This window comes from Esox lucius, chromosome 13 (genome assembly GCF_011004845.1).
Source record: "Esox lucius isolate fEsoLuc1 chromosome 13, fEsoLuc1.pri, whole genome shotgun sequence".
NCBI lineage: Eukaryota > Metazoa > Chordata > Actinopteri > Esociformes > Esocidae > Esox > Esox lucius.
The window spans coordinates 12343321-12871253 of record NC_047581.1 but is presented as its reverse complement, the minus strand read 5'-3'; the positions used below and the strand labels follow the sequence as shown (position 1 = coordinate 12871253).

General features: G+C 42.2%; 20 protein-coding genes, 4 long non-coding RNA genes and 1 pseudogene across 51 annotated transcripts; 19 read left to right on the top strand and 6 right to left on the bottom strand.

The window, feature by feature from the left end:
• The first annotated feature begins 20617 nt into the window (after positions 1–20617).
• entpd2a.2 (ectonucleoside triphosphate diphosphohydrolase 2a, tandem duplicate 2) lies at positions 20618–33018 on the top strand. The gene is made up of 9 exons (XM_010876190.5): positions 20618–20835; positions 28224–28341; positions 29553–29703; positions 30259–30418; positions 30602–30829; positions 30968–31237; positions 31549–31668; positions 32141–32275; positions 32409–33018. Exons 1-9 carry the CDS (start codon positions 20719–20721, stop codon positions 32616–32618), a joined length of 1509 nt encoding a protein of 502 aa, XP_010874492.2. The 5' UTR covers positions 20618–20718; the 3' UTR covers positions 32619–33018.
• A 71-nt stretch (positions 33019–33089) lies between these two features.
• nelfb (negative elongation factor complex member B) lies at positions 33090–43944 on the top strand. The gene is made up of 13 exons (XM_010876189.3): positions 33090–33402; positions 35878–36038; positions 37206–37305; positions 37962–38192; positions 38334–38519; positions 38655–38767; positions 38872–38974; positions 40580–40675; positions 40827–40969; positions 41230–41336; positions 41424–41565; positions 41887–41995; positions 43342–43944. Exons 1-13 carry the CDS (start codon positions 33301–33303, stop codon positions 43498–43500), a joined length of 1752 nt encoding a protein of 583 aa, XP_010874491.1. The 5' UTR covers positions 33090–33300; the 3' UTR covers positions 43501–43944.
• A 1373-nt stretch (positions 43945–45317) lies between these two features.
• LOC109616488 lies at positions 45318–49788 on the bottom strand. Its single transcript, XR_002197622.3, has 4 exons — positions 49537–49788; positions 49324–49409; positions 45530–45689; positions 45318–45387 (listed from the first exon to the last, which is right to left on the bottom strand). It is a non-coding gene; the product is annotated as an uncharacterized LOC109616488 (long non-coding RNA).
• A 753-nt stretch (positions 49789–50541) lies between these two features.
• On the top strand, positions 50542–52554 carry LOC106024600 (P2Y purinoceptor 2). The gene is made up of 2 exons (XM_020052390.2): positions 50542–50626; positions 51101–52554. The coding sequence occupies exon 2, from the start codon at positions 51135–51137 to the stop codon at positions 52215–52217; it is 1083 nt and encodes a 360-aa protein (XP_019907949.1). The 5' UTR covers positions 50542–50626; positions 51101–51134; the 3' UTR covers positions 52218–52554.
• A 4382-nt stretch (positions 52555–56936) lies between these two features.
• Positions 56937–67827, top strand: arrdc1a (arrestin domain containing 1a). Its single transcript, XM_010876187.5, has 8 exons — positions 56937–57133; positions 63920–64030; positions 64330–64380; positions 64904–65058; positions 65166–65348; positions 65438–65614; positions 65705–66299; positions 66571–67827. Exons 1-8 carry the CDS (start codon positions 57016–57018, stop codon positions 66612–66614), a joined length of 1434 nt encoding a protein of 477 aa, XP_010874489.1. The 5' UTR covers positions 56937–57015; the 3' UTR covers positions 66615–67827.
• Positions 67828–74754: 6927 nt separating this feature from the next.
• ehmt1a (euchromatic histone-lysine N-methyltransferase 1a) lies at positions 74755–88016 on the top strand. Of its 2 annotated transcripts, none has more exons than XM_010876186.4 (23): positions 74755–74921; positions 75490–75936; positions 76021–76150; positions 76289–76359; positions 76465–76711; positions 76843–76988; positions 77087–77230; positions 77338–77630; positions 77761–77844; positions 78825–78913; positions 79207–79313; positions 79558–79680; positions 80978–81076; positions 81543–81647; positions 83012–83166; positions 84581–84748; positions 84842–84986; positions 85096–85173; positions 85319–85434; positions 86237–86323; positions 86491–86569; positions 86856–87031; positions 87633–88016. In XM_010876186.4, the coding sequence occupies exons 2-23, from the start codon at positions 75538–75540 to the stop codon at positions 87805–87807; spliced, it is 3216 nt and encodes a 1071-aa protein (XP_010874488.1). In that variant the 5' UTR covers positions 74755–74921; positions 75490–75537; the 3' UTR covers positions 87808–88016. The 2 variants fall into 2 exon arrangements, with proteins under 2 accessions (XP_010874488.1, XP_010874487.1); XM_010876185.4 differs by having other exon boundaries at positions 76009–76150.
• A 705-nt stretch (positions 88017–88721) lies between these two features.
• cacna1ba (calcium channel, voltage-dependent, N type, alpha 1B subunit, a) lies at positions 88722–190525 on the top strand. Of its 7 annotated transcripts, none has more exons than XM_029124597.2 (53): positions 88722–89687; positions 91538–91643; positions 92604–92743; positions 115218–115309; positions 115497–115649; positions 115988–116175; positions 122813–122916; positions 131519–131634; positions 131854–131952; positions 134566–134649; positions 136841–137050; positions 137251–137363; positions 137503–137615; positions 138054–138185; positions 141434–141506; positions 141609–141726; positions 141933–142000; positions 142468–142574; positions 142897–142953; positions 143583–143645; positions 147319–147354; positions 148095–148874; positions 149173–149366; positions 150077–150203; positions 150973–151102; positions 153979–154038; positions 154250–154356; positions 155328–155339; positions 156986–157006; positions 159412–159508; positions 159655–159815; positions 160330–160467; positions 162454–162655; positions 162875–163039; positions 163403–163513; positions 163645–163728; positions 164730–164735; positions 166464–166580; positions 166693–166758; positions 166952–167043; positions 169807–169957; positions 170688–170815; positions 171077–171173; positions 176695–176800; positions 177840–177947; positions 178382–178509; positions 178655–178806; positions 179236–179356; positions 179440–179556; positions 182346–182384; positions 183379–183583; positions 184703–184923; positions 186772–190525. In XM_029124597.2, exons 1-53 carry the CDS (start codon positions 89428–89430, stop codon positions 187330–187332), a joined length of 7236 nt encoding a protein of 2411 aa, XP_028980430.2. In that variant the 5' UTR covers positions 88722–89427; the 3' UTR covers positions 187333–190525. The 7 variants fall into 7 exon arrangements, with proteins under 7 accessions (XP_028980430.2, XP_028980431.2, XP_028980433.2 ...); XM_029124598.2 differs by having other exon boundaries at positions 136832–137050; positions 148137–148874; XM_029124600.2 differs by lacking the exon at positions 143583–143645 and having other exon boundaries at positions 136832–137050; positions 148137–148874.
• Positions 190526–190735: 210 nt separating this feature from the next.
• Positions 190736–249778, top strand: si:dkey-61l1.4 (collagen alpha-1(I) chain). 5 transcript variants are annotated; one of them, XM_020052375.2, is made up of 68 exons: positions 190736–191047; positions 205135–205282; positions 205368–205526; positions 205791–205983; positions 207450–207584; positions 207679–207771; positions 213791–214252; positions 214929–214973; positions 218642–218761; positions 227162–227200; positions 227286–227339; positions 227433–227486; positions 227674–227781; positions 227944–227997; positions 231331–231384; positions 231611–231655; positions 231768–231821; positions 231928–231972; positions 232143–232196; positions 232331–232375; positions 232527–232580; positions 233956–234000; positions 234125–234178; positions 235175–235219; positions 235312–235365; positions 235479–235586; positions 235696–235749; positions 235889–235942; positions 236076–236120; positions 236637–236690; positions 237070–237114; positions 237891–237944; positions 238035–238088; positions 238176–238229; positions 238651–238704; positions 238845–238898; positions 238988–239032; positions 239506–239550; positions 239824–239931; positions 240103–240156; positions 240275–240328; positions 240526–240579; positions 240708–240815; positions 240913–240966; positions 241105–241212; positions 241295–241348; positions 241454–241507; positions 241591–241644; positions 241759–241812; positions 241934–242041; positions 242144–242197; positions 242296–242349; positions 242476–242529; positions 242656–242709; positions 242820–242873; positions 242967–243020; positions 243145–243198; positions 243288–243341; positions 243484–243537; positions 243661–243714; positions 243911–243928; positions 244029–244082; positions 244230–244292; positions 244480–244645; positions 244817–244926; positions 245036–245116; positions 245204–245386; positions 247013–249778. In XM_020052375.2, the coding sequence occupies exons 1-68, from the start codon at positions 190942–190944 to the stop codon at positions 247169–247171; spliced, it is 5277 nt and encodes a 1758-aa protein (XP_019907934.2). In that variant the 5' UTR covers positions 190736–190941; the 3' UTR covers positions 247172–249778. The 5 variants fall into 5 exon arrangements, with proteins under 5 accessions (XP_019907934.2, XP_019907933.2, XP_019907938.2 ...); XM_020052374.2 differs by having other exon boundaries at positions 241759–241824; XM_034296545.1 differs by lacking the exons at positions 190736–191047; positions 205135–205282 and having other exon boundaries at positions 205485–205526; positions 205623–205983; positions 241759–241824.
• Positions 249779–256392: 6614 nt separating this feature from the next.
• On the top strand, positions 256393–270934 carry man1b1b (mannosidase, alpha, class 1B, member 1b). Of its 4 annotated transcripts, none has more exons than XM_010876178.5 (15): positions 256467–256491; positions 257812–257856; positions 258063–258200; positions 261769–261877; positions 261965–262080; positions 262204–262352; positions 262537–262649; positions 262841–263020; positions 263110–263258; positions 263424–263612; positions 263720–263910; positions 266116–266236; positions 266484–266678; positions 266775–266906; positions 267139–270934. In XM_010876178.5, the coding sequence occupies exons 3-15, from the start codon at positions 258102–258104 to the stop codon at positions 267343–267345; spliced, it is 1950 nt and encodes a 649-aa protein (XP_010874480.2). In that variant the 5' UTR covers positions 256467–256491; positions 257812–257856; positions 258063–258101; the 3' UTR covers positions 267346–270934. The 4 variants fall into 4 exon arrangements, with proteins under 4 accessions (XP_010874483.2, XP_010874480.2, XP_010874479.2 ...); XM_010876177.4 differs by lacking the exon at positions 256467–256491 and adding an exon at positions 256646–256802; XM_010876181.5 differs by lacking the exon at positions 257812–257856 and having other exon boundaries at positions 256393–256491.
• dpp7 (dipeptidyl-peptidase 7) lies at positions 270899–276252 on the bottom strand. Its single transcript, XM_010876182.3, has 13 exons — positions 276021–276252; positions 275408–275537; positions 275176–275315; positions 274649–274812; positions 273335–273470; positions 272907–272988; positions 272477–272643; positions 272315–272375; positions 271957–272075; positions 271696–271852; positions 271403–271467; positions 271236–271306; positions 270899–271078 (listed from the first exon to the last, which is right to left on the bottom strand). Exons 1-13 carry the CDS (start codon positions 276108–276110, stop codon positions 270982–270984), a joined length of 1479 nt encoding a protein of 492 aa, XP_010874484.1. The 5' UTR covers positions 276111–276252; the 3' UTR covers positions 270899–270981.
• Positions 276253–276841: 589 nt separating this feature from the next.
• On the bottom strand, positions 276842–310919 carry LOC105014132 (neurogenic locus notch homolog protein 1). The gene is made up of 34 exons (XM_010876176.5): positions 310667–310919; positions 309430–309511; positions 298672–298934; positions 298194–298532; positions 296999–297121; positions 296311–296544; positions 295992–296147; positions 295599–295784; positions 295261–295374; positions 293360–293473; positions 293010–293243; positions 292801–292911; positions 291797–291989; positions 291502–291647; positions 291186–291299; positions 290056–290175; positions 289742–289894; positions 289364–289592; positions 288936–289137; positions 288013–288166; positions 287692–287876; positions 287303–287435; positions 286454–286711; positions 286150–286262; positions 285446–286017; positions 284932–285363; positions 284475–284623; positions 283272–283482; positions 282812–282902; positions 282364–282535; positions 280620–280918; positions 280337–280484; positions 279995–280092; positions 276842–279864 (listed from the first exon to the last, which is right to left on the bottom strand). The coding sequence occupies exons 1-34, from the start codon at positions 310722–310724 to the stop codon at positions 278521–278523; spliced, it is 7530 nt and encodes a 2509-aa protein (XP_010874478.4). The 5' UTR covers positions 310725–310919; the 3' UTR covers positions 276842–278520.
• Positions 310920–346993: 36074 nt separating this feature from the next.
• Positions 346994–356201, top strand: inpp5e (inositol polyphosphate-5-phosphatase E). Of its 2 annotated transcripts, none has more exons than XM_013136680.3 (11): positions 346994–347196; positions 348588–349455; positions 351163–351286; positions 351412–351509; positions 352687–352811; positions 353638–353757; positions 353869–353976; positions 354122–354283; positions 354376–354491; positions 354588–354724; positions 354857–356201. In XM_013136680.3, exons 2-11 carry the CDS (start codon positions 348632–348634, stop codon positions 354987–354989), a joined length of 1947 nt encoding a protein of 648 aa, XP_012992134.2. In that variant the 5' UTR covers positions 346994–347196; positions 348588–348631; the 3' UTR covers positions 354990–356201. The 2 variants fall into 2 exon arrangements, with proteins under 2 accessions (XP_012992134.2, XP_012992135.2); XM_013136681.4 differs by lacking the exon at positions 346994–347196 and adding an exon at positions 348262–348341.
• Positions 356202–356602: 401 nt separating this feature from the next.
• pmpca (peptidase, mitochondrial processing subunit alpha) lies at positions 356603–367884 on the bottom strand. Its single transcript, XM_010876174.5, has 13 exons — positions 367811–367884; positions 364843–365045; positions 364643–364722; positions 364430–364512; positions 363815–363909; positions 361021–361121; positions 360595–360858; positions 360408–360500; positions 359805–359923; positions 359625–359715; positions 359001–359063; positions 358761–358905; positions 356603–357584 (listed from the first exon to the last, which is right to left on the bottom strand). The coding sequence occupies exons 1-13, from the start codon at positions 367855–367857 to the stop codon at positions 357415–357417; spliced, it is 1554 nt and encodes a 517-aa protein (XP_010874476.1). The 5' UTR covers positions 367858–367884; the 3' UTR covers positions 356603–357414.
• Positions 367885–370233: 2349 nt separating this feature from the next.
• On the top strand, positions 370234–373143 carry LOC105014128. Its single transcript, XR_828288.4, has 4 exons — positions 370234–370822; positions 370941–371000; positions 371112–371250; positions 372691–373143. It is a non-coding gene; the product is annotated as an uncharacterized LOC105014128 (long non-coding RNA).
• Positions 373144–373387: 244 nt separating this feature from the next.
• Positions 373388–394652, top strand: LOC105014225. The gene is made up of 20 exons (XM_020052913.3): positions 373388–373522; positions 376048–376222; positions 377128–377412; positions 377574–377725; positions 377826–377979; positions 379544–379733; positions 379843–379937; positions 380630–380816; positions 381722–381819; positions 381959–382112; positions 382272–382390; positions 385844–386005; positions 386099–386212; positions 386365–386417; positions 386644–386740; positions 386961–388794; positions 392391–392539; positions 392756–392825; positions 392916–393102; positions 393215–394652. Exons 2-20 carry the CDS (start codon positions 376117–376119, stop codon positions 393701–393703), a joined length of 4695 nt encoding a protein of 1564 aa, XP_019908472.2. The 5' UTR covers positions 373388–373522; positions 376048–376116; the 3' UTR covers positions 393704–394652.
• Positions 394653–394950: 298 nt separating this feature from the next.
• On the bottom strand, positions 394951–411792 carry ptgs1 (prostaglandin-endoperoxide synthase 1). Of its 2 annotated transcripts, none has more exons than XM_010876171.5 (11): positions 411478–411792; positions 411302–411394; positions 408608–408724; positions 407658–407798; positions 404552–404695; positions 404267–404448; positions 403856–403939; positions 401705–401951; positions 400749–401035; positions 396044–396191; positions 394951–395473 (listed from the first exon to the last, which is right to left on the bottom strand). In XM_010876171.5, the coding sequence occupies exons 1-11, from the start codon at positions 411500–411502 to the stop codon at positions 395124–395126; spliced, it is 1818 nt and encodes a 605-aa protein (XP_010874473.2). In that variant the 5' UTR covers positions 411503–411792; the 3' UTR covers positions 394951–395123. The 2 variants fall into 2 exon arrangements, with proteins under 2 accessions (XP_010874473.2, XP_028980619.1); XM_029124786.2 differs by having other exon boundaries at positions 411515–411791.
• Positions 411793–424748: 12956 nt separating this feature from the next.
• Positions 424749–429621, top strand: si:ch211-236k19.2 (LIM/homeobox protein Lhx6). 4 transcript variants are annotated; one of them, XM_010876169.3, is made up of 8 exons: positions 424749–424975; positions 425328–425510; positions 426067–426188; positions 427112–427332; positions 427944–428044; positions 428209–428304; positions 428475–428670; positions 428904–429621. In XM_010876169.3, the coding sequence occupies exons 1-8, from the start codon at positions 424973–424975 to the stop codon at positions 428984–428986; spliced, it is 1005 nt and encodes a 334-aa protein (XP_010874471.1). In that variant the 5' UTR covers positions 424749–424972; the 3' UTR covers positions 428987–429621. The 4 variants fall into 4 exon arrangements, with proteins under 4 accessions (XP_010874471.1, XP_010874468.1, XP_010874466.2 ...); XM_010876166.3 differs by having other exon boundaries at positions 425268–425510; XM_010876164.3 differs by having other exon boundaries at positions 424749–425510.
• A 12931-nt stretch (positions 429622–442552) lies between these two features.
• krt1-c5 (keratin, type 1, gene c5) lies at positions 442553–450580 on the top strand. Of its 2 annotated transcripts, none has more exons than XM_010876162.4 (9): positions 442553–442637; positions 443080–443484; positions 443760–443842; positions 444255–444411; positions 445333–445497; positions 445850–445975; positions 447700–447917; positions 448854–448876; positions 449688–450580. In XM_010876162.4, the coding sequence occupies exons 2-9, from the start codon at positions 443092–443094 to the stop codon at positions 449801–449803; spliced, it is 1281 nt and encodes a 426-aa protein (XP_010874464.3). In that variant the 5' UTR covers positions 442553–442637; positions 443080–443091; the 3' UTR covers positions 449804–450580. The 2 variants fall into 2 exon arrangements, with proteins under 2 accessions (XP_010874464.3, XP_010874465.3); XM_010876163.3 differs by having other exon boundaries at positions 442569–442637; positions 443083–443484.
• A 5287-nt stretch (positions 450581–455867) lies between these two features.
• LOC105014121 (UDP-glucuronosyltransferase 2C1-like) lies at positions 455868–475875 on the top strand. Of its 5 annotated transcripts, XM_034296643.1 has the most exons (3): positions 457051–457176; positions 458121–458445; positions 474566–475875. In XM_034296643.1, the coding sequence occupies exons 2-3, from the start codon at positions 458135–458137 to the stop codon at positions 475836–475838; spliced, it is 1584 nt and encodes a 527-aa protein (XP_034152534.1). In that variant the 5' UTR covers positions 457051–457176; positions 458121–458134; the 3' UTR covers positions 475839–475875. The 5 variants fall into 5 exon arrangements, with proteins under 5 accessions (XP_028980379.1, XP_034152534.1, XP_028980377.1 ...); XM_029124546.2 differs by lacking the exons at positions 457051–457176; positions 474566–475875 and adding an exon at positions 455868–455937 and having other exon boundaries at positions 458243–459783; XM_029124544.2 differs by lacking the exon at positions 474566–475875 and having other exon boundaries at positions 458121–459782.
• Positions 475876–482001: 6126 nt separating this feature from the next.
• Positions 482002–487116, top strand: LOC106024597 (annotated as a pseudogene).
• Positions 487117–491408: 4292 nt separating this feature from the next.
• Positions 491409–493652, top strand: LOC105014122 (UDP-glucuronosyltransferase 2C1-like). The gene has a single exon (XM_034296601.1). The coding sequence runs from the start codon at positions 491423–491425 to the stop codon at positions 493004–493006; it is 1584 nt and encodes a 527-aa protein (XP_034152492.1). The 5' UTR covers positions 491409–491422; the 3' UTR covers positions 493007–493652.
• A 4518-nt stretch (positions 493653–498170) lies between these two features.
• On the top strand, positions 498171–502596 carry zbtb26 (zinc finger and BTB domain containing 26). Of its 4 annotated transcripts, XM_010876157.3 has the most exons (4): positions 498171–498221; positions 498432–498525; positions 500031–500198; positions 501185–502596. In XM_010876157.3, the coding sequence occupies exons 3-4, from the start codon at positions 500058–500060 to the stop codon at positions 502385–502387; spliced, it is 1344 nt and encodes a 447-aa protein (XP_010874459.1). In that variant the 5' UTR covers positions 498171–498221; positions 498432–498525; positions 500031–500057; the 3' UTR covers positions 502388–502596. The 4 variants fall into 4 exon arrangements, with proteins under 4 accessions (XP_010874459.1, XP_010874460.1, XP_010874457.1 ...); XM_010876158.3 differs by lacking the exon at positions 498171–498221 and having other exon boundaries at positions 498343–498554; XM_010876155.4 differs by lacking the exons at positions 498171–498221; positions 498432–498525 and adding an exon at positions 498814–499002.
• Positions 502597–507874: 5278 nt separating this feature from the next.
• Positions 507875–509231, top strand: LOC105014119. Its single transcript, XR_828286.3, has 3 exons — positions 507875–507986; positions 508110–508229; positions 508357–509231. It is a non-coding gene; the product is annotated as an uncharacterized LOC105014119 (long non-coding RNA).
• Positions 509232–512831: 3600 nt separating this feature from the next.
• LOC105014224 (probable G-protein coupled receptor 21) lies at positions 512832–518220 on the top strand. The gene is made up of 2 exons (XM_020052282.3): positions 512832–513336; positions 513444–518220. Exon 2 carries the CDS (start codon positions 513857–513859, stop codon positions 514919–514921), a length of 1065 nt encoding a protein of 354 aa, XP_019907841.3. The 5' UTR covers positions 512832–513336; positions 513444–513856; the 3' UTR covers positions 514922–518220.
• A 2856-nt stretch (positions 518221–521076) lies between these two features.
• LOC117595440 lies at positions 521077–524197 on the bottom strand. The gene is made up of 2 exons (XR_004576727.1): positions 523995–524197; positions 521077–523853 (listed from the first exon to the last, which is right to left on the bottom strand). It is a non-coding gene; the product is annotated as an uncharacterized LOC117595440 (long non-coding RNA).
• Positions 524198–527933: the final 3736 nt, after the last annotated feature.

The window sequence follows — 527933 nt, the reverse complement described above, 5'->3', positions numbered from 1 at the left end:
AAGTCGTTTTAAGATTTATTCTGTCATCAGACATATGTCACAGATGTCACTGGTTCTTATACGCCTAGTCAAAACATAGAACGGCAGAGTATATTCCCTGAGGAATTTTGGGACGGGAATCCTTTCTAAATTTGCCCCTGCATTCTCCCGGAAGAATATAATACCTAAAGTAGTATTAATTTAGCATAGATAGTTAGCAATTCCATTAGCAATATAATACATTTTGATTTCTAAATAAACAAGTCTTAAGTTTGAAGTCTGACAATATGTTATTGTGCAGGCCCAGTAGGATCAACTGCAGTAGAATTGTTTCCCCCGCCACTAATAATTGATAAATTGTCCACACACACAGTACCAGCGTTTTACTTCATTATGTAAAATTATTATTAGCACTGTTGAAAATGTTTTGATAATCATTAAATACACAATAACAATATGCATAAAAACATTATTTTGTAGTCCAACCTATATTTTTGAAGTAACAAAATATGTATCTGCTTTTCCTTGTGATTTGTGAACTTGTTGATTCATCATAACCTGCCGGTTCCAAAAAGCAGTAGGAGATTGTTGAATATTCCACCCTGGAGACAGTTTAACAAGCTGTCAGTCATCATAGTGATTGCATATTTTTATTTTATTTCAACTAAACAAAACAGGAGAGTTAGTCAATCAATCCCATGTCAAATCACTAAAAACACATATTTGATTGCCATTTGATTTTTATTGTTTTCAGATCGGAAATCATGACTGAATATTTCACGTGGAACATTAGTGTGCTGTGATGAACATGTTAAGAATATTAAGAACAAAATAAACAGTAATTAATCAGATCCAACCAAAACATGACATTCTGCAATTCATAAAATGTGTTAAGTACTTTTGGACTGAAGTTCTCTGCTTCTTTCAGTTGTCTGCCTGTCAGTCTGTCTGCATTGAGCACTCCAGTAGCTGCATATCTGTCTGTATGTCTGCCTGTCTGTCTGTATGTCTGTCTGTCTGTCTGTCTGCTTGGAGCACTCCTGTAGCTGCCTATCTGTCTGCCTGCCTGCCTGTCTGTCTGCCTGCTCTGAGCCCTCCAGTAGCTGCCTGTCTGTCTGCCTGCCTGTCTGTCTGCCTGCCTGCACTGAGCTCTCCACTAGCTGCCTCCCAGCCTGTCTGTCTGCCCGTCTGTCTGACTGTGGGCCCCAGCTCCAGCTGGTGTGTGGAGTGGTGGAGGCCTCGTCGGGGCTGGAGCAGCTGTCTCCTCCCTCCACCCCCTTCCTCCTCTGATCTCCGCTCTGCAGTTCACACCTGATCACCAACGACTGCACTTCACACAGGAATTTTCCATTTTCTATTTTCTCTCACCCGGGTCCCCCCCCCCGCCGGCAGTACAAGTGGTGCCCTACAACTCCGGGACTGGTGACATCCAAACCAGGCTGTGACACAACAACACGCTCGGTATTTCAGTCACATCTCCATGACTCAGTTGCCACGGGAGTAGACGCTGTTCTCAGTTGTCTCAGTTGTTGTGACTCCAGGCAGCGGACTTAAAAAGCCCTTCTACGTCAAAGCCCTTCTGCTTGTGTGATGACCGAAGTCCGCTCTATATACCTCCTCACCTCCGATGATCTCTTGCTGGCAGGCAGAACTTGTCGAAATGACGTTGCTACAGTCAGACAATCATGATTATGGAGTTCTTGTGACAACATTATTTCAACCAGCTTTCCTACTGAGTTACAGCAGTGCAACGTCACAATAGCTGAGAAAATCATACCACATCCGATTGACCCGATACCATTTCCTTGTTTAGACAGAGGTCACGCACAGAGTGGTACTGCGAGTCCTATGTCAACCCAGTGGTTTCTGGCCGTGAGAACCAATGTGCCCTGGGTTAGCTACGCTGTGTTTTACCTGCCTGTGACCTCTGAGAGGGTTGCCGTGAACCCCGTCAGTCTGTCCTCACATCTCTTCACCCTGAGCCCCGTGTCCCTCTCAAAGCCCCCTTCATGTCCAATCTAACAGTGCATCTCTGAACCCAGGCCCGGCCTGCTTCCCCTGACTGGCCTGTGATTCTGTGGATCTCTGCTCACAGCCCCCTCAGTAGCCTGCCATCACTCAGACACATATTTCACAGACATAATGACAAAGTCAAACAACGGCTGGTGACGCATGGCCTTAGAGAGGAGGTGAAGGACCCTGGCGGAGAGTCTGTGGGTGTGTTGGTGTGGGTGGTCCTTTCATGTTCAAAAGCAGTAGAGTGAAACTCATTAGGAAATGTTTCATTTACTTTGATAGTCAAACTCAGAATTTGTGCTGAGTGATTTTAATTTCAACCGAAGTCGGTCCAATTAGATTTCATTTTTGGCCATTCCCTTCCATTTGTCTCTGGACAGAAATCAAATCTCAAAATTAATTGAAACAAACTGAGAGGCTGGTCTTTAGGGAGATGTAATTTCATTACGCAAATACTCAATTTCAGTGCAGCACAGCATATGTCTATAATCTCGTTCAGCAAAGAAAACGTCATTTATTCCAATGACGGTAACACACTGGACACTGGAACCAGGAGGAGTACATGCAACAGTGAAAAACAACGAGAGTGAAAAGGTAGCTCAACTAAAGATAAGCTGAGTAAAATGATAAATAAAAATTCCTTCTCCAATAGAAATCCTCGACACCTCATACTTGTGGTCAATGTTATGGCAACATCAGCTAGCTAAGCTGATGGACAGAAACATGCTACCAGGTCTTATGGCGATGTCATGCCAAACTGCACATGCAGTGGCCTCCAATAAAACATGAAAACACTTTTTCTGTCATGAAACGCTCAGAATTGACAGTTTCAAATATTTACATTCTAAGATAATTAGCTACTTAGGACACATTATTCACTGCTGAAAAACCCAAAGGTCATTTGTTGTGCTTTACAAGTGTTCATTCAATACTGCTGTATTGTGCAGTTTATAGTTCTACCTGAAAGTATCTGCAAAATGATTTTAACGGACAGCTCTTCATTGGTTGGATAGCTATTAGCTGGCAACCTACTACTAGAAGAAATAAGAAATAACATGACATGGTCATCATGCTAGTGGCTGTCTGGCTGCTAATGTGAGCAGAGATAAGACGGAATGAGATGGGATGATGACTGGAATTGAAGTTACTGACCCAGTGGCGTAGCGGTCGACGGGGCTTTTGAAAAATGTTTTGAAAAAATGCTAATGACATTATCCTTAAGAATAGTTTGAGCTGGCTGATCAGCAGTCGGATTGGCCCACTCATCTTTCTCTAGAGGTCTACTAATATGAATACCTCTTATGGCCGGTATACGCACACACACACACACACACACACACACCCTTCTGTTGTTGCAATATGCTCACAACACTCCACAAATCTGCCATTTAACATACTTTAATAAACAAAACATTTGAAAGAATTATAGGTAATTATAGGTGATATTTAATAAAAATACAGTTGGGAGTAACTTCAAATCATATTTTATTAAAGTTATTTAATAGTACATTTTGACCGCAACCAATAAATAAGTCAAAGAATCTAAAAGGAAAAACATGTTTCATGCGTGGTAGCAGAATTCAATCAACAGTATACTCAAACTGCGGTAGTTGAGGTCAATAGTCATGATGGAAATGGAAATTAGGTTAAGTAACCTTTTACATCTTGGATTTCAAGAAATCATTCAGATGGTCTGCTGCTTAGAAAACAGGTCTCAGTAGGCATAACTAAATCAATAGCCTACAATTAAATTGACAATGCCACAGTAAAGTAATGGAAGTAATTGGCTTACCTTTGATGCAGAGGGAGGGTCAGAGGGTCACTGAAGGAGCAGCGTAACAGGACACTTCCAAAGACAGCACTTAAACCCTTTACAAAAACACAAGTGCAGCTCCTGTTTCCACTCACCTGCACAGCCCAGTGTTGAGGCCCTCTCTCCCAGCAAGTCACTACAGGACAAAGGGAAGGCATCAGTACATCTCAGAGTTTTCATATTAATTTAATAAGGCTAACAATACTGGGGTTTTACATCCGCAGTCCACGTACTGTCCCTTTGTAGATGTAGATTAGAATACTAAGTAAATGTTGCCTTTAGTATGAATTGGATATATACAAAAAGTCTACACACCGTAATTGAAGTCGCACATTTTTTCAATGTAAAGTCTGACCTCTTTGACCTTTGGTAAGATTTTGTAATCAACAAGACTTAAGTAAAAACGAATTGATAATTTATCTGAAAACAGTAGTCCGACAGCAGTAAGGCTGTTTGGATAGATGTCTATCAACCTAGCACACCTGCATTTGACACAGTAATCCCACTTTTCTTTGTGCAAAAGTTCAAGCTCCGTCAAAATGCGAGGGGATTTTCTGTGCAAAGCACTCCTTAGGTCAATCGACAGAGATCAGATTGAGGTCTGGGTGCTGACTTGGTCATTCAAGGACATTGAGTTTGGATGCCCTTGAACAGTGTGTTTGGGTCACTGATGTGTTGAAAGCTGAAATTACTCCTTAACTTCAGTTTTCTGGCAGAGGGCAGCAGGGTTTTTGCCAAAATATCTAGATTTTTGGAGATATTCTTTGTGCCCTCTATCCTGATCAGAAACCCTGTCCACACTGAAAAGAAGGAACACCATTACATGATGCTGACGCCACCAAAATTGACAGTAGGTACTGTGTATCTGGTACTGGGCGATGTGCATTGTTGGCTTTGTACCCAACATTTATTTTGAAATGAAGGCTAAAAGGTTCTACTCTGGCCTCACCATAACATATTTTTCTACATGGGAAAATGTATGTGGGCTGTGAAATGAAGTAATGGCTTTCATCTTGCCACCCTATCCCACAGTTCAGACTTGTGGAGAATTTGTGCAATGGTTGTACTATGCTGGGAGTGCCCAGTTCATGACAGAAATTCCTGCAACTCCTTTAAGATTGCAGTTGGCCTCTTGGTTGAGCTTTCTTCTTGTTTTGTCATAATTATTGTATGGACATCTGGATCTTGGCAGTGTCCTGGTGGTTGGTATTGATGGTCGTAACATTGCTCCATTATTTAAATAAAATGCATTCAAAATGCTTTTACATCCCTCTCCTGATGTCCTTAGATATTCAGTAGCTCCTTGTGAACCATGGCTATCTCTGCAGTATGTAAACACGAGTGACAAAGATGATAGAAATCTCATAGAGGGCACAGAATCTAAAAACAAGTAATTCATATTTTCCTCTTCTTGTTAAAGTAATAGCATGGGTTAGAGCTTACTAGCCTTTTTGGGAACTTACACAATATCTGATCGCAGTGGGAAAATGAGCAACTGTGTAACTGATATTATCTTTTTTTGGTTTGTTTTTTTACAATTCTACACATTTTATCCTGTAAATGACATCTGAATGTTCATATGACATTTGAAGGAGTATAACTAACAATGCAATCAGGGAGCACTGGATGTCAAGCCCTGTCTGCTGGTGGGTCAGTTTTCCCCCATGATTACTAATACTACTACTAGTTTGAATTGAATAATTTGATGCCTAAACTAACCTCTATGTGGCTACAATCAAGTAACTGGCATAGATAAATGCATGCAAAACCTGATTTTGTCTGTTGTATTCTGCTATTCTTCCCTCAGTAGTAAGTTGAGACCTGTACTGAGTTCTGGTCGCTTAGAGCCCATCCTGCTTATGTTGCTTATGGCTGGAGTGGGTCCTGGCGTAAGTGCAGAGAGAGTGCACAAAGAGGCACCTCTTCCCAAGGTGCTGCTGGGGTTCAGATGGTAGATACATATCAACAGATGCAGGACGACTAGTCAACAGGCACGGAGATAAAGCCAGAGATTTGAGCATGGCTATGGTTACATGTCAGTTCTGATAGCTTCCAACATTCCAGAGAAAATGTCTCCCTCCCTCACCACTCCCTCTGTTCTTCCCCCCTCCACTCCCCTGCTCTCCCTCTCTCTGGGTTGGGCTGTCAGACTGAGCTGCAGACAGAGAGGGGTCCACAGCAGGGGGAAACTTTGCCTGTCCATCACTGGGCCCCCCATAGTTCCCAGTGTACCCTGTCACACTCCAATTAAACCAGAAGCCGCTCTGAGGGGCACCTTCTTAGGCAGGCTGTAGACAGTCATTTGAAATGGGACACAGAGACCCACCCTAACAATGTTTGTCTTTACGCTAGCTTTGCCTTTGAAACATTTTCACCCTTAGAAGAGCTGTGATACATGTTACTCCCTCCTTAAAACAATGAATTAAGTGACACCCAAAAGTAATGTTTGAGTAATATTTTACTCTGCATATATGAACTATAATGTCTTATTTAGGGGAGACATTGAAAAATCATCCAGACTAAAAAGGATCCAGCTGACATCCTCCCTGAGTTACAATAACGAAAGATTACAACATGTCATGTTTTGACGTATAACATGAAACGTAGGCTTGTTCAATCACTCATATGCTGCAAGAACATGCCTAAGCATTCTTTTGTAGAATGGACAAGTGACTTTGTCAAAACGTCATAAAGAGTGAGTAATGCTCAGTAAGGATGTTCTCATCGTAGCACAGTAGCATACATCATGTATTCAACAGACATCCCTTTAATAAGAGTCTGTCTGCCCTGTATGAAAAGTGTCAGTTGCTACATTTTAACCACATCATGCTACTATATAGGCATATAGTGAGGAAAATATGTCTTTATTCCAGACAGAGCCTATGAAGCTTTGATTTTAAAGAGGCCGACACTACAACTTAATTGACTAAATCACATATGACTAAAATATACATTTAACAGTGCGTTTTATCAAACAAATATATGATGTTGCGGAACAAATGTATTTCAAGTCTCAACAGTTTTCTGTGTCACGAACACTGACACACCGAATTCTTTTCCACAAAGTGCAAGAATGGAGGAAGCCGTCAATGAATGACATCCTGTGGGGTACTGTATCCCTCACACAACCCTCCCACTGCAGATTCTGACTGCCTCAATACACAAGTGCACCTGAACCGTGAAAGGAAGGTGAAAATTAAGTCTACTTTGGGGCATTAAAAAAAACGGGCTTATCTCCCGGGTGGAACGATGCCCTCCCCATCTGACAGACGAGGAGCCAGAGAGTTGACCTGAATGGGAAACAGCATGGCCTTTTACAAAGACCTGCTAGAAACAATTAGTCCTGACCGCTGGGTTTGATTTGGGCGGCTAATTACCGGTTCAGACTGAGAGAGTGTGAGGTGGCTGGGAAGCCCGGTAGCTGTGAGTACCCTGGGGGTGAGCGATGCTCAGACAATAGCTTCCTTTATTTCACATTCAGGTTCTCCAAAGTAGGTGTGCTCAAATGGTTTAATCCTTCATTCAGAGCCGACAGAAAAAGTCATTCATATTGGACGGTGGTAGGACACTGTTTCAGGTATACTCCTCTCCTCTGCCTTGCCCGCCTCAACATCTCTGTCTTTCCATGTCAAAAAAAAAGAAAGAAAAAAAGACAAACAATTACCTAAATTATAGTGATTTTTTTTGTGCGCTTACATGACAGGAATTTTTGCCTTCCATTCCCAGAACAAGCTAGAGGACACCTGATCCTGTAGGCTTGTTCTGTCGGGAGCACCTACGAATCCTTCAGTAACACTGTCTCAAAGGCTCGCCTTTTGCTGGGGCCAATGTGACCAGGATACCATTCCAAACTCCTCTATTTGTGAGTGATGAGTGGTTGACACAAATAACAGTCGAACATGAAAAAGGACAGCCCGGTGCTGGGGGATTAAAGGAGCCTCATACACCTTGTTTTTTAGGCTCATACTTTCACCAACACGGCTGGGGTTTCACTCTTTTTTTTTTTTTCCTGCTCAAGAAGTTAGTCTTCACATACCAAGTACCCCATACTCTAAAATATCACCTGCTTTCAGCTCCTTTAATCACCTGAATAGACATTCCTTCATGCAGTTTACAGCAGTCTCTCATGTACAGGTAAAAGGGAAAGAATTTAAGAACAAAAGTGAGGCAATCCATGCCAGCCACAAACCATGTCCTACATAGATACTGTGAATGTAGTTTAAATAGAAAAACTTGTTCACTATAAATTCCAGCATGTAATAGCTGGATTAGTAGACTTCAGTTACAAACCTTCTAAAAGTAACAAAGTTTCCATAACTTGACATGAATGGTAGGAGATATATCTGCTACTTCTGCTCCGTCTTCCTAAATGCATCATTTATAAGTCACTATTCATCCAAGTGTCAGCTTAAATACATAATAAACACATTACGATAGATAGAACTACCTTGTTCGTCTTTATTTTACTCAAACTTATGCTACTTGGAAAAGTGCACCAATTGGACGTCATTTCTTATTACTCGGTTGATTATTTTCATTCTCTTCCTAGGATTTTCTTTTCAAGTGGCAAAAAAAACTACCTAAAATATGTTCTGTCTGCTTGTGTCGCCAACGACCTGCATGCAGGTCGTCAATGTAGCATCATTCACATCCATAAGACAGAATCTTCACCCAGACTTTCTCCATCACCCTGCACAATGGAGGTCACTTCAAAGGCTTGCCTTAGTCACAGGGCCAATAAGGACTGGGGCTGACAAATGCACAAGTTGTAAAACTTAACAAGGTGTGAATGCCCCCCCGGTGCCCTGGCACTCCAATGTGCAGCAACAGCCTGTGGAAGTCCTTAGGGCCCTGGTACCAGGCCCGGGGGATGGGATGGTCACAGTGTTGTGTTTGGACAGGAAACATCAGGTGGTTGGTGGTTCGACCAGATCTGGCCCGGTTGGAGAGAGCAGAGTTACTGCCTGGCTGGCTGGACAGTCCTGATTTATCGATCTATTTCAGTATGATGTTCTTAACCTCTTCACCTCTATGCCATTTGTGTTGTGTTGTCCCCCTGCATGCTCTGTTAAGGCAATCAAACACCCGTCCATCACCCAACTCCAGTGCATCTCACCCATCACCCAACTCCAGTGCATCTCACCCATCACCCAACTCCAGTGCATCTCACCCATCGCCCAACTCCAGTGCAAGTTATCGGCTCTAGTGTCACCTACAGTTCGGCACGAATGCCAAACTACACACTGTTTTGGCCAGACTGGAGAGCAAGTATTGTTTTGTTTTTTATTATTGCTGGACATTCTGGGACAATTTATACCAGACCACACACACTGTAACACACAGGTTAATGAGGAATGTTTAACTGTTGCAATGCATTTGTGTTGAATGCATATGTTTTGCATTGTGAGGGATTAGCATTATTTCCTAAATAAGTAGCTTATTTGTAAGCTGGTCAACCAAAAGTGAAAGTAAAACATGCGTTGGAGGGCAGAACTGGTTTGAATGCACTGTTGCTTTTGTTCTAAATTTAAAAAGAATAAACCAAAAGCAGCACAGTAAACTGTAGCACCAATGTCACCAAAGACTAATATCAGAATGTGTTCATTTCATTGAGTTTTGTTGTTGAGTCCATCCGGATATAAGTATATCAATTATGCCACACATTTATTCAGCCTTCACAGCTTCATTAAAAATAACGAAATATTCGCGAACATATTTTAGGTTGTTCTTTTGGCCACTTGAAAAGAAAATCCTAGGAAGAGAGTGAAAATAACACAACCTGAGATGATCAGCGCACTAGGTGGCACATCCTTTTGCTCTTTTGACCATCAATCTTCTTTGGAAGTGAATCCTTCAACATGTGCAGGCAGATTTGCAGAATTATAGGTCTAATTTGTATTGATCTGACAGGTGGTTTTAACCCAGGTCACCATGCTATTTTAAGAGATTAGTCTCACAGTATGTATTGCTAAAAGAATCATGAACACAATGAAGTTGATAGACAGGCATTGAATGTGGGTTACTCCTGGTTTAGTTAACCATAACAGTTTATAACAAATAAAATGTTCATTTATTTTGTCATGCGCAGCATTACAATGTGCATTCAGGGTTTTAAGCACAAGGTTCATAATGTAGGTTAACTCATGTAGAACTGTGAGAGAGTAGCACCCTCCACTGGTTCAAATGAAGGTTAATAAGTTAGTGAAATCGTAGACTTACATGAGAATTCAGGTCTAGCATTTATCTATCTTGATTTAGATGTTTTCCATGGTTTCAGGGCAGCAAAAACTGACCAAAAGAAAAAACATGTGCACCTAGTGTAGTTGTTTTAAATTAGTGAATAACATGTTTTCAATTATTGTATAAAATGATTGCCAGCAACAGATCTTTACTAGAAAAAATAAACACTTCAGCTCCTGATACAGAAATACTAGAATATTATTTTGGTAATAACCGCATGCAGACTACATCTATTCTCAGGTTGAAAAAGTATAACATTCTTCTAAAATAAACCTTTTTGGGAGATTAAGATTAACCTGGCCAGTCAATTTGTAATATATTACAACCCTGGCAAAAGTATTCAGTTCTACTGAATAAGATTCATGTTGAATAAGATGTTGTTCATTCGATAAAACCATTGACACTGAACAGAGCAGTGTTTTATGTTAAAATGAAAGATCTCATGTTTTTCAATGCATGCTTATTTCTCAAAAATGTTGCACACAAATTGGGGTATTGGTGCATCTTCAAAAATTATTATAGTTCAATCGTGAACTATAATAACATTCAATCTTGATGATTACGGCTTACAACTCATTGAAATCAAAAATCCAGTACCTCAAAATATTAGAATAAAAAATTTATAATACAGACATGTCAACCTGAGAAGAGCTTTAAACAGCTAAATAACTCAAAACACCTGTAATGTTTTCCTAAGTATGTTAATTTATGCACTCAATACTTGGTCGGGGCTCCTTTTGCACAAATTACTGCATCAATGCAGCGTGGCTAGGAGGCAATCAGCCTGTGGCACTGCTGAGGTGTTTGGAAGCCCAGGTTGCTTTTGATTCACCTTTCTCTGTGGTTGGGTCTGGTGTATCTAATTTTCCTCTTGACAATACCCCATAGGTTTTCTATAGGGTTCAGGTCAGGCAAGTTGGCTGGCCAATCATGCACAGTAATACCATGGGCAGCAAACCAGTTACCAGTTGTTTTGGCACTGTGGGCAGGTCCCACATCCTGCTGGAAAAGAAAATCAGCATCTCCATAAAGCTTGTCAGCAGATGGAAGCATTTAATTTGCACGTTACCCCCCTCCTTCAATTTGCCTCGACTGCAAATTCAGAAAGCCATTGAGATTTGCTATGTATCTCACTTATTCTTAATACCTGTAAATAATCTGTAAATTTATTAATTTTCCGCTGCACATTTAGAATTGCCATATGTAATGCATTTGCATTAAATGCACACCTACACATTTCACTTGTATAGACATATACTTATAATTGTACATTTTTCTGCACTCCTCTATTTGCACTTCTGGTTAGGCGCAAACTGCATTTTGTTGTACTGTACCTGTATTGTTCAATGACAATGAAGTTTAATCTAATCTCCTGGTAGACAGCTGCATTGACTTTGGACTTGATATAACACAATGGACCAACACAGGGAGATGACATGGCACCCTAAATCATCACTGACAGTAGAAACACACTGGACTTCAAGCAACTTGGATTATGTGCCTCTCCACTCTTCCTCCAGACACTGGGACCTAGATTTCAAAATGAAATGCAAAATGTACTTTAATCTGAAGAGAGGACTTAGGACAACTGAGCAACAAGTTCGTTTTCTCGTTTTCTCCTTCGCCCAGGTAAGACGTTTATGACAATGTCTCTGGTTCAGGCGTGGCTTGACACTAGGAATGCGATTCTTGTTGCCCATTTCCTGGACACGTCTGTGCCTGGTGGCTCTTGATGCACTGACTCCATTCTCAGTCCACTCCTTGTGAAGCTCCACCTAGTTCTTGAATCGGCATTGCTTGACAATCCTCTCAAGGCTGTGGTCATCCATGTTGCTTGTGCAACTTTTCGTACCACACTTATCCCATCCAGTCAACTTTCCATGAATATGCTTAGATACAGCACTCTGCGAACAGCCAATCCCTTCAGCAACGACCTTCTGTGGCTTATCCTCCTGGTGGAGGGTGTCAATTAATGTCTTCTGGACAACTGTCAAGTCAGCAGTCTTCCCCATGATTGTGGTTGTGTGTCCTTAACCAGACTGAGAGATTGAAGGCTCAGGGAGTTAATTAATAATAGAGGTCGACGATTAATTATTTGTCCGATTAATCTGCGCCGATTTATATTTAAATGAAAGTTAACTGACATTATTAATGCATTACTTAAGATAACTGTTGCTCTGCTGAAAGCATGCGGTCTCTGTTTTTCTAGCAATTTTTATTGTTAGATTTTGGCTTGCCATATGTGCAGGCCTAGCACAACTATGGGCCAATGGCTATATCTGATAATTTGGGAGGCACTTTTGCTGAAAATGTGTGCGTGGGATAAACTCCTGATAGTAATCTAAACAACTGGTAAAGACCCTATATAATGATACTCTTCCTTGATTTTATGAGACACGAGCGCTGGCACTCATTGCGCTGGAGAGGGCTACCATAAATACACAACGCACTTTAAATTACGTTTTTCAATGTAGACTACATCAACAACAACAAAAAACATCACAAAAAGCAATTTCCACTCCATGAAAAAACCTTAAAAAAAACAACATATTCTGGCGATGGGGTTAGAAAACGTGGACTAAACCTTGCGGTCCCGGCGTTAACGTTGGAACAGCTGATTATACAGCAAGGCTGACAAGTGGCATTCAAGTAGTAACGGTTTTCAGTTTATTTTTCCCCCACTAAATTTCTCTTTTTAATATATACCGCAAGGCTATCAGCTCCTTGTTCACGATACTAGACACGCAGACAGAGAGGAAAATAAACCATTCAACGTATACGTTACTTACCAGTGTGGTGTACTATCAGTGCCGTTCTATCCATTTAACTATCTATTCATGAAATTAAATCGCAGACTTTAGGATTCTCCTTACCCCGGGAATATGCACGAACATTAATGGTTTGTAAGAGTGGCATTACAATGTAAAGGGCCACGCAACAGAAGTAATGCTTCCTGTCTAGTGATAAATCACAGAACAGCAGCGCCCATTGTATAACAACATTGTCCGGCAGACGAAAAATATCAACGGCCAAAATGTTCGGTGGGAAATATGCCAAATAAATAGATGAATAGCATACTAAATATTTACAGAAGAGCGAAATTAAGCTACATTATGGTGCATTGCAAAACAATTCTATGCTAGGTTTAAACATACTGAAATTTAGAAGCAAATGAGTTTCAGTAAATGATCTGCGGCTATAACTTTGGGCAGAGCTGTCAAACGCTCTTATGTACCCATGGCCTCGATATCCTATGGAAACTGACATAATAGACTCTGTGCACCAGCGTAGTGAGCAACTTCCGCTTTTGTCTAGAAGTCGGTATTGCAGTTTCCGGTTTACTTACTAATACTCATCCGCATTAGTAAACACCTAAACTCACAACAAGATGAGTGATGCTGTTGTACAGAAAAAAAAGAAATATAATGTACGTGACTCATTTAAGTTTAAGGTACAAGTGGGGCATCATTTTAATCAGGAGAATGTCCTTTTTTAATAAAATAGGGCTTGCGCCATTCAATGACTTACAAACGCTAGACTAGAAATAGTCAGAAAAGGCGATTTTTATATATTTATATACTTGCGCCATTCAATGCCTTCAAACGCTAGACTAGAAATAGTCAGAAAAGGCGATTTTTTTTTATACTTCCACGTAACGCAGGTTTAAGCGCAAATAATACCATATAGGACCAGATGTTTACTTCCTGTGCCAGTTGTTATTTTTCTGTTTCGTTGTGAAATGAGGTTACAGTAGTAAAATAAAAGAAGAGACCTGTTTTGGTGCTTTTTTGAGGCTATGGAATTTTAAGCTTCATTCAGGTTGAAGAGGCTGAACGAAGGTTTGTTTCAGTTGACTTGCCATGAGGCTCTAGCGTTCCAGCTCAGCCAGCGTTCTTTTGCCGTTTTTGAGGCTAGGGTGAATTTTTATGTGTTATATTGTCCTGCCTAATACTACACTAAAAAGGCACACATCACTAACAAGCTTGCCAATAGCCGGCCAGCACACCACAGTAAACTACTTACCCTCGTAGTTGTTCAGATAACTCGATACGTAGAGTTTGAATCCCTTGTTCCGCTTGCTTGTTGGAGCAGGGGACCAGGCATCAACAATTCGATGGACATCACTAATGCTTATTTTAGGCAGGTCTTGGAGACATCTACTAAAAACTGAAATTTTGGGGCGACGCTGGTGATCACCTTAAGTAAACCGGAAAATTATATGCCGACATCTGGCTAAAGCGGAAGTTCGTCCATACGTTTGTGCACAGAGCCTATTCACATGGTATTTGTTGAGACGTTTCTAGCATTGGCTTAAAATTCCTTATTCAGATTGAAAATATGATTTTGTAATCCAAATAGTGTGCAATAAGATAGTTGTCTATAGAATAATTGTGATCTGGCTCAAATTAAGTAATCATTGCGACCGCCCTACTTTTAGCCTATATGCTCAGTTCTTCATTGTGAAGAGTTCATTCTGCTGACAACTTTAAATTAAAAAACATTTGTTTGATCATACCGTTTGTGTTTTATTATTGTTTAAATGTAGGCTATTATATGGCTATTTAAAACATATTTCCAGAGGCCGTCAAAAAAAGTCTAACGTGAACTCTAATATAGCTCCAAGCCACATTGCTATTTTGCATACTAGAATCAGTCAGTTTGATGTTCAATTCCAGATGTATTTGTTGATTTATGTATTTTCTTTGATTTAGATGTTCAGTTCAACAGTTATCCTGTTTCTAATATAGTCAAAGATTGTTCATTCCTGACACCTTTTTCACAGAGTGTGGTGGTATAGGCCGATTAATCGGCTATAGGTTTTTCCTGCTCCAAATGATCATCATTCTATTGGCCTATAAATATCCACTAACGGTCGACCGCTAATTATTAATAATAATAATTTCGAATAATTTGTCAGAATGTTCAACCAACCTCACAACTGCAGGAAAGGTATAACCCCAGCAGCTCAGGCACTCAACATCTGGCTCCTTCCGTCCACCATTACCTCATGTTTCCCCATGTCGCATGGAAACATGCCCCCCCCACACACACACACACACCATTTTATGACAAGGTAGTATGTTCCAATCGATCCCAAATACTGGCATGCTAAACACCCGTGAAGTACGTACTTGCAGTACATAGTATGTGATTTGAGATTCAGCCCTTAACTCTCACTCGCTCCTCTCCAAAAAAATAATATTTCTGGTATATTGTATATAAATTGCGTGTGTCAGGGAGCCGCATTTAAAATGTATGAGACTCCCGAGACTTCCAGGAGAGTTGGCATGTCTGCATAAATGACACTGTAAATGATATTCCTTGAAGTATGGATGTGATGAAGGGTAAACTGTAACTATAAGATGCTCTGGATTTGCAATGACATCGCTAACTGAGGCAAGGAATCTACAGTACCAATCTACTATTCAGGGGCTTAGACTTTTTTGGACAAAGTATTTGCTAATATCCTTTCATCTGTGTTTAGGTGGAAAATTGTCATTGAGCAAAAATGTTATATGTAGGACAAATAAGATTAGAGTGAGCTCCTGGACAATATGTGGTGCTACTCGGCGGTGTTGGATGCACCGATACATAACGTCCCAAAGGTTTTCAATTGGATTCAGGTCAGGGGAACGTGAGGGCCAGTCAATGGCATCAATGCCTTCATCATCCAGGAACTGTATACACACTCTGGCCACATGAGGCCGGGCATTCTCCTGCACCAGGAGGAACCCATGAGCCACTGCAGCAGCTTAAGATCTGACGATGGGTCTGAGGATTTCATTCCAGTACCTAACAGCAGTTAGGGTATCATTGGCTAGCACGTGGAGGTCTGTGTGACCCTCCAAGGATATTCCTTCCCAGACCATCACTGACCCACCACCAAACCGGCCATTCTGGATGATGTTTCATGCAGCATAACGTTCACCACGGCATCTCCAGACTCTTTCATGCCTGTCACGTGCTCAGTGTGAACCTGCTCTCATCTGTGAAGAGAACGGGGCACCAATGGTGGACCTGCCAATTCTGGTGTTTTCTGGCGAATGCCAATCGAGCTGCACGGTGCTGGGCTGTGAGCACAGGTCCCACTAGAGGACGTGGGGCCCTCATGCCACCCTCATGGAGTCTGTTTCTGACAATTTGGTCAGACACATGCACACCAGTAGCCCACTGGAGGTCATTTTGAAGGTCTCTGGCAGTGCTCCTGCTGTTTTTCCTCACAAAAGGAGCAGATACCGGTCCTGCTGCTGGGTTGATGCCCTACTACAGCCCTGTCCAGCTCTCCACCTGTAACAGCCGGTCTCCTGTTATCTCCTCCAAGCTCTTGAGACTTTACTGGGAGACACAACAAATCTTCTTGCGACGGCATATATTTATGTGCTGGATGTGTCATCCTGGAGGAGCTGGACTACCTGTGCAATTGCCTGATACTAGAGAAGAATCAGTCAGGAAGGATAATGAGAGAGCAATTGTCTGAGGCCACCACCTGCAAAACCAGTCCCTTTTGGGGGTTGTCTTGTTGTTGCCTTGATTCACCAGATGGAATTATTAGCTAGCTAACAAACATTAGGCTACACTGTGGCTTCTCATCAAGATCAAGGTCAGATTGATCATTTCTCAGACATTTTCTTTCATGGTTCAAATACATATTGAAGAATGTATTTAATAAGTGAATTTGGACCATAAAAGTTTGATCAGGAAAAATAGGTCAAATAAGTAAATAGGTTCTATTGATTTTAGCCTTGCTTATTACTTAAACTGTAGCTATAGGAAAAAACATACTCCTCCTTCTGGCTAGATTTACAAGCTATAGGAACTATTGAGAGCTATGCCGAACAATCTTCTATACAACTGTTGCTGTTTTTAGATGGGGTGCGGTCTGACCAAGACACTGGAAGACAGTATCCATCACGGCAAGAGCTGAAAGCACCACAGGACATGGGCAAGCTCTCTATGTTACTGTGACTTAGCTCATGCGAGAGATTGGCCAAGTCCAGAGATTCCCATTTTCAGCACCGCTGGAAGGTAAAGAGATTTGTTTCAATGCAGCAGATAAAGGATCAACTAAACCTAGACAGGAGGCCTAATATTTCAGCATTGCTCAAAACAGGGCATCCGTGAAGGTGCCAGTGTCCTGTATAAGCTGAGCCACAGTGGTATAGAGAGATATGGTTATTTGTTTGTGTGACAAACTATACCAGGCATACTGTACATTTGGAATGCAAGTTTTATTACTCTAAAGTAATGCAATCAAATTAAATCCGAACAAATGGCAGAAGAGGTATTATTTGCTAATCCTATTCAATGTTAATTGGTTTCAAATGTCCTCAGAGTCAGCTGATGCTGACCTCAGTAAGTCCTGAGCCTGTGTAGCAGGGTTTGTCGGTTGCCTGGTGGTTGAATGCTTCAATGCGATGACATACAACTTTTTCCAGGGGTGGGTCAATTTGGTTCAGTGGAACCTCGATGAAAGGCACAGTGTCAAGCACAGGATTGTTCTGTGGGACAATTCGCTGAGATGCTTTCCATGGTTTCCAGCTAAAGATTCTCCTTCCGGATTTCTTTTCAGACTTAGATTTGTTCGTGGTCGAGACTGACTTCTCTGCATTATCATCAGAAACCGGAGACATCTGTGGTGGAGACGTTGCCTCTTTTGGACCCAACAGTGAAGAGATGGTCACCCAAACTCTGGACATAATGTCACAGGGGCTTCAGCAGTAGCCGACTCTCTTTCATTCATCCTAGCAGCAGCCCTAGCCTTATATGTTCTTATTTTATCGCTGGAGAACCTCACAACATCAATTAAAAAACAATACTACAATAAGAACTAAGAACATTGTGCTCACAGTATTGTCTAACTTCACAGGTGGCTTGACATCAGAAGGGTTTGTCGATTTGCCAACTCGGGATGGGATTTTGTGGTTGACCCTCTGAGCTTTTAGAGCTGGAGTCTGAAGATTGTCTTTGAACACATCGTTGTCAACATGGAATGGCTTCATCCTGTAACCCTGTAGAAAAGGATGCTGTTTCTCCACAACCTTCTGGTATATTTCTGTTTTATCGAGGAGAGTAATATCTTGCAGTTCCTCCAGTTGCATAACATCAGTCCGTTCTGTAGCATTGGGGTTGTTCTGATCAGGTTGGTCCTTAACAGGCATCAAAGTCTTGTGTTCTGGAACAGCCATAGGCTCTACAAGCTCTGCAGGGACATCAAGGGAGGAAAATCCTTTCGTCAGCTGTCCCACAATACTTGGAGACGAATCTTATTTCTTTATTAAACCTGCACGTATCTCTAGCAACCCCTCAGGATTAGTCTCTATTGTAGCATCAGGGATATTCACACGAGAATGGTCCGTATTCACATGAGAATGGTCTGTCGCTGGCATCAACGTGTTGTACTCAAGAGATGAAAAAGGCAACCCATTTGCAGCCAGAGGCAATAGGCCACAGAAAAAAGACAACAAAAAGAACACCTTCATTTAACACAGCCTAATCTTCCAGGAGGGTTAGGACATTTTTACAGAAGGTATTCCCTTATCAATGTAAATGCGGTGCAAATAAAAAGTAAAAATAGTAGTTGTGTTAGCTGTGACTTGTAAAGGCGAATTGTGGTTACCATTCATTGTCAAATACACTTAAGACATGGTCCAAACATGACGTACTAAAACAATTGATTATGACATGAAAACAAAATTATTCTGTGGGACAATTAAATTAAATTATTGTAGTGGATAAATAAGAAACCAGGCAAGCCTATAGTTCAGCCAGCCCGCAATAAAAAGCAATGATTGTTATTGCCCACACTGGATTTGAACCAGAGTCTCCCATGTAAGATGCTGTATCGTCAACCATTATGCCACAGAACCATATATAAGTTTGGAGTTGGTATATGTCACTTGACACCATTAAACATTGTGCTAAACTGATTAACGTCATATTATGCATACCTTCACCACAAATAGCATCTATGAACTGTATGACTTTTGCCACTGGACATTTTAAAAGCTTATTAGCTAGTAATATTTCGCTAGACACCATTAGGCATTGTGTTAAACTGTCTAACGTTTCTTATTAAGTTTACTTCCACCACAAATAGCATCTATAAATTGTACAGCATTTGCCACTGGCCGTTTTAACAGCTTATTAGCCATTTGTGAATAACATTGATACAATAACTATCAATATAGGTGGCAATAACTGACTTTCTCGTCAAGTGAAAAGACGAGATAATCTTGTAGTCAGCAAACGTTTTTGTCTATCCTGAATACATAATTCGAAAATCCACCAGAAATAGTCGCAATATAATAGTAAACAGTTTTATTTTAGGGATCCTATAACGTAACTACTGAAGGTTGTAGCCAACAAAGTTTTTTTGTCTATCCTGAACAAATCCTATTTGCCACTGGCCATTTTAACAGCTTTTCTGCCATTCATGAATGACATTGAATTTGGTACCTATAACTATTAATATAGGTGACGATAACAGACTTTTTGTAAAAAGACGAGAGAATTATGTAGTCAGCGAATGATTTGTCTATCCTGAACAAATCCTAATACATAATCAATAACTGATTTTGGGGGCACATATTGTGAAGATAACTCCAGCATTTTGTGATGTGAAGTTGGTTTCAAATGTATCTGTATTCTGGATGGAAGTGTTTTAAAATAGTTCCCAGGTCTCTAGTAAACTAAATGTGTAGTTCTTTGTCAATTATAAACCTGCAAAATAATTTAGATAAGGTTCACCTGCCAAATAATTTAGATTTTATCATGCAATAGACCTACTAAGATCATAGGAAAGGAAGAGGTCGTGTTTTCTGACAGCTATTAGCTAAGGTAGTGCTCCACCCTGAGTGTCTGTCGAATGTGTAATGTAATGGTTGAGGTCGGGTTTCAGATTTTTACATGAGGGAAGACGAATACTGCAGGTGGATTGCATGTTTAGAATTTCAATAAAAATCTAATGTAGATGTTTTGCATCATCATTAAAACATGTCATCTGTTCAAATGAGCAAAATGTTGTTGTTGTTTTTTAACCTAATTTGTGATTACTAAACTGTACCACAAGAGGGTGACTAATAGCCTATACTTCTTTTTGATAATTTCAGGAATGTGTTAATTACAGTATGTGTGCGGTCCAGTTGTAATGGGATCAAAATTGTAATAAAAAAATTGGCAGTACAGTCGTTCTTTGTTTAAGAGATCTAATACACGCGCCTCGTGGATATATTTCCCTAGTGCGGGGCACGTTCTTTTTGCACTACATAAATGCCTCCTTAGAGAGCAAAGTGCATAAGGGTGTGAATGGAAAAAAACAAGGTCAACCACTACTGATTTTCTGCATGAGAACATGTGCGCGGGAAATGTGATGATTATTATTATCAATATGTCGGTACGTAATTACGAACATAAAAGCCTCCATTTCCCTTTATTTTAAAAACTGTAGAGTTTTAGTAGATAAAGGTGTTCTGCCACCACTGGGTGTCCACCGCACCTTAAAAAACGAAAGCTCCTGAAATCTGGTCATGTGTTGATAGGATATTAGGTCTGGCCATGCCCACATCTGTACTCTGCTAAGACTTTCAATCTCATTCATGGGTTCTGTTATTATGAGTGCTGGAGACGGCACCTAACTTCTCTGTCGATCGCCGGTCTGGAGCGTCAGCCTCATGAGTACCCAAGTCTGTCAAGTACTAGCCCCGGCCGTGTTCCTGCTGCTGGGAATTACAGGAATTCTACTGGTCGTCATCCGGACTGACGACATAAGGGAACCTCCGCAATTCATGGTAATAACGTTCTTTTCATGTTCTCTGGTTAATCTGCTCCCGCAACAATTAAAGTACATTAATTGTGTACTGTCTGTGGACAATTATTATAGGTCATAACCTAGACAAGACGATTGTATAGAACATTCGGTGTGATAGCCTACTGTAAAATATTCCTTAATTGCTATACAGGTTGTTTCAATATGCACAGTTCGAAATATGCCAAGCTGTTTAATATTCTGCGAACTGTATTCAATGTAGGGCATACTGTTGCGTTTGGTTACATATCAAAGCATTCTGATATTTTTGGTCAATTAGAATTGTCAAATGACCAATTAGTGAAAAGAATAAATCGTAATACCTGTGTAAACGTAGTTTTTTTTTTTTATAGCTGACATGTCTGTTGCCTTCGAGATTAAAATATGTTAACTAGGCCAATAATGTAGGCATTCTATTGGTCATTAGAACCACATGCTGAGCCCCGGCTCAACCGAATCTGTTTATGCAATTCCGTCTAGAATATCAAATGAGAATAAATTAGCCGTTAACAGCAGTTTGAAGCATTCTTGGAAAAAAAAGGTGGTAGATACAGTTTTGGTTAAATCTCAATATCAACGAAATTCTTAGGAAACAAATCGTTAATTGCAGGTTCCTTAACAGGAGCTGAAGTAGCCAGACCTTTTGCAATCTATCATAGGAAAAACAATAAAAAGTGTCACTAAAACTTGAGAATTACACCATTATTTAACATTTCTCCACGACAAACTGACTCAATTAAGTAGGTTATAGCCTACCTTCTAAATTGCGTTAGGGTTTTTACGAGAACTCTTAATTGCTGCCATCGCCGGAAGTAATACGGACTAGTCAGACTCACGCATACCACACGAGACGCATCAATTCTGGTTACAAGTCGGCCTGATGATAACCTATATGCTAAGCGAATGTCAATAGATTTCAATGTGTGTATAATTTTGTTAACCCTGTGTAAAGTTCATTCTCTGTAAAAAGCTTTCGTGTGATACAAAAACATGTAGAAAGTCCCTGCATTTAGTTATGAATGTACTTTCACACATGGACAAAATAGCCTTTTTCATAGCTACATTGAATTCTACACCATTTACTGGTGTGCTGAAAAACCTTGGTGAAGCATAACTAAATTACAACGTTTGAAGTTGTGGTGCCTATGTTACTGATGATCTGTAGAGCATCCACAGAAACACTAAAAAAGTCTTATTAATTTCTGTCTTTTTCAGCTTCACACCTATCCATACCTCTCAGTTAAGCTGGGTGTAGGTCTCATTCTAATCTCATTCTAATCAATAAACGTGCCTTGCCGGTGTAGTGTTGCATCATCCCATTGCATTGTGCTGAAAAAACAGATTTGATTTTCTGGATTACATACTGATTCAGGTCTGCTCTTCACCATGCACATTCAGGAAACCAGTGTTATATAAACAACATTTCTATATTAGTTTTGGTACAACACATTATGGGGACAGACAACCAGATAAAAATACCTATGTGTGCTCCATATGCATAACACTCAACGCAAAGGTTGCATTCAGATCCCAAACAAAAGGCAGATGACATCCACAAACCAGCCACTTGGATCTGCAGGACAACCACATGAATCGGTGATAGATCCTCCATGTGCAACCTTTCTGTCATGGACTGGAATACCCATTTACGAAACAAATACTCTATATAGTAGGATTTGTGAACCCTGGGGTGTAGGTGAACCCTTGTCATTCGGGGGAACTCTCCCACTGAGAGGTAGAGCAGACAATGCCTGTTTACACATATTGCATAAATGTTGGTTTTGGCAGTCCCCAAATCTGGAAGTATACCAAGGGGTGTAGCCATCATTCCCAAGAATAGGGCGCTCTCCTGGAAAGTAGATGACTGAAAACATAATGTCACTCAAAGTGACTAAAGATGCCAGGCAGTATCGCCTTGGCCTATAACGTGGGCATGATTCAAACGGTCCTGTTTTTGAAGGAGAGAATATAATCTCTTTCCAGAGGAGATGCGCTGCAGGCACTGAGAGATATAACGTTATCTCTGAAATGCAGGGGATGCACAAAAAACTTGAAAAAAACAACTATTGTTTGAAAATGCCAGTTGTACAAAAGGCAGCAGGGGTCTTAGCTTTCAAGTTTGTGATCTGCCTGATACCTTTCTGGACGAAAGAGCAATGGTTACAGAACAGTTACTACTCTGACTCAAAACCTGCATTGGACGGACGTCATTTTGTAATTTCGTCATTTTCTTGATAAAGGACGTAAGAGGAATTCAGCAGTAGATGATTCAATGAACTGATGGCTCAGTAGGGATTCCCACACCCAACACACAAACATGCACTCAAACATGCATCTCATTTTCATGACAAAGAGGCTGCCAGATCCTTGCTGCAAAAATACATCCTTTTGTTGGCCTGTGATTCACATTTGTCTGAAACTGCTCCATAATTCCAGGCTATTTCCTTTTTCATCTGTACCAGGCAGAGCCAAAGTGGAGGGAACAGTGTGGGTATTTATGTCAAAATATCCAATCTTAGACACACTGGGCAAGTCTTGCAAAGAGCGGTGGGAGCAATGTCGAAGACATGTCAAAGGACATAGCCTAGATCAGTTGTATTCAAATTTGGACCTTGATGCCAGTTTCACTCCATTGGTTGCAATACAAAATGGAAAAACAGGAATTAAACACTTTCACTATTAAAAAAGTACATTTAGAACATTGTGAAGTGAAAAGGGCCAAGCTGAGATGATCAACTCAATGTTACCACACATCATTGTAGTACAGTTTTGGAAATGTAAAGGACTAATACATTTTATATCAGCAAAAAGTTAATATACAATCGCTACCCACTTTTACAGGATTAGTGTAAACACAAAGTTATATATCCATGTAAGAGCCCTTATTTACATAAGCTAGCCTAACTACCAAATTGCAAAATGGGATCAACAAAAGTAATATGCTTCACCGAAGGAAAACTAAGAGTTCAAACATCAAACTGAGCGTGACAATATACAAGAGGTTATTTTTAATAACTGCACAATATAAGGAACTTTCATGCAGAACAAAAGAATTGAGCCACCCCATGCCACCACAAAGATTAGCTGTATACATAATCGCAGTAATAGGTAAAATAGCCAGGAGAAGAGTGAGAAAAGACTGAGTAGTGAATGGAAAGTGAAAACAGGTGTGGGGCCAGGTGCAGTGAGAAGGGGTGTGGCCTGGACCAATTTGTACAAGTTAGCTCATCTGCCAAAGATTGACATTTTCTGTTTTTCCATTTCGATGGATGTATTGCTTACCTGTTGAGAAGAACTATGGCCAACAGCTTGCTTTTCAGGTCCATATCATTAGGTATTCCTCCATCACCCAAAAGCAATGCCAATATTTATTAGAGTTTTCTCCAGAGAATTATCTCAATTTCTTTGATACTGTGACTGTTAACGTCCGGACCAAAATAAACTAGAAAAAATAATCAGGAAGACCATGTATCTACTGTATCTACTAGGTGTCTGCCACACCTCTACTTCTGCACTAGTCTGGTCAATACTTTCATCTCAAAATTCTTACTCATCACTACTATCTGAGCTTCCCTCAGTAAGCATTGCATTAGGAGTATATCTGTCATAATTCTCATAATGCCCATGTCACTTGAATTGCCATCCATAGTCATGCTGATGACATTTTGGACACTTCATCATGAGAGTGGGTTGCATATATAAAAAACACAAATATCTCAATTTCCATGTTTATTATTGTTATAGAATTTCATCTGCTCAACAGTTATTTTTTGTATTTTTATTTCATAATGTACCAAATGTTTTCAATGAGTGATAGGTCTGGACTGCAGGCTGGCCAGTTAGGCACCCAGACTCTTTTACTATGGATGCATGCTGTTGTAATACATTTTAACTGTAAGCTGATAACAAGTTGGATGGTCCCTGTTCTCTTTAGTCCAGAGGATGCAGTGTCCATGATTCCCAAAAATAATTTCAAAATGTTGTATAATGTATACATTCATTCCACACAGACTGATATATGTCAGTGTTTATTTCTTTTAATTTTGATGATTATAACTGACAACTAATGAAAACCCCAAATTCAGTACCTCAGAAAATTTGAATATTGTGAAAAGGTTCAATATTGAAGACACCTGGTGCCACACTCTAATCAGCTAATTAACTCAAAACACCTACAAAGGCCTTTAAATGGTCTCTCAGTCTAGTTCTGTAGGCTACAAAATCATGGGGAAGGCTGCTGACTTGACCACCAAGTACAGATGTATGCAAGACATAGGTTTCAGCTGTTGCATTCCTTGTGTCAAGCCACTCTTGAGCAAGACACAGCGTCAGAAGTGTCTCGCCTGGGCTAAACACAAAAAGGACTGGACTGCTGCTGTGTGGTCCAAAGTTATGTTCTCTGATGAAAGTAAATTTTGCATTTCCTTTGGAAATCAAGGTCCCACAGTCTGGAGTAAGAGAGAAGAGGCACAGAATCCACATTGCTTGAAGTCCAATGTAAAGTTTCCACAGTCAGTGATGGTTTGGTGTAACATGTAATCTGCTGGTGTTGGTCCACTGTGTTTTCTGAGGTCCAAGGTCAACGCAGCCGTCTACCAGGAAGTTTTAGAGCACACAGTGCCAAAGCTACCTGTGATGAAGGTCTACTGATTACTGATTTATGTCTGTATCTCTGTTTTAGAACCACACACCAATACCCGCTGAAACATTTATTCTAATAAATCATCTAAAAGGAACATCTTGTCTGCATTCTGATCGATGCCCCCTCCATGGCCACAACCTTTTAAAGACCAGCTAAAATATACAGTCCTTCCCAGTCACCAAAACACTACCAGTACCTGCTTTAAGGACCATGGTATCCCTGTTCTTAATTGGCCAGTAAACTCGCCTGACCTTAACCCTATAGAAAATCTATGGGGTATTGTGAAGAGGAAGATGCGATACGCCAGACCCAACAATGCAGAAGAGCTGAAGGCCACTATAAGAGCAACCTGGGCTCTCATAACACATGAGCAGTGCCACAGACTGATCGACTCCATGCCACGCCGCATTGCTGCAGTAATTCAGGCAAAAGGAACCCCAACTAAGTATTGAGTGCTGTACATGCTCATACCTTTCATGTTCATACTTTTCAGCTGGCCAACATTTCTAAAAATCCTTTTTTGTATTGGTCTTAAGTAATAATCAAATTTTCTGAGATACTGAATTTGGGATTTTCATTAGTTGTCGGTTATAATCATCACAGTTAAAAGAAATGCATTGATTAAAAGAAATACATTTGAAATATATCAGTCTGTGTGCAATGAATTAATATAATATACAAGTATCTCTTTTTGAATGGAATTACTGATATTGATGATATTCTAATTATATGACCAGCACCTATAAATGGTTTCTTTGCACAGTAGAGATTGAACTTGCATTTGTAAATGCAGCAACATACTGTGTTCACAGACAATGGTTTTCAGAAGTGTTCCTGGGCCCATGCAGGGATTTCCACTACAGAATCATGTCTGTTTTTAATACAGTGCCACCTGAGGGCCTGAAGTTTTCGGCTTTGTCCCATGGGTACATTTTCCCCGGATTCTCTGAAACCTTTAATGATTTTATGTTCTGTAGATGATGAGATCCCCGAACTCTTTGCAATTTGACGTTGAGAAATTCTTAAAATGGTTGCACTATTTGCCTGAACAGTCACAGAGTGGTGAAACCCTCCCCATCTTTACTTCTGAAAGACTCATCCTCTCAGGGATGCTCTTTGTATACCCAATTATGTTACGGACCTGTTGCCAATGGACTTAATTAGTTGCGTGATATTCCACCAGGCTTAGTTTTTTTGCATTACATGACTTCTCCAGTCTTTTTTGCCCCTGTCCCAGTTTATTTGAAACATGTTGCTGGCATCAAATTCAAATTTGGCATATATTTCTCAAGAAACAATAACAGTTCTCAGTTTGAACATTTGATATGTTGTTTTTGTAGTATTTTCTAATGAATATAAGGTTTAAATGATTTGCACTTCATTGCACTATGTTTTTCTTTACATTTTACACAGCATCCCAACATTTTTGGAAAAGTGGTTATAAATATTCCTTTATCCGTTTCCAGGTACAATAGTCATTTACAACATGTCTACACTGTATTTCTGTTGTTTTAATGGACAAGAAGTGTGCTTTTCCTTTCAAAAACTTCATTTCGAAGTGACCCTGAGCTTTTGAATGGTCATACATTGCTGTAGGGCTTAGAGCATCAGTGCATCACAATTAATGGGAGCTAATCTTTGTCATGTTTTTTGTAGTCATTTGAATACTTGTTTTGTGTTCCATTCAGTATAATGATAAGAGTCATTCTTGTAAACTGTAAACAATTGTAGTTATGTACGTATATTCCCTATTACAGTGGCAATACAAAGAACCACTAATACAGTACTACAAATACAACAGATGTGCACAATGTGGAGTTGAATAGACTGATTAAATGTCATTACATGAAGACGTCAGAGACAGATAGAGTTTTAAATAACTAAATCCAGTATTTAGAACTTGGCGATACTCCTTGCCTGTAGACTTGTTCAGTTCCAGACTTGTTGTGCCTATAACATGCAGTATCTTGCCTTATAAATCCAGTGTCAGACCATTCACTGGGAATATTTTTTTGAACCAAGCCCAACCTCAAAGGGAATCATAAAAGGAAGAGATAAAAGACCAGAAAATAAAGGGCAAGAATAAAAGCTAGAGAATAAAGCCATGCCTATTTCTCTGCTTGTTTTCCATCATCCTTATGGCTATGTTTTTCCTCTGTCTCTTTCTGTCCACATCAAGTGAAGTTAACTTTCTTTTTGTGAAGAGTTATATGGACAGTTTTTTTGTTCAGGTTTACATTTATTTTGTTATATCTTAGTTATTTCGCATACACTCTTATGCTAAATAACTAGGGATCTAGGTGGGACAACCACACAATTCAGTCACAGTAAGTAAATGTTTATGCAATAAAGTACTAAAATACAAAATAAATTGGTAAGGGTAATGTTTCGGTTTTTGTTTCATGAAAGTTGCGGGATAATACATTACGTTACTTTGTTGTGGAAACCTTTCACTTTGACACGTAAATCACAAAATAGCACAAAAATCACAAAATAGATTAGTATTGAACGGGCAAATTCAGAAATATCCCGTACATTTAAAGTAATTCAGCAGACACTTTTATCCAGAGCAACTCACAGTAGTGAGTGCATAAATGATCTTCCTGGCTTGGACCCACAACCCTGGCATTGTAGTGTGAGTGCCAAACTGAGCTGCACAATACAATGTCGGGATGTGTTGCTTGATTCCATTTTGCTTTCATCTCTGACTTCCAACTGTTCTGTTTCAGTATGGAGTAGTCTTGGATGCGGGCTCATCACACACTGCAGTGTACATCTACAAGTGGCCGTCTGATAAACAAAATGGCACTGGCATTGTCACTCAGCATAGCGAGTGTCATGTTAAAGGTAAGAGGGTAAATCAACATCTACCTTCTTGGCACTTCTGTACAACCCGAAGAGATGGGATCCCATACATCATGCTGTGGTATGCATGACAGGCTGTGACTTATTCTTCTGAAAATACTGTCATTTAATTTCTGTTCTTTTCTAGAAAAGGAGTTTTCTGTACAAGAAAAGGTAGTTCAGACAGAAAACGCTGTGTATTAGTTTAACCATTTATTGGTGAACTTATGCACAGCCCTGTACATGCAAGTCCTGGCATTAGGTTCTGCTTCCCTGGGGTAACTTATTGCCATCACATGATTGTGTATATCAGTGGTTCCCAACCAGGGGTACTAGGACCCCTGGGGGTACTTGGCCTCTCCACAGGGGGAACTTGAAAACACTCATGACACCATAGACTTACTAGTGAAATTAACATGAGGGGATACTTCAGGGGTACGCCAAGCAGAGCAAAATTCTGTCGGTGGTACAGTAAGTTGAAAAGGTTGGCCACCACTGGTGTGTATGTTACTACCAACAATAACATAACCTTGATATTATTAATGCAATTACCATGGTAATGAGCAAGGTACGCAGTGCCGATCTCCGTCACAAGGAACACAGAACTGAACAAGTTGAGGCAGTGGTGGTGGGTGGGCGAGCGCCCGCATGCTAGCACAAACATCATCATCCGATTGAGTGAGTAACCTGATGGTTAAACAGACAGGTTGCAATCTGACATGTGATAGGAGCATCAGCTGATGCGGTGCTGACCAATTACCACTCGGGTTTCCTGGCTGAACTGGTTATGCTGATCTCTATTAGAAAATGTCTCAAACCTGACATTTCTAAATCTACATGAAATTCCTTGGAGTAGATTTAGGAAGTGGATTTAGAATGATGTAAATTACTGTTAGAGCTTGACATGCTGTGACTTCTTAAATAATTTCATTTTCATTTCTGTCCTTCCCAAGAAAATTAGTTATCTCTGTTAATACGGACCCATCCAACATTCATTTCACTTTCACAGTGATGTATTGTGTAATTTGACAGAGTAGTCTGTTTCCTGTTCCTGTCGCGTATACACTATGACCTCTCCATAAGTTCCTCTATTCCATAACATTGGTTTCGTTAGGGCAGATAACCATCGAAACACTCAAAACATTTCATTGTGTTCAAATGACCTATTCATGTCTCTCTTATATATTCTGACTATGCTATCTCTACCCACCCAGGAGGAGGGATATCCAGTTATGCAAGGGAGAAGGGGGGTGCAGGACGTAGCCTGGAGCCCTGTCTGGAACAGGTTTTGAAAGACATCCCTAAATCCAGACACCACCTCACCCCAGTGTATCTGGGAGCCACAGCGGGAATGAGGCTACTGAAGTGAGTGGAGATGCACAAAAGGAGTGTTCAGTCTGCTTTTAGATCAGATGCCAAGTATGAAAACATTGGTTTTGTCAGGAACCACATGAGAATGTCTCTGTTAGTATTAGTGACCAATTGGTGCCCAGTTTGTATGGGACACACCATGTACACAAAACACTAAACCAACATTTCACATTAAACAAATGACATGATTTTAAGTGCATGCATAATTAGCTGTTTGCTATCTATCTATATACAGTACCAGGTTACACTTTCCCATTCACGTGAAGGGGCCTAGAACAGGGGTCTAGAACAGGGGCCTAGAACAGGGGTCTAGAACAGGGGTCTAGAACAGGGGCCTAGAACATCAAAAAGTGGGGCATATGAAAGTGTTTGCTCGTCACAGTGAGAAAACACTTGCGTACCATTACAATTATTTCTATAATAATGTTTCTCACTCATCAGACATTTTGAGTGGTGCAACTATTTACACAGGGATGTGTGCTGTAAAGCAAAGGGAGGCTATTTTAAGACTGTTGTCTAGTCCTGTGACTCTTTTATCTTTCCCCACAGCATAGCCAACCCCACTCAGTCAGAGGAGATATTGGAGGAAGTAGGCAACAAACTGCGCACCTATCCTTTTGATTTCAGAGGGGCAACAATCTTGAGTGGACAGGAGGAGGGTGCATATGGCTGGGTCACTGTCAACTACCTGTTAGAGAACTTTATCAAGGTGAAGCTTTACAGGTTCACAGCCGGCATCAGAGCCATTCAATAACACTATAGAATGCATGTGAAGAAGTGTTGACCATGTGCGGATTGATGAATCAGGGACATTAGTTTGCATTCTTTTTCTTCTCCAGATAGACTAGCCCTCCTTTATACAATCCTTCTCATTCTTCCCTGTTTCACTCAGTATGGCTTTGTGGGGCGTTGGCTGAGTCCTGGCAGAGGCACAGTGGGTGCACTGGACTTTGGAGGCGCTTCCACTCAGATTAGCTTTGAGACCTCAGACACAGTGGAGGACAAGAGTAAGGTCATGGAGCTGCGTCTTTATGGCCAAGACTACCGCCTTTACACGCATAGCTTCCTGTGCTATGGCCGGGACCAAGTCTTACTTAGACTGCTGGCTCACTTTATCAAGGTAACCTTCTCCAAAAAACAGTAACATTACACATAGATCCATAGAGCAATGTTAAGAGTCAAATACTGTATGTACTGTATACACTTATCACAAGGATATGGACACAAAGGTATGTGTTTTGTCCGCTCTGTCTCTCAGACTCAAGGTGCTGGGCCCCATGTATCACACCCTTGCTATCCAGCAGATTTCAGTGTCTCTGTGAAACTGAACAAGGTATTCGACTCCCCGTGCACGGCAGAACAAAGGCCTGTTCCCTACAGCCCCCAGGACTCCCTGACTGTGTTCGGAACTGGGAATTACCAGCACTGCCTGGGCAACATGTCCCAGATCTTCTCCTTTGACAAGTGTTCATTCTCCGAGTGTTCCTTTGATGGAGTCTTTCAGCCCAAAGTCAGGGGCAACTTCATGGTAAAGTCAATTCCCCTGCAGGAAACGCCTTTTAGGTTCAATCAAACTATTATGAATATATTCTATTTTTCATCCAAAGTGACAGTCTCAAAATGTCTTTGTATACTCTGGTACAAGCAATTTAACAATCAGATGAAGTTATTTTCTGTCTATTATTTATTTGCTGATTGACTGTCACTAGGGTGGTTTTTATTCATAGGCTTGGTCAATATCAACCAAAACATGTAGACGAAAAGCACGCAGCCTCATGTGTATATTGTTCTGATGTCAAGAGACAGGTTATGTAAACTGTTGTATTTTTCTATCCACAGGCCTTTTCTGCCTTCTTCTACACTCATGTTTTCCTTCAGCGCACAACTGGCATAACTGTCACAACACCAAATCTACTGGTTGAAGCCACCCAATCTGTCTGCAACATGAGCTTCAAGGAGGTGCTGTTGAACTCTTAGGATTGTCTGACTGACTTTGGCTGTTCTTAGGCCATTTATCAAATGCACTATACTGGCAACAATGGTTGTCTTACTATAAAGCACATTCTAACGTTTTTACTGTACAGCGAATATCACATTACAGCGGCCAAAGGAAATAACATTAGTGGGTGGATCTGCTCCCATGTTAAATGATTGGAAGCAAAGATCCAACCCTCAGGCTGTGAAAGTGAGCCATAATTATGTTCCTTAGAGGGCAGCTCTAGATCTTTTAATCCGAGCCTAAGGAAATATGATCTAATATTTAGAGTATAAAATGACATTACTGATATTTGGGAGGCTTTCTTTGCACTTCCGGCTGTTGCTTGTATATTTGCTCATTATAGGTAATGTGAAAAACAGGGGAATAATAATAATTCTGAGAAATAAGTATTCCTTAATCTTTTTTCTAACCCTGACCCCTCCTACTAAACAGATGTTAGTGAAAGCCCCGGACCAGAAAGATCGTCTACAGGATTACTGTGCAGCATCAGTCTTCATCCAGGTCCTTATGCTCAGGGGCTATGGCTTCGATGAACTCTCTTTCCCTCGCATCTCTTTTACGAAAAAGGTGAACCGCAAAGGAAAACATAAATACTTAACTGTTTCATTGCAAGAAAAGTCATTTAAAAATAGGTTTTTCACGTATCTCTTCACTATAAGCTTTGGGGTTCAAATGCATTTGTTGTTCTTGTTTTGTACAGGCAGGAGATACTTCTATTGGCTGGGCGCTGGGATATATGCTAAGTCTGAGCAGTCTGTTGCCAGAAGAGAGAATAGGACTGAGGAAGGCTCTGCGCCATGAGTCCTGGACTGGTCTTATCTTTCTTTTTGTCTTCCTCCTCCTAATTGGGACTGGATATCTTCTTCAGAAGACCTACCAAAAGAAGAAGGGATGTGATAGTGTTATCTAAGAATGTCGCCATTTTGTTCATGTTTTCCCCAGTTAGAATTAACTTACCAGTCTGAATTATGCACATCAGTCCTAAAGATTAAATAATTCCAATGTTATGTATTTTATGGGCTACAATCAAAAAGCATATATATATAGATACTGGTTAAGGTTTGGTCTACATTTTGCATATGTTTTGATAAGGTTATGTGATTTGATGGCACGCAATTGTTACAAATTGAGTCTTTATCCCGTTTAGACTTGTGTTAACTCAGGATTCTGTTCGTGTTTGTGCGCATGTGTCTTTGCCAGCATGCCATGTAATTAAAAATAAACAATCTTTACAGTTTTAGTCTTGTTGATAATCTGTCATATTGAATTGCAAAAAATTAACAAAATAATAAAAATCCGTGAAAATCAAAGCCTATTGTATATCGTCAAAGTAGTAGGCTAGTTACTTCTTCAAATGATTGTCCTCATAATGCTATTGCTTGTGATAGTCGGTGAGAAAGACAAGCAGAACTAATTGTGTTTCCGACGTTTATGTGCGCCCGGGCCTCTTTTCTCGATGCACTGCTTATAGGAAGCGTTTTGTCGCTAGCGACGAAGAGACTTGTAATCATTAATTTATAAATGTATTGTATTAATAACCCTATTTAGCAATGTTTTTTTGACTGATCTACTTCTTTCGTACACAAGAGAAAATGTTTGCGGGCCTGCCTGAGCTTGGGATATCTAATGGCGAGGATCTTAAAGAAACATTAACAAACTGCACAGAGCCTCTGAAAGCTATTGACCAGTTTCAGGTAAGCTAGCTAGCTAGCTAGCTACTGTAGTCGACTAACTAAGCCGACCAATTAATTGGAAGATAATGTTGATACTACTACACTAGCTTGTCGAGAAAGTGTTTCAAAGAAACAGAATAACTAAATAACTGCGCTGAACCTCTGTCTCTGAAAGCAATTGCCCAGGGTTCAGGTAAACTAACCAGCTGGATACAGTCGCTACCTAGCTAAATTAGCTAATATAATATGATTAGGTAGACTAAATCTACCTAATCCTATTATATTATGGGGGGGGGGGGGGGGGGGGTGTATTATAGCTAGGTACTGTGAAAGCATGTTGAGAAAGTAGTTCAAACTATTGTGTTCATTAACGTAACAACATCAATACCGACAGTAACAGCGATAATCACTATTGTTCCTTTGTTGCGCGTCAGTCCACTTTAGGCAACTGTTGAAAGAGCAAAAGGGTTTGCATAAAGTAACAACTGGTAATGTACTGGTAATTACTGTATTGTACTTAATTAGCAAACGATTCAACTAAAATAATGCTCTTGAATTATACAAGAATTACCCTCAAAAAATTATCACCCTTGTTTCTCCATATGCTAGCATCTGAACTTTGTGCATACGAGGTAAACTTTACTTTTATTGTTGGTTTTATTGTTGGATTTCGATGGATATTCGGATTCCAATAAATAGCCAACAGTTACTGATATTACTAGGAAAACGAATTATAGCAAACATTTGAGAAAATGTGAGTGCAGCCCCTGAACAAATTGAGACCACTGCACCTTTTTATTTCCTTTCCTAAAAAGTCGAAAAGGAAGGTTTTAATTGAGGAACAGAAGGGTTAAAATTAAGAGATCACTGCAAATTGAACTGGTTGCTGGTTGAGAAGATGCAAAGTGTGCAAAGCTGTCATCAAGGCAAAGGGTGGCTACTTTGAAGAATCTACTATTTGAAATGATTCTTGATTTGTTTAACACTTTTTTGGTTGCTACATGATTCCATGTGTTATTTCATAGTTTTGATGTCATAATTTTTTTTTCTGCAATCTGGAAAATAGTGAAATTCCTGGTACTCTATATCTATTTATTTACATATGTTTCTGTGTGTATGCGAATGTGTATATACACTATTTAGAAGAAAAATAAACACAAAGTAATTTATACAATTATGATTAAGTAAAATGTATAGTTATTTGGGTACATTTTGTTTTTTTTATTTAAAAATGACAACACTTCATACATAGTCCCCTTATCTTATGGCAACACATTTATTGGGACATGTTAATGAATTTTCTATTTTAAGCACTTCTGTTCAGTGTTTGGTTGCATATTCTTTCTGTGAAATGACTACCTGATGTTTGCACCTCATTGTCCCCTCCAGGCACTAGGTATCTTCTTTGGTTATGCTCTCTCAGGCGTGTAATGCAAACATCCTTAATTGTTTCTTTTGAGGTATTTTGCCATAAGTGTTGTCATCAGCAGATTAAATAATATTTAGTTGAATTTAATTCTGGAGGGGACTTTACCTGACAATAACATTCCAGTTGTTTACCCTGAAAAACATTCTGTAGTTGCTATGGCAGTATGGTATGTGTGGGGTCATTGTCTTGCAATATGATGACGTACCATCCAGTGATTTTCGAGGCATGCCCTTGTACTTTATCAGACAGTATGTTTCTGTGCCCTTTAAATTAAATTCTGCCAGTGACGTCAGCGCTTACGTTGTGAATGAATATAAGTGAGCCAGGTCCAATGGCAGGCATACATCCCATAGAGGTAATGACACACTTTTGGAGTATGCAGCCAAAATAAGAAAAAAATTATTGCCACACTGTCCCAGGGATTTTTGGAGGGCCCAGTATACATGAAGATGTAATGATTCAGCACTTGCATAGATCAAGTAGCAGCTTGGTTAATATATTTTCTGCTTGGTCTATCGAATGGGATCCCTTCTAATGGCTTCTAAGGGAAGTCACTAATTTTGTCATTCAACAAGTCCTTTCTGATATTTGTACTGATATTGTCATTTTGAAAGCGTGTTAAATGAAATTGTGTGCTTTCAGATTTTTTTACATCAACAAAACCTCACTAGAACTCCCAAAAATTACTCCCATTAACTGTGTTTAGATTCTAAGAAGCATTCAACTTCATTACTAATTCAATTTCCCTAGGTTTCTCTGTAATTGTAAAGACTAATAAAATTGTTTAGGCTTCAACAAAGTCATTGTTCAAGATTATTTAATGTGATTCATGATCAAATTACATTTGTCCCTAATTTGACCTCTTTTTAAGGTCAAACCTGTGACAAAAAAACAGATTTAAAAAATGAAGTAGGTTAAATAATCAAATCACGCATGACTTTCCCCCCCTGTCATGGCTAAACCCTGTTGTGAAGTTCATCGGTAACTTTCTTTTTCATGTGTTTGGTTTTAGTGCACTCAGTCTGAAAATGTGTTTGATTTGGTCTCTTTGGTCTGTTGTTTTGCAGACAGAAAATGGCATTTTGCTGCCTACACTTCAGTCAGCTCTCCCCTTCCTGGACCTTCATGGGACTCCTCGGTTGGAGTTTCACCAATCTGTCTTTGACGAGCTTCGTGACAAGTTGATGGAGAGAGTCGCCACCATCGCAGAGGGCAAAGATGAGGACCGGTATGACATTTACTTTCTTTTAATTGCCTCTAAACCTATCAGCACTCTTAATAAATAAAGTGATTGTATAAAATAAATACTGAGTGGCTGCGGATCTAGCATTATAGGTCTGGCGTCACTTGACAATATAAAATCAACATACAATTTAAATTCCTTATTAGGTACAGTATCAGGTGTCACTTGACAATATAAAGTCCTCGTACACAATTACACCACTGGTTTGTTGTTACTAATGTTTCATTAATGCACAATTCAAACATGCTTTGAAAATGTCTCACTTCAGAACTCATACTGAATTTCACCTGTTGCCCCCACTTCTGCAAACACAATTGCGCTCTGACAAAGCTACTGTGGGCCTGTATTGCAGCAATGTTCACTTGGGGTTTGTTTTAATCGTTTTGCTTGAGCTCTCATCTTCAGCAAAATAAATATATGTTCAACTGGATTTAAATCCAGATTTTACAGATGTTATGGTGTTAAACTTGAACAGTTCCTTTTTTCACTGCGGACTTCGTCGTTCTGGGAGTGAAATCCGCTAATTGCAGTGGCTGACATATCAACACCTCCCTCTGCATCTACATTATTTTATTATGATTAGCCTTGTTATAGAGCTCTTTCATGGCCTACCAATACTTTTCTGATAGCTGAGCTGACCAGTGCCTTCTTTTAAATGATGTTCCCAAATGTTATTTTGGGAAACCTATTTTTTGGGGGGGGGGGGGGGGGGGTTCCTCTGCTTCAGAATGGCTTCTAGAGTGACTTATAATTAATGCACACATCTCAAGATAGCTAGGCGGGCAACAACAACTGCGTTAAAATACAGATTTATTTTTTCAATTTCTTCATTGTTCATTGTGGAGTTCATTGTGTGGGATTATACTTAACAGGATGTGTAGCTGTTGCTCTGGCAAAATCTATTTGGGATCCAGATGAATAAAAGATCTCTTAGTGCAGTGACCTCTACCGTGCCATACTCTACTCTGTGCTCCTGTGTCTCAGCATAATTCTGTTGAAGTGGAATCCCTCATTATTGTGAAATAATATAAGTTCTCCATATTTATTTGCATACAGTATAGCTGAATATTTGTATTGTTCATTTTTCACTTGTCTTTTTTGCCAATCATTTTGGCAAATGCCAACATTTAAGTTTATGTTCCTTCTCCACAGTTATGGGAAACTTGAAGAGCTTCTGGAGAAGAGTTTTCCTCTGGTGAAGATGCCTTCTATTCAGCCCGTGGTCATGCAGGTGCTGAAACACCTGCCTAAGGCAAGTGTCTGCCTTCCGGCTATAGACCAGGGGAGGGAAAACCTCTTGGCTCCGGGGCCACATCAGGATTTTAAAATTGGATGGAGAGACACATTTCTTTTGTGATTTGTTCATCGTAAATGATTTGCGGGCCAGAGAAGGGCAGTGATTAAAACGTTTATACAGTAGGTTCTTTGTAATGTCTATATAATTTAAATTCGGATTCAGATGTATAAGAACGGGCTGGTGAGTTCTGTTTTACTTCCCCTCAAAACTATTGTATTACCTACCACAGTCCAGGTGCAATTGCCTCACGGGCCAGATTTGGCCCACATGCCTACGTTTGCCCATCCATGTTTTAAAGGATAGCTAGCATTACAATATTTTAGGTAATTTATTAATGCTTAGTCTACAGTTTTTATTTTTTTATTATTTGTTTAGTGCAACAATTTGTTTTTTTTTCTACAAATTGTTGCACTAACGTGCCAGAACAAATTCCTTGTTTGTTTTGAAATCTTTCTAATTCTGATTATCCAGCTCACTGATCAAAACGCCGTTACAAAATCCCAAATCTATTCCTCCAACCTTTATAGTTGTTTGCACATGTCACAAGAAAAAACTTTGGCCAGATTTTGGAATTCATGTCCTGATGGACACAATATTTTTATTCTGAATAGGTGCCAGAGAAGAAGCTGAAACTTGTAATGGCTGATAAGGAGCTGTATAAGGTATGTGCTGTTGAGGTGAAGAGGCAGATCTGGCAGGACAACCAGGCTCTCTTTGGAGATGAAGTTTCACCCCTGCTTAAGCAGTATATTGTGGAGAAGGAGGCAGCACTTTTTAGCAGTGATCTCTCCGTACTGCACAACTTCTTCAGCCCCTCGCCCAAAGCAAGACGCCAAGGAGAGGTGAGCTGCTTCAGTACGCTCAGACATTTTCATTCCCTTTTCGCCTCAAATTAAATTCTATCCACGGTGCATTTACGATTCGTGCCAGAAGCCCCTGTGTGGGTAAGCTTTAGGCTTACCCTTTTTCTGTTTTCTCTGCAGGTGGTCTTGAAACTAACCCAGATGATTGGAAAGAATGTGAAGCTGTACGACATGGTTCTCCAGTTCCTGCGTACACTTTTCCTGCGTACGCGCAACGTCCACTACTGCACCCTACGCGCAGAGCTGCTCATGTCCCTCCATGACCTGGACATCAGTGAGATCTGCTCCGTTGACCCCTGTCATAAGGTACCCCCAAAAACTCTTCAACCTAACTGGGCTGCCTCCTGCAGAAAAAGGGTCGATTTGAAATATATGCAAATCCGTTTTGGTGCGTTCCTCACGTTGATGCCAGGGGTTGTACTTATGCCTGTGTCTTGGCAGTTCACCTGGTGCTTGGATGCCTGTATCCGTGAGAGGTTTGTGGATGCCAAACGAGCCCGGGAGCTGCAAGGTTTTCTGGATGGAGTGAAGAAAGGCCAGGAGCAAGTACTTGGGTGAGAGAGGAACAGAGAGAATTATAGATAAACACATCTTACAATTGAAACATTTTAGGATTAATGGAAAGTTTTTTTTTTTTTTTTTTCTATCCCCTTTCCAGGGACCTGTCTATGATCCTCTGTGATCCATTTGCCAGTAACACCTTGGTTTTAAGTACTGTCCGAAACCTGCAAGAATTGCTGAGCCAGGACGCCTTACCCAGAGTAATACATTGTCTTTTATTATGTTATACAGTATCTCACAAAAGTGAGTACACCCCTCACATTTTTGTAAATATTTGATTATATATTTTCATTTACAACACTGAAGAAAAGACACTTTGCTACAATGTAAAGTAGTGAGTGTACAGCTTGTATAACAATGTAAATTTGCTGTCCCCTCAAAATAACTCAACACACACCCATTAATAAATCGCTGACAATAAAAGTGAGTATACCCCTAAGTGAAAATCTCCAAATTGGGACCAATTAGCCATTTTCCCTCCCCGGTGTCATGTGACTGGTTAGTGTTACAAGTTCCCAGGTGTGAATGGGGAGCAGGTGTGTTAAATCTGGTGTTATCGCTCTCACACTCCCTCATACTGGTCACTGGAAGTTCAACATGGCACCTCATGGCAAAGAAAGCTCTGAGAATCTGAAAAAAAGAATTGTTGCTCTACATAAAGATGGCCTAGGCTATAAGAAGATTGCCAAGACCCTGAAACTGAGCTGCAGCACGGTGGCCAAGACCATACAGCGGTTTAACAGGACAGGTTCCACTCAGAACAGGCCTCGCCATGGTCGACCAAAGAAGTTTGGTGCACGTGCTCAGCTTCATATCCAGAGGTTGTCTTTGGGAAATAGACGGATGAGTGCTGCCAGCATTGCTGCAGAGGTTGAAGGGGTGGGTAGTCAGCCTGTCAGTGCTCAGACCATACGCCGCACACTGCATCAAAAAGGGTCTGCATGGCTGTTGTCCCAGAAGGAAGCCTCTTCTAAAGATGATGCACAAGAAAGCCTGCAAACAGTTTGCTGATGACAAGCAGACTAAGGACATGGATTAATGGAACCATGTCCTGTGGTCTGATGAGACCTAGATAAACTTATTAGGTTCAGATGGTGTCAAACGTGAGTGGTGGCAACCAGGTGAGGAGTTCAAAGACAAGTGTGTCTTGCCTACAGTCAAGCATGGTGGTGGGAGTGTCATGGTCTGGGGCTGCATGAGTACTGCCGGCACTGGGGAGCTACAGTTCATTGTGGGAACCATGTATGCCAACATGTACTGTGACATACTGAAGCAGAGCATGATCCCCTCCCTTCGGAGACTGGGCCGCAGGGCAGTATTCCAACATAACGACCCCAAGCACCCCTCCAAGACGACCACTGCCTTGCTAAAGAAGCTGAGGGTAAAGGTGATGGACTGGCCAAGCATGTCTCCAGACCTAAACCCTATTGAGCATCTTTGGGGCATCCTCAAACAGAAGGTGGAGGAGCGCAAGGTCTCTAACATCAACCAGCACTTTGAAGTCCATGCCCAAGAGGGTTAAGGCAGTGCTGGAAAATAATGGCGGCCACTCAAAATATTGACACTTTGGGCCCAATTTGGACCTTTTCACTTAGGGGTGTACTCACTTTTGTTGCCAGTGGTTTAGACATTAATGGCTGTGTGTTGAGTTATTTTGAGAGGACAACAAATTTACACTGTCATACAAGCTGTACACTCACTACCTTACATTGTAGCAAAGTGTCATTTCTTCAGTGTTCTGTATGGTGCAATTTCTATGTGGAGACATTGACATTAAAGAGAGATGTTTTGGGGTCAATGAACAGGACAGTCCAGACTTGATGCTGCTGCTCAGAATGTTGTCTCTGGGACAAGGTGCCTGGGATATGATTGACAGCCAAGTCTTTAAGGAACCTCGATTGGTATGCATTCACTTTTTATTTCTGTGAATTACTTTACATATGTACTTATTTCCAGTAAGTTTCCTTTTCCAACATATAGTGCTTACTAGCTGCACCACAAAAATATTTTGTCACACTGAGGCTCATAATGTTTGACTCCTTCCCCTCTCAGGAACTGGAAGTTGTGACCCGTTTCCTACCGGCCATGTTGTCAGTTGTCGTGGATGACTACACCTTCACTGTTGAGCAGAAGCTCCCCAACGAGGAGAAGACCTCCCTTTCTTACCCTACAGCCCTGCCTGATGCCTTCAACAAGTAACTGCTGGGAAAAGGGGTGGCATAGAGGGGGATGGACTGGATTGGGACATCATTCTATTCTGGTGGACAGTGTTATAATTTTCTACATGCAGTTAAGAACATCATATCAAATCAACATAGTAACAAATCTTTACTATAAAACATTTTGGATTTTGGAAACTAAAAGAGGTTGACAATTTCATATTTCTAATGTGCATGCGATGGGTCTTTAAGTTTAATCAGGATCCTCTTTGGTTAAAGTGAGCTCTCCCCACCAGATACCTGCAGGAGAACAGGGTGGCTTGTGAGATGGGTCTGTACTATGCGCTCCACATTGCCAAGCAGAGGAACAAGAATGCCTTACAGCGGTTACTTCCTGCATTAGGTTGGTTCTGCTTTGCCACTAGCTGGTATAAGGAAATGAATACTGTTTGTGCATTGCTGCTCACCATTTTGCCTTGTGTAATTGTAGTGGAGACTTACAACGATATGGCCTTTGGCGACATCTTCCTGCACCTCCTGACTGGACACCTCACTTTGCTCTCAGATGAGTTTGGGACTGAGGAGTTTTGCTCTGCTGTGTTTGATGGCTTCCTTCTTACCTCTTTCTCCAGGTCAGTCTTGTCCTACGATTAGAGCGATGTTGCGTTGGTTCTAAACATCTCTCCTGGGGTCCCTTTGCTATTTTGTTTCTTAGTTGCATTGCAAAGCTAGTCCACCTAAATCTTCTAATTGTCAAGCCTTTGACGAGTTCCTCAGGTGAGGTAGTTCAGGGCTACAACCCAGTTGTGAGATGTCTAAGGGCTTACGGGTGAAGTTTGAGAAATAAAGGAACATTTTATTATTGTGTGAATAAGAATGTTCTGGTAACTTGTCTTTTGCCATTCTTATCTAAACTAAGCCGTAACTCTCCCACATCTATTTATCCATTTCAGTAAAGAGAATGTCCACAGACATACCCTACGCCTGTTGCTTCACCTTTACCAGAAGGTGCTGCCATCTTGTATGGAGACCTTAGTGAAAACCCTGGAGCCCCCAAAGCAGGTGGGTAAACTGCTGTGTCGCATGAAACCAATTCCAAAAGATATACCATTAGCACTTCAATGATTGGTCACCTTGTTAAAGGTCAGCATGAAAAACTGTAAGATAAATAATACAATCATTGAGTTATATTGTAGGCTCAAAGAAAGTTTTTATTTTCAAAAAAAAAAATCACAAAAAATGTGTTCAGATGAGAGAGCATTCCTCAATACAGGATAATTCTCGATGCGTGATATTATTCGATTCAAAACAATTTATTTTCCCAAACACGCAATCACTGCTTAAATGTTGCCTATGATTAGGTCACTTCAAACAACGGTTCAACTTCATAACACGTTTGCGGTTCTAGAACTGCGTTCTTTACTAAAGGTCTGTCATGTTAAGCAGTTTATATTATCCTGGGGTATCGTGTCACGTCTCCGTGGTCCAAAACTATCGGAATCACACAAGCCTACTGGTACTGCTGAACTAGTCCAGCCTCACAGACAATGAGAAGGCTGACGTCTTGGATGCTCTCATCTAGTCAAAGAAGTGATTTTAATCCCACTCCACATAGAGTGAAACTGCACACAACAGGGGGAGAAGGCTTCAGGTTTTGCTTGTCCGGGTCAGGTCCCAGCCCGTCATTTACAGCTGTGAGCTAGCATTCCTCGGCCTGAGGAGCCAGGGCACCACTGACCCATTAGACTGCCAACCCACAGTCCAGCCCTTCCAAGCCGAGGCTATATCCTGGGGCAGGCGGAGGCTCTGGTCCTGCCTGAAAGATTCTGCCTCTCCTCCAAGCACATTTCAGGGGGAACATACTGGTTTAGATAGTGGCAGATCTGGTGGTCTGGTGGTGTCATTTCAGGTTAACAATTGGGTGTTGAAGGCAGATGTAATTTTTTATTGTTGCCAGATTTTACAAGAGAAACAAGCAAACCGGACTGTCAAAAGAAGCCCAAAACAATCGACTTGGAGCTGAAGACAAAGCCCTAAAAAGGGGCGAGAGTACCTGATGTTGAAGTTATGTTCAAAATTATCAGATTCAGTGAATGTACAAACAATATCTTTGTCAGGTGGAATTACAAATCAAACCAACCTTTCTTTCACCAGCTTACTACACAGGTACTATATTTTCATATTGATTTTACTTAAACTCACTTTCAGGTTTAGTGTGCTTCATGGTAAAAAAAATACACATGGCAAAAAAAACGCAACCCGCGACAGACTATATTTCCAAGCAACTTTCTGATAATAAGCGGAAATGGCAACCCTGGTTCCCTTTTATCTAATTTTATCTTTCGGTTTGAAGATCTGATAGTGTATTTCCATATTTTTCATTCTCTGTTCTTGTCTTGTTTTCACAGAGCAGTGACCAGGTAAAGGAGCTCTACTCCCAGCTGATAGAGAAACTGGAGGCCCAAAAGAAGAGCCCCCCCCAGCCAGATGAAGCCCCCTCCCTGGACCTGGGGCTCCATCCGGTTACCGTGCCCACCACAGCCTCAACTCCAACCACACCGCTCTGAGAGTGGGAGCTATTGAGCAGCAGAAGAAAAAACATTGGCCTGAAAAAGGACTGTGATTATGTAGAATTGAGTTGGGCTTATGAAACCACATAAATAGTGATGAGCATTACTAAATGCCATTTTGGTCAAGGTATAGTTTTTAGGTTTGTTTTTTCTAATGCATGATTTTTTTAAGATGTCTTCATTTAAAAATGTCAATGTTTTTCAGTGGGATTTATTATTTTTATAAATATCAGTAGTATTGCCTAATTATTGTTCAAAGTATATTTTCATATGTAATGTATCTATCTAGGTAGAATTTCAATGTATGTGCTTTTTTTGTTGTCAGTGGTAAAGCGTGCTGTAAATAAAATAATTATTTTGAAATGGTAAAAGGAGCTGATATCTTGAAGTACATTAAGAATGAATTTGTCATGGTCAGCAGCAAGGCCCAGCAATTAATATATCCCACACAGTTTGTTGAAACGTCATTAGACCTCCCAATCTAGTGACATCACTGAAATGAATTTGACTGTTTTTAAGAAGAGGATGGTTTTCGGAGGGCCATTTTCATCAGCTGTTTGTCTGGGTCTTTGAGTGCAAGGTGACTTGGAATTTACCTGTATCCCGCTTGGTGTCTGTGTCCTTTATACCGCACTCTGGTTATGTCCTTTGTGCTCCTGCCACTCACATAGTTGGTTTCCTTGTGGGATTCATATGACATCATAGTTTTAAAGCTACTCTCCTTCCCTGGGCTGCTTATAGGTTCCCAGACCCATCTCTTCTCCCCTCCCAGCCGACCCCAGTCCCTCTGCAGAGACACAGGCCCTTTAGCTGAAGCTGCAGGCCATCTGAGGAGCAGCGGGGGGCACCCAGACGGTGACAGGCTGTGGCCGTATCCAGCTGTACATCGTAGCTGTAACCTCCACGTATTCTTAACAGGCAGGCACATTTGCAGAAGGTGAAGAATTTGAAGTCATAGTCATGGCCAGGTGCTCATGCGAACCAGACTCCATAGACTAAAGTTATTGAAATTGTTGAATATTGATGATTAATTAGTAAAGTGAAGTGCTGTTTGACCAAAAACAAAGGTTGTATAAGTAGGTTATCTATTAGTAAAGTAATACGCATCAGGTTTGATGTCTGACGAAAATAAATTGATGATTTACAGAATTCAGACTTTGAGAATTTACTTGTTTATTTATTATTATTATTTTCAAACCCTGATATTGAGGATAGGATACTTTGAGATAAAGCATCCTCTGGGTTAGAATGCCAACTGTCCAAAGTCACAATTCTCCAACACTGCACTAGTCTTGCTCCATTATACCTCTGTGGCATAATTCAATGTTTCAAGTCACTCCAAAAATAGTTTTTTTTAACAGGGTGATATTTTCTATCTTCTATATTTTTATCTCAAGTTTCCCTGCGGTAGCGCCCACAACTTCTAAACCAACGAAGACCGAAGATAAACGGTGAGCTGAGTAACGAATGGCAGTGGATTGTTTCTTTGGGCAGGGAGTTCTTTATTGTTCGAGACCCCTTGATGACATGGAGCTACAGTGAATTGACTGTCCTGCCAGGTTAGTCTAACAGTGCTGACATCATTCTACCTCACCTGATGGGAGTGACTGCTAATGTACATGCACTCCACAGACTGACGAAGCCATCCCGTAGCTACAGCCAACGAAAGTGTTTAACTTTATACCGTACCACACTTATGATGCATCAAGACTTCTCAAGAGTATGAATAAAGAACAAAGGAGATTTATTATGTTTTCATCTGATCTCAGCAATGCATCTAACAATGTAGGTAGACTACAGTGGACAGATGGAAAGAAATGTTGTGTTCTCATGCTTTAGGGATGGCTTCAAGCATACTGGCCTGCTTCTGATTGGACAACATATCTGTAGAAAAAAGTAATATCAGAGCATTAGAAATTGCTATTGGTTTGAGATGATTTGTAGATTAGTAATAGTATGAAGTGATTTTCTGACATTAATAAGTGCCTTCTTTAACATTACAGTTCCATTCCTCTTTTGTTCTCACTTGGTTTGAAGTTGGTTTTGCTGTGTTGTTGGGTCTGGCTCCTGAGATAGGCTGTAGGACTGCTTTACCAACACACAGCACCATATCCAGGGGCTTTTCCAGGTTTTTAGCTGGTGTCAGCAGAGTAGTCTGTTTAATTTGCCACAAACTGGAAAGTTTTCTGTCAAAGCATTGAATGTGAGATTTACACATTTCCAATTGTGTCTTTGTTGTGGGTGTTTATTATTCCTCTAAACCCCACACTTAACAAGAAGAATCTGTAGTATGGAAAAAAGTATGGTATATCAAGTTAGAGGGTAGATATTGCCAACTATCTAATCTTGCTACCTGGTCACAGGTGACAGATGAATTTGTATGATAATTACGTTAGGATGTATTGCAATGCGCTACTGTAACGTAGAATGTTATTCACAACGTATCATATGTTGCACAATGTATCATATGTCACAAATGCTACTAAAATGTATGATATGTTATGAATTAGATTTAACATATAATGTGTAACAAACTAGATGTAAGTTTAGGATTAATGTTAAGTGTCCAGTTCTGGGGTTAGGGTTACAAAACAAAAAAGTTTAAGGTTAGTTATCGCAGTCCTGTGTTTATGGTTTGGGTTAAGGTTAGAAAACAAATATCTCTCCATGGATTTCAATTTGCAGCCACTGGAGTGAAGGTCGGAGGAGTTCCTGCCCGTTCACCATATCTGACCACAATGTTCTTCTGAACAACCCCTCTAAATAATACTCTAAATGTGCTCATTACTGCTCATAGCAGCCGGTCAACAGTGAAGGGGCAACTCTGGAATGCTGGCTTTCTACGCAGAGAAAAAGCCATATCTCAGACTGGCCAATGAAAAGAAAAGATTAAGATGGGTAAAAGAACACAGACACTGGACAGAGGAAGAACTCTGCATTGAAGGCCAGCAATTTTGCTTTGTATATATAAAACACTTTAAGGGGAATTTGCAGATTTTATTTTTCACTTTGACATGATCAGCTTTTTGCGTGGATAATTGGCAAAAACGTAATTTAAATGTTTTGTTATAGCACAATAAAACGTTTAAAGTCCACTGTAGCTTAAAGCTACACTAACAAAAAACACTTAGGATTTGACAATCTATTTAAAAATTATCCAAACAAATACTGCAATGAATCACAATCTCTACAAATTTGTTTGTCAAAGATTTACGTATACATGCTTGTGTATTTCCCCGCACCAAAACCAAGCCTGAATCTTGTGAAAAACAGACTTTCTGGAGACTAATGCAGATTATCTCACACAAATTGTTGTTTCATGAATCATGAAAGATCTATTTATTTATGTTTATGTAGTCTGTCCATGAGAGATTACATATTTAAGGAGTGAATGTTAATTATAAATAAATACCTGGAGGAAATTGGATATCTCTGAAGTGAAAATGGATGGTCGTCCCTTCTAGTGGCGTTGGATGGGTAAAATCACAGGAGAAGCCAAGTCTTGGAAAAAAATCCTTATTACAACCTCTATAAGCCGTTATTTATACCTATTGACTCCTATTTTCCTGAGAGTTTCATTTACATAAATTGCAATCGGTCCCTTAGTTGATTAGAGCCCATCTATGTGAAAATAACCCCTTTTTATCTAGCCTATATTGAGGGACAAAACGTTAGCTTTTAACATGTCCTATGTGATTGAGCTTCCCATGTTTAACATATAGGAGCAAACGAGATAACAGCTAGCTAACTTGGAATTTTAACTAACCTTATAAAGCATGTGACTCAGATTTCTCCTTGCTCACAGAAACCATTTTATATCACAGTTTTTCCCCTAACACTGGTTACCACTACTCTTGCTCATTTAAACTAATAAAATGCTATACATTGCTCAAAAGAAATTAAGGGGAATTCTTAAATCACACATCGGGTCTCGATGAACAAAATATATTTTAAAATAAAAATTTTACTATACATTGTGTAATTTGTTGAGAACAAAATGACGTAACAACAATTGAAACCAAAATCACCAACCAATTGAGGGCTGGATTTAAACTCACACCGAAAATCAAAGTAAACAACAGTCTGTTCCAACTTGTGGGAATTACATCACGGCAACTCATAATGTGACTCACGTTCCTGTATGCACTCCTGACATTGTCTGGGCATGCTCCTGATGAGACGGCAGATCTCCGCCCAGACCTGGATCAGGGCATCAGTGAGCTCCTGGATATTTTGTGGTGGTGCTACTTGGTAGCGTCGGATGCACCAATACATAACGTTCCAGAGGTTCTCAATTAGATTCAGGTCTGGGGAACTTGAGGACCAGTCAATGGTATCAATGCATTCATCATCCAGGAACTGCCTACACTCTGGCCACATGAGGCCAGGCATTCTCCTGCACCAGGAGGAACCCAGGGCCCACTTCACCAGCATAAGGTCTGACGATGGGTTTCATCCCAGTAACAGCAGTCAGAGTACTGTTGGCTAGCACGTGGAGATCTGTGCGACCCTCGAAAGGATATGCCTCCCCAGAACATCACTCACCCACCGCCAAACCGGCCATTCTGAATGATGTTGCAGGCAGCATAACGTTCACCATGGCGTCTCCAGACTTTTTCACGTCTGTCGGTGTGAACCTGCTCTCATCTGTAAAGAGGACAGGGCGCCAATGGTGGACCTGCCAATTCTGGTGCTCTCTGGCGAATGCGAATCGAACTGCACGGTGCTGGGCTGTGAGCACAGGTCCCACTAGAGGATGTTGGGCCCTCATGCCACTCTCATTGAGTTTGTTTCTCACAGTTTGGTCAGAAACAGGGAGGTCATTTTGTAGGGCTCAGGCAGTGCTCCTTCTGTTCCTCCCCCACAAAGGAGCAGATAGCGGTCCTGCTGGTGGGTTGATACCCTTCTACGGACCTGTCCAGCTCTCCTCATGTAACGACCCATCTCTTGGTTTGTCCTCCATGCTTTTGAGACTGTACTGGAAGACACAGTAAAAACCTTCTTGCGCCAGCATGTATGGATTTGCCATCCTGGAGGAGCTGGACTGCAGTAATGAGCTGCAGGTACCCCCTCACGCTACCAGTTGTGACAAGTAAACTAGCAAAACACAAAACTAGAGAAGAATCAGTCAGGAAGGATAAGGAGAGAGCAATTGTCTGTGGACACCACCTGAAATACCATTCCCTTTTTTGGGGTTGTCTTGCTGTTGCCTCTCCAGTGGACCTGTTGTCACTTTCATTTGCACCAAAACAGGTGACATTGATTCACAATTGCTTATGCTGGACAGATTGATATCCCTGAGGTTTAATTGACTTGGTATTATATTGTGACAATTACGTGTTCCCTTATTTATTTATTTTTAAATCAAAATGTTTTGTGTCACTCTAAAAATTTATTTTGAGGTGGGGTGGCATTTTCGAAAGTTTCCCTACAAGAGTGCGTACAACCCCTAAACCAACCGACACAGAACTAGAACAGTGAGCTGAGTAGCTGCCAGCAGTGGGTTATTTGATCTATTCATTTAGTCTGGGTGGGTGGGGAGATCCAGAATGGATCTTTGTTGAAGACCTTTGATGATATGGAGCCAAATAGAATTTTCTGTTCTGCGTTATACCTTGCTGGAGGGACTACTTGTGTGCATGTCCTCCATAGATTGACCAAGATAACACATAGCTATTTTGGTACACACAATATTAATATGCAAAGCCTCTGGCCAGACCGGCAAAAGCCTCCTCAAGTATACACATGAAGTGCAAAATTATGTTTTCATCAGGTGTCAATAATATTACTCTCTAACCATGTACAATGTTAGTGGACTACCGTGGACAGATGCAAAGCGTTGTAGTGTTCTCATTCTTTAAAGATGGCTTCAAGCATGTTGGCCTGCTTCTGATAACATGTCTTATCTGTTGAACAAAGTAATATGAGAGGGTACAAAATTGCTATTATTTCGAGACAAGATTTGAAGACTAGTAACAATATAAAGTGCTTTTCTTACATACAAGTGCTTCATTTATCATTTCAGTTCCATACCTGTTTTGTTCTGACTTGGTTTGGAGTATGTTTTTCTGTGTTGTTGGGTCTGGCTCCTGAGATAGGCTGTAGGACTGCTTTACCAACACACTGCACCATATCCAGGGGCTTTTCTGTGTTTTTAGCTGTTTTCAGCGGAGTAGTCTGTTTAATTTTCCATAAACTAGACATCTGTCAAAACATTTGAGATAATTCACATGTTTGTATTTTTAGTAGGTAGGCTAAATGATTACCCTGAATGCTCAAGCTAAAACATTATTTGTTATCAAACCTCAAACATATAATCATTTAATAGTTTTGAATACTTTGGCAAGTTACCATAGTGACACCAATTCATTTAAAATGTATTGGCGTTGCTATAGTAATTGGACTAAGTTCTACATTTAGACAGTGTCATAATAGGGTAGGCTACCACAACTGAAATGTTTGCCAATATATGAACTTCATTCATTGACTTTTCAGTATTTGCACAGTGAACACTAATCTGGGTGGTCTTGAAATTGAAAATGGGTATTGTTCTTGTTTGAAAATGATACAGTATTTTCATTATTATTATTAATTCATAAGCATTCAGTTTAGTAAATACTAACTTGAATATAATAAGGTCTTGGGCACCATGTAAAATATTTTTTTTAAACCCTAAAACATGGCAAATAACACATTTTCCATTGTATTTAATAATAAAACATATACAAGTCCTTAATACTGTAAAAATATTTTAGTATATCATGCATTTTAGGAGTCTGTCAATAATTTGGTGTCTAAATCCCAAGATGAACTTGTCTTAGTGAATTAGATGAATTAATGGATAGTCATTGGCTCTTTGATTTTTTATTGATCAGCATTATTTCATCTTTTGTGCTATTGGTGAATCCATGCACAACCTTCAGTAAACCGAAACAGAACCCTCCCCAAAACAAAAGTTTGACAGCCCTCCCCTCCAGCTGCCCTCCTCTCAAAGCGGCCATGTAGTTTTGAAAAATATCAATTCTGCTTGGTTGAGAGCATATCCTCATATAAGGCACAGTGAATTGTAATACGTTTGTTAATCTGGTCTTGTCTAACCAAAGGACTTCACTTGCACGTTTCAGTAAGTAGCCTATTCGAATCTCAATAATGATATATTTTCCTCTAAACATTTAATTGTGTTATGTAACGTGTTTCTCATTAGATTCTGAACTTTTCACAGTGGCATTCAGTTATGCAAGTTAGAAGGCACTTTAAATCACTTATTAAGCGTATCTCAGGTATGACATTTACTGAATGGTCATTTTCAAATATAGACATTTATACTTCAAATGCATTTTATTACATTTAAACGCTCTTTTGTTACAACATTTAGATGTTATTGTGGTTGCTGACTAATGGCTTGATCTACCGAAGTGTTACATCCTGTTAGATGGCTTTTCAATTCTACTTTATGACTACACTGAAAACCACCTCATAAGAAATGATAATGATGAAACAACTTCCCCCCCCCCCCCAGAACAATAAGTCACAATTCACTGATATTCATTTGTGGTCTGACTAATAACCTGTTCCGTTTTGCTCCTTTTTTCCCAAGAGGTGGGTGTTTATATCCTGCATCCCTTCTTAAGATGAACAGCACAGTTCCTCTGTTCTTGCTGCCTCTGGGGAACATCACAGTCAACCGAAGTCTGTCCTGTGGAGTTTATCCCCAACATGTCTCCATCATTGTTTTTCTCCTCCTGGTTTTCCCGGCTGGTTTCTTCCTCAACATTTTCAGCGTGTGGGTCTTCTGCTGTCGTGTACCACATTGGAGCTCCTGTACTGTCCTGCAGTTTCATTTGGCTGTGAGTGATGCTATTGTGACACCCGTCGCTCCGTTAATGGCAGCCTACTTTTTAATGGGTAGTCATTGGGTGTTTGGCTCTTTTATGTGCAAGTTGAAGATTGCCCTGCTGGTCGTTCACTTCTATGGCAGCATCCTGTTCCTCACACTCATCAGCATTCATCGCTACGTGTCAGTTGTCCAGTTTAAAAAGGTATCCTTGCTGAAACGGAAGGCGTTTGTTCACAAGCTTTGTGCTGGAGTCTGGCTGGTGTTGCTGACGGTAGGGTTCATGTGTTTTTGCTTCTTAAACACAAGCCAAGTGGGAACATTCACCCAATGCCTAAGTATTCACCAGGAAGGTTACATCGAGACCTACTTTGTCATGAACTTTATTTTGCTCGTCCCTGGTTTCCTATTGCCTTTCTCAGTTTCAGTGGCCTGTTATATTCTGCTAGCAAAATCAATGTCTCGTATTAATATCAACACGTCCAAGGGCCGCAGTATAAAGTTGAAGTCATTTAAAATGGTGGCCACGTGTCTGGTAATATTCGGAGTGTGCTTTGTGCCTTTGAACATTATACGCACTATAGTTGTTGTGTTAAAAAAGTTTTTTCCAGGACAATGCGATCTGCTCCTGCGCATGGAGACAGCATACTATGTCTCCTGGATTTTGGCTGGCGCAAACTGCTGTTTGGATCCATTGATTTATTGTTTTGGATCTCACAAGTTTGTAATGGCCATTCATAAGTCTCTCCGAAAGCATGTCATATACAATGAAGACCCTGTCAGAAATGAGCAGATGAGCGATGACAATGCTACTTATTCTCCCTCCGTCGTCTTAACACAAGAACAACATGTCCACATCCAACATTCAAGCACATCTTGAAGGAGAAACCTCATGTAAAACAAAAAATGACATAACTGTAATCAAACAATGAAAGAGAGTGCACCTAACATGATAAGTGTTATTTATAGCATTTGAATGTGAATCATACGTTAGAAGCAAATGCAGTATCCTGTAATGCTAACTGTGAAGTTTCATATCCTTCGGTTAAGGGCAGCTCTTTTCTCACTGGTTGTGGTGTTTCAAAGCCCTTCATTTTAACAGTATACTAGTATATTAACAATAGCTTATTGTTTATCTTCCATTCCACCTGTATGTTAACTGACCTGAGAAAAGTGTTACTGTTGTAATTATTGATGTGTAATCAAAGGGCTTATCCTCTGGTAAGAGATTTTGAAAGTTTCCTTCAAATTATTAATGATGTGAATTGTTGATTAATGTGAAAAGCCTATTTGTAATTATCACTCACACCTCAAGCAGGAAGTCAAATGCATATTCATAAATTATGTTCTGTCTAGGTGTAATTTATCTTTGGTTATTCTCATTAACAGGTTGCCTTTGTCATGCTCATAAGAGGAATATTATTATATCTGATCATGATCAACAACATTGAATGTTATAGTTTATAGCCATATCTGTACTTTTTTCAAAAAATAAATGTCAAAAACATTTCAGCACTGATGGGTTTGTGAACTAGTTAACTCATTTGACAATGTCATCTGGCAAGACAAGGAAAGTCAAATGCGATATCATCCTTTGACATCACTGTGAAGCGTTACAAAATACACTTTAAACATTTTCAATGCATGAACATGACAAACTATGTGCTAAATCTCATACAAATATTACTCTTCAAATTACATACTTTTTTCTTTTAAAGGTGTTTTAGGCATATAACTATTTCCACTCTACATCACTGTATTGAAATAATGACCATCACTATGTTCCATGAAATTCTAGTCCCTGAACACCTTTCCAGCCAATAGCAGTCTGCCCTGCAGTTCTCCCTCTCTGCTGTGTTCATACTCCTGGTTATTGTTGCTGGTTTCCACCTCAGCGGTTACAGTCTGTGTGTTTACTGTGTTTCCTTATACAAGAGTGGAGCTCTTGTACCATACACACTAACGGTGTGAGAATGTACCTAGAACAGTACAAACGCTGCTGGGGTGGTACCCATTGGATTATCTAACCAAATTCAACAAAGGACTCACCCAAAGAGCCAAGCGGCCATCACTTAATGCATTAATTTTCATCAACAAGCTGCAAAGTGGCTAGCTCAGTTCCTCTTTAAGAAGCAGTAGAAATGGCAGGACAGGTATTTGGAGACTGTTGCAAACATCCTGTTAACAACAGGCTTCTTCTGTTGAGATGAAGTCATGAGTGGCTCTACAGAATACTGGGCACTGCAGTAGAAACATTTGACATTGACTAATTAAAGAACATCTAACTGCTATTGTCAGTTACACATTTTGGAAAACAAATTGTACTTTGAGATATGATTACTTGACTAGACATTGTATTTCGCAATCGTTTTTTTTTACAACAATAACTCAAATAGAAAATGTAATGCTGTTTTACCCAAGACATCATCAGTAGTAGTCAGGCATCCATATTGAGGGCTTTCTGTTTTGCAAACAGTTTTTTCTCACATTGATCACTCTGACAAGCCTTTCCAGGAAGGTTAACTTCACTCTGCTACTCATCACACCCTTAGTCAGAGAAATAGTCTCAAGGTATGTGGCTTTGTACGATGTTCTAGAGGCAGCTCTTGTTGCATCAATACATCTGTCAAAAAGTTCTTTACTCAAGGACTTCACAAGAAACTGTCCGGAAAAGTCCGGAGTGGATATAACCATTTTGAGGGTTTTCTCTGAGCCAAACTCATCCAGAAGATGTTTTCACACTGCCCTGTACACTTCATGAGTTTTCAGGTTTCCTGGGTATGCTTGGGTCTCAGAGTAGCCTGATATTGCACAGAAGACTGATATGACCTTCAGGGTCAGCTCTTCTGATGCGCGTGCAATGTCGACTGCAGAGCTGTTTTGGACTGAATCTTCGACAGAATCCTCACCACTAGCATGCAAATGAGTCTGATAAGTCAGCATATCTATCTGTGATCAGAGAATGAGGTTAGACATGTATCAAATGCATTTTATTACATTTAAACACTCTTTTGTTACAAAATTGGGATGTCATTGTGGTAGCTGACTAGTGGTTTGATCTACCGAAGTGTTACATCCTGTTAGATGGCTTTTCAATTCTACTTTATGACTACACTGAAAACCACCTCATTAGAAATTATAATGATGAAACAACTTTTTTCCACCCAGAACAATAAGTCACATTTCACTGATATTCATTTGTGGTCTGACTAATGTGGTTTGGTTGACATCTGATCACAGACCATGTTCAGAACCTCATGAGAACCAAGGTTGGAATTTCTTGATGGCTCCAAGGCCTTGTGCTACAGTGGAGGTCTCCCTTGTAGCCACAGAGACACAGGAGAGGGACGATTGAGGAGAGGACCTGCCATTCAAACTACCTGGGTCAGAGACAGTGGTCGTATACTCTTGAATGGATTCTGGTCTCTCAGATGGAGATGATACTTACTAATGCGTTTGTATACTGATTGACTGTGTCACTGAATTCTGTGGAGGAGCATGAAATCCTCAGACACAGTGACCACCTGGGCCAAACTCACTGAAGATAATGAAGGCAAAAGGCTGGGAAGAAGGAGGCTTTTCACAGACTCTTCTGCAAACAGCTATCTCATACTCATACTCATAAACAGCTATCTCATACTACATACTTCCTCACAAGTTGCAGTCAGAATTTATGCAGCTCACTTTTGGTGAGATAATTCTTGTGAAAGAGCTCCATTCCTCCCCTGAGATTTGAAATCCTCCAGCATAGCAATTGCAGTTGTCAATTCACGATGAGAGGTAACCTGCCCTTTTTCCTCTAGATAAACCTCCTTCATGATGCTTTTTGCTATAGCAGACATGGATTTTCTGCCATCACATGTCTCTGCCTTAGTGGATTCACTCATGTTGATGACTGAACATCTAACAACGGGTGAATAAGTAATCTCTGGTATATCAGTAGGCAGTGGCGTCAGCAGGACTCTATTTCGTAGTATCCTACGCACAAGAACCACCCGCGCCCCCGCTTGTATGAAGGCACAGGAGTGCCAGGGAGTGAAAATTGTCACTGTGAGTCGAAGTGTGTCTGATAACGTTGATTTGGAAGATATCATTGATTTGGTAAATGTCGTTGACAAAGACAGAAGCGGACGCTGTGGGTCTTGTGAGATCACTTCTTCAGCACATTTACTGCTCACATTCTGAATGGCCCCCAGCAAAATTCCAATAACATTCTCTATTTGTGAACACGGTTTGATCAGATTTAGACAGTTCTTCATGAATCATGACCAGAATATGGCTGAGGGTTTCTCTGACTTGAGCTGCTCTTGCTTTGGCATTTGCTTTTTCCATTTTAAATTCCTCATCTTTATCATTAGATTGTTGAAAATAATCATCGCAGTTGCCCAAATCTTCTTCTCAGACTTGTAATGCAGGGATCAACATGTAATTGGTCCTCTGGATTTGTTTGGAAACAGGGTAGGACTGCCCTGAATACGTTCCACTGATGGTTACATAGAGGGCTGAGTTGAGCTGTTCAATCAGCTTGTTCAATCACCTTAATAATATCAACAATTAGCTCATGATGGCAAGATAGGATCTCATGGCCGGGCAGTTGTTTCTGGACTCTTTTGATTATACTTTGCTCTGACATCCTCTGGGAACTTTAAACAAACAGCAGTGGATGATCAAATCAGACTGATAAGGTATGTGCAAACAAATCCGACAGACTTTGTTAGCCTACAGTAGTAATATAAATTGAAATCTAATTAAGTCGACCATGTGCAAATAATGTAGGTAATAATACAACATTCCTGAAAGCTGTAAAATACAATGTATTCACAACTGAATAACAAGTGCATTTATCTTCTAAGTCCATGAATGTGGACATTTGACATTAATTTGTTGCACTTACAAAGTAAAATTTTTGTGTGGAAACAATCAAACATTCCTTAAGTGTTTTCAGCGAAATTATGCATTCCAAAACAATGTCCATGGGAGCAATGTTCTTCTTGGAGTGAAAAATCCTCATGAATGTCGAAGTGTATTTCGAATCCAGCAGAGGGCAACCTTCTAACAAATTTGAGTTCTGTATCTATTAGTAGGCCAAAACACAACTGAGATTTCAATCATTCCTCAAAGTATTGGTTTGCATTACGCCTACAATTCCATTATTTATAATGTATTGGGAAATTATAATTCCATAAAAACGTCTCATACGTGAGTATCCAGATAGCTGGTTTATTTATCAAATAATAAATCAAGAACAAATATAATATATATTGAATCGTATTCTTCCCTACATTAAATATATATTCCCTAAATTAAATGTATATGTGTATTTATTTATTTATTACTTTATGGAAGAATACGATTAATTTTTAACAACATGTCTTTGTTGTTCGACATAAGTGTTTTGTGGAAAGTTGCGGATATAGGATTATTTCCATCCTAGAACGACTTTTTCGTAAAATGTGGACAGTTTATAACTCTATAAACAACTTACTATGAATGTGTTGTTGATAAAAATAAATTCCAAAACTTCAAACTAGTAGTCAGGTGTTTGGTTGAAAACAATATTAGTGACGTCATGTCGAGAGGCTGGATGGGAAAAGGATAGGCAACACCACCGCGCAGTGAGTGAGTAGTACAGGTGACGAGAGACACGTCGGTACCACCGGTTCGTGGTGGTGAAAAACATGGGAAAACTTATAGAATTCAACCTAACTTTAAAGGACAATAAAGTCGTTTATAGTCCCGGAGAGTCACTATCAGGAACCCTGAACATCTCAACCGCTCAAGATCTACCATGTAAAGGTAACCGTCACTTTTCCAGTCTTTTGAAGCTTTCTTTCAACTGACTCGAAACCGTCGTCTCTCCAGACAAGGAAATGGTGTTCCATCGAAACGAACACGATAGCCATGACGTTTAGGCATTTGTATACGTTTTCACTAATTTGAAATAGCCTACATTGAATGTTTGTTTTAAATATATTGTATGTTGAATATATTCTTCTGTATGTTTTCAGATTCTGTCCGTAAACAACATGTTTGTCAGAAATGGCAGTGTCCCTATTTTTTCTGAATGATTGATTAACGACCTTTGTTTACCATCTCTTGAAAAAACTAAACTAACAGATTGTTCTGGATATAAAAAATGTTAACCAAGTATTTATTGGAAGTTCGAAAGCTTATTCAACGCAAGTGGCAATGGTAAACTCAAGCTGATAATATCTGCCAGAAAGATAGTAGGATAGATTAGTGAATTAATTACAAAGCTCTCATAGGCCTGCCCTTGTGAAATAGCATTGACACCTGGTGGCCAGCCTCTTCCGTGACCTGTTAGTTGAACAAAAGCACTCATTGCACTGCTTATTTTTAATGTTTCAGAGAGTAGCCTACACAGATTTGTTTGCTTGTTTGTTTTACCTTTATTTTATCAGCCATGACACTCCAAATTGAGCTCATATCCATCCTGTGTCCTTTGGTCATCCTTAAGGTCTCTCTAGAACTTTATTACAGCCTGCCTGTGGCAATGTAAGAAAGGCATTGGTCAGGGAGGTGACCAAGAATCCACTGGCCACTCTAACAGAACTTAGGTTTCTTTGTATCAATACTCTGTGAGAAAACAAAATGCATTGTGATTATGGTGTTTTGATTGCAAATTTTTTTATCAGTTAAGATAAAATTATAAACTAAAACACAAGAAGGTGGAGAAAGTGAAGGGGACTGAATACCTCCTTAAGGTACTGTATGATTAAATACTATTCTCCTAACAGGCACTGCATTTTTCTTAGATTAACTTTTTCTCTGTTGAGGAACCATCTGAGAATAGCATTAAAGATATTTCAAGATATCTTCTTAATCCAATAGATTGCCATGTATGTCTTATTTACATATTATAATAATGTAAAAGCTAATACAAGGTTTAATTTGTCTACATTCAACTTGTAAAGGTTAATTTCTAAATACTGTAAAATGTAGCCTATATAAAGTGAAAAAAATAATGTTAGGGTTTGGTGCTTGGCCATATTTGCCTTTCAAGCAACCTATGGTACTATTCCTTGTGTTGACCTTTTTACAACCTTCCAAATGACAATGAATGTGTCATTATATAATTTTATACTCTAACATTCATAGGGTCCATTAGAATTATTCTCTCAAATCCTTGGTATTTGTCATAATTTTTTGATTATGAGAGCTTTGCAAAACATTTTTAATTTTCTTTTAAATCGAACAAAACATTGAGGGACCAATACTGAAGTGTGTTTTTCTTATGGCTTAAATACACCTCTGCTAGTTGAAGCTCCGGTTTGTCTACATTCCAGGTCCTCTGGCTGTAAAAGCCTTTGAATAATGCCTTTGGATGCTAAACATAGTGTCACTGGCTGCACTGTTGTCAAATGATGTCCTCAAATCCAGCCCACAAATCTTTCAACAAAAACTCTATCTTAGGGACACAACAATAAGAAAATGATTGGCTAATACTGATTCATATATAATCATATAACATGGCCGATACTAATGTTTTGTCATTTCTTTACCTGTGTACCCTGGTATAAATTCAATAAAAAAAATTGCTTTTGATGATGCTTCTAATTTCAGCAATTCAACAAATGTTATCTTTCAATATATTTAAATAGCAAAAATAAGTCTGATAATGAAAGGAAAGTTTAAATTTATATTATTATGAATAATAATAAATACATATGATTTTCCCTTTAATTGTACATTATATAATGACTTTATATAAATGTAGTAAATAAGCTATTAAACATCAACAAAACTGTTCCAGAGAAATAATAATAACAAGCAAAAAATAGAACATATGACCTGAAAAAAGATTCTAAAACGTATTGTAGCATATTGGATGCCTGTTCATAAGAAAGCACATTCAAAATGTAGACAATGACACATCTTTTGTTGTTTTGGCTCTGTACTTTGGATATGAAATATGATAATGGGGTTAAAGTACAGACTATCAATTGCATATCAGATGAACCGTTTAAAATAAAAAAGCACGTTTTTTTAAAGGCACCAAAGGTATTGGACAATTGGTTTCACAGCTGTCTCTTGTTAGGCAGCTGTGTTTGTTTGCATGATTAGTCTATGCTTAAGAGCTGCTACTGTCCAGTCTTGATTGTAGGCTTTGGATTTGCATTTGGAGTTGGTTGCTGTTGTCTGAGAACACAAGAACAAAAGTCAGTGCAATTGAAGCTGTCCATTATGATGCAGATACGTAACCGAAACATTTAACATGCCAAACTCAACTGTTTGTATATATTTAAGAAGGAAAAAATAAAGGCCTAGTTAGCTCAGCAATGGTAAATAACCCGCTAGACCAATATCAGTGCTAGACCTCTACAGTGGAGGACCAAAGAATGTTCACAGTGATGGAAAAATAACAACAAAAGAATTGTCAGACATCCGTCACACTCCAGGATGTAGGCGTGCCTCAACCATTTGTCAGCCTCAACCATTCACCAAAAGACCAGCTGAACTATAGAGACTGGACTGTGCTACTTTTTGCACAACCCTCAAAACATTTATTGTGGACAGATTATACAAATAATAACATACCAGCATGGCAACAGGAAAGTGTGGAGAAAAGGAAATGGCATACCAACATATCTGTGAAACAGGGTGGAGGGAGTGTTATGTTTTGGAAATGTGTGGATGCCCCTGGTACTGGCTCACTTGTCATAATTGATGGGACTGCTGATGACAGCAGCAGGATGAATTCTGAGGTGTACAGAAACGTCTCATCTGCTCAGATAAAACCAAATGCCTCAAAACTAATTTGTATGGCAGTGGCATTAGGATGTTGAACATACTGCTAAAGCAACCAGATACTTTTTCAGGGCCACAAAGAGTAACGTTCTTGACTGGCCTAATCAATCACCTGAGCTGAATATAACTGAGCATGCATTCCACTTGAAGACTGAAGGTAAAAATGCCCCAAATAGACAAGAGCTGAAGTACAGGCCTGGAAGGGCATAGTCAGGGAATATAGCGTGTCTGGTGATGTCTATGCAAAGGACTTCACCAGTCATCAAATGCAAGGGATTTGTTACCAAGTACATCACTTTTATTTAAGACTTTAATAATGTGTCCCTCAGGGCTGTAATGTGGTTTATGCATGTAAACTCCCTCAAATTAAAACAGTCTGCACTTCATCCTCTTTCTCATTGTTTTATTTCTAATCTAATGTGTTGTAGGATAATCTAAACAGCTTTTGTCACTGTCCAAATACTTGTGGACAGTATTTTTAACAGTATAGCAATGGAAGGAAAGACTAGCAGGGGCCTCTAACACAATGTTGTGTTCAAATAGCTCTGTAATAGCTCTGGTGTGTTGTGAAGAGATTTCCTTTACAACAGAAGTGTCATTTCCAACCATGGCACAACATAAACTGGAAAGTGGATCCTCTCTTATGTTCTTAAAAAGTTGAACAGTTGTCACTTTATTAGGTTCTCTTGATGGGAAAATGGAAGATCTGAATGTATCTTGTGTGATGTAGCCAAAATAGTTAGCTATACTGCACATTATCCAACATCAGGGTGTGTTGGTAGATTTGTTTTAACCTGTCCGACTCTGAGCTCTAAGATCAAAGTTTATCTGGGTCATAACCATTAATACTGCTGGCCAAGAGCTGTTTCGGATCCACCTTTAGATTCTCATTTCGAACTAACCTTGAATTTCTGGACTCATTGACTTGTGTGGCTGGTGTGTTTTGGGGAGTTTTGCTGTGAGGCATATACAGTCGTGTGAAAAAGTTTGGGCACCCCTCTGAGGCTGCATTATAATTTACTCTGTCGTCACAGAAAATGATCACAGTGGCATGCCATTCATTTTCTAATAAAAGCTGAGTATTGGGGTATTTTCCAGACAAGGAGTTTTAGTGTAGCAATATTAAGTTGTATGAAATGAAATGAAATCAGATGTGAAAAATAGGCTATGCAAAAATTTGGGCCCCCTTGTCATTTTGTTTATTTGAATACCTGTAACTACTTGATTAATGATTAATACCTGTAACTAGCACTGATTAATTGGAACACACAATCGGTTTGGTGAGCTCATTAAGCCTTGAACTTCATAGACAAGTACATCCAATCATGAGAAAAGGTATTTAAGGTTGCCAATTGCAAGTTGTTGTTCTCTTTGACTCTCCTCTGAAGAGTGGCAACATGGGGGCCTCACAATAACTCAAATGACCTGAAAACAAAGATTATTCAACATTATGGTTTAGGGGAAGGCTACAAAAGCTGTCAGTGTCTACTGTGAGGAACATAGTGAGGAAATGGAAGACCGCAGGCACAGTTCTTGTTAAGGCCAGAAGTGGCAGGCCAAGTAAAATATCGGAGAGGCAAAGGCGAAGGATGGTGAGAACGGTCAAAAACAGCCCACAGACCACCTCCAAAGACCTACAACATCAACTGGCTGCAGATGGTGTCACTGTGCATCGTTCAACAATTCAGTGCACTTAGCACAAGGAGAAGCTGTATGGGAGAGTGATGCGGAAGAAGCCTTTTCTGCACACACGCCACAAACAGACACTTGAGGTATGCAAACGCACATTTGGACAAGCCAGCTTCATTTTGGAATACGGTGCTGTGGACTGATGAAACAAAGATTGAGTTATTTGGTCATAACAAGGGGCGTTATGCATGGCGGCAAAAGAACACAGCGTTCCAAGAAAAACACTTGCTACCCACAGTAATACTTGGTGGAGGTTCCATCATGCTTGTGGGGCTGGGTAGCCAGTGCCGGTACTAGGAATCTTATTAAAGTTGAGGGTTGCATGGATTTCACTCAATATCCACAGATTCTTGAGAATAATGTTGAAGAATCAGTCACAAAGTTGAAGTTGAGCCTGGGCTGAATATTTCAACAAGACAACAACCCAAAACACTGCTCAAAATCTACCCGGGCATTTATGCAGAGGAACAAGTACAATGTTCTGGAATGACCATGCCAGTCCCCAGACCTGAATATCATTGAGAATCTGTGGGATGATTTGAAGCAGGCTGTCCATGCTCGGCAACCATCAAACCTAATTGAACTACAGATGTTTTGTAAGGAGGAATGGTCCAAAATACCTTCATCCAGAATCCAGACACTCATTAGAGGCTAAAGGAAGCCTCTAGAGGCTGTTATTTTTGCAAAAGGAGGCTCTACTAAATATTGATGTGATTTTTCAGTTGGGATGCCCAAATGTATGCACCTGTCCAATTTAATTTTGATGCATATTGCACTTTCTGTTCACCCAATAAACCTAATTTCACTACTGAAATATTACTGTGTCCATCAGTTAATTGATAGATAAAAAATTTATTGGCAATTATTTATAAATGAAAATCATGGAAATTGTCAGGGGTGCCCAAACTTTTTCATAGGACTGTAACTGTGAGGCATATAACTTACTAGAAAAGTCAACTGATCAAGTGTGTGGCATTGCATCACATCCTTTTTCTCCTGCTGGTCTTATTCGTAGTTTAAATGTGGATTCTGTTTTTAATGTGATGTGTAAACAGTAAGCGGTTGTGGTATTGTTTGCAGGAGAACATCCTTGAATCCACACTGCTAAATGGGCTGTCATGCGACTGCAGACTATATAGTGTCTATCAGCCATTCATTTTGTATTCTGAGGAGTTTAAGCTCTTTTTTTATGTGACGTTAGGGTTTCTGTTTTGTTCAGCACCAACTCTGTTAATGGCTATTTCATTGACTAGGACAGGCTATACTTTTCACTACTGAGTTGCATTGTTCTTCCACCTAGCTGTGTTTCGTAATCTGGTACACGAACAAATAACTACCTTGCAGCTCCAGAGTTGATTTGTGATGTGTCGCGTGGCTGTCCGGTATTGTTTTTCAATAAAACATTTTAAAACTCGCGCTAATCACTCAAGTGAAGAAGGCAGCGAAGGATAGCTTCGAGGTCAAACGCAAGCGAACGTTTTTAGCTCAGTGCAAAAAAAAATGTACCTGTTTCGACTTCGAAAACTGCATTGTCACCTGTCGTAAATTTCCGGCAAGAGCGGACTACTGTGTGTCTTTTTACAAAGGCACTGACAACTTTCACAAACAGTCCCTGGCCAGCCATGCCTAGCAACAAGCAACTGGTCTTCATGACTGCCAAGCGGGTGGCTGGCAATCCGGAATTTATATCCATATGCCCGTTGGGTGATAGCACGATTTACATAGACTGTATAAATAAGCTTACAACAACCGCAAACCTAGTAACTAGACGGACCGGCCGTTCGCCATGTTCCCCGGGGTCGAAAGAGTTAGTGTTTTGTTTAATAGTGAAATGTTTTGTTCGCTTATTTCAATTTTTTTTTATTATTATAGATGTGATGAAAGAAATATAAACATGTTGTTTATGTTTTATATATCCAGAATGCACTTCATAAACATGTTAAGTAACAAAGGTATTTGGTTATATGATGCAACGCTGATAAATTACAACTATTGGAAGGAGGGACAGAAAATGTTTTGGGGCCAGTAAGTTTCAAACCCACTGGGCCAGTGACAAAATGTTTTAACATTGGGCCTTGATATGGTAAATGACTAAAATGTTATAATTCTTCTGTGTTAATACAGATATCAAGGTAAATTGCCAGGGCTTCTGTGGCGTCACCAGCAAGCCAAATGACACTGCTTGGACTGTGGAGGAGCAGTACTTCAGCAGCACTCTCTCTGTGGCAGATAAAGGTAATGTGGGCCATTACATTCCTCCTGTTAACCTGTGGAGCTTTAATACACACTTCAGTTATGAAGTAATGCTTTTCTTTTCAGTGGCACATACACCTTGTGTAAATATGAATCATCGTTTCGTAACAGGCTTTTGTTTCCTCTCACATCTGTAAGAATAAGCAGGTGTTTCCTTTTTGAGAGGTTCCTCTTCTGCCTGGCTGATAGTGAGAGTCCTTGAAGTGGAACAACAGAGCTATTATTAATGGACAGTGGCTTTCAGCCAACTGATCTGATGTGTCTTTGTTTCTTTGTCCCAGGAACCCTTAAACGGGGTGAACATACATTCCCTTTCAAGTTTCTCCTTCCTGGTAAGTCCGCTGAGTGATGGAGCTTAGGACACCTGTTGCCCGACATTCTTTCAAACATATTGGGTGCCCTCTCGTTGACAATCAGAGTATTGTTTTTCACATTGCTTATGCTTATAGTGAATAAGCAATGTGATAAATCTAGTATATCAGTGATGTTGCAAAATTATTTGCTGGTGACTGCATTAGCCAATATAACCTGTTTTGCAAAGTCCACCGCGTCATACAATCTGTCATATCTCCTGAACTGGTATGGCAGATGCTTTTGGGAGGCCCATGCTTTAACAACTGGGCCACAAGGGATCTAGCATCCATAAAAACGTATGTGATGCAAACCAACCTAATCAGTGCATTGTGATTTAAAATCGGATAAAAAAGCGGCGTCTGCTCTTGAGTTAATGCCATCAAGACTTTTAGTTGTAAAACAATTAGACACCGCCATTGTTGCAGGTTTTTATTGCCATAATTCTTGTCGATGTCAGAAGCCCCATCCTGTATTAAATATGTTATCTGTCCCCCCCTGAAGCCTCTGCTCCGACTTCGTTTGAAGGGAATTATGGGAAGGTTATGTACAGAGTGAGAGCGTTCATCGACACTCCTCGCTTCTCGAAGGACTATAAGACTGAGAAGCCTTTCTACCTGCTAAGTCTCTTTAACCTGAATGAAGTGCCTGACATCCACGTGAGAGCTTCCCTGTCCAGTTGATACCTTTTTACTTCATCTGAGATATTCAGACACTGGGTACTGGTAAATCTGGTCATAACCTTATGTTTACCGACTGTCTCTAGGGACCTAGTTCATCTGCCGTTACTAAGAAGTTCACCTACCTACTGGTGAAGACCGGGACTGTGGAGCTGAAAGCCCAGACGGACATGAAAGGCTACACCCCTGGCCAGGTCATCAAGATCACTGCAGAGATCCACAACCAGTCAGGGAAAACAACGGGGGCTGTTGTGGCCAGTCTCATGCAGGTATGAAGTACATTTGGTTTTTGTTTTAAAATGTAAGTCAGTTGTACAGAGACTGCATTATTTCACTCTCAACATTGTCTACCCTATAGAAAGTGACTTACCAGACAAAGAAGCCCACCATTGACATCAGGATTTTAGCACAGGTGGAGGGGGCTGGAGTGAAGGCTGGAAAACAGGCTGAGTGGAAGGAACAGATTATTGTACCTCCTCTGCCCCAGTCATTACTGGCTGGCTGCGATCTCATAAACATAGAATACTTCATTCAAGTAAGAAACGTTTATCTTCCTATTATATGATATTCATAGGCAGTTTAGTGTGCATGTTTTGATTTATCTGTCCATTCCACGGGAATTTAGATCTCTCTGAAATTTCCGGAGACTTCATTTCTGTTGCCCATCCACATTGGAAACATCTCAGTGGACACCACGTCAGCACGACCCTCCAGACCACCTCCCCCGAACCCTGATTCTCCGGGCTCTTGCAAGATAAAAAATGACAGACGCTCTGAGCCATCCTCCAAAGACCAAGGAACTCCTCTTCCCACTACTCCTGCGCCCCGCCCAGGGCCTGTACCTGCTCCCAGGAACAGACTCTCCTTGTCCTCCCCCAGCGCCCCTCCATCTGCCTCCCCCAGCGCCCCTCCAGCTGAGATGGACTATCAGCTGATGGGGGCCGGGGGGCAGACAACGGAGGCCCTCCCGACCAAGAGCCACTCCCAGCTGGATACCTATGAACCTCTTGCCCCTGTCTCCCCAAGCGCCTTCAGCTATGCTCCTGGCCTCACATTCTCGCAGAACCAGCGCCAGATTGACCCCAGCAACACCACCGGACCTTTGTTCTGTTTGGCTACCGGGGCTACAATCCCTTTCTTCTCTGACGGCGGTGCCAATCCAATGCCCACCCTCTACCCACTCCTACCGCCGGACTACAGTAGCTCAACACTACCCAATGGTTAGCGTCAATCTCTTTCACAGCCTTCACCGACTTATCGTGCTAACAATATTTACTTCTATATCATGTTATTTTCTATTAGCATTTGGGTGTTTCCAATATCGTGTTGTCTTCTCATTGTCTGTTGTGGCTGGCTAATCTTGACTAGTGCCACTCCTCAGACCTCTATGCCTCTGGTTCTTTACTGTTTGCCATGACCTCATTCGTGCCCTGTCTGATAGAAACTATGTAGTTGGGTGGGTATTGTGTAACAATGTCCTCTCTGTTACAGAGGCTCCTCCCAGCTATGTCGAGAGCTGTAGCAGCAACACATAAACAGCTTCACACAGAAGAGACTGACTGAGGTACACAGAAGATGACAAGTCACTTCCCTAAACCTCAGTACTAACTACTGAATCATCATCATATCAAGCAGCCCTCAAGTACTTCAGCCCTGGATAATCAGCCACCTTTTGACATCCTCTTGATTGTTTTCACACAATTTTAGCACTTTCATGAAAGCAATAGGTTTTCACAAACTGTTTTTTTTATAGCTGCTGATGATTTTAACTGTCACTTCAAGTTTTGTGGAATGTAAGAGAATGACTAAGGCTATTATGAAATGGCATCTGTGATGTCTGAAGTTTGAAATGTGATGGATGTGCCTTTTACTTTCAAATGTTCTAACATTTGCTGTTGGGAACCTGGGCTGCTGATACATGTTGAAATTGGATGCAGGTAACTTAGCTTAGTGGGTAGTCCATTAATGCTTTTTATTTACTGTTTCTGACTACACCAGCTTGATTCATCTTCTCGTGAGGTGTACTCTGACTGACTATTTGAATGTGTGATTCTCAACTTGGTCTATGATAGTTGGTGTAGAGTATAAAATTAAACCAGTAGTGCACAAATCTAATGTCCTCATTTAACTGTCAAATTAAGTGGTTTATTATGTTGATTTCTACTACTAGCTGAAACCATAAATACTGTGGAGGATGTAACTTTTGTGGCTGATGAAATAATGGCCTTGACATATTCTAATTGTATTTAACACAATGCATACTCCTATGTAACCTGTATTTTTGTTTTAACTTAAATTTCATTATAAACAATTAGCTAATTATAATATATTGATAATTATCTGCAGTGGACATTAGAAAACAAAGTTGTATTTTGGCTCCATCAGGATATATGCTTTAATCTTTCCCTTCTACATCAACAACTCTACCTCCGAAAATGACATCGGAAAACACAAGGAGCTTTACCGACTACACCGCTCTGGTCGGTCGCTGACATCACTCATCTATGAGTTTGTCAGTGTTTCCAAATCCTGGTCCTGGGGACCCCAAGGGGCGCACCTTTTTGTTTTTGCCCTAGCACTCCCACACCTGATTCAAATTAAAGAACTGATGATAGGTTTATTATGTCAATCAAGTGTGTGAGTGGTAGGGGAACATTTGAATCAGGGCATTGCTGGTCTATTTACTGTGGAGAGGTTGACCGGTGACCTGGTTCAGTCAATAAAAACTAGTGCAGTGTTACGCATGCAGGTACCCTGTATGTCCGTTTGTGTGTTTCCCCTCCTGCCTTTTCTCCAGCTGTCCTTTATGTTCCTGATTGTGCTCGTTGGTGTTTCCCACCTGGCAGTCATGAGTGCATTGCCTGACTGCTGAGGTGGACCAATCAGTGGACACTCCTAATTGCACCACCTGTTCCTTTTTTCCTGTGCCCTATCACATCACACATCCCCTGGTTTTAAAGCCCATTCAGTTGGTTCTCAGAGAGAGACTCTTTTGCTTTACCCCACATGGACATAGACAGTGTTGAGATACACACCCTTTTTGATAGGCAGACACTTTGGTCATTCATACATCCCTTAGTTTAGCACATACATCTCACTTGGTCCTGTTTCATGTGAGTATGTATTGCTGTGGTGTTTTGTTTGGTGTTGTCTAGTTTGCTGTTTTGTCCTTATTCAACCTGTGTTTTTGTTTTTTAGCAAGTCACCCTTGCAAGACACAAACACACAAATGCACACAACCCCTAAGAACTTTGTCTAAAAACACTAGTTGAAACTGAGCAGACCACCCACTGTATTTTTGTATGGGTTAGTAGTCCGCTAAGTGGTTCTTGAGGCAGGCAAGTTAAGTTTAGGGGTGTTTTGGACTATATTATTTCATTTCTTGGGTCCAGCTCAGCCCCTTTTCCCTAACCCCTTTACCGTGTGTTTATTAAAAAAGTTTTTGGTTTGACGGTAGCTTCGGTTGTCTGTGTCATTTGTTCTCACTGGGCCTTTAATTTGCATGAGTTTAATGTTACTGGTCCCTGTACCATCCCCCCTAGACTGCTAGAGCCACAGGGCTTGTAACATGCAGTCAAACAGACAAAACATCAGAGGTGGTGTTAAACTGCAGGAAATTTCAGGCTTTCTTGGCCAGCTGTACAAATTCATAGGGTTCATCATTTCCCATAATCTTAGGCGTGAGTAAAGCATTCCCTTTTTCCTGCCAAAAATATTCCATAACTCAGGAATTTTGTGAATTCAAAAAACAGACTAAGGAAGATCATAAAAGCCATGTTGATCTGAAGAACAACCTGTGTAAGGCTCAGGTCTAACTATTTATAGGTTTCCATCATTACACAACTCATTTTCTGACATCAATGATGTTTTTCTGTGCTCAGAGAAACCATAAACCTTCCTCTCACTTTCCCAATAAATACAGTGGATAAACACTTTTTAGAGTCAAGGAAAGGCCACAGGTCCTCCTGCCCTCCACATGAGATAAAAACATTATCCACTCATTGTACAGATCATGGGAGTTGCAGAGGAAATAATACAGATAGGAAGATGCACCTATTGTCCCACTTAGACATCCAAATAGTGTACATTGTTGTCCATAAGAGTACAGTTAGGAGAAAAACAAGATGCACCTTATTGTTCATCAGCCTCTCTCAGCAAATGTAGAAGAATCAAAAACAGACTGTTTACAAAAAATATGTGCCCTTTAGGCTTAAGTGACCTGGTTAAATGTTTAATCAATTAACACCCAAATGATATGCAAGTAATTGCATAAAATATATCTATATATATATATATATATGTATAGGTGACTTCCAAACTATAGAGTGACCTGAAGGCATTGATTATTCATTCAATGTAACGTCATTATACATGAAAAATAGAGTGATTATACATGGTTGAAGTGTGTGAAATGTTTAGGAAAATGTCTATGGGGTCTACACATCAATCCTCACCTATACTTTGTGATTTGTTTCTGCGCCTTCCCATTGCAGAGCCGAACTGTAACACAATGGACGGTTCACCAAAGCCCCATGTGACTAGAAAGCATGCAGGCCAGATCACTTCTCATCCCTCCCACCCTGGGGAGTTAAATTACCAATGGCAGACATCTAGCTGAACCGGTAATTAAAAATCTGCACTACCACTCCCTATGTTAGATGGAGGGTATTAAGTAATAAGGCATGAGGCGTATGTTTAATGTATCACAGCTGAGAGCTGTTCTTTGGTATGATGCATCATAGAGTGCCTGGACACAGCACCTAGCCATGGTATTCAGGCAATATTAAAATCCCCAGAGAGGGAAAAAAACCTTGTTGCTCTTGGGTCACCAACACAATTAGAGCAGTAAAAATTGTCATGCTAGTGATATATCTCATACCACTGCTAACAGACAATCAGCATTCAGGATTCAAACCACCTAGTTTATGTAGGCCTACAATCTTATAAACCTACCTATGAGAAAATGTGTTTAATATGACACTAGATATAAAAAAATGGAGGTAGAATTGTTCTAAGAAAACCTTAATCAAGATATATGCTTCACAAAAACATGGAATTCAACACTACTGTTGTTTGCTCCTTGGGGTTTAAGGCCGGGTGTCTCTGTAAAAGCACTTTGTGACAACTGCTGTTGTAAAAAGGGCTTTATGAATACATTTGATTGATTGATTGATTGATATGTCACAGTTGTAACATAGGACAATATGAAAACATTTATGCGTGAATATTTGTAGAAAGAGGGAGAGAAATTGACAGGTGAAAGATGGGTTTAATAGGAAGACTATGGAGTTCGATATCTGCCAAAAGGTTAAGCATAGGTATTTTTGGGATTATAAGAAAATCATCCATAAAATGGTATGATCGTAAAAAAAGTAATACGCAAAACATGAAACGTCCGTATGAAATCAGATCTGTGAACGTAAAAACACCCTGTTATGATTACGGACAAATATTTTTTGCTTGTACAAATCTAGTTTTACAATTCTAAAATACAGCTTCACAATCTGGAGTTTTGGTAGTTTCATTTCATCCTCACAAAAAACTTTACAGAAACTTTCCAGGATGAGTGCTAATATAACAAGCAGACGCAGTGTGACCAACAGGAAATCAGGGAAACTGGAAATAGGCATCCTGCAGGATTTCAGTTTAAGTCTCTTTCTTCATGCATGCATAGTGAATGCTGATTTTCATGTGCGTAACTGCTCTTTGTGCATAGGTTTCATGTGTAATAAAAATCACTCAAACTTATAGAAATTGTATTATTGTGTAGGGCCTACACACTTGTTGTGGTCCCAAATACTTAAACAGCGTTGCTTTATGGGTCTTTGTTTTTTCCCTTGGGTTGTTCCTGTAAAATGAGAATTTGTTAAAATACTGAATAACTAAAATTAAATGTTAAGCAATTACTACAGAAGTTCCAGGCCACATACTAGTATGGACAGAACACAGCAATTAAATAGCACATGCCAGACTAATATTTGAATAATATCTTGACCTAAAACACTTCATTATATTTTGCAGCTCAGAAGGATATTCTATACAATAGTATACTGTGTCCTTGTAATTTTCACACAAGTACCTAACACCTAAATGCTTGATAGCATACTAGTATAATGTTGTTAAGCAGCCTTTATTTTTATATCAGGAATGGCAACGCTATGGTTGAACACTGGGCTAGCGGTCCAAATTGTTGTTAGCTTTACAGTTTCGAAGTGCTACGTTCGGGTCTTATTTTTGCAGATGCCAGATTACTGACCAAAATTTGTACATAGAAAAACGATTTGTAAACAAATAAATGGTGATGTAAAGTAAGAATTTAACGTGTGAAAAGTTGTAAAAGGATGTTTGTACGTTCAGAGATTTAACACTTTGACGCGTATGATCACACCAGTGTGATCAGTCTAGAGTGGTCCCTGAAGCGTACGATCACACCGGTGTGATCAGTCTAGGGTGGTCCCTGATGCATACAATCACACCGGTGTGATCAGTCTAGAGTGGTCCCTGAAGCGTACGATCACACCGGTGTGATCAGTCTAGGGTGGTCCCTGAAGCATACAATCACACCGGTGTGATCAGTCTAGAGTGGTCCCTGAAGCGTACGATCACACCGGTGTGATCAGTCTAGAGTGGTCCCTGAAGTGTACGATCACACCGGTGTGATCAGTCTAGAGTGGTCCCTGAAGCGTACAATCACACCGGTGTGATCAGTCTAGAGTGGTCCCTGAAGAATACAATCACACCGGTGTGATTAGAACGTATTGTTTAGAACGCTCCAATAGAAAGTCTATGTACGAGTGACGTAACAATGGCTGGTCAGACTCACATTGGTCACAGGTTTACTCACATTCAGATCAAACAGTGTTAATAACTTTATTTCCTCATTGTAATTGTTTGAAGACCACACTATGATAATAACCAGGTAGAAAGCATTCAAATCGGGAAAAGGGTTACTTACGTACCAACAGGCAGCCTAAAATAAACATAATACACAATGATATTAGCGACTGTAGAGCATTACTGTTTCATGGAAGAGCTGAAAAGTGGTGAAAAACATTGTGTAAAATTTTTCTAGAAGTTAAGTTACCCGTTTGTGGGCGCCGCTATGCCTTTTTTAGAAAGATAAGAAAGGTGAGTAACTCTGAGACCTGATGCTCATTTACATTTGCCAGCCTTTCAGACAGATTTGCCATTGTGGGAAAACTATGATTTGTCCCTCCCCAATATATCATGATAAAAATAACTATGTAATTTCAATAATGTTTATAACACGCAATGAAAGCAATTGTGCTATATATAGACACTTAATAGCGCATTTTTAAGTTTAAAATGATTGTGACTCACCGCCCTTTACCTCACAATAATTTGATCCAGTGCTCAGCAGTGACGCATCATGCAGATACTACATAACTACAATGCGTGTGTGGGAATCTGAAGGAGTCTGTTGTTGGTGGCTGACTTTCAGTAACTAGGTCAAGCTATGTTATATTTTAGTTTTTTTACTTCTACTGCTCAATACAATAAGACACATTTAGAACCGTCACCAATCTTCATTTTCGCTTCACTGAATTACAGTGCAAGCTACAGTTACACATCAACCAGGGCTTGCAGCTCTTTTAATGCGAGTCAATCAGAGAAGCTTGCAATGCAATGTATGTAGTATTCCTTACCTGGCAAGGTGACTGTTCATGTCAACCATCTGAACGGCACTCAATGTACGTAGCTAACGTGGGGTTAATCCAGTCAGTTTGTTTTTATGTTGGTAGGATTCACATACAATAGCTCAATTGGCAGATCTAGTAGCGAACCGATGGCGCAAACTAAAACAGCATTACAGCACTACTTTGATTGTCCCCATCAGGAATTGCTCTTGAGAAAAAAGCTCAAAGTATTCTTCAGAAATCAGTTTTTTCACTGATCGTATTTGTCCATTACTAAATGCAAGAATTGGAAATCATAACTTTTGAGAGCTTCTGAATAATTACATGAATAAAAGATTTACAAACCACCTATTGCCTTATAGTTAGCGTATGTTTTATTGATACAAGTGAAGCGTGTCAGTATCTTTTGCGCCGCAATCTTTAGAAACAGGATAGCATTTTTAAGAATGTATTTTCTTACGATCCTAATATGTACGCTTAACCTTTTGGCAGATATCTACCTCCAAAGAAGACGAGCGACAAGGGCCTCTCCAAAAGGAAATTCCTGACATGGGCTCCAATCTATATTTTAAATGTATATTTAAGCACAAAACAAGCCCAATACTATTACAGCGTGTTATGGTCAAAGAATGAGCGTGGAACATATTAAACCGAACATATTATCTGCACAGAGCTTTACTGTCATCACGGACCACATGATGTACATAGTCTTTGTTGTACTTTTTGCAATACTTGGACCACTGTGTTGGCGGCATTGTTTGTGGAAATGTATAGTGCTTTGCCATCTAATGTTATGAATGATGACTCATCATCACTGCTGTGTTAAGTGTCTATAATATTCAATACTTCTACCATACTGTTCATACTCCCCATCCTACTCTTTCAAAAAAAATGCTGCTAGTTTATATTGTTATGTTTATTATTGCCATACTTGCCATAGGCCTATCTATAATTTCAATACCACCACCAACATGGATGTAGCACAAAATTCTGGGCCCTGTACATAGGCGGTCTCTGAGGGCCCCTCCCCACTTTATTCAAGATTCAAACATTTTTGAGGGCCCCTCTACACATTAGGGCCCTATATACTTAGTACCCCTTTTCCCCCGAGTCCAACGCCCCTGACCACCAATATTGCTGCTAGTTTACAGTACTCTTTCTAAACTGCTGCTACAGTGTTATGTATATTATTTGCTCTTCTTAATATTATTTGCTGTGTATATATTTTTCTTCTTAATTCTCACTACGTAGTTGTCACCATTCATTAGCTTATTACGCTCATAATTCTACCAAATTGGTGCTAGTTTACATTATATATATTACTGCCTTACTTGCCATATCTATAATCAATAATAGGCTAATACCCAGATTGCTGCTAGTTTACAGTACCCTCTTTTAAACTGCTGCTAGTGTGCAGTGTTATGTAGAGTGTTGCTTTATTTATTTTTTTATCTGTGACTATATTTTTGCTTATATATTCTTCTTCACTCTAGTTGTCGGGTGCCATGTCACAATAATTGAATTGTAGGATGACGTTGTGTTCCTCGGTGCATTTGACAAATAAACGTTGAAACTTGTTACATCGCTTGGAATGTTTTTGGAATTTTTCGCCAATGGGAGGGAGGTAGTAGAGCGAATTACACTACAGCACTTATATTATTATGAGGCTGTGAGCAGACAGTGTCAATCAATGCATTTAGCGAAAGTAGCGACCACATTAATGTACCAAAACAAAGTCGCTTGTCAGATTTCTCTAACAAGCGACCAAAAAGACCAAAAACCGCAACCCGCGACTCGTGATTATTTCAAGTGACTTCACAAAAAAAAGCCCCAAATTCCCGTATTATAAGCGGACTTGGCAACACTGGTGCTACTGGGTTTAACGTTTAATGTCTTTAATGTAGTGGCGCCAAACCTCGTTGAGCAGCGTAACTGTGCCACACTCTGGCCATTTGAAGCTCTGCTGCTCCATATTAACTCAACGGAAAAGACCCACACGTTCTCTGAGCATGCTCCATCTGCTCAGCAGAGGGAACCAATAGGGCAGCAGCAATTGTCACATGATTTCGGCTGAACGTGTGCGGGTGGGGAAAGGAAGGGGAAGCAGTGTACTACTGTGCCTGGGATCTGTTCTCTTCCTCTGCACTATTCTTAACGCTGAACTAAGGCCATCGAGAAAATCAGGTACATAGCTACCCTTTGCCTAAACTTTTGCAAGGGCCTAGTTCTGGATCAACTTGTTTTTGCACGTACCTTTTTTTTTTTTTAAATGTGTGGTGCTTCCCCGTGTGTGTGTTCCTACTGCACTTCGTTGAGCCTTGTTTTTTGTGTATCTTTTACCCAACCTTTTGTAAATACATTTGTTACTGATATGAAGTTTGGATTCTTAACACAGCCATGTTGTATGCATACTAAATATAGATTAGGGAGGAACATGTGGTTTTTCAGGTCTTGTTATGAACTGAAAAAGGTTTGCTGCAGACACAAGTTCTGCAAATGTTATTGACTGTTACATCCCATGGAATTGGCCTTATTTTGATGTTGTTTGTAAGCTAGCCCTTCGTATGACCCTTATAAGGCTGTGAGGGAGGCATGCACTGCCAGTTCTAAGGGGACAGAGGTACGGGTGACTTCTGGTATTCAGTAATCACTCACATATGCCTCATTACCACTCCCCCTGATCCTCTTAACAGTGTGTGAATGTGATTAAAGTGCCGGGTATTTGACGGGACTAACATCTGTAATCTTCCAGGTGACGCTGTTGTTGTGTTAGCGGCCAGAGGATTCCTCCAGGGAAGCCATGGAAGATAGCGGAGTTAGTCCGGAATCAGGTGCAGGGAAAATACATCCTCACTCCCCCTCTGTGACACTAACAGGGGCCAAGGGGAAGAAAGCTCGGAGTGCCAAGTCGCTGGTCAACAAAAGTGCCAAAGCCAGAATGTCATCTGTTCAGGGGTCAATAACGGACTACAATGGTTTTATTCTGCACAAAAAACAAGCCAGAGTGGCCCCTCAAAGGACAGGTGGTTCGCCCCATGGACTGACCAAAACCCCTCCAACCCCTGCCGACAGTGGTGGAGAAGCTTATGAAACAGGGAATTCAGATTTAAAAACCTCTACGGACCAAGCCCCAGTAGCCAGGACACGGTGCGCGTGGAAGACGATGGGAAAGCCGGCCTCCGGTCCAGCTGCCTTGAAGGTACTGTTCATCCAAACCCAGGCCATGTTATCTCATGCTTAAAATGATCACTGATGTATGAACTCATAACAGTTTGTCTCCAAGCCTTTTGCCAGAGATGGAGCCGAGTCGAGTGTGTCAGATGTGGAGACTGACAAGACGATTGGCCACACCCCCATTAGGCTGCCTCCGAGCAGTAAAGGAAAATCTGTTGTCTCTACTAAGTCTCAGTCAGGTTAGTTACCCTGCTTGCTGGTAAGACAATTGTTTTTACACTGTTTCTCATCATGGCCAGTATATATGTGAGGCTTGACATTCTGCCTGGCCTGCTTGAACCACCAGCTGCTGACATACTGTCACTATGCATCTGCAGGGTCCAGGAAAAGGAAGAGGAAAATGGGAATGTACAACTTTGTCCCTAAGAAGAAGTCAAAGGTGTTAAAGGTGAAAGACCCACCTCATCCGCTATCTTGTAACTTGTGTAGAAAAATGCTGTTGACCAACTTTGATTTCCTCTAATACTGTCTGAATTATTTCCCTCTTTTGTAGAAGGAGAGACCAGCTTTAAAGGCAGGGCTAGACGAGAAGAGAGTTGATCTTAAGTGCAGAGAGGTAATTGAAGTACCAGAAAATCCAACCGTAATAGCCAAGCAGAGCGAAGAACAGGCTACTGAAATAAGCTTGGAAAACAAAATGGAGGAAGCGGACATCAGCAGTAAACAGGAATACACTGAACTGACTCTGGACTCTCTGGATCTGAAAGCCCAAGAGGAGCTGTTTTCTCCTCCTCTTTCAGGCAAGTTTAACCTAAAAATGTGTCACGTGTTTGGTCGCACGTCATGAAATGACACTTATACAATAGATGACCAAAGGGCCTGTTGAATTCTGCTCTTTGCCTGGTTGTTCACGCCAGACTTTATTTTCTAGGCTTCCCGGTTGATTGTGACGTGACGGAGACGGACCTGTCCGAGGAGCTTCCCCTGTGCTGCTGTCGCATGGAGACCCCCTGCAGCGGGGATGGCCTGGCCCAGACTGAGCACACCTGCATGGCCATCGAGAGTGCGGACGGCCTGGTGAGCCTCATCTCCTCCGTCTCGCCCTAAGCCACGTCATCCGATTCTCTCCCACGGCGATTGTTAACGCCATTGCGAACTAACGTCTCTCCCTCCAGGTGAATCGCTGCCGGAGGAGGGTCGTGAAGCACGAGATGATGCGTCCCTCCAACACGGTGCATCTTCTGGTTCTGTGTGAGGACCACCGGGCCGGCATGGTGAAGCACCAGTGCTGCCCCGGCTGCGGCCTCTTCTGCAGGACGGTGAGCGGCGGGGCGCAGCGGGGCCGCGGCTTTACACCACGCGCGTCGACGGTTGGTCACTTGGCGCGTTTGCCTCATGACGCCGACTCTGTGAATGTGCTCCGCAGGGTACCTTCATGGAGTGCAGACCGTACGGCAGCATCTCTCACCGTTTCCACCGCGGCTGTGCCTCGTTCATCAAGGCGCAGAGCTTCTGCCCCCACTGTGGGGAGGATGCTACAGGGGCCCAGGAAGTCGCTGTCCCCAAACCCGTTACCCTCCCCAGACCGGAGCCGGTGCTTCCTCCGGCGCCGGATGCATTTCCCGTGGCCCCCGTCGTTTCCGAGACCACCAGACCCCTGATTCATCGGGCTAAGAAGACCACTGACCTTGAGAGGAGGCATGACAGCTCCCCGAACAGGTACTGTCCTTCAGGCTTTACTCTTCCGTTCTCAATATACCCCCTCTTTATCCTTACCTGCGTCTTCTTTTTGTGTGGATTAAGTGTCTGGGTGTTTAGCTAATTATTGCTGTATGCTGTCTTGCACTAGCCTGACGAGAGAGTCATTAGGTGATGGAGGGGAACCAGCTAAAACGTCCCTGGAGAGTATCCTAATGGCCTTGGATGATGAAAAGTAAGGTTACAAGCCAGGCATTTACACCTCATGTCTTTTTCTATTTCATTACTTTGAATTGAGCTATGTTAGATTATTTTTAGGGCCACTTTAATTTGTTTCTAATCAATTACAGGTTTAAACTAATCTTCGAGATACTGCTGTAAATCAGCCTGCAAATTCTCCAACTTAACACAAAGTACTGTTTGTATGATAGGTTTGGGGTAAAACATCCCTTCAAATAACTAAGTTTAGTATCTGTTCCTTAGTCTATTGTCCATGCAGTCCCCAGAAAGTGGGCTTGTCAGCAGTCACGTTTTCAAAATGGAGAGAAAAGTCATGCTGGGAATTATTTTTGTTCTCTTCTCAATTCTAAGCAGAATTCCAGGTTTTTTAGGCCCCATCTAAAGCACGGTTCTGTGGAGCTCCCTTTGTATCTTTGATCGGAAGAGTTAATGCTCTTTAGGTGGTTTACATGTGCTATGTCTTCCTACCCTTCAAAGACTCTAAAACTTCGAAGTCTTGCAAAAAGGCTAAATTGCTGTGAGGATGCGGTGAGTGACTAAGCCCCAAAGAGGGAATGGGTAAGGTTAGGAGGAAGCTGGAGAGGAAAGGAAGCAATGTCATGATCATGTCATATACTGGGCTTGCAATGTGATTAGAAGGCAAACGCCAGTAAAGAGGAGGACAAAGGTTTGCCTGCCTTGTGTGTGGGTGTGGACTGGTAATGGATCAGTCAGAAGAGGGAAGGAGTGGAAATAAATGAATTAAAATGTGCACTAATATAATGGGTGAACCGTCATTGGGAAATGATCTTATCAGGGCGTCAAGCTCATTGAGGAACTCTCCGAGGGTATGTGGTGGGTGATGGATGACAGCCGTATTACGTTTGAGCGGACAAGTGACTCACAGCAAGGATTTCGAGAGTGTACTGTCACAACCAGATGCTCTGGGAAAAGACCCTTTAAGATTGTTTTCTTCCTGTCTTTTTTTCTAAACAGTATGAGGCCAAAGAAAGTGAAGTATCACACTAAGCAGCTCTATATCTCTGCCCATCGTGGGGAGTTGCAAAAAGTCATCCATCTTCTTGGTAAGAACATTCCACGTGTCTTAAGGTCCACATTGTAGGCCTAATTGGAAAGGAAAACTCTTCAGTGTAAATCTATATTAAAACATTGATGTCCTTTTCCTTTCATAACAGTGAAAATATAAGAAAGTGGGTTCTGCTGGATTTCAGTACCTTTTTGACTGTACCCATACATTTGGAATCAAAAGGAAACTGAAAAGTGATCGGAATCAAACCAAACGACTATTCGCTCCATTGTTTCAAAGGAGCAAATCCAATCTTTGTGACTCGAACTTGTTTTAACCCGTTTGTTCCAGTGGACGGAAAAGACCCAAACTACCTAATGGACAGTCAGAACAAGAGAACCCCTCTACACGCAGCAGCGGCCGAAGGACACCAGGAGGTCTGCCACATGCTTGTCCAGGTGAGGAGATGAACTCTGACCTCTGAGGATCACCACCACAGTTTTTAGCTCCCGGCTTACACGCGGATTGCTGTGTTACGGTATCACACTACCGGACCCAGAAAAGGCACGCGTTCGGCTTGGTTAGTGGTATTGTATGTGCCTTATGACTACTTGCATTGACGGGCAGAGGGGTTTTGAATGATTTGGCTTTACCGTGAAAGCACACAGGTGTGAGATGTTTCTGAGTCCCCGTCCCTCTTAGGCCGGCGCTAACCTGGACATGTTTGACGAGGAGCAGAGGACGCCCCTGATGGACGCCTGTTACAACAACCATCTGGACACGGTCAAGTACCTGCTGAGGGCCGGGGCAGCTGTCGACCTGAAGGTCAGTGGTTATAGAGGGCCTCATTGATAACCCCATAGGTCACGACCCTCTTGAAACCCCTACCAGCAGTCTTAGCTTTCATGGATCAATTTAGCTTAATTAGCAGAAAGATTCTGAGTAGGAAAGTGTGGACCGCTTACTCCTCTTGGGTAGAAATGAGTCCCTCCTAGTCAACGTATTTTGGAGGCCTTGCATGCCATCTAAGTCAGTTGAGTTGTTGAAAGAGAGAGAATTAATATTATGGTCCTACAGTACATGGAACAGCTTTGGCTCAAATGACAGTGATTTCACATTGGCCCAGCAAATTCTAAGCAAAAGATTCTTTAAATGTCTCTTTAAATTATTGAATTAGTCTGCGACATGTTGTTCATTTGGCACAATGTCAAGTAAAAAAGCCTTATTTAGAACTAAAACATTTCAGGGAACCTTTCAGCAACGCCATTGGCAATCCGTATTATTATAATTCCATTAGTGTAATTGGCCACATGGTTAGATATTTCCTCGGTTTCATGTGGGCATTCCTCCTTTCAAATGTATTTATACACTGACCCCATTCCCTGCTCGTAGCAAAAACAACTTCACCATTATGTTAACTCTTCACCATTATGTTAACTATGCAAACATTCGGATTCAACCACATTGCACTGACATACTACTGATGTGTATGATGAAATCAAAAGATTGAAGCCTGTGTTAATAAGATAATTAAATATAATAATAAACTGCAAATCATCCACCAATGTTATTCAGTAAAACTGCAGGTCATCACGGCAGAGAAATGTAAATTAAAAACAAATTCCTCAAACTCAAATTTAATACACTGTGCCTTGAAACCTTCTACATTTTAAAGTATTCTGGTAACACCACTTTCAATATTTGGTGACTTACAGTAGTGATTGCATACATTTTTGTCTGAGAATGTTCATAGGTTAAGGGGGTGGGATATTCAGCTTTTAATTTAAGATGTTTTAATATGAAACTAAATACCTTGGTATTGTCAGAAAGAAACCCCCAACACTGCATCATGTTAAGTGTATGCTTGTCATTGGCAGGGGCTGTGGAGTGCAGGATAAACGCATTATTATAAAAAGTTAGTCCTGGCATAAATTCACTTCAGAGACTTTCTTTCTAGCGATGACTTCCGACCAAATATCCTAAGCTTGAGCCAAATTTAAAGCTCTCCCAAGTGGTTGTATTGACTTTCACTGGCAACTTTTCTTTAGCAGTTCTGTGCTTACTTCAGTATTAATAAAAAAAAAAAAAGGGGATTCACCTTTTTATTTTGATCTTCTCCCAGGATATCAAGGGCTCGACATGTCTGCATTTGGCTGCTAAGTTGGGTCATTATGACATAGTTGAACATCTGTCAAAGGCCTCCAGACAGGTCAACGTTCAGGTACCCCACCATGCTCCGCTCTCTCCTATACTCACAGGTCCTGTCCACATTTCAACTGCTTCCGTCAAGTTGTCCATTCATAATTCATGTGTACTATCAGCTAGGCTTTGAGAGGATGAGTTAGAGGTCAGTGCTGTTGGATGTAAGCCCAGTTCAACAGTCGGACTATATTAGTATGTTAAAAATGTCGTTGGTATTGTTATTACATTAATTTGAAAACTCCTGACCTTAACAACTATGTAAAAGACTAAGATCCCTCCTAAATCTTATGATGTCATATGATTTACAATGTTGTCCTCACATATCTACACCAGCAAGCTGTTAGTAAATCAATGGCCTTGTACATTCTGTGAATGATAGGAGAATATACAGTGGCCTTTGTGGGACCAGCACTAAGCGGATTCCTTTGAATCTTCAAATTGCGATGATGATGATGATGATGATGATTGTTGGTTCTTGGTTTCAGGATGATGGTGGGTGGACACCGATCACCTGGGCGATAGAGTATAAGTACAAAGAGCTGGTCTTACTGCTGCTCTCCCGAGGTGCTGACGTTAACATCCGAGACAAGGTCTGTACTGTACGGGCCCCCGCTGTTCTCCCCACTGTAGACATGTGTAGTTTGCATGTGATTCATTCTTTTTCAATAACTATTTTCTTCCCTTAAAAAGACCAAAAAACGTCATTGTTTCATTCATCGACTGCCAGCAATGATTGGTACGACATTAGAACTAGCGGGATTTGTAAGCGGTCTGGTGTTTCAGTGCTCTGACCATCGACTGTGTGTTTCACAAAAAAAATAATCAAGCTGCAGGCAGGTGTAGCAAGAACAGGACGTGTTTAAAGCTAATGATTAGACACATGGTGCTAGATTAACGGTCTATTTAATATTGAATGTCAAACTACACAGCTCTGTAGAACCAAACCAGACCAGTACAATGCAGTATACAGAGCCTTTGCTCTGCAGTTCTTTATGTGCTCATCTGGTTCCAGCCATAGCTAAACCTTGGTTTATATACAAAGAAATACTCTTCACCTTTATACCAAGGAGTCATGTGTAGTTTTTTTCTAAGGAGCATTGAGTAGGATATATTCTCCATGTGGAAGCTTGGTGATTTGCAGCAAGAACAGTTTCAATCCCCTGTCCAAGCTATAGCTGTACTTTTTTTGTTTGACCAGCCTAAAACCAATATTATTTTAATACTTCATAGTGGTTTAGTTTTGGCGCAGTGAATCCCTTTGCTTTTCCAAGAACAGAAATGGAGTGAAATTTGCAGAACGTCTGCAAGCAGGAAATTGGAGAATACGCTTGCTTGCCCCCGTCCACCGTTGTCCTTTCGATGTGCTTGATGTGATCAGATCTCTTCGTGATGCCTAAGGGATAAAGGATAGATGCAGCTTTCCCACTCCACCGGCTTCTGTTGTCCTACCGAGAGCTTGCAATTTAGGCTACGCTGTGGTATGCGCCCAGAATTACCCAACACCTCAAAGATCCCACAGACTACCCTAGTATACGTCCGCTGTCACACCTTCTACAGCCTGGGAGGGGAAAAGAAACACGAATGAGTTAACGGCCTCTCTGACAAGGGGAATGGGTCCCATGGGGTCTGTAATGGTCCGAGTTGAGTGTTTCACCTACAGCACATGGTGTTATCCAAATTAAAGGGATGCTTCAGAACATCACCTGAGGAGCACAGGACAAGATGTCCACTAAATTTCTTCAGGAAAGAAACAACCAAAGTCATAGCAGCTGCTAATGTGTGTGTTTTAAGAGAGTGCATTCAGTCGCTCTCTGTGAGGATAATGAACTCCTTTGTGCAGTAGACATCAGTAAATGTCTCAGAAACGTAATAAATGTATGGCTTTAAATGGTTGGCTTTTCTCAGGACTGCGTTAGGAAGGGTTTTACCTCATTGACCTGTGACCCCTGTCTAGGAGGAGAACATCGGCCTGCATTGGGCTGCTCTGTCTGGCTCTGACGACATCACTCAGATCCTGCTTGATGCCGGATGTGACCTCCATGCAGTCAACATCCACGGGGACTCACCTCTGCACATCGCTGCCAGGGAGAACCAGTTGGAATGTGTCATGTGAGTAGTGCAGCAGTGTCCCGAGCTGCTATCAGGAGCTACGCTCACCGGCCGCGTACACCTGCTTGTTAGTGCAGATGGCCAAACACGCAAATCACGTGGCTGCAACTCAATGCAGAAAGCATGCGGACATGGTCGAGCGGTTTAGTTGTTTTTCCACCAAACATTGTGTGGGGGCGACATTTGATTTGGGACGACGTTTGATCTTCGCTGCGTTGACCATGGTGTGATTGTCGGTGCTAGATGTGGTGGTTCTAGCATCTCAGAAGCAGCTGATCTCCTGGGATTTTCACAGCGCTTTAAACTAAAAACCTCCAGTGACATTTGCCTGATATTAGATGGGTGTACCTAATAAAGTGATTGGTAAGTGAATAATAGAATATGGAAACTGTCTACTCATTATAGGGCTGTGAGGAAGTATATCCCTTAAAAGGAACTTATTTAACACTCTTCTAAGATAAAAGTAACCAGATTTATCAAATAATATATAGGAACATGTTTATGTAATCACTTCCAGAATTATTGGCAGCTTTGATGACGATGAGCTTTAAAGGCTGTATGAAATAAACAACACAGTTATGCACAGAAATATGGCAAAACAATGTTTTTTTTTTTCTAATTCATATTCATGTATTATTTATTGTACTATTAATACATTTAGTTTCACAAGGATTGGTGTTGGAAGTATTGGTACCCGTAAGGATTCATATATATATATATATATATATATATATAACACCAACGAAAATAGAAAATGCATTCTTGAGGATCTGTCTTGTGGTCTTCCATTACTTTCTTTTTCACTAGGGTATATAAACGGGGTCAGACGCATATAAAATCCATTTGTCACCTATCACCTTGGGGGAAAACAAAGACCCTGAAAATGAATTGATACATGATTTTTGACCTTCATAAATCAGGCAGTGGGAACAATAAATATTGCCCAAAAAAATGTCATTTTAATATTGCTTAATATATCACTTGCCAGTAGGTAGCAATGAATAAGTTTAAAATCATGGGACCCCCACTCATAGTGAGGAAGATAGTTTTTGAAGAAAAGACTCCAATGACGGTTGGGGTGTTATAAAACTGTGTTGCGTCTTGCATTCCTGTTTCCAGATCTACAAGTCGATGCTACCTCCATGCCCACCTTCTATTTGGATGGGTTGCTAGTATAAAGCCTCTAGTAAAAAGGAAAAAAGTGTACAGTGGGGAGAACAAGTATTTGATACACTGCCAATTTTGCAGATTTTCCTACTTACAGAGCATGTAGAGGTCTGTAATTTTTATAATAGGTACACTTCAACTGTGAGAGACAGAATCTAAAACAAAAATCCCGAAAATCACACTGTATGATTTTTAAATAATTAATTAGCATTTGATTACATTTATGGCATGAAATGTGCCCCTCCAGACTCCTCCTGTCACGAGGTGTCGATGTGAATGTGAGGAACCGGGAGGGGGAAACCCCTTTGGACTGTTGCATCTACAACTCCAAGGTGTGGGTGGCCCTCAACACCAATAAGAAGCTGACCGATGCTAGGAGAACCAGGGACAGTCACGGAGAGAAGTTCCTTAGCAGGTATAACAGAATAGTCTGCCTTTTTGAGAGGGATGAGGAAATATGAGGAGGTCTGACAATGTAATTACTGTATATGTTATTTGTCCTCTTCAGGGACATCTCTCGTGGGTATGAGGCAGTTCCCATCACCTGTGTGAATGGAGTGGACAGTGAACCCTGTCCTGATAACTACAAGTATGTCCCAGACAGCTGCGTCACCTCCCCAATCCATATAGACAAGGACATCACCCACTTACAGGTGATCCTCCAGTGCTTCTTGAAACACACAAGTCAGTTTCCAATGTTTGACTAGCCACCTAGTGGACACAGTGTTATTTAATGAAGATCTTTTCACCCTTTTTTTTCAGCATTGTGTGTGTACCGATGACTGCTCCTCAAACACCTGCATGTGTGCCCAGCTCAGCCTGCGCTGTTGGTATGACAAAGTAAGTAGATGACTGTATCCCACTGAAAGATGTTAATGTTCACGTTACATCATATGAAAGCTAACTTACTGCTATCATATATTTCGAATGGACACCACGGACTCTGCCAAAACCCATATGTGATATGTCGCCCGTGGTCGCTCAGGAGGGTCGTTTGCCTCTGGAGTTCTGTCAGAAGGAGCCTCCAGTCCTGTTTGAGTGTAACCACGCCTGCTCCTGTTGGAGGAGCTGCAGAAACCGAGTGGTTCAGAATGGACTTAGGTAACAGTCTCCCCCAGCCTGCCAGCGTATGGCCCCTACCTTGCTGATGTACAATATTCAGCCAACCACTGGAACGCTACTGTCTGTGTACACTTGATCTACACCACCGTCTGTATTTGGACAGTGAGTTATGTTGTTTTGGCTCTGTAGTCCGATACATTGGATTTGAAGTGATACAAGGACTGAGAGGTTAAGGTGAAGATTGTCAGCTTTAATTTGTGGGTATGTACATCCATTAAACATGAACCGTTCAGGAATTACAGACCTGTAATTACACATTGTTCCAGAAGTAAACAGATAAATTCATAAAGGAATACTTCAGTATTCAGAGAGATGGGGTATTTTCCTACTTATCCAGTTTGACAGACTGATGGATACCCTGTCTCTGCATGCAGTTTGAAGATGGCACTATTGCTGGTTTCAACAAGTAAGTACTAGCTATATCTCTGATTTATTCTGCTTTATCTGCGCCATGATGGCCGTCTTGATATTCATTGAGACTTCTTTGGTCCGTAAATAAAAGGGGTTGGGATTTCTATATGGTTAGTCTGGTATGGAATAAAATGCCCTTAGATTAAAGGTGTTGGTCTGTCGTAACTGTCATTGTATCATTTAAAATCAAATGCTGGAGTTCGGAGTCAAAACTTTTTTGTCACTGTCCAAATCCTTAGGGACCACAGCTTTAATACACTAAAAGCCATTAAACAATATCATACATTTTTCTCAGTGAAATGTATTTGATTTTCAGTACAGTTTCTTATTAGTTGGTTGCACTGGATGCATGTCTTTTCCCTCTTTTTAGGGCACGGTTGCAGCTCTATAAGACCCAGAGGATGGGATGGGGTGTGAAATCACTGCAGGATATTCCTCAAGGAACGTTTATATGCGAGTAAGAACCTGAATGTTATTAAAGACATGAAGAAGAACCGCTGCACTTGGTTTACAAATGACCTGAATCAATATTGGTGTCATGAACAAATTTAAAAACGGGAAAATACAACTTGATTTCAATGTTGGGGTTACACTGATATACATCTGTGTGCCTCTGTCGTGTAGGTATGTGGGTGAAATCATTACAGACGCAGAGGCAGATGGAAGGGAAAATGACTCATACCTCTTCACTCTGGACAATAAGGTGATGTTTGTTTTTTTTAAATGCACATATTTGAATTGAATATTGTTACTGTGACATAAGCTCTGCACGCTTGTGTTGCAACAGGAAGCACCGCCGAGCACACACTAGCACAGAGACAGTGTTCTTCTGACACTTCACTGTGAAAAGTCGGATGGTCATAAAGTATACTAAAGAACGGTGAAACGGTGTGGTGACAGTCAGAAGGCCGGCCTTGAGTGTGTGATCGATTTCACTGTGTTCATATTTTGGAGTGACTGACTGGTTGGCGCCATCTGCTGTCTCACAGGTGGGCGAGCTGCACTGCATTGACGCCCGGCTGTTTGGTAACATTGGCCGGTTCATTAACCACCTGTGTGAGCCCAACCTGCTGGCAGTCAGAGTGTTCACCATGCACCAGGACCTGCGCTTCCCACGCATTGCCTTCTTCTCCAGTAAGCCCATTAAATCAGGCGACCAGATTGGGTAAGAAACATAAAACACCTGAAACAATGATGTTTGTCTGTGTTGTTGTTAACGTTGTGGGCTAGAAATTGGTCCAAATACTGAAGGAATGGCATAAATACAGGCGGGTGACAAATTAAAGGAAGGTGAGGTGCATTTTTTCAGTCTCTGAAGCTCTACTGGAGGAATGGAACACAGTTCCCTCACTTGTGTTCCTGATGATGATGATGATGATGGTGGTGGTGGTGAAGAGGGCAGTCTAACATGTCGATCCAAAATCTCCTGTAGGTGTTCCTTTGGGTTGAGATCTGGTGACTGCGAAGGCCATAGCATATGATTCCCGTTATTTTCCTTGTCATCAGATCATTCAGTGACCCCCTCGTATCTTGTGGATGGGGCCTTGTCATCCTGGAAGAGACCCAATGCTGAACCCTCTTTTTAAAGTCACTTCGATCCTTTCCTCTTGACATTTTGATCCAAAATCGAGGTCAACTGGACCTTCTCATCATTTTTATACTAGCCACAGAGAATGATGGGAGGTTAATTGCTAAATTGTATGATCTGTTATGTTCCTCCAATCATTTACATGTCCATGTATGCCTGCAATGTGTTCCTTTTTCAGGTTTGACTATGGTGATCACTTCTGGAAGGTCAAGAGCAAGTACTACAACTGCCAATGCTGCTCCCCAAAGTGTAGACACTCATCAGCCGCCGTAGCCCAAAGAGCCCAGAGCCTGGAGAGGGCGGTTAGCCCTGCCCAACAGTCAGGCATCCATTCTGCCCCAAAACAATCCTAACACCTTCCACCTCTTTCTGCCTCCTGCCACCCGTGTGGCCTCTCCTGACCACTGCTTTTTCCCCCCCTTTCCCCCCCCCTTTTTTTTTTTTTACATTTACACTGATATGAATTGTCATTTAGTGGATTTGTTGATGTAAATAAAATACTACAGGTAGACTAGCCCTAGACTCCCACATGCTTGCTGTTTCTATATCTTTTTTTAAAATAAAAATTCTATGTAGTGAAACTACATTTTAAACATTGTTTATTTCTCGTTCTTTGTTGATTGCTGTTTCATAGTTTGTAAGATATTTATAGTTAACCATTGCCAATGCCCTAGAGTAGGTTAGTGTATTGTTTTGTAGTCTTTGTTTCAGAAGTGTGATCCTTTTATTTTATCCATAAGTAATCGTCAAATATACAGGAAGTATGTAATTGTATGGACTAAACAGTTTTGACAGCAGCTGAGTAGATATACAGGTATAGGTTTTAATTAATGTTGTAGACCCGTGAAGCTGGAAATATTAAGAGCCTCCTACGCATATCTCGGCATAGTTTGGGGATTTGTTATTAATTTGCTGTAGTGCAGGATACCCGGGTAAAGCAAATCACAGCCTACTTGACGGGGGTGGGACGGGGGACTTGCCAAGACGCAACATCTCTGGGGACGTAGATAATATTGATGCGGAAAAATACCGATGTTATTTGTCTTTCTTTCTAACTGAACATTAGCATTGGTTAAGGCGCTTTCTCAAACAGCCGCCCTGATTATGCTGTTCAGGGAGAGAGGAGAACGGAGTTGCTTCTCTCCCTGGTGCTATGGATACAGAGACCGTACAGGTGGAGCCACTGCCTGGCGTCTTTTTGGTCACGTGTTCCGATTCATAAGGGGCAGTGGCTGGAGAAGCAAGGCGCAGCTAGACCCAACTCAGAGAAAGTGGTTATATTATACATTGCCTGTTCAGTGCCTGCGAGTGATTTAGCGGAAGCGGAGGTGCCTACCCAGTGTTTTCACGCTACACCGTGCCCAAATTAACCGGGAGATTATTGAAACGTTTGCTGCGAGGCACCTCGTTTTGATGAAGGACGTGTGGTAAGGCAATACCACATTGAAACTTAAATTCGCAATGGTAAACCAATCGAGGAGAGGCTACACAAGCTAAACGCATATTTTTGGAGCGCAATTATTAGTCTACTATGCAGTCACAGCCAACCTGATGACATGCGTTTTGCGAATGGTGCGATCTGTTATTGCTCAACATTTGTATGTCACATTGGCTGTTTTTAATGCTTAACCCAGTGAAACGGGATATATGCGACGTAGGCTATATGCGGCCATTCAACCTGAAGAACACCCATGGACAAATATGACTTGGAAATATAAACTTTCTCCTTCGTGTTTCACATTTGGACATTTGGACAATTGAAAGTATGGGAATTAACAATGCGGAGAGAGCCCAACAGAATCTCTGAAGAAAAATACAGCATTTAAATTTTTAATGTTCGAATATTCTCTTGAACATTTCAGACACCGAAAGGAACTCGTGGCTGGAACAACTGTCTGTGTTGTGATGCTTCTTCTCCATCTGTTATCTAGTGTCAGTTTTGATTTTCTGCGTGAGATCTGTGCAATTCCAGAATGGCTCGTTTCGAAGAGGAACTATCCAACCGACGAGGAGGGGTCTGTCAAGCGGGCCCACCAAGAGGAGCAGGTCGGCCGGCAGGCCCCCCAAGCGGTCCAAGGGTTTATAAACAATCAATGGCCCAAAGAGCCAGGACAATGGCCATTTACAACCCTATCCCTGTCAAGCAGAGCTGTCTTACTGTCAACCGGTCTCTATTCATCTTTAGCGAGGATTGTGTCATACGGAAATACGCCAAAAAGATTACCGAATGGCCATATCCTTTGCTGATTTATATAAAAAAAAACGAGTTATTGTTCCAAATACCTTATTTTATCATAACATATACACTGGATTTAATGGCTTAATAGATGGCTAGGTTCTGGAGGTATGGTTTTCCAAGTTAATTTGCTGTAGCCTCTGATGTCATACCAGCTGTTGATAGAGTTTATAATACAGTAGGCTATAACCTCTCGGGCAGGCTTAGCTTAACACTCGGATGAGAGGACTCACTCCAAACCGTTATGGTGATACTGCTCCAGTTTTCTCATGAATTCTCTGGTGGGACTTTATGCTGCCTTATTTCCTACCAATAACCAAACACAGTGGCGTCCTTTATCCGTGTCATTAATTTACGAGGTGTGCATATATAGCCTACCAAAAGTAGAAGTAGACTGATTATGTTCAAGTATCCCACTATAAAAGATATAGGTGTGGTTTTTATTTTGTCTTTCTCAACCCGAGTGGTAGTGTTGTACAAACCTTGTCAGCTGGTCGATATTTTGATTGATTTTGTAAAGCACCAAAAACGTGCCTACGGGTGATTAGGCCTACGTAATTTACGTTCTACTTGCCTAATGCATTTGATTCCGGTATATGGACTATTAGTAAATAAGCCTGTGTGAGTGATATTCTGCCCATGGGACTATGCCACTGTTACATATCAAATAACTGCGGCATCGATCTGTTTGTTTCATGGAAACAGTCTCTCCTAGTAACCAAAACTGTTTCCCGTTTCCCCCCCAATGTATCCTGCAGCATCTACTGAGTTACACGTTTCAGCTCGAGCGCTCCGGGTTTCTCTCCAAGGTGCTGAACTTACCCACGCGCAAATGCTGCTGAACAGTAATGGCAAGCTAGCGGGAAGGCAGTCTACTAAACACAAACAGACAGGCTTTTCTGGATGGGTGTCATATCAGAGCAGTATCCAAAGAGTAAAGTGCTTGTCGAATAGTCAAGCATAAACCATGTTCTGACATTGACTCATGTAGGCTACGCTATGGATAGTCATTGTAGTCTGGTTTACAGAACCACTTGATTTCTTGGCAAAATCGATGTCCTTTATGTCCCATAAATAATATATGTATGTAAATGATAAAAACGGACCACCTATGTAAAATACATTTTTTAAATCTAATTGTATTACGTTTGCCAAATGAGAAATTAACAAAATATTTTCTGCAGATTGTGAAAACGGCTGGGCCTTCTAGAAACACAGGCTACCCGGAAGCACTATTTAATGAGATGGGGTTAATGAACCTGTTAGGTATTGCAAATCATTTACATTGATTTGTGCCATGGTTACCATTACTTTCATAGATGCTTGGTTAGCTCTGCTGCTGAGTAAACAGTTATCCGCCTTTATCATACCAGTGCATTTCCAAACTATATGGAATATATTTCTTCAATGAGTTAGTTACAATGGGTCATGGGAGCCATTGTAGGAAAAATCAAGGGATATCCTGAGCAACCCTAGACTAGTAAATTATATCACCTTGTATCTCGATGTACTATAGCCCATTGGCTGAAGTGAGAGGGTTGTCATTTCTGCTACGGAGGAGACACTAGATAGCTTCCATGAACAGTCAAATTACCTATTTTCCTTCTGTCAAATGTTGTTTTTTGGCACTCAGGTCCAGTCCAACTGAAAATTACTTTTTGATATGTTATTTCTCTTCAAAGGGTATCCCTTCATTGAGGAGTGATTTGATGTAATGCACAAAAATGCTTTTCTTTTACTTCCTATTGGTCCAATTCTCCTGTCTCCTCCTTTATTTCTCAGGGAATGTATTGCAGATGGTAGAAATGCAAAAATATGACATCTTGGGTTTTTCTTAACTGCCTCACTCCATTTGAATACCTAATCCTGGCCACCATTATAGCCAACTGCATTGTTCTTGCCTTGGAGCAGCACCTACCTGCCTTGGACAAGACCCCCATGTCACAACGCTTGGTAAGCCACTATCCCACAGACTAAATGCCACATACCAATATCATACAAGTTGGAAACAGGCAAGTGATTGCATTTATATTAATAGGATTTTAGTTCAAACACCAGTAAAATCATCAGGAGTCAGACTCAGAAAAGGAAATATTTTCCCACTGACCATAAGTTAAATAAGACATGATGTGATCTAAATCTCTGTGTCAAAATGTAATTGAGGTAGGCAATAATTATTATGGTATTTTCAGATGAATTCTCTTTTTAGGCTTCATTGTGATCAATTTTTAGTGTACAAATCATTTTTCACAATTACGTTTTGTGCCCCTCCTGGCTATCCACTCCGACAAAATTTGTCACTCTGCTGAATGTAATTGCTTACCCCTGCAGTATAAAATGACATTTATTTGATTATTGTTTACCCAAACACCTCTATCCAAGTGAAAGACAATCAGTCATATATTGTCACACAGGGATGCTATCTATCTACATTCAGTACTAGTATAGATTTCAGTTATACAACCAGTTAGCTGCTAATGAGGAGGGAGGGAGGGCATGATTCCCATGTAGGTAGCTGTGTTTTCTGAGCGGTATCACACAGTGCGGTCCTTTAATCCCCCTGCTTACAGACACTGTAGGCTCCCTGTTGAACTCTGTTGCTTAGTTGGGTTATTCACACTGGTTGTTCTAGGAATGAAGTATCACTCCTGTTATGCAAAGTGCCTCATGGCTACATCCCCTAATTGAGCCACTCCCCGGTTGGGCTAAAGTTCCCTTAATTGAGCCACTCCCCAGATGGGCTAAGTGTCCAATCTGACATATTGCCGTGACTCACTCCATCATGATACCATCTAATTGCTTTGGAACTCACATTTCCCGAATGATTAAAATAACACATTTAAAAACATTCACAAACTAATGATGATTGATGTCAATGGTTGCTTACAGTCTCACCCTCTCTTTTCTTAACAGGATGACACAGAGCCCTATTTTATTGCAATATTTTGTTTTGAAGCTGGCATTAAGATCATCGCGCTTGGCTTTGCGTTTCACAAAGGCTCCTATCTCCGGAATGGCTGGAATGTAATGGACTTTGTGGTGGTGCTAACAGGGTGAGTACTGAGCTAATGGCTCACACTAAACGTTTACGCTGCGTCAAACTGACAGACCTGATGCTCAGTGGATTCATGAGGAAGCTTAATGTGTGTGTGTGTGTGTGTGTGTGCGGGCCGTTTGTCTGTTTGTTCATGTGTGCAAGAGTGTTTTATGTTACATTTTGAATGCTGGATCACTGGAAACATAAATTATATATGACTTGATTGAATAGATCATCCTCTTCTGTTATGACTGTATGATTGCCTATTGACTGAAATAGTATTTATAATACATAATTATTCTCACAACACCTAGTGGCGAAACTTGATGAACGGTTCGTTGCATTATTCCAGATTTCATATTTTGAAGTATTTTTTTGATACCCTTCAAATAAGGTCTGTGTTTCGTGTAGGCTAACACCACCTCAGTAATATCTATAGGGGCAAGATGTCAGTATCTTCACCTATCATTTTTTGGTATAGTGAATTGATGAAATTATGTTGACAAACGTCACCCTGTCCAGATGAGATTTACACTGTTATCGGAACACTGAGGTGGGGTAAGCCTAAACTAAACAAATAATTTTTTTTTAACAAATCAATAATATCTGATGGAATAAAGGAATGCTGAGATGTGAAAAAGTACCATGTTTCACAGTTTACCTCTAGGATTTCTGGGTTTTATGATGGATCTACTATTTTAGTGAACACTGTACTGCAGTTTTAATAGACGTGATAAACTGATCCAGGGACCAGTACCTAAGACCACTGAGAAGAGATTAAAGAAATAGTGGTTTCCTAACCTTTCATTATTATGCACATGATTTTGTGCAAAAAAATGCTAGTACCAGTAACAGGAAACTTGGAAAACAACCAAATTTTGTATCATGTTTAAACCTTGTTCATAGACTTCTTGTATGAACCACTCCTCCAGTAAGAGCTGGTATCTGCATGTAACAATAGGAGTGTCACAGCTGGTGGTGGAATAGCGTGAGGTAACTGGTGTAGGTCTCACTGAGGCATCATGGGGGAAGGAGTGGAGGAGGAGGAATGATGCGGATGCTGATAGGCTGAGAATCCCGGGGTAGTTGCTAGTATCTCTAGGGAGCGTCCTGGTTTGTTGCACCTAATGGCTCAGATTTATTTGGCCCATCTATTGGGGCTTATGTCAGCTGCTACACCTCATTGTAATAAACAGATTCTCTGGAAGCCCTACTTCACCTGCTGGAAGTAAAAGTCCCTACGTGAAACCCTTTCTTACTGCTGGAAGGACATAGAGGAAACAGCCTGTGGCAGTGAAGCCCAAGTCCCGGAATTGGTTTTGATTCAGTGCAACCCCCATACAAAGTAATGCATTTGAGAGAGCATTATAAAGACAATAATATTGTGCTGTGTCTGTCAATGCGGCGTGCTGTTGAGAGAGATGCAAAGGTTATTGACAGCTTGTCACAGCTTCTGCTTGGACCTGTCACCATCACTGAAGTGAACACACAGGACATCATTCTGCGCTGAGCCCTCCCACGTTCACTGCTGCTACGTGTGGATAGGACTGTTTGGGGAGGAAGGAGGCGGGGCAGATTAAATTGGGGCAGAGCAGCCTGACATGATAACCATAATTGAAGGGCTGGGTAGTGGATGAGAGCATTACATGAGCAGCCTGGCCCTGTTATCAGTGATAGACCCCATGTTGTCAGTCTCTGACTAATGGATCACTGCTGCATGGACAGCAACACAAGCCTTCTATCCCTACCGCTAAATACAGGATGTTCCCCGCAAAACACCTTAGTATTTACCATTTACTTACTTGTAATTAATCAAACTCATTCTTACCAATCCCAGAGAGATACGGGATGGAAGCAGGTATTAAGGTCTTGTGAGAATGTAAGTATGCCCCCCAGAAAGTCAGTTTTTTCCATATTTGGAGACATGGATATAATCTTTGCTTCAGTATTATTGACCAATGTTAGTGACCTTATGTCACAATTGACACATTTTGTAATATATTTTTCATAAAGAAATCACTAAAATACAATTTCATTATGTGGAAATATAAGTGCACCACTATCTTCAGTAGTTGGTGTTTTCCCCTTCTTTGCTGAAGTAACCTAATGTACAATTTTTTTGTAACTGTCTATTGTTCTCTTATGTCATCGAGTAGGAGGAAATTTGCCCCGTCTTCTTTAGAGTACTTCTTCACCTGTGTCATATTTGAAGCCTTTCTTGCATGCACGGCACGATTCAACGTCCCCCCACAGCATTTTGATAGGATTGAGATCTGGGTGTTGACTCTGCCATTCCATAACCCTCCATTTCTTTTTGAGCAATTCTGTTGTAGCTTTGCTTGTGTTTTCTGGATGATTGTCCTCTTGCAAGACCCATGTTTGGTTTAGCTTTAGCTTTTTGACAGATGGCCATTCTTCTGGTACAATATGGAATACATAGTTGACTAAATTATGGTTAGTTGTTCTGCTAGGCCCTGAGGAGCAAAGCAGCCCCACATCATAATGCCATCACCTCCACACTTGACAGTTTGCATGAGGTTGTTCTGTTCAAAGGCAGGGTTTGTGCCAAACATGGCATCTGGCATTGTGGCCAAACTACTCCATCTTTTGACTCATCCATCCAGAGCACATTGCATTAGTCTTGTCTTGATAATGATTTTTGTTAACAGAGGCTTCTACTAACTGACCTCCTATGTGGGCCAATATTGTGCAGTCTCTTTTGACATTGATTGTTGCAAGAGTGGCCTGTAGATCACTTGATGTCACCCTGGGATCCTTAGAGACTTCTATGAGCACCTCTTGGTCAGCTATTGGGCTGAATTTGGTGGGATGACCTGTCCTATGTAGATTGCATGGAATTGTAACCCCTCTTAAACTCATGTAAATCAATCATCTTTCTTCTGAGCGCCTTGGATAGGTCTGTTGATCTTGGCATGATGTGTGACCACACCCATATGGTTAAGACCAAACCAGACCAAGTTTCTAATCTTCATGGAAGGCTGGACCCTCCCACGTTGTTTGTGATGATAAAGGTAGTGGAGTATTAACCGCATAAGAATATTGCATTTCTATTTATGTTAATTGGATAAATGGTTTCAACGTTTATTTTTTGCCTGCTTTTTTAAATCAACACATTTAGTTGGAATTTAGTTCAAATATCCATGTTGTCAAATATGTAGAGGAAGGACAAAAATAAATATTTCCAGGTTCAGTACTGTGTTGAAATGTCCGTATAATTTTTAGTTGTGATTCATTTACAGCCAGTGCTGAGGCTGGTTTCATACTGTATGTTTTTTCTGAAAAATATTTCTCTCCTTGGTGTGCCAGTTAAAGGGTTAACATGTTCCAATTAGACATTTGGATTTGCTAATAAGAGCACATATAAGCCTCCCTCTACTCACACCCAGATCAATAGTGTATTGAACCAAACGTTCACAAGTGAATAGATTCACTTCAATACTCTTCTTTATGGCTTTGTGAATCCACAAAGCAGCAGAATCCCCCCTCCATCTGACTTTCTCTCCTCTGTGGTCGGGTTTATCTCCTCTCTTCCAATGTTTCTCTCCCTTTTATTTTCTACATCTCACTCTCTTTTTGTTGAAGCATTGAAGCAGAGTGCCCCAAGCCCAGCTGCACTGTGTGGGGGATTAGTGCTGGTGTTAGTTCGATTGTAGAATTTTGTTGATGTTGCAACTCCGCTTGTTTGACCAGTATTCTCCCGGTCAATAAATATATGTATTTTTTATTTAACCTTTATTTAGGCAGATAGCCATTTGAGACCCAAGTCTCTTCCAAATGAGCCCTGCATAATAACACATCATAAATAGAACACTACAAGATCAAAGCTCAATAAAATGTTACAATATAGTAAAGCACATCACAACCCCCCAGAAAAAGACTCTATAGAATCCCAATGCACATATGAAATTGTAGTTTTGAGAACTACAAGATGTAGTAGTATTTTGTAATTTGTTCCATCACTGCAGTGCTTTAAAACTAAAACTCAGTGGAAACCCTGTGAACCACATAAGGAAACTCAGCATATGGTTTGCTAATTCAGAAGCTTATGTGACTGTAAACCAATAAAGAGAAATGATTCAATACACAGCCAACCTTTTGATACAGAATACAGTGAGAAGTATCAGAACTGTCTTCTGTACCAAAACCAATGGGGCAATGGTAGACCACATGAGAAGGATGAAGAGTAGTGATAGCTGCACTTTGATAAATAGGATCACCTTAGTCGAAACAATTAGCTACACCAAGCTGTTTTAGAGCTCCAATGAACAACAGGAGCAAGATATTACTCATAGTGAAAACCGTTGTCACACCTGTATGACAGGATATAAATATGGTTGCTGGGCTCTGTTGTTTCACAATAAGGTTTTATAAACCTAATCTTCCTCATTCCAGAGGAAATTGTTTAAATGAGGACAGCCATTTTGGCATTGCTCCATTTACTTTTTAGTTTTTGCTTAAATTGTGGTTGTTCTACTTTCCAGACAAAATGAATATATTTTTTTGCAGCGGTTGCACTTCCTGACCCAATCTCCTGGTTGCAGTATTCTGGTCTGTTCCGAGACCTTTGGAAGTATATTGAGTGTATATGTTGCTTTTGCATTCTCACAGGACCTTCATTAATAGTGGTGTACGTATGGTTGAAGACGTTGGATTAAATGAATCTCAGTAAAATGTGATGCACTGTTGGGATTTGTTGGAAAGCTTTTTGAACAGCTTTATCATGGCTGCAGTTTTAATAAATTATAAACACTTGGATGTTGTAGAACATTTTTAGAGTCATTTTAAAATCAAACTTTTATGTTAGGTCTTATGCTTCCCTGTTTATTTTTGATGCCCTCAACTTGAAATTCCTCAAATGTAATTCTCACGTTTCCCATATATTGGTGACTGCTTCCCTGGATTAAGGTTTGAAAGAGAAGGTATATTACTGGAAACTAAGGTGAATGGTAAACTACCTGATTGTTTGTAACTTATCACACACTTAGGACTTCATGTAGGGCATTTGGTGTCCTTCTTGGGAACAGGTTATCACAGGTGTCTGTAATATCTCTAAGACAAAACTGAAATATTGTGGTAAAAATACAACATTGTTGTATACTTTATTAATGACAGTCTTTCCTTGTATTTTACTAAGTTGTTGGCAGTTGTGAAATACAGTTGCTTGGACGAGGTGCAAAGTGAAATATATATTTCTTTTCATGGAGCCTTTTGACGAATAGCTATTTCTAACAAATAAACTAATGAATAATGTTGATGTAGATATACCGAATGAATGCTGCTATGTATGAATAATTACCACAGGTTATTATTACCACAGATGACCATAATTCACCTGTTAATTACTAAAATGACTTGCCCATCGACCAATTTCTTTGATAAGTTAGCAGAAGCTTTGCAACCCAAGCCAGGAGATATTCTCTGACTGATTCCCTACTAATGTGCTCAGTATGCTTCTCGGTGGATGCTCCTTTTTTTTTTCTGAAGAGGGCCTTTCCTTGTTTCTCTTTGTACCAGATTCTGAAGTGTACTCAGACGCTCGTGTGTAGCTCGTTATTGGTCGGTTGAGATGGGTTCATGCTTTTTAAGTTGTGTTTTGACGGTGAATGAAGAGATTCTTGCTCTGCGCAGTCAGGACCTTGCAGGGATATTGCTAGGTGATAAACACTACAGACGTGTTTGCTGTGTAAATGCCACGTAGACATCAGGAGAGAGCCACTCTCTGTCTCCACGCTCCCCTCCTCCAGGACCGATGCGTATGTGATACAGGTACTGAGAATCTAGTAAGTGGCAGCACTGAGGTGGGGCTTATGCCGGCATAGCATGTTAGAAGTGAGAGGAGACGGGGACAGGCGATTGGGCAAGGTTTTGTGGTTAGGGCTAATGCAGCGCACAGGCCAAATATTCATCAAGTGACCTTTGGGATTGCAGTGTGTCGTAATCAGCCAGCCACTCCCCGAAGCAACAGCAGTATGGAACAAACAGCTGAATAATTAATGGTGTTTCACCGTGTGGATGAATTAGCCCAGTCGGTCGGAGTGTGCATTTGATCCACTGTGAAAAGGTTCAGCCTGGATGTTCTATAAACCGTTCAATATTAAAACAATATATCTTGTCAAGTTATATCAGAAACCCCTAAAGAAATGTAGTACTTGGAATTGAATTGCTACAGTTTGGTATGTCATCTCGGCTCAAGCAATTAAAACCTTAGGTACTGCAATTGATGACTGAGCGGCTCAGCAAATCTTACAAAGGTTTTTATGTCCAAACCCCTCCGATTCTGGCCCACCATTCCCAAAGCCATGTTGCTCTTGTCCTCCCCTCAGCTCAGTGTGAAGGTGTGATGATTAGGCATTACCATCCATCCTGACGGCTAACACAGTGTGCAGCGTAGCGGCAAAGGACCCGGTTGAGTTCCTGACTGGCACGCGGCCGTGTTTCATGCATAGCCGTTAGGTGTCGTTTATTAAAATGGGTGTTATTTCAGGAAACACGCCATTACTCACCCACGTCAACCGTAAAACATCCCCCCCTGGGCTTCTGTATTTGGAATTAGTTGGTGTGATCTCACACTGTCCCGTGGCGCGGTCGACCTAGGTGGTACATTACAGAAGACATAAATGGTATGGTTGCTGTACTGTAGGTGGGAACAATTCCCCATGGGGAGAATGTGAGGGAAGGAATAGTGATTTGTATGTATTCATCTTGTTCATCCATTATTTAAGTGACAGAGATTGGCGTCTCTTTTTCAGGTAACCCCTGGAGTGGATTATTCATACACATCATTTACATGATCTTCTACTCTTCTAAATCTTCTAGGCTCTTGCTCTGGAGAAATAAGAAAGGTTAAGGAAGCTGTTTCATTGTCAGGGTGATTTAATCCTCATTTTGGTATATGAAATATTCCATTGCTGCTGTCACATTCTCTTCTCAGTACCGGACTGGATTTAGATTCTCCTTTAAATATACATTCATGGAGGTCTCAAATAAAGATTATCAGCACTTTTCTTGTCTTGTCACTCTTCTACTGATCAAGTTGTCAGTGATGGATATTTCTACCTAGTCTGATCTTCTATGACTTGAATAATGATAAAGTTTAACTGCAGCTACTTTGGAATAGCAATGAACTGAGTCTTGATCTATAAGAATCATTCTGACGCAGGGCAAAGTGACCAGTGTGATCCTCAAAAGTGAATACTGTGATGAAGACTTATGAGCAGTGTTGTCGACATGGAAACGAAGCATCTCCTGCGTCGATAGCTGAGGAGGGTTATGTCTTAACTATGGCATAGTGTCATATGGCAACAGTATTGTCTTCCCAACAGATGACCGACAGCCCCCTGGACCACTCATTGTCATTTTCTAAAATGCTGGAGATCTATGACAAGATGTACGCCCAAGTTAATGAAATTATAGTCAAAGTCCTGGGCAAGTTTTCTGAGCAAATGCAGAGAGAAAGCCTGTGATTGACTTCCTGCTTGATTAGGTGATTCTAAATGGATCAAGTATAAACTGATACCTGTTATAATGGCACCATGTGCTTGATATGAATGATTTGACACCTGTTGAGTCCTATTGCATTTGCAACATGTGTAACGTGTTATTTACATGCATTTATGTGGCAGACCATGCCCTGTGTGTATGTTTATATAGTGACCATTTAGTTTTGGTACTAATCTGAAAAGGTTTGCCTTAAGCGTCTGTTGTCCGTAGACCAGTGGAGGGCAAACCTTTTGGCTCAAGGGCCACATCAGGATTTCAAAATGAAATGGAGGGACACATTTGTTTTGTAATTTGTTAATCATAAATGATTTGCAGTCCAGAAAATGGCAATAATTAAAACATGTCTATAGTAGGTCAATTATAATGTCTAAATAATTTAAATTCAGATTCAGAAGTATAAGAATGGGCTGGTGAGTTCTGTTTTACTTCCCCTCAAAACTATTTCATTACCCACCGCGGACTAGATGGAATTAGTCTGGCCTGTGGGCCTTCGTTTGCCCACCCCTGCCATAAACGCTACATAGCAGGTTTTGTGCATATTAGTCATTCAGTGCTCTAGTGGTTTCCTGGCTGGCCAAACTCCTTGCTCCTGCTAAATGTTAGTCCACAGACATTTCTTCTCAGCACGGAGCCTGAGCTAGAACGCACATGGGTAAAGCAACATTTAGAAAACATTTAATTGGCAAGAACTATATAGAAGCAACTTTCAAAAATCAACTTTTTCAAATTACTGGCTCTGGGATTTGATGTAGCAAACTGTCACTTACTGGTCAGAAGCTCTAACTAGGCCATGTCCTCATCCAGTTTAGGGTCAGGAGTTAGAGAAGATAGGATATTTTTTTCATATAGATTTTATTTTGGAAACACCTGCGTTGTACTTTAGTACATTAAGTAATATTTAAGTACTATTTAAATAGTAAAAATTAAAATAGAAATAATTAGTATTTTTTATTAACACTCTTCAAATATAAAAATATTTAAAATATATTGTTAAGTGTACTAAAATACTATTTCCAATCATGTGTTATACTAAAGTATTATCAAGTACATTGAGATACACAATATTTGAAATACACAACAGTGAGCTGAAAGTGAAAGCACATGGTTTTCAAGGACAGGTCTGCCCTATAATGTTAAACAACAGACAAATGAAAAACAGTCACAGCCAAGTATATCAATGGTATCTAATCATTCTACACACGCCATTACTCCCCTAATCATTGTTACAGAGACCAAAAAGCAATCTTACTTGTACAAACCAGAACATCCCTGATACAAGGCTGGCACCTTGTTATTTGTCCCCATTTCATTCAACCAAACAACACATTCTCTGAGGCCCATGTCTATCAACTTTACAGACCTGTTGATCATGACTAATACATACTTTTCTCTGTCTTTCATTATTCATTTGCATTTACAGTTCATGTGCATTGTCCATAGAGTTCATTCTTGGGAGACAACTTAGGAACTTCCAAGTTCAAAATGGGTCCTAACATTATGAAGTAATGTGTCAATTTTAACACATTTAGGTGGACTTATTATTATGTAAATAGTGTTTAAATTATATTTGAATCGTATTTAGTGTACTGAAGTACTGCTTTAGTGGATCCAAATGAATACTTTTCAGTATACTTTCTTTAGATTCGGGATGTGTGTGTGTGTGTGTGATCCATGTTTGTGTACTTGTCGGAACCAGATTTCCCCACAAAGACAGTTTGGGATAGGGAACATGGACTTCTGGCTTAGGGTTAGGGATTTTGGGATACCTTTTTCTAGGTACAAGAATTCAAAAACAGAAGTGTGTGTGTGTGTGTCTGCGTATTGTATGTGCGTCTCAAACAAGCTCTGATACAAGCTTTTTTTCAGAGACAGACATAGCTGTATAGCTCAGTCTGGGATTTGTCCTGCTGAATCAGCAGGGGCAATGCTGAACATATAGATGACAGGGAACACTCATATATTGCTTGGTCTGTTGTTTTGGATTGGTTGCCTGAGATTTTTAGATTTGTTTTCTATTACTGGGCCCATTTGCTCTTTGTGTGTCTGTATGTCTGTGTATCTGTCTGCCTGCCTGTCTGTACAGGGTGTTTTATGGGCTAGATGGCAGGAGGTGGTGTCTCTCCTCCGTACCCACGCCTCGCCCTCTTCCTGCCTTGTACTAGGAAGGGCGTTGATTCCAGCAGGATGTCATGATACATTAAAGCTGTTGGGTTGGAAAATAAACCAATTTATTGTTGACTTTGCCTGGGTTGCATCCACTACGTTTCACATTTCTGTTTTGTTTTTTCAATGTTTGACAGAAACACCTCAGTAACCACCTAACCAATGAGGAGTCTAACCACTAACTATCTAACCAATGAGATGTCTTATCAGTAACTACCTACCCAATGAGGAGCCTAATCAGTAACAACTGAACCAATTGACAGTTATATCAGTAACCACCTAACCAATGAGAAGTATATTAGGTTTGCATTAGGAGCTGGGACACTTAGGGTCTGGAGCATTTCTAGATTCTCTTTTCATTATCCAACAAGAATCACTGGTCACTGGAGAAGAATAAGCTGCGTAGCTGTTCTTGGACACTTTCACAAATGTCACAGGAAATGGAAGAAGTTAAATCAGAGAGGTTGGTGCGGTATGGAGGGGCTCCTGAACTCTCACTCAGACAAGGATGGTGGATCGATGTCTGGGGGACAGGGGTGTCTGTCTCTGCCTGGCTGGCTCTCCTCTCTGTGGAAGGTGATTGATCTAGAGGCTTGTTGTCGTCAAGGAGTTATATGAACCTCTGTGTGTGTGTGTGTGTGTGTGTGTGTGTGTGTGTGTGTGTGTGCGCGTGCGGCCAAGCAAGCAGTGTCCATCCTCAGTATGTGTCATCAGGGAGTTCCATGAGCTTTCTTTCTCAGACTGGCAGTGGTGTAGCTCCACAGGCCTCCTGTTATAGTCATGTCTGGAGAGAGACTAACAGATGACATGCTGGGAAAGCCAGCTTGTATCTGTTATGGTCACGTCTGGAGAGAGACTAACAGATGACCTGCTGGGAAAGCCAGCTTGTATCTGTTATGGTCACGTCTGGAGAGAGACTAACAGATGACCTGATGGGAAAGCCAGCTTGTATCTCAAGGCTGCAAAAGAGCCTTGATAGAACATAACCAGTCAATTTGACAATGTACAGTATGTTCAGAAGATGCTACTTTCTCTATGGACACCATGATTAACTGTTAAAGGATGTGTTTGTTTGACAACATCCAGGTTGTAATGACTGCTGGTTTAATGAACTGGGCTGTCAGTATGTTAAACTGATATCCATTACAGAAATCCTGACTATGGCCCCACCGTCTGAACTCTGCTAATGAAAGTGCTCCGTCCATTTTACAGATAGTTTGCCCGAGTTGCATGTTAACTTTCATCACATTGCTGTAGTGACACAAGTTACAGGCTACTCCGGACTGGACTTGGGAATTTCTTTTTTGTCTCAAAGACCAATTGGTGGATCAGAAATGAGTTGCCTGTGTAAATGGAGCTTCCTGAATGAAACAATAGTGAACCAATAGTCTAGGCCCCTCATCTCTTGACATTGTAGCCATTTCCACTGACTAAACCTGGGACTCCTGGGTGGGTGCAATTATGAGGTAAAACAGACAACCAGCAACCTCTGAAGCTCATACTGTAGAATAACTGCTGAAACCCCTGGACCTTCTGATGGCCTGAACCATTTGAGAATGTTTACCACCATGCGATTAGGCTTTGATGTGTGTGTGAACCTTTACAAAACTGCTCGTCTCTTGCTCAAAACCTAAAGGTGCCCTATGCAAGTTTACGCCATCTATTGGAAATGAGTTGATTGTTGGTTCTATAACTCCATTAGGATCTGACACTATCATAACTAAGAGCATACTTACAGGTCAGAATCAGTGTAACTTGCAACCGTCATTGCTGGAGCAGTGAACACATTCGTTTAGGATGGGGTCGAATTAGATGAGTCCTTTCCATAACTACGTAACACAGAATAAACAACGTAAACAGCAAAACCAATCAAAACGTCATCTGGGCCATTTACTGCGTTAGATGCATTGACATATTTCAAAGGCTCTATGATAGCTAGCTTGCGAACATTAAACCCTAATTGTGCTAGCTAGCGATAGCTGGACCAATCATATATGCGTTTTGACCAGTTTGCACAAGGCTAAATCTAGCTAAACAGCGATGCAATTGCTTCTTCCGAGCACTTCCGAGCAATGCAATTGCTTCTTCCGATCCACTTAGGTTTGGTCAAACAACCCATAATGCATGCTAGTTTTTCTTTATCTTTTGCAGAGAACACCAGGTTGTAACACTATTTTCCAGCAACAAATGGAATCAAGGAGTGTCTGGTCGGACACGTAACTTCGTTAACTAGTGTTAGCTTATTGTCTCGACTGGAGAAACCTTCCCAAAATGCATCTGTGCTCATACAAATAAAATAATCAAATTATTTCCTACCTCAAATATATTTTTTCATTTCATCAATATAACCAACTAGCTAATTTAGGTGTCTAATGTAACCTAACTTGTCAAGTAGAAAAGTAGCCAACTCTGCATCATACGAACTTCAACTCTTGCCATCTAATAAAGGCCAAATTCACCCTTGTTTTTCCTCCGTGCTTTGTTTGATGCTTGCGTTGCTTCCGTATATTTCCGTTTCTGGAGCGCTTGGTGTAGGCCTACATTAACCCAAACAAAGCATTTCATTGGTCTTCACCTCACACACCTTCATGGAAGTAGAAGCCTACGAACATCCCGACCTTCGGTTTTACTTGCAAACATGGCAGTGGGGATAGTGTCAGTCCTGACACTCTCTAAGAGACTGTTTTTTAAAGTTAAAGGATGATATGTAAGGGTTATTATCGGATATTTTGAATGGAAAATTCAACATAGGGCACCTTCTACATAGGTCAACTTCTGCATAGGGCACCTTCTGCATAGGGCACAATAACTATTTTATTTTACCCTTTGGACCAATAGGGGCCCTGCTTGTTATGCTTGTGATAAGTTACTGATTTACACAGCTGTATGATAATGTAATCTGAACCATGAAAGAAATTGTTGTGCTTTGCCCGGAGTTGACTGATGGTCTTATATTTTCACCTCATTTGGCTAACACTTCATTTGTTAACTCCTTTAATTTCTGAAGTATGGAAATAATGCCATAACCATTTTCTTTCTTTTGTCCTTTCATTACAAAATTGCAGGTAATTCATTACATTTCAACTTTCTAGCTCAACAATGAGGACTAGCCTATCTTAGTTCTGTGGTGGTGACATAGGTACAGTCACATCTGACAACTGAACCACTGTACAAACAATATATCTAATCAGCCAAAGCATGATTGGCTGATAAGCCATCACTTATTGAACTATGCGGGACCACCATTTGATGGACAGCATACAGTACCCAAAACAAATGTTTCGATGATGGTACATTTCCTATTGAAGAATGTTGTGATTGGAGGAGTGTATTCTCGGTCCAGTGCTCCCTACATGAAACCCCGGGCTCTGCCTTCTGATTGTATTGGTTGACTTGAGGCTGGTGTGTCAAATTGTGTCCTACGTCTTGTATACATTCTAATCTGTAACTTACATTGACTCTTCTCTTTATCGGACCTGCCTAGTCACATCGGTAGGCTTCTGCTTTGTGTTCCGAGGCACATCAGATGATCACCGAGCCAAGCCTCATAACAACGTTCCCTAATTGAAAAAAAACATAAACAGCCGAATGAGAGAGAGACTTCCTATCCGCTACTACTGTAACAACGTTTGACCGATTTACTTTAATGGGATGCTAGTCCAACTAGATGTTTTCTAATGTTCATAACCATGTGAACGTGGTTAATAAATTATATATGTACTTCATCACTCCGATCTGAGCTCATACATGGTCCCAACACTCGTTTTAGCAAATTATTGGTTGCTATGGAGACAAGCCTATGGGAGTCTTATGATAGTCTACAATTCAGCCCTTGATCTGATTCAGAGTTTGGGGACAGGGCGCGTAGAATTATCAGGGTTACGACATGCATTATCAATAGAAATAATTTCCTGATTTTTCGGGGAATAGTATGGGAACATTGTGTTTGACTGTCATCCATGGAGTAAACTACTTATTGGCACCAGGAATCAGTCATTGGAGCTCAGCGGCTTCTGTACACGGACAGAACCTGTGTGTTTACAGTGTCAGCTGCACATAGCTTGTTTACACTGCTCTCCTCTAGCCTTACACGCACATTTTGTTTCTTTTAGAAACGCTGCAGTGATAAAAGTGTATAACAGAGAGCTGAAACCAGTGAGGCCAACAAACACACTCCCTTTCTCTTTGTTTCCTTCCTCCTTTCACTGTTTCCTCTCGTTCCGTTGCTCTCAGAACCCCTGTCTCCTGCCTGCTATAGACTAATGAGATCAGTTGGTGGAGCCTCCTTTGTTTCTATGGTGACGCCTCCAGTCGTCTCCAGTGTGGCTTTTCTTTCCTGTGCTAATCCACAATGCTATAGCCGCGAGAGCCCTTTCTCTCCCTCCCTCTTTCTGTTCTCTTCCTCTCCCTCTCGGTCTCCCTTATTTGTAGTGGGGAGGCCTGCAAAGCAGCCGCAATTGAAATCTTTGAATTTCTATGACATATTATTATTTGGAACACTGCTTATCCTACACTTTAATGAAGGTGGAAACAGCATTCCAACTTTAAATTGTGAACTGGACTAGATTCTAGATTATTAAACTTTATTACAACTTTTTAAAACGAATGGTCCTATTGGGACATCATCACTTCCAACAGGTGCAGTGAATAGAACGCTGATGGCGTTTCCCCATGGTGGAAAACGATAGGCGATGAATAATGACTCTGTATTTGGTCAAACTTTTATGTGTAGTTGTTTTCACTATTTATAAATTGTCCTTTTCAGGTTGACAAAGGTGTCTGCTAACTGCCCTTTGTATAAGTTAGTAGCAGAAAGAAACCGATGGGTGATGTAAAAGCCGCTTTTAGCATAATGGAGAGTATGTTGGAATGGAATATACATTGGGGTTAACATTTATAGGAGCACCATACTGAAATTCAACAAAAGTCAACGAAGTGTGAAAAAGCATAGAAATAAGAGTACACGTTGGCTAGTTTTGCTAGGCGTCAATGAGGACATTCGTACGTTTTCTACTGTGGCATCTGGCCCCCATGTGTTGACATGGTTTGTGTGGAGTTCCGTTAACCTTTTTTTGCATCTATTCCATTAACTGTTTCCATTTTATTCCATTTTATTTTATTCCAAAATAAAACTTTTGACATGCAGTATTGGGTTCACAGGTTATTTACTGTGCTGGCCCTCCAGGAAATGAACTCCCAACCCTGGCTTTGTAAACACCATGCTCTACCAACTGAACTACACAACCCTGGCTTTGTAAACACCATGCTCTACCAACTGAACTACACAACCCTGGCTTTGTAAACACCATGCTCTACCAACTGAATTACACACAACCATGCAGTTCTTTGTGGAACATCATCAGCTATTTTCTTTCCAAACAAAACTGCACTTTTGCGACAGGCTAGACATTTACATTTTGTCTGATTACTTTATTATGAAGAAACCATGATTGCATTAAAGGATTTGAAATAGAATTCAAATCTCAGCAGTGGTCTTAAAGTTGGACCAGCCATCAATATTTCCTGATGAATATAAAACAGATTTTCTTTTTGAATACATCTATAGTATAGCGTTGTATGTTCAGTCACTTGTTCTTACAGAATTGTTGCACATTTCAGGAAGAATCCGGTTTTTCTTTTTGCAGACCCCAGCAATCCATCAGGTGGTGTTCTCTCTCTCCTTAACAGTGTTTTCTCCAGCAGCCAGGCCAGACTCGTACCCCTCAGGGGCATTGACGTAGTCATATAAATAAAGCAGGAGCTCCCGCTTTTTTGATTTTTGTCATTCTTCATTTCGCCAGGGCTGATTCCACACGACAGGCTGCTACCTACCTGCTGCTTTCCTGGGGAATGTTTTCCAGGTCTCTCAACCATTATTTAGTCCCAATCGCAATCTTGCCGACCTTAATGATAGGACATTAAAGTACTGTATGGGATCCCTATTGCAAATCTGGGAAAATGTTTCCTTTAGGTCAATAGTGCGGCCATCCGTCTGCTGACTGGTCAGTATGACAGTCGCTCCCCGGCCGGCTTATCCTCCATTCATAATTGTCTCTCTTCCACCTCACCTGCATTAGAATGGGGCTTCCAGGTTAGGGTATATGCAAGATGATACCCCTGTCTGAGGGATGTGTTGTTCTAATCTAATATTAGGGCAAGAAAGACCTATGTCAGCTACTTCTACTCCTATACTGCTGGGGGAGGAAAACATCCGAGATGGGCTGTGTGTTTGTGTGTGGGAGTTGTCTGCCCCCCCCCCCCCCCCCCCCAAAAAAAAAAAAGAAGAAAGTGTCGTTTGGACGTCCCAATAACGTCAGGAGGCCTTGGGCGATCTTTTTTTTGCTGGGTATGTGCTGTGGATGGTGGATATCTCTGAAGTGCTCAGCTGGGATCCACGCTGTGTAATTACCGAGTCACTGAGCATCTCCTTCAGTACAAATAATAGAGTTGTAATGCATGTTGTATGAGTTGTTATGCAAACTTGCCGGAAATTAAGTCTACCATGTGCGCTGAATTAAGCATTTATGTTCTGGGGTTTGTGGAGTGAGTCTTACGTATGTATCTAAACATTTAACGAGGGAGGGGCCAGCAAAATAAGGTTTATGCTCTCAGAAAAGTTTGTTGCCAGCTGGATGTCTGAAGGTAAGGAGAAAAGTAGATTGTCATCTGCACAACAATTATTGTATAGAACTTTTAAGGATATTAAAGGGCTTAATGACTTGATGTATTGAGAGAAGAGGGTTGGGCCTAGAACAGAACCCTGGGGGACACCGATAATGAAAGCCTCTGTAGCAGACACTGATCCATGTCACCTGGTAATAGCAGCCTACAAGTTAGGCTGCAATCCAAGATTTATGGAACTAAACTGTTCATTCTAACTGTCTTAGTGTCCTTACATCAACTGGGAGGAATCTTTAATCACCCTTGTTTATTATACATCATCAACTGTGTCATTTTCTAGGGCTTTCTTGCATGTGCGGTCCACTTTTAGTGCCCCCACAGCATTTTAATAGGATTTATATCTTACTCTGCCATTCCGTTACCTCCCATTTCTTCTTCATGAGCCATTCTGTTGTATGAATTATCTTGTATAATATAGAATGGCAAAAATAGCAATGCATATCGTATCAGACAGTATGTTTTGAGATATTGCACCATGAGGTCCTTAGCGATTCAGCAAGTCTTCAGTTCGATGGACAAACGCCTACGAATTGTGTTCAGTAAGACTTCACTACACACCCAGGAAGTGTGTTCAGTAAGAGCCTGCTACACACCCAGGCAGACATCGGGAAAACGTACTGTATTATTCATTAGCTGGAGAAAGTTAATAAATTACAATGCAGTGACTGTGACAGTTCTCTAAAGCCTCCCTCTAACTCTACATTAGATTAATTGTGAAATATGCTGGCGTTGCACAATGTCCCCTCCGCCCTCTTCTGACTTATGCTTGGTGATCAGAGAGCTTAGTTCCTATGAAGAAATCAAATCCATCAGATTCACCCGTCAGTGGTTGTTTTGATGAGCGCTTTGGATCCTCCTCTTTCTTGACCATGACACTGATGATGGACCAATCGGTCATGTTGACGCTGATGGAGTTGAGGAGCATCAGTGTCCAGTGGGTATACCCATTAACTGCTGCTTAAGCACTTCACAGGGAGTTTATGGGCTTTTTTAAAGGAGTACTTTATATTGCTTGTACAGTGTCTGAACGGTCCGTAGTGTTGTAATGAGGTGGGGGTCAACTATTTAGCAAATTCACTATTTACAGAAGTTCTACCTAAATTTCCCCTATTGACGTTTGAACAAAACCAATGTACATAGGTAGTTTCGCTCCAGTTTCTTAATCCTAGTCATAAAAGACACTGACACATTGAAATATATATACTGTTAAGTGCAAATCCTCTCAGGGCTGATATGATTGTGTTCTCCTCGGAGTCCAGCCACACCTCGTGTGTTTCTCCTCTCTAACCCGTACCTCGCCAGACATGCTTTATTTTTCACTTTGTCTCTCCACATCAAGGTGTTTCTTCGTACGTCTTGTGATCCTCTTCCCACTCGTCTCTGGGGAGATGACTGTTAGCAAACACAGTTTGTAAACAAACATAGTTGACTAATTGTTAATCAAGCTAATGTGTTTGACTTTTAGACTCCACCATGCCAGCAGAGTTTACATATGTGAGCATCAAAATGCGTTACACTCCCCCAAGCACAGAATGTACTATAATAAACGCCTTCGTTATTTCACACTGTGCTTCCAGGTCCCCAACAGAGTTACTGTATTTTACGTTTCTGAAAAATATGTATTCTTTATTCAGACTTATTTAGCTACGTTCACTGTGTGATATTTTGTTCCACCCTAGATTGCATAAGTTGCTAAATTATTATTTTGAAATAACACAGAAAAAATAGAACCTAAAATAATAGATAGGGATATATGTTGGTAGTTTCTTGCATTACGTTTTTTCCCAGTAGCCATAGCAACAGTCCTAACATATGCTACTGCAGCTCTGCTTTTAAAAGCAGAGTGGACGGTGTTTCTCCACTGTCTGAAGGCCCATTAAGTAACTAATCTTGTGGTACATGGTTCTGCTAGAAAGGAGATGGGTCTTTTTGCCTGCGTTGGCCAGATGTTGTTTGGTGAAGTGGGACTGGGTACCGTAGCCTGGTTCACAGAGTGACACAATGCCTTTACATACAAGACACTTAGGTGGGATTCAAAAACAACAGTCATTCAGTTTTAGATGCAAAGCAATGACATTGCTCTATACATATATATATATATTTAGATTAACCATTACAATTAAAGATCATCACATAGCATTTTTTGCCTGGTTTTCATCCCCTGTTCATTTTTCTATTGTCTTTTCTTCTCCTCATAAGAATCTCGCCATTCAAATCAAATCCCCCGCTCCCTCAACCTTTTCTTCTCAGACACTGTCCCTCATCAACCCATCCAGTACCACTCCACTCAAATACTGTTGTTCTGTAGTTAGGCTAATTAATATTAACTTCAACACTCCGCTGTCCACAGATCTGTGCATTTTCACCATTATAATGTATGCATCGCTTTGACGGCAGCATTGTTAGTGTTATGGGTAGTCCAATTCATTTCAATTGCCAAATACAAACAGCTATTTAGACATTGCAGCAAAGAGCTCATAAATAGGACATAATGAAGTTAATGCTATATATTTATACTTTATTATTTATTGCATATTTATGTATGGTATTTTTATTTATTTTTTAAGTTGGTTGAGTTAATTGACCAGAAATTAACTTTACTAATGTCTTTATAGTCTTTGTCTCTTAGCGCTTAGTGCAGTCTGTACTCATAGGAACTGGCGTTTCCTAGCCTCTACTCTGCCGTGTTGGGCCCGCATGTGAATGTAACCGCCGTGGGCTGTGGCTGTGTGTTCAGTGGCCTCATCATGCTTCCTCTGTCTGCTGGCAGATATTCAGATGGCAGTGAGAGTCTCTGACTCAGCATTTCACTCCTTTTGTTCAAGGGAGCTCGAAGAAATGAAATGTAAACCAGATAATTGGGCTGCCAATCTTGTCTGTGGAACTCAAATGACATTATGTTATTAGTTATCTCTGACGTTACGCTATCTAAAACCTTTTTTGGATGTTAGCGTATTATGCAGTTGCAATGTGCAGTAAGGCGATATTGTGGAGGTATATACAGTGCATGTGTTTGTATGTCATGTGTTGGTGAGGGACTGAAGCTGATTGGTCTGAACAGAGAAGGCTCATTTCACTGAAGATAAGTGATCTATATTTTAGGATGGCAGCTGCGGTCTGGAATACTCTAATAGCATGGCAGATCATGCTGGGAGATGGATTTATCTAACTGGGAGAGGCTACAGGCCAGAGATGCTAGCCCCTTCTTGCTGTATCCCTTCATACCTAACATGTGTATTTTACGCGGACTGTGATACATACAGTAGTAGCTGATGTGGGGAGAATGTCATTCACTTTATTCTTTTCTTGTACTGAAGGTAATCCCAGCTGGGAGTGTAATTAGTGGGCTGTGATTAATTAACATCCAGGACAAAGAAAAGGGAAATTCAGTTTTAATTGAGCGAATTAGAGTTTGCTCCACCCTGCACTAAAGCTACGCTGCCGGAGACACAGCTCCTAATTTCCTGATGTAACCCTGTTTTCTGAGGGTATTAAATATTTCTGGCCTACAGAAGATTACCAAAATGGAATACATTATTGTAATCACAAAGCGATATGTAATATTCAGGTTTATATGAAGAATACTTAATGGTTATATTATCTGAAACAGTATTGGTTTGGAATAATGCTGAAACCTGTCTTTTTGCTATTAAAGATTAGAGCTGGATTATTGCCCAGGTACTCCCAATGATGAGGCCTGTACATACATATTTCAATTGTTGTATGTGTTGTGATTTGATACTGTGATTATTACTCAACGTTTGTCTGCTGCTGAGAGACAAGAAAGAGCCATGAGGAAATGAGTTCTGATCAGTGATGAAAATTAATACAATTAAGAAAATTATCTTTTTAAAGCTATTAAGGAAAAGATCCTGACATGTTTTATGTCAGTATAGTCTACTAGCCCAAACATGGAATAATGTCATGATATGTAACCACATGAACTTTCCCCCATTGCAATTTAAAATGTGATTCACTAGCAGCTCAACCAACTCTGTATCTCTCTCATACGTTCTGCTATGCGGTGCTCAGAGCGCAGATTATTGTAGTCATTTTAACACAGCCCCTGCTGGACCCCAGTCTTTTACTCTGCCCAGCCGGCCAGTTAGCTAGCGGGCTAACAGTAGCAGTCGGCCAGCAACATGAGACTGCTCCCTATAGACCAGACTGTTGGAGCTGGGTTGACTCTCCTCAAACCAGCTACATTTACACAATAGCATTCTGCTAGTGAAAGAGAGGCTGCTGGGTGTTTGGACAGGCTGAGCAATAGAGATAATGTATACACCCTCATCCCTCTGTTCTCTCTCTTTCCACCCTCATCCCTCTCTCCCCTCATCCTTCTATCTCCCCCCCCCCCCATCTCTCTTCGCTTTCTCTGTCCTTAATCGTTCGGCTCTCCTTCTCCCTCCTCTAGTCCATTTCTATCTCCTCTCTCAGCTCCCCCTCCCTCTCCTCCTCCTCTTCTCCTTGAGGCTGTGAAAGTGAAGTCAGACCGATTGGGGATGGGTGAGGGGTGTCTTGATTATACAGGCCTCCCCAGGAGCGTGAGGAGATGGTGCTGCTGTCCACTGGCTCAGCCTGAAACGGGCCACAATGGAGAGGAGAGCCACACTGCTCAAGTCATTTGTCTGGCATCTGAAGGCAAAATGGAGATCTGAGCGAGTTGTGTGCTGTTGCTTTTCACCCTCTGTTTAGGTGTCCCTTCAATATCAACATTCATGTGAAGTCTTTCATTTCTCCACGATTTCTGTCTCCCAGTAGTTGGTTCAGGTGCTGAAATAAATGTTATGTATTCTAAACCAGCCTGTTGATACTAAATTAACAAACATGAGGTTCAGACACACGGAACTTGAGAGCCCCTGAAACTATATATAGGATGTATTTTACAGAAAGTCTTTCCACCTCCAAAAGAACAAAGAAGATTTAATATCCCGCCACATTAGATTGTTCAGAATTGTTCTTGCACCAGTATTTAGAAACAGATATGATTAGAATTCCTGAAACATTATATGTTTAAATATGTGATATCTGTGATAATTAACTACACCCTAATGGCCCTTTGAATTTATAGGATTCATAAAATATTCAATAACTATATTACAAAAAGTCTTCTTAATAATGATTAAAACGTGAGGATTCCTGATAAGATTAAAAATAACTATCCACAAGTTCTCTTTGACAAGTAATAAAAAACTGTGACATGGATATCTTAAGTAAACCTGTGAAATATTTTCTCACTGGATTTGGTGAGGTTTTATTTCTTCTGTTTAGAGAAATTAGCAATTAAATGTCAGACCTATCATATTAGTTGAAATTAACAGGTTCTAACCACTAGGTGGTACTGTTTCTGCTAAACTATGTCACTTTATGTCCAGGTAATGGTGGACATGGTACTAGATGTAATTGACCCTTCACCTAGCTGTACCATACAACTTGTAAAATGACCAGATCAACAGAAATTATTTAGCTTCAGAATCTTCAGTCTGCACTGCCTTGACTATTGTTATGGACTATGTTGAGAGGAATGTGAAAATGTATGGTGTTTTACAAATATTCATCATTTGTGATGGCTGTGCTGGACAGTACAAGAAGTGTCATTGTGTAATCAAATTTTAAAACCATGACAGCAATTTTGGAGTGATGTCACTCAGGCCTTTATATTCAAAAAGCCATGTGAAATCACAATCTAATGGAATCAGGTTAAGAATAAAATAACTTACTAGAAGACCAACCCTGCAACAACCTCAAGGGAATCAAATATATACTACAAATGTATATATTCTACGTGAAGGAAATCAAAGGAATTGGTGTATTTAATAGAACAGGACAGCAACACTTAGAGCAAATAACTTAGAATACAGTATATGTAAACATGTGAACTTTCCCAGAAAACTAGCAGTATCTATCACTTTCATATAATTTAGGATTTAGGATCACTCTCATCGCTATAACTTCAAAGAGGATGATTGTTTTCAGGATTGTAATGTTTGGAGCTGGGAAAGAATTAGCTATTAACGCTCTCGAATAGCATTGATGTAAATGAATTGCATGTCGTGTTAATCGATGATGATTGTTGTCCCCTCAGGCTGATTATCCACTGGTCTGTTGTGTTTTGTTGTGAACAGGATGTTGGCTACTGTGGGAGCGGACTTTGACTTGAGAACCCTCAGAGCGGTACGGGTTCTGAGACCACTGAAACTAGTTTCTGGAATCCCCAGTAAGTACAATGACTGTGCATTTACTGGCACAACTACAACAGTAATGTATCCCTCATTCAAGCAATAAAGTATTACTTCATATAAGCACGTCTTATGTAGTCCTGATAAGAAGATATGGTGAACTGATAAGAGCTGGTGTCTCTCCTAACACAACAACATTAGAGTAAATGGAGAACTCTTTCTCAGGTCTTCAGGTGGTCCTGAAGTCCATTATGAAAGCCATGGTGCCTCTGCTTCAGATCGGCATGCTGCTCTTCTTCGCTATCCTCATGTTTGCCATCATCGGCCTGGACTTTTATATGGGCAAATTCCACCGGACCTGCTTCAGGACTGATACAGGTGATGACTTGTCAGAATTCCCCTGCTAATGGCTAAAGTGGTCCCAAAGAAACACTAATGTTCCCCCTTGCTAAGAATGCCACTCCTTGATCATGGATTTTAATGTTTCGACACATCACAAGGATAAGAAAAAAAAGGAAGCTTTATTTTGATAGATGTGGTATTTTTTGGTAAGACTGAAGTAATTATTTAATTCAGTTGAAAATCATATAGATGGAAAAATCAGTAACATTTATTAGAATTTTGATGAACGTATGCTTGCATGTTTGTCTGTGTTGGCGTGTTAGGACACATAGCTGACTTGAAGATGTGTGTGTGTGTGTGTGTGTGTGTCTCAGGTGAGCAGGCAGCAGAGTTCCCTTGCGGTTTGGAGGCTCCGGCGAGGACCTGTGAGAACGGCACCGTTTGTCAGGAATACTGGATCGGCCCGAACTACGGCATCACCAACTTTGACAACATCCTCTTCGCTATTTTGACCGTCTTCCAGTGCATCACCATGGAGGGCTGGGTGGACATCCTGTATAATGTGAGCTCACCTAGCTATTAGACATGTGGTATTTACATGTCGTACCACACACACACACACACACACACGCATATTTTGTGATGAAGCATGAGTACTTTAAAATGTCTTGTAATAACACTGGACATTTTATTCACATGAAATCTCAAAAACCTTCTTTCGTCAATGATGAAAGCAATTTCAGCATAAGATGACATTTGTGAGATCATGTTTTATTGCCAAGCTTGACACGTAAACCTTCACAGGCTGTCCTGGGTTTGGAGGTCCAGTCCCAATGGTTCCTGGGTGCATTATCAGCCAGAGACAGTAGGAGCCTGCTGGTTTGCCTGCATGAGTCCCTGGGCTAATTGATGATGCAGACAGACTCCGGTTCACTTCGGGTCTCTGACAAACTGCAGCCGTTGACGTTTCGCGAAGAGTTCCAATGAAATCATGGAAAAGGTTACGCAACAGAATGAAATATTTCACGAGCTCCAGTCAGTGTTTATTCTTTAGAAACAGTGGAGCAGTGACTTCGTAGTGGGCTTTTCCTCGGAATGGGGTCGGAGTACTCATTAGCTTTTTGGTTGCCGAAGAGGCAGGGGTTGGGTGGTGGCGGCGGTGGGGTGGGGGCGGAGGGAGGGAGGGAGGGGTGCTGCTGTCTACTTCTTTGATGTCAAAACATTATTTCTCTACATTTCTAGACCGGGGTCTTTCTCCCAAGGCTTGTCACGCTCTCTCTAAACCTTGGCTGACTACGATCTCATAATTAGACTTGAAATTGATTAATTTATACGCCGCTCTCAGCGTTTTGCTCTTGGCGGGATAATCTGGGGCAACACATGCCGAACCCCAATACTTTACAGTAGATGGTCATTACCTGAGAGGAATATGCCCTGTGGACACTGCAGCAGCCTCTGGTCTCTTTGAAGCAGGCTCCTTCAGAAGCATCCGGCGACGGCCACCCGTGGAATCTCATTTCCAAGCCCGCTCATCTCCATGTCCACCACTGCCAGGCCCGCCCGGCCCGATAGGGAGTGGCGTATCCCAGTGTCCTGGCACGTGCCGCTTTGCTCATCCACGTTCCTCCCCTTCGCTGGTGCAGCCCCTGGCACGAGGCGAAGGGAGGGGACTACCAGCCAAGAGTCTCAGCTCTCTACTTCTCTGTTTCCCCTGAAATGTAGGCCGTTGAGTGGAGGACATTAGGCACGATCAGAAGGGCTGAAAGGGACAGATGTGATGACGATGGTTGATCTGATATCACATTCCTCTGTCTACTACACGTTCATTTGAAGTGTCCCACTGTATTTCATCTCGTCTTTATTGATTCAGCAGCTAGTCTCATCATTGTTCATTGCTTATCAAGCCTCATTAACAGATCTGATCTTTGGTACAGATCCTTAGGACAGATTAACATCTATGTTCAATACTGTGGGGCATTATAGACAATGTCACAATTAGGATGATTCATAATCCCATCAAATGAGGGTCCGTTAGTCCCAAATTAGCCTTTGAGTGCAGGAGGCCAGGCTGAGATCATCCTATTCATCAAGAGCCTGTTCTGCTCTCTCAGCCTGGTCTAGCTGACAGCTTGGTAATGTGTCCTCAGGTTCAGGAGGTCTTGTTAAATAGAGTGTCTGGTGTTTCTGATTGAGTTGTCGGGGCAGAGAGTCGGCTCTCGTCGGCACGTCTCATTTTTCTGTCCGTCTGCCATTAGGGAGCCGTGTTCCCTCCAGAAGACCTGCCCTCAGCCATGTCCTGGTATCTGCTCTTATTGTTGGTCTCCATGTCAGCCCAGTCCGGCAGTGAGGACAGGCCTGTTTTGGCTGTTCCTATCAACGAGCAGTGCAGTAGAGAGAGTTCTGGCTCTGTTTCTCAGCAAAACGCCATTGTTGTTTCTCTGAGTACGGTACAGTAGCGCCATCCTGATGTAATGTGACACCATGCTGTTGCCTAATGGGGAAGCTGGGCCCATGTGTTCCCTAACCCCACGGAGACAGCTGTGGTTCACTAGGGTTTCTCTGGAAAGCTTCATTCTCAGACTTGGAGGAATAAATGGCAGTGAAAACAGGTATACCATGTGTTCCATGCAAGTCTGCAATTTCCCTCCTGAGATTTCCAGTGCAGTTTAGGCCAGATAGAGAAGGTCAGGAAACTTGGCCTGAGAGAGAGTGGGGCGTGGCCCAGCACAGCACCGGCCTCAATGGGAGTCAGATATGGATTCCAAACCACCTGTAAAAAGAGGGCAGTCTTCCAGTTCCTCTGATGGATTCCTGGCAACGCATAACACCGTGTTTACAACGCAGTCGGAGGAGAGGAGGGGACGCTCTCCGTTTAGATCTCTGTCGCCAGATTTGTCCGCTCTCAATCACATGATTTTCCCATCGCATTGTTCTCACAATTAATGCCAACCAACTACCTGATTTGATGAAAAGAACTGAGCGGATTTCCCCGGAGGTTTGACCAGTTTTATTATATTCGATGGGCTTGCTGCTGAGCTCTGACAGACGACTTCTCATTGCTGGATGGTGTCTGCTGCACAAGCACATTGACAAGCCCTGGGTTGATGTCTGCAGTTGGGACAGTTTATCTAAGTGAATCTCATTTCGGCATGTTTATTCCCGCTTTAAGTCAAGATCTAAATATCTGGTTATGTGTGACAAGCTAATGTTCTGACAAATGCATATGTCTAAAGGGGTACACAGTTATAAAGAGCTGTCGACTGCTTATCCTTGCAGACTCCACTCATTTGGGTTTTACCTTTGACTACTACACCATATATGATTATTCACGGTTTCTACTATTATGTGGAAACTTTATGGGTGTAACTTCAGTTACCAGGACATGTGGCCGTGTCCTGTAGTTGCTAATGGTTGAGTCCCTGGCTGGAAGGTCCGTCGCTAACCCGGTTAGCTCACTCTGACTGCTGCTCCTAGCTCTGTCAGTCTGATTCAATATCGATTAATCCCCCGATCAATTTAGAAAAAAATTGAGGATAAATCCATGCAACGAAAGCTCCGTCTACCTGGGTGGGCTAGCTAGCTAAATCTAGCCACATCACTGCAGCAGATGCAATACAAAAAAATAAGGAAAAGAAAGGCGTTCCCTCTGTACAGCGGCAAACTGTGACTGACGAAAGGGTGAGATATACCACTGGAGTGTCTCTCTGCTCTCTGAGTCTTTCCTAAATGCTGGCTCTGGGAGTTCCTTGCCTGTATCGTGTAACCTGTTCTGGAGAGTGTCACTGCTGAGGCTGTACAAGATGACACCCTACCCCCTCACTTCTGCTCTCCCCGGGGGGCTGATGAAGAGGGATGGGGGCCAGACGAGGCCGTCGGTAGCTGCGGGAGACCAGAGGATAATGGGAATCGAATGCTGCTCTCGTCCAGCCCGCCTGCCAGACTGCTGCTCCGCTCTGTTCTCTCCCACTTAATCCGGTTATCCCGAACAAGAGGAGAACTTTGGGTCAATATCCCTCTGCCCCCCTCTGTTCGTGGGCCAGAGCTCTACCCTCCTGCTCGCTCCAGTTCAACAGCCTGAATGTACTGCCATGTCCATAATGGAATACAGATGATAGATATCACCACGACCGCAGTTCGATGGTGCCTTTCTCGCGGTCGGATTTGTGTGTAATATGAGAGTAGGGTGAAAGTGTGCAAAACGTCTGGTTCTTGCAGTGTGTTTACACGGCTTCTCCCTCCCTGGTCCTCATCAGACGCGCTCAGCATGTTATCCTTTTATCAGACATGTCCGCATTAACCCGGCGCAAATTGCTTCTGTGCCCAATTCCGTCACTGGCCGTGCATCGGAAGGGGTCGGAGATCTGGGGAGGGTTGATTTAGTTCAGACCAAGTGAAAAACCTTTTTGTACCCATGGAAAAGGCAGCGCCTTCCCCCAGAATGTTGTTCTCCTGTCGATGTAATCCACAGGGGAGGTCTGCGCGTGTAAGCGTTTCGCTGGCCGCCCTTATAAGGCTCTATCAGACAGTTTGTCCAGTGATCAGGGAGCTATATTATTGTGTCTTTGGGTTGATGACAACAAGATATGGATAGTAGAGAGTTCAGGAGTTCTGGTGAAATGACAAACCTTACTGCACCTGTTCATATGTAAAAGATGCTTACTAGGCGGATAATAGTTAAAATTATGTTATTTAGGCCTTAATGACAAAACATCCCTGCTATGCCTTTTAGCAGAAAATGTCTCACCCAGACAGATTATTGTCTTCTACTAATGTCTCAGCTAATTTTCAGCAGGCAAATTGCCCTCAGTGGACTTTTTCACATAGAAATTAGCATCAATATAATTTGACTGTGGCATAAACGCGGAGAGAGGAAGATATTTCAATACTGAGGTATGAAGGTTTAATATTTGATGAGGAGCCTCCATTGAGGCTCTCTGCTTTTATCACGGGGGTCATGGAAACAATATATCTCATGAGTAAAAAATGACAGACGTCAGCATTCTTGCAGCCGAGGTTTGGATGGCCCTAAATGACACACAGATCCAATTCACCACAGGAAGCCACAGCAAAAGACTTCAGCTCCTGCTGTTACAGTCCTCCCTCCACCCCATGCCCCCTCCCTCACTCCTCCTCCCTCCCTCCACCCCATGCCCCCTCCCTCACTCCTCCCTCCACCCCATGCCCCCTCCCTCACTCCTCCTCCCTCCCTCCACCCCATGCCCCCTCCCTCACTCCTCCCTCCACCCCATGCCCCCTCCCTCACTCCTCCCCCCTCCCTCCCTCCCTCCACCCCATGCCCCCTCCCTCCTCCCTCCCTCCCTCCCTCCACTCCATGCCCCCTCCTCCCTCCTCCCCCCCTCCTCCTACCCTCCCATTCCCCTCTTCCACTGAAGCTCATGAAGTTTTTATTGGCTGTATTTTCAATGGGACTCATTGATTTCTTCCGAGTGAGGTGAGTGTTGTGTCCATTAAAGCAGTAAAGCTACTGTTTCTCTGTTAAGCCTCTGGTTTTTGTCGCTGCACAATGAAATGACGAGAACTTCTCAACAATCTGTTCCAGTTTGAACTGTCATTGGCAGACTACTGAGGTGGTGGCTTTTCTTCCGAAAACAAGAACCACTGATGTTAAATCTGACTGCGTAGCATTAAACTAGTATCCTGTAAAGGCTTGCAATAAGTGCAACACCAAACTGTGTTTTCACATGCCGATTCAGCAGCCCTCAGTCCCTTTCGCAATTACAGGCAAATACATTTGATACTGCTGAAATAGGCTAAGAGCTTATTTGGACCACAACAGTTGTCATGAAAACCACTCAATTTAAATAACATTAACAAATGTACATAATAAGCCTTTTGACTTAGACTAGAAGCAAGAAGCTCTTTCTGCGCCATGAGATGCTACGCTTGCGTGCACCACTTTGGACATGCCTCCGTCCCGAAAGAGTGTCAAGTCACTGAAAAGATTCTTTACCAGGTAACTAACGTGGCGTTTTCAGTCCAAGAACTGCTGTTGCTGGTGGGGAAATAGTTTTTCAGTGCTAGTGTGAGAGGTTTTTAGTTCCTTCCCAACAACACGTTTTTATGGAGCTGGAAGGACAGACAGAACCTGCCTTCCTATGTCCTTTGCAGTTAGGGATGGGAAGTTTGACTCTTTTTAGTCGCAGAGTAAAAAGAACAAATCTTTCTAGTCATTTTGGTCAAACCATAAATTGCTCATTGTTCAAACGAACAATGAAATTGAACAAATCATTCACTCGTTTACAAGTCTTTTTAATTTAAGTAGAGCCTCTGTGTGTGGGTTCTATAAAGCAGTGTCATATCATATCATTCAATAGTCAGTACATGGTATAAAATAACCTGCACCCAATTAACAGTCCTAAAAATTTGCTTTATTCCTACAAAGCGGCCTGCATCTTAATCTGTTTTTCTCTGCAAACGTAAAACACAGCTGTTGGATGGAGCACTGACCTTGAGGACAGTGTATGAATCGTGCCAGCGATGTTGTAAATGTCTGCCGCCAGCCTTTCTAATGAATGAAACAGTCATTCAAATGAAGGATATAATTGTTTGTCAGTCTTTCTGAAGTGTTTTTAATTTTTGGAGTTAAGTTTATTGGCTTTCTGAGGAGCAGAGAGAGAGGGAGCAAAGAGAAGTACTTCCTATCCTAAACAACTATTTTTTACATTTCATCTATTTCACTTTTCAGCATCTGCTAATTTAAGTATTATTATTTTTCATTGAAAAGTTATATTAAAATCACTGGTTAAAGAAGCACCTTATATCAGTATTTTTATGGTAGGATTGATTCTCCAAAATGAAACATAAGGATTAGAAGTATTGATGCTTTGGTATTAATCCGCCCATTCCCACATACAGTAAGACCTTGGTAGTTATAGGTAGTATCTCATAAATGGCATGTGACAGTTGACATTTTCCCATGTTTACACCACAAAAAATGTATGTCTGACACAAATACGTCAACAAGTGTTGTTCATTTAAAGTGTAAATACGCTCTAAGATCTGGTGCTGTTAAGTGTTACATGCTTTATAAACTCCAGTGCTTCAGCCTTGTCACTGTGAAGTCATCACTGAATTGCCCTCCAGTGAACTAGAAAATGTTCCTGCGTTATGTCAGGATATATAAATATGAACAGTAATAAAAAAACATCTAAGTTCCTATCAAAACTGTGTGTGTGCAGGCCAACGATGCCTCAGGGAACACCTGGAACTGGCTGTACTTCATCCCCCTCATCATCATCGGATCCTTCTTCATGCTCAACCTGGTTCTGGGAGTCCTGTCCGGGTAAGTAACAGACTCACATGTTCACGTCCTCACTTAATCTCTGTCTGCGGGAAAGGTGTTGTTAACACCCCACTTCTCTGCTAAACATGCAGTCCAGTGTCATTTCTCTGCTAAACATGCAGTCCAGTGTCATTTCTCTGCTAAACATGCAGTCCAGTGTCATTTCTCTGCTAAACATGCAGTCCAGTGTCATTTCTCTGCTAAACATGCAGTCCAGTGTCATTTCTCTGCTAAACATGCAGTCCAGTGTCATTTCTCTGCTAAACATGCAGTCCAGTGTCATTTCTCTGCTAAACATGCAGTCCAGTGTCATTTCTCTGCTAAACATGCAGTCCAGTGTCATTTCTCTGCTAAACATGCAGTCCAGTGTCATTTCTCTGCTAAACATGCAGTCCAGTGTCATTTCTCTGCTAAACATGCAGTCCAGTGTCATTTCTCTGCTAAACATGCAGTCCAGTGTCATTTCTCTGCTAAACATGCAGTCCAGTGTCATTTCTCTGCTAAACATGCAGTCCAGTGTCATTTCTCTGCCCCGCTGACTTGGTTTCATTTCAAGCTGTTGTCTGACTGTTGGCCTACTGGAATGGGAGTAGTTTTTAGCTTATTTGCAGCGTTTGTGTTTTCCCTGTTTTGTTCATTTTGGAGTATTGCTTTGTAAAATATTTGTGTTCTATTATGTATCCCCCGATTGTTTGCCTTGGGTGTGACATGCATTGTTTTTATTTAAATATGAAAATGAAATATTTGGTGAAAGAGAGTCTTAACTAGACAATTTTTTTTGTGTGTTTAACAAAACGTTTTTCAACTGAAGCCTTTTTTTCTTTTGGGGTGAGGGAGGAATAAATCCAACCCTAACTCTCAACTAGGCTGTCTTCTTACACAGAACAGAACTCCTTAGTGCTGAGCTGTGCAAGATTCACTAATTAATAGAATAAACCAGGTGACGATTCCTGTATTGTGGGTTATTGTTTGAAGCTTAAAGTTACATTAATAGCCTGTATGACACCAATTTCCCGAAAAATGCGCAGATTTATTTGATTGGCGTTGCTGTATATACAGTACTCAGCGTAAATGAGTACACTCCCTTTGGAAATGAAGATGTATATCTATTTCTCAGTGAACACTAGAACAATTAGCTGTAATTGGATAAAACTGAGTTTTATTAAACATTTGCTTTTATTATGAAAATAAAAGGTGGGTCACCAACATCATTATAATAAGAAAATAATACATTTTATTCAAATGATGTGTTGCAAAAATGAGTACACCCTACAACGTATTCTACCAAATCTGATATTTTATATGGCCTCCATGAATTTTAAGGACAGCACCAACTCTTCTGGACATGGAGTGAACAAATTGTTGACATACTGCCACGTCTATCTTTCTCCAATGGATGCTTTATGGAGAATGATGCTGGACCTGTCTTTTCAGAACTCCCCATAGGTGTTCTGTTGGGTTGAGGTCAGGTGACATACTGGGCCACAATCACTCTCACCCTATTCTTCCTCGGAAATGCAGCAGTGGTCTTGGATGTTTGTTTTGGGTCTTTATCATGTTGAAAGAGTGCACAGCGATCCAGGGTTTGGAGAGATGGTATCATCTTCTCTTTCAGTGCTTCTCAGTACATCTGTGAATTCATGATGCCTTCAATGAAGTGCAATTCCCAGACACCTGCACCACTCATACAACCCCACAGAATAACATGGCCACCGCCGTGCTTTACTGTAGGTACCATGCTTTACTGTGGGTACCATGCTTTACTGTGGGTACCATGCTTTACTGTGGGTACCATGCTTTACTGTGGGTACCATGCTTTACTGTAGGTACCATGCAGTTTTCATTGTCCTCTTCCCCCTTGCGATGCCATACAGTTAGGATGCCATCAGTTCCAAAAACCTGTGTCTCATCTGACCAAAGTATGGAGTTTCTGGCAAATGCTAAACAGGCTTTTTTGTGCATGGGCTTTAGTAGTGGCATCCTTCGTGGACGACACGCTTGCATGCCAATCCTGTGCAGCGTACGTCGTATCGTGTCAGGTGAAACAGTCACCCCAGTTTGTCTTTCTACAGCTTTAGCTAACTGTGATGAACTTGCATGGCGATTTTCCTCGACTCTTCTTGGGGCATATCGCTCATCTGGAGGTGTTAGCTTCCATGGACGACCTGGACATCTCAGAATGCTTGCCACAAATCCAACTTTTGCTACTGTAGTCCGATACTGATTAGCAATGCTTTACTAATGGTCTTGTAGCCCTGACCTTTTTTGTGTAAAGAAATTACTTTCTCAAGACTTCTCTTCGATGTGGTGCCTTAATTGTCAGCATTGACTGGACGGAGATTGTATAGGTTAAATACCACCCTTAATTATCAATTATCTTGCAGAAACCTGTGTGATAATTGGTTAGACTTGTCTGTTGTTGAATTTCCGTTAATTAGCATTTTACCAAGTTTAATTCCTGAAAGCTTCATTGGGGTGTACTCATTTTTGCACCATGGTCTGAAATCACTTTGTTCAAAACTTTTTGCAACCAATGAACCAGAGTTGCTGGATTATTTTATTGTATAAGATCCCATAGAAACTATTAATTCTGAAGAGAGACAGATGATCATCTGAGACATCTGTTGGGGTGTACACATTTATGCTAAGTACTGTATATAATCTGTCTGAACAAGAACCACTATTTCTGCTGGACTGTGTAAGCGGAACCGGCCAAGAAGAGTGACTGTCTCTTACTGAGTGCGTGACTGACTGAGTGACTACCCACTGTTAAATAGAGTAGTGGTTAGTAGTTATGACTATTCCAAGCAGTAAGTAGATACTAGTTGGCCTATTACTGGCTGATAAAATCCATATAGTTCACAGATGCTATTTGTGATAGCAGTAAACTTAATAAGAAACATTAATCAGTTTAACACAATGCTTAATGGTGTCTAGCTAAATATTAAAACTTGGCGTGATGTTAATGCGTGACAAAATGGTCGAGAGGCAATTTTATGACATGGTAGTATGTCCCAATCATACTCAATACTGGCATACTAGCTTACTATATACAAAACAGTATGTATTTCACCATCATCGGCAAAGTATGTATTATATAATATGCGATTTGAGATTCAGCCATTGATTTACTTTTCACATGTTGGCTATTGAACCTTCATTGTTTTCAAAGGAAATGAACCAGCCATGGAGTGATTCTAAAGAAATGAACCAGCCATGGAGTGATTCTAATTAAACGAACCAGCCATGGAGCGATTCTAAAGAAATGAACCAGCCATGGAGTGATTCTAATTAAACGAACCAGCCATGGAGCGATTGTAAAGAAACGAACCAGCCATGGAGTGATTCTAATTAAACGAACCAGCCATGGAGCGATTCTAAAGAAATGAACCAGCCATGGAGTGATTCTAATTAAACGAACCAGCCATGGAGCGATTGTAAAGAAACGAACCAGCCATGGAGTGATTCTAAAGAAACGAACCAGCCATGGAGTGATTCTAATTAAACGAACCAGCCATTGAGTGATTCTTAAGAAACAAACCAGCCATGGAGTTATTCTTAAGAAACGTACCAGCCATGGAGTGACTGGAGTCATTGTTTTCATAATACGCACTGTACAGCCAGAGTAAAACTTCGCTGGCTACAAGCAGCAACCCTGTTATACCTGTTGTTGGTTTGAATGTTAGCTCATGTAGGGAACTAGTTTTGAGAACTGTGGAGTTTCGACTAATTGGTTTAACAATACAGAAGTATACCGACACACTGCGCACGTATCGCTTAGTGGCGCAGTGGCGTAAGTTCACCCCTTCTAATCGCAGGCTGGCCGAACTAGGCTTGCCTGGTCCCTTTTTTTGTTGACAGTGCTGGGAATGTATGGAAAGATCTGTTGGTTATTTTGAAACAGAAGACAAATATTCACGTTTACACACACACACACACACACACTGGTAGGGCTTAATGGAAGGCCTCCTGATTAGTGTTGTGTGGTGTGCTAGGCCATGCTGTAACAACTATTGGGACTTGAATTTATTACCTCTTTGAAAGCAAATCCAATTCTCCCCAAATGGCTCCAGCTCTCTCTGCTATCAATGTAACACAATTCTCCTCTCTCAGTCTCTTTTATTCCAACCTGCTTTTATTGAGATCTGTCAGACTTATTCACTCCATTTCACCCTGGTGCAGACTGTTGGGGACCACGCAGGAAGCCTCACCCATGGAATTGCGGGCTGTTTTTAGTTGAAGCTGTACATTACGTATGAAAGAACCTGGTTTTCAATTGACCTAATGTATATTTCTGTCCTTGATGATAAGTTAATGTTTCTCCTCTCGTCTGCAAGTGTGAAATCCATTGATTTTGCTACTCTTCTGTGCTCAAGGTGAGACTCTCCCTCAAAAACGTTTCCCCTCAGGAGAGCATTTGCATAATGCGTAATCCTAACAAGTTGCACTGAGCTCCTTACTGTGAAGAGACTCTGCTCCTTTTTTAGTTTTGTTGTGGTTAATGTTATGGTTGTAGTTGTGATTATTGTTGTGGTTAGTGGTATGGTTTTTGTTGTGGTTATTGTTGTGGTTAATGTTATGGTTGTTGTTGTTGTGGTTAATGGTATGGTTGTCATTGTGATTATTGTTGTGGTTAATGATATAGTTGTTGTTGTGGTTAATGTTATTGTTGTTGTTGCTGTGGTTAATGGTAAGGTTGTTGTTGTTGTTCTTGTGGTTAATGGTATGGTTGTTGTTGTGGTTTTGTTGTGGTTAATGTTATGGTTATTGTTGTTGTTGCTGTGGTTAATGGTAAGGTTGTTGTTGTGGTTAATGTAATGGTTATTGTTGTGGTTTTTGTTGTGGTTAATGTTATTGTTGTTGTTGCTGTGGTTAATGGTAAGGTTGTTGTTCTTGTGGTTAATGGTATGGTTGTTGTTGTGGTTTTGTTGTGGTTAATGTTATGGTTATTGTTGTTGTTGCTGTGGTTAATAGTAAGGTTGTTGTTGTGGTTAATGTTATGGTTATTGTTGTAGTTGCTGTGGTTAATGGTATGGTTGTTGTTGTTGTGGTTAATGTTATGGTTGTTGTTGTGGTTTTTGTTTGTTGTGGTTTTTGTGCAATTAGGGTGGTTGCGGTTGGTGGGTGTCCCTTTGGTTGATGCTTAGCAATGTGGGTGGATTGATTTCCTTCCTGTTGGGCCCAGTCCAGGGCCTCCCCTGGATAGGGCCACAGTGTCACTGGACCCCCTGTCTCAGCCCCGAGGTCTTATGCTATATTATTGTCTCCTTCTACACTGTAAATCTTTGTAGACCTAAGGAATGCACTTTCAAAATGTTTCCTGTCTCCTGCCCTGGTTAAACTTAGGAGGACATGAGTTCTTGGCCCACACCTCCAGAGTACCAGCTTGAAATACTTGCTGTCCCTGTCCAAAGTCCTCCAAGTTGTGTTGCAGATCAAGACAATACCTGATGATTTCAGCTGCCACTCTGCTGATCCCCCTCCCACCCCCGGGTTGTCTCGGTCCATGCTTCTGACCTGGATTAGGTTTAATAGACTCTGGACTCAGAACACATGCATTTTTTTATTATTACAACTCTTAAAATTCACCCGGCACAGCAAAAAGGATATTGGTCGCCCCTCTGAGCCTGGTTCCTCTCAAGTTTTCTTCTTAAATTTCATTCTTCTAAGGGAGTTTTTTTCTAGCCACTGAAATTCTGCACTGTTGTGGTTTGCTCCTTGGGGTTTAAGGCTGGGTGTTTTGTAAAAGCACTTTGTGACAACTGCTGTTGTTAATGTTATTGCTGTTGTTGTTGTTAATGTTATGGTTGTTGTTGTGGTTAATTTTATGGCTGTTTTTGTGGTTGTTGCTGTGATTGTGGTTAATGTTATGGTTGTTGTTGCATTAGTGGTTGTTGTAATGGATGTTGTGGTTATTGATGGTGTTGCGGTTACTGTTTTTGTGGTTGTTTTTATGGTTGTTGTAGTTGCTGTTTAAGTTTTGACCAAAGTATCCATTGTCTGTCTTGAGTCCTTTCTGCTGTATCTCTCTCTGTGTGCTCTACATTCCTGTTGTCCTCCTTCAACAGCTCAAAGCCCACTGTCATATCACTTAGCCCAGGCCCTGCTCTTCTCTCCCTAGACCCACCCTGTCAGTCGGGTTTGCTGTGGTCAGGAGGTGATAGGTCGTTGATGCGGAGGCGGGGCTGTGTCACATTTTAAAGGGCACCGTGGGTCCTGCGAGACGCTGTCGCTTGCGACCACACAGGGTGCATAGGCCACACCCCCGGGGGCGGCGGGCGGGGAACAGTGGACAGGGGCAGCGAGGCTAATCTTTTATCCAATCACCACTCCTAATGTCCCCAGCCCTCCAGGCTTGCGTCTGTGCCGACAGGGGGGCCACTGACAGCCCAGCTTGAGGCGTCACATAGTGTTTTATCTCTGTCTCCCTTCCATGATTCACCTCTTTTCTCCCCTCTGGGTGGAGTAGAAGGTCAGCTCTTTCAGATCCATCCCACGTCGGTCAGACTGTCTGGAGACAGACAGTCAGACAGAGCGACAGACAGGTGGAAGCCCATGACATGTCCTGTAGCTTTACCGTACGTAATGTCAATATACTGTACATAATCATACTGACTCATGCTCAGGTCCTGATATTGTGGTGTACATCGGGCTACAGCCAGTGTTCCCAGACTTCATACCCCAGGGTTCTTATCACATTTCAAACTTAGACTCCTTGACTTCGGAAGGTCGTAACTCAGCTACGTGCATCAGAGTCATGCTTCTCTGGCATTTTAAAGCTTGTTACCAGCATAAATCATTGTGAGTGGTAGGGAGAGAGTTATTGGGAGAGATAGAGGTAGAGTGTGAGTGAGGGAGAAAGAAAGAGGGAGGAAAGAGGGAGGTAGAGAGAGTGGTGGAGGGTGATATAGATAGAGAGCTAGAGAGTGATAGAGGGAGGGAAAGGTAGATGGGGAGCGAGATGTAGGGAGAGGTAAAGAGTCATAGAGAGGGGTATAGAGAGGTAGAGAGTGATGAAGAGACAGGTAAAGAGTCATAGAGAAGGGTAGAGTCAGGGGTAGAGAGTGATGAAGAGACAGGTAAAGAGTCATAGAGAGGGATAGAGAGGCAGAGACTATGGGTGTCACTGCTGAGGGGTTGTCTGCTTTGGAGCTGCAATAGGCAGGGTTGGCACCACCCCCTCACAGCCCTCCTAAAAACACACAGACACAGACACAGACACACATGCACACACAGACACACATGCACACACAGACACATGCCTACTCTCACGAACAAACAGACGCATACACCTAAACACACGCACGCACGCACACACATAAGCGTACCCCCCCACCCCCACTCCCACACACACAGACACAGCCACTGCAATGCAGGAAGGAGCTTCCCGATGCCCTGCGTGGGAGAGACACATATCACTGCCTGGCTCGCACTGAGCTACGGGGGCGAACCATACAGGGAGGGGATCCCTCAGTTCTCTGTCTCTCCCTTTGTCTCTCTTTCATGCTCTCTCTCTGTATGCCTGCGTCTCCCTCCATCCATCCTGCTAACAGTTTTAAACAGCTAGCACAGCACACGGGGAAGACGTGGGTGCTGGGAAGAGTTGGAATCAAGAAGAAAAACAGGGAACATGGTGTTGTGTGTGCGTGTGTGCGCGTGGGTGCGTGTGCGTGCGTGTGTGTGTGTCTTCATGGTGCAGGTTAATGACTGAGATCTCCCCCTCTTTGTCTTGGTACTGGTTTTCAACCTTTGGCCTGTCGGCATTAGACCTGTATATTCCCAGGGTAAATCTGTGTGACAACAATGGAAAGGGGGCTCTTTAATTGGCTAGATAACAGATGACGGTGTTTACACAAACCACCTCAAGCTCCTTTCAGGTAGTTTTTCCATGAACTGTTCCATGATGTCAGTGCCTCATCTGATTTCCCCAGTCAGTGTGATGGTCTACAGTACAGTTACAGTATATCATTTATTATTTACTGTTCAGGAAAGGGCACTTTCATTTCAGCTAATGAACCAATGTATTGTTATCATAGATTTGCTTGTTTGTCTTTCTGCAGGGGATTCTAAGGTTGCTTCATGTAACCATAGAGGACTCTTTTTGTTTTCACTGTGAAGGGAGAAAAAAGTTATTTGAAGTGTTCATTGGTAGTGTAGAGGATCCAAGGACTTAGCAAACACAAATCATTGTCTGCAGATTGATGCTCCAGGCTCTAGAACTGTATATGTGTGTGTGTTTTTGTGATTGTGTGCTCCCATGCTTATCAGATACTAGGGGGTGCTTACATTTGTCCTGTTCCCCAAACACACACACACACACACACACACACACATACACTATATACAGTAGAGGTGTTGGTGTGAAATTGAAATGTGTTTTCTGCATATCCTAACTCTTCCTGTGTATGTTGTGTGTGTGTGTTTATTTCGTATGTATGTATGTATGTGTGTGTGTGTGTGTTTGTGTGTCTCTGTATGTTGTGGGTGTGTTTGTGTGTGCATTGTGTTTGTGTTTGTGTGTGTGTGGTGTGGTTGTGTGGTGTGGTTGTGTGTGTGTGGTGTGGTTGTGTGTGTGTGTGTGTGTGTGTGTGTGTGTCTGCAGTGAGTTTGCCAAGGAGCGTGAGCGTGTGGAGAAGAGGCAGGAGTTTCTGAAGCTTCGCAGGCAGCAGCAGATAGAGAGAGAGCTGACTGGATACCTGGAGTGGATATGCAAGGCAGGTCAGGCTTCCCTCTACTCTCTGTCCTTTAATCCTTAAAACCCAATTTTTCCAGTGCCTAAACACTTCCTCACGCTAAAGGATTTCCTCCATAGTAAATTACAAGCAGATGTGATTTAACACTACTGATCTAGCGTATATGTTGTGAGGAATATTGATGTTTTGAAATATGTGTGTACAGGTTCATGCAATGGTAAGCTGACAATTGTGTTTGTTTCAGAGGAAGTGATGCTGGCAGAGGAGGACAAGCATGCTGAAGATAAGTCCCCCCTGGATGGTGCGTGGTACAAGAGGAAACACAACAACCCCGCTGAAAAGAGTACGTCCAGCCCAGCCCATCTTATCAGTGTAAACTCTTGGACTTTGTCTGAGCGTCATCTCCTTGTGTCTGCTCCGGACTCTTTACCCAGACTCCTCTCTAGCAGTGGCTGTTGCTGACTCCAACTCTGGTCTGACGCAACTCACGCTGGATATCTATCTTGTCCTACAGATAGATACCCAGAGCCCCAGGGTGAGGTCAGAGTAACGATTAATGTTGAGGCCAAACGTATTTTGGGTCATGACCAGTGGTGTAGTGGTGACTGGAGAGGTGGGTGGGCTCACTTTTGATCCAACATTGCCAAGCGTCCATCCCAGTGTAAGAAAGGCGCACTACGACATACTGAATACTGTAGGCCACTCTGAAAGATCTGAAGTGCTAAGTCATAGTGTACTGGTCTCTCAGAAGACCTACTTAGTAGGCTGGTACCATCTGCATAGCTGGGGGGTGGGGGGGGGTCTTTGAACAACCACATGCAGGTTGCTGACGGGCACTTTTGAAAACCACTAGCGTAGGTTACTGCAAGGGGCGATAAGCTACGGATGGATCCTCTATGTACAATGATGGGAGTGCCTCTGCTGTTCTGATCTGTGATGATTGAGTTGAATTGTGGTCTGAACTGCCTATACGTTCTTGTGTGACCTGTGGACACTAACACAACCATGGGCTTTACTGGTCAGTGTCATTTGTTCTCATTCAATATTCTTCTCCCACCGGCCTCACAGACACTATGAGAAACGTGCCATTTAATAGACTTCAGCAGCTTAAATGTTGAGACATCATTTCCAACAGACGCATCATTTTTCAGTAGAGATCCTGTTACACGTATGAGAGCTTCATTCCTTTTTCTTTTATTATACCTCTACCCCGTTTTTCTCTCCAATTTCACAATGTGATTAAGTTCACGCTTCGCCACAGCAACTCACAGATGACTTGTTGATTTCGAGAGTTCTGAATGCCGTTCTGGTTGTCGCGCTGATCGCTCAACCAGGAAGTGTATCCCCAGAACCCTTTCCCATTGGGAATGGAACACCCTCTCCAGCCTTCTACCTTGATTTACTTCAATCCGGAGGTCACATTACTCATTCACATTTTTAACAGGTCACTCATGACTGACACAGATTTGGTTAAAAGGTCTGCTGATATCCTGCTGATGGGTAGAACTGAAAACAGGCAAGAACGTGTCAGTGCAGAACAATGTGTTTCCAATCTCTCCGACGGAAGGGAGTGATCAGTGGTGTCCAAGCACTAAGGCCAAGAGTCATAAGGACAGAGGCAAAGCCTCGGCCTGACGCTATTAAAAGGTCATTTACCGCCTTTGCGAGTGCAGTCTCTGTGCTTCCATGGGGTCTAAAATCTTAGCCGACCGTTTTGTAATTATTAATCGTCCTCAGGAAGGCTGTGATATCAGCCTTCAACATCTATTTGAGGTTGCTATCGCTCCGCTCCACATGGGCGCCAAAACATTCCCACTCCTAGTTTGTGAATATGTATTAGCAACCTGTTTAAGTCTTTAGAGGTGGAATCTAAGCAAACATTTTCAATGCTTCAAAACAGGTTTGGAATGGCCCTCTGGGTGCCTATAAACCACGTCAAGAGACTGTAGCTGAAATCTATGTATACCTTTAAATAATTCACATCCACAGGCTGGTGCTGTACATGCGCTTATAAAACAAATGGCCACTGGTTTGATGAAAAACACATTCTCCCATGCATACTTTTTAGTCAGTAGAAGTTTAGCCTGATTGAGGAGGTTTTCTTGGAAAACAGATACCTTGTTTTAAAGTAGGAAAACCAAAGTATGACGATAGGTTGTGGGAAATCATTCGTAATCACTTCCTTGAACATTCATACATTGACAACTAGCAAAAGCAAGTCCTTATTCTAGTCGCATCATCAACCCATGCTACAGTAGTTGTTTTTGCAATGTCAGATCTCCCCTATTTTTCCTTTTTTTTTTCTAACAAAACCTTGCACAATCATGCGTGTGTTGTTTGCATTTGAAATGGACCAGAGCTGTGTTTTCTACAAATTGCGTTTAGAACGTTCACATGTAAGCCTACTGCCATGTACACATTCCACCAAAAACGTGAAGAGACATTCAGATCTGTTCCTTCAGTCTGATTGATTGATAGGCCGGATACTGTATTTTCACAACATTAACAAGATACACATCACTGGGGACTGGAAAGCGAGCCTACCCCACGGCCACTGAAAGAGGAGTGGGTATACCGTGTAGACATTTATAAGGCCTCCCCCTCCGAGAACAACAGGGGAGTGGGGCAAAGTCCAGAGAGAGTCTGTCTGTGAGTGTGTATGTCAGAGGGTTATGTTGCCAGTCTAGTTTTAATGGTCTGTTGAGCTAACAAGACTTGAGAGGCGTCCCTCAAGATGCCTGCTGTAAGCGTTTCACAAGGTATCACCGATGTGAAGGGCTCAAGCTGAGTTGAGTTCAGTTTTTTTAGAACAAGTTACTTACCTAATGGAAGGTGTGTATTAATGCCCCTAAAGGATTAATGTCCTTTCAGTCAAATGCACATCCTGTATAAACCATCTGAACAACGGGTGATAGTGAGATGCTAACCCTATGATATGGTCCTAATGTGTGTTTAGTGTTGAAAAGAGCCAAGAAGAGCAAGAATGACCTTATCAATGCTGAGGAGGGTGAGGACCATTTCACAGACATCTCATCTGTTGGTAAGGTCAACACGTGTGACTTCTGAACCTGTCCACTTTCCCACGGCTGTATTCAGTTCTACGTCTCTACCGTCTGTTTACCGTCTGTTTACCAGCTGTCTCTTATGTCTGTCTCTTATGTCTGTCTCCTATGTCTGTCTCCTATGTCTGTCTCTTATGTCTGTCTCCTATGTCTTTCTCCTATGTCTGTCTCTTATGTGTCTCCTATGTCTGTCTATTATGTGTCTCCTATGTCTGTCTCCTATGTCTGTCTCCAATGTCTGTCTCCTATGTCTTTCTCCTATGTCTGTCTCTTATGTCTCCTATGTCTGTCTCTTATGTGTCTCCTATGTCTGTCTCTTATGTGTCTCCTATGTCTGTCTCTTATGTGTCTCCTATGTCTGTCTCCAATATCTGTCTCCTATGTCTTTCTCCTATGTTTGTTTTTAATGTCTCCTATGTCTGTCTCTTATGTGTCTCCTATGTCTGTCTCTTATGTGTCTCCTATGTCTGTCTCTTATGTCTCCTATGTCTGTCTCTTATGTGTCTCTTATGTCTGTCTCTTATGTGTCTCTTATGTCTGTCTCCTATGTCTGTCTCCAATATCTGTCTCCTATGTCTTTCTCCTATGTCTGTTTTTAATGTCTCCTATGTCTGTCTCTTATGTGTCTCCTATGTCTGTCTCTTATGTCTGTCTCTTATGTCTGTCTCCTATGTCTGTCTCTTATGTCTCCTATGTCTGTCTCTTATGTGTCTCCGATTTCTGTCTCAGCTGCGGATCTGGAACTAGACTGCAAGTCTTTAATTGTTTTTAAAAGTCCTGTTTCACGCTGAATCCTTTCGTTTGTATTGTAATCTCTTCATTTCCTATGTCTCAGTGTGATTTGAATACTAGCCTTTATAATTCAATAAGCAACTCAAGTTGCTATTGTGTAACAAGATTTGGCCTGGTTCTGTCTATTATGTTGGATTGGGGATCTTTAAGAATTACTAATGATAGAAGCATTGCCACATTCTCTTATTATAAAATAATAAAGTAATATCCATCTCTTTCCTGCTGCTTGGAGGTACTTATACTATCTGTTTGAACTCCTCAGTCCTGCTGCATAAGTGATTATTAATACTCCTCAATTAGATCTGCGTCACTGCACATTAATTAAAGGGGAATATGTGGTTTGGCTCACTATGATAATCCAATACAACAGAGGAGAAGGAAAGGGAGAAGGAGAAGGGGGATAGGAAAAAGGAGAGGGAGAAGGAGAAAGAGGAAAGGGAGAAGGTGAGGGAGGAGAAGGGGAGAAGGAGAAAGAGGAAAGGGAGAAGGCAAGGGAGGAGAAGGGGAGAAGGAGAAATAGGAAAGGGAGAAGGCAGGGGAGGAGAAGGGGAGAAGGAGAAAGAGGAAAGGGAGAAGGCAAGGGAGGAGAAGGGGAGAAGGAGAAAGAGGAAAGGGAGAAGGCAAGGGAGGAGAAGGGGAGAAGGAGAAAGAGGAAAGGGAGAAGGCGAGGGAGGAGAAGGGGAGAAGGAGTAAGAGAAAGAGGAAAGGGAGAAGGAGAAGGAGAGGGAGGAGGAGAAGGGGTGAAGGAGGGTGAAGAGGCAAAGAGAAAGGGCAAGTCTTACTTGGTGCTTTAGTTTATGACACTTCACACCGAGTTATATTTGGAGATGAAAATAGCCCAGGAAATGATCATTCTCCCTGTCCTCCTGAGCCTGTAACGAGATGCTAATAGAACCATTTTTCATCACTGTTTTGGGGGGGTCCCAAACTCACTTGACATTTGAGTTTAATTGAAGTTACAGAGGGTTTATTATAGTCCTAGGGTGGGGAGCTGGAGGTAAAGGAGGGAGGGGCAGTACACAGAATTCCTTATGGGTGACCAACTAGCCAGGACGCTAAGAAGGCTACTCTCCACCTGAACGATGATGCAGCATTACTAAATACAACTCTGCAGTTGGTCGCGTTATTAATGCGCTCTACTTCACACTCAAGTTCCTGTGTTTGACACGCAAGTCTCTGGTTTGTTTGAGCCCTAGTATACAATTACACGGTTTATTAGCTGCAGTACTTTCCTCTGTATCCTTTTTTCAAGTCTTATGAGGTTGGCAGGCTTTTCCCCTCGCCGAATGAAAACCTTTAACCTGTAACTGATCCAGTAATGGTGAGTGTGTGGCTTTATCTCCAGCGTGTGTGCTGTTCCTCCCACTGCTCCCCCAGGGTCGCCGTTCGCCCGGGCCAGCCTGAGGAGCAGCAAGAACGACAGCGCCTCCTACTTTCGGAGGAAAGAGAAGCGGCTCCGCTTCACCATAAGACGCCTGGTCAAAGCGCAGAGCTTCTATTGGACCGTGCTGTGTCTGGTGGGCCTCAACACACTGTGTGTGGCTATTGTCCATTACGACCAGCCGGATTGGCTCACCTATGCGCTGTGTGAGTCCTGAACTGGAGGGAAGACCTTACTGTGGCATTTACCACAGCCTCTGGCACCAACCCAATCTCTCAGTCTAGTTATTCGCTACAGTCACTATGAATTCATCTGCAGTCTGTTTGTGGTATCGATTAAGTGTGTTCACACTTAAATGTACCTAAATATGATCCTGTTTTATCTGTGTTTTTCCTCTGGTTGGCAGATTTGGCTGAGTTTGTATTCCTTGGATTGTTTCTGACTGAGATGTCCATGAAAATGTATGGACTTGGACCCAGAAACTACTTTCATTCCTCTTTCAACTGTTTCGATTTTGGAGTGAGTAAGACGAAACATTCGATCAAACCCTTTTGAAAAAACCATATTGTTGAGATACACATTACACTGCATTGGACTGCATTACACTGCATTAGACTGCATTGGAGAGAAGTACATGAAGTCATTGGATTCCTTCCAGGTTATTATAGGTAGTATTTTTGAGGTGATCTGGGCAGCTGTGAAACCTGGGGCCTCCTTCGGCATCAGCGTCTTGAGAGCTCTTCGTCTGCTTCGGATTTTCAAAGTCACTAAGTAAGTCGCTAAGTAACTCAAAACACAACACCCGCATGTAAACATTCACTACTATAAGTATGCAAAATGATTTAAATCACAATAAAGACTTATTTCGGCTGCAATAGTTTTATCTAGATATGAGACACTTGTGGCCAGGTTTGCATCGGGATACATATTTCTTGAATTTTGTAATTAGGTAAAAATCTTATTTTTATGCACATTACCTTCTCACAAATACTTTACTTCTCGCGGCTACTGAGGTCTGAAGACAATGTGTTGCTCAGTTTGTGGAGTGGAATGAGCTGTGACATCTGGAGTCAATGTTATTTAAATGTTCTTTAAATTCATTTGTAATCAGGACAATTGTTTAGCTCTAAACACGCTCCACGTTTGTCTGTACCGTGGCACCTCTTTCCAACTCTTCGTCCTCCGCCCTTCCTCACTGTAACCCTGCAGATACTGGAACTCTCTAAGGAACCTGGTTGTCTCTCTTCTCAACTCCATGAAGTCCATCATAAGCCTGCTCTTCCTCCTCTTCCTCTTCATCGTCGTGTTCGCCCTTCTTGGCATGCAGCTTTTTGGGGGAATGTGAGTCAACAGTGTATAAAGTAGAATCAGGAAGAGTATGGAGTAGCAGTTTCTTAAGTAAAATCAGTGGTGGTATGGAGTAACAGTTTATTTAAGGTCCTGCTCTGTTTACCAATTTATGTTCGTTAATATGGTATGTGCCATCAAAATTGTGAATTTCCTCACGGGTACAGTAGAAACGGGCCAATGAAATTTCCTGGTTCTAAACAAACCACAATATCCAGAATTTGTAGCGATGTGGGGGCTCTAATTTTAATAACGAATAATCAGAAGCAGCCACCGTTTCGCAGTCTCAGATAGGCTAGCTTTCATGTGAGCTCATGACAGTCTGTACATACCAGAACAGGGCCTCCTTCAGGCTATAGTCTTTACAAAGACAGAGAAAGCTGGTCAAACTGGCGGTCCTGCAATGCCGCGGCCAATTGGGACACTGTTGAAACACGTCCAATCCTGTCCACCATAAGCATGATTGAGCACCAAGGAACACAAAAGCCATAATAAATACTAGAAACATGACTCCATTCATTTGTGGATTAGACGACAGGCTCAATCAACCAATATCATCATGTTTAACTCTCTCTGCCCAAAATGTCCCAAATACCGCTGTCGCGCAATATTAGGTCTGAAACTCCTCCGATCACTCATAATTATGTAGGGAGACTGAAACCCCCCCCCCAGTAGTGTCTTACCAACCACCCAACGAGAGGGCTGTACACTGATGGATGAGGCCGTGTGTTGTGCTTCCCGGTTCGGCGTGGGGTTCACTCAGAGAGTACCAACTAGTTGTTTTTCAGCTGCTTCCCCAGCCAGATCCTGGCCAGTCCAAGCTGTTCAGGAAATGAATGCGTGCCAAATCCACTTGAGCTGTGTCCCATCCAGGTGCATGGATCAACATGCATTATGCACTGGTTGAATAACATCTATAGTATATTCAACATCATGCCTATTCCATCGAAAAAATTGAATTGTGTGACAACTGCTGTATAGGAGCAAATGTTGAATTAATGAAAACATTCAAGTATGAGATACATTCCATTGAATTAATTTGATATTCGATTCACTCTACCATTAGTCACTTGTTTCTTTGGTAATCAAATGTTCTTTGCGTGTATTTTTCTTTTTTTACTTCAGAGTAGAGTTTTTAGGCAGAACTGCATTCTTCTTTCTATAGTTGAGAAGTTAATGAGAGATGTGCTAATGAATGTCTGTTAAGGATTTCAGCAGGCAGGGAGACGACACACACAGTTGGCTTTTTGCATCATTCTCATTCTTCTAGAGGTGTAATGAGGTCCCTGTAGATTCTCACAGAGCAATACAGAATATCAAGATTAGCCGACACTGTGCTTATCTTCAACTCCTCCATTAGCTGGGAATGTGTGTTCTTCTGCGCTGCTGTGAGATCAGCCTTGTCTGAGGGGTTTACGGAAGCCAGCCATGCTGTTAGTGCTCTGACAGCAGGATGATGTACTCTGCATATTGTGCTGGAGCAAAACAATAATAACTGTGACTAATTGGCATTCTTCTTAATGTGTCATTTGTGGGCTAAAACACAATTCTTCAAAAGTAAGTGAAACATTTTTTTGACCGTGAATATGTTTTGGGGGGGAGTTCTCCATTCCAGCATGTAGGATATAAAATTATGCAATGACTACAGGGTTAAAGTACAGACTGTCAGCTTTAATGTGACAATTTCATCCATATCAGTTTTGTGCATAGACTTCCCAGTTTAGGGTGGCACAATAATTTAGACAATTGGCTTCACATGTTTCATGTGTTCGTTCACATCGCTAGTTCATGAACAGTAGAGCTGTAAATGTTTAGTCTTAACTGTAGGCTTTGGTTTTGCATTTGGTGTCTGTTGCTGGTGTCTGATAACATGACTTCAAAGGAAGTGGTAATGCATGTGAAGCTGGCCATCATGAGGCAGATACATCTACATTTATCTATCAGGGGAATACCAATATCAACGTGCTGCTGATAACTTTCTCCACTGACAGTCTGGCCATTTAAGTGCCAAAGGTACCAGTTGGATTGTTCCATCAGGTAGCTGTGGAATGCACTTACGGTACATTTCTGTATTTGCTACACATTGTGCCACCCACCAAGCAAAACCCAACTGCCAATTCGGGTCATGGTACCAGCAAAACCGAGGTCAACGTTTTGCTGCTAACAGTTTTGCTTCCTCCAGTGTCCAACCACTGCCCATGGGCCTTGAACTAGGCCTGTCACGATATCAGATTTTCACTACACGATTATCGTGGCCAAAATAATTCACGGTAACTATATTATTGCTGTATCTAAGAGAAAAAAAAGGGTATCAGTCAAATCTATCATCTTCAACTTTGTTTAGTGTTTTATCTTTTCTTTTTTGGCAAATTAATTACACTCAAAATACGAGTGTATGGAGTGGAGAGAGTCTGTAACCATAACTGTTCAAATAAAAAAATAAAAGCATACAAAAAGAACAATTACACTTAATGGATAGTGAAAATGCAACCAGATGATCTGATAAACAAAAGATCTGCAAGGCCTTAACACCGAAAGGGAGCTTTTGGAAGAATACAAAGCATTTTCTATGTGAATAGGCTACAAAACTGGCGCGTCTTTGCGGATCTCTCCCAGGGGTTCTAGTGGGGCTAATGAGTTGATTTCAACACCTGTGCATAGTTCCAGTCTCGTTTATGCATCGATTGTCTATAGCTGACATGAATTGAAAAACCGAGAGGGTTTTTTGGAAAAATACAACTTCAGTTTTGCCTAGTGAATACAATATTATCATGTGTATTATTAACATGATATCAATATTTTATTATTTAAATATCATGGTTATCGTCAATACAGGTATATCGCGACACCCCTAGCTTGAACCATTGATACTTTGCTTAGCAACACCCTCTTCTTGACAAATTTCTAATAATTGAAGCTGTACAAAAGGTACCAATTAAGTTGCTGCATTGGCAACATTTCTAATTTGCTGTAGAGTTAGCATACGATTAGTGTTAAGCTGAACTCCTGGGCAGCAGATTAAAAAAACATTACCGTTTTTATGGGGGACACGTTCAAAACGGACTGAGTTAATTTAGAGTTTTTGTGATGATACAAGGTCTTCTCTATAAATACTGTAAATTTGAATTCCATGGTAAAAAAAAAGTGATGTGTTCTCGTATTAGGAAATATAGTTAGAACCTGCATACTACCAAGGTTTACCTCAACATTAGCAAACTCTTTCATTTTGTTTCCTTCTGCAGGTTTAATTTTGAGGAGGAGACACCAACAACCAACTTTGACACCTTTCCAGCAGCTATTCTCACAGTTTTCCAGGTGAGGTTCACAGAGTGCTAGGGTAGGTTTGCTGTCTTTTGTAGCTCACTGAATATTACAACTAGCTGAAATGCTGTAAAAATATAACCGTGTCTCTCCCAGATTCTGACAGGAGAGGACTGGAATGCAGTGATGTATCATGGGATAGAATCCCAGGGCGGTGTTCGGCGGGGAATGTTCTCCTCCATTTACTTCATTGTGCTCACCTTGTTCGGAAACTGTATCCTCCCTGAATGATCAGTTCGCGTTAGTTAACCTTCACTGTCAAGCACCGTCTTCAGAATCCTCTCACAGTAGCATGACTTAACATCGTTTTTTAAAACATAAGAATGTAAATATTCTATATAGGATTATAAGCAATATGATTTCAGTAAATGTTCATTTTCTGTCTGACTGTTTGGACTTTCCTGATACCTCACTGATCAGACACACTCCTGAATGTCTTTTTGGCCATTGCTGTGGACAACCTTGCTAACGCGCAGGAGCTCACTAAGGTACAGTAAAAATGGTTTAGGACTCCCTGTTCTGTGTTCACTGACTGTCACCTCTCCTCACTGGAGTCCCTGAGAACCCTGGCTGAAGACGGAAGCGAGGGGACCGGGTATATGGCGATGTTCCCCAGATGATCCATCATAAAAGACTGTGTTGCTGTGTAGTTAAACCTGGACTTGAATCACTGTGTTTATGTTTGTTGAATCAGACGGTGCATTTTCCCATGAGGATGTTGATCTCTTCCATAATCCTGACATCTGTGGCTGTTCTGAGATGACTGATGTTTGTCCTTGTATATAACTCAAGGCGGAGGACACCCCCAAAAGGCTGGGCGATTTTTCCACCATTCAAATTTCACCTGTTGAAAAGAGGCTTATATCTTAGCGGCTGGTGTTTAGATGAGGTGATGGCCTATGTCAGGTCTTATCGTCGTGTACACAGTGATGGCTTCTTTCCGTTTGTGCTACAGGATGAGGAGGAGCAGGAGGTGGCCATAAACAAGAAGATGGCCCTCCAGAAGGCTAAGGAGGTGAAGGAGGTCAGCCCCATGTCGGCGGCTAACATCTCCATCACAGCGTAAGTCACCCTGAGGCGTTTGACCACACCCCCTCGCAGACCGACCTCCCCTGTTGTGTTCTTTGTGGCTCCGCCTCCCCGTGTGTTGTACTACTCCGTCAGCGGGTCCAGTTTATTGTGAGCCTCCTCTGATGAGTTCCGTATGATTTAACCCTTCTGTTCCCAGTGGCTGGGGATGTGAGTGTGTTCTCTCTCTGAGTCAGTGAGGGGCCCAACGCTGTAAATGTGTGAGGGACAGAGAAAAAAAAAGGCTTCATTCCTTCTAAGACCTTCAGACGGGGTCAGAGAAGCGTTAATGCTCTGGCTTTCACCCCCCACATAGGCTGCACAGTATGCTGTACACAGGTCAACACGGAGCAGAGAGGGCAATGCCGACAAGGTAATTTCTAAAACAACCGGCACAGATTGTGCATGCAATACTGTACATTCAGACCAGATTTTCGGGGGAACTTTCTGGCACTCAGATGTATATCGTTATTGTACACCTCATTTCTTTCGAGTGACAGGCACGATGTTTGAGTTGTGTACAAATCCAGATTTATAGCGTAGTCAATCAATTGTGGCATTGCATCCTAATACTGCCATTGACCTGTATGTGTCCCACCTGCAAATAGCAGATCACTGTTTTATCTGGTTATTTTTAATATGTGATGTAGTCATCAATTAGTCGAACGTTGTTTTTAATATGGGCTTTGAGAGTTTTTTCCTCCACATTTCCTTTGAGGAATTGCCTGGCACCCGTAATTCTTTTGCGGCAAGATTTATTTTATCTCTGCTTTTAAATATGACTCCACTATTTGCTTGGAGGTTTAAAGTCTCAAAGCTGTTACTTCTCTTTGGTTACTCATTCGTTTGGTCTTGAACCCAGACTGTCACTGTGTTGATGTGTGGTGGTCGAGTCAGACGAACGGACGGGTGGACCGCGGGTGCCCTGACCTCCTTTCGACCCTGACCTCTCCATCTCTTTTGTTCTCCCTCCCCCCGACTTTTGTGTTTTTGCATGTGCAGTTTTGTAAAGCAAAGTCGAGGTGCGCTCTCTAGCAGCTCGTCCGTCTGCAGCGTTAACTCACTGTGAGTGTTTATTCTCTGTTACACATTACTCCATCCTCCTCTTCCTCCTCCTCATCCTCCTCCTCCCTAGCCTGGGTCCCATAATGTACAATAAGTCATTCTTTTATCATGACCATTGTGTGGCGCCTATCGCTCTCCCGCGTATCCATGTTGAAAACAGATTCAACAGCAGATTGATACACTGGTAGGTGTCGTTATCGGAAGACACTGTCTGTCCTGTAACATTCTATACGGGACGTCAGAGATCGGGCTCCGCAATTCGCTTGTGACGTTTTGACTGACTGAGCTTGACAGTCACAGATGTCGCTTGGCCAAAGGCAATCCCATGCAAGACAAGACAGTACACAAAGCAGCATAAAATAATGTAAAATATATATATATATATATATATATATAAATAAATAAACCTAAATTAAAATAAACACAGTGCGACACGAATATAGATATGAATGCTGGATCCAGCGGGTGTGGTTGTCAGGTAACAGTAGGTTTATTTGATTTTTAAAGGCATAAAGTGAGACAAAGGTATCGGGCTTACGGGTCTTTCGCAAGTCATTCCAGTCGTTGGCAGCAGCAAGCTGAAATGAGTATCGACCAGAGGAAGAATAGACTACAGGAGGAACCAGAGGGATGTATCTTCCAGAGCGCCGGGGTACTGTTACAGTGGCAGATGTTAAGAAGTGAGCTGAGTTAGAGGTGGCATTTACCTAAAAGAAAAAAATCTAAATGAGGTACCAGTGAGTCTGGCGTTGAGTGTGTCGCAGGAGGCAGAGGTTACAAAACGAATGGCAGAGTGATGAATTGCATCTAACTTATGATGGAGGTCTTTAACAGCAAATCGAAAGATTACATCGCCAGTAAGACAAGGTGGAATTTCTATTATTTATACACAAATGCACTTATGGATGCCTTTCAGGACACACCCAAATGACCACTCTTCTAATATCCCTTCAGTGCTTTACACTGATGTATTGTCTTTAGGACTCATGTTGGCAATAATACACTTTCGAATTATGGGTTTTTTGGATCGCGTTAACACCAACAGTAATTATGTGCTGGCTGAGACACCAATAAAACAACTACATTTTACATTTTAGTCATTTAGCGTAGAATGTTATCCAGAAGGACTCAGTTCACACAAGTTTGATAGCTCTAATTCCACAACAGCGCAGCTAGGAGATTTAAATGACACTTTGGAGAGGTGCGTTTGGCTCTGGTTGTTTTCTCGTCCTATGTTGCATCAACCACATGTTTCAAGCAACGTTATTATTTTACTGAACTCATCCAGAGTGTACTCTGAATAGTTCAAGAAGAAGTGCAGTACAGTATAGTACAATTTCACAGAGCGGTGGATGATTTGAATAATGTCTTGTGTCAGATGAACTGTTGTTTCCTGAACTTTGGTCAAATCATTTCCAAACTCCTGTTTTGCATGGTTATGTATGTCATTTTCATGTTTTGCCGATAAGAATGTTCCCCTATTCATATAGAGCGATTGCCATTACAAAGTGTAATTAGCATACTTTTGGTGATACAGTCAGTATTAAACAAATGACAGATTTTTATATTCCACATTTTTATATTGTTTTGTATTTGGGGGTCCTAAACCCATTGTATATTTGGGTACTGTACTCAATCAATCAAATAAACACATTTATAAAGCACTTTACATCACAAAGTGCTTTTACAAAACACCCAGCCTGAAACATGCCACACCATTGTGGTAAATCTAAAGCCATTTTCATACTACGCTCAAAGACAGGGTGGCAGGGTAGCCTAGTTGTTAATGCTTCTCACCAACCGAAAGGCTAGTTCGAGTTGCAGGTTAAAAAATCTGTCTTTCTTTCCCTGAGCAAGGCAGTCAACGCTAATTGCTTCTCTGTAATTTCTGTAATGAGAACGTGTCCTCAGTCACAGCTGGTGAGAGGGTCACTAAAAGGTCACTCATTTTGACCAATCAAATGTTTAATTAAACAGTAACTGAAGAGCTCAGTGCCTGTCTGCCTGCTTTATATATTAAGCTAAGGCTACGTTTTGTGTTATCAGCAACAGCGAATAAAATCATTTACAAGCCGCTTGAAAAGATGTTCATTTGCTCCATAAACCTTGCACCGCTAATGAATGAATGAATCAAATTAATTGTATAAAGCCCTTTTTATATCATCGGTTATTACCAACTGCTTTTACAGACACACAGTCTGAAACCCCAAAAAGCAAGCAGCAACAGTTAATGCACAGTGGCTAGGAAAAAACCCCTAGGGGGGTCCAAAATTAGGAAGAAACCTAGAGAGGAACCAGACTTTGAGGGGTGGCCAGTCCTCTTCAAGCTGTGATGGGTGAAGATTAGAGTACCTTTTATGTATTTGAGATATTGTTAAAAGAACACATGCACTCTGTAACACCGCACAAAGACGCACATTCTGTTTTTCTTTATGAGCAGCAGAAAAACACCTTCTCAATAAGTGACTTTAAATATTCAAATGAGCCGCCCTGTAAATATTTCAATTGGTAATAAATCAAAACAAGACAACCCACTGGATCCCCCACGACTCCCAGCTCTCCTTCGGGGTTAGTTTCATACTGTTGAGTATTAACAGGAAGAGTCCTTCGCACTCTGCCTCTCTAAAGGATGCCTTCCCGCTCCTGCTGTGTTTACTACTCGGCAGTAGTCTGGGCTTGCACAGTTTCCTGGGCATTGCTGGGCTGGGCTGGGCTGGGCGACAGCAGGCTCCGGCTGGGTAGAGCAGATGTTCCTTAACGGAGAGAATGAAAGCCGCTCTCCTTCCCAGTCTTAATGACACAAAGCCAAGCCATTAGAACCTGACGCTCAGTGAGTCAGCAGTTCCGTCTGAGCAGCTTTGCAGTGGCCACAATGGGCCACTGGACCGGATGCCACAGCCACCCACACAAATGTGGGGTTCTTTCTATCACCCTTTCTATGACTGGAGGGCCATGCTGCTCTTTAAAGACTAGTGGTTCTCATTAGAAGACTGCTAGGACATTGCAGATCGGAAGTATAATTAAGAGAACCTCAACTTGGCTCCTGACCGGTGCAGCGATTGAAGGTCTGTTGCAGCACTGTAACCCGGGTTAAATCCCCAGTCACGCCATACCAACAGTGGTCGGGAGTCCCATCAGACCAGCGCAAATTGACCAAGCACCATCGGGGGTGGGGGGAGAGGTCAGCAGGGATTGCCTTGTCATGTTGAGTCTCCTAGTGGTCAGAATGTATACAAGCTGAAAGCGGCTGTTAACCGGTGAAGCGTTCTCCTCCAAGCGCATGGGTGTCTGCTGTGACCCTGGTTGAGTGAGCAGTGTGATGAGAAGCGGGTATCTATGGGGACAGATGTCCCAATTCTCGTCTCTGCCGAGCCCACGGGAAGTTGCTGCATACGATGAGGCAAGGCCGTAGTAAAAAATCTGAATATCACAAATTGATGTGAATTGTTTGTTTTCTGTTGCTCTGTCACCCTTTCTCAGCATTTTTTTCCATGTTACGCCTCTGTCAGCCTTTCTAAGCCGTTGTCTCCACCTGTTTTGGTATCAGTGTGTCAACCTCTTTATGTCCCTTCTCAGTCTGTGCTTGTGTTTGTTTTGAATGTCTTAACCTGTTTATGGCAGTTTTCAGTCTGTCCCTGTGTTTTGTTTCAATGTGCTCCTTTATGTGTTGTAGGAGTTATGTCTGCTCCCCAGTCCATCACTACCTGAGGTAATCTTATTTATGGCGACGTGACAATCTACTGTATTTGTCTGATGTACAGTACATCATATCCTTGTGACCATCCTCATAGCGTTTGCATTGAAGAATCCAGATTGAAGAACGGTCTTTTCCTACATTAGCGTCAATCATCTGCCGGTTATAGTAGATCATACAGTGTACTGTTAGTCCTCTGAAATAAACCTGTGGCACCGTTCCATTCACCTCATCCTCTCTAGCTAAACTCTGTTCGTGTTTTTATTTCCAAGGCATGTCAGGGAGGGCAGATTGAACCCCAGCAAACACCACTACACTAGCATTGAGTAAACATGATAGTGGCTTCGGCTGCAATGCCTTTCTATGAAAGTTAATTCTGCTTTCTACACATTAAGGAAGTACTGTTTGATGTTTCTATGTGATGTGTGTGTGTATATATATATGACGTAGGTAGACTACTGACACAGAAAGCATGTATCCAGCCAAACAGACACTGACAGGGCAAATGCATGTCTGAGGTTTGTCTTTGTCTACAATGCTCAATCCATCCATAAAGGCTCTCTCTTTACCAGTTGTATTGAAGAGGGACTGGACCGCTTTGCTTTGAAGAAACCTCCATTGCACTTCCATACCGTGTATCATTCAGCATGTAGGGGTTTACCTCTTATCCTATGTGATGTTTCAGAATGCTGTTTTATTGCCCTCTTCAACTACATAAACCATGTATCGCTCATGCAGTGAATGCGATTTCCCAGGTACCCTATTAAAGGTGATTCGCCCTGTCTGTCCGCCCGCAGTAAAGAGCAGCAGAAGTCTCTGAAGATGATGTCAGTTTGGGAGCAGCGTACCACCCAGCTGAGAAAACACAACATGCGGGCCAGCAGCGAGGCTCTGTACAGCGAACTGGACCCCGAGGACCGTCTCCGTATGTCTTCGGCTCTGCACATCCGCCCGGACATGAAGACCCACCTGGACCGGCCCCTAGTGATCGAGGCGCACGACGGCCCAGTCGGCTGCCACAAACCCCGGACCCCGGACGAGACGGAAACCCTCTGCGAACCGTCCGGGCCCCAGCCGCGCAGGCACCACCGCCACAAAGACCGGGACAGACCGGCTGACGAGGCCAACGAGAGCGGGGATCCGGCCAAGGAGGGCAGGCGCCACGTCCACCACAGTCGAAGCAAGGATCCCAACGGCACCCGAGGGAAAGAGGGGAAGGGCGAGCGTTCCCGCAGCCGGGAGGGGGGCAGGAGGCACCACCGCCAGCCGTCGGCGGATGACGGTGGGGGAGCGGGGGAGCGGGAGCACCGCCACCACCCACACAGGCCGGCGCCGGAGGGCAACGGCACCGTCAACAGCGGAGGCAAGGGCGAGCGTAGGTCGCGCCACAAGGAAGGGCGATCAGGAGAGAGGTGCTCGAGGGGAGAGAACGGGGCCAACGGGGAGAGGAGGAGACACAAGACCCACGGCTCCAGGGGCCAGTCCACAGGGGAGGCAGAGGAGCAGAGTGAGAGGGAGAAAGGGAAGGACCACAGGTAAGACGGCCTCCGTCCCCGTGTCTCTCTCTCTATCTCTCTCTTACTTCTTAGATGATGTTTACATGAAGGCCTATGCCAACTAATGCAAATCCATTTGATACCATTTAGATTTTTGCCTTAATGAAAATGATATTAGTGACTTGTGCCCTATAGATAAACCGTGTTACCAATCAAACTTCATTATTAAGACATTTTTCTCGAGAGGTATTTCAAAACGGGCGGAGTACTAAAACAGGGCAAATTGAAGTTGTGAAACAACATTAACACTAGAGTGGACGTTTCATCTATTTTCCAGGGACCGATATGTGGAGTCTGAGGGTGACTCGCTTGCCATCAGCCCCCAGCAGGTTCCTGGAGGTTCCAGGTGGGGCACAGAGAGACCTGAGGATTCAGACAACCAGAGGAACGTTACACTGACGGGACAGACAGCTGTCCACATCCCCCCTGTCACCATCACCTCCCCGCCCAGGGAGACCACCCTTATCCCGAGTCAGTACCAAACATAACCTTAACCCTTATCCCTAGTCAGTACCAAACATAACCTTAACCCTTATCCCGAGTCAGTACCAAACATAACCTTAACCCTTATCCCGAGTCAGTACCTAACATAACCTTAACCCTTATCCCGAGTCAGTACCAAACATAACCTTAACCCTTATCCCGAGTCAGTACCAAACATAACCTTAACCCTTATCCCGAGTCAGTACCAAACATAACCTTAACCCTTATCCCGAGTCAGTACCAAACATAACCTTAACCCTTATCCCGAGTCAGTACCAAACATAACCTCAATCCTTATCCTGAGTCAGTACCAAACATAACCTTAACCCTTATTCCCTGTCAGTACCAAACGTAACCATAACCCATATTCCCAGTCAGTACCATACCTATCCTTTACCCTTATCCTGATTCAGTACCAAACATAACCTTAACCCTTATCCCAAGTCTGTACCAAACATAACCTTAACCCTTATCCCAAGTCTGTACCACACATAACTTTAACCCTTATCCCAAGTCAATACCTAACATAACCTTAACCCTTATCCCAAGTCAGTACCGAACATATCCTTAACCCTTATCCCGAGTCAGTACCAAACATAAGCTTTACCCTTATCCCCAGTCAGTACCAAACATAACCTTTATCCTTATCCCCCAGTCAGTACCAACCCTAATGCTAACCCTTTGTTTCTGTGTGATAGTGAACAGCATAGACTGTGAGACCATGCCTATGAACGAGGTGAAGAAGACACTGGAGGATCTGACTCAGAGCGGCCCCAGACCCATACTCCCCTACAGCTCCATGTTTGTGTTCGGCCAGACCAATGTGTGAGTTGGCCATCTGGACAACTCTACATTATGCCACTTAATGCTGCACAACCCGTCCACACCACATGTACTCTGCCATGCATGTAGCAAGTCCCTGATATGAACTCATGGTCCTACTTCTAATTCCATTAGCAAAGCTTGCGTTTCTGAAAAAGCCATTAACATGCCCTTTCACTCAAATGTCCCTCTTTATACAGTACCTGTAAACTTTTTATTAAACGGCCAACAGAAGCCGCAGCCAGCCACTGTAATAGCCTGTCTACTGTATCTGCAGCCAGCCATCAGTAGGGACAGTGTTAAAAATGAGTTGATGTCTCTTGGATGAGCTGCAGATGCACAGTTTGCTCTAACTCTCTTTCTCTCTGTCACTCTTTCTGTATCTTTGTCTGTATCTTCCTCTGTCTTCTCTCCCTGTCTCGCTCTCTGTGCCTGTCTGTATCTTCCTCTGTCTTCTCTCCCTGTCTCGCTCTCTGTGCCTGTCTGTATCTTCCTCTGTCTTCTCTCCCTGTCTCGCTCTCTGTGCCTGTCTGTATCTTCCTCTGTCTTCTCTCCCTGTCTCGCTCTCTGTGCCTGTCTGTATCTTCCTCTGTCTTCTCTCCCTGTCTCGCTCTCTGTGCCTGTCTGTATCTTCCTCTGTCTTCTCTCCTTGTCTCGCTCTCTGTGCCTGTCTATATCTTCCTCTGTCTTCTCTCCCTGTCTCGCTCTCTGTGCCTGTCTGTATCTTCCTCTGTCTTCTCTCTCTGTCTTCTCTCTCTATCCAAATTTCTAGGGTGCGTCGTCTATGTCACTACATTGTAAGTCTGCGGTACTTTGAGATGTGTATCCTGGTAGTGATATCCATGAGTAGCATTGCATTGGCAGCAGAGGACCCTGTCCAGGCCAACGCTCCACGCAATAATGTGAGTCCAACCCAAACACACAAACCTCTGTCTTAAAAAATTACCCCAAACTTCAGCATCCATATTAGGAACATTATCATTCCTCCCCAGAAACTCAGCTCTTTCTCCTACTCAGTCATCACCCCTCCCCCGGTCAAACGTCACCCCTCCCTTGGTCAAGTATCCGCTCTCCCCTTGTCAAGTATCCGCTCTCCCCTTGTCAATCGCCAGTCCTCCCCTAGTCAATCGCCAGTCCTCCCCTAGTCAATCGTCAGTCCTCCCCTTGTCAATCGCCAGTCCTCCCCTTGTCAATCGCCAGTCCTCCCCTAGTCAATCGTCAGTCCTCCCCTTGTCAATCGCCAGTCCTCCCCTAGTCAATCGCCAGTCCTCCCCTAGTCAATCGTCAGTCCTCCCCTTGTCAATCGCCAGTCCTCCCCTAGTCAATCGTCAGTCCTCCCCTTGTCAATCGCCAGTCCTCCCCTAGTCAATCGCCAGTCCTCCCCTTGTCAATCGTCAGTCCTCCCCTTGTCAATCGTCAGTCCTCCCCTTGTCAATCGCCAGTCCTCCCCTTGTCAATCGCCAGTCCTCCCCTTGTCAATCGCCAGTCCTCCCCTTGTCAATCGCCAGTCCTCCCCTTGTCAATCGTCAGTCCTCCCCTTGTCAATCGTCAGTCCTCCCCTTGTCAATCGTCAGTCCTCCCCTAGTCAATCGCCAGTCCTCCCCTTGTCAATCGCCAGTCCTCCCCTAGTCAATCGTCAGCACTCCCCATGTCAATCGTCAGTCATCCTCCAGTCAAACATCAGCAATCCCCTTAGTAAAGTATCAGTCAAAAAATATACGATTTGTCCCAGTGAATAAAACGAGCAGAAAAACTGGAACTATTATCACATGGACTCAATACAGAAGAGGACTGGCGACTGACAAGGGGAGGGCTGACGACTGACAAGGGGAGGGCTGACGACTGACAAGGGGAGGACTGACGACTGACAAGGGCAGGACTGACGACTGACAAGGGGAGGGCTGACGACTGACAAGGGGAGGGCTGACGACTGACAAGGGGAGGGCTGAAGATTGACCAGGGGAGGGCTGACGATTGACCAGGGGAGGGCTGAAGCTTAAACGGGTGATGTTTGTCAAGGGGAGAGGGGATACTTGACCAGGGGAGGGATGACATTTGACCGGGGTAGGTCTGATGACAGAGGAGGAGGAAGAACAGAGTTTCTAGGAAGGAATGATAACGTTCCTAATATGGATGCTGTACCAAACCCCTCACTCTAACCCTAAACGTCAGCTCCGACCACTAACACTTAACTTGCCCCTAACCCTGATTCAAATTGTATATTTTTAAAACCGTAAGGCTGCAGAATTCTGTGGTAGCCATGCTGGTTGAGGGTGCCTTGACTTCTAAATGGATCACAAACAATGTCACCAGCAAATAACCCCCACAACATCATACCTCCTCCTCCATGCTTCACGGTGGGGATCACACATGCTAATATCATCTGTTTACCCACTCTGCATCTCACAAAGACAGGGTGGTTGGAACCAGAAATCAGACCAGACCAGAATCAGATTTCCATCAGTCTAATCTCCATTTCTCGTGTTTCTTGGCCCAAGCAAGTCTCTTCTTATTGCTGTCCTTCAGCAGTGGTTTCTTTGCAGCAATTCAACCATGAAGGCCTGAACAGCTGATGTTGAGATGTTAACTGTTACTTGAGCATTTATTTGGGCTGAAATCTGAGGTGCAGTATATTGCCAATTTTTATATTGCCAAGTTCACTCTAGTGAACGTATCGTCTGCAGCAGAGGTAACTCTGGGTCTTCTTTTACTGTGGAGGTCTTCTTTTAGTGTGCAAAGCTGTCTTTAAAGAATCTACAAAATGAAATGTATTTTGATCTGTTTAAAACTTGTTTGGTTGCTACATGATTTGATATGTGTTAATTCATAGTTTTGATATCTTCACTATTATTCTACAATGTGGAAAATAGTAAAACTAAAGAAATACCTTTGAATGGTGTTTCCAAACTTTTGACTGGTACTGTACATGATCAGGAAGGAGGGAATCCTCTGCTCTCAAAAAAGCATATGATGACACGACTAACATTTGCCAGACAACACCTGAGTAAACACCAAACTACAGGAAAAATTTGCTCTGGATGGATGATCCAAAGGTGGAGTTGTTTGTTCGCAATGCCAGACTTTGGAAAAAAAAAAACAAAGCCTTTGAACAGAAGAGCCTCATACCAACCATAAAGCGTGGAGGCGGTGGCATTATGGTTTGTGGATGCATTGCTGCCTCAGAGTGTAGCCAACATTGAGTCAACCAAGAATTCTCTGGTACAATATGAAATTCATGTGAGGCCAACTGTCAAAAAGCTGAAGCTAAACTCAACATGGCTCTTGCAACAGGAAAATGATCTAAACACAATGAAGAAATAGAGGGTTATAGAATTGCAGCATCAAAGTCCAGATATGGCATAATCCTTCAATATTATTAGTTAAATTATGTAATCTTTATCTGTCAGTGTTGAATTCAAGATTACATATCCATTATGCCCAAATATGTTAAAAAAAGAGAACTTGCCCTTACATCTTCACATGAATGTATCAATCAAAGTAACAATCAAACTTAACCGAGCTCTAAACCTGAACCTAAACCCAATCCCTAAACCGGAAATTTACTTTGTCCTCTTGGGGACAGGCAAAACATCCTAATTGTGTCTCATTATTTCATGTGTAGCAACGAACATCCCATCAGTCTGGCGGACCAAGTCAGTCCACCTACAGTACATCTAGTTCTATAACTAATGATAAGATCAAGTAGCTGTGTAGATGAGCTTGAGGAATAGCTTTCCCGCTTGATTGTGTTTTCATAAATGAACCTTTTCCTGTTCAGGTGCTCAAGTATCTGGACTATGTATTTACGGGGGTTTTTACATTTGAGATGGTGATTAAGGTAAGAACGTTTCAAGCATTTTATACTACATTATATAGACTGAATAAATGTAGCATACTTTCAGATCTCTTGTAGATTTTAACATTATTTCTTTGATCTTCATTCGGTTATGGCGGTTATTGCGTTGGCTTGTGTGTGTTGCAATACTGTTAGCCATTGTCACATCTTCAACGTGTTTTAGCAATCTAACCTAGATCTCTGATCGATCCAGATGGTTGATCTGGGCCTCCTGCTCCATCCTGGTTCTTACTTCAGAGATCTCTGGAATATTCTGGACTTTATTGTGGTCAGTGGAGCGCTGGTGGCATTTGCATTTTCGTAAGTTTTATATTTTCTTACTAATGATTATGAATTCATAAAATGAATCACTTGCATGAATTACATTTGATACATTTACTGTTAAACTGCACTTTCCCAGAATCTGGATGTCAATTTTTTTCAATGTTGGCGAAAGATGGTTTCACAAATTGAATACAATCATAATAATTATACTCCAATATTCAAGTTATGTTTATTTCATTTAATTAAGGTCTAATCTGCATGTTGATGATAAAACAAGTTATAATGTTTTTTTTGGTTGATGATAAAAACCCTAAAACATCAGAGCCCAGACCACTTCATCTGTAATTGTGGCACTATTTTCTCATTAATAATACATTACTGTCCCACTTCACTTTATGTGAAAACACTACGACTTCTTAGACACATAAAAGACACTCTGTTTTAATTTTAAATCATAACTGACAGCACAATTTATTTGATCAATTAATTGATAAATTAGTTATATGAGTATTAAGGTGACACTCCTTCTACAAAATCTCACACAAATACAACAATGATGTAACATCAACAAGACATTATTCAACCACAGCTGAGTAACATTTGTTGCGATGTGGCAGAAAGAAAGAAAAAAATTCCCCCTCAAATCCGTCTTACTACATCTGATGTCCCACTAATGCTGATAAAACCTTTGCATTCTTTTCTTCAATAATAATAATTACCATACATTTTGTAATTTTCCATCCCAATTATTTGTCGTCATGATATACCTCGCATAAACGTAATACAATGTCCCCCTGAAGGATGATGTCTCCCACCCCAGAAACGTTGTACTCGTTTATTAGCTGATGAAGAAACCGGTGTGGCTATAGAAGTTCATGAACCTTATACTAAATGAACCTTCACAAAGTGTGAGGTAATTGCCCTGCGTGAGATGTGTGCCCAGGTCCTATGTGTTCTGTTGACTCAAAGTTCCTCTTCTGTTTTCTTGTCGCTTGGATCTCTTTAAGGAGCTTCATGGGGTAATGCTTTCTCTCTCTCTCTCTCTCTCTCTCTCTCAATCTGTCTAACTTTCTCTCATATTGCCTGGTTCTGTGTATGTGAGCTGACTTGGTCTATGCTCAGTCCTGTTCTGGGACACACTCACATCTGTCTTCTCTTCATCTTTTCATAATCCACGTTGTCTTCTCCCGCATTCATCTGCGCGACCGTAGATCCTCTGTCCTCCATAGTCCTCTCCACTCTACGGGGCATGTCCGCTCGGTGTGTTTGTTCTTCTGCTCTCTTAGGCCCTTGACAACATATTTACCAAGGTTGTACTAGAGGAATATGTCTATTGACAAATGATCATATTACTTGGTATCAGCACATGTTTTGGTTACAAGTGGCCCTACACATCATTCACATCAAAGTAATGCGACAACCTTTCTGTCAGCTAGCCGGGCGGTTAGAAACAAAATACAAATGTATGCATCACTTTTGTGGAATATTGAATGCATTTATTATGTTCAGAAGATTGGATTGCCCCCCTTTACCAAACGGCTGCTGGGTCCAGCCCACTGCCTGTGACTCTAACATCAAATGTACAAAGTAAATAATCGCCCCCTGAGTAAGGAACCCCACTTGCTGCAGGTTTGTTGTCAATTTTGGCTTATCCCTGTCAGGTTGAGAGTTGGGCTATGCAGCAACAAAAAGATTTCAGTTCACAGAGCCCAATCCACCCTGACGCAGTTATGACACTAATCCTACCGTCACATCTCTGCATGGACCTTCAGAGTGCATTAAAGCTGTCATGGTGTCACCAAGCAGTTTTGGTGACTGCTCACTGACCATACGGTATCACCACCCCAAGCCAAACCCCCCCCCCACCCCACCCCACCCCGATTCCCATAGCCATGTTTGTTTACAACACTACCTCCATTATCCATCAGACCCCCCCCCCCCCTCCAGATGCTCTGTTTAACAACCAGCCGTGTTGATGTTGATGGATGGACATTATTCCGCCTGCATGTCTCGGGCCTCCTTCCGCCTGTCATCTCCATATGATCCACTGCCTCATCGTGAATGAGCCGTCCGCCACAGTGCACGTTCAGGGGGACCCGCCTAGGCTCAGTGTTTGGCAGCCGCTACGCTGGACATGTCGCTCGACACCCATCCTGCGGCTGCTGAACCCTGGGAGGCCGGGGGCCTTAAAAGCCACTCCGAGGTTTCAGGCCACTTTACGGGAGGAGGTTAGCGCGCCGCGACTTCCTCGAATCGCCCGGCAGCAACGTGTCATTTGTTTTCCGTTTCTTCCTCCTGTCAGGTGTCCTCTGTCTGTTAGTTGTCTGCAAGTACACGACAGACAGATGATTACCAATGCTGTCCAAACACATGGCAGGAGTTAGTCTGTTTTCTCTTGCAACCCAGTAATCCTAGACGAAGTCTGCTAATGGAATGCATTGCCATTTCCTGACACTTTCACCTTAGTCTGTGCCACTGACAAAGGAGTAAATCAGGATTAGTATTTCCATTTCATATTTACAGGCCTGTTATCATTTACAGTCATCAGTTGTAGAGATTGTGCCTGTTTATGTAGACGTTCCTCTTTTTCGGGAAGACATCATAATTGTGCTCTGTGCCTTGTGTTTTTTTGTTTTGTTTTATATTGGACTGTTTTCCCCCTCAGACCGCCACAAGGTGTGCCAAGGTGGGGAACCCCCTCTTCCCCTCTACCTCTCCGCCCCTCTTTCTTCGGCTTAGGCCGGGATCATGTGTCTAAACCTGTTTAAGTAAAGGGATTCCTTTACACACTGGGAGCCTTTGCCTATTCTGATAGCTTTCAATAAATACCTCTCTCTCTTTCTCATTCCCCAATACGACCGGTAATGGAGACCCGGGCAAATCTTCATCGCGGTTGGTGTTTGGCCCAAATCACGGCATCAGCACTGACGATGCAGGCTGTTTGTATTTCATCTCACTCTTTTACACCCAAAACAAATAGCCCCAGCTAATCTCAACACGCATTGGTGTTTATTGTGTTCACTGTTGTCTCTAGGTGACCCTTCAGAGCCCTGTCAGTGCGAGCATTAATTAAACAACACGGTCTGTTCCAGACGGTCGGAGAGAGAGTCTAAGACCGCCATTAGAGTAGACGTTAAAAATAGCCGGCGTTGAGAGTACATGGAGGTTATTTTGGGTGACCGTTTTCGTTCTCCTCCCAGGTGGATGACGGATGGTGCAGACCCGCCGGCTGTGCGGAAGAACGATGTCCTCGTCCAGTATTTAACCACCTTCTGTTCCTCTCTCAAAACTCTGCCACCAACCGACCCCTGTAGACAACCCAACAAGTTGCCCATTTTTTTTTGCATTCCGCTAAAGCCGGTCGGGTGTTCACTGAAAGCTATCAGAATGTCATGTGTGGTTTTAAACGTGTGGGTGAACGTGTGGCTGTCGTGTGATCTCAAACCACAGGCCCTATTTGCTGTATGAGCATGCTGGACTCGTGTGTATCAGAGCATGGACGTTGCATGCTGCTGTGTTAGAGTGGAGCTGTAGCCCTCATATGGCCGTGTGGCGTTGGGGGAATACCAGTCATATTTACAGGACAGCTTTTCTTCCCAGTTGGATGGGAAGGGGTGTGTTCTCATTCACAGCGCTGCATTTAGTTGTGTGTGTGTGTGTGTGTGTGTGTGATGTCATCTGAGGACAGGGAGGAGGTGGGAAGCGTAGGGAGACCATGTGATGGGATGCCAGATTGGTAGGTCTCTGTTGGGCTTTGTTTCTCCTTCTTGGCTGTGTTGTTGGTGTCATATTTTTCACGTTTGCCAGAGGCTTTGATATCTACAAGGAGCTCTTTATCTACAGGTGATCAGAAACATAGGTCACATCCAGCTACTGCTTTGGCAGCGGTGCTTCTTTGATGACAGAGGAAATTTGTTGTAGTTAAGCGATGTGTCTCCAAAATGTTGAGATGATACATAGTTGTTGGGCCATTTTAACAAAATTTTAACTGCACTGTATTGAACACTTTAGGAGCTTTCATGACATGAAGACCTCTAATGTTTTACCAACCAAAATATTTACCGTAAATACATCATACTTTACTGTACCATTCTGTGCATTGACACAGGATTTTACATAGGATGCAGTATTTTATCTTTGTCTTTCATTTGGAGATGCCAGCATTGCGAGGAGCTGATCTATTGCTATTCTCACTGATCCCCAGTGTGCTGATTCAGCAAGCACACTTCTGAGTCTGTAGGGAACATTAATGTACATGTAAGCCTGAAGAGATTCTGCTCCCAAGTCTTGGTATTGCGTCTCAGAAAGCCTGTTAAATCAGTCGCACTAGTCAACATCCTTACCGATACACCTTTCATCTTCTCCCAGTCGTCTGCCTGTCTTAAAGCCTTTATGCTACGCGTGTGTGACAACAGCGTAGTATTACAGTTTATGACACATTCTATGGGAGCCTTATGCACAGCATATAGAGTGAACGTCATGATCATATTCTAGAGTTATTTGCATGAAGAAAAATGTGTTGCGATGCATCTGAGGTGTATTTTTTGGGGAGATTACCACTTTATCTGCATGCTGTCAATCCAGAAAGTTGCTCATGTAATCCTGGATTACATGCCATTGGAATGATTTGGAAAGGCATGAGCCTGTGTGAGATTATCATTCTCAGTAGGAGCTCTGCGCTTGGTTGTCACAAACAATTCCCTGGACCAAGGTAGCTACAGCTTTGAATTTTTTTTTTGCCATGTAGCTATTGTCCTGTTCTATTTTTTTGACCCCAAATCAATATGAATGTGTTATAGACGGAAAAGCAAGTGTATTTACAGTACTGCAAGGATGGGAGTATACTCTACCAACCCTTCTAACTTCATTTGCTTTGATTAGAATTCATATTTTCATGTTTAGCTAAGATCACTAGAGAGTTTTGTTCAAATACTGCCTGTTTATTAGTCAAAACCCTAACAAACCATTTAGAAGCAGCAGTGTTTTTCAGAAAGCTGTAACTTCTGATGCAACGGATTTTGAAGGTGCCGTCTCTCAGGGTTAGAGTCACCTCTCAAGTTTTTGGTCCAACTTGGTGTGTTTCTTGTGCAGAGGGTCGAAAGGAAAGGACATCAGCACCATCAAGTCCCTCAGAGTTCTGCGAGTCTTGCGGCCTCTCAAGACCATCAAGCGCCTACCCAAGCTGAAGGTACGCTATAGGAGTTCAGCCGACCCCATGCCGTGACGCGCTGGTGTGGATTTACTGATTGACGTTGTCAGAAGTCATCAGTGTATACTTGTGTGTGTGTGTGTGTGTCTGTGTGTGTGTGTTTATATGTGTGTGTCCTCTCTCAGGCTGTGTTTGACTGTGTCGTCAACTCCCTGAAGAACGTGCTCAACATCCTCATTGTCTACATCCTCTTCATGTTCATCTTCGCTGTCATCGCTGTGCAGCTGTTCAAGGGAAAGTTCTTCTACTGCACAGACGAGTCCAAGGGACTGGAGAAGGACTGCAGGTAGGTGTACGGTACACTGACCGGGCCTGGCATCGGAAGAAGGGACGTTTTACATGAAACAGGAGTGGGCATATGGGAAAAACTCCAAGGCACTGGGACCAAACACTCTGACAAAGTAAGCCATGGAACAATGGGACCGGCTCTATGGAGGGCTCCCCCTGCAGGCCAGCAGTGGTGGTACAGCCAGGTCTTAGTATTTTACTAGGGTTTCCATTAGCTGTTGCTAAGGCAGCAGCAAATCTTCCTAAGGTCCACACAGATTTCCAATTCTGGGCCCGCTTCCATTCTGGGCCTTGGCTTGCAGCTGCTAATGTCACCATGCCAATGTACAATTATTCCGTCCCATAGAGAGCCGTGCGACCCAGTTCTGCTTTGAAGATAATTGCATTAATTATGTGTCCTTTGTTTGTGTGTCATATTGATTTGTCACTTGGACAGTGTATTGTCAGTGTAATCAGAATAGTGTCTGAGTATTTGTATGGCAGTATCTCTCTCTCTCTCTCCCCAAAAACAGAGGTAACTTTCTGGACTACTACAAGGATGAAGTGGCAGCCCAACCACGGGAGTGGAAGAAGTATGAGTTCCACTATGACAACGTGCTGTGGGCTTTTCTCACTCTCTTCACCGTGTCCACCGGAGAAGGCTGGCCCACGTACGTCCGCTTCCCATGACTCCCTTTGAACCTTTGTCCATTTGAGGTCTCTGTTTCGACTGGTTGTCAGACAGGAAGCTGTGCTCTATGGAGGATGGCACAAGCCTGGGGATACGTTCTGAGAATATGCGGTGACAGACCGACAGATGGGCAGGTGGACGGACAGACCGAGAGCTCTATAGACTGACTGGAAGGTGGCCGGACTGACAGGTGGATGGAGGGACAAACAGACAGACAGGCAGATGGACAGACAGCCCCACAGGCAGGCACACAGAGCCACAGACAGGACAGAGAGTAGTGCATAGCCAGACAGAGTAGAGGGTTACAGTTAGGCATCACAGTACTGCGGTTAGGGTTAGGTTACGGTTCATGTTAGGAATCACAGTACTGAGGTTAGGGTTAGGTTACGGTTAAGGATAGGAGTCACAGTACTGAGGTTAGGGTTAGGTTACAGTTAATGTTAATGTTATGAATCACAGTACTGAGGTTAGGGTTAGGTTACAGTTAATGTTAATGTTATGAATCACAGTACTGAGGTTAGGGTTAGGTTATGGTTAAGGATAGGAATCACAGTACTGAGGTTAGGGTTAGGTTATGGTTAAGGAAAAGGTTAGAAAGACCGAAAACTCCTATCTAAACAACACAAGTCCCCAACAAAAAATGTTCACCTCTCGATGGAATTGAACTTGCAAACGTCCAAGGGAAAATTGCAGAAACACTCTATTTAAATATGAAAAAGTTCCTAACTGCCCCTAGCGGCCGGGTACCGACAGTAAAAAGCACTTCTCGTACACTGACACTGAAAGTAATTGCGAGTGATTAAGGACCATTAGCACTGCAATAGGTTGATATGTTGACATGTTCATACTGAATGTAATTGCGTAAAAAATAGTTTCATAGGCACATAAATACTGCGATGATGCATTGTGTAAAACAGAGTGGAACTGAGTAGACCAGTAGATGCGAATGAGTAGATGATGCAGAGATACATTTTCTGCTGAAGTGTGACAAATACTCCTCCATAAGAGAGAAATATTTTTGAAAGATTCTGTAATTTAATACCAAATCTTAAAGAATTGGACAACAGAACTAAATTAAAAATAATTGTTGGAGAGGGACCTACAGCAAATATTTCAGCCAGATTTGTGCACATTTGTCATACCCTGAGGAACAATGAGTAATCCTACACACACAAAACACACACAAATATTCATACTCATAAAACATACACTTAGATACACAACAACACACACACAACTAATTTCTTAATTGTATTTATTTTAAATATGGTTTTAATAATAATTGTATGAATCTTTTTCTTATTACATTGTAAAATACAACATTGTTCAAAATTGCAACTTTCATGCCAATAAAGCCCATTGAATTGAATAACATTGAGTAGAACAGAAAGTAAAACAGTAGATGTAGACCAGAGAGTAAAACAGACTAGACATGTAGACTAGCCTATCCTGGGGATATGTCCTGAGGATGTGCTGTGCTGCTCTCTGTAATTGTCTTTGATTTATATTGTATTTAAGAAAAGTGCACACCGCGCATCCTTATCGGGTCAACACACCAGAGAGTGTCGTCTGTGCAATTTCCGGCCTGTCCATAATTTTCCTTATTCCGGCTCCTCTTCTCCTCCTCAATGAAATCATTGAATTAGCCATGTTATTAAATAATCCAGTGGTGCATGATATGAAATGAGGATAGACTGGTGAGTCTTTTTGGTCAGGGGAGCAGTCCATTAAATATAACTAACAAACCTATAGCAGGCTCTCTTTGTCAGCTGCTTGTCCCCTTGTTTAACATTAATAGCATGCCTCTTTCATTTTGGAAAAAGGCTTTTAGACATGGGCCTTTAAACTGTCATCAGTTCCATTTTGGTTCTAGGCATGTTGGAGAGGAGTGGTAGAAATTGTCTATTGTCTGTTCAGGTTCCTTCGTTCCATATAATGACAGCACGGCATCTGGGTTCTCCTCCAGGGTTCTGAAACATTCTGTGGATGCCACCTTCGAGGACCAGGGACCCAGTCCAGGCTACCGTATAGAGATCTCCATCTTCTACGTTGTCTACTTCGTGGTCTTCCCCTTCTTCTTCGTCAACATCTTCGTGGCCTTGATCATCATCACCTTCCAGGAGCAGGGGGACAAGGCCATGTCAGAGTGCAGCCTGGAGAAAAATGAGGTGCCGTTCAGGCGAAAAGATCATTCGAAGCAAAGCAGTAACTCTTCATATTATCAATGTGTCATCCCTGTAGCGGAGAGTTCCGCACGGTACCTATCGGTTGAAAGAGTAATGGATTGACCACTGATGATGATGATGATGTTGATGAGGAGGAAATGGGTGCTGATTAGAATAGGGAACACTGAATGTAAGCGTTCATTGCTGTCTCATTCTGTTCAGAGGGCCTGCATTGACTTTGCCATCAACGCCAAGCCACTGACGCGTTACATGCCAGAGAATGTGCAGTCCTTCCAGTACCGAATGTGGAAGTTTGTGGTGTCACCCCCGTTTGAGTACTCCATTATGATCATGATCGCGCTCAACACGGTGGTGCTCATGATGAAGGTTAGTACCGTCCATCTTAGTCAGGAGAAAGTGCAGTCGGATACAACTAGGTCATTTAATGCTCCCAGTGTTTCGTCACGTGGTCACGAAATTCTCCTGTGTGGGGATTTGTGGTGTTTGAAGAGGTATGTGCTGATAACGTAACTGTCTCTCTCTGTGTGTTTCTTTCGGTCCCTCTTTGTCCATCTGTCTGTCTCTCTCTCTCTCTCTCTCCCCCTTTCTCTCTCTCTCTCTCTCTCTCTCTCTCTCTCTCTCTCTGTCTCTCTCTGTCTATTTCGGTTTGTCTATTTCTGTCAATTTGTTTGGGGATGTCTGTCTATTTTTGCACGTTTCTGACTCTCTTTGGCTGTCTTTCTTCAACAGTTCCACGGAGCTCCAGACTTTTATGAGGCCATGTTAAAACACTTCAACATTGTCTTCACTGCCCTATTTTCTCTGGAGTGCATTCTGAAGATCATCGCCTTCGGTCCGCTGGTGAGTGTGCTTTAATCCTTCCTGTGAATCTGCATGGTATCAGCATGGCAGGCCTCGTCAATGATTTCATACTTATTCAATTCATGCCTTGAGTAAGTGACATTAAAGTTGCATTAAATCCCTCTTTCCAGAACTACCTGAAGGATGCCTGGAACGTGTTTGACTTTGTGACAGTGCTGGGAAGTATAACTGACATCTTGGTCACAGAGATCAATGTAAGCTAAGAGATCACGCCGCACAAACCGTGCTCTCTCCACTCCCCTCTAACTACAGAGCAATACTGTACATGCTAATGAGGCAAAGTAAAGGGGTTGACATGCAGAGACCTATAGGGTGTAGACTTTCTCTGGTTTGTGTACACAGAGTGGCCTTTACACAGGCTCCACCCTGCAGTGCTAAATAGAAGGGAGGGGTAGGGAGTCGTATACTAACACTGTTGATTCGTCACTGATGTCTGCTGTGTTATCCAATAACATCTCTGTGTTATCATACTGATGAAATTATGTGTGCTATACTGTATTTCCAGTGTCCTTCAGTATCTGTAGCTGTTCACTTTTTGGTTCAGTATTTGTAGCTGTTCAGCATCCCTCAGTATTTGTAGCTGTTCAGAATTCTTCAGTATTTGTAGCTGTTCAGTATTCTTCAGTATTTGTTGCTGTTCAGTATCCTTCAGTGTCTGTAGCTGTTCAGTATCCCTCAGTATTCTTCAGTATTTGTAGCTGTTCAGCATCCCTCAGTATTTGTTGCTGTTCAGTATTCTTCAGTATTTGTAGTTGTTCAGCATCCCTCAGTATTTGTAGCTGTTGAGTATTCTTCAGTATCTGTAGCTGTTCAGTATCCTTCAGTATTTGTAGCTGTTCAGTATCCTTCAGTATTTGTAGCTGCTTAGTATCCTTCAGTATTTGTAGCTGCTTAGTATCCTTCAGTATATGTCCAGTTACATGTGCCATTGTCCAATGCACTGATTGATTTAAGTGTTGGGTTTTGAGCTTTTATGGGCTTTCTATTCTATATGTCATCAGTGTTTCTCTTCTTCTGGCTTTGCCTTGTTCCTCCACTCTACCTCACTCTCTCTCTCCCACTATGTCCCTCTCTCTTTCTCTCTCCCACTATGTGTCTGTCTCCCTCTTTTTGCCCCTCTCTTTCTGCATTGTCCTCTTGTTGATTGTCGTCACTGATGTGCCCACCATCTGCTACGGTTAAACTGCTCTCACAGACTACGGTGAGTGACTACCCTCCTGTCTCTTTTCCTCTTTGGATACTACACAGCAGGGGTCGGCAACTAGGTTTTGGCTCTCGCCCATTTCAGTTTGAGTTAAAGTTGGCAGACCAGAAAATAATAGCAACCTTTGTCAAAGGCATTACAATACAATATAATTGTTTTATATTTGTATGTATGTGTATATATATATATATATATATACATGCATACAGCTCTGGAAAAATTTACAGACCACTGCACCTTTTTCTTTCTTTTCCAAAAAAGTTGAAAAGGAAAGTTTTCAGTGAGGAACAGAAGCGTTCAATTTGCAGTGGTCTCTTAATTTGAACCCTTCCTTTCCTCGCTCAAAACCTTCCCTTTTGACTTTTTTGGAAAGGAAAGAAAAAGGTGCAGTGGTCTCTTAATTTTTTCCCCAGCTGTGTATGTATATATATATATATATTTGTGTGTGTGTGTATGTATATGTTTATTTATATGTACAATGTACATTTCTGGTTAGTATATAATCAGTAAAATAACAACAAAAAAAATTAAATCCATTTACATGGACTAAGGGCCTTTTTACATTTGTTTTTATGTTTATTTCTTCATGCGTTGAATTGATAAAACTCACTCGTTCCCTGGGAAGGGCTTCTTTCAAAGTGGTCTGGGTTTAAACATCGTCCCTTTTCTTTAGAAAGTGAACAGCGGATGTAGAAATAGCAGTATTGTTTTTTGTCTCCTCCAATGCAGGAGGTCATAACTCAGCCTCAGAGTCACAGGTGGCTCGGGGGCGTCTTAATCAGGGGAGGACGGCCACAGGCTGATGTCTGGAGCAGAATGAACAGAAAGGTGTCAGACACGCTGAACACATAGTTTCTGTTTGCTGGTCACCATTCCATTTACTCCATTCTAGACATTATTTTCAGCTGTCTCACCTGCCTCCTGTACTCAGGATAGCAGAAAAAGAGCAAAGTCATCACCGTATGGTTTGGAGTTGGGTCTTTCACCGGGATTTGGAAAAACGTTTTTCTTGCCTATGGCATCATGGAACTGAATGTAGATATAGGTCACTTTATTGGATCTTTTATGTATTCGTTTTCAAATAATAAAAATTACAGTAGGTAGTTTAAAAAAGACTACGGTATTCCCGCACAATAACTGTTCAACTGTAGCCCTGGTTTTAACTATTCATGGTCACCGAAATGTGAAGTGTGTGGATAGATAAATGGTGTCTGTCAAAGTTAGGCCTTTTATTTCTCATAGAGGCTGAAATAGGTTTCAAAATGCCATTATTTTATCTATTAAGTCTAATGTTGAAATGAGGCCTACTTACCATTCACTGTCCACCTCTGTTTTGTCTATTCAACAGCCACTTCTTTATGTTTCTCCAGTAACATTTCTCTTATTATTTAACTGTCTCCTACCCTCTGCCTCAAAAAAAAAATCTATGGTCAACTTCCTTCCTGGGACGTAACCGACAAATAATTTAACATCACAGCTCCCAGATAGTTAGTCATTTCTCACGTAAATTCAGCACTAATGGGGCTGCCTGTTGCTGACCCCTGCTACACAGCAGTGTCTGAACAGCTCCGTGTCCATATCGCTTGGCCTCCGTTAGCGAGCTGAACCTGCACCAGCCAAATCCTGTTGTTCTGTCCGCGTCACTGTCGCTCCTCGCGCTTCTGGACTTGTGCGCGAGGAGCCTCCGCTGATGACGACCGTGTTCTCATCCCTCGTCCCCGACAGGATCGACTTCTGAACCTGAGTTTCCTGAGACTGTTCAGAGCAGCTCGTCTCATCAAGCTACTGCGGCAGGGCTACACCATCCGGATCCTCCTATGGACCTTCGTACAGTCCTTCAAGGTGCGCGCACACACACACGCTTCACCCGCAGCCCCTTGTATTTCCAACCAAGCCTCCACGCTCAGGCAGTATCAAGTCGTTTTATGACATGAATGACACTGTCTCCTTTCAGGCCCTGCCCTATGTTTGCCTTCTGATAGCAATGCTGTTCTTTATCTATGCCATCATCGGCATGCAGGTAAGCTCTTCCTTTCTTATACGGAAACGCCACCCCACGTAGACTTCAGCAAGCGTGTTCCCTAACTGGGATTAAACGCGCTTTCCAATGAAAATGGAGTGATGACTTATTTTTTATTGAACAAAAAAAAAAAAAAACAGCAAATTCAGAAACTGTCCTGATCTGTGTAGTTGTTCCTTCCTTCCTGTTTCAGGTATTTGGGAACATCGAGCTAAACGAGGACACTGCCATCACTCACCACAACAACTTCCGCACTTTTCTCCAGGCTCTTATGCTACTGTTCAGGTACCCTTTCCTTGGTCTCTCCTTTATTATTAACATCAACCTCTCTGTCTCATCCTCTCCTTCTCCGATATCTGTGGTTTAATATTTTCTCTGGGGAGCTGATAATAGGTTCATGCAGCAGAGTGCTCTGTGTGTCTTATGCTGTGCAAGGCTCCACCCCACCCAGGTTTTACAGCGTCTTGTGATTAGCTCAGCCTGGAAAGGTATATCGGAATCTTATGAATTCCTTCCCACTCTCTCACATCCTCCCAAACCCTTCCAGTCCAGATAATCTACTTTAAGATGATAGTGTTTTATTAGTCAAATAAACTTACTCCAAGAAACACTTAGATCATTTGAATATCCATCCTGCTCTGGCCACTTCTGAAGATATTTATTTTATTTAGACATCTCAGTTATTGAGAACAAGTTGTGGTTACAATAGTGGAGTTCAATGCACCATCAAAATATATACAGTGGGGTGAACAAGTATTTGATACACTGCCAATTTTGCAGGTTTTCCCACTTACAAAGCATGTAGAAGTCTGTCATTTTTATCATAGGTACACTTCAACTGTGAGTGACGGAATCTAAAACAAAAATCCCGAAAATCACATTTTATGATTTTTCTATAATTTATTTGCATTTTATTGCATGACATAAGTATTTGATCACCTACCAACCAGTAAATATTCCAGCTCTCACAGACCTGTTAGTTTTTCTTTAAGAAGCCCTCCTGTTCTCCACTCATTACCTGTATTAACTGCACCTGTTTGAACTCGTTACTTGTATAAAAGACACCTGTCCACACAATCAATCAAACAGACTCCAACCTCTCCACAATGGTCAAGACCAGAGAGCTGTGTAAGGACATCAGGGATAAAATTGGAGACCTGCACAAGGCTGGGATGGGCTACAGGACAATAGGCAAGCAGCTGGGGCTCCATGCAAGATCTCACCTCATCAATGATCATGAGGAAGGTGAGGGATCATCCTAGAACTACATGGCAGGAACTGGTCAATGTCCTGAAGAGAGCTGGGACCACAGTCTCAAAGAAAACCATTAGTAACACACTACGCCGTGGATTAAATGGATTAAAATCCTGCAGTGCACGCAAAGTCCCCCTGCCCAAGCCAGCGCATGTCCAGGCCCCTCTGAAGTTTGCCAATGACCATCTGGATGATCCAGAGGAGGAATGGGAGAAGGTCATGTGGTCTGATGAGACAAAAATAGAGCTTTGGAGAAAGAAGAAGGATGAGTACAACCCCAAGAACACCATCCCAACCGTGAAACATGGAGGTGGAAACATCATTCTTTGGGGATGCTTTTCTGCAAAGGGGACAGGAAGACTGCACCGTATTGAGGGGAGGATGGATGAGGCTATGTATCACGAGATCTTGGCCAACAACCTCCTTCCCTCAATAAGAGCATTGAAGATGGGTCGTGGCTAGGTCTTCCAGCATGACAACGACCCGAAACACACAGCCAGGGCAACTAAGGAGTGGCTCTGTAAGAAGCATCTCAGGGTCCTGGAGTGGCCTAGCCAGTCTCCAGACCTGAATCCAATAGAAAATCTTTGGAGGGAGCTTATAGTCTGTATTGGCCAGTGACAGCCCCGTGTGAGCAAACCTGGTCAAGAACTACAGGAAACGTATGATCTCTGTAATTGCAAACAAAGGTTTATATACCAAATATTATGTTCTGCTTTTCTGATGTATCAAATACTTATGTCATGCAATAAAATGGAAATGTAATTATTTAAAAATCTTACAATGGGATTTTCTGGATTTTTTTTTTAGATTCAGTCACTCACAGTTGAAGAGTACATATGATAAATAAATTATAGACTTCTACATGCTTTGTAAGTGGGAAAACCTGCAAAATTGTGTATCAAATACTTGTTCACCCCACTGTATAGTAACAGCATTTAAAAACTTTTCCCAACTCAAAACACAGAAGCATTTACCACACGCATAGACATTTTTCTTCTCCAGCATTACAGTTGATTCCTTCCAAGAGTATTATATTCTGGCATATTAAGTATGAACCTCTCCAGTATTTTTGTCCTATAATAAATAGTTTTCATGCTCAAAGATTCTGCGGCATTTGTATTTTGAACAAATAACAGAGACTGGTTTTCTTGTCTTACATACAGAGGCTCTTCCCACATTTTAATTCAAAATACAATGACAAATCAAAGGACACAGTGAAAGACATAATGATTTAAGTGTAGATGCTGCTGCTTGGAAATAGATTCCATCCCTATTATTTAAACCGACAAAATAAGTGTCTTGGAAAAAAGAGACTGACTTAATAGTCAATTAATACATTATTGTAGTTGTCAATTGCACACGAACCCAAAATGTATCTTTTAACCAAATTCAACTTTTAGGTACTTTAATTTTAATATAATTCAAATTGAGCTCCCTGTGCAGGGTCAAATTCATTAATTCAAATGATTATAGAAATGGATTGAAATGATATTAGCAACAGAATTGACCCCAACCTATGTTACCAACAGGTCATGGTTGCTATCCCTATATTAGATTCATTTAGGGGCATTTCGACACTGCCTCGAAATCTTGAATGGGATTTGCATCGAATGATACTTGATTGGAGATCTTGATCTTTAACCCCCCCTCGTCCACAGGGATTTGCTGCAATAAGGCAAAGCCATAGTTTCAAAATGGAAGCTTTTCCAAAACAACTTGGAGAGTTTTTTTGTAATCTGAAAGGTGACTGTTTTCCTGTATGTCTCTGTCCATCAACCCTGGGTTGTCCAGGAGCGCTACAGGGGAGGCGTGGCACGAGATCATGCTGTCGTGTTTGAGTCACAGAGCCTGCGACGAGAGGTCTGGCAACCTGGGAAAGGAGTGTGGGAGTGACTTTGCTTACTTCTACTTTGTCTCCTTCATTTTCCTCTGCTCTTTCCTGGTTAGTATGGATGCCATGCACAATAAATAAAAATAAACCCCCCACAAAAAAATTCTGTTTGTGTTGATGTGCATTCTAGTAATAATTGAAGAAGCTGACGCAATGATCTGAAATATAGAGCAACAGTTTATGGTTAAAACAGAATAATGGTTTATGGTTGAAACATCAAGTAATGGCTTATGGCTGAAACAGAATAATGGTTTATGTTTGAAACATCAAGTAATGGCTTATGGCTGAAACAGAATAATGGTTTATGTTTGAAACAGCATGTAATGGCTTATGGTTGAGACAAACCGTAATGGTTTATGGCTGAAACATAGATTAATGGTTTATGGCTGAAACATAGATTAATGGTTTATGGCTGAAATATAGAGTAATAGTTTGTGCTTGAAACATACAGTAATGGGTTATGGTTGAAACAGAGTCACAGTTCATGGCTGAAATTTCGAGGAATCGTTTATGGTGGATACATAGAGTAATAGTTTATGGCTGAAACAGAGTAATGGCTTACGGTTGAAACACTGAGTAATGGTATATGGTTGAAAATAGAGTGATGCTTTAAGGCTGAAACATAGAGTAATGGTTTATGGTTAAAACATAGTGTCATGTTTATGGCAGAAACATACAGTCATGGTTCATGGCTGGATCATAGTCATGGTTTATGGTTGTGCAAAACTATTTCAGCTGTCTCTTCTGTCATCATACTGTCTTGTTGAAATGTCTCTTCCAGATGCTCAATCTGTTTGTGGCTGTCATCATGGATAACTTTGAGTACCTGACTCGAGACTCGTCTATTCTGGGGCCTCATCATCTGGATGAGTTCATCCGTGTTTGGGCTGAGTACGATCCTGCTGCCTGGTATGTGTCCCCTCCCTCCCTCCTCCATCTGGCTGGCTGGGGCTCCCACTCTGTACCCAGTCAGAGAGATAAAGATAGTATTACTGCTGCTCGGATGGAGGGGACTGACCCTAAGACTTTGTGACAAGCTGAAACCCCCCCGTAGACAGCATGGTATGGTAGCCACCCTCCTAGTATCCAGTCTGCCCATCTGATTACCATTTGTTTTATTGAAGCTGTCCTGAAGTTGTTGTTTCTATATCTGCTTGTTCTTTTTTGCAGCGGACGGATTCGCTATAACGATATGTACAACTTGTTACGTGTTATATCGCCCCCCCTTGGCTTAGGGAAGAACTGCCCTAATAGGGTAGCATACAAGGTTTGCAACCCCAGAATATTTCCTCCACTAGGGTGCTTTGTGTACCTATGCCAAGAGACTTAACAGAATGGCTGTGCACCAATGACTGCCTACACACTAGCACCCGTCCTTCCAGACTGACTGGCTTTGGTTTGTGATCCCGGACTGGAAACAAAGCTTTCAAAGCCATGTTATTCCCCAACTCGCTCACACATGGGAATCCCTATGCGATGCTTACTCCCTGTTGAGGTCTGTTGAGGTGTAATGTCACTATAAACACATTCTGGTCTGTGCCGGGTAGTTTTCTGTCTATGTACAGTTAAGTTACGCAGGTGCTTAGTCCCCAGTTGATTACTAGAATCCTCTCAAACACATTTTAATTGGATCAAAGTCTGTTTTGGGGGTGTCCTAGATTAAACCTTTTAATGAGAAGGGATGGCTTTCATTAATCCAAATTTTTTAAAACCAGTCTGGCATTGAAACCTTTGTTTCCTCGCTCCCGGTGATCCTCCCCCATCTCCCCCTCCCCCGGATGTCTCCGCATGCAGAAGCAGACATCCTCACTACGTACGATGCTGTCATTCTCTCCCCATTAGCATCTGTGTGTTCTTCTCACTCCAGACACTCACTCTTCCATTCCACTTCTCCCCTCAGGGATCTGAGCCGCTCACCTCCTCCTGAGCTGAGTTTTCCACTGCACAGATGCATCCCTGGTCCATCATGGCCAAGGATGGCATCTGTCTCCATGCCACTACTGGAAATCTAAATAACACAGATTTCTGTTTTTGTTCTTCTTTCATTTTGGTTATTTTATTCCCTTTCGCTACTCTTCTCTTGTCTAACTACCTCATCCTTCTTTATTTGGTTTTTGGTTTCCCTACTCTGTGAAGTGGCCGTATCAAGTACCTCGATATGTATCAGATGCTCCTCCACATGTCCCCACCCCTAGGTTTGGGAAAGCAATGTCCGCCAAGAGTCGCCTACAAGGTAGCCACACCCTCTGCTCGACCTCTCTTCCCATTGGCTTAATCTCCGGCCAATCTTTGTGCTCTGCAGTGTTCCCTTGTTTCTTTAGTTTGTTTTGCTAGCGCTCTGATCTTTTTGGTGTAGCCCCGCCCCCATCCCCTCACCTGACCTCTTTCTGTGGGCATAGATACCAGTACTTATTAAAAGAAAGCCCCGCTGGCGTGGTCATGACCGTTAAGGTCAAAGTAGACCACAAAAGTAGACCACAAATGAGAAAAAAATTTATACATCAGACAACATGAACAGATTCATAATTAAAACATGTATTTCTCACTATTAGATATACAGAAAATAATATTAGACCAGTCCACCTCTTTCCCCAGCTAATTGAAATCCAGTATGTATACATGTAGACATTAATACATTCAAGGGGTTTAGCATAGCGCTCCTTTTTTTCCAGTCTGTTCCCTGGATTTTCTGCCTACCAGGCTTTTAATTCTTTGGGCTAGTGTGTGTAGCTTCTGTTGCTTTCCTGTGTGAGAAATGTGTGTGCTTTACTCTCCCCGTCACAATCTATCCCTCACACTCTTTCTCTCTCTCTGTATATATATACATACACACATACAGTTAGGTCGGGAAATATTTGGACACTGACACAATATTGATAATTGTGGCTCTGTACGCCACCACAATGGATTTGAAATGAAACAACTGAGATGCAATTGAAGTGCAGACTTTCAGCTTTAATTCAAAAGGTTGAGCAAAAATATCGTAAGAAACGTTTAAGAATTGCAACCATTTTCATACACAGTCCCCTTATTTCATGCACTCAAATGAAATTGGACAATTGAACATTAATAAAATGTTTATTTTTAATACTTTGTCGAGAATCCTTTGCAGGCAATGACTGCTTGATTTCTGGAACGCATTGACATCACCAAACACTGGGTTTCCTTTTTTTGTGATGCTTTGCCAGGCCTTTACTGCAGCTGTCTTTCTGCCTAACGTTTTGTCTTCAACAAGTGAAATGAATGCTTGATCGGGTTGAGATCAGGTGATTGACACAGCCATTGCAGAATATTCCACTCCTTTGCCTTAAAAACTCTTGGGTTGCTTTGACAGTATGTTTTGGGTCATTGTCCATCTGTAAAGTGAAGCGCTGTCCAATCAAATTTGCTGAATCTGAGCAGACAATATATCCCTATTCAATTTAGAATTCATCCGTCTGCTTCTGTCTTCTGTCACATCATCAATAAACACTAGTGACCCAGTGCCATTAGAAGCCATGCATGGTCCTGCCATTACACTGCCTCCACCATGTTTTACAGATTATGTGGTATGCTTCAGATCATGAGCGGTTCCAAGCCTTCTCTTTTTTTCCCCTATCATTCTGGTATAGGTTGATCTTAGTTAGGTTGATCTGCCCAAAGAATGCTGTTCCACAACTGGGCTTTTTTTTGTCTAATCTGGCCTTTCTATTCTTGAGGCTTATGAATGGGTTGCACCTTGTGATGAACCCTGTGTATTTGCTCTTGTGAAGTCTTCTCTTTATGGTAAACTTGGAGAGTGTTCTTCACTTGGCTGGATGTTGTGAAGGAGTTTTTCTTTTCCATGGAAAGGATCCTACGATCATCCACCACGGTTGTCTTCAATGGACATCCAGGACTTTTTGTGTTGCTGAGCTCACCAGTGAGTTTTTTCTCAGAATGCACCAAACTTTGGCCACTCCTAATGTTCCTGCTATCTCTCTGATGGAATTTTTTCTTTTGTTTTTGCAGCTAAGGATGGCCTTTTTCACTTGCATTGAGAGCTCCTTTGACCACATGTTGTGGGTTAACAGCAACAGTTTCTAAATGTGAATGCCACACCTGGAATCAACTCCAGACCATTTACCTGCCTAATATATGAAGAAATAACAGAGGAATAACCCACACCTGTCCATGAAACAGCTTTTTTAGTCACTTGGTCCGTTGATAAAGAGGGGGCTACATATTCAAGAGCTGTAATTCCTTAACCATTCCTCCAATTTGGATGTGAATACCCTCAAATTAAAGCTGAGAGACTGCACTTTAAGCCCATATTCATTATTGAACTGTAACTTGAATATATTTTGGTCAACTGCCAAAATAGCAAATCTTGTGTCAGTGTCCAAATATAGATATGTATGTGTGTGTATATGTACAGTGAGGGAATATTTTTTTTTTATCCCCTGCTGATTTTGTATGTTTGCCCACTGACAAAGTCTATAATTTTAATGGAATGGTTTATTTGAACAGTGAGAGACAGAATAACAACAAAAAAATCCAGAAAAACACAAGTATTTGACCCCTCTGCAAATCATGACAGTACTTGGTGGCAAAACCCTTGTTGGCAATCACAGAGGTCAGATGTTTCTTGTAGTTGGCCACCAGGTTTGCACACATCTCAGGAGGGATTTTGTCCCACTCCTCTTTGCAGATCTTCTCCAAGTCATTAAGGTTTTGAGGCTGACGTCTGGCAACTGGAACCTTCAGCTCCCTCTACAGATTTTCGATGGGATTAATGTCTGGAGACTGGCTAGGCCACTTCAGGACCTTAATGTGCTTCTTCTTGATTCACTCCTTTGTTGCCTTGGCCATGTGTTTTGGGACGTCCATCGTCCCTTTGATGTGATGAAGTTGTCCTGTCCCCTTAGCAGAAAAACTCCCCCAAAGCATAATGTTTCCACCTCCATGTTTGACGGTGAGGATGGTGTTCTTGGAGTCATAGGCAGCATTCCTCCTCCTCCAAACACGGCGAGTTGAGTTGATGCCAAAGAGCTCGATTTTGTTCTCATCTGACCACAACACTTTCACCCAGTTCTCCTCTGAATCATTCAGATGTTCACTGGCAAACTTCAGACGTGCCTGTACATGTGCTTTCTTGAGCAGGTGGACCTTGCGGGCGCTGCAGGATTTCAGTCCTTCACAGCGTAGCGTGTTACCAATTGTTTTCTTGGTGACTATGGTCCCAGCTGCCTTGAGATCATTGAAAAGATCCTCCTGTGTAGTTCTGGGCTGATTCCTCACCGTTCTCATGATCATTGCAACTCCACGAGGTGAGATCTTGCATGGAGCCCCTGACCGAGGAAGATTGACAGTTATTTTGTGTTTCTTCCATTTGCAAATAATCGCACCAACTGTTGTCACCTTCTCACCAAGCTGCTTGGCGATGGTCTTGTAGCTCATTCCAATGTAGGTCTACAATCTTGTCCCTGACATCCTTGAACAGCTCTTTGGTCTTGGCCATGGTGGAGAGTTTGGAATCTGATTGATTGATTGCTTCTGTGGACAGGTGTCTTTTATACAGGTAACAAGCTGAGATTAGGAGCACTCCCTTTAAGTGTGTGCTCCTAATCTCAGCTCGTTACCTTTATAAAAGACACCTGGGAGCCAGAAATGTTTCTGATTAAGAGTGGATCAAATAATTATTTCACTCATTAGAATGCATATAAATGTATAAAATGTTTTTTTGTTGTTATTCTGTCTCTCACTGTTCAAATGAACCTACCATTAAAATGATAGACTGATCATTTCTTCGTCAGTGGGCAAACGTACAAAATCAGCAAGGGATCAAATAGTATTTTCCCTCACTGTATATATGTATATGTGTATGTTTGTTTGTGTGTGTGTGTGTGTGTATATATATATATATATATATATATATATATATATATATATATATATATATATATATATATATATATATATAATATCTGTATTTCTCTATCTGTATCTCTGATTTTCTCTCATACTGTGTCTTTCATCTCTATGTTCTCTTTCTGGCTGGGTGTCCCCATGTGTGGGTTGGTGTGTTTGTCTTACCCCTCTTCTCTCTCATTCTGACTTGTCTTTTTGCACTGCCACTGATAGTAGGTGAATGCTTTTTGTGTTCAGGGGAGCTCAACTCTATCACGACAGCTTAAACATCAAACATGGTGCTGTGCATGCAGGGGTGTTGCTGTCGTCCTTTCGAAAAGCACCTCTCAGGTTATTTAGAATGGAATAATGCTTTCTCTGTATATTCTAGGTCTCTTAGTCCTCAAGATGTTACTGACTTGTGCAGTACAAAGTAGTACATGATCGTTAGGATGGCAACCACAGAGTCGAGCTCCTGAGATCTTTGCGGCATTTCCATGTTTATGCGTACGAGCCTTTTGTCACCATTATTTCGATCGATGTCAGTCTTGCACCGGTGCACTTCGACTTGCGGCATATAGTGCATAATGTGGTGGCGATTAGCAGTGAATGTGAATGTGTAGTCTGTCTTCTCTTTGCACTCGTCGAGAAAGCTTTTTGTGTGCTGTAGCTTTATTATCCGAAAATCAGAAAACGTTCCAAAAGATTGACGGACCTGATCTTTTTTGGGGGTAAATTCTATTTAAAACAAACAATTCCATCCTACTGTGTTGTTGAAATAAAAGCACTCTATACATGAGTCCTCTGTAAGTAACACCACAGCACACAGACTGCTTTCACCTGATTGGCCAATGGTCTGGATTAACTGGTAACAGTTGAAGTGTGTTCTAACCTCCCCTCCATCCAAATATTCCCTCCAGCGGTTAGTCAAGATGAACATGCCCATTGCTGATGACAACACAGTCCACTTCACTTCTACTCTCATGGCCCTGATCCGAACAGCTCTGGAGATCAAACTGGCCTCAGGTGACACTATTCTGTTCCCTCACTCTCCCTTTCCTCCATCCTCTCCCCAGTTATGCCTCTTTTCCAGTTCCTTTAAAGGAGAACGTCTGGTAGAAGGAGTAAACTAAAATACCGCAAATGATCTGCTTAATCAAAAGCATTTTTTATAAAAAATAACATATTACATTAAGAAATAATTTACAGTAAATGTATACACAATGTATAGCTTCAGGGTGGTTTAAACTGTATGAGGTCGTTTCTGTTTTCTTCCCCCTAATATGTGATTTATACTAATCTAACTTATGGATTTGTTTAACGATAGAGGTATCATGAAGGATTTAGCAGTTTACTGTAGGAGTCTAGGTCTCTTCCTCCAAAAATGATTAACAATCATTTTAAAGGACTGTGATATTGAAATGTTTTGCTATTTACATGAATCCAAATTGTTATGCAGAAACATAACTTTGTTAAACAGCTTGTTCAATAGTTTTTGTAGGAACTTTGTTTTTTAGAGCATATCTACAGTATATACTAATCTATCCATCAATAGAGAAGCTTGTTGACATCATACAGCAAAAGCAAAACCAAAAACATGATTGTGTTCCAGGGATTCTACTTGGTATTAAGAGCATATTTATAGCTCAAACCGTTAAATTTTTTGTACACAAGTTCTTCACAAAACTATTGCCACCATGTTCCACCGGATTCTTTCTTTCAGAATATAGAGGGGGCCCTAAATACAATTTTGCTTAGGGCCCCCAAAAAGCTAGAGCCGGCACTGTTAGTATGTATTAGTCCGGTTTGGTGACATTAGGCTGCTCCATGTTGGGGTTTGTGTTTTGGGCCTGTACCGCACAGTGGAAGGATGGTGCAGAGTACAGTATGATTTTCTCTAGCTTCACTGCCCCTTATAATGGGCTAACCTCTATTTTCCATCTGCTTCATCATAATGACACAAACTAATTTATTTACTTTCCAGTCTTTGTCGCTGGCTGTTAAATGACGTAATTCTGTACGTGTGATGCTAACAGAGTGTATTGCCTGCTGCTCTTCTCTTCAGGGATGGTTGCCCAACGTCTCTCTGACGCTGAACTGAAAAAAGAGCTCTCCACGGTTTGGCCTAGCCTCTCACAGAAGACAATGGATCTTTTAGTGACACCACACAAACGTAAGCAGCTCCGCCGGGCACTCCTCTGGGAGACAACTTAAAGTGACGAGGCCTGGACTCCTCATTCAGCATTAACAGGTTACGCCCAGGTTGACTTAACGGACGGGACCCCTGCTTTCATGGATCCCCCCCCCGTTAAGATTCCACACGTCTCATATGCCTCCGCTGCCATCTTGTGTCAGAATCTTAGTATGTCACCTGAAACCGATGGTATTTAAGGCAGATAACATGCTCCGTCCCTTATGTCTGGCATGCACCAGACATTTCCTCAAACAGAGGAATCCCTCTGGTTACGGTGATACCTGTCGGTTGACTCAGTTGAATTAGCGATAAGCTGACATCAGAGGGTTTGAATGATACCAACAGAGATATATGTGGGACAAGGGATGAGTCAGCGGTCTATCCTCAACCAATCCTCTGTTGTCCTCTCTCAGCCAATGAGCTCACTGTTGGGAAGGTGTATGCAGCCCTGATGATCTTCGACTACTACAAGCAGAACCGAGCCAAGAGGCTCAAGGAGCAGCAGCAGCAGCAGCAGCAACAGAATGCTGCCGGCTCCCAGGTAACGCACACATTACGAGCGACGCCCGCGCAAAACCAACATGTTGACTCACCGTTCCCGGGGTTTTGATTGACTGCATCCCAGAGGGTGAATTAATATTGTGCGCCGTCAGTGTTTTCAGCATCTCGCCATCTTTTGTCTGCAGGGTAAGGTGGGGGCTCTGTTTAAACCAATACTGCCCCTGACTCACAAGCAGGAGAAAGCCCTGAACAACGTGGAGCCTCTCTATGAGCTACTGCCCCAGCCTCAGGCTCTACCGAGACCCAGCTCTGCACTACTCAACAACGGAGGCTCACTGTGAGTCTATTGAACGTGCAGCTGGGCCCTTGACTTGCTTGTTCTTTTGGTAAAACTCATACATACAGCTCCAGAACAAATTAAGAGACCACGGCACCTTTTTTCTTTCCTTTCCAAAAAAGTCAAAATGGAAGATTTTGAGTGAGGAACAGAAGGGTTCAAATTATGAGACCACTGCAAATTGAACGCTTCAGTTCCTCACTCAAACATGTCCTTTTCAACTTTTTTGGAAAGGAAAGAAAAAGGTGCAGTGGTCTCTTCATTTTTTTACGGAGCTGTAGGAAATGCCTTTAAAACAGTTAGGGTTGTTCTGTGATTCCCTTAAAAACCCTGTCAACCAGAAATGAGTGGACAGTCCTGGATGAATAAAACAATGAAATGACTGACAACTAACATGAAATCTACATTTGTTGACGACTGCCAATTCAGACCAGGCCACGCCATCGCCATGAAGGGGTCGTCGTCATGGGTGTCAGAGAAGACCATAGAGGACCAAAGGCCCAGATGTAAGCGACCGTCGGAGGACGTCCCAAATGCAGCCATTCCCCAGGTAGCGTGTCCAGGCCTCCTGCACCTCCTCCTGCACCTCCTCACGCATTCGCCTTCATCTTCTGCATGTGTTCCGATCTCCAGGAGTCGGTGGAGATGAGGAAGATGGACGCGGGTGACGATGCCGGGCCCGGTCCTGGGCTTGGCCTGGAGAACCATGGGAGGGCCGTGTCCATGCCTCGTCTCAACGCGATGCTGCCGGTACCGACAAACCCTCATACATCATCAGTGAAGCATGGCAGACGCTCCATGCCAGAACTGAACTGTTTCGGAGAAAGCCTTGGTTGCGGGAATGCTACTACGATCAGGGGGTGGGGGCGGTCAGTTTCGTCCAATGTTACTGCAGTATTACTGTTGAAAAACCAGGGGGAAAAAAGACATTCGTACCAAGGAATATAATCAGCTCCTCATTTCCTGAGTGATATTGATGTTGATCGATTGATGCGTTAAAGTGCATTCCATTCGTAGGCCAGTTAGAATGGATGTGTGTTGATCCTACTCTTAGAACGCTGGAGAAGTCCGGGATAATTTGATTAGAGCCGGGCAGACGGCCAACTATTTGTCCCATATCGTTTTTCTTCTGCTGCCAACAGAAGAAGGGGAAAAAACACAGCAGCTCAAAATGGTTGCGGGTAGAAAATGATAGGGTGATCCCTCATGCAGGAAGGAAAAGAGTAATCGTGTTAGGGAAGAGAATGTAAAGAGCAGGGATAAATGGGATGAAGACGAGAGGGGGATTGCCTCGTAACCTGCTGTCAAATCTTTCTCGCCTTTTTTAACGAGGGCAGGAAATCCTTCAACAAATACAATTAGAGATGGCCTTTCAAAGATGACTTGCTATTGTTAGGTTGTAATGGGAGGCATGTAGCCTGAACTCCACTCTGAAACAGACTGATGCATTTCATGTCCGGCTTGGTTTTCCATCGCTTTAATAAGATTGTTTCCCCCTGTTGGGCATTACCCTATTTCCCCCTCCTTGGCGGTGCCGGTCAGGATCAAGGCCTTAATTCTCCCAGCATGGCTTTCCCTCCTCAACATCCTCTTTGTGCACTCGTGACATGTGACACCTGGAGTAGACATGTATGCCTTTCGATGGTGGAAACTGACAGTTGTTTCTTTCTCAGTGCAGCCGCCCGAGAAGCTAAGCCAAGCCCAAATCCCTTTAAACTAGAGTGCCAGATGATAAGAGGCAGTAGATGTTGATTTAGTGGTTTCAGCACCTCTTAATATGTTTGAATCTATTTTGATTCCCCGGTCAAAGCCTGGCCCATGATTGTGCCCCACCTGGCTTTCTGCCAGGTTTAGAAGGATTGATTCACAAGAATAGAATCAAATGTGTCCTGTATGTTTTATAGTATACCTTAGTATAAATGGTCTGGAGTCTGCGGGTGGCTATCCTGTCATAGTTGGCGGCAGTGAGGATCAAAAGACATAGAGGATTTCTGTCTGGTTGAAGTGGGTCATTACGTCTTATTGCCATGTGCTGAAAAACACATAAGATATCTCAGATTTACCTTCCTTTAACAAGGGTTTCACAATAACCCATAATGACAAGGCAAAAACATGATTTTAGAAATTAGTGGTCATTTATTGGAAATAAAAACAATTATTATCTCATATAAGAATACTGAAGGCTGATTCAGTACTTTGTAGAAAATTGCCTTTGGCAGTGATCACACCATTGAGATTAGATGGGGAGCGTTGGTGGTTCTGCGACCAAAGGTCTCCCCACAGATGTCCAATGGAGTTTAAGTCTAAGCTTTGGCTGGGCCACTTAAGGACATTCACAGACTTGTCCTGAAGCCACTCCAGCATTTTTTTGTCTGTTTGTTGCAGGTCATTGTTGTCGGTTGTCTAGTGCACTATTTCTCAATCCTAACCAGTCTCCCAGTCACTGCCACTGGAAAGCATCCCCATAGCATGATGCCCCCACCACCATTCTTCCCAATGAAGATGGTGTTAGCAAGGTGATTAGCTGTACAGTACCTTATTTTCACATTAAGGCCTAAAAGTTCAGTTTTGGTCTCATATGACCAAATCATAATTTTTATCATACGCTCAGAGTCCTTCAGATGGGTTGTCATATGCTTTTACTCAAGGATGATTTCCACCTGGCCACTGTACCATAAAGGTCTGATCTTGATTTAGTGCTGCAGAGATTGTTGTCCTTCTGGCAAGTTCTTCCCTCTCTGCAGAGAAACTCATATACTCTGTTGGAATGGCCATTGCGTTTGAATGACCAAAGCCTTATTGTCTTGCATGGTTAATTAGTTTGGCCAGATAGACATCTCTAGGAAGAGTCTTGGTGGTAACAAACTTCTACCATTTCACAGTGATGGAGCCCACTGTTGTCCTGGAAACTTTCAATGTTTTAGCAATTTTTTATAACCATCCCCAGATCTTTGAATGAACATAATTCTATCTTAGAGGTCTATGGGGAGTTCCTTGGACTTCATGGCTTTTTTTCTCTTACATGCACTATTGAAGTGACCTTACAGAGAGAAGTGTGCCCTTATTAAATCATGTTCAATCATTTGAATTTGCCACAGGTGGACTCCAATCCAGCTCTAGAGACATAGGATGATCACAGGACACAGGATACATATGAGCTTAATTTTGAGTGTCGTGTGGCAAAGGGTTAGAACACATATAGATGAGATGTTTCAGTTCTTCCTTTTCAATAAAGTGACACAAATGAATAAACATATGTATTTATTAGAGATTATTGTGTGTATATTGATGGCAAAAAATATAACGCAACAACATGGAGAATACTTTTCCTTATATAAAAGGGGATCATTTACCAAGCATGTTATGATCCCTTCTCTGGCATCGTCTTGCCCGGTCTATGTCCTGCCTCTAGCCACCTCTGTTCTTCAAGTAACTGTTCATTGTCTCTCTCTCCGATCCAACTCGTCTCTCTTGTCTGTCCGGTCCGATGCTTCCCCGTGGTCCTCTCCTTCTCCTCGTCCACCTGTGCTCCCTGAAAGAGGAGCCAGTCGCGCCACTCCCCTGGGACCCTGCTGGCCGTATGTACCCCCACTATCCTCTCCCTCAGATACAGCTCCGCGCCACCTCTTTTTTGTAGGCTGATCCTAATATACTACTATGTGTAAGACTCTATTCTATTTTGAATTGCCTGGCTGTGCAGCTGTTTAAAATGTTAGGGTGGGCACGTATATGATTATAGAGTATGCTCAATGATTGGTACTTGGTAGTTCATTAGCAACTAGTCTGCATGTTTGTTGTTCTATGCTATCCAATGTGGCGTCTATACTGTGAGATTTTAGGATAAGAGTTGAGCTTGCCGTAAAACCGTAAATCAAAGGTTTAGCCCGGTACAGTGTCTTGTGGAGAATAGTATTGCTTTGATCACTCTGTGGGGACTGAACAACACTCATTAAAGCACAGCTGCTGATGCCAACCTGCTCTTAGATATCAACCTATGGAGTTTGTCGGTGGTAGACTAGTGATCAGGTGGAGGTTTTTTGGAGAGGGACTCGTCCGCTGACTCAGGTGGAAAAATCATGGAAGCTGCTGGAATCTGTCTTTTCCCTTTGATGCTGTCATCTAAGTCTTAGGGAAATTGGTAGCCGTGTCCATGATTTTCCCCAGACGTGACAGGTTTGAGGACACCATGGTGTGACTAGCGTCTTTGCAGCCATTCTCTGCAGGCCAGATGTATCTCCACTAGGTGGAAATGGTGTTTCACAGTGAAGTCGGACAGGTTTTTTGTTTATACACTCAGCTTTTATTTGACTATTTCTCATCCAGTTTGATGACCCGAATATTGTACATTATTTCCAGCTCATTTACTAGTTCATTTTGAAAATAGATCATAATATTTCCTAAAAATAAGATTCACTGTACAACACAAAAGCAAAAGAGCTCTAAGAACACTGATTAAGGAAAAGCCCTAAGCGATCGTATTGTTGAAGAGATATCAACAGAACGTTGTGCTCCCCCAGTCAAATTCCCTTAGCCTTGTCGGTCCAAGTCGTTTTTGTCATTTGTCTCGCACAGACTGTCCCCGACTGCAGCCCAATTAAGCGCTCAGCGTCTACCCACGCCCCCCAGCGCACCCAAGAGGTCAACCTGCACGACTACACCCTGGAGAGACCCAGCATACAGGAGAGGCCTCACCGTCACCGCCACCACCACCGCTGCCACCACCGCAAGGAGAGGGACAAGAAGCAGCGCTCGCTGGACAGGACGCCAAGCACCGCTGGTTAGTTCGCACACACACACACACACAGTATACTATGGGCACATATCAATGAAATGTGCTCATTCATATTCTCTGAACACACAGGGATTGCGCCAGCATTTTCAGAGCTCTTCTAAAGATTGCCGACACAGCCAACATTGGAACATGAATGCGTACCATTTGGTCACTTATGTTACAAGGTGTCATGCTGGACTGCTCGCAAAGCAATACTCTGGTTAATGTCCCGTGTAGCTGTTGGTAGAGCATAGCACTGGCAACAACAAGGTTGTGGGTTCGATTCCCACCGGAGCCTGTGTGAAACAGAATGAAAATGTATGAGCTCACTACTGGAAGTGGCTCTGGACAAGAGCATCTAGCAAATGAATTGAATCGAAATGTAATTACGAAATGTGCGTGTTGTCGACCGCGAAGACCTGTAGCGCACCGTTCCGTGTTGCCCGAGTGTGAATGTGTAGCTGTCACTGCCTCTCTGTCTTCCCCCCAGTTAGACAATGCGAGCAGACCACAGCTGTCTGTGGCTCATCTGTTGTACAGATCAACTCTAGGCCTCTCTGAGACATTGCTCAGGCCTGGGTGTAAGAGTGGAGCACTGCAGCTGGCCTGTATTTCACAGATGAAAGGGACTGACTGGCATGCTCGCCCTGATGCCTGCAAATTTACGTCTGCTGCTTTTCTCAGCACGGCAGTGCTGTGGAGAGGAAACGCTGGATGGAAGAAAAGCTTCTTTGGTGTACTAGTAGTGTGTCCTATGTGTTTGAGAATCTCCTGTTTCTGAATAGGGCTAGAACAGGGTGCTATCAGTGGTAATACTGGAAAATCAGAGCTGATGGGGGGATGGCTAGCACTGATTATAAGGCTATGGTTAATGATAGGGTTATGCTAAGATTAGGGTAAGCTTATTCCAAGATTATGGTTAAGCTAAGACTAAGCTTTGGTTTGGGCGAGGGCTGACCACGTCTTGGTCATGCCAAACACAGCCTTAACCTTAACCTGTGATTCATGTCAGTGTACTGTCGATCACATTGGCAACCCACCGCCCTAACCCTGACCTTAACCCTGACCCTAACCCTGACCATAACCCTGACCCTAACCACACCCCTGGCTTGTATTCACGCTAAGGTACAGCGGGAGACCCGTCTGCGGAGCCATCGTCCAGAGACGGGCTGCAAGATCGTGGCCGTTCCCATGAGAGGAGGCACCACTCTGCGGCCGGGGAGAAACAGCGCTACTACTCCTGCGATCGCTATGGCAGCCGGGAATACTGCCACATCATCAAGTCTGCCACTGCCAGCTGTGCCACCTCCCCGGGCGAGGTGCAGGACCCTGGCATCAACAAGCAGGTGGGGGGGCGTGGGTAGAATACGGCAGGATATTGATATTGGCAGGGCGCATAAAGGGTCTGACGGGAAAGGGCGCGGTAGGAAATCATCAGGACACGGGACTGAATGAGAATCAGAATGTGTTTACACCTTTGATAAGAGTGCTTCCTTGATGATGTAAACGTATTGTACTGCAATGTACACTCTTAGAAGGAAATTTGAAGGAAATACCATATCCAGACTGGGGGAACCCTAAACCTTGAGGAATCCCTCTGAATAGGATTTAAAAAAACAATGTGTCTCAATCATGTTTTACCCTCTTTTAAACACTGTAGAACTGGATTCATACAGATGTTCTGCATCTGTAGACACCTACCGACTGTCTGCAGTAACGGCTGAAGCATTGTCTTCTGATAAGTGGGGCTTGTTTGTTTTTTTTACAACGATTTCTGAGTTGAAATGTTGCACTATGTTGCTTGCAAGTTGCACAATAGGCAGAAGGTACGGAGATATTCCACATAGGAAATCAAAGGACCCAATGCCAGGGCCGTTGCCAGGAATCCTGGGCCCCCTCACTTAAAGAGAACATTGACATTATTATGATCAGTGGCCCCTGCCATGGCATGGGCCCCCTGAATCATATCCCTTTCCCCACGTTTGGTACAGCCCTGCATAGAGCCTATAATACTGTAGCAAAGTCAAATCATTGTTGTCACAAAGTCGCAGTGCAGTTGTCACTGATTAGTTTTAATTTCAGACTGAGCAAACAATGACTTTACTTCTTTTTTTTTGTCAGCAAGTTATTGTTTCGGGGACTAACGCTTTTATTAACATATGTCTGCAACTGTTCATATCAAATTGTTTCGCGATCTATTTCAATCCCAGATTGTCCTGAAAAGAAAATCATAAACCACTTCAATGTAAGGCTAAATATCAGGGCAGAGCCGAAGATAAAGTACATTTGGAAAAAACACTGTTTTAATTTGGTTTCTGGGACTTGAGATAAGGAACCACTGAAAGGAACTGTGATAGTCTATTAGAAGATTGGCTTATAGGACTCAAATAAATTGTCATTCTGGTTCATCTTGTTAGCTTTGTAAGTGAAAATAAATTCTCTGTGAATATTATTACGCGTGCTAAATAATAATAATAATAATATATACAATTAATATTAACATTCCTGATTATGCAGTCATGAAGTGGTAACTATTTCAACATTGGGATTGGCATAGGCTATAGACTATAGTCATACATCTCTGGAAGTCTCATTCACCCTCATCATATCTGATGTGAGACAAGCTATCACTCCCCTACCAGGGTCCCATTAGGAATTAATATCCGCATTGAAACATAAAAGGTACCTTCAAGGATCACTCAACTAACCAAAGATGCAAATATGAATCCATTCACTTCAGTGGTTATTATAGGAATGCAAAGGACCCTTGAGAATATTCAGTGTTAACTGAGTCCCTTGTCATTCTAAGAGGGTACATTGTGTGGCACTATCTTGATCATTATCTGTCTACTGTTGGTTTCTATCTGCTGCTGAAACTCAACTTTCTCTTCTTTCTGCCTTCAGTGCAACCACTCATGGCCTTTCAATTCTCTTTCCACTCTTCTTTTTCCTCTTCTTCTTCTTCACCATTTTCTGTCCATTTTGTCTGTTTTCTTCTCGTTTCTTTTTCCTGCCATCAATAACTGCCCTGTGGTTTCATACCTCGGTCCTTCCTGGTTCTTTCACCTGTCCTCTCCGTTTGATTTCACTGTATTTCCCTTCCCTCTGGTGACCCTGTCCCCCCGTCACCTCCTATCCTGTGCGTTCTCATCGTTTTTTATCGTTTCAAATTGCTTTGTCCAATTTTCACCCAGGGCAGTGGATCGGCTGAAAGCGGCCCGGTGACGCTGACCTCAGGGGCTAGCACGCCAAGCCGCGGACGCAGGCAACTTCCGCCGACGCCCCTGACCCCCCGACCCGGGGTGGCCTTCAAGACGGCCAACTCCTCCCCTGTGCACTTTGTGTCCGCCCTGAGCGGCCCGCCCACCCTGAGCCCTGGCCGGCTGAGCCGTGGGCTGTCCGAGCACAACGCCCTGCTGCACAGCGGCTCGTCCCACATCCCCTCTCCTGTCACCCGCATCAGCTCCGAGCCCTTCCTGGGCTACAGTCACAGTGACCCCCAGGGCCTTGGGAGCCCGTACGGTAGCCTCCGGGACCAGCTGCTGAGCCCCTACGCCGCCAGAGTACGCTCCCCTCGGACTGCAATGCCTCAGACAGGGCCGGTTGTCCTCCACCTGCCTCCGCCACCCCAGCAGGGTCGCGCTGTGCCAAATGGATACCACTTCACCTTTGGGGGAGGTGCCAATGGAAACCTGGGCTCTGGCTCCAGGGCATCCAGGTGCTACCATGAGGCAGAGGAGGATGAATGGTGCTAGCGTGGCGTTGAACTGATGTTTTTAATGCATTTCCCCGGGAATCGCGATGAGTTTTATCATCTTTTTTCGAAGGCTTTGGTTCACGCTGTTGCTATACGTAAAGCTGCCGGTGGGAAATGTATGGAGAAAGAGTTGAAGTTCATTTGAATGTGAACAGAGCAAGCTGCATTATGTTTAGAACCTGGATGAAAAGAAAAAGGGATGTGGATTTGGTGGTTTGTTGGTACTGTAATTTAGTTGGACGTGACCAACTCTAAAGTGTCTTTGTCTTATGCACTGAAGACACTGAAGGCATTTGTCATTCACAAGGGCACTTTTGCTTTGCTTCTTAATCAAACATATTTATTTTGTGGCTATCCAAGTTTCTTCTCCGGTTTTGATAATAACTCAAATGGTGATATAAGAAAGTCTCCTACAGGACCCCAGTATAGATGAGGGTGCGATACCCCTCCCTCCTGTGTGCGATGACCACGGTGATAGGCTCTATAGAAAGTTCCACGATAACTTCTAGACATTGTCAGGTACATGTAGCAAGATGATTCCGGAAATACTCAGAGAGATTCATTGAAAAACTCTCCCAGAAACACACTTGATGGTATTCTACACTGCACAACAGCTGTTCTAGTTTCTTTGGTATTCTTACCATTCCATGATATGAAGGGATTTGCAGTAGCCTAATTTTTATACATTCCCTCTCTTTCAGAAGATACAGCCAGATAGAGCAGAGGGATCAATATTGTCATTACAATGATTGTTGATTTTTGCTGCTGTTTACCATTGCGAACTTCAGTACTACTACTTGAGGGAAATGAAATGTGATTTGTTTTATATAAAACTATTGTAGATGTTATCTTTTCATTGTGTGCATTTTTTGTATGATCTAAAACGTTTATGTAAATTGCTTACAGTTTGCCATCATTTCAGGTCTAATGTTTCTTACAGACTGTCTGCTTCAGATATTTAATACAAAGTGCCTGTCCTTTTAGATATACTAGTAGAGTAAAGATGCAAAGTCAACCATTTTTGTAATGCATCAATAGTTGTTTGGTAGATTGGCTAGTTATGCTGGACAACAAGATGTACAGAAAGCCTTATCTGAGAAATAATAATTTTTATTTGAGAAAAATAAATGTTTTTGAATGGAAATTATTAATGACCTTATGATATCTGATATTTTTATTTTATGATTTTCTTTCTGGTGAATATATTTAATCAATTTGGGTGTGCACAACAAAAACTAGTACAAACGCCGATGTGACCAACACCTAACAAACATTCAAACTGCTTTAGTAGCATATCAGTGTGGTTAGGGAGACATAATCAGAATAACACAACTGCATGTTTAAATCATAAACCTGGTCGACAACAGTTATAAAGATGTACGTTTTCCTGGCGATGATACTCAACTGCGATAGCATTGCAAGCTACTGTGTTGCCTTCTGTTTCGATGTTATAACTGTGGAGTTAGTAAAGAGCATATGGAATCTGGCGAGAAACGAATAGTGTGCACTTTTGGATGGATGTGCTTGAGAAGCCAGAATTGATCCAGATCCCTGCTGAAACAGTGTGATGTCTCTGGCACCAACACACCATTTCATTATGCGGTTAACACAATATTTAAAAGAAACTTTCTTTTTCCGCATTTACTAGCATAAAGGTCTATAAGTCAAACTGTATACGTGCTGCCAATTTTATGTGCTAATAATAATTTTTTTAAGTAATTAACAATTCTAAAGACCCCCTCAAAACATAATCATATTACACATTGTGTGGACATTTTTTTTTAAGCGCATAGCTGTGAGTCCATCCACAACCACTAGTCTCGTGAGCAACTGAGCCACCCAAATTAGCTAATGAAGATAATTCTGATAAAAGAAATGTCTGGGTGAGGATTGTCTCCCTTTTAGCTGAGACCCATTTGACCAACATCCACAGCAGTCAGATTATAATAGAAATCTAGTGATTATATAATGTATGTTTCTCTAAACAGCCATGGTACCCACTAACGTGGATGGTTCACAGTCTATAAAAAGCTTCAAATATGCTATATAGATATTATTACAATATAATGGAAAATGTTCATGCCCTGGAAAGAACAATGTAACGTTTGGAGTTCAGAGCATCTGGTATTGTACATTGGGGGTGGAATGTGGCAATGTATGTTGTGTAAAGGATTCTGTACTCCAGTGACAGTTATTATCAGTGATTGATAGCACTGGAGAAACAGTAGTTGGGGCCAGGTATTGCCATGACCACACACTCATCATCAGGGTTCTGTAGTGTTTGATGACATAGTAGGGCTATGCAACAAGAAGACACTTTGACCATATACTTCATCCATTCTGTAGCTTTACATGCTGAGATCTCCAGATTCAGGCTTCAGCATGATTGTGACCAAATCTTTTGTAGAAAATATTTTAAAAAATGTATTAAAAAATGTTATCTAAAATGCATAAAGGCACAAAGAAATTTAGAAATAAAGCAACTTTATATATTTGCATGCGTACAATTTGCCCACTTTGACAATGTCAAACGGTTAACAATGTTATTGGTTTTAACTCTTCCATGTAATCTCACTCAAGAGGGGGAACGGACACAGAATGTTGTTCATAAACATGAGCAAATTCCACATTCTTGTACAGATTAATTCATGTACGTATTTCCCCTAAAGATGTTGCCATAGTGGGTTGAAAACATACATTACTATTGGTCTTTTCGTTCATCTCTGCGGCCTTTGTATTATTTATTTCAAAAGAAACATATGCAGACCCAAATGTCTCTTACCAGTTGGTTGCCAAACATTGAACTGTTAGTATATCTCTCTCCATACCAACTGCAGTGTAGGCTACATGTGGCTTTTTCTGGAGAAAATAATGTTTGCATGTTCCGACAATGTATCTGCATGTAAATCTTAATACTTTTGATACCATCCATTCATTTCTTGTTCATTTTTATTGATCTTTGATATAAACTTTTAGGTTTGTTGAAAAAACATATACTTTATATGAAAACAGTATTGAACAATGTTGATAGTTCCAACCATGCAACCGAGCTGGAACCTTCCTTATTTTGGGTCTTGAGATGAGTTAATTGTTTGTTGTCTGATTATGTTTATTGGCCAGACTTTGAATTCTGCAGTTGTTTCTACATTTACATTTTGTATGAAGTCCTTGAATTAAAAAAAATATGAATAAAAACACATGCTTTGATATGTAGAGTAACTGGAAAATGTTTCGATTATGGACGTGTTGTTCAGTTTTAGAAGAGTGTTAGTCTCACTCGGGGGGTGAAGGTGTATGCACATTGTGTACAAGCTTTCTATTGGTCCAAAGCCTACAGTGGGAGGAGATATCTTCCAAATACACAAGGTGGAACACCCCAGTGATGTGCAAGTCGCGGGAAACCGTGGAACGCTCAAGTATCTACAGCCTGCTTGTAACAAGACAGCGGTTTACCCACGAAGATAGATATTTTTTGCCTTGTAGCTATGCAAGTAATATTGACAACGTATAGCCTAACATAGTCTTTCCCCAACGATATTAGAATTAAAGATAATGTTTTGTTACTTTAGTTGTGATTGGTGTTTTGAATCGAAACGGAACGAGAGCTATGTTATCTCCTATAGAATTTCTGATGTTATCACTGACTATTTACTCTTTCGGTGCAGCTATTGATGATTTTAACATGGATATGGGTCGGGACAGTTTTGGGAAAGGTAAGACCAAGAGCATCATTTTATCGCACCTGTAGGCTGCTTGAACTTAGATTTTTTATATCTATCATTTCCCAGTTTTCTTCTTAAACAAAAAAATATTGAGACTTCCTTACCTTTAATTACAATTTGTTCCAGGCAAATATGTTACATTAAGTCAACGTTTAAAAAAAAAAAAGGGGGTAGTTGTTTATATGATGAGCAGAAGCAGAACCTGTTCTGTTGCAGTACTAGACCCAACCACTTGGAGCAGCTGTTGTTAATTGTTTGCTAGCCATTGTCAACAAAACAAACAAGCGTCTAATACAGTACCAGCGTGATACTGTGTTTTATGATGTTGAGGTAAGCTGGAAATTGTGTTTTACTCTGAATGTTCTGCTACGTTTAAATAGAAAGATCATTGAGTGAACGAATACTCAAGTTGGCAGGCGTATTGATTGTAACATATTTATCTGATTAACTTGGGGGGAATACTCCCCCTTAAGAAGGAGCAATATTTGGCCATATTTTGATATAAACATTTTAACTATAGTAAGACAAATACATTTAAGAAAAATAATTGGGCAGAATTATTATATTTTATTGCAGCTTAATCAAATGCCAAACGATGTATGGGTGATCACGTTTGGAGCTAAACGCCCCTCTCCTGGGGGAAGGGGTGGGGGGCGTTTTACCCGGACTGTGGGGTGAAACTCCCCTCCCTATGGGGTTAAAAAATATGATTTGTTTTTCAAAATGATCAAAAGAAAACTTATCTCAAAATCGTTTTTGTGGAATTACTTGCTCATTTAAGATGATTCATCAATATTTTCTAGATGAATAAGAATAGTGGCAACCAAGGAATGTGTGGAAATAAAATGTGGCATGGTTTGGTGGAGAATTAAACCCAGGGAGGCATTTAACCACAAACCACCCTATGGGTGAAAATCAATACAAAACCTATAAAACTAGGTTTTTAATGCTATAGAACATGCTAGCCTTACACAGTGAACATGTAGTTTCCTGTCTATAGCCATATACCAAACTGTAACCACCTCATTTCATATGCTATCCATATGTGAACGAAAATATGCAGATGTTTTCTAATAATGCTTGTGTTACCATAACATCTCAGGGGCCACATTTCATCCAGCTTCTCCCAGTGGAGCTATGGATGGCGGAGGTCAGGCTCACTGCCAGCTGGCCGAAGTAGGGCCACAGTCTGGGGGTCAAAACTGAGGAGGGGGTGTCGTGTGATTTTAAGATCCCCTTGCCATCAACTATGTCATGAACGTAATCACAGAATCATGTTCATGGTGTATAGTTCTGCCTTTTGGCAGCATTTTAATTTATTGAATAAGGAGTCCCATATTACTTTACCAAAAGGATTAGGTTGGGTTGTAGACTCTTTTAGTACAAAGTCCTTTGCACATCTTTTTTGGGGCAAATCTCTTTGGATTAGCATACACAAATGATACTGATTCCAGTAGACCACAAAGAAATATCGAACTTCAAAGGACTCTATTGCACAATATTGACATGAATTAAAATTGTTGTAAATGTTATGCTCAAAATATTAAAAGTACAGTTAGGTAACAGCACCTGAAGTCAAATCTGTTCTGTTGTTAAAACGTTGATGATTGACAAATTAGTTTCAATGATTGCACATTGTCAACTACGGAATATGATGTTTTGATAATATAATGAACTGTCTTCAACAGGAACCAGATCCAATTGCTCTCAGTTCCCATATAATGTCCACTGAGGGGAGATCAGAACCTTGTACACTCTGGGTCTAAGGGGAACCGCTCCAGCCAGACTACGTAGTACTGAATTTCAGAACATCAGTAAATAATGCTGTCCAGGTTTATTAACCATAATGTTCCCAGTGGCTGATCTTCTTGTCTGGACAACATTAAATAGACCATATCAGGTTCACCTGCTAGATTTCCATACAAACTGTAAGGTCAGGGGAAACATGACAGGGCCAAATTATCTGAGGGATTTTAAATAGTGAAATGAAAAGTGAAAATAAACTAATACTGTAGGTTTGGCATGGACATCTGTGCTAGATATGCTGGACAAAACAGTTTTACCCCTGAGGATAATATGTCCTCAGAATTGTCGATCTGTAAGCCAGACCTGTGTTAAATTATGATTATGTTATGCCTGGTTTAGTGCTGATTTTGGAGTTGTAGTTTAATGTTTGCCGTAGTTGGGTGTGGCCATTCAGCTCGCTATTTAGGTGGCTATTGGTTGAGGCGATTGCTAAATGTTTGAGTGAGCCAGATAATTGCAGTTTTGCTCCTGAAAGATTTCTACAAATGTTGATATGCTTTGGCTTGGAATTAATAAATGAACACTGTCTGTGTGAATTTAGGTCATACAGTAAGTCAGATATTTGAGTCACTGTTTAATTAACATCACTCTGTATTCTGAAGCATTGCATTTAAATTACAGTTGATGTGACTGTCCTTATTATACCTGACCTCTGTTGACACGCCTCTCACCAGAGTCTCTGACTAGTTTGCCGTTAACCTGATTTATCTACTGGTTTGGGTTCTCCTTTCTGATGTCATTGACCTGGCTCTCCAAACACCAGTCACAGCTGTGAAAAGCTCAGTGTCTTTTTAATTATGGACAGACGGTCTGGGAAAAGGATATCCAAGAACAACGGTTGGCTGAGCTGAGGTGATTCATGGATTTGGCCTGGCAGAGTCAGACAGTGGCTGGCTTGTTGGAGATTAAGTAAGATCTGTTGTGGTTAATAACATTCCCTGACTTTTCTTGGCACCATTCTAGCTCATAGGGAAACCCAAAATTCCAAGTAGACTAGGCATCTTTCATTTTCAACCTTAAATTTAAATGCAGCAATTTATGATTAATCACAAATGAGTTTAGGCAGATGAAAATGACATATAGTACTATTGTCACCTGGCTGCCTTTTTTGCTCTGAATATACCATATATATTATATACACCTTAACATAATTTTATTATTTCATATTGGCTTAACTTAGACACCCTGCCAACCCCCACCAAAACCTCAGTGAGGTTAATCAATCCGTTTGGAAATGAACATTACGTTCTCTAATGTGTTGAAGGGGGTATATGCCAGTCTGGATTCCCTTTATGTAGAGTATTGCTTTACTTTACAAATACACATTTGGCTCCAATAGCACTGACATTCATACCTAGCTCAATGCTTGGAGAACAGTAGATCAAAAGCCCAAATATACTTGTTAGTATGGATTTGAATTTGAAAAATGATTCCCTACCATTTACTGTACTGTGTCATCTATAACCCACCTAGCATTTCTGACCAGTGACTAGACCATTTCAGGTTTATCCTGCGTTGGTGTAATGAATACACATTTGTAAAACTATCTCTGCTAGAGAGTCCTAGGCAAACTCAGTAGGTTCGTGTTTACTAGGGATGAGTTACTGCCAGTGATCTGCAGGGCAATGCACTGTGAGGGTGAATAATGGATGTCCTGATGATTTTCCACCACAGTGCCAGGACTATTTTGTCTTTTATACCGGGGGTCCGGCATACCAGCGGCATTCTGTAATATCAAGTTAGAGTCAGTCTGTCAGTCAGATCGGGCCTGCCCTGAAAGAGGACAGAGGAACACACAACGCACAAGGCCTGCCCTGGGGTCAGCCCAAATGCATGTGTCAACATCACAGGTCAAGTCCTATAAAAATCTACAAACTATCTTGCAGGCCCTATGCCAACTCTTTGAATGGGATGCTTGTGCTTATTGCTTGTCAAAGTTAAATATAAACACATTTGAAAATATCGGCCTACTATGTGTATAGTAGGCATTTTGTTTTCAAAGTGAAGTTCACCTCAAAGTTAATGTTGAGAGACAAGTAAAACAGTATCAGTGGCTTTTTGGGTTGATTTCAGAAATTCAATTATGATTACATTTCCTCTTCATATGAATTCCATTTAATTCAGTTGAAATTTCTGATCTGTTTTTGAATGCAGAGATATTTAAATTCCTCTCTGTTTGAATCCACTAAATATTTTCAGGTTGATAAATTCAAATTTGTAGTCTATACTAAAGGCCTATTCGCAAATACCAGTGCATAAAGTAGCCAGTCTTGTCTTAGCAGAAGTTTGGAAATAAAAAAGAAGGGTTATGAGTCTGTGTCTGTCATTTTCATTGATAAAAAAACACTTTCATGTATTTTGGGCAAGAACATAGGGGGCAACTCAGTTCCAAACAAAGGGACAACTTAAGGCAGTCCAATAAGTGTCAAACAGAAGATGGAAATGACAAACACAAAACATTTTTCTGTGACTCTGTGTTGTAGGCGTTGATTTTTGGGTGTTTTATTCATCTTCCACAGGAATTGGGCCAGCCCTTGGCGGAGGGCATTGAATTGCATAATGCTCTTCCATCTGGCAATTATAACACTACCCTGGCTTGGGGACAAGTATTTTCTTCTCCGGTCCTGTAGCCGGCAATTGTTTTGGCGCATCCTCCTCCACTACGAAAGGACCAGTGTATAGCCAGTGTTTTTTAAGTGGGATGGTGGAAATAAACAAGTCTGAAAGCATGAAAGGAGGGTTTCGAGTCTTTTTTTTTTTTCTTTCGGAAATGACAAAAAAACATATTCAAAGAATTTTTGGCAAGAATACAGGGGGTAACTCAATTCCAAACAAAACTTTGAAGATGGAAAAGAAAAACACAACATATTTTTTGTGTTGCATGCTACTGTATTTGGATATCTTGTGATACGTAAATATATTTCACATAACAATATTGCAATGTCAAATTAGATTAATTGTGAATCCCGAAGGAATCAATTTTTTTGAAAATGTGATTTATTTAGAAAAATGTACAGTGGTTTCAGCATCTCAACATCACCTAATGTTGAATGTTACAATGAGAAATGATGGATAGTTGAACTCAGTCCAAAAAGATTAAGTCAGTTTTGGGCCAGAGGCCAGGAAGGCTTTTTGACAGGTTGTCAAACCAACCTTGGCAGTCTCCAATCTCTCCATGTGTGTTCAGCACCCAGGATTCATTAAACGGGAGGAATGTGCACCTTCTTAGAGTACATTGCCTCTGATCCCATCTTTCAACAAAGACTTTCCCCAGACTGACCCCTACAGGGAGCATTTGCCACTGCAGAGCTGTAGAGCAGTTTATATATTTGACTCTTCACTGGAACTTTACTCTGTGTTAGAGTATTCTTTTGTTTCAAGTCTTTAATAGTACTAAGAACATAATGTTTTGTGGAAGCAATAGGTATTTCCTGGGGAACCAGAACTTTGAATTTCAGGGTGTTTATATATATATATATATATATATATATATATATATATATATATATATATATATATATATATATATATATATATATATATATATATATATATATATATATATATATATATATATATATATATATATATATATATATATATATATATATATATATATATATAAATTTGGGTCTCCTCCTGGACATTGTCCGCTGTGGAAGAAATTGCTAACTCTCTAGCTCCATTACCCAAGCTGAGGAGGTGATGATGCCTAAATCTAATCAGATCTGTCCTTGGCTATAGTGTAAACTAGAAAAAATATTTGTATAGAAAGATTAAACTCACAGCAATCAAGATACTAAGAGTCAGAAAAACATGCTTAAATTAGATGTTTAAGACTAGGTCCTTCAGAAGGACATACAAAATCACTCCAGACAAAAGCCACCCTGTTTCTGGACATAGAACTTCTCTGTGGTTTCTATAGGTATCGTTCTTGTCATTTAATCTCAACCTTTTGAAACATGTACACTGCAACACACTTTCACACACATTTGCTGAGGTCTGTAAAGTAGTGTATGTCTTTAAGAGCTGTCTCAAATACTGAAGGTGATAAAGGGAAAATATCTGCCAAGCATGTACATTTTGACCCTAGCCTATGAGAGAAGCCTCTCCATTCAGATCAGCATTTGTGTCTTTAAAAGATTGTATGTTCATATAATATTAAATTTTAAATCAATGCAGATGTTGTGTACAGTGGAACTGCTCCTGCAGTGTGTGACCATATAGAGGAACCTCTTTGTTCCTCTAATTTGTCCCAGCAGGCATACAGAGGCAGACATGGCTCTTGCTAAGTCTCAGCGGTCAGACAGAGATGATGTTTGGCTTAGTTTCAGTCCATCTCTGTCCCCAAGTGTGGCGACACCTGTCAAAATAATAGGAATGTTTGCTTTTACTGCTCTTAGTGCACTTACCGGTATGAACAGCTGAGCTTTCCTCGCTCCTGATCTGATTTAGGATCCAACAAGGGACCCCTTCTGGCTGACGGAGAACATCACTACACGCCAAACAACCCTTGATTAGTTCAAATACATGAACCATGGTACTAACTAGTAAAAGTATGTATGTACATAGACCATTGTAGTAACTGGTACTGTAATACTAAGATTCGTTTCTGGCCTGTATGTGGGCTAGCATCATGTGACATAGTGGTACTAAGATCAGTCTGGGTGACTAGGCTGCATGTGGGCTAGCACCGTGTGACATAGTGGTACTAAGATCAGTCTGGGTGACTAGGCTGCATGTGGGCTAGAACCGTGTGACATAGTGGTACTAAGATCAGTCTGGGTGACTAGGCTGCATGTGGGCTAGCACCGTGTGACATAGTGGTACTAAGATCAGTCTGGGTGACTAGGCTGCATGTGGGCTAGCACCGTGTGACATAGTGGTACTAAGATCAGTCTGGGTGACTAGGCTGCATGTGGGCTAGCACCGTGTGACATAGTGGTACTAAGATCTGTCTGGGTGACTAGGCTGCATGGGGGCTAGAACCGTGTGACATAGTGGTACTAAGATCAGTCTGGGTGACTAGGCTGCATGTGGGCTAGCACCGTGTGACATAGTGGTACTAAGATCAGTCTGGGTGACTAGGCTGCATGTGGGCTAGCACCGTGTGACATAGTGGTACTAAGATCAGTCTGGGTGACTAGGCTGCATGGGGGCTAGCACCGTGTGACATAGTGGTACTAAGATCTGTCTGGGTGACTAGGCTGCATGGGGGCTAGCACCGTGTGACATAGTGGTACTAAGATCAGTCTGGGTGACTAGGCTGCATGTGGGCTAGCACCGTGTGACATAGTGGTACTAAGATCAGTCTGGGTGACTAGGCTGCATGTGGGCTAGCACCGTGTGACATAGTGGTACTAAGATCTGTCTGGGTGACTAGGCTGCATGGGGGCTAGCACCGTGTGACATAGTGGTACTAAGATCAGTCTGGGTGACTAGGCTGCATGTGGGCTAGCACCGTGTGACATAGTGGTACTAAGATCAGTCTGGGTGACTAGGCTGCATGGGGGCTAGAACCGTGTGACATAGTGGTACTAAGATCAGTCTGGGTGACTAGGCTGCATGTGGGCTAGAACCGTGTGACATAGTGGTACTAAGATCAGTCTGGGTGACTAGGCTGCATGTGGGCTAGCACCGTGTGACATAGTGGTACTAAGATCTGTCTGGGTGACTAGGCTGCATGTGGGCTAGCACCGTGTGACATAGTGGTACTAAGATCTGTCTGGGTGACTAGGCTGCATGGGGGCTAGAACCGTGTGACATAGTGGTACTAAGATCAGTCTGGGTGACTAGGCTGCATGTGGGCTAGAACCGTGTGACATAGTGGTACTAAGATCAGTCTGGGTGACTAGGCTGCATGTGGGCTAGCACCGTGTGACATAGTGGTACTAAGATCAGTCTGGGTGACTAGGCTGCATGTGGGCTAGCACCGTGTGACATAGTGGTACTAAGATCAGTCTGGGTGACTAGGCTGCATGGGGGCTAGCACCGTGTGACATAGTGGTACTAAGATCTGTCTGGGTGACTAGGCTGCATGGGGGCTAGAACCGTGTGACATAGTGGTACTAAGATCAGTCTGGGTGACTAGGCTGCATGTGGGCTAGCACCGTGTGACATAGTGGTACTAAGATCAGTCTGGGTGACTAGGCTGCATGTGGGCTAGCACCGTGTGACATAGTGGTACTAAGATCTGTCTGGGTGACTAGGCTGCATGTGGGCTAGCACCGTGTGACATAGTGGTACTAAGATCTGTCTGGGTGACTAGGCTGCATGGGGGCTAGCACCATTTCACATAATGGCCGGTCAAAATAAGCTAACATTGGAAACCCAGAACAGACAAACAGCTGATGTGCAGCCTGCGTAGCCCACCAGTGTAAACCCAGATCCTGGGAGTCTGGAAGCCCTAAACCCTCACTGCACTATATGCTCATAGTTAGACTGAAGCGAATCAGGAATGTTAAGGGCTCTGCTCAGGTCCTATCAGGGCAACACTTACTGCTACTCATTCATTAACCTATTTGTCCCAGACTGGTGGTTGTTTCATGCTACTGAGCTCTATGGCATTTCCAGTGATTATATGGATTTACTAACATTCAAGTAAATACTCTGTTTGGGTAAATTTGGGTTTTCTGTTGTAATAATTGTTCTAGGAGGCCAGGCATGGTCATTCCTGAACACACAATGCCCAGGACTGTTGGGTTATTCTCTGGGCACTTTGGGCTACGTATATTTATTCTTTTGGAAAAGGGGAAATTAGAAAATATTTGAGGGGTGTACATTTTGTAGGATGAGAATGTTGGGAATTTGAAACAGGAATGCCCTTGCTGTGTGCTGAAACTGCATGTGCAAAGTTCTGGTACAAACTGACACACCATATATAGTCATGAATGCACAGTCATCAAGGCCTTATGGGCTTTGAAGACCTGATTATCTGCAAGGAGTTGAAAAATCATGGTGCCCTAATTTATCCCTGTTAGGACCCCAGTACTAATCATGTAAAAGTGTAATCTATTAATATACATTTTCCAGTGTTACATAAAAACCTGTATTACACTGTGTAATATGCTGTATTTGAGTTAAATGATACCATATGACTCAGCAATCCAATAAAAAAGTTCCCAAGTCAGGTAACCTTTTCAATCCGTCTTTAATTACCTTTAAGAGCACAATTAAGGCCATTTCTCCTTTTCCGCTGCCAAACATAATGCAGCCAAACATCAGACCCAAAGGTTTGGCTAAATTCACCTAGCTCAATGGACTGAGATTATTAATTGGCAGTCAACATTGTGTTCCTGTCCACATATTTCTGTTCATTAACTAGAAATGTAAGATGAACCAGGCAGAGTACATTACCCTGGGAACAATTCCCTGTTTGCCAGAAATAATGACAACTTAACCATGTTCCACCTCTGAGTTGACACACCAGACTACAAAGCATTTTCCAGTCTGTCTACACAGGAGGATGGTGTTCAGATAAACGGCTTAGATAATAGACACTATCCCCTTTCTCTACTTACAATGCAATCTTCTGTCTCTTTTTCTAGTCATGCTCTGCAATCAGTGTTGGACCTGCCACTGGGCCATTTAGCTCTTCTCGGTTCAAGCCAAACACAACACCTGTAACAGAGACATTAGAGATTGTTTGTCCTGCTGAAGCTAAAAGACAGTATCTTCCAAGATTCCCAGGTGAAACAAACTTGACTGTGGTTTTTGTTTGTCAGGTCTTATGTCCAGTTCTTGGTGGTGTAAGGATAGACAGTTGGGACCCTGGTGGTCTAAGGATAGACATTAGTGACCCTGATGGTGTAAGGATAGATCGTAGTGACCCTGGTGGTGTAAGGATAGACCGTAGTGACCCTGATGGTGTATGGATAAACCGTAGTGACCCTGATGGTGTAAGGATAGACGGTAGTGACCCTGGTGGTTTAAGGATTGACCGTAGAGACCCAGGTGGTGTAAGGATAGACCGTAGTGACCCTGGTGGTGTAAGGATAGACGGTAGTGACCCTGGTGGTTTAAGGATAGACCGTAGTGACCCTGATGGTGTAAGGATAGACGGTAGTGACCCTGGTGGTGTAAGGATAGACGGTAGTGACCCTGATGGTGTAAGGATAGATGGTAGTGACCCTGGTGGTTTAAGGATAGACAGTAGTAGTCACCCTGGTGGTGTAAGGATAGACGGTAGTGACCCTGATGGTGTAAGGATCGATCGTAGTAGGGTCCCTGATGGTGTAAGGATAGACCGTAGTGACCCTTATGGTGTAAGGATTGACGGTAGTAGTGACCCTGATGGTGTAAGGATAGACGGTAGTAGGGACCCTGATGGTGTAAGGATAGACAGTAGTGACCCTGGTGGTGTAAAGATAGACATTAGTGACCCTGATGGTGTAAGGATAGACCATAGTGACCCCGATGGTGTAAAGATAGACCATAGTGAACCTGATGGTGTAAGGATCGATCGTAGTAGGGTCCCTGATGGTGTAAGGATAGACCGTAGTGACCCTGATGGTGTAAGGATAGACAGTAGTGACCCTGATGGTGTAAGGATAGACGGTAGTAGTGACCCTGATGGTGTAAGGATAGACGGTAGTAGGGACCCTGATGGTGTAAGGATAGACGGTAGTAGGGACCCTGATGGTGTAAGGATAGACGGTAGTAGGGACCCTGATGGTGTAAGGATAGACAGTAGTGACCCTGATGGTGTAAGGATAGACAGTAGTAGGGACCCTGATGGTGTAAGGATAGACAGTAGTGACCCTGATGGTGTAAGGATAGACAGTAGTGACCCTGATGGTGTAAGGATAGACAGTAGTGACCCTGATGGTGTAAGGATAGACAGTAGTGACCCTGATGGTGTAAGGATAGACAGTAGTAGTGACCCTGATGGTGTAAGGATAGACAGTAGTGACCCTGGTGGTGTAAGGATAGACAGTAGTGACCCTGGTGGTGTAAGGATAGACGGTAGTAGGGACCCTGATGGTGTCTGGATAGACCGTAGTGACCCTGATGGTGTAAGGATAGACAGTAGTGACCCTGATGGTGTAAGGATAGACAGTAGTGACCCTGATGGTGTAAGGATAGACGTAGTAGTGACCCTGGTGGTGTAAGGAGATACGGTAGTGCTGGCCCTGGCACACTCTTTAAAATACTCCTTTCTCTTCACCTCTTCAAGGGTTCTTTCCCTGCTCCCCCCTCAGCACATGGGCTCAAGATGCTTGTCTGAATTTTTCCACCCTCACCTGGATGCAAGTGATTCAGTCTGCTTTGATATGCTGATCTCCCAGTCCACAGAACTGGATGTGTTCCATACCGTTAGCCACATGTCATTCTGAGCTATTTATAAAGAGCTGCTGTTCTTCAACCAGACATGGTCAACAGCATGGACTCATTAGCATACTCTACCTGTTTTCTCTGAGAGATTTGTCCAACAGAGAACATTAACCTCTAGACATATTGTTTCAGAACCAACCAGTGAGCCTGGTTTTAATTGTAACCTTTTTTACCTGAAGGAGCATGTTTTCACATGGGTTTCTTTCTCCTTTTGGTAAATTGCCTTTTTCTTTTCATCTCTAATTCTGGATTTACCTTGATGGGTGCGTTCAAATGATTACACAGTATAATTGTGTTTTTTCACAAAAATGCATCCTCTAAAATGAGGATGGTAAAGCGACATCACACTGTCATTTGTGGATTAGGCTTAATACAGCGAAGAGCACCTAGTCTTCAGAAGCACACAGCGTGGATGCGGCTGTACTGTAGGCTAGACACGGTTGAGTTGTGGAATGCTGAGTGTCTCAGGGCAGGCTTTTCATCATGTTATCAGGGAGTGTTCATGTGTGACTGGAGTCCTCCTCATCTCGGGAGGGTCTCAGAGGCCGACACACTGAGAGAAGGGGCACTGACAGACAAAGGCGATAAGCTGCAGGTAACACAGGAGTCTTTTTAACGTTTGCCGGTTTCGACATCATCACACACACACACACACACACACACACACACACACACACACAGAAACAATTCATAAAAGGGGTTAGTGTGTGACGTCAGGGTCAACATTTCTAAATGGATTCATGTATATTTAGAACAGACGTTTCCATGTTTAGTTTCTGGAGTTAAAGTCTACATTAACATACTTCACGTAACTCCATCTAACAACAACACAACATGTGTGTCTTTTAAAGTGTAACATCAAGCATGGACACTGCATATTTCTTTGTAGTGGTAGCCAGTCTCTTTGTGTTTCAGTCGAGTACTCTATCGTTTCTAGCCGTGCTAAACGTTCAAATGACGTTCTTTATTTGGTTTTAGTTGATAATAACATAACACAGTATAATACCATGAGTCCTGACAACAAAACAATTGTCCATTATAACTGATATTAATGAAATACAAGTGTATGAGATATTTAATGTAATATGTGTGTGTGTGTCTGTTTAGGTTGTGTGTGTGTCTATGTGTGAGAGAGAGACTTGATGGCTTATCAACCTTCAGAGATGCAATGCTGTTCTATTGTATAGTAGCCTGTCTATCCCACCAGGTGGCAGTAATGGCTCAGTTAAAGGTGGAGTTCCTGACTGATGGTTATCATTACACCCAGAGCCAGAAAACAACCCTTAGCAGTGTACACTGGTAGCACTTAATTCAGTAACTTCACTCTCTCTGAACATTTGAAGTGTTTGTTTCCTTTGCTTTGTATGAGCTGGGGCCTTTTTGGATAATGTCAACAACACTATGTGGGTGACTGCTTGTGAATTATTCTGAAGCACACTGGTTCTGTCCTTGTGTGGGTAGGTCAGACAGATTTTGTGGATTCATATAGAACATTTGTTTGATTGGAATGATTGTAAAATAACCTATTGCAGACGTACAATAGTACCCTATTCACCTACCACTAATATCACTGAGCTGAGTAGAGTAGGATTGGAGTTTTGACGGTGAGACTTCATTGACCTGCGTCATAAGATGTGTTCCCCTACTCAGATGTTGCACACATCAGCCAAAGACCCGCAAGGATAAAAACAAACCCACGTGACATTCATTCCTATGAAAAGACTCAATAGCGCATTTGTAGCCGAGGAAGTCAGGTTAAGGTGATATTCAAATCTTAGACAGGGTCGTAACACAAGATTCAGAGGCAAGAAAACATGTTCCCTGATCAGTGCTTCATGCTGTACCTGGATTCAAGAATATGCTATGGATCTATATACCTACTGGACCATTCCTGATTTTTTTGTTAAGTTAATATTAACAGATACTACTCTTTTTTTTTTTTTTATTGGGTTATTTGATGACTTTCATGGTGGCTTATGTGTTTGACTTCAGAAAATCTTCATCAAATTTGTCTCCAAGTTCTGCTGTTGTCAAATAATTGCCAAAACAAAGGATGTCAGAACATTTGCCAGGAGCCTACAGTCTTTTTCATTGCGTTTAATAATCACTGATGTTAAGCAGTCATTGTCATGAAAAATACTAACTGTTTTACCATTTGTAACATCTATATATGTATATATGTGAGTGACATTAATTTATACAGTTGACTGTTGTACCCGAATAACAGGGACCTGTTTTACGTCAACACTTTAAACTACTGGCTGAAATCATACAAAAACTCGACAATGCATGTTTAATAGTAGGCATGGCAAGTTACTTAGGGAGTGCTCCTCTAAATCTCTTCTCCTCAGGGTAATAATCAGGAGAAATATATTGTGCCACAGGTATTTTCACGGCTCACCTCCAAATCATCCATTAGGGCGCCTGTGTGAATTACATGCAGAGAGGCTGAGTCGGGCTTGGCCGTGCTGCGCTTGGTAGTTAGGAAGGCCCGCTGGGCTGTCCTCTGCCTGGTTTCCCCTACATAAGCTATCAGGGAATGGCTAATGTTCCCACTCAACATACTAGCACCCAGATTGTAGTGGAAAACTGAATGCCAAGCTGCTGGATAACTGAGACCGATCGGCATAGCTTGGAAAGACATTTAAAAGATATCTAACTGGAAGACACGCGGGAGTCCCAGAGCAGTGGATGTATCTCTCCAGCACCTTGGTAGTGATTCATTAATGGTAACTTGTTGACTGCCGGTGCTTCTGCCATGCTAAATGATTACTCTAGCTCTGCTGGAACCGTGCAGGCTATGTGACTTATCAAGATTCTAAGAGTGAGACCGGAGAATGAGAAACATTGTTTAGCCTACCATTTTGGCCAGAGCAATGGGCCTACTCAAGTCTGTAAGCAAACTGAACGTCCTCCGTCGTGTCGCCTTTTTTTCACAGATAAAGTGAACTTGTTGGAACATCTATCCCTTCTGGCCCTGAACAACGCTAACGCGTCCTTAACTGTGGGGATCCAGACGTGTCTGACTCTTCACGTGGGCCTGTACGCCACTCTAGCGTTGGCCACGTACCAGGCGTTTGGACCACGGTACTGTCCTACACTCTGTTATCTTATAATGAAACAATGGAACATTGTTATGGGTGTTTGTCACCTCATGTTGTGTGTCCCTCAGGTTTACGGATGAGTTCAGCGTGCTGATGGAGCTGTGCAGCGTTCAGCAGGAGGAGAGCAGCCTGGTGACCGTGCTCAGTCCTTACAACCACATCCAGCTCCAGCTCCGCCTCAGGCCATACGCTCTCACGTTCATCTCCACCCATCATAGACATTACGAGTACGGCGCCACTTCTAACACGGTTAACATGATTTGCGTGCAACTGTTTCATGATTTCCTGCGCAAATTAAAGAGTTTTTTTTCTGCTTGTCCAAGCGAACACCAGGAGTCGACTTCACCATCGGAATCCCCTGAACGCTGCAATGCCCTCCACCCAATCCCACCCTGCTAGTCTACTTTGCTGCAGCTAAAATTGCCCGATGTGCAGCAGGAGTTTTTGAATCGGAGTCCAGTAACACCACCCCAAACCCCATGTCCCTCCAGGTTCCCAGTAGGTGTCCTGTCTGATGGCCAGTGGCACCGGGTGTCTCTTGGAGTGTCTACCAGTTGGCTGGCCCTGTATGTGGACTGTGAACTGGTGGAGAGGGTGACCTGGACATACCCTGAACAAGACATTACCACTGACGGCCTGCTGATGCTGGGAGGCATCCTTGAGGGCTTTGAGACCCCATTTGAAGTAAGAACTGATCAGATGTTTGATGCTCAGATCCTTCATATAGAATGTTCACCAGTCACTGTATAGTAAATAACAATCAGAATCGATTCTGTTCCTCATTTCTTTTCAAACACTAGATGTATTTTGAGAAAAGGTGCCTCCCACTAAGAGAGTAGGGGTAGATATCCCGTCTCGCCAATTAGTTGGGAGTTATGAGGTTGACCTTCGCACTTCACTGAAGTTGTCAGTTTGTGTATTGTGTTTGTAATACTATACATAAAGAGATACAATAAAGGAAAAGAGCGCTGTCTGATTCGTCTGCCTAAAATCTCCCAGAGGGGTTCCATTGGGTTGAGATCTGGTAACTGCAAAGGCAATAGCATGTGATTCACATCATTTTCATATCAATGAAAATTCAATCCATTCAGTGACCCTTCATGCCCTGTGGATGGGGTCATTGACATTCCGGAAGAGACCACTTCCATCACGATAGAAATGTTTCATCATAGAATTAACATGATCACTCAGAATTACTTTGTCATGATTTGTAATGATTGGAAGTGCACCCAAACCATGCCAGGAAAATGCCCCCCAAAGTGCTTTAGACCACAACTTCAGACCCTATTTACTGATTTCTTTCTTAATGATCAAAATACAGATGTACCTTCCGTCACTGTCCCTATTGAAACACTTCGCAGTTGGGCAGTCTTTGTGACTGAAGCTCCTGCCATCTGTGCCCCAATACTGAACCCTCTTTCAAAGTCACTAAGATCCTTTCCTCTTGCCATCTTGATCCAAAACAGAGGTCATCTGGGCCTGCTCTGCATTTTTATACATGCCGCAGTGCATGATTGGATGCTAATTGCTTAATTGTATCCTGCAGTACACCTGTATGGAAGCATCTGCAGTCGCTATCTTCCTCCACTCATTTATTCAGATTTTTCTTTTATTTGTCACCCGTTTTTATATAATCACTCCAGAATGTGTTTTAGAATTTAATCATTCGATTAGTTTCTTTATATTGAGCGATGTAACAGATTTATAGGGAAACAGGTCAGTCTATCTGCTTGGTCATTCATTTTTCCAGAGATAATTTCCTGGTTCTCCTGAAACCAGTTCCTCCTCATTTTAATTGAATCCAGACTCTGCTCTCCGGGCCATTTCATCAAGAATGGACACACTGCTTGCCGTGTCTTGGATGTTTTTGTATTACTATCTCTGCATATGGGCCATGCATCTCAGCCTAATGGATTGCAAAGAGTCACAGTTAGGGGCAGAACAGCAGGTTAAAAAGGGTGGAATGGGAACTTCATGGTAAGGGTTGGATTTGTGTGGGCATCAAGAAGCCTCCCATATATCTGAGATTATCCAGTCATGAAGGCGGTGACCGTGATGAGTTACGAGGCAGGCTGCAAGGCTGTATGTCTGAGGCATCTCCTCATCTTTCAGCAGCAGTGTTTCAGGTTCCTGCCTGCCTGTCTCCTCAGGGTGCTTTACGACAGATGACCTTTGTGATGGGTGATGCTGATGCAGCCAGAGACCACTGTAGCCACCACCTCCCTGTATGTAACAGGAAGGCCCTGAACGCTCCACGCTCTGCTAGGACTCCCCATGCACACCAGGTACTGAAATAAAACAAACAACATTTCATTTTCATTGAAGACTGTATATATATGTATTTATTTATATTTATATATATATATTTATATATTTCAGGATGTGGCTTTCTCTGGTGACCTGCTAGATGATTTGATAAACGGTACTGGGAGTTCAAGAGAGAGTTCCACTGATATAACAGATGATGTCATGGTAAGTTTCCATGACACGGGCACTTTACGTTTCGTAGTAATGTACAGTGGTTGATATGGAGCCATATAAGTCAGCCCAATTTAGACAAAAGCCACTGATTTGCCTGGGTTTGAATTCTGAATTCTAGTGCATTAGGGGATAATAGCTCCCATAATTGGCTTTTGAACCGGCATCCAGTGGTAACAGTTACAGTAATCTACGCTTGAAAGGCAAATAAGTGACATATGGAAGGGGTGGTTATAAGATATTGCCTGAACCTTCTGGAAAGTGTATCACTGGAGGTGACATGAGAGGGTTCCACTGATTTCTTATTTGTCCCCATAAAGCTAGTTTTATTTTCCTAATGGGAAAGGCTGTGATTCATTAGTCCTGGGAACGCATCCAGACACTGCGTCCTCAAAGCAGCACTGGCTATGACAAATGCCCCTTCTGTGAGGGAGATGAGTCGGCCCTGGTTCTGGGTCTAACACACTGCACTACAGTACAGCTCTCAGATACATCCACAAGCAGTGTTCCCTGTTGTCCTGAAGTCATTCAGCTAAAGAGGCCAGGCGTGTTAGCGGTAGGTAGTTGTTATTTGAAACATTTGATGATATGTTTTCCTCATTATAGTTACGTCTTCAGGTTGTCATTTCCTTGCTTTATTGACATGTCTGTAGCTGTAATACAGAATTTCCGTCTTTGCTGAACTGTTTTAAGTGCATAGGAATTTTGAGAAGTGCATTTAAGGGTTTTCACTGAATGGGACAGCCTTGCTGAGTAACCTCAAATGCCCGGAGTGTAACAGCTGAAGTGTAACAGTGATAGTTTGACCTGTTCAATCCTGTCTCACCGTTTCGGTGGTCGCACTAAATGTGGGGGAAGTATTCATTTGTAACTGGAAGTGTTCTGACATGCATACAGCCTTGTTGGCTTCACTGGTTGAGGGGTCAAACTGAGTGTGACACAAGGTTTGCCTTGTCTGACCCTCATCAGACACTCATAGGGTGTACTCACTCTCTTTTTACATGAGAGCTACAAACCAGCCAATATACTGACAGGCTTTTAACTTGATAAGATAAACTCAGGACATGATATGGTCCATTTCCATTATCCAATCGCACTCTGACCCCTGAGTCTTGCAGCCCTGAAAGGAAATTGATTGGTTGATGTGATGCCCTAACCGTCACTGACACGCTAATGGCTGACATGCTAATGAACCACAGGAAGTGGATTACTTTACAAGGGGCAATAGCATCCAAGTCGAGCTCGTGGGTTAAGGGTCAGTTAGCGCGAGTTAAGGCGAATCTAGATCAAATGTTAGCCCTGGAGCAATTCCCTTTCACAACCCGCCACAACAACATGACTCACGATTTCATGTGTTCCAATGTGTTAAACCCAAAGCGTCATTTTCAAAATATGACATTAGTTAATCTTAGATGGCAACAGCAGCAGCAGGGTAAATTGTCAGACTGGTCGTCCTAATGTCAGTACTGGATGCATTCACCTATGTTAGCCGTCACATCACTGAAGAAATGGGAAGGACTTGGTCGTGATTCATGGTAGCCAAGCTTCTGTACCTCGCTGGTGAGCGGAATATACTTATGGCCCGGGCTTGTGGGATTGCTGCTGTTGCACAGTATCACACAGCTCTCCCATCCACATTGGCAGGCCTCGTCTCTAATCTGCGACTTTAACCTCAGACCACTGAAACATGTAATCATATTCAAAGGGCTATAATTTAGCTCAGCCCACTTCAGCCGAATAAGAAAAGTGTATGAGGAGAGATGGAGAGCGGTGCTAAAGCAGCGTGGCTTTATTACCAGCCGTCTTATCGGCATTCACCCTCTTGTTAAAATCGCTGTGAGAGAAAGTGTGTTCTCTTTGTGTGTTTTAAAGGAAGCCGCATGTCACGTTTGGTGGCCCGGCACCGATGTGGTATAGCCGCTTATCCTACGGCCAGAAGCTCTGGAAGCATTTAGCCAGTAGCCAGCCTGTGTAGGTTGATGGTGGGACTAATGGAAGTTTATCTGCTAAGGGCTTTCCTCTCCAGTCTACTGAGACCTCAAGAGATTTTTCCCCACTCTCAAGAAAACCATCTCCTTTAGTGGTTTCCCTGGTTTTACGCTGTAGGCATGGTTTCTCATTAATATCCATAATCCCTCCGGATTTAATGATGCTGTGGCCGCTGCTTCTTTGATTTTGGATTCTGAAGGTTTCCAGTGTAATCTTTTTATTAAAATCAAATTAGCCAGCATCAGAACATTAGCCGATCATTGCTGTGGTTTTGTTCTGGGAAGTTATATGTTACATATGCCATTTCAATAGTTCGGAAGTTCTCTCATTCACTTCTTGTTTTGTTGAAACCTAGTAAAGTGAGATGACAAATATTAGCGCATACAATCACTCTTTCCCTAAATCGGGTCTGAGTCTTTTCCCCAACCCCACCAACCTCTTTCTGTCTCTGAGGTTTTGATATGGTCCTTGGATTTTCTACACTTTTGATGTTTCAGTTGCACTGTCGAATGATGCACTTGATTTTAAGACTATATACGGCCGTTTTATTTAGGCCTGCTTTTAATGCAAGATCCCAACTAGGGTATGTGAAATCAAGATGCGTTTTTATTGTTATTACTAGTATATATATTCATATGACTCGTGCTGGAAGTGCAGTGATTAAGTCCAGAGACCAACCTGTGCAGCAGTGAGAGAGTAGACAGCGATGAGGTGCTGGCCGTCCATCCTCCTGTCCCGTGACTTAGCCTGGCACATCCCACCCCGCCCGAGTGACTGAGCCCAGTTGTGGGTGGAAGTGGGAGCTCAGCCCAGGGTGTGTCTCTCTCTGTGTGTTCCTGCTCACGGGAAGAGCACAGCTGCACTCTCTCCCTGGGAGCACTCCTGTGGACTGACACTGGGGAAGTAGGAGTGGTGCTCACCTCTTGTACCGTCGCCATGCGTTGGTTTACCTGGACAGTACACTGCCTACTGCTGGATCCTGTCCTGCTAGGACTCTGTGTGGAAGGTCGAGGGAGAGCATCTGATACGGTAGGGAGTCGCCACACATTTGAGATACTACAGTTTAATGTCAAATGTATATGGTACTTACGGTGATTCACGGCACTGGTGATTTATTCAGGTGATCAATACGGAACTGCTTGGTCCTTCCTGCTATAATATCGGCTGTTGTGTTGTGGATGGAGTTCAGTTTGTCCGTCCTGGTTATTAGGGCATGGTTGGCTGAGTGACATAGATGTTGCTTGTTCTTGACTTGGTTATTAGTTAGGCGTGGGGTATGATGGATTACAGAGAAAACAGAGACTGCACTAAACACCTGTTTCTTCATTTTAGCATTTGTTTTCTTGTGGCCTTGTTGTAGAGCAGCGGCAATCATTTATCTGAAGTGACGTATTGCAAATGAAATGCGACTCGGATGCAACATGTGGTGTAGAGATTTTGCTTAAGGGAAAATATTTGGCCAATTAAAAATTGAACAACCCAATTGTTTTTAACCCCGTTTTCTTCATTTGCCAACATGGTCATGAACTGTTGTATCAATAGTCCTGACCCATTGCAACTACTATCAGAATCTTTTTTTCTACACTCTACCAACCAGGAAGTTGCTTGGGTCACTGAGTATGAGGTCACGCTCACTCACCTGACAGCCTCAGTTTTGCGGGGGGGGGGGGGGGGGGGGGGGGGGGGGGGGGGGGGTACTAGCATTTTAAATATATGAACAAAGGTAAGCAATAAGGCACTAGGGATGTGGTATATGGCCATTGGATCTGGGATGTCTTTAGATTCAAGAGTTGTCAGCCCTTTCTGTATTACATTTTGCAGGTACATTAGATTTTTTGGAAACAGACCGCTTTACAAATAGCGTTTCATCTTAAGATCACTATGTGAGACAACCGCACAGCCCAGTAATAATAATAACACTAAATGAAGTCACTGCAGAAAACTTTCTCATAACATTGCTGATCATTGTACTGTATATACCTGTGGCTTGGGTGATGGCATTTTTAGACTTGTGGCTGTTAAAGGTCATCCTCTTATCTGTGTATAAACCTATGATTTATGGTCCTTATTATTCACCAGTCGGTCAGACCTAAGTCGTACTACTCCCAGAGTGACCTGGTTTTGACAACCTATACATATATCTTCCAGGCTAACCCATAGACAGGCCCTTTTCAGCCACACATCTTCCGCCTAATAAATTAAGATTTATATCTAAAAGATTTCCTGGAATGTGACAGCCCAACACGAACTGAACGTCTACACAATACAAGCAGGACAGTCTTGTCCCTCAAGCACTGTTTAGGAAATATAAAAATATTAGAGCAAGATATCTTTAGTTTCTACAAACATGGTTTATGTTTTAGGCATGACACAAAAGATCTCCTTCCGGGGGTTTTGTGTTTGTTTGGAATAGAAGACATTCTCATGATCCTTAATGGATTTCTATTGTTTGTCAGTCCGCTTTGACTTAATTCCATGACTTACAACTGTGTCCTCAAAGTCAGTTTGTACTCTACATACTGTTATGCAGAAATGAAATATGTAGTCTTGGCTAAAAAGCACTATTCCCTGGCCACATGCTCACCTCCTGTTGACACCCTGTGGACCCCCCCCCCCCCCCCGACCTCACGGTCAGTAGTGATTGCATACAACCACTGACTCACTCACTTTACCCTGTTCAGTTCTGCTGCACTAACTGGCTTCAGGACAATAATGGGGCCCCTATGTAACTGATTCTAACCATGTCATAGCCATAGTGTTTCCATATGACATAAAACCTCCTGCAGTTAGTTGGTCTTTGACGCGTATAGTACAACGCTGAAGCTTTAAAGAATGGTTCTGTTAATGTGTTTCCTCAGCCTTTCACTATGGTGCTTCAGCTCCACGATTCAGCACGGGCGTTGTCCTACAGAACTTAAAGGATGTTCACCAGATTAATTGCACAGATACTTCTAGGCCCAGGGAGATCAAATGTCCACACATCTGAGAGAGGGAGATGGAGGGGTATAGAGGCAGGGAGGGAGCACGGCAGTGTTAGACTCTGACCTATAAAGACCCATTGTCTGCTGCAGGACCGGCCAGTGTAAGGTGGACTGAAATTCTGCCTGGGTACATTTCTTTAGTCTAATGTATCCCAGCATCTCTTTGATGTTCATGGTCATCAGGTCCTTAAAGGGGTATTTCAGTGTTTACCGGGGTAGGCCAAATTTTCAAGCGTATTCCAGACTCAATTTCTGAGATGTATTTGTCTGTCTAGGTGCGTGCACAAGCCATGTACTGCAGTGGTCAGACCCAAAACGTGTTTTAAACTGTCTTCATGAAGAATTGTAAAGACTAGTTACAAGTTGTGCGTTTGAAGAAAAAGACTAGCTACTTCAGCCATGGTACAAAGCTAGCGACATTTCCCTCACTGACAAAATCTTGTAGTCATCTCTTGCGTGGCTACACAGGAAGTCAACAGAGCTTGAGTGAGACACATCTATGATCGTGAGGGTGGGAATAGCTAAGTGAATTTGTATTGAGGTGGCTTTATAGACCTCAAAGACATGAGATGTTGGGTAGTTTATTGTGGAGACTTTTTGAAGCATTGATTATGGTGAAACCGGCAACTCCGGTGTCTCACTCTTGCAACAAGACAGCTGAATCAGTCTCAGAAATAGAACTGCCCGGAAGACGCTTCGACCATAAAAGGAAGTGGGAAATTAGGTCTAAGTGTCTGAAAAAATAAAATCCCTTTTAATAACCTGGTTTTATACGTCAAATGAGTATTTGTTTATGGTAAAAAAACAAAAAAAAAACATCCCGTACACCGCTTTTATTATGCTGTGGTGAATCAGGCAACATGTAGTTGTGAAAGTGTGTAATTTTAACGCTGTCTCAGTGCTGTATGTTGTAGTTTATTTAAAGGAACTGTTTATTAGAGAGGTTTCTGTTGATGGTGAGTGACTATTCTACGTAAATAATGTGGATCAGGGCACCTTGTTTTGTGGCTGCAACCATATAGTTTGATCTTTTCTCTCTGAAGGCTGCCTCCCTCCCAAAGAACAACTCTCCCGTCTCCCGGCACTCAGCAGCCCTACAGAACAGGAAGGGTTCCTACCCCTCTATGCTCACCCTGCACCCGGGTACAGGTGGCCATTCCAGTGGGCCCTCTAAAGTTATATCCTCGGATGAGAACATCACCACAGAGCGTGACATCATCGACCTGGACCCCCGCAGCCCCTCCCCAGACCCCGGTGTGTTCATGGAAGAGAACCTGCTGCCCGCTGAGGTGTTACCAGCGAAGCAGGGAAAGACTAGCGGTAGCCCTATCATACGGAGAAGCCGCGGGAAGAGTGCTGATGTAGGACGGGCTAGATCTGACCACACAGGCTTACTGACAGTGGCCCCTAATCCTAGTGAGGGAGATCTCATACTGGGATCTGACAACAGAATTTACAGGCTCCTGAGTGGCCCTCCAGGGCCAGAGGGCCCTCCGGGAAAAACAGTAAGTGTCTTTTAGGGGAAGGTTCAGTCAGAAATGCTTACTCAGATCGTTTTTTCAAGAATCAGATCCGGGACTTACAATTGACATCAAGGTCAGTGATTTTAAGCAATGTGATGTCTACTGAACATATGATTTTATGGAAACCAAACGCAGAAGTAACTGACATTTGAGTAGGGATCTTAGAATAGGGAATAGTCATCTATTTGATCCTCGTAAGAAGTATAGGAGGTCTTCTTGGTTTTATTCAGCTATGATATCTTTGTCTCGATTGGAAAATGAAAACATCAACAGTGTATAACTGTCTCTAATTTCAATTTAAATATTCCTTACTGCAGCTCAAGTAACGCCAAAAAACAACTCCCTTTAATCTTTCTATTTTTTCTAACTTAAAAGTACAGGTTACGGAAATACTGTACAAACGCTGTGGTTAAATCTACCCATATGACATGGACACTGAGTGAATCATAGGCACTCTACTAAATTACAGGAGAGAAAATAAACATTGCAAAAAGATGAGGCATTAATATACTGCTGTGGACCAAGTATACACTTTGCCACTCCATTGCATCATTTTGCCAGACAATGATCTTTTCAGGTTGTTACAATATTTTTATTACCTCCTAAAAAAAAAATGTGTATCAGTTCATATTTTATATTTTTGTTGTCGTGTCTACAGGGATGTGCTGGCAAAGAAGGATACATTGGGCTTAAAGGAGACAAGGTAGGGAGATGAAGCACTGGGGAATTATTTGATATGACTGAATGATTGGTAATATGATTGGTAAAACTGAATATACTCATGGATAATGTTGTTATTGATTGTTTCTGTTTTTCCTGTACCTGAAATTTCTGCATAGCTCAGCTCATTATGTATTCATTTCTGATATTCGCAGTGAAACATTTCGGTCATATAAAAACTTCTTCTAAACACAAAATAGTATTTTGCCGGTGGAATCCAAAAGTATCCACTTCTTTTTTAATTTGTCTTTCCATAAAATACCACAAGGTCTTGCATTCATAGTGAACGTAGATACAAGCCCCTGTAGGAACCTGGCCATAGGAAAAAGAAGACTGAACGTTTTCAAACAATATTTATTTTTCAAACCCCAACGTACGTCATGCCCGTGCAGTGTCCCATGCCTTACTGTGCTAATTACAAGCAAGTGCAGAAAGGAGGGCTTTTTGCCATTCGCCTAGTGAAGTACCCGATACACAGATGAAATTTAGTTCGCTAGAACTATACATGTCAGGGAGAAAAACTGGTGTTTGGTAGATAACGGATGTGTTTGTCCCGCTTATACTGCATCATTCACACATTTGCCAGTAGAAAAAACTTTTGAAATAACAATGTACATTGAGAGAAAAATCGTATTTGATCACCTGCTGATTTTGTACGTTTGCCCACTGACGAAGAAATGATCAGTCTGTAATTTTAATGGTAGGTTTATTTGAATAGTGAGAGACAGAATAATGTATACTTTGATTTTCATTTTAATGAGTGAAATAAGTATTTGATCCCCTCTCAATCAGAAAGATTTCTGGCTCCCAGGTGTCTTTTACACAGGTAACGAGCTGAGATTAGGAGCACACTCTTAAAGCTAGTGCTCCTAATCTCAGCTTGTTACCTGTATAAAAGACACCTGTCCACAGAAGCAATCAATCAATCAGATTCCAAACTCTCCACCATGGCCAAGACCAAAGAGCTGTCCAAGGATGTCAGGGACAATACTTTAGACATACACAAGGCTGGAATGGGCTACAAGACCATTGCCAAGCAGTTTGGTGAGAAGGTGAAAACAGAAGAAACACAAAATAACTGTCAATCTTCCTCGGTCTGGGCTCCATGCAAGATCTCACCTCGTGGATTTGCAATGATCATGAGAACGGTGAGGAATCAGCCCAGAACTACACGGGAGGATCTTGTCAATGATCTCAAGGCAGGTGGGACCATAGTCACAAATAAAACAATTGGTAACACACTACGCCGTGAAGGACTGAAATCCTGCCGTGCCCAAAAGGTCCACCTGCTCAAGAAAGCACATGTACAGGCACGTCTGAAGTTTGCCAATGAACATCTGAATGATTCAGAGGAGAACTGGGTGAAAGTGTTGTGGTCAGATGAGACCAAAATCGATCTCTTTGGCATCAACTCAACTCGCCGTGTTTGGAGGAGGAGGAATGCTGCCTATGACCCCAAGAACACCATCCTCACCGTCAAACATGGAGGTGGGAACATTATGCTTTGGGGGGGTTTTCTGCTGAGGGGACAGGACAACTTCACCACATCAAAGGTACAATGGACGGGGCCATGTACCGTCACAAATCTTGGGTGAGAACCTCCTTCCCTCAGCCAGGGCATTGAAAATGGGTTGTGGATGGACGTTCCAGCATGACAATGACCCAAAACATACGGCCAAGGCAACAATGGAGTGTCTCATGAAGAATCACATTAAGGTCCCGGAGTGGCCTAGCCAGTCTCCAGACCTTAATCCCATAGAAAATCTGTGGAGGGAGCTGAAGGTTTGAGTTGCTAAATGTCAGCCTCCAAACCTTAATGACTTTGAGAAGATCTGCAAAGAGGAGTGGGACAAAATCCCTCCTGAGATGTGTGCAAACCTGGTGGCCAACTACAAAAAAAGGTCTGAACTCTGTGATTGCCAACAAGGGTTTTGCCACCAAGTACTAAGTCATGTTTTGCAGAGGGGTCAAATACTTATTTCACTCATTAAAATGCTAATAAATGTATAACATTTTTGACATGTGTTTTGCTGGATTTTTTGTTGTTATTCTGTCTCTCACTGTTCTAATAAACCTTCCATTACAATGATAGACTGATCATTTCTTTGTCAGTGGGTAAACGTACAAAATAAGCAGGGCATCAAATACTTCTTTCCCTCACTGTACATCATGAGTGGATGGGGTTCTGTGCCACACTGTACTAGTTACAAATAAGTACAAAAGGGGAGTGGGAACAGAGGAGATCAATTGCTGTAGTTTTGAAAGTGAAATATATACCCATTCTTGCTTGATATGGGATTTCAGCTGCTAAACAGTTAGGTGTCTCCTATGTAATTTTTTCGTTTCATAATGCACCAAATGTTTTCGATGGATGACAGGTCTGGACTGCTGGCAGGCTCTTTTACTCTGGAGCCATGTTGTTGTAATACATGCAGAATGTGGGTTGGCATTGTCTTGCTGAAATAAGAAAGGGCTTCCCTGAAAAAGACGTTGTCTGGATGGCAGCACATGTTGCTCCAAAACCTGTACAGCATATATTGTTCAGCATTAATGGTGCCTTCACAGGCGTGCAAGTCACCCATGCCATGTGCACTAATGCACCCCCATACCATCATGCATGCTGGCTTTTGAACTGTGCGCTGATAAGAAGCCAGTTGGTCCTTCTCTTTAGTCTGGAGCACGCAGCGTCCATGTTTCCCAAAAATAATTTCAATTTGGGATTTGTCAGATATTTCTCAGTTTCATCATTTGATATGTTGTCTTTGTACTATATTTAATTAAATACAGAGATAAATGATTTGCATTGCAATCATTACATTCTGTTTTTATTTGCATTTTATGCAGCATCCCACATTTTTGGGAAACGGGGTTTCCCGTTAGCTACTCAACTTGCCAAAATAAACAGTAAGTTAATTCCCAGGGGCATTTGTTTTGCTATGTAGAAGGCACAAACCAATACAATGAACTTGCGCATTTGCCGTCTTGCTGTCTAAAACTGTCGCTATCCGTGACACAAATTCAATCAACAAGAACGTTCTTCAATCTGTTTTTGAACGCATTTCCCCAGGATGTTGGCAGGACCAAGCAGCTGAGTTACAATATCAAGCACCTATGGTCTTAAATCCGCTTTGGCGTAGACTAATCAAGTTCAAACGTGTGGTTCATTATCATTATGTAATATTTTGCATCCTTAAAGTCATAATGAGAAATCTTTGAATAATGTGAAGTTAGTTAACTGGGACGATGTTTAAACAATTTCCAGGGTGGGACTGGGCCAGAGCAGAAGGCTCCACCCCCCACCACCCACAGTGTTATAATATTTTAGAATCTGGAAAATCTAATCAAACAAGGACAATCGCAACTACAAATTAAACAAATTGATGCACGATCTGTATAATATGGAGGCTTTGCAAATGTGACCCAACATGACTACATTTATTTTTCCATATCTTGTGCCCTTCTGGCATAATAGAGGCTTTTGTTTAGCATGCAAAGCCCATAACACACTCCTTCTGGCCATTTAAGTGTGGAACATATCTTAAATTCCTATAAATCTCTGAAATGTGATAAAATCAACTCAATGTACCCTAGGGTGAAATTCCCCTTTAAGTATCACTGATCCCCAAAGACGACTTATCTGTGCTTCCCCAGGGATCTCAGGGTGTCAAAGGGCAGGAGGGTAGGAGAGGGGAGAGGGGCCCCTCAGGACCTCCTGGCCTACCTACCCTCTACCTGTGGAGGAACTCTCAGGAGGACTGGACGAGCTTCATGGTAAGATTGTTTTTGTCCGTCCGGTATCCATCCATCTGACAGCAAACTCACTGGGAGTGTAATAAAACCTAATGTTACCATGCATTTTTAGCTTGAGCTCAGCCCTGACAATGACCCAGCCATGGCAGAGTTCTCACCAGACTCCCCTGTCAGGCTATTTCGGTCTTGAAATTTCAGCTTGCCTTAATACCACAGTGAAGTCACAAGAAAGTAAAATGTGCTTCTATTGAAGCAATCAAAGTTATGCTTGAAATATTTTTTTAAATGCAGCCTGTCCTACACTATAAAGAGAAAAAAACATATTATCAGACATATTAAACAATATATGTAAAGTTGTTCTTCTAAAGAATTCACAAACCTTGGATATTTCCAAAATGTTAGGGTTACAACATAACATCAAAATGGATGTAATTAGATATTTTTCACAAAAACCCCCAAAAAAGTCAATAATGTCAAAGTGAAAAATAAAATCTACCAATTGTTCTAAATGAATTGCAAATACAAAACAGAAAATAATTGCATAAGTATTCACTCCGTTTAGACAATATTTGGTGGAGGCATCATTGGCAGCAATTACAGCCATGAGTCTGTTTGGGTAAGTCTCTACCAGCTCTCCACATCTGCAAACAGCAATGCTTGCCCATTCTTCTGTGTACAATTGCTCATGCTCCATCAAATTGCTGTTTACCTTATAGTCAACAGCAATTTATTATTATTTTCTCATATTCTCAAGCAGATTGAGGCAGGGGCTTTGACCGGTCCACTCCAGGACATTGACCAGTTTGTTTTTAAGCCAGTCTTGTGTGACTTTGGCTGCATGTATGGGGTCATTGTACTGTTGGAAGATTAATCTTCCCCCAGGTCTCTTGCAGCTTCCAGGATTTCTCTGTACTTTGCTGCATCCATTTCTGCCCTCGATCTTTACAAGCTTTTCAGGCCTGAATGCAGAGAAGCATCCCATGCCTCAAGCTAGGGATGATGTTTCAGGATATTCAACACTACTGTTGTTTGCTCCTTGGGGTTTGAGGCCTTATAAAGCCTTATTGATTGATTGATTGATTGATTGAAATGTGCAGTGTTAGGCTTGTGCCAATCATAGCACTTTGCGTTGAAGCCAGAAAGCATTGAATCTTCTTCTACTTGGTCTCTGAGTCTCCCAAATGCTTCAGTTTTATTCAACAACAAATTAATTTTTGACAACAAAGGCCACTTTTGTGAAGCACTCAGGCTGCTGTTGCAGTATGCACAATGTCTCCCAACTCAGCCATGGAAGACTGGAACTCCTTTAGAGTTGCCATGGGCCTCCTGGTGGCCTCCCTGACTAGTACCCTTCTCCTCTGCCTGCCCAGTGTTTGAGGACGGCCTGTTCTAGACAGATTCATGTCAAGCCAAATTCTCTCAATTTCTTAATAATGGCCTTAAATGTGCTCTGATGACTATTCAATGCCTTGGAAGTGTTGTTATATTCTTCCTCCGCGTTTGTTTTGTATGTTTCTTCATCTTCATGATATTGTTTGTTAGTAGTTCTACTAACCAACTGAGGGACATCCCAGAGGCAGATTTGTCATAAAATCATGTGAAACAGTGGATATAAAAAGTCTACACACCCCTGTTAAAATGCCAGGTTCTTGTGATGTGAAAGAATGAGACAAAGATAAATCATGTCAGAACTTTTTCCACCTTTAATGTGATCTATAACGTGAACAGTTCAATTGAAAAACAAACTGAAATCTTTGAGGGGGAAAAATAAAAAACTCACAATAACCTGGTTGCATAAGTGTGCGCACCCTTAAACTAATACGTTATTGAAGCACCTTTTGATTTTATTACAGCACTCAGTCTTTTTGGGTACATCTTGACGTGGCAATATTTGCCCACTCTTCTTTGTAAAAGTGCACATCTCCTGTGCCCAGCCCTCTTCAGATCACCCCACAGATGATCAATTGGATTCAGGTATGGGCTCTGGTTGGGCCATTCCAAAATGTTAATCTTCTTCTGGTGAAGCCATGCTTTTGTGGATTTGGATGTGTGCTTTGGGTCGTTGTCGTGCTGAAAGGTGAACAACTTCTTCATCTTCAGCTTTCTAACGGACACCTGAAGGTTTTGTGCTAAATTTACCTGGTATTTGGAACTGTACATAATTCCCTTCACCCTGACTAGGCCCCGGGTTTCAAAACATGATGCTGCCACCACCATGCTTCACTGGGGGTATGGTGTTCTTTGGGTGATGTGCAGTGTTGTTTTTGCGCCATTATGACCAAAAAGTTCATCCTTAGTTTCATCAGACCATAACACATTTTCCCACATGCTTTTGGGAGACTTGATGTTTGTTTTTGCAAACTTCAGCTGGGCTTGGATCTTTTTCTTTGCAAGAAAAGGCGTCCGTCTTGCCACCCTACCCCATAGAGCATTCATATGAAAAATACGGGAGATTGTTGTCACATGTAGCACACAGCCAGTACTTGCCAGAAATTCCTGCAGTTCCTTTATTGTTGCTGTAGGCCTCTTGGATGCCTCCCTGACCAGTCTTTTCATCAATTTTGGAGGGACATCCAGTTCTTGGTAATGTCTCTGTTGTGTCATATATTCTCCACTTGATGATGACTGTCTTCACTGTGTTCCATGCTATATATCTAATGCTTTGGAAATAATTTTGTACCCTTCTACTGACTGATATTTTTCAACAATGAGATCCCTCTGATGCTTTGGAAGCTCTCTGCAGACCATGGCTTTTGCTCTGAGATGCAACTAAGAAAATGTCAGGAAAATCCTACTAGAACAGTTGAACTTTATTTGTGATTAATCAGAGTCACTTTTCATGATGGCAGGTGTGTAATTACTTCTATTTAACATGAGTTTGAATGTGATTGGTTAATTCTGAACACAGCCACATCCCCAGTTATAAAAGGGTGTGCACACTTATGCAACCAGGTTATTGTAAGGTTTTTTATTTTTTATTTTTCCCCCTCGAAGATTTCAGTTTGTTTTTCAATTGAATTTTTCACATTATAGGTCAAATTAAAAGTGGAAAAAGTTCTGACATGATTTATCTTTGTCTCATTCTTTTACATCACAAGAACCTGGCATTTTTACAGGGGTGTGTAGACTTTTTATATCTACTGTACACATTGATTGTGGGCTTCATTCAGTTAATTACGTGACTGTGACTTCTAAAGACAGTTGGTTTCACCACAGCTCATTCAGGTGTCATCGCAAAGAGGGTGAATAGTTATCAATTATTTTTTGTTTTATATTTGCACTTTTCAGTTTGACATCATGGACTTTTTGTGCTGATAATTGTTAAACATTTCTGATTTAAATCCATCTGGTTTAATGTTTTATAAAACATTGTGGGAAACCGCGCTGTTATTTACTCACATTTACCTCAAACAGTGTTTATAACTTTATTTCCTGATTGTAATTGTTTCAAGACCACACTATGATATTAACCAGGTAGAAAGCATTAAAATCGGGACAGGAAGTGTTACTTACATACCAACAGACAGCCAACACTAGTACACAAAAAAAATGTATATTAGCGACTACTACCGATCAAAACCATTGCAAAAACCTTCTAGAAGTTACGTTACCCGTTGTATGCATTTTATTTGGTTTATTCATTTTCACTGCACTGAATAACTGGTTACGATTTGTTAGCTAGCGGGCAGCTGACGTTTGCTAGTGGTTAGCTGACGTTTTCTAGCTAGCTACAGTTATAAATAAACCACCTTTTGCAGCTCTTAGAATTCGAGTCAACGAAAGAAGCTTGCAATGCAATGCATGTAGTGTTCCTTACCTAGCAAGGTGACTGTTCAAATGCTGGCATGAGTTCAAATGCTGGAGAGTACTGAAGTCACGTGCAAAAAAACTCGGTAAGGAATATTTGAAACTCACGCGTGAAAAGGTTAAACAATCTTTACCCAACCAACCATCTCCCACACACCCACCCACCCCACTTTACCCAGCCAACCATGTCCCCACACCCAACCACCCCACTTTACCCAGCCAACCATGTCCCCACACCCAACCAGCCCACTTTACCCAGCCAACCATGTCCCCACACCCAACCACCCCACTTTACCCAGGCAACCATGTCCCCACACCCAACCAGCCCACTTTACCCAGCCAACCATGTCCCCACACCCAACCACCCCACTTTACCCAGGCAACCATGTCCCCACACCCAACCACCCCACTTTACCCAGCCAACCATGTCCCCACACCCAACCATCCCACTTTACCCAGCCAACCATGTCCCACACACCCAACCACCCCACTTTACCCAAACAACCATGTCCGCACACCCAACCACCCCACTTTACCCAGCCAACCATGTCCCCACACCCAACCACCCCACTTTACCCAGCCAACCATGTCCCCACACCCAACCACCCCACTTTACCCAGCCAACCATGTCCCCACACCCAACCACCCCACTTTACCCAGCCAAACATGTCCCCACACCCAACCAGCCCACTTTACCCAGCCAACCATGTCCCCACACCCAACCAGCCCACTTTACCCAACCAACCATGTCCCCACACCCAACCACCCCACTTTACCTAGCCAACCATGTCCCCACACTCAACCACCCCACTTTACCCAGCCAACCATGTCCCACACACCCAACCACCCCACTTTACCCAAACAACCATGTCCGCACACCCAACCACCCCACTTTACCCAGGCATCCATGTCCCCACACCCAACCACCCCACTTTACCCAGCCAACCATGTCCCCACACCCAACCACCCCACTTTACCCAGCCAACCATGTCCCCACACCCAACCACCCCACTTTACCCAGCCAACCATGTCCCCACACCCAACCACCCCACTTTACCCAGCCAACCATGTCCCCACACCCAACCACCCCACTTTACCCAGCCAACCATGTCCCCACACCCAACCACCCCACTTTACCCAGCCAAACATGTCCCCACACCCAACCAGCCCACTTTACCCAGCCAACCATGTCCCCACACCCAACCACCCCACTTTACCCAACCAACCATGTCCCCACACCCAACCACCCCACTTTACCTAGCCAACCATGTCCCCACACTCAACCACCCCACTTTACCCAGCCAACCATGTCCCACACACCCAACCACCCCACTTTACCCAAACAACCATGTCCGCACACCCAACCACCCCACTTTACCCAGGCATCCATGTCCCCACACCCAACCACCCCACTTTACCCAGCCAACCATGTCCCCACACCCAACCACCCCACTTTACCCAGCCAACCATGTCCCCACACCCAACCACCCCACTTTACCCAGCCAACCATGTCCCCACACCCAACCACCCCACTTTACCCAGCCAACCATGTCCCCACACCCAACCACCCCACTTTACCCAGCCAACCATGTCCCCACACCCAACCACCCCACTTTACCCAGCCAAACATGTCCCCACACCCAACCAGCCCACTTTACCCAGCCAACCATGTCCCACACACCCAACCACCCCACTTTACCCAGCCAACCATGTCCCCACACCCAACCACCCCACTTTACCCAGCCAACCATGTCCCACACACCCAACCACCCCACTTTACCCAAACAACCATGTCCGCACACCCAACCACCCCACTTTACCCAGGCATCCATGTCCCCACACCCAACCACCCCACTTTACCCAGCCAACCATGTACCCCACACCCACCCACCCCGCTTTACCCAGCCAACCATATCCCCACACCCAACCACCCCGCTTTACCCAGCCAACCATGTCCCACACACCCAACCCCCCCACTTTACCCAAACAACCATGTCCGCACACCCAACCACCCCACTTTACCCAGCCAACCATGTCCCACACACCCAACCACCCCACTTTACCCAAACAACCATGTCCGCACACCCAACCACCCCACTTTACCCAAACAACCATGTCCCACACACCCAACCACCCCACTTTACCCAAACAACCATGTCCGCACACCAAACCACCCCACTTTACCCAGCCAAACATGTCCCCTACACCCACCCACCCTGCTTTACCCAATCATCCATGCCCCCCACACCCACACACCCTGCTTTACCCAGTCAACCATGTCCCCCACATCCACCCACCCAACCACTCTGCTTTACCCAACCAACCATGTACCCCACACCCACCCACCCTGCTTTACCCAGCCAACCATGTCCCCACACCCACCCACCCTGCTTTACCCAGCCAACCATGTCCCCACACCCAACCACCCCGCTTTACCCAGCCAACCATGTCCCACACACCCAACCACCCCGCTTTACCCAAACAACCATGTCCGCACACCCAACCACCCCACTTTACCCAGGCAACCATGTCCCCACACCCAACCACCCCACTTTACCCAGCCAACCATGTCCCCACACCCAACCACCCCACTTTACCCAGCCAACCATGTCCCACACACCCAACCACCCCACTTTACCCAAACAACCATGTCCGCACACCCAACCACCCCACTTTACCCAGCCAACCATGTCCCCTACACCCACCCACCCTGCTTTACCCAATCATCCATGCCCCCCACACCCACACACCCTGCTTTACCCAGCCAACCATGTCCCCCACATCCACCCACCCAACCACTCTGCTTTACCCAACCAACCATGTACCCCACACCCACCCACCCTGCTTTACCCAACCAACAATGTTGCATTGTCCAAACAGTACAGGTTATATGAACCGGTACTGATGTTTTCTGAGGGGAATGTGTACATAAACTGCATATATATAAACGAGATGCCAGTTTGTTTGAGGTTGGGCCTGTTTCAATGTAGTGTGCTGTTATATTGAATAGTCTTTCATCTGAAGATATCTGAAGAAGTTATTCTAAAAACGTTGTTCTTTTCCCTCAGTTGTTCAAAGAAGGCAAACACCCCTTCTAGTTATATAATCCCTATGGTGCAGATTCTCACTCTGGTTTCTAAAATTTTTTGTAAACATTTGGTTTGCAGTCTGTGAATAATGCGAAACTTAGATGCTGTTGTGGGCAAGAAAGTTTTCTCTGTGTCTTTTGCAAACACACCTTGGTTTTGACCTTTTGTTTCAATTAGCCTCAGGGGCTCAGTTTGATTAGACCTTTTTTATTTATTTATTGAAAGGCCTTGTCTGTTGATTAAGGTTGATTGCTTCACATTTCATAGTGCGCCAATGCGGCAGATCAGTCATAATGTAAGGATCAACAGGAGAATTCAGACACTACAAATGTTTTATCTTGTAATCATGCACAAGACTGGTATGGATTTCATACACTAGCAATCGCTAACTTTCAAATAATGTATTATATTCAACCAGACTTGCTGAATTTGTGTTTATTTTCCAAATAAACATCTTGATGCTGGTATGTACTTCCCCAGCCTCATGGTGACAGAAATACATTGCTGCATGATTTAATTAGGCGAGTGCATGTTTATCTCCATGTAATGAAAATGTAAACCTTGGACTTGAGCCCTTCCGTGACCCTTTGGGGTAAATCCGGCCTCTATTTCAGGGCTAGCTTGTGTAATCTATTTTCCCCCAGTGTGTCCTTGTTAGAGCCGTGAATCCTGTTTAGATGGTCACGGCAGAATGATAATGAAGCAGGTCTCCTGCGCTGTCAGGAACACTCTAACGTTGCTAGCCACGGTAATGAGGCTTGATGTGTCAGCAGAGGGTGCCTTGGAACTCTAACCGCCACGGTGATGCCGCGGTCGGACACTGTGCTTCGGTCTCCCCCCTCTACAGTAACTACAGGCCCAGTGTCGTGTGAATAGTCCACAGTGTTGCCGGCCGCTTGGAGCACACAGGGGGGCTCTGACAGCCTCTCAACCCCCACTCTCACCCTCCAGGTCAGCCGGGCCTGCCTGTGGAGACCTGGGTTTAGGGGAGGTCCAGGTCGCTCATCCTGTCTGAGCTTCACCCAAACTGGGCCTGCAAAGGCGAGCGTTCCGCCCTGGGGAGCAGAACCAGAACCTGAGCTCCGGGCCAACTCAAACACTACCAAAGCAGACGGAGCCAAGGAGGTTTTCGCAAGAACCAGCGGCCCTCTGTGTATTTCTGAGCTAGCCCGTTGCCTCCAGCTTCCCCAGCCTGCAGTATCCAGTGACAGCACCCTCTGTGCCACCGCCCCTTCCCTTATCTGCCAACTAATCAGGCCGGGAGACTCAGCGTTGGGCCTCTCAAAGTTTTTTCCGTGTTTATTTAGTTTGGCTGCGTCACGGTGCGACGGCCGTAAGTGTTACAAGAAGTTATGGTTGAGATTTGACCTCGAGCAAAGAGCTGCGCGTTCCCCTCTCGTCAGAACGGGTGACGAATCTGGCCGTACTGTAATATTATAGCAGTAGGGCGTTAGGAGCCCTTTAAAGTGTCCATACTCCGTAGACGAAGAAAATAAGGCCTATGTTCTCTGCTTGGTTCCCCCAGCGGTCGTCCTTCATCCACTTGCTCCGGGCTGGCTGGCCTGTAAGTATCACACATAAGTTATGCTCGCTGCCAGCTGTACAGCGGGTCAGAGATACTGATGGACCTCTTCCTGTTAAATCCTCAGACAGAACAGGGACCTCCTGGACCGACAGGGGAGACGGGCAAACCCGGCCTACCAGTGAGTGGCCATTTCTTAACTAGCGTCACATGCCCTTGCGTGATACCGGAAAGAATTTCTCGTAGGTGACCGATACATGTCATCTTTCCACAGGGCATCCCCGGAGATCCTGGAGACAGGGGACTGCAAGGACACAGGGGAGACATGGTAATAACAGGTCAATTAACCGCTTGTAACAGCAGTTCAGACCTTGTAGAGCTTTCATTAATATTAATAATCTGTATTCTCCTCCAGACGATATCTCCTTGTGTTCTGTGCTGTCTTCCTGTTCGGCAGATGATCTTCTGACAGATACATGTATGAATGATGTACTGGTGTTATGTCTGTGTGCCAGGGGAACCCTGGGCCAAAGGGTGTGCCAGGGCGTGCAGGGACCTGGGGCAGAGATGGCAGCCATGGCCTGGACGGGCAACCAGGGCCACAGGGATTCCCTGGGCTTCAGGTAACATCCAAGAGCTTCATAGAGCCTGTCATATATTTACCCACAGTCAACACAGTTTAAAGTTAAAATGAAGAGGCTTTACTCTGTTAACAAGGCAAACCAGACAGGATGTTATTAGACTGAAGAGAAAACTGAAGTCAATGACATTGGTTTGTCTTACAGGGTCCCAAAGGGTACAAGGGAGAGAAGGCTTCTCTGGGGGAGACGGGGGAGACGGTGAGAGATACGGTTTTATGCTGCAGGACACATCTCTTCTGTACTGGACTCAGTGGCAACATGTCACATTAGTACATTGAAGCGGCTGTCAAACAAGGACGCCCAGTTTATATGCCCAGTCAATGAAAACAAGCAGACTGAATGTACGGCCAGGAGTTCTGACCACATGACCTGAGAAAACCTCCAACAGGCCCTAGCAATAAGGGCTCATACTCTAAAGTCTGAAGAATTGTATTTGTTACTGTATTTACCGCCCGGTGTTCAGGCTTTTCTGGTTCTCCCCTGTCATACTGTTCCTAAGTTAACTCCAGTGGCTTCCTTCTGAAGCTCACGTCCACTGTAAGAGCATGTTGCTTGCATCCAAAGCACAGAGGGGAACTGCCCCTCTCTGACTCTGATATTCTCAAATTCAACATACCTACTCAAGCACTCTGTTCGATGACCTCTGGTCTTTTGGACCCTTATGGGAGGGCAGCTCCTGCTCTGCCCAGTCAAAGCTCTTCTCTATCCTGGCACCCAAATGATGGAACCACCTAATGCTTGATGGTAGGGCAGAAGAGTCCTTGCTGTGTTCTATGTTCGTCCAGCGGTTTAAGCCGCTGCTGCTGGTGCAAATATGTCATTGCAGCATGGGTTCAAATCTGGTTTATTGGTGCTCCGCGTTTCTCAAGTCCTGTTCTGCGAACCATCCCTAGTCCCTGGAGGACTGCCTGCTGGTCTATGGCATATCTATCCCTAGTCCCTGGAGGAATGCCTGCTGGTCTATGGCATATCCCTCCCTAGTCCCTGGAGGACTGCCTGCTGGTCTATGGCATATCTATCCCTAGTCCCTGGAGGAATGCCTGCTGGTCTATGGCATATCCCTCCCTAGTCCCTGGAGGAATGCCTGTTGGTCTATGGCATATCCCTCCCTAGTCCCAGGAGGAATGCCTGCTGGTCTATGGCATATCTATCCCTAGTCCCAGGAGGAATGCCTGCTGGTCTATGGCATATCCCTCCCTAGTCCCAGGAGGAATGCCTGCTGGTCTATGGCATATCCCTCCCTAGTCCCAGGAGGAATGCCTGCTGGTCTATGGCATATCCCTCCCTAGTCCCAGGAGGAATGCCTGCTGGTCTATGGCAAATCTATCCCTAGTCCCAGGAGGAATGCCTGCTGGTCTATGGCATATCCCTCCCTAGTCCCTGGAGGAATGCCTGCTGGTCTATGGCATATCTATCCCTAGTCCCAGGAGGAATGCCTGCTGGTCTATGGCATATCCCTCCCTAGTCCCTGGAGGAATGCCTGCTGGTCTATGGCATATCCCTCCCTAGTCCCTGGAGGAATGCCTGCTGGTCTATGGCATATCTATCCCTAGTCCCTGGAGGACTGCCTGCTGGTCTATGGCATATCTATCCCTAGTCCCTGGAGGACTGCCTGCTGGTCTATGGCATATCCCTCCCTAGTCCCTGGAGGACTGCCTGCTGGTCTATGGCATATCTATCCCTAGTCCCTGGAGGACTGCCTGCTGGTCTATGGCATATCTATCCCTAGTCCCTGGAGGAATGCCTGCTGGTCTATGGCATATCCCTCCCTAGTCCCTGGAGGAATGCCTGTTGGTCTATGGCATATCCCTCCCTAGTCCCAGGAGGAATGCCTGCTGGTCTATGGCATATCTATCCCTAGTCCCAGGAGGAATGCCTGCTGGTCTATGGCATATCCCTCCCTAGTCCCAGGAGGAATGCCTGCTGGTCTATGGCATATCCCTCCCTAGTCCCAGGAGGAATGCCTGCTGGTCTATGGCATATCCCTCCCTAGTCCCAGGAGGAATGCCTGCTGGTCTATGGCAAATCTATCCCTAGTCCCAGGAGGAATGCCTGCTGGTCTATGGCATATCCCTCCCTAGTCCCTGGAGGAATGCCTGCTGGTCTATGGCATATCTATCCCTAGTCCCAGGAGGAATGCCTGCTGGTCTATGGCATATCCCTCCCTAGTCCCTGGAGGAATGCCTGCTGGTCTATGGCATATCCCTCCCTAGTCCCTGGAGGACTGCCTGCTGGTCTATGGCATATCTATCCCTAGTCCCTGGAGGAATGCCTGCTGGTCTATGGCATATCTATCCCTAGTCCCTGGAGGACTGCCTGCTGGTCTATGGCATATCTATCCCTAGTCCCTGGAGGACTGCCTGCTGGTCTATGGCATATCCCTCCCTAGTCCCTGGAGGACTGCCTGCTGGTCTATGGCATATCTATCCCTAGTCCCTGGAGGACTGCCTGCTGGTCTATGGCATATCTATCCCTAGTCCCTGGAGGACTGCCTGCTGGTCTATGGCATGTCCCTCATGGAAACGTCCCACTGAATGCATTAACGCTTGCTTCATAGAACCAGAGGTACACACACAATTGCTGTGATGGCCTCTAATTCACTCTCACAAATTTCAGTCTAGCCATTACAGCTAAGAGCTTTTATAATGAAAGGTGTTTGTTTTCCTCACAAGCTTTTGTAGGACATGTTAAAAGGGGCAAAATAAATGTTCTACACTCTGTTATAACTTGATGGTCTTTCCTAACATTTTCATGAAATTCCCAATACCATTGATGCATTTCAGTAACTAGAAACCATAGACCTAACACCTTCAAATGTGCATTTTTATTAACCTACCTTTAAAAAGTGTTATTTTGGTGTGTTTATTATGAAATTGGATCCTGCTAAGTCGTTTTTGCTAGCCACTGTGCATCAAAATCTTTTTACTTGATCTTGTGGATTTAGGCTGGGTACATACATGATAATTTGGCATTCAACTGCTGATGCAAGTAGGGTTTCATGATATGCATTTGATTTGATTGACAAATTATTATGGGAGTAGCCTAAGGGCCAAATACACTGCTTTATTCAATCGCATAATTGTTTCAAATATCCAAAATGTGCCCCTAAAAATGCATATAATAAATCTGCGTTTCAGTCCTTCAGCAGATGCTCATATCCTGTTGTTTGTGAACACCCACAGCTCAGATAATGTTTACTAAATGGAGGGGCAGTGATAAAATACAGTACCCATAAATAAAATACCCAGTTTTTGTGCCAGGGAATGGCAAAGCATGGCCTTATTCCTCTGAGGACCGCTTGACCAAGAAAAATATTGGTCATTGCTTTTTTTATTAAACTTTCAAATGTAACAGTTTTAACATCATCAGGCAATATCATTTTAGATATCGGTGAGAAATTCAAAGCTGTCTAATTCCCAAAACATGCCGATAGTCAACAGATGTTGGTGCTAAAGGGACCCCTTAAAGATCATAGTCTTCCATGTTGGTTTATAGTAACATCTTACATTATCTCTCTGTTTTATATTACAGGGTTTCACTGGTGAGACAGGCCCATGTGGAGACAGAGGGAGAATCGGAGATAAGGTCATTTTTTAAACATCCACTTCTTTTGAAATGTTTACCTTTTTAATGTAATGTGCTGAATGTGGAATTAGAAAGTTGATTGAGCTGGACATTAAAAGTGTTGCATTGCCCTCTAGTGGATGAAAACATGGATGACTGCTTTGCTTTCCACCGGAGTTTGTTTCTTTCTCTCTCACCTTAGCTTGTTTGGATCATGCCTGTGTATATTTCTTGCTATGTTTTCCAGGGTTCTAAAGGGGAACGAGGGGATCCAGGTTCTGTTGGACCCCCTGTGAGTAGAAATCCTCCATCTTCTGGCCCAAATTCACCTGATAAATTTGTCATTTTTGAATACAGATGTTGTGGTTCCCAAAGCTTGTCCATCGTTACTGTTTTAATTTCAGGGGTCAGTTGGTAAACGAGGATCCCAAGGTTTTTCAGGACCACCTGGGGCTCAGGTAACAGACCATAATCCTTTTGGAACACAGCTGTGGTAGAATGGATCCACATTGACGGTAGGCTCTTCTAGCTCCCTCTACATAACTGTCGTTAACTGTTTTTCAGGGGGATACCGGGTATGATGGCGCCCAGGGTCCAATCGGGCCCATGGTGAGTGTGGCAGCGCCGTGCAAACACTGACCGTTCACCATCAGACGCTACTGTACCTATCTCACTTTAGCAGTCGACACACTCAACAGCTTACAGAGCTGGAGAGATCATTGAGCTGTCGGTTATTTCCTGTTTGCACACTCATGCGTGGGCTTTATGTGCCCAAACAGGGGGCTCCAGGCATGGCGGGCATGGTGGGAACCCAGGGGCCCAACGGATCAATGGTCAGTATTTTGTGTTCGCCTTAGCACAGGGGAATGTTGATTGATGATTGGTTGACAAAGCCTCTAGTCTGTGGTATTGCGGTTGACCAGTTAAAGCTGTCTGCTGTAAGGATTTGCCTGCTGATTTCCTACAGGGAGACGCGGGGCCAGCTGGACCACAAGGCCGTAAAGGGCCCATGGTATGTGTCTGTGTTTTACCTCTGACATTGATTCCTCTTTTAGATTTTAAAATGTATTTAAATGTATCGATTGTGCCACCCAGTCAATGTACTGTATACTGTTGTTCTTATAGAAACAATGAGGCCAATGTTCTGTGTTATGTCCTTAAAGGGTTCCATTGGATTGTTAGGACAGAGAGGCCCTCCGGGACTTTACGGAACCCGAGTAAGTTATGCACTGGAAATACACAAACAATACACAAAATCTGCACCGGGAAATACCCCGCCAATACACAGAAACTATACCTAAAATACAAAGGGAATATATAGGAAATACTTTGATCATTTTGATATACTCAGGAAAAGTAGTTGAAATTATGTGTTTGTAGATACTCAGTTGATTTAATAATACTGCTGTAGGAAATCTCAAACTTCTTAACTGCTACAGTAAATCCAGGGGGTTATTTGACATGATACCTTGTATTCTCTCAAAGAATATGTAAGGGAGTCTAAAATTGACTGATTAGTCTTCCCTTAGTAACTATCCAGTGAAGTCTGAGGTTGAATGATTAGTCTTCCCTTAGTAACTATCCAATGGAGCCTGGGGTTGAATGATTAGTCTTCCCTAAGTAATTATCTAGTGGAGCCTGGGGTTAACTGATTAGTCTTCCCTTTGTAACTATCCAGTAGAGTCTTGGGTTAACTGATTAGTCTTTCCTTAGTAACTATCTAGTGGAGTCTGGAGTTAAGTGATTAGTCTTACCTTAGTAACTAGCTACTGGAGCCTGGGGTCAACTGATTAGTCTCTCCTTAGTAACTATCTAGTGGAGCCTGGGGTTAACTGATTAGTCTTCCCTTAGTAACTATCTAGTGGAGCCTGGGGTTAACTGATTAGTCTTCCCTTAGTAACTATCCAGTAGAGTTTTGGGTTAACTGATTAGTCTTCCCTTAGTAACTATCCAGTGGAGCCTGGAGTTGAATGATTAGTCTTCCCTTAGTAACTATCCAGTGGAGCCTGGGGTTGAATGATTAGTCTTCCCTTAGTAACTATCCAGTGGAGCCTGGGGTTGAATGATTAGTCTTCCCTTAGTAACTATCCAGTGGAGCCTGGGGTTGAATGATTAGTCTTCCCTTAGTAACTATCCAGTGGAGCCTGGGGTTGAATGATTAGTCTTCCCTTAGTAACTATCCAGTGGAGCCTGGGGTTGAATGATTAGTCTTCCCTTAGTAACTATCCAGTGGAGCCTGGGGTTGAATGATTAGTCTTGGTCTGGTCCCAGTGATGGCTCCTGGCAAGTAGTGCACTTAATAAGGTTATTTTGGGCCCTTGTAAGACAACAGTGTGGAGTTGAAAACCTACCATTTAATATCCATCTACTGGCTCGTCTCAGTCTGGTGACATTACCGATGTCCAGATGACTTCTTTGAGAGACATACCCGTGACATCCAGATCCTGGGTCAGGCCTTGTAATCATATGCTGGGATTGCAATCATTTATAAACAGGCTCTGCAAATTGTCTAACTGCATATAGCTATATCATAAGTTAGCATATAAATGTGTTACAACAGTATTGAATGTTTTCCCTTAACTTATTTTTCAGGGACATCCAGGGATGGATGGTATTTCGGGTCAAAAGGGTGACATGGTAAGTTTCGACCTGTTTTTTGTTTGCTCCATAAAGGGACTCTGGTTATTCTGTATCAAATGGGTCATATCATGTTATAACGTAGGTACTGATGAACTCATCATTCTCTTTGATATTTGTTTAGGGTGAAGTGGGTGAAATGGGTGTAAAGGGATTACCAGGCCTTGAAGGACCCATGGTGAGCATTTTAATTTGGAAAGATGCTGAAACCGATGAATCAATATGTATGTTTTTAGATAAAACACAGAAGAGTAGACATTCAGTAATCTGGCCAATAAACTTTACAAGTTGTATGCCTTGAAAACAGATTCTAAGAGCTGTTTAAGTCATGTAAACATTTACTTGCCAAGTTGATTGTTTGACTTGGCACATTGAAGCAATAACGACATCACAAATCTGAATGTGTCTTGCTTCTGAAGGCCCACTCTGGCTTTCATACAGAAACATTAGAGTTGACTTCTAACCCATCTTAGAAGTGTGCCAGCTGGTGTTCCACTCACATGTTTTAGCTCCTGGATTTAGTTTAAGCCCCCATAACAACAGAAATGTAAAACACATTTTAGAAATGCCAGGCTGTTTTATAAGTATTTCAATACTGAAATGAGGTAATGCCTGTGTGGTCTAAAGCAGGCGTTCTCAACTGTTATCCCCAGGGCCTACTTTTTCACATTTGAAAAATCTTTCCTATTGTTGTTTTTTTGAGGTAGGCAAATGCTAATTTGACAACACTTTTTGGTAGGTATTTTAACAATAATAATGATAATAATAAAAATAGACCTGAATTCTCCCAAATTAAGTTGTTCTACCAAACATGTTTTTTTTGCAGATAGAGATTAGATCACCTAATAATGACAGCCATTATAAAATTATAAAATTACTTCCCAAGTCCAGTTTCTTTGAACCGTCGACTTTAGAAGACAGTAGCTCCTGAATGCCATAGACAAACCAAAGGTATTCCCATGTGCATTCCCATGTGTTTCTAGTCCTCTCAGATTTACCTGTTTTTAAACACCCAGTGGCAATAAAAAAAAAACATTCAATAATTTCCAACAACTATACTCATTTTGCCATGCGGCGTAGAGAAAACGTGTCCAGTTTTAAAGACAGCTTCTTCTGTTAAGATAAGATATTTAAGGACCAATCTAAAAAACCCTCTCTGTCTGTGTGATTTCAGGGAATCGCTGGACTGCCAGGTCTGAGGGGGGTTCCAGGCGGCACAGTAAGATGTATATATTTATCTTGGTTTTTTTAACAGAAGGGCCGTTTTCTATTGTATGATTCCTATCTGAGCAGACCTGACTTCTCCCATAGGGCTTCAGAGGACCAGATGGAGACAAAGGAGAAGCCGGACCCAAAGGAGACAGGGTAAAGACTTAAAGTAATGCAGTAGTATACAGATCATGACGTCACCAAGTTCATATTAATCTTGCAAGTTTTTATTTGTTGTTGTTTGTACCATTAGTATTTTTGTTCTTCAGGGTTCTGTCGGCGTGTCCGGGTTTCCGGGCCATCAGGGGGATAGGGGTCCGAGTGGACTCCCAGGACATCCTGGTCTGGGAGGTCAAGCTGGTCCCCAAGGCATTCAGGTGAACGTCAGGAGAACAAGTGTATAGTTGTGTTTGTGAAATGGCACAGATCATATTATAAACCTTTTATAGAAGAAGCTCCTGGTTTGAAGCCGCTTTTCTTCTGCAGGGTGAAGACGGAGAGGTTGGCTTCCAGGGGATGATTGGAAAGGAAGGGTTAAAGGTCAGGAGGGTTTATTAGTTAATGTTAATTAGGGGACAATTCGGTCAGCTTCCTACAGAACCTGAGTTTGGATAAAATGACTGACAGCCAAGTCGTGTCAGATTTATTCATAATGTTGATTTTGTGTTTCCAAATAAAGGGCCTCAGGGGGCCTCAAGGCCACATTGGGAAGTCAGGACCTAAAGGACAAAGGGTAACTATCTCCTCAGTCATTTAATAGACGCTCGTAGTAGATGCAGTTATCTCCCCTCTGCCCGAGGATGTTGTTGAGGTGAATGGTCCCACTGTCCGTTATAATCCTTCTAATGTCATCTACTGGGTTCCAGGGTCGCGCTGGACGGCCTGGTCTTTTTGGTAGACCTGGTTTCCCGGTAAGAACACCATACTCACTGTCATATTAATATTACAGACAATCCTTAAATTAGTGGCCTTAAATGATACTGTAGTCATATTTATAACACTGATCGTTCCGGGCTGTTTGTTATCTCTGTGCCAGTCGTTTTTCTATGTCTGTTTGTTATTTCTGTGCCAGTCGTTCTTCTATGTCTGTTTGTTATTTCTGTGCCTGTCGTTTTTCTATGTCTGTTTGTTATTTCTGTGCCAGTCGTTCTTCTATGTCTGTTTGTTATTTCTGTGCCAGTCGTTCTTCTATGTCTGTTTGTTATTTCTGTGCCAGTCGTTTTTCTGTCTGTTTGTTATCTCAGTGCCAGTCGTTTTTCTATGTCTGTTTGTTATTTCTGTGCCAGTCGTTCTTCTATGTCTGTTTGTTATCTCTGTGCCAGTCGTTTTTCTATGTCTGTTTGTTATCTCTGTGCCAGTCGTTTTTCTATGTCTGTTTGTTATTTCTGTGCCAGTCGTTTTTCTATGTCTGTTTGTTTTTCCTACAGGGTTTTAGAGGCCTCATTGGGACTGAGGGAGCAGAAGGAAAGCCTGGTACACAGGTTCCCATTTTATATCTTTTAATATTTTAATTTCACTTAAAAATTAGGATTTTCTACTGACTCCTTGAGCAGGTACTAACCCAGCTATTACAGTAATTATGGATATGTAGCCTATAAACTTCTGTTGATTTGGGATTTTTTCTATGTTCCTTAATACAAATCAATTTCCAGCATGATTTAAACCACGTGTAATGTTTGTTTTATTGTTGTTGTGTGTGAATGTGTGATTGTGTGTGTGAATGTGTGATTGTGTGTGAATTTGTGATTGTGTGTGTGAATGTGTGAATTTGTGATTGTGTGTGTGAATTTGTGATTGTGTGTGTGAATTTGTGATTGTGTGTGTGAATTTGTGATTGTGTGTGAATGTGTGCAATTGCAGGGTGCTCTTGGCTCTGCTGGCGTTCATGGACCTAAAGGAAACAGAGTAAGTCACACCAATTTAACAAATGTACATTAATTAGGACAGAAACACATAGGCAAGTTATGGCTGCTCCTATGGATAACACAATACCAGAAATGTTGTAATCGATACCAATCCCAGCGAAATTCCACGAATCTCGATACCCAATTCGATACCACTGTAAAAAAAACTAAAACAATACATCCCATGTTTTTAAGAAAACAGCAGAGGCTAACACACACACACACACCTCTACTCAGAGAGCAAGCATTAGTTTAAACATGGTGACAGACCATGAATCCAGAAATATTTATCTAAAACGCATTTTAATGACCGATGACAGACTGAACGGTAAGGACCGTAGCCTACTACCACGACCTTTGGTTAAATTATGCTAGTCTTTAGCCATTGCTAGTCTCGCGAGGCCACACCTCCAATCTCATCTAGCCTCCTTGGCCTCCTAGTGACATTCTAGGCCTGGTTTAAGGGGTGCAAACTAGTGATGGGAAGTTCGACTCTTTCTACTCACTCGGATCTTGTAGTAGTTCGAAACGAACCAATCTTTCAACAATTGCACATCACTGGTGCAAATTGATTGGCCCGCTAGTCAGGTAAAAGGTTTACAAGGCCTGGAGATCCTCAAGGGATGGAAGCGCACTCATTCAGCGTCTTTGTAAGACACACTGTAAAGTGCTCATGTGTGACGCTGGTCGGGGCGACCGACTTTGACAGCGAATAGTTGTACATGAGGGTATATTTAACATCCAGTGCGTTTACCCTCCATTGTCTCATAAATCCAGGGATTCTCTGGTCTCGAGGGAGAGGCTGGACAAACAGGCCCGCCAGGCTCTCCGGTATGTCCAGCATGAAATGTCATCATCGTTGAACAGACACATTCTATAACCGTCCCGCCCCAACTCATTACTTTGTCTCTCTGTCAACAGGGTCCTCCGGGAAAGTCTGGGAAAGACGGCAATACTGGAAGACCTGGGGAGAAGGTGAGTACCCTGCACCGATCGCCTCAGTCTCCCGAAAGAATGTGACCTGCTTCTGTCAGTCCTAACAATCCACTCTGTGATGCTCAGGGCTTCCCAGGGAAGGCCGGCATGGATGGTCGGCAGGGACCAGTGGGAATGTATGTAAGTGTTACACGTCCAAACATTGTACGTCCAAACATAATATAGATGATACCCTGGGCTGTGGCGAACAGAATGAGCCTGTTTGTGAATGTCTATTGTGAAGATGATGTACCTGAATGCACTCGTGACTCCATATGTTCACTGAAACGACGATCTGTTTTGAATTGCCTCATGGAAGCCGTATACTGTACGATACGGAAGTGAGCTGGTAATGCTGGCAATAGAACAAACAGTGATGATGACCACGTGACATAGGGGGTAATGCGTTTGGAAAGGTGTTTTGTTAAATCCCACCTTGAGAGTTCATGCACATACACGTGCTACTGTGATCTGTTATTTTACAGAAGGGCAAAAGATAAATATTGATAAATATTTGTGTGAAACAGCCAACTGTTACCGTGGAAATCTATTTGTTCTACAGGGCTACCCAGGAGCTGTGGGTTTAACTGGAAGACCTGGACATTACGGAGACAGGGTACGATATGTCCTTCAGCTCAACACTGCAACCATTACTGTATTAGTAACATAGTTGCTGGTTTACATGTCTCTCTGTGTGTGCGTGTCTGTGCGTGCGTGTGTGTCTGTGTGTGTGTGTGTGCTTGTGCGTGCCCTCAGGGAAAACCTGGTGTGAGAGGTCTTCCTGGCATACGTGGGAAGAGTGGACAACCTGTGAGTAAACTGCACTAACAGTAAAGTTCTGCACAGACGTCTGGACTGAGGTTGGTTGAAATGGGATATGATTTTGGTCTTCCTTTCAGGGACCGAAGGGACACAGCGGGAAAAGAGGGCCCACTGGACCCGCGGTGAGGAAACACCTGTGTTTCAGAGCTCTTGACTCATTTTATACCTCAGACCAACCTGCTCAGGGTTTCCTCCCACAACCTGAATTGATTGGGATTCAAAACTCATTTAAGGCCTCAGACCAACCTGCTCAGGGTTTCCTCCCACAACCTGAATTGATTGGGATTCAAAACTCATTTAAAGCCTCAGACCAACCTGCTCAGGGTTTCCTCCCACAACCTGAATTGATTGGGATTCAAAACTCATTTAAGGCCTCAGACCAACCTGCTCAGGGTTTCCTCCCACAACCTGAATTGATTGGGATTCAAAACTCATTTAAGGCCTCAGACCAACCTGCTCAGGGTTTCCTCCCACAACCTGAATTGATTGGGATTCAAAACTCATTTAAGGCCTCAGACCAACCTGCTCAGGGTTTCCTCCCACAACCTGAATTGATTGGGATTCAATTGCGATTTCTGTGGGTTGTCTTCCTCAGGGCCATCAAGGAGAGACCGGCCCTCATGGCTTACCGGGATTACAAGTGAGTAGCACTTTTGAATCATGTCTTTGTCCTCTTGCGTAGTCAGAAGGCACTTTAACGTTTGTAAGAGTATTTGGTCATTTTAAATGTATGTTTCTTCAGGTATTTATGCTGTATTGATAGACACATGTAGATAGAGGTTTTTGCTGGAGTACCAGGGGGACTGATTCTGGCACTGCAGCAGTACATGGGTACTGGGGCAGCAGCTCAGGTCGCTAGAACCCATTTGGTGATTTGAAATGTCAGAGGTTGAGACGGTGTATCTGGTTTAAGGGTCCTCCGGGGATTTCAGGGCCAGAGGGCAGGACAGGGAAGCAAGGCCCCCCAGGAAACCAGGGGCCTCCGGGGCGTCAGGGGCCAACCGGGCCCGCCGGGTTCCCAGTGAGTGGGTACTTCTAATTTTCTCCTTCCCAATAAAATAATTCCCAGACGGATGTGTGTATTTGTCGTGTTCCGAAGTGGCCTGGCCGCCATTGTTGTGTAGATGAAACGATGTTATCGTTTGACGAAGCCGCTCTGGGTCTGGTAATATGTTTTGTCATCTGAATCCAGGGCACTCCTGGGATGGGTGGAGTGATGGGGCAGACAGGAGATAGAGGGGAGAGGGTGAGTACAAGGCCCTGCGGCACTCATCAATGACAGACTCAACAGAACAGAGCAGTGAGCATGACAGGATTGCTTGGAGCGATGGCACGTTTAGTGACTTGACCTTGTGTGTGTTCAGGGAGCTACAGGCCCTGTTGGTGACACTGGCCCATCTGGACTGGATGGACAGCAGGTGGGCAGCGAATCTATTCTGAAACAGCCATGTACCCAGTCACATCGAAAATGATGGGTTTCTTTTGCTATTTCTTGTATTCACCGAACAAAATGGTATTTTATATACCTTTGAGCTAAGAACTTCATAGACCCTGGCAGACATTGATGACTGTACTGTATTCTAACCCCCCCCCCCCCCCCCACCCCACCCCCAAGGGTCTTCCAGGAACAGTCGGTGAGGAGGGACCGTCTGGAAAGAAAGGAGAACAGGTCTGTGACATTGTCGCAATAGGATTGCAGATTTTGTCCGGGAGTTCGTTTCAAATGTGTTTACTCCCTAAAGAAAGTTCACCTCCTACTCTGTCCCCAACTGTCTGACTCCATTTTTATTGGGACAGGGAGCTCAAGGTCCCTTTGGAAAGCCAGGACCGAAGGGACGCCAGGGTGAGCCTGGGCCAGAGGGGTCCCCAGGGCTGCTGGGTAAACCTGGGTCAAAGGGCAAAGAGGTCAGCTGTCTTACCTTCCCTACCAGCCTCATCTGCAGACACACACTGACATGAGCAGGTCTGGATGTGGTTTCATGTTTCTTTGGGTCTGTTTCAGGGAAAGATTGGAAGTTTTGGCAGTAGAGGAGATCCCGGTCTCAAAGGAGAGAAGGTAATGGAATGAATAATGTTTGAATTGTACAAACGGTTTCTGCTTATTTACAGTTCTTTATGTATGATGCAATGCTAGTATAATGATATTTATTTGACAGAAATGTCACACTTCTTTTTTGTTGTTTTTCCTTTCCAGGGGGACATTGGGCTTCATGGATTCTCTGGTTTAGCGGGTCCTTTGGGGGTTATTGGGGACCGTGGAGAACGAGGAGTGAAGGGGGAGAAAGGCTATGTGGGACTACGAGTGAGTGACTGTATTCTGTAGGAATTACATAGCGGTTTGTAGAGGTGCCATATTGCATCCCTGATCTGTTTCTGTATATCAGGGCCAGGTCGGGTTGATGGGAGAAACTGGACCATCAGGCTTGTCTGGACTTGAAGTAGGTTTGAATAGTTTGTTTTATAGGTCAAAAATGTCTTTTTTTCTCAGTTCTTTCTGCTGTTCCCTTTTTGTGGAATGCTTAGCCAATATGTTATGGTTCTAGGGTGTTCAAGGACCTTTTGGATTGCCAGGGCCTAATGGACCACCAGGGAAGAAGGTACAGTGTGATGATATGATGATGAAATGTTTATGTGTCATATTACAAATATTTTTGCTAACACAGATCGGTCATTTCTCCAGGGAGACATAGGCCCTCATGGCATGGCTGGGATCCCTGGAAACACAGGCCTTGCGGTAGGTACTGCCGGCACACCTGTTGTGCATTTTCATGACTGTTTCAAACTGTATGTAAATATGATAATGCTGCTAGAGACCTCGGTTGATTCCACTGAGCTTCTCTAACGACAGGGGTTGCCAGGAAACAGAGGAGTGAAGGGGGACATGGGGAGAACCGGACCAAAGGTAGGACCTGAGGTATCCACATAGCTGCAGGTTATACTGATGACGGTGACGTTCCAACCTGACGCACAGCGTCTTTAAACCGCACCTGAATGGACCTCGTCGTGTTGTTGCTTTATGGCAGGGCGCCGGAGGTGGCATGGGGAGGCAGGGAGAGATCGGTCCAAAGGGTTTCCCTGGACTAGGGGGGCCCAAAGGCGAGGCTGGGAAAAAAGGAGAACCAGGAGAGCAGGTGAGGCTGACTAAAATGGCTTTGGGTTGGAGATATCTTCCTTTGTAGAGGACACACAAACGTTGTTGACCATGACCATCTGCGTGTCTCTGTTGGCTCCAGGGGGAGGACGGTCTTCCCGGCATCAGAGGGCCTCGGGCACTTTCCGGATTGGACGTAAGAACACAGGAACATGAGGATAGTGGTGGTGGTGGAACGTCTTGGCAACAAGACATAAGTCGATCAAAAATAAATCTTCTACATCTCCTTACTAGGGTTTGCCTGGTGAGGTGGGACCTCAGGGAGCAGTGGGTCTACTGGGACCTCTGGTCAGTGTTGCCGTAACCTGTTGGAACCTACGCACCAAATAACAACGCATTTTCACATATCTTCAACAAAACTAAATGTCTACCAATGATGTTTACGTAAGTCAACATTACCGTCTTGCTCTTTAGGGGCCTATAGGTCAACCAGGCCCTGAGGGGAGACGAGGTCCGAAAGGTCAAAAGGTCAGGGGAAGCTTCACCTTTCGTCTTTAAATACACATATGTGAAATATTCTGAAATACTGTATTTTTTTTAATTCCAAATCTCCACTTCATGTAGTAAGTGATTGTGGGTCTTGCATTTTGTCAGGGGACTGATGGTCAGAAAGGGAATCCAGGAAGGACAGGACACATCGGAAGGAGGGTAAGAATGAAACCATCTCTGATACAGTCTCTCTTTTTTTCATGCTTTTCCAATAATATGGAACCTGATTCTTCAATTGATCCTGAAAGCTATTTTTGTTTCCATTTTAGGGGAGAACTGGAAAGGCTGGAAGCAGAGGCTTAAGCGGGGAGAGAGGAGAAAAGGTCAGTCATAATGCTCAGGACTGTGAGAAACACATGTTATGCCTGATAATGGACTTACATTCATTTTAAGATTTTACCTTTCTATGGCCTTAGGGGACACGGGGATACATTGGTTTAACTGGGCCACCAGGAAGACAAGGACCTTATGTAAGTCATTTTTATATTGTATATCTGTTTCGGATGTTTTGTAATGCACATTTCTGTTCCAGGTGATTCAACTCAGTTATTGTCCCAAAACCCCCCCTTCTTTCTCTCCTTTATCCTCTGGAAGGGGGTGACTGGCGCACGAGGAGAGAAGGGTGACATGGGTGAAGCAGGTGTTAAGGTGAGAACCTGCCATTGAACAGGAGCAACACCTTTAGTCATGAGCCTCTTACTGTAGATTCAAACAAATGATTTCCCCTGAACCTACAGGGAGCAACGGGGAAGATGGGACTCATAGGCCCTCCTGGGGGTCAGGGGTTGAAGGTACTCTCATTTGACCCAAGACGTGTACGAGCCGAATGCAGTGATGCACTGAAATGGTCTATTCAGATTTAGCGTTGATACGTTGTTGAGTCTATATCTCCATACATCTCAATATATTGAGTCCATCGAATGTTTGTTTCAGGGCACTCGGGGCCTTTTGGGAGAGCCAGGGAGAGACGGACTAAAAGGAGAACAGGTTGAATTTACCTTCTAGTATCTGTCTGGTTGGCCTTTTTCTCAAAGCTTGACTGCGTGTTTTGTAACATGCTCAACATGGATTGGAGGTGTGCTGATGGTGATTTGTGTTCTGTCTTTGTAGGGAGACATTGGTCTACGTGGTGAATGGGGGGCCACAGGTCTACCGGGACTTCCTGTAAGTGGTCCTGATCCATGTTATTGTTCAGGTTTTCTGACAAATTTCACAGAAGCTGGTTCCTAGTTTGCCACATTGAATGGGATTTTACAGAAACTGTAGGAAAAATGGAATTCTGAGGAACTGAAGAGAAAATAAAGATTGTTTTCAATGCATCAAATATTTTGCTAATGTGATTCATTTTCACTTTCTAAAGGGTTTGTTTGGAGAAAAGGTATGTTAAGGGCAGTTATCTAAATAAGTAAAAAAAAAATTGTACATGTATTTATTGAACATTGGTGGACGGTGACTAAATTGGCTATTTGCCTTATCAGGGTCTAAAAGGATTTCCCGGAAAATCTGGGCCTGTTGGAGTTCGAGGCCTCCCTGTGAGTGTGAACCTACTCACACAACATTAGAATGCCAGCCTTTCCACATCTGTTTTAATTACATTCAATTGATCTCAGACCCAATCTGGCCACATGGGGCAGTTTAACTATCATACATTGTGTTTGTTTTTCCTTGTTTACGATCAGGGCCTCCCTGGTCCTCCTGGCCCCCCCGGAACCTCTCTGAACCTCACTCTGGAACAAATGAAGGCAAGTTGTTAGTAACCTATCAAATTCAACCCATACACTTAATGTAATTTGGGAATTCCCTTGAATTTTGAAACTAAAGAAGTGTAGTCTCAACTAGTAATACCAACTTGTGCGTGCGTGTGCACTTGTGTGCACGTGTGTGCGTGCGCGTGTGTGTTTTTGTGTGTTTGTATGTGTGCCTCAACAGGACTTCATGTACCTGTCAGACAAGCCCAACTACCTCCTAATCCAGACTCTGCTGGATTCATTGCACCAGAACCTTCGCATCTTCATAGATCCACCAGATGGCACCAAAGAACACCCGGCTACTACCTGTTTGGAGCTCTGGCTCTCCCAGCCCAGCTACAGCAACGGTATGGGTCCCATCCACAGGATCAACATCCACTTCAGTGTGACACTTTCTCCATTATATTCTAATTCCATGTTCTTTTAGATCAGGTATCAGTGCATCGTAAATATACAGTGTGGTTATTTGTGTGGGAGGAGCCCTGCTTACATTCTGATGTAAGGTTTGTATGTGGCAGGGATGTATTACATTGATCCAAACCAGGGCAGTCCGGCTGACGCCCTTCTGGTCTACTGTGACTTCATTGCTGCTGCTCCCATGACCTGTCTGTCTGCAGTCAAGCCTCAGGTACTTCCAAAGAAAGCACACAGTCGTTTTGGGACCCTCTGAACTATAGAAATGATCATATGGCAGTAATGTATACTACATAATAAGTCGATATATGTCACAACTCCAGGTGCCGATGAAAGCTTGGCTGAAGGATTCTGGGACCAAAAACACATTTCATTGGTTGAGTTCAATGGAAGAAGGCTTTCAGGTGAGGCAATAGTCCGATCCGGACTCCCATCTCCTAAGAATGATTTTGGGGTTTGAAATAAACTGTTCTTTGCATTCCGTCTTGCAGTTTGAGTATCTAGTGCCTGATGTGGTTCAGATGAGGTTCCTTAAGTTGAGCAGCAGACTCACAAGTCAAACCATTACCTACTCCTGCCGGCCTGGGAACAGACAGGGACCACATGAGAGAGAGGTGAAATTCCTGGCCAACACACGAAGACAGAGTTACCTGGGCACTTTGAAAGATTGCATGGTATGTTTTTAGTCTATACATGTTTCCGTGTATTGTATTAAATCAGAGGTGTCAAACTTGTTTTTCCCTAGGATGCTTTAATCGGCCTTCTGTGATGGCCCGACTGAAATAAATGGTCTTTTGTCCATAGTTTTAAGGAAATGTGTGTGTGCTCCCTGACTGTCTGGCTTTCATTTAGATGTTTATTAGCAGGCCAAACTGTTTCCTCCTCATCTGAAATATGTTTGATATCCCTCTATTCTTTTTTTGTTCAGATCAGTCATTAATGTCCACCAAGTCAATGGTGAATACTGTCATTATTAGCATCATTTATGCACCCTCTTCCTCCCCCCTTTTTGCTGGACCGTGTAAATGGAGTCGGCTAAGAAGAGCGAATGACTCTTACTAAGTGAGTGAGTGAGTGACTGACTCACTGACTGAGTGACTTACTACCCCTTGTTAAATAGCGTAGTGGTTAGAGAAGCGGACATGCGAACTATAGGTCCCGAGTTCGTATCTCGTCGAAGCCAATTACGCATTATGAATTATTACATATAGTCGAAAACTTTGCTGGCTAAAACCTCCGGTGACTACACAGAAATAAAACAGTTTACGGTTTATAGTGCGACTCTTTCTGGTGGATTTTCGAAGTACGCATCTGTGCATGCATTTTGGGTTAGGACGGACAAACACATTTGCTGGCTACAACATAGGCTACAGTAGTTACGTTACAGTGAGCCTTAACTAAAACTGTGTACGGTATTGTGAACAACCACATTTATTTAATTTATTTCCACAATTCTCTCGTCGTTTCACTTGATGAAAAAGTTAGTTATCGTCACCTTTCTTGATAGTTATTGTATCAATGTAATTCACGAATGAAAGAAAAAAGTATGTTGTTATGCCATGAAAGAAAAAAAGTGGTTCTTATGCCATAAAATGACAAATGGCTTTGTCAGACTCGCTAGCAGTTGCTCAATTCCTATGACTGTTCCAGTAAGTTATACTGGTAATGCCTATTACTCGCTAGTAAGCTGTTCAAACAGCCAATGGCAAAAGCTAACAGATCATAGACACTATTTGTGATGGAGGTAAACTTAGTAAGAAACGTTAGTCAGTTTAACTATTTCAATATCATTCACGAATGTCCAATTAGCTTTTAAAACGGCCAGTGGCAAAAGAGAGATTTGTTCATAGACCCAAGAGGCTATACTGACACCAGTCAAATGTAGAGCTCTGTGGTGTAGTGGTTAGCGACACAGCCTTCCATGTGGATGACCTGGGTTCGTATCTCAAGAGGGCAATACTTTCTATTGTGGTCCAGCTGAACTAGGCTTGCCTGGTTTCTTGTTTTCTTTTTCTTATGCTTATTCTCACAGTCATTCACTCAGTCTCACACAAAAAAAATACAGATACTATACTATGTAAGTGGTGCGTTGTCCCTTGCTTTTATATCTGGCAGATGAGAAGGCACATGCTCCAGGAAAATCACAAAACAACAGGCACGCGTGTTGGTGCACTGTCTCCAGTGAAACTGTAACAATGTGTGCAGTTGGAATCCAGTGCATTTGTCTGTCTGTCACTCTACAGCCTCCCCCGAAGAGGGAGACTTTAAAACTTGTAATGTACTTTGTTTTTCCTCGGCAGCCCTCTGAGAAGCTGGAATCTAGAGGCCGTCGTGAATCAGTGTTCCAGTTTGAGAGTGAGGACCTAGATATGCTTCCCCTGAGAGATCTGGCAGTTTTCGGCAACAGTGACCTCAAACCTGAGTTTGGATTTACAGTTGGTCCCGTTTGCTTTAGCTAAAGGACAACATACACGCTGCCAAGAGCTGAAGAAACAGCCAGACATGAACCAGCCAGTCGGGAAAATGACTTTAAAAGTGGGACAGGGAAGGGCATCGTAATCTGTCCACTTCTCCTGATGTTTGTGTTTATTGGCAAGAATGAGTAGAACTACCGACCAACAGGACTTTTGTCTCTACAGAGACGTACCGGTTGTAAATTGGTTGTTTTATCAATGTTCAGAGGTCAGGGCTATTCTGAGAGAAATTATGTTTGTATTTTGTTTACACTGATTTTATTTGATTTATTTAAACATATTTATGTAACTGGTTTAAATGACAATTGTTTTTAAATACTAAAGGTTGCTTTAATTTCGTTTTTGCATATATTCCTGTAATGAATTCAGGTATGTTCTTGACAAAGAACACTGTGGTTTACACGTAATTGTTACTGCTGCAACAAAACAGTATGTCACAAACTGAGTAACATAATGTCTGTTTTATTAACTTGTGCTCATTCAGCTTTGTTCTACTACCCTACACCAGTTAGTAACTGGAAATAGTTATCCCCTAGTCAAAAAAACTGAAATTAAAAAGAATCCTGGTTATTATATGGAAATATGAAAGATGTGCATCTAGTGACTATGCATGCATTCTTGCTGCATCTGTTAGATGCAGTAGAATTTACTTATTTCTTAATTGTCAAGTTGTGAAGTTTTAAAGTTTGATGATGCAGAGGCACAATGCAGTACAGTAAACATACTGTCAATGGTAATATACTGTACAGAGGTCATTCAAGAAGATCAAACATCACATTTGCGGTTGATTTGTGTTCCTTTACCTATACCTTATTTGATGTCCATCTGTAGGCTCCCCTTTAATCTTTGTCAGTGTATCACGTAATTTACATTCTGACCTGGCTTGTTTCTAGAAGACCATTCACCTCAACTGAAATGTTTTTGAAATTAGGTTAATGGAAACCCTCAGTCCTGATTTAAATAGAAATTCTCCATGAGGGACTTTTGTGGGGCTTTAATAACGTGCTTTAATACAAAATCAAGCCATCTGCAAATTTAACTGAATCAAACAGCTGCACTCCTTTTTTAAAACTGCTTTTCTCCATACCTCTGCTTGCAACGAAGGAACTGCTACATTACAAATCGAAGGCCATCTGCAAGAGCTAGGCGTGTTTGTTGGAGGGATGCATGCATGCAATATTTTATGCAATTTTGGTTAGATGCTATATTCGTACACCATTCGTTTTAATGGGATTCAAGTAAAGTAATTATGTTCACGTTTTATTTTGTGCACAACTGTAAATCACCGTATCTGTCATTTTATACTCGTCCGTAATCTCGTCCACTTTGAGAATATTTTATATTTACGCATATGTTGTCTTGTCGGATTCGCTCAACTTGTGTTTTGGTAGACAGATAGGGTACCTTGCTATTCGCTTTTTTTTCAAAATGCATTTTGGGGTAGAAGAACGTGCAAAAAAGTATGATTGTGAGACCGCGGTAAAGGTGGCTTATTCAGACTGATCGTCAGTACACAACGAAACATGCCAGAAATAACTACATTTATTCAATTGAAATTTCCTGAATATGCTCACGATAGTGACCAAGCAACACTTTGTTTTTCCATATCGATGTCATTTTACGTTTTGGAGGCGAAATGTATGTACAATTTCTCACTTCCCCTACGAGGGTAAACGCACTGTCTTGAAAGTGCACCGTTACCTATTGCTCGGCCACGACATTAATGTAATCAACATAAAACAGTGATGACCCCTCCTCGTTTTTCATTCATTATTACGCTATAAAAGTTATTTTACTCTGACCTGACTGGGCAGTCATCATTATAACTAACTACTATCGTTTCAGGGTCATGCCCTTTCATGAACACCACTTTAACGATTTAGTAATTATTCAGAATGTGTATTCCAATAAATGTCAATAGCGCTGACCCAATGTAACTTTCATCAATATCACCAAATAATATATGTTGTGGGACCTCTGTCCTACAATCTAAATAATAAATGTAAAAATGTTATACCATGGACCTACCAGCTAATGACATTTATTTGAATAAAACGGTTTTAAAACAATTAATAATTCCACATACTTGAAAATGTGTCAACCCAAGTGATGGTAGGGCAGATGTCCTTGAGCATATAGCAATTGCTTATACTCATTAATAATTTATTTAATTGCAAAAATATGAAGAAAAATCATGTTGATGGTAGAGCAGATGTTTTTTAACCTATATGAGTTGGTTGTATTGATGAACGTTATATTAGGTCAGTAAGAGTTGTTGACTTTTATTTGAATAGAAATGCAGTACAAACTCCTAATCCTTGCCAAAAAAAAAAAACTAAGTGATGGTAATGCTAGGGCAAATGTTTGTTAACCTATTTCAGTGGGTGATATTGGAAGCTATATTGGGTCAGTCAAAGTTATTATATTTGAATAAAAAGCACAAAAAAGTAGTTTGACAATTTTGGCAACAAAGGTCTGAGAGCTCATTACAGTTTTTAGATGTATATGTCATTAGGTTGTAAAAGTAATGGCATATTTCAGGTAACACTAGATTCATTGTGCACTTTTAAGCACCATTATGGTCCCTTATCTAAGAATATACAGTATCTCACAAAATGTAATACACAGTTTTGTAAATATTTGATTATATCTTTTCATGTGACAACACTGAAGAAATTATACTTTGCTACAATGTAAAGTAGTGAGTGTACAGCTTGTATAACAGTGTACATTGTTATAACACTGTCCCCTCAAAATAACACAACACACAGTCATTAATGTCTATACCGCTGGCAACAAAAGTGAAAATGAACAAATTGGGCCCAAAGTATACATTTTTTGTATGGCCACCATTCTTTTCCTGCACTGCCTTAACCCAATTGGGCCTGGAGTTCACCAGAGCTTCACAGGTTGCCACTGGAGTCCTCTTCCACTCCTCCATGATGACATCACAGAGCTGGTGGATGTTAGAGATCTTGCACTCTTCCACCTTCCGTTTGAGGATGCTCATTAGGGTTTAGGTCTTGAGTCCATCACCTTTACCCTCAGCTTCTTTAGCAAGGCAGTGGTCGTCTTGGAGGTGTGTTTGGAAGAGAAGGGATCATGCTCTGCTTCAGTATGTCACAGTACATGTTGGCATTCATGGTTCCCTCAATGAACTGTAGCTCCCCAGTGCCGGCAGCACTCATGCAGCCCCAGACCAGGACACTCCCACCACCATGCTTGACTGTAGGCAAGACACACTTGTCTTTGTACTCCTCACCTGGTTGCCGCCACACACGCTTGACACCATCTCAACCAAATAGGTTTATCTTGGTCTCAAAGAAGAGGCTTCCTTCTGGGAACACAGCCATGCAGACCAATTTGATGCAGTGTGTGGCGTATGGTCTGAGCACTGACATGCTGACTTCCCACCCCTTCAACCTCTGCAGCAATGCTGGCAGCACTCATACATGTATTTCCCAAAGACAACCTCTGGATATGATGCTGAGCACGTGCACTCAACTTCTTTGGTCGACCATAGCGAGTTCTGAGTGAAACTTGTCCTGTTAAACCGCTGTGTGGTCTTGGCCATCGTGCTTCAGCTCAGTTTCAGGGTCTTGGCAATCTTCTTATAGCCTAGGCCATCTTTATGTAGAGCAAAAATTCTTTTTTTCAGATCCTCAGAGAGTTTTTTGCCATGAGGCGCCATGTTGAAATTCCAGTGACCAGTATGAGGGAGTGTGAAAGCGATAACACCAGATTTAACTCACCTGCTCCCCATTCACACCTGAGACCTTGTAACACTAATGAGTCACATGACACCGGAGAGGGAAAATGGCTAATTGGGCCCAATTTGTTCATTTTCACTTAGGGGTGTATTCACTTTTGTTGCCAGCGGTATAGACATTAATGACTGTGTGTTGTGTTATTTTGAGGGGACAGAAAATGTACACTGTTATACAAGCTGTATACTCACTACTTTACATTGTAGCAAAGTGTCATTTCTTCAGTACTGTCACATGAAAAGATATAATCAAATATTTACAAAAATGCGTGGGGTGTACTCATTTTTGTGAGATACTGTACATGGCCCAGCTGACAAACGTTGGTTCTAAGAACCCCCTGTGAATGTTCCCTGAAGGTTACATTCTTGGGAAGGTATCAATGCATTTTTAGTGCATGTTAGTGCAAAGTACATACGGTTTTCACATATGTTTTTCTTAACTTTATTTAGGTTGTTGCTTAGAATTCTGAGCCATCATAGGGGTTGCTTAGAATCCTGAGCCATCATAGGGCTTAAGAAATGTCAACGAACAGGCAACCAGTTTAAAATTGATTTCCTACTTGCACTGTATGAACATATATGGTATAGTAAACCTTCTCTCCTTTAACTTGTAGACATCTGCATCAAATTGACCTGCAAATGAGATTAAAAAATCCAACACTTTATTACTTATTATTATATCATACATTTATTCATTTGTAGTAGGCTTTTGTTAAAATGTTACAAATACATGGTTGATATTAATATAATGTTTTGGACTTTTTACTGCTTTTCTAGACATCCAATGTGCATTATACAGTGGGGAGAACAAGTATTTGATACACTGCCGATTTTGCTGGTTTTCCTACTTACAAAGCATGTAGAGGTCTGTAGTTTTTATCATAGGTACTCTTCAACTGTGAGAGACGGAATCTAAAACAAAAATCCAGAAAATCACATAAATAATTAATTTGCATTTTATTGCATGACATAAGTATTTGATCACCTACCAACCAGTAAGAATTCTGGCTCTCACAGACCTGTTAGTTTTTCTTTAAGAAGCCCTCCTGTTCTCCACTCATTACCTGTATTAATCGCACCTGTTTGAACTTGTTACCTGTATAAAAGACAACTGTCCACACACTCAATCAAACAGACTCCAACCTCTCCTCAATGGCCAAGACCAGAGAGCTATTTAAGGACATCAGGGATAAAATTGTAGACCTGCACAAGGCTGGGATGGACTACAGTACAATAGGCAAGCAGCTTGGTGAGAAGGCAACAACTGTTGGCGCGATTATTAGAAAATGGAAGAAGTTCAAGATGTCGGTCAATCTCCCTTGGTCTGGGGCTCTATGCAAAATCTCACCTCGTGGGGCATCAATGAACATGAGGAAGGAATGGGAGAAGGTCATATGGTCCAAACTCAACTCACCGTGTTTGGAGGAAGAAGAAGGATGAGTATAACCCCAGGAACACCATCCCAACCGTGAAGCATGGAGGTGGAAACATCATTCTTTGGGGATGCTTTTCTGCAAAGGGGACAAGACGACTGCACCATATTGAGGGGAGGATGGATGGGGCCATGTATCGCGAGATCTTGGCCTACAACCTCCTTCCCTCAGTAAGAGCATTGAAAATGGGTCGTGGCTGGGTCTTCCAGCATGACAATGACCCGAAACACACAGCCAGGGCATCTAAGGAGTGGCTCCGTAAGCAGCATCTCAAGGTCCTGAAGTGGCCTAGCCAGTCTCCAGACTGGAATCTAATAGAAAATCTTTGGAGGGAGCTGAAAGTCCATATTGCCCAGTGACAGCGCCGAAACCTGAAGGATCTGGAGAAGGTCTGTATGGAGGAGTGGGCCAAAATCCCTGCTGCAGTGTGTGCAAACCTGGTCAAGAACTACAGGAAACGTATGATCTCTGTAATTGCAAACAAAGATTTCTGTAACAAATATTAAGTTCTGCTTTTCTGATGTATCAAATACTTATGTCATGCAATAAAATGCAAATTAATTACTTAAAAATCATACAATGTGATTTTCTGGATTTTTGTTTAAGATTCCGTCACTCACAGTTGAAGAGTACATATGATAAAAGTTACAGACTTCAACATGCTTTGTTATTGGGAAAACCTGCAAAATCGTCAGTATATCAAATACTTGTTCTCCCCACTGTATATAGTAAGAAAGGAAAAGTCACCTCATCCGCCATCCACATGTAACTCTTACTTGATGGGGAAACCGCTAATTGAGTTAAAAACATGGTTTTATATTTTTTATTTAACTGTGACCGAAAACCTTAACTATAACTAATTATTTAAAATAACGATTTTAACTAGAACCACAGATTCTGGAAGCAAATACTCAGTGACTCCCTCCTCTGGAGAAGCCGTATATATTCAGGGAATTCTGAATTTGTTGAGCTATTTTATTTCTGAAATACGCCTTGGGTGGCTTTGAAGTTTATGTTTGAAAAAAAGTTTGATTTTAGGAGCTTTTATATTGTGATTTACTTTATGCTGGCAATTTTCTTGATTTTCTTAAAGCGTTTTATTCAACCAGGATTATTTTTTTTCTTTACATGCATCTGACATACTTATTATTTTATTGTATTGAAATTAATGAATAAATTAATTGGAATTATCACGATCAATGTATAGAGCATTAATGACACAGTGAGAGTAACTGCACTCAAACAAGTGGAAACTATAAGCTATTTTATTTACACTGACACCTAAAGCAGTTGAAAATGGTGGGATTTTGCTAGATCAGAATGGAAATTACCTATATGATGTCTGTTTCATGAAAGTTAAAAATCAAGTGAGCTTTAATATTTCAAAGACAGGCGTGGTCTCAAAAAAGGGAGTTCTATTAATTCCCATGGAATGCCCCAGGTAAGCGGGTGACGTTGGGTTCACTGGGTCAGTTCGTTTTGCAAGGCCCAGTACCCCGGACAGTGGCGGCTGCAAACATTAGGCAAGGTAGGCAGCCGGGCATAGGGCCCATTAAAATTCAAACTGAAATCAAATGTACATTTTTTTATAATAAATTGTTTCTTTATATTTATTTTTTTGTCTTAAGATCTGATCGTGTTACTCAACATGATACTCAAATTAAATCCTGCCTTGTAATATATTATTTTGTTTGGGACTGAAACCCCCTCTCTTACTCAAATGATCTGTCCCATATTGTTTCTCACCGCAGCAGCCGGAAAGACATTAGATAATTTACTCAGTCAGCCTGAGCCTGCTACACTACACAAGAGATGGACAGAAACAATTTTTAAATATGAAACACTCATTTGTGAGTGGGGCAGAAAAAACAAGGAAGGAGGAAAATAGCGTGAGTGTCCATCACAGTAGTAGCCTAGCGGCTGCGGCTACTACTTGTGTCATATACTTAAATAGCTTAGCAGGTGTGGCTATTACTGAATATGATGGTTTGACTATCAAATAAGAAACCACTTTTCCTGACCTAGACCTCCACAAATGGCCACCAGAGAGGGTTAGGAAGACATTAATTCAATTCCATAATGTCGTTCTTCTAACATCACTCATTTTGATTATAATGATGCGTGGTGAGACTGGGCCGGGGTGCAAGCTGTTGTAAAGTTGATGATGGGGCCTCGACCAATCTTTGCCTAGGACCCCCAAATCACTAAAACCACTACTGACCCCGACTAGGAGGAGTTTGCATGTCAGGAAAATTTTGGTCCTGAAGCATGAATCCTTGGTAAATATAACAAAGCGGTTAAATCCCACATTTGTTTGCATGAAAAGCTAAGAGCACTATACACTCACCTAAAGGATTATTAGGAACACCATACTAATACTGTGTTTGACCCCCTTTCGCCTTCAGAACTGCCTTAATTCTACGTGGCATTGATTCAAGGTGCTGAAAGCATTCTTTAGAAATGTTGGCCCATATTGATAGGATAGCATCTTGCAGTTGATGGAGATTTGTGGGATGCACATTTGTGGGAAGCTCCCGTTCCACCACATCCCAAAGATGCTCTATTGGGTTGAGATCTGGTGACTGTGGGGGCCATTTCAGTACAGTGAACTCATTGTCATGTTCAAGAAACCAATTTGAAATGATTCGAGCTTTGTGACATGGTGCATTATCCTGCTGTAGCCATCAGAGGATGGGTACATGGTGGTCATAAAGGGATGGTCATGGTCAGAAACAATGCTCAGGTAGGCTGCGGCATTTAAACAATGCCCAATTGGCACTAAGGGGCCTAATGTGTGCCAAGAAAACATCCCCCACACCATTACACCACCACCACCAGCCTGCACAGTGGTAACAAGGCATGATGGATCCATGTTCTCATTCTGTTTCCGCCAAATTCTGACTCTGCCATCTGAATGTCTCAACAGAAATCGAGACTCATCAGACCAGGCAACATTCTTCCAGTCTTCAACTGTCCAATTTTGGTGAGCTCGTGCAAATTGTAGTCTCTTTTTCCTATTTGTAGTGGAGATGAGTGGTACCCGGTGGGGTCTTCTGCTGTTGTAGCCCATCCGCCTTAAGGTTGTGCGTGTTGTGGCTTCACAAATGCTTTGCTGCATACCTTGGTCGTAATGAGTGCTTATTTCAGTCAAAGTTGCTCTTCTATCAGCTTGAATCAGTTGGCCCATTCTCTTCTGACCTCTAGCATCAACAAGGCATTTTCGCCCACAGGACTGCCGCATACTGGATGTTTTTCCCTTTTCACACCATTCTTTGTAAACCCTAGAAATGGTTGTGCGTAAAAATCCCAGTAACTGAGCAGATTGTGAAATACTCAGACCAGCCCGTCTGGCACCAACAACCATGCCACGCTCAAAATAAATCACCTTTCTTTCCCATTCTGACATTCAGTTTGGTGTTCAGGAGATTGTCTTGACCAGGACCACACCCCTAAATGCATTGAAGCAACTGCCATGTGATTGGTTGATTAGATAATTGCATTAATGAGAAATTGAACAGGTGTTCCTAATAATCATTTAGGTGAGTGTATGATCTGTGGTTTAAAGGAGCCATGTGAACGTTTTTTTTTTTTTTTACTATAGCCTACTACTAGCATAAATAAATCATACATGACCAGATCTGATCTGATCTGCAGTTAATGTTTTATGATTAAGTAAAAAATAAAAAATAAAACACAATGTTTCTGCATGCTTGAGTTATTCCCCATTTAAACTTTCGTCTATAAGATTGTATTGACTTTTACTTGTAGTCTCCTTATACACTCACAATACTATATCCCCCACTCTAAACCACCCTGAACTAGGGAATGGAAGAAGTAGACACATCGTGTCATTATTTAATGTTTAGAATCCTGCCTCTAATTTATTGTACACTTAGAGGCAGGATTCTGCACTGTACACATTTAAGTGAAATCTTATCCACCCGGGACATCGGGCCATGTTGTCTCATCCAGGGATTTAAAGCACTGAATGAATATGGGTTAATGAATTATGAACAGACGCCTTGCTCAATGATTTGCAAGAGCTGTCTCTTGGGTGAGCCATTTGAATCGGTTTGGCCGACTGGTGAACTCGGCTTACAGTAAAGGTGGAGTATGAATTGGTTTTATTACTGAACAAGTATTTTAGAAAATGCTCGGAACACCGAGGTGCGCAGACTGTTCGATTTGAGAAGGGCGCTAATATTTTCACCGCTTTTGCCCGGTTACGTCACGGGCCATAGTCCGGAGCGCCACGACTCAACTCCCTCGTATCATCCTCAGTGAGGACTTGTATCATCGACGAATGGTGTATTGTTGCTTCCGCAATGTTCAGTGATCTATACTTTTCTGACTCTGAAGCGCATGCGGATTCTAACATTTAATTTCTGCTGTGGGGTAGAGAATACTTCTCTTCAAGGTATGCAAACGAACACTTCGTTTTACTGTGTCACTCGTGCTCCTTGTTTGTAAAAATGTACTTTACTTGTCAGTGCTTGGTTTTAGGCTGTAGGCCCCGTAATGCCTCGGTCTATAGTCGCTCTGTAAATCGGTCAACCCTCGCTCAAGATCCAGAATATTTGAAATGAGAGCACTATATATCATGTCTGACAGGATATTGGTGGCAATTTCTACATTTAACGTCTGTTTTTAGCAGATTGATAGTCAAGTCAACCAATGATTGTGTTGGTTGCACACCATGCATTGTGTTTTTGTTTGCGGCGAGGATTTCCATCGTAGTTATCAGCTGTTGCTCGTTGAAAGTAGCCTAGCCTTCAGGCATTCTCCGGTCAACTGGCAAGCTGTTAACAGGAAAGTCATTTCGAAGCGCAATTAACCCTTTTGGGAAAAAAAACAAGGTATTTCAATAGCGAAGAAAGACCTTGAATTATTTAGATTTATACGTAAAACGTATTTGGATTTGGTAGCGGTAATTTACGTTCACAGTAAAATGTTTAAACGGGACTACATATACTTTTTGTTTTCCGTTAGCGTAATTTTTTTTTGTACTCTGTCACCCATACGTGTACTGATTCAATTCAGTAAGATTTGGCATGATATAGCACCGATCTGCCTGGTCTTAGGGGAAAACGTAACAATTTCCCCGTAATTCTGTGAATGTGACAGACACGTTGGTATAATTGTTACGTTAAGTTATGAATTGTCTCCTTTTAGTAATATTTACTTGTTAACATCTGTAGTTGCGCATCGTTACGTAGGTGGATAAGAAACAAACCTATTGAAATTATCTGGGCTCTGGCAAGGACATGTTCCCCCAAAGAAAGGCATAGGAATTATCTCTTAGGACTCCATTTACCATCCTGTGAATTTAATGTCTCCCTCCCTCATATCAATAAACTTACTAAAAAATCTGTTTTTCCCAGGGCAGTGCCAATTAAATGTATTGAAGTCATTACATTTCTTTCCAGACCATGGTGGCAGCGCTGTAGGAACTTTGGAGTGGCACTACCTGGGTAAAACATGTTTAAAACGTTGGTTGATGGCAACGGATGCATTTACATTTATTTTAATTTAAATTTTGGGGCTTAGATTTGGTCAATTGGCGCTGTTTTAAAACTGTTTAAAATGTCCTGACAAAGTGGACTGGCAGAACCTACTGGCCTGCTGCTACAGTAGGGAGTCTAGCTTATGTCGCATTTCCTGTCACTTTCCCCTTTAGCACAGTGTCTATGACTTCACTGTGGATTAGCCTGGAGACATGCACCCATCATCGAGGACTGACTTTGTGTCTTTAACCCTCCCTGGAAGTGGCAACTATAACAACAGCAAACAATGGAGAAGACAGTCCTGCTTGAGGGTGAGTACTGAAGGGAGTCAATCAGCATGCTTATCTATAGGGCAAATGAACATTAGCATGGGCATAAAATACGCTGCTCAAAGAAATTAAGGGAACTCTTAAATCACACATCAGGTCTTGATGAACGAAATATATTAAGTATCAAAATGTTTACTATACATTGTGTATATTGTTCAGAACAAAATGATGTAACAACAGTCAATGAAAATGAAAATCACCAACCAATTGAGGGCTGGATACAAACTCACACTGAAAATCCAAGTTGAACAGCTGAAATCACAGCAACTCATAATGTGACTCCATTGTGTGTATGGCCCCCATTTGCCTATATGCGTTCCCACGACAACATCTGGGCATGCTTCTGATGAGACTGCGGATGGTGTCCTAGCATACAGTCTATGTGTCCTAGGGGATATCCTCCCAGACCTGGATCAGGGCATCAGTGAGCACCTGGACAGTCTGTGGTGCTACAACGATACAGTGGATATAAAAAGTCTACACACCCCTGTTAAAATGCCAGGTTTTTGGGATGTAAAAGAATGAGACAAGGATAAATCATGTCAGAACTTTTTCACACTTTTTATGTGACATAATGTGAACAATTCAATTGAAAAACAAACTGAAATCTTCGAGGGGGAAAATTAAAAAGTAAAAACGTTGGGTTGGGACAAGGACAACTTCTGGAAGCATTGGGTGATTTTAGTCAGAGGGTCAGGAGAGGGTGGGTGGATACTCTGCCTATGAGTACTGTCCTTCATGTTTATCTTGTTTGGACATGGCATTCCAAGAGCGTGACGTATGTTGGCACCAAGCAGCCGGCATCCCATGATGTTTGGATGAACCCCATCAGGTCTAAAGCAGTCTTTACAGTTCCAAAAGGTATTGATATTGTCAATAAACTTAATCCTGAGGTTGAGGCACGCCAATGTCAGACACATTCAGCCCAAAGAGTCTGCTAAAAGATTCAGTTCCTTTCCCCAAGGTTGGAATGGGGCCTGAGATGTAAACATTATGAAACTGAAAGGTCTGACTAAGGGTCTGAGGATTTCATCCCGGTACCTAACAGCAGTCAGAGTACTGTTGGCTAGCACGTGGAGGTCTGTGTGACCCTCCAAAGGATATTCCTCCCCAGACCATCACTGACCCACGGCCAAACCGGCCATTCTGGATGATGTTGCAGGCAGCATAACGTTCACCACGGCATCTCCAGACTCTTTCATGTCTGTCACGTGCTCAGTGTGAACCTGCTCTCATCTGTGAAGAGAACGGGGCACCAATGGCGGACCTGCCAATTCTGGTGTTTTCTGGTGAATGCCAATCGAGCTGCACGGTGCTGGGCTGTGAACACAGGTCCTACTAGAGGACGTCAGGCCCTCATGTCACCCTCATGGTGTCTGTTTCTGATAGATTGGTCAGAAACATGCACACTAGTAGCCTGGTGCACGGATGTCATTTTGTGGGCCTCTGGCAGTGCTCCTGCTGTTCCTCCTCACACAAAGGAGGAGATACCGGTCCTGCTGCTTTCCTTGTGTAACGGCCCATCTCCTGGTATCTCCTCCATGCTCGAGACTGTACTGGGAGACCCAGCAAACCTTCTTACGACGGCACGTATGGATGTGCCATCCTGGAGGAGCTGGACTACCTGTGGAACCTGAATGGGCTGCAGTTACCGCCTCATTCTACCAGTAGTGACAAGGACACTAGCAAATCACACAACTAGAGAAGAATCAGTCAGGAAGAATAAGGAGAGCGCAATTATCTGTGGCCACCATTCCCTTTTTGGGGGTTGTCTTGCTGTTGCCTCTCCAGTGCACCTGTTGTCACTTTCATTTGCACCAAAACAGTCAACATTAATTCACAATCACAATTGAGTGGTGTATTTTTTATTTTGGTTTGATATAAACTTCATCTGGATAAAACTTAATTGGTTTTGATATAAACTTCATTCTATCACCAGTCCTTTTTGTGCCTCCAGAAAGTATTCATACTCTTTCGCTTCCTCCATACCTGCATACCTTTTGTTTTAGACTTAACTGATAGTTTTCCATTTAGTTTTCGCCATCAATCTATACTCAATACCTCTGAAATCACGCTTTTAGAAATGTGCCAATTTATTGAAAACAAAACAATGAAATATCTAATACATTAGTATTCATACCCAAAGAAGAATGGACAGAAGTTGCTGTGTCCAGATGTGCATAGCTGTTAGACTTATCCAAACAGACTCATGGCTGTAATTGCTGTCAAAGGTGCCTCTACCAAATATTGACTGAAGAGGGTGTATACTTATACAATCAATTGTAAAGCTATGGGAATGCTTTTTAGCGGCCGGGACTGGGAGACTTGTCAGGATTGAGGGAAAGATGACCAAGATCTACAATGTAGTATGGGAGAAACTGTTCATATCCAGGTATACAAAGCTGGTTGAGACCAACCCAGGAAGACCACTACCAAAGGCACTTCTGCAAAGTTCTAATAATTTCTTTTTAAATACATCTGTACATGAGATTTTAGTTTTTTATTTTCAATATATTTGCACAAGGTGTTTTTGTTTTGTCATTAAGGAGCAATGTGTGTGGATTGGCAGTTTGTCTTAATCAATTATGCATTTAGTCTGTAAAACAAAATATGGAGATCAACATTCTTTTTGGACACTGAACATTATCTTCAGCTAAAACCTAAAATGTGATGTCCTGAGTGAACGAACAACTCTTAATTTTTTTTATAAAGTTAAGTACCAAATGCCCCTGTGTAAAACAAAGGAATTGCCACTTTCACTCAGTAACTAGCTATGTAACCTTAAACTTCACAAACGACATCCAAAATCCTCATGCATTTGTTTAGTCACGTATATCAATGTGGAGGTATTCTGGCTTTTGCTTCTATTCAGAACCATTCCAAAACATCAAACTGTCTGTGTTTCTGAGATTGTGATGTAGATGTGTGTTTTGGATTATTGTCTTGGTGCAGTGTGCTTCAACATCAACTCAGACAGATGGCCTGGCTGTTTCTTTTTCTTTTTTGAATTCTCTGACAGAGAGAAGAATTCAAGGTTCCTTCAATGAATGTAAACACTAATACCTCTTGACTTGCTATAAGATTTTTACTGTGGAATAGTGTCTGGTTTTCAAAAGAAATAAAGGGAGAGCAAGTATTTTTGGTGCAATGTCATTATGTCCAGTTGTTTTTATTGAACACTCAGTTTAATGGAATCACATTGGAGCAAGTCACCTTTTTAAATATGGACAAATCACAAGTTAATGGAATGTATTTATTTAACCCATACCTTGGTAATTTAACATTTCATTTGGGGGAAAAAACTACTTTATAACAAAAGAAATAAGCCTACATTGCAAAGTGAATTGTTTTGAGCTGGGCATTTGTAAATATAAAACCTGATCTTTTCACCTCATCTAACAACTGATTTAATTAACAAATGGCACATGTCAAGTGGTCCAGGTATGTCATAACTAAGGGTGGTGTTTTTCTCTAAACAAATACGATATTCACTTCTGTGCATACTGCTTTGTAATTTTATTTTACCAAAATTGTACCCATTTGTCAACAGAGATGGAAACAGTTATCCCGATTACAGCGCAACCTCATCCTCTTTGCTGTGGCTCTCGTGTTGGTTTGTGGGATTGCCATTTACCCCAGTGTCACAAAACATTTCCGAGGTAAGACCAGCAAAACCATCTAATTTGTATGGTGATAAAAATGTGAGGCACCAGAGAATTAGCATCCTTCCCTCTGCATCCTCGCAGGTCTTACTGTTTTTTCGAAAGAGGATGTGGATCCTGATTTGAAACATGTCGTCCCAAAGGTCCTACTTGAGCCAGCCAGGCAGAACCAACCACTAATACCAGAGCCACCCTCAGAAGTTGGTACATTCCATTCCCGCTCTTTCTCTTGCTTGCTCTTTCTCTGCTGTTTACAGTGTAGTAAGAACGAGGTGTGTGTATATCTGAGATATTTCCTCCTTTTACCTTGTCTCCTCCTTTAGAGACATAAGAGGGCACCTCACAAGCGGGGGCCCCCTGGCCTGCAGAATCGACCCCAAAAGAAAGACAATGTGTCAGATACTCCGATGGAGGAGAATCGGCAACAAGCCAAGAAACAGGATGACGATGAGGGACAGAAGCCACTTGTTAAGTAAGACTTGTCTCTCTAATGTCTAGGTAACTGATGGAAGTTCAATACATGTCTTAAACATACACCTTTCATTGAATTTGGCTAGGGATTGTACAGCTAGCTGAACAGAATCTAAAACTACATTCCAACCATATGGTTACATGTTCTGTGTTCTCATCTTGACTGACCCATATATGTTCTATAGCTGGCGTGGGGCCATTATTGAGGCTGACCAAGCCACTGAAGGAGGAACTGCCAAGGAAGCAGAGAACAAAGTGGCAGTGGTTGAGCAAGGCAATCATTCAAACAAGGAGCTAGGTTTGTCACGTTCTTTTGCCCCCAAGTCTCTTCCAGAGCCCAAAGAAATTCCAGAGCTCTTTTACCAGCAGTTGAGTTTATTAACTACAAACCCAAAGGGAAAACTGCAGCTTAGGCCATTGCATTAAATAGATGGAATTCCTGTTATGTAACAGACTTGCATGTTATTTTGGCGTGTGTGTGTATTTCAGACATCACTAGGCTCGAGGCAGTACGCGCCGCTTTCAGACATGCATGGAAGGGCTACAAAGAGTTTGCCTGGGGCCAAGATGAGCTGAGGCCTGTATCTAAGTCCTATGGAGAGTGGTTTGGCCTGGGCTTAACCTTAATTGATGCATTGGACACCATGTGGATCCTCAACCTCAAGGAAGGTACTTCCGATCACGATCCAACTTGTTTAGGTACTAGCAGTGTCAGCGATTTACCACTGAAGTTGTCATTGGCCTCTCTTTGGGAACAGAGTTTGAGGAGGCTAAGACCTGGGTGGCCACAGAGCTGACCTTCAACAAGAACGTGGATGTGAACCTTTTTGAAAGCACCATCCGAATTCTGGGCGGTTTGCTGAGTACATACCATCTGACTGGAGACACCCTGTTCCTGGACAAGGCTGTGAGTCGCATGGAAGGACAGCCTGACGGCTGTTACTGCTGCTGGGTCACCGGCTCTCCGTCCTCCACTCATACTGACTCTCAAAGACCCTTTCACAGGCAGCTACTGCTTCAGCTGGTCAATGAATTCATGAAATAACATGTGGTTCTTTTAATGGCCTTTCAGAAAGACATAGGAACCAGGTTAATGCCCGCCTTCAACACGCCGTCCAAAATCCCCTACTCGGACGTGAACATCGGGAAGGGTACGGCCCACCCCCCGCGATGGACATCCGACAGCACTGTTGCCGAGGTGACCAGCATCCAGCTGGAGTTTAGGGAGCTGAGTCGCCTCACTCAGGACTCGCGCTACCAGGTAAACCCTGAGTGATACACCAAATACCCAAAGCACCGTTCTACTAGCAGGGCACGTTTAACGTCCGCCGTTTGTATGGCATTTAACTCTCTGTCCCTCCTCATCAGGCGGCAGTTGACGAAATTATGCGGAAAGTCCACAAGTTGGAGGGGAAACAGGACGGCCTCGTCCCCATGTTCATCAACACCAACACGGGCCAGTTTACCCACCTGGGTGTTTTCACTCTGGGCGCTCGGGCAGACAGCTACTACGAATACCTCCTCAAACAGTGGATCCAAGGAGGCAAAAAGGAGACAGAGTGAGTTGGATTTCAGCAGCTTGTTTCCAAATGCAGTTTCTGTCAGTTTTTTCATGGCTGTCATGTGTGACACTGATTCTCAGAGTCAGGCCTAGACACTCCAGTCCTGCTCATCCTGTCTAGGGTTCCTACGAAGTACTGGCGGCAGGCAGCTGATTTGTCAAAACTCTAGCTTTGCTGTCATGTTTTACAGTCTTAAACCTTGATCTTCTCGGCGCTTTCCTCTCCCTTGACATTACTGACACAAGTTATTCAGCCCACTATCTCTGTTACCTGCAGTGCTGGACAAACTGTGGAAGCGGCAGAATGGCTGGCTCTATGCCGGATCAGGCTGTGCATATTACTAAAATAATCATGACTGTCTGCTGATATTTGCTTCACTTCATGCACAACTAGGTCTTCTGAACTGCTTTATAAAACATGTATCTTCAGTTGGTGCTTTCGCAGATCCAGCACAGCTTGAAGACTGATGCTCAATGACATTTTAGTTATTGTACTGTTTAAAGAAGGGCTGGGCGATGTCATATGTTTAACTTTATTTACATCTTAGTCATCTTGTCCAGAACAACTTAAAAGAGCAATTAGTGTTAAGTGTCTTGATCAAGGGTTTGAACCAGCAACATTTTGGGTTCTGACCCTATGCTCTATATGCAATCATCTAAGTCCCCTGGGAAACAATATCCAATACTTTGGTTCCTACTCTATCAAAACATCATCAGGAGGCATCGTCATTTAAAGTAATGCCCACTGTATTCTAACCGGAATGACGTACGTATATCAGTACACGGTTCTGATTCCATTAATAATTGATTGATTCAAACAGTTCAGTTAATACGATTTCATGCTGCCCTAACAGTCAAATTGGATTGAATGGTAAATAAAGAACCTATTACTTATGTTGCCAGCATAGGCTCAGGAACTGTCACATTTGAAACATTGTGATATGATATTTTGGCCAGTTTCAAGTGTATCTTTGAAATAGTATTATTTGAATTCCTTACTCCGCACTGTATCAGTTGGATTTGACAGTGGATTCACTGTTTCTCAGTATTTGAACAGCTATTGGCATCGTGTCCTTTCACTGAACCCAGTAGTGTGTTTATACAGAGCAGTAAACATGGCCTGTGGGAGGTAATGTTTTAGTGCTTGGCTGTAAATCTGTGGCTGTAAACAAGTTCAGTACTGCCACCGCGAACAGCAAGCATTCTTTAGGTATTGGAACGGGAACCCAGACGTGAAAGCACGCCAGAGTTGCTGTACTTTTGAAACACTTATGCTGCAAACGGCAAGCTCCATCTAATCCCAAACATGCCATTGGGTTGAAGTCTGGGGACTTTACAGGCTTGTGAAAATAACTGCAACCATTCTGAGGCTGTGCTTTGTGACAATGTCAGCCTTTGCCCTTCATCTCATGGATACTTCCAGCATTAAACAGGAGTCATCAAGGGATGCACCTGGTGTGCAACAATGTTGAGATGTTGCTGAATTGGTTTCAACGGACCGACGTGTGCCAGGAAATCTCCACACCCATTCCACCAGCCTATACTGTTGACACCATGCCAGATAGCTCCATCGACTAAAGCTGCTTACACCAAATCCTGACAGGCTCGTGGCAAGGCATCAGCATAACGCAACAGGGACTGGGATTTTAACCTGGCAATGTTTTCCGCTCTTCAGTCGTCCAGTGTCGGGGATTCTGGCTGGATAATACGTATGTTTGTGTTTCCAGCCGACGGGTGTGGAACATGGTGTGGTCGTCTTCTGCAGTAGGCTGTTCGTTAGAGGGGCCGTGGGTGGTGGTGTTCCGAGATGCCATACTGAACACTGCTGTTTGATGCGTGCCTGTTAGCTTTCATGACGTTTTACCCAGAACCACTTATCAGTGATCTGTTATTACTCCCACAGGACTGCCGCTGACTGGATGTCGTTTGCGGCAGCATTCTCTGTAAACCCAAGACAATATTTTCTGTGAAAAGCCCAGAGGGGCTTTCCAGGAAGCTGGATTAGTAATTTAGCAAGCTCTTTCAAATTAGAATTTAGCAAACTTGAAGTTTTGGCTCCAGCTTGCATGAAGTGTAGCCTGACTAGAAACAATAAGAACAGATGCCCTGTACATTTAAACTCTTGTGTATTGTTTTGCGATTTCTCCCATGTAATGTGTTTCTGTGGTGAATATCCTGGCCACTAAGTGTATGTGTCCTTCAGGTTGCTGGAGGATTACCTGCAGGCCCTGGAGGGAGTGAAGAAGAACTTGCTGAAGAAGTCATCTCCCAGCGGCCTGACCTTTGTAGGGGAGATGTCTCATGGTCAATTCAGCCCCAAAATGGTTAGTATGTTAACTATGAACTTCAGATGATTCTGGGTAAAAGAGCCACTGTTTTCTATAGATCAAATGTTACAAACTCCATTGTAAAGTAAAAAGAAAATGTCAATTGTCCCCAAAATAGAATATAGCTAAATAATAAGTGTGAAACCCCAATGATTCATTTCTATTCATGATTTTCTATATCATTTTTGTTTTAATTCTGTAACATAGACGTGTGTCCACTGACTCCCCTCCATCTGTGTGCCAGGATCACTTGGTGTGTTTTCTCCCGGGGACCTTGGCTCTAGGGGCCCACCACGGCCTGCCAGCCGACCACATGGAGCTGGCCAAGCAGCTGATGGAGACCTGCTACCAGATGTACGCTCAGATGGAGACGGGCCTGAGCCCTGAGATTGTCCACTTCAACATGCATGAGGGCAGCATCCGCGATGTAGACGTGAAGGTGCGCGTTGCTGCTTGTTTTTAATGCGCACATCTTTTTGCTTTTTCCACACATTTCGTATTAACATTTTGTGGGTGTGTGTTCCTCTCATCTTAGCTTGCAGACAGACACAACCTCCTGCGCCCTGAAACGGTGGAGAGCCTGTTCTATCTATACAGGTTCACTAAAGACAGGAAGTATAGAGACTGGGGCTGGGAGATCCTCCAGAACTTTAACAAGTACACCAAGGTGAGTCAGCCTAGTCACTACCCAACCTAAACTACTGTTAAAACTGTAGGTCAGTGGGTTAGCATGGTCCTAGATCTGTTAGACAATGAGCATAGACAATGAGCCTCACGGCACCAACTGATCTGGGAGCAGGCTATTAAAAAAGGCATCGTTAATGAGATTCACATTCAGGTAAGTTTAGTGATTTGTGAGGGAGGAGCAATGTATCTCATTTTGAGGTGATCCGTTTCAGGTTTCTACTGGTGGCTACACGTCAATCAACAATGTCCGGGACCCAGCGTACCCCAGTCCCCGGGACAAGATGGAGAGCTTCTTCCTGGGGGAGACTCTGAAGTACTTCTACCTGCTGTTTTCTGACGACCTGGAGCTAATCAGTCTGGACAAGTATGTGTTCAACACCGAGGCCCACCCTCTGCCCATCTGGCCTGCTGCAGATTGATGGGATCACCCCCACAACAGAATATAATACAGGACAGCTCAGGGCTTGGCTAACACCAAGATATGTTCTTATTCCATTTTATAGAACTGACTCGATTTCCTGTATATATTTTTTTAAGGGTTTTAATGTTTTTATTGAGACATAAGAGGTAAAGGTAGGACAGACTAGAACCCATGCCAACTCTGGTGGCCTTGGCTGCAGCTTTAAACGCTGGACCACACATGGACTCAGCTTTGGTTTGGTTTACCTTCTACCAACTTGACGGACTGTCTTCACCTCTTCAAGAAGCTGGAGCTCGATCTTTAATAAGAACTGATTGTAATAGTCATGGGGGAATAGCAGCCTGTTGCTGAGATTGAGGTATAGTAGTCTTGCTATTTTTTGCGTTGTTCTTTTGATTGGCTGTTCTCACCTAGCAAAGTGAATAACATATTCTGAGGTAAAAAGAACGGAATGGGTTTGGGAACCTAGTGTGAATAAGTGATGGCTCGCAGCACGGCCAACCAATCAAATGCCTTGTCTGGGTGGTTCTCCAAATGTGCTGAGGATGGCTGTGAATTCATTGACTCTAAAAAAAAAATTAAAAAAAAAAACATCAAAGTAGATTTTTCTGTAAAAGGCACACTTGGCTAAATATAATTCAGGTTTCTTATTTTCTGCAATGTTCTAAACTGGAATACTACTGTCCAACCCAGTCTAAATATATATACATAGACATAGCTGCGTAAGACTCATTACACTGTTGATGTGAGGCCATTCTGTTCTTTGACAGCAGTAGACTCTGAAAGAAGAGATTAAAACATGGGAGCCAGCCAAGCTGTGTCCTTAGCAAAGTTAGTTTGCCTACCAACACGAAATAAATTAGATGAGCGACAGGACTCCACGCTTGTTAAAGAACGTGGTGCTAGATTGACACAATACAGATTTAGGGAACGACAATTGCATATTCCTTCCATCTTAAAACTAATTGTGTTCTAAGGGGACAGTCTTATTTACTTGCATACTGTGAACATTTTTGTGTGTGGCTGACTGCAAGCACTTCATGTTTTTTTGGGGTTTTTTTTTTTAGATATGGAAGTTGACAAAATCAGCTGCTATTTAAATGTTTCTTTTTAATTATAATTTTTCCTTTCCTTTGTGTTTTGGTGTCCAACTAGTGCAAGCTTGGGTAGATATTTGGGTAGTTATACATAGATGTATTTGTGAAATGAAGCAGAATTGAGTTTAATATATAAATGATTTGTAACATGTTGTGATGTACTATATCTGAATAGACATTATAATTGTGGTTCATACCACAGTGTTGTAGCGGTGGAACTAAATTGTAGCTCCCATAAGTCACCATCATTCCTGTAAATGGCTATTGTGAATGTTCTGATGTACATTTTCACTGAGATTATTCTATTTCTAGAAGTATTTTATTTAAGAGTTTGTATTGAGACCAAACTCAAAATTCTGTGTAGTGTGGGATTTCGTTTTCTTCCCAATTTGAATGTCCGGCTCTCCCCTCTGTGTGCCTTCCGTGTTGCTCTAAACAGCAACATTCTGAAAATATTTTGACATTCATGAACTGCTGTTTTGTTCATGAAATGGGCAGTGCTGTGAGGAACTACACCCTATGAAGATATATTTGGACATCTGGATATTTGATCTTATATTGACAGAAGGTAACTACTGAAATAACACACAGAATTACTTGGCAGTCGCAGTGTTTAAGGTTTGCTTTCATGCAGGCAAATTGGTGTGATGTCAAATTCTGTTATCCCTACTTCACTATTTGGTACTGTTTGTTTGGTATTCACTCTAATGAATCTGCCTGCATAAAGCATTAATGTATTCCAGTGTGCAGAATGCCCTGTTTTGCGATGTTTTGTCAGTTCAGGTTTTGGGAAAAGCAGAAGTAACAAAATTCTTCAACGAAGTGATCTAAAAACTAGTAGGATGTGTCCTCTGATGGGACTAGGGACACCGGTCTTCTGGCTGACTTTCACATCCGAGTTAGATATTCATTTGTTCAGTAGGCGGTTGCTATTTTTGGAGATAAAACCCTGATATGCTGCATACCACGGGTCAGCACCAGTATCTTAAAACAATTCCACTTCAAGGAAAGTCTAAATTAAGGGTGAACCCAAACAATGGAACGGAGGCCCCAGGGTAACCTAGAGGTCAAGAGCGTTGAGCCAGAAGAGCCGCTGGCTCTAATCCCTGTGCCAACATTGTCTAAAGGGTAGCAACACCAGCTAAAAATGACACGTAATCATTTATGTTACCTTTTACGTCAGTGTCAACATATCCCAATATGTAATCATACAAAACGTTTCAGTGGGCATACTTCCTTACATAACTGCATATGGCTGATGTAAATAACTGTTGTGCAAAGATGTATTTTTTTTAAATAATCATGGCATAATTGTGATATGGAACGTGATTTTACAAGTCCTTCAACCATTTTTTTTGGTATACGTCCATCATTCAACTGCTTAGACTTACAATACATATCATGAAAACAAGGGCTATCTTCTTCCTGTGGCCCTTTCGCACCTCTGATCAGTTGGTATATACTGCAGATCACTTCAATTCCTTTAAAACGCAATGTGTTGCAAAATGTAAAACACTTTTTTGTAAACCAAAGATATCCTGGTTATTGTCTGAATAACTGGAATCGAGAATTTCACTCTACATTGTGTTTGGAATGATCAGATAAGCCATCGCCCTAAGCCATGTTTTATAACAAGGATTCTTTGATACAGCACCTGGTCAACAGTTGCCAGCTTCCTGCTAAACAAGGTCAATAGTCATGATGTGGTTAAACAGTCCAACCAGGATTCTGGAGATTGGGAGTGATATCTGCAGGTTTAAAATGCTTAATTTTGCTGATGAAATTATGACATTTTGTAATGATTTTGTTGATTGAACAATATGCAGTAATAGGTTGCAATTCTAAGCCTTTCTACTGCAGCTACGGGTCAGTTGTGTGATGCCTTTATGTGGAAGGTGTGCAGTCACATTTGCAAGCCTTTGCATAATGTGTGGAATACTCTTAATTTTATTTTTTTTGTGTGCAAATTCTCAGATGCCAGAATCCCAAAAACATGTAGGGATGGCTTTACCAAGTCTTCTGTTTTTCTCACTAAGCTGTCAGTCAGTACAGGACCTTTTTTTTTTTAAGCCAATGTAATATATGAAATAAGCCCAACCAACTCTGGCACTCAACTGGGACCTCAAGGGAATATATGTGGTTGTGTGTTGTGGTTATTTAATTTTTTTGCAAGTAATGTATTCATCAGAATCTCTTAATTCCAAGGGAGGTATCAGCCTGCATCATTTGCAATACTATGTATTTTAGGACAGCCTGTGAGTGGGAACTGTGTAAGATCAGTGACTCAGCTGGAAAGTAGTTTACCCGTGTCTTGATTTCATTCTCTTTCAACTTGGGTATGAACCAAGGGCTGGGAGCCAAACGGACCAGGGCCTGGTTCTGGGTCTGTAAACGTTCTTCTGTTACAAAATGTCACTTGGTTTACAATAAAAACAATGGACCTGCTTTAATTTTGTAAAAATGTCAAGATTAAAATGCTTTATTGAACAACCTTTTGTTTTAAATTGTCGGTCATTGCAGTCCATTTGAAAGGCATTTCACCCGTATCTCTCCATTTTCACCCACTGGGCGATGGTGTCTGACTCCATCTTACGCGCCTTTATAACCGACGCTGGATCAGCATCATTGGCACCTCTGAAAGAAAACGTGGGATAATAAAACGTTACAATGTCATCACAGGCCGCACGTGTCAGCTCCCTTAAAAATGACATTTGAATTACGATCATGAAACAGCACTGAGCTTCAGAGTAAAGCCCCAAGTGTCATTTCCAGTCATGAAATAAGTCCTCACCTCAAATCCAAATGGTGTGCCCCTTCTGAGATGTTAATGGCAATCAGCGATGAGCTCAAGGACTTTCTTACCTACAGAACCAAAAAGTTAGACATCAGACTACCTGTGTCACTAATTAATACCATTTTAAAATTCCCTCACATTCCCAAAAATTTAATCTTTCTTACCCCTCCATTTGCCCATGGGTCCAGATCTCCATTAGAGAATATGATGTTGCTTGCCGTGGAGAGAGCTGAGCATAGAAAAGAAGAATAAAAAAAGAACAAAGCATCCGTCAAGAAACTACTATGGAAAATTCAAGTTGACTTAGCCAGCACTAGAGATTTATTTTTAAAACAAGTGTAATGAATTGGAATTTCAAATCTGTTGAAACGAGCCAAGACGCATACTGATGTTATGTTGTTTTAACCTGTGGCTATGTACTTATTAATCATTCAGAATTTGAGTAGCCAGAATTTACCATCACCCCAGAACTGGGTTTTGAGCCAGCCCAGTCTAGGGATCACCCCCCAGCGCTTGGAGCAGTACTGTTCCCGGCTTTTCACAGTGAAGGGCATGACAGGGAACATGTCAGTCACATTGTTGCTCTCAAAGCACATCTCGATCTCTGTGCAGGCCTGAAAGAGAGAACATCAGTCTGACTCAGTGAATGTGGGATCCGTTTCCGCGACCGTTACGTGTTTCTGTAATGAGGAGAATGGCAGCGGTTTGTCCGCTCTACCTGGTAATCCCAGGCCAGACTGTTAAAGCCCAGTCCACAGCCAGTCGGGTCGGCACACTCCACGTACAGAGTGTAGAGATCGAAGCAGGTCAGATCTCCAGTCGAGTTGTACACTATTCCTGTGGGGGATTAGGCATCAACAACAGGTTACGCAATTACAGATGCTGCTAGAACCTATTCATGTGCAAATGTGAGCACCTGCTGCAGAGCAGCATCGATTCTACAGAGATTTCGGGCTTTGCCGGGTCGCTGAGGGATGTGGAGGAAGAGCGCCCTCTAATGAGCGCTGACGTGAAATGCATCAGTTTTACAGAATACAACGTAGGCCCCTGGAGTACTAAACGGACAACCCTCTCACCTGCGGTGTCTCTGAGGGCCTGCAGCAAATCATCTCCCCCCAACATGGTATCGCAGGCCACCTGCACACATGTACAGCACAGTTCTCGGTTGAAAACGACCCGCCGCGTGGACGGATCATACAGCAGGGGTCAAATGCCAACAGTCGGCCGGACAGTGGTACCTTGACTGGGTTGGCGGGCATGTTGCCCATGAAGTGGGTGCTATAGGGGTAGTCCAGCATAGCCATCAGGGTAAAGGCGTTACGGAGGAACCCGTTCAGCTGGCGGGTGTCCTTATCGGAGGAGGGGGTCTGGCACAGGGAGAACGCTGACTGGATACGCCTGTAGTCTGAAGTGGGAGAAAGACGCAAAGGAATCATCAGAAGCAGTAATGTAACATCATACAGCGTTCATGCCGTGACGCCATCTGTGGTGATGTTCACTGTGAATGCGCGCTGAAACGATAACCCCCGTTTTTTAACAAAACCACCCTTGAGTGGTTGTGACCAGTCTTGCCCACGAAAAGCAGGCATATTAGTTGGATGACAATAGTCCGTTCAGGATTAGGAGTGAGTGTCATAGATGTGCATCAGCCACACAAGCCCACTTCACCTTCCACGCGGGCCAGGTCCTGAAGCCGTTGGAATGCCCCTCGGACAGCATCTCCACACTCTGGAGCGTAGTTCTCAAAATCCTACACAAAAGAAAACACACTGGGAAATGTGACCAGACACCTTTTACAAACTGATTCCACAAAGGGCCTAGTGTCTGCTGGTTTTTGGTTTTTCTTTTAAATTGGTGTCCAGTTAAGATGTAGACAACCAGGTGAGAAGATGTCCTGACTAACTACTGATCCAGAATCGGTGAAGTACTAGGAAAAGCGAAAAACCTACGGACAATCAATTTATTAATTACAAAAACAATTAATTTGACACTGGTGTTTTAAAATGAACAGGCTGACAAATAATTGCATTTTGATTACAACAACCAGGGGACAGAAAAGAGCAGCTAATGTGAGACTATTGTGAATGTGAACGTACAGATGTGACATCCTGGAAAAACTGTTTGGGTTCCCCCATTCCTGCAGTGGACAAGATGGGAGCACTGGCAGCCAATGCCCCTGCAACTATGTTGGGGTACCTCAGTCTCATGTAGACCGACAGCATCCCTCCGTAACTGGAGAGAAAGAATCAAAAACTCCATTATTCAATCACAAACTACATTAACACATACCCAGCATTGGTTTACTGCTATTGGTGGTAGACAACATATTGAGACAGAGTATGTAATCTAGTAAGGTTGACATACAATAATCCAATGGTTGGTAAGTTTATAATAACCGAATATGAGCCAATGTTATATATTATTATTTCACATTTAATGTACACATTCAGAGATTTAGCAAAAACTACGATATTAAATCATATAAATACTGAGGTAAATTACAATGTAGAATCAAAGAGGAAAACATTATTCTGATGTCATTATTTTGGTTCTAATCACGAGTTAGAAAACATATCCTACTTACCACTATTAGGACAATAATTAAGAAGTTTGAAACCACTTATTGTTTATTAATTGTTAAGGAAAATGTTTTGCTCTGAGCAACTGTATTAGTACTACAAGAATTCATTATCACCTTTATTGACTGTTATGGTATGAGTCATAATCCCCACAAAATCCAGAAGCAAAAAATTAGAAGCGGTTCTTTGCGTTATTCCACCATAAAACACTAAAACAAATAAAGATGAAAGTAGCACATACCTATAGGCTTACACCACTTTTGTATTTTGATACATTCTGTCCAGTTTATTATAGCGTGAATCAACTGCTAAATGTTAACTGTTACATTGCCTAATACGGAACAGCCCTTTGAAGTGGATCTAAACACATTTAAACCTACAGAAGATTTTCAAGTTTTGCTGCTACATTTTGTGGGATTTATGTTGCCGTGTCATTGAGTTTCTGGCAGTACCAGATTGGAAATGACTGTAATTGGGTCTGAAAAGAGAATAATAAAAATAAAAAGACACACGGTACTGAAATTTGATAGAATTGTTCATGTAAAAGCACACATTGCCCACACAGCAATGTTTTTTATTATTCTTTTGGGTGTTCACTTTAAAAGTTTGGATGTGAAATCAAACAATTATGTTGGTTAAAGATTGTCATCTTTTTTTTTTTTTTTTTACCATTTACAAATGACAACACTTTTTATACATAGCTCTGAACGAATCGTTTTCAATCACGAAAAGGATATTGCATTTAACTAAAGATATTAAAAAGATCACTCACTGAAACCAATACTGAAATATTTCAACAGACTTTTAGTTGGCCTGTAACATCTCTCTTACCTCCCACCAAAGACAATGACTGGACATGCAGAGGCACCGAGTTGACCTTTCAGTTCGGTGATCATGATAGCATAATCTGCTAGGGCTTGCTCCACTGTCAGTAACCCAACCTCAGGGATGTTGAAGGAATCCTCGCCAAACGGGAGTGATTTGCCATAGTATCTCTGAGGGGACAAAAGTGTAATAAATCTAAATTCTAGGCAACATTACACATCATGTTACAACTACTAGCTTATCTTTAGGGTTTTTCTTCCTTTTGCAAGGACATTATTTAGCTTGATGTCAAAACAAGGTGGCACAAACCGATTAGAGAGCAGGATTTGTGTTCTGAAAGTATTTCAAAATAGGTGTGCGGATCAATCTTATTTATTAATTAACTGACTAAAGTACCAAAAACTCAGCCTTACTCTGAGACACTTTGTGGATATGAACACAAGCTATTTCTGTGAAATAGGTGTGTAATTCCCCTAGTTCCATCATGGTCACAAGCTTCAACATGAACATGTGACTTTATGGCAGCTTCTTACATGCTCAGCAAATATGACCAGGGCTCTTTGCTGTGCCGCCAACTCAGTGATGAAGCCAGAGTTCAGGGCAAACTCCCAGATGTCTCCCTCGTTGCCTGTGTAGAAGAAGATGGGCCCATAGCCTCTCTTCCAGTACTCATCTGAAGGACACAGATTGACAACAGTCAGAAGTGGACATGGATGTTGAAAAGACAAGCCAGTACAAAGTACATAGGATGGGTTCTTTGCTGACCTGTGATAAGGTACCGCTGGTCAAAGGTTCCATTTCCCATGCTGTTGTAGTTGAAGTGGTCCAGTATTTGGGGAAAGTATTTCTCAGTGAACTTCGGTTTTGGGTCAGTGCCATGTTCATGATTTTTCACCTAATAAAAATAGAAGCATGAGATGTTCACAGAAACAAACATGATCGGTCTATAATACAATTTAGAACATAAACATGACTGAAAACACAAAGAAAGAAGCAGCCTCTCTATGGATCTGAATTAACATCGTACATACTTTTTTTTTTATCACAGTGACACTATATGGCCTTTTTAAACCGCAACTGAGATTTATAGAGACGAATGTCAGCCGAAAAGAGTGTAAAACGAACGAGTGTTTAAGACTATATGTTAGCTCGAGAAAAGTGTCTTGTACATTGTTAATTCAAAAAGCTGGTCAACATTTTGCCTAGCTTTCACATTTGTTGACAGAGGGGACATAATTCCAGTATCTCCCGGATGCGTGTACTAAAATGTAAATGCAGTGCATAAGATAGCGAGACATCAGCTATAAATTTGATACCAAAGACACTAGGCTAAACCCCGGCAAAGAATGTACACTAAAAGTCTGGGTAAAAAAGTTACCTGAAAACGCCTGCTATGTGGAAGCCCCTGCGTCTCGGAGTAGAAGGAGAGCAATGCAATAACGCAAACGAATCCCTGCCGGCTTGGCATTTTGAAAATGCTGCTGGTTTAAGCCACTGCAAAAAACGAACCAAAAATCATTGTCTATAATCGCATGATGGTTGTGTTTATTATTACGCTAGTGAATGTATCAGCAAAACATATCCATAAATAATTGTCTGAATCACATGACTTGAATCACATGTCTTTTACCTAAACACAGGAAACCTATTGCCCCTGTGCAGTATTGGAGTTGTAGTTCTTTCAACAGATTCAGCAGTGAAGTCCTTACACCCAACCAGAAGAGGGAGACACATGATTAAAAATGTTTCCTATTTTGGTAGGTTCAGCATCAGCCCATAGCAGATACATCACAATTACTCTATGGACTAATTTGTCCAGAAATATATATGCATTTGATATGAATGTTGTAGTAAAAGGTATATCTTTAAGATTTTGTGTAATTCACTGTATTACAGCTGTAAAAGCTCTACCAAAAGGTTTCTTATTCAACATATAAACATTGCTCAGTGATTGTTTTCCTCTTTTTCTACTCACACACAAACACACACACGCAGCAGTCTCACTCACTCTCTGTATTAACACCGGAGATTGAATGTGCTTTTATAATTGCACATTGTACGTACCCCTAGATAGCTGGTTCGGTGTATTGAACAACATCTTGAGATATGAAGACCTGTAAGACTTGGTACTTCACAAGATGGAGTCAATTGTTTCAGTCAATTGATTTTTAGAAAGGAAAGGTCACGGAGCAGTTTAAATCAAGATGCGCAACAGGTTTTTTAATGATATGAAGATACTTTTTTATAACAGGTAGAGGAAGAAAAATACATTTTATGCATATTAAAACTTTGCAGGAAGGTATAACATTTGATTGCAGATACATCCTAGGGTTTTAATGAACAAACTATAGAACTCATACCATTCAGAGCATCTCACTAAGCATTAGGGGAGGATCATTTAAAAACACAACACTTTCGTTTTCCTTTTTACATCTAGTAAAAACAATTTTGCCAATTGTTTTCTATCGCACAAGCAGTCAATACACTACCGCTGTTAATATCTCATATTTTCTGGGGCTTAAAACATATTTTATTTAAATTTCTGTTCTTAAAATATACTATGTTGTGTATTGATTCATTTTTCATTTTAGTGGATCAATGTAAATACCTTATATATGACATACTTAAAGGGGCACTGTGAATGCTCCCTCTAAACAATAACACAACTTGTCTCCTCGTCTTCTCTTACCGAACAAGACCAGTATAGTACTAGCTAGTCCAGGGTTTAGGTTTGAAGGATGGTTCTGTGTCTAAAACAAGTATAAGGGGATTACAAGTCAATGCAAACAATTAGACGGACCAGCGAGAATGTTTAAATAGGGGAAACGGCAGTCACTCGGATTCATTTTGTAGAAAATGATTATTTGAAACATTAAAAACATTAACTGCTGATGTCTACTAGTCATTTTTGCTTGTTATTATGGCAGTAGTACAGTAACAATCTTATATATTGCCCATTTAAGACTTAGGATTTCTGAAACAAAATCGTGCTTACAAGTGAGATGCATATATTTACAATAACACAACACCAGCCACAGGCTAAAACAATTGGAGGGATCAAGGAAAAGTAGATTTTCAAATTATCCCTCAGAATAACAAATTCAAACCTTTGACCACTTGGCCATTTCTTGAACACGATCAACACGTGCTGTACATACAATCCAACCAAGAGGCTTAAGCTCCATTGAGCCAAGAACAACTTACAACTCTAGCACCTAATTTACATGACTCTTGATTTTGGTCAGAAGCCGTTTAAAATATAACATGAAAACCAGCTACTGTAATTACATAATCCATTCAAACAGCATCCCTGACCAAGAATGTGAAAAATAAGACTTTTTATGTTTACTTCGTTGACAAATAAAAGCATTGTTCTGGACTATTTAACAAAAGCAAAATAACACTGGATTTAAGAATGTTCTGTATAAAATGCTCTTAAATCAGTTGATTTTACAAGATTATACAACAAAAATTACAAAAGAATATAAACAAGTTGGATAGAAAAAAGAAAATCAGAAAATGCACAATGTCTACACAAATAAATACCCAGTGTACATCAGAATAGCTTGGTATAATGCAGAAAAAAGCACTAAATATTAAAAAAAATAAAAAATAGGCAAAGCAACAGTCTCCCTCCAAGTTTAAACTACTCTGCCCTGATAGGCTGACAACTTGGATCCCACATTTCTGTAAGCAGGCAGAGGAAAAGGTATAAATAATACATTAATAAATAACGAAAACTAATAAAACATAGGTCATTCTTACTGTTAGTATAAAAGCATATAAAAGGATCCTTCAATGAAGTCAATTTTTGTCTTTTTGTGCCTTTTCATACAAAAATATCTGTCAGTCCATCTTGGCACAGCAATACAAACTCTTCACTTGAACTGGTCGGGAACATATGCGATCTGAGATTGCATGCTGCTGGTCGGTGGACTCGAAATGCCCTCTGACCAGTCGGACATGTTAGAATGTGGGGAGGAGCTGGACCACTGGTCCGGAGAACCAGGGGAGGGGGTCAGAAAGGGGTGGTCTGGGACTTGTAGCTGGTGGTTGGGGGTGTTGTCCAAGGGTCCCGTGTAGCTGTGCTGAGAAGGCGGGGTAAGGTACTGGGTGCTAGGCAGGTTCTGGCTCATGATCTGGGTCTCCTGGGGCAGGATGGTGTGGATGGCCATGGAGCCCTGGTTCCCCGTGCCCTGTTGGAGCTCTGAACCGCTCAGCTCGCTGCCGATGAAGCTCTGCCCGCTGGCGCCGCCGCTAGAGTTCTGGTGCTGCAGCTGGATGCCCTGCTGTTGCTGCTGCTGGAGCTGCTGCTTCAGGGTCTGCTGCTGCATCTGCTGCTGGGCCTGCTGCAGGAGGTGGGGCTGCGAGGCCAGCCGGCTGCTCTGCAGGCCCTGGTAGCCCATCATCTGAGGCAGTCCGTTGTGGAGGGAGGTCATCATTCCGTGCTGCCCTCCACCCTGGTGCAGGCCGCCCTGCCCCCCGACGGGAGCCACCCTCATGGGGTTGAACTGGACCGGCTGGCCCAGGTTGGCGTGCATCCTGGAGAGCCAGTCACACTGGCCGTTCATGCCCCCGCTGGAGCCCGACACCGGGAGGTGGGTGAGACGGGGCGGCAGCGGGTCAAACGGCATCCGTGCCAGGTCCTTCTTGTTGGGCACGCCCATGTGGTTCACCCCCATGTGGGGGTCAGACATGCCCTGGAGGTGGGACATGGACGGGGACTGCTGGAAGGGGGACGTCATCATGGGCGGGGACGCCACGTCGGAGATGTACCCATGCGGGGACTCCAAGGATTCCACGGGGGACAGGACGGCCGAACTGTCCAGGAGACTTCCTCCCTTACCATCCTGGGAGGACTTCTTCTTGTTCTTCATGTCCTTGCCGTCTTTGCAGCCGATGCCCTTGGCACTGGGCTTGCGGGCTTTCTTGCTCTGGACCGAGGGCTTCATGTTGCCCATGTAGCTGTTGGGCGAGCAGAGGGGAGGGGACAGGGTGTTTCCCATGGAGCCCACGTGTCCGTGGCTGTGCATGGGCGGGCTGCGGACCAGGTTGTACTCGTCCATGAGACGGACGATGTCGTGGTGCATCCTCTCCTGCGCGACGTCTCTGGGCAGCCGGTCCATGTGGTCCGTTATCTCGCGGTTAGCGAAGTGCTCCAGCAGGACCTTGGCCGTCTCGTAGCTTCCTTCCCTGGCAGCGAGGAACAGAGGAGTCTCCTCCTGAGAGACACACAGAGAGACATGTTAACGGCGGGTTGGAGCGACTGCTCGGTCTGGCACCCCTTAGAAAGGAGAGGAGCTCGTGGAGATTTCTTCTGTTGGGATTCATCACCTTGTTGAGATATCTCACCTTGTTGTTCTGCATGTCTTTGTTGGCTCCATTCTTCAGTAGTATGATGGCTGCCTCCACATTATTTACTGCTGCTGCCCAGTGAAGAGCAGATTTGCCTGTAGGGAGAGACAGGGGTGAGATGCACATTCAGCACATTTTAACCGGTAAACAAACAACGACAATGTCTCCAAACCCCACATAATTAAGCATATAACACAATGTGTTTAATATACATTTTAACTTCTCATTTCCAATGACAAACATTTGTATTGAAGGTGCTTCTCCTGTATTCCAGTGCTAGCGTCCAAAGACCATTAGGACCCCAGCAAGCCTTGAAAGCATTGAGACAAAACGCCCTACCGAAGTCGTCGATGGCGTTGACGTCAGCGTGGCAGTTGATGAGCTCCTCCACCATGCCCTCCACTGCCAGTCGCGCCGCCAGGATCAGAGGGGTGGTGCCGTCGTGCATGCGGGCATCTAGGTCCGTGGCGCGGTTCCGGATCAAAATCTGGACCAAAGACACGATCAGCAGGTTAATCACCCATAAGATTATATATGACCCTAAAGACACAAGTGCACGTCGCTGATACGATAAAGCGGATTCTCCTTGCCACGCCCCAAAAAAAAAAAATGTGCCGCTCACCTGGAAGACACCCTGGGCGTCAGCTGCCACGGCGGCATGTAACGGCGTCTTGCCCATGTTGTCCTGGATGTTGGCGTCGGCGCTGGCCTCCAGGAGACGTTTGGCTGCATCGGAGCGGGCGTAGCGGGCGGCGAGATGGAGGGCAGTCTCCCCGGTGCGGTCCGTCTGACTGTGGAGGTTGGCACCCTGGTAGATGAAGTCATTGATCACGTTGGCCGAGGAGTCTTCGTCCTCCTCGCTGTTACCCGTTTCTAGACCTCCGCCACTGCAAGAGGCGATCATCAGGGGGGTGAAGCCGTCTGGGATAGGGGGGTAGAGGAGGGGAGACGTTCTTTAGCACACGGGGGAGTTGACCGCGCCTCAGCATGGCGGTCTGGGTAATAGTGCCGGGTCAGATTAAGACCGGTCCTGGCACGAACGATAACAGGCCGCACTTCAAAGTGCGGCGAAGATCAAAATGAACCAACAAACAGATCGAACGTGGATTTGACTAGTTTGCCTGGGTGAATCATCACGGCCCTCTTTTCGATAACGGATTCTGATCAAGCCCGACATCGGGAAGCGGCAGGAGCTTGGGGAAACCTAGGCAGCTGGAAAACTGAGCATTATCATCTCTGTGAGGAGGCTCAGCTAGACCACTTGGATGGGTTTCTCTTCTTCAAAAGAACAGCATGCCCGAGATCTCACAGATTTGGTCGATTCAGGCTCATTGATCGACTGAAAAAGAGCGTGTGTTGTGCTCTAGTTGAAGCACCTTAAAGTCTTAAAGACTCTTCAGGGGGTTTGGCTCTTAATAAAAAAGTGTGTTTTTAGATTTTTGTTCTGTTATTGGTTTTAGTAATAAAGCATATGAAAAGAAAGACCCATTAATGGTCCAATGATGAATATAAGCAGGAATCAGGAAGGGAGTTTCCCCCTGGGTTTAAGGCTTCCAGCCGCATGCTTTGATCTGTATCCCCTTCCCCCGAGGACACAAGGGTTTAGCTACTCACACACAGACACACGCACACACACACACAGACAGGCACACACACACACACAGACAGGCACACACACAGACAGGCACACACACAGACAGGCACACACACAGACAGGCACACACACAGGCACACACACAGGCACACACACAGGCACACACACACACACACACACACACAGACACCCTCTCTTGCTATTGTTTATTTACAGAAGGTATAAATCAATTGGCTAATATTTGTAGGCAGAAAGGTACCTTAAAACATTCTTTTATTTCACTTCTATCCCCATATGCTATCACTATATTACTTCATTAAGTTTGATTACAACTAATTTCATAGAAATAATTATGTTAACGATTTAAATATGTAGTTACAATTATTAATTATGGTAATCTGAGTAACTGTACATTTCTTAAATCCAATTTACGGTGCTACTTTCAGTGACTGATATTTATGGACTCCTTTCCTCTCTCTTCCACACCAATAGTCCAACCTGCACCGTACTGAAAAACTGGGACGTGGCATTACTTGGAAATTGACCTTTGCTCCATAGCAGGGATTAAATTTAAAAGACGTACACACCAGACAACTCAGTAAACAGTGCAACATTCTGCAAAATTGTCAGCATATTAAATACACAAAAAATTTAAATGACAATTCATAATCATAAACTCCCCATTCAATATGCAGGAAGGGACAGGGGAGGGGTATAAAGTTCACTACAATCACTTCCAATTTCCTAACGAACGGAGTGGTTTTGTACACACCTGGTCCCCGTACATTGACATCCATGCAATCGTTCTCAATCTCGCCCTGAGGCGGTGTGGGGGCAATGGAGGGGATACGAAGGTCAGCCGCGTCCAGGTGCTGCTGGGTCCACTGACGGTGATCCGTCTGGTCGTCCAGGTCCAGCATAGCCTGCTCCTCAAACTGCTGCAACTGGACCAGGGCGGGGAGGAGCCGTGAAGTTTCACATATTACAAAGCTAGAAAACCAACACTAAAGACTCCATATGTTCAATAACAAAATATTGGTGGATTACAGTAAAATTTATTCAACAGGAAAACACCCATACATTATAATTCTCATAAAAATAATTTTTTTTATAAGGCTGACGAGAAAAGAGAAAATCCCTGACCAAAGATCTCTCCTTACGTCGCCTTAGGTACTTAGGTCCTCGCTCATGCCAGTAGGTGGTGTCCTTAAACTCCTTACCCTGAGCCGCTTGGTGTCCGAAGGCTCCTCTTCTCCCCATTCATTCTGGTTGTCGTCCATCAGTGATATGTCCGAGGAGTTTTTCAGTGGCCTGTGGTCAGAGAACTCCCATTGAAAATCATGACGCCGCAAGTCAGACGGCTAACCATCTTAGCTGAGCACTCCACTATGGCAGTGTGTGGCAGTGCACCAACGCCAAAATAAAAGCATTGATTGAACCCCCCCACCCGGTTCCACAGCACGTCTATCTCTCACAGTCAATTAATGCGCCCGTTAGCAAAACCGGCTGTATAATAACTAATGATCCGGATAAACCCCATTCACCCTATTTGTCTGTGCGTTAACGAACCTGTCAGCCCCCCCCCCACCAAAAAAAACTTGCCTCACCGCTCCACGCCCTGCCATGACCGGACCGGACCCGGGACAAACCGGGGACGTCTGAAGACCCAGGGATACTTACTTCAATCCCACTGAATCCTCCCCGACGGGCTCCCTCCTCTTCTTATTGGGCTCGCCGGTCTTGAAGCCCTCCGGGAACCACAGCTGGCCGTGCTCGCGGCGGCGCTTCCGCGAGGCGACCATCCCCACGCCCACTAAGGCCAGGAGGGCCAGCCCGGCCAAGACCACGTAGATGGGGTACAACGGCGGCGGCGACTGGGGGTCGACCTCACCTGGAGGGGCAAGGGACAACATGGTGAGAAGGACAGTGGCGGAGCCAGAGGAGACAGCAGCCCCGGCAGACGCTGGTTTAGTCTGAGGAGGAGCGCTGGTCCAGCACCTCTTGTCTGGTGAATCCCGCTTCAGGAGCCTAGTCGCGGTTGTCCAGACTGGGAATGATGAGCACCGTTTGTAAAACAAGGTTGTTCCTATTTTGTAATAATCAGAATTGCTAACCACTTCTCATCAAAAAGAGCTAGCGATAAAAAAAAACAGAAAAAAATAAAAAATAAAACAGCAGCACCTCCTCTCCCATCTCAGCCCAGGGTACCAGGAGACAACTCTACCATTTCTTCTTTAAGGGGAAAAAAAGGGAGGGATTAATGAACTTCAAATTACTGCACGCGCTTTAAGCTGTAAAGACGAAGGATTTATTAGGATTTTCAAGATAACAAAGACTCCCAACTTCTAGCACACTCCCGATCAATTTTTCGTCTCTTTTTTTTTTCCACTAACGATTTTGAAATGATAAACTCTCCCAACCTAAACCCTTAGAGATGCATTAAGTCCTGGTATTACATCCAGAGAGGTGAAGGTTGCAGCAGCCTAACACTGTGGGATGAAGTGTGTGTGTGTGTGTGTGTGTGTGTGTGTGTGTGTGTTAAAATGGTATGTGGATAGGGTAGGGGACAGGATGACTTGATTTACGGCAATTAACCATTTTTGAGCCTGAAGCCATTGGATTTATACACAGACTGCTGCATTGATTGTTTAGTCTAAGTGATTCACAATTACATTTTCTTTATAGTTGTATACCAAATACAGTCAGAGAACAGCCCATCACCCCTGTGATGTTGGAGAGTTAAGGCCTGACCTAAGGATAAATACTGTGTGTGTGTGTGACAGTAAAAGACAGTAAAACCTGTCGGACTCTTCAAGCGAAAATGTGCGTGTGGGAGGGTGTTATTCTGGGCCTGGCGAATGTTACCACGGACGCAAGACTCACTGTGAACGGCCTCTATGACGTAGGGTACATTGAGGTTTCCGCTGGAGGCCAGCGCCCCGAGGAAGGCCGCTACGTCTGTGGCGCTCTGGAAGCACTCGGTTGACTGCTGGAAGCACTGGCGATTGTCAATCTCCAGGTACACTATGGCCCTACGGAGGACAGAGTCATATCACACCTGACCTAGAACCTCAAAGAAACAGCTCGGTTGGAGAAACCCAAGCTCAGTTGGAGAAACCCAAGCTCAGTTGGAGAAACCCAAGCTCAGTTGGAGAAACCCAAGCTCAGTTGGAGAAACCCAAGCTCAGTTGGAGAAACCCAAGCTCAGTTGGAGAAACCCAAGCTCAGTTGGAGAAACCCAAGCTCAGTTGGAGAAACCCAAGCTCAGTTGGAGAAACCCAAGCTCAGCCCGAAACGGCACGCCATTTTGCGGGTTGCCCGAAAATCATCTCTGACTCACCCTTTGACCTGCATAGGGTCCAGCTCCCTCCGTCTCCGCCGGTTTGCCGTGGCAACGGTGTATAGGCTGTTCGTCACGGAGCCGAGCACCGTGCCAGGGACCTCGGCCCAGGCTACCGAGCGCTTGGCGTTGCGCTTCCTCAGCTCCTGCTCGCTGCCGTAGTATGGGTAGATCATGGCCTCCCCCTTGGCGTCCCGCCGGAACACCACGTTGGTGTGGAGCACGCGGCTCAGCTCGCGCAGGAAGCCAGACGTGTTGTTCCGGAGCTGTTCCGGCCTGATTTGAACCACGATGACAAGGCGGCCCAAGGCCAGCTTCTCTGGCACATTATCGGCGCAGTCCAGACCATCCCACTCGCACTCGGCATTGTTGCATCCCTGGTCGCAGTGGCCGTCAGCGTAATGGTCCTTGCAGTACTGGTCATATAGAGGGCTGGGGGAGGACGGAAGGAATGGCGTTCGTTAGTATGGGCCGTAACCAGAGGTTACCCCGGACCGACTGTATCCCCACTCACTTGCACTGGCCCTCCAGGTTCTGACAGTCGAAGCCGTCATACAGGCAGCCGGAGTTGTCGCACTGCTCGTCGCACCTCCCGTTGTTGAAGTAGCGCCAGCACTGCAGGGACGACGTGCAGTTCTTCCACGGGTCGTCGAAGTTCAGCGAGCAGTCGCCGCCGTCCCAGCCGCACGTGTGGTTGTTGCACACGCCGTCGCAGAACTTGTTCCCCTTCCTCTCCTCGCACTGGGGGTTCTCGCAGCTCACCTCCACCTTCGGCGGGGGCGTGATGTCGCGGCCGAAGCCACCCAGGAAGCCGTAGTCCAGGATGTGACACAGCAGGCCGTTGAAGTTGGCCGGGCACACGCAGTGGTAGTAGGGGGCCTCGGCGGTGTACTCGCAGGTACCGCCGTTGTAACACGGGTTGGCGTTACACGGGCTGTCCGCCGGGTATTCACACTGCGGCCCGGTGAACGACGGGGTGCACAGACACCTGGGGCTCTTGTGGCCGGAAACGCAGGTGCCGCCGTTTCCACAGTGCAGGCTGCCGCAGGAGCGGGCGTCGTACTCGCAGCTGGAGCCGGTGTAGCCCTGGAGACGGGGAGAGAGAGGGAGCGCGTCAGAGTCGCCGTTGAACCGCGCCAGAGTGCGGCCAACGTAGGTCCGCCCGGGTACGTGCGTGTCGGTGTGTAACGCGCCCGGTAACCGTGGGCGTTAACCTACAGGCGGACACTTGCAGATGAAGCCGTGGGGAGTGTTGCTGGCTACGGCACACGTCCCTCCGTTACGACACGGTTTGCCTTTGCAGCCGTCGAATACCGTGTCGCAGTGCTGGCCTGCGGGAACACAAAGACAGGCACTTCTCATTATCGGCGACTTCAAGAAGCCACCAGACAAGCTAACGGTTACAACTTGTTTTTTTTTTTTTATACACAAGGTAACACACACAAGACAAAACTGAACTTAGAAAGGAATGCTCTAGATTCTTAACATCCGCCTCCAGCAGATCAGGCGTGGCGTGTTTTACCCGTGTATCCAGTGCGACAGTCGCAGCGGTAGTTATTGGTGAGCTGGACGCAGTTGTGCGTCCCACGGGGATCACACGGGTTGGATAGACACTCGTTGACGTCGCCCTCGCAGCGCTCTCCCACGTAACCGGCGGGACAGACGCAGTGGTAACCCCCGACCCGGTCCACACACCTCCCCTTGTTGAAGCACTTGGGCTCGTTGGCCACCGGGTCCAAGAAGGGGTTGCAGTCGTCTATGTTGATCTCACAGTGGACACCTGGGAGGACGGGGAGGGGGGAGGGGGGGGGGCAGTCGGCCTGTGGGTCACTGGGACTTCGGAACAGGGATCGAAGTAGAGCTGATGTTCTACGGAAACTTGCTCAACGTGGCATTTTCATTAAAGGGTTTCAAAACGCGTTCTCTTGTTTTCACCTATGAAACCCCTTTTTTGGTTCCATTAATTTCACCAGCACTTCAGCTGACCTGAAGACATACTCCTTCATGTCTGTGAGAGAAATCAATACTGTATTTGACTAGTAGGAGAGTTTTAGACATGTGGTGGACACTGTTAAGCCCTAATTAATGAAGTGTGGTGGATGAGGAGAGGTAAAAAGAAAGAGAGAGAGGGAGAGAGACAGAGAGTGCAATAGGGCGATAGAGGGAGAGTGAGAGGGAGTGAGTAGAAGCAAGAAAGGAATATAGAAAGCAAGTGGGAGTGGGGAGAGTGAGATAGATGGATGAATGGATAGATGAATGTAATAGACAGAGTTAGAGACCGCAGGAGGCAGGAGAGAGAAAAAGGGAGGGGAGAGGGGAGTTTGGAGGAATAATGGGGGTGGTGTGGAAGAGTGGGTGGCTGGACCCTGACCTTGGGTTCCTCTGGGACAGGAGCATTTGTAGGTATTGATCAGGTCAATGCAGGTGCCCCCGTTCTGGCACGGCTGGGAGAAACACTCATTGATCTCTTTGGAGCAGTTAGTCCCGACATATCCCAGAACGCACTAGGAGAGGGAAAATCAAAATCAATCACTGACATGAAACAAGGCTGTTTCTGTTTACCTGGCTGTTTTGCCAGTTTTCCGCACAGGTCAGCAAAGTGCCTTTCATCAGATTTCCACATGAATGAGAAGTTCCAGAGTCTGTTCATAAACAACCCATCCGTCCGGACACAGTTTGACGAGGCAAAACGATTGATGAAGAACAACCAGGTGTAACATCTCAAAGTGAGACTGAACTGGCGAGGTTTCCAAGCAGTACCTGACACGAGTACCCTCCCAGGAAGCTGGTGCAGGTGGCTCCATTCTGACAGGGGTTGGGGATGCACTCGTTCACCTGCTCCTCGCAGTAGCTTCCCGTGTACCCTGCCTGGCAGTGGCAGTAGTGGATGTTCCCTGCGTCCAGACACTGGCCCGAGTTTTGGCAAAGGGCGGCCACCTCCACTCCTGAAGACGGATGGCGGAGACATGGGTATGTGAGTCGTGCGGTCGTGATTTCTCTTGGTGGTGTGAGATTTATGGAACGGCGACGACCGGTCACAAATGCAATAATGCCCAACCTCGTTCGCGCCGTCCGGCTTACCTCTCTGTTTGGCCGCCACCTCGCAGGAGACCTTGGGCACGTCGCAGTAGAGGCCCGTCCAGACGCCCTGGCATTCACAGGTGTAGGTGGTACCGGTCTGCCAACATTTGGCCCCGTTCTTACAGGGGGATAATTCACACCAGCGTACCATGTTCTGTAGCCGACACACAATAGCACAACCGTCTGTCCCTGGGAGACACTGAATACCTTTCCCAGAAGTTGAAACGCCCACTGTTGTCTTACAGACACAAACACTAACACTCATTTTCATGTAGCCAAGCATATGAGCCGTAAATACACTATTTCAGTAATACGGACAATGGAGATGTGGTCGTCCAAAAAAACACAGCTAAAGGTTGTTCTTACGTGGAATGTAATGGCCATATACAGTCAACCCCAGCGGTGCTTTATTGCCATTTTAAACTCATTACCAACATAAGTAGAAATAGTCTTTGGTCATATCCGTGGTATACTGTCGGTTCAATCAATCAAACAGGTACTTATAAATCCCTTTTTACAAGCCCTTGTTCAGCATTGCAACAATGATCTGATCAACATTCCATGCCGCTTGACCACTGAATGCTGTCTGGCTGAAAGCCACAGTTTACACAAAGGCCATAAATCGGTTTAAATAAGTGTTTCTTTATACCGTTCTAATTGCATCGGTAACCTGTTTATAATAGCAATAAGAAAGCGTAGGGGTCTGTGGAATAGCTCTAGTTTTTCACTAATCCACACAGACGTCACCTTGAGTTAAGCTGTCCTTGTCAACATCATCTCGCATTAACACTTGGGTTCACGTAATAACGAACCCTTCATTATGACAGTATGAAGCCAATAGACTACGGCTAAAGGGCTGTGTCCAATCACAACCTGATCTATTGACTGTGTGTATTGCGGTGAAGTCAGTCTGCGGCATCTACCTGGCAGTTGAGTCCTGTGTAGCCCTGGAGACAGGTGCACTTGTAGGTCCCGTAGCTGTCTTGGCACGTGCCTCCATTCAGGCAAGGTCTGGAGTCACACTCGTTGATGTCGTGCTGGCAGTAGCTGCCGGTGAAGCCGGGCGGACACTGGCAGGTGAAGGTGTTGATGCCGTCCACACACGTACCGCCGTTGAAACAAGAGCTGAGGATGCGGGCGCACGTCAATGTCGTGCAAAAGCCATACCAGACATTTCCTTTAAAAAAGTAGGACTATTTTTCTGTTATTCGAGAGGGAATTTCTCGAGCCGCAACCGGATACTGGTTATTAACTGTTCCGCCACAGGGGGCAGAAGTGGACAAGTTCAATGTGTTTGAATTTGTGACGGACATAACCGGCCACATGAGGAAGGAATCCAAGCTGCCTTTACCTCTCGGTGCAGTCGGGTGTGTTGTTCTCACAGTGGATCCCGCTGAAGCCGGGCGGACAGGTGCAGGTGTAGCTGTTGACACAGTCCGTACAGTTGGCTCCGTTCTTACACGGGTTGCTGTCACACTCGTTGATGTCCTCCTCACACCTGATGCCGCGGAAGCCCGGCAGGCAAGTGCACACAAAGTTGTCCACCTCGTCCCGACAGAAGCCCCCATTACTGCAGGGGTCTAGGGGAGACGAAGGGAGCGGAGAGAGGTTAGCGATTAGCATAGCACACTGGCCGCCTCGACTAGGTCCCTTGGCTTATTGTTTGGAAGACATGAAAGAACGTGGCGGACGTTACAGTCATATCGGCCCGTTCTGACAGGAGGCTTACTGGGCTTGCAGTCGTCCACGTCGGTCTCACAGTTGCGGCCAGTGTAACCGGCGTTGCAGCCACAGCGGTAGTTGCCTATGGTGTTCTCACAGGAAGCCCCGTTGTGACACGGGTTCTTCACACATTCGTCAATGTCCACCTCACAGGTCTGGCCTGTAGAGGGCCGGGGAGGGAGAGAAGGCTTATTCCACGCACAGCTAAGAGTACACCCCAAATTTGTACGCGAAATTAGCCCATTTTAATATATTGATGCAGGAGTTAGTTTTTATGTGTAAGAATGTCATCATCTGCTACGAAATGTATTGCACCCTCACCTTGCCAGCCTTCTGGACATGCACAGGAGAAACTCTCATAGTCCTCAGATTCCTGACACAGACCTCCGTTTTTACAGGGCTTGGGGCTGCATGGTGCCAGCACAGTCTCACAGTTCTCACCTATCAGAAACACAGTAGTCATTTAGCAGGTGCTCTTCTCCAGAATGACGTACAGCAATTAAAGTGCATTGCTCAAGGGCACAATGGTATATTCGCAAATGTTTTGGCTAGTTGCCCAACATTCTAAACACTTAGTTCCCTCTTACCGCGCACACAGACACACGCGCGCACACAGACACACGCGCGCACACAGACACGCGCGCACACAGACACACGCGCGCACACAGACACACGCGCGCACACAGACACAGAGATACTGCTCTCAGTTTTATTGTTCGCACATTGGTAAAATGGGAGCCAGAATAAGTGGATGTAGTAGGTGACTGGATAGACTGACTGCCCTCCATTTTATTGGACATTTAAACAGACTTCATACACACACTAGTCCAGTGTTAAGTCTGTGAGTGTTAGACAGCAGAGTTGTTTGGACCTATGGAGACATTTCCCTATCTCTTTCCACAACACCCGACACTGACAGGAAGCAGGCTGGAGCTTCCTGCCATTGTCAAGGCATTAGCTGTTCTGTGAGACAGGAAGTCTGCAAACAGGAAATGTGTCAAGCACCCTGGCCGTTCAGTCCCAACCCCGCCCTTCACAAAAGCCACTGTTATTCCAGTTCCCAACAATGTGTGGATTTTTCCAAAAAGAAGACACAGGGAATAAATGAAAAAGGTTGCAATCCATCATTATCTTTTTTTTTTTTAAGATAATATAAGAAGACAGGATGTGAGGACTTCAGGAAAATATTTTCCAGTATGGTTATCTACGACACTTGTCAAGTTGTCATGGAAGGCCAACGTCAACACGAGCTTTAGCCAAGAGGGTTTCAGCAAAGAGTCTGGATTTTTAAGAGAAAGTCTTTCTGCTGAACTTCCATCAACAGCTGGGTCTTTCATATCATGTTTTTTCTGGTGTGTCCATCGAAGACACCCCGCACTTATCAACAAAGATACTAAAACATTTCTCAGAAAGAGAGAAAAACATTTCACAACAGACAAGCATTAATGTACCGGTGTACGGCAGCAAACAGTTGCACTTGTAGCCAGCGACATCATCAATGCAGGTCCCTTTGTTCAGGCAGGGGTTGGAAGCACATTCATTGATGTTGGTCTGGCAGCTCGGACCTAGAAACAAAACGTTGAGATGATAATGAGCACGTGAGTTTGATTCAGGGTCAAACAGATGAAGACGGTGAACGACATACTGACACAAACACACACACACACACACACACACACACACACACACACACACACACACACACACACACACACACACACACACACACACACACACACACACACACACAAACACAAACACACTCACCAGTGAAGCCGACTCGACAGGAGCAGACATATCCGCTGGTCATATCCTTACAGGTTCCTCCATTCATGCAGGGGTTGGACTCACACTCGTTGTTGTTGATGTCACAGTTCTTGCCACTCCACCCATTGTCACACAGACAGTTGTAACTGACAGAAACACGACACTCAACATTAGAGTTTCAGACAGTCAAGTCCTCATCAAAATCAATAGCATCTTGCTATAGATGTAAATTGGACACAGCTAAGCGACTGCCTTGGCCGAGGAGACACTGAAAGGTGTGGATAGGCTGACTCACTCGTTGACTTTATCCTGGCAGTGGCCGTGAATACATGGGTTGCTAAGGCACTCGTTGACCTGGGAGAAACAGGTGGCGTCGTGGTAACCCTCTGGACACACACAGGTGAAGGTGTTGATGCCGTCTTGGCAGGTACCCCCGTTGTGACATGGGTTGAGGGCACATTCATCTATGTTGATGTTGCACATTGTCCCTGTGAACCAGAAACCACAAACAGGTTCATTTCTTTGACCTCTAAACTCTTTAACAATAGGAATACTTCCATTTAGCTGACAACCTTCTCCAGAGCAACTGACAGTAGTGAGTGCATACGTTTCCGATCCCTGTCAACAAGCACCATGCTCTACCAACTTAGAAACTGATTCAGTACAAATGAAAAATGCTTCATGGTTAGAACTGAAACTGCTAACACAAAATCATGTTGCAGTCTTTAGAGGTTGGACTCCCAATCTGTGAAGATATCATTTTGAAGTCAAACACAAGCCTGACACAAAGCCCTACCCGTGCTACACCAGCAAATGGACCACACAAAAGAGTCTAGCTCTCCAGAGTAAACACCTCGAAAAACATGGACTTTTAAAGCCTGCTTTTGGTCGGCCATTTGAAACGCCGCCGCCATTCAACTGGTGCCACGCATAACATAAAGACAAGCCATTCAGCCCCTAAGCATGGACCCAATTCCTCCCTTTTAAAATATCAACTTTCAGGAATCTTTCAGGGGATCTTTTCTCCAGAGAAATCCCCGGTGAGTTACGGTCCTTTCAGGGCCTGCTGAGAGAGCCCAGCCTGTGTGTCTAGGCAGCAGGTTGGGGACAGGGAGGGGCTGAAAAGTGACACCGCAGCGGAAAACCTCAAAAGGAGAGCGTTCGCTTTGCATCTGTCGCCCCCTCCCCCGCCCATTGCTCCAACCCCTCGTTCGACCCGCCCTCAGCGGACCGGTCCAACCTTCGTCCAAACTGCATCAGAGTGGCCCGACAAACCGGTCCCCTTCAGGGGTTACTCACCGCTGTAGCCTGGCTCGCAGGCACACTCGTAGCCGTTGATCTTGTCGATGCACGTCCCATATTTGCACGGTTTGCTCTCACAGTCGTCCAGGTTGACTTCACAGTTTGTACCTAGGAGCAAAGAAACTAGCATCAATACTTCCGCACTCACGTTTTCACAGATTTATTTGACAGTTCTGAGGCTTTCCGAGTGTGTGCGCGTGTCTGACCTGCAGTGCCCTTGGGGCAGGTGCAGATGTAGGAGTTCTCGCGGTCCTGACAGGCACCGCCATTGCGGCAGGGCTGACTCAGGCACTCGTTGATGTTGAACTCGCAGCGTGGCCCGGTGTAACCGGGACGACAGTAACACGTGAAGGAGGCAATGCCGTCTTTACAGGTACCGTAGTGACAGGGGTTGGAGGAGCACTCGTTGATGTCCGTTTCACAGTGCTGCCCCGCGTAACCTAAAGGAAAGACGACGGGCTGGTCACTTTAGTCAAACTCCTCGCTTTGATTAAAAAAGAATAAAAACGCGAAATTGGTCAACGTCGATTCTTAGATAATGGCCCTTGTTTCGTACCGTCGGTACATTCGCAGGTGTACTTGTTCGGGCCGTCTGTACACTTGCCGCCGTTCTTGCAAGGCGTGCTGGCACACTCGTCAATATCCATCTGGCAAAGGCTCCCGGCAAAGCCTGGAAGCACAAGAAAAGGCGGGAAGTCAGTGTGTTTATTTGACTATGCGTGTGTGTGTGTGTTTAGTTAGAGTAGTCCAAACCATTCCCACTCAGTCTCTATAAACCTGCATATGAACCAATCGTGCTGTACAACAAGCTTTAAAAGTAGTGTTCCTTTCTTCCTACTCAAATTCGCAAATACTACCTATAACGCTAATACTAATTCTTCGGGTGGTTTGGGGGGAGGGGCTCGTGGAAATGGATGAAAGACAAAGGGTGGACTGCCTGCTTAAAGCCGAGCCCGTTGCCCCTTTTGTCCTCCAAAACTTTTCCATCACAATAGGCATTCTTTCAGCCCTGCCCTCGCCCTCCTACCCTTCCGCCTTTCCCAAAAGGCCCACCTTGACCTTTGAACTTCAGTATTCAAATCCGCAATCATTCAGAATCATCCAGCAGGGACCACTCTTGCCTGTAGTGATCTCCCAACTGCTGTAGCGGGAAAGTACAGTCTTTTGCAGGAACGCATTGGAATTCAATCTGTTAGGATTCATGATAAAGGAGATGGCTATTGGAACACACAGGTGGTCTGAGCCAGCCAGACGTCCCAGTTGTCACTAATCCAGATGGGAAGTGGCTACATGGCTACTTGTTAGCTCGGCTCCCGGGTGATTTTTCCCATTCACAACACGGGGGCCATTAGCTTTTCACTGTCCGTCCATGCTAACACTACGTAACACAGAGTGGGGATTTAGCCCAGGCTTCTGGATCACACAATACAAAAGGGCCCAGTGGGGTTTCCAAGGAGTTGCGATGTACAGAAATGAAAGGACACAGACCCTTTCACTACACTGGCCTTGGCTTACACCAGAACACATTTACATTTCAAGCAGGATCAATGAGGACCCCAAATTCCCCTCTCGCCCTCTCAGCCCCCGCCCATATACCCCCCGCCCCTCCCCAAAAACCATAACAGTCTATGCAGTCCCCTCCGGTACCCCAATACCTCCCTCCCCTGTTCCACTTTTGCCACTGTCTCATTGAAGACTATCTCCTTCCCCCTCGCCATTCACCCTATTCTGTCTACAGAGGTGGCTTTTCACCAACTACCCTTGTGTTCTCTGCTGTACCCCCTACTATTAATTCTTCAGCTTCCCAACTGCATGTTTTTTTTAACACAAGGAGCCTTCTGCCTTTCTCTTCAAGTTGTCTTTAAACCAAACCGACTGAACTGAACTATTTTCCCGCCAAATTTCTTCCACCTCAATAGCCCTGCTCAAAGAATGAGAAGAAAAACACATTAAGGGGGTTGAGAAACATTTCTGTGTTGGTCGGCCTCCGTTCTTCTATCTGAACATTCCTCTGCCAATAAATCCCTCAATGCCTCTCCTCGCGTAGTTTAACCCCAGTGGAATCCCCGGAGAAATGCCTCGACAAATCGCCTAGTTTCTATAAGTGAAACACCACCACACACAGTCCTCACCACGAATGCTTTGCTAACTACACAAATAGAGCACACGGAAACACAACACCATTTCATCTCCTATTCTTAGTTTCTTCCTTAGCGCTCAGTTAACGTCCTTGTGGGCTAGCTACATCCAAACCTCGTTTCAGTGCACACTCAGCTGAGTAAAAACTTGTTCAAAGTGTAAACTTCCTCAAGCCCTTCCTTATGGATTTTCCTGCTCGTCCGGGGCTGGCCTGCTAAAGCCTGCCTCAGGGCAGGGATTAGAGCCCGCCTCCTGCGCCCGACCCGTCCAGTGGGGTGATCGACCCCCCTTCGTCCACTGCGAGGCACCGGGGCTCACCTGTGAGACACTGACAGTGGAAGGTGTTGATCTTGTCGATGCATTTCCCATTGTTCTGGCAGGGGTTGCTGGCGCACTCGTCCGTATTGATCTGGCAGAACAGCCCCTTGTAGCCTGTAGCCAATTAGCAGGAGAAACAAGGTCCGGTTAGTTAGACCGTTGGTTAGTTAATCCCTTGGTTAGTTGGTTAGTTTCAAATCACCTGTCTTCAAGGAGATGGGTTTAGACTGTGTTCACACATTGATATTAATGGAGCCATTGAACTTGCTAAGAAGAAGAAGAAGAAGAAGAAGAAGAAATTGCACGTGTTTGTTCACGCGTGTTTGCGTGTCAATTACCTGGCATACAAATGCAGTGAAAACCTCCTATCCGGTCGAGGCAAGTGGCTTCGTTCTGGCAGGGGTTGGAGAGGCACTCGTTGACGTCGTGTTCACAGCGAGCCCCAGAGAAACCGGACAGGCAGTTACACTGGAATGAACCTTTGGTGTTCATGCACTTGCCCCCATGCTCACAGGGATTGCCACCTGAACACAGACATGGTGATCACCTTAACAAATAGCGTCTGACTGCGTCACAATGGAGAGAGACAGACAGAGACTGTCGGTCGCTCTCGGCCACGTCTCGACTAACTGAGCATAACAAAGGCTCCTATAGACTACAACATATTGACGTGTTGATCTGTGGTAACGGGGGTCCGTGAGAGCCCCTCACGGTGGTCCGACTAGCCATACCCAGCGAGCACTCGTCGACGTCCTGGTCGCAGGCGGCGCCAAAGTAGCCCAGGGGACAGGTGCAGATGGCGTTGCCGGTAACGGGGTTGTTGTCACAGTTGGAGCCTTTTTGACAAGGGTTACTGATACAGGCGTCATTCAGGTGACAGAGCAGACCTGGCGTCGACACGGGGACAGCAACATTGGTCGACGGGTTATCGTGGGTTAACGGTCCCAATTATTGGTGTTCAGCTGTACAATTTGAATGGCCTACGGCAACTACAGTGGGAAGTCACTCTGCTGCTGGGACTGTAAAAAGGCAGCGGAAGCGTGGGCTCACCTGTGCGCCCGGGGGGACACTGGCAATAGAAAGACGCCACTCGGTCGTGGCAGGTGGCGCCCTTGTCACAGGCGGCGGAGGCGCAGTCGTCGATGTTCTCGCCGCAGTCGTCGCCGGTCCACCCGTTGACGCACACACACTGGTAGGAACCGTAGATGTTGTGGCACGTTCCACCGTTCTGGCACGCGTTGGGTATCAACTCGCACTCGTCAATGTCGTCTAAACAGACCTGGCCTTTCGGGGAGAATGGAGGAGAGATGCCCAGTCAGCATGGTACAGAGGACACAAAGAGTCAGAGAGGGACAATGGAATATAAACATCTGAACAATTTACTAATAAGTAGTAAATTGTTTGCAGTTCCTGTAGTGAGTGATACTCGTACTCATAATTGTAATTGTGATATTTTGCAAAAAGATGGGTATGCACTTGGTACACATTACAGCAGTACCTGGTAAAAAACAAACATAAGCAGACAGATAAGGAAATATATACTTTGGATAACTGGCTTAAAAACAAGAATTGTTTGTTTGTGTGTCATCGTATAAATGTAAAAAACACCACATGATCTAGGATAGTACTTGAGGATTGTAATTGGATCCTAGATCTGTTTTCAAGAGAAGCATCTACCTGGAGCACAGAGCTGAATGGTGGGGGACATATGTGTGGGGGGGGGGGGGTATATATTTACCTGTGAATTCAGGTTTACAATTGCAGTTATAGGTGTTAACACCATCCACACAGGTTGCTCCATTCTGACAATTATTTCCAGGACAGTCATCAATGTTAGTTTCACAGTTCTGACCCGAGAAACCTAGAGAAGACAGGACATAACTTTACAAATCAACCTTGTCTCAAGAGACAGATCCAGTTAGATTTTCATAAATATAGGCAATATAAAAAGGAAGCTTATTGTACCAGTGCATATTGTATTTGTCCTTTCGTATTCCTCTCCCACATAGCCCAGACAATATTGCTTAGTATTACTGTAGTTTCAAAATGACTTGGTTTGCTACTTTCAAAACAGGAGGATTTAAACTACAGTTAATGCGGTCCACCGCCTCTTTCAGAGGACAATGAATGCCGGGGGTAAACAGTCCTTCTGTCTGAGGCAGTCAGAAAAAGGGGTTAGTAACAGACAGACCACAGCTTCCCTTCGTACAGCAGCAGCTGTGCTGGAATGAAATAACACACCACAACACTGTCTGCCACTCTCAATAAAAAAACATTTAACACATCAATATGCCGTTGTCCTACCCACAAAAACCAACAAACAGGGAGGTGGAATCTCAGCTTCATTGTAACATTGGCAAGGCTGGTGCACATCTTGGCTAATAAATAAATTTTTCGCTAGACTAGGAGAACAGTTTTTCCAACATTACCATGAGGCTGAAACAGGGCATTTAAACATCTAGCCTAACCTGCTGGGTTCAGAAGGGGGCAGGGTGGAAGTTGTGTGTAATGGGAGGGAGAGCGGAGATGGGATGACTAGTTGTGCTAACTGTCTACAGGACTAGAAGTCTCTGCTCTGCCGCGAGGATGTTGCCCCTCAGCTATTTCCTTTACGATAAGGCCCGACACTTTCCTGCTCCCCCACTGCCCTCCACGCAGCTCCCTCCGCCAGCTCTCATGACATCATCCCGACCAGCCACTACACAACTGACAGACTGGTATGGCCAGTTCGCCGTGGGGGATGTTTGTTTTAGACAGGGCACCTTAAGTTAAACTAGAAAGAAAATCCACAGCAAACGTATTGGTTTATACGTGATTATATCCAAACTTCACACAACTGGAAAGTTCAGAGTCGATGACAGAAGCAGAATCTGTGTAAACTGGCTTCGGGGCCCGTAGCAGATCAGATGGGGCCACGTGAAAGGGAACAGTACCTGGCACACAGGAGCACTCGTAGGCGGTCTCTCCCTTCTGGACGCAGGTGCCCCCGTTGTGGCAGGGGGAGGGGCTGCAGGGCAGATAGCGGACATCGCAGTGCTCGCCCGTGTACTCCTGGGGACACTGGCAGCGGTAGGCGCCCACCACGTTCACGCAACGCCCCCCGTTGCGGCACGGCGAGGGGTTCTGGGCACACTCGTTGACGTCCTGCTGGCACATCTTGCCGTAGAAGCGGGGCGTGCACGTGCAGATGTAGTGGGACTCAAAGGGCGTGCACTGGCCGCCGTTGGCGCACGGATTGGAGGCACAGGGGTCCGCCAGCTGACACTGCTTACCTGGTGGACAGAGACAGCCGCCTGGTAGGTCAACACAGGCAGCCCAACAAAACACTACAGGAAACCGTCATCATGTCACCCCCCGGCGCAGCGGAGACCGCCTCAGCATCCCGGCTAGAGCGCGACAAGTATTATTTACCGGACCAGCCGGGAGGACATTGGCACTTGTAGTCCTGGAGGTTGACCGGGTCGCAGCTGCCACCGTTCCGACAGGGCGAACTCAGACAGGCGTTGTTGACGGGCGTGAAACACACGCGGTCCGTGAAGCCCGGCTCACAGACACACGCGAAGCTCACCGAATCCCCTCGGAGCACCACGTGACACGTGCCGCTGTTTTTACAAGGAGAGGCGGAGCAGGGGTCTCTGTGCTGACATCTGTTCCCCACAAACCCATCACGACACCTGGACAGAGACAGAGACGCGACGTCAGAACAACATAACAACACTACAACATCGAGGTCTTGGTGAAAGCTGGATCGAAAAGATGAGGACTGACAACGGAGAACCCCTGTTAAACGGTTTCTGTTTTAAGCATGTGTGCAGTGCCTGTGGTTTTTGTCTGTGTTAGTAGCAGGACGATAACTAGGAAGAGTGATGGCAAATACCAAGTTGGAATCCACTCTCACCTCTCATGTTTTCAGAGGTGAGGGTAAACAAGGAGAGGAAGTTTCTTGGGGCACTGACATTCATCAATATAAAACTCCAGTAGGCTGGGAAACACTCCTCACCTCTCTCAACCCCCTCACCCATCTCACCTCCCGCACCAACTAGTCACAGCTCTCAGGGAGGAGACCTAAGGGCTCAGTCAGAAAGCTCTCCCTCTCGCTTTCCTGCCAAAAGTTTTTACAAGACAGCAAAGTCATGATAAACCTTGCAACTAAACTGAACATTTGTCTTTTCACTGTCGTCCTCTCAGACAATGTGTTTCGGCCATAAAACATGGGGTTTGGGGGGGGGGGGGGGGGGCAAGGGATACGTTCCACTCCCGTGAACTTTCTCACAGGTCTGAGCTAACGCTTCACAGAGAGATCATTTCATTTGCTGTTGTTTATTGCACATGTTAATTATTGATTTAATGTTTCTATGTAAACTAATGTTCAACCTGCCAATAAAGCCCCATTGAATTAAATTTAGAAAAGAAAGGGAGACAGAGAGAAAGAATGACAAACTAACAAATGGAGAGAGACAAGGTGACCAGAGAGACAAAATGAGAGGATGTGGGGAGGGAGAGAGAGACCTAGACAGAGTAAGAGAATGTGAGGGAGGGGAGAGACGGAGGGAGAGGAGGTGAGGGAGGGGAGAGAGAGGGAGGGGGGGGTGAGGGAGGGAGGGAGTAAGAGGAGGACAGCCTCTGCAGGGATCAGCAGGGATGGATTCCCACATTGACTAGTACAGTAGAATGAGGGATTAGTAAGACCCACACATACAGGGTCAGAGAGGTTAGCAAGACCCACACATACAGGGTCAGAGAGGTTAGGAAGACCCACACATACAGGGTCAGAGAGGTTAGGAAGACCCACACATACAGGGTCAGAGAGGTTAGGAAGACCCACACATACAGGGTCAGAGAGGTTAGGAAGACCCACACATACAGGGTCAGAGAGGTTAGGAAGACCCACACATACAGGGTCAGAGAGGTTAGGAAGACCCACACATACAGGGTCAGAGAGGTTAGGAAGACCCACACATACAGGGTCAGAGAGGTTAGGAAGACCCACACATACAGGGTCAGAGAGGTTAGGAAAACCCACACATACAGGGTCAGAGAGGTTAGGAAGACCCACACATACAGGGTCAGAGAGGTTAGGAAGACCCACACATACAGGGTCAGAGAGGTTAGGAAGACCCACACATACAGGGTCAGAGAGGTTAGGAAGACCCACACATACAGGGTCAGAGAGGTTAGCAAGGGGCTATGTAAGGTTATCAAATTATACACTGTTCAGTGATGTCAAAGTCACTGCCACCAGACACTCCTACTTCAGAAAGATAACATGGTCTGCCAACAACCACTATACTGTTACCTAACACTCTTACTTCAGAAAGATAACATGGTCTGCCAACAACCACTATCCTGTGACCAAACACTCCTCTACTTCATAAAGATAAGTCTGCCAACAACCACTATACTGCGACCAAACACTCCTACTTCATAAAGATAAGTCTGCCAACAACCACTATACTGCGACCAAACACTCCTACTTCATAAAGATAACATGGTCTGCCAACAACCACTATACTGTTACCAAACACTCGCAAGGGTTTTACTACACTGTTTTCCACAGGGCTAGAATGTAGGGTGGTTGGTTAATATAGATAGACTGACGGCATTCTTTAACAATACACAACAATATTATATGGAGACCAATACGATGGCAGAATTTATGACATGAAAAATAGCAACCATCTGGTCTAACATCTTAGAGATACTTCCATACAGTATCTCTGCAACTTTTTAAAAATTGTTTAAAGCATAGCATATACACAGAATAGATTACTATTAACCCAGAGGGGGCCGTCTAAATCCCGTTCCCAAACATTCCCAGGCAGCACTTGGTTGTGAGTAGGGTTGGAGGCTCGGGGCCAAGCTGGGGGCCCCCCTGTGGGGACAGACGTGTTTAGACAGCGTCCCTCTCTCACAGGATTAGGGTGAACAGGGAAAGAAAACATCACATGGTAGTTTGGGTGCTAGTTACACAAACATCAAGGGTCTGATGTCACTTTGCTTCAAGGTGTGATTTCACAGGACATCCAGCCTACCTTTACAGTGCCTGGGACATACAGCAGCTTGGGTTACAAGGAGCATATTAGGAGGATTTTGTTGACAAGAAATGCAGAGGAAGAGAAATGCTTGTCTACAAAAGTCCCCACCATCGCCATATGCTATTTTTGGACAATTCTAAATGAACCATTTAAACATAAATCAAATGGTGTTTCTCCATGGTGACACTAATATATCCTCTGTGGATCTTGGTTTTCCATAGTTTTAGTAAAAGCCCTTTTGTTTCTTTCCCATCATTGGCTGCATTTTAATTATGACGTGCAAGAATGCAGAAGAATTCCGCCAGACAGCGTCTGTAGCAATGCAGTGGTGAATAGTGGGAGTCTATAAGCCAACCCGGGTCTCACAGAATGGGGGACAGTGCAGACACAGCGGGTGCCGGGATCTGGGGGTCGTGGGGCGGGGCGACGCATCACTCTCCGGGCCACGCTTCCCCAAAGGAGCAGCTAGGGAGCAGGTGCGCATGTTAATGAGGGGACGGCAGCTGCCGCCGGGCCGCCGCTCACTCAACCCCACCCCCACCCCCACCCCCCACCCACCCATTTCTGCACCTCCGCGCCCCCTCCCTCAACCCTGTATTCCCCCATCCCCAAGAGAAAAGCAGTGGCCTGGGCAGCGGGTGTCTGAATACCCCCCCGTCCCCTTAGAAGCAGTGAAGGGGGATAGGATGAGTGGGTCCATTGTTTCTCCTCCCCATTCAGCACCGACCACAGACAGGCTAGGCCGGCCCGGGAGCCCACGAGCTGAATGCCTTCAGCTGTTAAACCTTTTCTACTCTTCCTTTGGTCCACAAAGTACTTCTCCGCTCTCCTTATACCAGGACTGGCTCATCACTGGTCACTGCGCGGGATTCTGTGTAGCTTCGTAGATCATGGCACTTACAAAGAGTTGTGGGTTCAATTCCCACAGGGAGCCAGCTTGCATATTTTTTGGGGGAAATGTATGCGCACACAACTGTAGGTTGCCCTGGATAATTATGTTCAGTCCATTATCTTCATTCCATTGCTTCTATTTGGAACCTTATAACGACTATCGTTTCACACCGTCCCTCCTCCGAGGACGTTTTCTGGCTCCCTCCCCACCAGTTTTCCCCTATGCTTCCTTTTCATGACATCCATAGAGATGACTGGTTTTGTAAGCCAACATTTGGGATTTGATTCTTGACTGGACCTTTGTCTGTTTGTTTTTAGGCAATTCAAATGCCATTTATTAGAATCTCATGTAATGTGTTATGAGTGTTTTGGTGCGTTTTAAAATCTATAAAACAAACCATCCCCCCCAATTGTTCCAGATTTAGTTTTCCCTTTAATTCAAGTGTGCAGCAACTGTGTTAGCAGAGTTTCGGAAGCCAACTAGCCTCCTGTGGCATATGATTGCAGAGTTAGCGAAATAAATCGCCAATGGATTGAGTGGTAAGGATAGGCAGCTTTGTAGTTAACATTTAACCAAGGTTTTTGGGGAAGCGGTTACTGCATAATCACTAACGGCTACACCAAGTGGCATGCACTGATGCCACTTGCCACTCCCCCTGCCTCGTCAGAATGTGTAAGGAATATATGAATACCTAATGCATTGAGACAATTCTACACGGTTGGTTTCCTACTAAGCTCAGTAAATGTTTTAATATTGTGGAATTCTATAGTCATTTAAAAGGAAGAACAGTTGTCTTTTTTTTAAAACTTACTTAGAAATTATATAAATTATAGAAACATGGAGATTTTGACCACCTTCATTGATGAAGGTAAGTGAATGTAACAAATCAAAAAAATCATTTATACAAAAATAAACTGAATTACTTTATGCAGGAAGAGTTAGTACAGCCCTACCATTACCATCATATACAATAGCTAAAATTACAATTAGGTGCACCAAAACAAGTGCAAATGATTGGAAAAGCATTAGAGAGTAACCTGGGAGAGTCCAGCCTTCCACATAGTTTGAAAAACATTCAAATTTTTTCCAAACTTGGTCTTGACTTTATGGGTGTGTGGTAACACATCATGCCAACATCAACAGACATATCCAAGGTCCTCAGAAGAAAGATTATTGATGCCCATGAGTCTAGGAAATGGAATTTACCATTTCCCAAAAATTCTAATCACCAACAGACGGAGAAAGCTCCAGATGACAAGCAACCTACCAAGGTCTATCCTTAATCTATAGGTCTTCCTAACAAATTCAGCCAAGAACCAGAAGATGCTCATAGAAGTCTCTAAGAACGCCATGGTAACATCAGGGGATCTACAAGGCCTTTCATGTCATTATAAATTAATCTGAAGGAGACAAACATGGCCTTCATGGGAGCTCAGAAAGAAGCCTTAGCTCTAGCACTGTTCCCTTTAATGACTGCCAGGCAACACCTGTGTAAAGACCAAAATGACTGGAACAATGCGCTCTGGACAGGTGAGCCAAAGGTGGAGTTGTTTGCCCGCAATACCTGAGGTTTGGCGAAAACGAAACACTGCCTTTGAACCGAAGAACCACATACCAAGCGTTAAAGCTGTACAATGTCTCAGGGCCGAGTCAACTTGCCCGCATTGAGTCAATCATGAATTCCACATTGTTCCACAGAAATGAGATGTATCCCACTAACACACATTTGTACATAATCATTATCAAATATAAACTACATTTGTAGTTATTTCTATTGTTTTATCTTTCTGACAGCCCGCACAAAAGACATTTTACAGAACCTGTGCCACGGACCATAAAAGGACAACAAAAGACAACCGGCTACTCTTTTATGGAGTGTTTACTTTGCACCATTCAAATCAGACAGTCAAACGCAGCTGCTACAGCAACAGACTCCCTTCCAAGTCATCTAGACTACAGCTTGTTAATCTGGGCAGCAGGTCATCTTTCCGTCTGAAAGTTGAGGAAGACCTGAAAAGAAGAGAGAAATCAGAAGCTATTCCTGTGTGCAGTGGGGCCAGACTGGTGTCATAACACATGGATCTCTGGTCAGGCACATACTGTTGTTGTGATCCTGTCTCCCTCCATATCCCAGCAGCCTCTATTGTCCTGCTGGGAGTTCTTTTCTTCCTGGTCATCAGTAGCTTGTGTGTGTCTCTGTGTGTGTGTGTGAGAAAGAGAGACTGTGTGTGTGTGTGTGGTGTTGAGGATGAAAGACATGGCTGCAGTGAGCATCAGGCAGCTCAATACCAGCCCAGGTCGGGGGCAGATGTCAGAAGACATGACCTCCGGAGCAGACGCCAGTACTCCGGGGGGGGGGGGGGGGTGCTTTCCTTACATTTGAGCCACAACCTGCCATCTGTCACTCTCTGAGTTTTCACAGAAAACCACAGTGGCTTTGAAAAGACACACACACACACACACACACACACACACACACGTCTCTCATTTGGCTGCTGTTGCGTCCTACTTTGGACCTAACAAGGATGAGCTTTGTTTAGAGCCTACGACAGCCATTAAGCCCCCTGTTTACCACTGATCTACAGTATTAGACTGTAGTTTCCCTTAAGTGGAAAACAGACCACACAAATTGTAATTAGCAGCGGGTAACTTTCCTGTTGCATCTGACCACAGAACATCTGCCGTCCTTTTCTATTCATTCCATGACCGTGCTTGATAATTATACATTTTAAATTCTTTTTGATGTTAACTTATTTGGCATTTGAAATTATTTGACATTTGTGATGATTCTGCATGTTACATGCTTGAATTGCCAAGGTTGTAGACCCAGCAGGTGATTTACCATCCACGAACTTGGTTTATTTAGTTGGTCCAAAAGATCAGTTTTAATTAAATTTCATATTAACAGCACAACAGTGTTGGAGGCCTAGAGCTTTTCAAGCCTTGTTTTATTTTGCATGAACTATTTTCCATGTCTCATCCTCATCTTTAAAACATCGAAGATTCTCCAGCCAGGAGTCAAACTGAGCCAGGAATACTTTTTTTCATGCCTATTTTCACTCTCATTTCCTGGTTGTTTGGGGTATGTGCCTCTGCTAAGTACCCTTTAGTCTTGTCAGATGTGTTTAAAAGCACTCCCCCAGGGCCTGCTTTGGTGCTTTGCCGTGCTCTCTTTTTCCCAGCCCACATCTGGTAGTGTTCATTAGAGGCCTGTTTATTTGACCCTATTACTGACGGAGCCCATGGGAAAGGCACCGCTCCCCCAGGGACCGGGATACAACACGGGGAAGCAAACGGGACAAGGGTAAAAGACAGGGAGGCAGAGGCTGTGTGAAGACCGGAGAGGCAGAGGTTAGGTAGGTAGGAAGGTAAGTAGAGGGGTAGGTGTGTTTGTGTGTTGGGGGGGGGCAAAGTGAGAGGCAGTTGGCAGAGGAAGGGGAGGGGACTCCTGAATACTAATGACTGGTGGTAGCGGTACTAGGGACTTGTTGCATTGTAAGGAGGCGAACTTCTTAAGTGCTTGAAGGTGGTTAAAGGTGGTTTAAATGAATGTGACAAGGAAAGAGACCCTGAAGAAGAACCTACAAAAGACTATTTGCTGAGTACATTGAAAGTGATTGGTTGGGTCTACATATTGTAGAATATTACTTCAGACATCATTTCTGACTGTCTGTTTTGAAAAGTTTTTTTTTTTGAGTCTTTAGCATTCCCATAGATGAGTATCCTTTGTGAGAATGTGTGAGAACATTAAAAGAACACCTGCGACTAAAGCAGAGGTCTTCTGTTTGGAGTTGGCAAAACCACAAGTAATCATGGGTATCATGTAGTGTGCTGCCTTGTGGGTAATGAAAGTCCTTTTCAGTTGTTCTGTTAGGATCTACAGACAGACAGGTGGGGAGGCTCAAACGATGAGGATGTTCCTCTAGTGTTTCCTTTCCTGCCTCACTGCACTCGCGCACACACACACACACACACACGCACAAACACGCACAAACACGCCTGCCTGCCATTCATATTAACCGCTGTTATTCAAATTTAAGGGATTTGTCTTGGCATGTGTCACCTTTCAGATTCAAATACTTCTAATCCACCGTTGAAGTTGCCCAACGTCAAGTCACTACGTTCGGCGAACACAGGACACACGGTGACAGAGCAGTTCACTGAGGTGGGTGCCAAAGGAAAGCCAACACCGGCCAGGCGGGCCATGAAAGCACAGGGCCTTGTGTGATATGATCACATACAATACAGCACCTTTTCTTCCCTCAGTCCTCGGAGGCCGTTTCCTGTATCTGAATGGAAGGGTATGTGTGGGTGGGGACTAAGACTCAGGGACTCATCTGCCCGTAGCGAACAGAGATAACATTGAAGCATCCCTGGCCAGAGACAAGGGCCGCTTTCATTCATACTGATACTGTAGTCAGTCACCACAACACTACACATGCTGCCAGGGAATTAATGGGCCTGCTTCTTACTTCTCTTCGGTCAGAAACATTTAACGCACACGTAGCCAGGCCATCTTGCTAGCTTTTTAGAAAACCTTGACAGAGACTTGAGAGAGATTGATTATCCAAAGTTATATCTGTTCCAGCTCTTTCAATACAGTGCCTGGAGATTAGAAACCTGTCGGCGAAGCCTCAGGCGCTAACTGCAATTTGTCTCCGAAGCAATGGAGTCTGCCTTGTTACTGCGGGAATACTTTCACCACACGGGCAACACAAAGGAGCACGTACGACGCTCCATTACTGATGCCGTATTGCGATGTCCTGACCCACGTGTCATCCACAACACATGGCCTCCAAATCTCCCACCCCAGCCGGGTACTGAACGCTCCTCTGAAGTACAAGAGGTCATGTGACTTACTGTATCAATGGCTTGTCAAAAACACAAGCGAGTGTCTTCTGTTTGCCTGCCGACTGACAGAGGTATGTGAACCCCGGGCACGGCAGCCCTCTCCAGACCCTGCATCTCTCATCTGTCTGAGGATAAGCCCATTGATTCAAGCCGTCCCAGAGCCTCGCCAGGAGGGTGGATCATATCGCTGCCTCCACCGGCTCTGCTGGGCTCAACTCGGCCCGGGCACTGCTTTCTGTTACTGTCATGTCAGTCAGCTAGATGAGGCCTCACTCAAGGCCTCAAAGATAAACTGCGCTCCCCTGCCCTGATCCCAGGGGCTTTCATCGCCAGTCCAGATATGAAGAGGCATTCATGGCATGGAATGGAAAGCAGGCCTCCCTGCGTTAAAATACAAAACCGAAGCACTGGACGGCACTTGACTCAGGAATACCACTTGACTTGACTTCAGAGCGACGTGGTACTCATTTAGGTACAGGAAGGTCATAATCCCGTTAGGCATGAGACATGGCAGTGCAAAGACACTTTCAGTTCAGGGAAGGGGCTTCATGGGATTTATCAGGCATATGCGGCCTGTCTAATGCAGCCGGTTTGACAAGATGTAACACAGAAACTGGCCCATCTCATCATCCCCTCTCTTACTGCGTTAACCTCCAATATGAGGCAGTGAGTATACAGTCCTTTCTGGTTTGATGGATCAATTATTAGGGTTGACTGATAACATTATAATTTCATCCACAGAACCCACCTGGACGGAGATGGTCCAACCAGGCATTCACTTCTAATGAAGGCCCACTGTATTATTTATCCCACAATGCTCAAAGAATTTGTCATATCAACAATTTAGTTGGACTCGCCAGACAGTATTTTCAAAATGGAAGACTTATGTTGAGAAACCCTTACCAACATGAGGCGTCACTTTTCTACATCATAGCACTGTTTAAAATGAGTCAAAAGACTGTTTTAACTTTGTTCAAACATACTGTACATCCATAAACAAGAAACCATTGCCAGTAATAAACACATGAGCAAATACGTACGTTCCAAATATACAGGCAATTGTTCAGTTTCGGTACAAAGGGATAATACAAAAAAAAAGGCATAGTAAAAAGATACACAAACTGAAGGCTGAGAACAAAAAATAAAATGAATCCCTATACAAATAACATGGTGCTCCAATCTAGGATACCACTCGTTGCAATCACCATGTTTAATTAAGAGAGTCTGAGGACAGTGAGAGGCACAATGATGGCTTTGTGGTCCGACAAGGGTGGGCAAAACAACGCCAGACAGAATAAAGATGTGGCTCAGAGCCAAATGATTCCCTGGGCCTGACAGAGCCAAGAGCCAACCAGGCCTGATGGAGCCACGTCGCTCAGTAAGAGAGAACCGGCACTGACGCCTGGCTGGAAACAGAGCCCTTGTTCAGGTAGCCTCTGTAGAAAGGTCGGGGGACGAGGGTTTGGGGGGACAACATGCAGTACGTTCTGTGTGCTGGTGATGAAGAAGATCTACTATACTTTGAAAAAATAATAATAATAATTGAATGAAAACCACCACAACAACTTAAGATATGCATTACAAGTTCTCATGTATCGGCTCCCAATTATGAAACCGTCCAGTTGAATCACACTCTACTGCCATCTGTCCTTGTAAGGAAAATCACTCATAGAGAGAAAGCCTATTCAACAGGGGGACAAAACCTTTGAGCAGGGGGAGCGGGGTAAGGCCAGGGGGGAGAAAGTGGCAGGACATGGAGAGGCAGTGGGATGGGGCTACAGCCAGCACTCTGGGAAGCCTCACCCAGATTAGTCACACAGAATTAATCTGACTAGGGAACAATGGCCACTGAGCTTCTGGCAAAGCCCAGCTGTCGTTCCGTGAAAGAAAATAGAAACAAGATTTAAAGCTCAGAGTGAATGTCTCAAATGAATACTTCTACTGGGGAGAGGGAGCCGGCATTCTGTGGCAGAGGCCGGCGCTGGACCGTACGCTAGACACGCAGACACAGCGACCCCCCCCCCCCATCAATACCAACATGTCATTTATTGGCTGGACCAGACCTGTGTTGTGTTTGTCTTCCAAGGATAGGCATGTGCAGCTATCTGAGAGAACTGAAAATCAGTCCTTAACAGGGACTCAGGTCAACATTATTCAACTATAACAACTTAACTTTTGGATTGAATAAATAATTTATCCTGGATTAAACAAACTTGTGGTTGCTCAAAACACTGTAAATAAAGAACATTTCTTACCACGATTGTGGGAATCATGCATGAGTCTACAACTGCTATCAGTGTCTTGACAAATCAATGTACTGTTTTTTAAACATGCTGCAGGTGCTTGCAGTGTATGATTGCCTCTTGTAAAAAAAATAAATTTAGAACTTACTTGCACTCTCCATTTCCTTCTACCGTGGGCTCACACCGCCCCAGGTCTAAACAGGACTCGGTGGATGTAGAGCATCTTAGGCCTGGAAACAAAGTCAATACAACAACAACAACAACAAACTAAGAGCAAATAGTAATCTTTTCATTTTATTTTCACAAGACTAGTTTATATACAGGTATCATTCTCATCAATGGATGATTTTGTGAAAACAACAACATCGGTTTACTAAACCATGAGTAGGCCTACTAGATGAAAGCACTACAGCGCATGACTATGCCAGTGTGACCCAGGTCTTACTACTGCCACCATGAAATGCAGTTTGTGGTGAACATGACTTGACACCACACCAGCAGAAGCATTCTCCCATTCACAGCGGTCTCAAAGAATTTACAGTATTTTTGGGAGTAACACACAACTGCAAAAATAGTTCTCTAACTGACTCAGTAGCCGAGGCTTGAGTTTTCATATTGCTGCGAAAAGTATGGTGAATTGTGAACTTTCTGGCAGACGCTCGGTGGACAGCGTATGCCTGGCACGAGCTGGGTCTGGGAGCGCAACAGCTGTCAAGTGTGAGGCGAACGTACAAAAACCATACATCCACATGAAGCCCAAAGGACATGGAAACAATATAATGTACTAAATATAACATCAATTAGCCAAGTTAAAAATCCGTACATGGCGGTTCAAATAAAAATCATAATTGGTGTTGAGTGCGCTATGTCGTCTCAAATCACTGCAAATCAAGAAACTTTATCACAACGACTGTGGGAAATGTAGCCAACTTCACTCAACCCAACATTTTCCAAAAGGGTAAGCTTCGCTAGATGGAATCATGCATGAGAATTATCAGTCGGATAGTGTTCATACAATATACTGCCTGACTATATATATATATAACTATAAACGTACGAACATATAAAGAGAAAACAATCTAAAGACCAAGTGTTTTACCAGTACTGAAAGACTTTTCTAGCAAGTAATTCTCTCGTGTCAAGATATCGCCAAAGACAGACTATTTAAAATATAAGTTCGAATGCAACAAGTACAACGTTCTGAGATCGTTACAATCAAAATTGCCGCTTTCCACCTATTTGTTATTGCCTACACATCTGCATTTACTTTGCGACTTTATGTGAGTGAATTAATCTCCGTATTAACTCTACAATTTCAATTGTTTTATTTAAAAGTATCTATGTGTATCGAACTAAACATGGGTTAGTAATATTGTTCCACTTACCTCGTGTTAGAGCAATCAGCGACAACAGGGAAGTTAGTTTCACAAAGAAAGGATGCATTCCTTCTTTTCTGATTTAAAATTGATGTATAATTCCACGTGGAGTTATCATAGATCCTGTTTATTTTCCTTTTCGATAGTTAAAAAAAGGTCCAATAAATAATTTCATAAATCCAAAAAAAGCAAGCTTTTGCTGGGCGTCTCTGAACTCCTGCGATGTTGTCACTTCAGTTTCCCAGTTGTAAATGACTTGAGGGACTCAATTCTCCATTCCCATGTCCAGATAGGGGCGTTAACCTGCCGCAGGCCAAGGCTACTTCCCTGATAACTTTCCCAGGAGCAGTGTGGAACTTACAAAATAGATCAAAGTAGTCTCTGCTGGTTGTTTCCTACTAAATCCTACTCCAATCACATGCATACAAACACATACTGTCAACTGGCAAGCCAAAGTAAGTTCAATATCAAGTAAACCTTATCAACCTGAATAAAATATAATTAATGCTCAATTACAGCAAGTTATGGTCTTTGTACTTTTAGGGCAATATTGCCAATGGTTTTCAAGGTCAAACAAAAATATTGGTTACTGAAAAGTGTTTCAGTGGAGCATGGGCTCTCAACACTAAGAAACCTCCCTTCACATGCTCTTTAAAGGCATGGTAAATGTTTTGTTTCATAAGGAGCCTGGGTGGTGACATTGACAGAAAGGTGGTGAGCACCGAAAGAGTAACATTGTGGCCTCAAATGGCATCAAGATATGTTCTTTTGTCAATAACATGATTGGTTATAAAAAGAGCATATTCCATGCAAAGAAGAAATTATACATAAACAAGATCCAGAAACGCCATCACCTTCTCTGGGACAGAGCTCAATTAAGATGGACTGAGGCGAAGTGGAAAACTTTCCTGTGGTCTGACAAATCCCAATTTGAAACTATTTTTGGGTAGCATGGATGCTGTGTCCTCTGGACTAAAGAGGAGAGGCATCATCCAGCTTTATATCAGCATTCAGTTCAAAAGCCAGCATCTGTAATGGTATGGGGGTGCATTAGTGCACATTTTGAATCATTGTCCTGTTGCAACATCTATGTTCTGTTCATCTTCAGCTTTTTGACAGAAGGCCTCACATTCTCCTCAAGAATTCTCTGGTTCTGTAAAATAATTTAAGGTTGATGCTATGCTATGATGGCAATTTGGCCAGTCCAAAGTAGCCCCAAATCATTCCACAGCCTCCATGCTTTACTGTTGGTATAAGCTTCTTGTGTTTAGATTTTTGCCAAAAATTATATTCTTTTTTAGGAGCAGAGGCTTCTTCCTGACTTTAGGCCAAGTTTATTGTCTCTTTCTGGCAGTTGACTCGTACACTTGGACATTGATTTTGGCAAGAGGAGCCTGTAGATCCCTTGAAGGTACCCTGGGGTTTTTAGAAACATATTAATATTTTCAGTTCAGCTCTTGGCCTGAATTTTGTGGGAATTTCTTTTAGATTGTGTCATGGAAAATTGTTCCCTTTTTCCCACCAAAAGATGCCATAAATCAGGAGTTTGTGAATAAAAAAAAATAGACTTTGTGAAGATCACAAAAGCTGTGTTGATCTGCAGAACAACCAACCCGTCTATGGCTCAGGTCTCATCGTTACTCAACACATTTTCAGATGTCAGTCATTCTTTGTTTTCTGTGCTCAGAGAAACAATCAACCTTTCTGAGATTTTCCCCAAAAATGTAACAGATTCATACACTCTTTTTGGAAAGTCAAGGAAAGGCCACAGGTCCTCCTGCCCTCCACATCCACTCATTGTACAGATCATGGGAGTTGCAGTGGAGCAGAGGCAAGAATACAGATAGGAAGAGGCAACGGCTGTCACACTTTGATATCCATACAGTGTACATTGTTGTCCATCAGTCCCTCTTTGTCCACAAGAGTACAGTTAGGAGAAAAACAAGATGCACCTGTTGGCTTTCACACACACGCACACACACACATACACACAGAGATTCAAACTTTATAACTTGTTAACTCTCTTTCTTGGCAATCAAATGTGGAAGAATAAAAGACAGACTTTCTAGAAAAATAATAATAATATGGACTCTTGTGCTTAAATGATCTGGTTAAATGTTTTATCAATTAACACCCAATTAATATGCAAGTAACTGCATAAGATATATGTATATGTGTGTGAGTTCCAACCTTTAGAATGTTCTGCAGACATTGATTATTCATTCATTGTAATTTCATTATACATTAAAAAATAGATTGATTATTCCTTGTTGAAGTGTATAAAGTGTGAGAATACATACACCGATCAGCCACAACATTATGACCACTGACAGTGAAGTGAATAACACTGATAATGTCATTATCATTTCACCTGTCAGTGCATGGAATATATTAGACAGCAAGTGAACATTCTGTCCTCAAGATGATGTGTGGGAAGTAGGAAATATGGGCAAGCGTAAGGATCTGAGAGACTTTGACAAGAGCCAAATTGTGATGGCTAGACAACTGTGTCAGAGCATCTCAGGCAATGGTATTCCCTGATGGCATAATGCACCCTGCCACAAAGCAAAAATTGTTCAGGAATGGTTTTTTTTGGAACACAACAACGAGTTCAAGGTGCTGACTTGGCCTCCAAATTCCCCAGATCTCAATCCAATCAAGCATCTGTGGGATGTGCTGGACGAACAATTCCGATCCATGGAGGCCCAGCTCGCAACTTACACGACTTAAAGGATCTGCTGCTAACGTCTTGGTGCAAATACCAATTTTATTAGGCGTATTAGGCATAATTTCATGGAAAATATATATATATATATATCGTTAGCGGTCTAAAATATGTTCTCCGTTGGTAGGTGATCCATCAGATGGGTGCGTGATGTACTATGAATTGTTTCAAAATGGCTTTGTAAACCCTCTCAGACTAATACTCTTCTGAGGGCCTAATAGGTCTCACGATGATGTGTGCTATTATATGTGATGGTAGAGGTGTTAGGGATGTACTAAATGTAGCCGCATTAGGTTTGTGGACTGTTAAGTTGGACTGTTCAGATAAACAATTGAACAGCAGCCCACACCTGGATCAAATTTGAACCAGCCTTACTTGAATAACTATAAAATGCCTTTTTTTTTTACCACCTTTTTTGTGTATACGAGGACATCACTGCTGGGAGTTGTATGTTAATCTATGTTGAAGTGTAATGAGCACACTCTTAAAAGACATCAGAATAGTTTTTAAAAACATTTAGGATGCTGTGTCAGGTAGTCAGTGAGACATGCCTCCAAACTAATTTCTTAAAAGTGTGTATGTAGTTTACCCGAAAGCTGACAGCAGGTTATGCAAGCCCTTTAATTCATAGCACATTTTTAGCAATTTTGGGAAGGCAGACTTAATTTCACACCTAAAACTGGGATGTAACTAGACCCAGGCTTTCTGGGCTTTAGGCCAGGACAATATCAGCTTGGCCCTGACTGCTACGCGGGCCGATATTTGCTTAGCCTTTAGGGTTTGGCTCAGCAGGAATGGTTTATTTCAGTGTTTGTGGCCGAAACCGGCGGGTGCTTCACTTCAGTTGCGCTAATTAGTAAAAATCGAATCAGCAGCAAATCTGAAAGATGTTTTAAATCTGAATCCTTGTTAGCCAACCTACATCTGTGTTTAGATATTTTATTTATTTATTTATTAAATATTGAGCTTTTTTTTGGCCCTCCATAATAGTGTGCTGCTGTGTTTGTTGTCTATTCCTTTGGAATAGGTGGAGAAAACATATCCTGAGGCCTCAAATGACTTATTAATGGCCTTGAAAAACATATCTTGAGCTCTCAATTTGTGGCCTCAAAAACTTACCTTCTGATCAAGTAAATAATCTGAAGCATCAAATAAGTTATTTAAGGCCAGAGGAAAGAATTTAGTGGGGAAAAAAATGAATGCTCAATGTTATCTCCAGGTCTCTGTATCATATGCTAGTTTCAACATTGCAGAAAATTGACAAAATCTAAAAATTACATTCTCTTTTGTTAGAGGAATGCTCATTTAATTATAATGAGTTAATAAATCCATTAAAACTCCTCTGCTTGAACAGTACTGAAGAGACATTTTGGCATATGTACTTACAGGCTAAAAATATTGGAAAAAAATATAGTTTTGTTTCTCAAGTGTGGCTGAAAGTCTGTGATGTACTGAAACTGAAATTGGAGAAGTCTGTGATAATAGAGTTCAATAATCTATGATCATGTTCATGTTCGGTATTGCTGCTGCATACGCAATTCAAAATGCGATGTAGTACAAGAAAAATTACTTAAGAAAAGTACACTGTACCCTTTGGGAATCCTGAAAATGTTTTTGATTGAGAGAAATGGCAATACCTGCTCCAAATGCCTTTTTTCTGCATGCGTCTCAGTGGAATGGCATGGTCAAAGGTTAGTTATAGCGTCTCCATCTTTTTGTAGGATCTTTTTGGCAAAGTTGACTAAAATGGTTTAAGATGTATTGGGAGAGTGAGAGAGGGGTATGGCTATGAAGAGAGAGAGGAATGTGAGTGTAGATCCAGGTCTGTGGGGTGGGGCATGTCATGTACAGTGTGAGATTAGCTGTGTTTACTATAATTTGTGAGCATCATCAGGAGCTTGCCCAAGCAAGCCATTTGATTGGATTGATGTGTTGCAAGACATCACTGATGTACACTGGGGTTCCACCCTTTTAAACAATCATATAGTGTGGGTTCCCAAGGACTACAAAAGCATATCCTGGTCTAAGAGGATGGTCACATGTTTTGAATCAGAGTCATTTTGGATGGTCACGTTTTGAATCACTCATCCCCTCAAGCTATTAAGCTTGAGGGGATGTGTGAACAACTTTGCTCACTTGTAGAGTGGATATCACCCACAACTGAATGCAAACTGTAGTCGTGTGTCCAACACCAGCGGTCTGAAAAGGTCAAATATAATCAATCTCATTTGTCAGACTCCTCATGAGGTGTGTAGCTAGTACTAAACTCTTTAGCGAGTGAACTAACTCTGATCATCACTCGCTTGGGCAAGTGCTCTTGCAAGTACATTTGGATGTAACAATGTAAAACTGTCATACAAGGGCTGAGAGTGTAGGATGCAAGGGCTGAGGGTGTATGATTCAAGGGCTGAGGGTGTAGGATTCAAGGGCTGAGGGTGTAGGATTCAAGGGCTGAGGGTGTAGGATTCAAGGGCTGAATGTGTAGGATTCAAGGGCTGAAGGTGTAGGATTCAAGGGCTGAGGTTGTAGGATTCAAGGGCTGAGGGTGTAGGAATCAAGGGCTGAGGGTGTAGGATTCAAGGGCTGAGGGTGTAGGATTCAAGGGCTGAGGGTTTAGGCTTTTTGGGGCTGTCTACTTTTGCGATTGGAGTCCAGACAGTGACTGACTAAACATCCAAATCCATACAAAGCACCTCAAAGTGTTTCAGGGGTCGTTTTGCCCCACCAACCTTTTGTTCTACATTTTGTCTAGGGAAAAGCCTTGTAATTACCACATGAGGTCATCCCTACATCCTGCAAGAGGCTCAGGGATCTCACCTTCTAATCACTTTTACATGACTGTTATGTCACATCCAGGCTACTGAACTTTTAAATCATCCAGTCTGAGAAATGCAGAATGCCTTTTATCATTTTGATTATAGGTAAATAATGTCAAATATAAAAAATGTGTCCAGTTCCAATTTCAAATAGAAATTGGAAGATTGTTTTGGTACATTTTCTAAAAATAATTTAGTAGTATTTTATGAGGTCACTATACATAGACGTTTTTACTGGAATGTTGGTGGCATGCTCAATTTACACATACATTATCATAGATGGGAATTCAGAGGAGGAGCAGGAACACTGTTGTTGCTGTCCATCCAGTGTCCAAATGCCTTTTTTCCTTACATTGTAGTAAAGAAAATGTAACAGTTGGAGTAATAAGATGTTTTTAAGTACAATGCTTTTTTAGCTCACCGTCCAGGAATATCAACTTTTGCTGAAGAGCCTCAACTCTTCAAAAAATTGTGATTGGTTCACCCAAGTGAGCGTCCTATGTTAGGACCTTTAAGTCACAGCTTGTGATGGGCATTTTGAGTCTTTTTGTTGAGCCAGCTCTTCTGGCTCTGTTCACCAGAAAGAGCCACGTCATTTGGCTCCCGAACAGCTCTTTGTTTAAAATGCTTAAAATAACCCCCAAAACATTGAAAAAATCTCCAATAAAGGCAAAAAGCCAGCTGGAATGATTTTAGGGCATGAAATGCATGGTGAAATAGGTTACATCTTACCTGGCCTAATTATTAGATTGTCAATATTTTCTTTTTTCCCAATCTTACCATACAGGAAAAATGCATATGCAGTGGCGTTTTTATATGTAAAAAATTGGTGGGGCACAAACAATCTCAAAATATTGGATACATACCAGTAAAGCTACAAAACTCCCTCTTGCGTGTGTATTTAACCCATCAACAAAAAGCGTGGCTCCGCAAAACAGTTTTAAAGACAGAGCAGCTTCTACCAGGTGTTGTCGTACAAATACTAGAGGGAGAGAGAGAGAGAGAGAGAGAGACCTTATTGTGTAATAGACAAATCATAGACACATTTATACAGAAAATATGTATTTTTTATATTTTAATTTCACAAACCTGTGAATTGAAATGTGCTGTGTAGGCTAAGAACATGCATGTTATGCTATATTGATTTTTGCCAATGTTGGCGATATATCAAATTTTCTAAGACATTTTAATATGATGGTTAATAGGATTAATCAACCAAAAACATAATGGGCAAACATTTCTACATTAGTATATAACATTTTGTAAAGTTAAGCCAAAGAAATAAAAGAGACAAAAATAATCTCAAACAATTTAAGGTGAAGATTGTTTTTGGTAACATAAACAGGCATTTATTAGATTACTGATTTTCTTTTTCTCCTGTCGATAAGTCAGCATGTATGCAAAGTCTGAACTTAGTATGTTCTGACAGTGAAGTGAGAATTTTCTGCAGCATAAATCCTATTGCTTGTAAACTTCAGTTAATTTAACCTCCCTCCACATACAGTGGGGAGAACATGTATTTGATACACTGCCGATTTTGCAGGTTTTCCCACTTACAAAGTATTTAGAAGTCTATAATTTTTATCATAGGTACTCTTCAACTGTGAGTGACGGAATCTAAAACAAAAATCCAGAAAATCACATTGTATGATCTTTAAGTTATTAATTTGCATTTTATTGCATGACATAAGTATTTGATACATCAGAAAAGCAGAACTTAATATTTAGTACAGAAACCATGGTTTGCAGTTACAGAGATCATACGTTTTCTGTAGTTCTTGACCAGGTTTGCACACACTACAGCAGGGATTTTGGCCCACTCCTTCATACAGACCTTCTCCAGATCCTTCAGGTTTCGGGACTGTCGCTGGGCAATACAGACTTTCAGCTCCCTTGCAAAGATGTTCTCCACTCATTACCTGTATTAACTGCGCCTGTTTGAACTTGTTACTTGTATAAAAGACACCTGTCCACACACTCAATCAAACAGATACATTTCAGAATAATTGGTGAAATACATTTTGATACCTGAAATATTTTTTATAAAGTAAAATGTATTCGACATATATTCATCATACATTCTACATACATTTTGAATTGCTAAAATATATTTATTTTCCATACGGGGGTGAAACGTGAAACTGTAATTGGGGAAAATGTCCCAAAATGCTCCACCTCTGTTTCAGTGCAGTGTGAATGCAATGCTTTCCTTAATTGATATCATAGACATGACAGCTAACATATGAGGTTGACATAAGGATGCTTCCTGTTATTGTCATAATTAGCTAAAGTAAACATATTCCTGCTGTATCCAAAACATTCCTGCTGACTGTACCTGACATATGCCTTCCTTCATGAAGTTAAAAAATTCTGCTACAAAATAATCAAATATCCGTCTGCCTCTCTGTCAGTATGTTGTATCATTGGATCAGCTGTGCAGATTGCATTAGTGAAACCTAATATTGAAACAGCAGCGAATGTTACTCTCCAGCCAGTCTGGGATTGTCCTAAATTTACCAGGCAGCCAAACGCTCAATAATGTTATCAAGAGCTCAGCATGAACTGTTTTGTGTTCAGATCAGGATAGAGCTTTTGGCTAAACACGAAGCACTATGTGTGGCGCAAATGTAAATGAAGTATGGTGGTGACCACATCATGTTGTGGGGAGGTTCTCATCACCAAAGACTGGACAAAAAAAGTGGTGAACGGTAGAACGTTCGGTAGGTGTGGACAACCACTCAGTGGGCATACATTGAAAAACAGTGCAACTTGCTAAATATGTGTGGGAGATATAAATGTCCTTCTGGTCTCTATTGGAATAAAAAAGGCACTCACACATTGGTCTCAAAACGAATTGCAGAAATACAGACTGATTTATTAAGTTTACATATTGGCCTAGTGGTCTTTGTCAGAGATTTTTTTTTTAAATGGTCTCTATTATAATGGAAGATAATCATGATTGTATTGTTTCTGAAGTCTTGATGAATTCATTAAATTGAATAAATAATAAATACTGCTTCCATGCAAACAAATGTATCATTAATCTATTTCTGTTCCTTTGGCAGGTTAACATTTGTGGTAATAAATGTTTTCTTGGATGCAGCACTTTTCTACAGGAATTATGGAATTGATTGCCCCCAATAGTTAGGCATGAGCTCACATTTGAAAAGGGCAATATAAGAAAATTACTCTATGGCTGTTTTCATCAAATAGAAAAGCAATACCCTGCCTCTATTTGAAGTCAGTAAGAGGCGTTGTTATCTCTTCTCAAATTAGCAATCACAGACATGGTCCCTCTGTCAACTTTCCCAAGTTCTCCCATGTCACCCCGCTTCTTCACACACTCCACTGGCTTCCTGTCAAAGCTTGTGTCAGCTACAAGGCCATGGTACGTAACTATAGAACAACAAGAGGAGCTTTATCCCCCTAAAGTCAGGCAATGCTCAAACCCCTACATCCCTACCTGGCCTCCTCATTTACCCACCACAGCGCTCTTGGCCTTAGGGCTCCCAATCTATACAGTCAAATCTCTTCTCTGTCCTGGCACCTCAATGGTGGAACCAGATTCCCTGGAGGCTGGGATAGCAGAGTGTCAGGAAACATCTGAAAACCTACATCCTCTATGGCCTGGTAACTTTCGTAAACATTTCTTAATATATTTTTTTATTGTACAGTCTTCTTTCCACCACTGACTTTTGTCGATAACTAATTTGTTGATTAAAATTAACTCCCGACTAAGCTGTGTGGTTACAGCCAGCTTTATCAAAATGTATGCATGTAAGTTTAAAGGAGCATCTGATATATGATTAAAGTTCTACATTTCTACACAGTTCACTCAATTACTGTTTAAGTGAGAAAACAAACATTTAATACTGCAATTATGCATCTAAATAGATTTTTCATATATAAAAAATAAAATTAAAATAAATGTTAGTGTTTTGGAAGCTGGTCGAACAGTGAAAGTAAAACTTGTGCGAGTAGAGTTGATTGGGTAGAAAACACACAAATAAGGGATATAAAATGTAATCCTTTTGTCTATTTACTGTATGCCAATATAATATAACATGAGATTTTTTTTACAATACATTCTTATGACATTTACTGGAAAACGAAGAGACCTACAATCGAGGAATCTTAATTCCACACTGAGACAATGTCTACAACAGGGGCTATCGAAGCCCATCCTGAAAATAGGAGAACTACATCCTTGTATTGCAGCCTTATTATTTCCTGAGTGTATCAACCACAGATTAATGTATCCTGCCTCTCTAGTATTGTTCTTATGAATGGCTGCAGGAGATGGTTTATGAAACTGTATTGTTGGATTACCGGTTATACTGTCAAATGGGAGGAAATGCTGACCTGAGTCCTTGACTTAAAGTGTGAAATCTGGTACGTAGCTTCAGCACCAACCATTGATTTACATTTTAGTAATTTAGCAGACACTCTTATCCAGAGCAACCATTGATTTACATTTTTTGATTAACATGTTCAAATTTAAGTCTATAGTATAACCACTATGACTGACTGCTCAAATGGGCACAGATGCACTCCTGTATACTGTGCATTATTAGTATTGGCACAGTGTGCTGTAATTAATAGTAATAATAGTACTAGTAATAAGGGGAAACAAGTCAGTGAAAAAGAAAAACTGAACAACAGGTGGCCAAAGTATTAGCATCCTTGCGCTTACTTCAAATAACTCACAGTTATTTCTAATAATTGATTACAAACAATAATAATGTGATTGATTGTGCAAATTTCTTTTATTTGTATTATTTCAACATGCTTTATGTACTGTAGCCTACAGTCACATTCACCATGGTTGTCTGAAGCTATGATGTTCCCTGCTGCCATATTTTATTTTACTAACTGCAAAAATGGAAACAATCATCATCATAAAAACTGTTATGATTATTAGCTGAGATAAGCTTTCATGCATTGATTTTGCTCAGAGTTTGTCTGGGTACTGTATAAACGTAATCCTAAAACCTTTTTTTGTCTTCAGCCCGGGATCCTTGCTTTAAATAGTAACAAAGAGGTCATCTGACTTGTGTTTTGGCTAAGTTGGATGGATCTGGAAAAGAACTCTTTTCAAATTCAAAGGTACCCTACAAAAATCATAACTTAAATGTTTTTTGCTATGCAGTGGGATAGGTTTTTTCTTTTTCTTGTTACTATAACCAAAAACCTTAAAATAATGAAAATGCTGTCATTTTGGTATTAGGCTTTTAATCCATGTGACTTTAGTCACTTGTACTATTGAGATCGGACTTCATGAACAAAACTAAATATATAACAAACTAAACACGTGAGTTAATCAACTATCTAGCCCTGTTACCCTAAAGCAACAGATAATATTCTGGCAGGAGAAATTGTTGTGTTTTCAGCCTATTGTCAAGCCTATTGTCAAGTGTAACACTTTCTCGTTACAAGTGTAAATAGAAAATGTGTATTTACGTATTACATATATGTTTTTAAAATGCAATTATTTTCATGAAAATTCTTGTGATGTGAATAGATTGAAGTTAAAGAAGAAATGGGTATTTTAAGTATAATTATTTAAAAAATATAATTAGTCCAAAAATAGACTTAGAAACTACAGATCAAACTTAAAGGTTTTAGCAGAATTCATATTACTTTTTCTGAGATGCTTTGCGGATATGGGCCCGGATCTGTACCACAATTTCTAATCACAACTGACTTTGATAGTAGCTAGTTAGCATGTCATCGGATGTGTAAACATACAATTGTCACTTTTATGTAAGCTTTTGCAGCTGCATCCCAGCATTGTACCCTGGGCACACCAGCTACTATAGGGAGACACAATGTACGGACAGGCCCACCACTGGTGAGTAGTATTACTCTACCCCAGTGATGTGGAACCGTGGGAAGTCCAGACCCAAACAGCTCTGGTTCTGTTTTTGGCTGCATAATCACAAACAGGAAGCCACTGGGAGCCAGCCACTTAGGAACGTTTCCTTCTTTTGTTGACTAGGGGATTGTGGGACCTGTGGCTCCTGGATGCTGTCCTGTTGCACCATGTCTACTGCCCAACATTCAACCCTTATATCATGCAACTGCCACCCTTTGTCGCTCTCTTTAAGCGCTCCTAAGACTTCTCTCCCTTTTTACAGCAATAGTGGGGTCAGTGCTTCTCTACTTCCAATTTATTTCAGGTATATTTGTACTTGCTCATACTACAGCTGATGGATTAAGCAGTACAAGCTTGATTGCGGTAAAGTTTGAAGTTAGTAAATGTCTTTTACTTAGTTTACAATATGAACAATAGTGTGTGGCATCCGAGGGAGTCACTGCTCATTAAGAAAGCTGATTTCTCTTTACTTAGCAGAATGAGTTGTAGATTTGTCCATATGTGTGTATATATAGAGTGGAATACGACCTCCTCGACCATTGTGAGAACACCATTCCCTTTGTTACAACATCCTAACAGACAATGAAGTGGTCAAGAGCATGGGGTCAGAGACAAATGGTAGCTGGTTCTAATCCCCAAGCTGACAAAGTGGAAAAACTCTGTTGTTCTGTCCTTGAGCAAGATAGTTGTGTAATTAAGAATGTGTTCTTAGTGTAACTACATGGTAAAATATTTTTAGAAAACAGTGTGGAACAAAATAATTACCTCATAATCTGTTAACTCCACTGTTATGGTGAACACAAAGTTGACTATTCTAAGGTTGTTGGATAAGCTCAGATAATTATATCAACTGGGTAATTATATAAACTGGCTAGACAAATACATCAATTTGTGGACGTATATAGGTCCTGAGATACATTGTATGAAATGTATGCTATCTCAAAAATAGCATAATATCATATTTTTAAAGATGTTCTGTACAATAATAATAATAATAATCTTCTGGTGGTCACTGCAGTCCAAGGCTATGCCATGGCATCAGTTGTTCTTCTTTTGATGATGAACAGACAAGGGACTCATTTAGCTTATAGCTGATAGTATACTGTAAATTCTCCTGACCTGATCACAGTCAAATCACATATGACCTATTTTATAATAATTATTAATATAAATACACAGTTCACTGATTTTCATAATGTAACAATTTCAGGTCAAATCTTAACAAAACGTCTGTATGTGATATAAGGGAACTACCTATATATTTCAGGTGTTTTCAGAACATTTCTCTCCTATTATGAAATTCAGTAGGAAAAACATTTAGCTCAAGGAATCGGTTCCATTGAGCAGCAATGCTCAATGCCTCAGGGGGCGTGACTCTTGAGAAAGATCTTGTTTCACACTTCACTTAGTGCTCTCGATAGTCTATAACTGTCAGAAATCTCTTACTCTATCGTTTTTCACTGGGAATACGCTACTTGTGAATGACGTGGATACGTTTGAAGTCAAACAGCAATATAATGTTTATTAGTCAATGCATACCGAAGGGACATCAGTTAACCATGGTTAAATTAATAGTTAGATTTATACTAACAGATTTGAGGACCTTTAAGATGAGTTTACATTAGTTTGCATCAGATCATTGTCAGGTTGGTAAAGTTGGCAGAAAAACTTAGTTTGATGTGTATATGGTAACATTTACAGTATTAAAGGTGCATTTTCACTCCTGCTAAATCCTTTCCTGATACACCCTTCTCAAGCCTAGCTTCATTCCTTTCCACGTCCAATGACTACTGATCTGCAAAATTGTAATAAATATATGTATAGAATTTAATATATCGTTGTTTAGTATTGTATTTTCTTAGATAGGGCCATCTACTTCAAGTGCTGTTAATTAATTGTTTGCCTTTGAAGTAATGATTCTGTAGCTACCTAATGAGTAAAGTGTACTTACACAGTTCTTACAGCAGATTCTGTTTCTCTTTCAGTGTTGATGTTGATGACCCAAAGAAAGCATTCAACATGTAGGGGAAACCAGGGTCGGTTGTCACATGGGTTGGTTACAGCACTTATTACTCCAAATCCACCTGCACTGTTATTGTTTCAAGATAGAAATCTATGTTTGTGAAAGGGATTTTTGTGTTGTGAATAATTTAAATTGGGAAATGCCGGCACATGACGGAAACAGAACCAAACAGGTGGAGGCTGGAGTGGTTGGTGGTTTCAACTTTTTACAACTTTTCAAGGAGTTTTTGTACCATTGATCAGTATTTAGTTAGTTTATCGGTGTCAAGAAAGCTGGCATGATTTGCTAAGCTTGCTAACGATAGCTAAGCCCGCAACTCACAGCTAAACAAAGTGGATGCTAACAAGCAACCTGGACTCGGGGGACTACTTGCAGCGAGTATTGGTATTATAACGTCAATATGTTACAAGCGATTTTCTTTCTAACCTTAGCCCACAGATTAACCCTAACCTTAACGCCAGTGCTGTGATACCTAGCCTTAACCCAAACCCTAACCTTAACCCCAGTGCTGTAATACCTAACCCTAACCAAACCTTAACCTAACCTTTTTCGTTTTCTAACCTTACCCCAAACCTTTACCCTAACCTTAACCCTAACCTTAACCACAGTGCTGTGATACTTAACCTTAACCCTAACCTTTATACCAGTGCTGTGATAGCTAATGTTAACCTAACTGTAATGTTTAAATGCATTTATTACATACTGTAACGACCTTTGTTAGTCCATTACTCATCCCCCAAAATCTATAAACCCTGTGTGGAGCAGTGGGTAGGGCGCCTGTCTTCAGAGCTGAATGTTGCTAGTTTGAAATACAGCTCTTCTGTTTTGTGCAATTTTATAATTAATTATATGTTTTTGTACCGCTCGTAAAATATGATACGTTTGTCTGGCATTAGTATCATATTATACATTTTAATAGCGTTCGTAACATATGTTACGTTTTTGGCAATTTTTTATGTATTATACGTTTTGGTAGCGCATTGTAATGTATCATTGTAGTGGAACGTAACGTAATATATCATATGAAATCAGGTGCCATGGATGTCTGTAAAATTGTCTATGTAGTCCCCTGAGACCACATTGCACAAAGTGGGTGCTAACATTGCAGCACAGTAAAACTGGTTACCTGGACGCGACTTGCCATCTTTGCGGGAACAAAGTTCAACCCTATAGGTCAATGGTTACACAGAAGTGATCTGTCCTAATGGTAGACACAACAATACCAAACCAAACTGAATGCAAACAAAGGAGCTGATCCACAGTAATATCCTTTCAGAGATGCTGAAACACCTCCCTGGGTGGTATAAATGTCACTATAAATGTCACTATAGCTACTATGTTAGGTGAAGCCAGGAAAAAGTGGTGAATTTGTTGAATTTTCAACCAATGTGGCCTCTTCCCCATGACGACATCCTCAGGGACATTTCCTTTCCCTGTGACTGTTCGTCTTTCCCTCTATCTTTCTGTTTCACTCTCCCTCTGCTTATGTTTTTCCATTTCGCCTTCTCTTCTCATTCTCTTACTGATCTTGTACTTCCTCACTTGGTGGACCTTGCTCCCCAACCTCTCTATCTCTTTGTTGTAGGTCTACTGCATCAGGAAGTCATGTAATGTCCCACACATCAATTGCCTTGGCCATGAGTAATGAGGTCCGTGCTTTTTCAGTTCCCAGCGTGGTTGTGCCTTTTTTAATGTTTTACTTTCCATTTCATTTATTAATAGATAGAAGAAACATGTGTCTCAGAATATGTCTAGTTGCTCAACACTAAACTCTGCATGGTGACACTAGAGGGACTTTTTCTCAAACATAAATCATATCCTTGAACTTTACCCAATGAGCTTCCATAACATCACATCTAGATCTCCCATGAGATTACCCAAAGATCCTCCATATGATTTACCTCAAGACCTCCCATGAAATTACCCATAGATCTCCCATGAGATTACCTAAAGCTCTTCCTAAAGATTACCCAAAGATCTACCATAAGATTACCCAAAGATCTCCCATAATATTATGGGAGATCTTTTTACCAAAGATCTCCCATAATATTACCCAATGGTCTCCAATAACATTTCCCAAAGATCTCCCATCACATTACCCAAAGATGTACTGTAGGATTACCCAAAGAGCTCCCATAAGATTTTCCAGAAATCTCCCATAACATTACCCAAAGATGTAGCATAAGAATAGCTAAAGTTCTTAAATTAGACTACCCAATGATCTCTCATAACATTACCCAAAGATGTACCATAAAGATTTTTTATTAAATTACCCAAATTAGAAAATTAGTGCACCATTTCCACATTATGGTCCCTGTAGAATTGTTCACTAGCTAGGGGTCTAGCAGTATGCTTCTGTGTCATGTGCTAGTTATTAGCCATATGCGTACTCACTGCACCTAAACCTGATTACAGTACCGACAGAATGGTCTTCACACATGTAAAGTTGTGTAGGGTCTTTATCAAAAAAGAGAGCCACGCTACCTCGTGAGGGAAGTTTACACCAGAAAATAATCAAGCCCCTCGAGTTTTCTTCAATATGTAAAGATGAGTAGTAAATAAGTCTAAAGACTTTGACACAACATTATATTTCTTTGATTTATAAGAAGTTCCAGAAGAGGTGTATGTTGGGAGCTCAGATTCATCCACTCCTTCACTCTTCTGTTTCCCTGCAGGATGTCTAATCCCATTGTACGGGAAGTAAGTGTTTTGATTTCCATACCCTAGTTTCTTCACTTCTTGTGTTAAAAGTGAATGTCATCATTCAATCCAATTCTATAGCTCATGTAGATGACCAGCTGCATCAAAACATCTGAATGTGAGAAAGTTGGAATTAGTGTCCAATCTCAGAATCTATTTCTCTCTAAACCTCAGTTAAGATTTTCCATGAAACTATATACCATACCATCAGAATTAAAACACCTTCGCCACTCTCTAAATTTGTTCCACTTGTTTCTTTCTCATTGTTTCTGTGTGTGCCTACAAATGTGAATCCAAAACAAGTGCTGCACCTCAAGCCCTTTTGTTATCCACCCCCTACTCTCTGTAAACAGTGCCAAATGTAGGACCAGAGCGATTTCAGACCTGTTTGGTTGGTGTCTTGGATAGATTGTTCTTATTATAGTCCCATTAATGATAGGACTACTTTTACACAGTGGGAAACAGAGCAAATGGGACCAAATTATTCTGACACACCACCTGTGAACTTGAATTTATTAGGACCAGTACATCTTAGTCTAATTTTGTGGCTGATATTTTTTTGTGGGAGTGGGTGAGTGTTTGACAGCCCTGACTGGGTCTAGCACCACATGGAATGTGCCATTATAAAATTGTGTGTGTTTGTGTAAAGAGAAACATTTTGTTTTAGCAGAGAGCCACTCTGCAGCACGATGCTTCAGCCGTGGTCTGTTGTCCATCATCAAATAGCTTCGGGGCTTTATAACCCGAATTTGGCTGACACTTTTTTCCAAAGCAACATACTGTACTGCTTCGTAACTGGGAATTAAATCCACTATTCTATTCATATTATTTATAATATATCACATTTGACATTAGTGATTGTGTCTCACAGTCATGCTTTATTTATGCATCCATTATAAAGTGTCCTATAGATGCTTCATAGGGTGGTGGAAGTAAATGCAGGCAGGGTCAGATGTCAAAAGGCCAAAAAGGACAACAAAACAAAAAAGAAACAGCACACAAACTAACAGTGTCCTATGGACAAACAATAACTGACAACACATTGAAATCCAGGACTATTTAAATAAGGTCCCCAATCAGAGGTAACACAGGCCAGCTGCCCTTGTTTGGGGACACATGACATGAAACATGGAGATGCCTAGAGGCATCTGTTCCCTGCCAGGTCCTGACTATGGTCCCCAGCCAGCGTAGATATGGCTAGAGGCATCTTCATAGCCAGGACCTGACAATAACAGATAAAATACTTTATAACCTGAATGTCTCATGTGGTATATTCAAAGTCAAACATTTTACCATATTTCTTTGGGGCAACTAAAACACATGGATTTGTGACCAATCTTTAAAATCAATTCATAGTCTAATTTCCAATTATTAGGAATTTCAGTGGGTTATGTGATCTGTATGTCAGCAACATAGAAATAGTTTTCAGTAGTACATGAAATCATACATCGAATATGCTTACCAAAAATAGCTTGAACATCTGGCGAATGGATTTTCACTGGTGATTTCTTTTAACAAAGTCTCTAAAGGTAGCCTGGTTTAAAATCTGTCCACGTAAGCAGGTTTATTTTTGAATTGCTCTCTTTGTAAAAATGCTAAGATTTTGATCAAGCTGTTATACATTATACTCACTGGTATAATGTTTTGTTTTGTTAGTTCCAAACGAATTTACATATTTGACCTTGATATGCGGTACCATATCAGAACATGAAACACACAGTGTCTCCTTCCCGTCCCTTTCCGTTCACACCTGTGTCCCATCAGGCCAGAGGTGGAAATCACATGTCCTAACATTCTGTGACACAGGAAATAAACGATTCCCAGGCTAGGAATAGGTGCAGAGTGTCAGTGTTGTCACTAACTGTAGAATTTAAGGGGCATTAGCACAACCATTAATCGTTGGTTCCAAATTTGCAATAATGGAGATAGTGATGACAAGTATTTCCTAAAGCGTTCATTGTTCATTAGGGTTCCTGATTAAATGAAAATAAACAAAGAATAGTGTACCACATGCTATATGAAAGACGTTTTGGCCACATATTGACTTTTCCTGATTGTTTATCTTCTTTAATGGGAAATTGACACAGTGTTGGTTGAAATACTGTCCATCCTCTAGAAATATATATGTTTGTTTTTATACCATACATGTAGTAAGATATACCAGTTTGTTCACCTGACGTTTGGGATTTCTCCTCTCACCCAGGACAGATAACTGCTGACTTTATATTTCTATTCTCTGAGAGGATCTGATGGACCCCTATTTCTCAGCTAACTTTCTTCATCCTTAAGGCCCTGGAACAAAGGGAAAGTGCTGGAGGGCAATAGGACATTGTTTACTATCCAACCTGATATCTCTTCATATCGCTCTATCAGCAAACAATTCCACTGGCTCTGCAACACAACCACATTCCACATGCAGTCAGAAGCCTGGGAAAGCAGGGAAAATAATATTTACATTTCTATTGACAGTTTTGTATTCCCACAAACATGGTGGTTCCCTGTGACCTCTTATTTATCGATGAGTGTGCCAAGTTGCACTGGAAAAGATTGGAGCCTTTGAAATGTTTTGGGTTACTTTCATCTGGCTGGTATAATTAAAGAAGAGTGAATACATGTTTTGTTTCAAGTGAAGGGGGATAAATGGTGCTGGTTTTGTCAACCTGTGGTTTCTTCATGTCTCATCATGCAGGATCATTCATCATGACCATGTTTGTAATGTAAACACAGAATAGGGGAAGCTTTGCATAACTGAAATTTAAGAAAATAGGGGCAGTTATTCTATGAGCATTTGTTTACTCATTAGGTTTGTAAGTTTAGCAAATTGGGGATTTCTTGACTGTACAGTATGTTCAAAAGTTTACATAAAAAGTTTACATGAAATTCCTTTTTCACTATGTTTCTATATTTTCTCATCTTGACGTTCTGAACGCAGCCTGCTTCCTGTGTCCCATTACATTCGGTCATTGCATGTGTTTAGTTCAGGTCATTTATGTTATTCCTTTGTGAGGTATTGTTTCGTTTATTACTTTACTGAGCCTGGTTTTGAGTAGCCTTACTATAAATGTTGCCTTCTGTGTGCTGACCATTCTAGCTTGTATGTCTTCTTAGTTGATTCCTAGTCTATTCCATTCTGGACCAAAGCCTGTGGTCTTACCATCTGACATTTCTGCCTGTTTTTGGAATATTTCTTTTGCCTGACCATTTGGATTTTTCTGCCTGTACTAACATTCCGTGTTTCCCATTTGTCCAAGACAACAAGATATCTTACTCCTACTGTGTATTGGAAAATAAACAACTGCAACGCCCTGTGTGTGAAAACAGTATTCTCCCTTCTCGTGTTGTATTCATTACACATATCTACGCACATACCTGGATACTTAGAAGCAAGAGTGATGGAATTATTTTTATTTTTTTACCAGTATGGCAACGTACCATTTTGCAAACACAAATATTGTATTAATATTATCATGCAATTATACAGAATCTAATCTACTGCATATTACATATTTACATAAGCCTGGAATGCTTATTACTGTAGTGAGTTGATCTCTGTGGACCTACCGTAGGCCTAACTGTCACATAACTTGTATTTCTTTGTAGGATGGCATAAACTCAAGCCATCAGGATTTTAACACACAGATGTTTTGCCAGCATCCAGACAATGAACTGTGCCCCGCAATATGATGATTAGAAAGAAAACATCTGTTATAAAAAAAAAGACAAAAAACGGTGTAATGACATTCACATGTGTCATTATAACCACTACACTACTGTAGTGCATTTGCCTTTTGTTCTCTGAAAACATGTACTCATGTTTTACCAGTGCATTGTCTGCCATACTATTTCTTTTGCCGGGGAACATTACCAGAAGAAAATAACTAAAATAAGCGGAGCTTCCCTCTACAGATCTCAACCTTTCCTTACCTCCTAAGTCTGTTCCTAATAAAGTTAAGGACACTACTAGACTGGCCAGCTGGGCATTTTGAGCCACTGAGATAATTACTGGCTGGGCAGCAGAGCCAGCTCTCCCCATGACCAGACTACATGCTGCATGAGGGGCTTTGTGGCTGCTAGGGGGCCTTCTTCCCAAAAAAGGCCATGACTAAATGCAATTTAATTGGAAATATCTCTGACACTCAGAACAATTTTGTAGATTTATGTTCTTTAAAAAATATTTTAAACCTTGTATTCTGGTCATTTATCCACATAATTATACTGGTAGCAAAAAAACTTTGAGGGAAGGGTGTCTCATCCAAATTACACTCAGGAGCCATCAAAGCCAGATGCAGCAGGGCAGGACCAGGGGTCCGTGTGTCTGTTTTCCCCGGCACCCACCCAGTGTCCCCAGATCAGACATGTCTTAAAGTTAAGTCTCAAGTCACTGTATGCAAGTCCAAGTCAAGTCTCAAGCCTTTTAAGCACTATAGGCCATAGTCATAGTCTATTAGTCCAAAGCAAGTCCTTTCAACTTAAGGTGCACTTTTTGGGGATTACTATTATTTTATGAGCTATTTTAAATCAGGAGTAATCTAGTACTCTAATACTAAATTGCTCAATTTAATTTATAGTCATAATCTAGTATTCCAATACTGAATTGCAACATTAAATGTATTATAGCAAACATGCATTTTATGTTTAATTGAAGTATGATCATGTTGAGGGGCCGGCCTATTCTATCTACCATTTTATCAGCAATTTGCCAAATTGACTGACAATTTTACCTAGGTTAACCATGAGCTAGCAGCTAGCAGAGCTAGCTCTTTGTGTTCTGTATGGTTATATGTGTTAGCTAGTTATTAGCTACTGTAACTAACTAGCTTGCAAATACTAGAAACAGGTCCAATTCTTGACAGCAAGCTAACATTAGTATTCTCACTGAATGTAAAAAATCTTTGTAGCCAAGTTCTATAACGTATGGAACAGATGCACCGTCACTAACGTTACCTAGGTGACTTTCAACTTTAATCGCTTGAGCGACCAGACCAGAACAAGGCGGGAAGGTAGGTTTTTTTCTTAGTTTTAGGTATTCTATATTTATCTTCCAAGGCACGAGTCCAATGACTACAAGTCCAAATCAAGTCTCAAGTCTTTTGAACAGATCACAAGTCAAGTCACAAGTCAATTTATTGGTGACTTAAGTGCGACTTGAGTCCAAGTCTGGGACTTGAGTCACCAACTCTGTCCCAGACGACCACTGGCTCTCCTGCATTGGTCTGGCCATCAATGTGGACATGTGCTACACAAGTGCTCCAGACAGTGAGGCCCCAAAACAAGGACCAACTCACCCGTGGGTCTCCCTATCTGGTCTCGGGGAAACAAGAACCCCTTTATACTTGTGGGCCCATGGACTATGTAACCCACCACATTGCAACAACGCCGCCGGCTCCGCCAAAGACAACTTCTGTCCTTGCCCGGCCACCGCTTGTGTGGGTGTCCATTCATAGCCTCCAAATCCAGCTTCTCTCTTAATTTGGGTTTTGTGTTCTGAATAGATGAAGGGGGTCAGGGAGGCAGAGAGAGACAGAGACGGGCCAGGGAGATGGTCTCTCATTAGGGACAGAACGGATGCCAATCTCCCAGCTGCCTCTGCTCAACTGGGAGATTAAAAAGGAAAGCCTGACTCAGTCCTCCTTCTGGTCCACGTCCTGGAAGTCCCTGTTTTAGATCAACTTTTTCAATTTGTTGATCTAAATTGTGTGTGAGTGAAAATGGCAGGTCCCTCAGCCTTGCTCACCTGTTCCTCATGCATGAGAGGATAACAACCGATGACAGATCTTTCTCTCTCCACACTGCACCCCTTTGTATGTTCTACTCCGGGGATTTGTGGTGTAGTTACCCTCAACACGCTTTGTGTAATGCACGCTCATTAAAAATGTGCAGTAGGAGTGCAGCATAACTGCCAATTGTTCAATAAATCTAAGCTTTTTTTAAGGTCAGTCTACACTTATAAGTCACAGGTATGTCAAAGCACTTTCTAATACGGTCCAGTACATTCCTGTGGTTTCTGTGTGTGGAGAAATGAAAACGCATGATGACTCAGCTAATTCTACAATAAGGCTCTGACCCCATGGGACCAATAATACTATTTGAACGGAATTTGTCAATCATTCGACTTGTAATGACTCTGGCTAACATCCCTCTCCTCCTGACTTAAGGACCGGGAAGGGCTTCCAAGTGTTGTCATTAATGAAGGGGGCTGTGCTTTTTAACCAATTTGTTCCGCCCTGCGTCTTTCTCAGTCAAACACCCACATGTACAAGTGCAGCCTATTTCTGTGTGTAACTAACAGGTTTTCTGTCCAGGTCAGTGTGTTCCACGTGGGTCGTTTTAGACAGACTAACGTGTAACACCCTCATCATGGCAATCTGAAGTGTATTTTAACATTCACGCACGGAAAGTTCTTTTTTTATCAATCCCAATCTGTTGAGCTGTGAATCCTATGAGCATTTCTGGCCCTTGAGTGGTAAAGCTTCTGGTCACATTCCCTGCGTGTTGTGAGTTCTTTCAGGATGAACACATTGTTCTCTCTGTGATAAGGTGCATTTGACTCTTGGCCATGAGTGTTAGAATCTACGGAAAGGTTAAAGTTTCCCCTCATTGAGTTTGCCTTGCCAAGGGGAAGTCAAAGCTGATGTAATGTAGAAAACACTGCAATAAAACATAATGCAGTCAACAAGACAGCATTCTGCAATATAACTGTTAGATATTCCAGGGACCCGTTTTTCAAACGGAATACTGAATCTGGATTTGTGGGATGGGCCTCCAAATCTCTTCTGTTCGTCATTTGTTCAGCACACGATAGTCAGAATGAGATGAATGGGTGCCATATAAACCCAGAGTAATATACACTCACCTAAAGGATTATTAGGAACACCTGTTCAATTTCTCATTAATGCAATAATCTAATCAACCAACCACATGGCAGTTGCTTCAATGCATTTAGGGGTGTGGTCCTGGTCAAGACAATCTCCTGAACTCCAAACTGAATGTCAGAATGGGAAAGAAAGGTGATTTAAGCAATTTTGAGCGTGGCATGGTTGTTGGTGCCAGACGGGCCGGTCTGAGTATTTCACAATCTGCTCAGTTACTGGGATTTTCACGCACAAACATTTCAAGGGTTTACAAAGAATGGTGTGAAAAGGGAAAAACATCCAGTATGCGGCAGTCCTGTGGGCGAAAATGCCTTGTTGATGCTAGAGGTCAGAGGAGAATGGGCCGACTGATTCAAGTTGATAGAAGAGCAACTTTGACTGAAATAACCACATGTTACAACCGGGGTATGCAGCAAAGCATTTGTGAAGCCACAACACGCACAACCTTGAGGCGGATGGGCTACAACAGCAGAAGACCCCACCGCGTATCACTCATCTCCACTACAAATAGGAAAAAGAGGCTACAATTTGCACAAGCTCACCAAAATTGGACAGTTGAATACTGGAAGAATGTTGCCTGGTCTGATGAGTCTCGATTTCTGTTGAGACATTCAGATGGTAGAGTCAGAATTTGGCGTAAACAGAATGAGAACATGGATCCATCATGCCTTGTTACCACTGTGCAGGCTGCTGGTGGTGGTGTAATGGTGTGGGGGATGTTTTCTTGGCACACTTTAGGCCCCTTAGTGCCAATTGGGCATTGTTTAAATGCCACAGCCTACCTGAGCATTGTTTCTGACCATGTCCATCCCTTTATGACCACCATGTACCTATCCTCTGATGGCTACTTCCAGCAGGATAATGCACCATGTCACAAAGCTCGAATCATTTCAAATTGGTTTCTTGAACATGACAATGAGTTCACTGTACTGAAATGGCCCCCACAGTCACCAGATCTCAACCCAATAGAGCATCTTTGGGATGTGGTGGAACAGGAGCTTCCCACAAATGTGCATCCCACAAATCTCCATCAACTGCAAGATGCTATCCTATCAATATGGGCCAACATTTCTAAAGAATGCTTTCAGCACCTTGAATCAATGCCACGTAGAATTAAGGCAGTTCTGAAGGCGAAAGGGGGTCAAACACAGTATTAGTATGGTGTTCCTAATAATCCTTTAGGTGAGTGTGTTTGTCATGTACCGGTCACACATTTCTACTGATCACCCACTAACACTGCCCATTGTTCTCCTCGCTCTGTCATTGGTCAGTACGTCCCATAGGATAGATTTCACTGATCTAGGATCAGTTACCGGTGTGGGTCTCACCCACAGAGCTGACAGGCCAAATGGAGGTGTCTCAACCACCCTTCCCTGCTGTTTGAGCCATGTGCAAAATCTCCATTATCAGACGCCCTTATCCCGAGTCCACCGAACACTGGAATGTAACATCATGCAATGTAAGGCACAAGCAGGTCTGTGGAACTGGTGCAGTGGATTCTGCAATATCCTGCCGGCTGACACACTGGAGCTTGTGAAGGAAAGAGCACTGGGCCGATGTGCGCTACAGTGAGGGCAATGTTCCGGTCCGCACGTCTTGCATGGCCTGTGGCAGGTGTGGCTAAAACACGCAGATCCGTACCAGTCACACCTCGGCTTTCCTTGTGCGGTAAAAACCATAACCGACAGCTGCAGCGGGCACTGAATTGCTGTATTAACTCAAACTGTGACAGTCGATGATACAATAATCCACAACACGTGCCTGCTCATGTGGTGCTTATACGTGTGTGTGTGTGTGTGTGTGTGTGTGTGGAACCTTGAGTGGAACAAATGAGAGTGGATGTGACAATGTCACACAAAGATATTTTCCTCACAACATATCAACGCAATGGCTTCTTCAGCTAGAAGCGATAAGGAATTTGGCAGAACACTGTTTAGAATCCAGGTTTCTCCTTTAATCTGTGCTTGTTACTTTAACTTTCATAGCTGTGTTATGTGTTAACTATGTTGACTAGGTTAGGGAGCATGGCTGCGTTGTTAGCGTCCCCTTCAACGCCAGGGCAATGGATGAGGCAGCTGGAAACAGCCGTCTGTCACACCAGGTGTTCTACTGGGATCGATAGGAAATGAAAGGCCTCTCCACCCTGACAATTATCACCTACGACCACTGGGGACTATCATTTACACATACACTCCCCTCAGCCTCCGACTGGACACCTATAGGGCAGGAGTCTGATGGGGTCCTTGACATCACTTTTCAGATGACATGGAAATTACATGGAAGTCATCAGGGGTCATTGATGGGGTACGGGGTGAGGAGAGAAGAGGAGACTGCAGATGGGCCCCAGATATACAGTATGCTAAAATTCTATGCATTACAGATATATGAAAACTGTATAATCTGTATACTCAAATAGGGAGTGAGAGGACATGGGGGGTGAATGGATGGACGAAAGACTATAGAGAATTGAGAGAAAATATATCAGGAGAGACAGTGAAAGTGGATGCTGTGAGAACAAATGAATATGTTAAAAACAAGGGAGGGAAATCAGGGTCCCAGCTCCAAAGCCAGGGAGGAGGGGAGGGGGTGAAGGAGGAAGCGAGGTTCCCATGCCCCAGGGGCCCCTGGGGAGTAATGGTGGCAGATGTATCGTCTGGGGCCGGGCTCAGGCTCTGGAGATGGCAGTCTGGGCTGAGACCAGAGGACAACCAGAGACTCTCATCCATCACCCTCAGAGGACCCAGTCACATTGCTTTATAAATACACACGCAGAAGATCCGGAATGACATCTTATTGAACGCCACTTACAGCTAGCTTTGGGGCTTACCCAATCATAGGTCACTTGTCTGTGAGAAGGTTTTCGATTTCTTTCTTTCTTTCTTTATTTTTACCACAAATCCCCACAAATCCTAGGTCAAGATGTAGCCTACAGTAGTGTGGATGTATAGTCCTATTTTGGGTAGCTTAAGAAAAACAAATATATCAGCCTTGCCAAGAACTGTAGTATCTCACCATGAAAACAACTTTCGAGTTCAGTGGTCGGTTGGAGGCCAGGAGTCCGAGCTGAGGGATGGATGGAGATAGAGAGGGAAGGAAGGAGCCTCCCAGATCCTCCCAGAGCCAGTTTTCCAGGAGGCTGTCAGTGTTAGACAGCTGTGAGGAGAGGCCTTTATCTCCTAATGCACTGTATTACAGAGTCCTTGGAAAAAGCCTTGTCTCCGTGAGGGTGGATGAAAAAGATCCGGATGGGATCCCTACTTTAAATAGATTAGGCCCGCGAGCAGTCACACATCTGCAGCCGCCATTATCCACCTTTGAAGCCCTACGAGTGGCTGTCGACACCCATCAGACATGGCGAAGGGTGCGGCCGGGTCTGGTTGCCACTGTGCCGGGGGAATCACAGGGTTTGAAGATCCGCATGCGGCCGTCTCTGAGGCCTTTTCTCAAGCCCCCGATGATTCGCGAAGAAACATCTGAAAGCCCTGATAAGAAGACTGCTTGGTTTGTTCCTTGGGAATGACTAAAAAGAAGATGAGGAAAACAACAAACTAAGAAAGGACTTCCTGGATGAATTCGAGAAGATGGAAAACAACTGTGTGTTATTCAAGGATGACAGGATCAGGAATAGCACCACAGGAAATGACCTCAGAGGCCTAGAATAATGTCTGGACAAGTGAGTTGAATTCCCCACAGAATAGCTGTTTTATGTGACTTCAATTATCTGAAGACTTTTTGAAATAACCACAAGGGCAATAGATTTCCCAGATCATGTGATCTAATCAGAGATGCTGACCAGGCAAAATTATTATTTGAATCATATTTTGATCCACCAGTACACTTCATTCTGGAGGAGTGAAAGCCTAACTCCAACTAACGGGATGTGAGGTTAATGTGTGTCTCAAGGGGGAACAACAAACACATTCGGAATTAATGATTAACTCTGTGGTAGATTAATCAGGCTGGATGAGTCTTTGGGTTTCCACTCCACTGGTCTTCTCAATGAGCTGTGAAATAGATACAAGTCTGGTTAGAACAGGAGGGTGACTCTGCATTGCTCACCACAGGACACGTATGGCTGCACATGGCTTGGCTGCAAAGAGCCATAAGCTAATAAGGGTAAATCTCTACTTGTGTTTTGAGGTGTCAATCCCTCAAAGGTTTTAAAAGTCAGACTCAGAATGTCTGCTGTTAATGGTATATCCCTATTGTCTTTGTGTTGCTATTCAGAGGCAAGACAATACAACCATTTACACTTTAGCAGGACTTCCAATTTATCACTCCTAGGGGAGAACACATCCCCAAAGTATTTGTGACACCCCCCACCACCACCCCTCCCACCTTCCAATTAAACATCCCTTACTGGCCACAAAACAGATGCGAAACCCACACAGTTACACAAATTACTGCGATAATCTGGAATCACATTAACACGCTATCACCTTCTACCATCCTGATCACTTATTGGACATCACATTAACATGCTATCACAATCTACCATCCTGATCACTTATTGGACATCACATTAACATGCTATCACAATCTACCATCCTGATCACTTATTGGACATCACATTAACATGCTATCACAATCTACCATCCTGATCACTTATTGGACATCACATTAACATGCTATCACAATCTACCATCCTGATCACTTATTGGACATCACATTAACATGCTATCACAATCTACCATCCTGATCACTTATCACACATCACATTAACGCGCTATCACCATCTACCATCCTGATCACTTATCACAAATCAAATTAACGCACTATCACCATCTACCATCCTGATCACTTATCACAAATCAAATTAACGCACTATCACCATCTACCATCCTGATCACTTATCACAAATCCAATTAACGCGCTATCACCATCTACCATCCTGAACACTTATTGGACATCACATTAATACGCTATCACCATCTACCATCCTGACCACTTATTGGACATCACATTAACACGCTATCACATCTACCATCCTGACCACTTATTGGACATCACATTATCGTGCTATCGGGAACAACCATCCTGACCACTTAATGCACATCATTATCACCATCAACCATATTGACCAATTACCAAACACCACACTATGGCATTATGTGGATCTTTATTGCCTCAAATCAGGAAATCATTTGGAATAGGGATTGTTTTCATATCAATTAGCTCTAATTCCTATGAAGTATCACTTCATTCTTGGCATGGTGGTTTATATTTCAGGTATTTTCGATCTGAATATGTCAATGTGCTCAACACAATTTAATGGTGTAGGACAGTCACCCACTGTAACAGCACCACTGCCCCCTACTGGGGAGAGTAGCACATCACGCAGCCTTAGGGAAGCTGCACTAGGCCAACATTACCAGAGATAAATTGTACAAGTGGAGAAAAGGATTTTCATTGGGTCTGTTAGCAGGGAACAATCTGCATATAATAAAGGAAGGTCACATTTCCATCCTCAAAGCAACTAACTGTAAGTCACTCTGGATAAGAGCTGCTGAATAACAAACATGTCTGAATTACCATCTATTGTAGAGTGAAGGCATTGTGGGTTTAGTTTTGTGAAGGTGTTGATTAAAATAAAGAATGTCTGAATGTCTGAAGATATAAAATATACAAAAAATACTTTTTTTTAATAAGAAAAAAAAGTAAGAAAAAATCTCAGAAATAGTGAACTATGCAAGAGGGTTTGTTTGTTTCCATTGAGCAGACCTAGAGAGTAGCTCTCTCTTGTTAACTAACAAAGAAAAAACATAAATGCTCGATATTGGTTAAGCTAAAGGTTTTTCCACAGTGAGTGTTGGACCCTTTAAAGCAGGCTGGCAAGCACATGATTCAGGCTCTCCAGGTCGACTAGAATATCAGGTTGCAGCTGTGTCAACACCAGACTGAGCAGGCAGACAACCTGTGGACAGATACTCCATTTGCAGATGGATAGGGGTTATAACCTATTTTATTTCCCAATGATCATAACATTAAATAACACACTTGATCAATCCTTTATGCATTTGAGAGAAAAAGTTATCAAGTGATTAGCAAAGTGTTTTGTTTTACTGTCAGTGTATGCGTCGTGGTTTTGGGCAGCAGTAAAGCAGGTCATCAGGCCTTAGACATATTTTCAAGTTATATACTGAACTGAACTGTGTTTAAACCATTTTGCAAATGATTGGACCATGTTAAGTTTGGATCCTTGCTTCTTGGCTCCAGTGATCAGAAAGTGGAAACCTGCCAGTGTGCTGCCCGTAAGCCCTCCTCCCATAAATCCACATAAGGAACTCATCTCTGCAGTCCTTAGTAAAGAGTCTGGCCACAACAGTGCAACGGTCAAAGGTGACTGGAGGTCGGCAGGGTCCCGCCACCTTGCCTGCAGTCTAAGCCTACTGGCTATTGAACAAACGCCTGAGGTCTATGTCCGTGGGCTACAACACAGACCTGGTTTGTATCAGACTCCTTTGTATGAGCTATCCGTGTTAAAGGTGACTAGACCCTAATACCAGCCTTTTCATTCTTTTGAAAACTGTTAGTATCTAGAGTCGGAGATCAAGATATGCCTCGTCTGATACATGCCATCGCAAAACCACAATGCTTCTTATCATGCTGCTCATCAGGAAGTCAGCAGGCACCAACGTGCTCAGAGGAGAACACTTCTCGGGCTAATCAAGGCAGTTGGCGCCTGTCCTGACACGAGGAGTTGCCAGAGTGCGACATGGTAAGGCATCCCACCCTGGCTGACCTGAAAGGTGCTGGGCCAAATTGCACCACCCTTTGTGTGATTCCCGGCCAAGGAAACAATCAACCCTGGACCCTGTTGCACGGAGGCCTAAAGCAATGCATTTTGCATTGCGTTAGGCCGCCGTGCGTTTGTTTAAAACCACAAGATTTCTTCTGGCTTTCCTGTTATGCGAGTGATTTAGGCACATCATATTTAAGTTGCTTAGCATCATTCAAGTGAAGGGTCAATGTTTAACTAAACAACACTCAATAATATACATATAGTGAGGCCTCATAATTAAATGTCACAAAATGTCCACTTTGACTCCTTATAATTCCATACTCATCTAAACTCCATCACAAATACACTTCACCTCAGATAGTCTAATGCTACACAAAAGTTCTTGCCATGGAAAACTAGAAAAACGGTAAGGAGTAGTTGGAGCACTCAACAAAACAAGCAGGAATCAATCTCTGTGACGACCTGAACCGTTCATGAATTCTGGTTCAGTTTGAATACAAGCACATTGATTTGATTCATTCAAACATTAAAACAGCGATATCTGGGCTGATGATGACGGAATAAGGGCCCCAAGGTCAGGCCCAAGATCTCAGGTCAATCGTTGAGTGGGAGGACAACATTAACCAGTCATATCACACTGGGGTCACAGACACTCTATGTAGTGGGACTGGACCTCTGAGCTTTAAACACTGCACGTCCAGTGTTTGTTTCATTCCCAAGGCTTCCATCTGAAACAAACCAAGAGAGGTATTAGAGAGCTGACAAACACAGAGGGAAATATTCTGTGGCAGACCAAAGCATGCATTCCTACAGCAAGGTCATCCCCATTGCTGAGGCTGAGAACAAAGAAATTGACAGAAAGGTGCCAGGGGTCCAGGGAGACATAGGTGTTGTTATAGTATGCTATTGCTTCCCAATGTCTGACATTCTGTATTCCTTGATGTAACGCTCTGAAAGTCATTCAATAATAACTACTCCATTTGACAAAGTTTGAAAGAAAATGTCTACTGCGAGGAACAATGAAAATGTATCTGAGTTAAAAGCATATACACAGTTCTCATTTGGCCGTGTATCTATTTGTTTTGCCTGTGTCAACATAAAGCATGTCACACGTACGGTGTAATCTGGAGGTCTAGTGTGTGCACAGAGAGCTGAGCATGAACTCTTCGTTCTTCAGGGCAGATACAAGCGCCTGAAATCACCAGTGGGTTGTATGTGTCTGTACGTCATCACAGTGGCTTGTGGCAGTTCGGCTGGCCAAGTGCCCGAGGCTCTAACGAGTGTCTGCACGCTGTCTCCTGGAGATGCTATCATGTGTGATTAGTGTACAATGTGTTAGCTGGCACATGCTCTCTAAAATTCCATGCACACACACACACACACACACACAGCCCTAAGGATAGATGTTAGCACCTGCTCCTCTCTGCCCAGTGTAAACACAACAGGGTGGTGCTGGAGGGATGGAGGACAAGTGGGGCGAAGAAATTCAAAGGAAAGTTCTGGTTCACTGGGGCCCCTTTGGTTCCACGTTTTAGCATAAAATGCTAAACAATTCCAGGGTTTGGGTGTTTGGCGTGTTGGTGGGTTTAGGTACGGCACACACCCCAGGCCACTGGAACGTTCCCAATGCAAAATGAGAATGAGGGCATGGAAATGAAGTAATGGAGGGGGATTGAAGTGGATCAAACACAGCTTGTTGATAGAAAAACAACCTCTTAATAGATGTAATGCAGTCATTAGAGTTGAATCATCTCTCACCTTTGCTTCCACAGCTTACAAATTATTCACTTCCCTTAAATCGCCATCATTTTGTAAACAAATCATTCACTTCGCTTATTATAGTAAACACTGCATGATGCTTTGTTTCCATTAACTTCCATTAAGCAATGATGTTGTTTTTCCTTGTTTTGACCCACTGGTGATATCATTAATCTTCTAGCCCACTGTGCTTTCACAGGGAAGGTTTACCCTCGTCAACAAAAAGTATGCCAAACAAGCAAGTCTAGTAGGCTTGTTTGAATAAATGTTATATTTTGTTTTTGGTTGGTAAGGCAGTGTTTGGTGCAATAACTTGCAAAAGTGGTGCTAGGTTGTCAACAGGACAGTCACAGATATGGCTCAACAAACAGTTGCAACAGTGAGAGAAAAAGTATTTCCCCTGCTGATTTTGTACGTTTGCCCACTGACAAATAAATGATCAGTCTATCATTTTAATGTTAGGTTTATTTGAACAGTGAGAGACAAAAAAAAACAACAGCATAATGTTCCCACCTCCATGTTTGACGGTGAGGATGGTGTTCTTGGGGTCACAGGCAGAATTCCTCCTCCTCCAAACACTGTTCAAATAAACTTACCATTAAAATTACAGACTGATAATTTCTTCGTCAGTGGGCAAACGCACAAAATCAGCAGGGGATCGAATATGTTTTTCCGTCACTGTATCTATATAACACCCTCATTGGATTCCATTTAAATTCAAGGAAGTGGTCTCTTGATGCTGATATTCCCTATTAGGTCTAACGCCAATAAACAACAGTCAGAGTATATCAGCGTCTCCCTCAGACATTACCTAATCATGTCTGTCCTGCATTTCTGCAGTCTTACGTTTCTTTTTTTAACATCAATATTATCTTATAATGTTTAGCTTTTTCCCCCTCTGCCTCCTGATCTAGACAACACACTGGATAACAGGGAGAGGTATTTATGATGTCAGGCCCGGACCCTCGCTAAATCAACCCTTCTTACCCATGATAATGATCTTCTCCCCACACATGGACCATTGCACCTAACCACCTAAAGAAAGAAATGTCACGCTCCCCCTTTCTATCGCTGGGCGCATAATTCAACATGAACCTCCTTCATTAGTGTACAGTCGTTTGAATTGGCAGGAATGAATGCCCTTGATGTCGATAATCTGTTTTTTTACACAGGGTTTGGCTGCTTTATTCAAGCACAGGGCTCTACAACATTGTTCTAACGTGGTAGTGTAATAGAGCCTTAAGTATATTGCTGATGTTTCCTGGTCATCTGGGGAATAATATGAAACCACCAATAAACCCACTTCCATCAGGACACCTGAATGAAATTCCAGTTGAAATGTAATTTCAACTGGAAAACCTAAAAACATCCCTTCAGGACATTGGGACTCTTACAATTCATAAGGGTGTATCCTGGTAACAGGAAAAGTTATGTGGATTTATTTCATACAGTGTGTCTGCTACAAGAACAGAATGCTCCTGTAACAGGACATTTACATTGTAATGAGGAAATGCTTCATCGGGATTGATACATTTTGCTCATGATAATTCAGTGGGGATATCACAGTTTAGAAACCTTTTAAACCAACGGCATAAGTTTGTATGGTTTATTGGTGGGGGTCAGGGTCAGTGGATCCTAGAATTGTCATTCTTTTTTCACTCTTTTTCGACCTGTCTCTAATATTAAGGTGGTCATGACACCCACCTAATTCTACACCCCTGTTGTAAACCCAACCCCTGGAAGAGAGTAAAGATATAGGGACTAGGTGCAACAGCAGAATAATCAGAAGTATCTCTAGATTTGATTGATTTCCTTGGTTATGTTAGGATAAGGAGACCTACAGTATACATGTATAAGGCCACAAAATAGGTGTTACATTTGTTTTGAACACCATTAATCTAGGCTCCTCTCCAGATTGAATTACTTTTCTATACATCTGACAAACCAAGGTCACACTGTAAGTATGACTCTGGAAGTGTGTCTTTTAACTTCTGGTCAAAGAACAGCCTATCTCAACACTCCATTGTAACATATAATTCTCTATCTCTAACAAAACAATACATCTGAGTCCCAGTTACACACGGGTCTGGAGTTATTAAGCATATGTCTCATTTTCCATTTCAGTCAACTGATACTATAAGAACTGCACACAAAAGCACTATTTTCACCCCTCGAGCACTTCTCTTCTAAAAGTCTAATGAGGGGATCAAATATAACCAACACAGAGAAGAAGAAGAAGAGAGCTTGGCCCTCTGTGAATGATGAATAGGGGGAGAACAATGTGAGGAGAATGTGCCGTGGATGTGGAGGTAGGAGCACTGAATGCAGATTGGTCCGTAATGAGGGATTAAGTCTGGATTATGGGTCTTTATTAAGATGTTTCTGATCCTCATTAGACTGAATCTCATATCAGGGCATCGATTCCCGCTCGCTCACACAGACCTCTCAGGAGGGGGAGATATCACTGCACTACTGTACAATAGAGAAGTTTAATGAACAACTTTGTCCTTTAAATGGATGGAATGGAGGCGGCTAGTGTGTGTGTGTGTGTGTGTGTGTGTGTGTGTGACTAGTGATGTATTTACTGCCCTGCTCTGCTATTGTTTTCAAAATGAGAAACAGTCAAAAAGGAAAAGTGCAGTCTGGCCAAGATAGTAGCAGACATCAGGTGGCCAAAGTCAATATTTACACAGCATATAAACTTTAAATAACAGTTAAGCAAATACGGCTGAAGCTAACACCACCAGAGAACATAAAATTGTCTGATATTTTTAGAAGCCATCCCAGATTTACTACATGCCACAGACGTAATGTTTAAAATTAATTAGAAACGCCAGTCTAAACTTCCCCTCTGCCCTTGTTCTAGGCAAAAATAGAACTCTTAATATGGTAGTATGGTTCAACAAATGGATTGACAGTATTTTATCAGGGAAGATCATGTGGTCTTTTGATGAGAGATATAGAGTGCACGTATGCTGCCAGTACATGCTAATACTGTACAGTCCATAGAAGCGTACAGCATTGTATAAAAACTATTCAGTGAACAGATCTTGATAAGTTCCTCATAGTTAAAATGAAAATATATCCTTTCATTCCCACATAAGCGTTTCCACCTGAATCTCTGTAGCAACCTGTAACTGCTTCTTTCTGAGTCACGTAAAAGGCCTTTTCAGGAGAACTTTGAAGCATTCAATGCTCGTGTTCTCTATCTTAACTATCTTGCATCCTAGCAATAAAATTCAACAGGAGCAGAGTTGCACGAAACCAGCTGCATCATCCATCTGTTCTTTACTGGGGTCGGACTCAATGCCAGAGAGCTTATACGCCCACAGATAAAGCACTGTGATTCACTGGAGAAAACTTCTGTGCTGCAGTGACATTAAATGAGAGGCAGTAAACATTTTGAACATGAGTAAACACTGGAACATAACAGTTCTCAAACACCTCAGATACATTTATGTGTATTTACTCTGGGTAAACAGCCCTCGTTGACCGTATGGTGACTGAGACATCATTGGCTCAACAGTCTGCAAACTTGCACTCTTTACTTTACCCACTATGGGATACGTGAATGTGTGTAGATGACGTAAAAGTCAGTTGATAATTCAGCTAAATTGTGTTTCATATTTATATATTTATCAATAAAACCCCAGGAAGGCCCAGACATAGTTTTTGTATATAAGATGGTTCTGGTAATTCTCACACTTGCATCCAGGATGTTAAGTACATAAAATTGGCATATCTTATCATTTAGATTTGTATTAAATTTTTTGCATGTTGTAACATATTTTTCAAAATGTACAATACAAGAATCATAAAAAACAATTTTACAACAACATGAAATGATACAAAGTACCAGATAGCATATTTCATTGGGAGGAAGGATGGTTGATGTGTTGTAAAAAAGAAATGGGGGGTGAAATCATGATTATAGAGGCCTCATTATAGTCCTAACAGTGTGCTCTAAAAAGTCTAGATTCTTAAAAATATTTTTTAACATTAAAATAATATACGTTTGGAAAAAAGGCCTATTTTATAAACAATATATTTGAACAATATTCTAAACCACATTTTCTCATAACTGACAGACGTCTGCCTTACTAACGAAACGTCCATTGCAACGGATACATCTGCAGTAGGGGGAGCTACAATGCAAGCAACTCTTGTTTTTCCATGTATCCACCAATCGGTCTGTGCTAGAAAGGATACAGCTTATGTCAAATTGATTTAAAAAAAAATGTAAAAAACGTTCAAGGGGAGAATGACTCTCACTCCTCAACGACCGCGTACTGCAGGCATTGTTTACGGAAAATAAGGCCAACATTATTGTCAAGGAAGATCTTGTTTAAGACTTTTGAATTCTCATTTAAAGAGCATCAACGGTATTTTTCTGAGTTCCCAAATATCATCAAAAAATTATAGAAAGTCGATTACGAGTTCAAACAGTTGCTGTCTGATAGGGTAGATTTAATGTAATTTGGGCTATTTGTAATGACAAGTGTGCTGGCAAAATGGGCTTGGGTGGGTCGATTTACAGACAGGTTTGTACAGAAAAAAATGCGTTCGGGGTTTTTTGTGTGGAGTCCTGGGGTAATTGTGCAGTTTACAGTCAATGAAATCTGGCAACCCTGGTTCCGACCTATCTGCAACGTGATATAACTGCCAATTTGGCTGTAGTGGATGCTTTCTAGATCAAGAGGAAACACTAGAGTTTGTGCACAACTACCCCATTGTTAGTGCGGAGACAAGAATCTCGCCCACTCATATTGTCCCACTACCTACCTGCTTACGAACGCACCATTATAACTGCCAGATCTGACTAATAACTTCATCCATTCTAGTCAACGCCTATACATGCTTCCCTGGAAACTAAACGTGTTGTCAAGCGTTACTAAGGAAATTGAAAGTTTGCTTCGCGTTCGGAGCTAACAGTTAGCCAGCTATGCTAAAAAGTAAATAGGTAGCTAGCTATAGTTAACTTAACTAACAAACCTGCAATGGACGAAACTTGATTTGGCTTTCTGCCAGGTATCTAATTTAACGAAACTACTGTATTTTGACTAAATTATGTGTAATGTCAATGCCTTTCTTCTTTTCCAGACTGCCACAACTTGTATGTAGCTACTATTTAATACTACTAGCTACTTAGCTTACTCTAACGTAACGCTAGGTTTGATGCAGCCAAAGTATCTAGCAAATAATTCCGTTAACATTGATATTAGTCTTCTTTGCACTGGTGCTAAAGAAAGTTACCACATTCCTAGTAACTAATGGACTATAGCGTCCTGCTCTATTAGATAACATAACAATGCCATGGATGGCCTACTACTAGATAGCAACCTAGCTAAAATGTATCTATAGTATCTGGGCAAGTGATGTGAATGCAAATTCTAGATTATTATAACCGTACAGTTGCTAGCTAAGGCGCAAAACAACGAGTAGCAGAATATGATTCATAATTAAAGCTTTGCGAGTACATTGGGTAACGCTTACCTCGTCGGGTCTCTACAAGACATTTTTACATAACTGCTAGTTAGTTAGCTAATTTAGCTAGCTGACAACTTTAGCAGCCCCCCAATCCCGTTTACTTTGGCTGTCATTTGAGTCAAGTACCAAAGTTGTCATTTCAATAGTTTAACAAGATTTAACTATCCCATCATGGTTGTGTATTTGATTTGCTACTTTAGGTTTTCAAAGCATAGCTAATGCTATGCTGTATAACCAAAAAAATGTATGTGATGTTTACTGTAACGTTAACAGCTAGCTAGGACGGTTGGCTAGCTGCGCATAGCAACCTTACTAGTGAGAGAGTAGAGTATTAAAAACATTAAAAAAAATTGTTGTTGATTTTAATCATCCAATTCCATAATTCTGGGTGAGCTTGGCCTCCATGAATACCACGATTAGACCTTTTAGTTGCATTTCAGACCTTTGCAATCGCGGAAGGAACAATGTCAAATTATGATCATAGGGATCTGTAAAATACAAATGTAACAACAGTTCTCAGTCTGAGCTTGATTATGTTTCCATTATTTTAGTTCCCAATAGTCCTGAATGCACTGCAGTCGAATTTTTTGACATGTCAAAGTCCCTAGTACTAATTTTTTTTTGAATGTGGCGAAAGTTGTAATGAATGCACCAGGTAAATCCTAAACACGGGAGAGGCTGTTTAGGTGAGACGGGCTGACAGAAACGTTACTGAATAGAAAGACTCCATGTGCAAGTAGCAAATTTAAACTGATCTCATTGGTGTCTGTCCTTAACTTGCCGGTTTGGTTGTGTGTCTTGCAGTTAATGTGAAGTTTGGGCAAAGGAATTGAACTAAACAATCACCAATTACTGTTTATTAGATATTTTGTCCATACATTCTCAATAGTAGCTAAACACAAGTTATTTTTTTTTTACATTCTCTTTCTAAGCCAAATGGAGTCCCCATACTGACATCTAACAGGTGTAGCCTGGAATGAGGATGACTGAGAATGGGGAGGACAGTAACCCCCGTCAACCTGTTGGTGGAGGGTTACCTGGTGGAGCTCCTGATGGGAAGGATACAGGAGGATTTGGTGGTGACAAGGCCAAAACCAACAAGCTTCTCGAAAACACCCTGAAATTCCCTCAGGATATCGGAGACCAAAACAGCAAGACCAGTCCATACCAGCCCAGACCGCCCCCGCTGCCTAAGCCCAGTGCACTGTCAGTGGTAGGAAAAGGTGGTTCAACGGAGGAGAAGGTGAGAAGCAGGAGACTGAAAAACAGCCAGGAGAGTCTGACCGACCCAGCTGAGACCAGTTCCTCCACAGATTCCCTTAAGGAGGACTCGTCAGTTACAAGTGTGTTCACCTTGAGCAGTGCTTCTGCCTTGAGGAACGGACAGAGCTCCATCCTTGTGCCCCTCTCAGCTCCTTCCAGGTCTCCTGTCTTCAGAGCCAGGGGACAGAGTCTCTCAGAGTACGAGAGGACATCCCAGGTCCACCACCGTGACGATGCAGAGCAGCGAGTGTGGTCTTCCAAGGTACGCCTGTCTCCCTTACAGCCCTCGGGTACGCTTCCTGCTCTGGAGCAGAGCTTGGAATCTGTTTCCTTAAGAGCGACTAATCGGATTGACAGAGATTGTCTGGATTATGGCATTCTGCCGGGGAAAGCTGGGCCGGAGAGGCTGCACCTGCACAGGAACCTGAGCGATAGCCGGCTTCTGGAGAGCATGGTGTCGGACAACACCTCAGTCAACTCCATGAAGTCCACCTTCAGCGTGTTGAATCCCATCAGACCCAGGGACGTCAGGAACCGGTAGGGCCACAAAACTCATGTTTATGTTATCCAATCCAGGTACTGACTTCAATCCAGTTTTTCAAAAGCATTTTAAGGCTATATGCATTGTCATACCCATTTCTAACAATGAACGTAGCCATGAGATGCTTTTGAGGAAATGGGCCCACGTACATACTGCAGCTTTCTCTACTGGGTGCATACCGGTGTCAGTCTTGACGGCTTTCTGAAGGCATGAGATACTTTTTAGCTGTCTTATTTGGCAAGGTGTGTGTCTTTAGGCCCGCCCACTTGATCCTTTCTCGAGCCAATCTCGATTTTAGTGTTGACTATGAAGGTGCTACTTTTGCTGTCAAACTTTGGTAGTGGAATCTGTCTTTATGGCTATGAAATCTAGTGGAACCTGAGTGCCAGTGTAACCCAGTTAGCCTGCTATATACTTGGGTGAAAGTATTTTTGTTCAATGTAAACATAGCTACTAGCAACATTCACATTCTGCTGCAAAAAATACTGACTTCCCCCCCATCTACCTAGCAAGACAGTTAGCATAAACATCTACAAATCATATGTATGTCATCAGGGTCCATACATCTAGCTTTAGCTACCCAGCTAATATTATTCTGTAATAATGAATGTTGATGTGTAGATGAGAATATAACATGTCAAATATGTATTTTAGCTAGCTAGATAGCTAATATTTGTGCTAATACTGGATATGTATTTTCAGCTTTAGATAACATTAGTCAACAGCTAGAAGATTCTGAAGTATGGGTAAATATTTATGAAGTGTGTCTGAAGGTGGGCATTGCAGATTTTTAGATAAGGCGGTTAGCCAAGTTAAGATGATCTATATATAGAATATCTACTGTTGTCTGACATTGTGTAATCTAGAAATAGATTTGAAAATGTTAGACAACAGTAGACATTTCATGTCAACACACTCATTGAGAATAAGGATAGATGAAGGTGGTTTGGGATTTAGTGTTGTTTTAACTTAAAACGGAACATTAAAGTCTAGTTCTGTTAGATGTTCCCCTTTAAATGTTATAGAACAACACATTCTTGTTAATAATTTAATGTTATGTGTGATTGATGTTTCTGCAGAGGAATAATGAAATGTGACAAACACATTTGACTGACCTAACAAGGTTGCACAATTCAGTTTATTATCCAAGGCTCTTATAATTTTTACTATTGTGCTCGCAGCTAGTGATTTACCTGAGTGGAAAAATTCCCAATATTAGAGTTCAATTAAAAGTGAGTCAAAAGAAATAAATAGTACTGCACACACACATAAACCTGTTTTGTTCATTTTGAACTTTTACTGTTCCCTGGAATAGACCCAGCACTATTTCTTTAACCACATATAAACCCACCCCATAAGGAATTGGATAGCCATCTTTAGCTGCGTCGTTACTAGTCTTGGGTTTGAATCCAGTTTTTTGGGGTATGTTTTTCCCAGGTTATTACAGTATACTTTTGCGCTGGCTGCAGGGAAGAGGTCACTCTGACGAAAGAAAGTTGGTATGTGAATTAGACCAGCTTTTCCATCATACAGGGAGCAAAAAAATGGGCATCAAAATATGGGCTTACCAAACATTTTTAAAAGGGGTTTGGCTTAGATGCCAAGAATACTGCATGTTAAAGCAATCAGGAAAAGCCAATGCTGCTATGCCTCCCGTTAATATACTGCAGTGTTAAGAAGCCTAATTGTGAATTGTGTCCTAGGAGTTTTCTGGAGGGTAGTGTGCTGGGCAGTGGTGCTCTGCTGGGGGCTGAGGAGCTGGACCGCTACTTCCCAGAGAGGAGAGTTGGCATCTACATAGCCACATGGAACATGCAGGGGGAGAAGGTGCATCCTCTCCTGCTTTTCAACAAAAGGCCTAAAGCCTGACTGTCTGCTTCCACCCGTTCCACTTTGCCAATGACCTGGTATTCTGTAATGTATTAGAACAATCACTTCTCTGTCCGTTTCAGGGGCTTCCAAACAACCTAGACGATCTGCTGCTCCCGACGGACTCGGAATTTGCACAAGATTTCTACATCATCGGAGTCCAGGAAGGATGTCCAGACCGGTATGAGAGAACCGCACAGAGAATTAAAAACATTTGTCAGTGGTGTCTTCAGTACTCTATGCTGACGTGTGTGTGTTTGTGTCAGTGGTGTCTTCAGTACTCTATGCTGACGTGTGTGTGTTTGTGTCAGTGGTGTCTTCAGTACTCTATGCTGACGTGTGTGTGTTTGTGTCAGTGGTGTCTTCAGTACTCTATGCTGACGTGTGTGTGTTTGTGTCAGTGGTGTCTTCAGTACTCTATGCTGACGTGTGTGTGTTTGTGTCAGTGGTGTCTTCAGTACTCTATGCTGACGTGTGTGTGTTTGTGTCAGTGGTGTCTTCAGTACTCTATGCTGACGTGTGTGTGTTTGTGTCAGTGGTGTCTTCAGTACTCTATGCTGACGTGTGTGTGTTTGTGTCAGTGGTGTCTTCAGTACTCTATGCTGACGTGTGTGTGTTTGTGTCAGTGGTGTCTTCAGTACTCTATGCTGACGTGTGTGTGTTTGTGTCAGTGGTGTCTTCAGTACTCTATGCTGACGTGTGTGTGTTTGTGTCAGTGGTGTCTTCAGTACTCTATGCTGACGTGTGTGTGTGTTTGTGTCAGTGGTGTCTTCAGTACTCTATGCTGACGTGTGTGTGTTTGTGTCAGTGGTGTCTTCAGTACTCTATGCTGACGTGTGTGTGTTTGTGTCAGTGGTGTCTTCAGTACTCTATGCTGACGTGTGTGTGTGTTTGTGTCAGTGGTGTCTTCAGTACTCTATGCTGACGTGTGTGTGTTTGTGTCAGTGGTGTCTTCAGTACTCTATGCTGACGTGTGTGTGTTTGTGTCAGTGGTGTCTTCAGTACTCTATGCTGACGTGTGTGTGTTTGTGTCAGTGGTGTCTTCAGTACTCTATGCTGACGTGTGTGTGTTTGTGTCAGTGGTGTCTTCAGTACTCTATGCTGACGTGTGTGTGTTTGTGTCAGTGGTGTCTTCAGTACTCTATGCTGACGTGTGTGTGTTTGTGTCAGTGGTGTCTTCAGTACTCTATGCTGACGTGTGTGTGTTTGTGTCAGTGGTGTCTTCAGTACTCTATGCTGACGTGTGTGTGTTTGTGTCAGTGGTGTCTTCAGTACTCTATGCTGACGTGTGTGTGTGTTTGTGTCAGTGGTGTCTTCAGTACTCTATGCTGACGTGTGTGTGTGTGTTTGTGTCCAAGGAGGGAATGGGAGGTTCGTCTTCAGGAGACTCTGGGACCGTACTATGTCATGCTGTATGCTGCCTCCCATGGAGTACTCTACCTCACTGTGTTCGTCAGGAGAGACCTCATCTGGTTCTGCTCAGGTTGGCCCAAATGCCACTCTACTCCACACTATGGTTGTTCCTAGAGGACATTAAATCAAAGACTTCCCATCAAATTTGACGTTTTCTCATTCAAATGACATGATATCTCAGATGGAAAGATAGGGAGAAACCCCCGGAGCATCGGCCAACCAATCACCTCCCACAGCAGCTTCTCCGGCTAGATACTGCTACGGACCTGTGGATCCCACTTTTATCTAGCTTTAAAGTTCCAGAAGCTTCTGGGCATGCATGTTCTCAACACATTCTTTACAGTGGTGCAGCTTGCCCTCCCCCTCTCACCAACTACTCTTGTTGGATTTGACATGATGACAGAGCCAATATCTCTGCCTCAAAACATAAAAACTTGGCAATACGAACAAATATGAAAATGTTTTATGATTCGTAGGCTAGAATGTAAACCTTCCATATCAGAGACATCTGATTATCACTGCAGGGTCTCTGGAGGGAAGACTGGTAGAGGCAGCATAAGGAGATACTGCCCATATGCCTTAAGTCTGAAGGAAAGATGAAAAGCTGTATATGTTGCCCTTTCAGAAAATGTTATTAACGTGTTACTTCACCCTTATTTAAATTTAAAATACATTTACTGAAAACACCTAATTTACAGCAAATTCATGGGGAATAGTTTCAGGGGGAGGGGAGACAATTGAAAGCTGGGGTTGATTGGGTGGCCATGTTAATACGACTGATTTAGATATTTAGCCAGAACACCGGTGAACACCTTTCTATGTTACTGTAAGCGCCAAAAATGTGTACCTGGTCTGATTTAGTTCCTCCCTTTCTCAACCATGTGACGGTGTGACAGAAGTGGAGCATGCCACGGTCACAACACGCATCATATCTCAGATCAAAACCAAAGGAGCAGTGGGGATTGGCTTCACTTTCTTTGGCACTTCCTTCCTCTTCATCACCTCCCACTTTACCTGTGAGTGAAACCTCTGTTGTTAAGTAATCTGAATATGGAAGAGGAAATGGGAAGACTGTAGATACGATCTGACCACTAGCCATGTGGTTTCAATACATCCTTATGTTCCAGCGGGAGATTCCAAAGTGTACGAGAGGATTCTGGACTACAACAAGATCATTGAAGCAATGGCTCTTCCTAAAGGGCTTCCAGACACCAATCCTTATCGCTCCATGCCCTGTAAGTCCTGTTCATTTGCAGTACGTCTGTGTTGAAGAGTTGCTGCCACATACAAGATAGAGGCTCTACTGTGTGAAGAAATGCTGCAAATTCCCTTAACAAGGACAGAACATTTTTATGAGAATGTCTGTTTCACGCCTTTCAGCGGATGTCACAACGCGGTTTGATGAGGTTTTCTGGTTTGGCGACTTTAACTTCCGTCTCAGTAAAGACCGTGTCGGGATAGATGCCCTTCTGAACCAGAACCATGGTGTCGACATGGGACTTCTGCTCCACCACGACCAACTCTCCAAGGAAATGAAAGATGGTACAATGTAACATTACAACTAAGATACAGAGGTATTTAGGCATAGGCTGCAGGCTGATAAATTAAAATCTAATTAAACTATTATGTTCTAGGTTCCATATTTAAAGGTTTCCAGGAAGCACCAATTCAGTTCCTCCCGACATACAAATTTGATGTCGGCTGCGATGTGTACGACACTACCTCTAAGCAGAGAACTCCATCATACACAGTAAGTGTTAGCTCCAGTCGCACCGTGTCATTCAAACAAGCAGGCTTACGTATAATTGTCGGTTTTAAACACTTTGGGAATCTTTCTCTGCTTCAGGACAGAATACTATTCAGGAACAGGCATGTGGATGACATCAAAGTGATGAAGTACACTAGTTGTTCCACGATAAAGACATCGGACCACCGGCCTGTCATTGGAATGTTCCTGGTTAAACTGCGTCCCGGTAGAGACAAGTCAGTCCCAAATCTCTTAGTGTCACTGTCCTAATCTTAATATTAGGAACCGGTAGCCAACATTGCAGTAAACCAAACTGTCGAGTTTAGTAGCAACCGTTGACCCTGACTGTTGTCTCGTGTGTTTCCCAGTATTCCATTGGGGGCAGGACAGTTTGACAGGAGTTTGTACCTGGAGGGGATCCGGAGGAGGATCACCAGAGAGCTGAAGAAGAGAGAAGCCATGAAGAACCAGGCCAGTAGCACCATCTGCTCCATTTCCTGAATGTGGACCAGACCCCACCGGTTCTCTCTCCAGAATCCCTGGGAGCTGGTTATGAGGAACCAAACAGTTAACCACTCTGGTTTCCAGTTCCAGCCTGTCTGTCATGGATGTCCCTTGCAGTGGTCTGTTAGTGCCCCCTACTGAGTTGTGGGAACTGTCATTCATATGGTTGGGGGGGGGCTGTTTTCAAGGCCCAGAACCTTGAGTTTCAGAAAGACTTCAGTGTGCAGATTCAGCTGTTAACTTGTTTGTGTATACGTGTAAACACAGCCGTTCCACACAAGACTGAACTGTGAAACTTGCCGCAGAAGATGACTTATCAGTCACACTTCCCTTCATGTGCACTGGCAGAATTATACTTTGTATATACTGTACTTAATGTTCTTTGCTAATTGTTTAATTTTGTATATTTAACAAGCCAGGTTTATATGGACTCATATTTTTTTACCCAGTGTAAAAGTGTTCAAGGCCTTGTAAAACCATTTATCAAACAGCTCATACAGGTTGAGAAACCAAACTAAATTTCACTCCGAAACATGTTTTTGGGGGGGTATGGACATGAGGGATTTTACCAAAATTTACCAGATACCAAAATAACAATTGTATATGGTGGTTGCTTGATAAATTAATTCCCTTAACTGTTAATACAGTGTTCAATACCAGATGTATGAATACCACATGTTTTACTTTACCAAGTGGGAAGTTTAGTAGTGTTGAGGGGGTTTGTTCGACGTACTGTAGTTAATAACCTTAATGTCATCCATCTTGACTAAATCACATACTGTCATGTAATGTTAGAGGGCAAGCTAAATCATTATTGCATGAAGATCAATGGGTCTGATGCAAATTGAGTTTTCAGTTGCTTTGGCAAGTGCCTGTGATCTTGTCTGTGATTTCCTCAGGACTTCATCTTTGCATTTCAACTCGTGCTTTATGATGTAACATCACAACATTTTGGGAATATTTTATGAGCTTGTGAAACATTTGCTTTTATAATATGAAGTGGATATCGAATATCCCTCAGGGTGTAGGTCACTTTATAAATGCTCATTAACAGTCTGAACATAAGACGTTTTATTGATGGCACTAATTTAGTGGAACAACCTCCAATTGGGCCGACTAAAGAAACACAGGTTCTTAACACTTTAACATATGTTCACTTCCTCTCCAGAACTGAGAGACATCATGGTTTGAAATAAAATGTTCATGGCAGTATTGTGATTATGAAGTGTATTGATGAAACACTATATACATTACATACAGTACATATACCATACAGTACAGAGAGGTCAAAACTGTTGAAATAGTTTGAAAGAAAATACAACACCAGCATCCTACAGTAATTTCTTATTTCAGGCAGGTTAAGGCAAGATCAATGAGTATGTACAAGAAACACTGAAGCTTGGTGTCAATTCCCAAAGCTGTTTTATCTCTTGCATTCTCTCCTGTACACCAGTGACCAGGTCAAATGTTTTACAGGTTTTAGTCACCATCTACTGAAGATGACACTTGGGTTAGCCTTCAGCCTCTGAAACAGAAACATTACTAAAAAATTAAGTTAAGTAGGATGACATTGTTAGGACAAAATGCTTTTCACTTACACAAGGTTTTCCTCAATCCTATGGCCTTATTTTGAAATATTTAAGGTAATCGGAGGCGAGGAGAATGAACAACTCAAATGAGATGGTCATTCTCCTTTCTCTCCACTTCTGCATTATCAAGCAAATTACATTTACAGGGGAGGATCCCAAAAGATGTACATTTATCAACACAAATTAAGTTAATTGTGCAATACATTTTATTGATAAAACAAATAGCATATTGTTTTTAAATATGCATGAATTTATTTTTTGGACAAGCTGATTCAAATGTGATGTCAGATTATTAAAATATTCTCTTTTGTCGAAGGAAACAAAGTTCCTTGATGAAAGCTTGCTAATGTACAGAACACTCCACTTGCCTTCTAATTAATTTCAATCTCCTCAACCATATATTGTTGTTATGGTCAAGAAGTAGAGGACAGAGGAGAGGATTTAGTATGCATAGGGCAACGACAAGACCTGTTAGTTAACCTACAGTAGACTAGAAAACAGAGTCAATATATTTTTTACTTCCCATCAGGCCACATTTTAGGTTATGTTTCTCAAGCTATGTTCACCCAGTCATTTGGAATTAAAACCAAAAGCATGCAGATCTCCAACATGAAACGATGGGATACTGAACTGGAAATTAAACTCCCTATAGGCATGAAAATGTAGACACTACATAGGGTATAAAACATTGTTTTAAAATCACCTCTTAACAGTTCTTTTGTGGTTGAGGTCCAAATGTCAGTCCTCCCCTGGGGCTTAGTACAGCTCCATAGAGAAAACACTAGTATGGGTCGGTGTCCACATTGTACAGTGATTGGGGGGGGGGGGGGGTTCTATCGGAAGAGACGGTACATGCGAGGCAGACGTCCGTCCTTGCTGGACAGGGCTGCTTGGATGTGCTCATAGGAGGGCATCTGTCGTAGGTCCCCTAGCGCTGCCACCGCTGGCTTGCTGCGAAGCATCTTGGTCGATACCCTCTTGATATCGCTTCCTGTAACATTACCTGGCAACAAGAGTGTCCTACACGTCAGCATACAGAATGACTCATCACCCCACGACCGTTATGGTCTATTCCCTGCAGTTCTGTCTGGAGACATGTCTGTAACAGCCCTGCTGTCCAGGGAAACACTAGAAACCTACTGGGGATCTCTTAACTACTACACAGCCAACCATGGTTGACATCCAGTGCCAGGCAGATGAGTTCCTACACTGAACGCTAGGCACTCTGGGACTGGCAGGTGAGTGGTGCAACCTGAACACTGGCCGACAAAACGGCGCACGTTTCTAAGAACGGTGTAGAAGTCAGGGTTTAGTTTCTTTATGAAACAGGCGTGCTGCTGTGCACTGGTGTTCACTGAGGAACTCTCGGCTGTCACAAAACTTTTTCTAATCTCCTTTGTGAAAGGCACATTCTATTTTGACTTGGCATCACCAGTGCAGTGGCACGATCAGGCCTCGTTTTAAAGAAGCCCGGCTCCGGGGCACTCTGGAGCAGCGGTGACATCTAGGTCAAAGGCATTTTCAGCTTTTTTCTTTGCCTTTTAGAAAGGCAAAATACAAGTCAGCGTTCTCTATACCACATCCTCTTGCCAGAGCAACAGATTGTGGCTTTGAGTTTGTTGTTGAGCATATAGAACGCAGGAAACAGCCAGTCTATAGATCCTACTAAAGCCCTATTTTAAGGCGTTAAATGCCTTTGGTTTCTGGTGCAGCGAGCCACATGGCAGATACCATGGTTGCCATATGGGTAGTCTTTTGAGGTGGCGATGTAACTCGCATTAGCTTCCACCAGGCATGGTAAGATGCTCTCTGTGTACCGATCATGTGTGGTTTACAAAAATCAATGTCACCGCACCGACCTCATGCATACTGATTTACAGTCGGTCATCAAAATAATCAGTATACCTCACTTATACTCTCAGATCTAGGGTTACGATCATCAATGACTTTTGATGGACACCATTGTTACATTCTGGGGTTGCTGCTTCTCAGTAGTTACTTTTGTTCAAGACAACTGATAACTTGCAAAAAATGAGTTACATCTGGGGGAAATACTTTAGAACGGTCACACAACACGGAAATCCAAGTCAGAAACTTGCTCATCTTAGACCCGATTGTCCACCCCATAGATCAGATGCTTCAATTAGAAATTTTTCTTTTACTGGGTATTACTACTCACTGATGAGGTCACACAGTTGGTGTGGTAGCTTCCTTTTCCCTGTGGCTAGAACCTGTCGGCCAACATCCTCAAAGATAACTGGCCGTGACTCCAGGTTCATCATCAACATGGACTTGAGCTGCGTTTTGGCTCTCTCCAATTCCATCTGAGCACAGGAAGAACATTTTGAAGTTCCAAGAAAGAGTTCAGTTTTCAGAAAATTTGGTCCATTATTAACCCTCCCAGAATGTTCAGCCTTACCTCTCCTGCTGTTCCAGCCATTTGGATAAACTCTCTGGTTATTATCTCCACCATTTCCCGAACCTTGACGAAGCAAGTTAATGTAGTCAACAACTTCATAGAACACACCGTTTAAAGCTATGAAAAGAAATCAGCATGCTAAAGTAATCAGACCCCTGACCAATGCCTTCATATTACAGAATTTGAAATAATGCTAGCTATGTATATTTGTATTGTCTTTTCCTCAGCACTGACTAGAGTTGTATAGATACTTACTATTACGAAGTGCTTCCCCTAGTTTCATAAAATGTTTGCCTTAATTGGAAGTCCCTCTGGATCAGAGCATAAAAGAATAAACAGTCCACTGAATTACAAATTGATATTTCATTCTGTGGTATTGAGTCAAAAATAATTTATTTTGAGTTTCAGTGTTTAAAAATATAATACAATATAGTTTCAATAACTGATTGAGTTTTCGTTTTTAAATATCAAACAGAAAAAAATGTCTATGTACTACTTGGAATTCACTAACGTAACAACTGGTCAGGGGTCTTAAAACTATTACAAGACACTTGATATTTTTTTTAGAAAAACGTCTCATATTGCAGCTTTTTATTAGCCCTCGACCTGCATCCTGATCCCTACCTGTCTGGGGTCGGCACTGGCATGGATACACAGCAGACCGCTGTCCTCATAGCTGTGATGGTATGAGGTGGCATTGTACATCCAATGATGCCTGTAGATGGAAACACCATGTAACAGAATCCCCACAAAAAAGGCAATGTCAAGTACATGAATTAGTGTGGTAAATGTTCTCACACTTACCTGTTGAGCACATTCAGGTAAAGCCGAGTGAACATGCCTTTCCCGGGACCTCCTGCTGAGAAGGACCCACCTCCGCCCATCATCATGTTGAGGACGGCAAATGGGATGAATTCATCCTCCTATACGACCAACATGCATGTTAAAATGAGCACCAGTCACACTGGTGGTGGTGGTGGGGGGGGGCAGTTCAAACAAGTGGAGTTAAAAACGATGCTCTACACCAACCAATTCACACACCAGGAAGGAGCAGCCCTTCAGGCCAATCATACTGATCCTCTACACCAATCAATTAATTCACCCAGAGGTAGCAGCCCTCCAGGCCAATCATATTGATCCTCTACACCAACCAATCCACTCACGAGGAAGAAGCAGCTCTCCAGGCCAATCATATTGATCCTCTACACCAATTAATTCACTCACCAGGAAGAAGCAGCTCTCAAGGCCAATCCTATTGATCCTCTACACCATCCAATCCACTTACCAGGAAGAAGCAGCCCTCCAGGCCAATCATATTGATCCTCTACACCAACCAATCCACTCACCAGGAAGGAGCAGCTCTCCAGGCCAATCATATTGATCTTCTACACCAACTAATTCACTCACCAGGAAGGAGCAGCTCTCCAGGCCAATCATAATGTGTGTCAGCTCAGGGATTGGGGTGGGGCCCAGGCTCACATCTGACATGTCCTTATCCATCTGAGAGGATCAAAACAAAGACATACGTTAAGTAGCAGAGAAAACACAAGTACAGAGTAAGAAAAGAAACAGAAGCTTCCCGTTTTTAAGGTACCTTCACCATCCCACCCGTGTACTGGGCCACAGACAGGTCAACGTTGGCCGGTGTTCCGGCTCCCCACACTGGCTTCACATCCAGCAGATATTTCCTGGCACAAGCTACTAGCTGTTCATGCTCGATGCCAACTCCGGCTAGCACCATACGCTCTGGGCAGTAGTAGCTCCGCAGGTATGTGTGCAGCAGCGTCTTGTCAATCTTCTCCACATTGTCCACTGGACAGAAGCGAGGCAACCCGACCGTGTTGCCACGATACGCTGCCTAATTCAACAAAGTACAGTGAGGATGTATTACGTACAGTCATGCACGCGTGCCCACAAACGGTCAACAGCCAAAGTGAATTAGTCATAACTGATGTTGTGGGACTGAAGGAGTTAGTCACTCCAGTTACTTAAAGAGTAAGGGTTCATTAGCTTGACTCACGGCGTGAATCATCTCTGTCAGTAGGGGTTCAGGGTCAGGCCTCATGTTTAGGTCCTCCAGCTCAAAGCGTACAGCCATCCTGGTCATCTCAATCTCCTCGTCTAGGAAACCAAGAGAGGAACAAGCCCAAATGATGATCTACTCCCACAGATAAGTTCAACAGTAGACAAATTAATTTCAGTTACTGTCCAGTAGAAGTCTCCCTTCATTGTTTGCTCATCAGCAAATGTTTACTCGTCTTTTACTTAATATGGCCAAATGCTTACAGGGGGAAAAAAAACATCTGAAACTTGTTTTTTTATACAACCTGCTTAACAAAAACGCTTGACATTTTACTGGAACATAACATCCGGGTCTTTGGCCCGAAAGAGGCCTGTGTGGGACAGATCCGGTTTTCCTTCCCCTCATCATTGATTGGAAGAAGTAAACGAACCACAAAGAGACAGCTGTTGTTGGCTTGAGACCGATTCTCCCTCTAAAACACAGCTGTGAGGTAGCGCAACGCTTCCTTAACGGTTTCACAGCAGACAGACAAGAATCAACTTCACCAAGTTCCCCTCCATTTTATTAAAATCAGACCCTTCTCAGTACAACTGTGATTGTTGTAGGCAAAGCCGGCAGATCGGAGTTCAATTCCAACAGTCCACAAACAACCCTTCCTACCAGCAAGTAAATATGTTTTTCAGACCAGATTTACAAATAACAAATTGACCGATAGTATACACTGTCTTCTCTCCAGGCCCTATGGTAATAATCATTTATTATTTTGTATTGTACAACCTATTAAAATTCAATTCATTGTTACCAATTTGGCTTACAACGAATCCCAAAATTAGTTTGTAAAGTCTCTGGAAATGTAGGCCTTGATTAAACACTGCCACTGAGGGCTAAATCAAATGGTATTGGTATTAGTGGTTTTAAGTCTGAGTAATATCTGTTCATAAACACAAATCAATGTTTACTAAATAGAATCGATGTTTACTTTCATGAGAAGTGATACAATTTCCCTTCCCAATTTACTTATGCATATTTAAAAACAAGGAATTGCTGGGTCATATTCCTTCATAAAAGATTTGACTAGACGCCAATTAGTCACTTCATCCGCCTCCAGCCTGCTGATTGGCCACTTTAAATTGCTCAGGAGGATGTCATCTTTTAAAACCAACAGATTTCAGGAAGTGACAAAGCAATTGACATGAGTCTGGATTGACTGGTATGTGGAGTTAGTCAGCTGTTTTCTAAGGACAGCCATTTCATTTCCACATATTATACAGAGGGGGGAACAAGTATTTGATAACCTGCGAAATCGGCAGTATTTCCTACTTACAAAGCATGTAGAGGTCTGTAAATTTCTATCATAGGTACACTTCAACTGAGAGTGACGGAATCTAAAACAAAAATCCAGAAAATCACATTGTATGATTTTTAAATAATTAATTAGCATTTTATTGCATGACATAAGTATTTGATCACCTACCAACCAGTAAGAATTCTGGCTCTCACAGACCTGTTAGTTTTTCTTTAAGAAGCCCTCCTGTTCTCCAGTCATTACCTGTATAAACTGTACCTGTTTGAACTTGTTACCTGTATAAAAGACACCTGTCAACACAATCAGACTACAACCTCAACCCAAGGGCCAAGACCAGAGAACTGTGTAAGGACATCAGGGATAAAAGTGTAGACTTGCACAAGGCTGGCATGGGCTACAGGACAATAGGCAAGCAGCTTGGTGAGATGGCAACAACTGTTGGTGCAATTATTAGAAAATGGAAGAATTTCAAGATGACGTCAATCTCCCTCTGGGGCCCCATGCAAGATCTCCGTGGGGCATCAATGATCATGAGGAAGGTGAGGGATCAGCCCAGAACTACACGGCAGGACCTGGTCAATGACCTGAAGAGAGCTGGGACCACAGTCTCAAAGAAAACCATTAGTAACTAAGCCGTCATGGATTAAAATCCTGCAGCGCACGCAAGGTCCCCCTGCTCAAGCTAGCGCATGTCCAGGCCCGTCTGAGGTTTGCCAATGACCATCTGGATAATCCAGAGGAGGAATGGGAGAAGGTCTTGTGGTCTGAGGAGACAAAAATAAAGCCTTTTGGTCTAAACTCCACTCGCCGTGTTTGGAGGAAGAAGAAGGATGAGTACAACCCCAAGAACACCATCCCAACCGTGAAGCATGGAGGTGGAAACATTCTTTAAGGATGCTTTTCTACAAAGGGGACAGGACGACTGCAACGTATTGAGGGGAGGATGGATGGGGCCATGTATCGCAAGATCTTGGCCAACAACCTCCTTCCCTCAGTAAGAGCATTGAAGATGGGTTGTGGCTGGGTCTTCCACAATGACAACGACCCGAAACACACAGCCAGGGCAACTAAGGAGTGGCTCCGTAAGAAGCATCTCAAGGTCCTGGAGTGTCCTAACCAGTCTCCAGACCTGAACCTAATAGAAAATCTTTGGAGGGAGCTGAAAGTCTGTATTGCCCAGCGACAGTCCCGAAACCTGAAGGATCTGGAGAAGGTCTGTATGGAGGAGTGGGTGAAAATCCCTGCTGCAGTGTGAGCAAACCTGGTCAAGAACTACAGGAAACGTATGATCTCTCTAATTGCAAACAAAGGTTTCTGTACCAAATATTATGTTCTGCTTTTCTGATGTATCAAAAACTTATGTCATGCAATAAAATGCAAATTAATTACAGTTCTCCCCACTGTAATTTTTCGAATATGTCATTAAATCAAATGTACTACTTAGTAAAAATGTTTCCTTGATCTGTCACTCAGGTGTTGGCTCACCTAACAGACGCGGCTGCAATACAGCGTCCGACAGCAGGCTGACTACGGTGTCCAGACCCTTGACCTCGGCTGAGACGGCATACATGGTGGTGTCTCTGTGAATGACATCTCCGGCATCATACAAACTGACTGAAGATCTTAACTGTCTTCTAGGAACTAGTACTGCGTATATATCTGGGCAATTCATCTCTGTCCCTGGATGGCCGAAACAGTTCTTATTCTTGCTTTTACCTGGTTGTTAATTAAAACTGGTGTCTCAAGGTCTGAGTCCATGAGGAGATAAAAAACAAAAGCCCTTCCATTTCAGCTGTTGTGAAGACTGTTTGAGGCAACCAGATGTGAGAGGTGGGGTTGTAAACACCTAGCGCAATTCAAGGGAATTATTAAATCCTTCAACAATACCATAAACAGTCTACTCAAGTTGAACCTCTCATGGCAAATCCTTGTCACTGTATACTGAAGCCTATGTTTAGGTTTCCTTGAGTGAAAACGTTTTGCAATTCTCTGTCTTTCTGATTATAATGCTAAGAGGGAAAACACGCCTGAAATAGAGCCCCATTTATCCAACAAATTCAATGGTTGCTCAATGAATGAAATTAAATTAATTAATCCTACCTCGATGTTTGACAGTCACAGATCCCCCCGTGTTTTTCAAGGGTGAGTAGTATTTCATCTTTACTGCCATACTGGGCTGTGGACTTAAGATATTTAAAGTTTATAGCTAACAATAACAAAACATATCAGTTTGCTAGGAGTGACAAGAGTGAGGAAAACCATCTGTGCAACATCTCTTGCATAAGATTTGTCAACTAGGAAGATGACTCTTACCGAGAAGGCAAGTTTCTCCAAAAAGTGTGCAATTCCACTGGGGTACTTTGTTTCATGCCTGGACCCTGAATTTACTAGAACTGTAAATATAGAAAAGAATAATCAAAATGCAGTCATGGATAACGCAGAAATTGAGACACTGGAAGAAAATAAAACATTTATTTAAAAGTTTTATTTAAATGCTGACTGTAGCAACTTACTTCCCACCGTGCAGAACTGACCAAACTTGTTTTGAGATGCTACCTTAAGGCCATTTTCCAAAGTAGTGATTTTAGTTTCGCATTGTTCATGGCCGTCCACTGCTGCAAACACTGGTTTGGGTATCCCAGGTAATGGTGAAGAGAGGGAGACATTTGGATATCCACTGCCGCTGCTGTACCTTCTATACGCTGCAATTCCAAACCTGTAAACGCAAAGATGTACGATTTAGGTTATTTAATTAATTGCTGCGGTCAACAACGGCATGTCTTTTGACAGCCAAACGTACACCTTGATCAAACCAACAGAATCATTGCCTTTTGGTACATCAGCAGTACCAAAATGCTGCATTTGCCTTGCCATTGCAGTGTTCCGTGAGGCGAGTGGGTTTATTCAATGCGCGATCAAACGGAATGAGTAAGCAGCTTAACGAAAACAGGGAAACTGTTGAATGTACTCAGATGATGCATCCCTACAATTTGGTGGCAGACCATAGGTGCGATCAAGGCGTCACGAGAAATTCTAGCAGGGCACTGACTGTGACTCAGACTCTTGTAGATAGGAGGCTAGTGTGGACCAGATGCCAAACAATGCATTGATAATGTGACCCACATTTCCTTTCCATTTAAAATAACCAAGTGGGAATTTAGCATCACAGTTAGACTACACTCCCAATTTGGCATGGACATTCAGGGCTTTAAGGTAGCAAACTGGATTAGAAGTTTACTTGAGCTACAGTTTACTGCCCTAGTTTGCTCATTAGCATCCTTCCATTTCCTAGGCTGATGGAATCATGTACCACAAGATACAATCAGACCAGACAATTCAGTATGCTAATGAGCAAATTAGATTTTAATTATGGTTATTTTGCTGACAACCCACTGACCATTATTAACAGATTAACATTAACAAATGGTTAAACAAAACTATTAATCCCCTTGGAGTGATTGAAAATTTATTTGCTATTAATATATAAATAAATGTTGCTATTGACACATACTGTATCCAAAAGGTTTTATTCAATGATATATTTACATTTTATAGCACTGACACTTTAAATACTTTTTTGGAGATGGTTGACAAACCCAACAATTTAATCAATTCCAATTGCATTCTTTAATACCACAAAATGTGACAAAGTCTAACAGGGTGATAGCAATCAAACTGATGCAATCAACTATAACAATAGCAAGGCTACTGTCAGACAGCCAAAATGCAATGATTTTGAACATGCAAAGCATGTGAAGAATCAGCCAAAGAAGAGCCTACATCCCACACAAGACATTTGCCATCCTGAGCAGCTGTAATGCCTGGCACGGAAATGTTTTAGCCAATGACCAAAAAGCCTTACAGCAGGTGCTAAATAATCTACCAGAAGTGGTCCCTGACGTAGGCCTGCAGCCATTTCAACACACACCCAGCCACAGGACATTCATACATTAAAACATATAGAAGGGCTCTCTATTGGAGCATGTGATCCCATACAGGTTCAGGGAATTTGTATCTGAGAGACTGCTCACTAACGTCACTGACCCATACACACACTAATCTAGACAAACATTTTATAACTGCAGCAACCAGACCGACTCCAATTTACCATTCAATAACGCTCAGACTGTTACCCTGGATTCTATATCATATAGAAACCAGCAAAAGGCATGCATTTTGATATGGGCATTCCGCACCAATATGACAAACAGGTTGCTGGATGTTTTCCTTAACAATTGAAATTCATGTGCCATATCAGAACAGAAATGATTTTAAAAAATGGAGAGTTACATTCTGTCTAGGGAGACAGTTCAGTATTTTTACCCTGATCTGAATATTAGAAGAGGAGCATTTTTGCTTTTGATTGATTGCCTGCCCTATTTGAGTTGAGAAGGCTGCTTTGGGTTTCAGGAGGTTTTGATTCTTTTTTTCACTTGTGCGTTAATGCGTTAATCTACGGAATGGTACAAGAACAGGAAGTACTCAAATCTCATGTCACTCAGATACTTTTTCAGCAACAGGTTATGGGATATTATGATGGTACGTCAGACATCACATCCTTTTTACTTTATAACCAGAATATAACAGCAATAAGGAATTGTTTGTATATTGCCTATCTACCACTACTAAGCAGTGTCCACACCCTCTGCAAAGTGTCATGCCTAGGAACAGCTCTTAGCCAAGGTATATTTGCCATATACCACACATCTGTGTGCCGTACCGCTTACTTGAAATAATGTATTATAAAATAAATAATGCTTTCACAAATGACAGTTCAGTTGGAGCCCATTGCAAGGCACAGCATTCAAATCAAGTTTATTATTTATACTACATGTGGGAGCTACATTCATAAACTCCCAAAGTTGTAGCATTGGCTGTACATTTCCCTGAATGATACCATTTGGCGATAAAGCCTCCATTCCAGTCTGTTTTTAGTGTTGCCATTTATATCAGCACTATTTAAACAGCGGGTCTCCCCCACTGAGTATACAGGTGAATACTACACCCATAACTCCATCTGTATCGTTCTCTTTTTTTGAACTATACGTAATGTAATTGCCACTAGAAATATGTCTTTATTCATATAGTTGTTACACATGTCGCGAGGGAACCGGCAATACTATATACATGACAATTAACTTAAAACGTACGTTAATGATCTCGATTGGTTAAGTTAATAACCAAACAAACAATTCACTACACACAATGTTATTCTATTGGAACCGAGAAGTTATATAAACTACAATTCAAAAACGTTGTTGTTTGACTTTAGCAAAACGAGCTAAGCTAGCTATCTTGTTTGCAAGCTAGTTCAACAACAGATCGTATGGCTATATGGGTAGCATACTGCCGATGATGAATAAGTACATACACGTTTGAGTGCCATCACAGACAGCTGTAGAGGTTTTAAAATAAAGGTGAATATACAATAATATTTTGGTATTTTAATTTACGTGGCAAGTAACGTGGCTTAAAATTTACCTCTGAACACGGCTCCAAGTTCTACACTTCGACATGTGCGTCGCCATCTTGGATTCACTACGACCACGAATTAACCCGGATGATCCTGCAAACACTTCCGTTGGTCATGATTGTTTTGTAAAGTAAAAAAAAACGATTTGCTACTTTTGTCTACTACCTTTAAACTGTAATGTTTGACAATATTTTGGATTGTATGAACACATATAAGAAAGTTTTAATGACGCTTAAGAGTATGCAGGTGTCACAAACATCTCACCGACTCTGAACAGCTTGAGCCGCCTCGAGCCAATTATATAAACTAATATCCTATGTACTGCAGTCTAGTGATTCCGGTTCTTTTCTGTGAGCCGTAGTGTTGTACAGTTTGCTAATCGTTCTTTTTGAACAACTTTTTAAAGTGTATATTTTTTTGCGAGTCGTTCAACAACATCTAGTATCTATAGAGTCTCAGTGACCGGAGACTTAAAACAGTAGAGGAAGAGAGAGAAGCAGCATTACTTCCAGGAGAAAAGCAGAGATGAACAAAATGAAATGTGCAACATCGCATGGCGGTCGGGGACAGTGCCTTTGGGATGGCAGACTGGGGTGGTGGTCCGTCTTTTTAAGAAGGGGGACCGGAGGGTGTATTCCAACTATAGGGGGATCACACTTCTCAGCCTCCCCGGGAAAGTCTAAGCCAGGGTTCTGGAGAGGAGAATACGGCCGATAGTAGAACCTCGGATTCAGGAGGAACAGTGTGGTTTTCGTCCGGGCCGTGCAACACTGGACCAGCTCTATACCCTCTACGGGGTGTTGGAGGGTTCAAGGGAGTTTGCCCAACCAATCCACATGTGTTTTGTGGATTTGGAGAAGGCATTCGACTGTGTCCCTCGCGGCATCCTGTCGGAATATGGGGTCCTGGGTCCTTTGCTCAGGGCTGTCAGGTCCATGTACGACCGAAGCAGGAGCTTGGTCCGCATTACCGGCAGTAAGTCAGACTTGTTCCCTGTGCATGTTGGACTCCGGCAGGGCTGCCCTTTGTCGCCGGTTCTGTTCATAATTTTTATGGACAGAATTTATAGGCGCTGCCAGGGGCCGGAGGGTGTCAGGTTTGGGGACCACACAATTTCGTCTCTACTCTTTGCGGATGATGTTGTCGTGTTGGCCCCTTCAAATCAGGACCTTCAGCATGCACTGAGACGGTTTGCAGCCGAGTGTGAAGCGGTGGGGATGAGAATCAGTACCTCCAAATCCGAGGCCATGGTCCTCAGTGGGAATAGGGTGGCTTGCCCACTTAAGGTTGGTGGAGAGTGCCTGCCTCAAGTGGAGGAGTTTAAGTATCTAGGGGACTTGTTCACGAGTGAGGGAAGGATGGAACGGGAGATTGACAGACGGATCGGTGCAGCTTCTGCAGTAATGCGGTCGATGTATCGGTCTGTCGTGGTGAAGAAAGAGCTGAGACGCAAGGCAAAGCTCTCGATTTACCAGTCAATCTACGTTCCTACTCTCACCTATGGTCATGAGCTTTGGGTCATGACCGAAAGGACAAGATCCCGGATACAGGCGGCCGAAATGAGCTTTCTCCGCAGGGTGGCTGGGCGATCCCTTAGAGATAGGGTGAGAAGCTCGGTCACCCGGGAGGAGTTCAGAGTAGAGCCGCTGCTCCTCCACATCGAGAGGGGTCAGCTGAGGAGGCTTGGGCATCTGTTTCGGATGCCCCCGGAACGCCTTCCTGGGAAGGTGTTCCGGTCCCGTCCCACTGGGAGGAGACCCCAGGGAAGACCTAGGACACGCTGGAGGGACTATGTCTCCCGGCTGGCCTGGGAACGCCTCTGTGTCCCCACGGAAGAGCTGGAGGAAGTGTCTGGGGAGAGGGAAGTCTGGGCATCTCTGTTTAGACTGCTGCCCCTGCGACCCGGCCCCGGATGAAGTGGAAGAAGATGAAGTTCAACAACATTGTTCATTCAAATGGCTGTCCGCGGTGCTTTACAATATGATCACTGGTTTCATTATCTTACAGAATCTGACTCAAAAGGATGAGTCTTACTTCCCCTTCCTACTGAACAAGCTCTTATATCGCCCCATTCATCTGATGCTTAAAAATAATAACCCAAGAACAATTGTGCTAGAATGTGAAATGCACGTTCAAATAGGTTACATCTTTCCTGGCCTAATTACAGAAGATCACCTGATCTTTTTAGGCCTACACTCCAAAAAACGATCGTTTTTGCTGTGAAAATTAGCAATCTTTATTTATTTATTTTTATATATCTGCAAAACTCGTTGTTTTTTTCAAAAAATATGGATAGAGCCAAATGAAAAGCCTCTTTTCACTAGTGCAAAGTGCCATTTCTCTCATCATTCTTTCCTGTAAGAGTTTCTTTGTAACTGGTTTCAGAAATGTTACCATTACTACTCCAGAACCCTAAGTGTCGCCAAGTTCTTCACAAACTATGGCTCTGGTTATAGCTATTTTCCCAGGCAATGCAGACTGGGCTGGATTCATCAGGGTTTCCTTTATTTCCTGTCAGGAATTTGCTAGATTTACAGTAGCTCACCTTGTGATGGATCTTTATAAGTTAACGTCATTAGTGAACAGAGAAGCTCCCTATGTTAAGTCACCTAGCCTAGTTTAGTGATGCAGAAAAATGTACAGAAGAGTACAATTGATCTCTGACAGTTGCCTATAGCTGCAGGGCGATGTCTGCCCTTAATGCTGACATTTCCACATGCTTTCATCACATTTAGGAGCTGCTCAGCCGTTTACCAGAACAGTTGCCGCAGTAGAGCTGATTTTTCCAGAGAGAATTGCTATCATTATTATTATGGTCTTGAGGGAGACAACAATGCTCAATATGCAGGTAGCTGTCATTTTCTGGGGAATCTCTATGTTTCCAAGCATTGGGTACAGCTATGAGCTCCAGGATACCATCCATTCTTTGAAAGAGGAGAATGTTCACCTTCACCACCGTCTGGAAAATCTCACCCGCACTCTCCGTGAGCTGAAGCATCTGCTCTTCGATCACTCACGAGGTGAGCACTGACGGATTCGAGTTTTAATGTAATTGATATAATTATACAGTACGTGTGTTCCAAAATTTATTGTAGCTGTTTTCAAATCTGTCAAATGCTCCAATTTCATTCCATACAGACACTGGAGGAAAACACAACAGTGATGCACTGAATGCCTGGAATGAATGGACACAACATGGTAAGATCATATGTACATACAGAAAGATACAAAACTAATCACATTTCTGTTTAGAATTTACCTCCTGGCCCTACTAGATCAGTATCAATCTCAATTCTCCTGGTTTACCAGGTATCAGTCCTGAGACACATCAACTGTTGGAGCAGGCTTTCTGCTGGCCGGATCTTCATGGAGCTGCCGGGCCTATCTTCATATTTCCTCCTCACTTCCTCCTTTCTCCAATCATTGTCTGTTTCCTTCTTCTGTAAACGTGAGAATTCAGAAATAACTATTTTTTTGTTAGTGTGGTTTGTTTGTGCTGTCTTGCTAACTCCATCAACTTCTATTGGAATTGTCGCATGCAAGACTTCTGAAGTGATAGCTAGGCATAATTGCACTAAGTGGTGGGACAAAAACATAAAATGATTGACAAAGACAAGAATGATCATTTCATCGCAGGTATTTTGCTGATATATTTTATTAAGATAAGTTACCTATACTAGTAGAAGTGTAATGTTTGAAATGAAATATATTTGCCAATGTGGGGAATGTTAATGGGACAATGCTACAACAATCAAACATGTAGTAGTAGTAGTAGTAGTATAAAGGACATTAAAATAACAATCTTATAATGTTATAAACGTATCATTCTATTCATGTTATCGCAGTTCTGTCATAGCGAGTCTTCAATAGATTCATTGTTAAACTTACTTACCTAAGACGTTATTTAATGCTGATGTTTTTTTTTTCTCCAATCGGTTTTGCATTAGTACCTCACATTTTGCAGTGTAAGCTGTTTTCAGCATGATGCCACTTTCATGAGTCATTGCTCAGTAATATTTCCTGGTCTACATGGCTTGATTAGAGAGCAGAGGGTTTGACTGAAACCACTACATACCTTGAGCAACATCCCCTCATCCCTCCTGTAGACATTATTCAACAATGAGCCTTCAAAGGAAAACTGTACAACAATGTGTTTAATGTAGTTAAGACAATAAGTTCTACTACAATACTTAAGGGATTATTGATGAACGTATTTACATTACAGTGCAAGAGCTGTAGAAGTTTGTATATATAATACATATTTAAAGCAATAGAGAGAATTTTCCCAAAGTCAAACATTCACTCCTCTGATTCCATTGTATTTCAATTACTTTATTATTGATGCTCCTGATTCGATTTTTAGATACTTAAAGCGAACCAGTAACATTCATATAGTTTATATAGTTGTATTCAGTTTCACATTCGCAGTGTGTTAGAACATGCTTAGCGTCTAGGCAGGTATAAGCAGCACATCTCTTTTGTGTATTTGATATCCAGAACTGGCAATACACATGTGCCAACTAAATCAGTCTTTGAACAGTTAATTAAAATCACCCTCCTTGCATAGATTATTAATCGGGTTATTTGTACTTTAATTTCCATTTCATTGTGCTGATTTCACTGGGAAAAATAAATCTATTTACATTTGAACAGACTTACTACAGGTAGATTGAGACAAGGTTACATGTGGGTAATACCCATGCCTTTGAATGTTCTAAACAACGCTACAAAAGCCTTAATTCCATGGAGATGAGACCATTGTGTTATGCTGTTCAATCAGGTTTAGCCACTTGTCAACCCCCTTAACAGGGGAATAAGAATACTGCTTATTCTGCTGATGTGGCCTTAAAATAAAGCATTGTCTAATGATGTGATGGTGTGTCCACAGTTTCATCTGGATCCTGGCAGCACTGTTGACGATGCATTGGAGCTTCTGGAGACTCCTGCCATGGCTCCCGAGGAACAGGGCATTGCAGTAGTAATGTGTTCATTACAGGCAGTCACTATTGCTGTTTTCTGAATGTGCCTCACCAAACAATGGTGTTGATAATTTTTTGATGAAGTGTAAATTACAGTCTTTCCGTATGTAAGACAACACATTATTCTAAATGGGCAAAGTTTTCACAATATTATTTTAGTGATTGGTGTTGCCTTGCAGGCATTCTCATTAGCCTCATTTAAAGGGAAACAGGACAGCCCTTTCCATGATGAACAGTCCATTAACAGATCCGCTTTTATAGATTGTCTTATACAGCTGTCTGTTTTAGTTACTCCAGTAGAGGCAAGTTGCTGGAAATGTTAGATTTTGCCTCTATACTATATGTTGCATTTTTGTAATAAACTAATTGGTAAAAACATTCTTCATTATCTGGGCATATCTTTTTCACAATTTAATCAGAGCTCCTTAATTTGGAACAATAATAGTGATTAAAAAAAGCTTGTTATATTATTGTAAGTGGTGGAATATTTTGGATCTACTTGCGCGTGAAGAGGGTTTGTTCTTTATCATGTCTATGATTGGATTACGCTCTAAGCCATTGTGTGGGTGTTTATGTATGAGTGGGTAGGTGTGTTAGTGAGTGGGTGTGTTAGTGTGTCTGCGTCCGTGCACGTGGAGGTGCGCGTGGCTGGTCCTTTCCACCTGGAACCTAAGCATCTGCTGCAGACAAGCCGAGGGTCTGTACAACCTGGAGGGAGCGAGAGAGATTTACTGGCTGAAGGTAAAGTGTATCACTGGATGCATCATTATATTGTATTTCATTCTGTTATAACTTGTAAAAAAAAAAAAAGGATTTTGTAGTTGTAGCATTTTTGTTGTTGTTGCTAAATTAGGAAACTATTGCAATGAATTCTGCATTCGTTTGAATAGGTTTTAGAAATTGTGTGAGTTCCAGGGATAGCCGTGTTGCGATGGGGCTTGTTGCATTAATATTCAATAATGTGCTATGACAGTAGGTGGTCACGATTCTGGTTATAACGATTCATTAAATTGACAATCACTGTCCTCATGTGTCTTTTTAATATAACCAGAAATCACATATTTTCTAAAACAAATATTCCAATAATTAATCTTTTAGAAAAAAATGCAGCTGAAAAATAAAGCATATCTATAAGGCAAAATATCAGAAACCAGAAACAGAGAAACTCTTACAGGAACGAGTGATGAGTGAGACGCTTGAGTGAGAGATTAAATAAAATCTTAATGACTTGCTAAACTGCTTAGAGGGTAAAGGGTCTGTTGTGAGACCAAAACAAACATACACCCCCAGGCTCTCAGCGGATAGCTGTTAGCGTACCCACCCGCAGATTCTGCTATCCAAGCTAGATGAGTCAGGCCCTAAAGTGCCCATTTACATGCCACTAGCAAGCACTTCCACTACCAGCCAGCAGCCAGGACAATTGGGACCACATTCAATGGTCACTGTGCAAGTCATTTAAAGTGCAGCCCAAAAGCATTTGGACTGTGACACAGGTTGTGTTCCCTGGCCTCTGTATTGGAGCACATTAGATTTGAAATGGAACAATGAGAAGGAGACTGTTAGCTTGAAGTCAAGGCAATTCTCCTCCATAAATTGTGAACCCAGGTGTGTGTCATTGCATTGTTAGTTCATGCAGAATACAACTACCAGTAGGTCTAGAGGGGATTCTAAGTGTAGCATTTGTCTTTGGAGTCTGTTGCTGTAGTCTCTCTCTCAAAAAAGGTGTCAGTGCCATAAAAGCAGGCCATCGTGAGACTGAAAAACCTGATTATATCACAGCCACTGAAAAAACATTAGTTGTGGTTAAATGAACTGTTTGGTACATTGTTAAGCAAGAATGCATTGGTGAGCTCTTCAATAGCAAATAACCTGGTAGACCATCGAAGACCGTTGTAACGGTTGGCTGAAGAATACTTGTAAAAAGAGAATCCATTCAAACTGGCAAACAGATCAAGAAAACTCTCCAGAATGTATACATAGATGTGTTGAATAGTACCATTAAGAGAAGACTACAGCAGCACAACCTCAGAGGGTTTACCAGAAGATGCCAACTACTGATAAACCGGAAGATCAGAAAAGCCAGCTTACATTTTTTCTAGAAAGTACATAACAAATCCCTTTAAAGTACTGAAACAGTCTTATTAACCTATACCAGAGTATTGGAAAGAGGAAATTGTGGACAACGAAAGGAACTACTACAAAACATACCACCTAATCTGTGAAACATGGTGGATGTGGTATTATGACTTGGGCATGTATGGCTGCAACTGGAACTGGTTCACATGTCTTTACTGATTTGACTGATGATGGCAGCAGCAGGGTGAATTCGGAACTGTACAGAAACAAATGATCTAGCCACACTCTCTTTAATTGAAGTTTTTCATGTGAAGTTTGTTGTTTCATGCTCTCCAAAAGGGTATACGATCAGATGTACTCTGAGAAGAATTTATCATTCAATGATTTTGAATTTGGAAAGATACTTTCCCCAGGGTTCAGGCATCTCCCCACTCTGTACTATAAGACCCTCCAACCCACAATGCTTTACAGTGATCCATATCACATCATATCACTCTTCTCCAAACTAGACTTTGAGAGGAAATACATGTGGGAAGGTTACCTTACCTACACCCGCCTCTTCAGTGCTGTAATGACACGCCTGTGAAACACATGTCTCTATTAGTACAAAATGTATCACATCACATGATAGTCATTTTATCCTTACATGGCCATGTTGAGGTGAGCATGAAAGCCCATGTTGATAACTGATCTTCACAGTACAAAGCCCCGCAGGCCTTTTCATGTCACCTACATTGAGTGGAGGGGCTACTGCTGAGCTAGAGGATAAAGTGGCTGCCTCATTGAAGAGAGTAAAGAGGCCAGCAGTAGACAATACTCCACTGCTACCGCGGCACCACTGAAACACACAAGTGACCCAACCAAAATAGGAATTAGAAAGAGAAAGAGAGAGCGAGAAAAGTGAAAAGGATAAACGAGGGTTTTGATAAGTTGGCTCTTTCTTCAATAGGCCACTGAGAAAACTGCAATAGTGAATCAAGATTGGCAAACCCTTTGGATGCAAAAATAACATGAACCATTTAATTACACAGGTTAATACATAGTATAACAGGATAAAAATCAGAGCCCCTGATTGGTCAAACAATCAAGCTGCCTCTTTCAAACCTACTCGTATAACCACATATGACGATTCTGCTCCGTGACTAAAAGTAAATGCAATAACATAAACGATGGTCTCACCGATTATCAAGGAACGGATACCGCAGGTGCCATGGACACGCCTCTCTGGACCCCAGTGTCAGGTGGAGCGCTGCTGTAGAATGCTGGACTTCGTGATTGTCTGTGGAGCCCCTCCTATGACCTCTTACCTTTGGCTGCTCATTCTCTTTTGGTCTCTTCACGGTCAACCAGCACTGTCAGACCTGGGTGAGTGAGAGGTCCACGGAATGGCGCTTTTGATGCTGTCATGTTATTAAATGGAGCCAAATGGGCTCATGGGCATGCTATCACTAAATGATTGCATGTGTTATTATGGTTTAAACTGGTTGCTGCACAATGAATCCATAGGGTTAGTTTTGATATTAACAGAACAGACATAATCATTTATAGGTCCCTCCTTAATTGACACTGATAATACAAGTTAATTATGTTACAATCAATTAAACGCTGGTTGAACTTCACAATATCTATTAAACACTGATAAACCTTCATGATTTCTGCATTGACAGAGAGCTGTTTTCCCTATGCAAATGTTCAGACCTCATGTATAATGTGACAAAAGGCTTTTAAAAAAAGTATTCTTTAGCTTCAGTCTCCTAGCAACATATTCAGTGATTTCTCTCCATCCCCAAATAGATTACATTTTTAAAACATATTCGCTGATTAGGTATATATTTTTTAAATGTATGTGAATGTTGAACATATTCTGGGGACCAATAACTGAAAAAAAACATACTCCCCTTTACTGGATTCATCACTGTCAATGACTACATCTAATGTTTTGAAGTAAACTATTACAATTATGCAATTCATAATGTGTAATATCCTTTACCACAAGGTGTTAAAGACAAGCAGAGATGTCTGTCGCTTAATTTAACAAAACAGGATCACCCCTTAACAGCAAAAGCACAGAATACCAGTGGCGTAGCTATGGGCAGAGCAGGCGGGGGCCTGTTCTTGGCCTGTATATTCAATTTTGTTGTGTATATTTATTTGCATCACGGCCCAGCGTTATCACGCTACACCACTGCAGAATACAGTTTGTCAATTTCCTGCCCATTGTTTTCTCTCTCTCTCTATGGTTTGTGTCATACACTTATGTTTGTGGTTAGTGTTTTCCACCCGTCCAGAGGATGGCGTTGGCATGCTGGGTGCTCCCCTCTCACTGCACTGTGCAGTGTATGACTCCAGCAGCCAGAGGGCGCTGTCTGTTAGATGGGGGAGGGCCAACAGAGAGCCAGCTGCACTGGGCCCGGATCCTGACAATGGGATCCACCAAATGGACAACGGAACTCTGTTCTTTCCCAAGCTGAGGGAGAGAGACCTAGGGAGTTATGCCTGTTATGGTGGAAGCGGAGCCAAAAAGATCAGCACTGTTGTCCAAGTGATGATAGCTGGTATGCTGTCCTTTTGACTTATTTAGGCCTCTGCTGAAATAATACAGTATAGAATCTTAAAACAAATGCTGATATCTGGCTGTTGTGACCTCTGTCTCAGAGGTAAGACAAGCATAGATGTGTTTCATTTTTTATTTCATACTGTGTGCTTCTGCTATTAGATCTGGACAAGGTGTTCTTCAGTCCTCCATCTCAGACGGTCAGTGAGGGTCAGGCAGTATTTCTTCAGTGCGTCTCTGGGGACAGCTCACCCCCTGCCGACATCACCTGGCTCAAAGACAACATCCCCTTCACCAAAGGCACCCAGATTCAGGTTATCGAATGCATTAGTCTGTTAATGCACAGATTTTATCATATGTCTTATTTGTGATTTTTTAATCTGAGTATTATGTCTAACGACTGTGTTTCTCCAGGGCCAATATGGTGGTGGTAACCAGAGGAAGACATCGGGCACTCTTCACATCTCTAACGTTTCAATCGAGGACCAGGGGGAGTACATCTGTGTCACACACAACCCTTTACTGAACACCAGCCAGGAGAGCAAGGCAGCTACACTCACAATACAAGGTGAGACAACTTACTGTACAACCTCTGCCCTACTCCCTGTTCCACCTCTATCCTTATCCTTCCAGAACACCATGGAAGACGGAACTTCCATTAATGCCAGTCTGTTTCTTTATCATACACAAGATGCTACCTACGTGAATTCTCTGCTTTTGACTCCTGGAAAACTTTTCCGGTCTAGGCTTATTTTCATGTTGGATAGTTTTCTATCTTACATTATTTTCTCTAATCATCTCTGGTATTATTATGTCCTATAGTTGACATAAACTAATGGACATAAGTCTGTTCCCAAATGTAGATGCTGGAGAAGAGGAAGGATAGTCAGGCTCAGGAAACTCATTAACTACTGCTTCCAAGCTCTCCTCACATTTCCAATCTCTAGATACAAAATTGACTAGGTCAGGTCAACAATCTCCTTTCAGTGGGGTGTAATTATCTTTGCTTTGCAGAATGTTGTCCAGCTGCCTGTTTCTCATGTGTAAAAACAGGGAGGCAGATTTTTTCGTAGTTAACAAATCATGGTTTGATAATCATGACAATGTCAAAAGAATGAGCTGATATAGTACACACTAAAATGTAGCACCTGTTACATGCTGAAGGAATTTAGAAACTGGGTCCCTTGGGGCTACTTTTGTTTTTACTAGAAACTTTAACGGGTGGATTTTGAGCAAGGTGCTCCCCAACTTTACCATGTTCAACACGTGGAGTGAATACACTTGCTTACTCTTAATATATTTTTTGGAACTGCTACAAGGCCCTTCCCTGCACTTCCTCTCATTTCCTCACTCTGACCACACCCCTTCCTGATGATTCCTCCCTAAGGATTTCACAGCGCTGGTCTGAGCATTCAGTATCCATTTTACCTGACTGTTTGGGGACAAGCCTTTGCGGAAATCATTGATGGCTTCAGTGAACCTATCATCAGTTCTATTAAGAGATGTATTGAGGATGTTGTCACTATACTGTCTTTAAAGTATATCCCAATCAGAAATGTATGGCAGAATCTACACAAACATCTTGTGCTTGAGGTGGTGGACCAACATCCAAATAGAATGTGGATAAAATCTGTAGATGGGTGACAAATTGAAGGGAACTCCAACATATAGTATCTCAGTAAGGTGTTGTTGGGCCACTACGAGCCGCCAGAATGGCTTCAATGTGCCTTGGCATAGATTCTACGAGTCTCTCAATCCAAAATCTAACATAAGTGTTCCACTGGGTTGAGATGTGGCGACTGCGCAGGCCATAGCATATGATCCACATAATTTTCCTCCTCATCAAATCATTTGGTGACCCATCATGCCCTGAGAATTGAGACCCAATAGTGAACCTAATTTCAAAGTCACTTAGATGGTTTCCTCTTGCCATCTAAATCCAGAATCAAGACCAACAGGGCCTGGTCAGAGTTTCTATACATGCCACAGAGCATGACAGGATGCTAAGCGTTTAATTGTAACCTGCAGTCCACCTGTATAGAAGCATCTGCATTTGTTTTGTTCCTCCGCTCAATTATTCAGGTTTCCGGTTTAATTTGTCATCCATCTGTGTGTCCCTACCGTGTCTGCAGGGGTCCCGACTAGGCTGCAGATCACCGAGGGCCCTGACAACATCACTGTCGCCATAGAGACAGAGGCCTCCATGCATTGCGCTGTCCGAGGTTTCCCAGCGGCCACCGTGCAGTGGTTCAAAGATAGCCGTCTCCTGACGAACGGCTCTGGGGTCAGTCTGCAGGACAGGGGACAGTTACTGGTCTTCAGGTGGGGAGATCTCCGTGGCGCTATAACGTTGTCAACGTTTTGAAATCTTTAAGACACATGTAAAAGGTGAGCAGGGATGAAAGGGATGTTCTGCTCTCCTCATTCCCAGGAACGTGTCTGAGGGAGATGAAGGTTCCTACTACTGTGAGGCCTGGAACGACAGGGAGATGGTCAGGTCTCAGACCGCTTTCCTCCTTCCAGCAGGTATGGTATACCATGCTCTGGTTGTTATCAATCCAATTTAAATATTAAACCAAAACATGAATGTTTACTGAAGAAAAGGGAAGTGTTATTTTCAACAGTCCCAGATTCAGCATTTATAAGTTAAATGCATGGCACATACAGCATAGAAATAAAGGTGTAAGATCTTAATTTGCCACGGCCGAAAACTTGCAGCAAAAGGAAATTAAAACTATAAATATATTTTTTTATTAGTGTTCATTTTTGTAGGGTTACTATATACTGAGGAAAGAGAATTCAAATCATCCATTTGAAATGACCAACTCCAAAAGCCTTTGTACGCATTTGAAATGACCAACTCCAAAAGCCTTTGTACGCATTTGAAATGACCAACTCCAAAAGCCTTTGTACGCATTTGAAATGACCAACTCCAAAAGCCTTTGTACGCATTTGAAATGACCAACTCCAAAAGCCTTTGTACGCATTTGAAATGACCAACTCCAAAAGCCTTTGTACGCATTTGAAATGACCAACTCCAAAAGCCTTTGTACGCATTTGAAATGACCAACTCCAAAAGCCTTTGTACGCATTTGAAATGACCAACTCCAAAAGCCTTTGTACGCATTTGAAATGACCAACTCCAAAAGCCTTTGTACGCATTTGAAATGACTTGCAACAGGCTGACATCTGTGCCGTCATTCCCTTCCTCTCCCCAGTGAGGGGGCGGAGCTTCGTCCAGCAGCCTGCAAACCGGACGGTGAGGAAAGGGGAGCCGGTTACTCTAGTTTGTAGACCTCCCTACAGTAGGGCTCCAAGCCCGGTGTCCTGGTTCAAAAACAACCGCCCCCTCACTCCCAGGACACACTTCACTGTCAGGCGCAATGGAGACCTCATCTTCCGCAGGTGTGCGGGCGTGCTGTGCCTGTGTGCATGTACTAAGATAAAGGTGCTGGTCATTCAATTAGAATATCATCAAAAAGTTTATTTATTTCAGTAATTCCATTCAAAAAGTGAAACTTGTATAATGTATACATTAATTCCACGCAGACTGATACATTTCGAGTGTTTATTCCTTTTAATTTTGATGATTATAACTGACAACTAATGAAAACCCCAAATTCAGTATCTCAGAAAATTTGAAAACACTTGGTGCCACACTCTAATCAGCTAATTAACTCAAAACACCTGCAAAGGCCTTTAAATGGTCTCTCAGTCTAGTTCTGTAGGTTACACAATCATGGGGAAGACTGCTGACTTGACAGCTGTCCAACCATTGACAACTTGCACAAGGAGGGCAAGACACAAAAGGTCATTGCTAAAGAGGCTGGCTGTTCACAGAGCTCTGTGTCTAAGCACATTTATAGAAAGGCAAAGGGAAGGAAAAGATGTGGTAGAAAAAAAGTGTACAAGCAATAGGGGTAACCGCACCAACCACGCACAGACGTATGCAAGACTTGGGTTTCAGCTGTCGCATTCCTTGTGTCAAGCCGCTCTTGAACAAGACACAGCGTCAGAATTTGGGATTTTCATTAGTTGTCAGTTATACTCATCACAATTAAAAGAAATAAACATTTGAAATATATCAGTCTGTGTGTAATGAATATAATATACAAGTTTCACTTTTTGAATGGAATTACTCATATAAATCAACTTTTTGATGATATTCTAATTATATGACCAGCACCTGTACATGTAAAAACACAGTATATACTGTACATCATTCAGTATATGTATGATTATTGTTCTTTATTATTCTAGTCCTCCATTCATACTGTACCAGTCAGGTCGAAGGTCTTTTTTCCCCCCAGTGTCCACGACACAGACAGCGGAGTGTACTTCTGCAGAGCATTCGATGTACACCTGAACCGTTTTGTGAACTCCAGAACAGCCCGACTCACCGTTCTGGGTGGGTTACAGTAACACATTTCCCTTCATACATGCACATCCAAGTCTCAGTTCATGTGTCTCAGATATACCTCCTCTGTGGGTGGAGTAGCAGCGTGCTCACCAGCTTCCTCCTCCTCCCCCTCTTCACCCCCTGCCAGACCCCCCTTCTGTGAGGCTGTGGCCCCCGGTGGTGACTGTCCCTGTAGGGGCCACGGTGGTGTTCCACTGCCAGGTCTGGGGACTGCCTCTCCCCTCCATCACCTGGTCCAAACAGGGACGCTCCACGCAGACGGGTGGAAAGATCCTTGTGGGGTAGGTTCAGGGTTGACAAGGGGGCTTTATGAGGCTGAACACGGTCTTGTGCTGTTGATCACTTCCATCGTGTTCTGTCAGGACCCTCTCACTTGGTTAATCAGATAGGACACCACTAATCTTGTTGTTGTGATGAATGACCTGCTTCTCCGCTCTCAGGGTAAGAAATGCTACCCTTTCCATCCAGTCTGTCAGGAGCTATGATGAGGGCACTTACACCTGTGAAGCCTCCAACACTGTGGGGCATGACCAGAGAAAAGCTACTCTACGTGTCGCTGGTAACTAACCTCACCCAGTACAGTAGACACATTTCATTTGGTATGATAGTAATATTTAAGATCAATTGAAGCTCCTTATTAACCTAACATCTAAGACAAAAAGACAACATGTTCTGAATAAATGTATGAATCCACTTACTTGGTGATACACAACACACTCAAACCACCTAAAACAATGGCAAAACAGGAAGTACACAGTCTCCAAATTATACGCCTTATTCATTGCAAAGTGTTTTGATATTAACATGCGTATAGCCCACAAGGACATGGCTGTGGAGTTTTTAGAGGGGATGTTTTGGGTGAGTCCCCATGCTAATACCGAAATGGCTCAGGCAAGTGACTAAGCCAACCAAAGCCAACCCAGGAATGGAAATTGGACAGAAATAAATAAACTGGTTGATGTTACAGCAACAAGCCCAGACGTTTTGATGGTAGTTTACCAATTACAGACTTGATGTTTTAAGTGAGAAGTATTGATCGGTCTTAAGACCAAAACATGGAAGGAAATTCACATGAGTACCACACTGCCATGACCTACCATAGGTTTTAGCAGTGTTCACTTACTATAGTATCTATGTTGATCTATTGCACTTCAACATTGTTTTGGCAGATCGCTTAGGATTCCAACATTATCAAACAGCTACGTGAATACTCATTGTCCTGCTATTAATATAATATTTCGAAAAACAGGTTGGTCAAAACAAGTGCATATTTGCAGTGTTTATGGGGAAAACAAATGTTGAGGGGCACAGATTCTATCTGGAGGGGCAATGCCCTGTTTTGCCCCCCCCCCCCAGTGGCGCCGGGCCTGGTGCTGATCAATACAGTTCTCTGACAAATGAATATGTACTGTAGACACATTTTCTACTTAAGATTAAAATAGGTTTTATATAAAAAACAGTAATGTTTTCATACTCCTTTAGTCTTGATGACTCATTTATCTGTGCCCCTTTAAGAGTCACAAAACTGCAAAATACAGAAAAATAAAATAGGTATTTTATTTGAGGTAGAAACAAGCAGATTTCTGCGTTGTCAATGATTCGGCCACAAACACAAACTCATGCCCTGTTTCTGAGAAGGAGGATGTGGTATAGTGATGCATACTTGTACATGGCAGTCATTCTGAGAAGAACGCGAACATGATAGAATAAGCTGGGATGTATGACCCTCAATGGTGACACTAGCTAATTCTGAATGCAGCAATGCACTGGTGCTCCAGTCAAAACTCAATGTGTATTCCACTTGTAATTTTTTTTTTTACTATCCCCACTGGGTAAGGTTTGGCAGCACACCTGAGAGTTCCTTAAGGCAAACAACTTAATCAAGCTTGGCTATAAGTGTAAAAGTTGTATATAATAAAAATGCTTTAAAATGTAATGGGATAGGACATTTTCAGTATGGTATTTAAAGAATCCAATTCGACTTGTATTCATTATTGTGGGAGCACTTTCTCTATGTATTACATTTTTTGAGAAGGTTTGAATCCTAAGCATTCTGCCTACACAGTGTTAGAGGTACAATAGACCAATTACAGTAGTTGAGCAAAGCTCTGTGCTGGAAAATCTTGGAAAAGCATAGGTGGATTAGGCTGTATTCTGCTCATGTAAATAGTCTCTCGGCTTCAGACCAATCCATACTTATCACTTAAAAGGTTTGTGTTTACTTGAATAAAACTATGTATGTATAATACAACCCAAAAAAGCTGGGACTCTGCGTAAAAAGCAAATAAATGCAGAAGACAACATATCAAATGTTGAAACTGAGACATTTTATTGTTTTTGAAAAAAAAACAACACTATTTTGAATTGAATGCCAACAACATGTTTCTCTTCTTTTTTAAACAATACTCTGTATGCGTTCGGGAACCGAGGAGATCAATTGCTGTAGTTTTGAAAGAGAAATATTTTCCCATTTTTGCTTGATATAGGATTTCAGGTGCTCAACAGTTCAGGGTCTCCTTTGTCATATTTTTCGTTTCATAATGTGCCAAATGTTTTTAATGGGTGACAGGTCTGGACTGCAGGTAGGACTGTTTAGCTCCCAGACTCTTTTACTATGGAGCCATGCTGTTGTAATACATGCAGAACGTGGTTTGGCATTGTCTTGCTGAAATAAGCAAGGCCTTCCCTGAAAAAGATGTTGTCTGGATGACAGCATATGTTGCTCCAAAACATGAGTACATTGTCCAGCATTAATGATGGCGTCCCAGATGTGCAAGTCCCATGCCATCTGCACTAATGCACCCCCATAACATCACAGATGTTGGCATTTGAACTGTGCACTGATAAGAAGCTGGATGGTCCCTCTCCACTTTAGGCCAGAGGAAGTGGCGTCTGTGATTCCCAAAATGTATTTAAAATTTTGATTTGTCAGACCACAGGATGGTTTTCCACTTCTTAAATGAGTTTGGGCCCAGATAAGGCGATGGTGTTTCTGGATCTTGTTTCTGGTTTCTTCTTTGCATGGTAGGGTTTTACCTTGCATTTGTGGATGCAGCAACATACTGTAATCACAGACAATGGTTTTGGGAAGTGTTCCTGGGCCCATGCAGTGATTTCCACAACAAAATCATGTTTGGTTTTAATGAAGAGAGATTATGGCCATCCAATACTGATTTTCAGAAATTTCTTTTAATAATTTTATGTACCATAGATGATGAAATCCCCTAACTCTGTACAATTTTACGTTGAATTGTTACCTTAAACCTTTGCACTTTTAATGATCACTCTTTCATAGAGTGGTGAACCCTTTCCCATCTTCACTTCTGACAGACCCATCTTCTCTGGGATGCTATTGTTATACCCAGTCATGTTACTGACCTGTAGCCAGTTGTCCTAATTAGTTGAGATATTCAACCAGGTTTTTTTTTCTTAGCATTACTTTTCCATTTTTTTGTTCACCCTGTCCCAGCTTTTTTTTTTAAATGTGTTGCTGGCATCAAATTCAAAGAGGGCATATATTTTTCAAGAAACAATAAAATGTCTCAGTTTCAACATTTGATAAGTTTTCTTTGTACTATATTCTATTGAATATAGGGCCGGTTTCACAGACACAGATTAAGCCTAGTCTAGGACTAAAATAACAAGCTCAAAGGAGTTTTCTATTGAACTTGTTTTGTTTGTCCTAGACTAGGCATAATCAGTGTCTGTGAAACCGGCCCATAGGGTTTAAACAATTTGCACATCACTGCATTCTGTTTTTCTTTACATTTTACCCAGCGTCCCAATGATTTTGTGAAATGGGGGTTGTAAACGTCTAAATACCAAATATGAATGGTGTTTTTCCTCCTAAAAATGTATTCATGTATTGATAAATAAATAAAGTTGACATGTATCACATTACCTGGACAGGAAGATCAGGCGCATGCGTGGTCGAGGCGCTTATAATCTAAATATAGTAAGTTGATTATATGATGTGGGGCTCTCTCTCTCCCCCCCTCACTCCCGGGCTCAGTAAGCCCCATCATAGTGTTCTTCACGGGTGCAGTCAGGAGCTCAGAGGGGTCCTCGGTGGTCATGCCATGCAGGGCAGTGGGGGAGGTCCCCATCAGGTACATCTGGACCCGGGGACACTCCCAGGCCTCCATCATCCGAACCCCGAAAAGGCATGTCGACGGTGAGCCGGTGACAGATCTGTCAGAAACAGGGCGGTAAGGAAAGTAAGGAGAGGCTTGGTGAACGTGTGACCTTTGGCCTTCATGTGTGATAGATGATGGGGCTCTGCATATCTCCAATATTGAGGTGTCTGATGCTGGGGACTACCACTGTACTGCTGAGAACAGAGCGGGAAGACAGCAGAGAACAGTCATGCTCACCATCTCTGGTATTAATGATATCTTGAACTACAGAATACCCCCCCCCCACAAAAAAAGTATTTGTATTATTATAACCCCAACAGGATAGTAAAATCCTTGCAGACAAAAGCATGTACACTGACAACCTTCCTCTGCTCATTGTTATCTTCTCTATATTCAGCAAAAGATAATACAGCTGATAGAGACAAGCAGCACAGCCAGAGTTTATATTCAGTGAGTAATAATGTGGTTGATGTGAAACTTCTGCTGAATTGTCTTGCATTGTTTGTAGTCTGCCATTGTTTGTAGTCTGCCATTGTTTGTAGTCTACCACTGTGTAGTATAAAATCATGTGTCACATCCTTTTTGCTTTGAGACGGTTTTCAGTGGCTTAGTGTTTTATGTATTTCTAATGCCAAATTTCATGAATCTGGCAAATACCTTTTTTAACAAATTGCAGGTTACAAACCATGAAGCAGAGCAGAGGACTCCCTTGCCTACAGTTCAGAGAATTGAAACGACCCAGTCAAATGTTCCACTGCAGGGAAAAGGTTCAGGTGTGTACAGTCAGAAACATAGTATCAAGCAGAGGCAAGTCTAACTGCCTTTTGAAGTATTTACAAGCACCAGCAGTATTCTTGAGTAATGTGCTGCTTTAGATTTTCATCTTAACCACTGAGCCTAGAAACCCAGCAAAAGCAATGCTATTCTTGGTAAGTTTCCTTTTAAAATGCATTGTTTTTTAATACAATTATTTAAATTATTTTCTGTTTTCAGTCAGGGCATCTCCAAGAAACTCAAGCAAAGACCTCACCCCAGCGTCTACTCTAGACACTTTAAGACTGCTCGGATCTCTCAGGCAGTCAGCTTCAGGATTAACAGGTCTCTTTGGAGGACAGACAAGACACCTGGGGCCAACTGACCTTCATTCTCACCTCCTATTGGACTCAGCCAATTCAACTCAGCGTGCAGTCACACAGATCCATCCTCCAGTCCTACAACCCCTACTCCCACCTCCACCGCCACCTCTGTATCAACCTTTAGAGTTACTCAGACGGCTTCAAGTAATCCTTCCCCCGACAACATTGGCATACAACCTACCCCCAGTTACAAGCCAGGATTCTTTCCCACAAAGACAATATGTCTTTCCACAGTTTGGATCCCCAAGCATCGACAATCAGCCATCAATCATGCATATCCTTTATCAAGTCACTGACCAGCCCATTAATCCCATCGTCAATCTTACCAAGTCTCTGGTCTCACTTCAGCATCCTTCTACCCACTCTTTAGACCAAAGCAATGATTCCCTTTCCCAACCAAGAGAACCGGTGACTCCGTTTCTACTCACCCCAACCCTGCATTTCGACTCAATTACTCAAAATCACCGTTCTGTAACTCAAAGTCCTCTTTTAGACCCACCTATCCAGCATCCTAGCCCCCTCACCCAGTTTTCAGTCTTGAAAATAAATAGACAACAACACCCAACCCAGACTCAACCATCACAACCACAGCCAAAACCACACCAAATCCAGCCACAAACATCACAACCCCCTTCTCAACCACACCAAAACCAGCCTCAACCATCACAACCCCACCATAAACCATTCCAAACCCAGCCACAACAATCTCAATTACATCAAACCCAGCCACAACCATCTCAAAACCAGCTTCAAACACACCAAACCCAGCCGCAACCATCACACACGCTGCCTCAACCACACCAAACCCAGCCACAACCATCACAACCCCATTCTCAACCACACCAAAACCAGCCTCAACCATCACAAACCCATTCTCAACCACACCAAAACCAGCCTCAACCATCACAAACCCATTCTCAACCACACCAAAACCAGCCACAACAATCACAACCCCATTCTCAACCACACCAAAACCAGCCTCAACCATCACAACCCCATTCTCAACCATACCAAACCCAGCCACAACCATCACAACAGTCTCAACTACACCAAACCCAGCCACAACCATCTCAAAACCAGCCTCAAACACACCAAACCCAGGCGCAACCATCACAAACCCAGTCTCAACTACACCAAACGCAGCCACAACCATCCCAACCCCAGCATAAACCACACCAAACCCAGCCACAAACACAAACCCAGACAGAACCAGACCAAGGACAGCCATCACAACCTCAGCCTCAACTATCCCCAACACCGCTTCAACCTTCACAAACACAGCCAGAACATACACAAACACTGCCAGAACCTACACGGATCCAGTCTAAAACATTAGAAACCCTAACCAAACCCTCACAAAACCAGTCTGAACAATCACAAAACCAACCTGAACCATCACAAAACAAGTTTGAACAATTACCAAACCAGCCTAAACCTACACAAACTCAGCCTCAAACCTCCCAAACACAGCCTGAACTATCACAAACCCAGGCTAACTACAGGCTCACACGTGATCCCCAGGGCCGTAGTGTCCCCTATACAGCCACCCCAGAGCCACTGAGGCAGAATGTGAGCTATCCTGCTAATCCAGATCATCCAGCAGAAACAACCAGGCCCACTGACACAGAGCCCACAGAGTGGCTGAAGAGGAACACCTCCCAGTCCCCCATGAGGACCAGCGAGGACTCAAGGTAGGGAACTATGCACTACCATGGCAGGAAGGGGGAAACTCAATGGATGTTTATCCTGCTAATACCACAGACAATACTCATTATGGGTAGTGTTTTTTGATTGTGTGCTATGTGGACAGTGGTCAAAGAGGAGGAATGCTCCAGTAGACCTTAGTGAAAATTTGAAGGCCTACATTTACCATACCAGTCAAAAGTTTGGACTGGTACTGTATATACTGTTCTGGAAAAATTAAGAGACAACTGTGATGGTAATTCCATCGATAGGAACTCTTAAAAGAGTAGGTACAGAATTCTCTTGGGATAATTATCAGTTTATTTGCAAATAGAGAGACTCGTCAAAAGCTTACAGAATTCCTCTCTGAGGAATCTCTGAGGAAAATACAGTCTTAAGTTTTACCCAAGGAGCAGGATGTCCCCCCACCTTATCCTTCCTGCCCTAGGTGTTTACCGTCAAAGGGGTAAAGGCAGTCAACCACATTCCTGAAGAACAAAGGACAGATACCCTTATTGGTTTGGGCAGATTATGACATAACAAAGATCAGAGTTACACACCAGGTAATAGTAAAGCAGACATTTCTCAAATGTGTTCAATAATTTCCATAACACCACTCCTAATTTAAATTACATTTTAAATCAGCATCTCTACATGGCAGCCATTCTATTCCAGGGTCTGTTAAATTCCAACACAGGCACCCCTAATTTTACTTAATGAGGTACTGATTAGGTGATAATTGAACCAATCAATCAATCAAATGTTATTTATAAAGCCCTTTTTACAACAGCAGTTGTCACAAAGTGCTTTATAGAGACACCCGGCCTTAAACCCCAAGGAGCAAACAACAGTAGTGTTGAATTTCAGTGGCTAGGAAAAACTCCCTAAGAAGGTCAAATTTTAGGAAGAAACCTAGAGAGGACCCAGGCTCAGAGGGGTGACCAGTCCTCTTCTGGCTGTGCCGGGTGAGATATTAAGAGTCCAATTGGAATAATAAATACAATTCTCTGGGCTAAATCCAGAGTCTATTTGATTTTAGACTAGGTCAGAAGTATGAACAGGTGGACAAGGACAGCAACGGGCCCCCCCAAACCAGGTAATCCGCAGGTGTGGACCAGGACCTCATCTCCTCCTAAAATTTAAAACTGGAGGAGACTGAGAAAAAGTTAGTAGTACATCCCTCATATCCCCCAGCACAATAATATAGCAGCGTAACACCTTGGAACTGAGACGGGGGGATCCGGTGACACTGTGGCCCTACCCAGGGGAGGCCCTGGACAGGGCCCAACAGGCAGGAAATCAATCCACCCACATTGCCAGGCATCAACCAAAGGGACACCCACCAACCGCAACCCCCCTGAATGAGGGCCGAGTATTGCTAGCAGCATACAGCCCAATTGCACAAGTGCGCAACAGAGAGTCAACAACAAGCCAGTGACTCTTCCCCCGAAAGGCATTGGAGGGAGGGCATCCCAGTGGCGACGAGAGCCCACCTGGCAAGACAGCAAGGGTGGACAGTAAACAAGGAAAAGTATAAAAAACACTGCCGTGGTCATCACTATCCCCTTGCAATAGGACCCGCTGGATGGTACAAACAGTGCAAGTAGTACCTCAAAGGTAATTTGAATTAAAAAAAACAAAAAAAACATTCTGCATGATGAAAGAGTTGCAAAGAAAAGCTTTGAGTGAGGAAAAGAAGGGTTCAATTCGGGCTTTACTGGCAGAGGGATACAGTGAGCGTTAGGTTCAGTGGCATTTTTATATGTAAAGAATTGGTGGGGCACAAACCATTTCAAAATGTAGGATACATACCAGTACAAAACTCCCTCTTGCTACTGATGTTTATTTAACACATCAACAAACAGCTCAGAACCAATGTGCCTACAGGGCCAAACGCGAACAGCAATGAGCTCAACACCACTGAAGGCCACAATGAAGCAGAAAGACAACTTTTTAGGGATACAGATCCATTTTATGACAACAATCTTAATAGATCAGAATGGACACAGACACACATCACCATCTATATCAATTGATCCAGCACAAAAATATGATCAATGCATGGAGCAGCACCACGAAGGTAGGATGATAAAATATGCTTTCACTCACCAAGGCTGAGGGCTCACTTGAAGAGAAAGGTGGCACGGTGGTTCTAACTCTGGGATGACTTTGGGAATGCGCTGTAGCTGCTGAATCAGCTGGCTTTCGATGGACAACGCGGCCAATGCGTGGAGTCGCGGCTGTCCCATGGTATTGCGAGTGAAGGTTTTTACCCTCAAGTTGGAAAAGTTCCTCTCTGCCTCGGATGTCATCATAGGTGTTGTTATGATAATTTTCAGCAGAGTGACGGTCTCAGCAAAAGCCTCCTCTAGGTTCTTCTCATGGATGGATCTTAGAGGGCCGTCTTACCCGTGTGAAGCTCAGTGTGGCGGTAGAGTGGTCAGCTCAGACTTCAACTTTTACTCGTTTCCTAGAGGCCATAGTTTCACCACACAGTCAATCTCAGATGTAGGGAATGGCAGGACAAATTGTGGGAAGAGCGAGCTGTCAACGATCAGGTGGTCACTTTGTGAAAACCTCTGCTCCACCAGCGAGGTAAAGTTAGTTTTATAATGGACATTCAATTGACATTCATATTCGCCCGTCAAAACCAACTACTTTAGGACAACGAAAAATATGGGTTTTTGATCAGGTGAAGGTGAACTACAATCCACACTTTTCTATGTATCAATTAAGAATTTTTCTATTTTTTTTGGTTTTCCAAAATATCATTTTTTAAATAAATTCAATAGTGTGCCATGACAACAAGTGGTATATTCGGACTTGGGGGAGGATGGGCTACAATCTACAGGTTTTAGTTTTTTGAAAATCTTTAGCAAATGTTTGAGTTGGTCCTTATAAATTCAATAGTGTCTACGAAAAGTGTGACATAACAACAAAATTGGTATATTCAATAGCAAGCTATTGAATTTTGAAGCATTTTTTTTTGTTTATATTTTGAACAACTGTTATTTTCTACCTACAAATACTTTTTTTGTAGGTAGAAGGTAGGAATTTGGGAGTAATGTGGTCAGTAGTTTAAAGAATAAAACTGTTCATTTTACTCAAACAGTAAAAAACCAGAGAAACTGATCATTGTGCAGTGGTTTCTTTATTTAAATTGGCTTTTACATTTCATACATAGACAAACCAATTTATAAATAGTATTTCATTATTTAGTATGACATACTAAAATGATATAGCTAATTGTTTACTTCAATACAGATAAATATTTGATTTAGTCAGGAAAAACATGCTTAGAACAAATTCTCTCTTGCCTTTCCTGTAAATGTAATGCTTGGCTAAAGGAAAACAACAAGACACATTTCAACAAGCAGACAGCCACACATTAAAAACATTTACATTTTTCATCAAGCAAAAACCTCCATCAAAGCCAGAGCTCATTTTGCAGCTTATTTTTCTAATGTGCTTCTGGCTCCCCCAATATCCACCAGTCTGTATTTTGCATTGTATTTAGATTCACCTTAACTCAATGGTGCCTCTGTAACTAATTATAATTTCTGTTAAGAATTATAACTATTAATAATCTTTGTTTCACCCTCAGAGTAAAGCCTCCCCCTCCATGGCTCCCGGTGCTGGAGAAACATGATATCCCCATTGTGGTCGGAGTGGGAGTGTCTCTAGCATTCATCTTCATTACCATGGCCTTCTACTCCCTGGTTCAGAAGAATGAGCCTGCTCCTGCATTTAGAGGTGTTCTGTGTGACTCAGTCTGCACTATAACAGCCTCTAATACTTTAATAACAGCAAACAATACTCACGGGTCAAAATAAGTCAATCAATCACAGAGCCACTGGGTTGATGATCGATAATAGTAAAATAATAAAACAATTGCTTGTTTCTGAGGTTTAGTGTAAAATATGAATAGACATTTCTCTTATTGAATCCTATTAGCCCTATCTTCCGCAGTTCCGAGGAACATGGGCGTCCCCTGCAGACACGCTGAACGCCTGGCCGCTGGGAGGACCTATGAGAACAGGTGACTGTGGGCACTGTTAACAGCTGCTCCTGTGGTGGATGACCCCTAAAGGTTAATGCACAGTGTACCGTGTGTCCTCTGTTCTGAAAGGGCGTTCGAGGGCGACGACTTGGAGGCGGTGATAGAACAGAGCCCCAACACGTCAGATACACGTGCCGTGCCTCCTGCTCCCAGCCCAGTTGCTGTGACGATAGACCCCGCCTCCGACGAGACCGGACCAACTTCCGAGCACTCAGTCGTAGCAGAGACCTACCCTGAACCCAGCGAAGAAACAATGGTCAGTATGTGTTCCACTAAACCTGCAAGCACTCCCATGCCAAGATGTAAATTCCCCATGTTGGGTGCTACCACTTCTGTAGTTCTAGCCGTCTGGATCCTCTTCACCTCAGGTTGACCCCTTCCTGGATGAAGAGAAGAGCTGCAGCCTGTCTCACCCCAGCATCCAGCTGCAGTGTGTGGAGGACTGGAGTGGTGGCGGAGTGGAACACGGACAACACCAGGGCCGCGACGTCCTCCCCGAGCCCCCCTCCACTTCCCACTCTCCCTCCCCTCCGCCTGAGCGCGAGGAAAGCCTGCGCTCCACCCTGACGCTCCAGACAGCCGAGCCCCGCCTCACACCCATCCACCACAGCGTCAGCATCTCCCACAGCAACGCCCCCCTCCTCCTCTCCCACTGCGTATCCCTAGGCCACACCACCGTCGCCGTTGACGTCCACTTCTACCCAGCAGTCCCTGCTTCTGGCGCCGCCGCGGCTACTGTGGCAGCTGCCACCCAGATCAATGCCAACGCAGCCACGGGTCGTGGGCCCCATCTCGGCTCCCGAGTGGCCCACCTTCAGGAGCATGACCAAATCGGCTGTCGGCCCGCACCAGAGTAAGTAACTAGAACGCCAACCCAGATATTGCCCGGTATTCTCCACTTTCAAGACTTGTTGGACATCTTAATAGTCATGATTATCAGCCTCTTTTCCATTTCTAACTTTGACTATTGTAATAGTCCGAGTTGTGTGTAATGTTTTGTGTATGAACGAGGGATCTATCTGGATTCATCCACTTAATAAACTTGTTTCCATCGTATTTTTTAATCCGTGTGCGTAACCTGTACAAAATGAGCAAGATTTTCAAATGACATCAGTCAGTCAAGTCACCCAGACTCCTGAAGAATTATTGGAAGGGAGCATCATGGTCATCTGTGAACGTTCACCAATTGAAGAGCAGTGACCGACAATCATTGCTTATATATGATATACTAACAGAATAACTCTCACACAGGGATATCTTGCAGAAGTCATCATACGGATATAAAACGTGCATACAAAAATAATTGTCAGAAAAAAAAAAGATTGAAAGATTATGTATTTATAATTTCTGCTCTGTGGTCTATTTTCTTACTATTTGTGAAAATGATTAGGGAAAACAATGGATTCAATACCAAATGCCAGTTATTTAATAATGCTTTAGGCATAAAATACATTTATAGGAAACAGAAGCAACTGTAACTGACTTAAAATATAGCTATGTACTGTAAATGTCAAATATTTATATACTTTATAAGTTTACTGGTGGAAAATATGTATTTGTTGCATATTCTGCAACAAAATAAGCCAAGCAATCTTAAATACTGTACACTTCTTATTCAGGTATCCCAATCTCTCTCTGTCTGTCACCATAGACTGACTGTTACTTCTGTGCTGAAACCAAAGTAAGATATGATAACAGAGCTTGGTTACTTAACTTCCAGTAAGTCCCAACGGAAACATGGTTGGCCTTGAATTGAGATAATAGGTGATGTTGTTTTTTAATAACTTGTATAAATAATTTCTTTGTTCAGTGAAATCTCTCAAGTGCAGGAATTTCCTTTTTCTTAACTAAAGAGAAGATATCTGACCCAGATCTGACAATCCCCCAAAAAGCAAGAGGTACTGTATCAAAAGCCTTTTTATTTCCTTAATGGCCAACAAGAAAATGGAAAATGTTACTCTGTTTCATTGTTGCTTTATACAGTTTCCACAAAGTTGTTTTTGTTTTAGCAACGTTTTGATAAAATACTTTTGAATCAGTGAGCATAGCTGGATCAATATGGATGTACTGTAATTCAATATCAAATAAAACATGTTAAAACATATTTACTCTGACGATTGAGTTTTTAATTGGTTTTATCAAGGATACTATTTAAATTCACAACAGGGATTCAAAAAAACATTCCATTGTTTGATTTAAAGTACAGGCATCTTAGGTGGTCAAGGACATTAGAGTAACGCTAACATAACAATGCATTATGGTAAAGTCACTAAAAGACTACAGTTCAGTGGATGGTTTCTTGGCGGGCTCCTCCTTCCCGGGTTGAGGAACATGGAAGGCTACGTACGGACACCACTTACTATTCAGACACACCAGTTTCTTCAGCGAGGCTGAGTTGACAATATCAAAGCCTGTCTGGCCACCAAACGTGCTGGGCTTCCAGTACTCAGGGGAACAGATTGGGTTACCTAGAAGGCCTTTCAGGGAGAACGGAGCTCCCATTTCCACCATGCTCTCACCAAATATGGCTTGGTGGCGTGTCTTCTCCAGCATGAGGGCGGGGTAGAACTCCAGCGCATCTATGTCACCATAGAGCTCCTCCAGCTCCCTGGCAACCTCTTCCTCCCCTAAAAACAATAAACCGATCCTTATAGCAAGGCACCTTTAAAGCAAACACTAACGAGTCATGTGACACCAGGGAAGGAAAATGGCTAATTAGGCCCGATTTGGACATTTTCACTTAGGGGTGTACTCACTTTTGTTGCCAGTGGTTTAGACATTAATGGCTGGGTGTTGAGTAATTTTGAGAGGACAGCAAATTTACACCGTTCTACAAGCTGTAATATCACTATTTTACATTGCAGCTAAGTGTCATTTCTTCAGTGTTTTCACATGAAAATATCAAATCAAATATTCACAAAAATTTGAGGGGTGTACTCACTTTTGTGAGATACTGTGTGTATAAATAATATAGCTATCTCTGGGAAAAAATATTTTGGGTGTGTTTATATACACGTAGGTGCGCGCACACGCACAGAGTTAAGAGAGGTGAGTTTCCTTGCTGAGAAAGAAGAGAGCTGAATTTAAAACCAGACTGCAGCAGCACATAAAAGGCATTAAAGGCAGCAGCCTCGACCACTGGATAACATTAGGGCTTGCAATGACATTTCTAAACTAACCAGTAAATGTTGTCTCACCAGTAAATTCAGTGAAAGATGTGTAGGGCTTCAGTTTAAACCTCTTCCTGTACTCGTTAAAGGGTTGGAGACGCAGAGCTCGGGATTCTTCAATGACCCCCTCAGCTACCTTGGTTACCACTGGATGCATGTTCTTCCCACCTCCAATCTGACAAACAGAATGAAAATCACACAGACCAGTGAGCATTACCTCATAGTACGTGCTTTTTGAATATACATCTGATTGAAATTTGAAAGAATCACACAGGCAAATGTGAAAGGTCATTAAAAGAAACTGTCCGACTGCCTCCTGATAAGGAGAATATGCACAGAATATGCACTGGGAAAGCCAGGCATTTTCAACCAGATAGCAAACAGAGCTTAAAAACAACAAATCTAAAAACTTGCCTTTCACTTAAATCTTTGAGTAACCAAATTATAATAACAAGCGTCACAGGTTATGACCTAACTTTAGAAAATGCTATGTCAGCAATTGTACAAATACAAAAATGGAAAATTAAAATGTAGTGCCTGGCATTACATTACAATGTATTAATTTAGCAGACCTTATCTAGGGCGACTTACAGTAAAGTACACACATATTAAAAGACCTAAATGAAACAACCACACAGTTTAGTAGTAAATGCATTTAAATCAATTAATTGGTTTTCGTCAATGGTCAGCACGGGAAGGAATACCATACAAAACATAAAACATTAACACAATACAACAAACCGAGGCGGTGGCAGTGGAAACTAATCTATGAAAAGGTAATTTTTCTGATGTTTTTTGAAGATAGGCAAAGACTCTGCTATCCTAGCCTCAAACAGAAGCCGATTCCACCTCTGAGGTACCAAAACAGAGAAGAGTTTTGACCATGTGGATAGGGAATTGCGCTGAAGGTGAGGCCTTGAAGTGGATTCAAGCTTCAAATGGAAGCCAGTGTAGTGTGTAAAGAAGTGGGGTCACGGGAGAAATTAGGGGCCACTGGCTGCGTTCTGAATGAATTGCAGGAGTTTGTTTGCACATGCCGGGAGCCCCAGAAAGAGTGAGTTCCAGTAATCCAGACATGAGATACGTGCCTGGACAAGTACCTACACTGCTGCCTGTTTGAGGTAATGTAATACTCTGGGAATGTCGTAAGAGCATGAACCTGCAGGAACGAGTCACTCTGGATATTGTCAGAGAACAACAAATTGTCATCTTGATCCCACCAAGGCTTTTGGCACTCAGAGTACACTGCAGATGTAAATCATGATGGACATGCCCTGGAACACAGGTGGTGGTCCTAGATCCAAGCGGATATATCAGCCAGGCAAGCAGGGATGTGTGCGGTCACCTTGGTGTCGGAAGGGGGCAAAGAGAAATAAAGCTGGGTGTCATATGCATAGTAGTGACAGGAAAGACCATGTGAGGATATGACAGAGCCAAGACATTTGGTGTATCGAAGGAAGAGGAGAGGGCCAAGAACCAAGCCTTGGGGAACACCACTAGTAAGGGGCGGCGTCGCAGACATTGATCCTATCCACGTCACCTGGTATGTGTGGTCTGCAAGGTAAGAACCAATCCAAGATTGTGCAGAGCTTCAGATGCTGAAGTCAGAGTGAGAAAAGTAGGATGCTATCGTTCACAGTGTCAGAGGCAGCGGTAAAATATTCAGACCCCAGACCAATTTTCCTCATATTACTCCAAATCAATTACTGTGAAGCTTAAAGTATAATGCTGGGAAATATTTAAGAAAAATAAACTGAAATCTAGCTAGAACAATTCATATTTGACACTCATATTTAGTAGAGCCACCTTGCATTGCATTAACAGTTTTAAGTATTTTAGGTTATGTACAAGCTTTGAGTTTCAGTGTTTTAAAAACAGTGTTTCAAAAATGAAAAGTCAATGTACTATTTTTCTACAGACTACAGACTTTTCTTTTTCTGTTGACTATTATGCAAGAACTCCTTCCTCGGTCACATCTTGTGGGTCTATATGTCTATGAAATTTTAGTCCTAATTTTTTAATAATTGTGAGAAAAGCATAGAGACAAGGTAGGGAAAACACTTTCCCTGGTAGTGACTGTGTATGAAGAGATTAAACAAGCCACATTTTGGTCTTGTCATGAATGACTCACATATGAATGGCCCTAAATTTGTAACTACACTTACACTCATAGGACTTCACAGCAATGGTGTGTTTACAAATTTTTACAATTTTAATTAAAATCACACATCGGGTCTCGATGAACAAAGTATATTCAAAATGAAAATCTTTACATTGTACATTGTGTAATTCGTTGACAATAAAATGAGGTACAGGTAACAACGGTCAATGTAAACCAAAATCACCAAACAATTGAGGGCTGGATTCAAACTCAGAAACACTGAAAATCGAAGTAAACAATTGAAATCACAAGCTGTGACTCAGTAGTGTGTATGGCCCCCACGTGCCTGTATGCACTCCCGACAACATCTGGGCATGCTCCTGATGAGACGGTGGATGTTGTCCTGGGGGATCTCCACCCAGACCTGTATCAGTGCATTAGTGAGCTCCTGGACAGTCTGTGGTGCTACTTGGCGTCGTCGGATGCACCAATACATAATGTCCCAGAGGTTCTCAATTGGATTCAGGTCAGGGGAACGTGAGGGCCAGTCAATAGCAGCAAGGCCTTCGACATCCAGGAACTGCCTACACACTCTTGGTTGTGCAAACGTACAGTTTCATCAGTTCAAAGCCCTGGTCAGGCCGATGAACACACAGATGAGCTTCCCTGGGACGGTTTCTGACAGTTTGTGCAGACATTATTTGGTTGTGCAAACCCATGGTTTAATCCGCTGTCCAGGTGTCTTGCCTCAGACAATCCTGCAGATAAAGAGGCTGGATGTTTTGGATTTTCACCAATACAAGCGTAAATGACCAGAAGACATCTGCACTTAATGTTTTTCTACAAAACTCTTTGAAGTGCCTGTGCTACACTCCGTGTAAACTTTCTTGCTAGTCCATCTATTTGGTTACATCAGATGATTTATTCCCCTCCTTTACACTCTGCAGAATGTTGCTGTTCTGCTGATGTCTGATAATACACCACAAACAAAGATGAATATCAATGGGGAGATAGCCAAACATTTCATTATGTCTCCTAGTTAACTGAAACAAGCATTTGTTGTTTCTGCAAATAACGTAAGCAGAGAACTAACAGGTTTGTGGTGATATTGAGTCACAGCTTAAATTCTCAGTCTTCCCCACCCTTCCTCTTACACATGCCTGTCTCAAATGAACTGTCAAGTCCCACAGGCGTCATCCTTGGTTCGAGACCAGAGAGCAGGCTGATGCTGGCTGTCGGCTATCGTGGCCATGTCATATTGACAAAGTTGTGTGAATGGCAAAACGTTCGTCTTGTGAAGAGCTTCATCGTTTGACATGAAGATCAACTGTACTAGATATTCAGGCTCTGGGTTTGACTCATTTAACATATTGTGATCTAGTACCTCAACGAAAGACACTGGTCACTTCCCTCAAACCCCAACACTAAAGTGTACAACATACCCCTGATCACCTCTCATGGGGTTAGTATGTTGTAAACTGTCTAGATACCCCTGATCACCTCTCATGGGGTTAGTATGTTGTAAACTGTCTAGATACCCCTGATCACCTCTCATGGGGCTAGTATGTTGTAAACTGTCTAGATACCCCTGATCACCTCTCGTGGGTTTAGTATGTTGTAAACTGTTTTTTTACAGTTGTTACATATGCATGTCTACCCTGGGGACCTCATTGCTGCAATCTTAATTCAATTTGCCTCGACTCCACATCTAGAATGCCATTTGTACAAACAACTATTATCCCACTTGTAACATACACTATACTTAATACTTAAGTTTTCTGCCCTCCTCTATTTGCCTTAATTGCACATTTAGTATTACCATTTGTAATGCCTTTGCCTTCATTGCACATCTATATATTCCACTTGTAATATACATATACTTAATACTTGTACATTTTCTGCCCTCTAGTTAGATGGTAACTGCATTTCGTTGTACTGTACTTGTACTGTTCAATGACAATAAAGTTGTGTGAGCTGTCTCCTACCAAAGGGGCACAAGGACCCAGGGGCAGCCGAGCAACAAGACCCTGCCCTGGGTGAGTGGGGAAACCAGTGCCGCTCATCAGGGGAAGACTGAAAAGGGAGCAGACAACCCGTCAAGAAAGAAAAAAAGGAGGGATGACGAATGTATGCCCGCTAAGGAGCAAGAAAGTGCATGTTTTTTTCTGTTTAGCTTATAGGGTCCTTGTTCTTTTTGTTCCAAGGCAAGCCGGAAGCGATTGTTTGTTGATTAATCAGGCTATGGGCCCTTGTATCAAATAAAGCCATTCCATTTGTACCCCATACTGGGTTTCCCATATGGGAAACCCAACACCTGTCGGTGAAGTGCGAGACCGACCCCGAAGGATCACAGTCAAATCTAATCTAATCGGATTGAATGTCTGTTGCCATGGCATCAGCTACTTAGGATGCAAATTCTGCTTCAGCCGAATAATTCGGGCAGCAATTTTATATAAATAAATCATTCAGTTTGATTAGCTTTTAGAGAAATTAATAGATGCCATTCTGAAAAAAGTTTTTTTTTCCCTAAACAGACTGACTACACAATCAAATTTGACGTGACAATGACAGGTCAGGGCTCATCATTACAACATGGACAGGAAATATCAAACTCCCCCAGGTAGTCCATACCTGTCCGGCGTACTGGCGTGAAAAAGCCTCCACTAGTTTCTCTACACCATAGCGTGTAACGATGGAGGTGTTGAAGATGAACTGGGAGTAGGGCACCACCTCCCCATTGATCTGAAAACTGTCTGGCATCAACGGGTGCCAGTGGTACAACTGGTTGAACTCCACGGCGATCCGGTTCCTGTACTGGAAAGTGGACTTGAAGAGCAGGGATGGGTCGAATTTCAGATCCAAAAGATAACCGCTCAGGTGCTGCACGTACTCCTCAATCACTATTCGGATGGTCTGACCTGAAAACAAAATGTGGATTGACCCCACAACATGTTCTGGTAGACACTGCATAACAGTGGAGATAATTCACAAGGTAGGCAGACAATTGGGGGAGAGGAGACAGGCGGCCAGGGAAGGGAGACAGGCGGCAAAAATAGCAATTCATTTGTACAAAAAGGATTCATTATGTTTTCAAGGAAATCAAATGGATTGTAGCATCGAAGCATACTGTAGCCTTTAAAAAATGTCAAGTTCTAAACCAAACATCACATGCGTTTGTGGACCTGTGTGGGCTTACGGTCAAATAGTGTTTATTCATATACCCCCATGTAATTACTAAAAGACGGGTTCACCCGTTAAGCCACGACTGAAGGCGTAATGCAATATATCCCCCTCTGGGGTATGAAGTAATACCAGGCCTTCCGCCTTGGGAGTACAAAGTGTGAGGAATGCCAGTGGTGACCCTGTTAGAATGAGATACATGTCTACATAAATAACCCTATAACACCAGTTGTCAACATAACCCTATAATGCCAGTTGTCAACATAATTAACCCTATAATACCAGTTGACAACATAAATAACCCTATAATACCAGTTGACATAGCGGTGCTGCAGGTCAAACCATGCTCAACAATGCCAAGTTGACATGGTACTATTTTGAGAGCCAGACGTCCATCCTGTACCAACCTATGATAATGAGCCTGGCCGTCTGGAAGAGCTGCTCATCCCCCCAGGTGGGGTGCTCTGCCTTCAGGATGTCACAGACACGGTTGTGCTCCCTCAGCCAAAGGGTGGCGTACAAGGTGAGGCCGGGGAGGAGCCCAAACACCTCCTGGCCGATGGCCAAGCGCTGCTCCTCCGGATGCCCAGGAGGGTAGTTCATATTCACTGGTGCCTCAGACACTGTTGGTGGGTAAATCTCACCTTTAATTACCTGAGAGTTTGACAAATAAAAAATAAAAAACGTATTCATGTTAATAACTGTGGTAGACTACGGCAGCTTACATGCACTGACACATCTTGGCTAAAGCACAGGGGCCAAGACTAAAGGGGGTACATGTGCTTTCTAAAGCAATGGTCTTTGTGACAAAGTTAAAAATGCAAAGGAAAAGTGTGAATGAATGTACTGAAAAGCTTGTGTGACCGGTGTGATCTATCACAGGCAAAAAGGGAAATCAGCCTCATGGGCTTTCATGTCATGATGGGCCATGACTTAGTCACCGCCCAAGGGACACATGGGTAAAGCGCAGTCCGATACCCTTTAGATAAACTTCCTGAATCATATGCAGACTATTGGCTCATTTAAAACAGGCCTTAAGACATGTATATGGAGGAAGGCTTTTTGTTAAGACTTAGGAGGACATGAGGTCTTGGCCCACACCTGAGGAGTACCTGGCTTGAAAGACCCTTTGCTGTCCCTGTCCAAAGTCCTCCTGGTTGTGTTGCAGATCAAGACGATACCTGACGATTTCAGCTGCCACTGTGCTGACACCCACCCCCCTGTGTTGTCCCTGTCCTAAGTTGAAATATCCCTCTCTAAAGGGTCCTCTCTAGGTTTCTTCCTAAATTTCAGCCTTCTTAGGGAGTTTTTCCTAGCCACTGAAATTCAACGCTACAGTTGTTTTGTAAACGCCATTTGTGACAACTGCTGATGTAAAAAAATATTTTATTTTGGTTTATTTAATGCACTTAGATTTATTCTTAATAATAAAAAGCGCTCTATAAACAATCAATTATTATCATTAGAGTTAGCTGTTACGCCTGCTCCGGGACTCTTAGTTAAGACCAGCCTTCTGCCTAAGCCCCTGAGTCTTTGCAATTGCCCCAGTCACCAAACTGTATAGTTTCAGGACTCCTAAACTATTTCATTTATTTGATGAACTTGTCACTTGAGCTTGTTTGTTGAATTATGTTTTAATGAAAAGTCTCTATATGAAAAGTCTGACCCATTTCTTTTTACCATCTGTCCTGCCTAGCTGTTCTTTCTGCACGGCTGACCCCCACTGTTTACACCATGTCCTTTAATTTAGTATTATCATCTTATGTGCCATCAGAATTTTCCTTACACAACACAAACAAGTTTACATCTACATTTCTTGGTTATAAGCAAGTATCCACAGTATCCAGAAATCATAGCAACGTCCAAATACTCTTAACGACCAATCAAAGAAACCTCAAAACAACTAGCTAGCTAAAGAGCTGAGAATCTGTAAAACTAGTACCAGGCTGTTTTGAAAAGTCTAACTTGGAAGGTGGGAACGGTGCTTTTCTTCAGTCTGTGTTCTTTACAAATCTAGAGAAATTTAATCAACCTTGGAATCCTGCATTGCCAGTGCCACTAGGTACATTGTTGAGACAAGTCCATAGACTCCATTGAACCACACAAATCCACCACTATTGTGATGGAGCATCAAGAAACACCAAGGCCACAATAAATACTACAAACAAGACTTGATTCGTTTTTAGAAAGAAAGTTCAACTTTCCCAGCGCTAAGTCTCAAAAATTGTCCTGTGATGCATAGCTGTGAGAAACACCTCTTTTCACTCAGTTATGTAGGGAGCTAAAAAAAACACCTTAAATTATATTATGGTGGATCATCGCTACAAACAATACAATGACAATATTGTTCTGTATTTATAGCTTGTGTCAACACGAATATGTATTCTTTAACCCCAGCAATGCGATAACAGATATTACAGAGCTGGAACCAAGATGGATTTACTTCAACCAGATGTAAAGTCAAGTCAGTCACAGAGTGGTACCATGTTTACTTAAGCATTCCATTGTAGATCTGTTCAAACATTCTCACAGGAAGAGGGGCGTTCTGCAATACTTGCCTGGAATTTCATCTTCCCATCTTTAAGAAGCCTCAGGTTCAGCTGGCGCACCAGATTATCCCCATAGATATGGCCGGCATCCACCTGGTTACAAGTTAATAACATGAATTTATTAACATGACATGAACATCAAATAAGAGATGAAAGGGTTGACAAATAGTCAAGAGATGGAGGAATATGGATCTTATCTCGTGCCAAGCGTGCAGGGGTATGTTTTAGCCAGGCACAGAATGGACACCTAAATACATCACCATCCTCCCCTAAATAACAGGAGCGTGCATGACCCATCATACTACAGTGCATGACCCATCATACTACAGTGCATGACCCATCATACTACAGTGCATGACCCATCATACTACAGTGCATGACCCATCATACTACAGTGTGCAGCAGGGCCATCGGACTCACCCCGTGGCCCAGAGCCCTGGTGAAGCCCATGCCCATGCTCTTTTTGGTCTTGAAGAACTGATGGGTGAAGTGCTGCGCGAAGAATGCAAACATCAGGTTGGTTCCCTGTGGATCTGGCCTGAACTCCCTTCTCAGCAGGAACTTCTCCACTACCAGCTTCGGGTCTGGGAGGACAGATTTTCCTGGAGAGAAAAAAGAAAATGAATGTTGCCACTGGGAAGATTTATTTTCGGAAATAAACAAATTCTTCACGATTTCTGACAGGAACTTTGAATGCCCTCTCACCTTTGGTACCCATGGGGGTGGGGCAGTCTTCTGGCACCGGGGGTAGGATACGGGTGTAGTAGGAGACATTGCAGTAGGATTCCCAACTGATGTATCCATAACGGGAGTTGAATGTCGGAGGACTGGGGATAAGATTCGATCTCACTTTGGGAGGGAGAACACAGAATTTATACGACGTGAGTAAGCATGCCCTAAGCCCTTAATTTGTGATTTCCAATAAGCTACAATATATTCGGTTGTTTAAGACACTTACCATGGGCCATTCAGATAAATTTATAGGTAGGAGCTACAAATGGTATTATGGGAAAATGATTAGAAATGTTTGAAATACATCTATGGAAAAGGTAGCTCCGATGGTACCTGTAGGTCCGATAGTAAATGCTCAAACAGTTTGGTCCAGAGAATTGGTTTTGAGAGAAGACAGCTTTGAAAAAGCCAAATTCCAAAGTCACAACTGAACACACCACCTTGTTAACTAAAAACTCTTGGAATGTAATATATTAATTCCTAGCTCAAACAATGTATTTTCCAGATTCGCTTACTCTAAACACAGGCCCTGTGCAATTTGTACAAATGTCATACACTGGCATATTTGGAATAGCTCAAAACACAGCAAATTCACAGTCTACCATAAACACACAGAAATATTTATAACAGAAACTGAACAGCAGCACTCCTTTAATTGTTTATTGGCAAAGCCTATACCTGCATATCATTCACCGCCGCTTACATCAATTCTACAGAAACATGACCAATTAGTCTTGTCAGGAATGTCAGGTAGATGTCCAAAGACTACATTGAACAGTACCTCAGTACCTTGTGTCTACACAGTGACATTATTTTACATATTTTAATGCTATATTAATATGCCAATAATCTAGCTTTAAATTGCCATATATTCTGGACCAAAGATACTTGGGAAGTATCAGTGTTTGTGTATATCGTTAATTCCAGATCACATCATTCAGAAAAGGAAATAATCAGATGAAGGCGTGGTGATGAAGCTGAGGCAGTAATTCATTCTCAGGCACTTCCATTCACACACACTGTGTTTCAACCTCTGCTGTCTTATTTTGTGCTTTGGGGAAATATTCTTTTTGTATTCTTTAAATAAAATTTATTACACAGATTTTGTAGTAACAGAAACAAAATGTACTTTTACTGAAGGTATACAGAAGCAATCATTAAGCATTTACGCAGAAACATGAATAAGAAAATGACAGAAATGGGTGTGGGAAAAATGTAATCTGTATTTCCTTTTCTTGATATCTTAAGACAGAAATGTCTTGAACTGTGAGTTCATGTTACGAAGTTGATCTGATTGTAATGGACAATTGACCTGGGTAAGGAACTGGACTACAGACCATACTAAGCCCACATCATCAAACTGAGTGACAAGGGTCAACGCAGCCGTAGGTCCTTAAGTGGTTTCAAATAGGGAGTTAAATTACTAAAACAATTTATTACAAAATAAAAATACAATTAAAAACTGCACGGGGACCATAAGCACATTACAATGGCCTATCTGTCTCGAAACAACTACAGCTGCTTGAAAGAGTAACCCCAGCTAGCGGTAAATTTCATATCCCGTAATCACGTCAAACTATTAAGAGGAAAGCCAGCTAGCACCCGGGGAAGGAATATGATCCTCTGGCAAATGTAGCAGCCAAGTAGAGTGATGTAAGGCCAAGTCATGAAAAATAGCCCACGCATGGCAAACGCTCAAACATAACGGAACATTTGAGGTAAAAAAAAAATCTTAAAACCCATGGGGGTAACGTGGTGATTGCTACGACGATCTGGCACAGACAGAAGATCACCAGCCAACCGGGGCCCACCGCTACTGCACAGTCTTGCCATTTTAGGCTGCTGTCTCACTGAGAACTGCTGAATATAAAAAATAAAAATAAAGAGCTTTATAAAACACATTTGATTGGTTGATGAACATGACAAACACATTGTTGTTCAAAGGCTTGGCACATGCTGGGGCACGGCAGAGGCACAAAGGTGCACGTACACAGCTAGTGATGACACGAACGCCAAAGGTGTAATTTCTACATGTTAAAGTGTGTTTTCAAGGTCACCAGCAGTACAGAGGGACTTACTCTCACCACACGCAACTACAATAACGATCACATTCCACTCCGGCCCACGCTTTCACCGTAACACACCTGGTACCTTGTACACACCACGGAGTTCCCCTCACCAGTAATGCAGTTATGAGTAGCCCCAGAGGAATATCCTCCCATGCCTGACAGGTAATGAGGTGGTAAATCAGCTGGAGGGCCAAGCAGCCCAGGCCAGGAGAGTCTGAATAAATGCCGTCAGGATGTTAAGAGGACCGTGCCACACCTCCAGTTAGCACACACAGTGAAAGCCCAGTGAAAGCCCATGATCAGAGCTGAAGTACAGACTGAGGTGATGTGCTTCTGCATTCCAGGATTTGTAATTGCTCTCAACCCCCCCCCCCCCCCCACCCCCTCAATCCCCACCCAATTGAATCCAATCCTGGTTTGTCTACAGCCCTGGTTCAGAGGAGAAGGGTTAGGGCCATGAGAGTCATCTCTCACCTCACCATCTCAGCCTGGCAGGCATCTGAGCAGCCTCAGGGAGTTAAATCACGGTAAGATCCGGAGAGGAAACCTCCTCAGCAGATATGGACAGTTTGTGTCGTCTATAGGGCCTCTTTTGACAACGGCACTTACGATACAGGACGAGGGAACTCAGAAGGCTGCGATGAGACCGACGGCCAACGCGCTAGATCAAAATATTTACACACTGTAAACAAGACCAAGGATTGATGAGGTGAACGTAATCAAACTAATCTACAGTAGACCGGGCGCATTCGGAAGAGCAACTCTTCCCTGGGTGCAGGGTTTTAAGTAGATATTAATATACGTGGGTCTGAGCAGTGATAACGGGATAAGACAATCCTAGAATCAACCTCAGGAGTATCCATGCATTAGCACCGGTTACATCCCCACAATGGGTCCATGTATACCGTTCCATCAGCACAGCATTCATCAGAGCACAGTACAGCAACCACACAGGCTCTCACACACACGGAGCTAACAGGCACTACCGCATCAAACGCCAGTCCACTGACCTGTGAGTACGAGAGTCATGAGCCAGTCCCGCAGAAAGGTCCGGTTGATGACACTCCACAGAAGCTGGAAGTGCGTAAGGATGTAGTGGACCGTATCAGAGTTCGGCTTCAGCAGCAGATACACTCCAGTCCAGAACTCGGCTACACGCAGAAACACACAGCAGGTGGAAAAGAAAACATGACGCACAAAGCTTTGATACAAAAGTAATTCAAAGCCAACATTTTGTGTAGGGATGCTTTCAGGCCAAACTAAAATCAGGCAGGAATAAATGTGCCAGGCTGGTGACCCACCCAGCCTGAACAACAGTCTGGAGAAACTCTTCTCCTGCCATCTACAATAACCTCAGGTTGAGAGGTGATGAACCATGATACTGCAACATTAACAGATATAGAATGATGTAAAAAGGAAGAGGAAATAGACATTTCTTATGAGATAGAGGAGTGTCAATTCTGACTTTGTCTGACCCAAATTATAGTATCTGATATTTTATATTTTATATGAATAGTGAAACTGCCGAGAGTCCTTCCACTTTCGAATGGGTTTAATCCATGCATGAAATGTTGGTCCAATAAACTCAGACAAAGAAAATCATGATTTTACAATAACCCACTATGCAATAACTCCATTACTCATTATGAGTACCGTGTGGAGGAATGAATAAAGTGGATGAATGAATAAAATATGTAAATGTTCTCATCTGACGGAGACCGGACAGAAAACAGATTTGAATCTCCCCCGGCTTGGTGAAAGGAAATCCAAACCGTGTGAAAAAAAACTTTTCAACTAGGAACTGTAATTTCCTGGTCACATAATGTCGGATTGTTTTCTCTTCATGCTTACTAAAAGTACTTCTACACTTGAGGACAGGGTAGCAGTATTTTTACAAACCAGGGGCATGAATGGAAATATGAATTGAATAAGGAATGTAAAAGCAAAACAGTCCACTTACGGGTTGTGCAGTTCTGTCCATAGAAGCCAGTCCGTGTGCAGTCACATTGATACTGGTCCATTCCGAACCTGACACACACGCCCCAGTTCTGACAGGGATAATAGCAACAAGGATTCACTGCGAACGAGAAATGTACATACAAGTGAATCCAACTGTATTTTCTAGGCTCAGCGCGGAGCACCGCAGTCTCCTCCATGTTATTTTTACTAATAAATAATTGTTGCACTTTAATGTTGCCAGCTCCAGTAGCTAACAATATAAAATATTCAGTGTTTTCAGGGGTCTATCAGCCCAAGAAGAATTTGCATATATTGTAGCATAACAAAATGTATCTCTTGGCAGTAACTTGATGCATTGCCCAATATTGTCAGTATTATATGACATCTTCTGGTGAGGATCCCAGAACTACTAGGAGTTGTTTTTGCAAAACCCAATCCTAACTCGAGATGTGTCCACAACCTAACCTACAATTTTTACACAAATCCTCCATCGGCAGCAACACCCAACTGGATTCACAGTAATGACCTCATGTTGAGATTCCACAAATAATAATGATGATGATGTTACATAATGATGTTACATGCCAAAAAAGAAATGTGGGGAGCTTTGCTGATAAAAATGTCGGCTGCCACCCAACAAACCAGACACTAATTCCCATGTCCTTGGCTTTGTGTTGTCTTCCTATCCCTCTCACAGAAAAACATCCATCGATATCATTCTAAATTGCTTTTCCCATTCTTACAAAGAGAGCAAGTATGAGCGTCTGTAGTTTAGCTGATCCTTCTGCATGAATTGCAATGTTAAACCTTCATAGTCCTTTAACCCGTCATGTAATTTAGATAAGTAGTGTCTTTCGGTCTCTTTTTGCTAAGAGGAAACTGTGGATTCGTGATAAGTGACTGTGCTAATAGTTAACTCATTCAACTGACAGCATAGATATTGGGTTAATACATTAAGTATGGGGCTTCATAACAAGACGGTAAAGTCACTGCCCCAGAGTACAACTGTCTTTGCGTCCAGGACTTCAAAATCCTGGTTTGGTTATACTGAAAGTTCATGGGGCCTTGCACATCACGATACACTGTCCGGTTTTTGGACAATATTTGCCTTGCCTAGTCACACTACAGCAAGTCATTGTGGTAGGTAAGGAGACTGCAAGTTGAATAGGTGTCGGCAGATGAATGTGTTCTCCTCAAACTTGTAGGTGCTGGAAAGTAGTTACAGGTTGAGCGAGTTGTGTTTGAAGAAGCAGGACAGTTTGGCAAGATGTGCTTTCAAGGTCTCAAAATGTCACTGTCCCAAGCCTGGGGGATTTACTATGATAATGCAAGGCCAGGCGTCAGTGTGAACTGGACTTGAGAGTGGATAAAAACATGCAAGTTGGAGTTGCAAGCTTTTGTTGTTTTGGCTCTGTATTCCAGCACATTGTATTTGAAATCAAACATTAAGTAAGAGGTAAAAGACTGTCAGCATTAATTTGAGGGTATATACATCTGTGAACCATGTAGGAGTCCCACATTGTCCCTCCATTTTATGGGACTAAAAGAAAATTGACAAATGAACATTCTTAAAGTCATCATATACAGTACCAGCCATAAGTGACTGCTAGTGTTAAGTACTTGATTCAAATCCTTTGCATTCAATGATTGCCTGAAGTCTGGGACCCAAAGACTTCACCAGTAGCTGATGCTGAGCCCTCCTCAGTTCCTGTTTATTTTGGGGAATATTTGCCTTCAGTCTTCAACACATGAAAGACTGAAGGCAAGAATATTGGATTCAATTCGGATTGAGTAGGCCAGGCAAGAATATTGCACTCTTCTGCCTAGAAAAGGTTATTGGTGGTTTAAGCATTGTTGTGGACCATGACATTAAACATTGTCATTGTTTATTTTATACTATTTAAAAGCAAAAACCTTAGAACACTAGGTAATTTTGAAGAATCTTATGGAATCGAGAAATAATTAAGACACTTTGGACAACATATGAAAGAACATTCAAGTCGACACGGGTGTAATAGCCAAAAGGGCCTGACATTTTGGACAAAAGCTCAGGGATACGAATATCGCTAACGTGATCTTAGACAACACAGCATATTTACTCAACTTTGATTAATGATAAGCATCGTTCGAGGAGGGTGATATTTTAAGTGTCCACCACAGCATAATCAAAACCTTTTTTATTTCATAACATTTTACAATTAAATCATGTGTTTTGAAACAAAACATTGCAATGACAGCAAAAGAACGTGGACACAGTTCATGCGAACTGAAAAACGCTGCAATAAAGACGGTTAAAAAAGTACAATAACTGTATATTTAGCATTTGTGGAATTAAGTCATATAAAAGTAGCGTATGATACGTTTCCCAAACTTTATCGACAGCGTTTAGGAAGCGCCAGGGTTCGGCGTCCGTTTCTATACCTCCGCTAATCACAAAAACAACCCAGATCCAGAAATCCAGATTTCGTGTTCTTTTAAATTAGTTAAAATGTCTTGGTATTTAGTGGTATACAGTTATTCTTGTAATGTCTACCACAGGTTATGCGTAAGCATAAGCCTTGCATCTTTTTGGATATGTTGGACCCCAGGAAGAGTCAACATTGCGTAGGGTAATGAAACGAGGAATAAAATGTAGCTTCTTAATAATACCGTATATTAAAATGTAAGACTTAAAAAGAAAAAGAAAAAAACTTACCAACATTGGTAGAGGTGTCTTTTTCTACCTCTTCCCCAACACATATAGGTAACGTTAGTATCAGGATAAACGCCCATCTGCACACTGGAAATACTAATACAAAAAAGTATTAATTCATGAACAACCTGGAATAACGAGGATAATCGATTTGATTACGAAAATTCTGAGGCACTCACCTCTCATTTTAAGATTTAGGTTCATACGTAAACGCACCTTAGCGCGTGCGCTCTTCCTCAGGACAGCCTAAGAAGACTAATAGTCATAAATAAGTACCCATGCCCCATACGAAAACTTTCCTAACCGGAAATTGACGATAAAATCTTCAAACCACTCGTGCATTGCAAAACATACTTTATGGCTGGGTAAAAAAAGCGGGAAATTAGATTAAATAAATGAAATGACACCACGTAATCACAATTCATTCCGACTCTGTTACAAAACGGTTCGCAAGAGATCCATTTCCTATTCTCCGAACAGTGTTGAGTTTAGTTCTTCAAGAGAAGTTGTAGTTCAGATGTTAAAAATCACTATTACTTTCCGCTTTCAAAATAAAAGTCTCAAATATAAAGTAATGAAAATGGATAAAACCATTTGAAACGTAACACATTTCGGCTAGATAAAGCTATACAATATTGGAAGGGCGTTAAATAATTGTAAATTATAATTATTTCAGATTCAAAATATAATTCCAATGTAAATGTAGTAAAATGCATAATTACATTGACTACTGAATACACAGTAGGCTACATGTTGGACTGTACACTCTAAACTACAGATTATGCACCCATGAAAGGGGATCTGTAAAAATATAACAGCAGACTAACCAATAACACACAAAACGTGTGCTTTTCATGTCTTTATTGAACACATTGGTCAAACAAACAGCATAGCCATGAAAAGAATGATGACCTTGATACTTTGCTATCAATAATTGGTGGAACAGCCTTTCACAGTAAAAAATTAGCATATATTAGCATTGTCAGTTCAGCCAAGAAACCTGAGTTGTAATTGGCCAACGAAGCATCACAATATCAGATTTAATATCAGCCTATTTTTCAGGTTACTCAGTGTGATCTGCTGATCGTACTAGCTGGTCTTACTAGCATAAGATGCACCTTACTAGGTGCAGATCCATCAACCACCCAAACCATCTGTTTTGTTCTGGGTTTCGTTCTGTGGGGGATCGGTGCTGTATGCTTTGCTCATTGCCTATGGTGATTGCTATTAATAATATCACAGTGATGTTATTATTGGTAGTATCTATGATGGCAGCAACTTACCCCAGAGGAGCAGAATCTAGTGCCAGGACATGGTATGCACATTCTTGTGCATGAGTTTTCCAATTAATTGTTAAATTAATATATGGCATTTTCTGTCAGAACCTCAAGGAAAAATGTGGCTGAACTGTTTCAGCACATTGGTTACAGGGTGTTTTGGACAATTCCTCCTTACAGAACTGTTTCAGTTCATTGATATATTTGGGTGACTTGCATGAATGGTTTGCTTCAGGTCATGCTCAGATCATTTCCATTGGCATGAGGTCAGGACTCAAACCATTCCAAATTTGGTTTGAATTTGAATTTGTCTGACCTTTTCTGGCCGCCCACTCCTATGGTAAAAAGCAGTGTAATACATTTTTATTTTTTATTTAACCTTATACTTATTCTTCCGCTGGACTTAAAGAACTATTAGATATTCTTCTTGAAATTTCACCAAATAACTGACTTACATTAGGTTATATAGAGGTGAACTAATAAGGAATGTATGTATACATATATACACTCACCTAAAGGATTATTAGGAACACCTGTTCAATTTCTCATTAATGCAATTATCTAATCAACCAATCACATGGCAGTTGCTTCAATGCATTTAGGGGTGTGGTCCTGGTCAAGACAATCTCCTGAACTCCAAACTGAATGTCAGAATGGGAAAGAAAGGTGATTTAAGCAATTTTGAGCGTGGCATAGTTGTTGGTGCCAGACGGGCCGGTCTGAGTATTTCACAATCTGCTGAGTTACTGGGATTTTCACGCACAACCATTTCTAGGGTTTCAAAGAATGGTGTGAAAAGGGAAAAACCTCCAGTATGCAGCAGTCCTGTGGGTGAAAATGCCTTGTTGATGCTAGAGGTCAGAGGAGAATGGGCCGACTGATTCAAGCTGATAGAAGAGCAACTTTGACTGAAATAACCACTTGTTACAACCGAGGTATGCAGCAAAGCATTTGTGAAGCCACAACACGCACAACCTTGAGGCGGATTGGCTACAACAGCAGAAGACCCCACCGGGTACCACTCATCTCCACTACAAATAGGAAAAAGAGGCTACAATTTGCACAAGCTCACCAAAATTGGACAGTTGAAGACTGGAAGAATGTTGCCTGGTCTGATGAGTCTCGATTTCTGTTGAGACATTCAGATGGTAGAGTCAGAATTTGGCGTAAACAGAATGAGAACATGGATCCATCATGCCTTGTTACCACTGTGCAGGCTGGTGGTGGTAGTGTAATGGTGTGGGGGATGTTTTCTTGGCACACTTTAGGCCCCTTAGTGCCAATTGGGCATGGTTTAAATGCCACGGCCTACCTGAGCATTGTTTCTGACCATGTCCATCCCTTTATGACCACCATGTACCCATCCTCAGGTGGCTACTTCCAGCAGGATAATGCACCATGTCACAAGGCTCGAATCATTTCAAATTGGTTTCTTGAACATGACAATGAGTTCACTGTACTGAAATGGCCCACACAGTCACCAGATCTCCATCCAATAGATTATCTTTGGGATGTTGTGGAACGGGAGCTTCGTGCCCTGGATGTGCATCCCACAAATCTCCATCAATTGCAAGATGCTATCCTATCAATATGGACCAACATTTCTAAAGAATGCTTTCAGCACCTTGTTGAATCAATGCCACGTAGAATTAAGGCAGTTCTGAAGGCGAAAGGGGGTCAAACACAGTATTAGTATGGTGTTCCTAATAATCTTTTAGGTGAGTGTATATAGTAACAGTCTACAGTTTGGACACACCTACTCATTCAACTTCTTTTTTATTTAATTTGTTACATCCACATTGTAGAAAATTAGAAAAAAAATAAAAAAAAATAAAAATACAAAGTTCTTGACATTTTCCAGATTGACTGAACTTCATGTCTTAACGTAATAACGGACTGTGGGTTATTTTAGTTTATTTGAGTTGTTCTTGCCATAATATGGACCACCGCAGTACAGACAAAATGGTCTTTTGTATAAAATGATGGTCTTGTGACAAGGTAGGGTTGCTACCCTTATCACATCACAAATGTACTTTTAATTAGGCACAGCTGCTAATTGAAATGCATTCCAGGTCACTACCTCATTGAAATTAATTTTTTAATTATAAGGAGAGACTTGGGTCGAGAACATGAGAAATGGACATTAGACCGTTGGTCTAAATTTGAGATTTTCTGTTCCAACCACCTTGTCTTTACGAGACGCAGAGTGGCTGAACGGATGATCTCTGCATGTTTGGTTCCCACCATGGAGCATGCAGGAGGAGGTGGGATGGTGTGGGAGGGCTTTGCTGGTGACACTGTCTAATATGTATTTAAAATTCAATGTGACCACAGCATTCTGCAAGAATATGCCATCCCATCTGGTTTATGTTTAGTTGTACTATCATTTGTTTTTCAATATTACAGTGACCCATAACACACCTCCAGGCTGTGTAAGGGCTATTTGACCAAGAAGGAGAATAATGGATTGTTGCATCTTATGACCTGTCCTTCCACAATCATTCGACCTCAACACAACTGACATGGTTTGGGATGAGTTGGACCGCGGTGTGAAGGGAAAACAGCCAAAAAGCACTCATATGTGGGAACTCCATCAAGACAGTTGGAAAAGAATTCCAGATGACTACCATGAATCTGGTTGAGAGAGACTCCAAATGTGTGCAAAACTGTCATCAAAGCAAAGTGTAGATTTGAATAACCTAAAATATAAATACATTTTGATTTGTTTAATACTTTTTTGGTTACTTGATGACTCCATGTGTTAGTTCATAAATTGGATGTCTTCACTATTATTCTACAATGTGGGAAATAGTAAAAATAAAGATTCCCCTTGAATGGGTATATGTGTACAAACTTTTAACTGGTACTGTACATATATATATTAAAGCTGACAGGCACAAGTCATTCCTTATGGTTGTTTATTCTGGGTTCAGCACAACAATGTGGTCTCCTTGCAGGGAGCTGTAATTCAGCTGTCTCACATTCAGTAACCACCAACAGGTACTGAAGAATAACTCAATACTGCCATCTGAAGGAACCTAATGAGATCACCTAAGAGATCTCTATTACATATACAGTGAATATCTTTTGAAGACTAATTCAGGATGTAGGCCAGTGGTTCCCAACCAGGGGTACTAGGACCCCTGGGGGTACTTGGCCTCTCCACAGGGGGTACTGGAAAACACTCATGACACCATAGATTTACTAGTGAAATTAACATGAGGGGGTACTTCAGGGGTACTGAAAGCAGTGCAAAAACATTTTGGGGGTACAGTAACTGAAAAAGGTTGGGAGACACTGATGTAGGCTACAAAATTATTTGCAGTCTAGCAAAATAAATAACGAAAGGTATACACAAATTGCATTGGGAAAAATCTGTTATGTTTAATCTACCTGCAAGGTTTCATTTGTGAAGATGTATTTTTTTGTAGTAAATCTGCCATATTCTAGCCTGAGATGCAGTGAAAGAGCACTACTCCAACCTAGCACATTTGTTTAGTCTTGGGAACATATATCATATATTGGTTATATACTGGTTATAGAAATGAAAAATGTGATTACTGATTGGTAAAATGTTGTCATCTTTCTTGAACTTGTGAAGACATACTGTGGATTCAGGAGTATTCAGACCCATTCAGTTATTCGATATTCTGTTCTTTAACATCCTTATTCAAAAATGGACAGATGGACTTACCATTCATATGTACTGATATATTTCAAATAAATAGGATCTAAATCAGGAAGGGAAGTGTCTGTGTAGACCAATATGGGTTTCTAATCACTCCAAAAGAATTATGTGGTCGAAGGCAATACTAAGTTCAAGAAGACTTGGTCAAACGGCAGACTCAGAGCCTTGGTCAGACACCATTAATTAGTAACTCGCTACCATCATGTGGGCAGTTACAGTACTATGGGGTCTAAACCAGATCGGAGCATTTAAGAAATATTGTCTTCAGAAAGGCAATGATTCACTTGGAAACATATTTTTCTAGCCATTTTGAAAGGACATTTTGATATTAACTAATTATTTCATTTGAATACTGGGAACAAAGAATCCATTTCACTTCCTTCTTCTGAGAACGCTGGGAACGTAATGTTCTCAGCACATTATTTACATAAGACAAAAACAGGTGATAACCACACCCTAATCACATTGATTGAGCTGCACTTCATTGCTCTGAAGAGTTATTTGATCCACCACCTGTTTTTCAGCATCGGCTTAACTGTCCAATTGGGTACATACCTCTGGGCGTTGCTGTGGAAGGCAGTCATGGTGAGGTTTTCCTTGAAAGCATTTTTGGCAACAAGGAAAAAGTCAAAGTTCCATTACGGACTATTTTTCTTTTCCATCAATTTTACCAAGTGCTCATGAGATTCACCTGGGTTCATGCTTGAGTCATGCTTCTGCTGTCTTTGTCCATCTGAATTTGTGCAATTACTGTCACCAGCTGAGCTCACTTACAGACAAGAAGGGTGGCGGTACTGCAAGTGTTGAAAACCAATGTTTCTATCCAGACTAGTTTTTTAAATCAGGTGTTAGCAGCTCAACACGTCCCAGTTTTATCTAAATGGTGTCTTCCCCTTTTTCTGCTTTGTATACAAGAAGCATAGCTGCTTCACATTCCCTCTAGCTGGTTACCTTGTATCCGAATAATTACCAGGAATCTAGGCATAATCCTACTCTTCGTTCCTAGCAACGTTATTTTTAGGCAATGTTATTTTGGGCCCTAAGAGTAAGCATGTCTACAACTCTATCGTGTGTTCTAGATTGAGATAAGTATCTTATTCATAAGAGTGGAATGCAAGTTAATTTAGAGGTGAGTACCCTCCAGAAGTTGGCCAAAACATACTAGAATACACAACTAAGATCAATGGTTTAGTTTATGCAGCAAGACAACCAATAATAACGAACAAGACTCTGGCACAACCTAAGGAGAGCTAAGCCCTGAATGTATTGTGATCCTAGCAATGCCTCTGGGTGTGGCTATCAGATTGTTTATGGTATTGCAGCTCCTCTAGGCAGTCTAGTGTAATCTGGAGCAAATCAACTGTCTGGCACAATGCCAATATCATTCCCCTTTTGTGATCACTGTGAACTTATCACATGAGCAGGTTTTGGAGCACAAAGTTTTGCCGGCTGGATGGGAATATGTTCTTACCAGATCAGATCAGTATGGTAGCCTAGCGGTTAGAGCATCTGAATGGCAGCTGCTACATTTAATTCCAGAGCAGGGAAGGTGAACATTCTGCAGTTCTTTCCTTGACAGGACTTTAAGTCGCTCTGTATAGGAGTGTCACAAAATAACTAAGATGATCAAATTACTATTGCTGGAGCCTTAAAGTAGCTAGTCAAATGTGCACAGCTATGGTATCAATAAAACCAATTAAAAGGGAATTCTGGAATGTAATAAATAGTTAAAACAAACATTATTATACCCACTAGAGGGAGTCATTGTTCTTCAATCCTTTCAAAAGTAACCCTCTGACAGCATAGGCTACTTTTGGCTTGCAGTGGAGCCAAAGCATGAGCGTAGCCCAACCCTCTGAGTCTGGCTTCATCCCTCTGTGTGTGTTCGACAAGGAGATGCTACATCACTCCGCCCAGAGATGGCAGAGGAGAAGAAGACATCCAGCTGCTCCTTCATCCTTCATGTCCAAGAGCCCGAGACTGTGTCAGCAGTAATTCCACCAAGTCACTGGCAGGCTCTCAGTCAGGCACCGAAGACACGCGTTAAACAGCTTTTAACTTTGAAAAAAAAATGACCGTATCTATATAGGGATATACTCTCTGCTGGTTACCATGGCGGCACTGCATTATTTTCGTCAGCCATCGGTAGGGCTGCAGGCAGCAGTAATTGGGATCAGATGCAGGATATATCTTTCCAGCCTGGACTGAGACTGAGTAAACTGGAAGCATTTATTTTATGGAGAAGATGTTTAGTTAAGAGCAGGCAAGCAGCAGGGTTGCTTAATGAGTCTGGACCCGGGAGGCCGGTCCTGGTGATGAATATGATTAGTGAAAGCCCTGAATGATGGCCCATGAGCCCTTCCTTCCCATATATCAGGTTTCAGATTAACAGACTTCCTGTCCAGTTGGTGACTGAGCGAAGTGGATTGACTCTTCTCTTTTAACTGATGTTTTTTTGGGGTGGTGGGCAGCATCATGTACAGTGCCTTAAAAAGCATCCGTTCACTTTCTCCAGATGTTGTAGTGTTATAAACTTAAAAAATTTGCCAATTTTATTGGAAATAAAAAACTGAATAATCTCATGTACAACTGTTCAGCCTGTTCATTTTCAGACCCTTTATTCAGTACTTTGCAGAAGCGCCTTTGGCAGCAATCATAGCTTCTGGCCTTCTTTCATATGCCTCGACCAGCTCTGCACATCTGGATTTGGGCAGTTTCTCCCATTTTTCCTTGCATATCCTTTAAGCTCTGTCAGATTGGCTGGTTTGTGTCAGTTAACTGTGATCTTCAGGTCTCCTTACAGATGTTTAATTGGGTTCAAGTCCAGGCTTTGGCTGGGCCACTAAAGGACATTCATAGACTTGTCCCAAAGCCAACGCTGTCTTGGCTGTGTGCTTCAGGTCGTTGATATGCTAAAAGATTATTCTTCATCTCAGTCTGAGGTCCTCTACACTCTGGGTTACACATTTTGGTCTCTTCATCCTTTCCTCAATCCTGACCAATCTTCCAGTCCCTGTTGCATAGAAGCAATCCCATAGCAGGATGCTCCCACCAGCATGCTTCACTGTAGGGATGATGTTAGCCAGGTGATGAAGAGTACCTTGTTTTCCACAGACATAATGCTTGGCACTCAGGCATATTAATTTGATTTTGGTCTGACCAGAGGTTATTTTTCCTCATGCCCACCAATGTCCTGGTGGCATTTCATATGCCCATCACTTACCAGTGGCTTCCTGTTATCCCCTACCATAAAGACCTGATTGATAAAGTGCAACAGAGATGGATGTCCTTCTGGCAGGCTCTCCCATTTCTGCAGAGAAACTCTGAAGTTCAGTTAGTGGCCACTGGAAGCAAAGCTTAATAGTAGATATCTTTCAAAATGTATTTTTTTGCTGCCACCTTTTGGGCGAAAAAATATGAAATCCCAGAACACCATATCTTAAACACTAACATTGAAACATTCTAATCTTTCCTGCACCACGTTCTGTATTACATATAGTTGCTCTGAGTGCAGGAACAGCAATCTTTTCTCAAGTGTTAGCTTTGACATGCTGAGTTGTTAGGATCAACAGGAGAAACAGGATATTGCAGCTGGCAGAAACCTAACATTAAACAGTCTCCTGTACAAGTTATCTCCATATTAACCCAATTTGATCTGACAGTTTAAACACTTGAAGTCAAAGATACCCTGTTTTAGGGGGATTGCACAGTACCGGGGTGTATCCTGGACGTGTTGCACACGGACCCAAGGGAGTTTCCTTTTGGTTGTGGTCTTGTTATACTTTTAATGGCTGTAGGTGAGTGTTGGGAGGAAACAACTACCTCCTGGAGCTAGTTACCTGACTGTGTATGTATCCGACTGCTGACTCAAGTCCAACTCCACATATATCTAGGGCTGGTCAAGGAAAGGTGCTGAGGCTAGCATGTTTACCAAAGGCAGGATTTCCTTAATAGTTTAAGGGTCTCAGTGCTTAACGTTTACCAACGCAGTTGACAGTCACTCAGTCATCTGACGCACAATGACAATACACCTGCAAAAGTCCACTGAAATATGAACCATGTTTACAGAGTCCTCTATTGGCATGTATATTTTTTCATCCCGCAGAGGAAAGAGGCTGCTTCCTAGTTGTAAAAACATAGGCGTACTGTAATACACTTGATGAATATCAACTGAAATAAAGTAATCAGCTGAAAGCAATTTGCATGTCTGTGTTGAAGCCAGCGGCTGGTGGTTTGCTCTGCTGTCATCCATCATGGTCTCCTGACTTGGGCCAAGATACACAATACCCTGAAATTGCTATCATATGGAGACCAAATGCTGAAAAACCCACAATTCCGCCTGGTCTAAACTTCAAATAAACTTATGTTTGTATAATGACTGTAGGGTATTTTTTGTCCACTTACAGAACAACAATTCTTTAGATAGAGTGAGTTGTAATGTGTTATTTCCTTTGTTGAAAGGCTTGCTGGATACAGGACCCCAATCTAGACTGCTCTTTTTTATATAAAGAGAAACTCCAGCATACTCTTACTGTAAACTCCTCCAACTAACCTTCTTACTAACCATGCCGTTGGTTGGCATGACTATTAGTTCTCCATTCATGTTCATGTCATTTTAATTAGTATAACTGGTCAGGAGTCCCCCCACTTAGTCAGAATTATTGATAAAGCTGAATATAAGCTGATTATCATTAAAAGTGCTCAAAAGGTGCCAGTTGAAATATATTTCATCAATACAAAAACAAACAAACTGTTTATACCAACACCCACCTGTTTGTTCACCAATTATATCAATGTGTATCAGTGGGTCATAGAGTGTTAAGCCTGCAGGGAGCTACAGAAACAAGATAAGGTCCCAGTGTTGTATTTGGACATTCCTGTGTCCTTCCACAAATATTTTCTTTCTACAAATCACTAAGCGGAGCATTTGTGATTCTGGCTTTTGGCTTTGAGCTGTGTGTGAGTGGAAGTTTATTTGTCATATGCACTGGATACACAATGTAAATCTTCCACTTAAATGCTTTACAATGAAGCTAATAGAATAGATTACTCATTTTGAATGTATAGTAATAAAGAAAGCTCTCGATATCTTACAGTGAAACATTTACATGTGAGTTAGGGAAGTTGGATTTGGAGAGCCAAGGTACTGTTATTTAGTAATACTAAACCAGACAGAGCACAACAGAGAGTTTGTAACCCGTGATACAGTGCCAGCGGTGGGCCAAGATAATGCGTGTGATGAACTCATAGTTGATTACTATAGCACCCCCAACCCCTTGTGCCAATCAGTGTATTTAGGGCTCTCTACCGAAGGGTGCCAACTGAAGCCCAGCCATTTCTGCAAATGTCACAAAGTATACTGAAGAGGACATAGGTGTATGTCTGTTTGAAGCTTCTCAATAATTTCCATTAATGTTTTCATTTCTGTAAACCTGGTTTAAAAGCTATTGCAAAGGCATTCAGGGCATGTTGCAGCTAATAAATAATTATTGCCATCTCTTTTCTGCTTGTTGTTTTTTCACAATAATGTTAATCCTTTTGAGGAATAACGGCACATTTTAAAAATGTTCCAAGGTACACAAATCATTTTGAGTCATTGTCTGTCTAAATGTCCAGCTCTCTCGCTCTGGGAGAGTAGGGTCGAGCAAGTTTAGGGGTTGCATTTCTCTCCCTTCTCTGAAACGCAAGATAGCCTATAACTTTGTTGAGTGAGGAAAATCTTTGGGGAAAAAACTATCTGAGATCTCAAAATAGATTGACATAGGCTACCCCCTATATGATAATTAACGGGCGCAATATTTTTTCGGACATCTATGCCAAGATTAATTGCAACCAATGTGTTTACAGCAATTTCCACATCCGCACCACTGATGTCCTTAAGTTATCGATCACCGAGTGGGTTGAAGGCATTTACCAAATACAAATGTTACCTCTAATAATGGCGCCCACTTCCATGGTGGTTTCAATCTTAACAATGAGATCGATTTGTGTCCACAGCGAGCACACGTTTCAGTCGATTCCTCTTTTTGGATTGATGGAATACTGTAACAACGTATTTCTATACTTTTTGATGAGCGGTGCTGATGTCAACCTCCTTGTTTAAATGGATAGTAAGATGGACACTATGCAAGCGTCATGAATATGCAAATATAATCTCATGTCATTTCCACAGGGATAACATTAATTTAAAGTACACAATGATCTTAAACGTTATTTCATTGACCCCATGTACCAAACTGTGTATTTGGCGTGGACGATTTGAGACTGCGCTGAGTAAACTCTTATCACTTGGACCTCCAGGACCAGTTAATTAAACAGTAATGGGGCCAATTCAGTGGCTATGAAGGCTCATAAAGTTTGCTGTTATTAAGCTGCATACTTAGCACAGCTGAACTGAATGCAAATGCCTGTTACAGGCTGTCACGAATACACGAACAGGGTAGGATCCAAGCGCAGTGCGCTATGTTTAATAACAATCCAAATCCGAAATCCAAAAACGTAGACAAACAGGGATAGCAATAGATCGGTACACAGGCAGTTCAGATCAGGCAGAGGTACAGAAGAACTACAGCAGACTCGAGATCAAAATACAGACAGGCAGGCAGGCAGTGGTCTGGTACACAGGATAACAACTGAATAGTCTAGACGAGAAACGGCTCAGAGTGGCGAAAATACACTACCTCACAAGGACCCTACAAACAGGTCTGAACTATACACGAACTGAGAGGGGGCAGATGAACAGAAACACAGGTGAAATTCATTAAGACTAACACAGGGAAGCAGGTTACGTTCAAAAAGCAATACTGAAACAACGTTACAAAAATAAAATAAAAACACACAGTCAAACCCAGCCCTCACAAAGACAAGCCAACAGGCCAATGGTGTTACAGACAAACCTATGGCTGTACCATTATAAAGTTCCATGACATGCTTCTCAGGTGTCTAAATATTAAAACCCAATAAGTAAAAAGGGGTATGGCTTTCAAGCAGCAGAATGTGGCTGTTAATTAAATCGTATTGTTTCTGGTGATGAGATGTTTCATTAATTTTTATTTAATACATTTCAGTTTATTTTATGCAGTCCCACGTTGCAACATCCGCGTTTGACTGGAACGGTCGGCAACGGCGTTCTGGTATTTCTAATTTTAGGGATACAGCGTTCGGATTCCTTTTTAAGGCAATTGGGCGGTCTGGGACGTCTGGAAAAGTCAACTTTAATGGAACAAGCCTCATTACCCCATACATTTAATGAACATAATGTGCGATTTGTGTGTTCTTGCATTGATTGTATTCCAAGTCAAGAGATGCCCACAATTACCATAACATTAGGTATACAATAAGCGACATTAGATAGGTCTGCACATTCCATATTTTATTATACTGTATTTATGTCATTTCTGTGTGCTTGGATGACACAGGTAGGTGATTTTCCCTTCCATGTCACGATAACTTTTTTTAAGGATGAGGTGGACTACCTTTTTGCAGACTAACTATTTTAAAGATGTGGAGGGGGCGAGCGCATGAACAAAAAGTAAATATCGAGATTTTTTTAACAGACACGGGTATGGCTTAGTCGATTTAGACTTTGAGAAAGTGGCTGCGGTGGCCAACTGCGAGGACACTTGATGGAGGTGCCAGGCAGGGTAAACGCTTTTTAATGTTTCCATTTATTGCTGTTTCCATTATTATTTTCATGCATAAAATTATCGCTACTAAACCTATTTCGTGACCTTGTTCGTAGCTACGCGGTTAACGGAGCCCCTGCTTGTAACCTAACGGATAAATTAAGTTCCATCTTCTCTCCCGGAGGAGAAAGAAGTCTTATTTATGCCGGTATGCCATGGCATGACATCTAATCATCTGAGAATATGCTCTGTTTAACAAGCTATCAACTCAATGTAAGTGAGGACTTGCGCTAATTGCTTGGCTACGCTGCTCTGATTGTCTTTTTGTTTTCCAGACTCCAGCCCCGTTTCATAACAATTATAGGCCTAATCATATTTCAAATTATTTTGTGTTACCCTAATTTTGTTTAAACGAATGACAAAATGGATTCTGAATTCTATCCAAACCTAGATTTTGGCACTCTTTGAATACTGTTTTAATCACTAAGAGAGCCTCAAGTGGCCTATCATCGAATCCGAGACAATCACGCTCCTTTATGTTTCAAGATCAGCTGCAACTTATGTAAGCTACATTCTCTCCAATGAATAGTGCGATGTTCAATTGAGCCTCTTCACAACATAGTCTTGTGTAGAGAAATTCGATTTTCGATTACGGCTATTAAAATTAAAATATGCAATTCTCCAACGATGCCTACTCTGATTGACAGTTGAAATTGACACTTTGGCTGCCTCTTATCCGGAGCATTTGAAGCCATCACTAATTGCAGGTAGTCCATCTTTTCAGTGCTTTCGATTGCATGTGAACTAGGGCTAGGCGAATAGCCTATTTAAGGAGGTAGTTTACGAGTTTTGTGTAAAAAAAAATCAATCCTAATTCTAATTGCTTTAGAAATTTTTGCTTTTGTTGCCAGCATTTAAATGCATCAGAAAGTGTTATTCATTGTTTTGCACCGGATATAGCTTGCAGTATGGGCTGGTATGGGATGCGTAATGCGCAGAGAAGAGCAGGGCGCAGAGCAGACTTCAGGCGCAGCTCCAGGCTTCATTTGCACGGCTGTTTCTCAACAAACAAAATAGCTTGATAATGGTGAGTCATTCCGATTAAACATGAATTATTCATTAATCTTTTCAAATTAGGAACTGCGACATAGTGTAAACGGACCATTGGAGACGAGGATAAACGTGGACCTAATCTTTGTTTCCATACTAGAATGTTCATGGTTCTACTTTTATTACTTGGGTCTACTTTAATTTCTTGCAGGAGCCTCATTTCATTCGAAATGTTTGTTGTATTTTCTGTGTCCAACATTACATTCTTATGTCCTATGATGGCTTGTCTTGTGCCTCGCGCGGCTCTTAATTCGTACGAGATCTCGCAGGCTACCTCGCATCCCGGGCCTTATAAGGTTAAGACAAGAACCATATCTCCCAAACCTCAGTCTCACTCCGACGGGGTGTCTCACGCGGATGTGAAAGAAGAGGCTGCTCTTCTGGCCAGTGCTTCAGAAACTAGGTCTTTGTGCTCACCTCAGTCCGTGGGTTCCCCGACGCTACTTCCATCCACGCGTAAGAACCAGTGTGCCAACTGCGGCACAGTGATCCAAGACAGATATCTTTTAAAGGTAAGCACAATAACAATTTCGTAAACTTTTACATCAAATCAAGTGGATTATAAATTTGAAGCTTCATTTGTAACATTTTTATTTTTTAACATGACTTACTTATATTACTCATTTTATTCATCCGTAATCAACCAATTCTCATCTACAGTAAGGGCCTGGCAAAAACAACGAAAGACAACACTTGTTTTCAATAACCAAAATCAAGAACACTATGTACAATGGAACATTGAATAGATTAATTCATTATGCCAATACGCACACACACGTGTGTGTTCTTACACACACACACATATATCTATATATATATATATATATATATATATATATATATATATATATATAGAGAGAGAGAGAGAGAGAGAGAGAGAGATGAGGTAGGAGTTAGCAGTGATAAAAATGTCATGTTTGAGAGTCTTTTGCAATTCGTTCCAGTCATTATCAGCAGTGAACTGAAAAGAATGTCGGTCAAAGTCTACTTTAGAACTGACCAGTGTAAGATGTCTACCAGAGTTGTGTGCATGTATTGCACTGATGTTTATTTATTTAATACTTGCAGGTGAACAATTTGAATTGGCACGTGGGTTGCCTGGAGTGTTCTGTCTGCAGGACGTCATTACGTCAGCACAGCAGCTGCTTCATAAAAAACAAAGAAATATTTTGCAAATTGGATTATTTCAGGTAGGGTAAGTTTGCTAGCCAATTTATTTTTCTTAAAATGTACATGTTATGTTTGGCACTTGGGAGAATGTTATCAAATAGGCCTACTTATCAAAATGTATTGAACAAATGGCCAAGGCCAACTTTGCTTTTTCGTTAGACTTCTAACTTAAAATGCTTTTGCAGGACTACAGTTTCGTTATGTCAGGGGGCAATTAAACATGTTTTAAAACGCTGTTTTTCGGTTGAAACGTGTAAATCCCATCAATACAACGAAACTTTAGTTTGGGTAATTAAAAAACGAATACATTCTTAGAAAATATCGTTAACGAGGCTATCCAAATAAGCAAACATGTTACACTTAAAATACCTTTATTAATTATACACACTTTCCCACGCGATTTACAAGTAATTTCGGCATGTTTTTTCTTCTTTTATATGCATTTTAATTATTTCCTTACGTGATTTTGGTGGACATTGTACAAATTTAATATAAAGCGTAACGTGATTAGAACTACATTTAGGCTATTCGTTATCGTTGGTGTTTATTTTTAATAGGCCTATATCATCCCCTCTTCCGACCAGTGCCATTGCTAAAATATTGTTCAATTTAAAAACTTGACATTACATGAGACATTAAATTTCTAGGGCTATCTTTCTTCACTTCACATTTATTTCCTATGCTCGTTACGTAGTTTCTATATTACCAATTTTCAATATTATTAAGATGTTATTTTATGTTGCTCTTGATGTTTTTGTTTAAATTTAATAGGTCTACTATTTGACACAGATTACATTAGTTTGCTAAATTGAGTGTCGTTATATTTCACAGTAAAACAGCATATTTACTTTCTGTTCAGGACAAAATGTTTAGTAAAAATGTATTTTCAGTAGTGCTGAAAAAGTACGAACAGTGGCCCCTGCTCCTCTTTTTGTCATCACAGTAGGTTTGGCAGCAAGTGTGGGCAGTGTGGGCGTCAGGTGCATGCCAGTGACTGGGTGCGGCGGGCGCGCGGCAGTGTTTACCACTTGGCCTGCTTTGCTTGCTACTCCTGTAAGAGACAACTGTCCACCGGGGAGGAGTTTGGTCTGGTGGAAGGCAGGGTGCTTTGTCGAGCCCACTACGACACCATGGTGGAAAACCTCCAGAGAGCTGCCGAGAACGGTATGGTCAGAGAGGTGTTAACAGCCAAGGTCAGGGAGTGAAAAACCAAAATATGAACCTGAGAAAGATTAAACATATCCAATATATTTTCATTGGAATGCATGCAACCTCAGAATGTCACAAAGTGTGCCTACGATTTTCTAGCTGTTGTTCTGTATTAAGGATGAATTCAGTGATCAGACTTGTACACAGGGGGGTTGAGATCCCCTGCCCTTTCCCCCTCAGACTCAACTAGTGCCCTTTTTTCTCGTCCGTCATCGGTACCCGCATTCTGCGTGACCCGTGATTCGCTCAGACGGTCGTGCGTCGTCAATCTTAGAGACGCGCATCGCAAAAGTTGACATTCATGAGGAAACCGACGGGCGACTTGCGCCCAACGTCCGTCCCGCTGCCAGTAAATATCCACGGAGCCCTTTATAGTCATTTTTGCCCATGGCCCTAGTAAGGTCTTTGCACGGCACTGTCAGGTACGTTGGATGATACCTTTCTTAGAATGGAGGTATTGCTATCCAGCGCTCATACACGTTGTACGCGGACTTTAGGTTGGTTATGAGATCAACGGTATTACCCTGTTCTGATGTTAATGTCATTTCCCGCTTCCTGGGACTTAGGGACCGGCCTCACTTTAGAAGGAGCCTTACCATGTGATCAGGACGGTCAACCCAAACCGGCCAAGAGAGCACGCACCTCCTTTAACGCTGAGCAACTACAGGTACTGTCCGGCTGTGTGTTCAGTGTTTTTCTCTGAAGTTGTAAGCACAGTATTGTAATATTGCGTTTTACACAGTGTGTCTGAATGAATTAGCTGGATTCGGTAAACTTTCAGCTAAATGTGTAGCCTCACAGCTGACAATTTCTATACACCTCTCCTCCCAGGTGATGCAGTCTCAATTTAACCAAGACAACAATCCGGATGCCCAAGCCTTACAGAAGCTGGCAGACATGACGGGACTGAGCAGGAGGGTCATACAAGTATGTGTGACAATATCAAACTAGAGGATATAAAGGTCTTTAGACATTCTGGATTATATCTATGATTATACGGTAGGATAAAATCACAATGATTCACACCAATGGCTGATTACTTATTACATACACCATTTAGCAATCTTTATTAACTTTATATTTTCACAATACTGTAGGTTTGGTTTCAAAACTGCAGAGCGAGACATAAAAAGCACCCTCCAGCCCAGCACAACGGTTTGCTCCAGGGTGCCCCACTCCAGGGTGTCCCACACCCCCACTCCAGAATCCCTCCCTCACTGACAGACAACCTCTACTCCCCCTTCAGCAGCCCTGACAGACAGCACATGCTGTCTCTGCATGGATACATAGACAGTGAGTTGGTTTCTCCATATCGACGGACAGCAGAACACGTACACTAAGGTGACTTTGTCTCTAAAACCACTCGAAACCTTTTCATTCTACCAGCGGAGATTATCGAAGATAGGATTCTGCCTATTCGGTACTTCAATTCACACCAGATTACATATAGTTCTTGTGGGATATTCGTAGTCTCATTAAATTGTGTATTTATTTATTTTTGTCTTTCTGTTGCTTCCGGTGCACAGGTCATCCCTTTTCAATGTTGTCTGCCCCCAATGGCCTCGCCCACCCAGGGATGGCCGTACCACAGTTACCCATCAGCCGCTAACAAACGCCCCGAGACCACTTACACCACAAGCCTTGTCTCTTGTGGAACTGTTCACCCTGAAACTGGGAGAACAATACAAAATGTGTCTATTCTGATCGTAACAAAAGGACTGCTGCGCTTTCCGTCGTCTACAAAACTGGAGATGTCCCATTGTCACGGACGGAATGTTTTAGAACGGCAGCAAGACTTTACATCTTCAGTGGAAATACACCCCAGTCCAGTCTAAATGTGGTCCTCAGGGCCAGATTAGACTACTCATCCACTGACAGGGAACATGTTGGATCCTCAAGACCTGGAAGGAAAAGCAGACACATCCAACAGGAACACATTTTAATTGCATTGTGGATCATGGTTTTTCGTCATCTTTTTATGCATCAATTTAAATATTGAAGGTATTTAATGTTTAAATTCCCATTGTTTTATTTACATTTTTCTTTGTCACTCTTACTTATTGTTTTGCTGTACAATGCTTCCCATGCTTTAACTACATATATCTGTGTGAGAAAGAAGACTCTGAAGTCGTGTAATGTGTAGTTACTTGCTTGTTTCGGTTTAAAACACAAAGCTTATTGTGTCCTTTATTTATTAAAAAAGATCATTCCCAGAGAAGCACTTTTTAAAATGTTTTCAGTTGATAGAAATCATTTATTGTAAGTTGTACATACTTTACAGATTTCATAAAATGTGTCTGAAAAACCTTTGGAAAATAATCAGTTGAAAAATAAAACATTACAAATAAAATGTATATAAATAAAAGAAATAATGTGTGATAAAATACACACTTTATCTAATTATTTCCCTGACAGACTCACCTGCACACATTTACGGAAATACACTCATACACACACCCAATGGAAGCACTGCACACTCATTCAACAATATTAGACTAAATTACCCTTTATAAGATGTTTAACAGCAATATTCGTAGGTGAGTAATTATCAAGCTACACGTTTAGGGGCACCAATTTACTTTCATGTTTTTAACTGCTGCAACAATCAATCCAATGGCAAAACCATTTAAACTGTGGGGTTAGTATTGATCTATAGCACTCTGTTTAATTCCATAAGACCTTTTTACTGTGATAAGCTAAAGTTGTTATTGATTGGCAGCACTCCAACTGTTGTTGTGGCAATGAGCAGAATAATGAACTATGAGGAAATTATAGTCCTGAATGTTTCCTAATTCCAGTCAGTTATCTGTGTACAACAATAAGCCTGAATCCATTTCCAACTTTCCATTTTCATGCCCTCTTCAAGTAGATCACAAATCTGTTTTCCAAGATATCTTTGAAATTCAGAAAAAATCAGCTCAACATACCTTTCGTAAAAACAGTAACATGTTATACCTCCTCTCATTCTTTCCCTTATAAAACTAAAGTGAATCACTGATCAGGGGCCGGAATATTTTATTTGTGAAAATGTTTTCTTTGTCATGTTATGCTATTGTTCACGTTGTGACATGGGTCTGACATACATTTTTGCCATTTGAAAGAACATTTCCTGTAATATTACACATTATGCTCTCATGTGGTTGGGGGCAACATGGAGGTTGGGGTCCTGAAGGGGATAAGCCATGTACAGTGGGGCAAAAAAGTATTTAGTTAGCCATCCAATTGTGCAAGTTCTCCCACTCATAAAGATGAGAGAGGCCTGTAATTTTCAACATAAGTACACTTCAACTATGAGAGACAAAATGAGAAAAAAAAAATCCAGAATATCACATTGTAGAATTCATTATTTATTTTAATGAATTTATTGGTAAATTATGGTGGAAAATAAGTATTTGGTCAACAACAAAAGTTAATCTCAATACTTTGTTATATACCCTTTATTGGCAATGACAGAGGTCAAATGTTTTCTGTAAGTCTTCACAAGGTTTTCACACACTGTTGCTGGTATTTTTGCCCATTCCTCCATGCAGATCTCCTCTAGAGCAGTAATGTTTTGGGGCTGTCGCTGGGCAACAAGGACTTTCAACTCCCTCCAAAGATTTTCTATGGCGTTGAGATCTGGTGACTGGCTAGGCCAGGACCTTGGAATGCTTCTTACGAAGCCACTCCTTCGTTGCCCGGGTGGTGTGTTTGGGATCATTGTCATGCTGAAAGACCCAGCCACGTTTCATCTTCAATGCCCTTGCTGATGGAAGGAGGTTTTCACTCAAAATCTCACAATACATGGCCCCATTCATTCTTTCCTTTACACGGATCAGTCATCCTGGTCCCTTGGCAGAAAAACAGCCCCAAAGCATGATGTTTCCACCCCCATGCTTCACAGTAGGTATGGTGTTCTTTGGATGCAACTCAGCATTCTTTCTCCTCCAAACACGACGAGTTGAGTTTTTACCAGAAATTTCTATTTTGGTTTCATTTGACCATTCTCCCCATCCTCTTCTGGACCATCCAAATGCTCTCTAGCAAACCTCAGACGGGCCTGGACATGTACTGGCTTAAGCAGGGGGACACGTCTGGCACTGCATGATTTGAGTCCCAGGCGGCATAGTGTGTTACTGATGGTAGCCTTTGTTACTTTGGTCCCAGCTCTCTGCAGGTCATTCACTAGGTCCCCCCGTGTGGTTCAGAGGAGCCTCTTAAAGAAGAATTTACAGGTCTGTGAGAGCCAGAAATCTTGCTTGTTTGTAGGTGACCAAATACTTATTTTACAGAGGAATTTACCAATAAATTCTACAATGTGATTTTCTGGATTTTTTTTTCATTTTGTCTCTTAGTGTTGAAGTGTACCTATGATGAAAATTACAGGCCCCTCTCATCTTTTTAAGTGGGTGAACTTGCACAATTGGTGGCTGACTAAATACTTTTTTGCCCCACTGTATGCTTGTTCATTTTTCTGGCCCTATCACTGATAGTAAATAAAAGTTATTTAACAAAATGTATTAACACTCATATGTGTTTTCAGTTGTCAGATCACACGATTACAGTTCCCACGCAGTGGGCTATGGTCTTAAGCAGCGAAGTGAAGAACAATATTTCGGCAGACAGCATACACACAGTCATGCACACTAAAAAACTCACACTCGCACACATATCCGCAGTACAAACACACACACTACAGCTAACTACCCTTCCAGTAATCATCTCTTAAGCCTGCTCTCTTACTCTTGCCACATACTGTGAAACAAATGAAAACCACAGTTGTTGTTCCATGGCGATAAGTTGTTCATCTTTGTCTGGAGCTCAAATACAGTATCTGGTATCCTAGTCAGAACCCCTCTCTATCAGAGGGAATTATTTTAACATTAAACATTCTTGTTATTGGCAATCATTGAAGGAAAATGGGTTTGGCATTTGATGCCTGAAAGCACCAACAAAGTATGCTTGACCAAGAAGAGGATTTGCTGTCAACTGTTTGAGGATGTCACTAATTAAAGTTTATCGGCAAAAGCCAATAGAATCAATCAAAATGAACACACCTCCAGCTTTGCCTGCCCTCTATTATCCAAGTTCCCTGGTCCAGATCTGGAATCAGTAAAACCTTACTCAACTGCCTGTCCACCACTGGAGAGGGTCCTTAGATCAGTGTTCAGGGGCAACGTCAGCCTTCTACAGTACTTATCCATTCTCACTCTGCATGTTTTCACTGTGCTTGAGAAAATGATTGAGAGTTCATCTAAGATCTGTGCTTAGCCTCCCTTGTAGCTCAGCAGGAACTGAAAAAAGCTAACAAAACAAAAATAAGTATCTAAATGTTTGCACTAAGTTGCTGTTGTATTAGGAGACAGAGAAGACATAACTGCACGCACCTTGATCCAGGGACCCAGGGACACTGGACGCAGAAACCGGAGAAACAGATTCAAATACAGTGCATTTGGAAAGCATTCCGTCCCCTTCACTTCATCCACATTTTGTTGCATTAGTGTCTTGTTCTAAAACGGATCTTTTCTCCCCCCCTTATCAATTTACACACAATAACCCACAATGAAAATGCAACAACAGGTTTAGAAATTGTATATATTACAGCTACATAAGTATACAGACTCCTTCACTAAGTTCTTTGCTGAGGCACCTTTTTTATTGATTACACCCTCAACGCTTCTTGGTATGAAGCCACAAGCTTAGCACTGGTGTATCAAAGGAGTTCCTCACATTTATTATACATTCTCTCAAGCTCTGTCAGATTGGATGGGGAACGTCGCTGTACACTCATTTTCAGGTCCCTCCAGAGATGAATTTTTTTAAATATACCTTTATTCACACAGGCAAGGCATTGAAAACTAATAATGTTTTTACAAGAGCAGCCTACATACAATATCCACATGTTAAAATATGAAACAAAACAGACATGAAAATAGGACATACAATTATAATTTTGATTGACAGAAACCTTTTTCTGTGTAAATGTGTAATCTCTCGCATCGCTTTAAACACATTTATTGGTACAGGGTATTTATGCCTGAGTTCATTTAGCAGCATATTCCACTTCTGTGAGGCAATAAAAGTAAAAGCAGTTTTACCTCATTTAGAGGCTATCCTTGGCGTATGAAGTATTAAACAATCCTGTATCCTTGTTCTATAATTAGTTGTTAAAGTCAATAAGAGCTGTGATATGCTGGAAGTTTCTACAGTGGTGCCTGTAAATAAACAAATAAGTGCTTCCCCAATTTCATCCAATTTCACAATGATGAACAGCACCTAAGGGTTTAAGTGTAGATTCTGCATCTTCAGAGTCTGTGTCCCAAACATAAAGGTTACCAGGACGATCTTTCTCCTGTTACCAAAAGACAGACAAGCTCTGTTTAAATATAGTAATCCAGTCTTGATTTTCAATTTCTTTATTAACTTGGTGATGTGATGTGTCATTAAGGCAAATATCAAGATATTTATAACAGATAACTAGCTGAATTTGCAAACTATAGCAGTAATTCGAAAATAATTTATATCTGAATTAGGACTGTTGCCCTTCCATAACAACAGAGTTCTATCACTTAGATAGTTCTGAAAACATAAACCACAATTAACATGTAAGCCAAATGACCTCAGCTTGTTATTTAAAAGTGAATGATCTACTGTTTCTGTAGGGCTATAAACAAGGCAGCACCGCTCAGCTTTTGTCAAGTGCTCTGGTAATATCATTTACAATCAGAGTGGTCACAGTCACAGCATTGTGTCCTGTCCTAAACCCTGGTTGATGTTGATTCAAAATAACATTTTTCATTCAATGAGGTACTTGGCGATAATCTCTAAGGTTACTAGAGTCTCTCCCTTATGGAGTGGTCAAACATGAGCAGTTTCCCATACATATAAAATAATTCCAGAGCTTAGTTAAATAAAAAATATGGGGCCCTGCACTTGCAATAAATGGTGCTGCATATACAAGTAAACCTGACTCCAGTTAGTCAACTGTCCACGTGGGTTTACTTGAGTCATTAGCTAGCAAAGCATCCTTCACCTCACTCTCAGAATAAATGTGAAAACAAAACATTGTCTATAGTTTTGTGAGATCTCATGTATATCAACAACTGCACCTCGCTCCATCCCACAGGGAATAAGAACAGTTATTTCAAAAATAAAGCCAAACAAAATAAAATGGTGATTAAATGCATTAATAATAGCCTCTTTATCGGTAATAGGACCGCTAGCTAGATGTTCAGTTGTGTTCAGGTTCTTACTTAGACACTTAAGGTCATTCGCAGACCTGTCCAAAGCTGCTCCTGCATCGTCTCAGCTGTGTGTACAGTGTCATTGACCCGTCTTAGGTTATGAACGCTCTGGAGCTGGTTTTCATCCAGAACACTGCTCTGTTCATCTTTCACTCAACCCTGACTAGTCTCTCAGTCCCTGCTACTGACAAACATCCCAAAGCATTATGAGTAACATTTTTATTCCCCTTCCTCAGATTAATGGATCCTTATATGGATAGGTATGTGCTTTTCTAAATCATGTCCAATAAATTTACCAAAGGTAGACTCCAATCAAGTTCAAGAAACATCAAGAATCCATGGAAACAGGATGTACCTGAACTCAATTCCGAGCGTTATAGCAAAGGGTCTTAATACCTACCGAAGCGTGATATTTGTGTTTTAAAATTTGCTAAATGTCGAAAAAGTGAAGGGGTCTGAATACTTTCGGAATGCATTATACAGACATGCTCACATTTGTTGGTACCCCTCCACAAAAAATGAAGAATGCACAATTTTCCCTGAAATAACTTGAAACTGACAAAAGTAATTGGCATCCACCATTGTTTATTACATATTTAATAGAAATCAGACTTTGCTTTTTAAATTTGGTATTCAACATAATATTGTAAATAAGAAAACAAATGAAAATGGCATGGACAAAAATGATGGGACTGCTAACCTAATATTCCGTTGCACAACATTTAGAGGCAATCACTGCAATCAAACGTTTTCTGTAGCTCTCAATGAGACTTCTGCACCTGTTAACAGGTAGTTTGTCCCACTCCTCCTGAGCAAACTGCTCCAGCTGTCTCAGGTTTGATGGGTGCCTTCTCCAGACGGCAAGTTTCAGCTCTTTCCATAGATGTTCGATAGGAGTCAGATCAGGACTCATAGAAGGCTACTTCAGAATAGTCCAATGTTTTGTTCTTATCCATTCTTGGGTGCTTTTAGTTGTGTGTTTTGGGTCATTATCCTGTTGGAGGACCCATGACCTGTGACTGAGACCAAGCTTTCTGACACTGGGCAGTACGTTTCACTCCAGAATGCCTTGATAGTCTTGAGATTTCATTAAGGCCTGCACAGATTCAAGGCACCCTGTGCCAGGCGCAGCAAAGCAGCCCCAAATAATAACCGAGCCTCCTCCATGTTTCACTGTAGGTATGGTGTTCTTTTCTTTGAAAGCTTCATTTTTTCGTCTGTGAACATAGAGCTGATGTGACTTGCCAAAAAGCTCCAGTTTTGACTCATCTGTCCAAAGGACATTCTCCCAGAAGGATTGTGGCTTGTCAATATGCATTTTAGCAAATTCCAGTCTGGCTTTTTCATGTTTTTCTTTCAAAAGTGGAGTCCTCCTGGGTCTTCTTCCATGGAGCAAAAAGCGACGGATGGTGCGATCAGAAACTGATGTACCTTCACCTTGGAGTTCAGCTTGCATCTCTTTGGCAGTAATCCTTGGTTCTTTTTCTACCATTCGCACTATCCTTCTGTTCAATCTGGGGTCAAATTTCCTCTTGCGGCCGCGCCCAGGGAGGTTGGCTACAGCTCCATGGACCTTAAACTTCTTAATAATATTTGCAACTGTTGTCACAGGGACATAAAGCTGCTTGGAGATGGTCTTGTAGCCTTTACCTTTACCATGCTTGTCTATTATTTTCTTTCTGATCTCCTCAGACAACTCTCTTCTTTGCTTTCTCTGTTCCTTGTTCAGAGTGGTGCACACAATGATACCAAACAGCACAGTGACAACTTTTCTCCATTTAAATAGGCTGAATGACTGATTACAAGATTGGAGACATGTGTGATACTAATTAAATAAACAAATTAGTTTGATATATAACTATGATCCAGTTATTTATTATATTTTCTAAGGGGTACCAACAAATGTGTCCAGGCCATTTTAGAATATCTTTGTAGAATAAGCAATAATTAATCTCTTTTCACAGCTTCTTTGCTTTATTCTATGACATACCAAAGGCATGCAAGTATAAATGATAAAATAGCTTTTAATTTCATCACTTTTCAGGAGGAATTAAGCATTATTTCAATGAGCTATAGGTGTACCAACTAATTTGAGCAGGTCTGTATATGGGCAAGGTTTGACTGAGCCAGATGTGAAATCACAGAGAGTTCATTATCCTGACTGACACAATGAAATAAGGACAAGGACATGGAATCTCATAACGTGGCTTATTACACATAGAAAGAATGACCCTCAACAGTTAAAAAGTTTGGAATTATTATTCATTTTGCACTCTAATTAGCTACTCAATAATTAAATTACAATTACATTCACATAGTTTATTTTGATTAAAACTGCTCTTTGTGAATGCTCTATACAAAGTAATTTATTTGGCTATGCCTTTACAATCAAACCAACTATGAAATCAAAAACCATTCTGAATTCCTCAAGGTGAATTTGTGATTGGTTTTGCCATACACCCGACCAAAAACCAGTGCTAACAACTACAATTGACGATGTCTCTGATTGGCCTTTCTAGATGTAATTTTTGAAATAATCTATTTATTTTAAGTGAAAAGATCTGTCTTTGTTTAACATAAAAAGCACATGATTATCAATCAGGCTTATTCTGTGCTGCTCTCTAACTAAGATATAAATGCATCTTATCAGTATTTTTTGTCAAATCAAATTCTCTAGCACAAGTGTTGAGTGCACGAAGCAGACAGAGGATTTAGAGCCATGGTTCTCCATGCACAAGCATCTCTGGTACCATACTCTCATTTTGTCATAATGTCATATGTCTGCACTGTGATTGGCAGGTTCAAGTGCTTACAGATGAAATGGGGCCCCGTGCTAATGAATAGGCCCCTGATTGCAGGATTCCTCTTCCTGAATTACAGTGTAGCTCCGCTGATGAGCAATTACATTTACAGTACCTCTTGTCCCTGCTGCATATTCACAACCCAATGGAGCTCCTGCTAGTCATCAGCAAACTGATCAGCAGCACTTAACAGCTTTCGCAACAGGCAACAAAAGTCTGTACCCGCGGGTGTTAAGAGAATCTTCGTCAGCTTCTTATTTTTTCCTAGTTCTAATTAGTTAATTTTGGAAGTCTCCGTTCAATTTTCTGGCTACTTTTTATGTAGGCGCATTATACGAGCAACTTTCAAGAATAGCAAGAATAAAAACAAAACATTTCCATTGGATACATTAGACCCTCTAACACGCCGTAGATACTGATGATATGTTGTATTGGGGTCTCAAAAAGAGTGCTTTAAAAGGATGGTGTGGTAGAAATGCATCAGTCTGTAGACAAATCTAAAAGGCTTTTCTGTCAGCCTAACCCAGAGTATTCAAACTGGATGTCAAGAATAGTACTGAGATTCTCAGTGATGCAAGTCCACCACAAAAGATGGGGTGAGTGTAACATTTTTAAGTATCAGGGATTTGTTTTTGTTGGAAAACTACAGTTGTACATTATCGTCATATTTGAAGTATTTCTGACATGTGGGGTTATACATCAGCCTCTTGTGTGACACAAGAAAGAAGAAATGTCTTCATAAAAGACTTAACCCGTCTCAGCATTCTGGACCACAAACCAACTGGCAGAAGGCCAGTGGTAAAAAACCAGACCACGAGAACGTAGTAGTAGATGTTGCATAGCAGAGCATTGCTGAGAAAAAAAGTTGTATATTTAAGGACAATATGTTGAATTTAAAAGAGTAAAAGCATTACGGTCATTTACGGTCATGTATTTTTATATGCGAAGGAGAAATGTGAAAATCCTTTAAAATGTGCACAATGTGTTAACAATAAAGTTTTGGAATAATTGAACATGTAAATCTTTTTTTACTGTAGCACAAAGCGACTAGGTCTACACTAGTAATTACATTTTGGAAAAATGTATTAGTCATTAACAGACACTCTTTTCCAGAGTGACTTATAAATAGTGTGTTCATCTAAACTAAGATAGCTAAGTAAGAATGCAACATATCACAATCGTGTCAAATACATTTTCCCTCAAAGTATATATCAGCAAAGTTTGTTTTAATAGGACAAGATGTGCCTTTTCCAGGGAGAGAGTTGGAGGTGCTAGGAGAGGGATTTAAGATACTCTTCAAAGTCACATTGAAACGTACAGACGTAAGTCGTAAACCACTACTGAGGAAAATGTAGGAAATAGCTAATACAAATGATTCTTTCAATTAAATATAAACCTTCGATGTTAGTCAAAAATGTGTTTGTTTGTTAGGGTGACAACATCAAACTACAGCAGCACTTCAGTGTGATTAATGAATGGCTACACTCACCGCCCTATAATTCATTGCAACATCTTGGAAGCATCAGCCTGGTTGTGGCTGGTGTATTGTAATGTATTGGCAGGAAAATGGAGAGAGAGAGTCACATGGGAACCTGGCATCTGGAAGACTTGGGGTGTAGACTGTTTCCAAACAGCCTTTTAGTTTTAGTATACTGTATACACCACTGCCCCCTCTCAGACCAACGGAATGAGAAATCAGTGTCATTTTTCTGTTATTTTAGACTTACAAATCATTTTTCAATTATACTGAATTCAAATACAGTTATATTATTGTGGCTTGCAATTTCAGAAAATAAATGCAATTGCTCCTTCTTACCACTGAGTGACACTGTTTCTACAGGCCAAAGTGAATCTCCTACAAACATTTCATTTGGGGATTTCAATGGGATATATCTCCATTCTTCACAGTGTTTAGGGATCAACTACTATTTTCTCATTGAGCTCCACTACTGTGGAATGATCTGCCAATTAAGGTTAGAAATGCAAACTCAGTGCAAACTTTCAAGTGTCTACTAAAAACTCATCTCTACAGCACTGTTTATAATTAGGTGTAGCCTGGCCCGGGGGCGTGAAGGTGACCAGTAGGCTTGATACTGTCCACCCTAGCTGTCTTGCCAGGTGGGCTCTCGTCGCCACTGGGATGCCCTCCCTCCAATGCCTTTTGGGGGAAGAGTCACTAGCTTGTTGTTGACTCTCTGTTGCGCACTTGTGCAATTGGGCTGTACGCTGCTGGCAATACTCGGCCCTCATTCAGGGGGGTTGCGGTTGGTGGGTGTCCCTTTGGTTGATTCCTGGCAATGTGGGTGGATTGATTTGCTGCCTGTTGGGCCCTGTCCGGGGCCTCCCCCAGGTAGGGCCACAGTGTCACCGGACCCCCCGTCTCAGTTCCAAGGTGTTACACTGCTATATTATTGTGCTGGGGGATATGAGGAATGCACTTTTTTCAGTCTCCTCCGGTTTTACATTTTAGGAGGAGATGAGGTCCTGTTCCACACCTGCGGATTACCTGGTTTGGGGGGCCCGTTGCTGTCCCTGTCCTTGTCCACCTGGTCATATTTTTGACCTAGTCTAAAATCAAATAGACTCTGGATTTAGCCCATGCAATTTATTAATTATTCCAATTGGACTCTTAATATCTCACCCGGGCACAGCCAGAAGAGGACTGGTCATCCCTCTGAGCCTGGGTCCTCTCTAGGTTTCTTCCTAAAATTTGGCCTTCTTAGGGAGTTTTTTCCTAGCCACTGAAATTCAACACTACTGTTGTTTGCTCCTTGGGGTTTAAGGCCGGGTGTCTCTGTAAAGCACTTTGTGACAACTGCTGTTGTAAAAAGGGCTTTATAAATAAATGTGATTGATTGATTGATTTACAAGCTATCAGTTTACAACTGTATGAATTCCAGATCTTAAAATCTTAACTAATTATCCTAACAATTTATTAGAAGAAATTAGACTTCCTCATGCAGTCAGGACCAAGTCAGTAAATAGCCCTGATTGTATCCACTTTTTGACATGTATTCAAACAGGGCCGGTTCCAGCCTTTCGGTTGGGGGGGTCCCTACTTCGCAGACATTTTAGTGGCCACCCTCTCAGCAGCGATGAGAACATTAACATTATACTACGGCTGTAAGCCGGAAAATCAACAACTATGAGTCATCTTACATGGAGGGGGAAGCACACTGACATTGTGGTGCCAGGATGACTACTCTCCCTCAGTGTCAGAAAACAAAGGAGAGGATTGTTGACTAGAGAACAGAAGACGGAACACGCCCCAATAAACATCAACAGAGCCACAGTGAAGAGGTGAATCAGTTGAAAGTTCTTCAGCATTTACATAATCAAGGACATGGAAATATTCACTAAGACTACAGATCTGTGGTTGCCAGTGACAAGCAACCGCGGATGGTCTCCATTCTTTTTCTTGAACCATTAAGAGCATTCTGACCAGCTGCATCACGACCTGGTGTGGAAACTGCTGAGCGCGCCACCGCAAGGCTCTAATGCAAATGGTGTAAAACATCCTTGAGGCTAAGCTTCCGCCCATCCAAGATCTCTATCCAAAGTAGTAGCTGACCTAGTCCAGCAGCATTATCAACACAACCTAGACGTACACTGTTAACACGGTTAAAATTAGACAGACCTGTCTGTAATGGAGCAGGGGATACCATACAGAGAGGTTCAGAGGGTTTGTATTTGAAAGCCTTACACAGCTTAACACTTGAACTGCACCAATTGAACAGATAAATCCACTCACCCAACCCACACACAGAAATGCAAATGTTCTTTCCACAAGTCTGCTTTGCAACTGTTGCTGCTAGATGCTATTTTACATTATTGGTCCTTTTTTGACATCAGCAATCTTTAGTAACCACTGAAACGTGCAATGCTAATATAACATCTGAGTAGGAATGACTGGAGGTCAATGCGTCGAGGCAGGTGCCCTTCGAGGCCAGTTGGGCTTGGGCCACAATCACTACAAGTTTAGGTACCTGGCTAGACTAGGAAGGAATAAATGAATTGCCATTGCTAAATGTCAGCTACTTTCATAACAAACAGACACGACAAGATTTAGGTAGTTTACTATTTCTCTTCCCAGAAGAAGTTTGAGAACCTGACTGAGTAAAACCACCATACATATGTCGGTTGATTGGCGTCCCTCTAGCAGACTAGGGCCCTTAGCAACAGCTCATGATGCTTATGCCTGGAAACTTAAAAGACATACTACCGAAACCTTGACTCACAATGCCAAGGTACTTTATGTCTCTTAACAAGCTGAGCTCAGCTCCATCCCAACCACCTCCCACTGTTGGCAATGTTTTAGAGGTTTCCCAATCTTCCCGCCTAAGACTGAACCCTTCATTCCGACTTCACCGCTGCTAGGGTTGGTGGAAATCCTCGTCGTTGACCTAAAACGTTGAGGTTTCCAAGTATCCTGTTTGGAGGACATTCATTATTGCTTATTCCTTCCACATTTTAGGAATCCTCTGACTAGGTTTTCTTGGAAATCGGGGGATTTCAGTTAAAGCGCCAGGATGTTGCAACCTGACTCTCTGGCCTCCCGGGCCCTCGGCCCGTCCTCAGGTGGAGCAGTCGTATCGAGTTGCCCTGAACTGTGTCATGGCTCAATGGGATCACTGTGCCGAGTTTGTCTTATTCATACACAGCTGCCCCAGCTGTCCATTGTAGCCAATTAGGTCAGACAGGACAATGATTTTAAAGAGGATGCCATTACTGAAATTTCAAGCAAAGTCAGTGCTGCTGTTCCGCTGGTAATACCACACAATGGATCACGTCCGTGATTTCATCGTCTTACTTTAACCCCGGCATTATTGTTCACCTCAACATTTAGTGTCACGTTAAACTAACAAATATACATCTAGGGTTTCTTTGTGCCCAGTTGGTTGTGTGTCATTTCAATGATGGGATGATTTGTTTGGAGGTGAGAAATAAGAGCTCTGCCATTGATAAATATTGGAGGTGATTATGATAAGGACGCAGCAAGTGTTGTCTTCCATAGCGACTCTTGTTCACCAACCCTGGGGAGTCACATTACACTCTGTGAGTGGAGCGTTTTGATTGGACGCATCTAAGGAGGCTCCGCCCCACACACAGCTAGTTCCACACCCTTTTCAATGATCCACGGATTCTTATGCAGTCACAACTGTCACCTGTAATTTAAAGGTCAGAGCCTATCACACCACAGACAACTTTCAGAGGACCTGCATCAGGACATATATATGTAAGTACTTAAAAAAAGTTCATAATTCTAAACCTTTTGATTATTTATTATTATCATGTGATCTGAAATGGACAGGTTAACAGTATTTTTGGTGTATGCCAAACATCTTTTTCTTTTCACTTCTTCCATGTGGATGAAAAACTTTGAACACAGTTCAGTTTTACTGAAATCTATGTGGACTGAGAGTTCAATTTAACTGATATCGGATGATTTTAAACATTCTGTATTGCTTGCTAAACAAATACTAACCAAGAGTTTATTGTATATCATTAAAATGTGCATAAAATGGGTATAAAGTGGGTATAAACCCTAACATCCGTGTGACCTAGTCCTCCTCTTGTTAGCAGAATAGTTAAGGATACAGAATGTCTGCATTTGCAGCTTCGCCAGGGAGGGATAACTTAAAAACCTCTACTCTCTGCTCCACACTGACCCCGTGCAGCAGAAACATACCATGGCCTCCACATTCTCTATGCGAAACTACTCGGCCCGCCAGCCTTCCTTCTCCAGCATGTCTCTGAGAGACAGCAGCAGCAGACGGAGCCGTTCCAAGGCCCCTGTCTCCTCTATGTCTTTCGCCAACACCCTGTCCCTCTCCCGCTCCCTTTCCATGGGCAACGGGCTCAACGTCCTGGGCACGCTGAACGGCCGGGGTGGGGGGGGCTGTGACAAGGAGGCCATGCAGGGACTGAACGACCGGCTGGCCAACTACCTGGAAAAGGTGCGCTCTCTGGAGAGATCCAACGCTGAGCTGGAGCTGAAGATTAAACAGCTGATGCTGGAGCGGGCCCCTAAGGGCCATGATATCGAGGGCATGATGGCCCAGGCTCACGCAATTGGACAGGAGGTCAGTGGCCACCATGTCATAACCATAAGAAGGGGATGATATGTCATCAGTCAGTGAATGTGTACCATTAGTGGTTAAAATACACTTTGGTTCCTTATGGAAATTTCCATTGATCTTAAAAAGTCCAGGACTAAGCTTAATCAGTGGGAATTTCATTTTAGTCCAGGACTAGGCTTAATTAGTGGGAATTTAATTAGTGGGACACATACATACTTCATCTTTCATGGGTTTTAGTGTCTAACGTTGAAGTAAATCCCCCCCCCGCTACTCCTCAGATGAGAAAGAAGACCCTGGAAAATGCACGCATCATGCTGGAGATTGATAATGCCAAGTTGGCCGCAGATGACTTCAGGATCAAGTAAGTGCCCGCACTGAGCGGCTTTTCTTTCACCTCTCATTCCCCAAGATTCACAGGGAAGCTCTAGACTGTGTGACACTTTGGATAAATGACCCCTCTGTCGGGACAAGAAATAAGAGCCTGTTCCCACGGTTTTCACGGACTGAAAGGAAGTCATCAGTTAGCACTGGCCATGATGGATAGATAGAGCCAGGGACATATCATCCATTACAGAGGTGTCTGTGGTTGACAAGGTGGGGCATAAAGCAAGAGATTCCAGTGTACAGTCTATGTCACAGCCCTTATGAATTCACAATGTATAGATGGTATACAGTCAAATGTACAATTTGTGCTGACAGAGGTTGGTTACATGTGTGTACGTTTGTGTGTGTCTATGCTTATGTGTTATGACTGTGTAACCATCTGGGTGTAGATGGGAGTCTGAAGCCACGCTGTGCCAGTCTGTAGAGAGGGACTGTCTGGCTCTCAGGAGGGCCAAGTCCGACCACGACCAGTTCGTGGCTACCTTGAGAGGCGAACTAGGCAGCTTGAAGGAGGAGCTCTTTTTCCTCAAGAAAAATCACGACGAGGTGAGAGCCCTATTCCATGGGTCAAAAGCTCAGTGTCATGTCCATTCATTACTCATGGGTATTTACACATCAATTAAATCCCGTTACACATTGTTAAACTGGTTTTGGTTAAGTGAAGGGCTGCTCCAGGAAATATTAATTACATCCTCAAAAGATCAAAAAACAATTCAGTTTCCTTATGGCATTTGTTTGTTAATAAGAATAATGTTTCAAGATTTTGGCTCAGGTATTTCTTTTTAAACTTGCACAGGTTTCCATTTGGGACGGGAATAGAGTTTCCCTCCCCAAGGCATGTCAAATGTCCTTAAAATATGATCATGTTTGAATGACCTCACCCTCTATTCTCTGTAGTGTCTGATCCTACTGACTACAGCAGAGATCACATGAGGGATTCAAAACACCTCCTTCCTGTATGTATGTATATATATACAGCAGGTAGAGTCATATGAACTGACAAACAGGTTCTTTCTGCCAGGATGCAAACAATGATTTGTTTTCTGTTCCAATTTCTCCAGACCACATTAATACCCATGCTACATCATACCAACTGTCGTTCGGGACCCGCTTTGCACAAAAGCACTCAACCATTACATTAAAAACTTTAAAAAAAATAATAATTTAAAACGTAGAAAATCCAACTAACAGTGATGTAAGATTTACAGATGGTTTGCTGAGGTTTCAGGTCAAGATGGACTTTGGGGGAAAACTCCCTAAAAGCCCTATCTTCACATCTATAATAAACTATAAATTGAATTCTGGTTTAAAACCACCAGAAGCGCTCCCATCCTTTGATGGCGACCCCCCTTAAAATACTCAAACAAAAGGCCAAGCCTTCGAATAGCACATTCACCTGACACTAACCAACCAACAGAGGTTCATAGTAAAGCTCCAATCTGTGACAAACACTCTCTGTCCCTGTAGGAGATGGGCTCTGTGAAGGCCCGTATGTCCAACGGACAGGTGAATGTGGAGGTGGACGCGACCCAGGGTCCAGACCTTGGGTCCATACTGTCTGAACTGAGGATGCAGTATGAGGGCATCGCTCGCAAGAACAAGGAGGACTCAGAGACCTGGTACCTGAAGAAGGTCAGTGTGACATCCGGCGTGGCAATGATGGAGATCTCAGCTCGACCCAGTTGGACGAACAGTAATTGTTAAGACTTAAGAATTATTTCTAAATTATCATCTGTGCCCTCTCTCCCCTATTGGTGGGGGCTCCCTATCAATCAGAGGCCCCTTAGCGTTCAGGGGCCCCAAGGGGCCGCTTACGTCGCTCATGCCTGGAGCCGGCCCTGGCATAGTACTACGTTCTGATAGATGTCCTTGTGACTGACTACTGGCACAATGCAAGTCATCTTCAGGGTCTCTCTTTTTATAAACAGTGTTTATAATTGCATGATCTAATGTGTGTGTGTGTTTACGTGTCTGCCTTTCGCAGCTGGAGTCAGTACAGTCCGAGGTGAAGGAAAGTGGAGAGGCACTGCGCTCTGCTAACAGTGAGCTCATCGAGAGACGGCGCTTCCTACAGGCCCTGGAGGGGGAACTGGACAGTCTGCGCAAGCAGGTACCATAGCCGTCCAAATGTCCCCTCCCCTCAGTAGACACCCGCTTTCAGTCCGGACACACATCCTTTTCCGTCCCCTTCAATTCCCCAGGTCTCTACCAATTCTACTCCATTAAATCAGAAGCTAGGACAAAATCTGTCTGGAGTTTGAAGATTCTTCCTCTTTGTGCATCGCTGTAAAATGAGCGTGCATCTGCCACGGCGTCACAAACGAACAGTGCCACGGCGTTACAAACGAACAGTGCCACGGCGTTACAAACGAACAGTGCCACGGCGTTACAAACGAACAGTGCCACGGCGTTACAAACGAACAGTGCCACGGCGTTACCAACGAACAGTGCCACGGCGTTACCAACGAACAGTGCCACGGCGTTACCAACGAACAGTGCCACGGCGTTACCAACGAACAGTGCCACGGCGTTACCAACGAACAGTGCCACGGCGTTACCAACGAACAGTGCCACGGCGTTACCAACGAACAGTGCCACGGCGTTACCAACGAACAGTGCCACGGCGTTACCAACGAACAGTGCCACGGCGTTACCAACGAACAGTGCCACGGCGTTACCAACGAACAGTGCCACGGCGTTACCAACGAACAGTGCCACGGCGTTACCAACGAACAGTGCCACGGCGTTACAAACGAACAGTGCCACAGTGCACACAGGAAATGTTGCTCTGCTCTCCTGAATGGAGGTCGACAAATCAACATGTCGGGCAAAGCCAGACAGGTGAAGGCCATGTCTGTGGCTCCCTCGGTCATGTGGAAAGGCAGCTCTATACACTGCCGCGGAAGTTAAATAAGCTGCCCTGGCCTGTATACGTGAAGTTAAATAAGCTGCCCTGGCCTGTATACGTGAGGTTAAATAAGCTGCCCTGGCCTGTATACGTGAGGTTAAATAAGCTGCCCTGGCCTGTATACATGAGGTTAAATAAGCTGCCCTGGCCTGTATACATGAGGTTAAATAAGCTGCTCTGGCCTGTATACATGAGGTTAAATAAGCTGCTCTGGCCTGTATACGTGAAGTTAAATAAGCTGCCCTGGCCTGTATACATGAGGCTGAATAAGCTGCCCTGGCCTGTATACGTGAGGTTAAATAAGCTGCCCTGGCCTGTATACATGAGGCTGAATAAGCTGCCCTGGCCTGTATACGTGAGGTTAAATAAGCTGCCCTGGCCTGTATACATGAGGTTAAATAAGCTGCTCTGGCCTGTATACATGAGGTTAAATAAGCTGCTCTGGCCTGTATACATGAGGTTAAATAAGCTGCCCTGGCCTGTATACGTGAGGTTAAATAAGCTGCCCTGGCCTGTATACATGAGGTTAAATAAGCTGCCCTGGCCTGTATACATGAGGTTAAATAAGCTGCCCTGGCCTGTATACATGAGGTTAAATAAGCTGCCCTGGCCTGTATACATGAGGTTAAATAAGCTGCTCTGGCCTGTATACATGAGGTTAAATAAGCTGCTCTGGCCTGTATACATGAGGTTAAATAAGCTGCTCTGGCCTGTATACATGAGGTTAAATAAGCTGCTATGGCCTGTATACATGAGGTTAAATAAGCTGCCCTGGCCTGTATACATGAGGTTAAATAAGCTGCTCTGGCCTGTATACATGAGGTTAAATAAGCTGCCCTGGCCTGTATACATGAGGTTAAATAAGCTGCTCTTGCCTGTATACATGAGGTTAAATAAGCTGCCCTGGCCTGTATGTCTCTACGCAGGTGGACGTGTTGGAGGGAAACCTGGGAGAGACCAGCCATAAGTATGCTCTGGAGATGGACCGTTTACAGGCCACACTGTCTCTGCTGGAAGAGGAGCTATCCCAGCTGCGTCTGGACATGCAGCGCAATAAAACCGACTACGAACAGCTGCTACGCATCAAGCAGAACCTGGAGCTGGAGATCGCCACCTACAGGCGGCTGCTGGAAGGAGAGGAAGGGTGAGTTTTATTGAATCATTGATTTGAAATATTCGCACGTTTTACAGATCGCAAATGAAAGAGCACAAAGAGACCAAGAAATTATAAGTACGCAGAGTGAGATTCGCTCGCCTTAGATTTGAACATAGTGTTGGAAATGTTGCTTATTGAGAGGGGGGTGACTTTCATTATCGTTAGGACCTGCTCTCGAGGCGCCAATAGGTTTGAACTGAAAGTTGATCCTGAGTTTTTAGATTTCGTTGACATCATATGATCATGTTGAAATACACAACATATGTAGGAGAGAACGTTATCTATGTATTTGTGTTTGGATGCTGGCCAGGTTCTCTGTTTGGGACACATTTTGTGGTAGTGGTAGACATCTGTTGTTATGGCAGCAGGCGATAGTTGCTGTGGTAGCACCTATGAGCTGCTACCGAGGGCTCGGTTCTACTTCGGATATTCGTTATCCAAGTCCTTGCATATTCATTTTCAAAGATCGTTTGGATCACTTGAGGACAGTGGATATGAGTACTTGGCCAACCCTCTTGATCTGATTTAGTTATAGTGTGCACCAAGCTATGTACCTTGGTAAGAGGTCCCAGACGACCGAGGCAACGTCCACTTCTATGCCTGTAAAACATCTCTCCAGTGATCACCTCAGGCTCATGCAAATTCATTCTTACTGTGTAATTACAAACATACAGCACTTTCCTGACACAACACATAGCCCTTAATATAGTCATATAGACTCAATTGGTGGGGAGATACATGTTATTAAGGAATCAGTCTGTTTCTTGGTGAAATGGTATATAAATTAGATAACACAGGGCAGATGACACAGGACAGATAACACAAGGCAGACAACACAGGGCAGACAACACAGGCCACTGTATGTATGTACTTGGCTTTCTTCATTTCGGTGTAACTAAAGTGTTTTATTGATTTGACTTTCAGGATCAAGGAAATGCCTCCTAAAAGTAAGTATATTTAAGTAATAAGGCCGAAGGGGTCTTTTAAACCATTTTATTAAACCATTTATTACACTCATATTTTTTCAATTATTGTGAAATTAAAAGTATGTAAATTACAAATACAAATGTAATAATTATATGACTCTCCAACCCCCAATCTAGAGCAATCCTAAATTAGCTTAGGTTTAACCAATCACCTTTACATTTACACACCTCAGTTAAAGTGTTTGCAAAGCAAATGCTCAACTACAAGGACAAAAGAACTAGAGGACAACGTTATGGAAAGACAGATCAGGGGAGAATATGAAAAGATTTCACCAGTCTAGAATATCCCTTGGAGCATTTTCAAGTAATTATTAAGAAATGAAAACAGATTCGGGAATATGTCACCATTCTTTACAGTTTCAGCAATGACTTAATTGCTGAAACTGTAAAGAATGGTGACATATTCCCGAATCTAAGATTGCAAAGTTGACACAGACTTATGGCTGATTATTTCCAAAACTGCTTCCACCAAGTATTAGCTCAGGGAAGGGAAGACTAAACTCATTTATATTTTATTTTTGTATCTTAAATTTACACTTTTAATTCACAACAAAAAAAAAATCCCTCAAAAAAGTGTGGTGTACGGGTTGCAAAAAAGTAGAATAAAATCTTCATTGTAACGCAAGAAACACAAACATTACATAATGTGGGGAAAATCGGAAGCCTGTGTATAGAGGCTTAAATTTACACTGTCTTTAAAATCACTGCAGCCATTTGAGAACAGTTATTAATGTGCTGACAACTGAAACTGTGTGTCTGTTCTGCGTTGCAGAAGAGCCTGAGGTGAGGACCAGGAAGATTGTCAAGGTGGTCACACAAACCATGATCGATGGCAAGGTGGTGGATGAATCCAGCGAGGTGGAGCATATTGAGGAGAGGAAGAAATGAGCTTAGTTAATCTTCATTCGCTTCATCATCAAACATACACAAAGAGAGCCTTTGCTCACTAAATTCTGGTTGGAAACACGTATTTGGGAAATGTCAGTTTTTTTTAACATACTAACCGAACTGAATAGGGACGATGAGAGTCGACTAAGGAACCCACCGAACGTCAATATTTGGACATGCGGTAACTGTAAACAGCTGTGATTACGTAAATATTTGGGACACATTTTCGGCATCTTTTTTTTGGTGCATTTTAATTGTTTGGAAATATTGTGTGGTGAGTGTAGGCTTATTGTGAAATAGAAAGTGTGTGAGCAAAAGGCCATTAAATATCCTCACTCCAGCAGAGCCTGCAGCCTACTGGTAATGTTCCCAAATTCGATACATATAACTCCTTTAATCTGCCCCCCACATATTTGTCTCCCCTCTGTCATTTCACACTCTCTTAAGTGTCAAAATACCCTAAAACAGATCTTTAAAACAAAAGGGATTCCTACGTTACATCAAGCTGACCTTTTTAACTACTGTATACTGTATATTCATAGCCAAAACATAATTCTGCATACATTGCATATAAAGTGCCTAAAAAAATGTATAGAAATGAAAAGGAACTCTGTTAGCAGTCGGCATAAGAAGACGTTAATTTCACCTAAGATATTAAATAAATGATGTACTATATGTATCTCAATGTATTTACATCTGTCATAGTGGGTTAACATGGCTCCATAAATAACCTATGGAAGAAATATCAGGAATTAATAAAGAATGGCAATGTCTGTGGATCTGCCTGTTATTTGATCCATTAAAGCAGCTTGAAAGGAGGCAAAATTCAGCAACAGATGTAACAGTAGATAAAGGATCTGAGTTGCAACAAGCCTACTGTATGTAAAAAGAGGATGGAGGATAATTACCTGCGCTGAACATGATCTGCACATGCACAGACTATTCTAAATCTTTAGGGAAATAGATCCTTATTTTCTAAAGGTCTGAGAAAAGACTGACACAGAAAGCCAGAGACACAGAATAGAAATTAAGGAGAGGTATGAAACTGAACTAGAACAAGAAAGCAGAAACTAAAACACCCAAATTACAGTAGTATCAGATGTCAAGCCTTTGTGTGTGAGTGAGAGTGAGAGAGAGAGAGAGAGAGAGAAAACGTGAATGAGTGAGCCAGGGTGAGAGAGAGAGACTGATATTTAGTGAGATGTTGTTTTGTCAGCTAATCAAATGGAGATTAGCTGATTCAACTGACCATCTAATCCTTACCATTCGCTCACCATCACTTCATTTTTAAAAAACAAATTTTTTTGCAATGACCACTGTGACACCCTTGTCAGCACTGGCAGGCAGTACAACAGTGTTAATGTTGTGAACAGCTTTGTATTGTCCTCTGTTGCTGGGTTACTGTGGGACCTATAGACTACAGGACAGATCAGGTGTCATGCCACATATAGCCCATATCCATGCTACCTTCAGCTATACCAAACCAATAGCTTGACAAGCTTGTCCAATCTTTCCATCTGCTATTTTGACTCACTCTTATTGACATGGTTGATCAGTTGAGAATTTGGCCAGAGGTTTTATCCCACTCTATATAATAAGGCTATGTAACATAATATCTGTAATGTACACACAGTTCATCTTTTGTTTCTTCAAAGCAACCTTTTCTACCCTTTCCCTTTGTTGGTGATCTTACCATTCAGTCTGTAATCACAAAGCCAAGGCGCTCACTAGTGTGTGAAGTTCCCCATGGGAGTGTGTGTGTACTTGTGGCCCTACCTTTTCAGGAAGAGAATTCACCAAAAAGGCGTTGACATTACATGAAGACATGAAACATGGTGTAAAGTCCTTACTATTTCAAAGGTCCTGACATTTCAAAATGTTTTGGTAGAAATTAGGTTTAGGGAATGGGGTTAGGTTTAAAGTTGTATTTAGGGTAGGAGTTTAGGTACGTTTCAGTTATAAAAATGCATTATTGAAGTAGGGTTAGGGGTTTAGAAAAATACGCTGTTGAATTAAATTAATAATTTGTCTTGAAACGTGATGAAATCATGCCATATGTGTGTGTGTGTGTGTGTGTGTGTGTGTGGGTGTGTGAGTGTATACCAGTGTGAGTTGAGGTGAGCTTATTTATAAATAAAGGCTAAAAAAGGATTATGAATGGCTTTGTCTGAGTCATATCGTTGGAGAACAATTGAACAGAGACAACAATAATGTCATATGGGGGATGAGATTATGCATGATAATGTCATGGAGGGGATGTGGTTATGCATGATAATGTCATGGACAGGATGTGGTTATGCGTGGCCTTCATTTATGAGTTCACACATGTACACATTTTCTCACAAACACACACACACACACAGAATATAAACTGAGCGTGGACAAATACACAAAAACATTAGCAAACCAGTACATTTCAAATCAGTACTGTATGTGGTCACTCACTTGCAACAGTGTACGTTTTTCAGACAAAAACACCCAAATGTACAAGCAAACGGAAGCAATTAGAATGGAAGGGGGAAATATATTTCTTCCTAAAACTTAATCAGAAATCTAATAGCCTTAACCTGATTCACACCGAAAATAATTTAATACGTAGTGTTAACACACAAGGACATGAGCGGGTCACTATTTGACAAATCTGAAACACAAACCTTCCTGACCAGGAACGAAACAACACTATTGGGAGTATAAATGTATGCAGTAATGGAACAGGAATTATTTCCTTCCCCTTGTGAAGAATCTCCCTAGTTTTATACAATGGACTTTATTCTGTTGTATAAGAGGCTTGCTCCTCTGGTGGCCAAGTCTGACCTGTGTTATTCAATGCTGAATTCCACCAAACTTGCATTGCTTCACTGTATCTCCACAGTAGCTTTTATCCCATATTGTTAAATCAATAAAACAAACAACCTCATACTACAAAGGTCTACCACAGAGTCAATATCCCTTTAGAAGTAGATGCTTCAGATTACTAAGAAGAATAGCAATGATTGACTGAAACATTTGGCCAAATGCATCTTATTATCTTTGAATGACATCTCTGAGACATTGTCACAGGTACTGGGTGGGTACAGCTAGGTATATTACAGCTTTATATTACACATTATACAAGAATTTCCCCTACTACTCTGCTACAAATGTGTTTACAAGGGTTTAAGCAAGGTCGATAGTTAACAACAGGACAAAGGATAATAATAATAATACATTACATTTATATAGCGCTTTTCAAAGACGCTTTACACTACATACATAATAAACAACTATGGATAGTGCAATGAGACAAACGGTAGCTAACAAAACAAAAACAACAGTCTCTGTGCAGAGACTACTGCAGAGAAGTTTTCAATTTGCAGTGGTCTCTTAATTTTAACCATTCTGTTCCTCACTCAAAACCTTCCTTTTCAACTTTTTGGGAAAAGAAAGAAAAAGGTGTTTGTTCCCGGAGCTATATATAAACCTATCAGCCATAACATTATGACCACATGCCTAATATTGTGTAGGTCCCCCTTTTGTCTCCATGGATCAAACTTGTCTGTACAGCACATCCCACAGATGCTTGATTGCTCTGTGGTCCAGTTCTGATGCTCACATGCCCATTTTAGGCGTTTTCAGCAGTGGACAGGGGTCAGCATGGGCACACTGACTGGTCTGAGGCTACGCAGCCCCATACACAACAAACCGCGATGCACTGTGTGTGCTGACACCTTTCTATCAGTACCAGCAGTAACATTTTCAGCAGTTTGAGCTACAGTAGCTCATCGGTTGGATCGGACCACATGGGCCACATGGGCCACACGGCCTCCCCATGTGCATCAATGAGCCTTGGCCACCCGTGACCCTGTCGCCGGTTCACCGCTTTTCCTTCCTTGGACCACTTTTGATAGGTACTGACCACTGCAGACCGGGAACACCCCACAAGGGCTACAGTTTTGGAGATGCTCGGACCCAGTTGTCTAGCCATCACAAATTGGCCCCTGTCAAAGTCGCTCAGATACTTGCACTTGCACATTTTTCTTGCTTCTAATACATCAACTTTGAGGACAGAATGTTCACTTGCTGCCTAATATATCCCACCCACTGACAGGTGCCATGATAACGAGATTATCAGTGTTATTCACTTCACCTGTCAGTGGTCATAATGTTATGTATGATCAGTGTATAAAAGTAAATAAAATGATCAGTTTGACAAGCATAAAAGGTCATATTTCTTGTCAAATCAAGCCGATAATTAACATTTGAAGTATTTCATAGCCTTTTTTGCTCATGTAACACACACCAACGCATGGTGAAACTATAATGTTCTTATCATGAATGGTCAGCCCTAGATGGTTTACAAAAGCAGAGATGTGGTGTTGATTTTGTTATAGTTTTAATAAAAGACCTTCACTTTAAGGAGATTATTTTAAAAGCATATCTTTTTTATGTATATTTTCATAACAGACCAGAGAAATGTTTTCCACAACTAAAAATGTCTAATGTATAGTTCTAATAATTGTGTCCTTCAAACTTTGGTTTCAACAAGGGATTTCCATTTGCAGCAATTACAGCCTTGCAACCTTTGGCATTCCAGTTGTCAATTTGTTGAAGTAATCTGAAGAGATTTCACCACATACTTCTTGAAGCACCTCCTACAAGTTGGATTGGCTTGATGGGCACTTCTGTACAATACGGTCTAACTGCTCCCACAACAGCTCAATAGGGTTGAGATCCGGTTACTGTGCTGGCCACTCCTTTATAGACAGAATCCCAGCTGACTGCTGACTGGTGTGCTTTAGTTCATTGTCCTGTTGTAGGAAAAATGGCTCCAATCAAGCGCCGTCCACAGCGTATGACATGGCATTGCAAAATGGAGTGATCACCTTCCTTCTTCAAGATCCCCTTTACCTTCACAGATCTCCCACTTTACCACCTGATCACAATGCCTCCACAATGCTTGAAAGATGGGGTCAAGAACTCCTCCAGCATATTTTCATTTGGTCTGTGTCTCATGAACCTTCTTCTTTGTGATCCAAACACCTCAAACTATAATTTTTTTCCATTCTTCCTCTGTGCAGAGTCTGTGTTCTTTTGTCCATCTTAATCTTTTATATTATTGGACAGTCTGAGATTTTCTTTGCAACTTTGCCTAGAATTCCAACTCCACCTAACATGACCTGTGTGATGTCCATTTCTCAAACTAGACACTGTAATGTATTTGTCCTCTTGCACAGTTGTGCACCAGGTCCCGCCACTCCTTTTTCTAATCCACGGGGCAGGCAGGCAGGTCAGAAGGCAGGCTACTAGACACGCAAAACAGACGGGAACAGGGCAAGGGGAGAGAACGGGTAGGAACAAAAGTAGTTACCTTCGGTCGCTAGGCAAAGGCTTGGCACGTCCACAACAAACAATACCTCACAACCGAGTGGTGGTGGAGGACTGGCTTACGTAGGAGGAGATAATGAGAAGCAGGTGTCAGTATTCTGGCGATTGTGACCTTGACTGGGAGCTGCGTTCAGGTCCACTACACCGTGAGGGCGCAGTGGTGCTGGGGCGTTACGAGGACCTAACACAGATATGTCCTACGGAAACAGCAATGATGCCCAGCCTGCCGCCTCTCTCCCTGACAAGCTCATCTCCTATGCACGGTTTGAGGTGACCAACACCATTCCTTCAGTAAGGCTTGCTGAGGACCAGGACGACTGCACTTGTCCCTAACCACGGCTGACGTGAGGAGAGTATTTTAAAGAGTGAACCCTCGGAAGTCACCAGGGCCAGATGGCATTGCAGGACGTGTCTTCAGGCGGTGCTCTGACCAGCAAGCAGAGGTTTTCACCTTGTGTCCCCTCCATTGCAATGGTCTCTTCATTTAACCCTTCTGTTCCTCACTCAAAACCTTCCGTTTCACCTTTTTTGGAAAGGAAAGAAAATGGTGCAGTGGTCTCTTAATTTTTTCCGGAGCTGTATGCTTGTATTCATGCCAGTAGTACCGTCAAAATATTACATATTTTAATTATCCCTCTTTTATCTAAAGATTCACCTTAAAGATGAATCCAACAGCACTGGTCACAAACACTGTGCTGCTCTTCTCTCTGACCGCCGTCTACGGGGGAAATGTGCTGGTCTTCCCATTGGATGGAAGCCACTGGGTGAACATGAAAGTCCTCAGTCCTACCAGTTATGTTTATTTCGATTTTTATTATATTTTTTTATTCTATGTTTTATTATTATGATTTTGTCCCCCTTGTTTTATTATTAAGGTGGTTAGAGTCTCCCTTGTTTTATGATTAAAGTGGTTAGAGTCCCCCTTGTTTTATTATTAAGGTGGTTAGAGTCTCCCTTGTTTTATTATTAAGGTGGTTAGAGTCCCCCTTGTTTTACTGATGTTTTTATTCTAGATTTTGTTTTTATTCATTTGTATTTTTATATTTTTATTTGTGAACCACATCGAATTTCTTCTATGTATGCTATTTAATGAACTTGCTTGCCTCCACAATGCTTGAAAGATGGTGTCAAGAACTCCTCCAGCATATTTTCATTTTGTCTGTGACTCATGAACCTTCTTCTTTGTGATCCAAACACCTCAAATTTAAAACCAGTTGAGACTGGTGTTTTGCTGTTACTATTTTATGAAGCTGCTAGTTGAGGCCCTGTGAGGCATTTGACTCTCAAACTAGACACTTTTAATGTATTTGTCCTCTTGCTCAGTTGTGCATTGGGGCCTCCCACTACTCTTTCTATTCTGGTTAGAGCCAGTTTGTACTGAACTGTGAATGGAGTAGTACACAGTGTTTTATGAGATCTTCAGGTTCTTGGCAATTTCTTGCATGGAATAGCCTTCATTTCTCAGAACAAGAATAGACAGATGAGTTTTAGAAGAAAGTTTTTTGTTTCTGGCCATTTTGAGCCTGCAATTGAACCCACAATTGCTGATGCACCAAATAAAAAAACGGGTCTAAAGAAGGCCAGTTTTATTGCTTCTTTAATCAACACAACAGTTTTAAGCTGTGCTAACCTAATTGCCAAAGGGTTTTCGACAATTTGCTGTTATTTTAATGGGGAGAAAATATGCTTTTCTTTCTAAAACAAGGACATTTCTAAGTGATCCCAAAATTGTGGACACCTGTGTAACCTATCCTAACACACAATGTTAAGCCAAGACGTGAAAGCCTTCTGTAGATACAAGGGTGTTACACTGCATGCCACAACCTGTGAACTTTGAACGACAGATTAGTTACTGTGTAGCATCATAGATTAGGTTACTCAAACTCAAAGCCACAGCCAGAGAGCTGCTTTCACTTGAATGTAAACGGGACAACTGATATTTGGGAGATTTTGCAAGACTTTTGCATGTCTTTGAATTTAAGCTACTTGTAGACTGGGTGTTAATTTGGGTAAGTGTTAAGTTTAAAAATGTGTTTAAAGTTAACACTGTTCGTTCAATATACATAGTTCCTGATACCATTACTTTGTAGCCTCATCGAACTCACACTGTACTCAAATGAACTAATTTGAACCCATGTCTTTTTATTTAGAGCATATAGGAAATAAACATATGTAGAACATCTATAATTGGACAAAAGCCTTAACAGAATATCAATTATGTTCACATATTGTCCAAAACATTTGTAGTTCAAAACCTTCCTATAGAACATAAAACCATAATTTTAAAGAGTAGAATATATTTGAAGTGAGGTTTATCAGCCTACATCTCAGCTATGCGAACAAAAGAAGTGTTTTTAAAGAGATAATGTAAAAGTTACCACTTGTTTGCTACAGATTTTGTGATGCTCTTGGGTTTTGTCAGCAGAAACATTCCCATTGCATAAACATAGTCAGCATTAAGCCTGATCCAGATGTAGAGAACATGCACAATTTACAAATATACCTGAAGATTTTGGGAATCAGTAATAGAACTGGGATTGTTTCAGACAATGGTAAATTGTTTATTTCTAGGTGTAAAGGTATTTCATTGTGTAAACCAAAGTCAAAATATTGGTCCAAATCTGCTTCTAGTGGAAAAATAAACAAGCAGTTCTGTACTGACCTGGATTTTGCTGATCATGTGTAATACGTTGATGATGTAAAGTGAATCAATGCTACTGTACATAAGACAGTTAAAACTTTTGTTTTATGTTGTAAGTTTCAGAAATCTATTAGAATTATGTAATTGTATAACAGGCAGCGAAATAAACCTCCGCTAGCTGGGCTTTCTATAAATGGGTAGTAGTAATAGTAGTAGTAGTAGTATAGTATAGTATTAGCTGGTCCAGGGTAGATAAGGGTGGAGGAATAGTACCACGAGTGTCTAAAGATAATTTTCTCTCTTTTATCTAAGGATCCACCTTAAAGATGAATCCAACAACACTGGTCACAAACACTGTGCTGCTCTTCTCTCTGACCGCCGTCTATGGGGGAAATGTGTTGGTCTTCCCATTGGATGGAAGCCACTGGGTGAACATGAAAGTCCTCATTGAAGAACTGCACTCCAGAGGCCATAACATCACAGTGATTCGTCCATCTACCAACTGGTACATCAAGGAGAAGTCCCCTCACTACTCGTTTATCACCATCCCACTATCTGGTGATGGAGTTGACGAGAAGTTCTTTAGTTCCTTTGTGACCAGACTACTGCAGATCCAAAGAGAGGGAAGAGGTTTCTGGTCACGTATGAGTCTCCAGTTGGAGATGTTTAAGCAGTTCAATGGGTTACACAAGGATTGGGTTGAGATGATGACTACGATGTTTGAAGATGCAGAACTCATGCGATCGTTTCGCGCTGCAAACTATGACCTGGTTTTGACAGATCCTTCCTTTGGTGTGGGAGTGTTTCTCGCTCAACGCCTAGGTCTTCCTCTTGTCTTCAATGCCCGGTGGACAGTCCACGGCGAGAGTCACTTTGCCATTGCGCCCTCACCTCTCTCATATGTCCCAGTGCCAGGATCACTGCTGACAGACAGAATGAATTTTTATGAGAGAGTCAAAAATATTTTCTTTTTTCTTTTTTCTAGGATTCAAATCTCATTTGTCGTAGACGCTAACTACATTCCATTTGTACGTCATTACTTTGGCCCTGATGTTCACTACATGTCATTGTTCCAGGAAGCAGACATCTGGCTCATGAGAAATGACTTTACCTTTGAGTTTCCACGTCCTACCATGCCAAATGTGGTCTACATGGGTGGCTTCCAGTGTAAGCCCTCCAAACCACTTCCCCAGGACATGGAGGACTTTGTCCAGAGCTCTGGAGACCATGGTGTCATTATGATGTCACTGGGGACCTTGGTTGGACAACTACCTGAGGACATTGTTGAGGAAATTGCAGCTGCGTTCGCCCAACTGCCACAGAGGGTCATCTGGAGGCACACTGGGAAGAGACCCACCTCCCTCGGCAATAACACCTTACTAGTGAACTGGCTTCCCCAGAACGACCTCCTTGGACACCCTAAGACCCGAGCCTTTGTAGCCCACGGTGGCACCAACGGGGTCCAGGAGGCCATCTACCATGGTGTCCCCATAGTGGGCCTCCCGTTGGTCTTTGACCAGCCAGATAACCTCAACAGGATGAGGGCTAAGGGAGTAGCTAAGATAGTGGATATCGCCACCATGAACAGAGACATTTTCCTGGAAACAGTAAAGGCTGTTCTCTATGAGCCCTCTTACAGGGAGAACATGCAGAAACTGTCCAGACTACACAGGGACCAGCCCATGAAGCCATTGGACCGTGCCATGTTCTGGATGGAGTTTGTCATGAGGAACAAAGGAGCGGCACATCTGAGGACAAAGTCCTACAAGATGTCTTGGTTCACCTACCACTCTGTTGATGTCATAGCTACGTTACTGGCAATGTTGTTGCTCATCATTTTGGTTAGCATTTTAGCTTTTAGGCTTTTGTGGCGGAAGGTGTTGTGTAGCAGGAAAGTAAAATATGAATAAAATATGTTTTAATGTGTTAACGTATAGGAAAATGTAATCTTATTATCAATAAATATTTCAATACATTTTCCAATTATTATTTGCTGGTATTCTTTCTTAAACCTTTCTTCCTGCAACATCAATAAAGCCACAATAATGTATGCTTGTTTTCCACATGGTACGTTGTGAAAATACATTCTGAGCCAGAGTTATAAAAACACAACTTTGTGGCGTAAAGAACGATGTTTACTTTCGTAACTCCAGTTCTATGAGTGGAGCGTCGCCCATAGGGGCTTCGCTCCTATTGGTTTACCCCTCTGCCAATAGGCAGGCACTGAAAATTTAAATATGCAAATCACACCTCTCATGGCCATATGCCCCATGGCTATAAAAGAGGTCGTCATACCCCAATCTGTCTCCCAACATACCTTTCTTCACGAGAAAAGCAGTCAGTGACCAGTCAGGGTATGAACCCTATGGGCGACGCTCCACTCATAGAACTGGTGTTACGAAAGTAACCATCGTTCTATATCATGAAGCTTTGCCCATAGGGGCTTCACTTCTATTGGTTTAGGGCAAAGCGAGCGAGCCTAAGATGTACTCTCTGCCGGTCCCCTACCTCACTAACGAGATAATAGCCAACAGGACGGCCCAGGCGTGGAACAACCAAAACACCTAGCCGCTTCAATCCCGCTCACACCAAGCACATACGTTTTGCACATAATGTGCCAAAGCGCGCACCGGACACAAACAATGCAACCTCTCCTCCCTCACACCCGCATGGGGAGGAGGAGAAAACGCCCACAACACCATCTTCATGGAACGAAACAACGACTTGATCACCTTGGACAGAAAGGCCGGGTTAGGGAGCAACACGGCCCTGCTACCATCGCCATTGATGGTGAGACGGCCAGGCTGCGTCGACAGCACACAAAGGTCACTGACCCTCTTAGCAGAGGTCAGAGCCAACAAAAGCGCCGTTTTAAGGGACAGCATCTTCAACGGTATCTGACCAATCGGTTCGAATGACGCGTCACACAGCGCCTCCAGAACCAAAGCCAAATCCCACTGCGGCAACGTCGCACCTGAGACATGACAGGAGAATGTACTGTAGAGGGGGAAACGCGTACAACAGTACTCTCGGCCATGGCCAGAGAGCCAACATGAATAGGCCCAATGGGGGCCTGTCCTGCACTCGAAGAGAATCATCCCGGGACGCGAACAGATCCACCTGTGCCTTCCCGAAGCGTCTCCAGACCTCGGTCACAATGTTGGGATGAAGACGCTACTCGGACCTCCCCGGACAGCAAGTCCGCACCCACATTGAGCTCTCCGGGAATGTGAAGGGCCCTCAGAGACCTGAGGTGTGCCCATTCCCAAATCTGCACCGCCAACAGGGGATGAGGGGATGAGACCTGACCCCGCCCTGCCTGTTCACGTAAGTGACCCCTGTGTGGTTGTCTGACCACACCAACATGTCCCGACCCCTCAGGGTCGGCGCGAAGTGCAGCAACACGCATCTGATCATGTCCAACTCCAGCCAGTTGATGTGGCGCTCCGAAAGGGGCCACACACCACTGACTAAACGAGACTGGCAGGTCCCACCCCAGCCCGTCAGGGATGCGTCTGTAAACACAGGGACCCGAACAGAAACTCTGCCCATGGGAACCTCATGCATCAGAGTGCGCGGGTCTCTACAGAACACCAGGTCCGACCCCAGAGAGCTTGGGAACTTGACCAGCCGCTGCCGGTGGCGCACCGGATCCAGACAGAGGCGGCGAACCAGCGTTGAAGGCCCCTCATGTGAAGCAGGCCCAGCGGGACCACCGCATGTGTCCAGCTTCAAATCCCTGGGTGTCCACATCTCCGAGGACCTCTCCTGGACCCTCAACACCTCAACCCTGTTCAAAAAGGTGCAGCAGTGCCTGTGATCCTTGAGAACTTCTACCATTGCACAACTGAGAACATTTTGACAAACTGAGCCACAGTGTGGTTTGGCAGATGCTCCGTGGCTGACCGGAAGGCCCAACAACGCAAGCGGTGTCTGCGCATGGTGCACGGCATCATCAGAGAACTTTCACACCCCTGCCACAATCTGTTTGCCCTCCTACCATCAGGAAAGTGGTACAGGTCTCTTCGTTCCCACACCAGCAGGCTCAGGAAGAGCTTCTTCCTATCTACTGTAATCCTGGTGAACTCTGCGACCCTCCCATAACCATACCCACCCACCACTTAGAACTGCCCCTCAGGGACCTTGCTGCTCTCCTCCTTTGTACTACTTTGTCTACCTCGAGAACATCATTGCAGCTACCTCTACATTTCTGTTCCACATGCCACTTTACACCATTTTGCCTGAGCTGTACATTTAGTGCTTTTCTTTTTTTCGGATGTTACATGCACATCTACCTTGGGAACCTCATGGCTGCTATCACTGCATTTCCGGCGCACAGACTAACTTACACGACTAAATTGCTCGATTGCATAGTCAGAATTGTCATTTGTACTTGCCTTTGCCTCATCACACAACTATTCATTCCAACTTGCACAAACATACATTTGGGAGAACAAGTATTTCATACACTGCCAAATGTGCAGGTTTTCTTACTTACAAAGCATGTAGAAGTCTGTAATTTTTATCATAGGTATTCTTCAACTGTGAGTGACGGAAACTAAAACAAAAATCCAGAAAATCACATTGTATGATCTTTTAGTAATTAATTTGCTTTTTATTGCATGACGTATTTGATACATCAGAAATGCAGAACTTAATATTTGGTACAGAAACCTTTGTTCGCAATTACAGAGATATTACGTTTCCTGTTGTTCTTGACCAGGTTTGCACACACTGCAGCAGGGATTTTGGCCCACTCCTCCATACAGACCTTCTCCAGATCCTGCAGGTTTCGGGGTGGGTTCATGTAATTCTGGGATGATCCCTCACCTTCCTCATGATCATTGATTCCCCACAAGGTGAGATCTTGCATGGAGCCCCAGACCGAGGGAGATTGACCGTCATCTTGAACTTCTTCCATTTTCTAATAATTGCGCCAACAGTTGTTGCCTTCTCACCAAGCTGCTTGCCTATTGTCCTGTAGCCCATCCCAGCCTTGTGCAGGTCTACAATTGTATCCCTGATGTCCTTACCCAGCTCTCTGGTCTTGGCTATTGTGGAGAGGTTGGAGTCTGTTTGATTGAATGTGTGGACAGGTGTCTTTTATAAAGGTAACAAGTTCAAACGAGTGAAGTTAATACAGGTAATGAGTGAAGAACAGGAGGGCTTCTTAAAGAAAAACTAACAGGTCTGTGATTACAGACCTCTACATGATTTGTAAGTAGGAATATCTGCAAAATCGGCAGTGTATGACATACTTGTTCTCCACACTGTATACTCATAACTTGTAAATTTGTAAATGTTCTGCCCTTCCCCATTTGTCTTCACTGCACATTTTTAGAATTGCCATTTTGCACTGAATTTGCCTTCACTGCACATCTATACATTCCAATTGTAACATACACTTTACCTAATACTTAGTATATTTCCTGCTATTTGCACTTCTGGTTAGATACTAACTGCATTTCATTGTACTGGACTCGTACTGTTCAGTGACAATACAGTTGAGTGAAATCAAATCTAATTTAAGTCAAATTTTAATATGTTTGGCTGTTTTCACTGCATTACATTTAAAATGATAGTTAATCCAAATTCACATTTTTCTGTGTGCACTCACCAAAAGATATTCCAGAAGGCCCATAATTTTTTTTAAACAATCAAATTGTGACCTCTATCCCAGGCTGTAACTGAAGTTCATCAGTCTGTACAACCGGTGGAATTGGTTAATTCAAACTGGCACCTGCCAACTATTTCCTATAGCCACCATACACAGCATCTATTCTTCGGCAGTGATGTCATCGATGTGAGTGTGAGCTTTAACCTCAACAGGCTATGAAATGAAAATGTTGGCCCATATTGATAGGATACCATCTTGCAGTTGATGGAGATTTGTGGGATGCACATCCAGGGCACAAAGCTCCCGTTCCACCACATCCCAAAGATGCTTTATTTTGGGTTGAGATCTGATGACTGTGGGAGCCATTTCAGTACAGTGAACTCATTGTCATGTTCAAGAAACCAATTTGAAATGATTCAAGCTTTGTGACATGGTGCATTATCCTGCTGGAAGTAGCCATCAGAGGATGGGTACATGGTGGTCATAAAGGGATGGACATGGTCAGAAACAATGCTAAGGTAGGCCGTGGCATTTAAACAATGCCCAATTGGCACTAAGGGGCCTAAAGTGTGCCAAGAAAACATCCCCCACGCCATTAAAACACCACCACCAGCCTGCACAGTGATAACAAAGTATGATGGATCCATGTTCTCATTCTGTTTACGCCAAATTCTGACTCTACCATCTGAATGTCTCAACAGAAATCGAGACTCATCAGACCAGGCAACATTCTTCCAGTCTTCAACTGTCCAATTTTGGTGAACTCGTGCAAATTGTAGCCTCTTTTTCCTATTTGTAGTGGAGAGGAGTGGTACCTGGTGGGGTCTTCTGCTGTTGTAGCCCATCCGCCTCAAGGTTGTGCGTGTTGTGGCTTCATAAATGCTTTGCTGCATACCTCGGTTGTAACGAGTGGTTATTTCAGTCAAAGTTGCTCTTCTATCAGCTTGAATCAGTCGGCCCATTCTCCTCTGACCTCTAGCATCAACAAGGCATTTTCGCCCACAGGACTGCCGCATACTGGAGGTTTTTCCCTTTTCACACCATTCTTTGTAAACCCTAGAAATGGTTGTGCTTGAAAATCCCAGTAACTGAGCAGATTGTGAAATACTCAGACTGGCCCGTCTGGCACCAACAACCATGCTATGCTCAAAATTGCTTAAATCACCTTTCTTTCCCATTCTGACATTCAGTTTGGAGTTCAGGAGATTGTCTTGACCAGGACCACACCCCTAAAATTTAACAGGTGTTCCTAATAATCCTTTAGGTGAGTGTATATTATTGCTATATTTTTTACTATATTTTAACTTTATATATTTTTTTATTCTTACTACGTAGATGTCGTGTGCCATGAATAGCCTTCATTTGAGACTGGTGTTTTGCTGGTACTATATAATGAAGCTGCCAGTTGAGGACCTATGAGGCGTCTGTTTCTCAAACTAGACAATTTTAATGTATTTGTCCTCTTGCCCAGTTGTGAATTGGGACGTCTCTTTCTATTCTGATTAGAGACAGTTTGCACTGAACTGTGAATGGAGTAGTACACAGTGTTCTATGAGATCTTCAAGTTCTCGCATGGAATAGCCTTCATTTCTCAGAACAACAATAGACAGTTGTTTCTGGTCATTTAGAGCCTGCAATCGAACCCACAATTGCTGTTGCTCCAGATACTCAACTGGTCTAAAGAAGGCCAGTTTTATTGCCTCTTTAATCAGCACAACAGATTTCAGCTGTGCTAACCTAACTGCAAAAGTGTGTTCGAATGATCAACTAGCCTTTTAAAATGAAAAATATCCAGCTATAATAATCATTTACAACATTAGCAGTGTCTACACAGTAAACACTGTACAATTTGCAGTTATTTTAATGGACAAACAAATGCTTTTCTTTTTAAAACAAGGACATTTCTAAGTGATCCCAAACTTTTGAAGAGTAGTGTAACTGATCCTAACACACAATGTTAAGCCAAGCCTTGAAAGCCTTCTATAGATACAAGGGTGTTACACTACATGCCACAACCTGTGAACTTTGAACGACTGATTATTTACTGTATAGCAGCATAGATTAGGTTACTCAAGCTCAAAGCCGCATCCAGAGAGCTGCTTTCACTTGAATGTCAATGGAACAACTGAAATTTGGGAGGTTTTGCAAGACAAGTCTTCGAATTTAAGTTTCTTGTGGACTGGGCGTTGATTTGGGTAAGTGTTAAGTTTAAAAATTTGTTGAAAGTTAACAATGTGCGTTGAATATACATAGTTCCTGATACCATTACTTTGTAGCCTCATCGAACTCACACTGATCTCAAATGAACTCATTTGAACCCATGTCTTTTTATTTAGAGCATATAGGAAATAAACATATGAAGAACATCAATAATCTGACATTATTCAAAAGCCTTAACACAATATCGATTATGTTCACATATCGTCCAAAACATTTGTAGTTCAGGAACTTCCTAATAAAATTATCATTTTACAGAGTAGAATGGATTTGAAGTTTTATCAGCCTACGTCTCAGCTATGCGAACAAAATAAGTGTTTTTAAAGAGACAATGTAAAAGTTACCACTTGTTCGCTACAGATTTTGTGATGCTCTTGGGTTTTGTCAGCAGAAACATTCCCATTGCATAAACATAGTCAGCATTAAGCCTGATCCAAATGTAGAGAACATGCACAATTTACTGAAACACCTGAAGATTTTGGGAATCAGTAATAGAACTGGGATTGTTTCAGACAATGGTAAATTGTTTATTTCTAGGTGTAAAGGTATTTCATTGTGTAAACCAAAGTCAAAATATTGGTCCAAATCTGCTTCTAGTGGAAAAACAAACAAGCAGTTCTGTACTGACCTGGATTTTGTTGATCATGTGCAATAAGTTGATTATGTAAAGTGAATCAATGCTACTGTACATAAGAGAGTTAAAACTTTTGTTTTATGTTGTAAGTTTCAGAAATCTATTAGAATTATGTAATTGTGTTGGGAGTGGTATAACAGGCAGCGAAATAAACAGGGAGGCTACATGGAAGAAATATGGGCTTTCTATAAATGGGTAGTAGCAGTAGTAGTAGTAGTATAGTATTAAATAGTCCAGGGTAGATAAGGGTGGGGGAGTAGTATTAACTAGTCCAGGGTAGATAAGGGTGGAGAAATAGTATTGTCTAAAGATAGTATGTGTAGACTACACAGCAGTACAAACTGATAGACGGACCAGTAAGAATGTATAAGTGGAGAATATCTCAGTCATTCTGAAAACATTTAGGGTATTTTGTTTTGAAACATACAGTTAAAACATTAACCACAGATATCCTCTGCTCCTTTGTGCTTGTATTAATACCAGTAGTACAATCCAAAATTACATATTACAAATTAATTTTCCCTCTTTTATCTAAGGATTCACCTTAAAGATGAATCCAACAACACTGGTCACAAACACTGTGCTGCTCTTCTCTCTGACCGCCGTCTACGGGGGAAATGTGCTGGTCTTCCCATTGGATGGAAGCCACTGGGTGAACATGAAAGTCCTCATTGAAGAACTGCACTCCAGAGGCCATAACATCACAGTGATTCGTCCATCTGCCAACTGGTACATCAAGGAGAAGTCCCCTCACTACTCTTGTATCACCATCCCACTATCTGGTGGTGGAATTGACGAGAAGTTCTTTAGTTCCTTTGTGACCAGACTACTGCAGATCCAAAGAGAGGGAAGAGGTTTCTGGTCACGTATGAGTCTGGAAATTGAAATAGGTAAGCAGTTCTATAGGTTACACAAGGATTTGGTTGAGATGATGACTATGATGTTTGAAGATGCAGAACTCATGCGATCGTTTCGCACTGCAAACTATGACCTGGTTTTGACAGATCCTGCCATTGGTGCAGGAGTGTTTCTCGCTCACCGCCTAGGTCTTCCTCTTGTCTTCAATGTCCGGTGGACAGTCCAGGGAGAGAGTCACTTTGCCATTGCGCCCTCACCTCTCTCATATGTCCCAGTGCCAGGATCACTGCTTACAGACAGAATGACTTTTTATGAGAGAGTCAAAAATATTTTCTTTTTTCTTTTTTCAAGGATTCAAATCTCATTTGTCGTAGACGCTAACTACATTCCATTTGTACGTCGTTACTTTGGCCCTGATGTTCACTACATGTCATTGTTCCAGGAAGCAGACATCTGGCTCATGAGAAATGACTTTACCTTTGAGTTTCCACGTCCTACCATGCCAAATGTGGTCTACATGGGTGGCTTCCAGTGTAAGCCCTCCAAACCACTTCCCCAGGACATGGAGGACTTTGTCCAGAGCTCTGGGGACCATGGTGTCATTATGATGTCACTGGGGACCTTGGTGGGACAACTACCTGGGGACATTGCTGAGGAAATTGCAGCTGCGTTCGCCCAACTGCCACAGAGGGTCATCTGGAGGCACACTGGGAAGAGACCCACCTCCCTCGGCAATAACACCTTACTAGTGAACTGGCTTCCCCAGAACGACCTCCTTGGACACCCTAAGACCCGAGCCTTTGTAGCCCACGGTGGCACCAATGGGGTCCAGGAGGCCATCTACCATGGTGTCCCCATAGTTGGCCTCCCGTTGGTCTTTGACCAGCCAGATAACCTCAACAGGATGAGGGCTAAGGGAGTAGCTAAGATAGTGGATATCGCCACCATGAACAGAGACATTTTCCTGGAGACAGTGAAGGCTGTTCTCTATGAGCCCTCTTACAAGGAGAACATGCAGAAACTGTCCAGACTACACAGGGACCAGCCCATGAAGCCATTGGACCGTGCCATGTTCTGGATTGAGTTCGTCATAAGGAACAAAGGAGCGGCACATCTGAGGACAAAGTCCTACAAGATGTCTTGGTTCACCTACCACTCTGTTGATGTCATAGCTACGTTACTGGCAATGTTGTTGCTCATCATTTTGGTTAGCATTTTAGCTTTTAGGCTTTTGTGGCGGAAGGTGTTGTGTAGCAGGAAAGTAAAATATGAATAAAATATGTTTTGATGTGTTAACGTATTGGAAAATGTAATCTTATTATCAATAAATATTTCAATACATTTTCAAATTATTATTTGCTGGTATTCTTTCATGAACCTTTCTTTCTGCAATATCAATAAAGCCACAATAATGTATGCTTGTTTTCCACATGGTACATTGTGAAAATATGTTCTGAGCCAGAGTTATAAAAACACAACATTGTGGTGTAAAGAACAGCAAAACAAAGACCTTGGGCCACATTCTTACATAGATGGAAACTTTCAAATTGTGCAAATATTGATAACTAAATACTTCAAGAGTAGCTTTGATGTTCCCTATCAAAACAAATGTATAAAACAGTAGTATATGAGGTCAGAAAACCTCCATTGAAACGTCCACACGTTTCAATCAGTAATCAAGTCAGAACAGGGCCAACAAAAACAAGCATCTCATCCAAAAAGGTGTGAATTCACCAAACCAGTCTTGATAACATTACCTGTCGCACTCACTCCCATGATCATGAAGTACTTCTAAAGACTAGTTCTGGCCCACCTAAACACTAGAACCACCAAAATGCCTACGCGAATTGGCGTTTGAGATTGTAATTAAAATAAAACTGACATTTTGAAAGATACACCCTCTACCTTCCATGAATTTTCCTAAATAGGCGTATATTACATTGTTCCATTGTCGGAATTTTAAACTGACGAACAGAAAACAATTTGGAGACAATCTACCTGTTTTTTTACCCTTTATTCCGACTTAATCCGCCAACAGCCCACACAACTTACCAAATGGTACCCAGGCGCTAATCATCCCTCACTGAATGCATGATGTCAATGGATGAATGTACGATACTCCCAGATGAATGAAAACATAATTAGGATATTATTGAAACGTAACATGAATGATATAGGCTACTTATCACAGTTATTACGGTTTTTCAATAGGATATTCAGCTTATTGTGTAGGCTAATTCATCAAATGTAAATCCAAAAAGGAAATCTACATTATTTTAGGAGGGTAAGAGAAACTAAATAATTATTCACAAAACAAAATTCCAACGATATCTCATCTTTTTCTAATAAATCCTCTTGGTTTTTCGATAACATATTCATGTCACCTATAGAAAGATCTTATATGCCAGTAATCTAGGAGACTAGAAATATGCTTTGGAGTTGAAATCAACTCGATGGCCCCACTACAACCCCCCGGAGAGACGTGTAAAGACGCACTGTTGTCAGGCTTCGTGGAAGGATAAAAGGGACATTTATTTCTGTCCACATGGACAAGACAAAGCAACTCCAACAGCCCACAGTCGGGGTAGTAGTTTAGGAAGCTGACGTAGCTCAAAACACGAGGCAATTACACACGACTACTGGGGAGCAGAGGGAACATATATACTGAGGGAATGATCACAGATGGAGTCCAGGTGTGTGTGCAAGACAGGTGAGTGATGAACTGATGAGATGGGTGGCGGCATTAGAAGGCTTTGTTCAGTTGTTTTTTTTGTATGATGAGACTTTCAATACAAACACATTCTTATATTTTTGAAATTCATTAACCATTTAAAACAAACAAATTCTGTAATTCAATTTTTTTTAGACTATTCTATATAGTTTGATAACGACCCAGTAGATGAACTGATGCTCTGGCTGGATGGCGATGCGGAGGAGGAGAATGTCCATGCTAATAGGGACGATTCGTATGCTAATGACACCAAACGGCGTCCGGCTCTGGCAGTTACTGGGGGTCAAAAAGGCCTGGTGGTTCTAGTGTTAAGTCCTGCCTCCCCCCAACACTGGATCCCGACCAGTTTGACCTACAGGTCAAACAGGTCTATAGAGGACGCCATCTCCACAGCTTAACGCTCTGCCCTGACCCACCTGGATAAAACCAACACCTATGTGAGAATGCTATTCATAGACTTTAGCACAGTATTCAACACATTCATCCCATCTAGTCTGAGCAATAAACTCCATGACCTGGGTCATCCCATCTAGTCTGAGCAATAAACTCCATGACCTGGGGATCAGCCCCTCTCTCTGCAACTGGACTTTGGACTTCCTAACCTGAACATTGGTGTACCACAAGGCTGTGTCCTGAGACCTCTCCTTTACTCCCTCTTCACCCACTGTTTTCCTGTTCACAGGCACCTCAGCGCCATCTAATGAATGGCACTGAGGTGGAGCACATGCCCAGCTTCAAATTCCTGGGTATCCGCGTCTCTGAGGACCTCTCCTGGACCCTCAACACCTCAACCCGGTTCAAAAAGGTGCAGCAGTGCCTTTAATTTTTGAGGTGGCTGAAGAAGGCCCGCGTGTCATCCCAGATCCTTGTGAACTTCTACCATTGCACAACCGAGAACATTTTGACAAACTGTGCCACAGTGTGGTTTGGCAGATGCTCCGGAAGGCCCAACCGGAAGGCCCAACAACGCGCAAGCGGTGTCTGCGCAGGGCGCACGGCATCATCAGAGAACCTTCACACCCCTGCCACAATCTGTTTGCCCTCCTATCATCAGGAAAGTGGTACAGGTCTCTTCGCTCCCACACCTGCAGGCTCAGGGAGAGCATATTCCTATCTACTGTAATGCTGCTGAACTCGGCGACCATCCCATAACCATACCCACCCACCACTTAGAACTGCCTGTCCGGGACCTTGTTGCTCTACTCCTTTGTACTACTTGTCTACCTCGAGAACATCATTGCAGCTACCTCTACATTTTTTCCGTACCACATGCCACCTTCATTTTGTCTGAGCTGTACATTTAGTGCTTTTCTTTTTTTCATATGTTACATGCACATCTACCTTGGGAACCTCATTGCTGCTATCACTGCATTTCCGGTGCACAGACTACCTTACACCACCAACTTGCTTGATTGCATAGTCAGAATTGTCATTTGTACTTACATTTGCCTCACTGCACAACTATTAATTCCAACTTGCAGATACATATACTCACAACTTGTACATTTGTACATTTTCTGCCCTCACCATTTGTCTTCACTGCACATTTTTAGAATTGCCATTTTGCACTGTATTTGCCTTCATTGCACATCTATACATTCCAATTGTAAGATACACTTTACTTAATACTTAAGTACATTTCCTACACTCTTCTATTTGCACTTCTGGTTAGATGCTAACTGCATTTCGTTGTACTGGACTGGAAGTTGAATGAAATCAAATCAAATTTAAGTCAAATTTTAATATGTTTGTCTGTTTTCACTGCATTACATATAAAGGGATAGTTCATCCAAATTCATATTTTTCTCAAAGTGCACTCACCAAAAGATATTCCAGAAGGCCCATAGAGTAATTTTTTCAAAATATCTAATTGTAATTTCCGTCCCAGGCTGTAACTGAAGTTCATCAGTCTGTACAACCGGGGGAATTGGTTGAATTCAAACTGGCACCTGTCAACTATTTCCTATAGCCACCATACACAGCTTCTGTTCTTTGGCAATGATGTCATCGATTGGGAGCGTGAGCTTTAACCTCAACAGGCTATGTGAAGATACGCTGCTTAGCTTAGCGTTTTGAATTGCTGCTAGTTTACTCTTACAGCTATGGAAAATATTAAGAGACCCCTGCACCTTTATCTTTCCTTTCCAAAAAAGTTGAAAAGGAATGTTTTGAGTGAGGACCAGAAGCATTCAATTTGCAGTGGTCTCTTAATTTTAACCCTTCTGTTCCTCATTGAAAACCTTCCTTTCCAACTTTTTTGGAAAGGAATGAAAAAAGTGCAGTGGTCTTTTAAATTTTTTCCAGAGCTGTATGTATATTATTGCTATATTTTTTACTATATTTTTACTTTATATATTTCTTAATTCTTACTACATAGATGTCGTGTGCCATGAATAGCCTTCATTTGAGACTGGTGTTTTGCTGGTACTATTTAATACTATTTTATTCTGATTAGAGACAGTTTGCACTGAACTGTGAATGGAGTAGTACACAGTGTTCTATGAGATCTTCAATTTCTCGCATGGAATAGCCTTCATTTCTCAGAACAACAAAAGACAGATGAGTTTCAGAAGAAAGTTTTTTTGTTTCTGGTCATTTAGAGCCTGCAATCGAACCCACAATTGCTGTTGCTCCAGATACTCAACTGGTCTAAAGAAGGCCAGTTTTATTGCTTCTTTAATCAGCACAACAGTTTTCAGCTGTGCTAACCTAACTGCAAAAGTGTGTTTGAATGATCAACTAGCCTTTTAAAATGAAAAATATCCAGCTATGATAATCATTTACAACATTAGCAGTGTCTACACAGTAAACACAGTACAATTTGCTGTTATTTTATTGGACACCAAATGCTTTTCTTTCTAAAACAAGGACATTTCTAAGTGATCCCAAACTTTTGAAGAGTAGTGTAACTGATCCTAACACACAATGTTAAGCAATGACTTGAAAGCCTTCTATAGATACAAGGGGGTTACACTGCATGCCACAACCTGTGAACTTTGAACGACAGATTATTTACTGTATAGCAGCATAGATCAGGTTACTCAAGCTCAAAGCCGCAGCCAGAGAGTTGCTTTCACTTGAATGTCAACGGAACAACTGATATTTGGGAGGTTTTGCAAGACAAGTCTTCGAATATAAGCTACTTGTGGACTGGGCGTTGATTTGGGTAAGTGTTAAGTTTAAAAATTAGTTGAAAGTTAACAATGTGTGTTGAATATACATAGTTCCTGATACCATTACTTTGTAGCCTCATCAAACTCACACTGATCTCAAATGAACTCATTTGAACCCATGTCTTTTTATTTAGAGCATATAGGAAATAAACATATGTAGAACATCAATAATCTGACATTATTCAAAACACAATATTGATTATGTTAACATATCGTCCAAAACATTTGTAGTTCAGGAACTTCCTAATAAAATTATCATTTTACAGAGAAGAAGGGATTTGAAGTGAGTTTTATCAGCCTACATCTTTGCTATGCGAACAAAATAATTATTTTTAAAGAGACAATTACCACCAAGTTACCACTTGTTCGCTACAGATTTTGTGATGCTCTTGGGTTTTGTCAGCAGAAACATTCCCATTGCTTAAACATAGTCAGCATTAAGCCTGATCCAAATGTAGAGAACATGCACAATATACTAAAACACCTGAAGATTTTGGGAATCAGTAATAGAACTGGGATTGTTTCAGACAACTGTAAATTGTTTATTTCTAGGTGTAAAGGTATTTCATTGTGTAAACCAAAGTCAAAATATTGGTCCAAATCTGCTTCTAGTGGAAAAACAAACAAGCAGTTCTGTACTGACCTGGATTTTGTTGATCATGTGTAATAAGTTGATTGTGTAATGTGAATCAATGCTACTGTACATAAGAGAGTTAAAACTTTTGTTTTATGTTGTAAGTTTCAGAAATCTATTAGAATTATGTAATTGTGTTGGGAATTGTATTACAGGCAGCGAAATAAACAGGGAGGCTACATGGAAGAAATATGGGCTTTCTATAAATGGGTAGTAGCAGTAGTAGTAGTAGTATAGTATTAGTTAGTCCAGGGTAGATAAGGGTGGGGGGGGGTAGTATTAGCTAGTCCAGGGTAGATAAGGGTTAGGAAATAGTACCACGAGTGTCTAAAGATGTATGTGTAGACTACACAGCAATACAAACTGATAGACAGACCGGTAAGAATGTATAAGTGGAGAATATCTCAGGCATTCTGAAAACATTTAGGGTATTTTGTTTTGAAACATACAGTTAAAACATTAACCGCAGATATCCTCTGCTCCTTTGTGCTTGTATTAATACCAGTAGTACAATCCAAAAATTACATATGACCCCTTTAACTAATAAATGTTCCCTCTTTTATATTAGGATTCACCTTAAAGATGAATCCAACAACACTGGTCACAAACACTGTGCTGCTCATCTCTCTGACCGCCGTCTACGGGGGAAATGTGCTGGTCTTCCCATTGGATGGAAGCCACTGGGTGAACATGAAAGTCCTCATTGAAGAACTGCACTCCAGAGGCCATAACATCACAGTGATTCGTCCATCTACCAACTGGTACATCAAGGAGAAGTCCCCTCACTACTCTTGTATCACCATCCCACTATCTGGTGGTGGAATTGACGAGAAGTTCTTTAGTTCCTTTGTGACCAGACTACTGCAGATCCAAAGAGAGGGAAGAGGTTTCTGGTCACGTATGAGTCTGGAGATTGAAATAGGTAAGCAGTGTTATAGGTTACACAAGGATTTGGTTGAGATGATGACTATGATGTTTGAAGATGCAGAACTCATGCGATCGTTTCGCACTGCAAACTATGACCTGGTTTTGACAGATCCTGCCATTGGTGCAGGAGTGTTTCTCGCTCACCGCCTAGGTCTTCCTCTTGTCTTCAATGTCCGGTGGACAGTCCAGGGAGAGAGTCACTTTGCCATTGCGCCCTCACCTCTCTCATATGTCCCAGTGCCAGGATCACTGCTTACAGACAGAATGACTTTTTATGAGAGAGTCAAAAATATTTTCTTTTTTCTTTTTTCAAGGATTCAAATCTCATTTGTCGTAGACGCTAACTACATTCCATTTGTACGTCGTTACTTTGGCCCTGATGTTCACTACATGTCATTGTTCCAGGAAGCAGACATCTGGCTCATGAGAAATGACTTTACCTTTGAGTTTCCACGTCCTACCATGCCAAATGTGGTCTACATGGGTGGCTTCCAGTGTAAGCCCTCCAAACCACTTCCCCAGGACATGGAGGACTTTGTCCAGAGCTCTGGGGACCATGGTGTCATTATAATGTCACTGGGGACCTTGGTGGGACAACTACCTGAGGACATTGCTGAGGAAATTGCAGCTGCGTTCGCCCAACTGCCACAGAGGGTCGTCTGGAGGCACACTGGGAAGAGACCCACCTCCCTCGGCAATAACACCTTACTAGTGAACTGGCTTCCCCAGAACGACCTCCTTGGACACCCTAAGACCCGAGCCTTTGTAGCCCACGGTGGCACCAATGGGGTCCAGGAGGCCATCTACCATGGTGTCCCCATAGTTGGCCTCCCGTTGGTCTTTGACCAGCCAGATAACCTCAACAGGATGAGGGCTAAGGGAGTAGCTAAGATAGTGGATATCGCCACCATGAACAGAGACATTTTCCTGGAGACAGTGAAGGCTGTTCTCTATGAGCCCTCTTACAGGGAGAACATGCAGAAACTGTCCAGACTACACAGGGACCAGCCCATGAAGCCATTGGACCGTGCCATGTTCTGGATCGAGTTTGTCATGAGGAACAAAGGAGCGGCACATCTGAGGACAGAGTCCTACAAGATGTCTTGGTTCACCTACCACTCTGTTGATGTCATAGCTACGTTACTGGCAATGTTGTTGCTCTTCATTGTGGTTAGCATTTTAGCTTTTAGGCTTTTGTGGTGGAAGGTGTTGTGTAGCAGGAAAGTAAAATATGAATAAAATATGTTTAAGTATAGGAAAATCTAATCTAATTATCAATAAATATTTTAATACATTTTCAAATTATTATTTGCTGGTATTATTTCATAAACCTTTCTTTCTGCAATATCAATAAAGCCACAATAATGTATGCTTGTTTTCCACATGGTACATTGTGAATATATATTTATTCAAAAGCCTTATAAAAACACAACATTGTGGTGTAAAGAACAACAAAACTAAGACCTTGGGCCACATTCTTACATAGATGGAAACTTTCAAATTGTGCAAATATTGATAACTAAATACTTCAAGAGTAGCTTTTACATAAATACAAAAATAAATGTATAAAACAGTAGTTTATGAGGTCAGAAAACCTCCATTGAAACGTCCACACTGTACATTCTAAGGTAAATCAGTAATCAAGTCAGAACAGGGCCAACAAAAACAAGCATCTCATCCAAAAATGTGTGAATTCACCAAACCAGTCATGATTACATTACCTGTCGCACTCACTCCCACGATCATGAAGTACTTCTAAAGACTAATTCTGGCACACCTAAACACTAGAACCACCAAAATGCCTACGTCAATTGGCGTTTGAGTTTGTAATACAAATAAAACTGACATTTTGAAAGCTACACCCTCTTCCTTCCATGACTTTTCCTAAATAGGCGTATATTACATTGTTCCGTTGTCAGGATTTTTAAACTGACGAACAGAAAACAATTTGGAGACAATTTATCTGTTTTTTTACCCTGTATTCCGACTTAATCCGCCAACAGCCCACGCAACTTAATGGATGAATGTACGATACTCCCAGATGAATGAAAACATAATTAGGATATTATTGAAACGTAATATGAATGATCTAGGCTACTTATCACAGGTATTACTGTTTTTCAATAGGATATTCAGCTTATTGTGTAGGTTAATTAATCAAATGTAAATCCAAAAAGGATATCTACATTATTTTAGGAGGGTAAGAGAAACTAAATCGTCCACACATCCTATGGTTTCTCTTTGAATTTTCTCTGATTATTTTACTGAAGATTAATATTCTACAAATGTATTAGACTAAATAATTATTCACAAAACAAAATTCCAACGATATCTCATCTTTTTCTAATAAATCCTCTTGGTTTTTCGATAACATATTCATGTCACCTATAGAAAGATCTTATATGCCAGTAATCTAGGAGACTAGAAATATGCTTTGGCGTTGAAATCAACTCGATGGCCCCACTACAACCCCCCGGAGAGACGTGTAAAGACGCACTGTTGTCAGGCTTCGTGGAAGGATAGAAAGGTACATTTATTTCTGTCTCATTGCCTCATTGCACAACTATTAATTCCAACTTGCACATACATATACTCACAACTTGTACATTTGTAAATGTTCTGCCCTCCTACTTAATACTTGTACATTTATATACATTCCAATTGTAACATACACTTTCCTTAATACTTGTACATTTCCTGCCCACTTCTATTTTAACTTCTGGTTAGATGCTAACTGCATTTCGTTGTACTGGACTCGTACTGTTTAATGAAAATAAAGCTGATCTTTATTTTTAATCTAATTGAAGTTAAATTTGAATATGTTGGGCTGTTAACACAGCATTACACTTAAAGGGATAGTTCATCCAAAATTCATATTTTTCTCAAAGTTCACTCACCAAAAGATATTCCAGAAAGCCCATTAAGTCACTTTTCCAAAAAATTCCATTATTCAGCTCTGTCCTAGTCTGTAACTGAAGTTCATCAGTCTGTACACCGATGAAACAGCCGGGGGAATTGGTTGAATTTAAACTGGCACTAGCCAACTACTTCCTATAGCCACCATATACACCATATGCTTCTGTTCTTCGGCAGTGATGTCATCGAGGTGAGCATGAGCTTTAACCACATCAAGATATGTGAGGATAGGTTGCTTCGCCTAGCTTTTAAGAATTGCTGCTAGTTTCCCATATATTATTGCGATATTTTTTGCTATATTTTTGTTTTAGATCAGGGGTGGGCAATATTTTTCACTGGGGGGCCACACTGAAAATGCCAGAGAGCATTGTGTGCCAGATTACTTTTTTAAACAACATGCCTAAAAAACACACAACATAGCTAACTCTGTTAACTTGCATATTATATTTATGCATATTTATTATTCATGCAACACCGTTTCCATAATTTAACTTAATTTACTTTAACAATGGTTTTTTATTATTATTTTCTGTTAACAACTATTATTATGGCAGGCAAAGGCCTATAAAAATCCATTTTTTGGGTTATTACTCAACAGAAATGTTGCAACACATATTTGCCTTAAAACTTAACTTTCAACTCAACAGAGTAAGCTACATTACATAAGGTATAGTGTATAACAGTTATATAGGTATAATAGTTATTAGGGCAGACATAAGTCTATGAAATCACTTCTGAAGATTTTCACTCAAAGCAAATGTTGGTATAATTGCCTTACTCTAACTTCATACAGTACTTTTTTTGTACTACGCGACAGCGATTCCAGCAGCCCAGACCCAAGAAATCTACTTTTAGGGCTACTCACTCATTATGAACAGGAGTGCCTTGTATGGGTGTTGACTGGTGAGGTGAAGTCAGGAGTCATTTCTGTTGAAGCAGTGTGCATTTCTGTTGAAGAAGTGTGCGGTTCTGTTGAAGCAGTGTGCGGTTCTGTTGAAGCAGTGTGCAGTACTGCTGCCAGATGTTCATCAGTGTGGCTGCATCTGCGCTTGGACTTGTTGAATTGTAGCATCGGGTGACAGTTTTTGTATTTCGCTGCATGCTTGCTCTGCAAATTGTACTCTTTAAAAACTGTGACGTTAGCTTAACGCAAGTTGCTTTACCTGCCACATCTACAAATACATATTTTTCTAATAGTTTTTTTTAAATATCCTGCTTTCGTTATCACATTTTCTTAGGCTCATTTACCTTCTCTCTCAAGCAACAAAAGTTTGACTGTCTAAGGTAAACATAAAAGACAAAATAGGTAACTTGTTTTCTAGCTAGCAAATTCTAACTTTCGTTTACTGTGTATAGACTACCCTATATGCAAATGCACGAGCAGGGGCGTTGGACTGGGGGGAAAAGGGGTACTAAGTATATAGGGCCCTAATGTGTAGAGGGGCCCTCAAAAATGTTTGAATCTTGAATAAAGTGGGGAGGGGCCCTCAGAGACCGCCTATGTACAGGGCCCAGAATTTTGTGCTACATCCATTTGCACGAGTGGATTGATACAATTGTGAACAAAACTGATCGGTAAACACAGGATGTTTATTTGAAATGAGAATGATATCACAAACATTTTAACTTTCTTTGGACGAATACAACATTGTCATGTTCTTTGAGGTGAACAACACCACTTGTCTTAGTTTGGAGTGTTTTAGAGTAGTTTTCCGCTTGCAATGCAGCTTTGCGATAGGGGTACCTATGGTTTCTATGCATGAATTTGTACAATTCTAATAAGGCTAATTACTGACTGAGACAAAGCTGTATAATGGATTGTTTTAAAAAATAACTATATGTGCCTTAAAGGACCTACTTGTGATGAGGAGACTGTGTTCTTGATCTTGAACATTTTATTTATGATTGTGTTGTCCAATTACATTAGTACGTACGGAAGAGGATTAGTGCCAAGCAATAATAAAAAATAATAAAAACATCTCGACATTAAAGTCATTATAATGCGAGATTAAACTCGTAAAAAAGTCGAAATACAATCTTGAGAATAAACTCATTAAATATCGAGAATAAATTCGTTGTGTTTCGAGAAAGAACTCGTTATTTTTCGAGAAAAAAGTCGAAATACAATCTTGAGAATAAACTCATTAAATATCGAGAATAAAAATCGAAATTAAATGTAGAGAATAACGCATTCGATCAGTGTGCATTTCATAGCCTACTGATAGAGTACATGGCAGAGTTGGATCAATTAGTCAAGCTATATTACAGACTTTCTTTCAGTAACAAAGAAATACTATCAACTTTAGCTAAATATGATAGAATTATAATTAGCATACGAACTTTAAAGAGAATTTGCAAGCGGCTTGGTCTTTTTAGAAGAAAAAATCAGTCCAATTTGCGCCATGTACTCGCTTTTGTCCAACATGAATTGACAACCAGTGGACATTTGCAAGGTTATCGCTGGCTTCATCGTGGTTTCCCAGGATACCATAAGACGGATTATTTAACTTTATTCTCGATATTTAATGAGTTTATTCTCAAAATGTAACGAGTTTAATCTCGCATTATAATGACTTTAAGATGGTTTTATTTTTTTTATTATTGCTTGGCACTAATCCTCTTCCGTACATTTGAGCCCCTGAAATAAGGGACTCTGTATGAAAATTGTTACAATTCCTAAACGTTTCATACAATATTTTTGTTCAACCCCTTGAACTTTAAACCAAAGCTGAAAGTCTGCATCTCGGTTGTTTCATTTCAAATCCATTGTGGTGGCATACAGAGCGTGTCAGTGTCCAAATATTTCCCGACCTAACTGTACATATACCTACACTAATAAGCAGACACACAGAAAGGTGCGCCAGCAGATTGGTGGGGAGGGGAAGGAACGATGGGTTCAGAAGGCCGGTGACACCGACTGTATAGAGCATATACATGCCTGGATGAACCAAAATTGTCTACAATAAAACCAAGATATAACAGAGATTATTGTGTTTGGCAACAAAAATAAGAGAACTGGTATTAGTAAAGAGCTGGATTCTCGGGCCCTAAAAACCAGGTGCGTAATCTTGGTGTTCTATTAAACTCAGATCTCACGTTCACCAGTCATATCAAAGCGGTCACCAAAACAGCATTCTATCATCTTAAAAATATGGCCTGAATCAAGGGCTTGGTGTCCCAACTATATTTAGTATGGACTCCCCAAAAAAGACTGTAAAACAGCTGCAGCTCATTCAGAATGCTGCTGCCAGAGTGTTAACCAGGACCAAGAGAACAGAGCATATCACTCCGATTCTTAAATCTTTGCACTGGCTTCCAGTCACTTACAGAAAATATTTTAAAGCTTTTAGTTTGTAAATAACTGAATGGTTTAGGCCCCAAATATATTTCTGATATGTTTGAGGATTATAAACCAAGCAGGGCTCTTAGATCCATGAACTCAGGTCAGCTAGTAGAGCCCAGGGTCCAAACTAAACAAGGCAAAGCTTCATTTAGCTGTTATGCTGCACACAACTGGAATTAACTACCAGAAGATAGTGCCCTAAACATATACATTTTTAAATCCATGTTAAAAACATGTCTCTTCACGTGCCTATGACTGAGTGCTTAAACTTAACCACACTGTTAGCCATACAGCTTTTATAGCATTCTCTTGGAATACACTGCAGTGTCTACCAGTTATGTTTTATTCTATGTTTTATTATTATGATGTTGTCCCCCTTGTTTTATTATTAAGGTGGTTAGAGTCCCCCTTGATTTATTATTAAGGTGGTTAGAGCCCCCCTTGTTTTATTATTAAAGTGGTTAGAGTCCCCCTTGTTTTATTATTAAGGTGGTTAGAGTCTCCCTTGTTTTATTATTAAGGTGGTTAGAGCCCCCCTTGTTTTATTATTAATGTGGTTAGAGTCTCCCTTGTTTTATTGTTAATGTGGTTAGAGTCTCCCTTGTTTTATTATTAAGGTGGTTAGAGTCCCCCTTGTTTTACTGATGTTTTTATTCTAGATTTTGTTTTTATTCATTTGTATTTTTATATTTTTATTTGTGAACCACATCGAATTTCTTCTATGTATGCTATTTAATGAACTTGCTTGCCTCCACAATGCTTGAAAGATGGTGTCAAGAACTCCTCCAGCATATTTTCATTTTGTCTGTGACTCAAGAACCTTCTTCTTTGTGATCCAAACACCTCAAATTTAAAACCAGTTGAGACTGGTGTTTTGCTGGTACTATTTTATAATGACAATTTGCTGTTATTTTAATGGGAAGAAAATGTGCTTTTCTTTCTAAAAGAAGGACATTTCTAAGTGATCCCAAAACTGTGAACGCCTGTGTAACCTATCCTAAAACACAATGTTAAGCCAAGCCTTGAAAGCCTACTGTAGATACAAGGGTGTTGCATGCTACAACCTGTGAACACACTGCATGCCACAACATGTGAACAATTGACAAAATATGAATTTCTGTATAGCAGCATAAATTAGGTTACTCAAGTTCAAAGCCGCAGCCTGAAAGCTGCTTTCACTGGAATGTAAGCTGAAGAACTGATGTTTGGGGGTTTTGCAAGACAAGTTTTCGAATTTAAGCTACTTGTGGACTGGACATTGATTTGGGTAAGTTCTAAGTTTAAAAATGTGTTTAAAGTTAACACTGTACGTTCAATATACGTAGTTTTTGATACCATTACCTCGTAGCCTCATCAAACTCACACTGATCTCAAATGAACTAATTTGAACCCATGTCTTTTTATTTAGAGCATATAGGAAATAAACATATGTAGAACATCTATAATTTGACATTATTTAAAGGCCTTAACACAATATCAATTATGTTCACATATTGTCCAAAACATTTGTAGTTCAAAAAATTCCTATAAAACATAAAAACATCATAATTTTAAAGAGTAGAATATATTTGAAGTGAGGTTTATCAGCCTACTTCTCAGCTATGTGAATAGAATTAGTGTTTTTAAAGAGACAAACCTGTGGCTAAATGGAAAAAATCTGGGCTTTCTATAAATGGGCACAATGTGGAATCCTGCCTCCTGCCTAGGGTGGGGGGATAGTATTAGTTATTCCAGGGTGGTTTAGGGTGGGGGAATAGTATTAGTTAGTCCAGGGTGGTTTAGGGTGGGGGAATAGTATTAGTTAGTCCAGGGTGGTTTAGGGTGGGGGGATAGTATTAGTTAGTCTAGGGTGGTTTAGGGTGGGGGGATAGTATTAGTTAGTCCAGGGTGGTTTAGGGTGGGGGGATAGTATTAGTTAGTCCAGGGTGGTTTAGGGTGGGGGGATAGTATTAGTTAATCCAGGGTGGTTTAGGGTGGGGGGTAGTATTAGTTAGTCCAGGGTGGTTTAGGTTGTTGGATAGTATTAGTTAGTCCAGGGTGGTTTAGGGTGGGGGGATAGTACCTCAAGTGTCTAAAGATAGTATGTGTAGATTACACAGCAAAACAAACGGATAGACGAACAGGTACACTGGGGAGAGTATTTGATACACTGCAGAATTTGCAGGTTTTCCTGCTTATAAAGCATGTAGAGGTCTTTTTTTTTTAAGATGAATCCAACAACACTGGTCACAAACACTGTGCTGCTCTTCTCTCTGACCGCCGTCTACGGGGGAAATGTGTTGTTCTTCCCATTGGATGGAAGCCACTGGGTGAACATGAAAGTCCTCATTGAAGAACTGCACTCCAGAGGCCATAACATCACAGTGATTCGTCCATCTACCAACTGGTACATCAAGGAGAAGTCCCCTCACTACTCTTGTATCACCATCCCACTATCTGGTGGTGGAATTGACGAGAAGTTCTTTAGTTCCTTTGTGACCAGACTACTGCAGATCCAAAGAGAGGGAAGAGGTTTCTGGTCACGTATGAGTCTGGAGATTGAAATAGGTAAGCAGTGTTATAGGTTACACAAGGATTTGGTTGAGATGATGACTATGATGTTTGAAGATGCAGAACTCATGCAATCATTTCGCGCAGCCAACTATGACCTGGTTTTGACAGATCCTGCCATTGGTGCAGGAGTGTTTCTCGCTCAACGCCTAGGTCTTCCTCTTGTCTTCAATGTCCGGTGGACAGTCCAGGGAGAGAGTCACTTTGCCATTGCGCCCTCACCTCTCTCATATGTCCCAGTGCCAGGATCACTGCTTACAGACAGAATGACTTTTTATGAGAGAGTCAAAAATATTTTCTTTTTTCTTTTTTCAAGGATTCAAATCTCATTTGTCGTAGACGCTAACTACATTCCATTTGTACGTCGTTACTTTGGCCCTGATGTTCACTACATGTCATTGTTCCAGGAAGCAGACATCTGGCTCATGAGAAATGACTTTACCTTTGAGTTTCCACGTCCTACCATGCCAAATGTGGTCTACATGGGTGGCTTCCAGTGTAAGCCCTCCAAACCACTTCCCCAGGACATGGAGGACTTTGTCTAGAGCTCTGGGGACCAGGGTGTCATTATAATGTCACTGGGGACCTTGGTGGGACAACTACCTGGGGACATTGCTGAGGAAATTGCAGCTGCGTTCGCCCAACTGCCACAGAGGGTCATCTGGAGGCACACTGGGAAGAGACCCACCTCCCTCGGCAATAACACCTTACTAGTGAACTGGTTTCCCCAGAACGACCTCCTTGGACACCCTAAGACCCGAGCCTTTGTAGCCCACGGTGGCACCAATGGGGTCCAGGAGGCCATCTACCATGGTGTCCCCATAGTTGGCCTCCCGTTGGTCTTTGACCAGCCAGATAACCTCAACAGGATGAGGGCTAAGGGAGTAGCTAAGATAGTGGATATCGCCTCCATGAACAGAGACATTTTCCTGGAGACAGTGAAGGCTGTTCTCTATGAGCCCTCTTACAGGGAGAACATGCAGAAACTGTCCAGACTACACAGGGACCAGCCCATGAAGCCATTGGACCGTGCCATGTTCTGGATCGAGTTCGTCATTAGGAACAAAGGAGCGGCACATCTGAGGACAAAGTCCTACAAGATGTCTTGGTTCACCTACCACTCTGTTGATGTCATAGCTACGTTACTGGCAATGGTGTTGCTCTTCATTGTGGTTAGCATTTTAGCTTTCAGGCTTTTGTGGCGGAAGGTGTTGTGTAGCAGGAAAGTAAAATATGAATAAAATATGTTTTAATGTGTTTAAGTATAGGAAAATCTAATCTTATTATCAATAAATATTTCAATACATTTTCAAATTATTATTTGCTGGTATTCTTTCATAAACCTTTCTTTCTGCAATATCAATAAAGCCACAAAAATGTATGCTTGTTTTCCACATGGTACATTGTGAAAATATATTCTGAGCCAGAGTTATAAAAACACAACATTGTGTTGTAAAGAACAGCAAAACTAAGACCTTGGGCCACATTCTTACATAGATGGAGACTTTCAAATTGTGCAAATATTGATAACTAAATACTTCAAGAGTAGCTTTGATGTTCCCTATCAAAAATAAATGTATTAAACAGTAGTTTATGAGGTCAGAAAACCTCCATTGAAACGTCCACACTGTACATTCTAAGGTAAATCAGTAATCAAGTCAGAACAGGGCCAACAAAAACAAGCATCTCATCCAAAAATGTGTGAATTCACCAAACCAGTCATGATTACATTACCTGTCGCACTCACTCCCACGATCATGAAGTACTTCTAAAGACTAATTCTGGCACACCTAAACACTAGAACCACCAAAATGCCTACGTCAATTGGCGTTTGAGTTTGTAATAAAAATAAAACTATATAAAACATTTTGAAAGATACACCCTCTACCTTCCATGAATTTTCCTAAATAGGCGTATATTACATTGCTCCGTTGTCGGAATTTTAAACTGACAAACAGAAAACAATTTGGAGACAATTTACCTGTTTTTTTACCCTGTATTCCGACTTAATCCGCCAACAGCCCACGCAACTTACCAAATGGTACCCAGGCGCTAATCATCCCTCACTGAATGCATGACGTCAATGGATGAATGTGCGATACTCCCAGATGAATGAAAACATAATTAGGATATTATTGAAACGTAATGTGAATGATATAGGCTACTTATCACAGTTATTACTGTTTTTCAGTAGGATATTCAGCTTATTGTGTAGGCTAATTCATCAAATGTAAATCCAAAAAGGAAATCTACATTATTTTAGGAGGGTAAGAGAAACTAAATAATTATTCACAAAACAAAATTCCAACGATATCTCATCTTTTTCTAATAAATCCTCTTGGTTTTTCGATAACATATTCATGTCACCTATGGAAAGATCTTATATGCCAGTAATCTAGGAGACTAGAAATATGCTTTGGAGTTGAAATCAACTCGATGGCCCCACTACAACCCCCCGGAGAGACGTGTAAAGACGCACTGTTGTCAGGCTTCGTGGAAGGATAAAAGGGACATTTATTTCTGTCCACATGGACAAGACAAAGCAACTCCAACAGCCCACAGTCGGGGTAGTAGTTTAGGAAGCTGACGTAGCTCAAAACACGAGGCAATTTCACACGACTACTGGGGAGCAGAGGGAACATATATACTGAGGGAATGATCACAGATGGAGTCCAGGTGTGTGTGCAAGACAGGTGAGTGATGAACTGATGAGATGGGTGGCGGCATTAGACTATTTTTTAGACTATTCTATATAGTTTGATAACGACCCAGTAGATGAACTGATGCTCTGGCTGGATGGCGATGCGGAGGAGGAGAATGTCCATGCTAATAGGGACGATTCATATGCTAATGACACCAAACGGCGTCCGACTCTGGCAGTTACTGGGGGTCAAAAAGGACTGGCAGTTCTAGTCTTAAGTCCTGCCTCCCCCCAACACTGGATCCCGACCAGTTTGACCTACAGGTCAAACAGGTCTACAGAGGACGCCATCTCCACAGCTTAACGCTCTGCCCTGACCCACCTGGATAAAACCAACACCTATGTGAGAATGCTATTCATAGACTTTAGCACAGTATTCAACACATTCATCCCATCTAGTCTGGGCAATAAACTCCATGACCTGGGGATCAGCCCCCCTCTCTGCAACTGGACATTGGACTTCCTAACCTGACCACTGGTGTACCACAAGGCTGTGTCCTGAGACCTCTCCTGTACTCCCTCTTCACCCACTGTTTTCCTGTATACAGGCACCTAATCAATGGCACTGAGGTGGAGCACATGCCCAGCTTCAAATTCCTGGGTATCCACATCTCTGAGGACCTCTCCTGGACCCTCAACACCTCAACCCGGTTCAAAAAGGTGCAGCAGTGCCTGTACTTTTTGAGGAGGCTGAAGAAGGCCCGCGTGTCATCCCAGATCCTTGTGAACTTCGACCATTGCACAACCGAGAACATTTTGACAAACTGTGCCACAGTGTGGTTTGGCAGATGCTCCGGAAGGCCCAACCGGAAGGCCCAACAACGCGCAAGCGGTGTCTGCGCAGGGCGCACGGCATCATCAGAGAACCTTCACACCCCTGCCACAATCTGTTTGCCCTCCTATCATCAGGAAAGTGGTACAGGTCTCTTCGCTCCCACACCTGCAGGCTCAGGGAGAGCATCTTCCTATCTACTGTAATCCTGCTGAAATCTGCGACCATCCCATAACCATACCCACCCACCACTTAGAACTGCCTGTCAGGGACCTTGTTGCTCTACTCCTTTGTACTACTTGTCTACCTCGAGAACCTCATTGCAGCTACCTCTAAATTTTTTCCGTACCACATGCCACCTTGCACCTTCATTTTGTCTGAGCTGTACATTTAGTGCTTTTCTTTTTTTCATATGTTACATGCACATCTACCTTGGGAACCTCATTGCTGCTATTACTGCATTTCTGGTGCACAGACTACCTTACACCACCAACTTCCTCGATTGTATAGTCAGAATTGTCATTTGTACTTACATTTGCCTCACTGCACAACTATTAATTCCAACTTCCACATACATATACTCACAACTTGTACATTTGTACATTTTCTGCCCTCCCCATTTGTCTTCACTGCACATTTTTAGAATTGCCATTTTGCACTGTATTTGCCTTCATTGCACATCTATACATTCCAATTGTAAGATACACTTTACTTAATACTTAAGTACTTTTCCTACCCACTTCTATTTGCACTTCTGGTTAGATGCTAACTGCATTTCGTTGTACTGGACTGGAAGTTGAATGAAATCAAATAAAATTTAAGTCAAATTTTTATATGTTTGGCTGTTTTCACTGCATTACATTTAAATGGATAGTTCATCCAAATTCAGTGCACTCACCAAAAGATATTCCAGAAGGCCCATAGAGTAATTTTTTCAAAATATCTAATTGTAATTTCTGTCCCAGGCTGTAACTGAAGTTCATCAGTCTGTACAACCGGGGGAATTGGTTGAATTCAAACTGGCACCTGTCAACTATTTCCTATAGCCACCATACACAACTTCTGTTCTTCGGCAGTGATGTCATCGATGTGAGCGTGAGCTTTAACCTCAACAGGCTATGTGAAGATAGGTTGCTTAGCTTAGCTTTTTGAATTGCTGCTAGTTTACTCTTACAGCTATGGAAAATATTAAGAGACCCCTGCACCTTTATCTTTCCTTTCCAAAAAAGTTGAAAAGGAATGTTTTGAGTGAGGAGCAGAAGCATTCAATTTGCAGTGGTCTCTTAATTTTAACCCTTCTGTTCCTCATTGAAAACCTTCCTTTCCAACTTTTTTGGAAAGGAATGAAAAAAGTGCAGTGGTCTTTTACATTTTTTCCAGAGCTGTATGTATATTATTGCTAAATTTGTTACTATATTTTTACTTTATATATTTCTTAATTATTACTAGGTAGATGTCATGTGCCATGAATAGCCTTCATTTGAGACTGGTGTTTTGCTGGTACTATTTAATACTATTTTATTCTGATTAGAGACAGTTTGCACTGAACTGTGAATGGAGTAGTACACAGTGTTCTATGAGATCTTTAAGTTCTCGCATGGAATAGCCTTCATTTCTCAGAACAACAAAAGACAGATGAGTTTCAGAAGAAAGTTTTTTTGTTTCTGGTCATTTAGAGCCTGCAATCGAACCCACAATTGCTGTTGCTCCAGATACTCAACTGGTCTAAAGAAGGCCAGTTTTATTGCTTCTTTAATCAGCACAACAGATTTCAGCTGTGCTAACCTAACTGCAAAAGTGTGTTCAAATGATCAACTAGCCTTTTAAAATGAAAAATATCCAGCTATAATAGTCATTTACAACATTAGCAGTGTCTACACAGTAAACACAGTACAATTTGCTGTTATTTTAATGGACACACAAATGCTTTTCTTCCCTAAAACAAGGACATTTCTAAGTGATCCCAAACTTTTGAAGAGTAGTGTAACTGATCCTAACACACAATGTTAAGCCATGACTTGAAAGCCTTCTATAGATACAAGGGTGTTACACTGCATGCCACAACCTGTGAACTTTGAACGACAGATTATTTACTGTATAGCAGCATAGATCAGGTTACTCAAGCTTAAAGCCGCAGCCAGAGAGCTGCTTTCACTTGAATGTCAACGGAACAACTGATATTTGGGAGGTTTTGCAAGACAAGTCTTCGAATTGTGGATATGTCTGTATCATAAGCTAAGAAAACAGGAAATCTTAGGAGAGCAGACTGAGTCTGTGTGTCAGACTACAGGAAACAGAGGGGGACAGGGGGAATACACACATAGTCTGGGCAGGGGGAATTCTGAATAGACGCAAGACAGAAACCACAAAGGGTAAGATGACGCTTGTGCTGCATTTACAAATATAAGGTATATAACATAAATTGGACCAATGGCACACTTGCTTGGCTAACTTAACGCCTCCACTTTTTAGGCGTATTTGAAGTATAAATAATGCTGATGTGACTGTTCATTTTCAGACATGGTGCGGCGACACTGTCTCCAGAAGCTTCTGTAATAAACGGATGATACAGAATTGGTATTGACCTGACTCCTGGTGTGTTATTCTCCTTTCCATCAAACCAACTCGGGGAAGTGTTAGACTTCAACAGAATTTAAGCTACTTGTGGACTGGGCGTTAAGTTTAAAAATTAGTTGAAAGTTAACAATGTGCGTTGAATATACATAGTTCCTGATACCAATCAAAATCAATCAATCAAAATGTATTTATAAAGCGCTTTTTACAACAGCAGTTGTCACAAAGTGCTTTACAGAGACACCCGGCCTTAAACCCCAAGGAGCAAACAACAGTAGTGTTGAATTTCAGTGGCTAGGAAAAACTCCCTAAGAAGGTCGAATTTTAGGAAGAAACCTAGAGAGGACCCAGGCTCAGAGGGGTGACCAGTCCTCTTCTGGCTGTGCCGGGTGAGATATTAAGAGTCTAATTGGAATAATAAATAAATTTCTCCTGGCTAAATCCAGAGTATATTCGATTTTAGACTAGGTCAGAAGTATGACCAGGTGGACAAGGACAGGAACAGCAACGGTCCCCCCAAACCAGGTAATCCGCAGGTGTGGACCAGGACCTCATCTCCTTCTAAAATTTAAAATTGGAGGAAACTGAGAAAAGTTAGTAGTACATCCCTCATGTCCCCCAGCACAATAATATAGCAGCGTAACACCTTGGAAACTGAGACGGGGGGTCCGGTGACACTGTGGCCCTACCCGGGGGAGGCCCCGGACAGGGCCCAACAGGCAGGAAATCAATCCAACCACATTACTTTGTAGCCTCATCGAACTCACACTGATCTCAAATGAACTCATTTGAACCCATGTCTTTTTATTTAGAGCATATAGGAAATAAACATACGTAGAACATCTATAATTTGACATTATTCAGAAGCCTTAACACAATATCGATTATGTTCACATATCGTCCAAAACATTTGTAGTTCAGGAACTTTCTTATAAAATCATCATTTTACAGTGTACAATGGATTTGAAGTGAGTTTTATCAGCCTACATCTCAGGTATGCGAACAAAAGAAGTGTTTTTAAAGAGAGAATGTAAAAGTTACCACTTGTTCACTACAGATTTTGTGATGCTCTTGGATTTTGTCAGCAGAAACATTCCCATTGCATAAACATAGTCAGCATTAAGCCTGATCCAAATGTAGAGAACATGCACAATATACTAAAACACCTGAAGAATTTGGGAATCAGTAATAGAACTGGGATTGTTTCAGACAACTGTAAATTGTTTATTTCTAGGTGTAAAGGTATTTCATTGTGTAAACCAAAGTCAAAATATTGGTCCAAATCTGCTTCTAGTGGAAAAACAAACAAGCAGTTCTGTACTGACCTGGATTTTGTTGATCATGTGTAATTAGTTGATTATGTAAAGTGAATCAATGCTACTGTACATAAGAGAGTTAAAACTTTTTTTTTATGTTGTAAGTTTCAGAAATCTATTAGAATTATGTAATTGTGTTGGGAGTGGTATAACAGGCAGCGAAATAAACAGGGAGGCTACATGGAAGAAATATGGGCTTTATATAAATGGGTAGTAGCAGTAGTAGTAGTAGTATAGTATTAAATAGTCCAGGGTAGATAAGGGTGGGGGAGTAGTATTAACTAATCCAGGGTAGATAAGGGTGGGGGAGTAGTATTAACTAATCCAGGGTAGTTAAGGGTGGGGGGGTAGTATTAGCTAGTCCAGGGTAGATAAGGGTGGAGGAATAGTATTGGCTAAAGATAGTATGTGTAGACTACACAGCAGTACAAACTGATAGACGGACCGGTACGAATGTATAAGTGGAGAATATCTCAGGCATTCTGAAAACATTTAGGGTATTTTGTTTTGAAACATACAGTTAAAACATTAACCGCAGATATCCTCTGCTCCTTTGTGCTTGTATTAATACCAGTAGTACAATCCAAAAATTACATATGACCCCTTTAACTAATAAATGTTCCCTCTTTTATCTAAGGATTCACCTTAAAGATGAATCCAACAACACTGGTCACAAACACTGTGCTGCTCTTCTCTCTGACCGCCGTCTATGGGGGAAATGTGCTGGTCGTCCCATTGGATGGAAGCCACTGGGTGAACATGAAAGTCCTCATTGAAGAACTGCACTCCAGAGGCCATAACATCACAGTGATTCGTCCATCTACCAACTGGTACATCAAGGAGAAGTCCCCTCACTACTCTTGTATCACCATCCCACTATCTGGTGGTGGAATTGACGAGAAGTTCTTTAGTTCCTTTGTGACCAGACTACTGCAGATCCAAAGAGAGGGAAGAGGTTTCTGGTCACGTATGAGTCTGGAGATTGAAATAGGTAAGCAGTTCTATGGGTTACACAAGGATTTGGTTGAGATGATGACTACGATGTTTGAAGATGCAGAACTCATGCGATCGTTTCGCACTGCAAACTATGACCTGGTTTTGACTGATCCTGCCATTGGTGCAGGAGTGTTTCTCGCTCACCGCCTAGGTCTTCCTCTTGTCTTCAATGTCCGGTGGACAGTCCAGGGAGAGAGTCACTTTGCCATTGCGCCCTCACCTCTCTCATATGTCCCAGTGCCAGGATCACTGCTTACAGACAGAATGACTTTTTATGAGAGAGTCAAAAATATTTTCTTTTTTCTTTTTTCAAGGATTCAAATCTCATTTGTCGTAGACGCTAACTACATTCCATTTGTACGTCGTTACTTTGGCCCTGATGTTCACTACATGTCATTGTTCCAGGAAGCAGACATCTGGCTCATGAGAAATGACTTTACCTTTGAGTTTCCACGTCCTACCATGCCAAATGTGGTCTACATGGGTGGCTTCCAGTGTAAGCCCTCCAAACCACTTCCCCAGGACATGGAGGACTTTGTCCAGAGCTCTGGGGACCATGGTGTCATTATAATGTCACTGGGGACCTTGGTGGGACAACTACCTGAGGACATTGCTGAGGAAATTGCAGCTGCGTTCGCCCAACTGCCACAGAGGGTCGTCTGGAGGCACACTGGGAAGAGACCCACCTCCCTCGGCAATAACACCTTACTAGTGAACTGGCTTCCCCAGAACGACCTCCTTGGACACCCTAAGACCCGAGCCTTTGTAGCCCACGGTGGCACCAATGGGGTCCAGGAGGCCATCTACCATGGTGTCCCCATAGTGGGCCTCCCGTTGGTCTTTGACCAGCCAGATAACCTCAACAGGATGAGGGCTAAGGGAGTAGCTAAGATAGTGGATATCGCCTCCATGAACAGAGACATTTTCCTGGAGACAGTGAAGGCTGTTCTCTATGAGCCCTCTTACAGGGAGAACATGCAGAAACTGTCCAGACTACACAGGGACCAGCCCATGAAGCCATTGGACCGTGCCATGTTCTGGATCGAGTTCGTCATGAGGAACAAAGGAGCGGCACATCTGAGGACAGAGTCCTACAAGATGTCTTGGTTCACCTACCACTCTGTTGATGTCATAGCTACGTTACTGGCAATGTTGTTGCTCATCATTTTGGTTAGCATTTTAGCTTTTAGGCTTTTGTGGCGGAAGGTGTTGTGTAGCAGGAAAGTAAAATATGAATAAAATATGTTTTAAGGTGTTAACGTATAGGAAAATGTAATCTTATTATCAATAATTATTTAAATACATTTTCAAATGATTATTTGTGTAACGTCTGCTCCACGTGGCACCGCAGCTCCTCTTCCTATCCGGCGCTCCACCTCGCCGATGTACTAACCACCGGCCAGAGAGTGATGGCAGCAGCGCGCCCCAAGGTTGCTCCTGTTTCCACTTAGTTATTAGTTTGGTATATCTTGTGTTCGTTTGCCACCGCAATACAGAGATGATTGTTTCTGTCGTCTGAACGTGAGGTGCGTGATCTGTTTGTTAACTAAAAGCCTAAGAACATTTAAAGAATTGAACCGTCTTCGCCTGAGTTTTGTTTTTTCTTTCCAGTTCCTCATTTTTACGCATGCTTGGCACTCACACTGTCACAATTAATATAATTATATTCTTTCTCAAACCTTTCCTTCTGCAACATCAATAAGGCCACAATAATGTATGCTTGTTTTCCACATGGTACATTGTAAATCAAATATGCTGAGCCAGAGTTATAAAAACACAACATTGTGGGATAAAGAACTGCAAAACTAAGACCTTGGACCACATTCTTATATTGACGGAAGCTTTCAAATTCTACAAAAAATACTAAATACTTCAAGGGTAACTTGGATGTTCCCTATCAAAAATAAATGTATTAAACAGTAGTTTATGAAGTCAGAAAACCTCCATTGAAACGTCCATACTGTACATTCTAAGGTAAATCAATATTCAAGCCAGAAGACGGCAACCAAAAACAAGCATCTAATCCCAAAAATTGGGAATTCATCAAATCACTCATTATTACGTTATAATTGTGTGGTTATTCAAGTCAAATTTGACTTGATGTTTGGCTGTTTTCACTGTATTACATTTAAAAATAAGTGACTACTAAATACCGTTTTGAGCTTGATCTCTGTCCTTTGTTATGGAAATTTTTAACTAAGGTACATTTGAGAAATGTCTGTCTTTCTATTGGCTGGTACGTAAATCTTTACTTTGATTGTGAGACACATATCTGTATAATATCAGAGAATTATTAGGTATTTGGGCCATGTCCTCCTACCTTGACAAAGAAGGGTGTCAGTTCTTTCTGTTCCTTAGGAATGTAGGAGAGGGGGATCGGTATTTGTCCTAGGGGGGCATTCTCTGACCGGCACCAGTAGGTTGTAGCCTTAATCATCTGCCGACCTGTAGGTTGTCTAGATGCTTTAAGTTTTCCTCAAGGGTTGAGAAAATTTACCAGATGGGGGAAGACAACATTTCCCTTGTGTCAAGCCCAGGACAAAGCCTAGAACAAAGGGCATGTGTTTAATTGACATGAGGCCGATGGGCAACAACTTACCACACACCTTCTTCTATGTAATAAATACGGATTGTTCATGTATGGAGACTCCTCGGATGATTATGTCTGTAAGCGTTTGACGCGTCTCTCATATTTGCATAATAGTTAATAAAACTGTTAGAATGTGCCAAGAGAACTTTGTCTCTGTTTCTTACTCCTTTAAGAGTGTCGATACATGGAATTGCCATCACACCTTCTATCCACAGTTATCACACTATTTAAGTATGAGAATTGACCTTTGTTATTCATGGTTATTGGAGTGTTGTTGATCTTGTTGTTGATACTGATTCAATCAAATGTATTTATTCAATCAATCAAATTTATTTATAAAGCCCTTTTTACAACAGCAGTTGTCACAAAGTGCTTTACAGAGACACCCGGCCTTAAACCCCAAGGAGCAAACAACAGTAGTGTTGGATGTCAGTGGCTAGGAAAAACTCCCTAAGAAGGTCGAATTTTAGGAAGAAACCTAGAGAGGACCCAGGCTCAGAGGGGTGACCAGTTCTCTTCTGGCTGTGCCGGGTGAGATATTAAGAGTCCAATTAGAATAATAAATACATTTCTCTGAGCTAAATCCAGAGTCTATTTGATTCTAGACTAGGTCAAAAATATGACCAGGTGGACAAGGACAGGGACAGCAACAGGCCCCCCAAACCAGGTACTCCGCATGTGTGGACCAGGACCTCATCTCCTCCTAAAATTTAAAACTGGAGGAGACTGAGAAAAGTTAGAAAGGGCATTCCGCATATCCCCCAGCACCATAATATAGCAGCCTAACACTTTGGAACTGAGACGGGGGGGTCCGGCAACACTGTGGCCCTACCCGGGGGTGGCCCCGGACAGGGCCCAACAGGCAGGAAATCAATCCACCCACATTGCCAGGCATCAACCAAAGGGACACCCACCAACTGCAACCCCCCTGAAAGAGGGCCAAGTATTGCCAGCAGCGTACAGCCCAATTGCACAAGTGTGCAACAGAGAGACAATAACAAGCCAGTGACTCTTCCCCCGAAAGGCATTGGAGGGAGGGCATCCCAGTGGCGACGAGAGCACACCTGGCAAGACAGCAAAGGTGGACAATATCAAGCCTACTGGTCACCTTCACGCCCCCGGGCCAGGCTACACCTAATTATAAACCGTGCTGTAGAGATGAGTTTTTAGTAGACACTTGAAAGTTTGCACTGAGTTTGCATTTCTAACCTTAATTGGCAGATCATTCCACAGTAGTGGTGCTCTATGAGAAAAAGCCCTGCCGCCAGCTGTTTGTTTAGAAATTCTAGGTACAATTAAAAGGCCTGCATGATTGCATGATTAATTTCTGGGAGGTTGAATGTAATAAAGCATAGCAGCTATTGTTTCCAGTTTGTGAGATCTGTCTGTTTTTTCCACAGTTTTCCCTCCACAACTTTCCGTATGTCTCTCTAGGAGGACAATAATAAACACTTTCCCTGGTTTTGGAACCACTATAATTCAAATGCTTTTTTTTGTTTAAATATTTTTTTTTACAAAACTAGTGTTTTCACAATGTTCCGGTCTCTCCAATTCATGTAACCCCCCCCCCCCCCCCGCCCCCATATACTGTATCTGGCTTAAGGTTGTAGAGCATGCTTGTGGGAGTGTCACTGACCGTCTTGAGGGCCAAAAAGACTTAATGTAGGCTATTTTCAATGTGATTGTGATTGCCATGTAATCAATAAGACTCAAGAACTACATTCCTGATTAGTCAGAACCAGGGGCGCCGTATAGGGGGGAAAAGTTTGGACAATTCCAAGGGCCCATGATTGACAGGGGACCCAAAAAATAGGTAACAGCTGCGCAGAGGGGGCCCAATTAGATTTTTTTGTCATGGGGGCCAAAATTCCTGGCAATGCCCCTGGTCAGAACATAATATATATATATTTTTTCATTATAGCCAAACTGATGGGTGCCTATTTTATTTGAACTATATTTAAATTTAACATGGAAAACAGACTGAGACCTGGATCTCTTTTACGGCTGTGCCCTGTGTAGACATGTTTACCAATACAGTTAGGAAAATAAACAAGATATTAATGAAAACATACAAAACAATGACATACAATTGAACAGAAACAATCAAAGACAACATCATATTGATCCTCCATTACATGTCCCAATCCACATGTTGATATAGAACTCTGTGATGTGTTCTGTATCTATCACCCCTGATAAAGCTGAGCGCACAATGGTAAATAGCATTCAGTGGTTTTAATGAGGTTGCTGAAGGATGCATATAGATAATATCACCATAATCTAAGACAGACATAAAAGTAGCCTGAACAGCCCTGTTTCTATAAAGGAACCCTATCTTGAATTTAAACTTTTCCCCAATTCAGTAACATGTTTTTTAAAAGAAATCATCTAACCATAACCATACCCCTAAGTATTTAAATGCAGAGACCTGTTCGACTTGACTACAATCCAAGCTAGTAACTACAAGCAGGGATTTCGCTAGGCCTATTTTAGGGGCTTATAGGCCCCTAAAACTGTGTTTCTAACTGACAGTGTGGACCTAGAAAAAAACTGAAACAGGGAATAGGTCCAATCAGGCATTGGTGGTAGTATAGACAAATAAATGACAGTACATTACATTAGTACATTATATTAGCGCATTATATTAGTACATTATATTAGCACATTATATTAGTACATTATATTAACACATTACATTAGTACATTACATTAGCACATTACATTAGTACATTACATTAGTACATTACAAGTACATTATATTTGTACATTATATAAGTCACACACTTTATTAAACAACAGGTTTAGACTAAGTTAAACGATTAATTACAAGCCCTTTTCCAACAATGTAGAGAAAACAGAGAAAGTGAAGGGAATAGAAAATAAAAATAAATACAAAAGACCAAAAAATTGTAACATAAGGAATAAATACACAATGAATAACAAATAACTAGATGAATGACAATAGCTTGGCCCTATTCAGAGAGTTAACGTACTGAATCAATGTGCAGGGGTATGAGGTGCTGTAGTTAAGGTTTATGTACTTTACCATTCAAAAGTTTGGGTTCACCTAGAAATGTCCTTGTTTATGAAAGAAAAGCTAATGTTTTACACCGTAGACACTGTAAATGTTGTACATAACTATTGCAGCTGGAAACAGCTGATTTTTTATGCAATATCTACATAGGCATACAGAGGCTCTCTATCAGCAACCATCAGTCCTGTGTTCCAGTGGCACATGGTGTTTGCTAATACAAGTTTATAATTTTAAAAGGTTAATTGATCATTAGAAAACCATTTGGCAATGATGTTAGCACAGCTGAAAACTGTACTGATTAGAAATTGCCAAGAAATCGAAGATCTTGTACAATACCTTCACCGAACAGCGTAAACTGACTTCAGAATGGAAAGATAAGTGGGAGGCCCTGATGCACAACTGAGCAAGAGGACAAATACATTAGTGTCTAGTTTGAGAAACAGACACCTAACACGTCCGCAACTGTTAGTTTCGTTAAAAAGCAGGGACGTCACTAGGCCTATAAGCCCCTAAAATAGGCCTAGCGAAATCCCTGCTTTTTAATGAAGCTGCCAGTTGCGGATCTGTTAGGTGTCTGTTTCTGTTTTCTCTAGACACTCTAATATTAATTAGCCCCCCCAAATAAATAAATATCTAAGTCAATATATTTTTCTCCGTGGTTTATTTTTTCTTCAACCTTTCCATCACATCTAAACTTCTTACAAATTCTATAAACATTTTATAGAACTGTGTTCATTTGGCAGCATGTTCGGTTGAGTTTGACGCTTTGAACGTAACTCGCTCATCTGAAGCTAACTGTCTTCTTTAAATAGAAGCTAACGTTTCTAGTGGTAAGTAGTAAATCTCAAGATGAATATGTAAATGCACTGGAAAGAAATGTACGATACGTTTTGCTAATCAATATAGCCTTTCTGCTCCCTCCACTATTTTTAATAGAAATGTATGGAGATAAAAAAAAAATTGCAGTTAATGAAATTCGACTTGCGCGACAGAGCAGACGTCATGTAAAGTGACCAGGCTTATTTTTTTTTTACCGGAAGGCAAGAAACGTTAACAGTGAAGGCGACTCTGGGACGCTGGACTTGCAACGAAAAAGCCATATCCCAGACAGTCCAATAAAAAGAAAAGATTAAGGTGGGCAAAAAATGTACTTCAGGTGTCAGGTAGGCTACCTGCACATAAACACTAAAAAAAAACGTTCAATGACAATCTGAAATTGTCATGCCAAGCATATGTAGGCTACTGGGTACTGTACAAGGTAGGGAAGATGTATTTTCTGTTTGTCAAGACGGACCGTATATTCCTCTGATTGTGGTGTTGAAAACCATGCGTGGTTAAGTCATCGTTATGCAGTAGCGTAATTTACCACAGCATAACTCAGCGCTGATCAGTGACCACTGAATGAAATGGTTCTCTACCGCTTTAAAAAGTAATCCCTCTCTAGACTGCTCTAGCTGAAAGAGCAGTGCCCCTCCTTTCTCCTCTTCCGCACTGTAGGCAATCTGCATTTTCAAGGCGATTCTAGATTGTAAATTAGATTAATGTAAACATATTATACCTAGAAAAAGACAGCTCTGGAGGCGGGATTTTCCAATTGAGAATAAACGATAGGTGAATATGTTTTTCTCTAACGCTAAAATGTGTTAATGCTGTTGTCTTTACATTCGGGACAGTGGTGAAATATGGCCACTGTTTTAGAGCGGCATCTAGATTCCGGTGATGAAGATCAAGAACGCTGAGTAGACAGATTTCGATTTAGCCAAACCTTTTCAGAATGATGACGACTTGCTTCTCTTGGATTTATCTCCGAAGAGAGTGACATTTCCTCTGAAGGTCTATGTAACATCAGTTTGTTTTCTGACAAATAGGCTACACCGTTGTTGTTTTTTGTTTGTTTTCACTACAGCCTAATATTAGGCCAAAATCTAAAAAAATAATACCAACTTTAGACGGGTGATCTGGAGATTTCTTTGTTTTAGACTTGATATGTTGGAGTTTTATTACTGATCTATGCATTGTGCTAGTTCCATTCATATATGCTATTATTTATTTATTTATTTATTTCATCACTGTATGAGTGATGGTGCACGTCTTCATGACATAGCCTTTGCCTGATGCCACAAACTGAAATGCTCCGCTGCAGATTTCAGGGTGTCGTACAAAAGAAAGTAATCAGCGATTGTTTCCTCTTTACGGTTGTTTTGGCTCTTGCCCAACCCATCGGGGTGTTGGACCAATCAGAAGGAATTTATTGTTTTCTCTGACCAATCAGATGGTTTGGTCATTTTTCCAATTTAGATCGGTCCTGAGTATTGCAGAGAATATTATGAATTAGAATAATTTATTAGACAAAATAATGAGTTGAACATCAGATTAAAATGACTGCATTGCTCAGCGTAACATTTTGTGGAATAATACCTCTTAGAATCATCATGCTTAAACCTTTATATTTACATTATTTCTCTCTGCAGGACATATGAACTGCTTCAAACTGTCTAGTATTTAGTCAGGATCATTATGATAATACCTTATTTAGTAGATGGGTCATATGCTTATAAGAAGTATTAAATGCATTTTAACCTCACAAAACTCCATTCACCTGGTATCCAATCTACTGCCACATTTTAACCTTCCACCAGGCCTGCAGGCAGTTGCAGTAAGCCACCATGTCCACGACCCAGCAGCAGAACCAGGTGATCCTCCAGTTTCGCTTCGGTACCTTTGGAGACTCCATGCTGCAGAAGATGAACCAGCTTCGCCGACAGAGTCGCTTCTGTGATGTTACAGTGCGCATCAATGAATTGGAGGTACAAATCAGCACCTTCAAATCAGTACTGCGTCTTAAGTTGTTTAGGTGTGACCAAATATCTAGATACCCCACTCATTTCTTAAATAATTATTTATTATTTTCGGCTAATATCAAGTGTTTGAGGGTTTCTTTAAATCAACTTCAGGTTTTAGATCTTGCCATAGGATGTTGATGTTATTCACATCAGAACTCTTTCCAAGAAACTCCAGAACAGTTCAGAATTTCTTATTGAGCCGTTCCAGGTGCCTTTGGTGCAATTTTGCAGTTGTCTGTTCCGTGGACCATTTAAATGCAGATAGAACGCTTTGGCAATTTCCATCAGTGCTGTGTTTACTGATGACTCAACAAACTATTTGGCAAGACTATAGCAGAGAGATGGCTTTGCTCATTCTCGAATGTGCGCAAGAAAAGATAAAATCTGCATATTATCAGGTATTGCGATTCCAATGTTCATAATGCAATAGTTAAGAGAAGCAGTTTATGAATATCACTATGTTGCTAAAAGGCTCTGCTAATCTTCCAGAAGAAAGGCACTTATTGATGGCTACAAGATGCTCATTGATGGCTTTGTCTTAGTTTGAAACCAAAAACTAGCTAAACTAGCTAAACACTGGCCCAGTGGTGCAGCTCATCACCTGTGGTCATGGAACAAAGGAGGATAGATGAAAAGGAGCCAACAAAATGATGACACAAAATAATGACACCACATCCTGTAATCTATACATCTCGAATTTTTTCCATGACATGTATCCTTACTTAAATTGAAGTTTTCAAAAAAACATTGGCTCTGCAAGGCACAATCACAAGGTGTGGTGACCAATTATTTATAAGAAATATCAATTTAGTAGAAGAAGCAGTTTATTTTTTAAGGTCAAGGGTGTCTATATTTGCTCTCCTACTTTGATTATCTGCTCATCACCTGCATTTGTAATATCTTCACAAAATAGAGTAAAGTGTCTCGTTTTTAATTAATTTCATTCTCAGGTCCCCGGTCACAAGGTGGTGTTGGCTGCCGGTTCGCCCTTTCTCCGTGACCAGTTCTTCCTGCAGGACTCGTCCACAAGAGAGGTCCAGATATGCATTACCCAGGAGGCGGAGGTGGGCCAGCGGTTGCTGCTGTCCTGCTACACCGGCACCCTGGAGCTGCCTGAGCTGGAGCTGGTCAACTACCTGACTGTTGCCAGCTTCCTCCAGATGGGCCACGTGGTGGAACAGTGCACCCAGGCCCTGAAGAAATTCATCCAGCCTCGAAACTGCCAGGTGAAACCCCAGCCTCAGGAGGACGAGGGAGACGGACATCTGCCTGTCAGAGGCCAGAGGGCTCAGGAGCCACCCTCGGAACAGGAGGTGCATCGTGACGAAGACGGGGATGACGACGAAGACTTAGAAGAAGACGACGACGTGATTATTCAGCCGATGACCCCTCCCCAGAGGCGGGACAGGGGCGAGGGGGAGGAGAGCCCGATCACCATCGTGAAGGTGGAGTCTGTTTGCGAGCGGGTGTCGGAGATGTCCGACCGCGCCTCTGCCCCCACCCAGGGGTGCTTCCCCAGCAGCCCCCCGTCGTCGTTACACTCCCCTGAACCCCAGCACTCCCTCATCAACTCCACAGTGGACACCCGGCCCGGGGAGATTAGCCTGCCGCCTATGCCGGGATACCCACTCAGCCCCCCTCCGCTACCTACCTCAGCCACAGGGAGACCTAACCTGGGGGGCCACCCACGAGACAAATCCCTCCAGTGGTACCACCAGTGCCCCAAGTGTGCCCGGGTTTTCCGCCAGCTGGAGAACTACGCCAACCACCTTAAGATGCACAAGCTGTTCATGTGTCTGCTGTGCGGCAAGACGTTCACCCAGAAGGGCAACCTGCACCGGCACATGCGGGTCCACGCCGGCATCAAACCCTTCCAATGCAAGATCTGCGGCAAGACCTTTACGCAGAAATGCTCCCTCCTGGATCACCTGAACTTACACAGCGGAGACAAGCCCCATCGCTGTAACTACTGTGACATGGTGTTCGCGCACAAGCCAGTCCTCCGCAAACACCTCAAACAAATCCACGGCAAGAATAGCTTTGACAATGCCAATGAGCGGAGCCTGCTACACGATGGGGTTCTGGACCTGGATTATGCGCGTCTGCAGGACTGTAGCGTGGAAAAGCCTGTTCTAATGGACGATTCTCTTTAGTGCCGTCACGGTGCATTTCCAATAAGTCACAAATGGATTGCCCTCCAGTAACGTTAGCTTAATTAAACCCGAATCGTACGGTACTTGAAAGTAGAACACTGAATATTTTTAAAATTGTTTCTCTTGACGTGAATGCAGTACACGTTCATATTTTATAACAATGTTGATTTAGGGAATGAGTGAACATTATATTTAAAAAGCTGCCTGGATTGTTTGTGGTGTAATTTTCTTTTCTTTTTCTACTTCAGTGTAAATGCTAGTTGTGTCAATGAACAGACACCAGAATGTGAATCTATTAGATTTTTAAAATCAGATGAATATTGTGAGCTTTAAAAACGTGTAACGCCGACATTTCTGTTACGTTACATCAAGTGTTCTAAGTGATGTGAGTGCCAAAAATATTTACTGAATTGATTTGTCTTCAGGTAGCCTATAGTAGGATCACTAATACTTGTGGGTCTGTAGGACATCATTTTGTTATGTCAAATTTTCTAGGAGATTTGGTAGACAATACATGCTTGTATCTTGTTTGAGGTCATTACATGTTTCTACTGTGAGGTGTCGGAGGATTAGATCACCAGCCGGAAAACAAAGGGTCCCACTTAACAAAACACAAAAATCTGATGTATGTGCAATCATATGACATTGGTATGTGCAGGATAATTATGACGTGCATTTATTATTAATACCTTTTGTTGGGGCCCATCTTTAAAAAAAAAAATTGGTAGCTCGCCCAGTTCAAACAGGTGAAGTTGTAAGTATTACAGTATGTATCTACACAGTAATTACACCGTACCTGCCAATGTTCAGTAACCATTTAAATATTGGTGTTTGTTTTCGAGCCATTGGAGCTAATCAAGTTACTGTGGCCAGTCTGTAACCTCAAAAGCATTAGCATGCTTTCCACAGCAGAGGGAGCCATTGTATAACATGTCATCCTGCAATACGGCACATACTCTTTTGTGACCTCTGAACTCTAACTGGTCATTGTTGTGGTTGTGTCACTGATGTTACACTGCTGTTACTCATGAGTGTAAGACCATTTAGATTTGTGGTTGTTCTCTATGCCGCGGCATCAAGGTCGTTATTATTTACTAAATGAACATAGCCGATTGTATGTCATATCATGCCTTATGAATAGTTGTATTTACGGTAGAACTATGAGCTTTGCTTTATTTACATAAATGAGAAATTATGGGACCACATCATCTGATTGACCTCTTGACCAGTGGTTAAACAGTAACCCACAGACCGTTCTACACATGTAGATTACAAAATCGTTCAACCGTGTCAATGTGATTCCTGAGACCTTAAACACAGCCCTAGGCATCACAAAAACCTAATGTTCTGTGAATCTCTATCAGGACATGGGTGTGTGTGCGTGCGTGCAGCTGGAGTGGTGCATGGAATCAGGGTCTTTGGGTCATTGATGTTCCTTCCTGCTAATGGCCTATATTGAAATGTACAACAAAAAACATGCTGTGTGGTTTAAATGCACGAAACCCAGTTCAGTACGTGTGTACTATAGGCAGGCCGCAGTTACATTCATTATCTACTGTATCACACATCCACCGTCAATCAAAGATTGGACTTGATAAATAAATAAAAAACAGTAGAGATATTCAGCATATGTATTTTTATATATGTTTCGGAAACTAAATGTTTACAATGTTGTCCTGCTCTTAGCCAGGTTATGACAATTATGTATTTGGTTTAAGTCAAAGTAGTTTTAAACTACAGCTGTTTCTTTTTCCGTATTAGGTCTCTTCGTTGTTTGATCAAGTCATGAGTACAATGATCAGATGAATAAAGGAAAAACACACACGTACACGCCCCTGGAGCGCCGCAGAACAAGCAGTCGATGGAGAAATGTTTACTAGGTTTTCTCTCTCATCATTTTAAACATTTTCAGAACCTAATCCTTTTTGCAATATTTATTTTCGAGAGTCTAGACATACTGTACATATGAATAAAAACAGTCTAACAAAATCCCCACACTCTCACAAAGCCATAAAACCTATTTAGCATTATTGTCATTTAATCAGTGTTTTCCTTTCTTTTGGATAAATATGTATAAAACAACAGCTAAAGTAATTCACACACACAACAACCCTCCTAATGTGTATTATATTATACATAATAAGTAAATTCAATGCAATAGCATTGTCCCTCTTTGTGATCTTTGGTTTGTTTGTAAATTTGTGTGCTTGGAAGAGGCACAGAAAGAGGGAGAATGCTGAAGCAGTTCCCACTTGCCACTGACTTGCATTGGATTTGTTCATAATGAATATATTACAGGAGGGTGTGTCTGTCTGGTCCTGGTTTTACTGTGTGGGACCAGACGGCCCCAAAATACAGTAAAACCTGTCAGTTTGTTCCCCAAAAGGAAGAAGGCAATATCCGTCTTCTGGGTTCTGTTTAGAGTAAAACCTGGGGTTAAATTTGTCTTAGAATTCGAGCTAGTTTTAGGTTTAGATATTAGGAGTTAGGTTTAGAAATTAGGAGTTAGGTTTAGACATGAGGATTATGTTATTGAGGTTCAGGTAAGGATTAGGTTCACAGTTAGGGATTGCTTTTTTTGTTCCCCACAAGTAAAGAAAAACAAATGTGCGTTTGTTTGATCCAGGTCTAAAAATACGAATGGGTACCCAAATTCGCTACAAAGACAGTAAAACATGACAAAACGGTCCCGAAAATGTGTTTTAGCTGGTCCTCACTATCCTCACTGCATGGAAGCAAAATACACGTGTGTCCTTTTCTAGGAACGTTTGTCACAGCTCAAATACGCCTTAATAGTGGAAACTAGTCATTTCTGGTGCCTTTCGTTGGTGTGTTGTTTGACTAAGGTTGATACATGACTAAGGGCGTGTTATTTGTTGAGATTCCAGAGTTAGATACTGTATATACCAGAGTGCTGGAATAGCACATGTTGAGGAGTTAGCTGAGGCAAGGACCAGATTTGCCCAAAAGGGACTTAGTTCCACTGAGTCAGGGTTATTGTACAGTATGTAGCAAGGGCCAGTTCACCAGTGTAAAGTCAAAGTGATGAGTGTTCGAAGGTGAGATGGTGACCAAGCAGATGGCAGTGCAGTAAAATAATTCTAATGTGTTGACGGGCTGATATTGCACACTATGGCGACATAGTCAAGTATTTTGCAGGATAATAAATCTCACAAAGATGTGCTTGGTAGCCGGGGTGTAATGCCTTATTGGGGAACAAGAATCAAATTCTGAATTAAAAAGGGAATGTGGTTTATTTGAGTATTGAATGAGTGAGCAGTGCAGCCATACAGTTTCGTAGATTGGTCAGCCGCGGTCAGGCCATTTGTATGTAGTTGTATGTTCTGTATTCTTTCCATTTGCTCTTCGACTGAGACCAAAACAAGGAAAGCCACAACAACACGGTACCAGAACCAAAAAACAGAACCAACTAGGGGGCTATCATGAAATGTGAGCCTGCACGTCCTGGGGTTGAAGACGGACGTAATGAAAGACTTCAGACAGGAAAACCTGAGCAGGTTCAACTTGTTAATATTTTAGTGTTTGTAAATTGTATGTTTAGCTTTACTCTTGCTAGCGCTTGTGGCTAACTAGGTGTGGACTTTGTTCTGGGAATAAGAATTGTGTTGTATTCGTATACAGATACTGCTTCTCCGGACAGACAATTGTTGTGCATCCTTATAGCCAGAGAAACACAGCTTCAATCTTTATTTCCTTAGTTATGTCAACTGAGAAAATTCATTTCCCTAGTTCATTTGGCAAAAATGCTTAGCACTCCAGACTGTGGTCATTGTTTTCCCCATTGGGACATTTATGGAGCCCTTTGGAATAGAAATCTTGTCTAGACATTATTCTAAATGTTTCATTTTAGCACAGACAGCACAGAACATCAACTGTTTCCTGTCATTATTTACCCAGTGGAAGCTCTCAGACGTCCTTTTTTTCTCTGCTGATGTTAAAATACCTTTTAATAGACTGCTTTTCTCATACAACAGGGCATGGATGAAACATTATCTTGAATCTTATAAGCCAAAGAAGTGTATTTTCTTGGAATTGGTCTGTACCTCTCTGGCCAGTCAAGGTGAAATCTGTCAGATAACAGCAACATCATTAATCATAAAATAGGTTGCTTCAATCCTGGACGGTGATTGGTTTATAGCAGGGAGATTTTTCCCACATTCCACGGGAAATGCCCTACAAAAAACAATGTTCAATTATAGTATGATTGCAGAATGTTGCCAATTGCAACCAATTTCTTCAGCATGTAAAATACCATGGTTGAAATTAGTAACTACACTCTTACAGCAGTTTCAAAACTGCAATATTTTATTTTTAAATGCACATTCACTCTCCCACAGGCCAGCCAGCTAATTCCTAAACCTCAAGGACCGGTTTCACGGACACAGATTATGTCTGGTTCTGAACTGAAACATCATGCTGAATGGGTATCTTGCCAGCCCCATGGGTTAAGACAGTATTTCCCCATGCTTACTGCCTAGCATTTGGTTTGGTACTTCCTGGGCTTAAGGGCTAATCACCCTTCCCTCCCCACCGATGCACAAGTCATGAAATACCTGTAAGTAAGGCCAAAGCCTATATCAGTGGGTCAAACAACCAAGTCAGACAACAAATGGGCATAGTTGCCTAAAACACACTCAGCCTTCTATAATAAAGTATATATTTTCAAGTATATATGTTTAGTTTTTCTATGACACAAGCATCTCCCAGATCGTCCTCACTGTCTCCCTGCTTGCGGACTATAGCTGAACACTTGATCTCTACAAAGTTAAACATGGTACAATTTGGACTGCTCTTAAACAGGACCATTGTAACAAAGGGGTGTACAACCCTAGTGCCTGGCTGTCATATAGTCATTGCTCTCTAATCATCCCCACCTTCCCAATGAATAATTATTCTTATCTCTTCCCCTGTAATTACAAAATTATGGACTATAGGTATGAAGATGTATGAATCACCAATAAACAGTACTGTGCTCCAAGTATTGGGACACGTATAAGGGATTGGGAGTTGCATTAGACGCACAAGGTTGATAACTCCCTTTGTCTGGACATTACTGAATTGGCACTTTAACAAAAGCTTCCATCAGTCACGCATCAAGTGTCAAAATGCAAATGCCAGCACATAAGGATTAATTAAAGTGTCAGATATTTTATTAATGACCTTTTGATAGAACAGTACCTCCCCAGTAATTTAATTTACTCAAAACATATATTTTTTGTTTCGTTTTAATTATATAAATAATGGCTCTCCTATTGACACTTTCACCTCTGTCAATAAAGTTGTATCTCTCACCTACCCATGCAGCTGGACCTTTCTGTGAAACTGATAATAACTGAAGAAACAACAGAAAATGAGTCACATCCGCACCCCACCCTCAACTCAGCCAGAGAACAGCCTTTACTGTTTACTATGGGTTTTATGGTTTCTGTGTTAACATTGGGGCCAGAGGTGTGGGATGACGTTTACCAGCTCCGTGGGGTACAGGCTACGGAACAGTTTAGCACTTGTTCGGGGGGTCCAGCCCGATGTTGGGCCCATAAAGGAAGCAGATGTGCAGGAACTGACCCGTAACCCAGAGGTAAACACTATCACTGACTAACCCTCCTGTCACCACCATACCCAAACATGCAACATATGGTGAACAAAAACAAACCACCTCTCAATGCCTGATCTGTTCCTTTGCACAAACTCCACACTGCAGGCTGGGCTGGGCATCTCGTGTTCTGCACACTACATCCTGACTTGCAGGTGGCTCCAACCAGGTGATGTGGAAAGGAGCTGTGTCTGCACTACACACTCTCACTACAGGTGTCCTCCTGGGGTCAGTTCTATGCCTTGTCCTCTATAAACCAAGCCACTTGGCTCTGTAACAGCATATTTAAATTACCTCTCATATCATTGCTATGCTGATGACACTCAATGACCTTTTACCCCCTTATGGCATTCAGGTGCCAACCTGCATCTCTGCATGGTTGGCAAACATCTTGTTTTAGAACTTGGCCCACAACACTGTTCTTCCTCCCTGGAAAAGACTGCCTAATTCAATTCCTCTTCACCCTGAACCCAGTCGTTACCTGCAAACAAGAAAGAAGAGGCTGACCCCTGCTGGTTCATAGAGTATGACCCTTAATGACACACTTATCATCCCATCTGGACTATTCTAACTCTGGTTGGGTTCCTTCTTCTGCCACATCTGTGCTCTTGACCAGGAATAACACTGAAAGTTTGTTGTAATTCCCCAAGCACTAACTACGGCTTAGGGATTGTTCAGGTGAATAATGGCTTGTTGTGAAAAATGACTCAGTGGGCCTCAAGAACAACTCAGGGTAAGCAGAATTCGCCCCAAAATATGATTCTAGGTGAAACTATCCCTTTAAAGTAAAAATGTTTTAAGGATATACCCAGTTTGAAAACAATGTTTCAGAAATGCTTGATTTGTTCCAGTTTTTATGTTGAGCCTACTTTTTAATTACATTAAAGAACGAACACAACGAATTTTGACGTTGGACGAATGTTTCTTTTAAATATTTCCCTTTTTATGTGAATGATGTGTTATCAGGTGTGGGTTAGCAAATGGAAATGTGCTTGGTAAGTATTAGGCCAATCACAGTGAATGTTAAGTCTATGCGCAGTGATTTTGGAGAGATTGTTCTAAGGAGATAGTCTTTAGGGTGTGAAGAAAAGAGGAGCACCATTTATACAAATGTAACTTGTGGCACCGAGTGGCTGGTGAGATTAAAATGGGATTTAGGGGGTAAATGTTGAGATAAAGCTATGGGGAGAAGCAGAAGATAGGTTGGAGTGAGTCACTACTTTAAACAATCAATGTTAAAGGTAACTATGATGTTTGTAAATGTGTACCCTTAAAAAGTGAAATATTTAATAAAGAACTAACATTTTTAATATTCCCACAGTGGAAGTGAGTCAGGGTTATTTTTATTGTCTGTATTTTGCCAAGATCTTGGAGAAGCTTATTGTTGCCCATATTGTATTTGGCTGCCTTCATATCAGGCAGACAGTGTGAGGATGTTTTCTCTAGTCTGTAGTACTTGATGTTAAATGATTGTCTACCTGTTGTTTTATCTATTAATTATTTCCAAGAACTCGACATTCAGGGTTGTACGTAGCCTCATTACGAGTGTGCCGAACCACTGGGTATAAGGATCTCGGTTCAATCAGCGCTGTGAATCCCAATGCATAAAACAAAAGGGTTCTTTAAGTGAAAATCACTGGGCCCATAAGCTATGCCTAGGTTGGTTGGAGGCATCTTTAATAAATGAGGAGAAAAACATTTGTAAGCTACTCCATTAAAACACCACAGAGGTGTATCCACGGGTGTGCCAAGTAGGACGTGGCTTGAAAAGATTGACTGGCTCACCCAGCAGTGTTAAATTCATAAATATTCATGACGAGTTATGAGCGTAATCAAACACTCTCTAGATTCCTATTCACCATTCTACCAGGGTCCAGCTCTTGTGCATTGAAATAATCATTGCAAGCCCCATGTGATCATTCATTTTGCCTCACATCAATAGACTACTAACAGTCATCACTGCCCTTCCTATGACTTCGTCTAGTGTTGAGAGGCGCTTTTCAACTACAGACGGGGTTGAATTGTTCATTAGATCCTGTATATTGACAGCACGTCTCAACAACGGAAGTTGGCTGTTGTCCTTTGAAAAGGGAACTCTGGGATCCTTCAGATAAGGAGGAAATAATCTCCATTGTCAACACCAAGCCTGCGTTTATGCTGTGTCCTGTAAAACGTAAGGGACGATACTGGTAAATATATCCATCTGCTCTGGGAGGGGCCAGATGGAGCAGCTCTAAAGGACTTTTACTGTCAATACTTTGTGAATATTTGGAAATAAAATTCAACATATTCCCTGGCAGCAAAAAAAGGCATTCTGAAAGGATGGTATGATCAGGAGGCTGATATACAGTGGTTATAGAAAGTCTAAACACCCCTGTGAAAATGGCAAGTTTTTCTGATGTAAAAGAATGAAACAAAGATAAATCAGGTCAGAACTTTTTCCACTTTTAATGTGATCTATAATGTAAACAATTCAATTGAAAAACAAACTGAAATCTTCGAGGGGGGAAAATGAAAAAAGAAATTCTTACAATTACCTGGTTGCTTAAGTGTGCACATCCTCTTATAACTGGGGATGTGGCTGTGTTCAGAATTAACCAATCTCATTCAATCTCCCGTATTCTTCATATGAATGGGCTATGGGTTGGGAGGCAGGACGGAAGCCTTTTCTTACAAAGAAAATCATTAAAGCCCGGCTGAAGTTTGCAAAAACAAACATCAAGTCCCCCAAAAGCATGTGGGAAAATGTGTTATGGTCTGATGAAACCAAGGTTGAACATTTGGCCATAATTCCAAAAGGTTTGTTTGGCGCAAAAACAACACGGCACATCACCCAAATAACACCAGAGTGAAGCATGGTGGTGGCAGCATCATGCTTTGGGGCTGTTTTTCTTCAGCTGGAACTGGGGCCTTAGATAGGGTGGAGGGAATAATGAACAGTTTCAAATACCAGGCAATTTTGGCACAAAACCTTCAGACATCCATTAGACAGCTGAAGATGAAGAGGAAGTTCACCTTTCAACACGACAACGACCCAAAGCACACATCCACATGGCTTCACCAGAAGAAGATTAATGTTTTGGAATGTCTCAGCCAGAGCCCAGACCTGAATCTAATTGAACATCTGTGGGATGATCTGAAGAGTGCTGTGCACAGGAGATGTCCTCGCAATTTGACAGATTTGGAGCACTTTTGCAAAGAAGAGTGGGCAAATATTGCCACGTCAAGATTTGCCATGATAACAGACTCCTACCCGAAAAGGCTGAGCGCTGTTATAAAATCAAAAGGCACTTCAACAAAGTACTAGTTTAATGGTGTGCACACTTATGCAACCAGGTTATTGTGAGTTTTATTGTTTTTATTTTTCCCCTTCAAAGATTTCAATTTGAAATGTTCACGTTATAGGTCACATTAAAAGTGGAAGTTTTTTCTTTCTCTCATTCTTTTACATCACAAGAACCTGGCATTTTAACAGGGGTGTGTAGACTTTTTATATCCACTGTAGATCTTTGGATGTACTACTGTTTTGTACTACACGTAAAGTCTTAGCCCACCACAACACATATATTTTACTCAGCCAATTCTGAGATTCAAAGGAGCCAGCTCACAACCCGACATAACGCCTTTCCATTTCTTCGTAGAAGCAGCTATGTAAAAGCGTTTGTGTAGAAGCAGTTATGTAGAAGCGGTTGTGTAGAAGCGGTTGTTTAGAAGCGGTTGTGTAGAACTGGTGGTTTAGTAGCGGTTTCGTCGTCGTGATGCCTACATGGCATTTATACACTCATGTGCGCTAAAGAGGCAATGTTGTTGGACTGATTTTCACTTAAATACACATTAACACACATGTTCATAAATAACATACGCAATGTACACTCATGACACATTGTTGCTGCAACCTCTACCAGTGTGTACATACACCTAAATTAACTGTACCCACACACACTGACCGTACTGGACTAACTGAACTGTACCCACACACACTGACCTCACTGGACCAACTGAACTGTACCCACACAAACTGACCCTACTGGACCAACTGACCTGTACCCACACACACTGACTGTACTAGACCAACTGAACTGTACCCACACACACTGACCGTACTGGACCAAATTAACTGTACCCACACACTCTGACCTCACTGGACCAACTCAACTGTACCCACACACACTGACCGTACTGGACCAACTCAACTGTACCCACACACACTGGACCAATGGTTAATAGACAAGTTCCTTGAATTGAAATTACAGATGATAACGACAATTATTGCTATTCATATCACAATTTCCTGTCAACTGTATATTCCTTTTATTATCATTTTCTATCTACACATAACTTCTAGTAAACAAGCATTTCACTGCAGTGGAAACCGGTTTTTAACAAAGCATGTAGCAAATAAAATTAGATAGATATCTTTCTTTAGCACGTGTGTTTCTGTTTCTGTTCCTGTCCATGTGTGTACATGCGTGTTTCATCCTGTCTCTCTCTCTGTGCCTGCGTGTGTGCACGCGCGTGTGTGTGCATATTCACGTGTCTGTATCTGTGTGAGGGGAACATTTGCACACATGTGTATGGAGTGACGGGGGAGCCATCAGAATCGTGTGTGTGTGCGCCTGGGCGCGTGGGTGGGAGTGCACTGCCTGTGTGGAGAGAGAGCTGCTAACTGGTTGAGCTCATAAGGAGGGAGGAGCTTTTCCTCTCTGGCTGTTGCTGCTGCAGGCATAGCGAAGGAAACAGAGAGAGAGAGAGAAAGAGAGACAGAGGTAGAGGGAGACAGAAAGGGGGAGGAGAGGGCAGTACCATTGCTGCATCAGTGCCACGGCAGAGTGGAGCAGTGAAGGACTCACAGTTACTCCCTATTCATCCACTCTGAACAATGGCTGGCTCATGCCTCACCAGATGTTAGAAACTGGAGCTCCTGGAGATCCATCACTCCTGGATTATCAACTATCATCCCATCCTCCTAGTCCTGTCTGTGGATGCTCTGGGATTTTGGATATCGGATACTTCGTCCTTCGCATCTCTCCTGCTAGCCTGCTAGCACTGATTACTTTTTTTCTCTCGATTAAATCTCTCTCCACCAGTTGTATTTAAACAGAGGAGTTATTGATCCAGACTTTTGTCCTCGGGGACTACTTGAACCCCACCTGCTGGTAATGTGCAGGGAGTGCACAGGAGTTGACATCCAGAGACCGTGGTTGTGAGCAGGCTACACTTGGCTCACGTCTCCAGCTCAGACGTGAGGAGAGAGGAACAGGGGGTGCCCCATTACAAGCGTGGAGACTCCATTGCTGCCCCTGTGTGATGTACACATAGAGACGGTATGTGCTAGGTGAGCCCACCAAACGGCTAGCTGGTACCGGCACATGACTAGCACACACACACACCCACTCACACACCCATACATTCATACACAGCAACATCCTCTACTGTTTTCAGGGCGCAACAAAGGACATTGTTTGCTACTGTAAGACTGCATTGCACTCTGAGGCCAGAAAAGCGAAAGAAGAGACGAGGAGGCTAGGAGCAGCAGTGAAGAGGAGGGCAAGAAACTCCCGTTAAGTAGCCGCTCACCTCCACAGGGAATCTGAAGTGCGGGGGAGAGGGCCACGAATGAATGAACCCGCAGTTTGTTTAAAGAGCGATAACAACAGTTCTGAGAGAGCAAAGATACACTGACCATCTGTTCAGAGACAGGTAACTGACGTTCTGTTTAAAGACACAGATAACTGCCGTTCTCTTTATAGACAGAGATAACCGGAGTTCTGTTAAGGCTGTCCAAAAGCAGAAATAAAGACTGTAGTCAGATTTGAACTGAGCCAACTGACCCGTCTGTTTCCTGCAGCTCCAACATGAACACTTCCTCCTCCGATGTGAATCAGAGCAGCTCTCCTTTCTGCCTGCTAGGCCTGGAATACTTGCACGCTCCCAACACTTGCGTGCTGGAGGTGGCCGTCATTCTCTTCCTCACCATCCTCATCATCGGCGGCAACCTGGTGGTGATCTTCGTGTTCCACTGTGCCCCGCTGCTCCAGCAGCACACCACCAGCCACTTCATCCAGACCATGGCCTACGCAGACCTGCTGGTCGGGGTGAGCTGCCTGGTGCCCTCCCTGTCCCTGCTCCACTACCTCAGGGGTCTGGATGAGGAGCTCACCTGCAAGGGATTCGGCTACCTGGTGTCCGTGCTGAAGAGTGTGTCCATGGCGTCCCTGGCGTGCATCAGCGTCGACCGCTACATCGCCATAACGCGGCCGCTCTCCTACGCCACACTGGTGACGCCGTGCCGCCTGCGTATCTGCATCGGCCTCATATGGCTCTACTCCGCCCTCATCTTCCTGCCCTCCTTCTTCGGCTGGGGGAAGCCCGGCTACCACGGAGACATATTCCGCTGGTGCGCCGCCTCGTGGCAGACCGGCCCGGGCTTCAGCTCGTTCATCGTGGCTCTCCTGTACGCGCCCGCTGCCCTCACCGTGTGCTTCACCTACGGCAGCATTTTCCGCATCTGCCGCCAGCACACCCGCGAGATCAACCGGCGCCACGCGCGCTTCGGCCCCCAGGAGTGCGACAGGGGTGAGCGCGGCGAGGGCTGCCCGGATAAGCACTACGCCATGGTGCTGTTTCGCATCACCAGCGTCTTCTACGTCCTCTGGATGCCCTACATCCTCTACTTCCTGCTGGAGAGCGCCGGCCTCTATCGCCACATGGTGGCCTCCTTCCTCACCACATGGCTGGCCATCAGCAACAGCTTCTGCAACTGCCTCATCTACAGCCTCTCTAACAGCATGTTCCGGAAGGGCCTGGGACGTCTCTTCCAGCCGCTGTGCTCCCCTTGTCCGGGCCTGCAGTGCTGCCCTGAAAGGAGGAAGGGTCCTGCCCCACCCAGCCCACTCCCAGCCCCGGCCTGTGACGTGTAACAGTCTCCGGCAGACGCTGTCCGTTTGGTTAGCCGCAGTAAGATTTGGCCTTTGGCGTCGGCTTTAGCCGCCGATGAGTGCAGTGTGTGACTACATTGCGTGTCACAGGTTGTCCGGCTGAAATAGCAGCACATGGAGGCCCCTGCGACCAAGCCAAAGAGGTGCCCGTATCTGTTCCGTTCATTGCAGAGGAGGGGTTTACAGGCAGTAGCTGTTTCCCAGTCAGGGGCAGGCCTGTTTTTCGCTGGGTGGATCACCATCATGTGTGGTAGTAAAGATGGGCATTAGAGGAAAACAGAAGCAATAGTTTTGGTGTCACATTTAGGTGGGCATGTGAATCTTCAGCCTAGCGAATATTTTGTTTATGCAAAAAAAATTTAAATAAACACTGCAGTGCAAATCATTTTATCAACATTGATGCAAGGTCCACCGTCCCACTGTCTGTTTTTTCAGGGTTGATGATAATGATGCAAAAAAGTAAGCCTGTAGAAACATGAAAGTAGTACTATATTTTTCCTCTTCAAAACTGTAGCGGACAATTTCCATTTTGTAGCAGTTATAGAATACCGACAATATCTCAATGTTAAACAATCTGAAGTAGTCCACTACAGACAGAAGCACACAGAAAGGACACAGTCATTTACCAGTCAAAGAACATTTCCCAGAACAACACTTGAGTTTGTTTCAGTAGCCCATGAGGATTTTATCAAAGGGATTATTCTCTTTTGAAGTTGAGTGTTAGAAGCGATATCCAAGAATGTTTATGCAGTGTTGCGTTTCAGTCGTTCAGAGTTTCAGAATGTTGATGTATGAATTATCTAATTATGACAAGATGGCTAACTTTATGCCCACAGGTGTACTGGTTTATCATGGTCCGCTTACTTTTGTTTTCTCTGCGAGAAGACGAAACGGATTTATTTGACAATTTGATTCCCCGTGTTTGAATTGTTTGTGTATGCTGGCGGTTGCCTTTCCACTGGTTTTGTGACAAATGCATGACTTGGCTCTTCCACATTATAATCTGAAAGCGATAATGTAATCGAGATTTACTTACAAGATTGGAAATGCATCGTGTTAAGCACGCAACTGATCCAGGTGTACAGTACAACACAATGAGAGACATTATCATGTACATAACCGAAACCAGCAGGACAACCTGACGGTCCAGGGATGTTGTAATGACTTCTCTGTTTGCAGGGATGATCTTCCAGTCTAGTTGTTCTCTCATCCGCTAGACAGATGAGTAGCACATGAACCACTGGGCCAAAGTACTTTTCTAGAAAGCCAAAAGGTCAAGGAGGCAAAGGAGTTCTATGTGGAACTCCTCCAGCCTCAAGGGCTTCTGCTGAAAGATGGGTTGTGAATGACTTATTGGTTTCTATGTGAACTAGGTTATGTGTGAATATGTCTTATATTTATAATAGGATAGCACAGTGTACACTTCGACAGTGTACATTAAAACATCAACAGAAAAAAAGGAACAAAGGCAACTGTTTTCTATTTGCAGGGGTCTACTAATATGACCGATGTTATAGCACTTAATGAGTCCCTCACAGGCACAGTACAGCAAGCAAGGGTCAAACTACTTGTCTATTCAGCTAGGAAAATTTGGAGATGGGTGTTCATTGCAGCACTCTGTATTATTTTCCCAGGAACATTGAATTCCATTCTAGGAATATTTTAGAATCACAAGGACAGCATGAAGGCGTCCATGTGCTATTGTTTAGAAGAATGAACAGTTACGAATGTTCTGGGAGAAATGTTGCAATATCAGTGCTTCACTTTGGTGTTATGATACGATATTCCAAGATAATTACAGATATTTTTATATATAATATTGTTCTGAAAGTTTGTATGCATGATGATACTTCAGCCACTGAGTTGGGTGAGATGATCAATACTCATTTTAGGGTTATGGTACTGAAAGCAGTTTTTCCAACTATAGCCTACACTATTTCTTTGATATCATTACACACTGTTGATGGTGTGTAAATTAAAAATACTGTATTCCTTTAGGCCTTACTCTAGTTTTCAGATATGTCATCTTTCAGGAAACAACACTTGTAGTTCAAGAGAACATATTTCATTTTTAATGGATCTTTATGGCTATGTTTACACAGCCATTTTTTTCCCTTCATATCCAATATTTTATTTTCAAATGTCCAGTTTCATTTATGACTGTCTTTTATTGTTCTACAAATCTGGATATTCACTGGCGACGTTTACACAGGCAATCAGTTTTTTTTAGTTTTTTTTTTACCAATCCCATGTTGATGATCTAATCTTTCTCAGAGCCAGTTTTATTGGTGATAATCTCAATAAGAGAAAAAGGTTCAGAATTGGGCTGCCAGTTTGTACACAGCCTTATTGGTTTAAACATGAACTCAAAATGTCAGATTCCATGTGGTTTTCTGCTGTTTACACATTAGGGAAAAGGTATCTGTTTTTCCTCTGCTCTGCCTGTAGGGCTCCTTTTCCCCACATGCTGCTGTCTGTAATGTCTGTTTTTTGGGGGTCTGTGCAATACAAGTCTCTGTACTCTCCCAACAATTGGTAAACTGCATAATGTGCATGTGATCTATGATGTCTATCTGTATCTGATTTGAGAATATTGGCTCACAGGACTGTTCTAGAATGACAGCATGAAGTGAGCATTCTATTCACTCACATGATTATAAACTTGAGCATTTGTTTCATATTGAGCTCACATGAATGCTTTTTAATGGGAGGGTACAGTACACAATGTACTTTGTATTTGAACTGAACTGTTTTAATCAGTGGTCCTGCCACATTGTAATCTGCTATGCAGAGAAGTAACATTTTGCACTTGTCCAAGACATTACCAGCGTGTCACAAGTCTCTTGGAGTTGCTGTAGCTACTGTATTAGCATGGGTTGTACTATGAAGCCTTGTGTGACAGTTCTACTGTTAAAGCCTAACTTCCCTTACTGCACAACAATCAGCTCACGGTACAATTCAAGATCCCATGTAGGTTTCCTTAGGCTTTGATGTTCTAAAAATGTCAAAGGGTATGTTTTTGTTTCCTGTGGGAAAATGGTGGTGCTGTCAGTATCGGACCAGAGTCAAAAGCTACAGCGGTGATCTCAGGGGACCTGCTGTTTCACAGAGACCCAGACCACAGTGCCAAATTTGGAGCAGTATTTGGGAGGAGGGGGCAGTTTAGGGTTTAGGGTTGGGTGGGGAGTTGTAATGTAAGCCTATTTAGATTGGAACTGCAACCTTCACAACTGCCCATTGCATTCTGTTAAATAATTCTGAGGAATATATGAAATATATATGATTTTATGAATATGTATTCAAAATGTTAAAATTCAAAATGTTTTCCTCTGGTTTCTGTTTTTAAATAATATGTAACTGAACAACTTGTTTATTACACATTCTTAAAAATTATGCTTGCTTTGTTGGCACTTCCAGATAAGAACCACAAAAAGTTTGTCTGCACGTTTAACTATAATAAGAGGTACACAATTACTGGTTTCCAAATGTTAAAAGCTGTCTTAGCTCTTCAAATTAATGTTCTGTACCTCAGGTTGGTTAGGGTACCTAATGTGATAAGCGCTGTATGTATTTGATGGCAGATACTTATAAGCATTTCTATTCCAATTGCATCCTGCAACAAATAATTAAATGTTAAATCTAACCGGCTGGGGTGGCTTTTTGGCTAATTTCTTTCAGGCTGTGTTCATTTTTACATTAGTATTGGGGACAATTTACCTTAGAGCTAAAACATTAATAGCTCACATTGACATTTTCACTCATGTCTCATGATCTTATTCTCATTAACTTAAGTCAGTCAATCATGCACATACCAGATAGCGTGTGAACACACATTCCCTCAAGGGTAATTAATCAAAACTATTCTTTTATTTCTGAGGAGTGAAGATTTATCCTTCTGTGAAAATGATCTTGTCAGTGGGTTTCACTGGGCTTATGTGGGCATGCTGTAGAGAAAGAGACAGTCAGTACAGAAATCCCCAGAACATGTGTGATGTGAGAGGCAGCATTTCTTATCTGAATCAATGCAGAAAGAGTGGTAAAACAAGCTATTTTCATGCTAATTTTCAGTCTTGGCCCAGAAATGTAGCATCTGCCAGACCTGGACCAGGTCTGGCAGATTTAGATATGGCATGCTCACCTGAAAAAGCAATCACACAAACACACACGTACAAACACACACAACTACCTGGGCATTCTCGCTCATGCCTTTAGCAGATGTTTTCATCCATAGTGTCTTACAGTCACAAATGCATACATTTTGGGTATGAGTGACCCTGGCATTTTAAGTGCCATGTTCTAGGTAACGGTAAACTGTCTGGTGACGAGATTAATCTAAAGGGGACGTGGTGCACTAATGGCTGTGAGGTGGCCATATCAGTGTTTTTCAGGCCCTAATAACTGAGGCCAGGAATAGACAGAACATAAACATGGATGATTATCAAGGCTACATTATATAAGACGGCAGCCTGGCTGGACCGCTGGATGACGCCATCCTGATCCGGGCCTGAACCACAACCCATGGACCGGATGGGGCCGTGCATGGTCGCTGGGAACCTCTAGTATTAAAAGTTGGAATTCCTTTCCTCAGTAGTACAGGACGTTCTTTGTTTATTAGCCTTTCTTCCTGGCATTCTTTTACTGCTTTCTTTCTTGTTGGTTTTACCCGTTTTCTAATCAAATTTGGGAACTGAGGTTCTGGCAGGGGAGAGAGTAATAGAGAGAGAGAAGAGGGAGATGTTTATCATTTGTTTATGCCCAATTAATGAAGAGGTTCCCTCAGTACACAGGAATAGCCGGAAGGGACTTTCTTTCTGGTTAAAATCTGCTGCAGTCAGACAAGCTTCACTGTGGCAGAATGTGCTTATAGGGCATACAGAACATTCTGCCGAAGGGTACATAACAACATGCTAACAACAGCTACAATAACTCTACATCTACATGCAAAACTCTACGCATTGGCCAATTAATGTGGAATGGGTGGGTAATCAAAGTGTATGTTTTTACACTTATGAATAACCTTGATAAAGCAAACAAGAATAAAGTGCAGGGCAGATGGTCCATTTATAAGTAAAGGTGTTCTTTTGGGATATAAAAAAGACTACATAAGAAGAATAACACGAATGTTACGTAAAGCTAGCTACAAGGCTAGCAGCCCTCTTCTACTTCATCAGAACAAATTGTATTTCCCAAATGCAAACAGTCACAGAATATAAGGTAAGAGAAATAATTTCTCATTTAGCCAAACAGTAAATCTAGAATGTGAGAATAAGATAAGACATTAATTGTGAGGTATCATGCTTTTTACTTAAGGGGGAAGTTTAAATTATTCTTTTACATTATTATATTTTCGATAACTGTGTAATGAATGAATTTTTTTGTTACAAATAAAACTGGGTTGGTCACATTAGCATGCCTCCTGCAATGGTTGACTACAATGCAGCATGAAAATGTGTCCAAGGATGTTACAAAACATGAGGCTTATTAGTTATGAGAAAGGTCATATGGTAGCACAACATCAACAAACGTAATCAGGCCACAAAAACAATTCTAACCATGAATGAAAGGCAAAATCAAAGGCTGTCTTTAGGATCATGCAAACTGGTTCACAGTGGCAGTAAGGAGCAGGACAGTTTGGGTGAACAACTTGCCTTTTCTCTAGAAACATTGCAGGCTGTAGGGATAGTTTGGACACTACAGTGGGTAGGCCTTTGCGGTTTGACTAGAGATTTTAATCCCGTTGTGGAGCTTGAGCTAAATTCCCGCACAGCATGTGTTTGAAACAGTAGCTAACACAGTGGTTAAACTTTTCCCACTCAGGCCCACCGTTTATCATGTGAGAATAAACAGAACGCTATGGAAGAGAAATTGGCTTCCTTGAGCCTACTGTCTGAGATTTAAAGAAATATAACTTCTCAAATTCAATTGCCCTCTAGAATGTACATTTCCCATTTATAAACTGCGGCTTATACACAGATTTTGAAAACATTTTCAACCACATGGGTGCAGCTAATATACAAGTTAACATTTTTAAAACAGTTTCCACTTTTCACATATGATTCCTTGACGATGTAGAGGTCATGTAGAAATTACGACATAGAAACTCATGTAACAATATAATACAATTATTACAACAGGGATTAAAAAACATATTTTATTCATCAACTAATTCATTTTGGTAGCGCCTTATGACAGTTGTTTAATATTTATGTACAATGTATTTATGAGTCATAACTGACCTTTCGCAAAAGTCTTGCCTATCTTAGTTACTGTTGCAACTGTACGCCTGTCAAGCTGCACTTCTTTGTAAGTGGCAACTACTGTAAACAGCCAACCATGGAGGGGCGGGGGGGGCATATTACCGATCAGTGTAAGTGATTCTTTTTGGAGTAATATCTCCATGATATCCTTTAGATCGAGGCATTGCAATATGCAGTGGAAGGATATGTTGACAAAATTCAGATAAACAAGGAAGGGGACACAATAATGGAAACAAGCATTCAGATCTCAATCAAAGAATGAGAAACCTGATGAACTCAAATGCGACCAGCACAGCCTTGTGGACCAGTCATGCTCTTGCACTGCCGGGTAAGTGCTGGTTATATAGCTATTATTAAACTCTTATCAGTCAACATCATCCTATCAACTTCAGCAGAAAGTCACCTGATAAAGTAAAGCCTAAGAGTACCCCCATGTAACAAGCTAATATTTGAGGTAGCAATAGCTATCTAGCTAACATAGTAGTACCAAATAAAACATATTAATGGTCACGTTAGCACAAACTAGGGTTAGCGTTAGATAACATTGTTCGATCCTTAACGACGAAACTTGACTGACGTTTTTTGCATTGGTGAGCAGACAGACCATCCAGGTCCCACAAATACATTATTGTTGTTATTTACACCAACTGGTTCCCTGAAGCTATTCCAGGGAAACAGAATGCTGCCAAAATGTTTGTATTCACAGCATACAACTCAACTCTGGATGCTGTGTATTTGCGAATCATAGTTCATATTTGTGAGTTGTATGCTGTGAATACAAACATTTTGGCAGTATTCTATCTTCATACTATTCCGGTACAGAACATTTGAACCAATGGCATAGCAAAGAAGCTTTACATTATTTTCGGAGAGTCTGACTCTCAGGGACCATCTTGATGGACCAAGGAATGCCCTTAATGTCCTTGCTGATCAGGATCACTGCGCCCTATACCAGGGGAAGCATATACACCCCAGCATGTACCATCCCTAAATGAATGGCTTGCCCGCTCTGGTCCATCATAGAAGATGTAATCCTGATCAGGTGGTGAACGCCGGCGGTGTAGGCCTGGGGATCACAAACCTTTTCAGGCGCGACCCCAAAAACAAACGTTTGAAACAACATGTGTTATGTGTGCACAGGCATGCACACACAACAGAAGGACTCACACGATGCGACACAAATGTAGACACGCTCAGGGGATCATATTAAGATGACTAATGAAAAAACCCTTATCAACTATACCATAATAATGATCTGTTCTCAGGTATGTTTATTATTAGTAAGTCTGAGCAACGTACTCATTTAACGAGATGGTTGGGTCTGCTTTTCGGAATACAACAGCTGCATTCTGGGATTGATCGTCGAAATGGCATCTTGGAGATCACCCTCCACATTGAGAAGTGATCTGTATTTGTATGAGATCACCCAGTGTGGAAAATGTTGCTTCACATAAGCAGGTTCATCTAAACGGAATCAGTACACCCATGGCTGATTTGGATAGTCCTGGGTATTCTTCTGTAACTGAAATTCAGCAAGTGTGGTTGTGGCAAACATTGCCTTTAAGGTCCGATCACTGGACAGCTCCATCAGTGCGTCCTACATGTTGGATGACAGGTGGTCCGCCGTTTCCGTGGAAGTAGGAAGTTTCCCCGGCGAAGACCACCTTACCGCATTGGGATGATGCATGTCGTTAAATTCAGCAAGAGGATACAAACTGTAGGGCCTTGGACCACGCTGGAAGGACAATTCCAGTATGTAAGAATGACATCCGGGCTTTACAGTGCTGTAGCAAAATTCCAATGGATGTGGGGTTGAGACTTCAACAGTTCTAGACTCATACATCCATGACGTGGTTACACACAGCGTAGACGGGGGCACTATTCTGTCCAGAGACAGCAGGACTGACAGTCACCTCCAATACTCTATTGCTGGCGGGTTGATCCGGCCAGAGAAAGAAAAGGTATGGGCCACCATGCAGTGGCCTCATCCCCTCACCAAGAAAGAAGTGAATGCCTTTGTCAGGAACCCGTGGTATGATTGAGGATAAATCACTGGGAGCTGCAGCCACACCACTGACAGACCAGACCAAGAAGGGGTGTCTGGTCAAGGTGAAATGACCAAAGAGGAAAAGAAGCCTTACCTGATCCTGACGAGCACGCAATACTCTGAACTGCTGTCGACCACACACAAATCTAGCCAAGAGTTCACAAGCACACGGATGCCTCAGTCGGGGAACAAGGAGCACTCGGTACTATACATACAGCTGAAATAGAGCGGAAGAAGTAAGGTGGTGCAAGAGGCCAGAGCACATGAGCGGAGTGGAGCGGTGAGAATCTCAGCTCATCGCTCACGGAACTGTTCACCCCTCCGCTCCCCCGCTCAAAGCCACATCAGGCCACTCCGCTCATTATTGCTCAGCGCTCAACGCATTTGCTTCGTGCTCCATTCAAATCGCCCCCCCCCCCCCCGCTCGCACCAAAAAAGGAAAGAATCTACATGTAGATTTCACTTTTAGCTCAGACCACAACCTTTTAAAAAAATGCTACATCCAGCTCTCTTTTTCTCTCCTTTGTTATTGTTGGGCCTTTGCGCACAGTGAAGAAACTTTTGAATTCCTCAACCGTTTTCTTTCGTTTCTGCTGCTCCTCCTCTTGCTCTGTTAAATACAAATTCACGGACGACACAAATTAAATAAAACGAACCATTAGGCCTACTTGAATGACAAAACTAATGTGTTTGAATATTACAATACATTTAATTTAAACTTTCTTACAAGTTAAGTATTCAATTTGCTAACCTTTTGCTGTCTTCCCAGCATGTTCACGTAGCACACTTTCTTGTTTTCGAGAGACGTGTCTTTTCAGATTCCAAAATGAATCTTTACTTACAAAAACGATGTCTCCACATTCGTTTTCTTGTACCACATTATCATTGTTAGTTCGTTTTATTTTAATACTACACCTGTATGACTTGTCATTTCCTTTTTTAAAGTACTTTTTGAACTCCATTATGTCTACTGTCTGTTGTAATGTGTGTTGATGACTTTGCAAGACAGATGGATTCTGGGTAAGACCCGACTGAGCATGCTTAGACTCGCGTTTGAGCGGAGCGAAATTGGAGCGGGAAATAGGGCGCTCGGTCGGTCCTTTTAAAAATGCCGCTCTGCGCTCTGTCCAAAATCCACCCACTCCCGCTCAACTCCACTCACATGCTCTTGAAGAGGCCCTGTCGATCGAATGGGTACTCTTCTAACTTCACTACTACATACTGCAGAGGACATTTACCTTACTGACCATATCCCCCTATAATGGATGTCACATAACTAGGACAACACCAACAGGGAAAGTCAATGCTTTACCATCCTTCAGCCATTTAAATGTGTCGTCATTCACAGGTTGGGGTCTAGCATAGCAAAGGCGAAATGCTTTCTTGCTGTGATGCCCGTTGTATGTTTGAGTTTATTATTTAATGTTACAAAAACATTGTTATTTGAACCAAAATATTAATTGCGCGCCTCAGTTGTGTGTGTGATCATCATGCGCGCAAAGGTTGACGCGCATAACCAGTTTGATGGAAGAAGCTCTAGTTTAAATGACTCCGGTTTTGACTGGTTGGATGGCTGGAGTATATCTTCTATAATATTAGACCATATAAAATGCTATTTAGTTATCTACTCAACGCATAATTCTCAGAACAATGATAGGCAATAGGCCAACCTAGTGTTTCAAGTTTCAAGGTATATTTGTCAAATGCACCGAACAACAAAGCCAGGATGAGTTGCACCAAAGAACATTTACAGGAATTGTTTAATAGATTAGGCAACCATTTGTTAGATAGCTGTAACATGGCGCTGCCTTCAAGATAAAACATTATATGGAATTCAACACTACATTTGAGGAGAAAAGGTGTGTAGGGAAGTACTCTGCCAAAGGATGATTATTTGCATTTGACGTGGCCACATCTACTCGGTCCATACAGGTAGGCAATGTGATTCTGCCTGCTTTGTATCTCTGAAAATGGTGTTCATTGGTTATCATTGGCTGCTGACATCATTTACTTTAAGCTAAGAGTGCAGGTTTATAATCACAGTTCATTTCTTTCATTTGCGTTTTGAAAATCCATCACTGGTGGCCATAATATTCGCAGGTTACGTTTGCTCGGGTAAATCCTATTTCTATGCGGGTGTTCACGATTGCAAACGTGTGTTCGCGTGCCGGGGGTTTCTGCAACATTTTGACAATGTTGGTTGTGGAGCAAATCATCAGACTAATACAGATTTAGTTATTCGCGAAAAGCTACGGATATCTTCATTTTTATATACAACAATGTCAATATTCTTTTAGAGTAATTGCCATTTACTTTTTAACAATGTTTTGAAACAATTAAAAACATGAATAAAACAAAATAACAGAACAGGTTTAAGCATCATTAGATTTTGGGTTATGTTCAGAAGAAAAGTCAGATTCTGGAAGATCGAGGGTTATTGGATTAATTAGAATGACTGAATATCTGACAGACCTTTAGCGTGTAATGTAGAGATGTAGCTCAATCATGTTGAAGTAAAAAGCAATGGTTTAGAAACCCATTTCCAAAGGCACTGTAGCCTACACAACCCATAAGGTAAAATGCTAATTCTGTTTTTGGCCAGCTATGTAACTAACATTGATTGATCCCCCAACAGGTGTTCAGTTGGTTATAGGCTATTCCTATTTGTTTTCCAGTGCCTCTTAATATGGCCTTAATCATGAATTGGAAGTGACAAAACTGGGAGGAGAGATGAAAGGAGAGAAAAGTGTGTATTATAAGATGTTGTAAATATGAAATAATACGTTTTCAAATGAAATGCATTTAATTATTTTTATTTTGTCATAAAATTAGAACTTAATGCATCCCTTTAAATCAGAAACGAAACATTGACAAAACTATTGAAAACCTAGATTCACTATTTTGGTAGCACAACCCTTGGCCAAAATGGAATCTGCAATCAAGTGTTTCCTGTAGCTATGTTTCCTGCTTCTCTGTACTGGGAGTTTGGTGTACTTTTCCTGTGCTAACTGTTCCAGCTCTCACAGATGTGAAGGATGTCTTCCCCCCACTGCTGCTCTCCACAGGATTTCAACAGAATTTAGTCGTGGACTAATTCTTCAGAACAGTCCAGATTTATTTCTTGAACCCTTTCTGGGTGCTTTTTCAAACGTGTCTGGATTCAACATTGTGCTCTAAAATGCCTCATTTCATTTTGCACTCATTCAAGACAAGGAAAGAAACCCCAAACACACTGAGCCTCCTCTGTGTTTGACTGGGGGGGAAATCTTGTTTTCTTTGCAGTCATTTATTTTATTTTCGATCAACAGAGATAAGAGCTTTTTGGTAAAACCCTAATTTGGTCTCAGCTGAATTGTGGTTAGTGTTACCCTAACCCATTGTCAGGTGTGTTTTGGCAGAGATGGGGACAAGTCACACAGTCCAAGCAAGTCTCAAGTCTTAACCATCAAGTCTGGAGTCAAGTCTCAAGTCACAGTTCAGAAAAATCAAGCAAGTCAAGTTAAGGGTTCACCCTAAGCAAGTCAAGTCGAGTCCTTATAAGTTTCAAGTCAAGTCAAGTCACAGTACTAAAGAGATGAACACACACACACACACTGTCCTCTGTTTCTGACGTGCGCTCGGTGCGAAGCTCGATTTCAAAATTAAATGTTTCTCCTCCGCGGTACAATTTTTTTGGGGGACGAAGCGGAGGGAATCAGCCTGAAAGGGTTGTATTCGCTATAACAACCGACTCGCTATACCGTATCCCGCATGGCTATCTACCAAATAAATCAATAATTTGACACAAAATATTGATTTCAAAAGGAATTTATTGATTTAAAAACGATTGTATTGCTTCCTCTAAAGAAAATAGTTCGTTCCGTCTCTTAGTTTCCACACGCAGTCCACAAACACTTGAAAATGCGCACATTTAATACAGACATTATAGACTACGTGTAATAACATACATGCCCGCTCATTTTAAGATGCCCATAAACATAACATTTCATATGACAAACAAAAGATTAATTCATTACATTAGTAACTTAATCGTTATAGATCTTAGTAGTGAAACTGAATATAAAGAGATTACTTTCTTACCTTTCCTTGTGGTTCTTAAAATGACGAATGAAATTTGACGTTGTTGTTGTCGTGTCAGATACTCTGGTGTTGCATATTTTGCATCTGGCAAATATTTTTTTATTCACACGGTCCAGTTCAAAGTCCTTGTATCCAAACGATACTATTTGTGGAGCTCGACTAACTTTACTGTCTTTTTAGTACTGTGACTTGACTCGACTTGACTTGCTTAGGGTTTGAATTGTGCAGCGTTAATGGCACATACGCTGATTAGTGGTGTCACAACATATAAAATAATTATATTGCTGTTTGTTTATTATAAGGTCAAGTCATTGTCGAGTCTTCCACTTCAAGTCAAGTCTCAAGTAACTTGTTCTCAAGTCAAAGTCAAGTCAAGTCATTTTCATACTTTAATCAAGCAAGTCACAAGTCCTGAAAATTGTGACTCGAGTCAGACTCGAGTCAAGTCATGTGACTCGAGTCCCCCACCTCAGTGTTTTGGAAACTGGTAGTCAGGCTTTCTTATGTCTGTGTCAGCTGTAGGGCTCTCCTGGGTCTCCAACCAAACAATGCATTCATTATGTTGGCAATGGATGGTTGTATGGATCTGTCGTACCTTTTGTCAGAAGGT

Bases quoted from the DNA above. Each gene is read 5' to 3' on its own strand.
- LOC106024600 (XM_020052390.2), top strand. From the start codon at position 51,135: ATGAACAGCACAGTTCCTCTGTTCTTGCTGCCTCTGGGGAACATCACA.
- krt1-c5 (XM_010876162.4), top strand. From the start codon at position 443,092: ATGGCCTCCACATTCTCTATGCGAAACTACTCGGCCCGCCAGCCTTCC. The intron at 447,918-448,853 runs GTGAGTTTTATT...TTTGACTTTCAG, and splicing joins CTGCTGGAAGGAGAGGAAGG to GATCAAGGAAATGCCTCCTA. The intron at 448,877-449,687 runs GTAAGTATATTT...TCTGCGTTGCAG, and splicing joins CAAGGAAATGCCTCCTAAAA to AAGAGCCTGAGGTGAGGACC.
- ehmt1a (XM_010876185.4), top strand. From the start codon at position 75,538: ATGGAAGATAGCGGAGTTAGTCCGGAATCAGGTGCAGGGAAAATACAT. The intron at 77,631-77,760 runs GTACTGTCCTTC...GTCTTGCACTAG, and splicing joins CATGACAGCTCCCCGAACAG to CCTGACGAGAGAGTCATTAG. The intron at 81,077-81,542 runs GTACCCCACCAT...TCTTGGTTTCAG, and splicing joins CCAGACAGGTCAACGTTCAG to GATGATGGTGGGTGGACACC.
- arrdc1a (XM_010876187.5), top strand. From the start codon at position 57,016: ATGGGAAAACTTATAGAATTCAACCTAACTTTAAAGGACAATAAAGTC. The intron at 64,381-64,903 runs GTAAGTCCGCTG...CCCCCCCTGAAG, and splicing joins TTTCAAGTTTCTCCTTCCTG to CCTCTGCTCCGACTTCGTTT. The intron at 66,300-66,570 runs GTTAGCGTCAAT...TCTCTGTTACAG, and splicing joins TAGCTCAACACTACCCAATG to AGGCTCCTCCCAGCTATGTC.
- man1b1b (XM_010876181.5), top strand. From the start codon at position 258,102: ATGCACCCATCATCGAGGACTGACTTTGTGTCTTTAACCCTCCCTGGA. The intron at 262,650-262,840 runs GTTTGTCACGTT...TGTGTATTTCAG, and splicing joins TCATTCAAACAAGGAGCTAG to ACATCACTAGGCTCGAGGCA. The intron at 266,907-267,138 runs GTGAGTCAGCCT...GATCCGTTTCAG, and splicing joins ACTTTAACAAGTACACCAAG to GTTTCTACTGGTGGCTACAC.
- LOC105014121 (XM_034296643.1), top strand. From the start codon at position 458,135: ATGAATCCAACAACACTGGTCACAAACACTGTGCTGCTCTTCTCTCTG. The intron at 458,446-474,565 runs GTCACGTATGAG...AAGAGGTTTCTG, and splicing joins AGAGAGGGAAGAGGTTTCTG to GTCACGTATGAGTCTGGAGA.
- inpp5e (XM_013136680.3), top strand. From the start codon at position 348,632: ATGAGGATGACTGAGAATGGGGAGGACAGTAACCCCCGTCAACCTGTT. The intron at 352,812-353,637 runs GTTGGCCCAAAT...ACGGTGTGACAG, and splicing joins CCTCATCTGGTTCTGCTCAG to AAGTGGAGCATGCCACGGTC. The intron at 354,492-354,587 runs GTAAGTGTTAGC...TCTCTGCTTCAG, and splicing joins AGAGAACTCCATCATACACA to GACAGAATACTATTCAGGAA.
- LOC105014224 (XM_020052282.3), top strand. From the start codon at position 513,857: ATGAACACTTCCTCCTCCGATGTGAATCAGAGCAGCTCTCCTTTCTGC.
- entpd2a.2 (XM_010876190.5), top strand. From the start codon at position 20,719: ATGAGTACCCAAGTCTGTCAAGTACTAGCCCCGGCCGTGTTCCTGCTG. The intron at 28,342-29,552 runs GTAAGAGGGTAA...CTACCCACCCAG, and splicing joins TAGCGAGTGTCATGTTAAAG to GAGGAGGGATATCCAGTTAT. The intron at 31,238-31,548 runs GTAAAGTCAATT...TTCTATCCACAG, and splicing joins AAGTCAGGGGCAACTTCATG to GCCTTTTCTGCCTTCTTCTA.
- LOC105014225 (XM_020052913.3), top strand. From the start codon at position 376,117: ATGCTGGACTTCGTGATTGTCTGTGGAGCCCCTCCTATGACCTCTTAC. The intron at 392,826-392,915 runs GTGACTGTGGGC...CTGTTCTGAAAG, and splicing joins GGGAGGACCTATGAGAACAG to GGCGTTCGAGGGCGACGACT. The intron at 393,103-393,214 runs GTCAGTATGTGT...TCTTCACCTCAG, and splicing joins AACCCAGCGAAGAAACAATG to GTTGACCCCTTCCTGGATGA.
- si:dkey-61l1.4 (XM_020052374.2), top strand. From the start codon at position 190,942: ATGTTATCTCCTATAGAATTTCTGATGTTATCACTGACTATTTACTCT. The intron at 234,179-235,174 runs GTGAGCATTTTA...GTGTGATTTCAG, and splicing joins CAGGCCTTGAAGGACCCATG to GGAATCGCTGGACTGCCAGG. The intron at 242,874-242,966 runs GTCAGTCATAAT...CTATGGCCTTAG, and splicing joins GCGGGGAGAGAGGAGAAAAG to GGGACACGGGGATACATTGG.
- dpp7 (XM_010876182.3), bottom strand. From the start codon at position 276,110: ATGCCAAGCCGGCAGGGATTCGTTTGCGTTATTGCATTGCTCTCCTTC. The intron at 275,538-276,020 runs GTAACTTTTTTA...TATTTTTATTAG, and splicing joins CACATAGCAGGCGTTTTCAG to GTGAAAAATCATGAACATGG. The intron at 272,376-272,476 runs GTACCACTGTCC...ACATGTGTGCAG, and splicing joins TGCCCGCCAACCCAGTCAAG to GTGGCCTGCGATACCATGTT.
- nelfb (XM_010876189.3), top strand. From the start codon at position 33,301: ATGTTTGCGGGCCTGCCTGAGCTTGGGATATCTAATGGCGAGGATCTT. The intron at 38,193-38,333 runs GTGAGCTGCTTC...TTTTCTCTGCAG, and splicing joins AAGCAAGACGCCAAGGAGAG to GTGGTCTTGAAACTAACCCA. The intron at 38,975-40,579 runs GTAATACATTGT...GTCAATGAACAG, and splicing joins GCCAGGACGCCTTACCCAGA to GACAGTCCAGACTTGATGCT.
- cacna1ba (XM_029124597.2), top strand. From the start codon at position 89,428: ATGGCTCGTTTCGAAGAGGAACTATCCAACCGACGAGGAGGGGTCTGT. The intron at 138,186-141,433 runs GTGAGTCAACAG...TTCCTTCTGCAG, and splicing joins ATGCAGCTTTTTGGGGGAAT to GTTTAATTTTGAGGAGGAGA. The intron at 171,174-176,694 runs GTTTGCAACCCC...TATTCCCTCCAG, and splicing joins CTAATAGGGTAGCATACAAG to CGGTTAGTCAAGATGAACAT.
- LOC105014122 (XM_034296601.1), top strand. From the start codon at position 491,423: ATGAATCCAACAACACTGGTCACAAACACTGTGCTGCTCTTCTCTCTG.
- pmpca (XM_010876174.5), bottom strand. From the start codon at position 367,857: ATGGCGACGCACATGTCGAAGTGTAGAACTTGGAGCCGTGTTCAGAG. The intron at 361,122-363,814 runs GTGAGCCAACAC...TTGGTTTCCTAG, and splicing joins ATTGCAGCCGCGTCTGTTAG to ACGAGGAGATTGAGATGACC. The intron at 359,064-359,624 runs GTAGGGATCAGG...TGCTTCGTCAAG, and splicing joins CCAGTGCCGACCCCAGACAG to GTTCGGGAAATGGTGGAGAT.
- ptgs1 (XM_010876171.5), bottom strand. From the start codon at position 411,502: ATGAACCTAAATCTTAAAATGAGAG. The intron at 407,799-408,607 runs GTAAGTGGACTG...TTCTGCGTGTAG, and splicing joins TGGACAGAACTGCACAACCC to CCGAGTTCTGGACTGGAGTG. The intron at 395,474-396,043 runs GTGAGACAACAT...TATTGTTTTTAG, and splicing joins ATCTTTCACTGAATTTACTG to GGGAGGAAGAGGTTGCCAGG.
- si:ch211-236k19.2 (XM_010876164.3), top strand. From the start codon at position 425,100: ATGTTCATGGTTCTACTTTTATTACTTGGGTCTACTTTAATTTCTTGC. The intron at 425,511-426,066 runs GTAAGCACAATA...TAATACTTGCAG, and splicing joins AAGACAGATATCTTTTAAAG to GTGAACAATTTGAATTGGCA. The intron at 428,671-428,903 runs GTGAGTTGGTTT...TCCGGTGCACAG, and splicing joins TCTGCATGGATACATAGACA to GTCATCCCTTTTCAATGTTG.
- zbtb26 (XM_010876157.3), top strand. From the start codon at position 500,058: ATGTCCACGACCCAGCAGCAGAACCAGGTGATCCTCCAGTTTCGCTTC. The intron at 500,199-501,184 runs GTACAAATCAGC...TTTCATTCTCAG, and splicing joins TGCGCATCAATGAATTGGAG to GTCCCCGGTCACAAGGTGGT.
- LOC105014132 (XM_010876176.5), bottom strand. From the start codon at position 310,724: ATGCATCCTTTCTTTGTGAAACTAACTTCCCTGTTGTCGCTGATTGCT. The intron at 298,935-309,429 runs GTAAGTTCTAAA...GTCTCTGTCCAG, and splicing joins GAAGGAAATGGAGAGTGCAA to GTGTCGTGATGGGTTTGTGG. The intron at 292,912-293,009 runs GTCAGACACGCG...CTTTGCTCCTAG, and splicing joins CTGCCCCAAGGGCACTGCAG to GTACAAACTGTGAAGTCAAC.